Source organism: Monomorium pharaonis, chromosome 2 (assembly GCF_013373865.1).
Source record: "Monomorium pharaonis isolate MP-MQ-018 chromosome 2, ASM1337386v2, whole genome shotgun sequence".
NCBI classification, from domain to species: domain Eukaryota; kingdom Metazoa; phylum Arthropoda; class Insecta; order Hymenoptera; family Formicidae; genus Monomorium; species Monomorium pharaonis.
This window is the reverse complement of record NC_050468.1, coordinates 7792392-8369107: the sequence shown is the minus strand read 5'-3', so window position 1 is coordinate 8369107 and position 576716 is coordinate 7792392. Positions and strand designations below refer to the sequence as shown.

The window sequence follows — 576716 nt, the reverse complement described above, 5'->3', positions numbered from 1 at the left end:
TGCATTAGCGTATAACGAATCTGAATGTGCTAGGTTGATTTCTATTAGCGGACTCGTCTTTAAACGCCATCTAATTAGCGACGATTACGACGCTACGTCGCTTCGGAATTGATTCGCCAGATGTAACGATCTAGAAATCAGTTCTCTAATTAAACCGTACTTTCGAAGCAAGCAAGAAACATGAAAATTGCGGTAAATTGGGTTAAATAAGGGGTAAATAAGGATGAAATATACGATGTTGGTTTCTTTTTTATGACTTGATAGGTACCGTGAAGACACGTGATAAATAATTATAGAACATACCAGAAAACCATATCTAATACATAATGGTAGTGTCCTTAATTACATTAGATCATAATTTTTTCTGAATAATATGAATATATACGCTATTTTTCTGCATTCTAATCCAATTGATTTTTAGCATTAAATATTGTTAGATTTGATTAAAAATTACTCTAAGTTGAGTAAAGATCAAGACGTTATTCTTCGCTACTCTAAATTTAATTATCCCAAAAATTCTTTACTCTCATCCCTTGTCCCTTCGTTTGTGTCTCCTGCGCAGGTTGTCGACCTTTCCGATGTCCAATTGTCGACATTCAAGAAGTGGACAGCGAGCAAGATTGGTGAGGACGAGCGTGCAATCGACGAAAAAAAGCAGCTCATCTCGCATTTTTCTTTCCTCCGCTCTTCATCCCGCATAGATGTCTTCGGAACTCAGATAGTCGTTCAGATAGTATCTAAAATTAGCTTCCATGGGTAATGCATGCTATAAAATAAAATTTGGCAATAACAATTTTTCATGGTCTCGCGAGTGTTCGTCCAACGTCGACGTTCGATCTCGTTTTTCTCTCCAATTTGCAGTTTAAAATGCAAATTTTTCGGACATCTTCATATCTCTTTTAAAGATCCGAACGTCTTTTGAACTTCGTTGTAAGTGCAGTAATTTGTTCTGCCACGAAAGAGTACGACACCTCGGTCACTATGCACATTACGGGTTGGTTTAAATTCCCTGCGGTTTCCGTTACTGCGTTACTCCCGGCTCTTTATCACGACTGTGTTCCAGAGGCCATTAACCTCCTCCATCGCTCTTTTTCCTCGTGCTTCTCTTCTCGAGCTTCTGCCCGGTCGTCGTTTCTTCTTCTTCTTCTGCCTGTGCATCTCTTCTCACTCTGCGTAGCCCTTCGTCTAAGGCCGGCGCTGTTTTCTTCCACGTTTCTCTCTATGCTCAACCATCTCTTCTCTTATCTCGTTCTCCCTCTCGTCCATCTTACGAGTCCGTAGTGCGTGGCCACTTGGTCGCTTGGTTACTTGGTTACTCGGTTACAGACCGTGGCGGTACCGCCAAGAAAAAAAGAATAGAAAGAACCTCTCAAACCGCTCAAGGTACAGTCGCGTAAGGTGCTAGGCTATTTTGGTTCTCTTTGAGGATATTAAAAATTGAATCAAGAAAAGAAGAGAAATTGAATGATATTATAATTTAAAAGAAGGCTGACATTATGCTGACATTAGGCTCTATTTACATTTTGTACAAACTTTGTTAATAATTAATATTTTTAATTGACAATATTTCCATTCGCCAATATGTTGTTCTATCAATTTTTTACTCAAAATTATATTTAATGCTTAGGATGTTATTTATAAAAATATAACAATTAACACTGCATATAATTGAAGAGAAACAATGATAATGTGCCCCTTGCACTAAATAGAGTTAAAAAATTAATAATTTTATAAAGTTATAAAGGTTTTAGTTATTATAAAATTATATATTTAGTATAAAAATAAAGAGAAAATATTGCAAGAGGATATATGCAAATATATGTGCGTACACATGGTTTTTTTAGTATATATGTACACAAACACACATTGCAACATGATAAAAATCTATGATACATAGATTATACAAACAATAGATTAGCGGTAGAACTACAGTCAACTTACTGAATAACTGTTTCGATATAAAATCTTCGAATAAAAAACCTTAGCACATTTAGAAGGCTATAATAACAAAATCCTTTGCTTAACTTGTATAACCCAAAATGTATTTAGCCGAGTGAAAAATTAAACAACAAAAAACACTAAAGTATATATATATATTTGAATGATAATACGTTTCCAAGTTTAAAAAGAATGAGGAAGTATATGTAAATATATGTAACGCTAAAATACACCTTGAAAAAGTTTCAAGATGTTGAAGAGGAAAAATGTTTTGTAACAAATGATTGCTGCGTATTGACATATTAATTCCACTATATAAGTATGGATTATGATACAAATGATTTTATAAGCAATCACTAGAACTTCACACCTAATAACGGAGATGTTATGAGTGGCCATAATACCACTCCTTCATCTAGTGTAATTTTTTATCAAATGCAAATCAAAGTGCACGAGAACATTCAATATTAGATAATAATAATTTACGTCATTGCATTAAGCATAGATAATCTCGTAATATCTATTATATAAAACTCGTCGAGTATCAGATGGACGGGCGTGTATTAACTTTCGAAGTGAGATGCCAATGATTTACGAGACCATCTTCATTTTTTCGCACTTACGCGAATGGCGTTTTCCTTATAAATGACCTCGTTAAAGGATCTCCTGGTTTTCTTCGGTTCTTTTTACCTTCCTCACATTTCTGACTGCCCAAAGTTAATGGAAGAACGCACACGTACCCGCGTTTTTACGACATAAAGTTAATAAGAATTTATAATTACGCCGCGCCGAAGCTGGCGAAGTCGGCGTAAGAAACCAATTGCCGTCACTGTAGGAATTGCCGTGGAGTAATAGTACCTTGTTTTTACCGTCCGTAAAAACGTCGGGAACAGGTAATAAATTTACTCCCGTTTTCGATATGTCCGATTTCCGAAATGGACCGGCCCACCGCGGACGCGTTTTTAATCGATATTGCAAATTTTTGCGAGACGCGTAACTCTTAAACCCGCGTCAAAAGGATTACGAGCATCTTTCGGTTAAAGGGTATAATCAGAAGGACAGCTATATTATTGCTGCGGAAGCTTTAATTCGAGAGTCCGAAATTAACGTTTCGTTATTAAAAGTCAATTCTTCTTTTACACAAATGCGCGCCATAATTTCTCAGTCCCTGGCGCCGCAACGGGTTTCACGGTTTATAAAATGCGAATCTTGCGAGTCTTGCTAGGAAACCTCGTTGTTAAATTAGGATTACCCGTATACGGTGTACAATTGCACTCTCGAGAATTGCACGCTGCATTACGCGGCGCGGCGCGCGGATGCGAGGCGAGTGACGATTACGTGTCGTAAACTACCGTTAATTTAAAAGGATTGGTAAGTTCGAATTCGAGTAATTTCCACGAAAGACTAATTTCATACGGAACGTCCGGGCGACGTAACAGCACGACGCGAAGCGAATTTTGCGGCGCCGTCTATGCGGCCTTTAACGTCCGGGTGTACGCGCACGCCTAGCCTTAACGGCAGAATTACATAAACCGCGTATCTTGATTGTCTGGACACGATTCGAATTACCCGAGATAATGATAACGGCCGTATCGGTGCCAGAAATTGCAGCTTTTTTTTTTTCTTCAAACGCACCGGTGTTTTTTCGCAGCCTTACTGCGCGTCAGTTTAATCGCCGCTTGATAGCGAGGTTTTCTTCATCGCGCCGATTACAGAGCTTTTCCTCTTATCACGCCATATGTAAAATTGACTCCGAATCTTGTTCAACGAAATTCTAAATTCGATTTCGTGACGCAATCGCGTGACAAATGAAACACAGAGCTATTCGACATTCCGGTTAATTAGTCTTACACAAGGAAATCAACGAGGTTGCAAAACCTTGTAACAGACAATTATATCTATCATTGAAATATATCAGTGGTCGCGCGTGTAATTTATAACATTCGAGATAACTAACTCAACATCTCGACATTTGAACAATGACTAGTAATTTCGAATGCGTGTTTACGAGTGGGTGGAATTACTTGTATTATTTCACGCTTCAATGAATTAAAGCATTAGCCGCATGCTTTCAATATTGCTTTTAATGTATTTTTTTTTACTCTCACGTTTAAATCGTGTTCTTATAAAATGAAGATTAATAATCATACAGCGTTCGCGCGGTATCAAAAATACTTACTTAGTGTCACTCGTATTTGGTAATATTACAGCGAGACACGCAAATGTTCCGTTCTTATTCGCATGATAAGTAGTTAAGATATGTAATCTCGATCGTTTCGAAGTTAACTGCTTAGATTTTTCAGTATGTGGAAAATTACTGATGCCGATACGTATATCGGGGCAATTGGATAAGGAAGCGAAGCAGATGCACGGAATTACAACCACATTTAAAATCATTTTGCTACATACTCGGTGTTTAACTCAGCACGCGATTATTTATACTTCCGAAGAAAGATATATTTTTACGAGGAAACACGTAGAATTATTTTCTTGCGTAACAGATTAATTTTTTATATTACGTTTTTTTTATCTTTTTTGAATTTAAAATTAAATAAGCATAAATTTTGTAGAAAAAATATAATATGATATTTTAGATCTGAAATATATAATATTACAGAAAGATAAGAGATCTTATCTTTTAATGAGCAAATTCAGACAATAAAAAAGAATTATTTGAGAAACAAATCCTTTTTTCTCACGTCACTCGGTGTGTTCGTGGCAGAGAAGACTGTCGGAAAGAAATCGATAAAAATTAAATATGATCCGTTATGCTAAGCAAATAGATTTAAGAGCAAGGTCTATAATCGAGCTACAATAAGATGTTGGAATAATATTTATTAATACGCAATACATGACGAAATAGATAAGATGGTTTGAAATTTTGCAAAACGTTGCGACTCTACTCAGTCTCCATCAGTCGCATACAAAATAAATGATAATATTGATATAATTTAAACATTAGAAAGAGACAATTAATAAACACAATTGATACAATTAATAAATAAATAAAAATAGATAATCCATCAGTCAAATTTCGAGTAAATTGTAATGATGAAAAATAAGCGCACTCATAATAGGATTTAATTTTAATTCTCTCTATAGGTCAAAGTCTGATAAATCTGTTGTAACGTTCCTATGGTAGAGTATGTGTAGAGACCGGTAGCGCAACAATAATTGAAAACGTTAGGGGAAGGTACATTCATGAAAGTAACTGCAATCATTAAAAACGAAAGGAGCTATTTTTTTAACACCGAATATTGTATTTAGGGGTGAGAAAAGAATAAATTTTAATAGAAAACAACTTAACGATGGTATGTCGCGAGAGATTAACCCATTATTTTCTGTTCGTAAGCAGAAAAAAAATGGGTAGATAGTTAATTTTCGATATTCATATTTGCAAGAATATGAAAGCAGTTGTGAGGATACGTATCGAGAGCGGATAGAAAAGTTAAACTTTAAGATTATGTTTGTAAAAGTAAATGGGTCTGATGAGAGACTTACTTGCGTATGTTAAAATTAAAGTTCGGCGGTAGAATTAAAAATTTTTTTGGCTCTGTGTCGTTAGAACGGAATAATGAGATGTGGAACGAACAATAGTCAAATTAAAAGTGAGCTCCCGATACATATGAAACCTGTGTGTATTATATGTTTTTGTTCCCAAGCAACGAAGTAAACAAGTATAAGAAGCATCGAGAAACTTAGTATCACTTTGCAAGTTTATGCTATTTTTTTGTTCTTTAATATGAATCATCTCTGAGATCAATCTCTTGTAATAATTAGATTCACGATCCATGATTTTTATGTTCTTCCAATCAATTGCGTGATTGCCTTGTCTAATATAATAGGTTTGTTTTTTATTCCTGCACTGCTGCGCTAGTGCAATAAGTTAGAATGAGAAAAAATATATTTATCTTATTCTAACTTATTACACCAGTGCAACAGTGCAGGAATAAAAAACAGACCTAATGTTTAGTAATTACTGAGTGTCTCAATGGTTCAGCTTTGATATGTTAGCGTGTTCTTTAATTCTTGTTCCCAATCGTCTCTTCGTTTGTCCACCTTCTTGATAAAATTATTCGACTAGAGATGTCAATGAACGACTCGCGTTTCCACGTGGAAAACGAAGAAGAGTCGAGCGAGCGAGCGAGCGAGCGAGTCGGCGATCGCGAATCGAAATATCGATTCGCATACATTGGCTGTGTATGTTCTCTCAGATTGACAGACACAACGAAGATGCGCGCGAGCGTGATCACATGTGGGCAAACAGACAGAGCAAACGATCGGACGTGTGTGTCCACCGGACGGACGAAGTACGTGAGAGCGGGCAGTTGGCTATTTCAATATTACGTCACGGGATGAACGAGTGATTTGTATTTGTACGAAAATTACAACGAGACACTCGATACTTCCAGATGCACATGCAAATGAGAATGGACATCTGCGATAAGCAAACAGTAGCGCTCGTTGTCGTTGCTGGCGGAGGATGTTGAACGTTATCGAGACATTTAACGTTAATGGTTAACTTTGTAAACGGAATGCCCTGATTTTTCACGTTTCAATGAAGTTACGTTTAAATGTATTAGCGAAACGATTTGTAAATTTGAGACTGAATTGTCATTCAATCAGACGATTATGCGATAAAAAGTTAAACAACTACTGTGCGAGGCCATATTTTAAACAGGAAGTAGAAAAAAATCTCCTCGTCAATATTAACGCTATAATACAAAATTGACAAGACTAGATGCTAATATTCCCGATATATGTTAATATGAATATTAATTGTCGATCGTCCCTGATCGATGCGTTCGCGCAGCATTTCGCGGAGATTTCGCACTCCTCCTGGTTGACACAATGTGGAACTCATATACGAGTATGGGAAAGAAAAATCTCTCTGGCTTTCGCGACGCGGACGGGCTCACGTGCGCCGTCGACCGAACTGGTTGCGCGAAGTTTTTTGGCCTGCTCGAAAAATAGATAAAAATGTGCGAATAAACGCCGGTCGCGGCTCAGGGACAACCGGTTGCCATCTTGCTTTCTTATATAAGTCCCTCCTTGGTCTTAAAGACGTTCCATCGCCGTGCACTCGCTAACATTTGACTCGCCTTCGCCCATCTCGCTCTCTTCTCTCCTTATTTCTCCTTCCTCCCCATATCCCTGTGTTTCTCCATTCTTTTTCTTTCTCTCGCCTACCTTCTGCGTCTCTCTTTCTCTTTCTCCTTAACATCAACTATAATCGTCCCTTTCGCGCTTGTGTGTCCGCACGTCCCTCCTCATGCACAGTTTCCTCCTTCAACCACCGCCTTTCTTTCTGTCTCTCTGCGTTCGCTGTTTCACTCCTTTTGACGTCGCTATCTCCTCCCTTTCTACCGTCTCGCTCTCCTCCGGATCTCTCTCGACTCGGTCACATTTTCAAACATACTCATCTCACCGAATCCCTCCGCCAGGGCCGGACAGTGTTGCGCAAACGCGGTTAGATTGAACTTACCGATGCGAAAATGAGCTTTTCCTTTTTTTACATTCCATGTACATCTGAAGTGTATTAGCAGCGGTTGCTTCCGCACTTCACTTATAATAACTGGCCGTAACTGAAGCTATCGGGCTATGTAACACGTAGATGAGATGACTCTCCTGTTTAACACACGGAATGAACAGCTTTGTTAAAGTATTTAAAAGTAGCTATATAGAAACAAATTTGAAAATAATTTTATTAAATTATTGAAATAATTATATACGATTCTTAAGCTACTTGTAAGAATATTAAATTTTTTTGCGACATTGCTCCTTATGCTTGAGTGTTCAATAAAATTATTTGCAAATTTGTATTTGAATTTTCAGATACTTCAGTAAAAACTGTTTTTTTTCCACAAATATAAATCGCAATAGTTTTACATTACAAAATTTGAAACTCACGTCAAAGAATTGCAAATATAACTGTAAAAAAACTTATCAATTGAAGCGTTATATATTAACATGCAATAACATATAACAAGTGTACACCCTCTACTTTTCCATCTTAAAGAGAAGAAACGCTTGGACTGTTTTTGCGATCACGCTGTTTTAAAGAGGCGAACAGATGAAACCTGACCTGATCGACTTATTCTAGAACTTTTAACGCGATTACATCAGAATCAATGATTTATAAAAAGTAGATATCAGAGAGGACCGGGGGAAAAAATATTAAATAACTTGTCAACGGGTTATCTGTTACAAGATACTCGCGGAGATGCCAGATAACGTTGAGGACAATGATACCCGGGGGAAACGTTGAATTAGAATTATCAATAGTACTGTTAAGAGCGAGCGAGAGGGAGAGGTCAAGAGATGGAGTGCGCGAGATAAGGGGATTGAGAGGGGTGAATGATCGCGTGATTATAATAAAGCGTGTCTTGACGTTCACATCATTCGTTGATTACATTTGCGTTACGCGCGAAGTGACGATCGCTGATGTCTTATGTCAAGCCAAAAAAATTTCTCTATTTCTTTCTCTCATTCTCACTCACACGCACGCACGCACACGCGCGCGCGCACACAATACGTTCTTTGAGAAGTCCTTTTAGTGTATTAAGATAATACTGATTTATTATAATTGCAATGATAATTATGAGAGGCGCTTCTTCTCGTTGGCGATGGCTTCGAAGAATTAAACGGACGAAGAACTCATTTCAGTGCTTAATTATCAGTGACATCATTTCTGTATTTAATTCTGCAACACTTAAATTGACCCCAAAAAATTCAAAATGATTTCAAAGTTCGCCTATTACCCCCAATCGTTAAAACTTTCTCCTCCGAACGCACACTTTCACTTTTAATATTAGAAATATTAAATTTATTTAGAAGGAACTGAAAGAGCTCTCTGTAGGCCTCTCGTAACGGTGTAGAGAGTGAATTGAGGAAGCGCATAAATAGTTAATAAGTAAACCATTAAGTGTTTCTCTCCGCATGCTTTTATTCTTTCCTCGTGTGTACGCACGCGTCGCATTCTTTTCTCTGCCGTAGAAAATAACGACTGTATTTATATAATCTAATCCCGTTCCCGCGGGAGACATTGATCAGTCCACCGATTCCGATTAGAGGATTATGTCTCCTACTGGATACGTGTCGTAAACAATTACCGGGTAATTATGAAATGATACGTTGTCTCCAGAGATTAATGATTGTTGTCACAGACGTATAACGAGCCGCAGGGCCGCATACTGTTTTCTCTACTGGCTGACAACGATTGTAGTTGAATGTAATTATCAGAGCACAATGAAGCTAATTGTGATACACTGGGGTAAAACGCGATGCTTTCTAATGATACCGTATTTTAAGAAGAACACCAAGTTGCGACATATACAGTAAAATTTGTAGGAAGTTTTAAAGATTTAAAGCACAACGTGCGAGTAGTAAGAGCTTTAACGACGTTGCAATTAAAGTCGATGAAGTTTTTAATAAATGATAGTTAAGTCAAGCGTCGAAAAGCTCTCTGGTGTCGTCAATTACTCCGAGTGACTCTGTATTTTCCAGTCGTTTCGGGACTGATTTGCACGTTACGCAACCAAGGTCTGCGGCCATTCGCGGATTCCTGAGTAACACCGCCGTCTCGCAGGGACCAAATCATAGATCTTAGCGCGATTAAGACGCGTCAAGGTAAATTATACTGTTTAGCGCGTACACGCCGCTCGTCGACGGTATTTTTCGACGTTCTAGGTTACGAGGTAAGTTACCGCGGTTAGCAACACTTGATTCCACGGTGCAAGGTTACGGTAGACGGACTCTATCTCCTGTTTGAAGACGCACTGTATATACGGTGGGATCTTTGAAAAAGAACGTTGCCGTTGACAATCGCAACTGTCAGTAGATCGATTTTCCTTTTTACGAATGGGATAAATTGCTATTTTTATTTTTGTTTTATTACAGAATACATAAAACCCCAGAAAAAGAGAGAGAGAGAGAGAAAGAGTTTATAGCTAGACATACGAAACTACTGTAGTGTTGTAAAAACATTTAAGTGGAACCAGCGAGAATAGTTTTAGCGTAATTGGAGCGCAATTTTATCTCTGTTCTGACGTTCTTTTAATAAATCGCAACACAAAAGGATAATTATATTTTTAACTGCTTTCATGTTGCATAATTATCTTTAAGCATTCCATTCGATGTTACATAAGCCACATATAAATAGCGTAATGTAAAAGCAACATTATTCGCCCGTTGCTCGATTTCTTCACTTCTTTATTAATTGCTGGACAAACTTATCTGAGAAGTAACTTCTCTATCTCTTTTTATGTCATAACACCGTGGAGGGAATGTATTAGCTAATTTACGTTATACATTACGATAAACCTTGTGCAAGCTGCGCTAAGACCAAATCGGAAACAAGTTTATGCAACATTTTGTGCCACGTTTATTAATGAGAGACTGCAAGTATCGCGCACAGTTATCGTAGGTTAAAATGTTACAAAATCAACGTAATCAACATAACCGAAGGTTTTATCTTTACTTGGGAGTCGAGTTTATTCACATATGTGTTTTAAACGCGCGTATTTTAAAGAGCGCTTATTTTAATGAAACAAATCTAGTTTACTTTTGCCCAATTTTGTTTTCACTTGCGTAAATATATATAATAAGAAAACTGTGGAAATTTTTTGAGATAAGTCTCGCCGTATGTACGAGCCACCGTGTACGTGACTTTGGCTCTTTGTCAGCGTGTGCGTTGCTCACAAGAAAACGGGAGGACGACGTGCGTGTGAGCAATGGTGGTGGAAGAGAGCAAGAAGAAAAGAAAAGGCGGAAAGTGGGAGGAGAAGAAGAAAGGAAAAAGATCAACGGAGGCGAAGACGGATTCTCTATCGCTGCACTCGGGTGCGTCAAAATCGCGCGACACTTGCCGTCAGGAAAACGACGAGCTTATCAACGAAGAAAAAAGATTGCAAAATATCAGGTATTGATCTGTTTTTCTGTCCTTTGGAATAAATTATATTAAAACGCTCACGCAATTTTCATCGCGTCTTGTACTGCAGCTATAATATTTATACGAGTCTTCACAAGTTTCATTTTTGTGTCATTATCATTTAGAATAGGCTGCGAAATGAAAAATTGGGAAAAATTACAACAAATATTTTATTTCTTGCCGTAGCTCTTGTGATAAAATTATAAAATGTCTAGCTTCAAAAATATTAACGTAAATTAATAATTAATTTTCTAAATTGATCTTTTAATTTTGTAATACAGCATTTCATGTCATTTGGGTTATTATTAATAAAATCGGAAACAATGTTCAGGGAACTTTAGGCCATTAATTAAATAGAATTCAATTTAAAGTTAATTGCACTTGCACACAATTAAAGGGGCATAACAGTTTAGGTTACAGATATTGTTCATCGTCACAGGAAATACGTGTATAGATGCGCTGCGGGACGTAATTAACGCGTTAATCGCACTTAATTATTCGACTTTGTAAACAGTTGGCGGGCATAATCTAATTTATAATCCGTGAGTAGAATAGGGATTTCCGACTGGTTAATTTAATTAGAATATCTCGCTGGCATAGGCCGTAAACGTATAGTTGTAGGACGTCTCTCGTATAATTGCGGGACACAGCGCAATTAATATAACGGATCTTCTTTAAACCGCCAATAAATCTAACGAAAAGCCATTAAGATTCCAACGATCATGGAGGACATAGTTTTATGAAAAACGTGGGAAAATACTGCGGAAAAATGATTCGGCATAACGACAAATTAATCGATATGTGCTGTATTAATTTTTATATCAATAATATATTTTTCAACAAAGAAATATAGCACTCATAACATTTTCACATCTTTGTTCGTTATTTCGAGAAGTTTCGAGTCTCGTTAACCATGACGAACAGGATTTTCCAGCAGAGCAGCAAATATCTTTGCGTTCAAGACTAATTGTAACAAGATGACAAATAATGGCGCGACACGAGCGTCAGGCATAAATCGCACCCGATGCAACGATATATTTCTCTTCTCGTCGCAGAAGAGATGCTAGAAAGATACTGAAGAGTCACGATAATATATGTGTACACTTCCGTGAACATAACGTTGGGAATTAGCATTGCTGCATCAAAGAAAAATTTTGCGGCAACCTTCGAAGAGTTTTTTTTACAAAAAATATTATACGCGATAATATGTGCAAATGATATTAATTGGATTATTCTGCGTATATTACAGCTGCAGATGCAGCTTCATTGCTTCTGAAGATTCAAGTTTTCCGCGGCTGAAAGAGCGCCGCTAGCTCAATTTGTTCTGGAGGCTCGGTACCAAACGCTCCTTGAGAACAAGGCTGCTGCCATTTAACGTGCGAGGGAGCGATGCACTCGACAAGGACGGCCTCATGTTTTCATAAACTCTATTAATGAAACGCACGCGAGTGAAATATTCCCCTTCCCCTCTCTCCTCTCTCCCCCACACGCGAGTCACTCCCTTTCCGCTGCGGCTCGTCAGCATGTTATTGAGAGAACAAGGAACACGTTCGTCGAATTCGCGCGCTATTTCCAGCGAACGATCTCGGAACAATGCGTCCGTTTTTCCTCTCGCCGTTTGTGTTTGGAACGCGCACAAGTGCGCTGCTTAGCGGATTGCAATATATATCCCGCCCGACGCAATAAATTAACCCGGGACTTTGTGCGCCTTGCGCGGGGGGAGGGAAGAAAAAGAAACCGTGTTATTTTAATTTCATTTAATTCCGCCGTACATACATATTTCGACACTTTCGTCAAGGAGAAATCGACCCACATTTGTCAGACACGGCAGACAAAATTGCAATTCGGGAGTGCCACGTCGATAAACGCACTTTACTGAAACAATGGCTAGGAAACGCGCGCGTGTTCGGGATCTAATGTTCCGATTTTATAACGACTTCGTTAATGAGAATCGTCGACTCGCGGAATGCTTTTTGTGGTAACTCGCTCTTTATTGCGGACCGGAACGCGGAATAACGTCGCCGGTTGTCCCGAGTCCTGAGCGACAGCTCAACGAGAAACAACGTAGGCGTGTGCGACAGCCGGGTTGTTTTGGCATAGATATATGCGCTCGCCGTACGAGCGCGGCGTACGCGAGCGTACTACCGATTTCTTTAATAGCGCCGTAACCTTTGCCTCGGTGTGCGTTTTAATGCAGCCAGCTAATACGTCGACACGAGCGCGGCTCGATAAACAATCCGCGCTGTTTTAAAGCCAGTTTGAGTCTCACAATCGGCGTCTAACCGCTTTACGTTACGTAAAACGTGACGGACAGAACTCGTATAAATAATAATAAGCCGATAACGTTGTGCAACGGAAAAAAAGACGGATATCAAAATTGATACGCATGGTCGCTAAATCTCGATGCGATAAGTAAGCTTTACACGCGATAACGGCCGTGGTACGAAGAGCGATCTCGTAAAGCGATTTGAAGATAAATGTCTGACGAAAATAAAATTGACATTACCTAACGGCGCGCGCGTTAATTTATGCGACAATGATTCGGTGCACAATAACAACTGATCGAATTTAAATTAACCGTGAGTCAGTGTCAATTGATGACGTCGTCAGGAACACTTCGCGCCACCGGCATGCTAGCTTGCGTTTGCATTCCGCTTAATTATAATAATAATAATGCTAAGTTGACTAAAATAAGAGCGACAATAAGACTCGTGTTGACTTCATCGGCTCACTTCGCTGGCGGCATAATAACGAGATAATGAAGCTTACCATATTAAACAACACGCGATAAGGCACACGAGCGATAAGACAACCGATAAGAGTGAATCTTTCAAACGAGAGTTCGCTGGGACAGTTGCGACGGTAAACGTATCTCGCTAGCAGACTGAAGATGGAAAAGTAAAGTTTCTCTTAATAGCATCGCATTTTATTAACTTTATTAAAATTCCTTGAAGATTAAGATAAAATAAGACGTAAATATTAAAGAGCAATATTGTAAAAAATAATCTCTGCGATTGTTTCTTGTTTTTCAATAAAATATATTATAAATGATAGTGGCAACAAATTTTTATCAAACACGTAATGACACATTCTATTACAAAAAATATTAATCTATATTATATAATTTTATATAAGAGTATTCTTTCTTGTGTATTTATTTCATCGCTATTAACGATTACACCTGTACACACTTTGTGTTTTTTGTCTTTGAATTTTTCTATTAATTATATTTCATATTGTTAATTCGCGTATAAGATTGCGTAAAAAAGTATATCTTCTTGATGATATATTTTTTTTTAATTAAGTTAAACTAATCTTAATTTATTTCGCAAAAGCAGTAAATAATTTCTTTTTTCTATTAATACACATCAGCCGATTTCGGGTCAAACAAGCAAGGCTTTGTAAAAATCCTTCTTAATTGTACATTACATTATATGTTACAAAAATTTTTACGTAACATTATCCCAAATCTTCACCATAGAATTACGAATTAAAATGTGTAAAGCTACATTATACTGAAACACGCCCTGAAGTGTCCTTTATATTTTGGATCTGCTAATTATACAAGCACAGGTGTAATTGGATCAGACGGATCGTGTGTACAGGTGTAATCGTTAATGGCGATGAAATGCGACAAATTAAATTAGTAGGAATGTCTGCGATAAAAATTGTCTTGTCGAGTTTCTTGTCATTTAAGAATCATATATAAAAACAACAAAAGAAAAAAAAAACAATTGCAATAACCATAATATTACTATAATTTACCTATTGTCATTTTTTGATCCAACCATATTTTTATAGTTATTCAACAATATAAGTTGTAATTTGTTTCAGTTATATTAAAATTATATTAATGATATAGTTGTCATAATCAAAATGGAGATTTTTATACATTAAGTTGTACCATAAAACAATCACTATAAACATCCACTATAAGCATAAAAATGATATTCCTGACTATAATTATTTCACTGTATGATTATAGTTGCAAATATCATATATTTTTTTCTCAGTATACATCTAGGACTGAAAGCGTAATTGCTTTATTTGCTAAAGCTTTATAATATCTATAAATTGAAAAAAAATGATCTTAAGAACTTTTGAGATCTGTAGAGTAATGTTCACTAAAAAGAAAAATTCTGCAATAGAAGAAATAAATTGCAAAAACAAAATGCAATATAACATACAAATTGTTTTTTTTTTTATAAAGTTAATGTTTATGGCCGTAAGCAATTTTTGATTGATTACATAATTGATTACAAAGCCATAGGATAAATGGCCAAGATATTGACAGTGTTGCAAAAATACTGGAAACCTGATCTTATATGCTTTTTAAATTGACTTTTAATTAGAAGATTAAAGTTTTACTTTTAATGATACGCTATAACAATAAATAGACTTCTTAAAAATCAAATAAAATAATTTAAAATCTAATTTCTAGTCGTTGTTAGTTGTTTATCTTATTTACATATCTTATTTATTGTTTAGCTTTTCAAATTAATATTTCAAAATTTGAAATACAAAATACCTCGGAAATATTAATGTGACTTTACAATTTTTTTACATTTAGGAGGTGCGCGTTAGATCTTCCTTATTCGTTGTTGCAAGCGTTACAACATTCAAATTTACGACGTCAAATTTACTTCGGAAAATTGTAACGACACACTTTATGATCTTTATTTTGAAAAATAAACACGCCGATTGCATGATTAATACAACCGACCGCTTATTTATTACGGTTCTGCATAGAACGCGAACTTCAAATGTCGATTGGAAAACGAGCTTGCGTGTCCAAGTACTAATTAGCTCTAATTGATCAAGTGAGAGAAGGAGACAACGTATAAAGTGTTGTGATGTATAGCGAATACGAGATAAAACGTTGCTCGAGAAGTTGCATTCAACTCTTAAACTTCAAGGAAGTTTTACTTAACTTCATGTATCATGTACTACTCGTGTAGCATATGCACAAAACATTAAGAAACGAATCCTCTACCTTGAAGTTCCAGTGTTAAAAAAAGATCACAGTTAATTTTTTTTTTTTCTTTATGGTGACAAAGAGCGTGAAAAATATTTCGCATTGTAGGAGAGCCTGAATACACGCAGCTCAGGCGCGATCAAAGTGCAATTTCTAGTCGAGCTCGCAAACCGTGACGTGTCCGGTTTCGTCGGTAAAATTTTCAGCGTCGGGGCATATTTTTACAATCGCGTGTTTACAGAATAAATTTGCATAGAGTTAATAGCGAGAGAAATTCCGCGCTTAGAGTGCAAGACGCGCTCGGGGAGTGGCAAGGCGTCTTTGTGCCGCGATATCATATTCGCGGTTGTCGGCTGTTAATTTACATACAACAAAAGAGAGCAAGGTACTGACGGGAGAAAGGGAGGGGGACCTTGCCGATGTGAGCCGCGTCGCAAACCGGACCATTGTGTTTTGAGCTCAATGTTGTTTGCACTGTAGAACGCATCACGTGGATATATAATAATAACTTCTCTGCAGTAAACTCGTGAAATTTAAAGATTTGAGCACTAGTTTGCATCGGTTTCTCTTTCTTTCGTTCTGTATATTTAATTTTTATTGTATGTACTTTCAAGTAACTTCTTTTTAGCATAATAAATTATCACCTAGAGCGAAACGCAAGCCGTTCGCATTACATTTGATCCGCGTGAATTCACGCGTATGCAATTAAAAGAATGGAGGAGGGAGGGGAAACTTAAGTCAAGTCGAACGGGCAAGATTCATTGCGTTCAGATTTTTGTTCGTTTCGAGTAATGCGAGCACTCGCTTTTTTATTTTTATCGCGTTTGCAGATATTTGATACCGTGTCGCGTCACAGCACAATTTTCCGCTAATTGATAATGCACGATCGTTTGCGGACGCGCTCAGGTAATCCATTATCCGTGCTATATTATCACGATAAACTTTCACGTCACGGTTTCATAATCGCTCCGGGAGTCGCGGATTATAGATGAATGACTTAATTTTATGTAACCGCCGAAACATAAAGAGCTGCTTGTAATAAGTAATATGAGAAATAAATAGCAAATGCGTATAACATGTTGAAAGAATCTCTTTTAACAAAGAAACGAATCTCCTCGAGGGACGTCTTTACAACGTGCCAAGTCAATATTTCTGCAAAATTACAAAGATTGACTTTACCATGGTACGTGTTATATTGATTCTGACATAAACAATTCGCGATATAACCGTAAGAACCACCACGTGAGTACACAGAAGAATCCGATGCAAAGATTGAAAAACATGACGATAAAGAGGAAAATCGTCACTTAAAGACAATTCTTGTAGATACTTACGAAGTAATAAAACGATGATAAGATGATTATAAATTCTCGCGTACCTAATTCTATTTAATGGTGTAAGAATAGTAAAAAGAAGCATAAATTGTGCAATTAGGGGGAGATTTTATCGCGTCCAGTTTACATGTATGTTTGTATAAGGTATAACATACCGTCATAATAACAAAATTTCTTATTATGCAAAGCGGCATATATATCAATGCAAAAAATTAACAAAAGAACTAGGATTACATTAACTCCGGTTTAATTATTTGCAATAGTATTGTCCATTGATTCTCTATGACTATGATAATGGGCAACGAATTGTCATTTTTTATTAGCATACTAAATAAGTCCAATATGTCTATTTGAGACCATTTAAATGCGAGACATTATAAAACAAATGTTGTATAAGCGCACGCAGTTATAGGCCGAATTATACTTTTAAATCCATGTATTAAACAGCATATATTTGCTGCTGCCAGTCACATGATTATTACACATGACATTTCGTCACAGATGAGACTTGGGATTAACATTAGCATAATGTGTTTATAGTGACCTCGTACCGCGTGTCCATTGCTTCGTGCGGGATTAAATGAAGGCTGTTTTAATTTCCTTAAATTGACGATCGATATACACGAAGCACATTATTTCCAGACAGATATTTTGTCGATATATATTTTAACATTAAAATATATTTTTAATATTCTTACATTTCTTTTTGCAATTTATTACGTGCAAAGGAAGAAGGACGTGTAATTAATTCAAAGAAAAATCAAGATTGAACGTATGTAATTTAATTATTAATAATTAATTAAACTTGTGTAATTATTGCTAGGAATTTTCAAGTGATTAATTTTCAATGTTTCTTCTATTTAGCATCATTTGCGTTTTAATTTGCGAAACCAAAAGTTAAGATTTTTTAAGTGATATTTCTATTATACTTTTTTATTTATATTATATTTTTTTTCCAGTGACATTTATACACAATTATCTAGATGCAAATATTTTGTAAAAATTACGAAACATTATCATGAGGCAATTATTATTTCCAACAATGTACATAAAACAGAATTCTTTCAATATATTAAAAAAATATATTACGACTCAAATTACGATCTTTTGATTAGTTCACTGACTGTAAGTAAAAGGCGAAAAATACATAAAGATAGTCGCGTAAAATCGCTGCGCAGATGCATTTCCACATCACAGTGGTCGGGACAAGTAACATCCCGGCAGAGCGGGCGTCAAATGAAACGCGCATATATTATAGTTGTTTTGCAGTTAAAACTGCAATTCTGCTGTTATGATAGTTTGGATTTTTTATGAACGTTTTGATGTCTCAGTGAATGCGCGCCATGAATAAACGATACGTCAAAAAATCTTAAAAGCGATAGTAAAAGATTCTTCGAGCTGTTTTTGCGGATGCACCGCATGATAGGTAGACTGCGCGAGACCGGGGCGATATGCATCTGCATCTCGAGACAAATATTGTCCAACAGATACGCTTGTATTATGATTTATATCCGCGTCTGCGATTTGTTTAATTTATTATATTTATTTGAATTAAATTTTTATTTAAAATCAGAAATTTTCGGATGCTTTATACGTCTGTTTCTCCTTAGGAGAAAATTGATTGCGATCTTTTGGTAAACGTTTTACAAGACCAGTGTGTTAGAGCTTCTTTTACGAACGCGTTAATTCCCGCCTGAAAAGCAGTTTAGACGATTACTATTCACCATGCAACAATGTAGTAGAGACAGTGAGAAGCGCGGGATAAATGAAAATGTCTGGTACCTGCATTATGCCAGACCGCACGCGACGAGCCTTTTAATCACAGCTCTAATTGCTCCGCTCCGATTGCGTGAAAAGGAAGCGTGGCTAATGCACTTTCGATCGCCCCGAGTGTTTTTCCATCGAAGAGAGCTCGCGATACGCGACGCATCCAACGACATTAACTTAGCAATAACATTGGTATCAACAAACAAGGCGGCTCTGCTCTTTCAGATAAAAAAAAATGAAATACGGATATCTCGCTTCACCGGAAAATCGCTTTCCCTTTTCAGCGTCGTTTCTACCACAGTGCGCAGCACAAATACGACATATCAGGAGCCCATTTTGTTTGAGCGATTGCGTTTTATCATTATAACATATCGTTTTGTCTCCAAGAGATATTTTCACCAGTATTTGGATTTCCTCTTGATATTTTTTGATAATTGAAAACTTTTCTTATATCATTTATTTACACATTCAATTAGTCACATACAAAAATAACGATTTACAATAAAACATTATCAATATATTCGGTTTTTTAATAAAAGTTAAAGATTCGTGTCAATTATTAAAAATTAAAAAAATATATTTACATCACACATTGTAAAATTAGGGCGTGCACAAAATACATTATATTGAATTTATATATATATATATATAAAAGAATATTGGAGAATAATAATTAATAAATGTTAATTAAAATAATTATTTTAATTTTTTTTATTAAATAACTTACAAATAACACAAACATATCAATAAATTAAGTCTTATTATTTTTGGAATGCGCAACAATTAAAATTTGCTGTTATTGCGTCGATTTTTAAGAAAGATATGCCTGTAATGTTAAACGATAATAGAAGTAATAATGGTAATTTACTGGTGACTGTTCAGGGCATTTACTCTGATCGTTTAAAAATAAAATGGAAGGAACTACGCACCACATGAGCGTTATTTTCTTCGTCTTCAGTTATGTGCAGTCATTGTGTATATCTGATGTTTCCGGTGGATTTTCCCCTCGAGAGATGTTTGCATGACACTCATATTCAGCATTTATAGCATCGCATCTAAATGCCTGTAATGTTTCTAGAAGGAGGATCGTTCAGCAGCGATTAGCAATGAGACGTACATTTTCGAAAGCGAAAGTTAACGTGACATGTGTGTAATTGTCATAGACCTTGCGCAAATTTCTCATTCTCAGCTTGGAATTCACGATGCATTTATTTAGTCGACTGTATTGTGTACAAGTACTATTTTATTTTACTGTAAAGAATGTAATAATTAAAATTCAATCATTTACGAATTGAAAGTTGTATACCTTCTTTGTATTGAATATCTCCTTTTCTGAAACAAAAAAATAAATAAATATTTGCAATGACTTAACTAAATAAAAATAAGACGTACACGAGTATTATTCGATGTAAATAAAGTCTGAAGTGATAATATCGAAAAAAGGCATTCCGTTAGCAATGTGCGCGGAGAAATGTAATTGCAATTTCCCGCAAAAGGCTTTCTCTCCTCGCCACCCGGAAGAATCGCGCGCTTGCTTGGTTTGCAGATGTAATGCAACATTCCGTGAGAGAATCGAGAATAGATCTTCAAGGAATTTATTCAAGTAGACTGATACGATCTTAGCCACAGAGAGAGAGAGAGAGAGAGAGAGAGAGAGAGAGAAGTGAGAGAGAAAGAAGAGAGCATTAAACGTCCACATAAACATAAAAATACTCCAAAATATACTTAAATAAAAGAAAAGGTTCTCTTACCTACCTTTCTTTGCGTCATTGGTAGTGAGATTTCCGCCGGGGGCCACAGTTCGGAAATCGAGCACGACAGGACCGAGGCGCCTCTTCGTCGAAGAAGAAGAAGAGAAGAAAGTTCGCCCGATAAGTGGCGCGCAGCTTTCGAAAGCGAAAGTCTTCGCCGTGCGGCGCTTTCTCGCGCACGTTCACGCGACAAAAACATTGGGCAACCGGATGCTCCGTAGCCCTGGCCACGAAAATCCGCCGAGAGAACTCTTCTCCGCCTCGTTCTCTCGGCCTGCCGACCTTGACGAGTTTCGCGGCTCCCTGATTCTATTTTCAAATATGCCCATCGCCATGCCCCGCGGAGCGGCGTCCAGCGAGGAAGAACGCGTTTGCCATTTTCGTATCCTTCTTGCTCTTGCGAATTCTTCGGAAAGTTAAAAGACCCAAAACGAGAATTCTCCAGCTAAGATATTATTGATACATTATTAATATCTGAAACCTTGTAATATTATATCACAATCCTTGAAGATGATTCATTGTATTTCAATCTCAGGCAAGGTGAGGGAAAGTGATGTTCCTTTAATTAATTGTTGTCTTTGACTATTTTATTCTGTAAAACTATCTATTAAATATTTATAAAAATTTATAATTATAAGTTTAACTACTAAAAGTGTTTTATAATCTACAATTTTAATAATAAAGAGGACTATATTGCTATAAAAGGTTATTTATTGTTTTAATATATAAGAATCAAGTAGTTAAAAATTTTCTTAATTTTATAAAGTTTTACATATAGATTTTAATAATTTATTTTATATTACAACTTAGCTATGCTCTGCCACGCGTTGCTGTGGCTCTCTATTCTTATGTTTTTTTCAAATTTTCTTTGCTTTCGTTGTTTAACTTTCAAGAGCCTTGCTTTACTGTTGCCCTTTTTATTTTATTTTTAAATAAGCATTTGTCTATCTTTAATAAATCTAATATTCATTTATTCATGTACTTCTAACTTTTTTTTCTAAAAGCTGCCATGGATTTAGAAATCCATTCAAAAAACTGTTTTAAATAAGTTCCTTTTTTTCAATAAAATAACAGCCATCTTTATTTTTTTTATTACCTTAATTTAAACACAATAGAAACATTCTTCGCCTCTCTTGGTCTCTCCCGTCTCTCCCCGTCTCTTCTGGTCTCTCCCCGTCTCTCCCGTTCTCTTTTGGTCTCTCCCCGTCTTTCCCGGTCTCTCCCCGTCTCTCCCGGTCTCTACCCGTCTCTCCCAGTCTCTGCCCGTCTCTCCTGGTCTCTCCCGGTCTCTCCCCGTTTCTCTCGGTCTCTACCCGTCTCTCCCGATCTCTACCCGTCTCTCCCGGTCTCTACCCGTCTCTCCCCGTCTGTCCCCGTCACTCCCGGTCTCTCCCCGTCTCTCCCCATCTCTCCCGGTCTCTCCCCGTCTCTCCTGGTCTCTCCCGATCTCTCCCCGTCTCTCCCGGTCTCTACCCGTCTCTCCCTGTCTCTACCCGTCTCTCCCCGTCTCTCCCTGTCTCTTCCCGTCTCTCCCCGTCTCTCCTGGTCTCTCCCGGTCTCTCCCGATCTCTCCTGGTCTCTCCCCGTCTCTCCCGGTCTCTCCCAGTCTCTCCCCGTCTCTTCCGGTCTCTCCCCGTCTCTCCCTGTCTCAATGTGTCAAAATTTCAATAATATTAATGAAAAACTATTTTTTACACTTAAATTATGACCATTATTTTTGAAACACCAATATATCCAAAATCAGACCCTATCACTCACGGTTACGAATGCAACGTTGTGTCAAAATTTCAAAGCAATCGGTGAAAAACTTACGGAGATCTTAGATAACGAACAAACATTTACATTTTTATTTATATAGATTATTTATATTGTTATCTAAAAAAATTAATTAAAATTTAACACTTTCAATCTTAATCTATTATTTATAAAGTTAAGAATAAATAGAAAAAGAACAAACATTGTACTTTTGGTAAGTAGATATTGTACTTAAAAAAAGTAAAATAATGTAAAAATACAAGTTAAAGTTTTGAAAAAGATCTAAGGAAATTTTTTAAAATTAAATTTGTAATACAAAATTGTTCTATTTATATATTATTTTAATTTGTTCAATTTAGTATTAATAAATTTTATATAGAACTTAATATATAATATAAGAAAACCAAAAATAAAAATAAAAATTCTTATTTAATAAAACTTATATTATCTACTCGTCTCGGTCGCGATCCATTTCTACTGTTATGTTACACATGTTTTAATGACCAAAGAACATTATAGTAGCGTAATTTTCAGCGTTTGTCGCGTTTTTACGAAGCTTTTTACGAATAAAAATTTCGCTTATTGCAGATTAATTGCGGGAATTATGTTTTGCGCGGAAACGCCAGCGATGCATCTCGATGGAGCGGCGTGCACGTTAATTGCATGAGGAATGAGAATTGAATGTCAAGGGCCGCTCTCGATTCAGCGTTTTGCACGCTAAACGCTATTGTCACTGACATTTACGAGCATGCCGGCGCGCCGACGCTTTTTAGGTCTTACGTTTACACGCTCCCGCACACGATGACGGGAATCGAGACGATTAAAGTTCGGTGAAGTTGGTGGAGTTTAATTGGACGATCAGAGCGAGTAGTAGCGCACAGTAACGAGGAGGTAATTAAGCAATTATCGTACAGGCACTCCGCTTCTTCTGCCTCTGCCACGATGCAGTCGATTTATCGTGTCGATTTCAGAACTGCTAGAAGAAAGCCATGGAAAATTTGATGAGTGTCATCTTTTGCCACGGAAAACATTTTCAGGTGAAGTATTTTTATTTCTGACGTTAAAAGGTTTATTTACCGTCCAATAACTCATTGCGTGCGACAAATTAGGTGCTTTTTCGTGAAAGGATCTCCTCGACAATTGCGCAACATACATATCGTCGGAGGATATCTCGAATTAAGATGTAAAGTGTTCCACAAGTGTTTCCAGAGTGGCCAACATGGTGTGCGTGCAACGCGAGCGTGAAAGTTTGAAAAGATCTGCGAGAACTGAGGAGGCAGTAATGCCGATGGAAAATGACGGGGCTGAAATATCGAGAGGCGGTGTATACCTCTCGTAGCCGCGCGTCTGAAAAGGAAACCGCGCAGGGGCAAAACCTCAGGCTCGGCCGAGTGTAGGCTCACCAAGTACCTCCTCGACGTGTGCGCCCCAGGACGAGAGTTATATTGTGCACCACACGTTGAGGAAAAAGTCGCAACATGCGTGGGCAAACAACGGCAGCGCGCACCGCGGGCGGCTTTACGTACGTGCGTGCATGCGTGCGGGATTACGTACGCGGTACGCGCGCATGGGGAAATTTCACGGCGTGAATCCGCCATGGGCGGATACGGGAGCACGTAAGATCGTATTTCGAGCGACAGGCACACACGGGAGAAGAGTTCGCCAGCCTCGCGTTTAGCCGCAAACTCGCAAAAACGGTCAGTATTTTGCGGTAGCGGGCGCCTTGTTGTAAACTCACTCTTGTACCATTGAAAATTCTTCGTGGTCTGTATTTGTGGCGAATCGCGTTTAAAGTCGTCGCAAAAACGAATTCGTAATGTTAAAACGAAAGCTGCGGATTAATAATCGCTAATTAAACGTTTTAGAAAAATCGTCTTTTTACTATATATGCATACGTGTATGTACGTGTATTGATAATAAACAAACCGCGCTTCGTTCACCTTTTCGGAGAGTATACGTTCGCCCTTGAACGCCAGATAAAATATATCGTTTTCTACGTGAAGCATCTGCCGAGATAAAATTTTATTTACCGTACGTATTTACGTTGGAGATAAAATGAAATATCCCGGCGCCCTCGCTGAGGCCTGGTGCGTGCCGGTTTCTTACCTGATCGAAATAGGAACATTACGACGTTCGGGAACAGTACGCGAGCGTGTGCGAATTTGTAGGCTCCCAGGAAGACTATAATTACGCTTCCTACCGCGTATAATGCGAATCGCGTGTAAATGAAGAATCAGGAATGAGTCACTTAGTTTGCAGAAGTTGAAGCGACTTCGTTAGTAGGTTTTGCTCTTGCAACTCGTTATCTCTTGTTACATGACCATAAGGCATTTAAACTGCATTAATAATATAAACAGCTCACAAGTAGCTAACTTGAATAAAATGTTGACATACCAATTACTATTTTTTTAATATTTATTGTATGGTTCATTATTTTTTGATAGAAAGAAAATGTGAAAGCATACGAAAAAAAATATTTTTTTTACAAATATTGCATATATATATGTATGTATATGTATATAAATATATTAAAACAATTTATTTTAATAAATTAATTTTATATTCTAAAAATATCATTTTACTTGTTTAAAAAGAGTTTATTTATTTCGCGAGTTACTTTTTTTATTAAAAAATACAAATTAAATTCATTAAATTGACTATTTCTAACTCGTTCATTTATAAATTAATAATTAATAATTGTAATTTTATTAATAATGTAGATTATAAAAAACAGTTTACAAGAAATTATTCTTTCGGTTATTTGCACAATTGTGTAATTATAGAGTATACATATATCCAATACTTTAATTATAACAAAATTTTCTTAAAACGGATTTCTCTCGTTTCTACAGTAAAAAGTGCGTAAAGCCGAACGCGAGTATTTCTCAGGCGAGAAACACGTGTGGGCGGTACGATAGTTAGAAAAATAGATCCGCGTACGCACTCATAGAAAGCTAAAAATACAATGAGGCTGCGAGCTAAACAACATCGATCCGCGCGCGAAACTTCAGCCTCGCCCGTACGTTCTCGATTGAAGTGTAATTCCTTCCGCGTCCATATATGGCGTGTGCACAAAGTGGTTTAATCTCTTACGGAAGGCCAACCATTGAATTGATTTTTGACGCGCTCAATCGCACTTTGTAAAATTAATGGGCATGATTCCGATCCGCTCGAATGCGTCAAAATATAGCGGTCGATCGGAGCCGCTATTATAATTGTAAATACCTCGGTTTTCCTGACACGCGCACCGGCGTTGATGATCCTATTCTCAAAGTGCAATTACAGTACCTATATACACGTTCCAGATTTGCTTGTTAATCGCGTGTGTAAATATACAGTTACTGAGAGAGAGAGAGAGAGAGAGAGAGAGAGAGAGAGAGAGAGAGAGAGAGAGAGAGAGAGAGATCGGTCATCATCAATATCAATAGGCGATATTTTCGTTTTAAGTATTGTGCTGCATTAATTGCGCAATGAATACCGCATATCAATCCTCACGCTTCAATTAGTCTGAAACGCACGGTAATTGGCACTCTAAACTGCCTTTGTGCGGCACACTTGGTACCGGAAGACTATCTAAGCCATCATTGTTCACCCCGTGATTTATAGCCAGCAAGCATTTGGCTATCGATATTTATTGCACTGCACCACAATAATGCGCCGTGATAAATTTACCGATACGATACAAGTTTCATTTTTCTTTTACTGCACTTTCTACACTATTCGAAAGTTACTTTGGTTTATGTGCGCACGTGATTTTGATCAAACCTAATACAAATTATATTAAAAAATTTTTTTTTTAATATTAAAAAAAATTCAATCAAAATTCTTCGCCTGCGTTCTTCCCGACGCTCTTTCCCTGAACTTAACTTTTCGGAAAATATGTATTTCAGTAGCGGGACCGTATCGACAATATTGTAATTACAAGCCACTGGCGCTAACAGATCGCAGATGCCGGTAGATAACCGTTGGTGTGTTTTCGCGTGATTAAATGGAAGATAAGATACACACGTGGGAGATAAGGTCGCGAATTCGTCCGCATATCGCTTCCATGCGAGGCCGCGTCTCACCTAAGACAACAAAAAAAAAAAGGGAAGAAAAAAGAGAAATGTCCGAAAAAGCAAAAATGTCGGCGCGAGCCGCTAGGTTCGCTCGTTGATTGCGACTACTATAAATCGGCTGTGCACGCGGGGTCAACCGGACCCCGGAAGACGGAGCCTCGCCGGGTGGGGATTAAGGCGAGGCCGCGGTTGTTGTGTGTAAGCGAACGTAGGAAACATAATAAAAGTCACAGTGACGACGCTCGCCGAGGATACCAGCCGGCGGACGTTCCTTGATCGTTCTCCAAAAGGTGCCAGTCTCGCGCGCGCCACGGAGGTTGCGTTCCTCGCGCCGGGTTCGCCACTCGTCGTCGTGATGACCTTGAGGCCGGTTTCCCTGTTCCTCATTCTAAAAATATTTAGCTACGCGGATAACATGCCAGGATAAGCTGGCCGCCGTGCGCTTCAGGAATCACAAATTGAAGAAATAATTATATTTCGATTTCTACGTTCTCTTTTAATTACGTATCCGCGAGGTAATCTCATCGGCTTGGAAACGAGATTAAAAGCCGAGCTATTAAGAAACTCTGAGAACGATTAGAGACTCTAAGCAACAACATTTTTTAACCATTTAATGTGCATGCAAATATAATTTTACATCGTAAATTTTATGTTTAAGCCAAGGTTTTAATATTATGTTTAAGCCAAGGTCTTTCAGATATCTAAACCACAAGACGTTAAAATTGGAAGAGTTTATATTTCTTCTAAATAAAGATAGATGAAAGAAGATATACATTTTCTTTTCTATTTTCTACATTTTAAAACTTAGTACTGGTAAATCATCTATACCGCATTAACAAATAAATCACAAAGCAAAGAAGTACTAATATAATTTGTAATATAATCAATATTACATAATTAATTTTCTCTATAGATTATCAGAGTTGGATAATTAATAAATCAGGTCGAGAAAAAAACTAAAAAAAAAACATCAATGAGTGATATAAATAAATGATATATATATGCAATAATAAAAATGATACATATGATTCTGTACATTTTTATTAAAATAATCTTCCATTATATATTCAAAAATTTTATTTATGCAGAATTATTTAACAACTGATAATTACTTTCGTAATGACCTCAGGTAACCGAAGGCTCAGGTCAACGACGGCGACGAATTGAACTTGCAAATTTCTCGCCGCCGGAGAGAGAGAGAACGAGAGAGAAAGAGCGACGTTTAACTCTTATTGTATTTGGATGATCGCCAAGAATCTCAAGAATCTTTCACGGACCGTGTAAACGTCGCGGGCACGTTTCGTACGTCACAGACGTTAGGTCGTCGTTGTTTTTCTACGTCACTAGCTTTACAAGATCGTTAGATCGCTGCGCCGCCGAGTCGCATATTAAAACTATAGTCTCCATTCGAGCGCACGTACTTTCGATTTATATATAGTATATATATTTTTTTTTCCCGCGCGTTGAGACGAGCGCCATTCATTTCGTACTCCTCGAATGTTTGCACCACAACGCGTTGTGCCGCGGAATCTCGGAGTCTTACGAATCTGCCGAAATTGCACGGCAGGCTGAGGAAACACGGTCGAGCGGATCGGATTGCGACATCCGACGCTTTCTCGATCAAGGGAAACGTACGTTCGACAACCGCCGATCGGAACGACATGGCACGAGACGGACGCGGCCGGTATTTCGGAAACGCACCTGCGCCTGCGGCGCGACGCATCCATCGTGGCAGGCGTGCGTGCATGCCGTCGCCGCAGCTTCTCGCTCTCCGAAATTTCGAAACTGCTCGCCGCCGTCCTCGCGGGCCCGGTGCCGTCTCTCTTATGGCATGTCGCGCGCGCCTCGAGACCCACGTGCATTATTATCGAATTACCAGGTGTCTTGCAACGCGGTTTCGTAATCGGGCGCGTTACGTTTCGTCGCGCTGAATATTAAAGCCGGTGTTACGCGAACCGTTTTCACGTGTCGATCCTGTCTGCGAACACGCGACGCAGAAGTCCTCCTACGTGCATTGCACGTGTCCATTTGTGTAATTAACATGTGCTGCGCCCTACTGCATTAAACTTCGTAATGTTCCCACATATTAAGTCCTTTCGCCATTGCCGGAGAAACTCCGTTCTGAGACGTTTAAAAGCTATTAAGGGAACAGCGAAACGTTAAAATAATGCAGGATTATGCTTAAGACAGTTGTAAAACGCGCGTGCGTGGATCGCTCCTTTTCCTACATGTTTTATTGTGACAGCTCTGAGTAGAAGGTTCCTCCCTGTTATCATGCTTCTTACATCATTACAACATTGTTTCAAGGGAGCAAAGCGGAATAAACTCTGCATTTTGCAATTTACACGAAACAATGTATTACATTGTTTCATTTTACGTTATTTTTCGAGCAAAGCGCCCGCTACCTGCTATTTATGTTATGATAAACCGAACATGCGGACATCTGAGTGTTGCACGCAAGTTCGTATTTTCTTCCGCAACGTAAAGATCACAAGAATAAAAAATGTATACGTTCTATAAGGTACTTGTTTTTATTTTTAAAAATGCAATAAGCAACATAGAAATAAAAAACGCGTAACAAACGCAATTTTACAATATCTAGTGGTGGCTATTTGCAATATAATTCTCGATCCAATCAGCATTATTCGAGTTATTTTCGAGTTGACAATCGGATTGGCGGCGTGTCGACGACCCACGTATTGTACACGTACGTTACCCGATCGCACACGTGCGTATGTACGTGATTTCTAATCGCGCGGCGAAGAATACGTCGATATGAATTATAAATACTCGCGTATAAACGTGGGTAAATATAATGCATATACAAGTCATGAACTCACGTGTACGTGATGGTCCCTAACTGGCTCGGAAAAGGGACAACAAGACTTTCTACTTGGTCTAGGTGACAAACTTTCACGTCTCCCTCTTTATGGGCTCGTCCCAGAATTGAAAACCTTCCCAAGCTCGAAACCTTTATTTCATTCGTGAGATGTTTGCACGACCGATAATGTCTTCATCCAAAATTGAGAACGTAAAAAGTTTCATTTCCCAATCGAGCAGTCGCTCGGAATAATAATACAAGTCATAAGGGAAAAAAGTTGCACATTATATCGCCTCGTACAAATATCAAGATTTAATATTTTCTATACAATTATAATTGTTGTATATAATATAACAAATATATATAATTTTTTGAAATTTGTGCGGCAAATATTTATTTCTTATTTTTCCATCTTTAATCTATACACACATTATCTAAAATAAAACCATTTTATAAAGTGTTGTTATTTTTCTTTCAATTACGTTACTATAATTTTCACATGTTATAATATTATCGTGAATATATCTGCAAGCGTAATTACTTAATTTACATTCCGCTATTAATACCGCATGTGTATGTCCGAAAAGTAAGGAAACGTTTATTTCAAGAAAATACATATAAATGGCTTTTATTAATTTCACGAAAATAAAAATTATGCAATACGAACATTAATCTCAAAATGTTATCCGCCAATCTCGGTACATAATTTTACTCAAATCAAACACGTGACTCCACTTTGCAAGACGTAGACGTAGGTGTGTATAAAGTGTAGCGGAGGAGGAAATGCTGTTTAGCGGTAACCTTGCGTTGCACCAATTTCTGTTCGTTTTCCGTTACTAATTAACACAATCTTTGCAAATGTAGTTAATGCACGTTTTTACATAGTTGAGAATATGTATGAGAATATAATTTCTATTTTAATGATTATGTTATATTTTTATCCTACTTTATAACTTTTAATGTTATTTAAAAAGTTTAACATTTAATTTTATTATTTGTAATTATTTTATCTGGAAATAGCATATCTTCTTATTACTTTTTGTTTACTATTATTTTTAATATTGTAGACAAATTGCATTTTATTTAAATAATGATTAAACATTACATAAAAATTTGTTCATTGTATATGTTATAAACATACAGTGAACTAAAACGTACTGAAAGCGTCGTTGACTATATTAAATATTAAATGTAAGAAATGTAAGAAATTCTTATTCTAACTTCTTCCTTCCTATTCTAGCTTTAACCTTCATGCACATAAACAGCAAGCCTGTTGTTGATTCTGCTTTTTGCAGATCAATATATTTTTTTTTTAATTCGCAAAACAGTGATAATTTGAAGGCTGTTTAATCTGTAAAGTAGTCTGTATCGTACGGCTGACTTAATATTCAGCGTGTCAAATAGCATATTACAAAACAGCGTTACGTTATCCCTTGCCAGGCCGATAACACAATCTTTACACAACTCAGCTCAGGAAATTCTCGTAGGCAGAAGTAGATGTGTTAGAAACCGTCACATATTTTCAGGGTGAATATGAATGTTCGTTAAAATACATTCCATCTGCAAATACTTCTTTCTACAAAAGATTCTTTGTCAATCTTCGTATTTACTATCTCATTTCTTAGTGATGCAAGAGTTGCACGGAATGAAATTGAACCTTTATTGTGATAAGTTCCGATAAAAACGATAAGTTTAATTTATCGTATTATTATCTCATATAAATATAAATATATATAATATATAGAAGCATTGATTTCAAGTATTATATGGAAAAAAATATCGATATTTTGCCAGTCATTATCGTACCAGATAAGCAATACTCATAAAGATATTACTTTTTAAAAAATCATTGTTTTCACTGCTGCATGTTGGAAATAACTTACAATAAAATTGTGTAAAACATTTTTTGGTCAAAGATGCAAAAATTTACGTAAAATAAAAATATTTTAAATTAATTCACGAATCAATATATTTCGCGCGATACATACTACGCCATTCGCAGTCATACAGAACTAATTGTGAGAACATCGCTAAGAAGATTAAAGTGAAGATACGTTAAACAAATTGTTATTCCGACAATATCCAATTTGATAAAGTAGCTTGATTGGAAAACTTTAATGGGTTCGGCATCATTCTCGGCAAAGCAAAACGCAGTAATGACGCGCGGAAACAACCGTGTATGTGCCGTTTCGCTCACGGCGATTGGTGCCGAAGAGATTATCGTCGCCATTATGTCACACGCGACCGATGACGGACCGCGCGACTCCCGTTTACGAGAAACATTTTGCCAATGCTTTTCACTTTTTATTATTCCATGGACAGCTGGGACTATGACGAACGGAGCGTGCATTCGAAATCGTCGCACCGTTTTGGAGCAGGAAGCATAACAGTTCTAACTTTGTACATGATGATTATGTCGTATTTGCAATCCACGAGTTACAGTGATCAAGCATTTAGTGACAATTCAATGCGTAATTCATTGTGAGTAGTCGTTCGTGAATAAAACAAGGCACATTCGACTACTTCAGAAAAACTATTGATTTCATTAAATTGACTCTCTTCGCGGTAACGGAATTTAACGAATAGTTTTACATATTTAACGTTTTGTTTTTAAAACTTGAATGAAAGAATAATAATAAATGTATTTTACATCCTCTTGTTCACACAGTATCCTTATATAATCTGCTGTGTGTTCTTTAGAACTAATCTTTGTTACGTATATAATCGTTAATATATGTTAATTTATATTTTATGTTAAGTTATGTATTAATTTATAAAATGTATTAAAATGTTAAATTTTTTTAAATATTATTACATAAACATCTTGAATATATCTTAACATCTACAATTTTGTTTTTAAATCTTTATGTAAAAAAATGTATAACTAATATATAATTTTTTTATATAAATCTAAATTTTAATAATATTTTGCATAAAGTAGTAAATTTAAAATAATAAATTTAATTAATTAATTAGAGTGTACATTATAAACTCAAAAATATTTTATTGTCTATAATAGTGAGAGCGAGAGAGCGAAAGAGAGAGAGAGAGAGAGAGAGAGAGTTCGAATAAAAATAATAAATAGTTATAGAAATGCAAGCAAACATATCCGCAGCGAATGGAATTAGAGAGAAGAGATCTAGAAAGGAAATTTAGAAAGCTGAATTCGATATATTGTCGTCTGATTTATAATTTATAATTTCTAATAACGAGTTTTACCACTAAATTGTAATTATTGCTAACGAGAAGCACGCGGTTTGTTTGTATTTCCGAGCTAGGTTTCTAGGGCATTTCACTTTCCTCGCACACTACACTACACGTCGACGTGATCTAGAAATCGCACGTAAATGTGTACAAGTAGACAGTCGAACGGACTGTCTACTTTAGCATAACGGGTAGAACTTCATTGCCTCCGATGATTGTCCGCCAATCAAGTCCCATATAATCACATGACGTGTACGACCGGCAATCGTTAGCTCAGCTTTTGCCTTCAATACTCCACGCACGCACTGTCAATCGCGAAATCTAAACGGACAAAAAAGTACTGTTTACAACATTTTTACTCTCGACTTAATCAGTCATTCTGACGTACGAGCCTCAAAGAGATTCTCAGCGAATTCTACTTTTAGTAGGAAATATCACGAATACTTAAACTCTTCTGCAAGGTCTGTATAAATTATCTTATTATGGAATTTTTTATGATAGTATTTTAAAATGCTATTCCAATAATAAATCGTTTTGTTGAATGCGAGAATACTTAATACAAGTTAATGTATTCTTCATTATAAATAAATGTATTGTAAATTGTTTTATTCAACAGATGACCGCAATATGTAAAATATTACTTGCATTTTAAAACCTAATAATATAAGTTTATTAAATTTAATTACTTACGCTATTTTTTCTAAGTTTTTTTCTAGTATTTTTCTAAGGATTATATAAATATTGAATATAAGTCCATGACATATCATGTATACGTGTATCATATAACACATACACACATGTGTATATATATACAATACATACATACATAAAATTAGAATTAATAATTAATATAATTAATTTAATTTTGCTATACTCTTTACAATATTATTTATTTTAATTTATTTGTAAATTTAGACATATGTTTAAAAATATGCGATTAGATTAAAACCACAATTAATTTAAAAAATATGAATAAGTTACAAAAATATAAAATATTTTATATTCGCATATTTTTAAACATATTTCTAATCGCATATTTTTAAACATATGTCTAAATTTACAAATAAATTAAAATAAATAATATTGTAAAGAGTATAGCAAAATTAAATTTATTTATTATAAAAAGTTTATGCATTTATTATCCAATACAATATTGTAGCGACATCTGAACCGTCGATTAAAAGTCCAGCAATGGCTGCTTCGTAATGTTGCCATCAAGTTTCCCACAGCTGGTTTTCATTGTGAATGTCATTTTATCAGATAAAGGTAATACTTAAGTAAGTCATATTTAAACTTGTATTGATTATTTTTACTTTTTTTATAAATAAAAATAATTAAAATTATATTTATAGAAAATTAAACTATTTATTAATTATAATATATTTACATATTAAAGTTTAAACTTCAAAAACGCAAATTTTTGATATAACAATTTTTTTAAAAAGCTATTTCCAATAAATTTATTGATTACATTTTGATCTTAATAATAATTAATTTGCTTCCAGCTTTTAATACCAGCAGTCCAGCACTATCTAAATATGTATATTCAAATTCTGTCTATTATATTACGTATTTTCAAATATGTTTTAAAACAGAAACAAAGAATTTTTTCTCTAAAGATAATTGCTCTTTATATTCTATTATTTAATTAAGATTTACGAGAATTACAAAATAATTATTTACAAATTCATGAATGCATCAATTTTTATTAAACAAAAATCAATTGGTATAAGATCGTATTGCAAAATAATTGTACGGTCAATCGAGATGTTTGTTACGTCGATCTCTTGACCATCGAGTTCTCGGCCATCTTTCCTTCTTTACGCAATTAGTCATTAGGTTCGACTCATCGCGCCACATCGATCGCGCAAGATGTTCTAAACAAATATGTACTATCTTGTCGGAAAACATCGTGTGCCACGTCGGTTAAATGCAAGGTCATTTTTCGGTACGAATCATTCAGTTTCACACAAGCAGCTCCGTCGAACGTGTTGACTGAAAGCATGGCGCTCCTCGCGAAAATCGCCAAGTGTGAGGTACGAAAATATGTGTCGCCTTCGCGTTCGGTATGCCGACTGTCATTTCACTCTTCGAAAATTCTCGTTGCGTTGTAGCTGCAATTGCAGACTGCATTTGAACGTAATAGTGCAGGAAATCGGACCATCTAGTGGATATCCGACGAACTGCAAGAACTCTGCGTTAGCGCGAAAATCGATCTGCAAATTGTTTCGTGCATCTCATGCTTCAACGATTTTTTTTTCAGTGCGTGCATAAATCTAAATAATTATTTTTATATTCGTAATAGTGAATCTCGAGTGTTGATAAATCGACATGTAAAGTGAGATTTGTCTTTATTTATTATCCCTGCTTTATCCCATAAGTGTTAATAATATCATTATGTTTTTAAAAACCATTTAAATAACATTATTATACTTTGTGCAAAAATTTTATTGTTAATTAATAAAATTTAGAGAGCGAGATAAAATAGATTGTTGATTTATTTACCAAGAATTTATATTATCGAGGAAATACTCTGGCCTCTATTATACTTGCAGTTTTAGAATACAAAAGAATTAATATGTATGCCAGATATGTGTATGCGTGTATGTGAGCTAATTTATTAATGTAATGTCACTAACAACCTTGTACTGTATCTGTCGATGCATGTATGTGTGATAAGTTTAAAAAATTTTTGAAATAAAAATTATATATTATAGATGCATTAAATACAAATATAAAACAATATATAGTACATACTGGCGCAAAAAAACGAGATAAAAATTTTGACCAAATTAGGCAATCTTCAAAGTGATGCAACTTTGCAAACAATCATCCAAATTACACGTACTTTTTTTAAATTAAAGGGCAAAGACTCTACTTTGAGAATTCCTAGGCAAAAGTTTGTTTGTTAAGTGTAAACCTTTTGTATCGCATGTGGTGCATTTCGAGTCACTCTGATGACAGCAGTATGATTGAGTTAAACACGAATAAAATCAATGTCATATTGATACTCAAAATTCACGATATTCAAGAAATACCGTATTTATTCGCTAAAATACCATAAAATACAGAGCAAATTTCAAACTCGTGTGCAATCAACAAAAAACAACGTATCGACATGTTTTTATTTCTTAGAAAAGAATGAACTTTAAGAATCTGGATTAATATTAGCAAGATTTTAATGAGAAATTTGTGAAAAATGATAAACTTTTACTGCTTTCAATTAAAAAAGACATGTTTGATTTTCATGCGATACAAAAGGCTTACACTTAACAAATCAAACTTTCGCCTAGGGATTCTCAAAGTACAGTATCTTTGCCCTTTAATTTAAAAAAAGTACATGTAATTTAGATGATTTTTCACAAAGTTGCATCACTTTGAAAATTGCCTAAAAATTCGGTCAAAATTTGTGTCTCGTTTTTTTTTGCGCCAGTATATTTTGTAATAGTTTTTAATTAATTTGTGGATTTGTTATGCGTTTTATTAACTATTTTGTTCTAAAAATCTTCGTGTGTGGTACAATTAAATTTAGCTTCCACAAATGTTATCTAAACGAGCGAATGCGTTTATCATAAACTTATCACCATGTACATATAACAACTAAACATCTGTAATCCAATAACCCAAGCAAATATGTTAAAGCATGGATTACCATTATATATAAAATGCATTTGTGCACCATTAAAACTGAATAACGTTGAAAGCAATATCTTCAATTAACATACAAAAATATTTTTAAAAACTTTGGAGCTTTCTTGAAATTTTAAGAATCGTGATTCTTTTTATTTAAAAAAAATTATATATTGTTTTATTTATATATTTTAAAAGTTTTATATTTATATTTATATAAAATTTTTTAACAAATTAACATATTTTATTTTTTTAATTTAATTTTTAAAAATAAATTTTTAGAATATTGATTTATAGAAATAAAGTCTTTTTGTAATGTTTTTATTGTTTGAAGGAAAATATCAATGCATTATTAATAAACTTTAATAAACGAAATGACAATTGTCTGACCAATTGATTCTATGACGTTAACTGTGACGTTTGTGAAGAGAGAATAACATCATAACTTTTGTGTTGCAATAAAGCTTCTTAACTTCATATAATATAAACGATGAAACAGTTACCGAATTTACAAAAGCAAATTGTTATATTTATTAACTTGAAAGTAGAGCTACCATATAAATTTGCTTATCATTTCAAAGGTATTCAAATACTTTGAATGACGCAGCTTTACTGATTTATCAATGCATATTAATCATACGATAATCCAATTTGTAAATAAAATCAGTAGAGAAATGTTTTATGAAAAAAATTTCCCTTTAAATAAAATGAAAGATACTTTATTAGAATTGAGTGATAAATATTTATTTAATAGACTAATACTTATATTTTGCATTAACTGCGAAATACATGTACATATTTCATACACATAGCCTTCAAAATATAGTATATTTATATGTTATTGAACAAAAGTTTTGTTAATTATGTATGATTTAATGCACGGTAATTAATTTAAATCACATTTGATTAAAACAATATCATTTATTATTAATATCTAGAAATTAATTTCTAACAATATGTCACATAATAATGCGCACGGAAAAATTATTTAAATAAAAATATAAGATGTGACATCTTTTTGTACCAATTAGTATAAAAATATTACAGACTCGGTTTACCAGATCCTATAGCAATGCCGCCCCAACGATTAAAATGTACATCGATGGACAATTTATAGGTAATTATTTTAATGGTCACTTTAATTCTACAAACTTTTATTTGTTATTTTTTATTTATATTTCTCTTAATTTATGATATAAATATAAATTAACTTTTTTCATAAAAAGTATTTATTTTTAAGTAAATACTGTAAAATATTAATTCCATACGGCTTTCTGTGTAAAAATATTAACATTTTTTCTTCGGCAATTTTAATCAATAATTTAAACGTGTCTTTCTATATACATATCGACATATGGATTCGAAATATGGGCAAAATGCAATTCAAATATTCATAACAAAGTATATACAGCGCAAACATGACAGACGTACGAAAGAATACTGAAATGATGTAGGATCAGTTGAAGATGATGTATCTATAACTAAAATGCACTTTGCATTATTACAATATGATATTTATATTATTCTTACGATGATATATATATGTCTATTTATGAATTGTATAGATATTTATAAAAAGTAAATATCAAAAAGTATAAACATTAATAATTTTACATTAATTTAATATTAGATAATTATAAATATTCCTCTTAGGTTAATATTATTATTATACATCTGATAAAAAATATCATTATTGCAATATTATAATTGCATAAAACATTAACTACACCTTACGTACTTTCAACTGTGTGTTTTAATTATACAATTTAAATATACAATTAAATCATATCAATCTATAAATCAACAAATTATTTTTCCAGAATCAAACGCCACAGAGTTCACCGATGTCCATGACCCAGCAACGAATCAATTGTTGTGTCGTACTCCAAAATGCACGAGGGACGAGATGGAGAGTGCGGTACAGAGTGCACGAAATGCATATGAAAAGTGGCGGCACACCAGCGTACTAACGAGACAAAATTTGATGCTAAAGTACCAAGCTCTTATTCGCGAGCACTCGGTCAGTTTAATCAGTACATTTTTAATTTAAAGCTTTAAATTTTCTCTAACTCTCTATACTTGTGTGAGTTGTCATACATCTTTTAAAAGGCAAGCACCCGCGATCTATCTAAATTTAGAAAATGTGAAAAAGCGAAGAGAAGGCTAAATTGCAAAAATAATATAATAAACAAGGATAAATTGATTATTAATTTACTTCTCTTACTTCTACAATTTCTTTATTAAATATTATATTTAATTATATTCTCAAATGATATATAAAAGTGTAAATAGCACGCTCGTTTCTGTCAATGGGTTTTACTGTAACAATCGATACGAAATTTTATTTTTGTGTACAAGGAATTTGATAATTCATTTCTAAATTAAATTTTAATTCGGAAATTTTTAATTGATTTTTTACTACTGAAAACTGCAAAAATCAACTTACTAATTGTAAGAATTCTTGCTTTAAGTTATTTCACTAATTAGTTAATATCATGTTGGAAAGGTAGAGAAAAGCGGAAGAGAGGTGATAACGCATCGTATATTCGGGCTAAATATGATTAACGAGCGTGGCGAAGTTGAAAAGTTCGGTAGCGCAACTGGCAGTAGTAATGGATGGCAGTGGCCAGCCGCGCCGCGAGAACCTTTGCTACTAGACATTTACAATCAGCGTTCACGATGGCAGTGACAAATATTTTATAATTGCAAATATTTTATACAATTTCATTACATCTTCATTTCTTATTTATTTTCTCTTATTTGTCTATCCATAGAAAGAGATTGCGGCGAATCTCGTGAAAGAAAATGGAAAGACCATGGCTGACGCGGAGGGAGATGTGCTTCGAGGTCTTCGTAAGTCCTTTTTGGCTGTTACACAGAGTATAATAAAGACCGGGCACTTTATTATTTAACTTATCGCTTTTTAATAATAATTTAGTCAAAATTGCAATAAAAATAAACTAGCATTTAAAAAATACAGAAAAAGTTTGCTCTGCAAACAGTCACAAAACCACTTTAATTCTTAAAAAAGAAAGAGTAAATATCGAAATTATGCAAAATAAAAACGTAACATTTAAAATTGTAATTACGATCAATATTTAATAAACGATTACGTAAATATCAACTAATTCTCAATTATGCGGTGGCAGAGGTCGTCGATGCGTGCACGTCGATCCCGATGCTCCAAATGGGAGAATCCTCGACCAACATCGCTACAGACATGGACATCATCTCGTACAAAGTACCCCTCGGTATTACCGCATCCATTTGTCCCTTCAACTTTCCCGCGATGATACCGCTTTGGTCGTTTCCGATATCGGTCGCATGCGGAAACGCCGCTATCCTGAAGCCGTCGGAGCGGGTACCAGGTGCGTCTATGATCCTCGCTGATCTCTTCACGAAAGCCGGTGCACCAGCTGGTATTTTAAATGTAATACACGGCCAACATGCAGCTGTGGACTTTATCTGCGAGCATCCCGATATTAAGGCTGTCTCGTTCGTCGGTTCCGATCAAGCGGTAAGCAAAGATGAAAAATGAGATCAGGTATAGAGAGAATGTTCCGCACTACCGCAAATTGAGAATTTGTCCTTCTTTTGCTTTTATTAGAATTTATCTAAGTTATTTTTATTAGACACGGTTTGTTTTTGTTAAAATGTATTTTTCGTGTGCAGTTTGCCATAGAAACGTTCCTAATAACTAAAATAAGCTATATATAATGTGATATGAATAGTAATAAAATAAACTAATTTTTCAATTTTCAGGGCAAGTATATTTACAAGCAGAGCAGCGCGCATGGCAAAAGGGTACAGTGCAACATGGGCGCTAAAAATCATTGCGTCGTTCTGCCAGACGCGAATAAGAACAAAACATTGTCGCAAATCGCCGGGGCGGCTTTCGGCGCCGCTGGGCAGCGATGCATGGCGCTTTCGGTGGCCATCTTCGTTGGTAAATCCAAGGAATGGATACCCGAACTGGTGGAGGCGGCGAAGAGATTGAAGGTAAACGCCGGTCACGTGCCCGGTACGGATCTAGGGCCTGTTATATCGCCGCAAGCGAAGCTGAGGATCAGCGAACTGGTCGAATCCGGTGTTAAAGACGGCGCGAAATTGGCCCTCGACGGAAGGGGTATTGTTGTGCCCGACTACGAAAATGGAAACTTTGTTGGGCCCACAGTGTTAACTAATGTTAAGGTAAAATTAACTCCGCCAAAATTCAATTTAGAAATTTAATAAAGTCCAAGCTTTAAACTACTGTAAATAAAAAAAAAAAAATGTATAAAATAGGAATTTTCTGAGCGTTTTCAGAAATTGCATTATTTTTTATATCTGTGTGTGTATGAGAATTTTATCTACTAACAGAAATCTTTTTTAACTTAAGTTTCATAACATTTTAAGTCGTCTTGTATTTTAATTAACGTATATTTAACATGTCTGGTCCATTTTATTTACATCACCGAAATGCACATTACAGCCTACAATGAAATGTTACACGGAAGAAATATTCGGGCCCGTTTTATCGTGCGTGTTTGCTGACACTACCGACGAGGCCATCGACATCATCAATAAAAATCCTTACGGCAATGGCACGGCAATTTTCACGACAAATGGCGCGACAGCCAGAGCATTTGTGAACAGAATCGAAGCTGGCCAAGTCGGCGTCAACGTTCCCATACCCGTCCCCCTACCAATGTTCAGTTTCACCGGCAACAAAGGTTCCTTCCTCGGCGATATGCACTTTTACGGAAAATACGTGAGTACTTGTAACTTTTACTGACTCTATTTTTATGAATCTGTCCATCTGTTACATCGTATTTATAGTTCTTCATAATAATTTTTCAATAACACCTAATTATTATTACTTAAGCTAATTGAAATTTCTAAAAGTAATTAAAATAGCTAAAGCAATATGAACAAAAATATATTTTATTTTTATAAAATTGAAATTGTTCTGTTCGATAAATAATTTTTTATATATTATTTTATATATTATTGCAAATATGTTATTTTAGCATGATAGTAAACAATACATAGAGATCTTTTGAATACAAAAAGGAGGTAATACATAATGATATAATAACACGCGCTTTTGTTAATCTTATTTTAGGGCGTAAATTTCCACACACAAACGAAGACAATAACACAGCTATGGAGATCTAGCGATGCTACCGACATCGCGTCATCGACGGCGATGCCTACTATGCAATAAAGCTGTAATTATGTGTAATTTTACGGCATTACAACGTACCAAAACTTCACTCAACTTAATTGTGTTCTCAAATTTTCATAAATAAGGAAACTGTAGAAAACCGTACAGAACTTAATTTTGCGGCTCGTTACGCAATTATAACAATGTCTTCCATTGTTATGTACAAAACGCTGTTCCTACTAATGTTGAGTATATTTTTATGGCCTAGATAGACTATATATATTTTATATACCACAATAAAGTATAGTCCAAATATCCAAATTCTTTATTTGTGCCTTGAAAATAAAAATTTGTTTACATTAATTAAAATCAATTATAGAAGCTAAACATAGTATGAAATTAAATAAAGAATTTATACCGCTATCTGTACATAATCTATTTAAGTTAATATATTTTATTATTATTGAAAAATATTTCTTACAAATAAAATTGATTATTTATACACTGATATTAATAATTATTTAAAAATTTTACGCACACTATTAAAAAAAATTATTTACTAGTATAAATACTAATAAACGTTTAATAACGATAGTCATAATGAATTCCGAATTTTCCATCGAAATCTCTTTATTAGGCTTTAACTTTATCAGTCTAACTCGTAAAATACCAAACAGCAAACGCGTAACTTTTTTCCCTTATCGATCAACCCTCGCTTAGTAACAAGCGCGCGTGGGCGGCAGCGCCGGGCGAAAATACGCCTAAAATTCGATGGCATGAGCATCGAAAGAAGTTCACGGTCGACACCTTCTGATACGTCCTTGAACCCTTGGCCCCACGAACCCGCGCGCGGACATCCGTCTCTCGGCAATATTCGAACCAACTTCCGGCAGTCAGAAGCTGACGTATGCGCCGACGCGCGCACCCCGTTGTCGTCGTCGTCATCGCCGTCGGACCGCATCTGCGCATTTTCCAGCTGTGAGTTTCCCTCACAGGCGAGGTTCTGCCTGTCCCGGATCGTCGTGTATACGCCGACACAGCAGACCGGCAGGGAGAAATCAAGGGAAAATCCTCGATTACCATTCACATATCGTGAGTACACCGACACATCTGTGATCCCGATGTAGCTTTCTTCCTCCCCTCGTTATCGCTTTCCCCTCGCGAATCAGCTTTCTTCAACAGACAGATGCGTCGGGAATAATTTATCTATTTTCCGAGAAAGGCTATTAATGTTTATCAAAATTGTTCACGGTTAAACTTTCAGCGTGCAGCGACAGCCCTGGAAACCGTTAACTGTTAATCACGAAAATGTTGAGCGTTCGCCGTCGGTCTCCTTCGCTCGACAGCGCTCGATAACCCTTCGAGTAATAATTTTTTAAACAAGCCCCTGTCGGCGTCGACACCGGTTAAACGGAGTGTAATTGAGCCGTTTTGGCACTAATTTCCGGTGTGTTGTGTTTATTTGCCAGACATATACTTCATCGTAACTTCAATAGCATCGTGTATACTGCAAGTATGCTTGCTTCTATGATCGTTACAATAAAAAATGTAATTTAAGTATGTGTGGTAGATTGAAAGATCTTCAATAAGTATTAATTTCAGTTTTATATTCGTATTGCTATTTATCTTTATATTAATTATTATTGTTTATATAATTATCCTTATATTATTTTCTTTAACATTAAACAATAGAAGTTTTTTTTCATAAACGAATTACTCCATAAATATAAACGAGAGAGAAATGCCTAATTAAATGGACTGATGCTCATATTTCATTGCAGATTCATTTTCGATCATGCACGTCAAGCTTTTGTTAAATCAGAGATATTCATTAATCGCGAATATTTCAGTTTTGACCTTTCGCATCTTCGAACTTGTTGATATGCTTTGAACAATGCAGCTTTTAAATGTCAAGCTCTTTCTGTGCGAACCAATTCAATTGCTTTTCGTTTCTGCAATGCTTTGTACTTTAATTAAATATTGTTTTATGATTAAAGTTTATATAAGCGACCTACTAATTCTATTGCAAATGTATTGCAAGACTCACGAAACCTTTAATAGCAAATATTGTGGGAATGGTACATATTATTAATTCTTCTATAATAGAATAAAACTTTAAAACGTTTTTAAACATTCAAAAAGTAGTCCTATATTTCTAATATTATTCAATTAATTTTATTTTTACATTATGAATTTTTCCTATGCCAAAAACTGACAGTTCTTGAAAAAGATCCACAAGAGACATTTATGGTAATTTGAAAATTCTCTTATAAAACAATCCGACAAAAGAAGCGCTGAATTATGAATTAAGAAACAAATGTTCTGTATAATTTCTCTTTCTACACATTTTATTCTATCTTTCATTCCTGTAACATCTTTTCCTTCTTATGTATAAAATACATATTTAATGCAGTAATTCGTTATGCAAGAAAATATCCCCGTAAAAAAGTATGAGCTTGAGCTGACTTAATTAAGTTTTTAATTTATTCATTAACTCTTCACTGGAAAAGTTTTGAAAAAGTTGTAAACTTAATACCGATTAAGTATTATTTTGCAAACATTTTTCTGGAAAAAACATTATTTAAGAACATTATTACTTCGTGACATTAGTAGCTCACACAAACACGCTAACTTTTTTTTATTTTACAGAACAACGAAATTTTTGGGAATTCGAATAATTATGTATGAAATATAAACCTCACGTTAGGAAACGGAGTGCTAGATAACTCAATCATCTTGATTAAAATAATTATCTATCATGTTGAGTTCCTAAACTTATTGTCCCGAGTATCAATTTTTTTATGTTTATAAAAATCTTATTTTATGTAAGATAATATATTAGAATTCAATGTTGCGTTTAGGCATTTTATTGCATTTGATGTGTTTATATAAAATTTATATTTAATATATTTATAAAACTTTTATTGTGACATTTAGTCACAATTTAATTCTTAGGTTGGGAATAAATAAATTTGTGTCCTTCCTTGAAATCAGAAACTTTGAATTAGCAACAATGATAATAGAGTAGTTTAATCTTTATATCGGAATAATTGTATTTTAATAATAAATGCAACTATTCTAATATAAAGATTAAACGAGAAATTATAGTAAAATTAATTTGAACCACTCATGATTATAATGCCAATTTCTGTTATAGACAGATTTTTTTTTGTTATACTGCAACGATTTAACGAAAGATTAATAATTTAACGAAATTATAAATTACTTAGCAACGCGTGTATTTTTATCTCTATTATATTATAAAAATTTCTATTTTGATTTTGCGATTTTGTGGTCAATGCTTATAACATGATAAAATTATGTCAATTTTAAAATAGATTTTTAAATTTGCCTGAATAAGAACAAGATAATCAAATAATATCTGCAGATCAATCTCTGTGAAAAAAAAGATATGGATATGATAATTTTATTATGATGTATGACAAAATGTTTTTGTATATGTATGGTTTTATATTAACTCTAAAAACGAATCAATAAATTGTAGTGCACAATGGTGTGTAAATAATTTATTGCAAAATATAGAATATGATGTATTAGAAATAAAATTATTGTTTTATGCTATTCTATGCAAAATTGATTTTATATAAATATTATTTAATACTACAATTTATTTTATAAATTATTATAAAAGTTAAATATTAGAAGAGCCTGTTAACAAAATTTCTCAGAAAAACTATCTTTTGAATACATTTTAATTTTGCAGTAAAATTTCCTGCGTATAAAATTGAGATTTAATTTAATTTCCATTTCGTTTTTAGTATACAGATTCAATTTAAAGACTATAAATTGTTGATTCATTCCTTCCTCTATTGTTCCCCAATAAACCTGAATATTCCGATTACAGTGCAAAATCCCGCGCTGAATAGTCGCGCTCGCGAAAATAAATACGAGAGACCGTTCGGTTGACAGAACCATATATTTCCGGCCAGAGCTCACGGATCGCCGCCGTGTATCTCTAACAAGATCTCTATCCCGACAGGTTGAATCATTATGTACAAAACAGTGCGGAAAGGCGATGCCAGTCTGCAGTACACGATACTGCCACAGACAGATCAGTTCTCGCCCGGCGGATTTCCGCAGGCTTCCGGCAAACCCCGGCCGAGGATCATCAAGTACACGATGGCCACTATAATGGTGCTGATCATACTGTCCTGCGTGGCCACACCGTTCCTGATGAATCAGAACGATCACAACCTCTTCGCCAACACGATGCGAGCGATTAGCCGAGCAGAGCCAGTCAAGAACACGTCGAGAAACCAAACGAAAAATGTCAGCGAGGGTAAGAACAGAGATAGAATTTCAACTACAACGGTATCGACGACCGAGGTTACAAGGAGGAAAGACCTCGAAGATGGCACGACCTCCTTTAATGTAATTCTCCGGGGTGATGATGAGGAGGAGGAGGCTATGGTTGATGACGCTACATTAGCAGGTATTGTCTAAAATTCTTAAGGAAGGCAAATGTAATTATCGTAATGTTACAGAAATGATAAGATTTTTGTAGTAATATTTCATTAATTATAGATTAAACAATACGAGATATAATTTTTGTAAAATTAATTCTATAATGCTATGCTGAACTAAAATATTTTTTTTTAAGTAACATAACAGAATAATATTTTTAATACTTTGTCTATAAATTTTCCCTGTTCTTTGCTTAAATTAAGATAAGCATTATGAAATCGAGCACAAAATTTAATTTTCTTTGATAGAATATCTCGGAGTACTGCGATAAAACATGCAAATGATGAGAGTAAAATAAGGGTAAATAATTCAGTTTTAAGTAAAATATTGGAGCCGTAATATAATTCATCGAGATGCTGTGTTATCAGTTTTCCAACTAAGCTGATGTTATTATCGACTAAGTTTAGATAATTTTCTCTTCTCAGACGCGCCGGAAATCAGCACACAAGTGATCTCGAGCATAGAAACGTCGACGAGAGACCGTCAAATGGCAATGACTTCCGCTCTACCGTCGACAACGATCTCTTCGGCATCGTCAACGACATCGAAGGCGTCTTCGAGCGGCACGACGGAGAACGCGAAGACGCTGAGCACGCCCAAAAAGCCGAAAATGCCGAGGGTGACCCTGAAGCTGCGAGAGAACGAGACCATACCGCAGATGTACGTGAAGGCGGGGATAGCCTCCTACAAAAAGGGCAATATCACCACCAGCGTCCTCGCGCCACGTCTGAGTCTCGAAGGCTTGATATTCAAAACCCCGGAGGGCACGATAAAACCCTGGTCTCAGAAGTGGTTCTTCGGCGAGCCCTCCGATTCCGACGTCAAGACGTGGAAAGTGTTCGTAAGTGCTCGTATTTCTTGATCGAGCGCTCGTACGTTCTCAGGGAGTTGCGTTGGAGGGGGGGGGGGGCAAAGGGATTTGGAATGTCCTGCATTTTGATAGAGTGCATCGATCACTTATGCAAAAATTGCTAACTTACCGTTTTCTTGCCGGTTTTACTTTTTTATCCCGGAATTGCCTTGTAAAGCATCTTCTTAGATAAGCTTTGTTTCTTCTCGTATTGTTGTTGAATTTACAGTTTTCGTAAATTTTTCTAATTATCTTTATCTTATTTGAACAAGGCCCTTTAACTGCTTCAACGTTTTACTTTGTCTTATATATATTTATATATACATACATATACATATGTAACTGTGTATATGTATATATATAACTTTTATATATGTTTTATTTAAAAAGCAGACTTTAAAGAAGAAGAAGGAGGAAGAGAGAGAAATTTTTAATTACTGCTCAAATAAGCATCTCAAGATATTTTTTAATTCAATATCCGTTAGGAATTTTTACATTTTTAATTTTAAACTGGTTCTAAGTTTATATCGGTTAATCCGAAAACTCATTTTGTTACTGTCATTTACACTTTAAGGGAGTTCCTCTGCTCAGGCCCGGCACAAGTGGCACAGGGGTTCAAGTAAAGAAAAATATTCAAATGACTATTTTGTTGCCTTCTTTTTTTTGCTGTATATGGTCTAAAGTTAATAATGAATATAAGAAAAAAATCGGCTATAAAGTACTACATTCATTAGTAAAATAATTTTTTAAAAAATTGAGACTAAACATTTTTCACTATTATATCACCCTTAGATAACTAAATACAACAATTTGAAATTCATGTTATATCACTAGCACACATTTACCACACTTACGTGCTGTATTACTTCGTTTATTGTAAAAAAAACTTTTTATCTTATCAATTATTTTACTCAAACGAGCAAGTGCATCGTTTCAAAAATTTAACAGTACTTTTCTGGACAGCTAAGATGTATTATTGTTTCACTAACATCTGTTCATTACTTCTATGTTCAATACGACAATAAAAACTAAAAAATCCTGAAAATGTATCGATTAAAAGCCCATGTTAATAAAATATTTAATATCTAAATAACTAATTAGTTCAGAAATTTTGACAGTCAATTTATATCACTAATTTAAACTTCTCTACAAAGTTTCACGAAAAACTGTTTATTTTGATTTAGCAGTGGAACTCCCTTAAGATAAAATTTTATAGGATAATTTTATATTTCCGGCTTAAACTGCAAGATATAGTATATTATTTCTGAATGCACATCTTTCTCATATTTTCAAATTTAGCTCATCCGACCGTTAAGTCGAAATTTCGTATCGTGTATAAATATTGATCGCGTTGCACCAAAGACATCTAAAACTGAAGCACTTTGTCCGATCAATAGGCAGAGCATGTTCGTGAATCTAAAAGCAGACGAAGAAGCTCAGAGTCCTTATTTTTCCCGCATGTTCGGAACAGTAATCGTACTTTAACTGCATTCTTAGAGAACTGCAGAATGTGACGCAACGGTTTCTACGAAATGTCTCTTAATAACACTCCATGATATTTTTTTATAAATATGTAAAACGTATATTTCTTTCCTCTTGCTTCCATTTTTAAACTTTATAATGAGATTTTCGCGAAAATAAAGTTACAGGAAAGGAAAAAGTTGCTTTCTTATAATACCTCGACCTCACCGGCCAATCAATATAACAGCCGCGTGTTCTCCCTTGAGCCGATAATGCTTACTCGTTGCCTGAAAATGCTTGCGCTGCACTTAAAGATTTTGCGCAGACTACGCGTACGTTATTAGGAAAAAGTAATTGTGCAAAATAAGTTAGCCGTTTATAGAAAAAATACAATTTCATTCTTGTTTAAAATGTACCGTAATATTTTGCAAAAAGGCAAAGTTTTCACTTTTCATTAAGAGGTTACATTTTACAACTAATAAAAATTTACTAAACGGATAACTTTTAAAAATTCACTAGCAAGAGAAACAGTTCACTGGACATTTTTACTGAAATATTTTCCAGATATTTGTAATAATTTTTGCATAAATCAGACTTTTGCTTTTTCATGTTAGTTATTTATTCAGTAGACTTATTAATAGCTGCTCACAGCAAAATCCTCTCACATTATCTAATTTTCATAAATTGTCTACAACACATGCAGTAATGCGCTCTACTTTACAACGCGTCCCACACAGAACGTCTTTTACGGACAGAGTGCTTTATTATGGAATTGAAAATACTAGCACAGGATGCACAGAGAATTAATAGGATCTTGAGTACCTCCTAATTCATATATTTACCGGTGCCCGACTCGGTAGTTATCAGACACAGCGGTGTCTGCCGGTTTGTATTTTGCATATTAAGCGGTAACTGGGGTAACAGAGAGTAACAACATTTTCTGATGAATATTCATTTCTCAAAGGATAAGAAACAATGTAGATAGATCGCGATGTTACACGAACGTCATTGATGAAGATCGCAAAATTATGCAAGTTTCGTAATTTAAAAAATGCAGTAAAAAGAGACGATAAATATGAAGTTTATAGTATCTATATATAATTAAAAAATACATTTTACTCTCAAAACAATTAAAATTTATTTAATCTAGAGTTATTCTTATTTTTCTTTGCACGTAACTACACGGTTTTGTCAAAATATTTAAAAATTTAGCTTAGATCTAAAAATAATTTTGTTGTAATAATGCAGCGAAAAATTTCGACAGCAATCAGTTTGAATGTTTAACACTATTATTTTGAGTTTAGTCAAAGCCATTTTTAGATCTGTATCTAGTTAATTTTTTATGAATTGTAAAAAGAAACCAATTCTTTCTGTGTGCCAATATATTATCTTCAAAAAATTAGAGAGATTGTTATCTTACGTACTTTCTTTACATACTTTCAATTTATTAAATCGATCGCAAGTACTTACATGTTAATTGCATAACACATGATAGATTACTACACGTATCGATCGAAATATTAAATCAAATTTCGTGAACGACGGACGCAAATAACTTGAACAGAGTGGTATTAAACAGAACACTATCGTGAATTCCGTGCATTACGGGATGCACAAATCAGAATTTCAAACAGGTTATTGCGCCGATAGCTAACAGGAGCCGACGAAAACGTATTATCGTGCACGCAAAGCTGTAGGCCAACGCTTGACCTAATAGCAAATTAAAACCGTCGGTGAACAATCGATTTCAGAAGAAACTTTATTTAACAATTTGCATCCCAATCAGCCTTAAAATAAACGAAATCTAAAAATTCTAATAGAATTAATCATTGATTTTGTTTTTTACTTTACCGTAACTTAATTTGCGTTCCTTAAATAGTTTTTTAATATCTTATAAATTTAATTCTGATTTGTACATTGATCTACGAGAAAAAAAATTGGGTTGCACACATAAATTCTGATAGATTTAATTAGAAATCTGATGGATTCAATTAAAAAGGTATAGATCAGACACTTATTGTTAACTCTATATATCAAACATTTTGACGAAATAGAAATCTAATCATTATAAGCAGAATTGGTAATATTATAGAATACATTTTGTGTATATACTTCTTGTTAGTATAATCAAGAAATTTGTTTAGTGTATTTTTTTAAATAAACATATTTTTCACATTAATACTATTGATTAAATTAGCATTACTCTCTACATTAATTATGTATTAATTTGTCATAAAGAATATAATTTAATAGGAGAATGTAGATCAATATATGCCAACTAAAATTAAAAATGGGTCTTATTCAATTATGGCTAAATCTTTTTGTCTCGATACATTTTTCATAAATAATAAAATTGTATAGAAGAGGAAAGAACATTTGATATATAATATTTCGTTTCAGTGAAATAAAAATATCCTATATACATAATAAAGATTAATAAAAACATAAAAAATATAAGACAAAAAAGAGTGCGTGATTTTTTTAGTGTGACACACAGTAGAAACCTAAAAATACTCGTACGTTAAAGATGTTGCTATGCACACAATAGATATCTAAAAATATTAGTATATTAAAGGTGTTGCTATGTAAGTAACGTCATTTTATTGAATTGCAGGCCGTAAACCACATGCCGATGATAACAGTTTATGCAATCTTTGGAGGAATGTGCGCAACAGCGTGCGGCCTAATCGCCCTGATGATTCACGTGCAACGTGGTGCACGTAAAGCGTTCAGACGTGCAGGGCAGAACGTCGAGGAGCCGGAGGTCGAGGAGCACGAGTCGACCTTGCTGGGCGCGGAAAGCCAAGAGAACGAGGAAAAGGAGTAATCCCGGCGACGAGCACGACGCACCCGTACATAGCGCGCGTAAGACTTGCCTATTTTTACAAACACATGTCGGTTAGACTTAGGCGTCTTCCACGTCGAATGATAGAAGAGCGATAAAACGCGGGCGAGAAGGATTTTTTTACGATGTAGTCAGCTGTAGAGAATCGCGATATGAATCCACGAACAACGTGATTGTCCCGCCTGAGATGAAAGAAAGAATCCAGGAGATTCGTTTCCTGCGAGACTGCTCACTGCATTGCCGTTACGCTCATAGTTTATCTTTATGCCACGATATAGATTTTTGAACAAGAGCTTCTCCGCAAAAGCAGAAACAATCATGTTGTACAATCGTTCTTAACGTCACGTTTTTTTATTTGAATATCCGATTTACATGCCCGTTAATAAATTAGCGACCTGTTATATACGTTTGTTGCTGTTGTGTAGTTCGATTAGTGACATGATTACGTAACGATATCGCGATGGCATTAATCTTGCGATAATCGACTGATCGTAAAAATGTTGCGTAAAAAAAATTTTGTTGTTTGCTATATAAATTTGCGATAAGAGGCACGGTAGGTTTTACAAACCCGCCATGACGGGCGCACAATTGCGACTGTTGATAAATTATATATAAAAATATATATACAGAGAAAAAACACGTATCTCTCTGGCAAGTTAAGGAGACCAAAATTTATAAACTATTTCAAACAACAGAGCTCTTATTCTCTTTTATAAACGCCTGCAAAAGTTCCTACAAAATTACAAATTTAAAGAAGTATTCCAAAGATAAAGAGGTATTTCAAAAACATAGATGATATAACAAATTTCTAATTAGGAAATAAAGTTTCTGACACGCATAGTTCTGCATAAAAAGAGTAGAAATTAACAAAAATAATTTTAAATAATAATAAATATATATATACTGCCGAAAGGTAGGTTAAAATTAATCAAGGGCTTTAGAAGAAAATTATTTTCAACCGTAGTACACGCAATAGCGTGAAAAAGTAAATGTTAAAAATGATCGTACCATGCAGCCTTGAAAGATTAAGACATTTAAAGAATAAACAATTTTAGGATCCGAAAGAGTCTCCTTAATTCGGCCACCTATATATTTGCTAAACTTTCTATAATATACGATATACGTATATAAATACACGATATACGATTATAAGATATTATGTATGTGTGTGTCATCGACCTTTTATAGCGGATCTCGAAAAAGCGAAAAGTACTTTTTAACTTTCTGACGTCGAATTCTATCTGCGTACAAAAGTAGCCGTACTGCCAGCTACAATAAAGGGTCCTCTTTCTAGCCCCGTTTAATTAAAAGTGATGTTTGACGAACGTACTAGCAGATATATCGGTTAATCGATATCCATACGCCGTTTAGTCAACAATATCTGTCGCGCGGGAAAATATAATATCATATTTTGCAAAATATGACGATATTGGATCAGGACGTCAGAAATATTATATGAAAATAATTAATCAATCCGAACTTTGCGCGACAATTGGAAGTTTAATTATAGACAGTTTCATTAATGCATTGTTTGATAAAATGATATTTATGTAAAAGCGTATAACAGACTCGGGAGTACAGAGTTGTTTTTCATGAAACAAATATGTATCATCGTAGAAATTATATCTTTTACAAGAAAAACTAAACAAATCGTATTATGTCAAAGAGATTGACATGGGCATGCATTATATCGTTAATGTCGTCATGAAAACAATACATTGCAAAGTATTATGTACTTAAAAATACAATGTGTCTAAAATAAATAGAAATATTTTAACATCTTGAAAATATAACTCTAGAAGCTGCGACTTTTTAGCTTATATAATAATTTTATGATCACATTTTTACATAATTTTAAGATATAAGAATAATTTAATACTTTGCTAAATTACTTTTCGTCTTTTACTGTAAAAACAAGTGTATTAGTTTATTTGTACTACAAAAAATATTATATACTACTAAAATTAATAATTTTCTAGCGATTTTTTAACTTGTACCATTTGATATTTGACAATAATTACGCTTGACAAGTTTTAAATAATTAATTTTGTTTCTTTTTACATAAAACTGAACATTTTTAACTACTGTCAAGCGATCTAGAATGATATGCAAAACGTGACTCAACTATTCGAGCTTTAGTCAAGAACACACACTCCGCAAGATTGATTCCAAGAGTCAGTGTTGCTATTTAATTTTATTCGAGGCAAAATGCACAAGATAAAATTATGACGATAACCCGATAGAAATGCTTGTGCAAGCGAATCGAAAAAATCTACTATGTATTTATTACCTAATGACGATAACAAGTTGACGTGCAAGTCATTTACTTTTTATAAAATCTATTTCATCAGTAGATAATTTCTAATATATGCAACACATTTTCTACTTTTTCCAGCTTTTATATTCCACACACACATACTTCATAATATTTATCTTATTCTATTATTTCAAGCAAGGCAACATACAGTATCTGCAACTTATTTGTAATAAATTATAACATTTGGCATTTTATTGTAAAATATATAATTAAATATTATTCTACAAATTTTAAAAAATTTGTTTAAATTTCTTTAATATCTGCAAAAGTCTCATGACAAATTAAAACAAAGATATTCCAAAAAATAATTGGAATAATTATGCTATATTTAGAAATTATTTAAGTAAAATTCATGCCTATTTATCTACAAAAATAATCAGAAATACGTAACATATAAAAAAAGATATAATTATTTTGCAAAACTTGCAATTAAAAATCTAGATTGTATTATCATTGAAGAAAAGTGCAATTTAATGGAAAATAGATGCTGGAAAATAATTTGCGAACAATTTTAATTATAGTCATATTGTTACATAAGTTTTACGACATTTTCGAACTGAAGATGAGGAATTGTATCTATAAATTAACAATTAAATGACTTCACACAAAAATTATTTAATTTTATATATATTGCACGCACTTCACACAATTAAAGTCACATTCACCAGATTGTTGTCACAAATCCAACTAGGAATACTCAACAAAAATGCAAGTATAACAAAATATATTATCATGCTCATTTAGATTGCATATACATTTTGTAATGACAAACTTGTCATACTAATTAGCAAAAGAAAATTTTATTACATTTTTGCATTTAATTCAACATCATATAAAATCCTTATTTATTTATAATTAAGGAGCGACACAAGAATAACATTAATCGATCTTGCTCACAAATATAATAACTCTCGAAATATTTATAAGAATCACGCAAAACTTAATTTATTTTATTTAATCGTGTAAATATTAATTATACATAAGAAATGTTATATCGATGCTTGTAAATGACAGTTATTTACGAGTTACGTTAATATATAATACATTTATATTAATTTTTTTATATTAGAATCTATTGCGCGATTGTCTTCATTATATTTTATCAATACAAAGTTTATTTTTTGATACTATGATCTTTATTGCCACATTTCTTCTAAAACGTTTTATTGAAATAAAATTAGTATGATTGATACAATATTATTGTTTTTATGATAAAATTACGCATATATTAATCTTTGTTTTACAATATTTTAAAATAGATCTTTTTGGATTATTTTATTGAATAATTTTAAAATTAAAAATATAATAGTTTGTAAAAATATTCATTGCAAATTTTTGGTAAGTGCTTCAATTTTATTGATTTAAAACCACGATTAAATTTGAAATATTTGTGAAATTAGTACCAAATATCGAGAAATTAAATTTAATTCAATATGTTAAGGAAATAAAAATCATGAATAAATTATTATATTACAAATGTGAATAAGAAAGCATGGAAAATTCAATAACTATTCAATGACAAAATATTTAACAAATATTTAAAAATATAAAATTTGAATCATATACTAATTAACTATTTGTAATTTTTCGTATATTAATATATAATACTTTTTCAAACGCAACTGCGAAATTTGTTGGCACGTTGGGAGGCTCATACTTTAAGAGACTCATAGCGAAATTATTTATACAGACACCCAATAAATAATTAAAGAGAGAAAAAAATACGATAAACTCACAAGATAGAGAGAAGAACACTTTTTCGTCACGTATTTACTTGAATGTGATAGAAGTCGGTTTTTAGGAAAGTCGTTTGAAGACTTATGAGAGAACATAACGTTCAAATCAATAATTTTCTGAAATCTTCGCCGTTTCATGAAAATTGCTTAAAACTAGTAAATATGGAAAACCAGAAAAGTCATTTTAAAATCGACTACGCGATTTTCGAGAAACGGATATCTCGAGGATTCTATATTGATAAACAACAATGTGCACTATTAGTAGAGCATATATACAAAAAAAAAATGTTCGATGCGTTTTTGAAAGAAATAAAGGTTTCATATAAGTGACATAATAGCGCTGTAGCTGAAGAGAAAGACGGTTATAGTTTCTATTTTAAAGATTATATTTTTTTAAATTTATTAATTTTTGACTTCCACATATATATATACATATATAAATAAATGCAAATACATATACAAATTATAAATATGATGGAACTGTAATGGATTACTCTATATATATATATATATATATATATATATATATATATATATGTGTGTGTATACATATTATAAACATTGTATGTACGTAGATTCGAAGTGTCTGCTAAGAATATGGCGGACAATATAATCGACTAATCATTATTTGAATCTAAACAAATTCATAATTTTAGAACAATATCAGTAATTGAAAACCTTATTTAGAAAAAGTAGAAAATTGATACACAACATGCGTGTTTTCATACATTCGAGTACATTTTTATTAATAGCTGTCAAGCGAAATGTGATTTTCCGCAATGTGGATAATCATTGATCCAGTCAAGCCTCACATATGTGCTAACTCTCCGCCATAATCCTGTTGGATGCCTCGATCCTACGCGTATGTCTCGACACTCACGATGCGGCTTACCGATCGTGGTCCGTTTATTATTGAGAATTGAATTGTTAATTAAAGTTGGAAATGGACTAGCTCACGCCTAATTAGGACTTATAAGTGTATACAAACAAATAAAACATTGAGAAACAATTTTTACAGTGTTGACGTTGAAGCGCAGTTTCAATCGCAATTAATTCATTATTAATACTCTGTACACATGTTGTGTCTTGGTACCTTCTCTACTGTAATTTCTCTAGAAAGTATATTTGTATGATTGCTTATATTTTAGAAAAAAAATTGTATATATAAACTTATAACTATAATTATAGTTTAAAAAAATTTTTTTTTTTAGAAATTCATAGAACAAAATTATCGAATTGTGTGCACATTATACATAATGTTAAAAGAAAAAAAGTTTATTTAAATTTTAACTACTTCATGCAATTTTGTTTTCAAATATCCGCAACAGAACTCAACATATCATTACATTACAAAATCAAACAAAATAACTGAGATACTCGAAACAATGAAATATTGCAACGTTTTTTTTTTTATAATGATAATAATTTAATAATTATTTTCTCTTGTTTGGTGTCTTCCCAATTAAGTTGTAGCAGAACCGTCTTCTGGCTTTGACTTAAAACTTGTTTCTCTTTCTTTCCAAAGAGCGTGAACGTGTGCTTTATTTTAAAGTCAAAGGAAAAAAACGAAAGAAAAAAATATCTAATGTAAATTAATAATTAAAAAAAAGCAATGAGAAAAATTTACACAGGCATTTCCACCAGAAGATGGCAGCAGCACACTCAACCGTTCTGTTAAACAGAGATTCCGACACTGCGCAAGGCACACTTCAACTGCCAATCGCCTCTATTTCTGTAGACGTCGAGCGCGTGTGCCAGAGAGACCGTTCAGTCAGTGCGGCTTAGACTTCAGCCGGACGGAGTCTAGGCTATACTTCGTTCCCGGCGAGTGACACAGTAAGTACATGAATTGCTGACTGAACTCGACTGCACGTTCACCTCGATTTCGTTCACTGGCATGTCGTTGATACCTGGTCAACGCGTGTTCAGTAGTGGTCCACCGAAACTGGAGTACAATCTCACTAAGAACTCTGAGTGTGCCGAGTGAACGGTGTGTTGTAATATACATGGAAAAGTGTGACGATTTCGTAATGAGAGGAACAGGAAAAATCATTTTCCGATCAATTTCCTGACACGCAATATTTCGTATTGTGAATACTTTACTGGGACGATAGAGAATACATAATGGAGATGACGAATCTATTTAGTTTTAAGTTTGCTTATATAATTTCTGTTATAGCATTTTTATTAATTACATATTAGTAATTGTATTGAAATTACCGTTTAGATCGAAAGCAAATTATATGGTTTAGAATATTTCGTTGAATCAATAAAAGAACTATTTGAATATTACAAAAATTCTTAGAAAAAATATTTTATTATTTTGTCTAAATGAAAACTATTATAAAATTCTATGTGAATTAAAGTTTTCAATTAAAAATACAAAATTTCAATTCTATATTATTCATGGAGTAATAAGATGGCTATCCTATTTCTATATGTACACAAATACAGAAATTTTAGCATATTTTGCAGTTTATTGATTAGATTTCTTTTCTTTGTGAATAGTTTATTTTAATTTTGAAGGCTGTACATTTAAAAACAATGGATTTCATGCCTGCAAAAACATTAAATATAATCGGTACAGAAATTTTAACTTAAAAACTTTAAACATAACAGCAAATAATTCTCTTCAAGATAGAAATTTCTTAAGCATTACGTTACCGAGAGTTATGCCACTTATCTATTTGCACAAGTGTTCGAACAATTCGAACAAAGTCGTAAAAGCCGCTGCACATTAGTGGTAAATCTTTGCAGTTAAAGCGTATATTAATGTAGGGTCAAAGGTCGCGCTTTTCGACATGAAACGTGCCAAAGAAATGACATTCTTATCACTTAAGAGCGAAGATAGCACTGTTAGGAAAGATAGCAATTCAGATTTGAATATTTTCTATTGAGATGTGTCATCCTTGAAGGATACAAACACTGAGAAAAGAACAAATTTAATGAGACATGGTTTATTGTTAGTCAGATCAATAATTTGCATAACCTGTTTCCATCTACACATAGTAACTTTGAGTTTACAAAATATAGAATAAGAATCGAAATTGCGCGCGTTCACTGACATAGTCATAAACATTTGCAAAAGGAGAGAAACAGCTATAATAATTCTCATTATTTCCCTTTGAACAGAATTTGTATGATCTTTGGATTTATTCTGAATAGAGCTCTAAATCTCTATAATCTATTGCTCTAACAACGTACATAAAATGTATTATTGATGTAGAAATTTCTCAACGTCACAACCAAAATTTATCATTCATTTTTGTATCTGCTAAAATTTTGACTGTTACATATAAAATTTATAAATTCTATTTTCCTTCTATCTTGATTAAGTGCAAAACATATGCACATACTGTGAATTTTCATACACAGACAATCTTTGTTGTAGTTACAAGATTATTTTTTGAGTAAAATATACAAGAAATAGAAATGTAATTTAATGTAATTTAAAATTTTAAACAAGTATATTATAAAATATTACTTTCTTATGAAAGAAAAACGAAAATTGCAATAATTTTTTGCATTTAATGTTTTCTTTTTTAAAATTACGTATGTAAGCGTAAAACACATTTAGTGTTGTATAAATACGTTAAGTCACGTCTCTGACGTAAACAAGAACGTCTGACTAGTTTATGCGATTCCAATAAAATCGAGAATTACGGCATTTAATATTAAATATAAATATAAATGTTGATAAATGCTTCAAAAAAATTTTAATAAAATAGAATAAGTAATATAATAAATATAATAATAATAAAATTAAAATGCTTGATGCTTTTTTACACATGGAAACTAATTTTTAATTATAATTTTTTTATTATTACGTTAATTATAATTTTATAATATTTTAATTTTAAATTAAAAAACTAAATTTGGTTAATCATAGATTATAGTTAACAATTTGTTTATTCTTGAATCAAGGAATAAATTATTTAGATAAATTAAACAAGATGTAGAATAATCAGTTTTTTTTTTTATGATTATGATGAATGAATTAGACATTCATAGTAGACTATCAATTCATCGACGAGATAGCCTTCACTGCAATGTATTTCGACGGCCAATCGTGTATATACGCACGACTGACGCATCGTGGAAATGCAGACAGCACGTGCGTCTCATGTTGCATGTATGCAATGTTTAATATACTTCTATCTCGTCCTCGCTTTCTCGTCATCTCTTTCGTCTTTTCTGTTATTTTTTAGTTTCCGTAAATTGTGTTTTATTCATCGTATTATTAATATATATTTTTCAATTTATTTTTATATATTTTTTAACTTATATAATTTTATTGATTACTTGAATAAACTACATCAAATTTTTAATAATCGATATAGACGATAACAATATTTTTCAGGATAATTTATAGATACATATAGATGAAGATAAATCAGCTTTTTCGACAGATTCTGCGTGGGCGAGGGTCTCATTATATGGAATCGATACAGCTCTAACATACATATTGGCCTAGTCTTACTATAATCGTTCTTCTATAAAGAGTGAGCCAAGAAACGGTGCCAATGAACTCCAATCTTTTCTGTAGCGTATTCTATTTTTATTTGATCTCTTCTCATACACATTCAATTATATTGATCATAATATTTTTATTCCACAAAATTCCAATTTATGGAAATCACGGAAAATTATATTTAAAAAAATATTTCTCTTTGTTCTTCTGACATATATTCATACTTCATTATATTCACAATTTATAATTATATTCCTAATGCATTAGAAGTTTTTAATACATTTAAAGTTTCAGGCTTCAAACTTTAGAAACTTAAAATTTTTTTTCGAACCTTTGAATATTTGAAATTGTCAAAAGTAACAGCCCTATCATACGTATATCATTACAAAATTAGAAATACAAACATTATTTAATTTATTTTTAATATCAACAAATCACTAAATTAAACGATTAAAATTTAAAACAATTATCACACAGCTATTATATATTTGTTCTGCAAATTTGCATTTTGTTAATTTTATTATATTAATTGCGTATAATTTGTTTATATTATTATAAGCAACTATGTAAAAATACTATTTTTATGTTGAAACTTTTTATGTTGAATATATAGATAATAAATCAGCTGTTTGTGAAAACACAACAGATTGCTACAAAATTTATAGATATTTGCATTACAAGTGAGAAAAGTTAACTATTTCCTTCAAGTGCGTTCACCCGAACGAGGAAGAAAATAGCCGATTCGCACACGTCCATGTCCCACACTTGCGGGCAATTAGCCGACTCGCGGTAATTAGCATCGCACTAGTTACACAAATATCTATTGTTACATGTGTGTCGAAATGTTGGCCCTTGTGAAGTAATAGCTGAGAAAAGGATCACTTTTAGTACACAGATAGCAAAAAATACTATACATGTGCATATCTTACTAACAAATAAGTATCTTCAAAAATGCAATAAAATTTCGGAATTGCACATTATTCATAAATTTAATTGTTCGTTTCTTCTGAATGAATTAATAATTATCATCTTTTTATTTAATTATCTGGGCTGTTGCAGTTTAAACTTGTACCCCAATGATAAAGTTTGATAAAAATCGATCGATAAGAGTAAAAGTACGATTTTCTTCGTATCTGGTTTTCATATGTGTGACTCAATAAGAGTATACGAGATTGACGTGACGGTTGATATATATAGAAACTCTCTACTTAATTATAGTTTCGTATTCAAACCTTAAAAGATTGATTGGTAAAAATGAAGCCAGCTATTAGTCGTTATTCTCTGATTGAATCGCCATCCTATAATTAAATTGCAGGTATACATGGATAGCAGATCAGGCAAGACGTCCCCTGTCATTACAATTTGTATATACAGCAATTAATTTCTTTACATACTGATTTTTTATGCATTGATTATAAATTTGAATGATAACCAATAATAAGCGATGTAAATGATGATATTTATTTTCTAGTATTTAATAAAATTGTTTAATATTCAAAATAAAGAGACATTAATTGCTGCAAGGTCATCTTCATGTCAATTGTGAGCACAACAATCATTACACTACGGATGTGGTGAAATATGATTTATGTCAATTGTAGCCTATGAGAAGATTCTATTCGCAAATCAACTACACTGATAGTGATGAAGCAAAACGCTTTGAATATATATTTATTTTAAAATATTAATAGTATATAAATTATAATATAAATTTTAAAAACATGGAAATACGTTAGCTTCAAAAAAATCATTTTGCTAGATATTTCTTAGATATTTAATATTCAAATTTTTTCAATCTTTTTTATAATAAATAATTACAATTTTTATATATTTTCAAATTTATTAGATTTGATACAAAAGCTGTATCTATTATTATTATTAAAGATTAGACATTTGAATTCAATTTTTCAGCTGTCTTATCATGTATGCTGATCTATTATGCTTTATCTTTTTCTATCTCAATCTCATTTATCGCTAGTTCAATAGTTACAATCATAATTTTTTTTAATACAATGTAGCATACAGATGCAAATACATAAAGTTTGCATATGATATCACTAATGTTTTCGAAAAAAATTGCATCAAGTTTTCTCTCTCTCTCTCTCTCCCCCTCTCTCTCTCTCTCTCTCTCTTTCTCTATTTACATCACGTATTAAACAAAAAGTAAAAAAATAAGGACAACGTCGCGTGTTATGCGAACGAAAGGTGATTAGTTCACGCGATTAATGCGTGGATATGTCGATTTCGTAATCGACGCGCCAAATCAAGCAATTCATTTACGCCAGTCGAAGATTTCGAGGTCGCTAGAGATTGTATTCAGGACAAAGTTCTTGCGAAAATCTACGGGCACGGTTCGTCGATCGAAAGATCGAATGGTATATTCATCCGACGAAATTTCGAAAGTTCAAGCATAATAGAGATGATAACAATGAATTTAGCAAAAACATATAAATACAAAATCTCCAGTCCATATAGAAATTATCCATTCCACGTATTCTACAATTGGAACGTATTAATTTTTGTAATGTTGCAGTTTGTAAATGTATATCATTCTATTTCAAGACAAATACATTTTGCACAAAAATGTAAAACTAAAATATATTATAGAAAAAAAGAATACACTGAACCAAAACTGTACATAAATTCCAATGAAATATTCATTCTATTAATGAAATATTTATTAAAATTGGTCCAATGAATTATTTGATTATTATGACGTTTTATTGTAACAAAGAATAATTTGTTATATTAATAAATTTATTTACGATTAATGAAAAGATTTAATGTAATATTTATACTATTAACAAAAAGTTTATTGTGTCAATGAATTTTAGTCAATAAATGCCATACATTGATACTATTAAGAAAATTTTTTTCAGTGTAAAATATTATTTAATAATGCAAAGCACTTTTTAGTTGTAAATAAGATTAATATAATAAAAATAATGACATTATATATTACTTTATTATTTTTTTATCATTATTATAATAATTTAATTAGCTTGTTGTATAATTCAAAAGAATTTATTGTAAATCGTAATCTTTTTAGTGTATTGCTGAAATACAGTACCGTGTATGTGTGCATGTGTGTGTACTAAACATATGTATACATTGCATCAATCTATCATTACATAAAACATTATAATTCGGATCAGAATTCCCAAAATGTTATCACAATGACAAATTTATATTCATAATCAACTCAAGAGTCTCTTCCGATGGCGTGATCACAGTAAATGATTTTATTAACTGCGTGTAGATTTAATCGATTTCTGCTCATACGATCCGGAATGATAATTATGAATGCATTCCATTTGATCGATATGCAAAAGTACATCTTATCGACGTGACAAGTAATTTTCCGGTAATTCCTGGTATTACATACATATTTCTCTGATTATCGTATTCGCGATAGACTAAACAAACAGACTAGAGACGACATAAATCACCAATGTCTGAGAAAAAAATAAATTTCATTTTCTTACGGTTTCATAGTAAATAATTTTGATATATGTATACGTTTATTATGCAAAAGCTGCTATGAATTCAATATATTGAGAGATATTTAACTAACATTTTTAAAACATATTTGCCTAAATTAGCATAAATATTACTATTGTTTTAAATGGAAAGACCAATGAATTAAATAAAATATTATAAAAACTAAATACTACATTTGATTAAATAAAACATTAAGGCATGTGTTTATTAAAGACCTATTAAACATATATTAAAAATATAAATAAGCCTGTAATTAATTACAAACCAATATTTAATCAAAATTCTCTAAATGACAATCAGTGTATTATCGCTGTTTTGTAGTCATACACTTATATCTGTGATAATTAGTGAATATTCACTACTTCACTAGTGATTTTGACTTCAATATTAATGTATTATTACTAATGAAAGATCAGTGTATTTATTTCACTGATTGATAAGCTATAAATCTATCATTGAAAATCAGTACATTTCACTGATTTTTGATTGCACTTTAAATAGAAGTACTGAAAAGTATATTTCGATTTAAATAATTTACTTAGTATAATTCTGTAATTATCAATTTGCTGCGTGCTAAATTGATATTAATTTAATCTTAAATCAACCTATTTCTTCGCATTTCTACTATTGTGGCGTTTAGTAAACGACAAACGACAAAGTTTATTCATGAGACAAATTTACTTGCTAATTTCTACTCGGAATTTATTTTACGTCATCGTATGTGAATAATTTCTTAGATATTTATATTTACTTAGCAAGTTTTTCTTAGATATTTATATCCTCTATAAGGTATAAACAATTTGTAAATTTACTATAAAACTCGCAAATTAATTTTCATTATATTTTTGATATATTTGAACAATTTACATTACAATTTTTTATTAATATTATCATATGTGTTAAAATAATCTACGTCACTGGATATAAAAATATATATAATGATTAATAAAAATATTTTTTATAAAAAAAAATTTTAACGGTATTTTTACGTCAAAGCTATATGAAACGATATAATGTTATTTAGTGATTTACTATTAAAGGTTACTAATGACTTATTGAACGATCGTTGAACATTGATCATTCTTGTGAAAATTCCAGACTTTGTGTCAAGCGAATAATGTTTGATTTCTGATACGAACATCTCATTAATTCTGCTGCAGAGTGCATATAATCATCATCTTAAATCAATGTAATATTATCTCATATCCTGAATGTATATGAGAAAATTATATATTTAAGTTATATTACTTATATACTCAATTTTTTAAAATCATTTCATTTAATTTCTTTTTAAGCATTTATATAATATTTATTTAAATTACATTATATTATTTTATTAAATTTTTTAAAATGTATATACAATAAGAGTTTAACAAATATTATCAATTATTATTTTTATTGCTGCGTAATAATCATTTATTCATAATATTGAATTAGTGAGATTTTCGTATCAGAAATCAAACATTATTCGCTTGACACAAAGTCTGGAATTTTCACAAGAATGTCTCAGCGTTGCATATTTTCTACACAAGTAATGCAAATATTGCACGTAACTCCGACTTTAGTTGGCTCGCACGCTAAACATAGAAATCAACAAAGGCTATATGATCATATATGCATAGTAAGTTGAATACTATTCTAATGATCTTATTCAGATGCGCTTGTAGCTTACGCAGTGATGCAGCATTACGCTCAATGTCAGTTACAGATGCGTCAATAAGCCAATTTACAAATAAACTTCAATAAGTGTTACGATACAATTCGATCTTTCATGTACTTGATCGTTGTCAGTTCGCTCCTTCGGTAACAAAAAATTGATATTTCAAAACGTAAAATGACCAAAAGCAAATATCTCTGTTGTGTAGAAAATAATTTAACTTTTAACTCGTTATTTGTTAATTTACTATTATTTGCATTATATATAATCATAAAATAACGTATTAAAATAAGGCCAAATATTTACTTTGATCATAATATTATTTCCGCTTCTCTTCAATATAAGAAGACATTCAAATTCTAAACATTTACATGAAATTAACTTTATGTCACATTTAAATTTATTATCCTACGTATGTACAATTGTTGAAAAATAATTGAATAATAACAATCAAACTTAAATAATAGTTACTAAGAAATAATTCACAATTAAATTAAATGTTTGGTTAATATAATAAAATATTTAATAATATTAATAAACGTTTGATAAGCGTTTAGTAATCGATGAATTAATTACTATGTTTGCTTACTTTTAATATAAATATTAAATATATTTGGTTACATTAATAAAATATTTTATTAAAATTTCTTCAAAGCTTAATTATTATTAACAGTAAATTTTTCAGTATACATAAAAAGTATTTATTTCAAATAAAAAATGTGACGTTGAAAAAGAACGACATGAAACAAATCTATTATTATATTGCGACAATTCCTACAGCCGCTTGCTAGCAAAAAAATGTTAACGAAAAATTTCAGAAGTTTCTATAGACAGGCAATTTTACTGCTTGCATAGGGAAACAAAAGAAAATTCAAGAAGCGTCGGATCAAAACAAGAAACAAAATAGGAGAAAAGATCCTTCGTCTTCCAACACGCGACGCGTTACGTTCTTTACCTCGGCCCAGTATTTCGTGTATTGAAGTGATTGTAAAATGAACGCAGTATTACACATCAATACTACACATCAGAATTATTAAACCTAGCCTTACTTTCTTCTACATGTCACAAGTCATATTACTCTCGAGAAATCGCAATACTAAAATGTAAATTAAATACATGAGATAAAAGTTATAAATTAGCTTTAATTGTGATATTATAATAACTAATAAATATTACGGACATACTAAAATAGGTTATAATTTGTTTGTTTCAGAAATTGCCGGAATATCGACGGAAGTGCGTAGGTCAACAAACTAGAAAACAAACAAGAAAAGGACGCTTGAGTTTACGATAAAAACAATCATGCCGTAGAAAGTATTCTGAGAAACTGCAAACTGCGTCTGGTGATAACTCTTAAGACATCGTTATCGTGACCATATGATCGTTTGGAGTTCGAACTCGGGCGAAGACCGAGACAGTAGAAGAGAAAATTAGTTTTAAAACGCCAACACACTAGTCACCAAATATTGAAATCGACCTAAATAGTAAGGAAAAATAAACCATTTTGTAAAGATAAAGTAGAGAAGTTTTAATTTTTTAATTTTTTAATACGTTTTTTGAATAAAAAAAACGAAAAAGTGATAATATTGTGAACTCTGAAAGTCTAAACAGAGAACGTAACAGCAAAGAAAATGCATTCCATGCGTGCCCATCGGGCGTTAAACAAGCATAAAACGGTATTACAAATATGGAAGATTGCTACGAGATGTTTTGGCACGGATGTAGAGTACAGACCAATCAGAAGTGTCCTCGTCGCCAATCGAGGTGAGTAAATTCTTATTAATTTTTTGTAAATTGACATTATAGACACGACATATTTTTTAAATCAATATTTCAAGAAGATATTATAAAAAATTTATTCTTACAAAATTTGTTAAATTGTGGTAAACTTTTTTATAATTTTCTTGCACATATTATTAAAAAACATATTTTATTATTATATTATAATAATATTATCATTATTATTATATTAAACAAAAGAACGTTTTAAATTTTGAGTTTCAGAAATACCTCCATGTATCATTTTATTCTTGTCGCTTGTTGAATGTGAAACAAGAATAAAATGATGAGAGTAGGTTCAAGTGGTATTTCTGAACACAACTTAGACTAAAGAGAAAGATAAAAATATTTTAACTTTTTTAATGTACATTTACCGTGTTATTTTTTTTCATAGACAGATATTCTGTACATGATTTTCACGAAGCATATCTTGACTTCTCCAAATATATTATATTTCGTTGCGTCGCAATTAAAATTATTTAATTAATAATTCTATAAATAAATATCGAAAGACAAAGATTACAAGAAGAAATTTATCTCGAGTAGACAGATAAGAAGACACAACAATACATCACGTGCATTATTGCAAATTCATTTTTGATAACGCTAATTAATACGTAATCAAACTCATTTCATCACTCGATACTTTAATTGACAGCAGTAATTATGAATATTTTATCACTACTATTTTAATACATTATAAATTTATATGGTACATGAAATTACAGCAAAATGTTGATCCTTTTATTGCTTTATTGTATTTCTCCATATATTGTATTATTTCATTTATGCTATTTGTAATTTGTATGTGTAAATTTATTAAAAACATATTAAAAAAGTGATAGAAAAAAATTAATACATTTAAAATAGTTCCTAGTTTCATTGAAAGCAATCATTATTTTCATTGGCTACAATACATCGACGTTGCTCAAATGCAATTAATGAGTTAACGGATGTTATCAGTGACTTCTTGATGTTTTATGGTAAGGTTGTGTGCTTAATCAACACGTGAAATAGAACGGAATACATCTTACGCACTCCGTTTAATTAAACCATATACCATAATTTACTCATAATACATCTCAATCAATTTTTAGAGCTACAGATTTCTATTTCATCATTATTTTAAAAATATTACAAGACTAATGTAAAAATGGCACTCATTTAAAAAAAATTTTTTTTAATATTAATGTCCATACAAAATTTTTAGCAATAAGTTTGATAATAAAATTAAATTTTTCTTAAAAGTATAAATAAAAAAATATCTTTTTTTAATTTTATTAATTTTTATTGCTAAACATATCAGAGAGCTTTAAATTAAAATATATTTTGAATCAAAATATAGTTATTGTAAAATTGAATGTGAAATTAAACGAAGCAAATAATGCTCGACTTTAAGTTAAGTTAATTTCTTATGATTTTGTAAGAAATCTTAACGTGTAGACGTGATATTTCAGGAGAAATTGCCATTCGTGTGTTTCGTGCTTGCTCGGAACTCGGCATTCGCTCCGTGGCAATTTATTCGGAACAGGATAAAATGCAGATGCATCGTCAGAAAGCAGATGAAGGTTATTTAGTAGGCCAAGGATTACCACCTGTTCAAGCTTATCTGAATATTCCTGAAATTATCCAAGTAGCTAAGGAAAACAATGTTGACGCTATTCATCCTGGTTACGGATTCCTTTCCGAAAGAGCAGACTTTGCTCAAGCGGTCACTAATGCTGGCATCAGGTTCATCGGACCCAGTCCCAAAGTCGTCCAACAAATGGGAGACAAAGTAAAATGTTATTGACAGAATATTTAACATCCGTCGTATTAAATGATATATTAAACTTTTATAAATGTCGACAAAACTGCTTATTCAATTAGCGTACTCCAAATTGCATTACTTTAAATTTTCTTTTGCGTAGTAAAATTAAAATTTTGAAACTTAACATCCTGCTAGAAATTTTTCAATTAATTTCAATTATTCAAAAATTTTCGAAAAATTCTAAAGTCAAAGCACAAAAAATACAATGTAATTTAATCGATAGGTGGCTGCTAGACAAGCTGCGATTGAGGCTGGTGTACCTATCGTTCCGGGAACAGATGGACCGGTAACAAATTCTGATGAAGCGGTAGAGTTCTGCATGAAACATGGTCTTCCGGTCATCTTCAAGGCAGCATACGGAGGTGGAGGACGAGGTATGTCTGAGATGTCAAGAACAGTCACATAATTTTCATTTACTTAAGTATAAAAGAAATAAAATTTAGAAAGTGCCAATTATGCAAAATAATATAAGACACAATAATTTTCTATTGGTTTAAATGTAAAAGAAATACTTATAAAAATTTGAATATTAAACCTTGGAACTTAAAACACAAAAGAGCATCAGATCATTATATAATCTTTCTCAAAGAGTACTTAAGATTTGTTTATAGAAAAAATAATTCAACATTTATCATTGATTTTGGATTTACTTAAGAAAGTTTTAAACTTTTGCATACACATAATTCACATGTGTATAAACTAAAATTCCTCTGAAAAATAAAAATAAATTTACCGTAAAATAACATAATCGGCTATAATCTTTAAAGATCATAAATATAAACCATATAAGATAAGAATGTTTTTCTCCTGATAACTGTTCTACCTACTGTACCTAGGAAGAATGTCTATTCGCTAGCGAACAATGTGAAAATTACTTGCAAACAAACTACGTTTTGACGATAATATTGTGAAACGACTGGCATACCTACTAGACACAAATGACTAATGCATAACTTAATGATTTGGGTAATGACTGTAATGAGTGTTTAAACACGTTATGTAAAATGCATAAAAAAGTCTTAGAAATTATTATGCAAATAATGATTTGAAAATGCTTTGTTTTTTTCAACATAATTAAAAATTTTCTCGTGAGAAAAATATTTTTATTAACACAAATATATATAATATCAAAACAGTCCATTTATTATTTTATCAAATAAATCTGTTTTTAATTTTGGCTTTTTTTGTTTATAACAAAAATCTTTTCTTCGTACTATCAATCAAATCAGTATAGTAAAGCTAATTATATATCATTACTATATTTTTTATTAATAGAAAAATAGAAATGTTTCCTTATTAAGTTTATTAATATAGTTTTGAAATAATAATTATGTAATACGCACTATTATTAAAATTATAAAATAAATATAATATTAAAATTCGACAAAAAATTCCATCATATAAACTCAAAAATTAAGGAATATGTATGCATACGTGTATGTGCATCTAAATTTTATAAAATATTTTGTCAAAATTTTATTAGTTATTAATTATATACCTAAAATATGACAAATTTAAAGAAATTTGTTGTTGCTTAGGTATGAGAGTCGTAAGACAAATGGAAGAAGTTCGTGAGATGTTCGATCGTGCATCATCCGAAGCGGCGGCTGCTTTTGGAAATGGTGCAATGTTCATCGAGAAATTCATTGAGAGACCCCGTCATATTGAAGTTCAATTACTTGGAGACCATGCTGGCAATGTCGTACATTTATTTGAACGCGACTGTTCTGTGCAGCGACGTCACCAAAAGGTCAGTGCCACGGTTAATTTTAATTTCGTGCAATCAGTTAAAGATTAATTCGAACATGAATTAAATATAATATTTTCAGCAACGTTATTTCTTATAAATCTGTCACAAACAATTTTTTATTTCTATTTAAAAAAAACAACATTATTTGCAAATTCATAATTTATTTCTAAAAATTATAAACGGTTTTATAATATGGATAAAGATTTTAAAAAAGATAGACCATTCATTGACAGTCAAGATTAGTAGTAGCACTTATATAAATTAACTTTGTTAACTCACACATATTTTGTGAAATTAGGAAAAAGGAACTGATATAATAATCTTAAAAAGATTGAATAATGCAAAACATTTAAACTATGTACAAGATATATGTTAGAAATATTATTGCAATAAGCAAACGTGACGTAAGAATTTTGAATTAGCAATTTTCTTTAATTCTATAAAAAAAATTAGAGTTTATTAGGTTTTTTTCAAGGATTTCTCAAGGCTTGAATACGAAAGGCAAGTACATTCACCGCGTTCGTTCGTCTTGTCCGAAACAAGGACAATGACGCAACCACACGTGATTTATGATTATAGTCTACAGGTTTACATAATAATTCTCAAATTAATAATAGCTCAACCTGCGGACTCGTTCAAACGGATCGTTATATATTTTTATTATAAATATGGCAATACTATCTTAAGAAATTCGATTAACATAAAAATTTGAGCATTAAGCTAAAAATTTTACAAAATACGTAGGTTGTCGAGATAGCGCCGGCTCCAGCATTAGCGCCCAAGGTTCGCGAAAAAATGACTGAATACGCCGTCAAGTTGGCAAGACACGTTGGTTATTCAAATGCCGGTACTGTAGAATTCTTGGTCGATGAATCTGGCAATTTCTACTTCATTGAAGTCAACGCCCGATTACAAGTTGAGCACACAGTAACTGAAGAAATAACCGGGTAATGAAATAGTTAATAAATCTAAAAAATGGGAAACATCTTTTCATATTTTTTCGCTATTTTCTCTTCTACTTTTTCAAAATAATTAAGTGTAATTGTAACATTAATACTGAAAAAAAAGTAATATATCCAATAAGATATGTAGTTGCGGACCAACTACAGATATACCCAATACAATAATATATTGCAGTATCAACATTGTACTTGCATTAACAGTAAATATTATTGTATTGAGTATTTTATGTAGTTGGCAGCCCACAATTACATATGTTATCGGCTATATTTTTTTCTGTGTACATTAATTGTTTATTATAATATTGCAAGCGTCAATTATTACGCTGTTTCATTTTTGTTCTTTCAGAATTGATCTCGTGCAATCACAAATTCGTATCGCCGAGGGCATGACACTTCCAGAACTCGGTATGACACAAGAAAAAATAATACCTCAAGGATTCGCAATTCAGTGCCGAGTAACTACGGAAGATCCAGCTAAAAATTTCCAACCGGACACCGGAAGAATAGAAGTTTTCCGTTCTGGCGAAGGTATGGGTATTCGATTGGACGGAGCTTCCGCATTCGCTGGTGCTATAATTTCGCCCTATTACGATTCGCTTCTTGTTAAGGTGAGAAATATAAAATAGAGAGTATCATATCGCTATAAGTCAGATACATTTAACTTTTAAAAATGGTATATTTATACTATTTTGATTCTGTGTAACAAATAAATTAATATTAAATATTTAGATTATATTTTAATAATATTTTCAATTATGTTAATATTATCTGATATTCAATTTCCATTATTTTGAAGAGATTCATACACCGAAAAAATTGTATTCTAGAAACCAAGAGAATATTTTAAAAATAAAAAGAAAAGTCTATATATAAATTTAAGGATAGCTACTTAATTTTTCTATGATTTTAACCTTAACTGTAGAAATTTCTTTTTATTTTTAGAATATTTCCTTGGTTCCTAGAATACATTTTTTTTTAGTGTACTGATGTAGGAATGATCGTAAAGAAAAACCTTTTCACACACATGTATCTTTAAATATATAGATAATTTATCATCTATAAATCTAAAGAAAAGATATTCTCTATAATATTCTCTACTTTTTTAGGTAATTGCTCATGCCGGCGATCTTCAGTCATCGTGCGCCAAGATGAATCGAGCCCTTCGCGAATTCCGTGTGCGTGGAGTAAAGACGAACATACCTTTTCTATTAAATGTTTTGGAGAATCAAAAGTTCCTAAATGGCATCGTCGACACATACTTCATCGATGAAAATCCTCAGCTCTTTCAATTACAGCCAAGCCAGAATCGTGCACAAAAATTGCTCAATTATATAGGTACCGTCTTGGTAAACGGTCCGAGCACACCATTAGCTACTCAACTGAAGCCAGCGGACATCAAACCGCACATTCCGCAGATTGCTCTAGGTATATGATCGATCACCAATAAATTCGGCAACCATAATCAGGGATAAAATATTTTTTTAATTACAATAGAAAAATTCAGTAGCTGAATTCCAATCCTATTAAATTTCATTAGTTATTAAATTAAAGAATGTTCACATTAGGTGGACGTATAGACGAAACAAAATTATTCTAGCCATAATTAGAAGAGGCGTACGGAGGATGTGCTTTCATGCGTGGGTCAGCTAAACAGGGATTATATTTTTTCTTTTTCTTTATTTTTTTATGTGAACAGGATGTCTACTAATTCTCTGATTAGATTAATGTTTACATGAAGACTGCGGTAAATTAATCCTGTGAATGTTTATGAATCAATAAGATTTTATAAAAATCCCTTTTAATTTTAAAAATTATTAACAAATGACTAAAAACTAATTTTAAAATATTTATTAATTTTTATTACATTTTTCTGACATATATGTATGAAACTTCTCATCCTTTAACATCATTACATAAATTTATAAACACTCGACGTTACGTACTAAAGAATTATTTTTTTTTTAATTTTAATCTATTTGATTATTATTGTTTTTCAATAAAAGTAAGCAGTAACATTGAATCATGATATTAATAATATTGAGTAATAACATTGAAATATGATATTTACAGGAAAAAATAGTAAACATCCTTTTTACCTATCAGTAACAAATCGTTTCCGCTTTTCTGCTGGGTTTTTAAAGGAACACACTCGGTTTAAAAATCTAATTTTTTTTCTTTTCGATGTGTTTTTGTGGCTAAATTCCAACATAATTACTGCACCGCGCTACATTAAGCACACTGCACACTACGCGAATCGTAAATGGGCTCACGAAGCATCTTCATATGTCTCTACGTGTCATAATTTTAATAACAAATAATGAGGCATGCTGTTTTTCGTTACCAATTGATATTTAATCTGGTCAATAATTTAATATTTCATATGCATAATAAAAAAAACCTTTTTAAGTTTAAAGTATCATTGGTATACGCTATAAAACGAGTGGGATAAATCCAGTAAATCGAGACAAATCCCGAAAATGTTCTCTTCTCTCTTGAAGACTCATCATATTTTTATACAACGACTTACATCTTTAAATATTAATTTCCCTTTTGTACACACTTCACTCTTTACCGCATGCTTTTATTTTTTTGTTTGGCAATTTTTTTAGACTTTGCTAAGCTTGCAGCTGCAGAAGAGACCAATGATCCTGACGTACCAGGTATGGTTACAGTGTTATATACATAATGCCTTTTCTTTATTTATATTATTTTAAGATTTAGTATTGTGCAGCTTGAGAAGCTAAAAACTGAACAGCGGTATAGTATAACAAAGATTTGTATATAATATACAAAATGTCCCAAAATTTGTAAATCAAAAAATACTATATATAACAAGAAAATTCTCGAAAAATTAAAAAATTAAATAATAATATACATATATAAGTCAATGTGTACACTTCACAAGTAGAGATAAACAAATAAATGGTCAAAGCGGATTTTATTATAGTGCTTTTATCAAATGTGTTAAATAAAATAAAAGTTATTTATACATTTTTATTTCAAGCAGTTGTTTATAAGATATAAAGGATTTTTAATTACTCAATTATATAGAGATCACATTTAAACGTTTATCTATTGTGTTATTTATACTACCGCACACGTGACAGCAACTGTCTAAATATTTAATATAAGTAGTTTGTGATTAGCTAACTTTGAACTCTTTGAATGTTTTAAAAATTACTTATGTTTTGAACTATTTTAGTTAATTTTTCAAGAATTTTCTTAATGTAATATTTTGTTTTATGAATTTCGGAACGTCTTGTACACGCAAGCAAAATTTTTTAATTAATTATTTTTTCAGATTTTGACAAACATTCACTTATTTCGTTAATTCGTGTTTTTTTAATTGAACGTAGAGTTAATATCAACAATTTTTTAAATTGATTTCTATTCTTTCAGATTGGCAGATATTATTTATTGGAATTTAAATAATTTGTTTTTATAAATATAAGTGTATAATTAATTTAAATAATATATTAAACATATCAATATTAAAAAAGTTGTTAATGCCATTAACAATATAAATATATATTACTACATTATATTAAAATATTGATTAATTACTGAGTTAACAATGTATTAATTTGTAAATGCAATGTAATATTTAAAATAATACTTAACAATTTGTTATATATATGTATATATATATATATATATATATATATATACAATTACATAAAAATATTAATAGCATTTAACATAAGCAATAAATATTGAATAAAAATTAAATGACTTAATTTCACATTAAATTAATTTAAAAAAAGTAATTTAAATATTTATAAATATCCATATTAATAAAACTCAATATTAACTATGTAAACTTTTATTTTATAAAAGATTTATTTTTTTGTCTTCTTTTATTAAATGTCTGTAATCTTCCGCTTCTCATTTTCATACCTACTAACAACAGCACGTACTAAATAACAATCCGTTCTTTTTAAAATTATCGAATTGACTCCTCTTCTGCACTCCTTTTCAGAATTTATGGTTCCTCCGAAAGGATTCCGACACATTTATAAAGAGCAAGGTCCGGAAGCTTTCGCCAAGGCTATTAGGCAGCACAAGGGTCTCCTTTGATGGACACCACTTTTCGTGATGCTCATCAATCTCTTTTGGCAACTCGTGTTCGTTCGCACGATTTACTGATGATCTCTCCATTCGTCGCTCACAAATTCAATAATCTCTACTCGTTGGAGAACTGGGGTGGTGCGACTTTTGATGTGGCCTTAAGATTCCTACATGAATGTCCTTGGGAACGGCTAGAAGATATGCGCAAAGCCATTCCTAATATTCCATTCCAAATGCTGCTGAGAGGCGCTAACGCTGTCGGGTACACTAATTATCCCGATAACGTTGTCTTCAAATTCTGTGAACTGGCTGTGAAGACTGGCATGGACATCTTTAGAGTATTCGATTCGCTCAATTACCTGCCAAATCTTATCGTTGGTAAGTTTGAAGCTATCTAACTAATAATTTAATTCTTAATTTAATTTTTTTTATGCGACTAAAAAAGTGACATTTTTAAAGTCAATACTCTTAAGTTACTTTAATTCGAATGCATTAATAAACCCGTTCTGTAAATTCGAAATATTTTCGGAATAAAAATTTCTTCGCTGTGTGTTGTGTGATGTTAAACATAAATTTGTTTTTAGGTATGGAGGCTGCGGGGAAAGCCGGAGGTATCGTCGAAGGGGCGATTTCCTACACAGGTGATGTAAGCGACCCGACTCGTACTAAATACAACTTAAGTATTACACCGACTTGGCGGATGAGCTAGTTAAAGTGGGCACACATGTCCTGGCGATCAAAGATATGGCCGGATTGCTCAAACCGAGAGCAGCTGAGATGCTGATCGACGCGATTAGACAGAAGCATCCGGATGTGCCTCTTCACATACACACCCATGATACTGCCGGAGCTGGAGTAGCCTCTATGTTAGCCTGTGCGAAGAGTGGTGCCGATGTCGTCGACGTTGCCGTTGATAGCATGTCTGGCATGACCAGCCAACCTTCCATGGGCGCTATTGTTGCCTCTCTGCAGGGTACAGTTTATTAAATTTATTTTGAGCGAGCATTTAAAAAATAATGTTTCATATAATTTTATTTACCTTTGATATCTACACAATCTTTTTAAACAGTTTTCATTTTAACTTAAACGACAACGAACACTTTTAACATATTTATTATTTTAATTGCTGTTATGACGCTCCAATGTTTTAATCATTTTATTCAAATTAAATTTATTAACAGTAGAAAATCGGGATTATATATTAAAAGATTAGTATTGAAGCTGAGAAAATGATTAATAACTGTTACGATAGGAACGGACCTTGATACTAAGTTGGATTTACCTGATGTCTCCGAATATTCGGCGTATTGGGAGCAAACGAGAACACTTTATGCACCCTTCGAGTGCACAACAACGATGAAGTCCGGAAACGCGGACGTTTACCTCAACGAAATTCCCGGTGGCCAGTACACGAATCTACAATTTCAAGCTTACTCGCTCGGTCTGGGCGAGTTCTTCGAAGACGTGAAAAAGGCGTATCGACATGCCAATCTCCTGCTCGGTGATATTATTAAAGTCACACCGAGCTCCAAAGTTGTTGGCGATTTAGCGCAATTTATGGTTCAAAATAAATTGACCGCTGATGATGTTCTCAAGAGAGCCGAGGAATTGTCGTTCCCTAAATCGGTGGTCGAGTTTCTTCAGGGTGCCATTGGTGAACCTCATGGTGGATTCCCTGAACCTCTCAGGTAATATTTTGCGTACACGAATGCAATTTCTTAGTAATCTCTTCGTTGAATTAATTTGCGTAATTTTTGAACAGGTCGAAAGTTCTCAAGGATATGCCACGCGTGCAGGGCAGGCCAGGGGCAAGTTTGGAACCGCTCGACTTCGATGCCTTGAAAAAAGAGCTAAAAGAATCTCATCCGCACGTCACCGAAAAGGATGTCATGTCGGCCGCGCTTTATCCTAAAGTAACGAAGGACTACTTGAGCTTCAAGGAACAATTTGGTCCAGTAGATAAATTTGAGACCAGAATCTTCCTCACGGGGCCTAAAGTAGGCGAGGTATTCGATGTTACGATTGAGAAGGGCAAAACTCTCGGCATTAAAACTCTGGCGGTTGCCGATGATCTCACGAAAAATGGCGAACGCGAGGTGTTCTTCGAGTTGAACGGTCAATTGAGATCTGTGTTCATCAAGGATAAAGAGGCTGTTAAGGTAAACGAAAGTAGAATTTCAATATTATTCTGTACCATTAAGTTTTCAATCCATTAATTGAAATAAAATTTAAATGTTAAATGACAATTAAATAAGGTTTAAAGGAGATTATTATTTGAAAGTGAAGCTGAAAGTAATTAAAATAATTTAATGCAATTAAATTAAAATTAAATAAATGTTTCAAACAAAACGTAATATAAATTTTCATATTGTTTATGCAGGAATTGCATGTGCATCCGAAAGCAACGAAAGGTGACAACAATCAATTGGGAGCGCCGATGCCCGGCGAAGTGATCGACATTAGAGTAAAAGTTGGCGACACCGTGGAAAAAGGTGTGCCATTAGTTGTGCTGTCAGCCATGAAGATGGAAATGGTTGTGCAAGCACCCAGAGCAGGAAAAATCAAAAGTCTTGAAATTAACCAGGGCATGAGATTGGAAGGAGATGATCTTATCCTAACATTCGAATAGATTTTCGCGATAATGGATCAATCGTCTCTTAAAATCAAATCACATAAAAGCCAACACCAAATATTTATTGTTATTTACTTCAATAGTGTGGAAGATAAGATCTTCAACAATCTTCATACAAAACTAGAATTAAGATTTTCCGTTCAATCATTTTAATAACATTCTGTTATTGGTAATCACCGTTTTAACCAGAATTGTTAATGGCTTGACCAAAGTTTATTATCCGAAGATTTTTATCACGCATTGACAAACTTTTATAAATAATTATTAGGTTAATTGTTATTAATGCTTCTTAATAATTCTATTTTTTAAATCACTTATATGCAATATTACATCCTATAAAAGATTTTAAAGATTTCGTCTATGGATTAAGACTGTTATATTTAATTAAAAAATGAAGTTTACGTTTAACTAATTATTTCTCCAAAATAGCTTTTATTTTTATTAAATTGTTTAATGTGCTATATATATGTATATATATGTATATATATATGTGTATATACATATATATATAAGTTTATACAGTTTTATTTTGGAGTATTAATCAAAATATTTTTTAATAACATCCATATATCGTTTATATTATACATGATACGAATGATTAATGTGATTAATACAAAGAGTTTTAGAAACAAGAGAATAAATTTTAGAACATTCTACTCACTATAGGAACAAAAAGTCATATAAATGAGTTCGAAACCTTTCCAAATTATAAATTTTCGTTCTGAATTTCTTTATTTATAACAAAATTTAATAGAAACATTTTATTTTAAAAATTGCTGGAATTTTCTTTTGTATCAATGCGTGCCTGATGTCTCATGCATTGTTGAAGTTCAAAAATTTCAAAATATTTCGTATTTTATTGTACAGAGCAATACGATTCCGGATAATACTTTTATAATAACAGGAATATTATAAACAAGAATTTTAAGATTTCCCTTTAAATAAAGTTTAAATATCAAGAAAGCATACCGATCATGCAATTGGTTCTCTTTTGCCATTTTTTATTGATTGATATAATTATAATTTAAATTTTTTCCCACAAATAAAAGTATTAATAATTTAGAGTTTTCAAACATTTATATGACATTTTTTTCATCCTTATTTTTCCAATAAGTAGAATATGCTTTTAAAATTTGTTTACCTATTTCTAAAACATTTTGTATAATATCCTGTGTAGTTAAATAAAGCTATCTAGGACATATCTATTAATATAACATACACAATATTGTCTTAAGAAATTTACCTAAAAACTTACAAAATTCGACAATAATATTGAAAACTTCCAATGTAAAGCATTCTTATAGACTTTTGTAAACAATTAAACAATTACTTCTTATATATTTAATTGCATAAAAGACATATATTATGTTCTTTTTTATAATAGAGCTGTAAGTAAAGTTCTAAAATAAATATAAATAACTTAGGTCAATTCAAAATCGATGTGCTCAGAAAACTAAAAATTTTTTTCAAGAAATAATTTTCGGTACATCGGTATCAATATTTAAATGCAAATCGTTTTTTTTTCCCCGACTACTAGATAAAACAATTAGATCAATGTGATCCCGCTTTACTTGTTCATGACGAGCAACGTAGAAAAAGATAGAAAAAGATCGAGTATCTCCTTCAGTTCGATTTTATAATTAATTATAGCATGCATATATGTCTAAGCATTACCCTGATAATTTAATTACAATATCGAGCTAAACCTTCACGAATGATTTAGCAAGTATACATAGAAAAAAATAATTCAGGGTACAAAGACTAGAATATTTCTGAGAAGCCTATCTTTGTCTTTTCAAGATCGAGATCAACTGTTACTCTTTTAAAAATAATCAGCACTAAATAAAATAATTTTTAGTAAACAAATTGTTACGAAAATTATTCACATTTTAATAATTTATCTTTTAATGCACAAGAATATATATAGACCAAAAATACATTTAACAATTTATAGATGTAAAATTATTTTAAAAAATTATTAAAATATAACAAGATAAATATGTATATAATTGTGCCATAGACATGGATATAATATTTTGATTGTACAATGCATGTTACAAATTTGTTATTGTAAATTATATACATGTTGATAATATATTTCTAACAAAGATAATTTTCTAAAAATAAGGAAATTTTAAAAATTGCATTATATAATTATATAAATACAACAAATGTAAAACTATGTAAAAAGTAAAACTATGTTTTGTATCTATTTATGAATGTATGAATTCTATCCTAATCGTTTTTAAAATTTAATCCTTCCCTTAGAATTAAATCTATTGTTCTTTTCCTATCATAAAAGGATAATCTATTAGAAAAAATTAGGAAACAGCTTAGATAAAATTATATATTTATGAGTCACATATTTTAAGTTATTTTTAATATCTTTTTGTTGTATCATCAATTAAAAAATTGAATTCAAAATTGTTTGAATTGATTTCAAAAAATAATAAAATATTTGTTTCAAAGAAACCTACAGTTTGTATCTTGATAATTCTAAATCTAACCTAATTACCTGTAATAAAATAATATACTTCGTTATCTTGTATTTTGTTAAGAAAATTATTAAAGGTGTAGTTATATATTATTAAATATAATTGTATAAAGTATGTATTATTTGTATAATATTAATTATCCGTCTATAAGTTGTTTGTTAATTTTTAATAAATTTTATACATTTATATATATATATAAATTAATTGATCACTAAAATAATAATTAAAATAGTTTAATTATATATTTAATTAAAATATTTTAAATAAATATAATTCTGTACATATAACATATGCACAAAAGCATCTTATATTTCATTGATTACTTTGTATATATTGTATTAATATTTTTAATTTCCCATAAATAATTTGTTCATAAAAATATACATTTTTTTTAAACTCTTTCGTCATTATATATATTATTTTGTTATACTTCAGGTAATATTTTTGCTCCAAAATAGTTTATATTATAAATAAAGTTATTTAACACTTTTGTAATACTTTTAGCCTTTTCTTTTGTAAATTCAAAGAGTTAACATTTAATCAAAAGATAAGGATAGGATTTTAGGAAATAATCAGAAAACTTGAGAGTATTCTATAAACTTCGAAGCTTAGACGAACGGAGTGCACCCATTTATTGTAATAACCCATCATATACTCGAAAGGAGAAGGTTGTAAAGAAGTTTTATGATTCTCTGCAAATATGCGAAACATATGTGGCAACAGACTTATGATCTTCAAGTCCAGACGTTTACAGGTCGTAAATGACAATGGTAAGAGAAATGCCACCGCGAATGCCGACAAATATATATATATATATATGTATATATATAAAACATTGTATAAGTTAACATTTCCGACTAAACTCTTATCGGTGTATCGAAATCGATACAATATAATTACAATATATCTGTATAATAAATATGAAATATCGATATATATGTATATGTGTACAATATATATATCATAATCGTAATAGTTCTGCTCTGATATATTTAGCAATATCTTGTCTGAACGATAAAGAGAATCTTTTTTTCGGTATTTTTGTCTTTTGATAAAGTTTTTCGAGATTACTCGCTAAGAAGATCGGTCCCGAATTTTCCACGCGTTGCGCGTCCATTAAAAGAAAACCTTGTCATGGAGACTGCTGTCACACAATTTACATTAAAGCAATTTTCGGTGACTAGATACTTCAAAACCGTAAACTCCTCCGTTTACAAGTACGTACGCTCGTAGTAACATGATATATGCGAACTGGAGGTAAACATGTGTCGATGAAAAAGGTAGAGTGAACTAGTGAGAGACTTTGGAAGGCAAAGAGTGGACGTACTCTTAAAACTATCGACCCGACCGGTGGGTTCTTCTCAAGAATGGTTGGCACACCATTCGTGGCGCCGACTCGTCGAGTCGATAGTTCGATAGCAATTGCTTGTTGATAAACTTCCCCGTTGCATTCATCCGAATGAAGCAACTAATAATGAAATTAAAATAGATTAATACATGTATTTCTAAAGTACAGAAATCTTACGTTTCATATCGTTACCATTATTAAATAATGTAAAGTACATGAGGGTCGAGGGAAGAAAGTTCGCACAAAGGCGTAACTTTCAAGGCTGTCGCATCTGATAAAATGCGCATAACATAAACACGCGATTTAACCCTTTACGTTCCAAGGTTACATCATGCTGATCGGAGGTGGCAAGCATTTTACACTTATTTTGCACTCATATCAAAGTTAACTGGCTATTCTGATGTATCAAGGTCGCTCCATAATTGCAAACGTTTCGCAATTAAATATATATTATTTATTCATACTTGAACCACAAAGAGTTAATCGCAAATCCGCGAGAATAAAAGTTTATAATAAAGTCTAGGATATAGATAAATGGTATTAATAAAAAGGCTTAATAAAATATTGACTATCTCTATGTAAATCGAAAAATAATGAGGTATTAAATCTTAACAGATAGAACTTTGCTACAATCTTATTTGAAGAGAGAATTTAAAGCATTCGTTGTAAAACTTGTTCCTATATATCGTCACTAAAGCGACGTACGTTCGTTGAGTCAACAGGTTCTTCGATGTTAACAATTGGTCGCGTGACGATGTCTTAAATCCATTCAAGTTAATACGCTTGTTAGGGAAGCCGCTCAACAAGCGAACACGTATCTCTTAAGAAATCAGCTTTTAGTATAAACAGTAAGGTAAGTATAGCGTAGGTATTCAAAGTAGAAAGTGTAAAGTATCACAAGAATTACAATAATCGTAATAATTATTACGTTATGTCGCAAAGATTAAGTTCTTGACCTTACTACATCGATCGCACAGTAATTATAAGCGCTTTTATCGCGTCCGCGCTTCGAGCACGCGCCAATAGACAAAGGGATCTCTATCAAGTCGGATAATCCTCTGTAAATACATCAGTCTTTGACACAATAATTATAATAACACCACTGACAGAGAGTAAAGCCGTGAGAAGTATCGCTTTATGGCATGGAGACGAAGTACTTATATAAAATACGATTCCGAGTTCGGAAAGGTGAATCGAATGCAATGTGCTACATTTGCCGGAGGAGGAGCGTTCCCACCGGATAAATTCTGCGAAGGAAACTTTAGTAGAAGAGAGAGAAAGAGAGAGAGAGAGAGAGAGAGAAAATGGTTTTCGATGGACTCCATTAATACGATGCATAAGCACTTATCGAGAGTATTCAAAAAGCAGCTCAGCAGAATCGTTCTTCATGCGCGGTAAGCCAAATCACTCGACTGGAGAATAAGACGTCAATCCGTTATTATATTGCAAAGAGTGTGTGTTTCCTTTCGATACACGTAGATTTTGATTATGAATAAAACATGAGATTTTTTTAAATCTTTCTATCTACCGAACCGGGATATATATCAGTAAAAAGTAACACCCAAACAATATAATGCTTGCATTGATAATTTTATGTACTTATTTTATGTACTCATCGGTTTCACGCTACCCGAAGGTTTTACGCGCGAAGCTTCCGCGTCAGAGATAAAGGGACAAAAAAAAATAAGTAACAATCGATAAACTTATCTAAATTATCTGAAACATTCATACTCACGATGTGATGAAACTATAACGCAAATATCACAACGCGATAACAAATTTAATTTAGCTTAAATCACTTCGGTTCCAGCTCGGTTCTTCCGAAGCAAATTCCCGTTCAAACAGCAATACAACGACTTTATATTTGAAATTCTGCCATAGTTAGCAGCAATTAACTAACATTATTATCAAATTTCGATCAAGTATTTTAGCCCACAAAGGTGCATGCACCAAACCGATTCCATTAGGCCATACAATTGATTTCCAAGATGTTCAATCAAAGCGTACGAACGTCGCGTCGCAATTCGCGACTTAAGTTGCTGTGGCTTGTGGCTGAGGCGGTGTCGGCGCCTGTGTGTTGACATTTGGCCTATAAAATCGGTTAACTAATTGTTTCAAACTCATTACAACGCCTAGTCCGGTTGCTGGTTCCATGTTGATGAACGAATCGAGATTATCCTTGCAGGCTGAAATGTACGAAATGCAGCCGATGAATAAAAAATATCCAACAAATCGTTCCACACACATACACACACATACGTATTCGTGCAGTATTGAAAAATCATGATATAAGATAAAGATGATTATAGCAAGCACCGTTGGAAGACAATGTTAGGAAAAAGAGTGCTCAGAGGAAGGGAAATACTATAAAGGTCCCATTTCTGACTACATCCGTGTTAGGAAAATTGTACTCGGAGGAAGGGAGTACTATGAGAGTAGTTTCTGACCCTACATTCGTGTTGGGGGTGTAATATTTCCGAGAGATCAGAGAGAGGATGTCTCGAGAGTGCGAGGGAATCTTTCGCAGGTCACAGAGCTCTCCTACGTACTTGGCGTCGAGATCGGAGGATAATCCGGTGGCGTCTTGATCCAAGTGCCGTCCTTACGCTTCATGTGATGCCGATTCGACGCGAACTGCTGCAGGTACACGCTGGCGGGCACCAGGCGGAATCTTCTGTGATACTCGGGCCGCAGCGCCTCGTCGGAACGGAAGGTTTCGGTCGCGTACTTCCAGAAATGCGTGGGAAACGGCAGGCAGCTTTCTAAATCGTACACCACCGCCCTTTCGTCGGGCGCGTAGATGAGAATCGCGTGGTAGTCCTGTGAAGAGTCAGGGCAACGTTCTCGTGAATATACGTAGAAGACGGGAGGGAGGAGGGGGAGGAAACACGCCGTGGCGTGTACTCATCTAATTATCGTCCTGCTGCTCGATACTAACCCACACGACTAATTTGTCCTCGTCCTTTCCCGACCGTTGACGCAGAGGGGAACGCTACGTCGTGGATTGCTCACGAATACGACATGACAATGCTGCAATTCGGAGGGATGCCTAGTCGCTACGTCTTGACAGAGCTTCCACACGTTTCCTCGCTGAAATTGAGTACATACCGCCCTTTACCCTCGATCGAGAAAACAACGTTCGGATGAATCTATCGACTCATTTTTATGATTACACAATTTGCGAAAGAATAGTTTTATATACAATTAACAAAATATTTTATGTATTATTTATGTTATAGATATTAATAAACAAAATTGAATTGATGCTATCTCTCAATCCTTAATTTAAATTGTAAATTATAAATTATGTTTTAAAAAATCACATAAAGATTTTTATAGAATTATTTAGTACCTATACGTGCACATTATTGTTAATAAAAATGTAAATTATTGAAAATAATGAATTAATTAACTTAATTAGGATTAATAATATCAAATTGTATTTTAAAGAAAACGTCATCAAACCGGGCATTAAATACATGAAATTCTATAACATTATGACAGTGTAATAGAATATATATGAAGTGTAATAGAAATATATTCTTATATTTAGATATTAAAGTATTCTAATGATATAACGTTAATTACAGCAAGAGACTCAAACGAGAATCTTTGAGAATTGTAAAAATTGCAAAGAATCCTCCTAAGAAAAAACAGCGTCGCAGCAAACATAGAGAGAGAGAGAGAGAAACATGTATTCTATGCGAAGAAAAGTGATTACTCAATTCACTTTTTATCCTTCTAATGAGTAACAGTTATCAATAGATAATATTTTTTGACAATAGTTTTAAAATATACTTATCACTAGAAAAACACATTGTCATATTCTTGAAAAAAGAATTTGTACTTTTTCAAAGAATATTATATAGAACTGAATTAAAGAAAAGTCAAAGTAATAAGTAAATTAAATTTTTATTTTAACTTAATATTCTGAATTGAAGTATTAAATTACTAGGATTCAGAATATATTTTTTCTACATAAGTTTGTTACTTATGAATTATAACTTACAACAGATACCTTGCAAATATCTAAACTTATGAATTATTTAAAATAAGTGATACTTATTTCATTCAAGTACACATTCTATGTGTACACAGAAGTTTATTTTAAGTAAATCTAACTTGTTTCCAGTAAATAATGAGTGTATTTAAGATTATTCATCAAGGAAATATTCTTTACAGAGATAACTGTTACTTAAAAGAATAAGACTAAAAATTGAAAAGCTACTTTTCTCAATATAAGAATAAATTTTTCTGTGTGCAGTGCGCAGCTGTTGGATCAGACAATCACGATAGAAAAGAAAGAGAGAGAGAGAAAGAGAGAGAAAGAGACGCAGAGACGCACTAGTAGAGAGGCTAAGAAGAATTGCGTCTCCCCAACCTGGTTACGTGTTCTGCGCAATTACGAAGGAAATGAAACCGATCCATAATCGTGCGACTTGTGCAAGCGGACTTTAGCACAACGGCTTCGCGTGCCGCCACATTTCGCGTGGCGCATTATTTATCGCATGCATTATTAATTGCAATAAATGCGAGGACGGGAGAGGGGTGGGGGGAGGCTCGTGCACTCGCGCCGTTTAAACGATACTTGAAAGCAATATCGGCAATAAACAGCGGTGTCACAGCGCGGCTGTATTGTACGGAAGGGAAAACCCCCGAAATACGAAAATTCATCTCGCGGAAGGTAGCTGGGGCAGAAAACAGCGGAATAAGCACGAAGCCCACCCGTTAAAATCTCTGACCTATATACTTATCGATCTCCCTCGAAATAGGTTACTCGAAATGTAAATTTTCTATGGAAAATCTATCCTCAAATCGTCTACGTATTTACAAACACCTTGTGCATTAATAGAGACCGTTTAAAATAAATTCAATCCGCGTGACGAAGAAATGTCGTTCGCTGCAAATTAATTCCAGATTCCAAGTTACACTTAATCAATCCTTACTTTAACTTTCCGACGTATTTACATACGTGGTAACGGGCTATTATCACGTCATGAAACTTTAGGCCTGGGGTTCGATTCTTGAATACATTCGCAAGAGAATACGCAATTATTCGCAAATTCTGTTCTTAGAGAAAAGTTGAAAATTTATTGGCTATCGTATAGCTTTTAACCAATAAACTTTTGCAACTTTTCTGTTAGAGCGAGTATTTGCGCATATACGTTTCTCTTGCAAATGAATTCAAGAATCAAGCCCCTGTTCCCTTTCCATAGCTTTTTTTTCTCCTTTTTGTCTCCGCCGTAAAAAGAGGAAACAGGAGAAGAGAGGAAAAGCGGAGCGTGCACGAGAAGTCGAAAGGAACAGATCTCCCGTTTCCGGGAAACGATAAGAAATACACGGGAGAACCGATGGTACGCGGTTTCGAATCGCGCGCCGCGAAAACGGTCGCGCGCCCGTGTCGCGCGGTCGTCCGCACCGCCGCAACGTATCGATCCGGAGCACGGTGCATGCCGCAATACGACGCGTTTGTTTGTCCGAGGATCGATCGGCGGCCCCGACAGCAAAGCGGACCGGACCGGGTCGGGTACGCTGTTGACAGCGTCGCAGCCGCCGCCGCCGCCGTCGCCGCGTCATCGTCACTCACACTTACCAATAACAGCTGGTGTTTACGCAGTCAGACGCTTTGGTGAAGAGCGGTACCAGGGGCTTTGCGTTCCCGGTCACACGAGGTTCCACGGCCATCCTGCGGTGAATTTTGTGGACGGCGTCTCCTATCGAATTGCACGACGCTAAGTGGAAGGACCGAGCGCACCAAAAACAGCGCGCGTTAAGCGAACCGCGCCGGGAGCGGGCGCTCCGAGAGTCTCATAACGAATCACGCCAAACGATCACACGCGTCCCTCGGCTCTCTCGTCCTCGTTCTCAGCCGCGACGCGTATACCCGACCACTCGGGGCATTGTTTGATCACTACTGATTCACTACTGCACCTGACTGCGCGAACTCGCGGACCTCGCGCGCGGTCGGTCGCTGGCCGAGCCAGGGTTGCCAGGTTTTAGATACATCAATGCGCCAGTCCTGGCAACCGAATGCGCCACATTGCGCCAGTCCTGGCAACATTTTTGCACCAAAACGTTTGAAAACATTTTAAAAGCATATTACAGGACAGATTTTTAACAATACTCATTTCATGGAACTAAAAAGATTTTAATCGTAAATATTCTATTATTTTGTGTACTTCTATTATGTTATCTAAAAAAACTGAATAAAGTTAATTAGTTAGGTAGTAGTATTACAGTTAAATCGATATTTTTTAATTGACAAGAATGCGAATGTGCGAAGAAAAGAAAACGAGATTTTATTTCTCTATAAAAGTATATTTTAATCATGCATCTTATTCTGTAGCATATTCTATAATTTATTTTGAACTACAAAAGTTTGTAGTTTTGTCAACATTATTATCTTCATTCACAGCCTCTACGATATACATATCTTCTTTATATTGCTCATCTTCAAACGCATTTGTGTTTTTACATAAATACATATGTTTATTATTAAAGTTTTCCAACATTTGCTGTGTGCAAACAAAATTTCTACAACAAAATTGGTTTGCATAACAATGTGACTTAATCATGAGTAGTGCATTTAACATTTCAGTTGCCATTCTGTTTCTCATTTTGTCCTTTGATGCATTCATAACACTAAAGACCCTTTCGACCGCTGCATTTGACATTGGCAAAGTTAGAATTTTCAAAACATATTGTGCTATTGTATTAAAAGCTAAAAAATTTCCAGCATTCTTATGTTGTGCTACAATAGGCCAAAAACTAAAACTACTTTCAAATATATTATTTCCGTATAAAAAATTCCAGTTAACATTAATTAATGAATTGTATTCAACTTCAGCTGTACTCAAATCATTTGCATTAATAAATATATCAATAAAGGGAAGATCACAAAATTTTGGTCTGGTAGTGTTAGAAAGGCAGATTTTTGGGTTTAAAAGTTGCATACCTGTAAATAAATCGTGTTACGAAAAAGCTTGTGCGGTGGCTCTAATTACTGAAAAAGAACTTAGAAAAACTTAAATATAAAAGAACTCTGTATTACAAAATCGTTGCGTCGTCTGGTGGCAGTCGGACCAATTAAAAGTGGCCCCCTGATGATGGCCAGTCCTGTGATGCGATTTCAAGCCCGGGCACGCTCACGCACACATCGCACTCCCCCTATCCGTGAGGCACGCGCGCTCGGCTGCGATCGGCGTGAGCCGTCGCGCACTCGGCTACGTTCGCGGCTGAGTTTGTCCCTTTCTCCTCTGCCTCTTCCCCCATCTAACGTTTTCTGACTTCGAGCTCCGAGGCGATCGCCGGCGTCTAATGCTTTTTCAGAATATGTTTATCGCGCGGGCGCCGCCGGCTCTCGCGATTATTTTATGATCGGCGCATAATTGTAAAAATAAATATGTACAATTTAATCAATATTTCTTTGTTATTCCATGTAAATTGAATTTACAAATAAAATGTTAAATATATCTTATGGTTAATTAAATTAATTATTTAATTATTTAATTAAGTAAAACGTGCAAAGATTTAAAAAACTTTTTTCTTCGGTAATTTTACAAACTTCGATAACTTCTCGGGAAAAAATGTTTCATATAAAAACATATATGAATATATGTACTTATATAAAAGATGTCTATATATCCCGATCAAAAATTTTTCATGTAAAAATATATAAAAATCTGTAGAATTATGTATCAAAAATGTCCATGCAAAATTTTATATTGTATATTTTTATATAATTTTACATAATTTTACATAATTTTATATACTTTTATATAATTCTGATATAATTCTATAAATTTATACATACTTTTACATGAAACATTTTTTATTGAGAAAGAATTATTCATATGTAATTATATATAGTTATGTATAATGATATGTAATCATCTATATTGTAAATTAGCAATTTTTTTCCCGGCAAAAATTTTTTTATACAAAAGTATGTATAAATCTATAAAATTATATCAAAATTATATAAAATTACATAAAAATATGTAAAATTAAATAAAAATATACAATGTAAAATTTTGCATGGACATTTTTGATACATAATTCTACAGATTTTTACATACTTTTACATGAAAAATTTTTGATCGGGATGTTTATATCAGTTTCCTTTCTTTTGTAAAATTTCTGTTTGATATAAAAAGATAATAGTCATACTGAAAAGATAGAAACTAATTAAAATAATAATTTTTGCATTGCTTCTTTTAAAAAAGCTAAGTATGAAAAATTGTTTATATATAATCATATATATTTCGGAATATATGGACAATTTTTTATACTTAGCTTTCTTAAAAGAAGCAATGCGAAAATTATTTTTTAATTAGTTTCTATCTTTTCAGTATAACTATTATTTTTTTATATCAAACAGAATTTTAGAAAAGAAAGGAAGCTAATATAAATATATATGGACATATTTTATATATATTTATATGTTTTTATATGAAACATTTTTTCTCGGGTTCACAAAATTAATATTAGGTAAGTTAATATATTTTTTAAACTGAATTAAGTTAAAGTATTTTTTCTTTCATAATTTTTTCTTTTACATAAATAAATTTTTAAAACTTGGGAAAAAATTAACAAGTTTATATATTTCAAAAATATTTAGTTAAAATTAAAAATTAAAATTTATAATTAATAAAGTTAAAAGTCATTAGCTTTTTAACTTTATTATTAATTTTTACTATTTAGTAAAATATTTATAAAATATAACTATTTAACAATTTTCTACATTTTTATAAGAAAAAGGACATTGACAAAAAACTAAAGGAACATGATTTAAAACGTATTTTATTATTATTAAGCGTCGCACAAAAAAGCAAACTAGAAATTATAAAAATTATAATTATTAATGCATGCGCGATTGTCAAGTTTTTTATTTATCATGTTCGAATTGTTCGAGCAAAAGTCTTTTCTTTATTTATTACTTACTTTACCTTAGTGATGCCAGAAATGGGTCTCTGTCACATTTAGTTATGTGTTTATATAAAAAATGTCTATAGAAACACAACACAGCTTTTTTGTACACATTCATTTCATACATATTTTGTCTTATTTTAAAAAATTTAAGAGCTACTACTTTAGAAATAAAATTGATATTTATAAGCCTCGATTCTATCCACGTCTCTGGCAAAGAGTGGATTTCCTATTGCTTATTGTTTGTTATGTCCTATTGCTTATTGTTACTTATTTTTTACGGTGTTAATTGATTCTTTTTTTCGCTTATTTTGTATTGTCTGTTGAATATATTTTATGATCTAATCTAATTATAATTGTTTTGATAATCTAGTTTAAACAAACTATGACTTTCTAATTTAATATAAATATAAATAACGTTTAGCAAAATTAAGTTTAAATTTAACTTGAATTGATTTAACACTTAACTTTCAACTAAGTCAGTTTTTCGTTTATTTCACAACTTTTAATTTAAGAAAATTAATTTTATATGCTATTAGCTTTAACTTGATTTAGTTAAAAAATATATTAACTTATCCAATATTAATTTTGTGAAGTTATCAAAGTTTGTAAAATTACCGAAGAAAAAAGTTTTTTAAATCTTCGCACGTTACTTAATTAAATAATTAAATAATTAATTTAATTAACCATAAGATATATTTAACATTTTATTTGTAAATTTAATTTACATGGAATAACAAAAAAATATTGATTAAATTGTACATATTTATTTTTACAATTATGCGCCGATCATAAAATAATCGCGAGAGCCGGCGGCGCCCGCGCGATAAACATATTCTGAAAAAGCATTAGACGCCGGCGATCGCCTCGGAGCTCGAAGTCAGAAAACGTTAGATGGGGGAAGAGGCAGAGGAGAAAGGGACAAACTCAGCCGCGAACGTAGCCGAGTGCGCGACGGCTCACGCCGATCGCAGCCGAGCGCGCGTGCCTCACGGATAGGGGGAGTGCGATGTGTGCGTGAGCGTGCCCGGGCTTGAAATCGCATCACAGGGCCAGTCTCTGATTACAGAGTCTCTATACGCGACGTCGTCGCGCTGACATCTGCTGGAGCCCTTAGGAGCCATAATTACGCCAAATTTTATTTTTATGGAGCCACAATTGCGCCAAGCGCCAAATTTTAAATTTTGTGCGCCATTTTGACCTATCAAGGAGCCACATTGGCGCAATTGCGCCAGACCTGGCAACCCTGGGCCGAGCAGCCAGTGTCCCTCCCCTCCACAGAGGCCACGGATATGCGACAATCACCCCATCGCGCGGCGCCTCCGTGAACTTTCGGGAATCTGCGCGCGGCACGATCGATCTGGCAGATCATACATACTCCGAGGAATTTCCACAGCTGTGCCGTGGAAATTTCAAGATTACATCTCTACATGGAATATCCTTTAAACAATACAAGCAATATGAATTATTATGAATTGAATAACACGGCACGCGCAAAGAGAAAGTTTGTTAAAATCATGTTAGAAAATTGTTGACATATCTAACTTTTGAGTATTAATAAAATAAAAATAAATATTGAAAAAAATAGAATTTTTACTATTTCTGATTACATTTGAATCTCCTATTAGCTATTGAATATTGTTTACATTGTATACATATGATATATTAGATTATTCACATTAAAAAACCCCAAATCTAGATTCGAGATTTCCATCGAATTAATTTAGACGTAACTATAAACTATAATTAATATACTGTTCTTAATTTTCCTGAAAAAGAGAAAAAATTAAGTTTTTTTTTTTTCGAATAATATACAGAAAAAAGACTGATAATAGCAAGCTTTAGTGATAATTGTTGATATTTTTCCAAGTTATAAGAATATTAAATATGACGTTTTCTTAAAAACTATGTAGATTTGTCCGATAAAACAAAATGTTTCAAGTGGTCGAAAGAGAGAGAAAAAGAAAAGCAAGCGATTATGTATTTTTTTCATGTATACTTTCTGGAACTTTGGTTTCTATTTTACAATTTTTAAGTCGATTTATGGTAGTCTTAACCGTTAATCTACGCTAAAATTACCGATAAAATTCAATATTAGAATTTCTCAATGCTTTTGTTTAACAAGTCATACACTGTAAAAAAAAGTAGGTCAAGTTACATAAATAATGTGTATAAAAATTACACAATTTATAGTAAAATTTATGTTAAATGTATACAATTTTTTAGTATTTTTATATATAACTGAACAAATATATTTTTATGGACAAAAAATTGTATTTATACAATCAGAAATCAAGATAATTTCGATGAAGCAGTATACTTGTTTTAACATACAAAGTCTAAAACTTTTATGTGCAGCAAATGTCGTCACGTATCGACCGCAAAAGTCGATAACAAAACTATAATTATTTATTTTTTTCGTGACGTCGCCAGCCTGCTTTTTAAGAAAATTACCGAATGCTGCTAAATCTTCTTTCGCAATAGCATATATCATTTACAATAAAATGTGCACGCAACTGAGGACAATTGTCGCACATGTGTGGATCTTTCTTTCAATTTGGTAACATTGCGCCGCGCATGGCGTGTATGCAACTTGCACATGCAATAAGAATAAACAAAAGTGCGTTATTCCACTTACGTATGGAATAATTATTACCGCGGATAAATAAATTGAAGAAAAAGAATCAATCTCATTTATATTAAGCGAAATGTTTTTATATTTCAACATATGATTACTGTCATTTTTTATTCATAAATTAAATAGACAATATTAGAAATAGTCTCTTGTAATGAAAACTGTAATGAAAATTATATTTGATGAATACTTGGTATAATAATTTGCAAACTATATGTGTAATTTTATAGAAAGCATTTGCTTATAGCCTTCAGTATTTATTTAGAACACATCACTTGCTGATAACAATGATAATGATAAACCTTGGACTCCGGATGTCATAACGATACTGCGTATATATAAGCCTCTCGAATACGTCATAAATGTTTATTCTGCAGCGTTTTTCACGGAGTGGAGCTTTTCCAGGTTTTCGCGGAGCACAATTTATTGTGATAGCTTAATTACCGTCTTTTCACGTGCATGCTAAAGATCGAGTGATAACGTAAACAATAAACGAAAACGCAACGATGGCTATAAATCCTGCAAAAGCTATACTTCGGCAAGGAAGGACCGCACTATTTATATGCGATGTTCAGGAAAAATTTGTGAAGGCTATATCCCATTTTGATGAGATGGTTCAAAACTCAAAGAAACTGGTAAATTTCTTAGGATTACACTACAATTATGATTTATTTTATAATAAAAAACGTTAAGTTAGGTTAGGTTATCTTTTGTAATTACATATTATTTTTAAATATACCTACAATACGATTGTTTCCAGATTAGTGCTCTGAAAATTCTGAATGTGCCCATGCTAGTTTCCGAACAGAATCCAAAATCCTTGGGGAAGACCATTCCTGAACTTGATATCTCTGGAGCCCGAGGACCTTTCGCCAAGATGCAATTTAGTATGTGCACTCCTGAAGTAAGTGCAATTCCTTTCGTTGTTTTACAAGTAGTATTAATAATTAAGTATACACTAATGAATATGTTCTGCAGATTAATAAGGAACTTGCAACGCTTTGTAACGGACAAAAACCAGAGTCTATTATACTTATAGGAATCGAAACACATGTCTGCGTAGAAAATACGGCTATTGACTTGAGGCAATATGGCTATGAAGTTCATATGGTGGCAGATTGTGTTTCATCACGTACTCTTGAAGACAGATTACTTGCTTTGGAGGTAAGCTGCGCAATTGTTATATCCATGTATCAAGTTTACTGTCCATTATATCTACCATTGCTTATACATTTTTTTTATAGAGAATGCGGGACATAGGATGTCACATAACCACCTCTGAAAATGTTATATTTAAGCTTATACGGGATGCAAGTCATGAAAAATTCAAAACCTTATTGACTCTCATCAAAACACCAACTGCATACACAGGATTAGTTCCTATCTCAAAGATATAAATGCTCTTAAGAAGTTTCCTTTTTATATTTTTTCTATATAAACATGTTTACATCAATGGAATATATGCTAGTCAATATTACAAATGGTTCTAAAAATAAAGAAGCTATATTCCATATCAAAATATAAGCTATAAGTTCTTTTATATTATATATATATATATATATATATATATATATATATATATTATATATATACGTGTGTAATATATATGTATATACCATGTTTATACCAATAAGATATGTACTATAGTTAATGTGCACAATTGTACAATTTCAAGAAATAAAAAGGCTGTATCAAGGTACAAATGCTTCTATCAAGATAAAAGTACTTTAAAAATTTCTTTACATTTTTTCTATATACACATGTTTACACCATTGGGATATATCCTACAATCAACATATAGCAAGAAACAGTTTTAAGAAATAAAGAAGTTATCTTTTATTAAGACGAGTAGTCCCAGAAAAATTTTTATACTTTTTTCTATATACATATGTTTATATCAATGGAATATATGCTACAATCAATATACAGTTATGAATGGTTTTAAGAAATAAAGAGGCTAATATTTTATCAAAATATCAATGTTTTATTTATGTAAGATGAGAGAAAGAGCTTAATGTATAAGTACTTTATAAACCAAGTTGGGCTTAAAATCCATATTTTATTTTGTACCCGTTGAGCCAAATCCTTCTGCCCCTCTATTTGTATCAGTTAAGGTATCAACTTCTTCTATTTTAGGATACGTAATCTTTTCACATATTAATTGAGCAATGCGATCTCCAGGTGCAACTTCAAAATCCTCATTACTGTGATTGAATAGTACTACACCAACATTACCACTGTTTCAAAAGAAAGAAGAAAATAAAAATAACATTCTGGAATCTTAATACTTTTATCTGAACTATATACATATTAAAAAATATACGTGCCGATAATCTGCATCTATTACCCCTGCACCAACATCTATGTGATTTTTCAGTGCTAAGCCAGATCGTGGTGCAATCCTACCATATGTACCAAAAGGAACTTCTATTTGTAAATCAGTCTTGACTAATTCCTTGCCATGGGCCGGAACAATATATTTATAGGCACTGTATTATACAAGAAAAATATGTCTTAAAAATCTATAATCTTATTAGATTTAGTAAGTAATAAGTAATAATTTTAAAAAGATCAGCAAAAATAAAGTTTTAATGTAGATTAACTGTAATCTTGGTTTAACTTTTCTTCATTTTAAATCTACTTTTAAAAATTAGAAAACTGCTAATTACATATTAAAATAAAGTAGCATTTACATTGATGAAAATGGACATAAACAGATATAAAAAGCTATTAAACAAAATAGAAATAATAAAAGAAAAATAATATGTACCATGACAAATACGTTAGATTTTTTAGCTAATCGAATTAGTAATTATAAGATATAGATAATGTGAATATGTACAGGTATGAAAAAATTGAGGACTAAGTCCTTCTTGCTCTATAATTTGAAGTAAAAAAATTATTCTATCTACGTGACCTTTTTCATCAAACTTCAACGTTTACTAAATAAACAGAGAATTAATGTGACAATGCTCATTAAATACAATTATCATTATCAAGGGCTGATTCCTTTGTTCCCTCCAAGCTTACTAGGTTACTCACTATTTAAGGAAGTTACTTTTATGTAATATTCTAAATATTTGCAAGTAAATATTTGCAATAATCTAGCAATTGCATTGATGGCATTCTCTCATTATGTCACTAAGCTATTAGTGCCTGGCAGAGCAGAATTATAGAAAAGCCAGTAGTGGAAATCAATATCCATTTGTTGTTGAACGACACGTTACCTTCGTAGGTCATAGCCCGCCGCATATTCCGAGCCCTTTATCGGCACAAACGCCTTGTCCGACAGCTTCGCGAACTTCAGCACACTCCCTGACATGATAAAACTTTGTTATATTTCTCACGAGCTTCTCTTAGTCCGGTCCTTTCACGCGAGTGCCGAAACTGCCGAATAATACCACACTATGGCCACGCTTCTCCGCCGGTTTGCCGCCAAAAAAAGGTGGAGGCAAAACAGCTGCATCCGACGGATGTCATTTGTTATCCTGCATACCGTCGCGTATCTTTATGAATTCAGTTAACAGAGATGCAGTTTGACTTTCAAAGCTAAAAAAAAACGCGGCACTTTTTGACAGTCGCGATAACGAAATTATTGGGACAACGCAATAACGAAATCGATAGCGTAGTCGGTTTGTGCCGCGAAATTTAAATGTATCTTTCACTTCTCTAGAAACGCTATTTACAGACTCTTGACAGACGACTCTTTCTGTCGTCGCCACTTGTCTCCAACGATATTCTCTTAGCGCTAAATTAGTTTTGTTTATGATACAAAAGTATTTATCATGCTTTGGAGGTTACAACAACAGAAAGAAAAAGAAAACAATTTTAAAACTGTAGAATATAGAACGCAATGGACGTTAATATCTATACGTGACTACATCAAAACACGTGGTCATAGTGAACAGCAGATAATTAATTACAAAACAGCGTATCTCATTGTTACAGAGTTGTTAATGTCGGCGACCGACCTCTCAGGCGGCATAAAACTCGACAGGTCCAGGTCATCATTGATCATGCGTATAAAGTATTTTGCATGAAAGACAAATGTCGAATATGTCGATGCATCTAATATATTCGGAGAAAACTGCTTGTCTCTCGCATGCGAGTGATGCGAGCGCGTGACGCGCACGCGTGCCACGCGGCATGAGATCAATAGCTGCACCTACGCGCGACGATGATTCGCGGCATGGTCGCCGATCGCTATCCGGCAACCAATCAATAGCAAATGACGGTCCGCGATAGGGAGAAGCGCATTTTTCAATTCACCGATTGCTCAATCTCATAATACGCAAATAAATCAGCTCTTACAGAGTAAAGTTGCATTTACTATGATAATATATGTATACATAAATATATCACATATATCATATATATTATAATATATGTATATGATAACGATTGATTAATCAATGAATTAAAAAACTCGCTTTGTATCGAATTGTTTGCACGATCGTGAGAGGATCGATAACAGCTATTAGTGTGCATATAATTTATTCGATTTAATTATGTCGGTTAGACGTTTCGCGGATGATGTAACAGAGATACTTGGAGCGAATATGAAAAAAAGTTTCATAATAGGAAATAAATATTTGTGCTCTATTTTACTGTACCTTACAAAAATTATTACATCTACAAATTTCTTAAAAACTAAGAATAAAGCAATCATTTTTCTACAAAATTCTGTTTAAAAAATAGCATTATTCATAATTTTCAAAGCTTTAATTTGTATACTGTTGTATATGTATGTTTGTAACATATAAATGGATTCTTAATCTCTAAAGGAAACTATTCTAATTGAACTTTATTCTCTTGCTGCTAAAGTGCAAAAATCACTCTAGATGCTGTTATTATAAGTTAATCAAATCCGACTTGATCTCTGGATAAAATTATAAATTTTTTATTTGATATATGAAAAGAAAGAATTAGGGATTATTGATTACAAATTGCTATAGTATGATGATAAATTGCCCTACCAATTGAATTAATTGGTGATCAAATTGCAGCTTGATCATCGAAGCTGCACTTGGTGTTTTCTGAATTTTTCTTCAATACTAATAAACATTGTCCTCGCCTTTGGCCCTGAATCGCCTTATTTTTAGAACGATTGTGCTCCTCGACCACGTCTTTTTATCCAAGTATATATACTTACAGTCGATGTGTTACTGCCCACGATATCGGTAAATGGATTATAAGCATATATCCTGCCGTACGTACCGTTAACCGAGCCTTCCACATTGTACGTGTTAATTACACCTCGTACATTGCTTCATTTTTGCTTCATTCTAACGGTTACAAGGTACGTGATGTAACTCTAGCTCTACAAACGTTACTCGAATCCTTATATATATATACCGCGCGGGTTGGTCGCAATCGGATATAAACGTCAATGTCTAATGCCACGAGGTCGGAGGTCATTCATTTTTTTTTTTTTATAGAAAAATGAAGCAGAAGTCCTGAATAAGTTTGAACATAACTTAAACGTATAAACCTTGTGCGCTTCGACATTATCGACAAAGTTTTGTCTGCGTGTTCTGTGTCATAGGGAAGTCGCCAAGGGCATACGCCTGGTCGATCATCGCAAAAGGGATCGACCTGACCCTCGAACTTAACCTTATATCTTTAATAAAACGCTATTCGATAAGAAAGTTATCGCATTGATCGGCTCCTAGAACTTGCTTCATTGCTCAGTTTCATTTGGGGCGCTGAAAAGGTCGGGGTCGATTTGCACAATTTCTAATTGTATCTATTATATAATTAAATTATGGTTGGTGGAGGGCTGAGTTGTTTTAATAGAACGATATCTCTAAACCGTATCTTCGCGAAATGCCACAGAAAAGCTTAATTTTTTAAAGATTTAAACACTAGAGAAAGTCTAAAATTCTACAAATCGTTCTATCAAAAAAATTTAGTCTTTTGTTCTTTGAAAAAATTGAAAGTATCCGCCGATATTTTAAATATTTAACAATTAATTTTAAAGATTTTTGTTCAATTTTTTCATTAAACTAATCGGATACTAAACAATACCCCGTTGAAAAGATGAAATGAAAATCCATGCAAATGGTTATCCACATACGTGGATAACCATCTGGATTTCCATCTCATCTTTTCAACGGGGTATGAACACGTAACCGTGCCAGATACAGGGGTTATGTTTATTTATAAGATGATTCCTTTGCATCATTAATATAATTTGTTAGACTATTAAATATTGTATAATTGATGTATCACAATACTTTCGCGCGGATTTTCGCAAAACATTACTCTGTGTGTGCCAAGTTCCTAGATGACAGCACAAGTCGCAATCTGTGAAAGCGCAATTCAGCGCAGCTGCAAAAACATCTCTCTATCGCGGCCGTACTAGTCATTCTTACAATTAGATGCTCTTAGGATTTCTCTTTTCTGTTGAAAGATGCATAATAGTATTTTTTAGCATCTGTAATTGACTCGTTTTTTTACAATCTTAACTCCAATATGCATAGTTTTAACACAGTTAAAAAAAGAAACAAACTCCAAGACTTTTCTAAAAATTTTTGATTTTACTGCTCTTATTCTCTCACGAATTTTAAACCTGTGAATTGTTTGCAAACTTTCAATATGTCAAATAAATATGAAGGAAACTTGTGTGTGTCAAAAAATTTGTTGACTGGGCAATTGATATTTTTATAACATGTTAACAGTTGTGATATGACTGTGTTGAAACAATAAAAAATGCAATAAACGCAATTGAGTTCTTCGTATTGTATTCTGTGTGCTGTAATAATTAAGGTTAGTGTGCAATAAGTATTTTTTATTTACTCATTACTCAGCATGAGACTTAATTTTTGTTTTTGTCGTACATTATTTTTTGATATGCAAAATTTCTACTTATATACTGTCTTTTTTCTATAAATATGCTTATAATGTGTGATTATAAATATTTAGGTTATTAGCTAGCTATATTGTTATTTAACTATATACTATACATTGATTTTAAATACTTCTGATGTTTCTCAATTTTTAGATTTTTATCTCTATATTTTAAGTGTAACATTTATTTGATCTAAATACAATATTTCTACATATTATATATGATTACTTGAATTTATTTGTTTAATCTTGGAATGCTACTGTGTGTTAATTTTCATCTAAGTACTAATTCAAGTATAGCTTTTATTAGACTTTGACATTTATTTTTTTACATTAAAATAGTACTATTAAAGTTAATCTAACATATTGTAATTTGTAAAGTGAATATAAAAATGTATTTAAAAAATCGTAATTATAAATTTTTATATCAAATAGTGTGTAGTTAAGAAAAATAAGTAGCATTTCAGGATTAATAGTAGCTAAACTTATATATTTTTAATTTTAAGTATGCATGGTTTTGTTTAGTTTTGTCCAAAGTTAAAATGTCCAATTCGGAGACTGGCGTGGGATGCATTAGCGAGGTAACACTTGCAATTGGTAAAGCAAGAAGTTCTCAGGCAGGTACCATGAGAGTCCCTGATAGTCCCGACTCCGATGGATCTGGCCAATCTATTTCATACACTGTGCAACGATTTAATTATACCAATGATAGCAATGCTAACTCCAGTATTCTTCAGTCACCTCTTACTAGTGATGACTTGAGAATACCTATTATTGGTTATGAGATTATGGAAGAAAGAGCTAGATTTACAGTTAGTTAATTAAAGTATTAACAATTCTACAGTTCTATCATTAAATTTTATTAACACTCTCTTAATACATATTTTTCTTTAATGTAACACATAGATATTAATATTTATAAATATAAGTATTTTGCATAGCCAATAATCGTATGTTTCATTACTTTTAATGGTACAAAACTTTAAAAATGTATAAATCATTAAAGATGAAGATATATAATACAATATATAATATCATGTAATATCAAATTATGAAAGAACTATCTTATCTGCATTGAATTTTAAAATATTTTAAAGAATGTTTATTCTTGATCCACAGGTTTACAAACTTCGAGTTGAATTAAAAAACGGTGATTGCTGGTTTGTGTTCAGGAGGTACACAGACTTTGTTCGATTACTAGCGCAATTGAAAAGACAAAAAGTTCCTATCGCTCATTTGGCGTTACCAAGAAAGAAATGGCTTGGTGATAATTTTGCTCCAAGTTTTTTAGAAGAAAGGATTTGCGGCCTTCAGACATTTGTCAATGGCATATTAAGTAGTCCACTTCTCATAGGTGTTTCATGTGTAAGAGAATTCTTTTGTTTGGATGATCCTCCTATTTTATCTGATACAGCAGAAGAATCTAGGGTGAGTTGTAATTTGCAAATAATACAAATAATATACCTAGATTGTATTTATGGATCTTAACATAATTTCTATATGTAGTTTTATGTAACAAAATATTTCATTTTTTTCAGGCAATATTTGAAGCACTGCAAGATACAATATATAATTTGAGACAACAGTTAAGAGAATGTGATACAGCACTTGCATCTGAAAAGGCTTTATGTAATGAATTCCGAAAAAAACTTCATCAGATATTAAGGTAAATAATAAAATTTATTATTTTTTATTTTTTTAAATAAAATGTATTTTAAAATGTTTCAGTGAAAGACAAACTTGTTCAAAATGTGGTGCAACTCAATAATAATTTTATAGACTGGATTATAATATTAGCAATACAAGATAGATATGAATAACACATTGTGTTATTCGTAATGTTAGATCTGATTAGAGTTAATTTGTACAGATTTTAATTCAATATTTTAAAAAGCATAGAAAATATTTTTAAAAATATATTTTATTAAGTGGGATATTTTTGGAATTGATATTTTATACACAGGATTATTGTATTAATTATATCAGCAAAATTTTATTGATATAAAACAAATTATATAAAATTTTATTCACAAATTTTTGCATTTGACTATTTATTTATATATTTAACACAATGATATTATTTAATAAATTACAGATGACATTTTTGATACATTTATATTTACAACTTATATCTAAGATTAAAAATGCATTTCCATGTCAAAAATATAAGTAGATTAAATGAGTTTATACTCAATTTCGATGAAAAAAATATGTGAATCTTAGACATGTTACTTTTTGTTAAATTTACTACATTGAACATGTTTAACGAACTGAACATCAGATCATAATAATTTCATGCGTTATTTCTATTACAACGAACTAAAATTTCGTTTAATTTGTTACAAAAAAGATCGAGGAAAATGAAAAGAAACTTACATATATAATATAATATTTTTGATATTTTATGTAAAATTATGTGTTCTGTAAATTTTATGTCCTTATTCTATTATATGTATAATTATCATTAATTGTATAAAAATTTAAATAATATACTGCATATTTTAGTGCATTATTGAAAAAAATGTTATGAAAAAGTGTAAATATGATATCAATTAAAGTTTTATGTTTTTAAAATACTATTTTAATTTTATAGCAGAATATTGTTAGATGTAATAAATTTCTAATAAAATATATTTAAATATAATAAATATCTGACATTGTACATGAAACTGAATATAATACAATGTGGACACATTACTTTATTGATATTTACTGTATTTAAAATATCAGAAAAGTAATAGTAAATTATTTTATATAATATCGCACTACCCAGATAACACAGAGAGTTCAAAAAGAACTCAATTGTATGTTACCAATTATCAATTCTTTTTGAATTTTTTTTATAAAAATAATTCTTTTTGCATCTTAAAAAGAATTCATAATTGACATAAAATTGAATTCTTTTTGAATCTTTGTGCTATCTGGTATTACAATATATAATCATTGTTCCTATTTGTATGTTGTATTTCTCGTGATATTTTCTTTATACAATACTTTAATCACATTTTTTAAGTATAAAATATACATATATATTGTGTGTGTGTGTGAATATATATATATATATATATATATATATATATATACATACATACATACATACATACATATACATACATACATACATACATACATATATGTACGTATATTTTATATATATAAATTCTTTAATTACTTTATATAAGGCACATTGTTGATTCTTTTTATGCCTACTACAAGAATTGAATTTTTAATTTATTTTGGTAATAAAAAACTATAATATAAAACAATATTGAATTACGTAATGTATATGGAACACAAAGAGTGAATGCATTATGCGAGTAATTATTATATGTTTGTTCTTGGTAGTTGTACTGCTGTGCTGGTGCAATAAGTTAAAATGAGAAAAAATTTATTTTGTTTTATTCTACTTATTGTACTAGTTCAGCAGTGCAGCGACAAAGAACAGGCCTTATGTATGTGTGTATGTGCGCGCGCGCGCGCGCGCGTGTGTGTGTGTGTGTGTATACAACAATGATAAAAAACATTTGTTCAATCTTCCTTTTCATCTGGAGCAACAATTAGACATAACGCTTGCAGGAAGTATGTCAATTTGGCTAAAAAGAAAGATAAAAACATATTTTATTTTATTTATAGATAAAACAAATTACGCTTTATGTCAATGATACATAAACATTTTATGTAAAAAATTTTTATATACTTTTTTATTCGGTTACACTCACCTGACAAAGTATTGCTTATCTTCTTATACACAAATACATGGTATACGACAATACCACATAAGATGAATACAAGTGCGAAAAGATATTTTATCGATGGCTCGTGAACTATCGGAAGTACTGCGAGGAAAATGGAGACACCTAATACTAGCCAAGGTATCACGATAGGTACCGTGTAAGGTCTGGGAGCATCCGGTTTGGTCCGTCGCATAATTATGAGCGATATCATTGCTAATCCGTAGAACACCCACATAAGGAAACTGGCAAACTCGATCAAGGCTATTATGTTGCCCAACAACAAGCATGCCAACGAAAGTATACCCTGAAAAACTACTGCTGCGGCCGGTGTCATCTTGTTTATGTGTACGTAACTGAAAACTCGTGGCACATGGCCTTCCCTGCCGGCGACGAAACACAACCTGGACACGCTGAATTGAACGCTAAGAGCGCATCCGAAGGTCGACAATGCTACACCGAGCGGTATCGCAAAGCCCATCCAGGGAGGCAGGACTCGGTCTGCCCATAAAACCGCTACTGCTGGCGCGTTCTTCATTTCGGGCAACGTCAATGCTGCCATGTACATCAAGTTCATAGATACATATAGCACGGTGATGGTAGGTACCGCGATAATCGTACTGCGGAAGATATTGACTTCGGGTTTTTGGACTTCTTCGGTAACGACCGCGGCCGAGGTCCATCCGTCGTATGCCCAGAGACCACTGTAGAAGGCCAAGGCGATATTACCGGCCGACGTGGTAGTGCCATGAAAAGGATTATTGAGAAGTTCCACATGACCCGTACTTAGCCACCATATCCCACCGCCGATCACCACCATACAGGCAATTACTTTGCACACAGTGAACACGTTCTGCAATTTAACGTAGAGCTTGACGCTGACGAGATTGATGTACGTTATCAAACCTAACGCTATGATCGCTATGAGTTTCTTTAGCCTTGCCATGTCGTCTTGGGATAGATTGCAAAAATATCCGGAAAATGGCTCCACGCTGTATTCCGCGAAAGTCAATATAATTACTGCCACTTCCGCTGGCCGTAGTAACATCACGTAAATCCAGGAGCAAATAAACGCTGGTATCTGACCAGCGTAAGCGTGTAAAGGCCCAAAAGCCTCTATGAAGTACGCATATTCGGCACCAGAACGTGGTACCACGGTACTTAATTCGGCGAAGGCCAATGCACCCAACAAAGATAGCACACCGCAGCTGATCCAAACGACCAAGCAAAATCCCACAGATCCTGATCGCTCAAAAGCACTGGTTGGTGACACGAAAATACCGGAACCTAGACAACAGAGATAACGAGATTACAGTTAATGGTAATTTAGCAGTATTATTCGGCGGAGTATTCCGTCGTGACCAAATAGTTGGCTAATGCTCTCATGACGTGGATGACTGATTAATCTCGATTAACCTTTTTGATGTTTTTAATCGCATATAATTCTCACGTTGGTACACAAAATATTTGTTGGTCATTAATTGTTGATTGTTGAGGGCTTTCAAATCATTTACGACGTAATGTAGTTTTTCTTATTATTAAATAAATAATTTATTAATAAAAATTTCATTTTTAAATAAATTACTCAAAAAAGTGTTTCATTATTAGATATAATATTTTATTTTTTTTGTTTTTTAAATATTAAAAAATGTTTTAGTTTTAAACGGTGTTTAAATTCAAAACACTAAAACATTAAACAGAGGTGTTAAAGATTTCATTTTTAAATGTTTTAGTATTTTAAAATTAAATATCGTTTAAAACTAAAATATTTTTAAGTATTTAAAAAACGAAGATTAAAAACATTTTAATATCTTCTTTTTTTAATAGGCATATTGTAAAGTTTTTTTTATTACATATTAACAAATTATTTAAAACTTTTATTATTGAAATCTTAATATCAAGATAATAAAAATGAAAAACGACAAATACAATGTTATTTAAGTTCGTTATTAACTGTAGTGTGATTATATCGGATAAATAATTTGATCATTGATACAATATCAATAACATCCTCTTGAACTGAATTCTTTGGAAATTTTAAAGCAGATAAAGCATGAGATTTACCAGTAATATGTAACGCTCGAAGAATTTAAGGCTTTTTTATTAAGCTTTCTAGTAATTGTGTAAAAATAGGTATTCCAGAGCTAAAAATATTTAGCTCATTAAAACTTTAATCGTTGACTACGCAGTTATTGACTTATGTGCATATATGTCAACAATATGCATATATGTCAATGATTAGGTTTTAAATGAGCTAAACATTTTTTAAACTGGAATATCTATTTTTACTTTATATATACATATATATTTATATATATATATATAATTTCTTATTTTATAATATAACTTTTTTACTGGTTGAAAGAAATATTACGGTCTCATATTTTCGACTTTTCTAACACCCGGTATCCAAGGCCGCGTGAGAAAGCATCCCGGACACTGTCAATCAACTGTTAAAATACAAGAGCTTCAATGTATAAAGCTTATTTGGGTCTATACAATTATGTAATTATTGTTAACTGCTCTTAAATTGCCTTCTTGCACTAATCATTACCACTATATTTCTAAAAATGCTATAATTTATGATTATTACTTATTGTGTCGTTTCGACAAAATATTGATAAATATTCTTGCGATTATATGTTATCTACAAACATATGTAACTTGCGTGATGTATATACACGCAATACATCTCGCCGCTCTATGACGAATGATGGTTAAAACAAAAACAGAGTAAGAAACAGAGAACATTTCATTGGCATGAGTAAAGTCGAGCAATGACTTTCTTTATGCATCGTTTTAAATTTTCATGATCAAACTCACAATCACGAAATGAATTAAAACAGATTGATGTTATTTATTTTCTGTGAAAGTTCTTTTTAATTTTTGAAATCAGAATGCTGTTATTTTTTTTTAAGTCTACTTTATCGCAAACTTCTTTATTTTTAATATATTCACGTTGTTTTTCTCACATTTTAAGCAAATAGATTTGTTTTTTTAATTTTTCTTTTGAATTTAGAATGAACTGACATAATTTTTTAACTTTCAACAATACATTGAAAAAAGAATAGAATACTATCGAGTAACAGAGTTATATTTAAAATTTGTAAAACATTTTTAGTAATATAATTTTATCATATTGAAGAACATCTGTACAAAGAATAGATAATTTTATAATGCATATTTTTAGAATAATTTTTATCACATAATTATTTTGTCTTATATGTATTGATATCTTTTAATTTGGTGTCATATCTTGACACAGATGTTTCTCAGTTGAAATCGAATAAAAAAGTTTGTATCACTTTTACGCAATTATTTTGCGGTCAAATGAATATGGTTACATTATCATATCATCATTTAACATATTGTGAAATCTGCAACGTTTAATTGTTCGTTATATCGCTAAACAATGCCGAGTGAAAACAATTTTCGTGACTTGCAATAAGAGTGCACAAGAGCGTGTGTGAATCTTTTTTTAGCACGATGCAACAGATTTGAACGAGAGACAGCTTTTTCTTTGTGTGGTGCATTGCGATTTATCGCTCGTGTGCGATTGCGAACGAGAGTGTCAGAGATCAAGATCCGCGGGTATAGAAAAAAGAATAATGTGTCATGGATTTCCGTTTTTATCATTTGTACGTATTGCAATGTGTTCCACAACCTCGATCAAACTCGTGGAATATTAAAGCACGAGAGCATAACGCGTCGCATGCGCATAGAAAACGTGTATGTGTATATACAACGCACGATGTTTAATTTATTAAATTCAAATAACAAAGGCGAGAATTATGACCGAGAACGACAGGCCGCGGACGACGATTGTATTTACGTTTCGCGTAACCGCGAGAAGTGGAATTCTCAGTCAACAATTGTGCCTTACCTATCATCACCGCCAGAATGATGCTGACCGCGCTGAAAAGGCCCAGCTCTCTCTTTAGCTCGACTTTTCCAGCCGTCTTCTCTTCTAATGCCATTTTTTTTCTTCACGTATGTCAAGAACGGGACGAGAAACGAGAGCGCGGAGCACGTTGTACCGAACCACCGCACCGTCAACAGTGATTTAAAATTCAGTGACACATCGCATGGACTACCGAACTCTCTCTGTTTGTGACAGTGGCGGCAGAGGCGGCGAAGGCGGCGGTGGCGGCCTTTATCTTTTCCTCTGGACGGCAACCGCGAACTCGTCGTCGGCACTCCGACGATGGGCTCCTAGCGGGCTCGACCATGCAAGTAAAACTATTAAGTATGTTTATCATTGCCGAAGCTTCATCGAGACTGGACTGTTAATGGCTCAGCTTGTCGTTTATTCTTTTTTTTTTTCATGGATACTTAGGCGTTGATAAAGATCGAGGTACTCGTTCTCGTCACAGACAGTTCGCTATCTTTCTTTGATCATCGATCACCAAGCTCGGAAAGATAAGACAGAATCTCTAGAAATCGATATGACGTTGGATCATAAGATTTAACATGTGACAATTAGCACTTATTATCACTCACGTGGAAAAAAAACCGGGTTAAATTAAATGGTTTGTTTGCCCGAATTTTATGAGTTTGTTCCGTTTGGATCGACAAACATCTAATCAGTTAGGTCGTCATCAAGTTTCTATCAGCGTGCAACCGATATTATTGCAATCGAACGATAAATAGATAAGATAGTAATTCAATTTCGTCCTTTTGGTATTAGAATAGTTTCACTATATTTGTATCGCATCGCGTCACGGTAGTTACCACTTTTGGACTCGATTTTGTTATGAAGGTTACATACATTAACAATGACACACGTACTATGTTAAGAAATAGAATAATAATGCAATAACTACAAAGTAGTAAATTTTTTAACTCAAAATGTTAAAGTTAGTGGCCAATAAAAATTAATTACGTTAAAAGTGTATAAACAAAAAATAATTTACATTAAAAGTTACGTCTCAAGTAACTTTTAAGTTAAGTAAAATTAATTCTGAAAGCATTATTTATATTAAATTAAAATATGTCGCAATTTTTTAAAATTAAATTACTCAAAATAATAAAATAATTATAATATAAATTATAAAATAAATTTGATATTTTATTTGTAAATTAAGTTTATCTATAGTAATAAAAAATATTTTTTATATTTTTTTTATTCTTAGAAAGTTTACCTATTTAAAAAATAATTTTTTACTTAGGAAAAAGATTAATAAACTTATGTTTTGAAAATAATTAGATAAAATTAAAAATTACTTCAAAATAATCAAGAGAGTTAAGTAAAAATTTATTAATTTTGTTATTTAATTTCTAACTAGTTATTTCTCTCTCTCTCTCTCTCTCTCTCTCTTTGTTATTATATTTTTATTTTATTTTATTTTTGTTAATTTTTATCTTAACTCTGTTTTTTGTATTACTCTTTGTATCTTTTTACGAACATTTTTAGAGGGTATTTTACTCTAGAACAACAATATAAACGCTGAACCAATCAATTAATCTCTCTTTTTTTCTAATCAAATTTCTATAAAATCACTACAGTTTTATTTTGTAAAATAGTGCTATATAAATTGGGAAGAATGTGCTAACTCTTTATCTTTCTTATTTCCGTGAAAGATTGCCGACTTAGCAATGTTTAATGATTTTCAAATATAGGTAATGCTTCACACTACTAAATTTGCATGATGCAGCATTTCAAAGCAAAGTGTTTTTCTGTCGAAGCAAAATAACAACTACGTCATATCAAGTACCCTAATTAAAAAATCTCTACATTATAAATGTTTTTAATTGAATGGATATTTTTATCTGTTTTGTATCTGAATGTTCAAATTATAAATATACTAAACGTACGTAAATTTTAATGATATAAATTTAAAAGAAAATTCACAATAATTGAAATTTAACATATTTATCCTTTCAAAAAATAGATATTTAAAAAATTTGACTAGACACTGTTGGTAACCATTGTACAAGCAAAACTATACAGAAAAAGATTGGGATAATCTACGGAGATTGCTTCAAGTCGTTAATTGAAGCTACTATTACGTTTTAAGTGAATAATCATTTTGTCTCACGACGTTAAGACTATTCCCACATCCTATATACATAAAGTTATCTTATCTCATAAATTTTTATGTTATATGTTACACAATCTTATAACTGTCATTTGGCGAATATTACGCCTGAGGCGTTCTATAAACATTATTTTTCTGCCTTAACAAAGTTATTTTCAATTCCGGGTGAAATACACTTAGTATTTTAGGTTTCAGATAATAATTTGATTAAAATCTAATCTTTTGAATCTTGATACGGAGAGATATTGACATTTTGATTGACTAGACGAGTCTGTGCAAGCCTGTATCAGTCGCGTTTATGATAGGGATAATTATATCTTGATACAATTCTTGCATAATTCTTAATATGAGGAAAAAAGATACCAAAGATAATAAAATTACTTTAATATATACCTTAATATATACGGGAAAAATTTTTTTTAATATATATGGACATATTTTATCTATATTTTTATATGTTTTTATATGAAAAATTTTTTCCCGGGTATATTTTACAGTTTCTTGCATCATATACGTGTATATACTAATATAAATTACCCTGCATAAAATGTCTTATTCAAAAATAGTGTTTCGCATTTAAGAGATTTTATTGTGAATTCTGCTTTACAAAAATCTCGGATTGGATCGTGGCTTAAGAATAGAACCAAGAAATCTTGTATGAGTCCAATAATAATTAGCAGAAGAATTTAAATGAATCTTTTTTAATGCAAAGGTTCGCATTCATTTGAATGGCTCTTATTGCGATTGAATGCAAATTAAGAATATTTAGAGTCAAGTGAATTTTTTTAAATGCGAGAGTGCTAAATTAAGAGAATGCTAAAATAATTGACGAGGTTGGAGAGATCGAAATCAAACTCCTGAAGTCCTGCACGGCCAATTATGAAACTAAAAATGTCGATAAAACTGATCATGTCGATAATGTCAACATTTACGATTGTTATGTTACCATGTAAACTCTATTTTTTTGCATTACCATTAGCGGTATATTTTACATAACATGGATTAGAAATACATATAAAGGTGTCTTATTCCAAATGTCCTATCCGTATATCATTTGTATATACTATCATGCAATGTAGTAGCTACTTTTTCTTACGTCCAATACCATTTTAGGTCAGGACGTCACATGTATTGACATTGCACATATTTTTTAAATCTCTTTTTGTGCTACGTCTAATAAAAGAGATAAAAATTATTCTTAGCTTACCTTGTATTAAAATATGAATTAGTATACATACATATATTGTTTATTCTTTAAAAAATTCTGTATATTGCTCTAATGAAATGCAGACCATGGATATATCTACATTTGTAGGACATATTAGAATTTCAATTATGTGTAGTATTTGTATTATATAATATATTTGTGTATGTACATTCACGCGCACGCACATTATAATACATACTGTAATTATACACTTATAGACTTATAACGTTTAAAGTTATGTTCGTATGATAAAACAAAATTGGAATTATGTGTAGAAAAATCTAAGGTCCCATATAGATAAAAAGATGTCTTTTAGATTTCTATTCTAATTCCTGCATACAGGATGTAGAATCGCTTGTGCAGCGCGGCAAGAAGCGATGCCATGACCAATAAACATACAGCTTCTAAGGAGAAACAATGGAAGCTTTCCAATAAGAGACACAGCAGTAATTCTATCTTTATCTCTAACTAAATATATTATACAAAAACAGAATATACTGCTGTATCGTTTTTGTGCCACTTGCTGGAAAGCTCTAATGTATTGGATATCACGAAAAAATTAAGTTCACAGTAAATGTAAAAAGAATCGAACATGATTGGTTAATTTTCTATGACTGAAGGTTATTATAAATTTTATCATTCCATACATCCCCAAAATCTCAGAAAAAATCCGTGATTGCCGTAAATGGGATACCAGATGTTAAAATAGCTTACTCTTGTCTTAATAAGCTCAATAGATATATTGGGGCACATCAGTTTCTTCACAATATAACGTAGTATGTAAAATTAATTGCAAAGATTGTGAAGCTTCTTATGTCGGCCAAACGGGCAGGTTACTTAAGACTACTAGAATAACTGAGCACAAGAACCACATAAACAGGAATTCCAGAACTTGGTAATTACGGATCACAGAAACAAAGAATTACATGACTTCGACTGGGATGTTTTAATTTTGAACAAAAAAAAAGTTTATTTAAGAGACTAATTTCTGAGTTAATTCACATTAAAAAACAAAAGAAAGGACTTAACATGCAATGTGATACGAATTTATTGAATTCGATTTATGATGATCTCTTTAAATAATGCGAGTTAGATGATTCTTCCCGTTCTAGTTCACCCCTCTATTTTTTACTTCTCTCTTCATCCTATTTTCCCTCTTTAGGGCTCTTCCGATTTGAAGTTTGGATCCATATTGCTAAATATCGTCGTTTCACTGCGTGTCTCGACATTGACAAGTACAGATCCATTTCATATACAATGTAACGACTTATATTTGAATTTTAACCGGCTTAAGTAAGTAAATAATTTGTGGAGGTTTTGTTGGCGTTATTGGCTTACAATCCAGTAGATCAATTTATGTCGATTTATATATTTTGGGGACCTCGATTTGGATCCAATTAGATCATAATTACCTTAGGGCATTACATATAGTTTCAGCATCCGGCCCCGAGCAACCAGCATGAGATTCGTTACCACATGAATTATGATAGCACTGAAGAGGACTCGAATTGTGAATTTGTGAGTCGAAACGTTTTCGCACTAATGTACGTTACACTATTCTGAAAAAAGGAGTTCACGATACAACTCCAGAATATTGTTAAACAATAATAAAATTTAAGCACGATTATATCCCAGTGCTGGCTCTAATTGGCGTTTAATTTCTAATTTATTATCTATTTTTATATTATAAATTTACCTAAAGATTAGACAGTGATTAGTCGATTGTAACAGATTAGAATCAAGTAAAACTTAATATAATACAAGAAATAAATTTTTATAAAATATACTAGCGTATAAAAAATGCAAAAATGTACTAGAAAAGTACAATTGTACTAATTCTTGCAACCCTGGTCACCATAGGATCTTCTTATATAGTTCTCAGAATGTAAATTACATCACGAGAAAGGCAGTATCGCGTCGTCGCAATTGCGGATGCTGCACGCGTGAGTACATTGTATTGTGGCGGATGTTCCACCGCTACATGAAGTACTAAATTATGATTTAAAATGTCTTTTTTTTTTTAATATTGAGTAATAAATATATAAAGACGTTTATAGATATCTTAAAGCAATTCTAGAATTGATCTTCAAGGTATATGTATAAAATACATCTTACAATTGCACCAGAGATTCAGAAGGATGACTTATGTAAGTTTTTATTGTTAGTACAAATTTTGTTGAGTTTATTTGTAGATGTAGAGATATGTATCTATTATGGAAATGTCCACCAGAGATTATACAAAGGATTACTTTCTTATGTAAGTTTTTATTGTTAGAATAAGTTTTATTGAGATCATTTGTAGATATAGAGGTACATAAAGGAAATGACTTCAATATTATTAGAAAAACATGTAAAAATTATATAAATAGTATATGTTGAATATATTACTCAATATAAAGGACATAAATATTGCAATATAAACAATGTTATCTAAATGATGCATTATCGTATCTTCTATCTTTTGAATCCTTTTCAAAGAGACGTGCTTGGGTTTTTAAGAATTTAGATGTCTGTTTTGGAAAATATTTATCCAATAATATATCTAATGTATGAATATCTTCCATCTTTGTTTTTTTCGTTTTATGTAATTCTAATTCCAAATTGACTATCTTTCTTTTATAATCTCTTATCTGTTGATAAAGATGTGCTTCTTGTAAAGATGTGGAAGATAATGACAAAGGCGTTTGTGTTCCTGATTCCAACATTTTTGCTTTTGTTTTGTCTATATGTACTACACCCAGGTTCCTTTCATTAAATGTAGTTATATCTAATATAGTATCTTTTTCTTGTGCATTTACTTCAATATTTTCAGCATTTCCTTTTTGAGTATTTTCAATATTTAAGTTTACACAGTGTGTTTCTACACTTGAACTAGTGGAACTTTCTTTATCTGTAAAATAATATGTTATATTATATTATATATAATTCTAATAAGCACTAACAAACAGAAACGTCAATGTAATAATTTCTTATTTAACAATGTAATTGCAATGTGTTAGCGCAACTGAATTGTACGTAATAGTTATATTGTTCAATGGAAATTTGTTACTGATATTTACTGTTTACTAGTGTTTACTGGGATGTTATTCTAATGCTATATTATTTAAAAATAACTGACCATTATTTCTCACAATATAATTTGGGATAGCATGTGGCTGCAATCTCGTTTTCTCATAATTTAAAAACATATTATTGGCAAAATGAAGTTTGCATACTCTATAACCATTATAAAGTTGTATGGCCGTTTTTGAAAACAGTTCTTTTCGATCACAGGCTGATACCCACAATTTTGATCTTCAAGCAATACATAGAAAAATATTACTTTTATGACTTCTTAATTCCTTGGTGAAAATGTAAAATCGGAGCGTAAGTCGAACGTAAAGGGAGAGTAATAGAAGCGTTAACAAACCTTCTACAAAGCGTAAATTGAAACAATAAAATGTAAAAGAAGTGTTAACGCTTCTTCTACATTTTATTGTTTCAATTTACGTTTCGTAGAAGGTTTGTTAACGCTTCTATTACTCTTCCTTTACATTCGACTTACGCTCTTACTCTCCCTTTACATTCAAAACTTACGCTCCAATTTTACATTTTCACCAGGGTTGTTTAATAATTGATTATATAATATAATTTAAAAACTAAATCAAACTCTTTAAATGTAAAAGTCATACAATCGACTTTAAAAGTAAATCAAGTAACTTGATTTACTTTTAACTGATACTGACCTCTCTATATCTTTTGGAAATCGAAACAAAGTTTCTTTTATCCCTCGTTTCTCACTACTTGCACTTTGGCATCCTTTGAAGGAACACCGATATCCACCTCTTTCACTCATATTAATAACAGACTAACTAGTACATGTTTTCTCGGATCTAAGAGTCAGTGACAGATTAAGGTTATGAATGACTACTACATATGAGGTTTGTTCTTGGTAGCTGCACTGCTGTACCGGTGCAATAAGTTAGAATGAGAAAAAATATATTTGTCTTATTCTAACTTGTTGCACCAGTTCAGTAGTGCAGCGACAAAGAACAGGGGCTCGATTCTTGAAGTCATTCGCAAGAGAAACGTATACGCAAATACTCGCTCTAACAGAAAGTTGTAAGTTTATTGGTTAATAGCCATACGATAGCCAATAAATTTCTAACTTTTCTGTAAGAACAGAATTTGCGAATACGTTTCTCTTGCGAATGAATTCAAGAATCGGGGCCATGAACTTGCATAAACGTATAAGCATATGCATAAGGAATTCGATTGGTTTATTTTCTTACGTAAGTACTTGTAGACCAATCAATTTTCTTATGTATATGCTTATGCGCTTATGCAACTTTGTGTGGACATACCATAAGGTTTGTTTTTTATTCCTACACTGCTGCACTGTTGTAATAAGTTAAAATAAGACAAATATATTTCTCAGGCTACGGTCCACTTGACGCTACAAACGTTTCGAAGCATTCTTTGATTGGTCAATTCATAAAAATCTTTGTTTCGATTGGTCAATCAAACGCTTCAAAGCATTTGTAGCGTCAAGTGGACTGCAGCCTCATTCTAACTATTGCACTAGTGCAGCAGTATAGGAATAAAAAACAAACCTATAGAAACTGAAGGAGAGAGGAGAAAAAGACAGAATGACACTTCACTTGTTCAGTGAATTGAGGTTAAGTTCTCATTGACATGTGCGACTCGTGTGAGCCTACGTTTGACTCGGTTTGACAGCACTAAGGAAATGTGATAACCGAAAAATCAATAAGGAAGTCCGCAGATTTAAACGATAAATAGACATACAGTATTGCTGTTTATTATACATTCAAATGAATTGAAAATGAATGACGAGGAGGCAAGATTCCCGAATGAGGAAGAGAACGAGTTTTACTTCGAATCCGATCACCTAGCACTGAGGGGTAACAAGGATTATAACGCTTTCTTGAAAACGATAGTTATTCTCGAGGCTCAGAGAGTTCAAGCCATAGAAGATCTGGATAAGCTTATGTCCGTGCGTGCCGAGGCAATGAAGGATCCGATATCGTTTGTGGCACGATTACAAAACGATGATCTTCCGCAGCTACCTGGTCCACAGAAAATTGCGGAGGTTCCCTATGTCGACTGGTCGCAATACAATGTTACATTGCCAGATATACGCATGAGGCCGAAAACTCGTCACAAACATGTGCCTCAAGTGCAAATAAAAACTGAACAGGAAAATGAGAAGGTATGCATCGAATGACTTATGAAAAGTATATGAAGAAGGAAACTGTATACTTATGAAAAAGTATATGGAGAAGGAAACTGTATACTTGATTGTTTTGTTTTACAGGTTTTAGTCAGAGGTCGTGCCTTTGATGAAAGTAAGCCTGAGACGTTCAATCAACTGTGGACAGTGGAAGAGCAAAGGCGACTGGAGGAGCTATTAGTCGAGTATCCACCAGAAGAAGTAGAAATGAGGCGTTGGACCAAGATAGCAAATGCATTAGGTATGTCAATCTTTACAATAAAAAAGGATACTAATAAGATTATCAATCTTATTAATGATTCAATTGTAAGTATTTTTTAACTATATTTATTTATTTAAAATGGTTTTAAAAAATTTAAGAATAAGTTTTTATAACAAATGTCTGTACTTCTGCTTGAAATAAAATAAAATGTAATATAATTATCTTTGAAATTTCAAAAAACTTTTAAGAATAAAAATTGATTGGTTACAAAATATTCATGCTTGCGTCTTAAAAGTTAACATATGTTGCTGTACAAGTGAGACATAGGTTATATCTGTTTACAGGTAATCGAACCCCTAAGCAAGTATCCAGCAGAGTTCAAAAGTACTTTATTAAGCTTCTGAAGGCAGGTTTGCCTATACCAGGCAGAGGACCAAAGCTGTCATCAAAATTGGATGTCAAGAAAAGTTTTACTCATAAACAGCGTAACAATCACTTATTATTTAAACGTTCGACCTTCTTTCCACATCAAGATATTTCTTTTACTTTGGATGAAAGTAAAGAACAGCCTCTAGCAGAGGAATCTGTAAGCATTGTACATTACTATCTTAAATTTTTTATTTATGTATATCATTATTTATAATTTTCGTAGATTAGGATGGTTTCTAGTATAATATATACACATATCTTTTTTACAAATATATAACGTAATATAGAAATTAAACTAAACTTGATTAAACATATCTCAAAGAAATATTTATTCTGTACACTCTTGATATAATATTGATATAATATACTATTTTATATAAAATATTAAATATTAGGAAAAGTTGTTATATTAGTAATATTATTTTTTTTATCCTTAGGAGGATGATACACCAAACGGAGGAAGCGATGATAATCCCGAATTAAGACAGATCAATTTATTGCGACAAGTGAAGGCTGAAAAGGAACAGGATTCTCCGATATACAAACACGTTGGATACAAAGTACATATAATTTTTTTTATCCAGTTATTATGTATATAGAATTATTGTTTATTAGCGATATTCTTTTTGCAGTGTACAGTGTGTGATGAAGAACCTTTAAGGGGTACCAGATGGCATTGCTCAGAATGTCATAGTGGAATTGATTTATGTGGTGATTGTGCAGTGGCACAATTGGAAGAAGAAAATCCCTTACATGATCCATCCCATAAATTAATTCCTATAAAACCACCACCATGTACTAGAAGTTATGACTTAGATTATTTTCCACAAAATTTTAGCAATTCTTCTTATAATTATCTCGATCCAAATTTTCTACCCGAATGATTTAAATAGATATATTTCTTCCACATAAAATATATACAATCAGAGAAGAACCTGAGAGCAGTCATCGCGTTGTTCTAAGTGTTTTAATCTATCAGCGCCTTTATGTTCACAAAATGTGCACATTGAACTACGTATTCAAATATCTCTGAATCCCGTAGGTAATGTGCATGATTTTTTGGGTTTCTTCTATACTATGTCCATGTTTATTTGGTTCTGTTTCATGCTATACCCGTAAATTTTACAATTACATGCATTCATATTTTAAATCTGTTTTATGCAAATGTACATAATCGTGTTCTATAAATGTGCAATACCACATGATATAAATTTAATTAATTGATTTGATAAAAATTCACTCACCAATTGCTGTCGCTGCTGCTGTTGATGTTGCTGATGCTGCTGCTGCTGCTGCTGCTACTGCTTCTGCTACATTCCTTTTCCGGTTTTGATTCTGAAAATGTGATAAATATTATTCCTAAACTCAAACACAAAAGCAGGTAAAGTAATTAAATGTATCATTTAAAAAAATAGTATATTTAATACAGAGTCGCTCCATGGATGCCGCTTTCTGCTGACATCATCCTGCTATTCTCGAACCGCACATTAATAACGATCGCCCGATACTTTATTCGGCAATCCTTATATTACGGATAATATATCACACACGAGTAAAACGTAAACCGCGCGCGAGAATTTCACTTGGCGCGACCGTTACATTTGGAAAAATACGTTAAAAGTACGGCACGTCAAGACACACTGAACAGAAGTAAATCAATTCACGCCCAGAGTTTTGTATTTCTGTATGATTGCGCGACGACTAATAAAGTTTCATTATTGGCACGATCGACATTCTACCGAACGGATTGCGTATCCTCCTCGAGCGAATACGCGCACACGAAAACTTTGCCTGGAACGAAAATCAACATGGCACGAAAGTGGCGGACGTCACGTAACTTCGTGGAAACGCAGGCCGATTAACATTGTCAAACAGATGAGTTAAGTTTGAAGATTTAAGTTTGAGATTTTCTATTTAGGAAACGGTGTTTTCGAAGATTGATTTATTCATCCACATTGCTCTCACACTATCATATATTCAAAAAATTATCATAACTGTAAAGGTTGTAATTGGGTCAAATGCATTGTACGAAAAATCGATTTACCGGCATAACAGTGAATGGCCACTCTTCCTTCTTGCACAGCGAAAGCTACAACTTTGACCATGTCCAAAAGTTTTCCCACCGTAGCGCTACCGTAATCTTTCAAGGCAAAATTATAATAGTTAAAACTGCAACACACAGATTTTCACGTGATTGTAATTGAGACAGCTTGAGTTTAAAACTTTTCTATCAAGAAATAATAAGAGTGGCAGCAAATTATTTTGGAACTTTTCTTCCTCTTTCTACAGATATACGCGTTTACTGCATTGTATACTATATTGTAAAACACTTCTACCTGGTGGTTGTTAGGATTGGGGAAGAAACGCTCCCACACGATAGTCTACATTCGTTTAACACAAGGACAACCACTTTCTTCCATTTTCGCTATTATTCTTGTTAATTTAAAAGTAAAATTCTTTGCCGTTTCATTTTTTCGTCATTATTTTATAATATACATATAATCATGTAAATGTGAAATACGATACAGTAAGAATGATTTAAATAAGTAATTTTTTCAAACGTTACATTATTTGCAATGTATTACACGATAGCGGAAACGATTTCGATTTTTAAAACATAAATACATAAAATATTAATATATTGCTTTAATTTATCCATTAATAAGAAAGTTATTAAAGATAAATATAAATTTTTAAAAATTATTAAACTACAAGTTATACCTTTCTATATCTAATTTGATATTATAGCAAAAATATATTTAAAAAGCAATCAACATTTTTTAAAATTATTCTTGATAACTGAATAATCAAATAAATTTACAGTAATTAATAAATATTGTAAACTAATGTTAGTAAGTATTTTTAATTCTTTAATACTTATTTTTAATGCTTACTGTTGTTTTTCATAAAAACATTAGAGTCATACGTGAAGCTGCTCTCTTTTAGTGGACCACCGCAGCTTGCGTGTTCACCAGGTGTTTGCAGGTTTATTATGGTTTTTATATTCCATCCTTAGAACTGGGCAATTATATCTTTCTTTATTATTTGCGCGGTATTGGGTCGTGCCATTGCAAGGACATCGTCAGTTACCCTAAAATATTTTAATAATTAAACTGAATTTAGATTGAAAACTAATATAAAAGCTGGCAGCGTGTGACAACAAATTTCTGACAACCTATTTTAATTATTCATGTTAATGCAATGGAATGTATATTAATATGCTAACTATATATCTAAATTCTAAATAAATCTTTGGTACTGATTAAGTTGAGCGATGCTTTGACAAAATGTCAATAACTAGACGATTCAAATACATTATAGTGCGCGTCTTTAGTCGACATAAATTATCAGATGAGTTAGAAATGTACCAAGTAATATTCAACGTTTAGGACTTGTATAAGAGAATGAGTACATATTATGCAAATAATTGTAGATGTTTATAATATGCTTGAAGTAATAAAGATTAATTAATTAATTGTAGATGTTTATATATTATTACCCAAGTTGTAGCAGTTAATAATTAATACTTCTTAAAGGTCTATTATATGTTTTGTTATTCTTAGACGTTTGTTCGATATAAAAGTTGTTTAAAGTTACTTTATTATTAAGTGTTTAAAAAACAGTGAGTCTATTGTTGACAAAACTTAATTTATGCTTGTAAAGTATCACTAATATCATTTTTTTATTTTTAAAATTTTATCAAAATTTAATAAATGCCTGTGTGCTCACCAATGCGAAAAGATGTTCTGTATTGCCATGTGGAGCCGGCCACGTTTTCACAACTTATTGTATTCCGCTTGAATTTCGCATGCATTTAATTGCGATCCTTGAAGTCCCGCCGGGACCAATGAGCTCACATCCATTCTACAATCGAAAGAAAATCCGAGTAAAAATTTCTTCCTTAATAAAAATTTTGGGCGAGATTACGAAAATTACAAATATATATAAAATTACAAATAAATTTATAAACTTTAAAACAGAAAGAATTTTTCAAACCTAAAACATTTTTATTGTGCATTTTGGCATAAGCAACAATTGTGAGTTGATATATAATTTTTCTGAATGCATTTTATCTGAAGTTACAATATATTTTTTACGTAATTTATATAATTTGTAATTTTTTTATATAATTCATATAATTTATACAATTAAATGTAACACAAGTAGGAGAATTTTTAAGATATATAATAAGAAATTATAAAAACTTTTTTTATTTAAAAAAAAAACCATTTATTTATTAAATAATTATATAATTAATATTAAGCTATCTGGCCAATGGAAAAAAAACATATATCAGCCGCGCAATAAGTGCTGCCATTGGAAAAAAGCACGGTAAAGAAAATAAATAATTAAAATATTTAAAACTTTGGACGCACATAATTCTCCCGGACAAATTTTCAATGCTTTTAAAAATCCCTCAGAACGTTTCCGAATGCCCTAAAAAAGAGAGAAAAAGAGGACGAATGGAAACCCTAATTATAACAGATTGTAAAACCTTTTAAGAATTTAGTACTTTGTATGCAGTATTTTGTATTTAGTATTTAGTACTTAATATAAGTAGGTAGACAGTTTCATTAATAAAACAATTTTTTCTTAAATGATAAAGTAGATCTATAGCGGAGTTGAAACTGATCTTAATATACATATAACATAGATATATGTATGTGGAAAAATAATATCTAAAGGTAATTATTACGCGCAGTCAAACTTTATTTATTTTTTAAACAAACATTTAATTAAAAAATGAAATAGTTTATGATAACAGTTAAATAATGTCGATCATTATTCCTACGACAGTTTTCGCTAGTTCTCACGAAGCTCCGACCATTTCCATGCGTTCTAAAAATAATTTTGTTAATTATTTATTTAAAAAAATTTTTTTCTTCTGCCGTCGGCACAGTATTCGCGAGAAATGAAGTGCAAACAATTTCGATTATTTTTTGACAGTTCTCAATAGTTCTCGCACAGTTTCGACCTATTTCATGCGTTTTAATAACAATTCCGTCAATTAATTATTTTTTAACAATTTTCCATTCCGACTCCCGTCGGAATCTGTTTGCACCTCATATCTCTGCTGAATGCAGTGACAAAAGTCGGAATGGAAAATTGTTTAAAAATAATTAATTAACAGAATTGTTATTAAAACGCATGAAATAGGTCGAAACTGTGCGAGAACTATTGAGAACTGTCAAAAAAAAGTGATCAAAACTGTTTGCATTTTGCGCGTCTCGCGAATACTGTGCCGACGGCAGGAGAAAAAAATTTTGAAAAATAATTAAATAACAAAATTATTTATTAGAACGTGTAGAAATGGTCGGGGCTATGTGAGAACTAGCAAAAACAGTCGTAGGAATATTAATCGACTCTGTTTGCATCTCATACCTCTGCTGAATGCAGTGACAGGAGTCGGAATGGAAAAATATTAAAAAATAATTAATTGACGGAATTGTTATCAAAACGCATGAAATAGGTCGAAACTATGCGAGAACTAGTGAAAACTAAAAAATGTGATCGAAACAGCACTTTGCACGTCTCGCGAATACTGTGCCGACGGCAGGAGAAAAATATTTCGAAAAATAATTAATTAATAAAATTATTTATTACAACGCATGGAAATAATCGGGGCTATGTGAGAACTAGCAAAAATTTTTGTAGAAACAATGATTGACTCTGTTTGCATCTCATACTTCTGCTGAATGCAGTGACAGGAGTCGGAATGGAAAATTATTAAAAAATAATTAATTGACGGAATTGTTATCAAAACGCATGAAATAGGTCGAAACTGTGCGAGAACTATTGAGAACTGTCAAAAAAAAAGTGATCGAAACTGTTTGCACTTTACGCGTCTCGCAAATACTGTGCCGACGGTAGGAGAAAAAAATTCAATCATTATTCTAACGACAGTTTTCGCTAGTTCTCACATAGCCGGACCATTTCCATGCGTTTTAATAACAATTCTGTCAATTAATTATTTTTTAACAATTTTCTATTCCGACTCCTGTCACTGCATTTAGCAGAGGTGTGAGATGCAAACAGAGTCGATCATTATTCTAACGACAGTTTTCGCTAGTTCTCACATAGCCCTGACCATTTCCATGCGTTCTAATAAATAATTTAGTTAATTAATTATTAAAAAAAATTTTTTTCTCCTGCCGTCGGCATCGCATTCGCGAGAGATGAAGTGCAAACAATTTCGATTATTTCTTGACAGTTCTCAATAGTTCTCGCATAGTTCCGAGTTATTCCATGCGTTTTAATAACAATTCCGTCAATTAATTATTTTTTAACAATTTTCCATTCCGACTCCCGTCGGAATCTGTTTGCACCTCATACCTCTGCTGAATGCAGTGACAGGAGTCGGAATGGAAAATTGTTTAAAAATAATTAATTAACGGAATTGTTATTAAAACGCATAAAATAAATCAAAACTGTGCGAGAACTAGTGAAAACTAGAAAATGTGATCGAAACAGCACTTTGCACGTCTCGCGAATACTGTGCCGACGGCAGGAGAAAAATATTTCGAAAAATAATTAATTAATAAAATTATTTATTACAACTCATGGAAATGATCGGGGCTATGTGAGAACTAGCAAAAATTTTTGTAGAAACAATGATTGACTCTGTTTGCATCTCATACTTCTGCTGAATGCAGTGACAGAAGTCGGAATGGAAAATTATTAAAAAATAATTAATTGACGGAATTGTTATCAAAACGCATGAAATAGGTCGAAACTGTGCGAGAACTATTGAGAACTGTCAAAAAAAAAGTGATCGAAACTGTTTGCACTTTACGCGTCTCGCAAATACTGTGCCGACGGTAGGAGAAAAAAATTCAATCATTATTCTAACGACAGTTTTCGCTAGTTCTCACATAGCCGGACCATTTCCATGCGTTTTAATAACAATTCTGTCAATTAATTATTTTTTAACAATTTTCTATTCCGACTCCTGTCACTGCATTTAGCAGAGGTGTGAGATGCAAACAGAGTCGATCATTATTCTAACGACAGTTTTCGCTAGTTCTCACATAGCCCTGACCATTTCCATGCGTTCTAATAAATAATTTAGTTAATTAATTATTAAAAAAAATTTTTTTCTCCTGCCGTCGGCATCGCATTCGCGAGAGATGAAGTGCAAACAATTTCGATTATTTCTTGACAGTTCTCAATAGTTCTCGCATAGTTCCGAGTTATTCCATGCGTTTTAATAACAATTCCGTCAATTAATTATTTTTTAACAATTTTCCATTCCGACTCCCGTCGGAATCTGTTTGCACCTCATACCTCTGCTGAATGCAGTGACAGGAGTCGGAATGGAAAATTGTTTAAAAATAATTAATTAACGGAATTGTTATTAAAACGCATAAAATAAATCAAAACTGTGCGAGAACTAGTGAAAACTAAAAAATGTGATCGAAACAGCACTTTGCACGTCTCGCGAATACTGTGCCGACGGCAGGAGAAAAATATTTCGAAAAATAATTAATTAATAAAATTATTTATTACAACTCATGGAAATGATCGGGGCTATGTGAGAACTAGCAAAAATTTTTGTAGAAACAATGATTGACTCTGTTTGCATCTCATACTTCTGCTGAATGCAGTGACAGGAGTCGGAATGGAAAATTATTAAAAAATAATTAATTGACGGAATTGTTATCAAAACGCATGAAATAGGTCAAAACTGTGCGAGAACTATTGAGAACTGTCAAAAAAAAAGTGATCGAAACTGTTTGCACTTTACGCGTCTCGCAAATACTGTGCCGACGGTAGGAGAAAAAAATTCAATCATTATTCTAACGACAGTTTTCGCTAGTTCTCACATAGCCGGACCATTTCCATGCGTTTTAATAACAATTCTGTCAATTAATTATTTTTTAACAATTTTCTATTCCGACTCCTGTCACTGCATTTAGCAGAGGTGTGAGATGCAAACAGAGTCGATCATTATTCTAACGACAGTTTTCGCTAGTTCTCACATAGCCCTGACCATTTCCATGCGTTCTAATAAATAATTTAGTTAATTAATTATTAAAAAAAATTTTTTTCTCCTGCCGTCGGCATCGCATTCGCGAGAGATGAAGTGCAAACAATTTCGATTATTTCTTGACAGTTCTCAATAGTTCTCGCATAGTTCCGAGTTATTCCATGCGTTTTAATAACAATTCCGTCAATTAATTATTTTTTAACAATTTTCCATTCCGACTCCCGTCGGAATCTGTTTGCACCTCATACCTCTGCTGAATGCAGTGACAGGAGTCGGAAGGGAAAATTGTTTAAAAATAATTAATTAACGGAATTGTTATTAAAACGCATAAAATAAATCAAAACTGTGCGAGAACTAGTGAAAACTAAAAAATGTGATCGAAACAGCACTTTGCACGTCTCGCGAATACTGTGCCGACGGCAGGAGAAAAATATTTCGAAAAATAATTAATTAATAAAATTATTTATTACAACTCATGGAAATGATCGGGGCTATGTGAGAACTAGCAAAAATTTTTGTAGAAACAATGATTGACTCTGTTTGCATCTCATACTTCTGCTGAATGCAGTGACAGGAGTCGGAATGGAAAATTATTAAAAAATAATTAATTGACGGAATTGTTATCAAAACGCATGAAATAGGTCAAAACTGTGCGAGAACTATTGAGAACTGTCAAAAAAAAAGTGATCGAAACTGTTTGCACTTTACGCGTCTCGCAAATACTGTGCCGACGGTAGGAGAAAAAAATTCAATCATTATTCTAACGACAGTTTTCGCTAGTTCTCACATAGCCGGACCATTTCCATGCGTTTTAATAACAATTCTGTCAATTAATTATTTTTTAACAATTTTCTATTCCGACTCCTGTCACTGCATTTAGCAGAGGTGTGAGATGCAAACAGAGTCGATCATTATTCTAACGACAGTTTTCGCTAGTTCTCACATAGCCCTGACCATTTCCATGCGTTCTAATAAATAATTTAGTTAATTAATTATTAAAAAAAATTTTTTTCTCCTGCCGTCGGCATCGCATTCGCGAGAGATGAAGTGCAAACAATTTCGATTATTTCTTGACAGTTCTCAATAGTTCTCGCATAGTTCCGAGTTATTCCATGCGTTTTAATAACAATTCCGTCAATTAATTATTTTTTAACAATTTTCCATTCCGACTCCCGTCGGAATCTGTTTGCACCTCATACCTCTGCTGAATGCAGTGACAGGAGTCGGAATGGAAAATTGTTTAAAAATAATTAATTAACGGAATTGTTATTAAAACGCATAAAATAAATCAAAACTGTGCGAGAACTAGTGAAAACTAAAAAATGTGATCGAAACAGCACTTTGCACGTCTCGCGAATACTGTGCCGACGGCAGGAGAAAAATATTTCGAAAAATAATTAATTAATAAAATTATTTATTACAACTCATGGAAATGATCGGGGCTATGTGAGAACTAGCAAAAATTTTTGTAGAAACAATGATTGACTCTGTTTGCATCTCATACTTCTGCTGAATGCAGTGACAGGAGTCGGAATGGAAAATTATTAAAAAATAATTAATTGACGGAATTGTTATCAAAACGCATGAAATAGGTCGAAACTGTGCGAGAACTATTGAGAACTGTCAAAAAAAAAGTGATCGAAACTGTTTGCACTTTACGCGTCTCGCAAATACTGTGCCGACGGTAGGAGAAAAAAATTCAATCATTATTCTAACGACAGTTTTCTCTAGTTCTCACATAGCCGGACCATTTCCATGCGTTTTAATAACAATTCTGTCAATTAATTATTTTTTAACAATTTTCTGTTTCGACTCCTGTCACTGCATTCAGCAGAGGTATGAGGTGCAAACAGATTCGATCATCATTCTTACGACAGTTTTACTGGGCCGACGGTAGAAAAAAAAATTTTGAAAAATAATTAATTAATAAAATTATTTCTTAAAACACATGGAAATAGTCGGAGCTATGTGAAAACTAGCGAAAACTGTCGTAAGAATAATGATCGAAACTTTAATAACTTTGCACTTTACGCTTCTCGCGAATGCGGTGCCGACGGTCGGAATAAAGAAATGTTGGAAAATAATAGATTGACGAAATTGTTAGTAAAACATGTACCCCGGGGCCATGCGCCATTATCTAGAACATTATATCCCATCAAATAGTCGAAAGATTTTGTTACTCGCATGATTGCGATTGTAAAATTTTAAGATCGCGAGTATGCGAGTAAAAAAATTTTTAGCTATCTGTTGGAGTATAATGTACTAGATAACTAGATAATGGTACGCTGTGGACGGGCAGGCAAAAGTATTACTAAAATATAATGTACTTACTATGCTCGTTCGCAGCGGTCCACAGCGATCGTCCTGAAGCAGAGACGGAGGCAACGGCGAAGATAATCCTGAAGCAGCGAGGAAGGCAACGACGAAGCACTTCACACACCACACCACACCACATCACACCACACCACACCACACCACACCACACCACACCACACCACACCACACCACACCACACACACACACACACACACGAGGCGATTGCGATATTCTTTTCCGATAGACGAGCAGCGTACATGTTCACTACCGAATCTTCGCGACACAACTGACCTACCGAACCCCTCTCGTCATGCAACTGAGCCCGGTCCGCGCGGAGTCGTCGAAGCGTTTGAAAGAGGGAAGGAGAAAATAGTAGGCGGAGCTAGTAGCTGATTGGCTACCGTGAGTCGGGCGACTCGGTGATTTGGCGAAAAAGAAAAGATAACCGTTAGGCTCGGAAATCGTGAAGGGGACGATTTCCGAGAAGTTTCCGCTTCGATGCTTCGGGTAATCGTTTCTCGGAATTCGTCGAGGGGACTGGCGCCTGAGTGGCGCCTCGCTTTTTTTTGACGACAGAAAAAACTTCGGACAAGCATCCCGGAGCCTCAACGATTTCCGAGAAGCGATTATCCGAAGCATCGAAGCGGAAGCCTCGCTTTTTTTCGACGACGGAAAAAACTTTGGACAAGCGTTTGCACTTAAAATCAAATAGGCCAAACGCGATTTTTGAGGAATCCTATTCAATCACTATTTTCGTTCACATGAAAAATAATTTACTTACAATTAGAACTTATAACAGTGGTATGATGTGTGACTTCACGAAACGAAACCCGAAAAAAGCGCCAACAATCGAGGCACACTAAACAGAAGTAAATCAATTCGCTTCCCGAGTTTTGTATCTCTGTATGATTGCACGACGACTAATAAAGTTTCATTAATCATACAGAGATACAAAATTCTGGGAGCGAATTGATTTACTTCTGTTCAGTGTGTTTTAACGTGCCGTACTTTAACGTATTTTTCCAAATGTAACGGTCGCGCCAAGTGAAATTCTCGCGCGCGGTTTACGTTTTACTCGTGTGTGATATTTTATCTGTAATATCGGGAGTGCCGAATAAAGTATCGGGCGATCGTTATTAACGTGCGGTTCGAGAATAGCAGGATGATGTCAGCAGAAAGCGGCATCCATGGAGCGACTCGGTATTAAATATACTATTTTTTTAAGTGATACATTTAATTCTTTACCTGCTTTTGTGTTTAAGTTTAGGAATAATATTTATCACATTTTCAGAATCAAAACCGGAAAAGGAAGTAGCAGTAGTAGCAGCAGCATCAACAGCAGGAGCAGCGACAGCAATTGGTGAGTAAATTTTTATCAAGTCAATTAATTAAATTTATATCATGTATATGTGGTATTGCATTTTATAGAATACGATTATGCACATTTGCATAAAACAGATTTAAAATATAAAAGCATATAAATGTAAAATTTACGGGTATAGCATGAAACAGAACCAAATAAACGTGGAAATAGCATAGAAGAGACCCGAAGTCATGCACATTATATACCTATAGGATTCATAGATATTTGACTATGTAGTTCAAATGAACATACAAAACATTTTGTGCACATAGAGGCGCTGATGGATGAAAACACCTTAAAACGATGCGATGACCGCTCTTAGGTTCCTCTGTGGTACAATATAATTTATAAGTTAAAAAATAATTTATTAAGAACAATGTTTATACAGTAGTGGATTCAGAGTTGATAGTTGCATATTTTAAACGAATTTTTGTCTGAAGTTGACTAAATGTACCAGTTTTTATACTATTACGAATGACATTGAAGAACTGAAGATAATGATGAATGTTGTGTCTGAAACCACAAGTAATTAATAAACATATGTGAGATTGATAAACCACAATTTAAAAAAAGTTACATACATCATTAAAAGTACTAAAGCAAGCATTTCCTTGGTATGATGCAGATGATGAATGTATGCTCTCGTATGATTTTGACATGCAAGACATTTGCATTGTTTACAAATAGGTGAAAAATCGTCTGCATATCTAAAAAAAATGTGTGAAAGTACTATTTAAATGTTTTTACATTTTTATTATTTCTATATTATATATATTTATTAAAAATAGGGGTCTTTAATTTACCTTTTTTCTGCTATTGACATTGCATATTGATTATTCTCACAAACGTCATGATCACACATGAAAGTCAAAGCCTGTGATTGTTCGGTAACTACATAAGGATAAGATGAATCAAATACATCTACTCCTAATTCAATAAGATCTAATACAGTTGCTGGATTCCAACAACCCATTGATACTCTAATTTTATTTGTGGGCAACAAGTTCTAAAAAAAAAAGATCACATTTATTACAGTAAACTTTAAATCATACAAAATGCATAAATTTTTTAATATAAACTAATGCTTACGATGGTATGATGTACTACTTCTTTAATTTGCTCCGATGAAATGTTCTGTACACTTGGTCCATTATTATGCAAGCCATCTATTACAAATCCTGCCAAAGGCTTATCCTTTAAATACTTTATGGATTCCTCTCTAGCTTGCAAGTTATAACCACCCTCCACTGGTCCTAGTATTCCTCTCGATTTCAAAGTATCTGAGTGTAGATGGATATCTAAACATTGTTCTAGTAAAGTTTTACTTCGAAGCACCGCCTTTGAAACTCGTTTCGCTCCGCTATTAATATTCGTATCTCCATCGCATAGAGCAACATATAGATCTGGTTTACAAGCTTGCACAAATTCCATATATTTATTAGCTGTAACAGCAATTCTTCCTGTTCTGGACCAGACAGAAATCGAATCTAATTGTTGGAACCCAGAATTGGTAGTATATGCAGGATCATGTATTGATAAAAAATTTATATATTCCTGAAAATGAGTCCTTTGATTACTAACAGTGCAATGAAATTTTAATACATATTAATTGTTTAATAATTTTGTTTCTGTCGTACCTTCATACTAACAAAATCTGCAAAAGAAGTATCCAATTCTTTAATGACATCCATCATTAATACTGATGAGGAAAGTGAGACAGATAGTAGTTGTTCCTCTTTTGTTATGGTTTTAAAGACATCTTTTGTTAAATGTGGTACACTGCCACTCTAAAAATTATATTAATGCAAAAAAATCATATATAATTATAAAAAAGTGATATTGGGTGCTTTCCATTTAGTGACACAAGTATCATTCTATCTTTGTCACTCATTGAACATAAAAAAAGATAGAACAATGCTTGTGTCGACTTGTGTTACTAAATGGAAAGCACCCTATATCATACCTTTGTGTAAATGAGAAGCAGAGGCGTTTCAAAAGAAACATTTGGTAATCTTTCAAAACCACTTAATGTACCAATTCGTGTAGCACAACGTGCTACGGAGTCAGTGAAAAACTTCATTGTTTTACTATATTTCACTATCCTTTTATCTTTGACAGATTTTTTAAATAAATAACAGTTAATAAATATTATGTAATAAAAATGTTTTAAAGTTTTCACTATAACACATTTATAAATTAGTTGTATATATGTTTAATATATTTTTTATTTATCCAATCTAAAAAAGGAGAATTATTTAAAGAGCTACATTGTACACTTTGCTTTTATGTAATAACACGTGACTCCAATATAACCTCAACACAATTTTCAAATTTTATTAACAATATAAATATTAAATATTTACAAAAATAAATTTATTTAATAAGTTTCAATTTTTTAATAAGTGACAGAAAATATCGAACAATAATAATTCTCAAAAATAAATTTTAAAACAAGGCATTTATATTGAAGCAGTTCACTGTCAGTCACAAATGGTCACGAAGATTGTCGGTTTCTGACGTTCTTTCCCGGTGTTTCCCGGTTTCCGTCCACCAGCGTCTCCTATGTGCACATTAAACTATATGGTCAAATGTCCACGAATCCCATAGGTAATATGCATGAATTTTTGGATCTCTTCCGTGCTATGTTCACATTTATTCGGTTCTGTTCCATGCACATGTAATCGATATAGTTTTGAGCTTATATAATTTAATCAGCAGATTATGTGGAACTGCATGGAAATAATTCTTTCAATACAAAGTATGCCATAGTATACATACATAGTAAAATATGTATGTATACGTATATAAATATTTTTAATAAATTTTTTATTTTTAATCAAGATTTTGTTAATTTTTATTTATTTTACTTCCATTTTCTAGCATTAAGATTTTTGTTAAGAATAAAATTACTACGTCAGAGATTAAAGTAGACACTTTTATAAATAATTAAATTCCCATTAAATTCATAAGGTATTTATTAGTAGTATTAAAACTTTTTTAAACAAATTAGGTTCATAATTGACAATCGTTAAATATTTGAAATATATATATAACGAGTACAACACCGCTTGGAACGATCCAATGTGCCGAATTCCATCGCGATCGAAATGATTCCGCGCGTTATGCAACAAACGACGCGCTCGACCTGCACGTTTCCATCGATTCGCATATGTCGATCAAAAGTTTTCTCTTATCGTCGAGACTCCCGCAACAGTTAGGCTGATAGACGCGGCTGTTACATCGTTTTTACGTCATTTTTTGACAAACAGCGGCTGTAATTGCAGCATGCGAAACCGAGACAACGTCGTCAATCGCTTGAAACAACGCATCAAGACCGAGTAACAACGCAAAGACCGCACACGGTCTGTCTTTTCTAACACGTCGGTAATTTAAGTGGTTTACGTTTCGGACCGAATTACTTCTGGCGACGATTTCTGGCGACGGCTGCAATCTTATCGTGCATATAGATGACGTCATTATTTGTATAAGGATTAGAAACTGATAGGTGCGAGGCGATGGCATCAGACGGGCGCAACTGGCATCAGAGTCGACACCGAGTGTCCGTCAACAACGATTACGAGGCTACGCCGAAGGCGACCACAGCTACGATGGCGATGCTGAACATCACGAAGCGGCGACGGGTCAACGGCGAACCGGTAACGTTCCACGAATTAACGACGTCCCTGGCACTGTGCGAATCCCTGACGAAACACGACCGGGACTTTTATCTTGCTGCCGTGTTGAACGAGTTTGTCGCGTCGTCGGTGATCGACATGTGTTCGTCGCGACTGTCGAACGTGTCGATGCAGACGATTCTACAGTTTCTCACTTTCGGCACCAACGTTAGCGTCGACAGCTCGGTGACGAAAACGTTGGAATATTTCTCGGACAACGCCATCGGCGGACCGGACCTGCATGTCCATCGAGCCGACGCCTGCTTCATGTTGAAAAACGTAGACGTGTGGTACGAGTACGCGTCGTACGAGTCGTGCGCCAAGATATGCGTCGACACCGAGCTACACGACACTCTGCACTGCAGAAACGAGATGTTTACCGGTAAATTGTGCCAACGCTGCGTCAGTTATCTGACGCGATGGACGAAAGGAGCGATCCTGCCTCGGCGATTGACACGGCAACAACCTAACCGTCCGCGACGGCGTGCGCCGTCAAACAATAGCAGCAGCAGCAGCAGCAGTAGCAGCAGCGGCAACAACAGTCGCCGCTACAACATTAGTATCCACAGCAATACACGCAGCCGCTCCTCCACCGATGTTTTCGTCGTATCCGCCAGTCGTGACCGGCAAAATCGTGTTCGACGACGATGATTTCTCGATGAAAGGGGGTGGGGGAGGAGCGTCGGTCTTCTGCCGTTGATGTCGTCCCTCTCATAAAAGAATTACGTTTCTTTGTGGTGGCTAGGTATTATCTTAATGTTAATTAAGCTATCTAGCCACCGATAATTTGTTTATGGCTGGAACAAAACAATTTTTTTGTCAGCAAAGATGTGCAAATTATTAGCAAATAATTTAAACGTTATTAATTTTTTAATTTATTTAGTCCATATACGTTTTTTGTAGTGATTAAGCTTAATTATAGACCGAGAGCTAGCTATATAAAAATAGCATCAATAAGACTCCTCTTAGACTATTAGTATTAAGCTATTTAGCCACTGAGAATTTTTGGGGGTTAAAGCAAAAATTTTTTTAACAAAAAAAAAAAAATAATTCCGACATATAATTTGATATTTTTTAATGATATGGTTCACCCATCAGCTTAATATATCTGTCGAATTGTGATATTCAGCAACGACAACTGTTGTCCCGCTTTTTTGCTATTGTTTTTCAATTTTGCGGGGTTTGAAATTAATCGATTGCATAAATTTGAAGTTACGACGCTCTAGATTTATTATTATCAATCAATGTACTGTGATGGTTAAAGAATACTCTATTGTCTTCGGGATAAAGTTATTTATTTGACATAAAAAGACACTTTATTGACAATGCCTTTAATTTGCGATTTTCTTTGCAAAATGAGACTAAAATAAAGTATGATACGGTTCCACATCCCTGTCTCACATGAGCAGTTCGGACTTGAACCATAGCACGTTCGAATCTGCGTCCTACGATTCCGAGACCGCGAGCACATCGCGCTCCGTTCGTCCGTGAGCCACCGTTCGGGCTCGGCTGCGTTCGGCTGCGCTCGGCTACGGCGTGGCCTACATGACCTACGTTCGGTCGATTCGGCAGTCTCACTCTCGGCTCCGCATCGTGCGTGCGTAGGTTACTTAGGTCACTACGGCTGCGTTTCAAAATTCCGTTTCAAGTGTCCGTTACGTACATTAAAGATTTTAACTACTGACAGCAATCTTGAAATGCAACCAGAGTAGAGCGGCTCACGGACGGAGCGCGATGTGTGAGTGTGCTCGGATTCGGGACCTTCGAGGGTTCGGATTATCCAGGATTATCGCAACACGGATACGAACCATACATCGTTGTCGAGCGTAACAGATATAATCGACTTTCCCAGGTGGCGCACCGGAATGTGCCATTTACTCTTCGGTAAATTTTCAAATTTTCACTTGCAAAATATGTCGCGGCAAGTCACGGAGTCGTATTTCTCGCGATAGTTACCTTTTACAAGTGAGTTCCGCGGATTAATTGTGAGTGTCATAGTGAGTACATCGCGAAGTGTTCATCGCGACAGAAATAAACGTACAATTGCTTTTTACGCGTTGTTACTGCAATCTCGATGGTACCAGCAAATTGCACAGTCATCGCCAAGTACGCACATACATACCAGATCTCTATCTATCCTTTTTGGAAACGATATTCGCTATAAGGATCGAATTTTACTCTAACATTTCCAATATTGTATATCTCGAGTGATATCAAGAAAAATATCGGATGACTGAATATATGAATAATGGACAGGTATAGTGAGGGGTTTCTAACAAGGGAGCTGTAATTGTGGTATTGTCGCAATATTCTAACACGTAATAATGAATAATGGTAGTCGATTATTTTCTATATTAGAAGCGATTATTGCTAACTTTGTTGATTACGTAGTTATCTATTCTGTAGATTAAAAGTGCGAAATCGTTATAATTAGTACTATGATACTTCTGTTCAATTTATTAAAGCAAAATGTACATATATAACATGTGTTATGAGAGTAATATTGCATATATTTTATTAATAACAATAATTTAAATATACAGTAGTTTAAATATATAGTGATGGAAAATATTCAGGATTGAGTAAGTTAATTCTTTTTTTATAAGTTATTAATTTTGATTTAAATTTTATTTAAATTAAGTCAAAAAAATATGTAATGTTGCAGTAGTGATTGTGATTATTTTTTACATTAATCGCGATTATTGTTTAAATGTATATTAATAGATTAAAAGCACAAAATTGTTGTATATAATACTATGATAGCTACGTTTATTAAATTTATTGTGTACGAGTTTATTAAGATATGGAATATTAATGGACAGTAATTGCGATTTATTTTCTAATTCGCTGTAATTATTACTTATAATTATCCAGTATATTAGAAACATGAGATCGGTGTAATTAATGTTGTAATTTTTATGTTTATGAAATATTTATATGAATTAATTAATTAAAATATGAATTAGTAAGTGATCAAGATGTTTTTCTGATTAGCTACGGTTATTTTTGTAAATTGGAAATTTAAAATTGACGTAGTTAATATTGCGAACATTATATTTTGTGCATTAGTTAATTTATATATGATGTAATTAACGATAATTGCAATTATTTTTTTCTTTGGTTATGATCATTGCTTGTAATTAATTATTTTATAGATGAGAAACATGAAATCAATGTATTTAATTTTGTTATCGTTATGTTTATAAAACTTGTGTAAGTTAATTAAAATAATGTGATCATGATTATTTTCAGATTAGCTGTGATTACTATTCTGTAGATTTGAAGAACAGAATTGTTGTGAATGTTACAATCGCGCTGAATTGATCAAATTATTTGCATGATTAAAATATGGCATATTAATTACAACAGTGGTCGTGATTATTTTCTATATTAGCCACGATCATTGCTTGTTGCAGTAGGGAGCGTTGTCTTTTCTAGACTGGTATTATTAATTTTATTAGATTGGTATTATGTTATTTTTAAAGTAATCGCGCTGAATTTTTATCAAATTATTTGCATGATTGAAATATGGCATATTAATTATAACAGTGGTCGTGATTATTCTATATTAGCCACGATCATTGCTTGTTGCAGTAGGGAGCGTTGTCTTTTCTACAGATTGGTATTATTAATTTTATTAGATTGGTATTATGTTATTTTTTTTAAGTAATCGCGTTGAATTTATCAAATTATTTGCATGAAATATGGCATATTAATTATAACAGTGGTCGTGATTATTTTCTATATTAGCCACGATCATTGCTTGTTGCAATAGGGAGCGTTGTCTTTTCTACAGATTGGTATTATTAATTTTTTTGGTATTAGATTGGTAGTATGTTATTTTTAAAGTATTGTTTTGGAGATTTTAAAAATGCATTAATTGTGCAATCGCGACGATTTAAAAAATAATGATTATAAGAATTTTGAATAAAAATCGCATGAAAATAAGTATGTAACATCGAGATTGTTGAATAATATAAAGTGATTGTGCGCGAGTACTAATGTTTACTGTGTTTAAGAAGAAGATTCAGTCATACACAAATATGTTACTGTTAGTGTCTCAATCAAAATCCTCTTCATATATCCTATTCCGGTTATGTCGTCGAAATATTACGAAAATTTAATTGATGCCTGATCGTCGCTTGGTATGTATATTATTTTATAATAAATTATGTTAATATTATATTTTACATTCGCTAAATTTAAATCGTTATATGGTATCACGATTATGACGATAACAATTGACTTTGTTAAATTTTCTGGTGCTGTGTTCGTTAAATGAAATTTAATTTGGATTTTATCATATCAATTTTAATATTTTAAAATTGATTATATCCTTTATCAAAATGTATATTTTATAATGAATTTTATTAGGTGTGTAATAATTAAAATGAGTTATATAACATAGTTATAAAATATGAAAGTAGGACAGTATCAAGGAAAATACAAGATTAATATAAGAATTTTAAGAGAAATAATAATGATGTCATCATACACAATATGCATACAGAATGTTCTAAATATCACGAATCAAAACTCTAACAAGAGAACTCTTCAAGAATTAAATAACATAGTTATTTGTGTTCTATTTCAGACAATATTTTTTCAGACATAAGGATTTAAAGTTACCTAATCACAAACTACATTTTTATGGATAGAGATAGTCATATGTTCATAAGTCGTGATCGCATGATAAATGATCACCTAAATGTAATCTCTGACTAGCTTTAAGCTCTTCTGTTTCAAAAACTGCTTGAAATTAAAATGTACAAATAACTATTTTATTTAATTTTTTAAAACCTTTTTCTTATCGTATTTTGATTCTTAAATTTTGACACTAATAGTTTATTATGTAATGAAATAAATCTCTTTTCTATATTTCTAGAGATAAATACATTTGGTTCATAGAAATAAAAATCAGATATCTTCTTAAAAAATAATTGATAAAAAGTAGTAATTTATTGCATTATTAATTCCTTAAATTCTTAAGATATCTTGATATAATAATATTGTGTAAGACCTATCTTTCTCTCGAAAATTTTTTGAATATTAATTTCTCGTTTATTATTGCATTCTATTAAAATCTTTCCATTGATGGGAAAGAGTTTATAAAAGAAAGCAAATATACGTATCATGTAAATATTTTTTTATTTGTGCTGTACAGTTAAAAATTTTGAAGATTTCGATTACAATCTGAGAGATTACAGTATATACAATAATAAAATAGTGCGTCTCTTTACAATTTGTGATCTTATATACAATTCGTGCTAAATACGTAATTTACATCGGGACGGACCCACAAAAAGACGTCGTGAGCATTATCGTTCGCGATTAAATTGCAAGGTAATGATCGACCAACATGCTCATGTCTCTTCTCTAGAACCTATTTTATTAGTACGGCAAATGGCTTTTTAGCGGAGGCAAAAGAAAGTTCCAAGTACATACGTATATGAGATGTTGGTTCGACATTTTTGCCCGCGGGCGATTGTCGGCATGCGCCTTCGTCAGCGCATGAATAGGCAATCGGAACATTCACATTCATCTTCGAGAATTATGAATAGTCCTTTTCCTCCCGCAAAATTAGAACTCGGATGATATAACGTCATGGGCAAGGAGAAAATCAATTTAATCTTCGCTATGTATCTTCCTTTCATCGATACTAGATTTTTACTAGATATCGTTTTATTTAATATCTCACTGATATATGAACTGATTTTTTCGAAATTATTCGATACGCTAATCACGTATGCAGAATCTATCTATCGGCAAGTTTTATCACAATGTATGAAATTCCACATTACATTTTCTATAATTTTCGTTATGATTTTGTCGCTGGCAAGAAACATTAAATATTATGTTATTAACGGGATACATATAAAATACAAAATTTCAATACATTTTCACATTATTATATCAATTGGAAATAAAATATTGAAAGAAAAATGTGTGATAACTTTTTCATTGAATTTATTTTGAAGAATAGATTGGACTGCAATATTAATAATGTGAAAATATTTATAATATTAATAAAATTAATATAAAAAGTTGTTTAATGTTTAAGTAAAATTGAAAAAAAATTATTAAAATAAATAATATATATAAAATACAATATTTATAAAATTGAAATGATAAATTTTATTATTTCGTGTCACGAGCTATTAGTTCATGCTGGTTAAAAAATGTTTGACTTTCACCCTAATACGTCTTTTCGCACTTTGAAATTACAAGATAAGATATTATAATAGCATTCTTCTAATTCTCGCGTTTTTCGGATGCTCATTAACGTATTAAAACGTTTTACATCAAAATACGCAATGTCGGCAATTTGTACAATAATTGCAGGAACGTTTACGCGGCGCACATGGAAAATGTATCGGCCGTTGAATATGTAAAATTCTTTCAATATATTCACATATAATGCATATTTGCACGTATATTTGATATATTACTAAAATAAAATATGAATACATTAAATTATTCATATTTTATTTGCGTTATTATATCGATAAATAAGCGAAGATCGAGATCAAAATGGCATTTCGTGTATAAGCTTTTGCGATAATGAATTCTTTATTGATGGTTAAGCATTCTTATGCAACTGGATCTCAGTGCGGCCGATACCTGTTGCGCCACTTATACATATATTAATATAATCGATTACCGTCTCATACGGTAGAATTCAACATTCAGCATTTAATTTACAAGATGCATTATATATACAATACGTGTGAACTTAATGAAATTTACAGGCTCTGTAGAAATATTTAACATAAGATATATGCACTCATTACGTCAATGCGTGAGAAATCGTTTTGTTTGCTGACTGAATAATTAAAATGATGAACGATTTCCCTCGCGCGCGCATTCATACCTGAAGTCTCGCAATTATAACATAAGACGCACAGTGACTCGCTCGATATGTTGACATTGACTGTGTTCAAAGTACAACTAGATTGTGCATAATTAGGCTGTGCTGCGACATAAGGCACTCGTTATACGCGCACACGCGTGGAATGAATTGCTAGCGGTAACTAATAATTAGCACGGATCAATGAATCGCGGCCAAGATCGGCAAATATTGCAGTGCTTTACCGCGATCTTTAAAATACCTCGCCGCAAGGAACAGTTATAAAACTAAAGCGGTTAGGTCACAGATTGACACTTGCGTTAAATCTACAATCTCTATGATGAAATTGTCATGTTGCGCTATTTTTCTGAGTTCAAAGTTCGCAAGAATTCTTTTTTCATCCACCTTTATGAGGTTTCATAAGAAATTAAGTAAAACTTTTCGATGGATTCGATAGACTTTTTTTATTTTTAATGATATAAAATTAAAATGATTTGTGAAAATATATATTACATTTATAAATTTATTATTAATGTAAACAAAATTTTAATTTTAATCAATAATTAATCTATTAATCTTAATGTAAACAATTCTTTAAGCATCGATTTTAATAAATTGTATGCTAATTTTATGAGAGAAGATGGAATGTGTTTAGTTCCTTGAATTCTTAAGATCTTTGCAATTGTTTCGTAATGAAAATCGACGTCCCCAATGGTGCGTAAGATAATCAAAAGGCGATAACCGAAGTTGCGATACGCGAAGAACGACAGAGACATTGTAATGCGTGAATTCTTGCCTGCGTGCGCATATGTGTGCGGACTCGGTTTCGAAGGGCAAGGAGGGACCTACGAAGGGGAGGGAAAGGCGCGGGAATCGCCAACACATATCTCGATATCTCACAGTTCGATCTCTCGAGTCGGCCGCTCGTATATTTACATGTATAATTTATATATCCCGTGGTTCGAACGAACATGCGGCGCGTCCGGCCAGGGCGGGCCAGGGCCGTCCTTATGATCGTTCTGGGACGTCCGTCGAATCGCGCGCGAGCCATCCTAGCACGGGAAGGCATTGCAGAAAGCACAAGCCCGGCACGAGAGAAATTTCGTCGCGGAAATCCAGTCGCGCGAATTCTCACGATCGATCGCTTTGAGAATCCCTTCGGAAATTCTGCGTGTGTGCTTTTCGGACGACTCCTCTCGCAAATTAAACGCGACAAGAAGCGGAGTTAAGCCGGTTATGCGGGACGGATGCGATCGTTACTTTGTACTTTCATTTCTCGCACTAAGATGCAGTGAAACCTGATCCTTATTCGCGAACATTTCTCGATGTAGATTTGATGATACACTTGCAAAACGCTTGAAGTGATGACGAAGTACAATTATTAAATATTTTTTTTTCTCACTTCCATACTGTTTTCATTAGATTACTATTTTATCCATTATCACTAATGATAATTAAATAAAAGTTTAGCTTTTTCATGTTCGTTGTCTAACAAAAAAAATAGCAATTGTTTCACTTTAATATCTTGTACAAAATGTCAAGTTAATAGATTGCATTAAAGGGTTAATTTAAATTTTAATGCGATTGTGATAATCCATGTAATCAGAAGTAACCGGGACCGAAATAAAAATATTCGATTTACAGACATTTTAGGTAGTTTTGTTTTCACGCGGTTTAAAGTGACGTCCAGATCGCAAATGGCGCAAATATAAGGGAGATTTGTGATATTTTCGCATTACGCGAGGTAGATTAACACGCGCGGTGGTCCGTGGCTTTCGCATCTGTCTTATTGCAACGAAGGGCAACGTCGTTAAGAGATGTTCTGCGATAAGCGACGCGACTGAGCTAATCTACCTGAACGCGGATTACGAGAAATGCAAGTTGCAGCCTTTTGGATTGCGATTCCAAATTATCTGTGAACACGCGAACCTGCTAGGAGCTTCGACGCGCGACTCGGATGCAGAAGGCGCGCGAAGAGAAACGAGACGGGCTTTAATTAAACGAATTCCATAATACGCTCTCGTTCGCGTAACACAGCCGTGATAAGGGCTACCCGTCCGGCTGCGACGATGTGGCGCGGTCGTGAGTTTTTCTTCTTTTTTTGCGGTATAATGCAACACCGACAGTCTCTCCCTGCCACCATTGTGGCCGCGAGGGCACAATTAATTATAGCGTATCCACAGAAGGAGCGTATTGTTGCGTCTGTGTGGTTTGAACGCACACGTTGCGCCTCTTAACTCCCGACTATGCATCTCGATGCTCTCATGTGTTTCGATCGTTTCAAAAATAGCCAGTAGTTGTAAAAAGTCGAGGGTAATGCCCGATACGTTTCTTCAACATTAGAAGTATCAACATGATTCACTCGCTGAAAGGACAAAGCGAATGAATTATTGTGAAAATAAGGAAAGTGATGAAAGGCCAAATTTTTTATCAAGATAAAAAATGTTATTGACGAAAATTTAGAAAATTTTAGAATCCTATCTTTTGCACAAGAAATAAGATATTGATGTAAAAAAAAAAATGGAAGCAATCTTTCGGTACTTTTAGTGTTGATTCCTTAGAAATAACGAGTTATAGATATTTATGGAGTACGCAGAACTTTCTCTTCGGGAAATCTCGAAACATATTCAAAATGTGTCGATCACGCTAGGAATTACAAGAAAAACGACGCCTTTGGACTAAAAGTAAATTCCATGTCATGCCAACTTGGATACTTCCTGACTGCGAGGTATATTCCTCTTTATGAAGATCGCAACACAACTTCCAACAACATAATGGGCGTTCCTTCATTCGCATTTTCCTCAAAGCGCGCGGTAACTAGAAACTTGGAGGAGATCAAGTGGTGTTCTGAAGCTATTTCATACACGTATGGCGAGGCGCGTTTAGATGAGCGCGACGGGTATTCCCGTGTGCTTCGAAGTGAGTATTCGATCGGACGCAGGGTACGTGTGCGTGTACGTAAGTGTGTGCGTGAGCACAGGTGAGTTAAAGGTGAACGACGTGAAACATACGCGGGAGAATCCAGAGGCGAAGCGAGAGAACGCGTCTTCTTGGGCTTCTTCGTGTCCCGCGACGAGGGGAACAATCAGCTTCGCCTGAGAAGGTAATTAAGAGAGGAACACGACGGCGACGATTAAACGATTCCCCGCCGAATCGAGCGAGACGAATTAATTCCGCCGTCGATCGGGAATCGAGGATAAACGATTGAAAGTAATACGCCGCCAAGATCGAAGCCCATTTAATGCTCGGACTCGGGTAATCCCTCGCGTGACATGCGAACGCGATTCGACGCGACTCCTCGAACGAAGTTCGTGTACGATTATATCCAGAAATGCTAGCAGAAATATTTCCCACAACTCGTTGCCGTATTACACGACAAGGCCACGAAGACAATTTTATTGTGAGCGTTAAACTTCGTTTGCTGTAATGCGTCTCTTCCGTCTCTTCCCGCTGAAAGAGAAGCAATTTTGTTATCCTGAATACTGCGGCACAAAATTCGACGAGTCAGACAACGAAGTCAACGAAGTCGTTTAACAGACTTAACGAGCAGTCCCTTTTTAGCCGTTAACAATACCACCTGCGATTGGTCGTCGTATTGTGCGCTGTCCGGTCTAAATAATATAATAAAATGCTCCGTCAGAGAGATATTTCGTGCGAATATCGCATACGTACTTCGTTTGAGCATCATGATCCGACTTTGCGGCACGGAATTCTGCAATTTCCCATAATCGAGACACGCACGTGAAAACGAGACCTCATTTGCGCGCGGCAAACATGGAAGGATGCTGGTTGGCGGCGGCGGCGGTGGACGCTTAGAGAACGCGGACGGATGTAGCCGAGGGCGCTGACTGGCAGCTCCGAACGTCAAATTACGGGGCACCTGCTCTTCAAAACGACTTCATTTCATTCGCGTATCGTGTAGGCATTTCGAATCCGTCGTGCAGATTTCTCCTCTCTGCGTGACACACGTCCACAGTTGTACTTGGGAAAATATCTGGTTAGATTCTAAATTAACCCTCTAATGCGTTAGAATCTCGTAAGAGAAGATCCTACCTCGTGTAGCAGTTGAGATTGGGATGAGATATACATAAGCGCGCAAGACAATCTTCATTTCTTTACTGCATTCAAACGAAAACTCTTTTAGTCGATTGAAAGTCGATTTTTTTTCGTCGATTGAAAGCGGAAACGTCGAGATTGTTTATCGCAATTTTCCAATTTCTTGCTTCCACTTTCAATTTATTACACAATTCACATCGCGCTTTTATTTCTCACGAAGAACTATCAAATTTAATGCGAGGTTACTTTTACCATACGCAATCTTATCCCATCAGACTACAGTAATTTGAGCCGAACGATGCTTTATGCGCTGCCGTCGATCACTCGCATAATATAGGTCTGAAATTTCGCTTCTCCCCTCCTTTCTGATTGACATAAATGGTGGTAGAAATAATGGGGGTCCATTTTTTTCGCCTAGTACTGGTTGACTTTCGCGGGAAAGTCTGGGCGGCATCAATTTATATCTCGGCGTGTTATTACTGATTGGAAACCGCAACGCGCGATTCTTCGTGCGTGGTATCATTATGTTTTTGCTTTGCGTTTACCGAGTGGAAATCGAGCGTCACGCTTGAACCGTTATTGCAGTTACTCAAAATATATCCGCATACCCGCGACGCATCTTAGGCTAACGTGAAACATGATTTTATCAATATTCTAACGAGCGCAATCGCGTGCTCAGTCGCGACGGCCTAGCAGTTTGAATATTTTTGTTTCGGGATCGGCTGGTTTTGTCTTCGCGAGAATAGCGCTTAATCGCGTGTATTAATTCCGCCGGCGCGATTTTCTCTGGTCACTTACCTGTCAACCGGTTTTATCTTCCGCTTGTCTTTTGCCGTTAAAAAAAAAAGTATCAAGACATTGAATACCTAGTATTTTATTAGCGCGTAAAAGCAAAGGGGGAACGCGCCGCGATGCCGATCGATTCGCGCCGCTTGATCCGTCGATTCGCGTGTCTCGAAAGTCGATTGTCTTAACAGGACCACAAAGTGTGGCGACAAAGGCGCAAGTGGAGCGTTGCCGAGCAAGAAATCGATTTTATTCGGAACCGGTCTCCGATACATCCGCCGGTTAAACAACGCTCTTGCCGAACGTGATCTCTTCAATTCCTCTTGTACGGGGGAAACTTTTAAAACTGAGCACCGTGAAACACTGTGCTCGAAGAAACTTTCGAGTCACGACGGCGATGACGAAAAATTTCACAGTCTTTCGTGTCTCCTCCGATCTCACCTCCTCCGTTTTATTCCTACTTTTTACTCCAAGGACAACTTCCTATCGTCCTCGCGTGTGAAATGAGTTAAATTATATAAATACTATTGCGAAGGGACTTCGCACTTCGAACAATTGCCTATTACAAACTTCTCTCTCGTCACCCGTTCCGAAAAGATCATCTCTTAAATATAATCCGAAGGCACTGTGCTCTCGTTGATCGCCGCCAGTCTGTACTGCGGTGTGTCCAGGTTCTGTGGACTCAGATGCAGACTTGTCGTGGTCGGCGTCGTCGTTGTCGTTATCGTCGTCGCGGACGGCGCCGTCGCTACTGGCATCTGCTGATTCGCCGAGTTCGAACTGAGATCGCTGTAGTAAGCGCTGCTGGGAGCGCTGCTCAACGTCGGCCCGTCCGGTTCGGCGTCGCTTCCGGTGTACGCTGTGTTCTGATACGAGGGATGATGCTCGCTGTTCCTGCTACCAAGCCTAAGCTCCTGATGATGATGATGGTGATGGTTGTGATGATGGTGATGCCGATGATGATGATGCTGATGTTGACCCGGTGGTATCGGCGTCGACGGTCCATTCTCGTACATCTCGTAATCCGGCTCTTGTATCCTGGAAGCAACCGATAACGAGGCTCTCGATAATCATTGGACGACTATTCGATCGGAATGTATCATTAACATACGCAGGGCGTATCGGTAACTGCCGATTACGCAGCGACGCGTGTCGGATGCGCGCGTTGTTATAACGGGCAATTAGGGCTCACTTTAGAAGGCGTCGCCTGAACAAAGCCATGTATTGAGCTCGTTACCGATCTAGGAAGTCGAGAAACGATAGACCAATTGCGTATGATTACCGACTTCCGTAATAATCGATTTCGCGATCTTTATGATTAATCGAATCACGAAGAGGATCGGTGAGCAGTGAAATATTCGAATATTTTTCCAGCAACAATTTTGCGAATATAACAATCGTTAAATTCTTAATCTTTAGAATATTGAAATGCATTATAATGTCTCTTACCTTTTTACATTCTTCTTGTACTTACATCTTCCATAAAACTTAAAGCCTTGACTCACCTTTTACTGTGTCGAGTACGAAGTGTATCCGTTTGCAGCGATCCGTCGCTATCTCCGTAATGACGATGTAATCTGGCAGCGTCCAGTTCGTGATATTCGTCGTCCTGGCCGCCGGAAGTCGTACCATACGTGGAGCTTCCTCTCATTTGTAACTGTAGATCGCTCGCGTAGCTCGCGGCCTGCGAGTCCAGTTCCGCGTACAGAGCCTCATCGGTTTGCATGTGGGTGTAGTGATTCTCGACCGGGAGATTCATCGCCCGTCGGTGCTGAGGAAGGGAGAGCGGCGTCGTGACGACTCCCGGGGTGCCGCCGCCTCGCCGAGATCCCAGCCACGACCAAACGTTGTGCCCTAAAGTTCGATTTCATCCACAACTTGAGACCCATGCTGATTAGTATATTTCCTTAACGTATCCTGACGGCATACTAATGTTAAAAGCTGGATTGTGCCGGAAATTTCAACATTACATCAATTACTTACGTATTGTTTACGTTTACACGTTTACACGGATTTTATCATGTAAACAATACAAGTAAATTAAGTTACAAAATTATTAATATATTTCTGACTTTAGTATTTATAAAATAAAAATATATATCTAATATTAAAAATAAAAAATGGAAGAATATCTATAATCACTATTTTTATGATGCATTGAATATTGTTTACATAGATGATACGTAACACACAGTACATAGTTTATATTGTGTGCACGTAATATAATATAGATTATTTCTTTCTTTACATATAAACGCCCAACTGTTTTCAAAAGAACAATCAATGCAGTTTTAAACATTCAGTGAGCCTGACATAAGCCTGTTTTGTCTCAAAACAAAGATGAGTAAACAATTTTTTGTGTGTAACTTGTTTTGCTTTTCATTAACAAATTTGTTCAAACACGAATTCAGTTTTTCTTTAAAAGGTAGTTTTTGCCATTTATAGATAAATGCAACTATCAGATACATTTGACTCGTAAGCAAACATTTTTGTCCCTTTTCTACTTCCTTCATGTTCTTTTCTTTCAATATTTTGTTTGGCAATATCTTATCGCAAGATACGCTTGTTTCATAACACCGTGAAATATCTTACAACGCTATCGACTAGTTGAAAACAAGCCGTTGAGAGCGAGCCGTGAGATCCGGTTCTATAAGCTCGACTTTCTTTGGCGAACGAAATGAGACGTACGGTGAGAGACGGTGCTACCGCGTTCGCGATCGTAATGCACGTAACGTGACGGGAACATGCGAGTAACGAGCGGCCATTTCTCAACGATCCCTCTCGACGGCGCGCACGCATATATGTATGAGAAGCGTCGAACAGCAGGCGTCTCGTAATAACACTCACCGGGACTAGGCGCTACGTCGTGATAAGGCGGTAATTTGTCTAATTCGAGAGGCGGCCGATCGGGTATGACGGCCACCCCGCCGCCGGTACCACCCGCTCCCGCGGGCCCTCCGGCGTCCGGCACGTTTGGATCCTCCACGCCGACGCCGCAACAGCTCGCTGAAACAGAAAAGCGAGGGGATGCTTTCACACACGTTTTTCATTGCTTCCGGAAGAATTCGTTGGCGCGTCAACGCGAAAATCGGATATTTAGCTCGCCTAGGGTCTGGGGTTTTCTCGAAGTGACACGGGGTACCACGGCCCTTTAGTTCGGTTGGCGGGATCCGTTTGGATCCACGGGATGCATTTCTCGCGCCGAAACACGCCAAGTGCCAGGTGAGGTTGGTTGGTCTCGAATTCCGATACGTTTACGGCCCCACGTGCATGTATACACCCCGTGCGCAAATATAAATAACTACCCCCATATATAGAGCGGCGACCTGAATCGCCGCATTATGACATGCGTCCGCGTATAAAGAAAAAAAAAACCGACCGTCTTCTGTAAGGCCTCATTGTAAGCCTGTCATCGCGCCGTCACGAGCCTTCATAGAATCGCGCTGAGGGTTGAAGTACCAGAGGGTGGGGCGGGTGGTAAACCGGAATAGGAGAGGGAGAAAGAAGAGTGGTCGAGAGGCGGAGAATGGAATAGAAAAGATCTCAAAATTCGGGGATCAGAAGCGCCGCTACGAAGATAAAAAAAAATGAGATTATGAGACTTTCATGCCCTTCCCGTATTTCGTCGTGAAAACGATCTCATATCCTTCTTCATATACACTTCTTCTAATTCCTATTGTATCTCGAAGGGTTCTTGCTCGTTTTAAAAAGTCGATGTTATTCATTATTAGAAAACAGAAAAGCTGATTCTTGTGTAAATGTTCAGATGTTTAATGTAATTTGTAACATGTCTGTGCCTCTCGAAAGATGCGCAGGATGTTATTTTATACTTTCCTGACAAGATGCTCTGATTGCGAAAGCGATCGTAATAACGAGCTTCTTGACGAAACGGTTGATGGATGCGTTAGAAATCGTTGATTGCTCGATTCGAGCACGCTTTCGCTGCCTTACGTTTTTATGGAAGTGGTAATTGATAACTTTAACCTCGACGTGCTCATAATTCTTACGGTCTATTTGCCCTATAGCCATGTTACTTCTACAGATGATTACTTTCGCTCATAACATTTTTAAGAACTAGGTATTCTTAAGTTGGTTTTCACCGATTAATCAAATCTCGAAATTTCTCTCTATTCATTAACTGGCTAAGAAATTTTGATTGACCTTTGAAAAACAAAAATATCATGTTTAATTTCTAAAAATAAAATATTTTACTTTTATTTTCAATTAATTTACACAATTTTATAGTCAAATAATCAATTAACGAAATACTCAATTAATTAAAAAATGTGTGATTATAATCGATATTCTATTTCCATAATGCTTAGCTTCGTTAGCTCGAACTAGCATAAGCATATTTTGTATCCTTTTATTACTATCTCGATCTGACGCGATTAAAGTCATAATAATAACGAGGGAAAAATCCGTTATATCTCTGGAATTACATGTGACTACTCCGCTTAATGCTGCCATATTGCTCGATGTCATTGATTAATGCCGAAATGAAAAGTGTAATCGCGTTTATTTATTAACGGTATGCTGATATCGAGCACGTTTATGACTTGCGACTTAACATTCCGCTGCTAATCTGCTTATTGCGGAAGCGGATCAGGCACACGACGATTTATCCTCTCGTCGTTCGTTTTGCAACGGTACTGAACCAATCGCGATTTAATTAGTGTGACCAAATTTCGGCGCGATTGTAACGTGACATATTTTTTATCCCTCCAAATCAATTTCTAATAATTTTCTCTCTATTAATTTTATTTTACTCTGACACATAACAATGTTATCTTATTTTTCTAAATGCTTGAAATAAAAAAAATAGATCTCGTTTTTTTAAATAAAAATATATCTATAAAATAATGTTACGGTTCTCATGAAAAAACTAAGTATGAAGTCGCTATTACTCTTCGTATTATTGTCTACATAAATTTTATTAGCGATAATGTAACGTAAAAAGTTATAGAATAATGTTCTTGCTTAACCTGCGAAAACATTTTCGCGCGTATAAAGCATGTAGCGGCTTCGGATTAATGTTCATCTCAGCTGCGCGATTACAACATAGTTTCCACCTTCCGAACGAGTTCAGATAATCGAATCCGTTCGTTCTTCCAGACCGTCGCACCGTATCACCTGCGGCATATCAATTATCAGAATGGATAGATAGTTAGAATAATAATTGTACGACATATAAAAAGTGTGGCGTTGGAAAACATGTCGTGACAACGGGGGGGCAAATGTTACGCTCTTTCGTCACGATCAGATAGCTAAAGGCGTACGTAGAACTCATTTCCTGCCTGCCATTGCTGTTTTGTCACGTGTCATAAGATATCGCATACAAGAATTTAATACAATTTATTACGAATAAATTCGTTCGGTGCTTAAGCCATTATAGATATTTACAGTTTCCATTGTTTAAGTACAATAAATTTTACAAATTATTTCAGAGACGTTTTATTTATTACTACTTATAAATGTAGAGTATATGATATGATATTCCTTGGAATATTTGAGATTTTTAAAAACAATTTTTGAAATAAATTTTTGCTTCGAATAAGTTTTAATATAGACTAACACATTTTCATTATTTAAAAACTTTTTATTATTAAAAAAATATTCGTAATAAAATTAAGATATTAAAATTGAAATTCTGATAAAATAAAGTTTACTAAATATAATAATGAAATAAAAATATTATACATAAATATTATTATAAATCACTTGTAATGTAACGTAACATAAATTATTACTTGTTTTGTTTAATTAATTACACATGTATTATATATATTTTTGCATCAATATGTATAAAACTGAACGCATATAATATGAGCCTCTCAATATATATTTTGTAATACGTTGATCCAAAATATCGTTTCAGTCAACGCACGATAAGCCGATTAACGCATTCGATTCACCTTTTCTACTCGACTTGCCGATCGTCATTGTATTCGGAGGATCGCACGGCAATCTAACGTATGAACCTCCCCGTTCTTTTTTGCGCGAGTGTAGCCTCTTTCAGCCGTCCATTAACGCGTTGCTCGCCCGGTGGCACTTAAAGCAATCCTTACCCATGGAAGAATGTACTATTAACGAACTTTCACTAATTTATTTTTTGCGCGGTAGGATATTCAATTACCTCTGTAATCTTATGAAATGTCGGCATGATAAAGTTACATAAGCTCTGGTTGAGAACGTTTAGTCAGGCTCCTTATTGATTCAAATTGCGGATTTATTAGTTTTTGTAATACTAATTGTAAGGTTAGATCCGAAAGAGATACTGGCAACATTAAAACATTCCTAATGAGTAAAAAAAATTCTCATAAAGTAGACTAAAAAAAAAAGAAGCGATTAATAAATTTAAGATATTCAAATATTTTATTTCTATCTCTGTTTTTTTAAATGCCTAAAAATGTTTCAGTCTTAAACGGTATTTAAAACACTATAATGTTTAAAACTGTTAAAAATTTCAGATTATAAACATATTTAAAACGGAGATTGAAATAAAACAATTAAATATTTCTTTTTTTAGCGTAAGACCGATACGTGATCAAAGTACAAAATATTTTTTAATAATTCAAATATCAATTGATTTCTGCAATTTTGGTGTATGATTGTTACGATTACATGCGGTATATAGCGACGACGAACAGATAGCGACGCAAATATAAACAGCCGCCCGTGTCGACATATTTATTCCTGAAGATACAATCGCGCGACAAGTGCTAGAAAACGGAAAACGCGATAATGCTCTATGATTGACACTACTAACAATTATCATCCAACGCAATTATCGTTCACGCGCGTAAACTCATTAAACATTAACAACTTGTAAGTGTATTGAGACTTACATCTATTTATCGGCACAGCCCACTCAATTTATTCGCTTGTATTGTAACAAAATTGACGTGGATAGGAACTATAAATTTACATCAACTTTATTACGATAATTATTTCTTTGAAGAAATGTGAGGAAAAATTGCCTACCAGTTTTTCCTTGCAATCATGAATAATCGTGACAAATACTAGGAAATAGGAAACACAATCATTTTCTATGATTGACATTACTAATAATTATCAACTAATGTAATTTTCTTTTTAATTTTCATAATTAACACATATATCAAGATTTTCAACTTATAAGTTTTTATTTATAGATACAGATCACACAATTTATTGACTTATGTTGGAATAAAAGTGAAAAATTAGTATTATAAATTGCTGCGTATTAGATTTTATTGCGGCAATTTTTATGAAAACGAATGGAAAAATAGTTGCTTTAGAATTTTTATTCACTGATCATTAATTGCGGATTAAAAGAATGCAGCAATAACTTGCCGACTCGAGTGATTTAAATAACCGTGATTGATCGTTTAATAATAATTTCTCGCGTGTTTCGCGAATTACGCGTTGCGTACAGTTAAACCCGAGAGTGTCGTATAAAGTGCATGCGATGGTAATTAATCATGTTTCACGAGTGTGCACAACAAAGGAATCCGAGGAAGAGCAAACCTGCCAGGATATTAGACGTCAATAAGGTCATTATGGGATAAATAATTTATTACTTGTTAATTTAGTTATTACTTCAACTCAAAATTGAAATATCTTTTTATAAATAAGATATATTTGTGTGTATATGTATCTATTAATATATATATACATGTATTTTATTTAAATCAATATTTTTGCGAGATTTTCTTGCCATAAGAGAGTAAATTATTTATATGATTGTCGGAATCAACGATAAAGTCTCTTTAATACTAGAATTCCATTTTGTCATTGAGAAATTTCTCTTTTACATATTACGCGATTAACCGATCCTGTTGTTTCAAGAAGAGGCAATAAATCATCGCGTCTTAACGTGTAATTGTATCTTGGTTGTTCGTGCCTCTCTTAGCGGTTATCCGTTCTAAAACCAGAGTAGAGTGCTTGCCCCTGGGGCGAGAACGACGAAATTATGCGTTCTTGCGGGTTACAAATACAAATTGCTTCGCGCAGACCACCTTAGACGATTATTTTGACTAAAAAAGAAAAAACTGGAAACGATGATAACATTATCATTGCCAAAAGATCTTATTTTGGTTTACCTGGGTTGATTATAAAATAAAGTTTTTTTAATATCTTTTCTTGCTTATATTTTTCAGATTTTTGCGCTTTTACAATACGAAAAAAAAAACACAATATCAGAGATAGTAAAAATTATTAATAATTTCTAGAAAGTTTGTTTTCTTTTTTAGATATATATTAAAGTTTGATAAATATATTTTTACAAAATGTGTTACACATTTTACGTAATTAAAAAATGCCTTTTTAATTAATATTTGAATCGAGCCACTTTTAGATTTAGACTTTGATTTAGGATTCAGGCACAAATAACGTCGAGAAGACGGTGAGGTTCAACGGAACGAGTGTCGGATAATTAATTCGGGTGACCCCTACATCTCAGGCAGTAGCACAATTCCCGCCTGTCTTTCCGCTCGCTCATCGTCTTTTTACGTTCGCCGCCGTTCGCTCGTCGATCGTATCGTGCCGCAGCTGATTTTAAATCAGAAAGTTAATTAGACGCATTTCGCTGTCTTTTATGTCGCCCGACCGCAGTCGTCCGTCGCGTCGCGTCGCGTCGCATTGCCCGATTATACCCTTTAAGCAGCACACGATAGAGAGAGCGTGCAGCACACGGACGCGCAATTTATACCGCCGTGAGCGGTTTGCATTATGCGAACTAATTAAACTCCAATCGATGCTGGCGCTCGATGCCACGATGGTGTTGCTCTCTTTCCCCTTCGCGTCGACGTGCCCGTCGTCGCACGTTGTCAGCCCACCGCCGTGCACGCGAGCGCTCGTGTCGGTATAGAATCTCTGCGATGGGGTTCGCTCCTTTCGTTCGAGTCCTTTCACCGTCTGAAACCGTGACGGTCGTCGTACGTGGTTGCGACGGCGATGGCGACGGCGACATCGTGAGTCTACCTCCGCGGACACGAGGTAGAAAGGTATCCCCTGATAAGAGACACGATACCTGAAGAGCGTGTCTCACGTTCTCGAACCGTCACGTTTATCGATTCGATTGATTGTCGCCCTACTTTTTTTTTCGGATTCGCACCGAGTCGAGACGACGCCCATTCTAGAGATCGCACGATGATCGATACGAGCAAACAGTTTATTCCGCAACATTTTACGTTACGATGCTATTGATGACACTTCCGTCCGTTTAATTAATGCCGTAATGTAAAGTTAATTAATACGATATGGCAAATAATATGTTCCATCACAGATTCTGAATGTTTATATAATTTTCTACAGGATCTACACCTCTCTATGCTTTAGAAATGTTTAAAAATTATGAAATCGAATTATAAAATCTGCATTCGATTATTTCGAAAGGCTATTTCACTTTTCAACTCTTTTAAAAGAGTAGTCCCTCGAAATGATCGAACATATATTCAAATTTTATACATATATAAATAGATTTTATTTATATATAGACAGCCTGTATATCACATCTGCATCTTTTTCAAGTTGGTTCTTTATGACTAAAGATTGTGATCTTTATTTGATGTATGCCTCCTGGTGATTATTTTGGTAATAATATTCTAAGTGATTTTACTATTGTTTTCCAAGAGACTATGATTCATAATTATAATCAAATTAAAAATCTGATATGTTTCGGGTGGATTGGAATCTAGAATCTTTGCGGAGATACGCACAACTCTTACATTACGATCACCATTTAAATATACATATATTATATATACATATATTTTTTTTTATTACATTGATGTCATTTTCTTGATGACAATGTTTTCCTTGTCCATATGTTTCGCCGTATTTTTCTACGACTTGAAGTTTACAACAATGTAAATGACAAAGCGAGGAGCGTTCTTGAAGGTATCTTTTGTGAGGTCTCCCATAAAGCATATCCGAGACGGTATTATTGTGAATGTCGTATATTAACTTATGATGAAGAAATGAGCGAATAGAAGGGCACCGCGAGCAGGTAACTCAGTAGGGGAACTCGGATAATTGGGAATCATTTCGAATTCTGACCTGTCAGCACCGCCGCGAACCCGCCGCGCCTAATATGGTATGTTAATTCGACATAATTGGGGGGCTAGTCTCGGTAGTAAACTCCCTTTATTCAGACCTCCCTTTATTCTGATCAATCTGATCGTAACCCCACGTACCCAGTTTCTTTATAATTTTTGCAGACTGATTCACGTTTGCATGACAATTCGTCTCTATAATACAACTCTATAAATATATTACGTTCGTTTAAAATATATGAGCGGAAGAGTATAATCATAAACATAACATTTCATAATGGAGTTAGGAATATGCGTATTTTGACGGAACTTCGCTTACCTCTGCCACCGGCACTTTTTATCCTGTAACAGATAAAAAAAAATATCGATGAATCCTGAGAAATATTGTCAGTAATTTTATAAAGATAATATTGTAACTGTGACAATAATATTAATTATTAATATTATTGTATAAACAAGTGATTATTTTTAAATAATGACAAATAGGAATATTTCTCTCGCTGGACATAAGACAGCAATGATTACTTGTATATACATCGGATAATTAACTTATTAAAAACGAGTGCTCTAAATTATTCCATATAATCACTTTTTCTGTAAGTCATAAGTGAAGAAACATGCAAGTTGGCAATCAAGTTTAATAAATCATCTTCTGTAAGAAGGACGTAGAGAAGGATGAGGAGGAGATTGCGATCACGAAAACCTTCGTTTCCTGGCTACCCAGGAATTCTAATCGAGATCTGACCGCAGTCATGATTCTTTCTAGGTAATAATGCTCGTGTACCATTCCTTTCCATCCTTCCCGCCCTTTCGACGGCCCCGTTAGTCTGTCACTTGCTGGATTCGTACCGAATCGATCTAGTTAGCGATCGCTTTAGCCTCGTTCTTAGTGTCGATCGACTCGTTCGATTACGTATCGCCGGTAGGCGGTAATTTAAGAGAGTCGACCGTGTGCGGCTGTTAGATGAAACCGCGATCGCGGTTCGCGAATCTGTCGACGCGATGATCCGTATCCGTGGTGCTTCACTGTTCTTCGCGAGAAGCCTTCGAGGGAAGCGTCTCCGCGAAGATTGCACCGGGTAGCGTGCGATAGGATTTCAATTTAAACGACCATTAACTCTGATTGCTTTTATTTCAGTAAATTTAACAAGAAAGAAATAGTTAATTCCGTGTTCCGCGAGGGCAATTTTCGATCACCTTCCTTTCCTACCTTGTATTAACGAAACAATATGTCTTTTTTTTTTTAAATAAAAATGATACTAACCTTCGACAGTGAAGAAGAGTCATCATTACTACCGCCCCGATACCGGCTGATACTAAAGACACTATCACAAGAGTCAACACCCATCCAAGTTCTCCAGGAGCTTCTGTAAAAAAAAAAAAAAAAATAGAAGTTACAGGTTTAATATCGCAAAATTTCATATAACTGTATTGATCTTAGCGTTAAAAATTAACATTTATTATAAAAAGGCACGCAGTTTCTTCAACATTTGGGTAGAGATATACACAAGGATGTACGCAATCCTTACAGCAAGAAATATGAGAAAATATAAAAAGCGAGGGCCAGTCGGAACTTGTAGATTTCTATATTTCAACGGTAATAAGTGTGAAATATAAGTACATAAATCTCTCTGTTGTCGCCAAGAAATCTGACATTTAAAGAATGCGTCGGCTTTTCGCCGTTTTTAGTCCCGGCGCATTATCGTAATTTCTTCAGACGAGTCCGGGCCCTTCGCCGAGCACATATATACATATATACGGACAACACGGGCGTCATATAAATCGACTCTCGAGATCTTCGCGCGCGGTATGCGCGGGCGCCCGGTAATTGGCTCACAGCCTCATCCGGCGCGTCCCGTTTCCGCGCAGCGGGACACCCGCAGGTTTATTAGGCGTCCTTCGCTATTATTCCTGCCGCACGCCTACCGAAAGCACTCCCGCGTCCCTTACCTATCCCACTTATCCCGCGCTCGAAATCGTTTCATCTCGGACGCGCACCGGCAGCGATCTCGCGCACTTAACGAGGCCTGAGATTATCGTCCGTGCGAACGTAATTAAGAGAATCGCACCGCGCGGCTTTATTGCGAGGAAACGGCGGCCGCGAGAGCGAGCATTATGACGGGGAGGTAGATTCTTCTCGGTGCGGATCGGCCTATTAGTCAGGGGGGGGGGGGTAGGGGAGGGGGAATCATTTCTTTGGACGCGATCGGCGGCGGCACGGCGGCCGAGCGATTCGCGGTCGGCCGCCAATGATTTCCCGCAGTCCGGCAGCCTCCGCCTAAAGTGTACTTACACACTTGCCAAACGATTCCCCGACCAGTTTCTCGGTTGTTTGCATAGCCGTTCTTCGCTGAAACGCGAGCTTCGAGTGAGATAACTGCTCGCCACCGAGCGGTTACCTTCCCTCGCTCCACGCTCATTAGTCGGGTCTTATGGTTCGTCGCGTTATCGTGAAATATCTTAAACTCGTACAGAATGTTTCTGATCGGTCCTTACTCAAGGTCTTAATCGCGACGATTCCCTCCGGCCGACGTGACTTTAAACATTGAAATGGAGATTAGCGACGAGCGCTCGGGGAATTACAAACGGGAGAACGGGATAATTAGGTCCCGCTTGATCGCAGGATTATCCGGCGAAGGGGACGCCGTAATGCGGCGCTTCGACGACTTCGCTCGCATCTTCGCTCGTTCGCAGCGGCATTAATCGCGTTGCAGTTTTCGAATTCCGCGAGCACCGAGCTTCTATCTTGCGTCCGTCCTAAGTACGCTCGTTCGGAGAGGTAGATTCATTACGTTCTTGTCACGCGGCTTTTTCCATGCCGTCGGTCTACCTACGCGTACGCGAGTTTATATGTACTTGAAGTTGTCGACACTGCAATCGCTCAGGGCCCGGCGATCTCGGAAAAGGGGCTTCCAAGGGAGAAGGAGCCGCCCGTGATCGAGAGCTGGTACTCGACTCTGCATACGAATGCGCGGTTAATGCTGCTCCTTCACGATTGTAAGGTAGCTCAGGTAGCGATAGAGGGGTGTAGGACTGGCCGGCGACTTTTTGAAGCTAATAATTTTGGAATAACGTCCGTAATTATGCATGATTAAGCGAAAAAATATTTTTAGGGAAGAGATCTTTTTTCTTATGTGCATAATTTATAATCCTGAACAAGAGATAAGCATTACTGTACTTTGTACGCTAAAAGTTATTTCACTATTTAAGCTACGATTAACTTAAGAAAAGATTAAACTATCTTTCTTATTCTATGTATAATCATTTTAAAAAACATAGAAAAATATTTCCAATAAAATTATTTCAGCTCATTATTAATTAATATCCAAAGTTCTTCTATTCTACATAATTCACGTGGAAAAAAATTCTAGGTAAACTTGTGAGATGCATTTAGTAGTGATATTGTTTGAAATATTTAACAATCTATAAACAAATATAATAATAACAAAATGTTTGATAATAATTGTAAACATTTTGTTATAATTACATTATTTTGTTGTAATTACCTTACGTTTAGTTAACGCTATTTCATTAAGATTTTGGGTTACTTTAACTCAAGTCCTTTGAAAAAGGCTGGATTATTAACCAAGCCTTTTTTTTCAATGCGTAAAACTAATAGATATTTTGAAATAAAATTATGTCGTTTTTGTATTAATAGATGGAGGGGTATCGAGAATTGGTGGGATTAGAATACATAAGGAGCGGGAGGGGAGGCGCGTTTAACACGTCAACATGTATCTTCAAATTAAAGACAACAAGTTACGTTGCGGTTACAGAGCCAAAGGGAAAGGGAAAGAGAGAAAGAGAAAGAGAGAGTAAAGGTAAAGCCCGTCTATCAGCGTCACGTTCCTGACGTGAACATAACAGCGTGCACGCTGCGGCTGATAACGCTTACAAGAGAGTTATCAATCATCTTGCCGAGATTGACCACCTAGACCAATGCGTGTTAATGTCGGCCAGCGTGCGCGAGTTCCCCGTTGCAGTTATCTTGGTAAATTGTTTTGATCTATGAACAGACCGAGCTAGTTAGGTAGTCTCTTCAACCTGTATGTCGGCATTAATAACCCTTTGTGATCTTTCTCATTAGTGACTAAACTTTTAACGATGTAGACATTATGTTTAACTGTACATATTACATTTTTCTTTTTTGATTTAGGTCTCTTTTGATTAGGTCAAAGTGCAACTGTTTAACAAAATATCCTCCGTAATGCATTAGATTTTATTTAAAAAATGGCTACTTTTTTAAATAATCGCTAAAAACGGTTATTCGAACCTAGAACATCAAAAAGTCGATATAACTCTAATTTCATTAAAATTAACAACGTTTCTTTTATTCATGCGTATGATTATATTATTATTATTGATTATTTTATTTCCAGCGATTTCCGTTAATTAAATAGCTATATTGGTATAATCGCTTTTTTTCAATGTCATAATCATTTAAAACAAAATTTATTTTCTCTCCTTTGAAGAAAGATCAACCGCCACTGTTTTTGATTAAGCGATCGGGCCATTTGTTGACCGTCTGCTTCAACTCACGCTGTATATCTATGATTGCGGGTTGATGTACGACAATGGCTTAGTGTACGTTCTTCATCTCTTTGGCGTTTCAAAAATTGATTGTTAGACATAAATGAAAATAAGAATAAAGCAACAGACTCTTCACATGGAGTCGTCGAACTTCTCGTATAGACGATGCTATACGTTCTATACTTTGTGAAATTTAAATCACACGTGTGAAATTTAAATTACCAAAAATAAAGCAAAATAATATAAATGCAACAAACACATTACTAATAAGAATTATTAAAGATTATTAGTTTCGAGTAATTTACGGAAACTTTTGCTAAGGTACGATATACGAATATAATTCAAACTGTGGAATCAAAGCGGAAATAAATTAATCTTTTTGCTATTTTGTTGAGTAATTTAGAGCATTGTGTTTTTGGACAACAAGAAATGTTATTGAGGAAATTTTAATATGTCATTATTGTAGTGATGCAAATAGGTTCATATAATTTTATCATCAATGTTTCGTATCCAGCTGCATTTTCGAACTTGGTTGTACATGTAGCTTGGCTATTTTTCGATAAAAACAACACAGTATTTGCAACAATGTGAACACCTTTTCACGAGAGTGTCTTGTTTGCTACAAAATCGCGGATATTTATTCAAACGAGTTAATAACAAAAACGGTTAAATGGGTCCGCATCACGTTACTTTTTGGATAACAATGTGCGCCAACGGTTCATACATGGGATCGACAAATTTTGTCGATCAATAAATTCAACATTATTCTGCCATTACCGTCCCTTCGACCGGTCCCCGCATACCGTTAAAGCTTCTCGTCGAGATTTCGTCGATAACCGCCTCCTCGCGGCTCATACTGAATATTTCTCTAGATTTCGACGATAGTCATACGCCTACATTCTTTATTGATCCCGGTGTTCACGTCGTTTATATATCGTATATATCTCGCGCGAGTTCTCTTTTTACTGGCTTCGCAGCCGTCTCGTTCCGTCGAGATCGTTCCGCGATCCATTTCGACAGGTGGCCCTGAGTCCGCCTCGTATTTCAGGATTCCGGACTCCAATTACGGGTCCCGCGAAGAACCGAGCACCCTCTCCCTCTCTCTTTTCCGCTGCCGGGAAGCTCTCGCGACCCAGTCTGGGATCTAATTTCCGATTTGTACGGATTCGTGGGGGGTCGATACGTGAAACGCAGCCGAATTGTAGCATGTAAGGGCGTAAGCATACGCGTCTCACCGTTTTTACACGTGTTCGCCGTACCCTCGGCAACGATCACGCTACAACGTTCGGTATCGTCGGTTTGACGTAAATTGTGGCGCGATTTGATTTTACACGGAGTATATCGGAGTATATTCTGCAAAATTGCAGTAAGATTCGCATCGCTATTATTGAAAGCCGATGGGGCAATTATGTGAATATTTATTTGTATTCATTCGATTATCGCCGCTTACTAAGTGTGATTTATTCTGCTTATCTTGTGGACATTCTGGTTTGCACGTTGGTTTGTTTAGCGCTCGACGTTACGGCATTCCGCGCGATTTTTTAAGTTACATTTTATTGAGAGAAGATTCGTGGATAACGCAGAATATACAACCCAGAACGATTTCCAGTTTGGACTCTGGCAAAGGAGGTCGTGTGTTCCATCAAGTAAGATGGCACTTTATGTGGTCATTATGCAAATTAGCAATTACTTGCTCATAGGTGTACGCATGAAAATTACCAGCGGCGTGCCTCGTTTAAGAAGCTCTCGATCGATAAACCGAGCATATTCAATGATGCATCACTGCAGTAGGTATTTTGCTCTAATTATGTTTGATGTTCTTGAGTTGTTTTGTAAAAGTTACAATCGATGAACATATCAATGTAATACAGTACAAAATTTACTTAGAAAAACATTTTAATAATAAAAATTAAGAAGTATTTAACAATATATTTAAAATATTTACCAAATTAGCATTAATTACATTAATTAACTGGATGTATGTCTTTGAAGAACACATTACGTACATAAAGCTTTTTTTTTTCAAACCGTTTCTTTTTCGATTATTATTTAATGACCGTCTACTTGTTGATACAAAGCATTGCTATTTGTCTAATATAAAGGTATATTAATTATATGAAAAATTAGATTGCCATTTATTGATATATCTATTTAGTGTTGAATGCGCGAATAGAATTCAAGATTCTTAACTTACCGAATGTTTATGCATAATTCAAGATGTAATTCATTTTGATCATTATTCTTATTCGGGAGATAAGTGATGGTTTCTGTCGACGGTTTCTGCCACGAATTCTGTCTTTGATACAGCACCGCTGCAATCTGCATTATTTACGGCGTACAGGCGTGCGAACTCGGAATAAAAGTCGGTGGACAGACAACGAATATTTGACACGGCCAATTTGAATGCTAAGCGAGAATGCCCTTTCGCTTCCCCTCCGTTGTGAAATTATGCCGCGGCTCAATATACGTAATTACAGCAAGTTGTCATTATCTTTGCCCCAGGACTTCCTCTTCTCTTGCGCGCCTTGCGGCCCCTTACGCCCTACGACCGCGTCAAGGTAATTAGAGATTTACCTTAATTACCCTCTTTCCGCGATAAATGTGCGCTTCTTGACCGTCTTGAAAAATTGCGCCGACAACGTGTAATGCACCAATATTTGTTTCGAACGCTAGTACCATCTTCCGGTGATACTCCAACATTTTTGTAAATTGCTGCGTATACTTTTCAGTCTATTCTACAAATTTATGTGTAAAAATCTGTTATAATAACTTGTGTTCATTTTTTATACTTTTGGTTTCTTGTTTTATCGTTTATTGAAAAATTCAAGTACGTAAACAAAAAGTAATATTATCAATATTCACGCTCTTGATAATATTCAGTTAGGTGAAAAGAGAATATTTAAAATAATTAAGAAATAATTAAGAAACTACCTACTAGTTATTGAAGTAATAGTGGGATTTGGATAAATCAAATTCGATTGCTCGGCTAATATTGTATAGTATGTTATTATCCGAATGAATTAAGGAGAGACCGTATTATCAGAAATAAAATGTAATTTCTCATGATATTAGTTCTAGTTGATTAAAGTACTAGATACACACTTTCTTTTTTAAACTTATTGTTATCTCAGACAAAATTGCTGATTTATTAAATAACTTTTTTGATATGCCGATCGAGGTCATCGTCTGCGCGCAAAAATCCCATTACTGTCCGTTCTTTGACACGTAATACATGCACCGTTCGTGCCGCCTGACGCATTGTTACGAGTCACATACGTTTTTTGCGTCACAAAAACAGGCTCAGCGATTGTCATTGCGGAATTGGCGAAATAATTAAGCGCTCGCTTAATTCGACTGCATGACGTCGAGCATTGCGACAAACCGCGCCCACGATTCGTCGGATTTCGGCCGGTTTAGCTAATTACCGAAGGCGGACTTTATGTAACGTAAACGTCGAAAGAAATACGGGGCTGTTCATTAATCATCATTAAAGAATGATTCGGCGCTGCAAAAAGGATTGCGCGAGATTTCTCGCCTTGCAAGACGGACACACGTGCGAAAGCGACGTCGTGATGGGTTCGCTGTATGCCTTCTCCCTTTATCTTTCTTATACACGCAGATGAAGCTTGCCAAAAGCTGCCTGCGATCCCATATTCACGATTCGTTGAACTTTCTCTCTCTTTTTTATTTGGAAAAAAAAAACTATTGTCATTCATTACGGCACTTTAATCTCCACTAGCCGCAGTTAATCCGAGAAAAGCATCGCTAAGCTGTTAATGACCATTATTAAATCTCATCTTCTCCATTAACAAAAGACCGAACAAATTCAAATCAATTTTTCTTTTTATATGAGAAATCTGAAATGGCGTGCAGACAGATAAAGATGAATTTCAGTAACACTGTTCATTCTATTATATTCATATATTCAGCAAAGTTGTTTGAACAGCTCTTCCTGTCATGTAAAAATGACCATAAATGATGAGATGGAATGGCTAATCCATTCGTTGACATCGAACATAAACGATAATAAAATGTTATTTAGGTGTGTAAGAGGCTAAACAAGATTTCTAGATGAGTCACACATATTAATACAGAGAAATATTGTATTATGATTGCAAAATTAAAAAAATGTGATTTTTTTGTTCATGCTTTTATAAAATCTTTAATGGATATAGCGAAACATTAATTTAAATAATAAGGCAAAATAATTTTAATTATTTAAATTAATTTTCCAAAATTTATTATAATGCATTATGTTTTTATGTTTTCTATATTTAGTAGATATAATTTTGTCATTAGTAATGATTATTTTTTACTATTCAGTCCGATAATTTAGTTTGCTATTTGATAATTTCGTTTCCTTTTTTTAATAACGCGCGATTTGTGGAGAAGAAATTCCTAGTGGTTGCGACTTTGTTTGTCGAAGAGATGTGAATGAAATAATTTTAGTTAGCAACATAGTCATCACGTGTTTGTCATCTTTCGCAGAGGCGAAAATGGAAACACAAAATGGTCTCGACGGGTTGAATAAGACATTAGCGAGTCGGTGGTTTACCACGAAACGGACGGAGTGGCTCAATGTCTCGCTTCCCGGTATCCACGATGCGGTACCACCGATAAATATGTCATTAACAACAATAATTTATCCGCCGCGCCAAGAACCGGCGGGCGCACCAGGGGTCTTCCTTGCTAGAATGGCATCATGCCTGCATATACAGGCTGCTTCACAATCCCTATACTCTCTCACAAGTACAAGTCATATACAAGTTTCTTGATTAATTTAACGAAGTTGATTTAGTGAAAATTTAATCAAGTATATTTTTTCGCAACTCTTTAAAATTTAGAATATTTTTATATCAATGATTTTTAATTATGATTTTGTTTAAATAGAAATGAAATAAAATTGGAAAAAATGTACTTTAAGTAACTTATGCAAACTATCTTAAATATTTTTTAATTATATTAAAATTCAAAATTTATATCTAAATATTCCTGCACATACAAGAAGAGAACAATTGATGCTTAAAGAACTTAAAACTTGAGAGACCGTATATGCCGTGATAATTGAGCTGTCTTCTTCTTTCTACCGTTGTCACCACCGCAATTTTAATCGGCTACGCTTTAAATTTCATCGACGAGTGCTTAATTTCATATATGCGGGCATTATCTTCCGACTTTGACTTATTTCAGAATACTTTCTGTCAATTTCTGATTTTGATACCTTTACATACATTATGTGTTATTTCTTGGTTCTTCAAACTGTTTTTATTTTTAATTGCATTCTTTGTATCTGTCTGGTTTAAAAAATGGCTGCTATTAAATGGCTGTAGAGAAAAGTCGCACAAGATGGTATCCATGAAATTTATGTCAGTGAAGAAATAATATTATTTAGTTACCGCTGAAGATTTATTCCAAATTTGGCAAAATTTAGGTTCGTGCAAAATAAATTATTGCGCAAACGCGCTTTTTACAGCATTTATAAATTTTAAAAGTATAAAAAATAATGTTTAAAGCCAAATTCTATTTGTTTTAAATAATATGAAATTAATGAATTTAATTTAATTAAATAAACTTTAAAATAAGTAAATTTTTCAAAATTAACAAATAGAAGTAATAATATAAATTAAACTTTCATTACTTCAACACAATTAGATTATAGATTAATTAAATTAAAATATAGTTATTTCTGATATGTTTGAATTAGCATTAATTAATTAAAATCTGTATTTTAATTCCAGATTACTAGAAGAAAAGATATTATGGTCCTCCATTTACATTTTGTATAATAACTTTGTTAATCAATATTTTAAATTGAAAATTTAACACATATTTTTGTTCACTTCTCTATTTATTAATTCGTGATCCAGAATAACGTTGGATATTATTAATTGTTCAAAAGATTCTAAAAAATTTGAAATAATAGAAAAAACTTAGATAGAGTGTAAAATGTGATTGATAATATCTGTCCCGATTTTTCAGTACGCATTAGCGTAAATATCTTTCATTAGAACATTAATTAGAGCATCCGGCTGTGCACACGAAAACTCAGCACACACAGTGACAATAAATTTAGCATAATTATTCGATCGGATGCTTGTAAATAAAACTCGGGTGACTAAAGATTTTAAAAGTATCGTTTGTGGAAGGTTTTCTCGTCTACCTGATGGCTCAATATACCTGCGGCTTCGTAGGATTCATTATATATTCACATCTTTTTCTACATTCGCCCGCTACCGGCTAAAACAGACATTTAAAGCAAACCTGATAAGATACCACTCCATAAGTGTGCATAAATACAGCGAGCTTTCAGCTATTACATTGACCATTTAACAATCGTCATTATTTTCATTGCTATTTTTCACTGGTAGGCGTACGCGTTACACTGATAATAATAAACAAAGTAAAGTAATTTACGTAAGATAAAGATGGTATAATAAATTTCACAATTTTATTTTATCGAGCAACGTCGTGAAGTCCAGCATAGCAAGTGAAAAACTAGTAAAGGTTGATGCTTCATATACGATCAATTGAACCCAACCGCAAATCACTTTTATTTGATCTTTACGATTTTCCTATAGCGGCTGGGTCGAAGTACAAGAATGATGGAAGGGTTAAGAAAGCCGTTTCCCACGTAGGCTAATCGGCTGTTCAGATGTCAGGAGATATTTAATCCTAGTTAGCTTAGTTCTTAAGCACTTCTGTAAACAGATCATATTCCAAACTAATAAACGTGTCGTTAATATTTATCCTTTGGTCTCTATTAGAATAACTTTTTTCTTTTTGTATACAATTATCTGTTCATATAAGAAATCACTGTAAATTGATGCAAATATTATTAATTGTTTATTAATAATAATATTAATCTATTCATAAATACAGAAAATTGTACAATGAGTTAAACACATTACACAGAAAGTTACCATCTTTGACATAAGAATTATATGTATATTCAAGTTTTTTAAAAATAAAATTAAAGAATGGAGGAAGAGTTATACAACTGTGTGTTAACTGAAAAGAGTTAAATACTAATATGAAATGTACATTTTAAATTAATCATTAATGTATGATCTCTATCTTCTTTATTCTAATAGAATAATGTTAAAACTACCAAGTAATTCTATTTTAAGATTAATCTTTCCTTAAATTTTTTTTTGATAATTGTATAATTTATCGATCTTACACAAGAATCTTCGTCACGTTCTGTTCTTTAAAGTTATACCGTTCGGTAGCTTTATCATCGTCATAGGCTGTGACCTCCTACAGTGGTGACGAAAAATCGATTATAGCTTTGAGTAAACGCCTTGCGTGTTAGGTGCATGCGTCTTCCGGACACGTTATAATTCACGCCGCAAGACTTTCACCGCTAATCGTCCGTTGACTTTCGAACTTTCACATATGAAGGTTTACGCAGCATGCTGCAGGGTTTTGATAATGGCACATAAATCATTTCGTGTCGATCGCATTCTTGGAACGAATCATTTACATTTCGGAACGTAGCTCGAACATTTTTATTAATTTAGTTAACATCACTAACGCGCAAATTAATTCAGAAAAGGGAGCATCGTGATGAATGACCCCTCGAGAAAAGATCACGCATTCTCATGTTCTACGCCGTGCTAACTAATCGACATTCGGCTGGATGTGCATATGAAATGTGTCAGCGAAACATGTTCGACGTCTCAGAAATGCTGTCCGGATTTGCGCGGTGCGGTCAGGAATCTTCGCGCGTGGTCGTGTGATGACATTTCGGATTAAGAAACTGCTGAATTATTCATCCGTCTGACGATGTGCGAAATCTGATGAGCTGTCCTAGTCCTTGCGGACATGCGTTACGTCACTCTAATCCGTTATCGATGTCTGCGATTGACGCAAGAGGAAAAAAAAAAGAGTGGGAAGGGGCGCACTGTTATTATGTCCTCATTATCAGGGGCCGAGTATGACGAACGGTAGAGTTCAATAGAATTCGATATTACCGAGTTTTTGTGACGCCTCACGGTCTCTCATTATCTGCGACTTACAATCGAGATAAAACCGTACAAGTTCGAATCGTAGATCGTGATTGAAAACGCGTGTAAGATGTACGTAGCGTTCTCCGAGTCGGTACTCTGGCGGCAAGATAGGGGCGCGGGGGAGGAAGCCGGGAATAAAGAATAGTCGAGAACAGATCCATCACCAGGTGAACGATCGACCGAACGCAGTTATCCGTCATCCCATCTCTAGGTTCACCAGCCGATACTCCACCTCCACATTCGTCTCTCTTTCTCTCTCTCTCTCTCTCTCTCTCTCTCTCTCTCTCTTTCTCTCTCACTTCGTCTGTCTGTCAGCGAAGGTGTGGCCGGCAGGACAGACGGACTGACAGTCAGACAGTCGGTTGTCTTTCCACGTGTATGTGCGCTTTATCTCGGATCCTCTCTCTTTCTCTCTCGTTTGACGTGCACGATAAAAAACCATGCGGCCGCCGTGCTGTAGCGGCTTCCTGAAAGCATTTAATTGCCGGTCTGGCACGCGATCAAATATCAATTATCAACACTTTACGGAGCGAGAGTTCTTAAGTTCATCCTCGTCATCGCGCTACGCGGAATAAATCGCTCTTATTTAAGTGAAACGGCCGAAGCTGATTGATCATATACTGTTCTTCCATCTTCGAATCATTGGCTGTGGATCTTTCTTAACAATTTAGTTTTAAATTGTGTTCTTCGTTTAATTTCAAGACAAAAAAGTTTCTGCAATGTGTTAAATATTAATTTTAAAATCTGTTTAAAAATATACGATAAGTTTCTCACGAATTGTAAAATATAAAATTTTATAGATTTTTGTTTTAAACGCTAATCGGATTTTTTTTACTCCAATAAAAATTATTTCTAGGAACAAAACAAATGTCGGATTACTTTAAAAAAGAGAGAATATTTAATTCATGAAAAAATAAGCTTTCTTCTACACGCATAAAACTATATTTTTATCGAAATAAAAGAGTCCGTTATAATTGAAGTAGAGCTGTTTGGGACAAGAAAGGATAATGATACAAATAGATAGATAGATAGATAGATAGATAGATAGATGGATAGATAGATAGATGGATAGATACGCAGAACAGATTCAACCGCACTAGACTTTGCAAGCTCAGTAATGATGCATTTATCTGAACAATCTCGGTTGGACATTGTCCTTCGTACTTAGTGAACGTCGCATTTAGCCGCGGGGTTATTGAACGCCGCATTCAGATTGCATCGGTTAATCTGAGATCTGAAATCTGCCCTCCGAAGAGAGGCAACGCGATCGCGCCTTGATTGGCAGCTTTCCGAAGATGTCGGTGCCGCCGCAATGGAGGAGCCCGAGCGCTTCCCCGGAGGCGTAAAACGGTATCAATACGCCCCGCACGATGCAATCCGTATGTATGTACATCCACAATAGTCACGATGATTATATAATATCAGAAACAACGATAGTAATCTCGATAGCAGAAAGTACCATCGGTGATTACATGATTATGTAAGAGATCTCAATAAAATTACCGAAATAAAATTGAAATATTTTATTTTTTGTTACATTCGCAAGTAATCAAACTTGCAGCCAAAATGTTTTACGTTATATTATTGTGAAGTGCATATATATTATACATATACAAAACATAAATACATAAATTTTCCTTTAAGTTTTTTAAATTTCGTTAAAATTTTATACCAAAAATATCATAAATAACGAAGGTTTGCAAAACTAAGCATCTTGAATGTTGTTTGAGTTTTGACAGTGTTTTCCTACAAAATTTTTTTATGCTGAATCCAAATTCGACTACAGATTTGCTCTATCACGTTAGAATTTTGTGATGTTTTAGGTTAAAGGTGTAAAAAATAGTGTTTTTGACCAAGTTCGTTCACTTATTGTAGTGACCTGGAATTTTTTTTCAAAATTCTGATAACAGTATCGAAAAGTATTAAACCTTCATGTACAAAATGCAATTTGGAGTGTTGCGATATGGTTTTTTTTTCGCTAATATGTTTCAAATTAAATGTTAACCCTTTCATGGCCACTGGCTATATCAAATTCAAAATGGCGGACCAAAATACAAAAAAATAACATTGGCCAATAGAGACAAGATTGGGAATTTTTCGGTCTGTCAAGGCAAGATTAGAAGCTGATTCGGTCAACGGCGAGATTGGGAACTTTCTGACCAGTCAAAGCAAGCAGCGTTTATGATACTTCAAATACCTCAAAATCCTGACGTGATGGAAAAATTCTGAAATCCGATTCGGATTCAGGGTGAAAAAATGTCATAGGTGATTCCTCAATCTTACTCAACCAAACCTGTGTAATTTTATTAATTTTGAAAATGTTAAGTACGTGTCATGTTTTACTGTAGAAACATAAATGCATTATTTTATATTTTGTTACTTATCTTTTATTACTTTAAATGCCATCGGAGATTAAATAACAGTACAATTAACATAACAGAAGTATAATTAATATAACTGGATGTATATGTATATTGTAAAAATCCAAAGATGTCAATGTTGGAAATGCATCAGATTAATTCAATACTTATTCAATACTGATGCTATACAATATGTGAATATGTAAATGTATAAATTATGCAACTGATAGCCTTCCATAACGTGTCAGGTAATGTCTAATTTCGTGAACGGAACTTTTGGCATATTAATGGCATCTGCATGCATTAATAAGCAAGAAATTTCCTTTGAAGAACCAGTCAGCTATTCCCAGTGGCTGTTCGTGAGAAATACTCTATGCTTATACAAACGGAGCTTAGTTAACGGAATCGTTCGCTCATACACTCCACATCAACCCTGAACTCGAGAAACCCGCTCGAAGGCACTTGGTATACGTCAACGTCAGGTTCGTACCTACGGTCGGGTAAAAGTGTAAGAATAGAATCGAGTGGATAGGTTCTTCTGCGGCTCGTTCTGCGCGCGTCGGGCCAAAAAGAAGCGAAATAGAAAGCCGCGGCGAGCGAGAAAGAGAGAAGAGCACTTCTTCACGAGTCGTCGGTGTATGTCTTTAAAAACTTTCAAGAGGCATGCGCGTTATCGTTAATACGTGTACGAGAAGAGGTCCATGAGGAAAACAAAGGCGCCATTGTCGCGTTTACGGAACTTGACGTTACAGTCGGTCCGCGGTATAATCGATGAGTCGTAATTTGATGACTCTATTTCTCAACGTCAATAGTCCGTGCCGTAAGTGTCGTCCGAAGGGACTTTTTGCCTGAACAGATGCTTTCATGAGTACGCATATTCAATGCGACAAAAGATTTCATTAACAAAAATTAAGATATAAAAATTATCCATAACATCTACAAAATATTGTATTCGGTTCACGAGCCCTTCTCATTCATCATTAACAAGACACCTTAATGATTAATGTAAACAAAACGAAATTATACCAGCGTCCGTAAAATACAGATTAAGACAGATTGAAATAAAATTGGAATATAAGAGCTTAATTATCGTCGCGGACGAGGAGCCGAGAGGGAGAGCCGTACGAGACTTTCCGACGTCCATGCTTCTGGGTGGCTTGTATAAAATTCCCTGAAGAACAACCGCATCGCGCAGGAGGTCGACGGCTTCTTTCGCCGCAATCGGGGTGGGAAAAGTTGGTCCCTGCGGGTTGCCGCCGGGTTCGTCGAATCTCCTGACTCACGACGATCGCCACGGATACCAGTGGTATTTCTACAACGTCTCTAGTGTAGAGATACGTGACGGCTGTTAACATCTTCTTTTGCGTTTCTCTCCCAGCCGCACGTCTCTCCCACGTGAAACAACGCGAGTCGAAAAGAAAAAAGAAAAAAAAAGGATGATAAATAACGACTGCTTCTGACGGCCGATCGCGCGTCTTTACAAGCGTTTCTAAACGAGCGCGGCGCTATCAGGCAGGTGGAACGCGGATGTTTCCGGTACCGCGCCACATTTCGTGTCGTCGAGATAAAGCGACTATGTTCGGCATAGCTCGCTAAGTGCCGCAGATAAAAGAGTCTCCGGGCGTCTTCATATAATCGCTTCAGAGGTGGTAATCTTAATTACACCAAAATGCCGTTGAATACTGCATGATGAACGCATCAATAGTCGAGCTTCAATTCAAGTGCAAAGAAAAGAAAGGTTTTCTCGAGAGAAACTTAAATGTGATGTACGCGCTTCTGTCTAGACGGAAAGAAGGTCTCTTAACAGCATTTGGATAAGAATGAAAGTATTTTTCAGTGTTTCTCTTCGTTTCTTTCTAAAATTTTAACGGCAGATTAATTCTGGTACCTTTCACACAATTCATACCAGAAATCAATAAGAATACACGTCATCTGATTCTATTTTATGATAAAGCACTACTTTTAATTAATTAAACGTTTATTGAATTGCAAATTTGTCGCTAATTAAATAAGCGGCTGGTACGCGACGTCGAATTTATTTCTTTCCATGTCGAGCCACAAACATAGATTTTATCGGCGCGCTATTCGCGAGGCGTCGAAAAGAGGTTGCGACAACGCGGCTCCATAAACGCGAATCGTATAATCACAAGATGTAATCAAGCCAGCGGTGAGATATCGCAGGTTAAATGAAATGTCACAAACCTCGCTCGCGACTTTAATGAAAACGTTGTTGCACCAACGTACCGTGAGACTCGCTAATTAGTGCGTCCTGGCGATTGCCGCGATTAAGCCGCGGTATTACGTAGATTACGACAGCTTTCTAGTTGTGATTAATATGCGCTATTATAAAATAAACTTCGGCGCGTAATTCTCGGATAATTTGTACGGGGAGGCTGCCAAAGGCAGGTAACACGTGGGGGACACGATAATTAACTCCGTACCAATCATCGTTAGGCGGCGCGCGCTCGATCGCTGTCCGTTCGCGGCGAAATCGTGCGATACACGCCACGAGCGCGCGCGTGGGCATCGATGTGCAATGCACTATCTCGGTAATAAACGTACTATTATCCAATTTACCGTTTTCTATAATTCACGTGTACGCCGACGAGCCATGGCTCGTCCCGCTTCACGCAAGATTGATGATTTGCCTATCTGCGCCAGCGATCTTTATTTACATATAATTAACTCGTGACTCTTTGAAGTCGAATTAATTATCCACTAAAATGCACGATTAATACGCTCACCAGTCTTAGCCTTTCTTCCTGTGTAATTTCTCCGCTTTCATGACAGGTATCTGATGGCATTAGCAAGCCCGCGATAATTCATACGTGCCTCTCCGCGAGATCGCGAATCATTTTTCATATCCATCATCGGACGAGTGAAGTCTACTTGTGTATTCATACCGGCGACACAATCGAGGAACATTATGGACGCTTTAAATCTGCTTACGCTGATTACAAGAACATTGTTATCTTATCCTATTAGAGGAATTGGGTATCATACCTTTCCGCTTTGTTTCGCGATTTTCTTATTTCTTTTATTAATATTTTTGTAAACAAATACGCACGATAAGCGAAACTGCATCTATAAACTTCGTTTTGAAGAAGAAAATATCGTATGATATTTAAACATAAGCATTTAAAACATTACTATTTATCAAGGAGATGAGAAGAAACATTACAAGTAATATGTGAGTTATCGTTATTTTTATAATAACGATTTGGAATGACGTTACAATTTTTCATAATGATAAGGGTAACACTAGGATTGGAATAATTATTTTTGACAATTAACTTAAATAACTTAAATAACTTTTTACGTATTACTCATTGAAAAAAATAAGTCGTTAGTTTATGTAATGAATAAGGTTAAGTTATTTGTCAAAAGTTACTTTGTTCAAGTCAAAAGTTACTTGTCAAAAGTTATTCCAACTTTGACATTACCGTTATGAAAAAATGTGAGAAAAAATGTCATTATCGAATTATTATTATAAAAATGTCAGAGTAATATTACCGACGTAATATTATTCGTAACCTGTTACTTCTCATCCCTGTTATTTATCTTTAAGACATATTTTGTCTTGCCGTAAATAAAAAAATTATGAAAATTTTTCAAGATATATATATCGATTAATCTACTTGTATTTACTTGTACGATTAATTTATTTATTTGATAATATATTTTTCATCATGTTTTTGGATTCTTTTTAAAAGCCGAAAGCACGATAAAAATGTTCATTGTGAAACAACATAACAAACGTTAAATTCGTATACATGCAACCACATGCTCGAAATCGAAGAAAATCACGCACGAGTGGTAGCCTACGCACCACTCGAATACGTCGCTTCGCCGACCCTGCCAATAAATCTACGTGGGCGAGATCGGCTTTTAGATTAAAAGCGCACGGTTTGGGGGCACATAAAGAGGCGGGAAGGTGGGACTCGAGGGTTATCCCATGAAATTTTTGCTCGCGCGCACGAGACCCCCTCGCTACTCGTTCTCGTTTGCATTCGTCGGCACCGCGCGATATACAGGCGCGAAGGTGCTTACTTTCGTCGCAGCGAGTGCCCGACACTGTAGCACGTCGAAAAAGGAAGGCTTCGAGAGGAGCGAGGGAAACGACGACGCGAACAGCGAAGAAGAAGAAGAAGAAGAAGAAGAGACGGAGGAGATGCTTACCGTTGGACTAAGGGAGGCCTCGTTACGTTCCCTTGGTCCAGGCGTATACGCAACGAGATAACATCGATCCAGTGCGGATATACGCGAGAGAGTACGGCTACCTGCTGGTTATCGTACCGTTAAAATAGCTAAACGCGCTCGCAGGCACATAGCGTGAATTAGATGTACGATTTTTTGATTTTTGATTTGTAAGAGGGTTTTATACTTCGTATTATATTGCAAAGAATTTTTATTTCTGTCTCCTTGCATAAGCTAAACCAATGAAGATATTAATCTATTCTAAATAGTTCAATTGTTCCCTGTTACAATTGATGCAATTATTAATGCTGTAGCTGTGTAGCTTATAGACCACAAGCATTCGAACGTGGTTGATTTGCGTGATGCAACTTTATATATGTGTGGGCATTATGTCTTATTTCCTCGGGAATAAAGCCTGGTCACTTTGTGAAGCATAGTTCGCTTTGCTTAATGTCGTGGTACAATTAATGTCCAGCGATTCATACGTGCGCCATTATGCGTCGCGCATTATTAAATCTATTCATCTTATGACGTAAAGCACTGAGATTAACCATTCCGGAATACGTGATTTTTAACACAACAAAAAACAGATTATAAACCCAAATAAGAGCATTTTTACAAATATATATCACAATTTATTTTTTCTATATGATTATTTATACGTATAGATGAAAAAGTTCTTATGTATATATAAATTATATTTATGAATGCATTACACAAACCTGTCATAAAAACCATTATTTCTACGGTCAAAAACTCGAATAAAATCATTAATTAATGTTTATTTATCTTTTTAATTTTTGGGAATTGATATAATTCTGAACATACTAAACAGTTATATGTATAATAATTAGAATGTAATATATATTGTAAATTTTTAATTGCACACTTGCACTTCTTTCGCGAAATTTTGTTTTTACAGTTTTTGTTTTTCTTTCTTTCTTACACCTTAACGTTTATTATTGCGAATTTGAACTGAATAAATGCTCGAACTATTTTTCCCCGTTAACTTTATTTTCTTGAGTAAAATATTCTTCAAGGGTGCAACAATTAATCAGCCTTTGTTTTCATATTTGCGAAACTCTTGCCGGCTTTCCGTGTGTGAAACATTTTACACACACACGTCGTTCATAATAAATACCACCCTCGACGAGCGTTAACGAATCTCTGCGCGGCTCTCCGAGTGCGAAATTTACGAGTTATTGCTCGCTGTTGAAGTCACGCCGAATCGTGCGGCCTACGTCGACACGAGGCAGACCGAAAGATACTTGCAAGCTCGTAGTATTAAGTCCGTTCTCTCTCTCCTCTGTTTTCTTTGGTCCCTGGCCTCCCCGCTTCCTCCCGTTGCCTTCCCTCGTCGACAAGCACGGGCCTGCATCACGTCGAGAGTAAGAGGCGCGATCTCGTAATTATTACGTCGTGAAGGATGGGAAGTGACGCGATGATTACCGCCGTTGCCAGCCTCCTTGAAGCCCCTGATGCACCGTTCTCTTGCTCCGGTTCTATTTTCTTTATTTACCGCCGGGCTCCACGCCGTATTTTGCGATTTGGCGACGAGGACGTCGTGTCGCACGTCGAAATACGTTCCTCGTAAGCCGTGTAGTACATGACGCGTGCGTTTGTGAAGATAATAGAACGAGGAAACTTTTTTTTTTCCAGCGTGAGGAACAAGTTATAAACGTGAGAGTAATTAAGGTTTAATTGGTATGACGATGACGTGATGACTAACAGCTTTCATTCAACAGCGTTTATAAACGGTTATACATCTGCTCTATTCACGCATAGAGAATATCTGTGGGGTATTGTCATTGAACTTGCAAGAGGTATCAAACGATTTTATCGACGTCGGAAATAAAGGCTCGTATGATTACGGGGGAATTAGATACGAATCTAATATATAAAACCACGGCTTTCATCACGACCGGAAATATCGCTACGGCTATCCGATACAGACAAAATATAAAACGCGAGAAGAGATCGACCCGGCGCGGATCATGCAACAGTGTAAAAGTGCTGTCATAGTCCTGACAGGGTCAATTATCCCCACCGTCGGCCGCCGCCATTCTCGACGTTAATTGTCGAGCGGTATAACGTAGCACGACATGCCGGCAGCGCAGGCGCCACAATAAAAAAAGGAGCAGACGAGGAGTGCGTCCTCCTCGCACGGTAGGATGCACCCAGCCGCCATTTTGGTGGCGGTGCAACAGAGGCGTAATAACTGCGGGAATTCATGGTAATGGCGATAATGCGTGCCCGGACGACGGGGCCCGCGGAGCGGTGGAGGATAGGGGCGAGGCCCCTGAAGAGGCCCACCGGAGGAGTGGGGAAGCACCGCGTGTCATGATGCAGAAACTTGCGTACCGTTTCGTGCGTACGTGCGAACACCGATCCTGAAGGGAAGAACCATGGGAGCGGGACCGGCGAGTTTCTGATTGGTCGGGGCACATCAACCGGATGTGAAGGTCGGCCTACGCTGGGGGAAAGCATCCGAGAATTATCCCTTTACAGTTTACACGTTACGAAACACAGGGAGGTCCGTCGAATTCCCTTATAATCGACAATTGTTATCGTTGTAACGCACCCATTAATATATTTTCGTTTCTTTTTCTTCTATTGCAAAATCAATTTTATAAAAAAAAAATATTTAATCGACGCAGAATTAATTTGTTTAGCGCGCATCTATAAAATACGTTAGAAAAAAATATTTATTGCAAAAATTGATTGCAGATTAATAGATAAAAGATGAGAAATGAGTAAAATATAGAAAAGATAAAACAATTTTGTTGGCATTTGCTATGACATGCTTTTTAATATTTTTCAATCTATTTATGTTTTGTTTAATATTATTTTCCGTTTTGAGAAATAAAGATCTCTGAAAGGAGGGGGGGAGAGGGTCGCGAGCCAAGTCACAGCCTGTGTAGATATCTATTCTTATATATTTTATCACAAACTGTTAGATAATTAATGTGTTTCACGTGTCAATAAAAAACTTACATCATACAATCATTCATATCTTTATCCTTTTTTTGATAAAATTATATTAAAATAATACACGAAATAATAATTTGTTGTACGTTTACGGAGCAATAATTAGAAAAGAATCTGGTGACATGTCTGATATCGACAATTCAGTTCTACAAGAGTAGGAAATTCACGGCATCGTTACAATGGGCCTTCGTTGACGTTTATTCAAGAGGGATCTCCCCAAATCCTGAAGCACGTACTAGACTGGAAAAGCTGTTTGACGAATAAACACGTTGCAAACACAGTGGAGTATGTATGCGAGGAATAACCCTCGGTCCTGATGTGGACAGATGCATGGCTCGAAAGACCACTCGTCATCTTTCGAGAACTACTAGCTGAAGTGATGACAAGAAAAACTGACAGAGCATAGTAAATGACGAACGTCGCATTACTTGAAGCGAGCATATCTCGATAGTACTTCTACTCGTGCCCGGCAGAAACTTTTTGAATTGCGTCCGAATGACTTAATATGGAGCAATTAAAACGTTTCCGGTGTTTGAAAGTTAAGACAGAACGGTATAAGACAGAAGGGGACGATTAAATTAAATTTAAATTAACATAACGTTCTTATTTTCTTAGTGTTGAAATCTTACATATTTAAATATCAATTTGGTTATGTGAAAGAAGATTTTTATAATCTTTTGCTTATGATTTTTTTTAGAAATCTCAATCAAATGATAATACGTCACAGATTTTTTTCAATAATATTTCATATAATTTTATTTTTTTTATGTTTACATATTAGGCTTTTATAAGAACAGATATGTTGGTTTTCCTTGTTACGTATACGCTTGTATAAAAAATGGTTAAATTAAAGTTATATCCTCTGCGAGAAAAAAAAAGTGTGATAAATTCTAATGTTATGTATGACTTACCAAGCGTGCCGTCTAGAGAAAAAGAATGCCTATCGTTTCTCCATGCCCACGAGCACAAATCGCAGGTAGTGAGCCCATCAGTAGCGATACTTTCTTCGGGTAGATAAGGTGGCCTAGGTGGCGGCGGTACAAAACTCCCAATAACAGCCCACAGAGAATCGACGTCGTTGCCGATGCCGGTATAATACAATAATTCTTCTTCGGCGACTCCGGCGAACCAGTCCATATCGTTTACACTAGGATGGACTGTATTCGTACTTGTTGTGGTTGAACCGGTAACTGTGGCCTAAAAATGAGACAATTGGTCAATGTATATTTATATTAAATAATAATAAATATAATAATAATTAGCGTAAATTTTATATAATTTTTTTTTAAATGCGCGAATTGTGTTCTTGATTTTTTCGATTTTAATGACAAAATATTTTTAATTGCAGGAAAAATTCTTACAATTGTACAATGTACGATATAATTTCATATATGCACAGTTGTATAGATACATATTTGTATTGCAACAAATTATTATGCTTTTCTTTAAACAATGGATAATTAAGAAATTATCTACACTTATTTCTATTATCTCCACTTGTATTTTTCTGTTTTAATTATGGTTTAAAAAATTTAGAAATTTTACAACATTTCCAATTAAATTTATTATAATTAAAGGAATTACTGAGCTCAATCTACTGTTAGACATATTATGATTTTGCTAGTCTATACGTTTCCCAATGTCCTGACAGTCCCGAGTAAACAGAACTAATGGAACCCCCATAACATTCCTGTCTGAGTGTGGAAAAAATCGAATGCATCGAGTCTGTCTCCACTGGTACATGTTTCAGGAAATGTCGGGGCAAACAGACGTTAAAATCAAAAAGAGTGAGGAACAAAGTCGGCGCTTCTCTGAAAAATTTTCTTGAAACAGTGGGGAACACCGGATGAAGCGGGTCTTCGCAAAGAGACATTCAGTGTCCTAACTCTTACGACAAACATTGAAAACTGTATGGGCGGTAGCAAATAAACGCGCTTGGTTTCTTCCTCGCTCTTTCGATCGCTCCTTGTATCTTGTACAAAAATTTAATGAATAAAAGAGACTTTAGATAAACAGCAACTAGATGTCCATGCGTCAATTAAGAAAGTAACTTAAATTATTTAAAATTATTCTTGAAAAAATTACCATGTGAAATGGTATGTAAGAAATAATGATCATAATTACAAATACCTATGAAGCATAGAATATGAGAAGAATTTTCTTATTTTGAATATTTCAACATGATGTACAGAATGAAAAAAGTGTTGTTATTCGATTTAATTTACTTATTGATTAAAAAATATCTAATGTATATACTCTTTATATAAGAATCAAATGTACATGCATCCAAGATTATATCATAATCGCATGCAATAAATTGCAAGAAAATCGAGAAATACTACGGTTTATAGCGTTGTATTTTTCGAGTAGCGAAGAAATATATATATGGTTTATAAGATCTGCGTAGCTCGTGAAACAGTGATTACTTCGAAAAACAATTCTGTAAGGTGAAATTCCATGCCGTGAGATAGGATTTAATAGAGAATTCCCGATAGATCGCGAATGATTATTTATAAGCTTCTTATATCGATATTTTCGATTGTACACTGACAAAAAAGGATACTTTATTGAAATAAATAGTTATTAATAAATATTAATAACATATTTCATAAAAAAGTAATAATATTTACTTCAAACAAATAACATTCTAAATTATAAAAAATATTATTTATTTGAAATAAATAATTTTAATTTTTAATAAAATTTGTTATTGGTACTATTTAAATAATTATTAATTTAAGTTAAATATTTTTTCTATCAGTATATAATATTTATTGAAACGCAGAAATCTTAGAGAGTTATTAGATGGATGTACCGCTTTCTTCTTATTTCATTACATAATTGCAGCAGATGCGCTTGTTTGAAAATATAAGGATTGCTTCGAACACGGATCGCATGCAACCCGCAACTAATGACTTTATTCATCCATTGCCACGAGGCAATTCCAACATGTTTCATGTGAACCGCGTATCAATCTAGGATGTGCAATCAGATATTCAAGAGAAATAATACATTCGTGATTTTAGTATTAAAAATAAATAGTAGTTTACCATGATAGAACGGAAATATCATGGCGCCTTTATTTACGCTTTTACTAATTACGGTGGACGAACAACTTTCTTAATGAATCACAACGTATGAAAGTGTAATATTAAAATTGAAGCCAACATCTCAATCATAAACCTGAGATATTTTTGTTTAATAGGGAAGTTTCTTACTATAATTAAACGAAAATTGAAAACATAGTAATTGAATATACAAGAACACAAGAGCCTTCTATAAAATATAACAACCGCTATTAGACACGGTACCGAAGGGATATTCGTGCTCGGTCATCACGGTTTAAAGGATTAAAAAAGATTGAGGGGCGTAGAAACAATGCTGCGCGAAGCGTTCCTCTCCATTGAATTCCATCAGTATCGGATCTGGTCGAACGATCGAACGAAATAATCTCCCCACGAGGGATCCATTCGTGCGCCCGCGGTGGTTCTTCACGTCTTGACGTTCGCGTCGCCGGTAGAAGGCCCAACGGTTTGCGTATCATCGACGGGACCGAGAGAGTCACTGTGTTTATTCTCCTCGCGGTTCTTTGTCGTGGCTTTTCCACGGCGGCGAGGTGGTCGCGCGGTGAAGATTCGACTGCAGGCACAGGATGCGTCCTTGTATCCCCGCGGAGGGTGGCGTGCCTTGGTGACGTGCTTTTGTGGCGCGCGGAGGAGACTCGTGGTCGGGATTGTGGAGAGGAACCGGGAGAAGCACACCGAGACCCTCCGCTCGGCGCACAATGGCACGCATTGATCGGCTTAATTACCGTGATATCGGCGTAATTAAAGCCCCGTTGTGTTGGGACCCTTTCTACGAAGGCGTCGAAGTAACCCGTGACTCGACTCCCGGCGTCAGGATTCTCGCATTCCTTCCGTCTCTCCTCTCGATTCCTTCATACGATTCTCGTCAAGGCCCCTCTGTCACTTCTCCGCGCGCGAGTTCCTCGCAACGCTTTGTTAATAAGCCATTATCCGGCCGGCGACGCACCTTCGGCGGATCGGCGAGGCGCGCGTTCAATCGCGTGGTGCTTTTAAAGAAGCGCGGCCAGCTCGCAGAGGCCAGCCGTAGAGAAATTACGAAGGCAATCTCATCCGGCGTGTGCGGACCCGTCCAGGTGGAGTCAATTTTTCAAGTGAACACATCCGCTATATCGAGATTTGATATCGAGAAAAGAGATGGAAGATTATGACCGCGTAATGACGAAGGATATTGGAAAGAATTTTACCTCACATTTTTCCATGTATTTATCCTTTTTTCATCTTATTGATGATACTGATAGAGTCTTTTACCAATTAAAGTTTTAAAATACCTGTGTACTTTTCATGTTTTTTTATTATATATTTTTTTAAATGATTATTATACACTTTATTGAATTATTACGATATAATTATCTTTAGCTTGATTTCCGTGTTATTAATAACAAAGTGCATTTAACGAACACACATCATTAAACATGCATATCATATTTTTGATCATCCTGTGTATATTAAACTGCAACAATATCTTGAGACAATCGAGAGTCGACAGATTGACATACGCGGTTAACTTTCCCGACTTCTAACGCTATTGTGGCGATATAAATTTTTTGTGTGATACTGCATTATCTGCGCGCATGTCGTATCGTTTAGATTCAAACTGAAATTACATCGTGTATTATATATCTTTCTTCAGGTGAACCGTGAAAAGAAGAATCTCAGTTGACTGACCGAAAAGACTGCAATCAATCTGGAGATCTGTGACCGCTTCGTATTTCAGGTTAGTGACATCAAAAACAATTTACATTTCTGTTCCCGAAATGCAACGATATTCACGTTTATATGGTGAATCGATTCGTTATCGCGATAATACTTCCTGCACGATTTTATATAAATTATTCACCTTCGTATTAGCTAATTAAATATAAAAAAATTGTTCGATTAATTTACGACACTACAGTATAAACTTAACAAGGGCCGATCGAAAGTGTTAGGTGTTAGACACTTCGAGCTGTTACTTTCCAATCTCATCAGCAGTTCGTTATATTCAAAGGAAACGTCTCGTTATAATTACGAGGCGTTGGCGTTTACGAGCGAAAGGGATGAAGCCTTATACTTGTTAACTCTAACATCCTGTTCAACTGCTTTGTCGTTTCTGGACAAGCCTGACCCTCAACCTGTTAAAAACATTCGTTAACTCGAGCTTTGTGCTGTAATCGCGAATTCGTGCGTTATATGCTTTAAATGTGTGAACAACCCTCTTCTTTCATCGTATTTTCCAATTTATATAAGCATTCATTTGTGATTGATGAAGATATTCTCTTTTAGTTGATTAAAATATTGTAAAATGACGCAAAATTCAACATGAAAGGCTGAACGTTGGGGGAATTAAGGTAATAAAATCAAAGAATTATTAGGAATTAATAAATCTTATCTAATTAGCGTCTAAATATTTGTGTGCTTATTGCCCATGACGATTGAAACATAACCTTTGCGCGATAAGAATTATAAGAATTGCCGACTTCAAAGGGCTGACATCCAGAATGCGATTGAAATTGTAGGGTCTCCCTCAAATTTCCATGTTAAAGTGGATCTAAGATTCTTTCGGACGTTTCGGTTGCGATTCACACCATTGTCCCTACAGTCTCTTTCGTGTCTCCCTGCACCAACATTCCTCGCCTGTCTCCCCGTCGGTCGTCTCCGAATGTATATCTTAGAGCTCGCGCCGCGGAATTCGCGCCCTGTTTCTATCGAGCCGCCGCCGCCGTCTTTCGACGTGTTTCGTCGGACCGCACGCATTTGCAATTCTGACACATTTGGCGGTGAAGTATAACACACAGTGCACGCTATTCGCGGGCGAATCTGCTCTCCTCGAGACAAAAGGAGAAGAGCGCCCCGGGAGCTACGTGGCGGGAACATTGGAATATCAAATGATTCTCGGAAAGATCCTCTTGGTCCATCTCGCGTCGCTTCTTCGTCTTCGATCCCCGTTCTCTTCGTCGTTGTTGACGTCGTCCCGCAATCTTCGTGGCCCCCGTGAATTTTCGGCGCTTCTTGGCGCAAGGCGGGGGGGGGGGGACGTGTCCCATCATTCTCCTTCCACTCTCTTTCTCCTCCCGCTAAGTTTGAGGGGTCGTTAAGGATGGGTTCGAGGGCCAGGGCCGTATATAACGGATAATTGACAGCCGTGCCGGGGCCGCCGTTTGCTTTGCATGGACATTGAATCCGCACATGGATGGATGTACGCCCGAAAGGAGACGAGAGGCGGCGCGACGTGAAGCCACGAAATTCGATCAACCGACCGAACGGAATCGCGAGGGAGCATGGAGACGTGACGTGCGGCAAGGCGGAAGCGGAGGGCAAATGCTCGCTCGCTCAACGGACTCGTAAATTCTTCAATTCCGATGTTCGGAAAGGCACAAACGCGACCGTGACATGGTGCTTTCTTCTGTGCGAGGGGTAATCTTATTTCGAACTTAATTGCAGCAGGTATTGTGGTATTCATATAATACGCTTTATCAAAAATGATAGGGATATATATCCTTTCGTTCATCGTTAATTTTCCAAATAATATAAGTATTTGTGATAAAAGTACTCTTTGTTAATTCAGATTCAAATATCAAATGACATAAAACTTGATATAAAAATTATTCATATCAGAGATATGGAATCAATATAAGACTGAGGAATTATGTTTTCTTTTTATTTTCATATTTTCTGTTATGTTAGGCAAAGGCAGCATTTTTAGCTTGTACGAAACATGTTAAATTAATTAAGAACTGCGTATGATTTAATTAAGTAATCGTAATATCAATCTTAAGTGTCATGGCAGAACATTTGCATATCATATTTCTTCATTAAATAGTTAGCGCTCTAATATTGATAACGGTTAAGACATAAAGTTACCGGTTTAATTGAGTTCTTTCTAAATCATATATGAAACTAAAAAAAAACACACAGGACAAGTAACACACATTTGTGAAACCGACGCAATATAAAATTTTGCGGAGACTGACATTTTCATTGCCTATGCATTGTCATTATCTACAATTTAGCGAACATGCCTAACACGCCCGATAATTGAGAGGGCAATTTAAACGGACAGACAAATGTGACAAGATTATAAAGATCCGTTTCGTGTTGCGTATACGTAGTATTTCGCATGTGCGAGGGTCGCGATACGGGAACGTGCGGTTACGCGAATTACAAGTGGAGCATTCGTAATGCCCGTGAAAGTATACGAAGTCTCCTTTAAATTACGTCGCGCAAATTACCGTCTCCCGCTGCTTCGCCGTGCGCCGCGACCCCACGCGTGCCACGCAATAGCACGCAACACCCGCGCGCATTAAGAGAGCTAATGAACTTCTCAGAGTATATTTCAGCCGGCCCCGTGTACACATTTTTCTTCGATGCGTTCCGCGTCGTTACGAAGACAACGGCGATGATGATTTTCACACCCGAGCGACTTTTTTTTACCGAACCGCAAAGCCGACACAGTAGGTGTACCTACTCGCGCGCGTATACGCACGCACGCACGCGCGGAGAATATTAACGCTCGTGATTACGCCGAGACACGACGGAACGTTAATGCTTATCCTCCTCTCTTGTCGGTAAAACGCGATTTGCAAAGGCTCTTTAATCAAACGACTTTATTATATGTTTGTGTCACCATATTTACCTTTTCCTAGTTATTCATGCACGATATGCTAATAGAAGACACGTATTATTACTCAGAAATTTAATAGACATGCTTAGTACGTACCCAAGTATTTAATTATCTACTAGGGACCGAAGCCATTGGTTTAAAATAGATATAGATTTTTTCCTTTTATTAATCATTGCTAAACATCTATAAACAGTTAAACGCAAGGAATTATTTTTGTTATTATACGAGTGCAGTGATGACTGAGTATTTACTTTCAATAATTCTTTAAAACTTTTAGCATTGATACATTCTCTTTTTTGCAATTTGACTTGGGATAGTACGATTAAGCATAAATAGGTTTTTTGTAAGAATAATTTTATTATCTCGATTATCATCCCATGGATTAGATTTTTAATTTCTGATTTCTGATTTTCGAAGTTAAGTTCTAATTTTTATCGTGTCGAAATGAAGCCAAGATGAACGTCAAAATCTATTTCGTTTGCTTTTCTTCCTTAGAAGGAACATTGAGGCGAACGGACAAAAATGACTTGTCAAAAGATACTTTAGTCCTCCTTAAGAACCGGGTGATCGATCTAAAACGGCCAACAGGATCTTTGGGTTCTGTTGATTTCTCGCAGGGACGTACCTGAGGTTTTCCGAACCTGTTTCTTCTCGTTTATGCTTCTCACCTTTCTTTCTCATAAACTCGGCTCGCGTTAAAACCTTGTTCTCATTTGGCTTGTATTGGTATTGGGGGACGAGATAAAATCCGGTGGCGGATTAGCCCCGGTAATGGCATCGATACAAAACCAGTCAGTGGACCGGCCCGGTGTCATAATATTATGGTACGTGCTGATGTTAGTGGCGTCGTGTGACGCGCGAGAACTTCCCTTTCATCGGATGAACAATGTTAGTGTAGCTGAAAACCGACGTGTCCGGTAACGAATCAGCGATGTCACATCGCTGTAGGTTTTCGTTGCTCAAGGTAGAAAGAAATAATATTTGAAGATAGTAATTGGAAAAAAGTTATTTGTTTCTGTTCGAATAAAATATTTACTTCGCTAATAAGTTGACCATTATTTCGAAGAGAAAAGCAGAAATCGATTGTAAAGAGAGACACAAACGTAGAAGAGCGAAAGAAATGACAACGCATCCGAATTCGGAAGAACCTTTGTCCCATTAATTTTCTGGCGAAACGAGCACGGGACTTGCCGATAATGAGTTAACGTGGGATCGCGAAACTCGTTTATCTTCGTCTTTCGTTTCAAACTCGCCCGCGTCGTGCACTCGCGATTGAACTTGATGAACGTTCTATGACTTATCTTCGTCCATCTGACCGAACCCGTATCATAGAAGGAGAAACAGCGAGGAGAGTAAACAACGACGCTGAACTTGAACGAGGGGCGGACGAAGAGAGGATATACCGAATGGTATATAGTAGACACCGCGACTACTTTGTGTCCGTCTATACGCGTTGAATCATCCGGTCGGTTTCCTTTCACGAGTCGATGGCAGCCGTTCCCGCATCAAGGCCTGTGGTCTCCTCCGAGCAAGCATAATGACTCAATCCACGATCCACCTTGCCCCCACCCTCCTGACCACGAGGAGATATATCTCTCTCTCTCTTTCTCTTTCTTGAGTTCTTCTTCCTGCCGTGCCACCCTATCTCTCTCTATCTTGCGAAGATTATACGTCCGTTCGTCTCTGGCGAACTCGAAGACAAGAGATCTGTGGTTTTTCTCGTGACCGCCTGCTTTACACAGTTTCCTTTGCCGCTGTATTCTTTAAACTCTTTCCAACTACTCTTTATCTCTGTTTTCTTGTTCTTCTTCTTCTTCTTCTTCTTCCTCTTCTTCATCTTCTTTGTGATCGACCCTCGGAGTTAACTGCAACGGCGTTAACTCGTGCGCTCGCGTGACGCTGTGCTGTTTATAATGTTGGCCGATCCCGCCTGTGATTATACCTTATGATCCTGAAGTCTGCTATGACGACGAGCTAGGACGAGGCCGCGCGGACATCTTCGAATGACTAGGCCGAGTCAAGCAAGCGCGTAAGATCGGTGGCTGATTGACCGCCGGCTATATTATCTGCGACAGGCGAAGTGGAACGCTAAAAATGATCGGTTGCTCGAATTAAGACGTTGAACCGAAACGCCGTTTAGCGTCGGAATATTTCGCAATTATAGCGCCTGCTTCGCCACCGTGTTATCGCGTTGAAGAATACGCATCGTTCAGGGAATCCAGTCGAAGGAGGATTATGCGCCAGGTATGAATAAATGTACTTTGCGATATTCTACGGTTTCGCTGAAAACGATAGAATTCTGCGGTATCCCGTGACAAATTGATTTACGTACAGGCGCTTTTACTGGAATGTAAGGATGTATCGTATTCGCCGGGGCCGCGTAATTTTAATTTCCTTTACGGTATCTATCCGATTGGAAGATAGGATACAATATACACGTGCATGCTGAGAGACGCGGTGTATATCATGCGGAGGTTAAGGTCGGCAGTATATCCCTAGCTAGGAGCGGCGATCCAACGATCTGCGTCGAGGCATCCGAGTAACGATTACCATACGGAGTCGCAATCGTATCCCGAGATACGAGATTGCTACCGAGTTGCAAATAATTGCAGCTAGGAATAGAAGTCGCAGTTCAGATATTCATATCCGGCAGATATAGTTCTGCACTACTCAGATATACTTTCTAAATCACAATCATCGTATCACTCATTAATTTACTGTATTATATCTGTAACTGTAATCATTGATGATCTTTCATCAATCTCACTGAAGGTCTTTCAGTGACTCGACTCCGACTAAGAGGAGGATACTGACCGAGCGAGATCAGTTAGCTCTGAAAGACAGTGATCGGTATAATTATAAGAGAAATAAAGTTTCACTAATTCTGATTTAAAGAGTAGGCTGTATTATCACCGAGATATTAGAAAAGTGCTCGTTAAGAATATCGTCGTATCGTATCGAATCTGCGAGTACAATAAGAAGCAATTCGCCTCGAGCGAAGAGCTGAGATGCGTTGATGCACCACATTATCATTATGCCTTGTAATCACTATCAACCTGTTTTTTAGAATTTCTATTCGTATATACATGAACGAGCACATTGTATCGATTTTTCGAAAATTGTATGTGTATGTGTGCATGTTCAATCTTTTAGAAGCCCCTTCCTCTTCAGATAATTTAATATTTGTCGCGCACACAAGAATGCATTCAAATGGTACAATAGCCGCTTAATTGACCGTAGGATATTGAAGCCGCGGACAAACACCATCTCGTGCAGGTGGTTGGTTCTCTATCATCGTTGAAAATTGTGGTGTTTCGACGTTGACAGTGAACCGCTCCGGATGACGCTGCACTCTTGCGTCAAAGAATGCGGTTCAGAACCGAGCCAAGCACCAGCTTTTAGGGTTGCGCGCAGGAACGGACGATGTTCCGCACCAGGTGTTCCATTAGAACTTAATAATAGAATTATCTTAATTTAATAATAGAATAGCTTCATTTAGCTTCCGGATTTATCATAATTTCGTTTATTATTATTTTAATTTCTCCTGTAATGGACCGATCTGCTACTTTATTACAAAAATTTGAAATTCATACACTAATAATATCTGTAATTAGGGGAATTCTAAAGCAAACTATCGATATTTTTTTATTGCAAGATATCTTTAAATTGATTTTACAGACGGAGTTTCAAATTATTTTACACAATTAAATACGTTGTATTGCAGAGTTTAAAAAAAATGTTCAAATTCTTTTAATGTTGATTATTATCTGAAAGTTATGAGAAATTTAAGTTGTTTTATTTCAATATTGCAATCTGCGGTAATCTGTATTTTAATATTTTCAAATATTTTTATTCTCGTCCGTTTTTGTGTTTTGTAACGTTTCATCGTAGTTACGTGCACGCATGTGGAACGACAGAACGATTCGCGTTTCCGAGGTTGTAGTGCCGGCTGGAGAACGATCCAGCGCAGAAGAATGCTTAAAGACATCTTTATCTCATTCGGCGCGAGCGATAAGAATGGCCCAGCCTATTATTATGATTTCAATGCCGCGGACCGCCGATGCAAATCGAGATCGTGCAACGCTCTCCAGCCTATCGGCACTACCGATCGGCACGGTGATTGATTCTTCGGTATTCATGCGGATCGACGTGGCGCGCGATATCATCGTCGTCATGGTGAAACCACCGTCGTTCCGGTGAGAGAAAGAAAGAGAGAGAGAGAGAGGCAGCGAGAGAGAGAGAGAGAGAGAGAGAGAAAGAGAGAGAGAGCAATGACACGCACGTACACATATGAAATATATGTATTTGTCCACATTATACGGCGTCGCGGCGTTCGGTCATTTCAGTTTCCGGCGAGTCGCAATCGGCGGCCACAACCGGTTCAAAGCTACCGATGTACTACCGGCCGCAGTCGGGCGGATAGTTTTGAGTCTGCCCCTCGACGGCGAAGTTAGCCGAGCGAAACGTCATTTTTCAAGCGGCCGGATTTCTCTTGAGGATCGCCGGCCGTGGTAGCGGCCGGTCGGTTCTGTTCGCATCGCGCGCGGTTAAATGGAGAAATTGATTCGTGAAATATGAGATCAATACGCGTGGAACATTTAGCACCGTGTCTGCGGTCTTAATCAAAAGTTGCGCAACCCTTGTCCGCGCAGGTTCGCGAACGATAAATAATAACGTTGGTCGTGACTGCCTTTACTTTCGCTATCTACAATTGATTCTTATTCTTTTGAACTCGCCAGAGGAAACACACGGCATATTCGTAATTCTTAGGTAATTACCGAAGCAGAACAAAAAGTTACAATAACATAAAAATTATGTGAATAAAGTGATTAAATTATTAAAAATCACTTTTCGATCAATTACGATTATTTAATTTTAACATTATTTTGACGACCTATTGTTCTGCTTGGTATTCATTTTCTTGTGTAGTGTAATTTTTTTAAATTTCCACAAGTACTAGGCACGGAGAAATTAACTTTTTTATTAGGAACAGCACTTTGTACTAATAAAGCTTAGATTGTAAAGAATTTAATAAGATGATCCTGTTTTATTTAGGATCTAGCTTATTATAGACAGAGCAAGAAAATTGGGTTGGTAAGAATTAGGGCTCGTCAGTTTATCGACTGGACCGCTTACAATGCGTTCATTTCGCCATGAGGGCTGAGCAGCGAGCACGAGCGTTATGAACTTCCAGGCGAACTTTTATAAACTCACTCGCGCCGGCCGTATCTCCACGCGATCGTCGTTAGAGTCCCCCCGAGCGCCGCGCGCGCTTACATGTGCATGCGAGAGAATCTTCAAGATCCGGTTTCCCCGATGCTCGATCCCCGGCGAGCCACCTTCTCGCCGCAGCCTGTTTCGTACGACGACGTCGGTGCCGGGCTTAATAATGTCCCCAACGCGAAACCGTAACTTTGTGCGACGGGTACCGGATAAGAACGAGGCACCGGGCCGACGCGACGCAGCCGTACGCGCCGGGAAGCAGAGGAAGGAGCAGAGGGAAGAGATCCCGAGCCGTGAACGAGGGAAAGAGGAACCTGTTATTTCGGCGGGCACGAAGCCGAGGCGAGATTACACGCTGTCACACACCGTTCGTCGCGCGGCTCTTTTCGGGCCCGCGGTTCCTCACCGACCCGCGGTCGACGTGGGCCTTCTCTCCTCCTCCGGCCTCAGGGCCCTCCCCCCCCCCCTTTGCTCGTTTGAGGAACGCGTGAGCTTGCTCCACGCGTATAGCCGCCGAACACCCGACACCCAGACGTCTTATTCGCGCGATTATCATTGTCCGTTGATTTGCGTTTCCGTGCTCGTTGCTTGGCTCGTTGCTGATGGCTGCGAATGCCATCTGAACTTCCGTGTCTGGAACAACCATTATAAGTTGCCAAGCGATACGTGCGTTAACTTGAGTGTCCGCCGTAATGCCACGGATTCCGACAAATTACAGGGTAGCGGATCTCAAATTTTTTAGAACTTTAAACTGGAGGTTATTTAATCCTGTCGGGATAAGAAATTAGGCGTTTTTGAAATGCTGATCCAAAAATTATACGGAATATGTCTACTTTTTCTGTAGCTATCTTTAAGACTACTTGCTTACGCTTACTTGTATTGATATATATATATTACATATAATTTCTTAAATAATTGATATTTAATTGAGCAAAAATTCTACGCAAACATTTTTCTACTCTTAAGATATAATTAATTATAAGTAACTGACAGTTTTAGAAAAGATCACTGTCTTATTAATTTAATTACACAAGTATTAATCACGTCAGACGATCAATAATTGTTTCGCGTTATTATCTTCTCTGATGCGTCTTGAGAAAGATTCAAACGCGAACACCTGGCGCCTTATCCGCTACGTTTAATCCGCGTGATTATCATCGCCGGCCGTTCATTGGCATCCAATGATCGCGCATCATGTGAGAGCGTATCTCTCGCCGGCTGGCAATTCACATCCTGAAACCTGATAGACAGGCAGTATCCAAAGAATCGAATGCGGAAGGCGGCAAGGAAAGTTCGCGACTTAGATGACCATCGACAGTTCCGTTGATCGATTAACACAAAGTGAAAATCATGTAAAGTGAAAAAAGGCCTTTATGATTAATCGAGAAGACGTGTAAAAATAACTAAGCAAATTTCTATTAATTTATAAATATATTTACATTTATATGAAGCAATAATTTAGTAATATCAATCAATATCGAATAGAAGATAAAGATATATAACTTTTTATACACTTGGTATTTTTATCAAAAGAATAAATAATAAATTCTCGTGTTTATAAATGGCGACGGAACAAGAATAAACAGAAAATTAATAAACTTGCGAGAAAAATGTTACATGTAACATGTTCGTGAATGCATCGGAATAAAATGCATATTTTTCGCGCTTTATTCTTCTCGGCCGAGGTTATGGCAAAATCATACCTTTCCCGCTTCCTGTTTCGCTTCATCGAGGACATGGATGTAGCACTCTGCCATTTACTTATTTCACGATCAATAATTATGACTTATTATTCATAATCACTGTGTACGTCGGAAACTTCACGAGAACAGAAGGAAGGAAAGAGATGTTAAGACAATTTGTGTAACGATACGCTATTAGCATTGTTATTATGAAAACTGTACGTATCCACCGTGTCGTACAAGAATCTCTTTTTTATTTGATAATCATTTTTTAATTTATATCATTGTCCCATAATGAGATTTAATATTCTTCCGTCATAATTTTCTGCTTTCAATAATGGAATATCATTTTCCCCGATATGATAGCGTGAGTATTTGTGTCATTGCCATCTGTTTCCGGAATATTACAATAGCCATTATTTTCATGAACGTATTGATAACTACCGCGGTATTTCATATCCGAGCAGATGAATAGATATGGATGAATAGACAAGCCAAAACTTATCCGGTTACGAATGTCTCATGTGTATTATTTTCTTCTTCGTATAGGCACTTTCGTGTTTGATCAAGATTAGAACGGTCATCAAGCCCCCACACTCGATGGAACATTTTTTCCTCCGCTTAATAAGGCCGTCTCTCTATAAACCTGTCTGAAAAATGATCACATTAACAGGGACACGACTCGTTTTCCGTGGACCCAAATTTCACTCCCCGAGTACACTGTCGTCGAAATGCTGCTTTTATAAACAGTCACTTGTAATAAACTTTGAGGTATCCCCGCATTCCGTGTCTTTATGAGTCGTTTAAGTAATATTAGATTTTAGATAGATATACAATTCTCAGGCTTTAGCCACAATAATTGGGAGAAATACGCAACTTTTTACGGACATTATTGACTTACAAACTGTTTTACGTTACAAGCTTGACTTTATGTCGACGTCAAGTATATAAAGCAACATAATCGTTCTGTTGTGCGTGTTCGCATCGGCACAATTTCTTTTTTCTAAGCGTCGCGTCGCGGGGAAAAAATTCGGACGGGTGCGCCCTACGTTGCTCGTACGTAAAATCTGGTTGTTCCTGGCGGGGGGTTCGTTGAGTTCGAGCGAAGTGTGGGCGAGCGAGAGAAAGGGAAAAGAGCGAGAAATGCCAGGAGGGAAGAAATGCCAGTTCATAAATAGATGAGCTGTCGGAGCGCCGGGATTACGTATGACGGGACATGAGATCGGCGGCGGTGAGATGATATCTGGTGCGGGTAGAGGTCCACGGTGATAAATCTGTGGGCCCTCTGTCAGGTGAAGGTGGCGCAGGAGTTGGACTATGCCGAACCCGCGCGGGGCCGCCTCGGAGCTTCCAGCCGTGCGCGACTCCTTTTGTCTCGGCGCTGCCGGAGATAAAGGGAATCGATCAAACCGTTACGAATTTCGCCACCGTGGAACGCGCCGCGGACGTGCGTCTTCGCGCGGGACGGTCGTCCTGGAACGTTCCCCGATAGTGATCGACAGATTGATCGATCGATAACCGATGGGATGCTGATCCTTCCCGTATAGATCGTATATGCGACCGTTACGATAGTGTAATTTCTGGATTATTAAATAAAGATTCTGCGCTGATTAAGATGCTACTTGTTTTTAAGAAAGAAAGTAATTTATACACAGAATATATAAGAAAGAGATTTATACAGAAAGAACGATTTTGCTATAATATTTAAAAATGTTATTAAAGACAAATCTGAAAAAAATTTTTTATAGGATAATTAAAATTGTAAGACACTCAAGTTGCTTATTAAACTTAAATTAATAGAAAGTATGTAGAAGCGTGAAAAATAAAGATGTCTAAAAATTACCTACACTGTAAAAAATTTTTGTAAAATTACAATTATAATAGTGGGTAATTTTGAGACCAACTATAATAGTTGTAAATTTTTATGTGTGTGTAATTTTGTATATAAATTTCGCAATAATTTCTTAATTTGTTTTTTACACTTGTGTTTACACCGTAAACAAATTTATGACATATTAAATTATTTTTACTTGTATATTGTAATGCAAAATTATAGACACGAGAAAATTTACAACTATTATAGTTGGTTTCAAAATTACCCACTATTACAGTTGTAATTTTACAAAAATTTTTTACGGTGTAGATACAGATTTGAAAATAATTATGTTGGACCGTTCAAATAAATAATTATTATCGCACGTTCACAATAGTTGCTAGAATGTCAAAAACTTTTTGCAGCATTATCATCACGCTTGAGCGTCTGTTATAATTATTTCGATGTTCAACAAAATTACTTTTAGATCTATATCTAGCTAGATTTCTTTCAGATGCTTTAATAAAACCGATTTTTTCATGTATAAGCAGCTTGCGTATAGAATATTATAAGACGATTAAAAAAAGAAACGAGCATATCGCTTCTCGTGTTACGTTCGTACTATTCCGTTTAACGCAGTCTTCATTTTTTTTTGTCGGTACCTTTATCCCTTTCCAACTATTTGTCACTTTGTGTTTCGAAAACGCTCAACGATCATTTGCTTTCGGGCTCGCTTTCTCGTTGACAAGCTTAGGGGGGTGCTCTCTTTTCGTTTCCTTTTTTTTTTTGTGGCGGTGCCCTATACGGCGAAAGCCGAGAAGTGTCTTTGACGGCTGATCCAAAGGGATTGGACGTTTGTCAGGGAGGGAACGGACAATATAAGAAGCCCTGGCCATAACATCAAAATTCTCATAATCCCCCAAAGAGAAGGCCGGCGCTGCGCGAAGAGAGACGCGATGTTTTAATCCGTAAACACGTCGTTCGGCCGACGGCAACGAGGATGACGACAACGGCGATGGGCCGACGCCATGCCGGTATTTTAACCAACGGTAATCTCTCGCCTTCGGCTTCGCACATGTTAGTTGGCCGGTAGCAACCCCATGAACGCTATAGATATTCCGTAACGCGTACGCGGCGGGGTGATCTCATTCGTCGCGGCCGCCATCGAAAATTCCGAAACGGAGATTTAACCCGGATTCACCAGACTCGAGAGAGAAAAAGAGACGGAGAGGAAGGGAGGGGGGGGGACGAGAGAGAAAGAGAGAACCGTGTTGGACAGGCTCCCGAAATTAATGGAAGGATTAAGAAGCGCGCGTCATGGTAGTAATCCGGGCTCAGCAAAAAAAAAAAAAATGCGATTCTCGCCCGTTTACTGCGATAAATTCGCTTTATAATTAATCGCAAATTAAATCCAGCAACAATTATCGCTGCGCGAATGATTATTCGAATACGTTCTCGCGCGAACGCGGGCAGTAGCGCGAATACGATCGATCGGTTGCTTCATAATACGCGTTTCTCCAACTGTATCGTGCGATCGTATCGCATCGAGATCAAATAATACTCGATTCGACACGATCGAAGCGAATTAAGAAATCTAGACGGTCGACAGGTGCCCGAGCAGCAATTATCAGATAATCTTTCTCTCTCTTTCTAAAAACACAATGCAGTCAGTACAAAAGTGTGAAGAAAAACATTATGTGATACCGTTTGTGCGAAACGGTGCTCAGATATTTAATTGGTGCTTGTGTAGCACGTATAGTTAACTACACTGTGATCCACTTATATTTCTTTTCACCTGAGATCTCGTGACGAGATAATATGACTAGTTTATAAACATTGAGAGAGCCGCCCGATAACGAGAGAAGATCCGCGCGACTCGTTGCACAATGTAGGCACGCAAAATTTACGTGTACGACGGAAGATCGTGCGGGAATAATTATCCGAAATTATCCACATGGAAACCACCGCTCGCCGCGCTGTTGCCTTTACGTAGAGCAAATAAAAGCGCGCACCCTACTCTTCCGTTCTGTTAAGTCCGATTTCAGATAAAATCCGCATAAAAGAAAACGACTCGCGCGCGCGCGCACACCCACCGTCGATTCTATCAGCCGGTCGGCTCGTGTGTGTCCGATCATGGTAAAGCAAACACACGTATCGTCTACCAGAGTGTACCGATGCATCGCAGGAAGAAAGGAAGATTAGTGGTACTCGCAGCCTGGCGGGGTATAAAGGTTAATGAGCGCGCAGGCGCAACCTATTATTTCAGCCCGTTGGGTTTCTACGTCCCTCTCGCTTGCGCGCCGGTAATCCTCCCACCCCCGTTACCCTCCCGATTCGCCTGGTCCTTGTCCGTCTTCCCGACCGAACGCGCTGTCGGTCTCCCTCTCGCCAAAAATCGGAGCCCGCCGGCGGCACGAGGAGGGAGAGGAAAACGAAGAGAGCAGAGGAGGTCGCGCGAAGAGGACGGAGGAAGAGCGAAGCGCAGGGAGCGCGAGGAAGACGCCGCGCGAGGGTGGTAGGAGGGAGCGCAAAGGTTCTCAAGAGAAGGGAGAAGTGGCAGACCTTGAGCTGCCACGAAGCTCTGGACGTCTTCATCCTGCCTCAAGCTGTGCTCGAAGAGAGAAGTCTGCCGGTATACGCTGTTCACCTCGACCGCGTGCACACGAGCGAGCGAGCGAGCGAGCGCGCGCGCGCGCGCGGCGGCGGCGAACGGGGGTTTCGCGAAATCCTTTAAATTCATACGTAACGCGGGCCCGAAGGACGCCGGGCTTCGATCGGCAGGCTTGCCGGCTGCCGGCGGCATCGGCACCAAGAAATTCGAGAAATCGAACTCTCTCTCGCTATGCTCGCACGATCCCGAGGTTCTCACGTAAATCCCAACAACGAACATTCCCTTCCGAGAAATATTTTCAACGAACGTAGTTCTTTCTTCACGGCTTACATGTATCAGTAAATGACTATTGCTTGCTACCGACTTCACCAACGTGGATACCGTTTTTCTTTTTATTAACAATTCTGTAATTGTTATTTTTAACATGCGGTTAATAATACAAAAAAATATGAATTTCAATCTACAAATAATCGAAAAATAGAAATAGAAGACAAGGATAATGTTCTCTGGAACAAAATTATTTAATAACATTCTTTAACTGGTCATTCACCGTTACGTTTGCTCTATCGCTCCGCGCGCGTTTTGCATAAATTTTCATCAGTCATTGGCCGAAGATCAACGCTATTGCACTCTCGGCGACGTGGTTTTTTATAGTACCGATTACTTGCACGTAATTTCCTAACATTCCGCGACACGCGCAGTTTATTAACAAGAAACTACCATTATATATATGTTAAACCTTTCGTGCTACATTTTTAAAAGTGCAAACTTGCAGTAATTGGTGCCATTTGTTAAGAATTTATAAAATTTTCAGGTTAAAGTAAATAAAACTATGTTGGTTTATATATGGGCTTGAATTTCTTCGTTGTTTTAATCTTTTTTATTTTTATATTTTTGTATTTTTTTTTTTTTAAGGGGAAAACATTTTTTCATAATGTAGCACCGATTATAAAGTGATAAAGTTAATGTCATCCAAAAAAGTTGTTGTACAATCATTTTGACAGAGAGGCAAACATTTTTACGTTCGACACGGACTACGCATCGAAAATTAAGCGACGACCGATCGCTATTATGCGCCGTCACGATTTCGCCGCATTCACGATGCAGTTTTTCGTTTTTCTGCCGCGTTGTTGGCTTTTCCCCGATACCTCTACATTCGTCACACCAGCGACCCTCTGCCTCCTGTTTGTCATCGCTGTAACATCGGATCCTTTTCTTCCTGTTTGTCACTGAGTACGTGTGCGACGGCCGACGCGATCGTCGCCAATCCCAGAAGAGGCGTGCACTGTCTCTCCCATCTAGAATGTGTATATCGCGTGCATGTGGAACGTCCCTCAAAAACGAGCGATTCCAGTAGTCGCTTTCGCAAAACAATCTCGATACTAGTAATTACAAACCGTGCGCGACTTATTGCAATCGTAAAAAAGTAATCTGCTTCGTAAGCATGGATGTCGTCGGGAGAGGGAATGCACTTGCATTTCTGGGTTTTCGAGATAGGGAGAAAAAACTTTAATCAAGAAGTTTTATTAAACTAGTCATAATTCATCAGTAGCACCTTTCGTGCCCTCGTAAATGGACATTATACGAAGTATTAAAAGGTGATATCTTGTTTTGCGTGGAAGGACCGGGCGAGCAGGAAATAGATACACGTTCAACATCTCCGGAATTATTGCCGTCCCGTGTACTACTATTATGTTACTCACGAACCAGGCTGTCCTGCCGCTGTCGGCGACAAGCGTGGACCGCGACGGCTCGTCGACGTTACAAAAGATCGAGCCATGGTGGATCGACTGCGAGAGCGGATTCTCGTCTTTCACCCTGCGTGCGCACACGCGCGCACGCACACGCACGTAGCGCAAGCCGCGTGCAGACGTCTCTCGGTTTTTTTTCGTCTCTCGCTCTCCGTTCCGCAGGTCGCAGATCAGGTCGGGGCCCTTTGTGAGCCCGATATACGTCATCCGACGTGGTCCGTCGGGTGGGACGGCGGTGTCGGAAGAGGGTGAGATTTAATGCCGTTCACCTTCTCCCTGCCTGTAACACTCGCGTTCTCCCCCTATCGCTCCCTTCTCTCCTTTTGCTCGCTTCGCACATCTCTCCGCGCTCGCTACACGTATCATGCTCTCTCCCTTTCTCGCTCTCTCTCTCTCTCGCTTCGATCCGCTTTTGTGGCAACCGTTAAATTGGCTCTTTGGAGTATGCATCTGTCGCTAATACCCGAGGCGGACCCACCGACCATGGACCACGAAAGGCGCTTCCATGCTTCGTGGTTTCATGACGAAGACGATTTCCGATGGTGTCAAAGGTCGACGATACACTAATCCGTTCTTCTGTCCTTAAAGTTTCGTAATTGAACTTTACATGTATAAACGTTATGTACAAAGTTGTGCTATCCTTCAGGTACGCCTTTCTATTAGTATGATTAATATAATTTTTTAGGATAAAGTTAAATTTAAATTTCTCCGATTATCAATTTGGTAAGGTTTACGATTGATTATCTAAAAATTTGCATAGTGATACGAATCTTTGGATCAGCATAATATAGTTTTCATTGTAATGCCATCATAGTTCTTATCGGCATGCAAAACTTCATGTCTCATGTAATCACCATTAATTAACATTTTCCGCTTTGCTTGTCAACGACTCGTATATCAGTTGTGTGCGAGGTCTTACACTTCGCGCGGTTCGAAAACGTCGGTACGTCGGACGAAAGAAGGGAAGGACTAATTAGTCGTCCGGAGTACGGCAGCCGAGATTTAATTACAGACGAGCAGACCGAAAGCAGCCGAAGCCAGTGGTCCGTGGCGACGCATCCGGTGCTCCCTCGCACACGAGCGATTCGAGTGTATGTAAATCATTGCGCGCGTAATCCTGCGGACGGTTCTTCCTCTTATCGTCGCGTTCGAGGAGTTCCACATTGTGTATTCAACAGGGCGGAACTGACGGCAGCGGTATCGGGACGCGCGCGCTTCTCCGCGAATACCCATCGCGATTTTGCTATTTAATTAACCGAATATCAATGGAAGGCATCTTAATTCCTCGGTACGTACGAGTCACGCGGGCCGAAACACGGAGCTGAAAGTCGGCAGCATGTACCACCAATCTCAGGTGCCATCACGATCAAGAGAGAGAGTCCCTCTTCTTTTTTTTTCTTTAGAGACCATCTCTCGACTCACCGCGGTGATTCCCCTCACGATCGTATAGCAATCATCGTTATCTCAATCTCGTTTCCACGCATGGAAACGTTTCTCTATTAAGTCCGCATTGCGGGTGAGAGGGCAGCGCGGCCACTAGTAGGTAAAATCATTGGATAATTTACGCTCGTCGCTATCCGCGTTGAGCGAGCACCGCGCGGCGCGGAACCTGTCGTACAACGCGAGCCTTTTCGTTTTTCCCACTCTCGGAGATCACAATCTCCTTCACGTCACGTCACGGCCAGGTCGAACTTTGACGCCGAATCACAAACGCCGGATCATCGATCGAGGTTCAGTCTCATTAGACTTTAGTAATTATAATCTCGTCGGCAGTGTTCGATTCTTACGTAACGAGATGCCGTATTAGCTAGATCGTGGTGATATATCACCGTTTTAATCGTTTCCCCCTTGTCTCGATATCACCGAGAGATAAACGAATGTAGGAATCATCCTACTAAGATAGGCTACCCTGAACGATTCTGAGTTGCCTCGGGATTACTTCTTTACTTCTTTTAGGATCCGGTGTCTATTTCTGTACAGGTCAGATATTCGTTCGGACAATTTATTATGCTTTTCTCATTATAATATAAAATTAATTGACCGTTGAATTTTTACTTGAATTTATTAGATAGAACTGAGAATAATTTCATTCGATTTAGATCTGACATCTATATTTATATCCTATTTTTCCTCGAGTATTTATATATTTTCATTAATCTGGAATTAATGAAAACAAATTAACTTACAAAGAACGTAGCTTTTGTCGAAATTTATATATTGATTGCTATTATAGATTCAGGATTAAAAATTTATATATTTATAACCAAAGTTATTATTGAAGTAAACTACCCTTTATCAATTCCTAAACTTAACTTACAATTAGATCACATACTTTGCTTACAAGAGTTTTGAAAGGCGTTTCTAAAATTTTCCACAAGAGTTTTCAGTTCTTTCCACGTAATTTCAATGACGAGAGAGCTGTCTGAAGTCTTCTTCAGAGTTTCACGATCCAAGATCGAATATGCGATCGAGTGTGTAAGTGCGAGAGCAGGCCACCAGCAGAGCCTGGACCACCTCGACCGTCGGTGCAGTTGGGGTATAACCGTTTTCTCTCTTTCTCTCCCTCTCGTTGACCATTCTCCCTTCCTCTTACGGGATCTCCCGCCTCAGACCGACACCACGATCAAAAAGAGGAGCTGAGACGGGGCCAGGACCCGCCGCGGAAAGAATGCGTGGGCTGGACATAATGATTTGGACTTTGTCGGCCGGTGGCACGGACGACGAGCGCTCGTGAAACTAGATTAGGACGCGATTATAAATATTCAACGCCTCGAGATTACAAGAACGTCTATATATCCATCCAATGTGAGATCATAACAATACGTTCTTTTATTTAACAGAATAACGTTAATTGGACAATATTTAAATTCTTCGTCTCTATTTCATATTTATTTATCTGGATTGTAATATAAAAGTTTTTTTTTCGATTCAGATAATGAAGAATGTAAATGCATTTATAGATGTACAGTTACGAATATGGCCGTGCATTTACCTCGAGGAATCCGGAATAATTTAATTACTCAATTAAATAACTTCGGGTAATGTTGAGTCCGTTGGTCGGCGGTGATGATTTACGCCCGCCAAATGGCTTCGTACGAGCTTGCCAGTCCGAGAGACGCGAGAAAATCGAGTTCTTAAGACCGCTCTTTGCTGCTTGAGTAATTGCACAGCGATTTCCCGGAGGCGAAAAACATTTGCGGCCTGTGATCAGGCGGCGATTGCGAAGATTTCCTGCGATTTACGGTCGAAACGACTGTTAATCAGAATGAGACCACCAGTGCCTGGCTCGGTGTCGGAAGGGAAGTCGCGAATTAAAGTCGCAGTCGGGGACACGTCTTTACGAGCGTCGAACGTTCTCCAGAATGCGTCCACCGCGGGGCGAAGCGATATTAGCCTAATCGTTCCAAGTCTCACCAAAATAAATTGGCTTATTTGCATGGGAATTAGGAATCCCCCGTGGACCTCGACGGGGTCCCATATATGTTGCCGGCCATTCTCGAATGTCGCCGATAACGGGATTCTCCGTAAACCTGCCGTCTTCTTCTTTTCCCCGCGATTTTCTTCCTCTCTTTCTCGGGTATTCGTGCCGCCGCGGCTCTGAGAACGCGATCGTAGTCTTCTTACGTACTTTACAAAAATTTAAAAAGATCACTGCTTAAATTAGTCTCCTTATCCCGATCACGAAATCTCGGTTTCATTACGCGGGGGATCCAGACGAGTGTAGGGATATCTTTATTATTCTGCAGTGTCGGCAAATCGCATCAATTTTTGCGAGAAATTTGTGCCAGGATAATCCGATGAAATATGCTCAAGCAGGTGCGTTAAGTATCGAGTCAACTTCGCACGCTATAGGTTTTGTATGGTTACAGTCTTTGAAAAGAATTTAAAGATTGCGGCAACATCAGTTAACTAGCATTATATAGTATCACATGGTATTATTAACGGTGCAAGGTCCATATAGTTCTTTAAAGCGGAAGTTTCTCAAAAAGTTCATATGATTTATACCATAAAAAGATTAATCTCTCTCTCTCTCTCTGCGCGCGCGCGTGTATGTGTGTGTTGTGTGTGTAACTAATCTTCCATCCACACATCGAGCGAGAATGAAGATTATTTGTAAGTTTCTATCACCATGAGTGCCAAAATTATTTGCGACCAGAAGTATCCGAAAATAATGACGAGGTTGCTGGGCGCTAATTAAGCTCCCGGTATCGCCAAAGTTTCCGGTACCGCCGACGGGGTATTACCGATATAGCTCGCAACATGCTGTTCATACAAACCCACACACATACACACACACACATAATATACATGTGTAAAATACCCCGAACGCGGTCGGAACCATACACAGGGCAATTAACATAATATTACCTATAACACAGCGTTCTTAATGGGATATTTATTGCGGTCTGGCTGCTGCGCGAGACTTTGCGCAGATCGTGTGAACAGATCCCCCGCTTCGCCGTTCCCTCGGAACTCTCGTTTCACCGTCGATCATTGTCGATTTTTATTTTCTATCCCCATATGCTACGCATGTACACGCATCCCATGGCGCGGCCATGGAGGAAGGGAGGAGGGATGCATCTGCGTTGCGTTGCGTTGCGGAGCGCGTCGGCGCGCCCGCTGTTGCATTCTGGCACGAGCTCACCGTTATCCGCGTAACTAAATGACCACGTAGTCCCGCAACTGGTCGCTTCCGGCTGATGCCGCGAGGGAAGTTCGTGTGCGCGCTGGTGCGCTTCTCCGGTAACGTCTGCGGGGGATAACGATAATTTCTCGTGTTTATGGACCCGCGGTGTCTATAAGAAGGCCATGGTCGCGACGATTAACGTTTTTTTTTTACTGCCGTTTTATGACAGTCGTTATCATACACGGTGGATTCCCGAAATTAGAAACGAAAACAAGCGCGCTGCAATGTGTGAGAGGATGGTGAGGAGAGGGCTCTCGTTATAGAATCAAGGATCGCGAAGGGAGGAAGGAGAGGCATACGGAAAGGAAGAATCGGGTGCATGTTCCACTTGGAGGAACGCTTGGGACGCTCAAGGAAGCCGACGTTGCTTACGATATCTGTTTTTTACAAGTGGAAAGGAAGCTTTCTCCATCGTTGATAACGCTAACTAGACACGGAGATACCCTACGATGCCTCTCGGTTCGATTAACTTTACGAGCGCATTTCCGGATTAAAGAGTGCTTTTTACGGCACCGTGAACACGCATCGCTTTGAAGAAACGATAACGTCTCTATTATACAAGTATTATGACGCTCGAAAGTATTTTAGTATTTATTTGAAAGATTCAATAGTCAGGACATCTGTGGAAAATAAAATCGACACGGGTGATCAGTTAGGTCTTTTTATGAGCGGTTGGCGATTATGACGGACATTGCTTATGTTACGGCAGCTGTCTTCGATATCTTAACTGGCTTTCTTCGCACATGTTTTTCGGGTGACGTGCGTCTAAAAAAGGATTCGTGCTGGTGTAAATGTAAACACCGAAACGACGATGTTCGCCACGGTAAAAGTTCGAAGGCATCCCACGTATATGGTACATTATATACGTCACCGTGAATGTTATAATATCCCGAATATCTTCATATTATTCCATGAATAATTTATTTCATCATTGTAGAGTATCTTTAAATATAGTGCAGAAAGAGGTATTTAAATTCAAATTTAATTTTATAAGCAAAAATTGCAAATAAAAAATAAATAATTTTATCTAAATAATATTTTATTAAATTTTAAAATACAATTAATTCTTAGAGTCCGAGTTTTTGGACGTCAGCATTTTATGCATAAAATGGCAAAGTCCGGTTCTTCAGATGTCTAATATAAATATTCATAAAAAATTAAAAATGACAATTTTTACTTTTAATTTTATGTCATAAATTATTAAAAATAATTATTCTTTTCGTTGAAATTATTATTTAGTCTTTATAAATCGATCTTTTTCTAGCATTGAAAGGCTACTTAAAAGTAGCAAAGAAGAAGAAAAGTATTTAATGTAAATGTATGCTAAGTTTTAATACAATAATAATGAACCGCGGGATGGTCCTCATGCGAGGTCCCACCTCTAGCACTCGGACCGAGAATATATCAGTACATATATCATTAATTTAATATTACGAGTTTATCATATCGAGCGTAAGATTTGATCGTAATTGGCTAGTTGTCGGTCATTGAGATAGCACATGAAAAAATCGAGTTCCTTTGCGAACGATATTATTCACATCCTACATTGCATTGAATTGAGAATTTTTCGAACTTTCTAGCAATAGGTCTTGACCGCATTTATAATCAGGAACATTACATGTAGCTGAGAGAATATCTACATTGTTTCTCGGAGAGAAAGGCGGAAGTAGCATCTGCAGTCGTAGGATTTTCAAAGTAAGAACAAGTACACGTTACATGTAGCAACACAAGTAGAAAGTAACTAAAGTGCGTGTCGTTCGATCAAATCGAAAAAAGAACGAATAGAAAATTCCGCGAAGTGAGAACGGAGCATGCAAAGAAACTTCGTAAAATATTTTACCTGATATATTGCTAGGAAACTTAACAGCGCTGATATAAAGGTACAATGTTCTATTAATGAGATAGGACGCGTTTTAGGGAATATATTTTCAACGATATTTTTCGCGTTTAGTGCGATTTTTTTGCCGTGCAAAGTGAGCCGTTAGTCCGTCGGAACTTTAACGACGTTCGATAAATAGTAAAAAGGTTCTTCTGCACCTTTTCTGGATCGATTATCGAGCCGAGCTCAAGAAGAGTAGCCTTCTCTCGAGGGGGAGAGATAGAGAAAGAAAGAGAGAGAGAGAGAGAGAGAGAGAGAGAGAGAGAGAGAGAGAGAGAGAGTTTGCTCACGCGCGCACACACACATACACGCGAACGAAACCCGCGAGAGAGCGAGAGGAACACCGTCGGAGAGCTAAAATACAGGTTCGAAAAGGAGAAACGAATTACCTATGAATCAGCCCCCACCACCCCTATCCCTATCTTCTGCGAGCGGTCCCTTTTATCCTCTTCTACTTCGCTTGGGAAAACGACCGTGGTCTCCTCGCCCGGAGAGACTACCTTGTATTCCCTCTTCTTTTTCCTCTCCTCTTCTCGTGTCCTCTCTTCCCTCTGTCCACCTGCTTCCCCTCTCTGCGTCTCCTCAGGCCCCCCTCGCCTCTGGAACGTCTCCATTAGAAGCCGTCGCGCCTTCGGGGTCCGCGCGGTCTCCTAATTTGCCTACCAATCCGCACGATTTCGCTCCAGGTATCATGGTTCCTGCCCCGAAGATCGAGCATGCGAGACACGAAGCACCAAGCAATTTATTTTGAGCCTTTGGTACTCGTGGATTGCAGGCGCTTTGTTGGCCGTCCCTCCCTCTGCTTTCGTGGTCCTCCTGGTCCCTTCTCTCCCCCCCCCTCCCCAAACCGTCCTCCCTCTCGCACACCTTCCACCATCTTCACCGACCGCAATCTTCTCGCCCGAGGTGAACCTGGTATTCATCGTTCTCGTTAGTCGTCGAACATCTTCATCGGGAGCCAATGGATACCGCGACGTCTTAATAACGCGCCTGCCGATCGCCGGGCTTTCCTTCCCCTTAATCATTCCGATTCTCACGACTCGCACGTCGCGGACCAGTATTTTGTTTTGCTTGCATTTACCCTCCCTCCCCGTTGCACGTCTTAACTCCGGTTAGTACATGATAAGTCCGTTATGGAACCTTATCCATTGTGCTTAAGCAAATTCATCGTATCATCATTGATAACTAATGTTTTCTTGCTTTGTTTAGTTTTCGTCATAAACTCTAAAGCAAAATATTCATTAAATACATATATGGCTTGTATTTTTATATTTCTTCATTTTATACATCATAAATCTTTAACGAATCTCTGTATTATATTATACGTATAATGCACTCACATTTCATGGTAGCTGTTTCGACAGATGTTTTATTTTTTACGTCGCGCTTTTATGTTAAAATTGTTCGAGATGGCATAATAAATTGCAAAGCGTTCTCTCGCAAGTTATTTATGTCTTAAAACGAGCGAAATGTAACCATACTTAACAATGCACAAAATGAAAAAAGTCCAAAGGTTAACAAGTGACCTGTCAATAATATGTGAAGTGAGTTTATAACGGTAACTTTCAGAATTTCCCGGTAACGCGCATTAAGGATTGACCCCCCCGGCTTAAATCGAGGTCTTCGTAAACCAGGTTTTAGACAAACTTTATGCAAAACGCTATTAATCTTCATTACCACCAATTTCCACGCATAATATAATCTCTGCTTTTTTTCTACAAGCAAAGCTCGTCACAACGCTTCGGTCAAATTCGAAAGAGTAACGCTTTTATCAGACATTGCAGCCATCAGTTTCGCAATATGTTCGCGAATATGATACATTTTATTTCGAGTTACAGATCGCGCGTATCGCCGGTCGGCGTATACACGATTTCACCTTTCCTTCGGAGATCGCAGGTAAACGCGCATGAAAATCGGTAATCACAGCTCGCACGCACGCGCGCGCGCTCTCTCGCTTTTGTCCCGCGTTTCGCCGTTTCTTCCGCATAATTTGATAAACATTCCGCACCCGTTAATCCCGCGGAGATCGGCCGGAATAACGCGCTCTTGTAATTTGCAACAAATAATGATATTAACATCGTCACGCGCGTATATATATATATATGTATACAAGAATACTCGTGTGGTTGTGCGCGCGCGTTACTGCAGGCTTAAATCAGATTATATCTAACTTATCCTGCGGCGCGGAGGAAGAGGCTGAGAGAAAGAGAGCGGGAGAGAGTCCTCGCGGCATATAAATCACACCCGGACGTGCGCGCGTTATGCGCGCGCAACGCGTGCAATAGAGAATGGATGTAATTAGAGCGCGCGTGTCATCTACGCTAAAACGCGGTCCGGGGCTCATTACCGAGGTGCGCGGTAAAAAAAGCGGCCGATCATCAATCTCTGTGAGTCTTCCACGCAAAGATAATGCCCTACTTATCAAGCTGCCAAGCTCCGACGATAAACTCGTTCCGTTCTCGCGAGTTACGTCTCGCCGCCGAAAACTCTGTAATCATCCTCCGTAATTACCAAATAATCGTTAGCGTAGGCTTGATAACACATTGCGTGAGTTGATTCACGACGTCCGTAATCAGCGAAATCAGCGCGATGCACGTAAAAACAATCCCTCGCGGTGTAATATTCCTATCATGATGTCTGAATTATCATTTTGATGAACAGAATTATTCGTCGAAGAGATACCCGCGGCGAGAGTAATTTTAACGATCGTATCTTTTAATTAGCGTATTCATCAAGCTACTAATTGAATTATAATTTATTTGTACGTATGTACAAATACAATGTTGTTGTAAAATTGTTTCTCGCCTCGAATTCATTGAAAAGAGTCTTTGCAACGTCACCGCTCGTGAGGCCGCATCCGATCATCGTCTATGCATCCCCCGATGTATATCGATCCTCGACAATATATCCGACTCTCGTCGGTGAGCGCGCGGTCTCTCCTTTTTGAAGCCGCACTTGACACAGCCTTGACTCCGCCGGCCATTACGCACACGTGGGCGTCCCGCCCGGGGCGCTCGCGAGCCGCCGCGATTGCACTAACGAGTTTCGCAACGCGCGGCGGCAAGAGCCCCGCGCAGAACGCATCGAACTGTAATGAGGGGAAAATTAGCGGCAGCGAGCCCCGGCACCAAGGGGAATGACGCGGTGATGGCGGCGGCGCGGTTGCGCCGGCCGCTTCATTTCTTCGTGTAAGCGATTAGCGTAGCAGCGAACGCGCCGGCATTATCGCGAGGAGAGACTTCCTTATGTCAGAGGCGAGGCGCAGCCAAACGCCCGCCTGCACTTATGCGAGCCGGCTCGTACTTAAGTTGAGTTAGGCGTTAGTGCGAGCCGGGCCAAGGGCTGCCTTGAGCGAGAGAGGAAACACCGACCACCTTTGCGGCTTCGCGATACAGCCGTGGAATGCGCGCGTCATTTTCCTCTTTCTCCCCTGATTGATGCCGCGAGCCACGTAAACTCTCCTCCACGACGTACTTACCGCGGAGGAAAACCCTGGGCTTCATGGATAACTCGAGACCGCTCTGCATGGGTGTACCGGTCGGGATGGTCTTGCACAAACGTGATCATAAAGTACGTAAGAATGCGTTTTTGCTCTTTCGATAATTTCCGAATACGAATACCGTACCTGCGCTTGCCTGTTCGAAATCTTTCGATTGGTACAATAATCTATAATTAATAACTTTTTACTGCGATACAATTCAAAGCATGTTGTGACAAAGAATTTTGTGACGCGTTTACATATTGTAACTTCGCACGCGTATTAGAACTTCAATTAAAACAATGAAATATTATTCTTCGCTGACGACATAGTTATCATCTCGATTCCCCATGTTGCGTCTTACTCGCCCGCCACAGCCGATGTACCACTTGCACCAGAGGTTAACGAAGTAAAGGGCAGGGTCTTTGCTAGGGCATTTATCGTCACGATGGTGAGCCAAGGGTTAAATCACGAAGGTCGCGTATATCTATGAGTGTACGTACGTGTGCGAGAGGAAAGGGCGAGGTAAGCGAATCGAAAAGTGGAGGGGCGAGAAGGCGAAGTTACTTCTTATTTATGCCGCGTGCTTACCGTGACTTCAGGGTCTGCCGACTTCGGCGAGCCATATATCGATTGTGGGAGGGAGAAAGAAAGTGAATTTATGCACATAACGGCCCTAATACGGGGTTACGCATGTACCGAGAATTACAGCAAAGGAAGAGAAAGAGAGAGAGAGGGAGAGAAGGAGAGGAAGGAAGAGGGAAAGAGAGCGGTGGTCGGTCTACGTCTTAATTCCATACTCGATACAGCTAATAATTCCGCGTCGTTTTGATGCCGATCGCATATCGTGCTCGCGACGGTCAATTAACGTTTAACCTTGAGTATCGCCTTGCATGTGCACTCAATCTAGTGCGTGCACGTCCGGAACATGCTGCAGACCTGATTGAACGATGCGGAATTGTCGATATAAAATTGGATACGCGACTACGCTATGGTTCGCGACAGATTACTAATTAATCGCCACTTCAACTGACTTCAACCTTAACTTTATCGAAGAAGATGGTATATCATATTACGTAAAGTAAAATATAAAATTTAGCGAGTTAAAAATATAAATAACAAATTTTTATCTCTATAATAGTTTACAGTTTTGCAAACCGATAGCAAATTTGTCTAATTACAATTTTTCTAACGAGTGATAATTAGAAAGTATTTCTCAAAAATTATTTAAGTAAAAATATTATATTATAAAAACGCAATATAAAAATATTAATATTCACTATATTTGTAAATTATGTTATTATTACATGTATAATTAGCAAAATCTCGCTTTCGTGCCATTGCATTATCTACATACGTGATGCATCCAAATACGTTGTTAGTAATATATGCGTTTCCGTGTGTGTACTCTTGCCGGAGATACAATGAAACATCATGTGAGAAACATTCAGGTGCGCGGTGAGTATTCACGGATGTTACTCAATGCGTGAGAAATTACGATCTGCAAGCTGAATAGGTTGAAGTAGGTTTCGCCCGCAGTGAAACAATAACAATGGAGTCTTATTTCGTAATTTTTCCCGAATCTTCCGTGAATTTATCGCCGTTTGTGTTCACGATAATAATTCGCGCTCACCATAAGCAGTTAACTATCAATTGTACATCAAAGCTGTTTCGTAGGATGACAATATACGCTATAACAGAATTCGGTACATCCATCCATACGCATAATGATTGCTGTAAGAAGAGTTGCCATTGAAAAACACGAACATTTAAATGGCGAAATCAGATATAACGTCATGTCATTCGCAAAAATTTCTTTTCACGCATCTTTATTACACACATAGCCGTCGAATAAGAAAAGTTCCATAAATGGATCGTTACCGATGACTGAAATATAAATGACGTGTTGATTACGAGAGCTTTTCGTGCAGGTATTCGAATGGCTATATTCTTCTGATGGAAGAAACGAGCAACGCAAACAGTTTTTTTTTTCTTTTTGAACTACACCCTGCTGCATTGTAACACGCGATACATGTTGCGAAATTATTTAACCTCGTTTCATTTCGCCCAATTTGGAATCCAGTTAATATTTCTTTGGCGCCACGATATATTATGACCTTACTTCGCGTGACGCTACATACAAATGTAAACGCTAGTTTTTGAAACACTCGTAATATACGATGTATATATTTTATATACCGTACTGTATGCGATAATTAATATAATAGCTTATCCAGTCGATAAAAATGTACTCGATTAGCCGGTATAATTCACGCGTACAGGATTAATTATAATATTGATTTGAACCTGCTGGCTTAATTTAATAAATATATTAACATGAATAATTTTTTTAGTTATTAGTTTCTATATTATATTCTATACACGGAAAGTTTTTTTGCTGAAATATTTAAAAATTTAACTAGAAATCTGAACACTTTATTGGATCATCAAAATAATTATGTACAACACTCAAATTGATCACTGGAATGTCAAAACTTTTTGTAGTATACTTATTAGATTGGTATCCACAGCTAAATTTTTAGATATTTTAACAAAACAAATTCGTTCCGCGTTAGAAATATTTGTTTCTTATAATTACATAAATGTTAAGTTTTTTTTTTAAGTTTCATGTATGTTGATCTTTTTATTAATGATTTTTATATAAAATTTTTAAACTTTTCTCATTAATTCTGGCTGATGTAATATTTTTCGTAATAAATTCTTTATACTGGTTTAGGGAAGATTATCTTATTGCTGTTATTAAATTCAATTATCAATTTAATATTGTGATATTTATTTCAAGACTAAAAATAACGGCGTACCGAAGAACTAGGAAATGTATATAAACTCATAAGAAATATTATTTGAGCATTAAAACTTTTATGACTGTTGTTAGCATTTTTTTCTCGATTTTACACTTCATCCTTTCGTCCTAATGGTTTACTTATTAAATTTAAATTCTTCTCGATCTATTGCGATGTAATAAAATTATCGAGTATTTCTTAAATAAAAAAAAAAAAGGATATCTTGACTTCCAGAAAAGAGATGTTCCTCGGGAAATAGAACGACGATGTTAATACAAAATTATTCTAATTAGGAAGCTCGTAATACTGAATGCGAAACTTCCTAATGATTAATAATTGCGTGATATCACGGCGAGGGTTATATAAATGTAACTTCGAGATTAGCGCTTCTGCGATTCCCTTGTTCACGCGCTCCGAACGATCAACGATTAACAATTATAATTATTATTCGGCCGAGACGCGGCGGGAGGGACGCAACGAGCGCGTAGCAAGCCGGTCGGCGATTTCACGACGACGGCTTGCACATATTCCGCGCCGACGAGGCATTCGCGTTGCTGCTTCGACGCGGCGGTTGCAGCCAATTTGCGTACCTCTATAAATACTGGTACCGACGCTGCGCGGCGCGGCGCGTTACTTGAGTCGAGGAAATATACCTAGGCGTTTGGTACCCGGGTGTATGTCCGTATTATACATAATGCATGATTCGCTGCGCATCTCGCCTCTTGGAAGAAAGAGAAAGAGAGAGAGAGAACGAAGAGAAGAGAGAGGACGAGAGTCCTGTTGGATCGTGTCCTTCCGCTTGAATCCCCCTTCCCTTCGAATTCACGGCGAATCCCGCTAATTAAGGGACAAGAGATGCTCGACGTCTCGAATTCTTGAGAGGGTTGCGATAAACACGGCTCGTTTCCAGCTGGCGAAATACAGTTAAAGTCACCCGCGATTGCCGTCGCCGAGAAGGAGGGCAGAAGGGGCGGCGTGTGACCGACTGTTTTTCCGCCGATGATTAAGTACCGATAATGACGCGAATAAGTATTCGCATAATACGCCGGACGATCCGGCCGCGTCGACCGCGCTGTCTCGTACGAGGAAGATAAATTTCGAGAAGAAGGTAATGAGACTTCTTGTGCCTCCGGATTCGTCTTGTGCGGATATTCTTCTTGCGATGATCAGCGGTCGCTATAGCGCCATCAGCCGCGCGGAGAGAATTTCGAACGGTACCGCGGATGATGGATATGAATATGCAGCGCGTTTGTAAAAGTTACTGCTCGCGCCTAATGTTTACGATCCTGTCAGTTTTACGAGAGTCCCGACGAGTGATCGGTTACGATGCGGTTCGATTAACGATATTGACGTTGAATCGGCGCGTTTGGGCAATGCATCACTTTACGTTTCCTCTTCCATCTCTCCCGGCATATTTTATATATATACATATATCCTCTAAGTTTGACGTTTCTCCTCTCACGTTACTTCAAAACGGAGTATAATCATAACATAATTCTGTTACTGTTACGACCGTTGGAAGTAATTTCAGGAGCGGCATGCCTCCGTTATGTCCTCTCTACGCTGCACGATCTTACGGCCTTAAACGCGGGATAATTCTCATCCTCGGCTAAGACCTAAGCTGCGCGCGATCATTTACGCAACGAATGGGGTGTAAACTGTAAATACCTTGCCGTTCTTACTCCTCGTCGAAGCCCGAGCCCCGCTGTTAAGAACCTAGAACAAGGTCTCTCTCGCGCCGTCTACCTCGCCTTTCTCGTCGTTGCCAACCCAGGGTCGCGGGGGCATCCTATCGCGTAAATCCGCGCACCAAGAATTTCCAGGGAAGCTACGTCGCGATGCATACATATGCATGCGCGCCTACTGCGTATAACGCCAACGCCGGTAGACATCGGATGGAAAGTAACTGCCAATTAGCTGGAGTCCCCGAGGGAAGAAGGAAACTTGAGTACTCGTCGCGGGCCGAGTCGCACACATTTTACCGATGACTCACTTTTCATTGTCTCCGCCTCTCCCGCAGAGTCGATAGTTCCCCAAACTAGGCTTCGTCCCGTCTGCTAACAGGAAAACGTAACAGCTGACAATGTAGAAACCACGCCTTGCGAGCGTGGCACAAGGATGAAATATGTCTGCGGTTCGCAGGCTTCCGTTCGATACGCGTAGTGTTCAATGTTCCCAGAAAAACGACAGATGTGTGAAAAGTATCGAACGAGAATAGTTTTACGATATCAACGCTATCACAAAGGGATCATAGAAGTTGCACGTCCACGAGTTTTTTTTTTATTTCAAAATATGGCAATTTCGAATAATTTAAAAAGCACGACATCTCCTTTATAAATTTTTGAGTAAGCAATACTTTTATGTTTGAAAATCCGGGAAGGGCTACCCACGATCTAACGCGAGAAACAGTTTTGCAATTTATAAGACTGCGACCCTAATGAGATGCGATACGCGTGCTCGAGAGCGAACATGTACTCGCGTAGCCTTGACGGCAATTAGATAAGCAGGTGATTCGTGTACTCGTCCCGCGATAGGCTACGGGAAGCGGGTAGGTACGCGCTTGGGTTTCCGACTCGTTGATTTACGTGTGTCAACTCGACGCAAAAGTCACCCTGTCGGCATACATACATATTTCCCGACAATCATGCAGAAATCCGGTTCTTACGGTAATCGAATCGGATGACAGGAGTAGGTAAACCGCGCAACGAGTTTTGTGCGCGCACAGGTGCATCGATTACACAAATGTGTGTGTGTGTGTGTGTGTGTGTGTGTCAGAAAATACATTATTTATGAAAGATACTTTCGATGAAAGCGACTTATGCATTACTCGTATTTCTACTTTCGCTGCTGCAACCTATCCATTACGATAGAATTGTTCTTTTCATAACAATTCAGATTTCTGATGAACCAGTTACAATATCGATACGTTTTCGTACACGCAAAAATCTTGTTAGATACAGATCTGAAAATAATTTTGTTAGAGCACCAAAATAATTATATTAAACGCTCAACAATATGATAAATATGTTATAAAAGATTTTAACATTTTACCAACTTCAGCGTCCTATATAATTATTTTAATGGTTTAAAAAAATAATTGACATCTAACGTAATCTGTATCTATATACAGCTAAACTGTTAAATACTTTAATAAAGCTGTTCTTTTCGCGTAACAATTGTGATATATTATTTTTGTTTTTTTATGCACGCAACGAACAAAACTTATATAAAATTTCAACCATACTTAACAATTTATACGAACCAGTTAATATTGATGGCTAGCTACATCTTCGTAAACTATCATCTATTTTTCTAACGGGCTAGGCCCGTATTATAAACATTGCCATAATTTATCAACTCGTTTCGCTACGAAAAACAAAACTCGAGCTAGGGTGATATCAGTAACAGCTGGTCCATACGCCTCTTCTGATCGTTAAGTCCGTACCCTCGGAAACCTCCATCGCGATGGACGATAGCCCGCTCCTGTATAACCTGGGCACGCACATGCGAGGCCTGCAGGTGCGCGCGCGCGTATACACACGCAGATAACGACGTTCTTGAACGCAGATCGCGACGTAGATTTATCTGGCGCGAAGACCGCTGACGCTGTTTCCTCGCGCCACCGACTCCTCCCCTTTGATAATCGTGAGAGGGCCTCCCTCTTCGTGTCTGAATTCCGAATGTAGTGAGTTACGGAGGTGAGGCAAAACAAGGGAGAAAAAAGCACGATCGTGGAAGAAAGGGGATAATACGTGTTAAAAGATGTTTGCATTCAGAATAACAAAATACATCCAGAATACATTTTAACAAATTTTTCCTCGGTTTATAAATATGTCTCGTCATTTTATTATATTGAGCATTAATTGTATGGAAAGAATGACTTTGCTAAAGTATCTCAAAATTTAGCTAGATACAAATCTGGAAATAATTATGATTAATATAATAAGAATAAGTCTAACAAAATTATTTTCAAATCCATATACAGCAAATTTTGAGATATTTTAGCAAAATTATTCTTCTCGTGTAGTTTTAAAAAGATGTATTGTAATATTGGAAAATTCATTTTCTTCTATATTTGTGTAAACATCTGCATTGTTTCGTCGATTCTCCGTCTTTTATTGGCGATTCTGAAGATACTAGAGTAAAAGGCTATTTCTAAGTTCAGAAAAAAAGCTTTCTTAGCACAAAAAGTCAGGGAAAAAGGAATCACAATTGAATTCTCAATATCGCATAACGACGCTAGGAATACATGCATTTACGTCAGATTCCTCGTCTAGACTGTTCCTCTTCAGGCATCGTCCTAAGGGCTCATGTATGCACACTCCAGGTGTTTGTATAGGCAGCAGGGTAATCGAAGTCATACGATACGCCACAATTTTCTTCGGGAAAAACGAGAAGATTACGTGGTGTATGGAGTCGAGTATAACCGGTTGTAGCAGAAACGTCTAACTGTTTAAAGCACAGCGTTGATAGATCTGGTTAAATGGGCCGGTCTCTGAGAACGCATCTGCGATTTAACGATATATAACTGATTAATATAACCGTACCCTTCAATTTGAAGTTTAACATCACCGGCAGAATTTCATTAATATTTTTGTAATTATTTTAGGAAAAAGTTATATTTATTTTGCAACATCGAATTTTTATGTCACTGTTATCTATCACGGTACGCTAAGATTGTTGGTATTATAATAGTTAATAATCGGCGTATGCCTCCATTGTGTACGATTTATTGCGTAACATTCTTAATTTAAGGTGAGTTCATAAACTTACGTAAGTGTAAACTTTTAACGAGGCGATTGTGACCGTGTCTCCCGTCTCTCGCAGCAGCGCGTATTTTCTAATTGATAATAATAGCTACGCTCAAATCGAGCCGATTTAACAGCGTAAATTAAACGCATTGAAGTCGTGTCCGTCAGTCGCATTGAAAAATGTCGAGCCTACCCGTTGACGTTACGGCGCGCGATTTCGATCCGCGATCGATTCGCAAGGTTCGCGTCTCGGCGCTTCACCATGCCATTACCCGCACGAAGAATTAATGTTCGCGAATAAATTCCCCTTTTACACGGCAAAATAATTCTCATAAAAGCGCGCGCGCCGCTATATTCATAATTTAATGGCCATAATTTACCGATAGCCGTATATATTCCGGGCGGTGTGTGTTGCTAGTGCCTAGGCAAAATATTACGTACGCCCGTACGCTCGCTTCTTGGCCGCCACAACGCAGCGATATAAATGCTCCGCGGATGGGCGGTCTTGATCGCGGCACGTATAAGCAGGTAGGTCAGTTAGCCGGTGAAAATTGCTTGAGCGCAAACCAAAGGTAGTCATCATAGCCCGTCTCTCTCTCTCTCTCTTTCTCTTTCGCGCACGCATAGACAATCCCGAAAGCGGCACGCCGTCATTACCATACACAGAATGCCACGCGATGTAAGTGTATCTCGCAAAATAATGTCTTAATCTTGGGAGCATTATTCGTTATACGGAGATACGGAGATAGGGTGAGCCATTGTGTCTCGGTCGGAAGTGTGCTCGTGTTTCATTAATACGTTGAACACTACGCCGGATCAAACTCGCTGTAACGTACACAAAATGAATATGAAGCTTCACTAGTATTGAAATCGTCAAACACTGTCTGTAGCTTCGCTAGGGCTCATTTATTTTCTATCCAGTAAATTATTAATGGAACCTAATCAATGTCAAAACTTGCATAGATTGGATAAATGCAATTTATATTAATCCATTGAAATTCCTTCTTCTTAGAAAAACATGTGAAAATAATAAGATACTTGATGAAAAATAATTGCAAATCGCCATCAGCTTTTTGTAAAAATGTTTCTAGCACTTCTACACTGTTGTAAATTTTCGAAACGATATTCAAACATAATCTCGTGTGTAGATTGATAAATTTTACAGAAGTTGATAACATCGCTTACTTCGCACCTGCACATACATTATGGAAGCAAGTGGCAAAAAAAGAAAAAGAATCAACGATAGAAATAAATGTCAAGTAGTGTTTAGCAATTCACCCATTCGTCAGCCAAAAGCGATAATCACGTAGCAGCGGGCTCCGACCGTTAGAATGACGTTGTTTCACGCGGGTAACGATCCTCGAGATCTCATTTACAGTACAAATTAGTTGTAGGCCGGTCCTCCGTCCTTAATGGCCGGTCGGCACGCAAAGAAGTTAAGTTTAATGAAGACCGCGCGTTATCCGTGACGAACCGTGCGCGTTCGCGTTCGCGTTCGCAGCCGGTTGTGCGAATGTGTGCGCGCCCATGCTCTCAGCGTACGCGAGGCTGAATGCGACTTAAACGAAGATTTATGCCGCGACGCGTAAATATAAACAACAATATGCAATCCCCGGGCGCATTGTCCCGCGTGGTAGACGCGTGAGAGTCCGGCCAATGCGAACTAATAAGCCTCGCCGTTCAGCGCGCGCGTCCGTCGCCTCTCCTTCGCGTGTACGTACACACGCCGGCCTCCAAACGACGGCAGATCCGGCACCGGCTACCGCGTCCACCCGAGACTAATCGGCCGGGGTGCAACGAGCGACCGAATCCATCCTCGTCTCCGCGAGAAGGCCGTTTTTTGCCCTCCGCCGGCGGAAATTTGTCTGTCGCTGCCTTAATACACCGGCTGTCAGCCGCGTCGACGGTGATCTATCTCGGGATACTTTTGGCGAAGTAGACGGACTCGTTTTCTCATACTTCAATTCGTTGGTTTGCGATTTTTACAACGGCGCCTTCGGCGTGAGAGCGACAAGCTCGGAGAATGCTGTACCGACTCTTTACATTACGTATCGATCGTTCGAAATGGATTAATTGAAGTGAAATTTAATTAACGTTTGTTAAAACTCCTCTAACTGTGACCAGTATTTATAATAGCTTCTTATATTTAAGCCTGTCTCAAGTCGTCAATCATCAATCAATCACGGAACATCTTAAGATAGTTTTGAAATGAGAATTGACCGTGAATATACTACAACTAGGTATGTAAATAAAAACAACAGAATTTATTGGAAACGGTAATAAAACGATAATAGGAAATGAAAAAATATTCGCGAAAATATAATAATCTGAACACTGTGATTCAGACAAGTTTGAATATATAATTATATTCGAGAAAAAAAGAATAGACTGAAGCGTAACGCTTGATTTGCAACCCGTTTTCGCGGTAAATTACGAAACATGATAGAATTCCAAGGGACGATATACTCGCGCTCATCAAGTATCGCGGAAGGTGGGGGCTGCCCGTGAATCATATCTAGGGGAATTGCGTAATTAATTTTCGCGACGGATGGGAGCGGCGGCGGCGGCGGCGGGAGAAACTTGAAAATCCCGTTTCCGCTTTCACGCACGCAACAGAGGGTAAAAGACGCGTTATACTCACACTTATGTCCCCCATGCTGCAATTTCCGACATGCATTAATCCGTGATTGGCACAAATTTCCATGGGCGTCGTGCGAAGAAAACGTAGGCCAAGAAGGATGACAACCACAAACCAAAGCGTAGTGTCACTCGCTAGAAACGCGCCTTCAATATTCACGCGATATTCCTCGCGTGAATAAAATGTAAACACACGCCGGCCGACTCAACAACAACAACAACAACAACAACATCGAGATTTCCTTCCTTCCGCGATTATTATCACACTCGAAGAAACCCCCGTGAATCTCGCCACGAAAAACCACGTATCCGCGAGCCCGTCGTTCCACGTCTCTGGAGCCTCATTGACCCGCCGTGAGTCGCACACTACGTCGCGGCACAACGAGGGAACAACACGCACACGCGATCCTCACCGCAAGATCGCCGGCAGGGTCGTCGCCACCGCGACGCGGCGACGGCCGCGGCAGCCGGGGTGGTCCACGTACCGTGACATCCTCCGTACCGGTCGTCGAAGTCTCCGCACGCGCTTTCGGAGGGGGATGGAACCTGGACCAGAGGCGATTGACAGTCCGGCTACCGACCCGGGAATCACGCTCGCTCACTCGGGCCGCTCTTGAAAAAGACGTTACACCGACTCCTTAATCGTCCGCAGTCACTCGATGCCTTTGCGTACCGCGCGAAATCCAAGTCAGTTCACTCGGCCGGCTATGCGAATAAGTCGCTCGAAAAGCTGTCGCCCGATATACGTGCGGTCGCCGACGACTCGCGTCATCCCACCGTGATTATCGGGCCGCGCCGAACCCGCCGGTTGGGAAAAAAAGACCGGGGACCACACACAGCCGCCAAGAGGTGTTCGACGGGATATCGCCACGGACGTTCTCCGGGAACGAGCGACCGCGCCGTGGGAGAGAGAGCCAAGCGTTCGCCGGCTCGGGCTGAAACTCACTGAGTCGACTCTTCTCTTCTGGTGCCCGGTAGGTCTGCCGGCGACGCGCCGCGCGGTGAGGGAACGGTGGTGAGGCAGAAACGGAGAGAGAGAGAGAGGGAGTAAAACAGACCGTAGGGGTAGGGGGACGGAGGGGAGAAGGAGAAAGAGAGAAAGCGAGAACGACGTGGTAGAGCGAAGGAGGGTTGTTGGGCCCTCTAACCAACGTGTCCCCCTCCAACCGGCCCACTGGATGCCCAGGGCTCCGACCATTATCTCTTCTCGGGCAGCTCTCTGCCTCGCGCTACGTGACGCTACGTGGGGCAAGGGCACGGGGAGGGGTTGGAGGGCTTTATTATATTTACGAGGCGTTATCGAAGCAATCCAACAATATTGATTCCGCGCCGCGGACCGATCGACCATCTCAAAGTACGCCCAGCCACGGACCCTTCTATGGCACGCTATACGTTTATACGCTACCGGAGGGCTCACGGCGCCCTTATTCTTTTCACTCGTGCGCTCTCGACTCCGTGAGACTTTTTCTTTTTTTATTTCGCCCCATTCGCCTTTAAAGCTCGCCGAATGCGATCGAATCGCCGCGCGCACGTTTTCCTTTCCTTCCCACCCGCGTGAATTACGCGGTGACCATGGGTCCTCCGTATAATGCTGCTGTTGTTGCTTCTGTTGTTCCGCTGCTGAAGGAATTAAGATGGGTGGGGGGGTGCTTCATAAATTCGACTAGTGATCTTGATCGGGATCGGGCCGGTTTAGGGACGAGCAAGAATAATACATTAATTTCATTATGATTTTTTCATTTATACTTCGTTTGCGTTCAAAGCAACGAGCAAAATAAAAGACAGAAGGACAGAAGAGGAGATAAAAAGCATATTTATCATCTTTTAACATTTTATATAGTTTGCCCTGCTATAATCATAAATCCTTTGACAAGACTTTATAAATTTAAAGTTACGCAAGAAATCTAATTTTTAATACTATTACAAGGTATTATGTATCAATACTTTAGCATATTTATTAAGAAAAGATAGATATCCAATTGTTAAAAGGATTTGTCATTAAAATTTATGGTGATTGAATGGTTCGATATTTTCGTATCTAAAGATGTAATCTTCCTTTATTGAGTCTCATTCTCTCTCTTTCTCTCTCTCTCTCTCTCTCTCTGTCTTGTAACTAGCTTGATGGCTCGCAAAGTTAAATATAGACGTTATATTTTATGAGTACGTTATATGAGAAGTAGGTCGCGGTTCTTGATCTCTGTAATTTTATTTCGTTCTCCAAGAAGATATTTTTATGATAATGCTCAAATTCTACCCCGACACCATACAGCTTCGCGCATATAAATTATCTCATTAAAAACAAGAGTAGAGAAACCCATATTTCTCGATTCGCGCCAACTGCTTCGTGTCATCATAAACATTACGAAACAGTACTGCCCATGTTTTCGCACAGTTACAACCGAGAGATGTTACATCTTATTTTTACGATGTCCATAGAAGGATGTGTCTTTATATTCATTTACATTACGTATGTTGATATTGTGCAAACAATGGCATAATATTCGATTTTGTATTACGATTAATGTCACAAATATAATTACCGTGACGTTTGATCAAATACAATTTTTACTTATAAAACATTGCAAAATTCTATTAGTAAAACTTACAAATTAGTTTTACTAATAATCTAATCACTTAAAAAAATCAATTTTATATTAATTTTCATAAAATTTCTAAAAAAATATACTACCAATAATAATTTGCGTTTGTCATGAACTAATTAGTATAAAATTGTATAATTTTTAAAATGTTTTAAATTATAGTTATAATTTAACAAAATGACATTATAGAAATAAAATAGAAAGACTAAAAAAAAAGACTATACGCGACTAATTTTTGCTTTAATACGTCAGTTTATGCTCTTGACGCAATTCATGCATTAGTCTTTTCTCCCAAGTTGTTTGTAAAATTACATTTTGTGCCCCGGTGACAACAAGGACAAATGATATCATCAGTAAAACCGCCACAGCTGGAATAGCGTATCAAGATCACAAGAAGCATAACGTTCGTCGGCACTACCTTCTAAAGAAGAACTGTTCTGATTACCTCTTACACGCCCATTTGCGTGGTTGCGGTTAGTTGGTTCATGTTAGAGACAGAATCTTGTCGCGCGCGCGAATGTGTGGGTGTGTGGATCGCGTAACAGCTGATCGTCCTCGCTGATCGGAACGCCAACAACGATAGTGCAGGAAGCTGCGGACGTCCCTGTGGTGTTATCCATTTGTATGACTCTCGGAATTTCATTCGTGTTCGATTTAGGTATAAAGATAACGATGCAGCTTCTCTCTCTCTCTCTCTCTCTCTCTCTCATACATTCGCGCTGCAAAGTTCTAGTATGTGTTTAAATCATCAAACACACAAATACGCACGTGGAAACGCTACTGATATAGTGCATGAGAACTTACTGATAAACAATTGAACGCAAGGATATCTACATGTCAACAGCGTAATCAAAGAACAGGATATATCGCGAAAAACATTTTATCATGGAACGCGTTTTAAGAAGACATGATTCATAAATTTCGATTTTATGACACGAGAGTGAAAGTAACTACGTTGCTAATCATTATAAGCTGCTACATTTACTTAAATCTTTATTCATTTTTTTTCAATAATAATACATTTCGCAACAGCATTTAAAAATTGTGTGATAATATTAAACTGAAAGAAAGATCATTAATTGTTTTATATTTGATTTATTTGGCAACAATTTTATAATACGTAAGTGACAATTTAAAACAAATCGAACGTACTTATTGAATCTTTCTATATTTTTCTTCACGCATACATTCTTGTGCGTTAAAATCTCTATTACATGTAACTCTCACATGTAAGAATATCATTGAGTTCTTTTCTCTATCGAGGCAGAGTACCAGACTAAAGCTGCTGGATCTCTCGAGTTGAACTCAAATATACAGTTATAACGTCCAACATGCGCATGAATGGAGTGTAATGCACCTAAAGTGTGTCCTCCTTGTAGCGGAGTCGAAGCTGCTTTCCCGCTTGGTTTCGCGAGACGCGATTTACGGTCGTCGCGGCGAGAGAGAGAGAGAGAGAGAGAGAGGCTCGAAATCGCGCGAGCACCCTTCGCTTACGCCACTGATGGACGTAGGAAGTACCAGACAGAAATAAAAGGGGGGGGAGGGATGGGGGAATATATCCGCGTCCCCCTAATCCCCCGTGAAAGCGCATGATGCGCCCGCGGAAGGGCAGGGAAGGAGACTTGATGAACTTGCCTCGTGAATCACCTCGCCTATAAAAATCGGCGCCCGATGCGTGAGAGAGATAACGCCGGGGAGGAGCGGTAACAACAGGTTTGCTTATGTACGCACGTATGAGACTCCGGCGAAGAGGGCGAGGGGAGGGAACGCGACGGCGGCGAGCGCGACGGAGAAAGCGCCCGAGCGACGCGACTGCAACACGTGCATCGCGCGGAGAGAATGTGCGGAGGTGCATGTGCATGCGGCGCGGTGTCCGGAGCGCATCGCGCGCGCGCGTGTGTACGTACGGTGCGCGTCCGGTATATGCGCGAAACGATATACGGAACGCGACGCGTACACGCACACGCGTACGATACTCACGTTCCGGCGCACATGGCCTACCACGACCGCATTGCTCGGTAATGTTCGAGTTCCACGCAGGTTGCGTCGGCGTGGCGCGAGGGTGGCGTTCTATCTACGTCGTGTTACGTTTATTGTTGCGTATACGTACGCTCACCGCCGCTGCCGCTGCGTGCGTTACGCGGCGCACGGCGGACGCGGAAAAAAAAAGTGAGATGGACGGAGGAGGGTCAAAGAGAGAGAGAGAGAGAGAGAGAGAGAGAGAGAGAAGGGTGTGCTTACACGCGTGTACGCTTACACCGTCGGCTCGTTGTTCGAAAATATGACGGAGGGGTTTCGCGATGACTCATGAGAAAAACCAACGATCGCTGCGCTCGGTGTTCGTATCTTCCCCGCAAATATTACCGTGTGCAGGTGCAACGGTCCCGCATGCAACACGAGACTAATACGCTATGCTGCTCGGTGAACGAGACGGCGACGTCATTACGATAGAAATTGATTAACCGAAAACCGTTTTATTCTTTAATACAGACACTCGTTTCGAGTCCATAGTTTTCAGACATTAATCAAAAGTTATCATTCGTTGCAGTATAATATTTTATTACAAATGTGAATACTTATACAGTACACACTGTCATCATGTAAAATTGACGATTTACTGGTTGTGCCATATATCGTTAATGATTATTTTATTTGAAAGTTCAAAAATCTATTTATATAAATTATGAATCATTTAAAATCAAACTTCTTTATTTTTTATTTTATTTCATTATATATAATATTTATTTTTTAGTTTTTACTTATTTTATTTCGTACTTATTTTTTACTCTAGGTCAATATATAATATTATTAATCAAATTTTTTTTTCACCAATTAATTGGGTTTATTGTAACGAAATGACTTTTACATCATCGTTATTTTTAGCAATGTTCCATAGCGTTCTATTTCTTTCCGATTCTGATGTCAAATTAGATTATACCTTCACTCTCTATTGCGTGTAGGATTATCCTCCGGCGGTTACGAAATTTCCAATGTATGTATAATACGGCGGGACTCGATTGTATGATTCATACGTCTCGCACGCATTAAACTCACCAAGCGTACAGACTAACGATTGAAATTATCAGTTAGATCGTCACTGATTAACATATACGCTGCACACATGACTTTTCACCGTATTCGCATTTGATTAGTATATCGAATGTCTTGGCGCACACCAGTTCGAGTTGCGATAGTCTGATGCGAGGGATGGTAATCGATTAATGCGACTACGATTGTGAAACGCCTATTGTTCGACATTTCTCTATTTCTCAATGATCTCATTTCTATATAATCTTTTCTCTCTTACGTCGGGGAAATAATTTTTCTTCTTGGATGCAGAATATTTAGAACAACGTGATTCCTATATTACGAAAGATAAGTTGCAACATTTTATGTAAAGAAGTGAAACATCTGCCTAGAATTGTTAAAAGAAAGATGCTTGACATCGATTTTTACCTAATTCTATATTTTATATTTTCTTTTGTAATTATTCAGCTAAAGATATAAATATAGAACCATAATTCATAAACATATAGATTTATTAATCTATGATCATGATATTAATTGGAAATTATTTTAAGATTCTCTTAACACATTATTTAACTTTTCCGTGTAAAAATGATAAATTCCGTTCAAGTAGAAATTTAATTTATTAGATAATATTTTCTGCATTACGTTATAATAATTTATTAGTATCTAAATAGTAAGCCTATTTTATCAAGTTATCTTTTACGCGATCGACGATTAAACGCGGAGTTACCTTTGACTATGGGTAGGAAGAATTATAGCGCGAGAGAGTAAGCGTATCCTTTCGTGAGTAAATCTAAATTATCGGATCGCTTCCTAGGTAGAGGCGAGCAAACTTTTACCGGCACTTTTCTCACGTAATTTCAGCGGTTACGATGATAAAAAAAAAAACAGGATGCGGAAGGGAATGGTCGCTAGTTGGCTATATCGGCGTTCCTCTAACACCGGTTCTATAAAATATATCCCAAGGCGCTGCTCGCACCATCTCACTGCCATGTAATAGGCGTGCCTGCGGTGCGAAGCCGCCGGACGTGTTTAATAACCGTGAAAAACATTATATCTTTGTTGTCACAACGAATCGTTAGTACGCGCCACGAAAACCAAACGTCACGAGTCAAGTGACGCATAACGCGGCACCGTCATTAAACGCCTACGAAAGAACATCCGTCGCACAGTCGTCGTGATGATGGAGCTCACTTCCGGATGTTGCGTCGTTTTACACGCCCGACGGATGAAATTGATCTTCGCCGCGCACACACGCAGCAGCTTTGAGAGGGTAAGAGCGAAAAAAAAAAAAAAACATCGTGACTCGAAGGCGACTACGATTCCAAGTGCGTGCCCGTCGTACATTCGTTCGTCGATATTCTTGTCAAGCTCGATGACAGCACCTGTATGAGTTTAAATTATGGATATTCTAGAGATACGAGAGTGGGTATCGATATGTTTCGATAATCTTTATCGATACTTACGCTGCCTCGCGTACACGCAAACGTCTGCACGGTGTGTTAGTGACGCTCGATATTCTTGCGCCTCGCACTACTCCATCCATTCTACGTTGCTTTCGTGATAGCTCGGGAGATCGTGTGCCGTTCTATCGTATATCTGGCACCGGAGCCGAGGGTCAAGGACCAAATAAGCGCCGGCATGCAAATACACTCGTGCAGCGACATCGTCGCATTAGGTAACGATAATCCTAATGATTGCGCAACCGCAGCGACGAGTCACATCTCCTTTTACACATCGCGAAGTAAACCGGACTGCGACGGTGTTCGTCGCGATAATTAAACTTGAGTTTCTATCGAAACGGTCAGTCGGCTTCGCAACGCGTGTGCTCGTTATGCGGATCGGAATGTCGAAGGGCCGAATAAGTGAGGTACGAACGCCAATTATCGTGTGCATTGATGTGAGTATTGATGCGTACGAAGCTGGAGATATTAATGCGCGTCCTGTCGACGCAGCATCGCAACGTTTATTTATGTCGATGTTGCCTTATTATCAGTCGTCTTAGGACTCTTCTCAGGTTTCCGATCTCTTCGCGAACGCATTAGTGCCCCCGATTAGCATCGTGCCGGGCGATTGAGACGACATATCTGACAATGAGAAAAACGTCGTAATCGAGATTGATCGTCGACGGTGGGCATCTTATGAATCAATTCCTAGAGATTCGAATGCTCGCTCGAGTCATGTAAATTCATGAGGAAGCGCACGCACGGTTGGGCGACGCGGCAACAAAGTGCCAGCGAGCGGGTCGATCGTCCTGCGGTGATTAATCGCGCTCGCGACGATAATTATAACATATGTGCGAATGATTACTACCTTAAGTAACCATACGTTACTTCTTATCCTGCAATAAGTCATTGCTGCTCGGTAATGGTCGCAATACTTTATCGTCGATGCTATTCCCCTCTGCCCCGCCGGTAGACGTGTGGTCGAAGGTCCCGACTTCGGGTTCGATACCGAGACCACTGGCTTTAATTAGTCCGCTGTGATTGCGCGAGCGTAAAGAGAGAAGAGAAGGGAGAGAGAGAGAGAGAGAAGGAGGGAACGAGAAAGAAGCTGAGTCCATCCGGAGAGGCGTCCCAGGCACGATCTCTCGACGAGCATTTTATTTGCACACGCAAGAAAAGACACACGTGGTGCACATCGCGGCTCTTCAACGTTACGTTAGCACTGCGCGCATATTTATCCGGGGGACGTTTATGCCAGCGAAGTATTTAATTATCACGATATATCGCGGCTATGAACGCGAGAATAATCAACGAGGAATCACGGCGTTCTTACTAAATCACTATCGTCTACGAGCAGGTTGTTTTTACGTTCGAGAGGAAGTTCGTACGGGGATAACGGGGAAAGGGGAGAAAATAGGGCATACGAGCGGAAAAGAAGAAGTGTATCGACTTACATTGGTTCGCTTAGATGTGTATTAGGTTACTGGGTTAGTTTTTAGTACGCTTCCATGGATTTCGTTTCTTGCTGCGACCGATTAAGATTGCGAGCACCTGCCGTGGAAAATAACTCAACCCGCATCTACGCGGTTGAACTTTTTTATCGGTATATTCGATCTAAATGTCTTGTTTGAAAAAGGGATGTCTAATCGCATTTTTTAAGATCGATCTTGTTGCTAATGCACTAAAACTGTTCACTTATGTCCATTTCTATCAACACAAATCTACTTTAACTTCAATTTAATTCCTTTTCTAATTCTTTTTCTAACTTTCATACATAGAACTAGAAAAAAAATAAAAAAATAAAATCAAGATTAAAATTAATTTGGATTTAGTGTGGAATGGAATTTACTGTGAGCATATCATTTCGAAGTATGATATATGATATATGAGTAGAAACTTAATATTACGTTTACGATTTCGTGGAGCAAAATATTGAGTAATATAGTTATATACAAATAGACATGTAATGTACGAAGTATGGGCACTGCTGGCCTTGCAGTTGATCGTACCAGTAACACGGTACCTAGTTTCTAATCGTTTCATAGTTATTATATGGTGGTAATATAACGACGACAACAGCACCGTGCATTCCAATTGCAAGATGATACGTTGTTACATGTGTACTGTTCGGAGAAGAGAACGCGGGCAAATAATATAGGCACGTTTCTTTTCTCTGATTATAGTTTGATAACGTTGTACATTTCGTGGTGCGCACGCCTGGTAAGATTAAGCGCGTTGATTTACAGACCAAACAAATGACTCGCTATAATATCAGCAATATGATATTACTTCGAGATAACGGAGGTGTTAATGAGACGGCGATTAGCGGCCGAATACGATTAATTGCTCGGGATCGAAGTTGGGACGATACGTTATATTAATTAATCCGTATTAATCACAGTCCCCGCCGCATTTTATCTCACTCTCGTTGCCACTCGTTGCTTACTCTCGATATTTCTGCAGAATTCCGCGAAGTAGACGCCGTATCTGTAAGAACATCGAAACGGTGGAACGCGTTATTCTTACCGATGACTTGCTCCAGATCTAGGAAACCTACCGCGGAGAACCGTAACACGCAGTGGCGTATCTACTCTAATAAAACAGATATTTTAGGCTATTCGAATAATAGGTTGTTTTATTACAAAAATGTCTGATGTAATATAATGGAGCTCAAAGTATCGTGTCAAGATTTACAAATTGCAAATTATCATTTACAAATTACGAATATAATAGTTTTCATATTTTAAATCTTTTATATTTTATTTCTTTCGTTTGTAAAGATATACATACCGTTATATATACAAGCTATGCTTATCACATTAATTATAAATTGTTTCTAATATTTGTATTTAAACAAACCAAATATAATTACAAAGGTTTACAGGAATTGATATCGTTACATTTAAAGTTTGTAGAATAGATATTAATAGATAAATTTTATTTCTCGAGTATCAAGTTGCGCTACATTCAATGATTAAAAAAAAAATGGAGGTCCAAATATTCCGTTTAAATAAGACATTGCTTTGAGTTGAATCACAAAAGTAGGATTACGAAGCAACGGTAATTGATAAACATTTTCGAACATACATCTCGCATCGATGTACGGCACTGGAATGCATCGGGGAGCTTTAGGGTGATAAGGAGGGAAAGAGGGAAGGAGACGCTCGGCGAGTATGAAAGTCACGCGACCGCGGCGCTGGGGCACCTTTTTGCTGATTCCGGTGCACGGCGACGGGTATGAGAGAACACCACGAGAAGTATACTCGATCGTACCGTAGGGACGGGGGTGAGGGATCAGGTGGAAGGAGAAGGGGCCGCGAGAAGGAGGCAAAGGGCGGAATAAGACCTGAAACATGGGATTTACACGTGTATTTGCTGGTGGCGCACTAACATGCATGCACGACGCGGGCGAGAGCCGCGGAGTGTTTATGGTAATCCTCGCGAGCAGGGTGGCCTCCCTTCCTTTCTTGTTCTGCTTCTTACTGTTCTCGGTTACGGGGCTACGCCGTCTTTTTACGCGGTCCCGTGCACAGCGGCGCCCGTTCCACCGCCTCCTGCTTACCCACGCTTCACCACGCGGCCTTCTCATATTCCTCCCTTTCTGCACTTTTGCGATATCGGCGATAGCGCGGCGCGCCGGCTGCCGTTACGGCCGGCGTCGCACGGCATCCCTCGGTGGTTTCAAATGATTTCTTTATCAGCGACGGGATCGGGGAGAACGCCGCGACGTGGGAGAGAGACGGCGGGCGGGTCCGGTTTCGAGTGCGATTTTCATTATGGTTATAACGGAGCGTAGCATGGGAATTAACGCTATGGCTGCTCCTTTTCCTACGCGTTTCGAGAAGTTAATTTAAAAGAGATGAGATAACTTTCTTGTTAGTTTGATAAAACGCGCGCGTGTTAAGAACACACATTACGTTTGCCACGATTACGGTATTCCTCGTGAGGCTTATTTTGAAGAAACTGACTGGAAGCTGAGTAGAGTATGCGCTCGTTTATCTAATTAACTCTAATAATCGCCGTAAGCAGTACTCTTATCACAGTCATAATTAATATATACTTACAAATTACGCGTGTTGGGTTTATTCCTTGCCGTTATGTACCTCCTGTGTATGCATAATATTATGCGCTACACTGTCCCTGTTCGCGTTTAGTAATCGATGTAATCACATGCACCAGCTTAAAGAAGACATTGATCTTTCCCGATAATGATAAAAGAAGAGCTTTATCGCGCGCTCGTCTCGCTTACGCGGTAGCAAACTCCCTTTGCGATTTAATCGTGCCGCATTAATAATAACTCGTGTCGTATTTTTGTCGAGTAAAAGCCCGCTAATTATCGTACGGCAAGTATCGCGGGCGCGTAATCGTGATGGTTGGATACGGCCTTGCGGGATAATTGCCGGTATATCGAATGCGCGTGTCGTCCATCCTTCGACGGGTGACTCGCGTCTGTTTCTTCCTCCCGTAATCGCGTCGCGCATAAGACGACAGCGCGTTATTCGCGACTGCCGATACGCCTTATCGGCCGCGCATCTTCCTTTACGTTTTGCACGCACGGCTGGCTAATGTGTAGCAAAGCGCGGACCGGTTCTACATGCAAAGAGTCCCGGCTTCTAGCATAATTATTGCCAGGACGGCCAGGGCGTAATCGCGCTGGATGGAGGAGCGAGGCGGGCGGCTCAGCACCGTGTAATGAGACCAGCATGCTGCATCGCGCGCCGCAACCGCCCAATTCAGTTAACGTCATTACGCTCTAATAAAACACGTCTTTTTCTCTCTCAATGTCTACAGCGACGCGCAACGACATCGAAAGACTCTTCCTTAGCGAGTTGTCCTAACTATACTTTCCTCGATTTGCCCGGGGTACATTTGCGTGTCGTATCTTTATTAGAATATCAAAAGATACATATAAGAGAAGTACAAAAAGAAATAAATTAGATATAATACGTTTTTTGGAGGTACTAAGTATTATATATTATCTTGTTCGTGAATAAACAAGTTATACAGAGTTGCATAGAAATGGGATTATTAGTTGATAAACTGTATTATTTGTCTGTTTATATAAATGATTTACTTTTTAAAAAATAATGCATACTTTCTTGCTAGTTAGGTCATCTGTACATGTTGTGTGATACGGATTGTGTTACGTAGCGAATATTGCGAAATACCGCATGTCTCGAGGTACTGACGTTCTTAAGAAAATCTCTCCTGGTTTTACGCGCCTCGATGCAGAAGTGAAGATTTTGAAAGCCGTCTTTGTGCGAGGCGGCGATTGCGGAACGCGGCCAGATTCATTTGACGTCGGCTGCGTCTGTAGGGTATTAAGGAGAATCGATGCAATTAATCGCACGTTTATACGTCCGGGGAATGTGAGAATTTTTACATGAGCGTGCGATCGTCGACATCCGGCAATCTCGGGCCGCCGCCGCGCCGTGAACAAACCCACCGCGATCGACACTACTACCAGAGTCACCAGAAGCCTCGCACATGCAAAGATTACTTGCCTCCTCGTTAATCTCCGGAAAGATGCGTACGTATGTCGAATTTTTGTACCGATTCCAACATGGCGAGATAAGTATGCACAAGTTAGCTGATCCCAGGAGCAGTGAAAAACATCGAATACGATACGCCGCGCGTCGATTCGTTAAGCTCTTCTATTCATATTTACAACTGACATAATTCAGTGACACAATTTTTACAATTAGCAATTTTGAGATCAGATATCCTCATTAATTTTATGTATCAATAATCATAATACTTAATTACTTTGATGATACGATTTAATTCTCTCAGTTATATTATTATTCATATTATTTTTCATTACAAATAATTTATTAATATAGCTTGATGAAAATCTCACATAATACTTTTTTGTCACTTTCATGTATACTTTTTCTCCTATAAATACGATAATTAAATCTGTTATTGTATATATTAAAGTACCTTTTATTTTAATTTATGGCAATTTAATCACACAAGATAAGAATAAAACTATAAAAAAAGAATGCAAACTATCTAGTTTGCCACTCATCAGCATTTTATCTCCTCGTATAACTTAAAAACGAGTGCCGGACTCGCCTACGGTGACCACGAGCGTCTCTCATAATGACTCTATTCCAATTACTCTCGCCTGTCGCCGTAGTATGACCTTTCCGTGGCGACGAGACAGCTCGCGACTTGTTACATTAACGTGAGATCATTACACTACCTTGTGCCAGGCTCGTCGCGTACGAGAGCAATCTCGTCAACAGCAAAAATTTGCAGTATAATCATAGCCATGTCGTATTAACTGCGTGAATGCATGAGAAACGTGAATGTCATAAAAATTATTACAGAAACAATTATCGCCGCATGAAAATTCCGATTATATTATCGGTATAATTAATACTGAATAACTAAATGATCTTCAAAATAGCTTATAATGTAAATAATTGAATCATAAACCAAATAAATAATTTTTAAAATTTTGATACGTTACATATTCTCAAATTTTATTTAAAGAGAAAAAGTTTTATTTGTAATATTTTTAACTTTTATTATATTATATTATATTTTTAATATAATATTTTTATATATTATGTTTTATTTTTAATACATAATATTTTCTATTTTTAGTATTTTTAACTTTTTCATTTTTTATATATTTGATAAAGTACAAATTAAAGACATTTTTTCTATTTATAATATATAAATACGATATAAACATATTTCGTCCTTTCACTTTTATCCTGTTAATAATTATTCGTTTTAAATTCAAGCAACAACTGCTTCGAAAACTTACGATAATTATAGTTATATATATAGAATAATTATGGGCCCCATGTTTGATTATAGAATATGATGTATCATGATATGAGAAAAAGGCATAATTATAAGACGCAATAAGTATCACGTTGCAATTTGCATAACAAACTTATCAAACGCCAAGTTTGAAAATAATAGTAACGATCTATTTATAGAATTATCACGTCCGTTATATAAATAAATATACACGTAACACAATCATTAAAATTGTTATCGAACTATTAACGCAAGTTTATTAGTTTCCATTCCCCCTCTCCCCCGTAATACACCGCGGAAACGCACAGAATTAAAGAACGCGAAAGTAAGAAGTCACCGTCGTCTTCTCGATCGTAAAGCTCAATGTTTCAAGGTCTTAAGAATTCGAGAACGATGTTATTTCAACTCCGGACAGCCGTACACCTGTATGCGAGATGACATTTATTAGCTGAATACAATGTAACGGTTATCTGCTGTCTCGCACAAAACTGTCTGGACCTATTGCCAGGTCCAAATTCCATGACTTTCGCGCGTATTTTATGATTGTAATTACGAGTCTTAAAACTCAACGCGACAGCAAAATTATGCCGTGCAACGTGATAAGGGCCTTCGAATCTCGTAAATTGGCAAGAGCATAAATGCCACTTCTCTTCCATGCCCTATCGAGAACGAATGATTTCTCCTTTTGAAAATATATACTTACGCAATACATAATTTGTACCAATCGTATTTCTTGTAGACGTTAAAAAGTATTAAAAAGGTGTTTACGAAATCGAGTAGTTGATGAAAGTTCCATAATCAATAAAAGTTTGATAACTTTATACATAAATTACGATAAAATAGATCTTGGGTATTTTCTTTCTTGCTATTTTCGTCAAGTATAGTTGAAGTCAATTAATTCTCTATTTTTAAAAATACTTTTATACTGAAAAATAAACGGTTACATATCTCCGTTTTTTCATTTTTCTACAGAAAAGCTTGAATATTTTCTTCGTAAACATCGGTTTACTTTCGCCATTTAATCCAATTCTCGTGAGACAGTGATTCGAAGCGGCTCGCACAGGCGTTTACGAGGCCAGGTTGGACGGTACAGGTGGAAACTTATCTATCCAGTGTAATGACTCTATCTCAAGCTTGAACGTTCCTCTTGACGACCTCGCCACAAAGAACCGGTGGTACTACGGTAATAACCCGTGACTACATGGTTGACCGCGACTATCATGTACTCGGTAAGGATCAAGAGGCCCGACCCTTCTCCGCTATGGATTATTTCGCACGTACGGCCAACGTTAAGACGATATATGGCCAGTGTGCTTTCTCATTTACGTTGCGGCTTTCAGTGAATTGCCGTATGCGTACTGCTTTTCCAGAAGTAACTATTTCTTAGCGTCTGCTCTTACTTCCTTACCTTCGCGGTGTCGTTTAACATCCACCTTTACAGAGAAGGAAACGTCACTTTACGTTTTGATTTATATAATACCTGTTAAATACTTACTAGAGAAATTTTGATTAATTATAAAAAATACTGACAATTAGACTTATACAGGTACTGGTTACCTTCATAAATAACATTTACATATCTGTGAGATCTGTAGACATGAATATTCTGGATTGAGCAGTAAAGGCGCATCATAATCGTGATAATCTAGTTATCCGTAATACAGACTTCTACATTGCTGCAATTAGCAGCAGTGACGAGTTAATTGGACTCGTTTTCGTCGCGTGACGGGTCTCGGAGATGGAGAGATTCCTGCGGAATAGGCAGTCCGTGCGGAGAAAAAGAACACCAAAGGCGCGAGTATTTAAGGCCTCTCTAAGTTCGTTGCACACTTGATGATACCAGGATACATCTTCAAGGCGTGTACGGGATTATTAAAGAAACGGAACGCAATGTGCAAGAGGAATGTTATAACGCACGATTCGTAACGGAGAAATCGACGGTATGTTTGTACAAAGTAAAGCCAGATTGGACGAGGGCTGACTCTGGGCCCCTCGCGTTCTTTCGTGCACATAAAAGCGTTAGCGTGTGTGCGACGTTCAATGTAGGATGAAGAAAATTATGCCGCTTCCAAAGTACAAGGCCCGCCCGCCAATAAAATGCACGATCGATACGACGAGTTCTCCTCTCTTCTCGAAAGGAGAGACGCGCTCGGCGCGCGACGTGAAGCATCGAGAGAGAAAAAAAGGGGCGCATAAAAGAAAAGAGACGCGCATCTCGCGCCTTTTCTCCGTCTTTCATCGAGCGACCACAACCCGCCCACGATCGACGATCTTATCTCCGGCCCTATCTCGATGTGCCTGCGCCTCCGCAAATCGCCAATAGCTTTTAATCGTATTGTAACATTGACCGATATTAATGGTACATTATATGCATCGGCAATGCCGAAGTCTGGCTCTTTTTGCGATCTCAATAACAATGTATAATAATTTCATTGAGAACTTTTAAATGCTTTTCGATCGATTCGATAATAAGAAAGTTTTCATAACGAGCTGTATGCGAATGATTATCGCTGCATAAACATAATAGGAATACATTTTTGTTCTGCAAAGTCCTCAGTTTTTATATCACTATCACTCGTAATACAAAAAAAACTTTTGCTATGACGCGTCGTTACACCGGACACTAGATTGATTGATATTAACAAGGGCGTAGAAAAAAAAAAGGTGTGAAAACCGGACGAACTGTAGCAATCGCCCGCGCTCGCGAAGAACGTCCTTGAACGTCTCGTGGAGAGAAGATGATCGTGGACGTGTAGTTTGCCAAGAATAGACCGGAAAGAATCTCTTTCAACGCTCCTTGAATGGCGGCGATTGTGTGAAGTAGGTACAGTTAAAAAGGAACGCCAGGTCTGTGAATCAATTACACAAGCCCGCAGAAACTTTATGCAACTATGCAAAACGAGTAATCTCAAGGCCCCAATCACTTATAATTAATTAATTATTCTGAAGTATTACCATTTAATCGGCGTGATGAAGACTTCAGCGGAGACGCATTCTAATTAATGACAATTTAATCGCGAGACCGGCAATTAACTGCGCTCTCTCTTGTCTGCACGATTTGTTTTCACCTGCGGATTTATCGCTTCTCAATTACGTCGGCGAGACCGCCAGTTTTTTAAATGGACATCAACGCCATCAGCGAGCATTTTCGTCTGGCGTTCGGGAAAAAGTAAAAGCTGATGAAGATTCCGAGTTTCAAGCAAAAGTATAGTGTCGCCGAAGTGCGGCACGCTACTCCGTGTCTCTGCCCTCTAACCACTTGAGTGAGCGGAGAAGAGAAAAGAAAAGACGAGACGCTAGTGGAATAATGTCTCTATTCTCGTTTGAACTGCCACATTCTCGAACTCGTTCTACCCCATAATTATACGTTACCGAGGCACACCGAGCCCTTCCATTAGGCGCCGCGGAATCACCTGCCTCTACAGTGACCGATGAAAAACTCTTCTTCTTCAACCGGCCGCGCACCGATAGACATATCCGGAGATATTTCTTAGTCATGAATTCAAGAGTTCGATTCCTAACACAAGACTACGCTACTTCTCATGCGACCAGACTCACTACCTTTGAGTAGAGTCGCTTTTATACCTTGTTGGTTCTGTCTCCCCTGTCAATGCCACAATAATAAGCGTGATAATCGATGAAGACAACTTATACAATATAGTCTGATCAAACATGTCATGTTTAAGATATCATATCGTGGATTAGCAATCATTGTAAACATATTTGCATGCACATTAGATCAGGGTAATTTTCAACGTAAATTATTACATGGGAAAATTTTTTGAAAACAACTTGAAAATTTTAGAATTTTTAGACAAAAAGCTTTTATATGAAATGTTAAAATGCATTAACAGTATTTTTTCAGTTCTATTTAATTATTTAAGTACGAGAAATTTTAATTCTATAATTTCTTTAATTACGATGTTTCTTAAAACGTGACGTATGTTTCTTTTGGGAGACTCGCGTCCGACATTCGCTTCATCGTTCTCCCCTTTTTTTCCCGGAATCATTTTGTCCGGCATTTCAGCAGCAGCTTCTTCATCGCGTTTTATCGAGTCCATCTTAGATAATGATTGACTTTTTTTTTGTAAAGGGTGAACGTTGCGTGTTCGGCTGCACGACGGGAACCATATCTCAATTATAGGATTAATATACGAGCCATAAAAGCGATACCGCTGTGTCTCCTTTCTTGTATTCGTTCTCTCGTCGCTTCCTCTCGCGCCGCTCGTAACTTCTTCCCATGGCACGCATTCCGTTGACGGGAGTGCATAATCCAATTGCTCGGTATACCATTACGATTCGTTCCTGCCAATAGATCGTTCATTTAGATCAGACCGGCCACAAACGTCGCTTCTGGTTCGACGTATAATGCGTGATAACGAACACGTTCCCGTCTAATAATAAAGAAATATGCAATTTTTCCTATCGCGTTTATGGCCCAATTAGAGAAGAGAGCAGCGCGATCCGCGAAACGGGAGAACGTAGCAATAAATAAATTTATAAAAGCGAGCGTTTCGTTATGTGAAAATATGGAACGATCGTATCCGCGTAGGTTCTTGCGACGTCGCCACGTCGAAGACGAATGGATCGTCTTATGGAAGGTGCCAGTCTGGAGGACATCGTCAAGTACGTGTTGAAGCACACGAGGCTCACGGACGTGCGCGCGCGGTACTTGATCGTCGAGATTCTTAAGGCCGGGATTGTACTAGGTAAAATCAAAAGGACTCCGTATTCCACTTATGTACTCGCGTCCACCAAGACCACCGCGATCGCCCAAAGAATCACGGAGCCCAAATTCCACAATAGCAGCAGCTGCAGCTCGTTCTCGGACTGATCGTCAACATATAATGTTAATTAAGCACGAGGTTGTATATAATGTTTAATTGCACGGATAAATGTATTGTCAGAATGGTGTTTTACACGATTCGCATTTTAACACATCTTAACGTTATCTACGATAATCAGCGTTAATATCCACGTAACACGCGACGTTCCACACCAATATAAATATTTCTGTTACAATGCTGCAACAATATGTTATCTTAGTATTAACGTTATCGCACCAGTGTCCAATGTTGCGCTAACAGCTGTGAAACACGCGATGCTACATTGCAAGATGGTATAATAATTTACATAATACATGTAGAATTATATTTCTATCCGGTCGTCGGTATGTTGTCACACTGATATCTCGCCGAGTACACAATTCGTATAATGTTGCTTACTTAGATTGTTATATTTTAAAACATATATCGCACACTACAAAAGCTGAGTGTTGAAATGTAAAAACGCGCATAATTAATTTAAAACAAAAGAAAGGATTTTCCAAATAATGTAAAATTTTGACGATAAAAACATAACGAAACTTACAATATACAACAATTTCAACTCGTACAATATCTGAATAATTTGGTTTCGAGGAATCTTTTTTTGTATTTATTAATTTTCGGTAATAAGTACATAAGTGCACAAGTACTTTTGTGTACGTCAAATAAAATGAATTTGCTGGCTAAGAGACACGAGTGGGCGATGTCGATGGAATCATATTGCCTCAGTTCCTTCAGGTTCTGTGATCTCAGCTTCGATTCTCGAAAGGATATTCGAATGGATATTCTCGCAGCTATAAGGTTTTTCGGCCGCGGTCTGGAAAGGCACTCAACGGCCCCCGCTTCAGTAATTGGTTCGTTTTAACTGCGAGCTTAAAGGTTATGAATTTATGCTTCGCCGCGTAAGATATAATTGGTTGTCCAATTAATATCCCGATAAAAAACCTTTGGCTGCACGATGCGGTTCTCGCCTCCTCTACATCTTCCTTCGTTTCCCTTTCTTCACTGCCTGCGCCATTAGGGGTGCCGAATTACCGAAAATTCACTATGCACTGTTCCGAGAACGAAAAGATCGCGAGATTAATTAACCGGCAATTGATATTCTAACGAGATTATGTCTCACAGTGGCAACCGTGATTAAAATTTTAATTTGCTATTTATTTTGCAATTTATTTTCATAATTCTATGCTATAAAATAACTCTATACGAAAATAAGGACTTTACTGATTCAGCAGATCCGTAGTCATAATATACAAACGATCAATTTTCTACGTTAAAGGAGCAGTCTTACTAAATTTCTTAGAGTGAAAATACTGCCACTCCAATTTTTCGAGTGATTTTTTACTCAATTTCGAGTGATTTTTCACTCTTTAAGAGTGAAAATATTGCCACTCCAATTTTTTAGAGACTTACTGATTCCTTCTTGCTACATTATTGATATTGTAAATTTTTTCAAGATTATTTCTCAACAGTTTTATTCCATTGTGTTACAAACACTGCTTTTATTCTATGTAATATATTTAGATAAACCACGTTATACCTTACGGCATATATGGCGAGATGAATTCTCCTCCCCACCTTCGCTTCCCTTTCTCCTTATTTCGCTTTCCGCCTCTACTTGTCCTTCTTTTTCTCGTTCTATTTTCCTCTTTTCTTCTCTTCGTTCCTCTCGAGGTGCCGCAGGTGTCGTGCATTGTCCGCCGTCGCGGCCTCTAAATCTCGTCCCTGACGTTCACCGGCGTTGCGCCGAGTCGAGTACTTTCAAGATACATACGGCTGTCGGGAACTTACACGCTCCCTGTCCTCGTCTTATTGCGAAGAAGCGGGAAGTTTGATAAACATCTTTCGAGGTTTTAGGTGCGTTTCATAAATTTGATCGCGCGCGCTCGCGCGCCACCGGAACATCTCCTCCCATACCGTTCCCACGGCGCTTTGAAGAGCCTCGCACCGCGAAATGTACGTCGAGAAATACAAGATGTGACGACAGCCACGAGACAACATCCGCGGATATGACGGCGATCTTGTGACGGATTAATCATGGAAAATCAGTTATTGTAGCAACGTGACTGCTAATATCAAAGATCACGTTGAAACAGCTGTCTTAAAATATTACGCAAAAATGTGCGTTGCAATATTTTTCTTAATTACATTCTCCTCTCTCTAAAAGATTGAATCTTTTAAATTTGCAGTAGAAAGACCAAATTCTTCATCACAAACCCAGCAAAATTCCTTCCAAATATAATACGATAGTATCTCAGACATTAAATAAAGATAAAGATGGAATTATATATGAGGTAGTCGTCTGATGTTTTCTTGATTCATAAAATTAGACATTTCATTTTATGACGATCCAATCTATTATCGGTATAATTTGATTTTTATGTACATTCCAGCGACGCGTAAAGACAAATTATACAGACCCACCACACGCGCCTGAAATTTTTATTTCTTTCCGATTAATGCCAGAATCACGTTTCGATGCGCAAAATTACTATTTTTTTTATCCTATATTCTTATCTTTATATGTTCCATGATTATTTGATGTACCGTTGGCTGTAGGCAACATTTACGATTGCGACCGTGCGCGCATGTGCACTTGTAGAATACGCGCGTAGAATTACGTACGCACACTCCGATGTTGGATCCCTCGTTCGGAGTGCACATGTACACACGTCTCGCTCTTCTAAGCTATGAGCTTACGCCCCTCGAGAAGCCGACGATCCCGAGAATCCGTTCCAACCGCGTTCGTTCTCCGTGATATCCTAGGGTGTTGCGTGTAATATACTCGAACGCACACACGAATATGCTCGCTGTAAAGGAAGCAGGGGGAGGAGGGGAGAGAAAACGGTGCGTTGATCGCACGTAGATTAATGTCACAGTCGCGTTAAACGTTCAGCTCGTTTCTTCGCTACCTCCTTCGCTCCTCTTTCTTTTTTCCCCTCTTTTCCGGAAAAACGACAAGATCGGCGGCGATCTTAAAGGAGATGCGGATTTGCTTAGCTACAGTATACCGTAGATTTGTTGTCGCACGCGAAATGGCTCGAATTCCTCGTGTCGGCAGGGATCCGAGTGTGAGAAAGAGAAAGAAGGAAGACAAGCGCGCGAGTCGAGGCTTCGCTTCTCGAAATTTGCCGAGCGCTCATTCAATGTAGAGTAGGCTGCCATCTCGGAATGTCTGCTTTCTCAACCGCGCGCACGTTGGAATTGCTGATGGCCGACCAGCAACGCAACTTCCATCGCGGCTGCTTAGATATTGAATCGAAGTCCACCGCGCGTGCGTTTTGCAATGGTATTATACATTTCTCAATCAGCTTGCCGCGTCGCGCTAGTCAAGCTCGCTATAATTAATACGACGACCGATCTTTCCCCAGTTCTCTGAATGCGCTTTCGTAATACTGTAACACCGTACAGTCGCGCTATTGCGCGTTAGATTTTATCGTGTCATCAAAGACATAAAAAAGCTATTGAAAAGTCTTAAGTTTTTTTTTTCTATCGTGTAATTATCGCAGAATTCATTTATCAGCTGCTAATTCACAAGTGCAATTCTCGGTTGATTTATAGCGCGATTTGTGTGTTCCATCATGTATCCTTTATTGGCTGATAAAATTCTATCGCTCTTCTCGCGCTGTGTGCTCGGAATGTGTTAGGAACGCGAGAGTCGCGCTCAGCGCGATTTAACTTCCGCGGCGATGCACCATATACGTCGGTAGATGCAACGCGGATGCGCGCCGCGGGAGAGATGTAGATAAATAATGTGTGAAGTTGGTGAGCAGATAGATCGCCGGTAACGCTTTACTAAGGGCCCGCTCTTGTCTCCGTGTTCGGCATCCTTCGGGTGTTTCTCTCCACGGTAGGACGGTGTCCCCGCGGCTGAAAATTCTCGCTGTGCTAACGTCGTGCCGCTTATATAAGACCTAATTGGGCCCTCCGCGAACCAGCTGCCTCTAGGACACATCGAAGCCGGGTATTTAATTCAAATCGATTCTCGGTAAGATCGCCGATCCCCTCGATCGTATATTACGGACGCGTCGCGGCCTTGGTCGTTGGAAATTACAGCGGTCATGATTTGTCTTCCCGACGCGCCGAGAAATCACCCGTTAGGAATGCCGAATTTACAATCACGATCACCGAGGCATGTCGATTGATTACGCGCATCGGATCGTGTTTGCCCAAAGAGATATTAAATTAAAGTAAAAATACTGCACAGCAGAAAACATTTTGTATTTATGTATTAAAATCGATTATTGTTTGGATTTTTGTATTGCATTTTTTTAAACGCAGACTTCAGTGTTAATTTAACATAATGTGGCTGTGTTATTTAAATGAACGTTTCTTTGTTAAAATAATGTTCAATACTTAGCGTTTTAAAATAATGTAGTTTTGAAATGTAAATTCTCAGATAAATGTTATATTCTCATGTTAATTTTTTTTTATATAATATTTATGATACTTCGTAATGCGTTTAGTGTTAAATTAATAGACAAATTTGAGTAAATTTTTCGAAACATAAAATGTAACTAATACAAATCTTTTTACTGTATGAATTTTTACTGTAAGAATATAACAATTCCGTATGTGTCTTTCAATACTTCATAGCCGACCGTAAATCGATTGGTCATTGAAAAATCACTATAAGAAAAAAAGGAAGATATTTTTCCTGTATAATAATTTGTACAACAGAGTGAGAAAATAATTAATAACTTAGACCGCAAATGGAGTTAATGGTTGGCCAACGCTATATAAAGTTAAATACGCTGTGACTTTTATGGATATAATCCTCTTTGCGATCAAAGCGGTAGCGCGCACATCGACGAAAACGTTCCGTATTCCGATTTTGGAATATCATGCCGCGGCAGCGTGGATATCGGCGCAAGGATGTAATCGTACTTAATGGAAGAAGGTCGTGGCGTTAACGGCGACCACGGCAAAAAAAAACATGATCGGTGGAGGGGAGGGGGGGAGTTAAACGTGTAAAAGGCACCGCGTGGGATTCCGAGAGGACGATGGCGCGAATAACGACGATCGGGCGTTTGATTCAGACGGCTAATTGCGTTATTCCACGGACTTTATGTGGGCGTGTGGTAGCGCGCGAAGGGAGCGTCCTAATGCGACCGCGAGTGCATTATAAACCGGATTTCGAATCGCGCGAGCGATATTTAGCGTTCGAACATCCCGCTAAACCTCGGACGACCACATTACTGTCTCGATTTTGCTCTGCGGGGCATCTCGCAATTACATTTTACGTCTTGCAATCAGTAAAACTCTAACTACCGCTTCGGCTAGTGCCGTCATAATTTTCTCTTCGATTTCCTTAAGACCTCCTCCCTTCCCGGCCCTAGCAAGTCTGCAATTGGCATCTTGTAATTTCGCGTGAGACGCACGAGGAAAAGAAGAGAGCGCCTACAACTAGATCCGCTGTAGAAAAACCTTAAGCACCTTACGCGCGTTAGCTCGACGTGAAATTTCTGACGAGCATCGTTCGGATTTTTTTTCACGGTGGGCCCACGCACACACGAGCGTGTCTGCCTGAGCACGCGTGCTTGAGATAAGAAGCACGAATACGCGCGCGCACACATTCGATGGCTCGACCATTCGATTCTCGCCAAACAGGCTAATTCCTTACGATAAGGCCGCGTTTCGTATTAATGGGCCCCGATAAGGACCCACCGTGACTTCGGCGAGAGGCGGAATTAATTAGGCCTCACGGCAACGGATTGGTCGCCGATCCAATTGGTGGGAGACCGGAGTGCCGTCCCGATCGTATCTCTTTTTAACTGTCGCGACCTGGTTCATGGGGAGTGAGTTTAAATTGCCGAGGGAAAGGAATCGCTATATACGAACGCACGATACAAATGTCTTAATTACGCGACGGTATTCGAAACGTTATTACGGAGACTGACGATGTTGACATTTGTAGAGTGCGATAATGAGCCAACATTACGTTTTGCGTACGTGTTTACGCGTATACAGCTCATGGACGCGTGCAAAAATTCTTACGAACCATTTTAAATTAAAGTATTCGATAAAGTTCACCTTAATATTGTGATATATGTAGTAAAAATATATTACGAGATGTGAGCGGTTACTACTAATTTTTCAAGTAATAACTATCATTTGAATTTTAAAAGAAATTTTGTTGTTTATTTGTTACAAATAAATAACGCTTATTATGTGTAAAATATTTTCGCAAAAATAATCATTCGCAAGTAACAGAAGGGAAGCGGGGAGATTCTACTCTCATTCGTTATAAATATGATTATTCGAGACGATACGTATCTTAGAAGTAAGAGCTCTTAACTTTCGATCGCTCCTGGCGGGTTTTCTTGCCTCGCGCGTGCTAGGAGCTCGCGACGAGCGCACGAAGAATAATATCGGGGAGGCGGTCTCCTTCCGCGTCCGGGGGACGCGTTTCCGCCGCGCTCGCGCGCGAGACATGCCGGGGTATCGGGGGTGCAGCGGCCTTAACATCCACGTGTACGTAACCACCGTGAGGCGGCATTATACGCGGGTCCATTTATCTGCGGGGATAAAATCCAGATAGGATCTACCGCGTCCGCGCGAGGTCCTGCCAGTATTTGTCATGGAGATGCGGCCAACCGATACCGCCTCGCCCGCCCCAGGAATTACCCTCGGCGCGCTCGGATTCTTCAGCGTACGCTAGTAATTTACCGCGCGGCTCGCCGTCATGTCACGCCGTCGAGGACAGGCCGTCCTCTTCCTCTCCGCTCGTCTCTCATCCCTTTAGCACATTTATCCTTCCTCCCTCCCTCTTCGCCCCCGGGCTTCCGCCCCGTTTCCCGACGACCGCGTTAATTTTCATTTCCCAATATGGGCAATCGACGCGTCCGTTGTTTGTTTTTTCGCGTGATCCCCCATACGCCACTGGTTCCGTACAGCTTTCATTTCAGTTCTCTGTACGCAGTCGTATCTTTCTCGCGTTTATTTTGCTTTCTTTCCATTTTCCGCCTCTTTCCGTGGTCACAGTTTATTTTGCTAGGTGCACATTTACATTCACGTAGTGTCGAATTTCTTTTGTTGCTTTGTATATTTTGTGAAAATACATACTGTTTCCTAAACATTATTAAATGTTTAATTTAATAAATAGTTACTCTTTTATGTATAATTTTTAAGAATGTTAAACTTATTACTCTAAAATTTAATAATCGTGAATTCTTAATATTTACCATGTTTTACAGGATATTAGATATATTTTATCACCAAGAGCTTTCAATTATTATGTATTTATTATGTATTAAGAAAGAAAACACACATTTAGAGTTTTTTTTTATAAAAGATCATTTTCGTAACTATTTAAGATTTCTCTGCTTTTCATTCTCGTTTTGCAACAGCTGTGTCCGTATTTCTTTTTACGTATTAAATTCCACTAACCGCTAAGAACTAATGTTAAGACCACAAGTCTGGGAACAGGTGGATACGCCGTGACGAAATATTTTTTGCCGAATGCGTGGAATTGACAGATGTCTCGTATAAACTCACGTGTATTATGGCGACGCCGTTAGCAAAATTGTGAGGCAGATTACTGCCTTTGTAACGACGGATATGTCATTAGTTCTCGGCATGGTGAGTTTTTACCACCGCGATCCCCAATACTGTTCTCATCATTTACTCACGAAACAAAATTACTACTGTCCCGTGTGAAGATATGACTTCTTTCTTTAAACTTGTTTTCATGATTACATAAAAATTCCACATGCGTTTTTAATTGTAGACGCGTCGTTACATTGATAAAATTTTTAAAAACTCATTTTTTTACGTATTTACTTTCCATACTTGTTTTTTGATTATCAATGGTTCGTGGTGATCATGTCATAGAGAATTTCGTATCTGCTTTCTGTGCCGAAAATCTAGGTACAAATTCATCTAGAACGTTAGATTTTTAAATCATTTTTCTGAGAAAAGCAATGGCGAATCATTAAGAATACCTTTGCCAAGGTCATTCTACATACTTTTCTAAGATTATGATAAAAAAACGTGTGACTGTATTAGGTCCAAGGGATTAAGGTTTAAGGAACTAGGGCTATATAAGCTTAAAAACCTATGTCAATTCTAAAAGAAACCTAAGAAAACTTCTATGTTCAGCATAGAAATCACGGTTTTTAAATAAAATTAAGCCTATGGAAAAAGAAGTCTTAACGGAAATCACTCTTTAGATCTAGGTGGTGTCTAGGAATTGATGTAATTCCGTTTTCGTGCATTTGCTTTAGTTACCATTATTACTACTACCATCGATGTTCAACTCTGGGAAAGATAGTTTTCTCGAAATACGATTATAATCCACTTTGGGGTCCATGATTAAGTAATCTAATTATTTGGATTATGCATAACCTTACTGTGGGAAAAATTTTAACCGGTTTTTTTTGTAGTTAAACAAGTTAATATTTTGGTTAATGTCTTACTTACGTAAAAAATATCTTTGCTTTTTATCAACTAGATATCAACGGAACTAATTGAGAAATTTGAAGTACAACTTAAAAATCTTTGAAATAGATAGATTTTGAAATAGAATAGAACTAATTGCAATTTTGAATTAATATAGAAATTAATTTGAAAAATAACGTAAAATTAGGGCTGTGAGTAATAATTACTTAATCGTGGGTCTTAAAGTGGTTTAACCGTATTTTGAGAAAACTATTTTCCTTTGTTTTACGATATTGTGATAAATACGAATTTTCAAATACTAATGTCTTGTCGTAGTGCTCTGAAATTATGAGATAAGATCTGATAATTTGATTACAACCATGTTTTCTTAAGTGCATAGATTATTAAAAATATGGTACACTCTTTTTCTTAATTGTAAATTATTTATAATTTTCAATTTAACATTTCTTTTTTTAGTAAAGCTTTTCTATTTTCAATTTTCTCACAGATTAATTAGAGCATCTTTTTGATAAATAAATGTAAAATGGTATAATCTAATTTTCTTTTAATAATATTTGCGTGATTGAGAAACAAAATTGCAATTATTTGTTAATTGCATTGTTTTAAAAGATTAATTTATTATAAAATATTAATTCCTGTGTTTGTTTAAGCTGATTTAAATTTATCATATTTAATTTTTTAACGCATAATTTATAATTTAAAAGTGTGTCGTTATGTAGGAATATTTTTGAAATGTGTTATACATTTTGAGTAGCTGCTCCCGCGTTTGGAAGCAACTAACTTAATCTGTGTGCTATCGCTACCGCAGTCGTAAGAATTTCAACGAGATAAGCAAAAAGTGTGCAGTCCTTGCACCTGCACAGCCAGCTTCCTTTACGGCTCGCCGTAAAACAGTTAAGCGCGACAGATACTCGCTCCAGACATAATCCTTAAAGACAGGCAAAAATCTTAATCGCTCGGACAAACCTGTACTGCTTAAAGAGCTTTGCATAGAAATGTATCAACACCATTTCAGGTATTAGCCTGAATCTCTTGATCCTTTGAAAGGCTTTCCTTCAGACTACACAATACAACGATATATTCGTGTAACGTAGGGATATGATAGATCGTGATTCACAAAGCGATATATGGAGCGAGGATATCACCTATGCGTGACACTAAGAATTAAACTACCAACGTGAATTTGAATAAGCGCCTTATCAAAACATGATCGTAACATTTTGACGATTCAATCTTTCCAACGTGCAAATTTTTATGGCCAAGCTGTTCTCACTTTCTAAACACCTGCCCAGTGGAAAGACCAGCTGCACCTTGATTAGAAATCATTTAATATGTGAGACACTGTTAGAAAACTATTATTATTATATCAGTTGTGAAAGGTGTTATAATAGGCGTTAGATTAAATAGACGAAATATAATGTTACAATAAAACACAAATTTAAAAGAAAGTTTTAAAATATAAAAACAAAAAAAGAAGAGATTAAAAATTTGATGAAAGCTTTGCATTTTTAATAGATTGAGAACATAGAATATAATATGGAATAGTTTATTTTTGTTTTAAATTAGGGGCATATATGTAATAATACTTAAATATTTATTAAATATTTTCAATTACTTATAAAAACTTTATACTAATTATTTTATATTTTTATATTTTCATATATTATATTTTATTGTATTATTATATTATATATCAAAAAAATATCATAGTTTAAATAGAGTATTATTTGTCTCAGACTTTTCTCTCTCTCTCTCTCTCTCTCTCTCTCTCTCTCTCTCTCTCTCTGTCTCTCTCTATCTATCTATCTATCTATCTATCTATCTATCTTCTTTCCTAATAAAAAATATAGTTCTAATTATCGATTGAGAATATGTTAAGAGAGATTAGAGATTGTTAATACAACATCTTTTTTATAACAGCAAATGCAAGAAAGTAACGGAATTAATTTGGGGTGAGTAAAAGGTATAATGAAAGATAAACAATTGCCACACCTTTGAAAGCTGGGGATCGTGTACGGAAAGCAGATGAAAGGCGGTGCGTTGCTTACGGGAGCGAATTAGAGACATCGTGTGAATGAACGGAACATGTGATAAATGTGTGAATGGATGGATATACAATGGTCCCGAAAATTTATAATGCAATTCGTGGATAGGAATGCACATCAAGCTCTGTGTATTTACCTCGTGAATTAAATTACAAAGTGATGTCATATGTGTGCTTGCGGAAGATGTATGTACATTCAGAAGACAAGCAATTCTCCCCTCACACTTATTGCATCACTATTTAGATACTATTAGAATTTCTCTACATACTCGTATAGTAATGACATGCGGCATGAACGCAAATATAACGAATATAGTACAACAAATTTTTGTTCGCGATAATTAATGATTAATTGATTGATAATCAGTATAAAAGCCATAAACGTAAATTCAATTTTATTTTTTACATTCCTTCTCTTTGCTGTTGTCATGTTCTCTTTTCTGTATTTAACTTCTTCTCATATACAGTCGATACTGCCATACTCAGTTGCACCGTGACAGAATCGCCGTCATGCCTGAGATTTTTATTCCACCTTCGCGCCACTCTTTCACCTCCCCCATCTCGATGGTTCTTTTTCAACTGAGAAAAATACAAAAGCCGCCGTATACAAGAACAAGAAGCGCATCTAATGTCTTTATCGAGCCCGGAATCTGTCGAGTTCACGCATTAAAATCGTTCGACTTCTGAGAGAAGTCGAAGAGGAAGGAGACGAAAATTCGACGTAATATTAGGCACGGTTTTCAGTTTTTATTCTTATCACTTATTACTTTCTTTTTCACATGCTGTCGATCATCTTTTTCTATCTGTGTATTAATTCTGTTTTTCGTCTCATCGTTTTATTGTCTTACAACTTTTATCACATTCAATTCGGATTATTTCTCTCTGATTTTTAATTATTAAACAATTTTTGCGTTCGAAATAACGTTACGTTTAAAAGAAATGATAGCAAAAAAAAAGGGAGAAAAAACTGATTCGAAAGAGAGGACATCGACTGGAAGCGACTGCGGCTCCCGCTGAGACAAAAGACGAGAACCTGTACTCAAAACAAACATCGCTCCGCTATTCATGCGGTGAGCAGATTCGAACATTCGTCCCTCGTTCGAGAGAACGTCGTCGACAGGGACCCCGCGTCCACGACAATGCTGGCAAGCTCGAGTCGCGCTCGTTCTTACAGCGCATTCACACGCGCTCGTGAAAAGGAAGTGGTGTGCATAACGTCGCGGAAGAACACAAGATTGAGGTCGAACGCATGACGGACGCCAACACCTATTCTCCCCAGAGGCATTAAGACAGGAGAGATGCCATTGTGCAATTACGTTGGTTTGCAGTTACTCTTCAAGATTTAAATCAATCGATTAGAATCGTGTGTAACTGTATAACGCAAGGAGCAAAAAAGAAAATAGAAAACTAAGAGTCAAAAGATGCTTATAAACTTGAATTCGAGATGGCATTAGGACACATTATAAGACTTTTTTTTAATTGCATATGTATACTCCTGTATAAAATTAGATATTCTTCCGAAGAAATTATATTCTATTAATTCCTAGTGAATTTCCTAGTGAAAGAAAAAGGTTTTATGCATATGTATCTAATCTGTACAACGAAGAGTTAGAATTATCAAAATTAATTAGCAAGATAAGCGTAGGTATTTTCACATCTTTTTAATTCAGTTGTATTCATCAAATCTTTGGCCGAACAGTTGGCAAGAATGATAAATTGATTTCCGAACAATTCATATGTACGTATTAGTCAGTTTTATGAAGCAATGACTTATGAAGCAACTACCGTGAAGCCAGCAAGCTTCTGTTATCTCGACATTCCTCGCATCCCAAAAATATTATCGATCTCATTTTGCCTACGTTACAAGCTCCGCCATTCATCAAATTACGGCAGCAACGCCGGACAGTTCGATCATGCCAATCCTATTCGTGAGGCAATTAGTAAATTACTAATACTTAACTGTCGAAGAATGCAATGCAGCCTCCGTGAATACGTCGCGGAGAAGGTACAACCTTACCAGCGACAGTAGCAGGGACGAGACAGTGGCTGCAGGTCCGGACGACGCGCGACGTTCGTCCGGCCTAGATATCATCAGGATCCCCGGTGGGTCCGGCTTCGGGAATCATTAGGGCCCGAAGACGACCGCGACGCATTCCGCAGCGGCGTTCGTCGAGACCACGATCGTCTCTCGGATCATTTGGTGGCCCTCGAAACAGCTTGTCTCCACCGTTAAGGCGATCGGTCCGCGGCATTTATTAGGGGCCTTATCAGATTTCGATTTGGGCGCCGACTAGCATCGACGCGGATACCGTAATTATTTTTATTACTATTGCAAACCGTCTTTTACGCGTGCGAATGAAAATAAAGTGAATGCCGACGGAAGCCTCGAGCTGGCCTCCTTTTCCTTAGTTAGATTGATTTTAACTCGTTCCACTGCAGGACACTTCCGATGGAAAATTTTTCACGTCGAGTATATCACATAATTTTTTACAAAATTGCTTATCGATATTGCAGTTAGATCGGGATAAATCACGAAGATCCGCGAGGATCCTATCCCGTAAACTCCGCCGTGAAGCGAGTCCGCCCTTATTGAGTTTTATTTTTTTCAATTACATTCAGTTACTAAATTGATTCTATACGGTGGAGTTCTTGCCATCCATAAACCATTTTACTTTACCTGACCACGGCGATTCATGGAGTTAATTTGCATACTGTAATTAAATGTTTAGCGAGATAACTGTTGAACATCTTTAGGAAAACGACGGGAGTCTGTAATGGTCGATGTAATCTTCGCAGACTTCGAAGGTAACAATTTATCGAGCGTTAACAGCCTACTAGTCGCGTCACCGATTTTTCCGAGTGCTGATTTATGTTTCGCTAGGTTTGGTGAACAAACAGAAGCGGAATTTTAATTTTAAAGTTCATTATAAGACCGCCTGCTGAAAGCATTAAAGTTTTATGTTTTAACAGTAGCTAGGATTCTAATTTTCTTAACATATTTTAATATTGTGTTGAGCGTAGACATTCATTAATTTTACATTTATTTTTAACAGTGTTAATATATTAAAAAAAAGACTTTATAATGATTTATAAGTAAATCAAACGTTTGAGATATACAAAATAACACAAAACTTACAATATTTTATTCTGTGTGCAGAAGAATAAAGAATTTGTCGAAAGACTTGTAGGTCAAAGAAATACATTTTTAAAAAACAATAGAGTTAATGGGAGCTTTCCAGTAAGTGACATAAATCGACACAACAATATTTCTGTCTTTGTTTGATATTCAGTTAGAAACAAAGATATAATTACTGCTGTGTCGATTTGCATCTCTTGCTGGAAAGCTCCCCATATCGCTCATATACGAAGCTGGAATTTCTATTTGTATATGAAATCCGTAATCGTTTATAGAGAACCCGACAGCAGCACACAAGGCGCAGTCAGCATTATGTAACATACAATACAAATCGTAACGACAGTCGAACAAATTCAAGCGAGTGGTCAGTGATCAGGTGAAAACCACTTTCTGCCACCTCGGTGCCGTGCCGTATCATCAATCATCAATCACAACGGCATCAATCTTTGTAACAGTATAATTTCATTGACCTGTTAACGTTCTCTCATTCCACGCTCTCATCAATATACACGCCCGTGTTATTGACTGCGGTAATCAATCCCGTGAACCTTGCCGCGAGCATCCGTCTTCACGCGTACACAGCGAATAGTAACACGAAAACGCGTTGATAAGATGTCCGAAAAAATAAAAATAAAAAAACAGTTGGAATCCAGGAAGAACCTCGCCTTTTTAAGACAGTCACATTCAACCCGTTTATGATGATCAAATCAATTCTTCCTTTTTTTCTACTTATTTTTTTAACAACAATGAAATCGAAACGAGGAAATAGTATCTTGACTACATACTTATTAGGTATAAAAGATTGATGTTAATAATGTGGTTACATAAAAAAACATTTATGCGCTGAAAATATATCGATTGATATTTAATCGAATAATTCAATATTGGAGTAACAAACGGATATGTTTAATGAATGTTATGTATACATATATCTCATGAGAAATCGAATCGGACATGCCCATCTTTCATCGGATAATTATGATCAGATACCTAGAGTTTCATCGTTAACAAAATCAACAACCTACACTATTAATTGTTAAATCCGTTAGAAATTTTTCTCAGTATATATTTGCTTTCCGTGTTATATCTGTTAATTCATAAAGTATAAGAGAAAGATATGAATATGAAGGCGCGAATAAGCGCGTGGCGAGTGCATGTGGTGCCTTGGAGATTTAAAGGAAGAAGCAGGATCTAATCTGTGGTATCGAAAAGCTCGACGACGGGACCTGGCACTGATCCCCGTCGTCGACACCGGATTACGCTTGGGACTTGTCCCGATTGGGTTCTCGAGTCTGCGGCGGAAGGCCCCTCAGATTTATCGCGGTAGGCCCGTTGAACGAACACACACACACACAAACACACACAGAGTTGTACATTCACCAATGATTCTTGAAAGATAAAAAGAGGTAAAAGAAGGGGAGATTCGCAAAGAAGAGCGAGGGCGCGATTAAAGGGTGCGAGAGCAAGGGGAGAGAGAAGGGGAAGGGAGAGAAAAAGAAGGAGACAGGAGTGAAAGAGAAGGAAAGGGAAGGAGAAGGTGACTCGGGGAATTCACACCGTGAATTTCGTCGCTCCTCTCTCGGATCCCACGGGACCGAGGAACGGCATCGTGTATCCTCTTCATCTCCTCGGCGAGGAGAGGAAACGCTGCGACCGGTTCAAACGAGCGCTCCGACCGCGACGGACATGTTCGAGCAAATTGTACAAGACAAGGCTGCATGCTTCGGCAATGAGCCCTCTCTCTTTGTAAGAGTGCTCTACGTACGTTCGTACTGAAGCGCGTACACGTTCGTGTAAATCCGAGCCTGTTCTTCGTTCGTATGGACCGCGCGTACACTTTGTTGCTTCGAAATCTTTTTGGAAAATCTTTCGGATTACGATGATAACTCCTCGCGCACGCCAATGCTGCAATTTTGATCCGTTCGACCGAGGACTTGCATCGACGATTCGCCTCGCACACGCGATATTAATATACCATATAAAAAGCTCTCGGATGCATCGCGTGTACCGTTACATGCGCAATTGCATAGGAATTAAATTAATTCCGCTATTTGTGAGTTGATAGAAGCATGCTGATACTCTTGCGAGCTAAATAGGTATATACCCGAAGATGTACGACGTTTATTTAGTTAATGGTACTTAGAGATGATTCTGTCTCTTTGGTCTCTTTAGCCGTCTAAGAAAATGCACATAAATGAGAAACGATAAATAATACGTTATGTGAGATGAAGTCAAAATTAATGAGAATTAAAAGTCAATATATTTAGTCTCGTGACGCATTTACAAAATTCATGTTTAACAAGTGGCAGACATTTTTCCTAAACGTATAATGTTTGTATATACAATATAGGAGTGCGGCGTATGTGGCAGGAGATCGCCGCCTGAAAATAATCGCCTATTGTGCGGCCTAGGTATCGGTACCATCTGCGCGACTCTCTCGTATCGCTGAAAAATCGGGTCGCCGTCCCGAGCGAGAGCTTTTTAATGGTGGCCGGCGACCAAATCGGTAGAGGGACGCATTGTTTACGAGCGTTAAACACCTGTAACGCGTGCGTGCCGTGTTACTGCACGGTGAAACACAAACGAACGAACGAACGAACGAACGAACGCGCGCGTTAAGCCAGAGCGCCCTGCAGCTTGTTGCGAGTTCGCATACGATTGTGCGCGGGGAAGACCAAACCGCGTCGCACGCGCGCGTTCTCGCCATTAACGACTTGTCGGCCGTTAATTTACGGGCCCATTAATTATCGGATCGGATAAAAGTGAGCGCTATAAAATTATAGAACAGTCCGGCGGAGCGTGCGCGAGCTCGATGCATCGATGTTCTTATGTTCGACGCTGTGGCGTTTTAATGCAATTCGCTCCCGCGCAAGCATGCAAGTTTCACGTTAATTCGCAACGAACGCACCGAGGCGTGTCTCACTTCAATATTTCTAAAACTCCGTCTCTCGAGACGAGGAAGTAGGAGAGGAAGATGTCCGGGGGAGGGGGGGGGCGTGAAGGAGGATGCTCTTATTAATGCGCGCGGTCGATCGTAAAACGGTTTAATTTCGCCTATTTCCTGAGTAATATCGACGCGCTTGCAACGTAGGCTATATGATGTAACGATAACTGCCGCATCAAAATTACGGCCGTAAGCTTCCCCGGCGTTGCTTCGTATAAACGATATTTGTCCGACGCGCGATAGGATGTTCATCCGCATAGGAACACTTAAGACTCTAGCGTTATTTTTAACAATATAGGATGAAAGCACGAGATTACACACACGCGGCATCGGATCTTAGGTAGTTATCCCTCGTGTAACTGTCGTCGTGGAATGTCGCGGTGAAAAAGTGAGGAAGCTGGCTCGAAGTGAAAGTCAGCACGTGCAACAAAATGCATACCCGCAGGAATCTTGAATAATAAATCTATCTAAATAGACGTGTGCATTGTCCATTGGGTCACTCTAACGATCGCAGAAAAAAATCGAAGGACATTAACGAACGGTGATACGGCGCTGATTAGACTTTTAATATAGAATAGCAAGTCCGCAAATTATTGCGATATAGGTTGAAGGAAACAATGAAAGTTAAACGTGAGGTGTAAACTTGCAAAGTTAAGGCAGGAGCATAGACTTTTGTACAACCCAGGATGCATGATGTATAAGAGGATTAACCAATCAGAGGTCTTTATTTCTAGCCTGTAGACCTATTCTGTAACTCTTAACGACAGTTCAGTATTGTTATATCGTCGTTGCGCAGCTTTTTTGTCATATACAATATGTGCGCAACGATAATATAACGATATCGACACTATCGTTAAGAGTTACAGAATAGGCCTACTAGGGAGGGAAATAGACGACTCTGATTGATCGAGTCTCTTATGTGTCATGCACTATGCGTTATGCAAAAGTCTGTATTGCGGTCCTTACAGTTCGCGCGCGACGAGCTTTTAACTTATGCAAATTTGGGGAAGACATTAGTCCTGGTCGCATCTCGTGATTGGAAGGGATCGGAGATTCGCCGCGGAATAATAGCGCACCTACGGTAGTAGGTATACATATATCTTGCACCCCGTGACAATATCTGGCCCCTCTCTGGAGCACAGCGTCGCGGTTCGTGGACAGCGCAGCGGCCCCGTGAGAGCCCGCCGAGTGATTTATAAACGGATCGGGGACGAGGGGGTGAGGGGGGGTGGGACGAATGCAAATTTCAAGCCACGTGAACTTGCTGTTCCGCCCAGGCCTAACGTCGCGCTTAAGAAACACACTCGTCGGGGTCCCCATTGTCTTAGGTCTATTTATCTTCGACGTCTCCCCGAGGTCCGCCGGAATGCCACATTCTTGCCGCGGCTTTTCCACTTAACCTCACGAATGTGGAAGGCAGGTGAGCCGGACAGAGAATCGCTCGCGCGTCGTTAATCATTACTGTCAGTCGAGATTAAGCGTACGGCTGGCGACGATATTACGGGCAACACGGTAGGAGCCCCTGTGTTGGTGTGCGCGCGTGCACGTATGCGTGCCGTATCTGTAAAAGTTAATCGACGAGACTAATTAAATAAACTACCTCGGCCCACGGTACCGGATATCGAGCACGAGACCGAGGAATTAAATTGTCAGCCTCACGGAGAGTCATTACGCGGTGCCCGTAGATTAGCCATCGACTTTTTTTTTTCTTTCGAGTAACGGAACGGTCAAAAATGTAAACGACGGAAAGTGGATAATCACGTTGAACCACGCGTGGCTAATGACTCGGTACAATACACAATAGGCCGCTTATTCTATGTTGATGCAGAACTTCGTTATCCCCGTATTATGAATGGAGAAAAAATTGGGGCGCAATTACACGTTAATCAAAATATTTTTAAGTGATTTTTTTCATTCTATAATGAAGGGTATAATTGATGATTTATAACTTATGACGAGACTTATTTACATAAAATGAGTTAATGAGAATGTATATCTATTAATAAAACTATTTTAGCATACATTAATGTACTATTAAAAGTATACGTACACCAATATAAATCTTATAAATCTTATAAATATGTAAAATAATTTTATTAAAAATATTTTGATCGATATATTCTGGTTCTCTTAAAATCAATAACATACATTTTTTAATTGATAAATCGAAAAGTCTTTATATACAAATATATTTGAAATTTTGATTAGTCCTCATTGCAAAATCAACAATTTTGTTAAAATTGCACAGAATTGCAATGTCGCACAGAAATAAAAAGACGAAGGAAAAACGACAAGAAGAAAGGAGAGATGAAGAAGGAGATGAAGAAAAAGAAGAAAAAGCTGAGGACAACCGGCAACGAAGAAGAAAGAGGAAAGAAGAGGATTGTTTCCTGGCGGCTCGGAGGCCCGTTTTATCTCCTTCTCTTTTTCTCCTTGTTCTCGTCTCTCTCTCTCTCTCTCTCTCTCTCTCTCTCTCTGGTCGTTTTGTTTTCACGAAGGTGAGGAGCCGGTTTGCATAAGAGGAGCAGAGAGAAAGAATAGGAAGAGCGAAGGAAAGGGAATTGAGTCTCGACTGCCCCGCCGTTGCTCACAGGGCCCACCAGGCGCTGAAGAATCAAGAGGAACTCCAAAGACGCTGGGGCCCATCGAATCTCATAGCTTCATGCCACACAATCCTCACCATACAGATATGCAACGGGCATACGCGCGCGCCTTCATGTCTAAGTATAATACGTTCCGAGATTCGCGTTCACGCTCGTGCGAGCGCGCGTTGTATCCCGCGAAGCGCGGAAGAGAACCACGCTCCTTCTCTTGTCATCTCAGGCCGTTCGTTCGCCAGTTGCCAAGTATTCCTCTTGTTCAGAGACGCTCACGTTCCCGCTTCCTCGCGGATACCACGAAGGGGTTTTCCCCGATGGAGCCTACAGTCGTCTATTCAGTGTAAGATCCGTAATTCGAGATATACGAATCCCCGAGTGGATATCTCGACTCGTTACTCCGCGAGTCGGCAATCAGTTCGAGTAACGAGAACCGTCAAACGCTTCACCTGTTTCCTTCGCGCGCGTACTGTTATCTCGCACGCCTCTTCGTGAAACACCGCGATTTCACCGCGCGGTCTCGCCGACGCCGCCGCGCCGCGCCGTTCCGACGTGACACCGCGCATCTTTCGAGTTCGCCTGCAACTACCTTCTGCTTCTCTCCAGTTAAGCCGCGATATCGCACCTCCGGCCAATCACCGCATTATCGTCACGATCGATAGTGATCTACATTGAACGCCGATGCTTTCCGGCGATTCATGCCGACACCATTGACTAGGATGTATCGTAGAAGATTTAAAGTATCTACGTGAGAGATCTGAATGCGTCGGACTACCGGCTATTAAGGAAGCAATTTTCTCACGACTGCGGCAATAACTTTTGGCATTATATCCCTATCGTGTCAGTGGAATCCAAAAAAATGCACAATTTACGACTTGCAAATTGCAGATACGTTATATTCATGATCAAATATGCACAAATATTACGATATATTTTTACAATGGATCTAAGAACTGAATATTTAAAAATTATAATTTTTAGTATTAATTAATTTATTTCACTTGTTTCTAAAAACTTGTAGAAAAAATGTGTTTACTTCTAACGATAAGTTGTTCAATTGTTTATTAGAATACTTTGAATTATTCTAACTATGCAATTGAAAACGAAAGTCTAAAAATACGCGGTAAAGAAAGGAAGGAAGCGACCACGGCTAAAGGAAGACGAAAATCATGCACGTGTCGGCCGAGTGTGGTCAGCCGTAGAGCTGCGGCAGGAATGAAAAGAAAGACGGAAAGAAAGAATGCCGGTGGTTCACGGTAATAAAATACAGGCGCACACGCGCGTGCATCGCGCCGAAATCGTCCAGGCGGCAAAGCCGTGTGCGAAACGGTCGCTGTTCTACGGTGAAAGAGGAAAAAAAAAACACGAAATACAGCGAAAGAGCAGGAGACAAGGAAAATAACAGAGAGTGCACATGTGATGTAACAGAAGAGGAAGAGCGAGACAAGGGGGAACGCAGAAAGAGTTATCTGCATCAAGATAGCACGCGGTTCTCCAGCTACCATACGGCGAACGGTTTGGTAAGAGTTTGTGTTGTTGGCATCACCAGAGCCAATGAATGAACAGAAATACATTGAGACGACTTGGAAAATGATCGTTCGCAAAAGTTTTAAATGTAAAAATTACTAGTACCTACTTTTTTTATTCGTATTTATTTATTCCACGTAAATACACCGTGATTGTTCTACTTAGCGAACTTTTTCTCCAGCGTGAAACGTGAAGAGTGAAAAATTTCTTTATTACCTTAATGGTAAAAATTTTTATTTTTTACATTTTTGCCCTAAGGAAAAAGTTACACGATCCTTCAGAAATACGGTGATAGATCTGATTGAATAACCGTACGAGGAACGGAATACGCATCTTTGCGGAAGGACTCGAGTGATAGGCCATCGCGTGACAATAAGAAACGCACGACTGGAGAATCCGAGGGAAGGGAGGAGAGAGTAGTCGATACAAGATTCCTCGCAATCAACATTACTTCCACAGCGCCGACGTACCGAAAAGTATCCTTTCCACCTTGTCTCAGCTTAAGTCTCTTCTTACGACACTCTTTTTCGAATTCCCAAGTTGGTAATGTGACACACTACGCGTGATTAATTTTGCAACTGTTGCCGACGTATGCATCTTCTTTCTCTTAAGATCAACATCAGCGAGTTATCGTAAAAGCCGAGAGACTGCATACTAATGACAGATTTTTCTCGACGTGTCACGATGTCACTCGTTATTGCAGTAGTTGATTCGACGAGAAAAAGTTTCGCGAGAATCTTTCGTCTTTATACATCTCATCAGGTTTATACTTCGTTCGTTATGCCTCTTATGCTACGGCAAGAATGTAAGATGATGTGATAAGAGAGTTATAGTTGATAGAAGATTAAGAATACATTAATACCTTCTACTAAAATCTATTGTCGCGTGGACGCGCGCGACAATCTATTCTCACAACTTATTACGCGTATTCAATAGGATTGGTCGGGCCTGTTCACAGCGCGTTGCTTCGGGAGAATTCAGTCATGCACGTATGACATTTTTCCGACTCTCCCTGCAGCAGAGAGACTCAAACGAGATCGAGGACGTGCATGACGCGCGCCAGAGATTCTCTGGAATCGAGTGACGCACGATTATTAAGGCTGCTGACAATCAGGTCATTGCGCCTGAATAAGCAATGACGTCCTTACAGTTGCAGGACTTCGTCATTCCCTCTTCTTGTTGCGTCCGTGAGGCATGCCTGCGATGCAGGGCCCTCGATGACTAAGGGCTCCGACGGGGACCATTGGATAGTCGAGTAGACGATTGGAAGTCGGGGGATCTGTCCGCTCCATTCCGCGCTGTGAAAGAAGCCGCGCCAGCTTCGCTGATCAACTTGTCGCTGCTCCAATTATCCCCCGACGACCTCGTCGTCGAAACGATCGTAGACTCGTTGATTGATTTACGTTATCTTCTTTTGCCGCCTCCTGCACGGTCGACCTCGGCAGCCGACGGGTTCAGCGGCCACGATGCGACGGTTAATCACGCGAGGCAATTAGCATCTCGATAAGGGCAGGCGGTTTTTGCACTAGGTCCAAATGAAGCATGCCCAAGCTCGTTCGTTGTTCTCTTCTGAGAAAATGATCGGAGGAGTGTGAAAGAAACCAAGTCGCTCGCATAATATTAGAATACATTGCCGTATCGATAAAATTCGACGACTTCAGCCAAGAGTAAATGTAATCGAAGGAGCGATAATATTGTATATACAATTGCGTATACATTTCTCATTCGTGAAAGGAATGTTTCAACGAATATATTCTTGTTAATCATTTACTCTATTGTGAGAGAGAAAAAATATCTAAATAATCGAAAGCTGACTATATTTGACGCTTCGCGAAGAAACCCCTCCCTCTTTGCTGTTTTACGTTAGTATTGTGAAGAAACTGGAAGAAAACAATACATGATTTGATAATGCCAGGATTCCATTATTACCTATTGTTTCCAAGACTTGCCATTAAATTCTTTGAAAAGATACTTAAAGATGTAACAAAAGAGGATAAAATAGATTCCGAGCGAAGAAAATAAAAATACGTATGTCAAGACATAATGTGGACTCAAATGAGTATAATGAGCGATGTGCAACAATAGAATCTACGTTCCTTCGCCGTTTCGATAGAGTCAAATCGAATATTGTTTGACACGTCATCATTTCGGGAGGCTACGTCAAATGTACACGGACAAAATCTTCTCCCCGTGCTGTCTCACCGTCGACGATCAAAGTTCAAGTCGGCGTGTGTTATTGAATAATCATGGACTCTATACATCCCTCGAGGCAGGCAGGTCCGCGCGTACGGTGAAACGGGGACAAACGTAACCGGATAATTAACTAAATGCTTATTCTAAAAACATTTAAGTATGTCATTCCGCCTACGCACCTAATCTCCTTGCATTGTACGCTAACGAGTGGCACAAAGGCGCCTAGCGCTATCCGCCTACGCGACGACGCATCCCTCGGCATTCGATTCGATTCGGATGACGTGAACCACGCGAAAGGCGAGCATGTAAGTGTGTGTATATATGTGCGCGCAGAATGACCGTGCGCGTGACACAACACACTTGAGAGCATGCGGGTATTAACGCCAACCACACTTCTCTTCAGAGATGATTGCGCTTGATTTAGTTTCTTGTTGCGTTCGCCGCTTCGAGATAACGTCGTAATCTCTTCATCAGAACGGGTCGTTCTTTAAAAAAAAAAATTAAAAATAAAAAAAATACGCATAATAGAGGAACATAGCAAACACGAAAACAGAGACGTCTCCCTCACTGACATGCGTCGCGTGCTGAGCAAAACGACGGTAGTGAAACTGCAGCGATGCGGCTTACGTATTTTAACGTGTTCTCCTCCTCAACGTGCCTTTCACCAAAAGCCGCCACCCGATAAGATCCTAATCTCCTGATCTTCCGACTTTGTCATTATCCGCTTCGCGTCCTAGCATAATGATCGCCGAGTCTCGCGTGTCCTACATATGGTATAAGTCAATTGACAAATACCGGGAACAAAAAATGGGAAGGAGGGGGAAGAAACGCTTTCTACTCACGCTCTTATTGTTAGCACGGCACGCTAATAATACAGGAAGAAGCTAATAAAGTCCAAACGGAAATGTCGACAGCAAAAAAAAAAAAAAAATGTGTGTTCGCGTTTGAATCCCGTTTTGCCCGCGTTACAAGGCGATCGCGCATCGATCATACAAGGACCACCTTCTGGCTGTCGCGCGTACATTACGGCCACCTTCGTCCACTCTCGTTTCGACAATAACGACTTGTCAACGTTCGGGGACGGGATACTCGATCGCGGTAGCTTCCGAGAAGGAGTTCGATGTATCGACGGCGACGACGGCGGCGACGGACCTGGGGGCGTCCAGGCAGGAGGATGGCCTTATTATGCACGGCAGGCAACACGTGTACCGAGTACAAGGTGATGGCGAGTCGCTGGACCGCGAGAAGCTCCGAGGACGGGTAGAGAGGACGGCGCGGGGAGGGACGCGGAGAGGGGCTCCTGCAGGCGAGTCTGTAATCAGTAGCTCCCCGCCGACACCAAGACGGGCGCTTCCACTGTAACGAGAGGACTGGTTCGGTTAGGCCGCCGAATCGGGTGCCCCGCGGCCGCAGCAGTCGGAATCGAAGCAGAGGGCCAATTACTCGAACGTCTTCACTCCCGGGGCGCCTGGCGTCCCACTGGGAGCACGGCATCTGGCACCGATCCACCTTCCCCTCCCCCCTTACTAATCCAACCCCCTCCGGTTTCTCCTCCAGTTTGCGTTAAGGAGGTTCGGGCGGAATCGCAGAATAAATTCTATCGCGCGACTGGTGACGACAATGAGAAAACTCTACCAGATCTTTTATATGCATCTCTCACTGTGAGTAGGTCCATATACAAATTCGTTCATTTATTGCTCAAGTAATATTTTAACAATTTAAGTTTACATTCTGTCACTCAGAATGCGGACTAATATCTTTACATTCTAAAATTATATATATAATATGTATATTAATAATTATAGAAAGAAAAAAAAGAGGAAAAAAACTGTGCATTACGATACACAGATGATGATTACAAACGCAGCGTAAAAGATTTATTATGTCATTTAGATCTTTCGATCATTTCTGCCTGTCCAGTTTCTCGCCTTTTTAAACATAATTAGGTCAGTCTCTAAGATAGTTCGCGCCTCGCCTACTGTCAGACTAACGAGGTTGATTTATAACTCTCTAAACACTACGTTGTGTTCTTTATCATGGTAATGTAGGTGCTATAACAACTACGTAATAAAAGCCAGGCCCATTCGGTTAATACTATCTTGCTTAAATCGATTGCTTGGTTATCAATCTCCTAAACTTTAAGGTGACTGGTATTTGGACGGTATTTTAAAGAATATTAGAAAGCAAAAATGACTTGAATCATAAAAGAAATTTCTATAAAACTTAGCTATGAATTAATTGCACGATTATGTAACTAAATAATTTGAGTAATCCTTTTAAATTATTTCAAAACGCTATGGAGTTTGCGTGATCAGATCAAATGCGAGCCATATCTGGCATAAACGAAAAAGCTGTGCCAACTGGAAGGTATGCATGCTGGATGCCCTGCATGCTGGATCGCTTGTGGTTAGAACCGTGCGTGACAGTTGGTGGAGATGGCCGTGATGCCACGCAAGAAATCGAATTTAATATAATCAATATTAATTGCCGCGTTCATGGCGAGTCGGAGGAGAGAAGTTTCGATGCCGCGCCGACTGTGCTCGCCCGCGCGGTTCGCGCTCGTTGAATATTCAAGTGCACGCATTGGTTAAAAAGCTGTTTATGGGCCCGACATTGCGCAGCATCCGGTTTTTACCGTGAGACCCCAAAGCCAGTGGAGGGGTATTCGGACTGGAGATGATCGGTGGTCCCGAAGGGCCACCGCGTTTAATCGAAAAGATATTGTCCGGTCGATCGGCGGTGGTCGATCCGACCCGACGCGGGAGGACGGGAGATGAGAAGAAAGCGGGTGACGCGCGATTAATTAATAATGTCGGTGCCATTTTCATTTGGCAAGAAGAGGGCTCGTCTTACCAACGGTAGCGGGGGAGCAGTGCGAGATTGAAGTCGAGATATCGTTCCGTTAGTTGGCCCTCCCATCGCTCGTAGATCCCGTTTCTTACGCGATCGAGAATTCCGCGAGATTAATTAATGAGTTTGAGGCATGTAGCATCAAGATTGGCGACGCCTTTAATGGAAAAACCTCTCAATTCAGCATCAAATAAATATCATGACGTTAAATAATTACAAGTTGGTATCGTGTGGATGAAGGTACGCAAACGACGGTTCGTATAACTACCTGAATCTAAATCTCCGTTTATATGGTGCAGTAAAACACTACGGGTTGTTAACTGATTTTCAATTTCTTATTCAAATAAAAACAAAGAATAAGTATAGTAGATTTATACATTGTACAAGTTTTAAAACTTCTAAGATAAACACGATAAAACGTACGTGTCAACATATTTATAAATGTCATATTTTTGTGTTAATTGTTTTTGCACACATTACTTGCATTATTTTTTAACATGTATTTGTGTTATTTTCGTGTTACTTATTAAGACAGAAATTTGACTTTTTGGACATATGTTAAATTTAACAAAAAATTTCTGTTTTTTAACTTAAAATTTTAATATTTTTTCAAAGAGTTTATATTTCTGTTTTTAATTAAAATTTTTTAATTTTAATTTTTTTAATTTTTTAAACAAAGAGTTCATATTATATAAAGAAAAGTTATTTAAATCTGTCACATTCATTGTGCTTTGCAAACAAATGAGTGGCAAAAATATAGAAGCATAAAGTAATGCATTTTCTGGAAAGAAAAATATTTTAAGCTGTAGTTAAACAGGGACAGATAATACGCGACAAAAACAATTCAATAAGACGATGAGAGTTACAAAGTTATTACTTCGTGTAACGTCACGCTGATTGGAAACTCATTCATGGTATTATTCCGTGATTCAGCAGCCGGTCCGACATCTAAGCTTTTTTCACAAGTGCGAGTCTCATCTGTATCGCTCTCTCTGTCCTCCTTTCGGTACGTTCTTCCTTTTTTCGAAAGAGCCGCATTACATGGATTGATTCACTGCCCGTCGTTCCATCTTTCGCGCTTCTCTCCTTTCGTTCCAGGTAGTTGTTTCCCTGTTTTTGACTTGATCCGAACGCCAAAAAGAAGCGATAATGTTCACTGAATCTTCACGAGGTAATAGATGTAGCGTTAATTTGTATTTAAGCAAGGATACATGTAATTTATCGCTAATTTATTTTATGTACTTTTTATTTATTTATCTTCCACAACGCAAATGTAATTTTCAAGATCTTGAATGCAATTTTATTAATAATTATAATGAAAAAAATTATAGTTTACTAAACACTCGTACAATTTTTTTCTACGATAAAATGGTTGCGTTCGGCAAAGCAAATCTGAGGCTTCTGGAGGCTCTGTTGACACATTCTGTCTTTGTTATTTACTGAAATTGAACAAAGATAGAATGAGGTAAGAGAGCACTCCGACGTCTCAGATTTGCTTTGTCGAACGCAGTAAATGTTGATAGTTACCCCCTCCTCTCTTTATATATATATATATATATATATATATATATATCGTATTTCAACATTCACAAGTTGTCATCGATGATGAACTATTGCGTCATAAAAGGTGAAAAGTTTACACCGTGGAATAAAACTAGAAGGTAGAAATTCGTCGTTGGAGCTAATTCTTTGATCATCGTTATCATCGTTAATTTCGGAACATGTCCAGCAGGGCCTGTGCTGTTATACGGGCCCGCAGGCCCGGCGTAACTCACAATTACCATCGTGGTCATCCCCCCGTGACTTGGAGGCTCCAGAACGCCCCGTTATTTATTACGGGGTGTTCCGGTCGTTTTGAAAAGGGGTGCAACGACAGGGCCGACAGTCCGAATGCGGACGCCCCGCAGCGTCTTCTCCGCACACTGATTAAACACGCTCTTCTACGGTGACGTGTTAATCGCGAGGATTCATCACCTTCTTCTCTCTCGTTCGTTTCCCGTCGCATTCCTTCTCTCGCCCACCTGCTTCATTCTGCGAATCTACCCGCGGCCTCGAATTTTGTCTGTTTTTTCATCTCCTCGATGAATTAGGATCCTAAATTCTGCCGAATCTGCAAATGTACTAGTGTGATCCGCAATATAAATGTAGCATCTTTTTAAAAAGTAGCTTTTATTCATCGATCAAAGGGATCTTTATGGAAACAAGTTCATGTATAGTGATACTTTTTGCTTTATACAGATAAGTTCTATCTTCTTTAAAGAAGCTTATAGGATCTTGGCAAATATCTCGTTTTGGTTATATGTACAATTATAAAGCCATTCGGCTGGATGATTTGACGATTCAAGCGAGGCTTCCGTGGATCGTAAAGAGAGAGACATAACGCGCGTTTAATGCCTTTAGCGAAGGCACTTCGTGGGTGAGCCATTCGTACGCGTGGATCGTGTTCGTGCTTTATTCTCGAGCCGGCGGCGATTGCGGTGGCGGAGAAATTCCCGTGGGGCGGCGGAGGTAATCCACACGAACGTATGATACATTGAAGCGCTCACGAACTATAAACGTCAGCCGTGAAAAATATGATAATCGTCAATCTGCATAGTCTGACGTTGCGGTGATATCAACCCTCGTGCACACGAGCACACAGATGTGTCATCATGAACGGCGTGCTGCTACGGTGACGTTTCATTCTATCCGCGAGAGACGGTTAAGATTTCCCACAGGGATGACCGATTCGCACAGTCATTTCGGCTTAGCAAATTTGCATGCTCGAGTTTGATATGGACATTCACGTACACATTTATACATCGTGATGACTTTTGTGATTGATGCTTTTGCAAACTTTTAAGGAAATGCGGAAGCAATCTCTCTTTCTCTTTCTCCCTCTTTCTCTCTCTAACAAGAACAAAAAGAAAATGATGTATATATACATAATAAAGGTATTTGAAATAAATAAAGATAGAGGATAGTGAAAACAAAAGCTCATTTTTATTTATATTTCTGAAAAGGAAAGAGGACAGAAAAGAAAGGTTAAATAAAAGATATTCAAGCGTACAAAATTCGGAAGATTTGGAAGTTGCACAGTGCGGATCGATACGTCGCGTTTCATTCTCTGTTCGATTGGCAACGGAAATATGACCACGTCACTTGCGCGTGCCAGTTAATGCACCACTGAAGCAAGAGTAGTAACTGGTTTGCCGGCCACTGTTTATAGGAGAATGGTGTACCCCAAAGCTACGATACGAAAGAACGATACGAAGCACGCGCGTGGAATGCGGTTCGGTGCATTCGCCATGTAACACAATCTAATTTTGGCATAAGCCTCGATTCATTATTAAGAATAGCACGAAGAATAGGCATTTGATACATAAGTTGAATGTTTATTCTTTTAGTCCTTTTAAATAATAATTGTTTAAGTTACGATTATTAACACAGTAAAAATACATATAATTGTTTCAACTTGACAACATGAACATAAGATTCAAACTACGCGTACAGGCATTAATTTAGAAATTAAGTTATAGAATAATTGTGTATGTATTATATTAGTCATTTCATTAGAAAATAGTTATGATAAATATTCTAGAGATTAATTTGGTGCGATACCGACTTTTTTGACCTCATTTGATGTCATATTCAGCCACTTTTCGTAGCCGGGACTGTACCGTGTGCTTTGAGGCGTGCGAAAAAGGGGTTACCGAATCCCTGGGGGGAGCATCAGGAAATATTGGGGGCAGAGCAGCTGTCCGGTAGGAAGTGACTTTGGCCAGGGCTCGGTATCACGAATCGCTCTTCCGGAGATAAAGGGTAGAGGGGAGACCCTTGTTCATCCTAATAATAACAATGAGCGACGAACGGAGGGGGAGAAAAAAAGAAGCAGATCCACATATATACTGCGGGCTGGATGGTCGTGTGCAAAAAAGGCGTGGGTCCCAGCAGGCGTTCGACATAGCAGTTTGGGTCCCGATCTTATCAGGGTCTTCGTGTTAGCTGCATTGTGTTGTCGCCCGGGTGTTGTTCGACGCAACGCTATACGTTGGGGTACCTTACGATGATGTGTGTATACACGTACGTGCGCGAGCACAGGTTAGGGATGGAGAAGATCGAGGGGTTGCGGAGGGATACAGCGCACGGTAGGTCCCACGAATAGGTCGATCTACCAGTCTGATGCGTATACATGGTCCGCAGTATAGATCATCCTCAATGTCTTGGAGCCTCCCACCTAAGTATTCCCATTAAGATCGTATCGCACGGCCAAAACTAATAACCAATCACCCGTGCGGCGAGTATAGGTGCTTGCGGCTTTATCATTATCCAATATATTCGATATTATAGTCAGCGCGCGGTACATCGCGCCTCGGATCCGAGAGGGGGTATCCCTATGTATTAAAGGCGTGCCCCTCGTTCCGCAACTTTGTGCAAATCGTTGCTCTGGTGCCGGTCACGTACTCCACTCGAGACAGAATGGATATATTCTGCGCCGCGAGCGGAATTATCAACATCGTTAATGATCACCGCGGTGCTTTCTTATAACATTGTTAGCGCACGTTATATACACTTAATCGACTGAAGTAGATTCATTTGTTTGCTTGGTGTTGCTCTTGGAAAAGATACTGAAATTTCCGATCTAATGTGAAAACCACACGAGAAACGCTCAATAAATTCGCGTTTATCATCATTAACAGTGTGTATCAACTTATGATATTTAGCTTCTGTCTGGAAACATTGATCGTAACAATAATGAAATATTTAGAAATTTCATTATTGTTACGATCAATGTTTCATGTAAAACTAAAAAAAGTGAAAGTTAAATGGCTGAAATATTATTTTTTGCAATCAATTATTTAGTTTTTTTTTTAAAGGGATATTTTAAACATGTTTCTAAGCATATCTAGCTAACTAACAAAAATTAAATTAATAGAAAAATTATGTTCAGCACCAAGAGACCGCTGCAGACCGAATAGGCAATTTTAGGTTTATCTTAATAAAATAATTTATAATCTTTTGTTCGCCAGTGAGTATAAAAAACAACAAATGTAATTATTCAATTTGATCTGACTGGCCTCATATATATTTAATAAAGCACTACTTTTAACCGTAGGTTTCGGTCCTTTTCAAGTGCGTTAATACATATAATTAAATTGTACATATTTAGAATTATGATATGTGGCCAAATATATCGTCTGAAAAACAAGACAGCAAACGTACATATAAATCAGGATATTATAAAAGAAAATGAAAAACTAAATGAAGCTACTTACAATTCAAATGTGTTGTCAGAAATATGTAGTATAATAAATTATAAAAATAAAACATAATGCGTCTGTTTTCATCGAGATCAGATGCTAGACTAACCGAAATAAAAAGTTAAAACAGTAAAAATATACAAATAAACAATACAAGGATAATCGACACAATGCCGAATGGAATCAATATGTTTAAAAAATTTTATGTCGATTTAATTATTTTGTCGTAAATACCAGAGATTGTCAGTATTTTTTTGTAGATTAATGGTATGCTTATGTTTCTTAATAAAAATTATGTTTCAGTTTTAAAATTTATTATCTTAATAAATTTAAAACATTCATTGGCTGATTAGTTAATTTACTATTGTCTAAAAAAAATATATGATTAAACAAATAATAACAAAAATTAACGCTGATAACAATCCATGAAATTTTAGGTTATAAAAAAATACGAAGTGAGAATGCGCTTACAATGTGCGTCCGTACAAAAGTCCTATTAAGCTAATTATTATCTAATAGATTTGATTATACATCCTATTGACTATCTTTGAAAGAATGAACATTAATCTAACGATCAATATGTGCAATATATACTCTTACACATCGTACACAAACAAGATGCCAAGTGATGAATGTGACTCAAATGTGGGCCATGCTATGCGTGCGAACATCATGTTGTAATCTGGAGCAATCGCGTATGATTGTGTAAAGAGTCTTGTAATATCCGCTTCACCTCGTTTTGCACCAAGATCTACGATCTTCGCTTTAACACATTCGAAAAATCAATTTAACAATTCCATTTGCGCAGCGATTAAGTTCCTATGTCAAGGTCCCGCGATCGGAGATCATATCATTCATCTTCTTTCATTGCGTAGGATGCATCGAAAAACTCATTACGGTCCACAGGCGGCCGTTCGCTGATGTAATATATTGTTGTATGTCCCGCCTTATAACGACTCGATAATGTTCATGAGATGCAAATTTTCTGTAAAAGGACTCCGCGGGCCGTTGCGGCGCGGCAAGTGTTGCGCCGGAATCGGAGCGTCGGCTCTCTTAATTAATTGATAATTAGCTATTAAGCCGAGAATGACTCAGATGTTTTTCGTCAGATAGGTTCGATTGTTACTTTGTCCATCGCAGCACCGCAAGCTCTCTCTCTCTCTCTCTCTCTCTCTCTCTCTCTCTCTCTCTCTCTCTCTCTCTCTCTCTCTCTCTCTCTCTCTCTCTCTCTCTCTTCCTCTCCTTCGATGGTGCTTGGATTCTTCACCATTCTCTCTGTCTCTATAGGGGGTTTACTGAGGCAAAGTACCTGGCACCACACCATCGTTTACCATACATGGCTTCTCTGTTTCAAAATGGTTACAGTATACGGTGACTTCATGTACATCACTGATATATACATAAACACACACACATTCTTCGTTAGGGACACGGTTTGGTTAAAAAATCTACGTCACAATTGTCTTAATAAATCATATTAATGCAATTGCAAGTTTTATCTCATTAATTAAATTAACATATAGTGTGATTTGACATTAAAAGCTAGTTGATCATTTAGGATTAACGGTCCACGCAAAGATTGTTGAATCTCTGCATTGGCTGAATCGTTGACTTTGACCTACGAAAGACCCTTAAATGAATATTAATGATTCTGGCTTGTTGAAAGTTCCTACTGAATATCGGTACCGTAGATAAACATAAGTAAATCGATTCTTCTATCAATATGCTACCGCTAGTCTTGGAATACCCGCTGAGACTTACTGCAATGTTATCTAAACATAGCATGTGGCTGACAAATGAGGAATCGATATAAAAGCAGAACGAATATCGCATAGATTACTCGGTTATTTACGGTTATCCTATATTGCGATAGCTCTTGCAATGCTAAGTGGAAAATTCTTTTTACCATGTTGTCGTATGTGACAAGTTACATAATTCCGTAATTCAGTCTTCTATTTTAACTTTAAAAATTATCTATTTGTGTTTTTATGTCGATTACACACCTGTATGATCACTTCTTCTTATGATTTTTTTCTTAACACTATACAGAAGAAATAATTTTGAAGTACCTGTTTAAAAATTTATTTGATATAGATCAAAAAACAATTTTATTGGACTACCAAAATAATTATATAACTCAAGCATAATGAGCAAACAATTTTGACATTCCATCAATTATCTTGTATGATTATTTTAATTCTAAAAATTTTCAGATCTGTATCGGTCTATTTTTGAATAGAAAAAATTTACCAATATTGGCATATCAGTTTGTTCTTAGATAATATTTCTTAAACAAAAGCTAAAAAAGCTAAAAACTTGAAAAACATGAATGTAATCTAAAGTGTCTTTTAGCAGATGGTATAGCAGTTTTTATAATATTCTTTTACATTTTATAATTGGCATAATAGACTGTATTTTTCTTCTTTTTTCTTTCAACATAGTTATTTGTACAAAATATTTACAAGTTAATGCACTTTAACAAAACTATTCTTTCCGTATAGAAAAATGTACCGTAAAGAAGTACAGTTATTATTGATTTTTTTCTACTTTAGATTAATATTCTATTTTCTGTATTAAAAGTAGGATTTTGAAGTTCTTTGACTCTTCAATAATTATTGTAATTACATTCTTTATACTGATAAGATATTTATTTTTTAACCGCACGCCTTCTTTATTTTCATAGTAGTTTATTCCCTTGACCCTTTTAGTGAATACAAAACGTGAATAAGAAAGGTACTTCCAGTATTAAATGTATAGCGTGTCGGAGAGATATTGGATCCAAAACGTGTAACGTATCCCGCCCTATTCTACTCTATGCGCTTCCAGTCAGTCACGCTTCTCCATCCGTCAACGGAGACGTCGCGTTCCGGCAATACGAGTGTCACGTCAATGGACGGTACCCCGCTGAGCTATCGCGCCGCATACAAATTGGATTAGCCTTGTAGCCCGGGCGTATGATAGATCGGGCAATTTGTCCGCGCGCGAAACGTCGCGACGCATCGACGGCGGAGAAATTCCGGACGGTCGTGGCCGCGGGCGCGCGCACCCTCGTCATGACGCGCGGTGGTCCCCACGGCCACCAAGTGAGCGATCGCTACACGCCGCGGTAACGTGCACTATTCGCGATGTAACTATACGTTCTCCGGTTGTTGGCAATCAACCATTTCGTGTCTATCCCTGACCTCCCGTTCGCCGGGGCGCGAATGTAAATCCGGCGGCGGTGGAACGTCACGTGCATTGTTATTACTCGGCGTGCGCGTGGTGGTAGTGCCAATAAAACGATTGCGCGCGTTGGTGTCGCGGCGTGCCACCGTCTGTTGTTAAGTATAGGGACGTTAGTAGATTTGTACGGACCGAACTATCGCTACATCGGATTTTTATCTGGTCATGGATGATTGGTATCGCGCATCGAGCACTATTGTGAGAAAACTATACGTAAAATCTCGCTTTGCATATATATATATATATATATATATATATATTTCTGTGTGCAATTTTCACATGCGTTCGCATGCCCATCCGATAATCGTCAGCTGATTCCGTTGATCATTAAAATCTATATGTGCACAAAAGTCTAGCGGGGGAAAAAAAAGAAAAAAAAAACTTGACGCTGATTTTGTAATGAAAAATTCTTTTTATTATTAGTCCTGAATATTAGCTATATAGGTACAAATTGCAAGATGTAATCCTGCCATTAACGCTCACGTATATTTTATGGGAAGTAACGTGTATGCTGAATCACATTAGAAAATTATCGACTCTATTTGTGGCCGCATCACTTTTGAATGTGCACGAGCGGTGCGGTGTAAAGCTTACCCTAACGAGTTATTATAAGTCGTACTAACGGGTCACCTGTCGTACATTAGCGCCTACAGTAATATCCTTGAAAACATACATCACTACGTGCGCAGCATTGCGCACTTTAGAAGTCCGTACGGGATCGTAATAACCGTGGAAAAGGCAGTAATTGCATATTTTCAAAGTGTGTGCACTTCGCAGCCTGTTAATGAGTAGTTAATGAACAACTGTCATCCGTAATTATTCGGATCTTCATGCGCGGATTCACATCTTCGGTTTTGCGGAGGAATTAAACGTATAGCAACATTATTACAAATTAAACGATACAACGGTGCCCTCCTGCAAACATAGTAATTGCTTGCCGCATGCGAAACTTGGACGTATTGAAAAAGTCACTACAAGTCATATGAAGAAATTCATTTTTAATGCTAGCCACGATGAGAACTTTTGCTTGGGGAAATGTTACATTTTGAATACAATTATCTCCAATTACTAGAAAAAAAATGAATTACATAAACTGCAAAATCTGATAGATTCAACCAATGTCTATTGGAAAATGAACAAATTAAAATAGATGACAACTTAAACTGAGACAATAACCAGATGATTAATGTTTCCTGTTAAATCAGTTAAGTATACCAGAATTTCTTGATAATAATACTAAATTCAATTTGTTACACAGATGTGGCATAAGAGTTGCGCGTTTGTATTCTGTGCCAAAGAGAGACCTGGCTCCAAATCTATTTAAAATAAGTATCAGATATATATATATATATATATATTCTAAAGAAATTTATTTATATATTTAAAGTTCTAGTTATAAAATGTCAGATCTCATCTTGATAATTAGCAATTCTGTTTGGTCTCATTCTATCATACATATTATATTTCTATTTGATATCATAAAAACATTTTTGGTATGATGAAAAAAAAAAAAAAATTCAGCTACGATTTAATAAGCTTATTCTCTATTAATTATGTTTTCATATTGCGATCTATATTCTCTTATTGTTTTTAAAACATTTTTTCAGCGATTAATAATATTCATTAAAAATACATTCTGATATTTACTTATTAGACTTTTGGTTATTGTTAAATTTCTGATTTTTATTTAGAATAATTGATATATTTAACAATAAGTATCTGATGTTTACTTTTTTAGTTGAATTTACCAAATTTATAATTAAACTCTTTTTCTCGTATTAACAGACAAATTTGTTTATGGCTCGGGTTCTTGATTATTTCACATTTATCAATTGCAAAATGCAAAGAATGTAATGTGCGCGTCTCTATAATTAAATATAAAGCATAAGGATATTGAGAGGATATTGGACATATAATAACATATATATGCGATAACCATAAATTCTATTAATGGAAGTAACGTATCTTAGGAATCATAGATTTGAACTGCATTAAATCCGATAAATTAATACACTATTCGCTTATATCCAGACAGTTACGTACAGCATATGTATTCCTTTCTGATAAGGCTCGTATCGCCTCTAGGCTCTCGCGGCTCCTCTAGGATATACCGTGTACATCGAGAATCACGGTGGTCTACGCCGTCGACGAGTGATTACCGCACGTCTCCCGGGAACACACACGTACATCAGAATGTATGTATTCTCCGACTCGTTGGCGATCCAACCATCCACCCCTATTCAAAGCTCGCGATTCGCGCGCGGCAATGCGCGTGTAAACACAGCCAAGGCGCGACGCTTCGCGTTGCACGTCCTGGTGATACCTGAACGCGCTGGGAGAGGCTCATCGAGTCGTGTTATACTGTGTAATCGTACACCTCACTCCGCACAAGCACACACGTGTCTGTACAATACGTTCACGTTATATCCCAAAAGTCGATTATCAGAAAGATGATCTCACGTGAAAAGTTTTATAGAATACACTGAGAGATTTCTCTTAGAGTTTACTCTAAAGAATTTTATAATTTTAATAAAATTTGATAAAATTTATTATAATCGATATTTTATAAAAGTATAGTAAAATTCTTTAAAATCATGTTGTCCCAACATTACCATGATTTTAAAGATAAAAAGAATTTTCTAAAAGAACTGTCAATGTAATATACTGTCAATGTAAATCGCATTAAAATTAATTGATCACATCGATGAAATCACGATTAAAATATATGTATTTAAAAAATTGTAGGATAAATAATTATTTTAATATGCTTTTTTACGTGATATGTTTATTTGCAATGATGTTGAACGATATAATATTCAAATGTTGCTCTGCATCGGTTTATCGGTAAAAGATTGTAGACTGTATGGAGTTATAGAATTCATGAGATATTTCGTATACTTTGTGTTGAATTTTGGAGACAACCGTCTAAATTACTTTTTTACATATCGTTTAGACGTTATAACATGGTCATGAATGTTTGTTGTGTTGTCATAAAAGCTGTATTTTAGTACTGCATGTAGCCGAAAGTTTTATATGTGGGCACTTTTTACGTTATTTGAGAAATATGTTGGGTATTAACTTTGATTTTAATGTAAGGGTTTAAATGTGGCTTTCAAATGATGTGATTAAATTTAATGTTTAACGTAATGTATATGCATTTGACGGAAAAAGTTATAAATTTTTCAGAATTATTGATCACTTGCAAGTGTCGCGAGTCTGACAGTGAGTTCCATATTAATCCTTTCGAACGTAATTTGGTTATACTTTTATTTTACTTATTAGTTAATATATTGTTGGTTATAATTCTTTTATAATATTTCTACAATGCGCAAAGTCGCAAAAGTCAAAGATTTTTTATATGTATTTTTTGTACTTTTTTGTGATACTATATACAAGAGGCTGATACTTTTTTGTGATACTGATGTGCAAAATCCATCAAAGAGCGTTAATTTTTCATCTTTTAGAAATAAGAAGATGATTTTGAGTGTGTGTGTGTGTGTGTGTGTGTGTGTGTGTGTGTGTGTGTGTGTGTGTGTGTGTGTGTGTGTGTGTGTGCGTGTCGGCAGTGTTCCAGCCTTCTACAGGTTCCATAATCGTAATCTTTTTTTCTCTCTTTAACAAATTGTTAATTATGTTCGTTATGTATACCCGAAGAACTTCTGTTTATAGCATGATTGGTAGAACTCTATGGGTAACAAACTTTTACCGATAAGAATTATGTCACATTAATATTTACCGAGTTATTTAAATGAAACAAAATGGTGATTTATAACCCCCTTCATTCCTCTATGTTAAATTTTCGCATAATATTTTTACTCGCGTCATTGATTTTGAATGTGTAATAAGGAAATCGTTTTATTTCACGTTTATTTTCACATGCTTCACTTCGTGCACGATGATGGGGAAAAGACGTAGAAAGGTTTCAGTAGCCAGCGATTACGTGGCTTCCGTATCCCGTAAACTTGACACAGAGGAGCTCTGTAATGTTACACCTCCTTCGCCATCATTGCACTCTGTCGTACTTCATTGTGGCAGAGAAGCGCTGATATTGCACATTATTTGAAGTACTGTTCAAAGTATCATATGTGTGCACGCGGGTGTTCAAAAAGTAATTAAAACCACGAGAAAAATTGCATTGGTGAACAAAAATATAGACAATTACTGTGATGCGGTCTTAGTATTCTTTTCAACAATTATCTTTCATATCTAATTTATGCTGAGTAAACAAATTTGCATCACTTTATCTTGTCTTCGTTGGATTTACATAAATGATATAATGTAACAGGCTAAACTTTAGCCGCTCAAGTGATGAAATGTTGAATATCAAGTCAGAGGTATTTTTATTCTTAAAAAAAGTGTCTTGTTTCTTAAATATCATACATGAACAAAAAACATTATTTATTGGAATTGCTTAATAAGTTATGAATCTTATGGTTACACGTTCTGATCTACGTACGTGTTTTTTTTAATTTTGTGTCTAGTAAACTCTTCAATAATCAAATGCGAGAAGTGCGCTAGCGTTTTGTTTGGTAATTTTGTTTGACATTAATATTAAACGGCGAGAAAGGACGACAGTCTTTTTCGTGCGCTGTAGTTAGAAACGAACCGTGATGGGAAAGTGTCCTCCACAAGAGTCTTACCGCGTATGGTGAAAATAATGGCCGGTTTGATCGAGTTAAAAGAGACAGCAACGGTAAAAACGTAGTTTCACGATGTGGCCAGCGAGGAAGGTCATTTCACTATCGTCGCGATGCTGACTGCCGAGAGGTGAAGGCACAGAGAAACTTTAACCGAGCTCTACGGGTGCTCCTAACCCAGATGATATCGCACCTAGATATATAACGCGGGATTTTATGGCGTATTACAGGACGGTATAGGGTATATAATGGCTTTACGCGTACGTAACTTACGCCAGTAGAGCCGCTTTATGACCTTCCTGAGTCTTATTTTATGCGTGGACGCGCATCGCGGACATTCTCAGGAAAAGAGATACGATTATTGGGCCAAGGAGAAAATGTTGAGAAATCCGAGAATGTGTCGTATCAAATCGATTCTTGGTCGTATCTATCACGAACTTTACCGCGGTTTGACCACGGCGAAAATGTGTTTACAAAGTACGCGAGATAGTTGCTGAGCCTCGTTATAAGCATCTCGAAAGATTTCGATGCACGATTAGTCCCTTAATGTGCAGCCGCTAATGTGTATCTTTTTAATAATTTCTTATTGCAGTCCTAAGAATATGTAATATGCAACTATGATCGTGAAGATATCGTATAAATGTACATCCGTGTAAGGTCGCTTCTGCAATAATTTTGAAATCGAAAATTAGCTGCTTATTGTTACAGTAGCTTTGTCAAGTATCGGCGAGCAACGTGATTCCTCAGCCATCTTCAATGTGACGGAAATAGGTTGAAATAAAAAATTTATGTATATCAAAGACATCAGCTCCATTCCTCCAACAATTTAGACATTCGAGCACTTGGATCCACGTGCAGAAACACCGACGATATTTCACTCGGGTTGATCTCACTAATGCGCATCCCATTTCTGACTCAGTCAACGCGAGGTTGATCGATGACGGCTCCGTGTCTTATGAATGAGCGGCAAGAGGCGGTGTCGGATTGCGGGTAGCCGTGCCTACGTCGAGGAGTGTTCCTGTTCCAGCGACGGCAGACGTGTATTTACTGCCCACGTTCAGTCGCTTAATTATAAAATAATTGTTATTTATCTTCGACATTAGCCGGATATCGGATGGCTTATCCGCCATCGAAACGGCTCGCCTCATTCGCCGGTTGCCAGCTTGTCGGACAGACGTGCGGGTAGGTGCGAAAGAAGAGGCGGAGGACACGGAATGTCCGAGAAGCGCGAGTAAGAGGCCAGCCTTCCTGGCCAACGCCACGCTCGATCGCGTCCCAAAGACGACGTGTCGATTTATCTAGGCACTCGATCGAGACGAATTAACGGCTCGGGAGCCGGTAACTTAAGCCGGCGCGTTTGTCGCCGAGACCCCCTCGAATCCTGGCAGTCGGAAGGGATGAGTAGACCATCGTTATACCAGAGCTCTACCAATTGCGGCTTTCTTCAGGCTGAACGAGCGACAGGCGGGATCGCGATTATTCAATGGCGGCGTGAGAATCGATTGGATCGCAGCGTCGAAAGGTTGAAGGCAAATGCGAGGGAGTGAGAAAATAAATTTTTGACTACCATTAAAAAGAAATTGTCAAAAGTGCGAAAGTATGAAGGATGGAATATGAAAAAATCTCGCAAAAAATTTTTATAACAATAATAAATATATACATATGTATATTACTTAAATACCGTATCAACGGTTGCAGAACATATATTTCATATATCATCGCAAATTTATGTTATTTATAAATTTATCAATCAAAGATTCGTAAAAAGTACTTAAATTTTCTAAACTCCTACTTTATTTTCAATAAACTTAATTTTCATTTTGTATGTGAAATTCCAAAATTACCTTTAAAAAAAGATACACCTTGATATGATCTGAAAAGAATATCAGTCGTTCAGCTTCGCGAAAACCCCGCTGCGTCAAACAATTGGCAGCGTATCATTCTCCACGTAGATCCTCCGATATAAACTCCGTTCCTTTAGGGTCTGGCGGTCGGTCGCAAATCACGCCGCCACGATCAGCAAGTAAACTGAGTTACGGGCGTCTTGGTTTCCATCGTCTCGTTCCTGTCTTTGTCATCGGCGTAGAAATCGGCGCGGGGACGCCGACGAAGGGGATCTAAACGACGATCAGGCACGCGCGTTCCACCATGCCGACGTTTCGATATGTCCGGACGAGATCGGAGCAGTTCGTTGTGCGTGGAAGAAACGACAACGCGAGTGTCGAGGACAGAAGAAAGAGGAACGTGAGGAAACAGAAGCGGAGGAGAGAACAAGGAAGAGGGGGAAAGGCGGGAGCAACAAGCGGGACGGGTCGTGCAAGAAGAAGAAAGTATCGAGCGATGGAAGTCGTTCCGAACGAGATCTCGAATCGGTCAGGCTAATTAATCCGAGAGTCGTCTGGCGCAAATGACAGGAACGATCGGATCAGGGGATAATATATTGCTGCTCGTTTCAGCAACCGCTGCCCGAGTCTAGGATGGAATCGTCGTGCTTGTAACGCGATCTTACGAGAAAAAATTAAATGGGCAGTGGGAGGATGAAATCGGGGAGGGAGAAAGAGAGCCTCCGATTGAAGGGTGGAAGATCTCATTACGACGTGTGGGAACCTTAAGGCCCAACACAACGGACAAGCAATGATAATTTATGACGGTCTATGACCCCGAATGCTATCGATCACGTAATGCCGCGATTACTTTATGTCGAAAGGATCGACTTAGAGGAGAGAGAGTTAGGTAAAAAGAGAGTCGATGAAACTAGGAAACAACAAGACATATCAGATTCTAAGAATATATCACATGTGCGAATCGCATAGCTCGAAAGTCAGAAATAATAACAAATTCCTCAGACAGGTCTACAGCTACTGCGCGCAACATAATAGTATTGTATTCTGAATATCAGGGATATAGGGATATTGCCTCGCATTATCAATTCTCTTATCTTCCCCGATGGGGTGCTCGATTCGATCTCTGAGCACTACATCATCGCACGAGGCGCGCTTCCCACCGCCGTCGATATTTATCGTCTCATCGTGTTCACCGGCAGCAAATTACTACGATCGACTCGTAATAAGGAAACTTACCAGGGGTGCTTTAGAAACGAAAGCATGGGGGATATATATTATATAGGTCGATCGCGTATGCGGAATCGCGTTTGTAAATAACGCGGCCGGTCGGATTTTTCGCCTCGCGACGCCGCGGGTGAATCCGAAATTCGGCGGCACGCGAAGATCTCGTAAATAAGAGCGGTTCCCGGGCGGTGAAAAGAGGAACAGGTTTACGAGACGGGATGCACTACTGTGGCGGCCTTCTCTTTTTCTCTCTTCCTCTCTTTCCTCATCTCTCTTTCTCGCCCTCGCCGTCTTTCCTCCTATCGTCGTCCTTGCCTACCATGTCGTTCTTCCTCCGCTCGATCTCCTATCGATATCCCCGCTACCCCTTCAGCGGCAAAAACGGCTAACCGCTGGTACATGGAGACGCATTACCGACCACGTCGTTATAATTCGTCACTGTCGCGTAATGATCCGTGAATGTGCGTGCCCACTCTCATATGTGCTTTCTTTCTGCCCTTCCTGCCATTGCCGTTGAAGGGCCCCACGGAGGTTGTCGATGGCCTTAACCATTGGCAAGGCTCTCATCACAACTCCCCCTTGCCATGGTAACCACCACGCCATGGCGTGAAAGGATCGTCAGCTCGCGATCAATAGTTCATTACGAGAAACAAAAATGCGCAGCCCGACAATGGCGCGATCCGTGGCCGTATCGAACAATCGACCTAACTATATATATATATTCTCTCTCTCTCTCTCTCTCTCTCTCTCTCTCTCTCTCTCTCTTTCTCTCTCTCTCTCTCTCTATCCTATGGTAAATGATATGGGGGATATATGCTGCTGGAGTGCGACGAGAAAGTGTAAAGAGAGACCACGAAGGAGAGGAAGGGAGAGAAAGAGAAAAGGAGAAAAGGAAAGAAAAGGTGCGCAGAACAAGGAGGAAGAGAAGATCGAGATGAAGTGTTGGGTGGCTCGGTCAAATCGAGGCTTGAGTATGATAAGAGGAAGACCAAAACTCAAGATGATAGTGAAGCAACAAGTTATGAGAGCATATCTGGACAGAGAAGAAAAGGGCCTGGTGAGGTTACGCAAGCGATGAGGTCTATTCACTCCTTATATTGGGGCTATTATGAGCTACCACGGTATAGTGAGCAACGCTAGTATGATTGTATGTTATCGGTGGCAGTCGTGACACCACCCATGTATAATCTTATAAATCTGAACGGCAGTAGTTTGCATATTTTTGTCCACAATGAATGATTTAACTAAATTACACATTGAAAACATTTATAATTACATCTTTACGAGTGAATTACAAATAGTTGAACTAAATGTTTGTGTGTGTGTGTGTGTGTGTGTGTGTGTGTGTGTGTGTGTGTGTGTGTGTGTGTGTGTGACATTGAAATATTTACAATTACATTTTCCAATACGATTTTCCATTTAGACTACAATATCTATGTCGTAAAATTAATCATTATGCAACTTTTTGTTTATTGCATATTAAAATATTTTTTATATTGCACGTTATTTTAAAAGAATTTTATAAGAATATTTTATTGTAATCTTACATGTTGGCTTATAAATATAAAATGTAAATTTTTATTAAAGCGTACAAATTCTGTTTAAAATATAAAGTTATTTATACTCAACTTTCGAAAGTTTATGCTACTAACATTATCTAATTAACGATTAACTAATCTGTTCAAGTGTATGGTTATAAGATACTGTTTCCCATTCGTAAACTTTGAGTGTTACTTTAGCTATAAACTAGCCCCATTACAGCGCACGATTGAAATTAAACCATCGGAATCCGAGAAGGCCCGTGTTAGATTATCCGGGTCCGTATTTTATCTTATCTTAGAGATTTAACTTGTACGCCCAATGGACACTATTTCCCTAGCTATACAGAACGGCTGCTTGTTCTGCAAGGTGGTCGACCCTTTGAAATAGCGACATCCGATCATTCGTATTTAAAACGAAAACCACACCAACATCGTTTATTTAAACTCTTTCATTACAACGTAGAAAATGAATGAATAAGCAACATGAAACTTTCATTTGTCTACTTTACCGCTATCAAAGTTACTCTTTTCTTAATTTTTGAAAATATTAATTAAAAAAAAATTTATTTACGTTATATTGATTATGATTTTACTCCAATTTTATAAAAATATATAACTTACGTGTTTTATTAACTGTTTTCAAAATTGTACTTTATTCTGTTTCTAATAAAATAAAATATTAACAATTTTATTTTATTATTGCGTTAATATTTTCAAACATTTAAATTGATACAGATTAAAAGTAAAAATAATATTTTTGTCTAATAAATTATTTAGAATCAATTTTTTTACATTAAAGTATCAATTGCTTGGAAAGGAATTTTGACCATTTTTTTAATACGAAGGATTGCATTATACGATAAGTCATTTCACATTAATTTTCATACAATCACTGGCATACACAAGTGAGGAGTAATCACAAATTGAAAAAAAAACTCTTTAAAACATAAAAATCATCAATGTTACCAGTTTTTCAATGTAAATGTTATTTTATGCGACAATGTGTTATAAACGTAATTAAATTTTCATTTTATTACCCACAAAAATTTCTTGTGATTTTGATTAATTCGTAATTTAAATGCATGCTTTCACATTACCTCGGTATGTCAGTTGTGTTGTAAAAGAATCGAACGAACGGCTGTGCCATTACGCCGCATAAAAGAGTCTCGCTTTGCATCCATCGTCTCGACGTACACACATCGGCTGCTCGATCGAGGAATTCCACGGATTCCCTTTGTCAGGGCTGCAGGTGCATGCTCTACTCCTATACCGGGTTCCTCGCGATCCGCTGTCGCCGTTGCGTTCTCGAACAGGCTCCTCGGAGTCTGACGGTACCCCGTCGTCCCTGGAAAAACGACGAGGACGTACTTATTTCAAAAATGTCGTTACTCAGCAAACGCGAACGGAGCCTAGGCGAAGGCGATGATCCGCGTAAAGAGGCGGCTCGGTATAAAAGGACTTTAATAAAATAAACAAGTCTGCTTTATGAGTTATCCGCTTGTGTGCCGCGAAAATGCCGACGTGAATGTGCCGCGGGATGAAAGTAGAAACAGGGAGATTGAGAAAGAAAGAGAGAGAGAGAGAGAGAGAGAGAGAGAGAGAGAGAGAGATTGATTGATTGATTGATTGAAGTTTATTTAGCTTTCTCAGCTATTATGTTTTACATAGATTTACATACATGCTTCTTTAACATCCGTTTAAATACACCAATTTTTTCACAACTTCTAATTTCTGCTGACAAGGTATTGTATAATTTTATGCCCTCGTAACACGCGCTTTTTTGCGCATTTTTAGTTCTAACAAATTTATTGCGATAGTCCCTTCCTGTCTTGTTTTTCTTCCATTTTCATTACTAATTACTTCTAGTCTATCCCTTAAGTAATTTAGCGCCAAGTTATGTAAAATCTTAAATATAAATATACATACATTATAGTGTAGTCTCTGTTTTATAGACATAAATTGCAACGCTTGTAACATATGTTCTATTTTGGTGTATCTATTACATTGTAATATTATTCGCATAGCCCGATTCTGTGCTACTTGCAATTTATTCAATTGCGTTTCTCTCATATTTACCAGTAGAGACCAGGCGAGACCGGGAGAGACGGGGAGAAACGGGTAGAGACCGGGAGAGACCGGGAGAGACGGGGAGAAACCGGGAGAGACGGTGAGAGACGGGGAGAGACCGGGAGAAACGGGTAGAGACCGGGAGAGACGGGGAGAGACGGGTAGAGACCGGAAAAGACGGGGAGAGACGGGGAGAAACCGGGAGAGACGGGGAGGGACAAGAGAGACGGGGAGAGACCGGAGAGACGGGGAGAGACTGGGAGAGACGGGAGGACCGGGAGAGACCGGGAGAGACGGGAGAGACGGGGAGAGACCGGGAGAAACGGGGAGAAACGGGGAGAGACGAGGAGAGACCGGGAGAGACCGGGAGAGACGGGGAGAGACCGGGAGAGACGGGGAGAGACCGGGAGAGACGGGGAGAGACCGGGAGAGACGGGGAGAGACGGGGAGAGACGGGGAGAGGACGAGAGAGACGGGGAGAGACCGGGGGAGACGGGGAGAGACGGGTAGAGAGAGAGAGAGAGATTGATTGATTGAAGTTTATTTAGCTTTCTCAGCTATTATGTTTTACATATATTTACATACATGCTCCTTTAACATCCGTTTAAATACATCAATTCTTTCACAACTTCTAATTTCTGCTGGCAAGGTATTGTATAATTTTACGTCCTTGTAACACACGCTTTTTTGCGCACTTTTAGTTCACTGAGATTGCAAATCTGTTTACAAGTTACTCATTATGTAATTCGCTTTTCTTATCCACAACGTGGATTTTTGTAGTACATTACAATCCGTGAACCGCAAGCATAATTTGTCTTTGCATCGGAAAACACACTTAAATGTTATCCATGACGGAGACGTCATGGAACGGCCGATAGCGACGCGGGGCAACAAATTTTAGCATTGCATTTGCGATTACCACCCGTCGCTAGCATGAAATCGAATAACGGATACATTCATAAACGTCTAATAATTCAGCATGCGGTATCGCGAAAACGCGCGGCTTCAAGCGCCACGGATGTCGTCGTGATTAAGGTCGATTACGATTACTTTACGGCGTGCGATCGTATTCGACAAAAATTGCGCAAAGTGCAATGTCACCGAGGAGGAGAGGCCGTCGAAAAGTAAAAGTTCCAGGCGTTCATGGATGATCGGCGATTGCCCATAGGTCGCGCGTGTGTTGCTCATATATTCCTGGCCAAGACGCGGAAACGTTAATGCAGGGGAAAGTACACCAAGTTCGTCAATTACACTTTCAAAGCGGAGCGGAGAGGAAGAAGAACGGGAATGGCATTCGCTTCGGGCGAGCGCGAAAATGCGAATGAGCGCGTCGTGAGAGACCATTTAAGCGATGAAAGAAAGCCGGGGGACCGTCGGAGGAAGATCGACTCTCGCGTAGGTCAATATATTCATTGGCTGAGAAGACCCCATGACGTATTCGCCTTGTGTACGTCGTACGGCGCGATTTCTTGCGTATTGGCGCGCACTTAGGAGAACTCGAAAAAGCCGTGCCGGTTGCGCGCGGCGCGCACCGTGAAATCGAGTTGACTAGGTATAAATTGTCCGGAAGTGGATGCTTCGATGTGGCAGCGCGTTCTTAGTCGGGGCCGGCTCTCCTCCTGACAACCTCCTGTGCGCGAGACGGACGTTTAACTCGTAACGGGCAAGACATCTTACGCCGATCCTACATAAATCGTTTTTAATAATTCCACAACGCCGCGAGCGATTCTTCGGATTCCATAAGACAGCTCCTTTTTGCGCTGTGCAATTAAGTTTCTGTTAATCTTAAATTACGAAAGGGATTAGCGCCGGAAAGTGCTTCCGTATATGTTTATGGGATGTGTGTGTATGTTCTCGCGTATGTCTTTAAAGCGTGTTCTTAAATTGGAAAAATTTCCTTCCCTCCAAAAAAAATTGTTTTCCTCTTTTTTTTTTTCTCATATTTTTTCAAGGTATTTTTCTTTTAAGATAACGTCACCTTTATTATCATCAAGGGATTTAAGATTCTTTTCACTTTTGAGATATCTACTAAGTAAATAATTTGTCAGTGAAGTCCGCTGATTCCTTCTACATTTTATTTTTCTGAAAAGTTTTCTGGAATACTAAACACGTCAAGTAATCTTCTTGAATTGTCTAAAATGATCTCCGGAATTTTAATACATTTTCCATGGAGCTCGCTCCGGCGCATTTTTACGCTCTTAGTCACCAAATAAATAATCCTTAATCGTCTTCAATAAACATGGTCGTATCGACCATGTCCTTACGGGAAAATGTCAGATGTGGGAAATATCCTTCATGCCACGGCGGCGGCTAACTGGTTTCTCATGGTTCCCATATTTACGTCTTCCCGAGTGATTTACGGTAAAACGCGACCGGAACTCTTCGGTATTCTGCGAGAATGTGGCAATTCGTAATCGGTCGGTCGTGTTTACCACACCCATCGATGTTCACTGCGTTCATAGCGCCGTAAACGTCCGGCCGAGCAGGCGTGGTATTTCTTCCGGTGGACGGGCGCACAGAAGGACACAGCGTTTTGCTCGCAAAATCATTTATTGTTTCTCCACGTTCGCTTTCTTCCTCTCTCTCTCTTTCTCTCTCTCTCTCTCTCTCTCTCTCTCTCTCTCTCTCTCTCTCTCTCATATTAATCGCGCTGCGAGACTGTTCTATTGCGCGTTTAGATATCGCGCCGATACTACTCGCAGCCCATCTCGCGCAAAAATCCACCGCTCGGTAATAGCGGGCCTTGAGGCGCGAGAAATCGCGTACGATGATCGTACACGCAATATAATGTAGAGGTGTGGCTATATTTCATGTCACGGGCGAAATCATTCTATCGCCGGCGTCAGACCTCTCCTGACGCGATCTGTTAGACATAATGTAATTTAGCGTACTTCTGTGCCGAGTTTCGCGTCTGTTGCGTCACGCTGATTTACACCTGCATGTGAGAATCCCGTTAAATAAACAACAATCTTGTGCAGTTCATAACTCAGCATTGTCAGTATTTTTATATAAAAAAAAAGATGTAAAAAAATACGTTTTAATTTTAATGATTATTTGCGTGACTGTGCAAAAATCAATATTGAATATTTCGAGTTATATTATATCAACGATAATCGAATAATACTCAAAGCAATATTTCACGCACTTCTCATGTAATTTCCCCAGTTCGTGGAATTATGATTGCAAGACAATTGCGACGAGCGAAACGGCGAAATATCGAAATGATGCATGCCGAAGACTTATGACAAAATTCACGGAGAATTATCCCGATGGTCCCTGGTACGACCCGGAGAGCAAGGCGCTCACGGGCGGTAAAGGGTGTTAAAGGGCGCTGTTCAGTATTAAATGTCACTCAACCGCGTCGTAAAGCAAAACTGCAGCTCGTCCAGTCAACGGCCCCGAGTTCTGCACCTTACCGTCGCCCGTTCCGAGATGCATTATTGCCGGCCACGTGATATCGCGAGGACGCGAGCGAGTTAAGGGTTATAGAGGAGGACGGGTGTGCGGGTGATGGTGAGAAGGAGGAGTCTTTCATGTGGCTCGAGAGAGCGAATTCCCTTCGCCTTTCTCGGGTGCAAAGTTTAATTGCACCTGTTCTTGCCTCGGTGAAAAACGCGAATCGATTATCGAATACTGCCGCAACTTGTGCGCCCATACTGAACGAGCATTCTTATTCTCCCGTTGTCAGTTGGAGTTAGTTAGAGATATAATGATATATCGCGAATTCTTCGTGTCTCTGACTAAGCAAATTTATCGTTTATTCGATGCGCGACGCCAATAAAAACTTGCAGAAAGTCATAATAGGCAATGAAACAATGAAAAAATATAATTACGCTGCTTCTCCGACTAATACGGAGGTAATCTAGGATCTAATTGATGTGTCATCCGACCGGCAAATATATTTATAATAAAGTTATAATAATTTTTGTAATTAATGGAAAAATATGTTTCTTAACGTTTATTATTTACATGTGAGTAAGATATAATTATGCTTGTCAAAACGGATTATTTTATGGTAATTTTTATTGAGTGCAAAAGTATCGATAGGTTTTCAATAGAGGTTAAAACATTTTTTTTAATGTCGAAAAGCGATCAATCTGTCAACGTTTAATTTATCAAGAACTTCTGTCGATATTCATAGGTTTGTGTATTCACTAAATTGCACACGTTGTCGTTAATATCGAAAGATCATCTAGAACGTGCCTTTAAAATTAAAATTACCTCGTATGTTTAAACTTAGCGAAGCATTTTTCACGGATTGTAATTAACACAGCACTTTCTCCGAGTATATCACAAATGTTTTTATGCTATTTTCAACATTTGTTCTTCTCCATCACGTTAGTTTCTACATCACGTTATTGTACGTTCGTGAAGACTTTTTATGTTCATTTTTACTTTTATTTAAAAATACCATAACTTACGCAAAAGCTAATTTTTTTTTTAACGTTAGTGTTACTTTTTTAGTGTAATACATAATATATTAACATGTTAATAATGCAATAAAATAAAAAATGTTGCTTGCAACATATTGATAAGACATTAAAACACACATACACATATTCAGTTATCTAATATTATCATTTATTTCTTCGATAATATCAATATATATCAATATATCCTGTGGACTGGTGTCGAGGTGATTGTTAATTTTATCACTTGCATTACGATAAAGTGCATTCATCGAAACGATTTCACGTAAGTTGCGCATAAGTCGATCGTCACGTAATCGAACTCTTTCTTTCGTATTTTTCTTTCGACATTTTTTTTTAGCGAGTCGACACACCGTTGCTCCGGCACGTTCAATCGCTGGACAGCCTCGGGGTGCAACGTCTCCATGTCGAAATCCAGAGAAGTATCATCGAGAAGCGTATCGTTCCATAACGATTGCGAGGGAGTGTCGGGAATGGGGAACCGAGACGATCGTCAGCGTACGGTCAGCTCGTCGGTGAATCGCCGGTCATCGCTCGAGAAAGAAGTCGTCACGGAGTGCGGCGTGACGCGTCGACGTTTCAGGGCCCGTTACAAGTATCCTCGAGGATATAATACGGGCATGAAAAGGTGCGCGCGGGTGTTGTGAACCCTTTCTCCCTGGTAGCCCGTGTCACCTTGAGGCGTCGGGTACTCCGTCATCTTCGTCATCGTCGTATTCGAGGACTCGGAGGCGGACCACCTCGCAACTGTCTAATGGATTGTTTCGCTCCGGCTACTTTTCTTTTCCTTCTCCAACGACGGGTCGAGAGGATGCTTGACGTTTGGTAGCGAATAACGCGGCGCGCATAGACGGCGTCGGATTATTCATGCCGGCGCGGCGGCTATCGAGCCGGCCATGAATTCTCGTAACGATTACCATTCGTAATGATCATCGCTTACAAGGCGCGTACAAATCGCTTCCTAAGTGCGCCCTTCTCCGTCTTCCTCTTTGTACGCGGGCTATTACGTTATCGCGCCGCGTATAATAGCGCGGGATTTCCCCTGGAAATCGTCCTGTACATGCATGTCCCTCCGTAATGGCGGTTCCGTAATTGTACTTCACACTGAACGTTCGTGCGGATATCAATGAATAATTACGTGTCGCATGACAGATTCCCGTTGGGATTTATTTTAACGTCGAGTTGCACATCTAAATCCTTAAATTCGACGAAAGGTGACGGAATCAGGTAAAAATGTAGTTTCATCATCGTGTTATTAATGCGTATGATACACGAATGCCTGTGAGAAGAAAAGGATTAAAGCAAGGTTCCTTTGAAGTATCCGACATGTTGAGGAATGCATTTTACCGTCACTTTACATCCTGCAGTAATTCTTGTCATTATTTACTTTTCTACATTGCACGTAGAACATCTTCCATTTTTTTTTACTTATATCCCATTAAAGAAAGGCATTAGATGAAAACGGATTCTTAATGTACAGTTATGCGATTGTAAATACTTTTTAATTTTTATTTTTTATTGATATGGAAATTTGGAAGAAGAGTAATTACGGAAAAATTTGACAGAATTATTGCTAAATAAAATATTCATTTGAAAAATTGTGCGGAATTGTTGTTCAATGAACATCGTTTCTCTTTTCAACTTTCGAATTCGATCAAGGGGACAAAGGGAAATGGTCAACTTTCCTTTACAGACCGAACGTGGAGATGCGCCGAAAACCGGGCTTCTTCGATTATGCACGCGCGAATGGAACGAAATCGACCGGTGCAAGCGTATCGACCGGTCGTCGTCGGTTGATCGGCGCGGCCACACAAAATTACCAGATCATCGAGGCTGCGTTCAGCCCTCGCAGGCGTTTTCCATCTCGCAAGTGGTCGCACCTACATATAACGTGACCTGGAAATCCAACGCGTATCTTTTGGGTCAAAGGGTGGGAAAAAGAGTGGCGGAGAAATCAAATCATTCTCCGGACCACCGGAGACGCGTCGAAGAGATGCGCCAGTCTCCGAAATGCATTCGCAAAAGCTTCGTACCTCAGGAGCAAGCGGTACGAAGCGGTTTTCGAAGAGGAGACGAAACGGAGCGGGACAGAAGCACGTGAAAGGTTGGCGAGGGGGCGCAAAAGATGAGGAGCCGAAACGAAGCCGCCGAGAGCGGAGAGACCATTGCGCGGCCGTGCGTTAAAAATGAAGACATTCAGATGGAGATATGATTCTATATAAATCACCAGCCGGGGCCGTCGCCGCGCCATTCTACCTGACTACTTTTCTGTCTCCCCTCGCCTGTCTTCCTCTCTCTCTCTCTCTCCCTCTCCCCCCTTCACCAGATCCGCGCGCATATCTCCTCCTGCGTTGTCTTCCCTCTCCGTTCTCATCTTCGCGATTCGACCCACGATTCTCGGCGCGCGTTCGCGCTCCCTCGTGCTCTCCGTCTCTCCTTCGAGGCGCGTGACCGGCGCTCGTACCGGTGGCAAAGGGGATTCATTTGTTTTATCTCGCCGATTCCAATTAATATTTATCGTCTATTTGCCTGACCAACGATATCTAGAAGATAATGGGCCACCCCGTTACGTACGCGGCGAACCTTACCATGCGAACACCGAAGTCTATTTATTATCTCCTCCTGCCTTCGGGTCGGCGCGGCTCGCTCCTCTCGCCGCACCGGCGTTTGATTTGTCGGAGACGGATTGCGTGAATCGGCATCGCTGAGTGCTGTTGATTAGTATCTCCTAGAAGGTATGTCCGTACATATATCTAGATAAAGCCGGGAGAGAGATAGCCCGTTTAATAGAACGGGTAATGGCGGTCCGATATCACGAACCGGTATCGCTTCAGGTTCGACCGCGAAATATAAAACGAACTTACGATTTTAATCTTGATTTATCGCACGTGTTTCAGGAAGCAAAGTCGATTCGGTAACCTTCTCGCGTTTCGTGCGTACACACCAACGTTAGACCTCGGCGCTCTGGCTCTTAGTGTAAACTCTCTGGCGTCTCTGGTGCGGCGTCTTTATAATGAAACTAGATTAAGGATTTCCGTGCTAAGCAACAATTTCCGCGCGCGGAAGAGCCAGTTTTAATACTTATTATCACGGTTGTGCACCTGCACACGAAACCGTCGGATACAGAGGCGAGGCCCCGTTCTGCGGGATCGCATTTCAGGTTTCCACTTCCGCGAGGGTTGCTCGAAGAGTGTGCGAAAGCGCGTTTTACACCTGACCATACCGGCGGTCGGTCGCTTATGAGAATAAAGCTCGTATACCGGTGCTATTCAGCACGAATCGTAAAGTAAATCAGTTACGATCGGCCAGGTACGATGCAGCCATAGTTGCCGTCTGAGCGAGCTAGTTCTCAGCAAGTAATTCGATATAAAGCACTTTCGAAGGGATGCAACAGGAAGTATACGGCTCTCAATACTAGAATTCTAGGAGGATACCGGTATCAGTCCAGGAGTTACGATTTATCGATAAATGATAAACGATTGTTCAATTGGAGGGTAAATAGAAACGTGCTCAGCTTGGAAAACGATTCACGATCAGCTTCATTTAATCAAGATTCGATTTCCTCAATCAGATTAACTTTGTCTTCATGGCGATAATGATACTTATTGTTCAAGTACTTCAAAGCACTTCAGAGTATATGCTGCACGTGCTGCATCTCGTGCATCGCGTCCTCGCGACCTTAAACTACGAAACGAAGGTTTGTGCCAGAGCATTCACCAGAGTTGGAAGAGCAGTTCATAGTTCACTATGAGAGCTCAAGGCCACATATAACCATTCTACAATTTTCTTGAAGGCCAAGCCGTCCACTAGGAATGTAACCTTTAAAATGCTTGTGTAGACACCCACACACGCAAGAATCCAGCAGGAATATTTCAGGATATATATCAGGTATAAAATAAGCGAATAATTTTTTATTTTATCTCTGTTGCGCGAATATTATTACGGGCATTTTATATTATCCGCTGCAAAATAATTTATGATTAGTTCTTGTGAATATATTGTATATCTATTTGCGAATATTTATACATATATATATATATATATATATATATATATATACACAAGCACAAATCTTTCTTTTTTTAATCAAATTCCTAAATAAAAGTTCTTCAAATGCGATAACAAGTAAATGTGTTGTGTAACAAGTAAATAACGTATATTTTATGCGACAGTTGCGAATTATTGAGACTGCTTCAAACGATGCAGCGCATAAGTAGATGCTTCGCTTAAATTGGACCTTAAATATTTGTGCCTTAAATATTTGTTGCGCTCTCTGAAAGCGAAGACAAAGAATGAAACACCGAACTGGCGCGGGTTCCGGCCGGAGCCGTTGTCGGGTCATTCGAGAGGCGATTTAATATAAATCGAGAAGACGAATGGCGCGCGGTGCCTCCTTGACTCGCGCGCACTGTGTGTATCCCTAGGCGTACATGTATTTAAACAGGCGTTTAACATAATTCATCTACTCCGGGTTCCCTCGCTCTCTTGTCGGCGCGCCACGCCATCGTCCTTCCACCTCGGTTCCCTCGAACTCTTCCGCTTACTCCTTCTCTGCATCTCCCTTTACCCTACGAATACAGCGCGGACTTAAGACTTTCTACAATCGCCCAGCTCGCGTCGCCGCTGTTGCGTTGCACCGGGCACATGCGGCGCGATCTTTCCTTCCGCCGTGTCCTCTTCCGTTTGCGTCTCCCTTCTCTTTCTCCTTCTCCCTTCTTCTGGCTAGGTAAATTGTGCGCGCAGTCCTCCATATACGCGTCTCGTCATACGGAACGCATTCGCGCTGAGGAAGGACGAGGGGTGTGCTCATATAAATGCAAAGTGGCTTACGGAATAGTTGAGCGCGACGCAAGCAAATTGCAGAATGAAACGTTATGCTTCTTATATAGACGGGAATAAAAAATGTTCACGAAGATGTTCGTACGGGCTAATTGTTTGCGGGATGATGTGACGAACAAGATATTTTTATTTACTCGTAAAAAGCATTCTTGTATATATATCAAGACACTAACTAGTAAAATGTTACATTTACAAAGATATTAAATATTATACACATATTTCTTATTTTAATAATTCGCGTATGCAGAAAAAAGATAACAAAACTGTTGCTTGCACGTAACATTTATAACTTAACATTTATAATTGGTTTCAGAGAAATTCTTTATTATACATAATTAAATCTACTTAAAATTAGATATACATATACACAAATGATAAAGTTGCGTAGCAAGCTATACTTTGCTGTATCAACTAATTTATTTTTCTTCGTGTAAATTTTGATTTTTTTTATGTTCGCTTTGTTTGTGTTAAAGTATTCATAAAAAGGTATGATGGTGAAAATGGCAACTTCTAATCTTCTTGCTTGAGAGTAAGCTTATTCATATGCAAGGGCATATACGCCAAATTCCAGCCGCGTTAACGTCTTCATGAAGTATCCTTAGGCGAAATGCGCGCTCAGTGAAGTATCGGTTCTCTGATGCATTATGGTTTATTTCAGCGCAGGCACACTCCGTAACGAGATTCATACTTAGTCATTAACATACGAACATTACAAAATGGTTGGCGTGCTGTTGCCTCGTTACCGGAGAGCCGAGGCGATTCGTCTATGTCCACAAAGAAACATTTCTACGGTGATTCAGCGTGGCTGGTAACAGTGGCCAGGAAGTCACACACCGTTACAACCCTCACCACATCCATATCCTAATCACGATTTAAACTCTTCGGACACTCCGAGACGAGGCGATAGATCACTGTAGAATATTAACACCCGTTGCTACGACGGCCAAGCCTAATTTCAAATTTCCTATTTAATACATCATTGCTACAATCTTTTACGGACAATTATTAAATGTCTTTTGATAAAACTCATATAGATTTATATCTACACATATAAATCTTTTTACACGAAGAAAACTTACCCTCAACATTAAATCTGATAGTCCTGGGCCAAGGTGTTTCAAAGACTTTATCTCCTTGATTTATTAATATCTATCACAATGAAATATAAAATGGTTTAGTTTAGCGTGATTAAAATTATCGTAAGATTTTTCGAAATATCATGTTCTATACGACCAATAGATTTTTAGGGTAAATTTTAGGAAAAAATCTCTCTGTATGACTTTTTAACTCATAACATTGTAATACAGATCTTGATTGTACTATTATTTAGATATTAAAAATTTAATTAAACTAAATTTAAACTAATATTATAACGTATCAGCATATTTAGATTGTGTTACGGTTATCGACGCAACACGATCATTTCCTCTATATCGGCCCACCGAAGCACCTCAGAGACGTCAAACGGTTAGACCAGAAAGACAAGATACGAGATCAAAGTGGGTCAACCAAGCCCAGGCTGCCGCGCGTAAAGAGAAGCGATTTGTTCGGCGATGCTGGTGCGGCCTTGACTTACGAGGGTGCGGACGCGGTTTTTAACGTGTCATCATACAGCGGTGCTTTGTTATTACAAGCAGGAGCTCGTAAAGCAGACGGCGGCGTTTCGCCACAACGAAACGTGGTGCGGCGTGCAGACGAGGGTGCATAATGCACGCAGTCCCACATAATTACCGCGTCGCGGGGAAGCTTTATGACCGCGTACACACACTTGGCGAGTATTAATTCTCTCTCTCTCCCTTTTTCTCTTCCAAACGGGTTCAACAATCGGGACAGAGATGGAAAACGACCCGGAGAAATGGACCCGCTTGAAGGCAAAGATCGGGAGAGAAAGCAAACGATATTCTGCTCGGAGAAAAGAAGATAGGTTACGAAGTCGCGTTGCGTAGCGGCGCGAATGCCGAGATAGCGCTGCGTTCTCTGCTTGTGCGATTTTATCGCTTCCCGGGTGAGCCCCCCGGTACCGTCCGCGCCATTTTGTCGCCCGCGCGACTCGTTCGTCTCGGCGTCGCTTCCAACTGCCTTTTTATCTTCTCTCCTCACCTCCTCTTTCGGGCTTCCATCCGCGTACGCGGTACACCGCCGAATTTCGGTATTAATTATTACTGGACGGATGCTACAAGTACTTTGACGTCTGCATTTCTCTCCTTATTAAAAGAGACGAATTGATTGCTTCGTGGATTTCTCTCAGCCATTTTTTAATTTGACATTATTTTGCGTTTAACTAAGCGAGATCATGATGCGTTAAGACTTAATTTTTGCGGAATTTGGCGACTTATTTCCTTTTATTTGACGCGTATTTGGGAGGTCTAGGAATGTGGCTTGATGGCAAATTAAGTTCGCTTATTCGCGAAGAGAAAATAAAGCCGTTTTGTATTCTCATGATCTATATTCATTTTAAATCAGGCCATTCGACGATCTGATAACCATCAGCACCTGCTACCATTGATGTCATTCAAAATACTCTACTCGCTCATATAGATATCATTTGGGAACATCTGCTAGCTGATCGTCGCGCCAGTTCCTTTTTTGCATTCTCTCTCTTAAGTGTTTGCCTAAGCTATAATTTAAAGACACACATCTTTTATTCTTTTGTCCCCCTCCTATTTCTTTGCACCTGGAGTGAATAATTTTACATATTTTCATGTTCATAATTTTCTCAATATTTAGCAACTTTATACAGTTCTATGCTGTAAGAAATAATTATTTTAATAATAATAATATAAAAGAGAACTGTTAAAAATCAAACGCTAAATAAATAAATAATATGAACAATTTATTAAAGCCCGGTGCATAAAACCCGCGTTTGACTGTTAGTAACCTTTCTGTTCTATTACTGTTTCTTTTTTTTTTTTTTAGAATTGGAGAGTTCTGTGTGTGTTTACAATTATAAATTGTTTTAATACAAAATTTCAAAAATTGTACTGTTATCTAAGATGACCATTAAAATTACGAGACAAAATCACGATAGCGACACACAAGAAACCGATTGTGCAATCTCACATTGTAAAACGTATCGTTACGCCGTTTCTATTGCAATAATCCACAACGTCAATCGAAATCACACGCGATAACGCACAGTACTCGCCATCAGACGAAGAGAGAAAGAGAAGGAAGAAGGAAGACAGGGAAGGTGGACTCGAGGTGCGAGCTTCGTCATTGTCATAAGGCTGACACTTCGGGGTATCGGACCTCGGTCTGGCCATTAATAATCTTAGCCCGAACGAAGAAACAAAGAGGAGGAGCACGGAGAGGAGTGCGGTAGAGAGTTGCGGACGAGAGGGTACGAGCACGCAGCTCGCGCGCACCACGTCCGTTCACCACCACCATCACGTAGCCACCATACGCCCGGCGTATACGTGGTAGGTATGTTCGAATGTGTCCGATGCGTCCGATAGGGCGGGACACGAGCATAAACAATTGCGCGTCAGCCTCGCCCCTTCCCGATGCAATGTAATAAAACGAGAGGTCTCTTGCCGGCCCTCCTCCGCCGCCCCGATCCCGCGAGAGGAGTTCTTCTCATCGGGGCCCCAGGGCCAAGAATATCGAAATGAACCGGCGTCCGCGCGATATTTCAGCGAGCCACGGGGGTCGTACATACGTGGCCGGGTACGTAACGTAAGCCCCGACCTCCTACGACCGTGCTCCGAGATCTCCGGCGTTCGATTGAAAGCCGAGAGCTGGCAAATTTTTAATATCGTACGTGATCATTGGTGAGATTACGCTGGAGCGCACGCACACCTCCAAAAAGGAAAAACCCCCCTCGCGCGGCCCATTCAAATGGTCCATAATTACCGTGGCGAAAATGAATCTCGAAGGTCTTGTAAATAACATTGCGATTAATCAACGCACAACGGATGCACAGGAAAAAAGCAATAAAATATTTCTCTGCTGCCGATTTTGCGTTTGCAACCTTTGTTTCCGAGAGTATCGACGGCACTACGTAGCCTTGTATCCTTCTTCGGCGTTCAGGTTGTTCGGTCTTTTTATCGCGAACTCGGGTCTGACTTAAAGTAGAGGTAGCATTTTAATTGGAATAACTTTTAGCACTCACGAAGCATAAAGCGTGCCAGTTTCGAGCGATGAGCGGCTTCTCGTTTCGCTTTTGGTGTACGTTTGGAACAACTAAACCGTATCGTTTGTTACATTCTTATCGTTCAAATTGTAAACCTGCTTCTTAACTTAATTTGATCTACATTACAAAAAATAAAGATTAAAAATAAAAGTAATATCATTAAAATAATAAATATATAGTGTAAAAATACACAAACATAAAATCACATGATTCTAGAATGTATCTTAATAGTGTCAATGAATTATCTATATAGATAATGAAGAGTATTATATTTAAAAAATTTTTAATGTGCGTGTGTATGAATAGGAAACAAGGAATTATCCCTTACTTATTCCTACTTGTATTAAATAATTTCAACAAGAGAACTGTGTTTTGAAAATAATAAGATTGATATCTCTCTTATCTAATAATATCATTAATTATTCTAATAAAAAGTGCACATTACATATTAAAATGTAATTGCAGTTGTATTTATTAATAAACGTTATAAAATACCTATAGATTTTGTAGGTACAGTCCATATAATACAATTGGAAAAAGCTCTTAATCTGAAAAATTCAATTAGTCTCCAATCTTCTTTTTTTACATCGGTTTGATGCTTCGAAAAAAGATTCCCAATTTCAGGGATTAAATCAAACAATTCTATAACATAAAAAGAGCGACTTCGTGGTGATGTGCGATGTATATATGTATATGTATACGTACGTATGGAACGCTTTCTTTCTTAAAAGTAGATTAATACCAGGCGCTGAAGCGACCGCGAGCAATGGGAAGGGTGTGGAAGAAGGGACGAGGCAAGGAAAGGGAGCGGAGAGGTGATGGTCGTTCTCCTGCGGCAGGGCGGACAATAGCAGCTCCGCGAAGTGTAGCGGACAAACAAATAGCCAATTAAAATTCCGGTTGCACGGCGAACATACTTGTATCAGCTGCAATACTACCATTGTGCATCGAAGGCATGCGCAAGCCGGTGTCTGAATCGGTTGACTGGGTACCAGGAGATCGGTTGCTTACGACCAACCTTCGAGGATTATCTCCGCGGTAAGCGGAGGCTCGTTTGCACCGTCCACTCGACTAAATCTTACCTCACGAGACATCGTTATCGTCGAATCACCCCTTTATCGCGGTCGATTCGTGTCCCCGTGCAAGGATCTCTCTCGCAGCCATACGTCTGATCACCGCAGAATTACAATAACGCGATTTGAGACGCGAGAATACTGGGCAAGATATACCGGTGTCAGACTTTGTCACAGATATATGAAAAATCCTGCAGTGGTACGGTATCGGTTCGTATCGCATTTCTCCGCCTCGATATTCGATAAAATTCGCGTGATTAATTGTAAGGTACAGAATTAATTATCTAGAAGCAGAGCGCTCTTCGTTCCCACTCACGGCGCTTAACTATAAATGTCAGATTCGAAATTACTTCCTCACCTCCGATCCTACCATCTTCCCGATCCGGCGTGGATGTTATTAGGAAATCGTTTAATTGGTGGATACAGATTTTAACTAGCATTATGAATGGTTACAAGTGTCACGGGGTCATTAAAAAGATAGGAAACATATTATCCTATTATAAACCTGCGGCTAGTGAGATAAACGCTACGAGAGAATCAGATGAGGTAGCGAGTAGGTAATCGTAGAGAGCGGGGATTACTTTATCGGGCTTGGGGTTGCGCGAATTATAGAAATTGCGTCCTCCAAGACTTCGGACATCGTGGAAAAAAAAAAAACAACTCGCGTACCACCGACTCGCCGATATTCGTCGATTCGGCGCGGTGAGAATGAACGATTACTAAATTACAATGCGCCCTTAGATACGATCAGCGGGCCATAATTGCAGGACTATTCATACATTATTGGCTCGTATATTATTTGACGCGATTCAATAACTTTATGGCGGGACGGTCGATGGTATCTCTCCGTCGTTAAGGCGCATTCGCAATATCGATCGGGGGCTGATGAATGGCCACGTTTAAGGTCGTCATTTTTCCCGGCGATTATTAACGCTAAAATTGAATGTGTCCGTGAGCGCGGATCGGACCAGTCGTATGGACCACGCGCGAAAAACGAGACCTCTCTCGAGAGGCAGATCGATCTTCGAATGTGTGTTAAAACCCCGCGATGCGTCCAAACTACCGGGAACGCCTCGTTCGCTACTCCTAAATGCATCGGGCATGATTTATCTGCGGGCACCAAAGTAAATGGAAAAGTTTTACTTTTTTAACTGGTCCCTTTTCAGATGGTTAAGATTGTCGCTCGAGCATTATATCGCAGGCGCAAGAAGCTACTTTCAACGCGTACATTCGAAAGAATATATGGCATCGCGCGTGTTTTCTTTGCTTTTTTTTAACTATAGTTTGCCCAGAGTCTTTAAACCTGTCTCGAAGATAATATAACAAGGTGACGTTAATAATCTCTCGTCCGCTTGAACGTATATGATATATTAGGACTATTTTTTTTCCTTTGAAATTTAGATAAGATTTCGCCACAATGCATTTAAATTTTTTCCTTACATAAATTTCCATCGAGAAACATAATTACCAAGTTATTAAATGCAAATTGAATATGAGAAAAAGAAATAAAATTCTTTGCCTGTTTTAACGCGTAACTTCAAAGGGCTTAATGCTAAATTAAATTAAACGTACGTATAAAATATACCGCGCCTAGCTTTTCAATCAGTATTAGTTATTCGAGATTTGTCTCCGTCGGCGATAGTATTTCATTTTACGGAAAAATCTAATATCGAGATTTTAATAGAAATCCCTTATGCGGAAACACTTGAGAAAGTCCGCGTGTGATTTAGCATGTGTCATGAGGTTAATTATTTCATTCGGAACAGTCATTAGAATCATATTCGTTCGCCATGATCAACTAATAGGTCTCGGCACAGCATAGCCGAGCGTTTTACGCGCGCGCGCACGCACACGGGTAACCCATTCCATGCGCGTGGGTATATTCGCAAGCATACACGCCGCGGGATCGTACCGACGGAACACCGGAGCGACGAGAGGCATGAGGAGGGGTTACTGGCGTTTCTACGACGACTACCTGCGGCTAATTTACAGCAAAGCGCGCGGATAAGTTCCGCCGTTATTCTTCCAGTCGGTGCCTTCTCTCGCGCGGTTACCTCTTCTTCGCGGACGGTTCTCTCTTCCTCATAACGGCGGTATACCCGATTCACCTCAAAAACCTCGATGCCTCGTTTCTGCGTAGGCCGATCCGGATCTGCATAAGCGTAAGCAGCGACCGCCGTTCATTTGTAAGCCCCTACCTGAGAAGCTGCGACCACCGCGACGAGCGTCCGGAGTTAATAACGCAGGGAAAAGGAAGTCACGCGATTGAGGTAATGAGGATGATGAAACGACGCGGCTGATACACCTAAAGCGTTAATACGTCTCAAACGAGCGGGGTGCGAGTACACACATATTTACTAAAGTACACAGATGGATGGGATCGTGTTCTCATTAAATGTACTGCTCATGCAGCTGCTCGGTGAGCCAACAGCAACGACTGAAGCATGGCTGACGAAGGATCTGACATATCTAAAAGGGACGATACCCCGGCCGACAGCAATGCCGACGACAAAGTGCCAGATGAAACCGAATGCGACGACGTAAGTCGGAGATAATACTCTTTCGAATCCCGTCGAATGAATGAATTCAAATCTAGAGAAAGATATAACGTTTACTTGTGTAACATTAGGGATATCTTTACCGATATAAAACATAGATTCTTCACGGAAAAAACATTTTTTGCTGAAATGTCTAAAAATAATTTTGTTAGTTAAGCAAAACACTCAAGTTGATTGTTGAAATATCAAAACTTTTTCTACAATTTTGCTTATTATTCTTAAGTGTCCTATATAATTATTTTGATAATCTAATAAAATTATTTTCAAATGTATCTGTATCTAAATTTTTTAATACTTCAGTAAATTCCTTTTATGTAGCAAATAATATAGTTATGATATAAAACAATGTAATAGATCGAAAAAACTCCAATCACGACAACCACCACGAAGAACGCTTTAATAACGACGCAGCTTGGGCCATGTGAAACCTATCCGCATCCTATCAAAATTTCGATCGTGGGTACAAGAAAAGTTGGAATGGCTTGCGCTATTGCAATTTTAATGAGAGTAAGTATATGTATAGAGCAATTATATTATATAGCCCACTACACAGAAAGAAAGATTTCTTTAGATTTAATAAACAATTTTGTTCGACTATTCCAAAGCATATATATTTCTTTGTTTCTAATAAATCTTATTAAATCTAAAGAAATTTGTTTAAAACTTATTAAAACCAAAGAAATATATGCTTTGGAGTAATCGAACAAAACTGTTTATTAAATCTAAAGAAATCTTTCTCTCTGTGTACATTTGATTGACCATTTTATAATCTTCAGCGTATAGCAAGTGAGATTTGCCTGATCGATCAAAATTTGGACAAGGCTTCTGCCGAGGCTGAAGATATTCAGCAAGCTGGTATCTTTCTGGGATGTCCGTTGGTGACTGGCACATCAGGTACTTTTCATGCTAAGGATACATATTTAGATATTACATACATAGCAATAAATAAAAAGTGCAACAACTACATAATGTACCTCAGCTCTACTTTTCCCCGTTGTTTCTTGACCATACATCATTCTTACAAGAAACACCTCGTCGCATTATCCGTGTCAGATAAAGCCAGTGTTAGAGTTGTCACAGCGGTTAACACTTCGGATGATCCCATCGTCGTGCTCTATTCACAATCACGGAATCAACGAGTCGTGAACGCCCACGGACCTTCCGCGCGTTAGGTGTGAGGCAACTCACGACAGCCTGAATTCCAGAAATTTCAGATTGATACGTCCGCACTGATGAGTCTGCCGAGCGTCACTGATGTGTCACGATCATCGGCTCCGATCAACACCCATTTTAAATCGACGATCCGTTAGGTTGCCCGTCAAGGGTCCCCTGTCAACGTGCAGCGATTCAGAAACAACGCTCTCACATAGGTGAGGGTTTTGAGTTAGCGGCGAGTTTCGGAGGCCGGAATTCCCTGGGACCTGTCCTTTAATCTCGATTCTCATCTACATCGCCGAGCGCTTATACGCCGGTACGAACCGGGCGAACGTTTCCCCCGAGCTTTTCACGGACACACTCTCGTAAATCCCGTCCACTCTTATTTATCTCGGGCGTGATCGACTCCACGACGCGGTTTTCTGTTTCTGTTTCCAGCGTGCGTACAACGCGCGGTTACCCCGTCCGGCGAGCGGTCGGTTGTAAAAGCGCCGTATCCTTCATGGGAATTCAGAAGGACAGTAACGGAAAGTGTATATAGTACCGTCCAACTTGATCTCGTGGATAGTTTCATCGAGTTGCTCCACGTTTGATCTTGGGAATGATTTCGGTTTGTTCGAAATTTTTCCTCGGCGTCGCGTACAACGCGTAGCGAGTTCATATTTATACTCATATATAGGATAAGCGGAATGATTCCTCCTGATCTTGTCTCGTGCGAGGTAGCAATTACTGGAACAAGTGGGACGACTTTTTTATGGGCTTGCCAAGTTATCGGTAACAACATCTCTCTCTCCGTCGTAAATGTATCTTCCGTATAGTTGCGGTACCGCTGCGTGTTACTACAAGCATTTTGTGAAGGTGTTGCCAACGGATCTGTACTCTTTATTTTTCCGACCACGCCGGATTGTCTTCCCTCACCGTCGTTATCGGCGCATCTCTTCCGATGGTGATTCTCTCTCTCGAAAGGGGAGAAAATTTCTTATCCATTCTCGTCGTTTTGTATTCCACACACTTCCGAGGAGTTGATGATTGCACGGTTGAATGAGACATTCTCCAGCGAGAGATTCTCCGGAAAGGCATATCTGATTCTTAACGAAGCTATTTCCCGTTACGACTTCTTTCGCATGAATATCCTAGTGTCTTCTCTAAAGATTCGGAACGATTTATTATACCTTAACTCTCTCTCACGAAAATGTAGCTAAAACATTAAGATGCATCCTTACCTAGAAACTACCATTTCACGATAATCTACGATCAGCAATTGATTACATTTTAGATATCTACAAGGTAAAAGACTCGACAATAGTAATAATCGCGGTTTGCGAAAAAAGACCCGATGAGGAATTGAATGTGAAGCGCAACATCGAGGTGTTCAAGAAGATCGTCCCTACAATCACAAAGTTGGCCTCCAAGGCGGTGTTACTAGTTGTAACTCAACCGATCGACGTAATGTCGTACATCACTTGGAAGTTGTCCAAGTTTCCCTCAAGCAGAGTACTTGGCACGGGGACTCTTCTCGATACCTGCAGGTTTCAGGATTTACTGAGTCGGAAGTTGGGACTGGCGCGCACATCGATCAGCTGCATGAGTATCGGCGCGCAAGGCGACATATCTGGTACGAGATGACGCCCTGACTAATTTCACATAGATTTGCGACTGGTCATTAAGAACTTTTCTTTTTATTGGTACAATAATATTTAACAATTAGATTTCAATGAACACTATTTTTGCATCAATATTGTATTCATTGTTAACACTCGTAGTGTCAAATTTTATTTAATTTGAGTCATTTTAATGCCGATTTTATAGGTCGCCACTGCTTCTATCCAATAGGAAGGTTAAATTCAATAAATTAACGAAGGTTAGATATAATAAATCAACGATGTATTAAATGAGTACTTAATATTAGTTAAATTAACTACAACTCAAATTTACTCAAATTAACAAAATATTGAGTAGGAGCAATGGCGACTCAATGGAATTAACAGTGTACCGAATATTTCCATTGTAAACGCGCACAGGTATTGTTTCTGCTGAAAAGTATCGCACATACTTTAGTTTATTATAAATACGATCTAACAGTTAACGATGTCTCTTCCCTCCAACATCTGTCGTTTTATACAGTTCCCATATGGTCGAGTGTTCATGTGGCGGGTACGAAGTTACGCGACATAAACCCACGAATGGGTGAGGCGGATGATCCCGAGAAGTGGCGTGACATTTCCGAAGCTGTAAATAAAACGTCAGTGGCCTAAGATCACGGGTCATTCTCGAGAGAATTTAAGGAAGTAATAAAATCTTCGCGTTGTATTTACAGCGACACGGAGCTTAATCGGAAGAAGGGCGAAAGAGGGCCGAGCTGTTGGTCTCTTGGCTTCTGCACCGCTGAGATCGTCGACGCTATCGTCAGGAACACTAAGGCCGTATTGCCAGTGTCGACGTACATACACGTGAGAGACAACTAAGTTAACGTTCTGTAAAATTACTGAACGACTTTAGGATACATTTTAATAGCTCCTTATTCACGTTACTTTGAAATAAAAAAAAAACGTATTACTCTAATTTTGAAAACAAATTCCGGTTGGATAAAAATTCTATCAAGTAGAATTTAAACTTTTAATTTGTTAACTTTTATTTAATTAATTTTTCTTACAGTCCTTCTTATACTTATAATTGCAACATCGATTGTAGACTAATTAATTAACAATTAAATATGAAAGAAAGTTAGAACTTGCATATAATTAATAATAATAAAAATAATTGTAAGATAATGAAGTTTTAACTTGGTTTATAGCCGGAATTTTATCGTCTTTATAATTATTCTAATAAGCGATTCGTACTTTGGTGAGTTAGACAAAAGCGTTTTTGAGACGCGCTTATTCGCGTGTCGATTGGGACAGAGGAAACAAACTCGAGGAATTTCTCTTCGCAGAGTTGCGTCCACGGAACCGATAAAGATGTGTATATGTCGGTACCGTGTGTTCTCGGCCGAGAGGGTGTGTGCGCCACCGTGCGACAAAAGCTGAGCGATCAGGAGAGGACGGCGGTACAACAGTGCGCCGACAGCATCCGCGGTGTGCTGCGTGAGTGCGGCATTCTTCGCGAGTCGAGCGACATTGAAGAGTGACGATCGGACGGTGGACCGAGGAAAGGAGGAAAACGAGAAACGTAGAAGACCTGCGAACGGATACGCGGTGCGGAAATGGCGAATAGGAAGAGGAAGGGAGCAACGGGGCGACGATCCTAGAATGCATCTTCATCAATAAAGGCGATGCTGCACCTGGCAACCGGTTTCGCGGCATGCGTACATTGGATCGCCGTAATAAACGATATATGAGTGAAACGCGACTTCCTGGAAAATTAAACCTGCCGCGTTCTCCTAAGATTACCTGCGAACGGTACATGCAACTCGCGCCACAATGTTGCACGCGTGCGGAGCTTATTATCGTTTCTTTTTTGCTCGATCGAATTTTGATTTACGCAGCCGAACGATGTACAGCGGAAAGGTGAAAGGGTGGATGAAAATGTATTCTCCGTTGCACATGCGAGGCGAGCATATGGTGGAGTATTGCGGCTAAAGGAGATTGGATAATTTAAACTACAACTTTTTTTTACATCAGCTTTAGGTCTTGTTGTGCAGTAAAGTTATTGTTGTTATTACATAGATATGTATATATATTTTTTTTAATAGCGAAAATTTAATGGTTATTGTAATGAAACAGTACGTCTTTGTAATAAGAAAAAAAAATAGCAAGCTGAATTAGTAAGGCCTATAAGGATAGAATAAAAGAGTCGATTCCTAAGAATCCCTTCTCGATCCCTTCTCGAATATCCTGTAAAACACAAATTAGCAGTATCTCTTCAGAAACGCGGCGCATCCCACCTGTGCGGTTTCGCAGCAGCTGTCGATCAATTTTACAACCTTCTATCCCTAGAAAAACGAAAACTATAGAAACGTTCGATGCGTCGTCCAATTGGCGATTCGTCTCTGCATCTGCCGCGTGCGTTTACCTTTTTTTTTGTATAACGAGCATTCTTTCCATTCTATAATTGATTCTGTACGGCGCGATTGAATTTATCGATAGCATCTTTTCGTCCGTGATCGAACGTGTTAATCGAATTGTGTATCTCCTGCTACAAGATAACTCGAGGTACACATCTGGTACATATAGTACATTATGCGCGTACGAGATATACGTCGAACACGAGAGGCGAAGAGAGTTCTTTCACGTTCAATCATACGGAATCAGTACAATCATCTTATTGCGCGTCCTATTTTACGTAGTCGTCCAAAATTGACAATAAATCTACTTGTTACAATAAATCTATTTGTTGTCAACTTCATTGGCCTCCTGTCAAAAATATTTTTTTCGACTGTCTGCTTTTCCAGACGCATCCTATCTTATGTAAATTTCAATGACGGAACGTCAAATTTCGCGGTCTCAGTTAAAGGTATTCACGATGTCAAGCGATTTTTGGTTTGTCTAAATTATTTGGTGTTATATCGCGAAGTGGAAGGGCACAGGTGTATCGGATATGACCGAAACAAGAAGAAAATCACCTGAGATCGCTGGCAATACGGTGACTGTTTTACTGGCCAAACAGGCAGAACATCTTGCGGATGGCCATCGTGTCAAGGTCGTCGTCGTCGGCAGTGCGCCCAAGGGTGTCGCGGTCGCTATAGCGATTCTATTCAAAGTTAGTGTATACTTTGTATACTTCTTTTTCTGATTTCTAACCTTTTGTGTCAGTTCGATTTTTAAATTTATTTTTTATGCGCGTATGTATTACATTTTTTTATAATAATAATTAAATTATGCTATTACGATGTAAAATATGGCAGCACATACTCGTATATATTTTATTAACTATTGCAAATGATAATAGGCAAACATTGTTGTGTGTTGTTTGTATAACCTTTATGATCGATATCACGCAAGTATATAAATTTTATTACAAATTACGTCAAGTACACAAACTCCTCTAATTTATTATCTTTGTCTTTAATAGAGTAATATTTTAATATTACATTTTGTAAATTACTGCTAACTTTGTAAGAATTTTGATGCGTATAAGTCAACGTCAATACTAATATACATCATTGATGTACATTTATATACTTCGAGAAAGGTGTATCAACACTGATTAATGCACGCGTGCGTAATCGATCCGTGCCTCATTCCATCAGATGATACGATAATGTGCTCGATACGTCAATCTAAACATGTCCACAATGGTACCGGGTGAATGAGACATAGCGCCGGTATCCACACGGCTCGAGCACGTAATTCGTATTTGTTCGTCGGGGATCAGAGATATAATGCTCCACGTTGGCGAACCTTGGGAGATACTCGAGTTGCGCCCAACAAAGGACGACGGGGCCAAGGAATGCCCTGATCGACGTGTGTAGGTTTATGCATGGGTATATACGTGCAGATTTACGGAGACGAACTCTGAATGTAGGCTCGTTAGTGTATACGTGTGTGCCGGCTTAAAAAGGCTATTATGCAAATGATCCACGGAAGACCAGAAGAGGGATTTCGGCTAGGTAGGAAGGGCAGGGCGGGACATGGAGAAGAGAGACGAATAACAGGAAGAAGACGACAGAAGATGTAGAGAAGTAGGCCGAACCTTTCGCTCGTTATCGGATCGTAACGCGAGCATTTACACGTCGGCCAATGCGCCCCCGCAGGATGGCTTTAACCGACTGATTTATGTTAGTAACTATGGAGATAGACTGCAATTTATAACACGGTTCACCTGAAATTCCCACGCAAAACGCATACAAATGGCATAATAATAATCAATTGAAGATTTTGTAGAGGACATAATTTAGAAGCTTTTTAAACATTTTTTAAGACAGTTGCGTATAGACGCATTTATTTTCTTTGTCTTAACACGCCCTGATTTACATATGTAATAGTGGGAAATACGAGAAACATGAAATTGTTCGTAACATTCTAAATAAAACCGCATATTATCCATAGTATTGTTTAGGCATAATTCCGTATCCGTTGCGTCAAGGAGGAAAATTAACAGTTAGACGGAAGACACATTGTGGGCTGCAACGTTACAAGGTGCAACGGCGTTGTGTATCCATATGCTGAGTACATTCCGGTAGAGGGTAATAAATGTGGGCGACTAATTCTAGGTTTTGGTTTCCGCAAATTTACGAGGGCAAACAATGCCGTGTGCATGCGGTGGGACGCGGAGGGCGTAACTGACGGACGATAGACTTCTCGTTGAATGATCTTATGGTGTATATATCGAGAGACTAAATAATATACAGTGTTTATCATGTATATTATCGAGGAGGTCAGCATAGTACCGAGAATAACTAGGATATTAGGAAACCCGTTACCCTTATATGATGACAACTTTTGAGGAAAATTGCTAACGTTTCATATTAAATTAGTACCATGGATTTCCTTAAAACCACTTCGTTACTGGCAGTAACAAATAACTTCCGTAGTCTTTATAAAAGTTAGAAATATGTATACTTCTTTTTTTAAAGTTAACTAAGAAATTTCGGTGGCACTTGTCCGACATGATCATGAAGATCTCTTGATTGCCGGAACGGCGGTCGAAGACGTTGCGGAAAAAAACAGGAAGAAGAACATAAAAAAGAAGAACAAGAAGCGAAAGGTACAAGTCGTGCTGCTGCATCTCGCGTCGCAACATGGCAGATCGCATCAACGAGATCATCACGAGGTACAAAAATATGACCGCTACGGCCTACCGTCCACCTTGCAAACCTACCCAAATTCTTCACAACTATACGCGCCAGGCATCTTTTTTCTCCTTATTCTCTCTGCTTCTTGTTCCATTGCGACACACCGTGTTGGATGGACCGTATCAAGCTGCGCAAATTACACCGGACAAAACCTTCGGCGAAAGATACATCATTTATATATCCCAACTCATATCTACGTCGGTATTTAATATGCAGGCAGTTATGTCATCTTATGGAGAAATTGTGAGATGTCAGATAATGAGAAATTATTGTGCACGATTTAATAAAAAAAATATATAAATTAATTAATAAAATTATATATATATATACATATATAATAAAAATATTTAAGTTAAAAATTCTTTAAATGTTTAATATATGTTATCCCGAATATTTTAAGAGCTATTAAAAAAAAAAAAAAATTATTTCTGCGCATTATGCATATTATAGTGTGTTTATCATTAATAGAATACATTTCTAGTAATAATATTACTTCACAATAACTGTTGTCTTAATATTTATGCAATTATTTGAATACGGATTAGTACGATCACAAGAATTTTATTAAAAATATTTTATATATTTTCTACTTTCTCTTTTATTAATTTCTTATATAAATTTTTATATATTAATGTATATATTAATGTAATATATATTAATGTAATAACATTTCATTATTTTTATATATTAATATATGAATCAACAATCAAGAATTATTTTTTTACATAAAATCTCTATTCATTATTTTCTGTAATGATATAATACATCGTCAAAGAAAAATGTTTAAAGTATTTTTCTCTACATAAAAAATGTATTTATCTAAATTAATAAATTAAAATTTAAAAAAATTAATGCATTTTGTGATATAATCATAAAGAAATAATTTAGAAAGAAAAAAAAACCGAAAAGATAAATTTCGTCAAATATTTATACTTAAAAATAGAATAAAAGAATATATATGTGTATATGTATAAATAATTTGCAAGGAAACTCATTTTATATTAATTATGAAATATATATATATTCATATAAAAGTCCATTTTAATTAAAATTACGTATATATAATATTGCATATATATATAATATATATATAATATTGCACGTATATATAATATACAACATTAATTTTTGTTTAAAATGATTAGCGCAAGAGAAACTTACAATTAGTTATTAAGACAGTAAAAGTGATGGATCTATTCAAAAGAGTAAAAGCAGTTTATGATACTCCATATTTTTTAGAAGTTAGCTTGATGAAGTATGATAATTAAACGATGGACAACAGATCGAAAGCAGGAGAAGCGCAACGTAAATATATTGAGAAGTCATTTTGTATTTAGCCCGGCGTTTGTCTTGTAACTTGAAAGTGTGAAAGCACCATTTGTCTAAGGAAAATACATCGATGTGTTCGTGCAAGCGTCTTGGTAAAGTGTACATTAAATACGCACCGTCCGTCGTTATTACTACAAAAACGCGTTTGTATACAATATGGCTCTAGGAGAATAATACCCATTAATTTTTACGGGGTGATTTACATGATCATTCGAATATCTCATTATACCACAAATTAGCCTGCACAAATTAGAACTGCTCGAAGCTTAATGATCCGTCGTTCGAAAATGAATACAGATTACTAGCGGTCCTTTATACCGCTCGTTTGCCGCGCCATTTGCCACACTTCACGGGCTCGTATAACGTTACATATCCTCGGGTATCCCCTGGTGTATAGATGTATTCCACGTTAATGAAACTAAAAAAATTCATGGGAAAACAAATAGAAAACATTTACGAGGAAACCGTGATTGCGGGAGAAAAATGAAGCATGTGCGGACAGGGGGTCGCAGAAGCATTCTTCATGCTCGTTTGACATTTCATGTGGAACGCGGTCGCTACGGCCGAAAATCTTGTAGCGGCTGCCGGAGGTGGGACGGAAGGTGGTAATCCCCGGGAAGAGGAACCGACGTGAAGAAGCCGTACCGGTCCCATAATTATTCATGAATGAGTTATTGCCCGGCGTAAGATGTCGTTTGCGTCACCAGGTACCGGAGCAACAACGACCACGACGAAGCGAGGCCGACGTTAACGGATCCTCCCGAAAATAACACGCTTCTCGACGTTGCTCCTTGATCGGATCTTAACGATTCCTCGCATTAGGGACTTCGCAAACGGTGCTATTAATCGCACGCTTCGCTTGTATTTTAATGCAATTTCCGGGGAGGAGGGAGGCAAAGCCTGATGCTCCCGTTGCGTAACGATTCGCGTAATAACGCTGCCTGCCGGGCACAGCGTTTAATTGCCGTTAATTATTCTCTAGCTTCTTCGCCTTACTATTCCATTCTACCATTCATCCCCCTGTGATTTTTTTCGCAGCGCCTCGCCTCCGAGCTCGTCCTCATAGACGTGAACGAGGATCTCGCCAAAGCGGAAGCAGAAGACATCAGCCATGCGGCCGCGTACCTCGGCAATCCCAGGATTGTCGGTACCAAAGGTGAAGCCCAATAAAAGACAAAATAGCGAGATTACTGTCCGCGATTAACGAGCAATTATCTCAAAACAAGGGCGCTTTAACGTTCCGATAAGTAAATCGCGTGATAAGCCAATAAAGTCGCTAGAGATGCGCGGTATGTATTGAGATATATCTCAAGATATTAATAAAATTAAGATAATAAATCGCGCGATAATTTTACTCGACGATACGCAATAAGTGACGCACGAGCAACGCACACACCTAGAAATTAATTAACAATTGATGACAAACGATAATAACGCTAATGAAGTAAGCGATTGAAGGTATTTTAATTTCTTTTGTGATCTTTAAAAGTAGAGAGAACAGGTTTATCTTTTTGAATAGATTTATCCTTTCTATTTTTATACTAATTTTCCTTACAAAAATACTCCTCGTGCAGAAGCACGTGGAAACAAATAAAATCCTGTGATAAACGATAAATCATCCAGCGTGTATTACGCTCCGATAGATTATGCTTATGCCAGAGATGCAGCGGTATGTGTAATCACAGTTGGAAGCCAGTCTCGCGAAGATCAGCAGTCGACCGATTATCTAGAGCATAATCTGAAAATTTTCAAGGACGTCATTCCGAACGTCTCCAAGTACGCGCCGAACAGCGTTCTTCTCATTCTTTCGAAGCCAGGTACATGTTATTACTATATTTAAAATGCCTCCCATATCGCAGAAATCACGCACATACGTGTGTCACATTTGGTTTTTCTAATAAGTAGATATTTTAAATATTTGACAAGTGATGCATCAATCACTTCTCCAATTAAAATGTTTTATAACATTTATGTTAATTTAAAGTAAGCATTATAATTAATAATTGATAAATTTTAAATAAACAAATACGACACTTTAATGATTATTTCAATCCTTTTATTTAGTCGACATTCTGTCGTACGTTGCTATGAAACTGTCTGGGTTTCCACCGAATCGTGTTATAGGATTAGGAACATTTCTAGACAGTTGCAGATTTCAGTATTTCATAGCTCAAAAACTCGGGATTTCAGCAAGTGCGATTCAAGCGTTAATCATTGGCGAAAGCGGACCGGCTTCTGGTAACTACGCTATTAAAATGTTATAAATCGTAATAAATATATTTGTGTATTTTTCTATTTGATCTTGATTTCTTCGTCTCTTTAATAAATATTTCTGTTCTAATTTATTTTCTCTATTTTAATATATGTTAGTGCCAGTCTGGTCCGCCGTTGCGGTAATGGGAATGCCTTTAAAAGACATAAACAAAGAAATCGGGACAAGAACGGATCCAGAATCCTGGCACGAATTGCATACGAAAGTCGTCAATACCGATAACGAATTAATCATCAAGAAGGGCTATCACAGTTGGGGAGTTGGAATCTGTGCAGGCGAAATTGTCGATGCTATCGTGCGCAATACTTGCGCCTGTTTTACTGTCTCTACGTTCGTGAAGGTTTATTATCGATAAGTTTTATTAGAATTATTAAATTCCTGTTAGAAGATATCGCTCATATATCTTAGAAATTATTTTTTCTTTATTGTTTTTATCTCGCATTATATATGATTAAAATATTAATAATAAAAAAGATAACAAGAAATAAAAAGTGTTCAAGTAATATGTAAATATATGTAGTCCTTTTGCTTACACATAAATTACGAATATATTTCCGTGAACAACATCTGTCTTTCATTTGATAAAAAATGTCAAATTTTAGGGTTGCCGACATGGATTAGAAAAGGATATCTTTATGTCATTACCGTGCGTAGTAGGAAGAAATGGCGTACAGTCCTTTATTCGTTTGTTATATACATCTAAAGAGCAAGAATTGATGACGATATCTTGCCGAAGAATATATGAAGCACAAAAATTGATTCTCGACAAGATTGAATAAGAACGTAATTAAAGCGTTTGCATAATTTTGTAATTATTTTATTCGGTTGTAACCTAGAATATTAAATACTCTCAACAATTAATGTGAGAGTTGATCATATTTTTATTTCATATTTTGAAAGAAGTAGAAATTTATATGTATATATTTACCTCTTTTCATATATCGCGAAATTACATAAATAAAATTACGGCTCTTATCGTGAATTATATGGTGATGTTTTACATTAGTTAAAAAATCATTTAAACACTACATGTATATCAAGATTCTGTGATAAAATGTCTTATCTTTCTATCGTCTGACTTATCTAGTTAGAGAGTTAAGAAGAGAAATCTGCGTTTGTTTTATAAGATGGTTTGGTTTTATTGAGTAATCAGATGTAGCAGAGAGTACTATAAATTGTAGGGCGTACTTCGAAGATTTCGGTCCCAATTTGCAAAGATTAATGCAGACTACTCGTAATTAATTGCTCCTTGTATGGAGCAGTTAACCGCCCCGCTAAAGGCGATCGGGATGATGAAATGATTGCTATTATAAATATAAAGAGAGGCGGTTTCGCGCAGCTCTAGTGGTCAACGATACCCACCAATTTGTTACAAAATTCACGTATGTTGATATCATCCTTTTTGTCTCTGCCATACCCTACATTAGTTAAGACATATATTTACTGTCCAATGTTACTATTGCTTGAATATTAGTAACAAAGTGTTCAATACACGAGATTTAGACACTTATTTATAGTTGCGTTTTTACAGAAAATTTTTGATTGTTTTTTCGTATTTTGTTTGTTGTTCAATTTTTTGTTGTTTATAATATCTTATGCTAAATCATTCCTCCTATCTAAAAAAAAGGCATGTAAAGTCGATTGCTCGCATTTCTCGAAGATCATTGTTGTCGCTTTTCCGCGATGCCAATTGGTTCTCTCGCTGCGCTTACTTCGTGTTGCAAGAGTAGCTGTCATTGTAATTGAATTTTGACAGCTGTCAAATTTGTATAAATATTATCTATACATTTATTGTTGTAATTTATTTTTAAAAGGTAACAAATAAAAAGTTAAGTAGCGCGCGCGAAGCACGCGTCTGTGGTGTCTAGTGGTATATAAACTTGAAATATTTTTTATATTCTTTGATAATAATAGTATAAATATTTATTTTAATAATTTTTATAAATGTTTATCATAATTTTTTTAATACCTGACAAACTCAGACATAAAAATATGTACAAATAATTTAGCTTCCGAAACGGACCAATCTCCAATTTAGTTCAAATTTTGGAAATTTCATTTAGTGAAAAAAAACATATGCAAGAATTTTTGGCGACTCAAAAAAAATTTTTTTAAATGTCGGTAAGGAAATCCATAATTTGTAGACAAAAATTTAAATGTGCGTGTGTGTGTGTGTGTGTGTTGTGTGTGACCACAGCGAAGCAATGTCTTTGTTTACTTTTTTTATGGGTGTACTTGTAAAATAAGTAAGTGTTAATTCCGTTACCAGACATTGTATTAAAAACCTGCAAACACATGTGAACTTTACTTCGTTTGCAGTGTGCACATGGGTTAGCGACTTGGATGGGGTGCGTGCGTGAGTGAGTAAATGAGTGAGTGAGCCGAGAGTAAGCCGGGAGTGAGCGAGGAGTGAGCCGGGAGTGAGCCAGGAGTGAGCCGGGAGTGAGCCAGGAGTGAGCCAGGAGTGAGCCGGGAGTGAGCGAGGAGTGAGCGAGGAGTAAGCCAGGAGTGAGCCAGGAGTAAGCCGGGAGTGAGCCGGGAGTGAGCCAGGAGTGAGCCAGGAGTGAACCAGGAGTGAGCGAGTAAGTAAGCAAGGAGTGAGCGAGGAGTAAGCCAGGAGTAAGCCGGGAGTGAGCCGGGAGTGAGCCGGGAGTGAGCCGGGAGTGAGCCGGGAGTGAGCCGGGAGTGAGTAAGGAGTGAGTGAGTGAGTAAATGAGAGTGAGCGAGGAGTGAGTGAGGAGTAAGTGAGTGAGTGAGTAAGTGAGAAGTGAGCGAGGAGTGAGCCGGGAGTGAGCCAGGAGTGAGCTGGGAGTGAGCGAGGAGTGAGCCAGGAGTGAGCCGGGAGTGAGCCAGGAGTGAGCCGGGAGTGAGCGAGGAGTGAGCCGGGAGTGAGCAAGGAGTGAGCGAGGAGTAAGCCAGGAGTGAGCCAGGAGTAAGCCGGGAGTGAGCCGGGAGTAAGCCAGGAGTGAGCCAGGAGTGAGCCGGGAGTGAGTAAGGAGTGAGTGAGTGAGTAAATGAGAGTGAGCGAGGAGTGAGTGAGGAGTAAGTGAGTGAGTGAGTAAGTGAGAAGTGAGCGAGGAGTGAGCCGGGAGTGAGCCAGGAGTGAGCTGGGAGTGAGCGAGGAGTGAGCCAGGAGTGAGCCGGGAGTGAGCCAGGAGTGAGCCGGGAGTGAGCGAGGAGTGAGCCGGGAGTGAGCAAGGAGTGAGCGAGGAGTAAGCCAGGAGTGAGCCAGGAGTAAGCCGGGAGTGAGCCGGGAGTAAGCCAGGAGTGAGCCAGGAGTAAGCCGGGAGTGAGCCGGGAGTGAGCCGGGAGTGAGCCAGGAGTGAGCCAGGAGTGAACCAGGAGTGAGCGAGTAAGTGAGCGAGGAGTGAGCGAGGAGTAAGCCAGGAGTGAGCCAGGAGTAAGCCGGGAGTGAGCCAGGAGTAAGCCGGGAGTGAGCCGGGAGTGAGCCAGGAGTGAGCTGGGAGTGAGCGAGGAGTAAGCCAGGAGTGAGCCGGGAGTAAGCCGGGAGTGAGCGAGGAGTAAGCCAGGAGTGAGCCAGGAGTAAGCCGGGAGTGAGCCGGGAGTGAGCCGGGAGTGAGCCGGGAGTGAGCCAGGAGTGAGCCGGGAGTAAGCCGGGAGTGAGCGAGGAGTGAGCGAGGAGTAAGCCAGGAGTGAGCCAGGAGTAAGCCGGGAGTGAGCGAGGAGTAAGCCAGGAGTGAGCCGGGAGTGAGCCAGGAGTGAGCCGGGAGTGAGCGAGGAGTGAGCCGGGAGTGAGCGAGGAGTGAGCGAGGAGTAAGCCAGGAGTGAGCCAGGAGTAAGCCGGGAGTGAGCCGGGAGTAAGCCGGGAGTGAGCCGGGAGTGAGCCAAGAGTGAGCTGGGAGTGAGCGAGGAGTAAGCCAGGAGTGAGCCGGGAGTAAGCCGGGAGTGAGCGAGGAGTGAGCGAGGAGTAAGCCAGGAGTGAGCCAGGAGTAAGCCGGGAGTGAGCCGGGAGTGAGCCAGGAGTGAGCTGGGAGTGAGCGAGGAGTAAGCCAGGAGTGAGCCGGGAGTAAGCCGGGAGTGAGCCGGGAGTGAGCGAGAGTGAGCGAGGTGATGTAAGCCAGGAGTGAGCCAGGAGTAAGCCGGGAGTGAGCCGGGAGTGAGCCAGGAGTGAGCCAGGAGTGAACCAGGAGTGAGCGAGTAAGTGAGCGAGGAGTGAGCGAGAAGTGAGCGAAGAGTGAGCGAGGAGTAAGCGAGGAGTGAGCCAGGAGTGAGCCGGGAGTGAGCCGGGAGTGAGCCAGGAGTGAGCCGGGAGTGAGCCGGGAGTGAGCGAGGAGTGAGCGAGGAGTAAGCCAGGAGTGAGCCAGGAGTAAGCCGGGAGTGAGCCGGGAATGAGCGAGGAGTGAGCCAGGAGTGAGCCGGGAGTAAGCCGGGAGTGAGCGAGGAGTGAGCGAGGAGTAAGCCAGGAGTGAGCCAGGAGTAAGCCGGGAGTGAGCGAGGAGTAAGCCAGGAGTGAGCCGGGAGTGAGCCAGGAGTGAGCCGGGAGTGAGCGAGGAGTGAGCCGGGAGTGAGCGAGGAGTGAGCGAGGAGTAAGCCAGGAGTGAGCCAGGAGTAAGCCGGGAGTGAGCCGTGAATGAGCGAGGAGTGAGCCAGGAGTAAGCCGGGAGTGAGCGAGGAGTGAGCGAGGAGTAAGCCAGGAGTGAGCCAGGAGTAAGCCGGGAGTGAGCGAGGAGTAAGCCAGGAGTGAGCCGGGAGTGAGCCAGGAGTGAGCCGGGAGTGAGCGAGGAGTGAGCCGGGAGTGAGCGAGGAGTGAGCGAGGAGTAAGCCAGGAGTGAGCCAGGAGTAAGCCGGGAGTGAGCCGGGAGTAAGCCGGGAGTGAGCCGGGAGTAAGCCAGGAGTGAGCCAGGAGTGAACCAGGAGTGAGCGAGTAAGTGAGCGAGGAGTGAGCGAGGAGTAAGCCAGGAGTGAGCCAGGAGTAAGCCGGGAGTGAGCCAGGAGTAAGCCGGGAGTGAGCCGGGAGTGAGCCAAGAGTGAGCTGGGAGTGAGCGAGGAGTAAGCCGGGAGTGAGCCGGGAGTGAGCGAGGAGTGAGCGAGGAGTAAGCCGGGAGTGAGCCGGGAATGAGCCGGGAGTGAGCCGAGAGTGAGCGAGGAGTGAGCCGGGAGTGAACCGGGAGTGAGCCGGGAGTGAGCCGGGAGTGAACCGGGAGTAAGCCGGGAGTGAGCCGGGAGTGAGCCAAGAGTGAGTCGGGAGTGAGCGAGGAGTGAGCGAGGAGTGAGCCGGGAGTGAACCGGGAGTAAGCCGGGAGTGAGCCGGGAGTGAGCGAGGAGTGAGCCGGGAGTGAGCCGGGAGTGAGCCGGGAGTGAACCGGGAGTGAGCCGGGAGTGAGCCGGGAGTGAGCCGGGAGTGAGCCGGGAGTGAGCCGGGAGTGAGTCGGGAGTGAGCGAGGAGTGAGCCGGGAGTGAGCCGGGAGTGAGCGAGAAGTGAGCCGGGAGTAAGCCGGGAGTGAGCGAGGAGTGAGCGAGGAGTGAGCGAGGAGTGAGCGAGTGAGCGAGGGTGCGAGTGAGCGAGGAGTGAGCGAGGAGTGAGCGAGGAGTGAGCGCGTGAGCGAGCTGGCGAGTGAGCGAGGAGTAAGCCAGGAGTGAGCCGGGAGTGAGCCGGGAGTGAGCCAGGAGTGAGCTGGGAGTGAGCGAGGAGTGAGCTGGGAGTGAGCGAGGAGTAAGCCAGGAGTGAGCCGGGAGTGAGCCGGGAGTGAGCCAGGAGTGAGCCGGGAGTGAGCGAGGAGTGAGCCGGGAGTGAGCGAGGAGTGAGCGAGGAGTAAGCCAGGAGTGAGCCAGGAGTAAGCCGGGAGTGAGCCGGGAGTAAGCCGGGAGTGAGCCGGGAGTAAGCCAGGAGTGAGCCAGGAGTGAACCAGGAGTGAGCGAGTAAGTGAGCGAGGAGTGAGCGAGGAGTAAGCCAGGAGTGAGCCAGGAGTAAGCCGGGAGTGAGCCAGGAGTAAGCCGGGAGTGAGCCGGGAGTGAGCCAAGAGTGAGCTGGGAGTGAGCGAGGAGTAAGCCGGGAGTGAGCCGGGAGTGAGCGAGGAGTGAGCGAGGAGTAAGCCGGGAGTGAGCCGGGAATGAGCCGGGAGTGAGCCGAGAGTGAGCGAGGAGTGAGCCGGGAGTGAACCGGGAGTGAGCCGGGAGTGAGCCGGGAGTGAACCGGGAGTAAGCCGGGAGTGAGCCGGGAGTGAGCCAAGAGTGAGTCGGGAGTGAGCGAGGAGTGAGCGAGGAGTGAGCCGGGAGTGAACCGGGAGTAAGCCGGGAGTGAGCCGGGAGTGAGCGAGGAGTGAGCCGGGAGTGAGCCGGGAGTGAGCCGGGAGTGAGCCGGGAGTGAGCCGGGAGTGAGCCGGGAGTGAGCCGGGAGTGAGCCGGGAGTGAGCCGGGAGTGAGCCGGGAGTGAGCGAGGAGTGAGCCGGGAGTGAGCCGGGAGTGAGCGAGGAGTGAGCCGGGAGTGAGCCGGGAGTGAGCGAGGAGTGAGCGAGGAGTGAGCGAGGAGTGAGCGAGTGAGCGAGGGTGCGAGTGAGCGAGGAGTGAGCGAGGAGTGAGCGAGGAGTGAGCGCGTGAGCGAGCTGGCGAGTGAGCGAGGAGTAAGCCAGGAGTGAGCCGGGAGTGAGCCGGGAGTGAGCCAGGAGTGAGCTGGGAGTGAGCGAGGAGTGAGCTGGGAGTGAGCGAGGAGTAAGCCAGGAGTGAGCCGGGAGTGAGCCGGGAGTGAGCGAGGAGTGAGCGAGGAGTAAGCCAGGAGTGAGCCAGGAGTAAGCCGGGAGTGAGCCGGGAGTGAGCCGGGAGTGAGCCAGGAGTGAACCAGGAGTGAGCGAGTAAGTGAGCGAGGAGTGAGCCGGGAGTGAACCGGGAGTAAGCCGGGAGTGAGCCGGGAGTGAGCGAGGAGTGAGCCGGGAGTGAGCCGGGAGTGAGCCGGGAGTGAACCGGGAGTGAGCCGGGAGTAAGCCGGGAGTGAGCGAGGAGTGAGCGAGGAGTAAGCCAGGAGTGAGCCAGGAGTAAGCCGGGAGTGAGCCGGGAGTGAGCCAGGAGTGAGCTGGGAGTGAGCGAGGAGTAAGCCAGGAGTGAGCCGGGAGTAAGCCGGGAGTGAGCCGGGAGTGAGCGAGGAGTGAGCGAGGAGTAAGCCAGGAGTGAGCCAGGAGTAAGCCGGGAGTGAGCCGGGAGTGAGCCAGGAGTGAGCCAGGAGTGAACCAGGAGTGAGCGAGTAAGTGAGCGAGGAGTGAGCGAGAAGTGAGCGAAGAGTGAGCGAGGAGTAAGCGAGGAGTGAGCCAGGAGTGAGCCGGGAGTGAGCCGGGAGTGAGCCAGGAGTGAGCCGGGAGTGAGCCGGGAGTGAGCGAGGAGTGAGCGAGGAGTAAGCCAGGAGTGAGCCAGGAGTAAGCCGGGAGTGAGCCGGGAATGAGCGAGGAGTGAGCCAGGAGTGAGCCGGGAGTAAGCCGGGAGTGAGCGAGGAGTGAGCGAGGAGTAAGCCAGGAGTGAGCCAGGAGTAAGCCGGGAGTGAGCGAGGAGTAAGCCAGGAGTGAGCCGGGAGTGAGCCAGGAGTGAGCCGGGAGTGAGCGAGGAGTGAGCCGGGAGTGAGCGAGGAGTGAGCGAGGAGTAAGCCAGGAGTGAGCCAGGAGTAAGCCGGGAGTGAGCCGGGAATGAGCGAGGAGTGAGCCAGGAGTAAGCCGGGAGTGAGCGAGGAGTGAGCGAGGAGTAAGCCAGGAGTGAGCCAGGAGTAAGCCGGGAGTGAGCGAGGAGTAAGCCAGGAGTGAGCCGGGAGTGAGCCAGGAGTGAGCCGGGAGTGAGCGAGGAGTGAGCCGGGAGTGAGCGAGGAGTGAGCGAGGAGTAAGCCAGGAGTGAGCCAGGAGTAAGCCGGGAGTGAGCCGGGAGTAAGCCGGGAGTGAGCCGGGAGTAAGCCAGGAGTGAGCCAGGAGTGAACCAGGAGTGAGCGAGTAAGTGAGCGAGGAGTGAGCGAGGAGTAAGCCAGGAGTGAGCCAGGAGTAAGCCGGGAGTGAGCCAGGAGTAAGCCGGGAGTGAGCCGGGAGTGAGCCAAGAGTGAGCTGGGAGTGAGCGAGGAGTAAGCCGGGAGTGAGCCGGGAGTGAGCGAGGAGTGAGCGAGGAGTAAGCCGGGAGTGAGCCGGGAATGAGCCGGGAGTGAGCCGAGAGTGAGCGAGGAGTGAGCCGGGAGTGAACCGGGAGTGAGCCGGGAGTGAGCCGGGAGTGAACCGGGAGTAAGCCGGGAGTGAGCCGGGAGTGAGCCAAGAGTGAGTCGGGAGTGAGCGAGGAGTGAGCGAGGAGTGAGCCGGGAGTGAACCGGGAGTAAGCCGGGAGTGAGCCGGGAGTGAGCGAGGAGTGAGCCGGGAGTGAGCCGGGAGTGAGCCGGGAGTGAACCGGGAGTGAGCCGGGAGTGAGCCGGGAGTGAGCCGGGAGTGAGCCGGGAGTGAGCCGGGAGTGAGTCGGGAGTGAGCGAGGAGTGAGCCGGGAGTGAGCCGGGAGTGAGCGAGAAGTGAGCCGGGAGTAAGCCGGGAGTGAGCGAGGAGTGAGCGAGGAGTGAGCGAGGAGTGAGCGAGTGAGCGAGGGTGCGAGTGAGCGAGGAGTGAGCGAGGAGTGAGCGAGGAGTGAGCGCGTGAGCGAGCTGGCGAGTGAGCGAGGAGTAAGCCAGGAGTGAGCCGGGAGTGAGCCGGGAGTGAGCCAGGAGTGAGCTGGGAGTGAGCGAGGAGTGAGCTGGGAGTGAGCGAGGAGTAAGCCAGGAGTGAGCCGGGAGTGAGCCGGGAGTGAGCCAGGAGTGAGCCGGGAGTGAGCGAGGAGTGAGCCGGGAGTGAGCGAGGAGTGAGCGAGGAGTAAGCCAGGAGTGAGCCAGGAGTAAGCCGGGAGTGAGCCGGGAGTAAGCCGGGAGTGAGCCGGGAGTAAGCCAGGAGTGAGCCAGGAGTGAACCAGGAGTGAGCGAGTAAGTGAGCGAGGAGTGAGCGAGGAGTAAGCCAGGAGTGAGCCAGGAGTAAGCCGGGAGTGAGCCAGGAGTAAGCCGGGAGTGAGCCGGGAGTGAGCCAAGAGTGAGCTGGGAGTGAGCGAGGAGTAAGCCGGGAGTGAGCCGGGAGTGAGCGAGGAGTGAGCGAGGAGTAAGCCGGGAGTGAGCCGGGAATGAGCCGGGAGTGAGCCGAGAGTGAGCGAGGAGTGAGCCGGGAGTGAACCGGGAGTGAGCCGGGAGTGAGCCGGGAGTGAACCGGGAGTAAGCCGGGAGTGAGCCGGGAGTGAGCCAAGAGTGAGTCGGGAGTGAGCGAGGAGTGAGCGAGGAGTGAGCCGGGAGTGAACCGGGAGTAAGCCGGGAGTGAGCCGGGAGTGAGCGAGGAGTGAGCCGGGAGTGAGCCGGGAGTGAGCCGGGAGTGAACCGGGAGTGAGCCGGGAGTGAGCCGGGAGTGAGCCGGGAGTGAGCCGGGAGTGAGCCGGGAGTGAGTCGGGAGTGAGCGAGGAGTGAGCCGGGAGTGAGCCGGGAGTGAGCGAGAAGTGAGCCGGGAGTAAGCCGGGAGTGAGCGAGGAGTGAGCGAGGAGTGAGCGAGGAGTGAGCGAGTGAGCGAGGGTGCGAGTGAGCGAGGAGTGAGCGAGGAGTGAGCGAGGAGTGAGCGCGTGAGCGAGCTGGCGAGTGAGCGAGGAGTAAGCCAGGAGTGAGCCGGGAGTGAGCCGGGAGTGAGCCAGGAGTGAGCTGGGAGTGAGCGAGGAGTGAGCTGGGAGTGAGCGAGGAGTAAGCCAGGAGTGAGCCGGGAGTGAGCCGGGAGTGAGCGAGGAGTGAGCGAGGAGTAAGCCAGGAGTGAGCCAGGAGTAAGCCGGGAGTGAGCCGGGAGTGAGCCGGGAGTGAGCCAGGAGTGAACCAGGAGTGAGCGAGTAAGTGAGCGAGGAGTGAGCCGGGAGTGAACCGGGAGTAAGCCGGGAGTGAGCCGGGAGTGAGCGAGGAGTGAGCCGGGAGTGAGCCGGGAGTGAGCCGGGAGTGAACCGGGAGTGAGCCGGGAGTGAGCCGGGAGTGAGCCGGGAGTGAGCCGGGAGTGAGCCGGGAGTGAGTCGGGAGTGAGCGAGGAGTGAGCCGGGAGTGAGCCGGGAGTGAGCGAGAAGTGAGCCGGGAGTAAGCCGGGAGTGAGCGAGGAGTGAGCGAGGAGTGAGCGAGGAGTGAGCGAGTGAGCGAGGGTGCGAGTGAGCGAGGAGTGAGCGAGGAGTGAGCGCGTGAGCGAGCTGGCGAGTGAGCGAGGAGTAAGCCAGGAGTGAGCCGGGAGTGAGCCGGGAGTGAGCCAGGAGTGAGCTGGGAGTGAGCGAGGAGTGAGCTGGGAGTGAGCGAGGAGTAAGCCAGGAGTGAGCCGGGAGTGAGCCGGGAGTGAGCGAGGAGTGAGCGAGGAGTAAGCCAGGAGTGAGCCAGGAGTAAGCCGGGAGTGAGCCGGGAGTGAGCCGGGAGTGAGCCAGGAGTGAACCAGGAGTGAGCGAGTAAGTGAGCGAGGAGTGAGCGAGAAGTGAGCGAAGAGTGAGCGAGGAGTAAGCGAGGAGTGAGCCAGGAGTGAGCCGGGAGTGAGCCAGGAGTGAGCCGGGAGTGAGCCGGGAGTGAGCGAGGAGTGAGCGAGGAGTAAGCCAGGAGTGAGCCGGGAGTAAGCCGGGAGTAAGCCGGGAGTAAGCCGGGAGTAAGCCGGGAGTGAGCGAGGAGTGAGCGAGTGAGCGAGCTGGCGAGTGAGCGCGTGAGCGAGCTGGCGAGTGAGCGAAGAGTGAGCGAGGAGTGAGCAAGTGAGCGAGGAGTGAGCGAGGAGTGAGCCAGTGAGTGACTGAGTGTGTGAGTGAGTGAGTGAAAAAGGGTGCAAGGAAGAGAGCAAACGAGCGAACGTAACTAGATAAATATGTAGCTAGGTAGCTAGGTAGCTAGATAGCAGTAAGTATGCAAGTAGGTATGTATGTTGGTATGTATGTATGTAAGTAGGTATGTAGATATGTATGTATGTATAATTAAACTTTACATTTTTTAATTTAAAATTGCAGAAGACGTTTGATTAATGTAAACGAAAGATAGAGAAAATCAAATTGCAATTATTATTTTTAAAGTAAAAAGTCAAATAGCGCGCGCGCAGCGCGCGCTTGTAATGTTCTAGTATATTCTAAAAAAGCTTGTTTAAGATAGTTCTATCATAGAATGGAATTTCATGGATGCTTGAAAAGGGCTTATTTAAGTTATAGAAAAAATGTTGCTATTCATAATTAAGAATATAATGATTACTTAAACAAAATAAATTATTTTTAAAACAAATTTTTGATAATTAAAAATGACAATTTCGGGATTCTTTTTACATAATACAAGCTTGTAATAAACATGATAACACTGACTCTATTAATAAAAAACTTAACCTGCCTTATTATTGTAACAGACAGATCTTATTTAATTCAGAAATTGACAACAACAATCCACAACATTTCATTATTATTTTATTTCCATAAAAATTAATTTCTCTTCACTTCTTACTCATACATATTTATACATATATAGACTGAGTCAAATTTTACGTTATAAATACTTCAAAATATATGAAGTCGAGTATGTAATTCATTATAATATTGAATATATCTGTAGCGTTCGAAGTAAATGGTATCAAAACTTATGCAGTATCTCGTACCAAGTGTAGCAAGACCGGGTATCTATTATGTGAAACGTTGTTTCAAGAGACCTTTAGTGTTAAATGTCAATTATAGTTGTCTTTTTTGCGGGTTATCTTGAAGACGGTTGGCAATAAAAATATTAATAAATTGTGTTTATCAATTTATATAATTGCCTAGACATAATTATAAATAACTAATATCTAAAAAGTACTTACTAAAATGTGTGTACTAATAAAATCGTTGAACGTTAGTTACGCATTCCTATAAATTTATTCTTAAAAGCAACACTAATTTGGTTCTTGTTCTGTCAAAATTTCCAAATTCTAAAAATAAAAATTTCGTGATATTTATGACTCTGTTATTGGTTACCGTATTATCGTCAATAATATGTCAAAAAATAAAAAAAAATTTTCTCAATTAATCATCCTCATAAATATGTCATAGTCTTAAATCTCCCTACTACACTGAAAATATTATCTTATTTAAAATAAATATTATTTATTTTTTACAAACTTCTGTATGGCACTATTAAACAAAATATTTATTTTAATTTAGTAAATTTTTTTTTAGTGTATTATTAATAGCATTATACATATACAGAAAGGCTGGCTCAAATAATACACATGATAAAAATTAAAAATATCTGCCAAAACAATTAAAAATAAAAACATTAAAATCATAAATTTAATTTTTAATTATTTACAATAAAAATTAAAGTTAATTTAACACTTGTAGTTTAAAAGACATTGATTATTTGCAATAAAAATTAGAATTAATTTAACACTTGTAGTTTAAAAATTAATCCGAAACTATTTTGGTATCTCTTTCCCTGTCTCAGTATAATTATAAAAACTTGTCTTTATGTAAAATAAACAACGTAAATATTTTAGAAAGTGGAATAATTAAATATCAACGCATATATACACATATGTATCTCATGGAACTGACCTTTTATTAAACGATTTAATAAGCAGCTTTTTTATAACGCATATTCTGGTAATTTTTTTTATTGAAATATTATATGAATTAATATGATTAATTAATAAACGTAATAAAACATTTAATTACTCTGTTGAAAACAATAAAGATAATAAAATATAAAATATATAATGTTTAAACTACATCTCATCCTATATTGGAAAGGAAATGAATAGAATAAATACATTATATACAAAAAAAGAATAGAAGTGTAGTTTATTATAAAAAAGATAGAATTATAGTTTAACTCTGGTAAACTTCGAGAAAGAAAAGTGATATTACATAATGTCAAAATACAGCCTATTGTAGAAAATAATTTTTACAATGCTCTGTGTATTGTAAAAATTCGATATTTTCTGCAATTGTCAGCCTATTGCAGAAAATAATTTTTACAATGCTCTGTGTATTGTAAAAATTCGATATTTTCTGCAATTGTCAGCCTATTGCAGAAAATAATTTTTACAATGCTCTGTGTATTGTAAAAATTCGATATTTTATGCAATTGTCAGCCTATTGCAGAAAATAATTTTTACAATGCTCTGTGTATTGTAAAAATTATTTTCAGCAATAGGCTGACAATTGCATAAAATATCGAACTTTCGTATGAAACATTTTTTTATATTTTGTTTAATTTACGAGATATATCGAAAAATCGCAAAAATCGTTTCAACTTTGAAGGGTAGTTTTAACCCTTCTAACCGTTTTTGGGCACCAACTAAAAATTTCTAAATTCATGTATTTACCCCCTCTACATTTATGCCAAGTTTCATTAAAATCTGAATTTTTGAGTTCGCGAGGTTCCCTTGTCAGTGAGACTTTAACGCCAGCAGTATTTTTGATTCTTAAGGCGATGCTGGACTGCCTCTCAAACTTGATCGAGGTCGATAATGTAGAGTCATTCATGCACATCATTAATGAGATTTCGTATATATCTCTTTTATAAATTTGGAAATTCTTTTCCAGAATTAAAGTACACATATTAATATCCATCTGTGAATTGGACTTTATATCGAGGACAAAAAATTTTTTTTTTTTATTGCTCTATTTATCGACTTTTTACGCGTATATAACCTAAATTTTTGTTTCATAAATTCGTCTCAATTAGGCACTAAAATCTAATTTTCGAAACTCGACACTGTTTGTTCTCGTCGTCTACTAGTCTGTGAATACAAATTTTGTAGGTACAAACTGTAGATCTTTTATATTAAGCAAACATTGTTATGATGTGACAGCAAATTAACAATTTTTTCACGTTTTTGGAGGAAATTCCACTCCACAGACTGATAGCAATGCGTATTCTTTTATTCTGGAGAAGGATTTCCAAATCTATAAAAGAAATAAAAAGATATTGTTAAACAAAAATTACTATCTTTTTGTTGGTAAAACAGACAACTCCAGCATCCCCTTAACTACGAAGATAACGGATCAAATTTGTTTTCAGTTTCATGTGTGTGACTAACAGTAACTGCAATTTAAATATAAAAAGTGGCATATTTCATAAGAATGTTTGTAATGTCTGTAATCGTATTAATAATGATGAGTTAGAAGCTAACGATTTGTCAGAACAATGAATATTCGTCACCAACACTGTGGACTAGATAGTATCAACAGAATAGAAACAAGAGTATTGGTTATAAAATTATTTCATACGTGCATCAAATAAACAGAAATGTCCGCAGAATTAACGATATAATAAACGTGGAATATGTCAATCGGTAGTATAAGCATAAACCATAAAGGTATTTGTTACATATTAAATAACTAAAGATAAAAAAAATAAAAATTGATAATAAGACAAAACTATTTCGAGACAATTTTTTTTGTTTTTTAATAAAATTTAAAAAATAAAATCTTATTAGAAAAAATAATTAATAATAAAATAAAATAAAAATAAATAGAAAATGTTAAGAAATGTTTTGTTGATTTATTTTAAAATGACATAAATGTTTGTAAAAAGTTATACTTTGTTTCTTGATGTTAAATACTTTCTCAAAAGATTTTTTTAATTAATTTTTATTATACTTTAATGTTTTTTAAATCTAAACCAAAAAGAACAGTTTTTGTTTTAAATTTATTTGTGCAGTTCTCTTAGCGTCTTTCAGTATACGCTGCACATCATTTAGCATGTATAGGAATCTAAAAAATATTATTTGATTCATCATATATATCAATTATTTGACTTATTGTTTAATAAATTTCTTTTATTATAAATTTAATTTTATATAAGTCAACTTTGGGATATTGTTTAATTTATCCTATTTCTATGTTGTAATTGAATTAGATAAAAATAAATAATTCTCATCATTTGGCAAACAAAAATCGGTACTTTATATTCAGCACTTTATTATTCTATAACAATTTCTTATTGTATTTTAAGCTGGACAATTTTAATATTTGTAAGTAGTGTATATTTTTACTTGTGTACGAAATATGGCAGATGTGTCGGAGGTAATTCTTGGGATCTACCATAATTATAGTTATAATTGACTCACAAGTTAATTGCTATCCCACTCAAGCACTACGGAAAGAAGTACGAATTATTGTGGTCGTGTGTAAAATTCTTTACCCGCATACCCAGTGTTGATCATGGCCACCTGATAGCAAAATTTATTTCTCTATAACAAGAATATTGCAATTCAAATGTAAATATGAAATAAGAATTTATTTTATTAAATTTGTTGTTAAATGTGCATGGAACGAGTATACGGGCCTTGGTCCTTGTTACAAAATTCACGGGCCCGCATCGCAGACATACAAAGAGATGAAAGATGTATACCTTTCATACAGTATGAAAACGCATCTGCACGATCTGCTATTGAAAATTCATATTCCGAATGGTTTATACGAATGAAAAGTGGGAGGACCCGGAGGACGTTGCTCAACGTGCAAGAGACGCGGCGGTAGGTACTACTAATTACTTATACTTTTTATTCCATGCGAATATAATGCCGTCGAAGCAGCCTCGGAGCAAGAAGGTCGCCGACGGAAAAAAAAAAGGAAGGCGTGCAAGGAGAGAGGGCAAAGTAAAAAAGAGACACTGCCGCGCGAGAAAGATCGGTGGAAGGAATATGTAAAAGGGGCAGGGTAGGATGTAGTTGGAGTGCGTTACTCAAAGCTTTAAAGTCATCTATACGCCCGGGTATGTATGTATGTGAAGGTCCCAAACCGTGCGTACACGCTCGTAAAATCGCCATGGCGCAGGAGGCAGGTCGGACTCCTGATTGAGTTACGATTTAATTAGTCCGCGCGGCCAATCAGTAATTAAGATATCCGCTAATCAACGGGCGCGGCTCTTCTTCTCTCTCTCTCTCTCTCTCTCTCTCTCTCTCTCTCTCTCTCTCTCTCTCTCTCTCTCTCTCTGTCTCTCTTTTCTCCGTGAATTTGCTGCTGAAGAACTTCTGCTATATTCTCTTTTTTCTCTCCTTTGATCAAAATATTATTCTCGTGTCGTCTTGGTGATGTATTCTGATTTATTTTACTTTATTAGTTACAATTAATTCTATTATAATGAAAATTATCACACGTTTTAATATTTAATTTTAAAAAAATTAATAAATTATTTTAATTAAATATTTTATGTAGTTAGATAGAAAGATTAGCTTCACGTTATACTTCATTCATTAAGTTCCTTGCTTAGTACATTACTTTTCTATTTAATAAAAGGATCATAATTTATACCGCTAAGTTCCATTTGCCTCAATAAGAAAAATACTGAATGTTCCCGGCATCTGCCGGAAAAAGACAGAACACACGATCAAAGACATGCTTGATAAATAAGCACATTTCTTCAGCCACTTTTTTACAAACCTGTTTAATATGCATGTCCAATCCAAAGATTGTACAAACTTTATGTATGCTAATAATTTTTTTTGTGTTAAGAGAAATGTGTATATATGTTTGTATATTTATTATTTGTATAGTAATAGTCTTGTTATGGTTTTTAAAAATAAATGTTTTCTCGGAATGTGCGCATCAGATTAAATTCTGTATCAGCCGGTTATGTGATACAACATTTTGATTGCAATTAATAGCTGCCGGCTGCATAACGGTCAGTTAATTGTCGGAGAAAGATTAATGGCGCGAAATCACGCCACTAGCAGTAGATTGTCTGGCACCAATTTTTTATATCAGTGCACGTCTTCATAAATTTTTGTAGAATTTCTTGCAAGAAAACGATATATTTTAATCGCAATAAGATATTTCAATAAAATATTTATTTTTATATTTTTTTAATTATTTATTATTATAGAAGTAATACTAACATTAAAAGTTTAAAGGTTAAAAACTAACATTTAAAGTTAACTCAAAAATACATTATAAAATTCATTATAAAAAATTATATATAATTATATAAACACATATATTGTATATAATCTCATAACTTGCCATTTCTTAAGCAAAATTGTGCCATAAATTTTAAGATTATACCTATATAAATTATTTACGTTATATGTGCACGAATTATTTTCATATAGACAAAAGCATGTAAACTATTATGAATTCTAAATTTGTTAATTACAATACAGAAAAAAGCAATTATGTTAATTTGAGTATTGTGTGTATAAAATAATACAAAAATATATATATAAAATTTTGAAAATAATATAATCCATTCCGTTATTTTTTATATGAGCTCCGAATCTTCGATGATACATAAATTATTGTTTGCATAGATAACAAATTATCTTAAATATAGATTATACAATTTATATACAAGTAATATGCACTATTTACGTTTCAATTTTAATTTTAATTTCTCAAGCAATAAACTCTATAAGCATTTCTGTAAACGCATTACACGCAAAAGTTATGCAACTTAATCAAATCCAGACATACGGGATCGTAAGTATATACAATTTAGCCTGCGATATATCACGAAAGTGTGTATTAGTACTTTGAACGCGATTGCAATCTCTTAATATGATACGTGATTGCGCAATAATTTTCCGTCTCATCTCGATTCCATTTATCCGATAATGAAAGACTGCAGCCGAAGACTTTTTAGTGCATTTCCTAGATAATAACGAATCGTTCTAAGAGATTGCGTGTTATAATGCAGTACCACATAATTAACAAAGCGGAAATAAATATACGTAACATTGCTCTACTTTCATAAAACAAATGTATCTTTTATCAGGTCTTGTCAGGCTTGCGATTGCATTTTGCATTGTAAGAAAAAGAATTTTTTATAAATATTATGCTTCCGGGTGCGCGAGTCATGATATCAAGGATACAGCTTATAAGAGAAGGGATAATAATCTTAACACACACACACACACACATACACACATTGTGAAGCGACTAATTTCGCCACGAAACAGGTCTGGCATCGACATCCGATCCTGATTTATAACAGAATCCTGGGTTACCGATGAGAATGGATAGATTCTACCTTACCATCATCCATGAGGCAACGGCGAGCCTCATCAAGAAGATCCGACGAGAGACCCGAACGCGCAGGAAGATCCACCGTGATCCACGGCAGATTCCAGATTGCTTTAGCGATTATGCCCTGATTCGAGATTTACGGGCAAGTGAAGCCGTCCAGGACGTATCGCCGTTTATTTATAGTTACGCGGAATCACTTATTGCAACCGCTCGCTCGCTCATTCTCTTCTTTCTCTTTCTTTCTGACCTTTCTTCTCTTCGGTCCTCCTCTTCATTGGCCGTACGCGTGAATGCGCTTTTAACGCACTCGTCGAAAACGACCACCCGCGATATCGGATATGGGAATGCAGCTGTGGACAAACGCCAGATACAATTTCATGCACTGACAAAACTGCAGCTTTAAAAAATCACCCTCTTTTATTATAATTACATGTATGAAAAACATTAATATTATTATGAAAATTAGATAAATATATATATTGAAAATTTTATCTTAATTAGTTGTTGCAAAATTAAATCTACATACAGAAAGATGTCAATTCTAAGAAAGGCAATTATTCAAATTACTTTTTTCTAGTAAGTAACAATTATTTGTAACAATGAATACTTTTTAAATAATTTTAAATATCTTTAAATAATTGTCTTAAAATATATTCATCACAAATTTAAAAAAGAGTTTATTATCATACACTCAAAAATATACACTCTTTCAACTTATATTCCTTCAAAGTACATTATATTAAAGGAAAATCAGAATAATAAGCACAAGTCAAATTTGTGTTTTAATTCAATATTCTCGATTAAAATATTAAATCGTGACACTAGAATTCAGAATATATTATGAATAAATTTAATACTATAATGATAAACTCATGAGTAATACATTTGTAAACTGTACATGTAGCACTCTTTCTTCTTGCGTTATATCTCGATACATCTCAAAATACTTTTTTATTTTCTCAAATAAAACATAATTTAATAATAAAAAATAATCAGAAACTATAGATAAACTTACTGATATTTTCTGTTGTCAAGTTTTCAACTGTATGATGCAAGTTAAATAACGCTCGTCACTACACACTGACAATATTATTACCTTCTCGTTATCTTACGTCAAGATTGCAAATACTGTCGCAACTTGTCGCAAGTGTTGCTCACTTGTTAATTTCTTTTAAAACGTAAACGAATGATTTGTGCGAGATATTCGAACAACTTCACAAATTTTTTTCAACGTAAAACATAAATGGTTAACGTACGTTCATATCCGCGAGCGATTTCTCGCGAAGGCAAACGCCTTTTCTTACGAGTTATAATTTACAATCATGTCGCGCGAAAAGAACTAAAATATTCGTGAGTCTGACATACAAACGTAGCCAAATGTACAATACATGCATGTTAATACGGCAGTCGCTAACGAATGCACATGCATTATCCAGCGGTAATTACCATATCAAGGTCTTGTTGATCCCTAACACCGTCCTAATTGCCACGCTCGACAATTTATTAAATTGCTCTATTATGAGGGCCTGCCCTCATCTTTTCTTTTTTTATCCGCCTCACTCGAGGCTTTAAGGATTCGCACTCGTTCCCCTCGGCGCGATTTCGTCGGCTACAGGGCAAATCGTACGGGCACTTTGTGCACGTTGTTTATGGAAATCGCAGCAGGTCGTTGCAATGCGCCTCATTTCGCATATTTTAAAAGATGATTACTATGCGAATGATTGCGCCATTTTACATATAGCACTCGTTGGTTGAGTGGTCACAATTTGGAAAACGCGATGCGTCCCAATGTTGCATCATGAGACGACAGAATGGGCACATGTGTGTGTGAAAATGCTACGCTAACAGGAAATGATATTAGCTACAAAATACGGATACTGACTTTTATGAAATTTCATTTTCGACGAAGTTCTTCTCAGCATGTGATAATATATATGTATATATAATTGTACAGTTATAACGAAATATATTTCACATTCAGTATTTTAAGTCTTTATATTTTACTTTCAAGAATATGTTCAATTTGTATATGAATGTAATTATTAAAATAACTTATGATGCTGTATCTTTTACTTTATCCTATATGATTTTTGCTATAGTCTATTTCTATTTTATTAACAAGTGTATCAATTCACGTTGTATCCTAATTTTTTTAAACCGCATTACGTGAGAAAAATAAAAAATATAAATAAAAATTTTATAGGACGGTATGAATATGTAAGAGAATTGTATATTATTAATAATATATTCACTATTAAACTATGTAAATTGAAACAAAATTATGCAAATTTTAATATTGCTTTGTTTTTAACAGATTTTATTTTAAAAAAGCTAAAGATATATGAATTTTAAGTTATTACTTCTTATTTGTCTAAGCAAATCAGTTTTAATCAGTATTAATAAAATGTAATGTTTAATTTTCGAGTAATAAAAAAGTGTCGTTATAGAAGATGTTATATTTGCTTTTATCTGCTATCGCAGAGACCCTGATAATGCATCATCGACACACAATTCAAAACGTGCGTGCAATTTGGAGGTGCTATCGTTGTTAAATTCATCATACACGCAAGCGGCAGATGTTCGTGCATTCGTTAAAATTACGTTAGAGCCGCATTATTACAGAGACAACGTCGTTTGCGCCATCCATCGTTAACGTCCGAATATCTGAAGTCTTATGACCACTTTCTCTTCAGCGAAGACAGGACCCTGCAGTATAGCAGCGACGACGAACAGGACTATTTGTTTCGCAGAAGTGACATAACATGTATGTGCAAGTAAGGCAAAAAGAACCACAATGATCGCCCCTGGTACATACATTTATATTATACGATTATGCTAATTTGCAATGTTGATTCTTTGGGCTGTTAAGCTTATAATTATATGCGTGCCATCTTCATATTAATGCCGTAGTCATATCGCTCAATATAATACTGTTATGAATCTACAACTAGCAATTTCAACCTTCGGCTGGCGAAAGAAACAAAACACGCAATTTAAATTATTGAGCATTTGATATTCTTTCTATATATATTAGTAACTTTTCTACAATATTTAAAAATTGAACGCGTGTAAGAGCCGGAAAAGGACCTTAATTGGCAACGTGATTTACGAGGAGGTGATATATATATCTAGTGTTATTACTTTTATAAAGCTGTAATAAAATATTCATTTCTTTCGTTAATTGCAATAATTTCCCAAATTAGTGAAAGCTTTATTTATAAAGTAATGTGTCTTGTGGTTAGCAGTAAGTTTCATGTGTCTCGCGGCACAATACTGTACTTCGTGTAATGAAATTGGATGAAACGAAGTGACTTTATTCGGTCTGCTAAGTATAGCCACAAAGTCCCCACGAAGTCCCCACGAAGTGGGGAGCGGATATAATCGTGAACAGAGCAAACGAGAAACGCGCATAGAATAATGTACAGGATGTAAGAGGAAAGAGATGCGCTACATTCGACCCGGTTGAATATGCTATACCTCGAAATGGATCGATGACCGTTTCTCACGTGCAGCGTTACAGCCGTACGAGGAAGATTGCGTCAGTGCTCATGCAACTGGTGTCAATCTGAATCATCGTTCGCAGTACCCGCATGAAAATTATCGCTTATTTAATGTATTAATCATATATCAGCGATACTATTTTCCTCATCTGTAATCTTGTTTTATCCATCCAAAATGCCATTATTAATCTTCTCATTAAACTCTGTAGATAACGATAACGCTGTGTTCAGGTTGTTACCAAATGTGTTACTTTCTGATAACAGTGTTCATAATACATTTAGAATCGATTTCTCTTTAGGAACAGAATAAAACAATTGTTTTCTTTTAAACGTTTTAATTTTCCAATATTGTTTAGAGTAGCTAAATAAATATTTAAAATAATAAAGACTTTCTTTCAGCAACTATTTGGTAAACTTTATTAACATTTTTATTATTGCAATTTCGAAATTAAATTGCAAAAACTTTTTATTTTTATTTAATTAAATAATGTTGCAAACTTTAAAATTTTATTCTTAAAATGCCGAAAAGTTAGTGCGTACTTCAAGAATACATCGCGACAAATTTAACTTCACTGATTGCCATAAAAAATACCGTAAAATCCGGGAGTCAAGACTTGCTTCCAGAAATACTTTTGCCCCACTCTTGACGTTCCCCAATACTTTACGATTGGTGGTAGTCGGTAAATTCAGAAGAAGAAAGTCTCATCGTGCTGGATCGATGATGAACCTCGCTGTCACGTGCGTGAGTTGCGTCATTTTACGCGTGCGCAATGTCACGTTTCCTTCTTCGAAACCGTAAAGCTATTCCAAATATATTTCATGTTTAATACGATCTTTCAATAGGAATCCATATGATACTTGGTCAACATTTTTCAAAAAATTTCGTAAATTGTCATTTTCTTTATTTCGAGATTTTTTGAGACTTTATTGCACAAATATTCATGGACATTTCATATTTGGTCTTTGTCTTTTTACTCGTGAAAGCTAAAAGGTGGGGGCAAGGTCACCTTGGCAAATCCACATCCCTGAACTGACAGTCCGATAGAATAGCAGTGCGCCAGCCGCAAAGCGTTCAGTCTGTGTTCGACAGTACCAAAGAGTAGTGCTGTAGAAAGGATATTTGTCGAGGTCAGTGAACTCTTTCTCAATCATGTCACTTAAAATTATTTTCAATTAACCAATCTCACAGTACGTTAACAAAGTAACAATATTTAAATAAAAATGTATTTAAAATTAATTTTGCGTATAATTAACTTCATTTTATGTGTCATATAAATTAATTTAAGATTTAACGTAGAAGCAAGTATATATTATACTTAATTATCTAGAATCATTAATTGTTTAGTATTTAGAAATAATTTTATTCAATTTCTTAGTATTTCTGTATAGTTAATAGTCCAATTTTTTAGTATTTTAATTGCTTAATTATATTATAAATAACACGCTATCAACTGTTGCCTCGTTATCTGTGATAAAACATACGTCAATAAAGCACGTGCACGTTACCGGTATCGCAACTTATCGTTTTCTTCGACTTCCTGTACAAAGTATAGTGAGTTAATAATACTGAACGCTATACAAGTTTTTCGTCGATTATATCTCACCGGTCAAGCAAATTACGATTTGACTGCATAATTCACGCGAGCCGATGCGTAATTAAATTCCAACGTACTCTTGTATTTTTTCACTTCGCAATTTACACGTTCGTACTTAGATGAAAGGGAAATGCCGGTAATATTTCGAGGAAAACTACATGTGACTGCGGATTATACCGGTACTGCCATCTGACAACTGTATACATCATCCGTTGCATTCGTGCAGGTGCAATAAGTAAACGTCGCGATACATTTTAGCGCGTTATTCAAAGTGGCATTTGATAATGTAATACAATTTGTTTTTTACAAGCTTGTATTAATTTAGTAATACATGATCTTCGGGATATAGTAGATTCTCAGTATTAATTTTTATCGATTTTTACTATTTTAAATTTAGCTCTTTTGACTTGTAATTAATAAACAAAAAATGTATTTAAAAATAATATAAATATACATATAAATTAAAATGTAAATTAGGATTGTACGAAGATGACAACATTTATATTTAACTTATTCTAATATTTACAGAAAATGGCCCCATTAAAAGAAAAACTTTTAACTACTGTGACAGATCCGGTATCAAGCGGTAGAAATAAAGTCACAGTGGTCGGTGTCGGTCAAGTTGGAATGGCCTGTGCTTTTAGCATTTTGACGGACGTAAGTTATAATAATTTCCTTAACTACAGATAAAAAACTACTTTTTATATAAGTTAATTTTTATTATTGAAAATTGTTATTTCTTTTGAAATAATAACATAAAAAATTGTGTATTTTAAAGAATTGTATGTGTGTTATTTTACATTTACACAAGCGTAGTATTAATAACGCAAAATTACATCACTCGATAAATTATTGCAGCATGTTTCGAGTGACGTGGTATTGGTCGATGTGATGGCGGACAAATTGAAAGGAGAGATGTTAGACTTGCAACATGGCAGTGCATTTCTAAAAAACGCAAAAGTGAGCGCCAGCACAGAGTACTCGTTGACTGCAAACTCGAGTCTCTGTATCGTAACAGCGGGTGCTCGTCAACGCGAAGGCGAAAGCAGATTAGATTTGGTGCAACGTAACACTGATATCTTCAAAGGCATTATACCTCAGTTAGTCAAATATAGTCCGAACACAATCCTTCTCATTGTTTCCAACCCGGTGGATATTTTAACTTATGTGGCATGGAAACTCTCCGGCTTGCCAAAGAACAGAGTTATTGGTAGCGGTACGAATTTGGATTCTGCCCGTTTTCGCTTTCTGTTATCTCAAAAACTTAATGTCGCACCTACGTCCTGCCACGGCTGGATTATCGGAGAACATGGTGATACTAGTGGTACGTAATACGCGCTCTTTAAAATATTGTTTTTTAAATAAAAGAGATGAGTAAAATAAAATGAAGATATGATTAAAAAGGAATAAAAAAACAGTAATCATATCTTTTTGGATGGTTGAATCCAACAATTAAAAAAATATATTCTTTAAATTGAAATAAGATTATTCATTAAACGACAATGAATAATGATTTCAATGCTTATAACTATATCGATCAGTGACATATGCATCTTCTTTCAGTGATAACATATTGATTCCGATCAGTGAGAGTATCCTCTCTTCGGAATTACTGAAAGACATTGAATAATCATTGATAATCACAGTTATTATCATTGCAAATTAATAAGACTTTACTGATTTAGATTTAAAAAGTAATTATTGTAAACAAATGCATATACATATATATTAATACAATTCATTTATCATTTAAAAATTTGTGGTTATATTTCGTGTATTATGATTAAATTATGTGAGATATTTGTTTCTTTATTTATATCAGTGCCTGTATGGTCTGGAGTTAATGTTGCCGGAGTACGTTTACGTGATTTGAATGAGCACGTGGGTACGGGCAAAGACGAGGAAAATTGGGATGAGTTGCACAAGCAAGTAATACAAAGCGCGTATGAAGTGATTAAGCTAAAAGGTTACACATCGTGGGCTGTAGGTCTCAGTGTGTCGCAACTTGCATCAGCTATACTAAGAAATTCCAATCAAGTGCACGCTGTATCCACGTTGGTTACTGTAAGTCGACAATATAGAATTCTATTACACTAACTTACAATACCTTATCAATATTCTACAAATATAATTTTAATTTCATTAAAATTATATTTTTATATTTTGTTAGAAATAAAATTACGAAGTTAAAGTTATCAAATATTAACAAAATGTTATTTCTTATAAACTTTATAATTTTTATGTATATATTTTTAATATTTTTAATTATTTTATATTTTTAAAAGTTTTAGTAATAATCAAAAATATATTATATTTATTTTATATTATTTTATTTTTATTTTTTTAATTATGTATATATCAAAACTTTATTATATGTATATTTAAATATTAATGTATTATAGTTACATGACAATTTTTTTATTAAAGAGTATATTAATATTAATTAATTTTACATTTAACGCACGAGAAACTTAATCATCTGAAAATAACATTCAATGATCTTTAGGGCCATCATGGAATTAACGAAGATGTGTTCTTATCTTTACCTTGTATATTGGGTGAAGATGGCGTCACGCACATCGTTCAACAGAAGTTAACAGACGATGAACTTGCATCGTTACATAAATCTGCAGCGATGATGCACACAGTGCAAAAAGATCTTAAATTTTAGAAATACATTATATCTCTATCTTTATATTTATTTTTTATTTTATTATATTTGTGCATGTTTTTGATGAATGTACAATTTATAAGTATTCAGATTCAATTTATAAGTATTAAACTAATTAGACAATGCGAATGCAGTATTATATGCAGGTTTTATAAATAATAAAATCATTTTTTTAATATTTACAATTATATACAATTAATACAATTATATACAATTAATGATCGATATTCGGAATGTGCTTATAAAAATGTTAACGCGCTTTTTGTTATTTTATCCTTGTTTTATATCTAATGGAAGATAAAGATAAAAGTACGAAAAAACGCACTAATATTTTTATAAGCATATTTTGAATATGAGTCAATATACATTTCTCGTATGTATATGTATGTGAAGAAGCTAGGAATACATAAAGTGTTGTTTGCGGTGCTATATTTAATTTCTATTATTATATTTATATTGCTTGAGAGAGAGAGAGAGAGAGAGAGAGAGAGAGAGAGAGAGAGAGAGAGAGAGAGAGAGAAACATCTCTCATTATAATTTATTTCGATATTTATTCTATGACTGTAATTTATACCATTATACATTTAATAAATTTGTCATGTACTATTGTGTGTGTATGAATAAAAATATGATTTAAACCAATTTTAATGTTATTAATCTAATCTATAATTAATATATTGCTTAACTTAATTTCAATATATAGTTATCAAAGTAAAGAAAAGCAAATAATAAATTGTATTTTTATTAATTTTTAAATTTATTTGTGCTTCTTTTCATACATCTGTTTTTTAACTGCCTATTATAAATAAATTTTAGTAACCATGGATGCATTTAACAATTGGCGAATCGACATGATGGTCATATGCCAAGAATGTTATGTCGGTCGATTATAGTTACAGTGTACTCTCTCTTTTCAAGAAAAAAACGGTTCCATGCAATGTGATGAGTGTGGGTGAAAACGATCGTGCGAGGTTTACAAAACCGATGAGTGACAGAGAAAAAAAGCAATGGTTTTATTACCCCTGCTGTCAAACTCATCACTACCGACATGTCTGAAGAATCTTGCACGCGTGACATTAACAAGAGACTTTGTCAGGAACCAATATATTCACAATTTACCGCCAACAATTTTAACGAAAATCATTGGAAATAATAAAGGAAAAGCTTTCAGGAAAGATGCGACTTCTGGTTCGGGTGTACAAAGAATAGTTAATTTCGTGTAAGAATTTTTCATTATGTACATAAGGGTTTTGTAATTTTAAATAAAATGTTATAATTTCTATTTATATTAAAATTGTTTTAGTAAATTTTTCTTAATTATATTTTATTCGCACTTTGTAAACATTCTTTATTATGTTTAAATTGAAAACGGTATAAATTTAAATAATTACAATATTATTTTTAATATTATTTATATATAGGCTCACGTACATGGCAATACAATTCTTCATATTTTTTATTTCCAAACAATTTTGTGGTATTTCTTATAAAACAAATATTTTATTTTATATATACATAATTCATATAGAAAATTTTTTAAGTAAATTGCACTGTTATATGAGATGAAGTTATTTGTATTAAATCTACATTTATAATATACGTACTAAGGATTTTTGAAAAAACTAATGAGCTTCTTTAAAATTACTAATAATTTAAATTTATAAAATATAAATAATTATGATACAATACTTCGTGGAAATACTAAAGGAAAGCAAATTATTTAAATTTTAGTTCACCGTGCTTACGAGAAGACCTCTTATGTAAGGCGTCGGAACCAGTTAGAGATTGTTGCCATAAAGTCACTATTGTCGGTGCTGGTATGGTCGGCGTTGCTCTCGCCAATTCACTTCTTTTTCAGGTGGCCTATTTCTTCAAATCTTTTTTAATTAAAATTTTTAATCGTTTGGATTACGGTTATTTACCGAATTTATTTTATTTCAAATTAAAGTAAAAATTGTGTACCATATATTGTATGTTTTAATATGCGTATTATAATATGCGTATTATAAATAGATTTTATACTATTATATACATGTATATTAGTATAGTTAAAAAAAATGCACAGACATTATACTATTATTACATTTGCACAATAATTTGACTAAATTTTGACTAAACTTGATTAAAATTTCTTCAGTTCAAGTATTTATGCATTTAACTTAAATACATAAAATATTTGAACTTCAATTTAAGTATTTAATTAAAAAACATAAATACTAATTAAAGAAATTTAATTAAGTTAAAAAATTTAGTCAAATTAACAACTTATTTTTCTCAGTCCGTCAATGATATAATATTGTATATAGCCTACCGCGTTTCAAGTAAAGAATAGAAATATTACAATTTAAATTCTTTATGATATATTTCGTTAATTTTTATTTTTATTTTATTTAATATTAGCGAATCACTTCGCACATTGCAATGGTAGATGTCTTTCCTAAAAAACTGGAAGGAGAAGGAATGGACTATAGTCATAGTTCTGTATTCATAGGAGATCCAAAGATCGAGTATGACACAGGTAATGGATTCATTAAATATGTATTAATTCCAAAAATCATACATTTATTTGTTCATATACGATTAGTTGTGCATATATTGACTGGCGATTATTGTAATCATTTCATAATTTATAAAAATATGTATAAGTTCAATAATTCTCTCATTTACAACAATTTCTTATGGTTAAAGACGCAAAAACATTTCTTTTGTAGATTTTTGTGTGACGAGTAATTCGAAAGTTGTAGCTATTTGCGCGGGTGTAAAGCCAGTAAAGGGTGAAACTCGACTTGACTTGGTAAAAAGAAATACAGAAATATTGAAAACCATAATACCACCTCTAGTAAATTACAGTCCAAATGCGGTATTTCTCATCATCAGCAATCCAGGTTAAAATTAATTAATCTAGTAAACAATTAAAAATAATTACTCTAGTAAATGATTTTAACAATAATTAGCACATAATAAAAGCACCATTACATATATGGTACTTAAAAATCCAGAATATTACAAATTAGATATTTATTCAGTTTTTTTTCTAAAAATATCTTAATATTATATTAAACTTGATATTTCAAATAAGCGTAAAAAGTATTTTTTCCCATTTTAATTTTATATTTAGTTTATTCGACATTATAAAAATATTTAAGGTAATAGAAATTGAAATAATTTTTTAAATCAAACACACATACACATCCCCCCCACACACGCACACACACAGACGCAGACACACACACGACAAAAGCTTAAAATTACTGAAACAAAATTTTGCATTAATCTTAAAAAAGGGAAAAAAGATAATTATTAAAATATTCAATTTGGATTTACAAAAGTTATACAAAAATTAAACATTATTAGACAAATTATTATTTCTATAAATAATTGTAAATAATTTAGTAAATATTGTTTATTAAAATATGTTATTAGCTTGTAAGACATCAAACCTATTGCAAAAATGCCATAAATAATATCGAGACGTAGAAATTTGATGGAATAGAAATATAATTTTCTTACATAGTGGATATCTTAACATGGGTCACTTGGAAAATAAGTGGACTTCCGGTCCATCAAGTAATCGGCAGCGGAACTCATCTAGATAGCGCAAGGTTTCGCTATTTGATTGCTGATCGATTAGGAATAGCGCCGAGTTCAGTCCAAGCGTACATCATTGGTGAACACGGGGACAGTATGGGTGAGCTCTATTGATCGATCTTTGATATTGACATGGGGAGAAAAGCGACGTTACGCGCATTAAACCCAATCTATCATTCGATGTTTCCTAGTTCCGCTCTGGTCTGGAGTGAACGTTGCGGGAGTACAGTTCCGCGATATTATTCCGAATATCGGTTTGGAAACGGATGATGAAAGGTGGTACGAAATAGCGAAACATGTAGTGAAACTGTAAGTTAAATCATTTTAAATAAAGAAATTATTACTCTTTATGTGACAATGCCAATTATTATCACTTGATTTGCATGTTTGTTTGAAAGCAAAAACTTGAATCACTTCCGTGAAGATTAAATTTATAGCTTTATTCTACAAATAATATTTAATACTTTATATATATAATTAAATTATATTCTTACAAAAATCAAGGAATAATTATAATTGTATATATAATTAATTAAACAAGTATTTTTACTTTATTAACAATTTTTATAACACTTCTTGTAGCTCTTTATAAAAATTCAATATATTTTATTTCTGTAGAGGTGCTATGGTGCGATGTCTAAAAGGATATTCAAATACAGCCATTGGACTTTCTGCAGCCGACATTATAATAGCTGTATTACGCAATACACAAGCTATTATACCAGTTTCGACTCTAGTGCAGGTATAAATTACTACGTATGTTACCCAGGTTTGACTATCAACTCGAAAATATTTTATTCACGTTTTATTCTTTTATAAAGAAATGAAAGAATCGTATTTAGTTTCACAGTTAATATTACAAATTTAATATTATAAATCTTTTTTGTATATATTGTGCAATTAAAAAAAATCCTGGATAACAATATGTATTGTAATTTTCAATCACATGTTGGTATCAGAATTGCAGTAACTAAGTCCGCGTTTGTTGGCAAATTGATGCCTCCACGATAGCATTTTGCCATCAAGATGCCGATAACTTTAAAATCCATCACAAAAATTTATCTAGTTACCGTAATGATGTCATAATATGTAGAATCACACAATACTGTTATATTATCAAGGCAAGATAACTTTAATACTGCGAACTTATTGTTAAATTGCTTGTAATACGTATATTATTTTTACGTGCGTGCTGCTTCAATATCGATCATATCAACAATCAAAATTGTTGAAGATATAAGACAGATTGTTAGCATCATAAGCAATCACAGATTTTACTTACATATTCTTCGTTTTGTATATATATTTATTTTATATATATTATCTTATATCTTCAACAATTGTGTTTTATATCATAATTATTTTCTTAAGGGTCATCACGAAGTATGCCACGATATGTTCCTGTCTTTACCTTGTGCGATTGGTGAAAATGGTATTACGCAGATAATACGAATGCATATGACCGAATTTGAGAAAAAGGCGTTCCAGGGTTCGGCAAACGCCGTCTATAACGCGCAGAAGGACATCAAAGTCGGATAGTGGTGCGCAGAAAGAGATCGTGTGAATATGTTTAATTTCTTGTAAAAAATGTGATGTGTAATAAATTATACGTAGCTTGTCCCAACGCGCGCTTTGTCCCGTTACAATCGCCACCGCAAACCGTTTACTGAACAATTGAATCCTTTGTCGACTCAAGCAAGGAGACACGCGGCAACCACGAATGCTCCCATTGCTAATTTATGCAAATCGGGACGGAGACTACCAATGAATTCTTCAAATTACATCCTTTCGAATTTCGTGATAATTTGTGCCGATGGAATGATTCTCGGAAATAGCGATATCCTCCCATTAATGATCTCAAAATCCTGAAATCGGGTTTATGACGTAAATGACCTATTTTATAACATCTGGCGATATCTGACGTTATGTTTGCGCAACTTGAATTTCGTATTGCTTCCGAGTAAAGACTTTCGGTGGATTGCGGCTGCACATATCTTCGGGTTTTCCGTTACAAAAATATTTATTAGCACCTGCGAAAAACGATAAGAGTGCACGTCACCGTGTTCTCGGCGCGTGAACGAGCGAAAGGTGACCAGTGGATGGTACCAGAAGGTCGTGATTACGCCGCAGGCTAGGCCATGGCAAGGTGAGAGAGGGATGCAAAAATCGTGCGCAAGATGGCGTTTTAAAAGTGCGCGATACCTGTGAATATACCTGCATCCACCTGTGTTTGAACGGCGGCAGGGCCGTAGGAGAATTCGATCTATCTCCTTGGAGGAACGAAGTATCGCATAACGCGATGGTTGTGCATCCTTATTTACCGTCGGATATACTGTAATTAGGTACGCTAACGATAATGATACGGACATGAAGGAGAAGACTGATGAGAGGTGATTCAGAGCCAACGCGCGCAAAGCGTAATGAAATGTGGAAACTCCTGGCGATATTAATATTGCCGGGTATTCGAGAGTACTTCGAACCGTTCGCCTTTTACTCGCCGCAGATCCACTTAAAAGGTGTGTCGTTGATTTTGAAAGAATTCCGCGTAAATCATATGACACAGATGCTTGCGACAGAGTTACATAAATTCTTAGTTAACTCTGGACAGCAGACGTAACTTAGGGTTGATCTGAGACTAGTATCTAATTCGATGGGGCGGCGCGTCGTTCGACAAATATGACAAGCCAGATGAATGGAATTATCATTCAATGTTTACATATTATCTACTTATTAAATTTGATCTATTAAATTATAATTAATATAATTATCCAAGACTCATTAAAGTGCATTAAAGCGACAGTTTATTCGACATGCAATCAATTTTCGTTCTATCTCTATTGATCAATCAAAATCCTCAAGATAGAGGAAGTATTAGGCTTATACGATATTTCATTTCATTTTCCTCCGACTGGTGCTTCAAATACTTCTTTTTTCGATGCTTATATTAAATTTAGATGTGGCATATATTATGTATCCATCTCTAAAGTTGAAAAATCAGAAAGATCAATATTTGAAGAAGGAAAAACCAAGAAAAGTCTAAGCAGTTGTCTATATATATTCTATGTTTAATATCCCTGCGTTCCAAATGCAAATTCAAAGTTTGCACAACTTTGCTATCGCAGAAATTACAACAAAAGTGTTCTCAAGATAATATTTCGCAAAATATGAAGATTTGTACATTTTGTACAGTTTGCTTGTTTTAAGTATATAGTTTTAAGCTTCGCACTACTCGAAACGTTACTGCAAGTAAATGAAATGGGTACTGCAGGTGACGCTCACATCCCTGGCTTTCAGGTGGAGGTGGCACAGCCGGGCCCCCGTTCTCCGTTGGTCCCGCCGTCCTTAGTGGAGCTCAGTCAGTAGACAGTCGATCCGCCTGGTCAGCTGGTTTTAACCATTTGCGTATTAGATCTTCCCGATGGTAAACTTATCGCGAGCGACTAGGTAGATCTCGGTAACGATCTCCCGGTGTCTACAAATCACCTCTACATCAAATTAGCAGAGCACTGGACAAAACGTCGGCGGCTCGCGCGCCGCATGTGCGCGAGTGTGCAACATCATCGGAAACATCATCGATACGATACGAGAGACCAGATTGTCTATAGAAGAAGAAATCGTATTGAAGAAAGAAGAGGGTAGCAACTCAAGAAGGAGATTGCGCGCGCGCAATCAGACAGGAAATGACCATATCGTACGCGAGCGAAGTGCCAAACGGCTCCAGCTTCGGCTGCTTCTGGAGGATTCTAATCAAGTGAGTCTCGCCATTTAATTCCTAGTGGGACTAGCTCGCTTTAATATGCTGAATGAATGCATGCGTTTTTTTGCGGTCTGCGCTTGACGTAGGCACCGGTGCTGTCAACTCGCACGCAGCTGACAGGTGAGACCGGTAACAGGCGCGTGGAGCCTTGGCAAGAGTTGTTCTCCGCGTATCTCTCGATTCCAATCGTTAGCCGAATGCAGTTACATCGGTTGTTTCATTTTTATGCTATTCATAATTGATTTCGCTTAAAATCTCGATATTTTATTTGCTTTATTTTATTTGTTACAAGCAATTCACTTTCCCAAATTTTTTACCACTTGTATTTGCCCCCCAAAGACTGCAAGATCTACTTTTACTTTCGCCAAGTTGCATAAATTATGGTGATAGATTTTAAATTGAAACCCGAACATGCGATCGGCCGTCAGCATCGCGATTACGCGAATATTGCAAAACATTTCGTGAAATGAATTTGTCAAAAAACATCGAATTGTGCATTAGATGATTAAGAGGTTTTGTCATATATTTTTGGTACAGAATTTAGGTGGACTAGATGTCTAGACTATTGTTGGTATGCCATATAAGATGAAGACATTGCGCTATAACTATAACCACCGGCTGATTATTGTGCAACGTTTAACTTTCGACTCAGTGTGCTATGCTCTCGATTTAACTTACATAGAAAGAAGAAGGAGCAAATAAAAGACATCATTTTTACATTCACTCTCCGGATTTTGTATCGATAGTTTGATTATACGGATGTTTGTATTTTTAAGACTATTGTTTGATTTAAATCACTTAATCATTCACACTAATCAATTGTTTACTAAAAATGTTACAATGTCCGACTTTTATTCCTCCTTACATTTACGAACGCTTGCCAATTTTCTTAAAGTAAAACTTTTATATATGAGATAAAAGCTTATTTCTCTTCATCTTTAACGTACGTTTTTGCTGAAAATAGCTGTGCAAACTAGAGCCGAAACACCCATTAACTTTTATAGTGCTTATCATATGTAGTATTCATTATTTATTATGATTGAGTCCTAACTGTTAATTTATTTTGTTCATTAAATAAGAATTCCATCTCGTCGAAAATAGGAAAACGATCGTTAAGTATACTAGCATGAATATCAATCATGAATATTCTGTATAGTTCTATAATCAACTAGCCGTGTGTTTCGGAACTCGCCTAAGAATTAGCAACGCAGGTTTAGCGAAACCGAAACACTGGAAGTGTCCCAAATTTTTCAGCCGTACAGAAAACGCGATTCGCTCGAGTCACAACAGCGGAGCACGTAAAACCTGCCAGCACAGAAATGGCGTTCGCCGGTCAATGCTTGCTCGCGCGTTTTAAGGAAATAAGGTCGCCAATACGTTGATTTTTTTTAAACGTAACGGCGCGTACAGTTGCTGTGCCCAGAATATATCGCCAATGAAATTTATTGCACTACCACACGCCGACGCCCGCGCATCGCTTATCTGCCACGCAATGGATAACAATGGTAATGTTTATGCTGGAAGGATTGACATGACAACATCGACCGGACACGTGTTTAATCAAGCTACTCGTATGCATATGTAAACCTATCATATGATCAGAGTACAGTACGTCATCATTAAAGTCATGCTTTTTATTAAACGAGTGTGAAAACACCACATAAATTGTGACATCTCTCTCGCAGATGTTTTTATTTAATTTAAAGAGTATGCAAAGATAAAATTGATTAATGATGTTAGATTTGTATTGTTTAGCTTACATACGTCTTTCGAAATTATAGAAATAACGGCAAAAGATGTTAAATATTTATCTACTATTTATTAATTATTTATAATGATTAAATACATAAAAATTAGAGATAATACTTTTACATATAATATTTTCAGACACGCATTCTACGACATGTTTCACTATTAATATCTAATAGTGAACGTTTCAAAAGAAATCTTATATTTTATTTTTACTTTATTTATAATATGAAGCATTAAGCATTTATATATAATTATCATTTTAGTTTATATGAAGTTATCATTCTATAGTTTTTTTGTTTGTTTTAAGTCGTTATATAATCATTCTCGTAAATCAGTGTAATCGGTGACATCAATGCTTGTCGAGAGCTTCTACGATTCAGTGTCGACAATTATGTATGAAATTAAATGTTATGCAACGTGGAAATTTTTAAGAATACGATGCAAATATGAAAGTAACTTGTAATAATGTACAATTTTTAATAGAAATAATTTAAGATATTTTAATATATCAAAAGTGACAGACAGATCACTTGATTAAATAGAACTCTTTTGATAACGTGGATACATCAATAATTGTTCCTACAATCATTTCTTTAAACATAAAATCAACCTACCTCATTGTTTGCTAAAATAACAAATAAAAGAAAGAAAGAAAAAAGAAAAATGTGAACACACACACATACACACGCACACACGTTGTATTATTTTTATGTAAAAAATAAAATTTTTCTAAACACATGCAAATACTTTTCCTCTTATTTATCGGAATAATAAGCAAAGAAACCATGAAACGAATGTTTAAGTCATTCGCATGACATTAATTAGAGTCATTTATATGAATGATTTGCAGAGAAATATATCAATAACCAATATATCATTAACCAATTAAATTATTCCTTTATATGCTGATTATATTCCTTTATATGCTCTATATTGCTAAATTAAATGTAAAAAATTCATCCAAAATTATTTTTGTTACTATAAAAAAATTCAATGTACATAGTGCTACACAAAACATTCTTCAAAATTCACCACGTAGTTTCACATAACGATTAAAAATATAAAAGTTGAAATTGATAATTGTATAGTGCATATTGATAATTGTATATAAAACTCATCTTTTTTTGGGCATGCTACATATGTTATGACATTTGAGAAAGCTAATAAATATGTATATTAACAAATTATCAATTTAAATGATATAGTAAAGGAGAAACTGGTATTATGGCCACTCGTATTATCTCTGTTATTATGGTGACGAATTTTAGCAATTCACACTTACGCAGTATTATTTGTTTAGTAGTCTGTTATTATATGTATAGAACCGCTAATATATCAGTACATAGTAACCGACATTTGTTATAAGGCATTTTTATTTTCAAGTATTTCAATATTTTTTAAGGTACATATAAACATTTAGTTACACATGCTTTCTTATTCTTTTTAAATTTTGGCGATATTATATCACTACGAATGTACACTTGTATTTTTTCTGTTTTAACTTTTATCATATGCTTTATATATTTCGAGTTATGCAAAGTTAAATAATAATAAATATGGACTTTTGCTAATGTAGCTTCTTAAGCGACAAGCCTAATATAATTTCTTTTTCGAAGTTTTCGATATCAAAGTAGTTATTCGATAAGTTTGTAGTTTTATTGCTATAATTGTTACATGTATTAGATTTTTAATATTAATTTATATGCAGCTCATGTGTACATACAAACATTTGCATATACTTTAAACAAAACAATTACACAATTTTATAATAAAATACTGTTAATTCTTTTAAATTTATTCTTGTGCATGATAGCCTTTATCACCCCTGTTTTTCTTCAATTCATTATGCAGTGCCTCTACGTTTTACTAAATATTCAATGTAACAAATATGTCATAACTTTTGTCTAGAATCTATTAAAGGACACTTTAATAAATATAATTGTTAAATGCCAATTAAAAATATTGATTAATAACAAAGTTTATTATATAAAGTGTAAATGGGTGGCTACCTTCTTCTCTAATGTATGAAGATTGATATTATTGCAATTTCGCGCGCACGTTTTACAGTGGCCACAAAAATGCATCTCTAATAGCACCATCCTATTGCCATTCGCGGTGTCCTTGTCTAAGTCCGTTTGTTGACATTTCTACGACCTTTACACACTATGGTATTGGTGGATGCTCCCTAGTCTCGGTTTCTCTCCGCACGCCTCGATGAAAACGGCCTTAACGGCTTTCACGTAAGATCTCGCTTTCCTATGCGCGCGTTATACCACAACACCACAGTAGTTAAAGGAAAGACGACAGCGGCTAGTCTATAAATACACAAGAATGTCCAGGAATAGAAAATCTTTCGCGATAGCGTGCAAACGAGAGCGGGTATGCGTGTACTCTGTAAGTCGATTCTCCTGACAGAAATTATGATTGGCTGTAATCTGCAGAGAAAGGAATGTCTAGCTCTTGTACGTATCACTCTGCAATTCTTAAATTATAAGAGAATCTTAAACGTATGGTTCTCAACTTTGACAGCTTATCATCACTTTTTCCCCCCGCTCTCCCTCCCCGTACACGATCGAATTATTTCGAGTCTGGATGATGCGAACGCGATGATTCGTTGCATGCGATATATAAGCACTATTTACATGGCAGTGAAAGAGTAATTCACTGCCTACGCAATTCGTGCAAAACGGGGCAATCCTACTCCACCGCGATATTTCATTGCCAGCCGTTTTGCTTCTTTAGACGCAGCGAAACCGCGCAGCTCTCCTTTTTCTCTAGTTACAAGTCTTCCACGGTGACCCATACCAGCTTTCTTATCCGCCTACCAGTGCTGTTGGCAAAAGGAAGCAACACGATCGCCAATCTATAAATACTCGGGAGAGCCCCCGGAACATACTATAAATACGCGGTTGATGTCCAGGAATAGAAAATCCCCTTACCTGATTTTCCAGTACGCTGATAACGATCGTACCGGCGAATTCTCACACGTAGAGCAGATCTGTTACGAGGTTAATGATGCGATCGCTAGAACGATTTCTTCAAGCCGTGCTTGTATATGTATGTTTATGGCTAAGGGCCAATTCCTCCAACTTCTCCCGAAGGTTAAATCGACACACAGTAAAGTCCATCTATGCTTTCAAGACATTTTTTCTATTACTTTTCTCTTATTTCTAATATTCTTATGCAACGACTTCTTTCATTTGGCACTTATATTTATGATCTTTGTAATCAGACGCGGAACAAGTATTTCTGCTTGTGGTTCCGCCTTATAGGATTTCATAATAGATGACCAGGCGGAATGTAGGAAATATTTCGTGAACATGACACGTCAATGATGCACAAAAGCAAAACGAGTATCTAAAAGTATTTTCATGCTTCACGGTTATCGCCTCGGGCATGACGTTTGTTGCAACAAGTGCCTGCATATGCGCTGTTACAGCTGCCCCGATCACGTGCGCGAAATACTCGCAGCGCATGAACGGAAGAACCATGGCGGCGAATCGCACGCGTGAAAGCAAGAACGGTTTCACGCCGCTGCGGAGTTGCCGTACGTATTGCCGCGTTTTGTCTTCGTGTAGATTCATCGAGTAGGTACAAACGCGACAAATCGACTTCGGATCGATACATCTGCAAAACAATGCTGCTGCCTTCAAACGGGCACGCATACGATGCGCAAGGCCGGACTGCGCGGGCAAAATTTGTGCAGATGTTCGCAGAATTACAAGCAGCTCATTGTGAAATGAAAAAGCGCGTGTCGCTGAATGATAGGCCAATCATGATGAATCGTCACGTACTTTATGTAGGACGCGAAATAAGACCGGCGTGTGTTGAAAATGGTATTCGAAAACAAGGAAAATACGGGTATACGGAATTACCAAATTATTGATATGATTATATCAATATATAAAATGGAAGAGGGACTTATTAATTTAATATTTAAGATTATGGAAAATTATTTAAAATTATTTGTATTTATTATATGCAATATGTTATACGGAATAAATTTAATTACATGAATTTAAACTGTAATGTTTGAGATTTTTAAGAAAATTATATTTTTTTATTATGTACATCAGAGAAAGAGAGAGAGAGAGGGGAGGGGCAAATTAATTAAAAATAAGGAAAATTATCAGCACGGTTTTCTTCATGTTACATACTGTTTCATACGTTTTACCTGTTTCATACGATTTACGATACCAGAAAATTTACATTCATGTAGCTGTAGTTACAAAAACATTGCGTATGTATTATTGATTCATAAATAATTTTAAATTATTTTTTGTATTTATTAAGAAACTTATCAGAAATGTTTCTTAAATGAAATGGAAATATATTCTCTTTGTAGAAAAAAATAATATTAATTTGATAGAACAAAGAGAAGGACTATTTTAATCTAATTAGAAATAAATTATATATTCTATAAAAACTCTTATTTAAAAATGTGAATTTGAATTTGATGTCAAAAAGTAGCGATAAAAACTTAGTTTACATATAATTTTAGGGACGTAAATAACGTTTGAGAAAAAAATATCGAAATCTTCACGTTACATCCTTTTAATATATAATTCTCTGACAATGTAAACAATTAAAGAAATTTTTTAGAATCATAACTTACGATTTTTAATCATATAAAATTGCTTGTGCGCGAGACATATTAAAATAATTCGACTATATCGCTTAAAGTTAAAAGGAACTATGCAAATTTTTGTATCATATTACGACTGTTGCTTGTTGTTTCAGTTATATATTTTAAAAAAATATTTAATTGTAATCGCGATTATTTTAAACTAGAATACTTTATTTTACTTTATTTACATTTAAACTTTACGAATTATTATTTATTTTATCGTGTCAATTTGTTTAACTCTTGTCACACATATCTGTATAACATCCTTTGCTTTCACAATTCTCTGCAATTTCATTATTTTTTTAAGCTTTCGAACCATTTTCTTAGTGTCTACGTCGGTGTGTTTTCTCATTGTTATTTTTACATATCGCTCTTTTAATTCTAATACTTTCTAAAACTAGATCAGAGTTTATCTCGCTGGGCTCTCGCTTTATCAAGATCGCGAAGCGCTTTCTGCGGTTTATTCGCATCGAGACGAGCACAACGATTAGTCACGTTCGAGCTTCTATCGTATCGTCCTCTCGCATCCGTTGCTGGCCGCTTTGCACCACGTCGAATGACAATGAGAGGACGAGTGAGCGTTGGTGACGGTTCGCAGTTCGCTGCGTGCTGCACTTCGATCGCATGACACACATTTCACTCACCTCACTTGTCTTTCGTCGACCTTTCGCATACGCACGCACAAGAGTATACTTTTCACGACACATCATGTTGAATTGCCTGGAAACCAGAGCTGACCGAGCGTCTCCTGTCATCAATATCATCTTCGACACGCACAGATTTCAATACTGCCGCATATTCTTGCATATTCTTGAATCACTGATTATAACAATCTTTTTCTCTCTTTATTTGATAGATTAAACTTTCATTTAAGAAAGAATTGTTTGAATAATGTAGAACACGATAAGAAATATTTACATAACGACCCAATCTAAAAAGTGAAGAAGTTATGTGATATGCATTAGAAAATAAAGAAATGTAAGGTTTATTATTTGCACATATTTTTGAAAATAAAATGTGTACAATAAAATACTGCTCGGTAACAAGTTTTAATAAATTCATAGATATATGAGTAATAAAAACGGAACGAGACTCATTATGATGCGCTTTAAATGTACAAGTCATGGCTGACAAGCGGTGTCTTTATCTACTTGGCAACAATATTAGAATGATTTGAAACATTACTACTCTTAATGCGATGGTAAAAGTATTATTTACAATTGTCTCTGTGATATATGTATACAATATTGACAATTGTAAATAATGCTCTCATTATTGCGTTAATAGCTAAGTTAGTAGCTAACGCGATGTTTCAAATCGTTCTAATAGTTGTCAAGTAGATAAAGACACCGCTTGTTAGTCATAACTAATGTTTTTAAAGAAATACACACACACACACACACACACACACACACAAGGATTGGATAGTAACTAGTTAGAGGAGTTAATAATTAATAATAAAATAAAATAGTTAATAACTTTTAATTTTATTTAGTTAATGACTTTAAATAATTTAATTTTTAACTTTAATTAGTTATTTTTTAAATGTATAAACTTTTGCTTATTAACTTTTTTTCTCAGTTAAAAATTTTACCTGAGTAAAACAAATAAGATAAAAATACATTTCTACATAGAAACAATATTTTTTATTATTTTATATAATTAATATTTTAACTTAATTTACAAATAAAATATAAAATATATTTGATGATTGATACTGTAATTATATTGATAACCTAACTTAAATAAATTATTCAGCTCTTTAATTTAATATATAAATAGAGCTTTTTAAAATTAATTTTTATTTTAACTTGAGAGCTTTTTATTCATATAACTTTTAATTTAATTAATTTAATTAATGTGTGTGTGTGTGTGTGTATGTATATGTATTTTCTAAGGATGTCCCATCGGATTTCCATAGATTTTTCAAAGGCTAATATTCGATTGTTATTTCTTTTTCCTAAGAATGTCCGAAAATTAAAATGGAATTTCCTACATACATAACCTGAATGACTTTAGAATGTCCTAAGATTATCCTGTATGGATATTCATATAATTGCAGATCACAAATTTTTTTCAAGATTTCTTCATATTCAGTATTGTAAACGTTTTTTTGTCAATAGTTTCAATTTTTAGATTGCAATGTAAGCTTTTTATGAAATAATTAAAACTATCCTTTTTATATAGTTATTTTTTCAAAATATAATCTGTGTAACTTATCCATATATTATTAGTTTCTCGAAATATTCAACTGTTAAGTGTGCATTATAAAATAAATATAATTAATTTTATTTGGTGTTTTGCGACGATATTTCAATTTGTTTGCACTTTGAAATTTATCATCGGTGAGAACCGTTTCCGTCTATGTTTCGAAAAATACCTTCGTTCAATAATTACACTCAAGGGCAGAGGAACTTGTTCTTTCTTCCTTAAAATCTTGTTGAAAATTTCCATTGGTCCTTGATCGGCCCGGCGAATGTCCGGACGTGAGTTAAACGACATGCCACAGGGACGCTTATCTCGCAAGAGATAAAACGATGAAGCGGGCGTTTCGTATAATTGTCTAATTGACGTGTTGCGCATTTGATTTTACTCAATTTCTAATTAAAATGTAAAGCTATGTCATGCACGTGATTTTCCAATGTTTTTCCAACTGACATTGAGCAATATCCTGTCTGATATGCTAAATCTCAAACTATAAATGTTTCGAATTTCGATGTACTGATCCTTCAATCTAACACATCAACCTGATGACCGTGGAAGAGCAATTCTTGAGGAAGAATCTCGAAGATCTGGCAAAGAGAGAGCGAACGTGGAGCATCACGCCGTGAAGCGTGACCGGCGTTAGTTATGCAACGTTTTGATGTCTTGCGTCCTTGTTGCCCGCATTGGTATTATCTTGCTTAGAAGAATCAATTATAAATTGTTGCCTTGACGATATCTTCCGAAAGGAGTGGAGAAGAAGAAGGGAGACCCTTGGCGTGATCTCGATCAATCAGTATGCCATCACGGCTTTTGGAAAGAGCCGCGAAATTTTCAATTTGCTCGGTAGATACGAGACAAGCTTGTAAAAAAAATCATCAACTTGATTTATTCGCTGACATAGTTTAACCACAATCCATAGCAGATGCGTCTATTATTCATAAGAGAGATTTTTAGAGATATCCTGCAACGACTATTAAAACCATAATTTATACAAGTGTTGTACAACATACAGCTATAAATCAGCCAAGTATTTTTAGCACTTTACAAATGTTCGTGAGAATTCTCTCGTTATCATTCATAATTGCAGCATATCTATAATATTACTGGACATTTTATAGAAGATTGGGAGAGTTGTCGAGTAAGTTTCTTGACTAATCTCAATCTGCATAAATTTATTTTTTATATTAAAGTCTTATAATTTTTTTTAAATCACACAATTTAAGAGTATTAAAATTATATTAAATAATTGTACATTTGTTGACAAATCTATTATTTTGCATTTACTTTTCTTGCTGACAATAATTTGAAGTCAAATTTCATAATAAACAGCGAATTATCCATAATAATTATACATAAGAAGAATTAAATCTTTTTCCAATTACTTATATAGCAGAAATATTTTGAAGTTATTCGTATCGAGAAATTCATCTTTGTCTTACAAGCAAAAGATTTTATATTTGTTGTAAGTTATAGTATATAATCCAGACAGAGACCACTACTCGATCATATGATCGAATCATTACATGTTTTTTAATAAATTATAGCACATAAATACTTCCAGGTAAAATCATTCGATCACATGATCGAATTATTACTTTTTTTTATAAGTTATAGCATATAAATGCTTCCACACAAAAATCACTACTCGATCACATGATGATCAAATTATTATAGCATACAAATTTATTTATAAATTATGGCGTATATAAATGTGCTTTCAAACAAAAATCACTACTCGATTACATGATCGAATTATTATAACATAAATTTATTTATAAATTATAGCGTATATAAATGTGCTTCCAGACAAGAATCACTACTCGATCACATGATCGAATTTTTACTTTTTTTTTTAAACATGCATTGCATGTTTGATGATAGCATAAAAAAACGGGACAGTTTAACGAGTTGATAATAACGCAATGCGAGACACACGCAATAGCATTTACTGTTCACGCATAACAGTCGCACTTCTTTCGCCGCGACTTAAAATACAAGGCTGCCCGTAACTATGTCACTGTCAATCAGACTCATCGGTATGTATAACGCTTTCCAAATGTAGTTGTTGTGCCAGGATATTTAATTATTTTCATGGTCCGTGGTCGGGGAAAAGACCTTACCACATCGTTTCTGAATTCGATTGTCAATTAATCAACCACTTAGCCGCCGCGCGCCGGTGGAACGTTTATGTACCAATGATGTCACAAAAATGTCTGACATGTACTTTTTAGAGATGAAGATTATTACTTCCTGGATCAACGTGTTTTTAGACAATAAAGAACATTTTACAATTATACTCGTAGTTTTAATATCCCTCTATTTGTAAAGGATTGTCCATCATAATATTTTGTATATTATATTAAAGAGGCATACAAATAAAAATAATAAAAGTCTAAGATATTAAGAAATGTTTTGTTTAACGTCATGTAAACAGTCTGTAAAAATTATTTTTAGCATTGTCAAAGTGGAAAATTTAAACAATGATTACTTTCCTATAATAATAATATTTTAATAATAATCATATCAATTTTAACAATCAATATCAATTATACAAAGAGATCTGCGTATAGGAATATGTTTGATTTAGATAAACATCTGATAGTCATAATCATCTCGTATTCATGCATGTGGACTTATCGATTAAATATTATCATTTAGCATTAATTTCGCCTAATTTTTCACAGCCAATTGGTATAAAATGATAAAATCATTACGCAGCTTTTGTGACTCATTACTAATCAAACAGTAGAACGTTCATTGCTTTTGCCGCAGCTGCGAGCGAGGCGCGACCTTGTTACACGCTCGAGTGTAATTTCCAGTGGCGAGATGGGTGCCAGCCTATCACGCAGCATAATTAATTCGTTAGCGGCTGCGATTGATGTTGATTATCCGCTGGCCTTATGTAAACGCGGAGGAAACTGACTCTTGTTCGTAGCACTCGGGCTTTCCGTACACTTCCGTACCGCGTGCTAGTCGCGTCGAGAAACTTTCGTGCCATTAATCGGCGCACCTTGCAACTACGTGTCGAAAAATGCGCTCATTTTTTTTTCTCTTGGAATTCTGTTAACGGCCGTCATAATTTCCGTGCGCACAGCATGGTCCAGCTTGTACGTGAGAGATTGCACGAGGAAAAAAATCTACGTTAAATAACGGGCCATTACGTTTTACGTTTAAGCATTCTTATTATAAGTTTTAAAAGCGCATGGAATACGAATAGCCTTAAAATACACTAATCTTACAAATACTGTAATATATAGCGAGTAAATGCTGTACAAGTTTAGAAATCGCTGTATCCGAGGAAATATGATATAATATCTGTGAAATAACATAATATATATGATGTAATATGTAACATATGTAATACATGTTAAGGTTGCACGTGCGTAACATACTTGCACCTAACGTAAGAAGAAAATGTATCATTTGCTGCAGGCAATGTGCCTCATAATTTGCAGCTCTCGTGAATCAATGAATTTGTAACAAAAGTTAGATTGCATATTCCTGCGCCCAGGAACACGACAATTATCAAATGACTCGATTGATGCTATCCCTTCGTAACAGCAAGGCGCGAGTCATCGTTTTCTTGGAAGTACGGAATCAGCAAAATCATCGAAATCGACGGCTATTTTTCTAACATCCGTCTATCGTACTAATTAGCATCTTCTTGGTAAAATCCAAAGAATAATGCATATTGTTCTATTGATTATTCCATTAAGTTTTACGTCATTCTTAACGCGAATCTATTAATAATTTTAAGTAATATTTTACGATTAATTCTGCAGGGCATAATGACGCACGATTACTTGTTCTTGTTTGTAACTTTGCATTAAAAAGATTTAACACGTAGTTATATCACACTTTAACTATGGATTATTTATTCATGGCATTTATTCAGTAAGCTTAAAGTTTAAGAATATATTGCAAAATTTTATTAAGTTCAAAAAATGTAAATTGATTAACAGTTTAAATTTTTTTCTTCAAATAAGTTAAAGTTTTAATAATTTCATATAATTTTATTTTTTCCGAGCAAAATTATGCTGAAAGAGAATTCGATGGTAGAAGTTTAACAGCAACGCGTCAGAAAAAAATGCGGATTCGGCCCACGTAAATAAATTTCATATTTTCACATCGACTTTATAGTAACTTTTCGAACACCTGTTTCGATTTCGCTCTTGCATCAATGCTTATTGAGATTCGTGGGTTCATGTCATGTCCCTGCAGCATGTAGCTCGATACGCGTGGGTGAATAATCGCTGATTCTCTTCCTGATTCCTTTGCCATTACAGAAAAGAGTCTGTTGCTTTTTATAGAATCAGTAATTTGCATATCAAAATTTAGGAAAATTAGAAAATAACATTTTTATAAATGTTTAGGTAAAGTATCTCATTATACAATAATTATACGACATAATATAAGCACATTAATAATGATAACAAGTTGAAATGAAATGTTCAAATCAACCGGTTGACCGCAGACAGCTCGGACAGAATATTGGCAATTATTTACTCACGCCGAATCAATATTGACGTAATCGTGTAACGTCAATTAGCAAAACTTTTCGGTGCGCGGTATGCGCGCGTAATATATTATGAAAACAATGCGAAGAGATAATATGTGGAGAAAAGAGTCTTTCTTGTGTTCGCACGTGACTCTTCTCTTCGATCGCTGTGGAATTCAGCTCGATTATCGCTCGAGACGGGCATACCATGAATAAAATATTGATCTTGCGCAGTAAAAGGATCGGTGCCTTCGTCATTATACATAAGTTCAGTTAAAGAAGTCTCTATCGTGCTGCGACTCGTACGAGTCTCTATATTGTCTTAGTCGCGATATGAGAGGCAGACGAAAAAGAGAATACAGCCGAGGTTTAAGTTATCGCATTCCTTCTCGGCGCAAACCGTACACGGGCAGTTCTATTCATCCCGAGAAGGTGTATAGTTTTATTTTCCTCTGTTTCTTGCGTAAAACATCTTCGCGAGAAGGTACCTACAAGTAGTCGCCGCCTTTGCCTATAATACAAAACGGAGGGAAAGAAAAGAGAAAGATCAATATAGAACTGGTTATTATCATTCTAACGCGAGAGAATACAGCTAACACAATTCCATCCGGAAACAATGTTTCAATGTCAGTTCATGTATAAGAGGATACGTAAGAAATTGCAGAAGAATCGTGAACGGCGCAAAACATCATGGGAATCTTAGTCGTTATTTCTAGTTGTCGGAGAAATGCCATAGAATTTCTGCTAGATTAACTCTTGATATATTTTGTAAGAAATAATCAAAGTGAACTTTTTTAGAGCTTATTGCAGAAGTTACGATAAATAATTGACGTCACAGTCGTTCCGACAATTGCATTACTCATATCTTGATACTGAAATCACATTTTCACGTCATGAGCTTTCTGATGGAAAAAAATATCAATTTAAATATAAAATTTTTTATGCTGCAGTTTGAAATCGTGTCAATGCAGTAAAGACGGGACATTTCATACTTTTAAAATAGACTACATATTTTAAATTCTCTTATATCTGAAAAAAATACTGCAGCACATCTTTTTAATTGAATTCGTTTATTACAAGTAACTATGCAATAAGCTCTATCATCGACAAACTATTCTTTTCTTCTATCTATAGTACTTGCGTATTCAAGTCGCGGAAGCTGCATCGAATGCATCTGAACACAATGATCGTAACCACGAGTAGTTATTGAGAAAGCACACACCTTGGCAATGACTTGACCAGTCATGGAATCATTACGTCAATTTCCAAATACAGTCCGATCGATTAAATTAGCTGACAATAAATAAACCGAGTTCGATGAACAGAAGTGTCGATACAGGAACTGCTTTTCACGCTGAAGATAGAATGACTAGGAACTTAGAACGGCGCCAACGTGCTAACATCAGTTATTCTGTTTACGGATGACGATCCGTTAATGTCTTCCTTATCCAATAGATTACTTATGAACACAGACATGCAAGATCCTAATAATATAATAAATAATGTAAATATATGGTAATTGTTTCGTACAATAAATTAATATTTAACGCCAGAATAAAGTAAGCATAAATTTAGCAACTATAAAATTATCTAAAAAATCATTCTGTAGGTACAGAAAGAGTCCTTTAATTTAATTAATAAAATAAAACATAATAAAATTAATCTATCCGTACCACAGATTTTTTAATAAGTACAAAAGAAGATGAAAAATTAATAGCAAATCGTAAAGTTAGATAACAGGCAATTTTTATCAAATATAATTATTATAAACTTTACAATTTAAATTTATTATATATACATATATCAATCTAGTGATAAAAATATATTAATAAATTATATTAATGCCTTATGCACATTTTCATACCTTATTCTTTTTTTATTTATATATACACAGAGAAAGTTTTATAATAAAAATCATTATGGTAAATAATATACGTGGTCCAAGGAAGTAATTATTAAAATTTTTACTGTTTTTCATCAAATTATCATAGAATTTATGCTACTTATGGTATAATTTTCTGAATTTTTTTCTTATAATCCGTGATTACTAATGTACATAATAATTTGTACTATAAAATTTTCTCCGTGTAATTATGTATTAAAAAATACTTCGTGGTTCGATTTTGTGGTTATAAAATGAAAAAAAATTAATACGCTTAATAAATGATCATTATTTTTAAGTTAACGAGCATATTCATCGAGCGTATCGAGCAAGGATACTTGCTGTGCAGATGTCTTAATTACCGTTACTCATCGCTAGCTAAGTACTCAATGCCAACAGTATCATGTACATAATAGAAAAAAAATCTTCAATCAAACATCTAATAAAATTAGCAAATATAGATAATAAAGATAGTTTACTATCAATATTACTTATCTTGAGCACAAAATAAATATGCTCTTTAAAACTACATCAAATATAATAAAGAATTACAAATAAAATTTAATAAGAATTAAAAATATCAATATATTATTAAATTAAAAAATCATATTTAACAATTTATGCTTAAAAGCATTGTATTATTTTTTTTCATTTCGCAATACGTGACTTCGCCGCCCATGCATTATATCGAGAGATTTTCGAAAGTGTCTTTTTGCAATCGCTTTCACTCGATCCGTCTCATTGTTCTCATATATCAGCCCACCCAAAACCTTGTACTCAACTCATCTCATCTTTCAAAGCATGCACGTAACGCACACAATTTATCTTGGAGCACAAAGGAAGTACGTCATATGAATAATATGCATTTATACATTTGCATTAAAATATATAATACTCGAGGCGTTAATATATTATTTTGAATCAAATAAGAAAAAAATATTACGTATATTACGTTAAATTAGAGAACAGTTGCTACCGCCTTTGTCTTTCAAATCAATTTGTATTTTCTGACATTTTGCTGGCGCGGAAAGAATCTGTACGGTTGTCGAGCGTGACTATAAATTTAAACCGCGCGGAGAAATGGAGAAGGACAGGCATAGTAGGAATTGAAGAAACAAAATTGCAACATAGCGCGGTTGTCTGGCCGGCAAGAGCGATAAAAGGCCTTGGCGAGCCTTGACCGGTGGACCGTTACTTTACGCCATCCACAGCAACTTAGGTTCCCTATTTTCCTTTTACCTGTACAGCTCGTTGTAAAACCACCTCCATTCTGGCTTTTCAATAAACTCATCATTATACTTCTTTCTTAATTCATTGATTATTCATAGAAAAAATATTCTTTTTGTAGCGGAAAATAAATGCTAACCACAACGAGTTACATTACATACCGCAAAGGAAACAGAAAAGCCTTTGAAGTTTTCCTTAATGATTGATATGATAGTACAGATACTACTTCTGCAGACTAGAATGCAACACGCACCGATGTAAATTACGATTATGAGCCACCTTGCGTAATAGTTTTCATTCATACAAATCTACGATGTCTCATTGCTACTAATGACCACAAATTAATAGAAGGATAATCAAGGAGTTTGATATTACGTATCTAGTAATTGTAATCATTACAGTTTTCTCCGTACTATTTCTATCAGCGTAATTTAAATTTTACGTTACAATATATTAAATCTTGAATTTTTCAATAATACATCTTCCATTATTTCTATAAGATTTTAATTATTTTATTTTGTGTGACAATATATCATATATTTAATATTTCAATAAATACTTAGATATTGGCTACAAATATAATTTTTCTACAACTAATAAATGTTAATAAAATGGTTGCGTAACATATTCTTTTGTTTTATCCTACTACGCTCATAATATTATAACGTTTTGTTCATGTTAACATTGGATTACTAGGAAATATAGATGAGACATTAGCAAAACATCAGAAAAACATACGTATGATAGAAAATTTTTCATTCAAATTTATTCATTTATATAATTAGTGTGATACTCTTTGAAGAATTTCCTATCTCGCAAAGTATCTTCGCGAAGCGTTCAGGTAAAGCAGCAGAGCTTAATTCCTACATAACAGTTATCGAGTTTGTACGACATCACGACAGTGACTCACGTTTCAGTAATATTTAGCATTCCGTTTGTGATATCGAAGCGAGTGTGGCGAACCAACCACTTCCTATATAATTCTTTAGTCTGTGTCGCAAACCTCTATCACGTTTGAAACATTAGATAAAATATATCTCTATATTTTTGGACGATTTTTTTACGTTTCGCAAACATTTTTATTTGCATTTTGCACAATTAATGTTCATAAAACAATACATGTATGCATTGAAATATACCCCTGAAAGATGTCTGAAAGGCATTTGAAACACGTTTGAAAGATTAAAATGTTTTACAGACGTCTTTACGATGGTCTAACGCGTTGTGTTGTTTGCGATGTTATCGCTTAATGATTACAAAATGCTCCTTTCAGCATCAGTACGTCTTCGAGCCTCATCCGAACAGCACTCAACGCGTAACTACGCAATTACATTTATCTGTGCAGCGCTCAGAGACGCTCCTGCACTATTTAGAAATTAGTCACCGTATTTAAACGGCAGCATAAATCCACGTGCCCGATTTTGCACTGAAGCCGCGAAACGTGCAGAGAAAGGACTAAAAAGGAAACGCTTCTGCACCGGGGTTAAATTGCCGCATTATGCTATAACGATCTTGCATAAACGCTCGACATCTGGCTGACTACACGCAGCCATCGCACAACGTTCTCGCCCATTCACTCGGGGAGACCACCGAGAGCCTGTCATTGACGTTCACTCGCGCGTCAACCTTTACGACCCGCATCAACGTCTTCCTCGACCCCACATCAGAAAAAAACGCTGTCCGATTGATCATAAAAAATGCCGCGTCTTGTCGAGAATGCGCTAATTTATTATCCTTAAAACACGATACTTTATGAGTGGCAGGCCGCGTTATCCGTCGCGCTGGAACGCTCTGGTATGCACTTCTTTAACAACGTTTTTTTTACGTCGTTCGGCGAAATGAAGAATCGACCGTGCGCGGAATAAATATGAGGCTTGTCGAGAGTGTACGGGAAGTGTCCAAGTTACAGATGACCGAACGCGATGTTCACATGATCTTGCACTATGAACTTATCACTGATTAATTGTTATAAAACAGATGTACAAAGCTAAAACAGAGCTCATTATTATTATTTAATATTAACAAAACAGAGATCTTTCTACTAAAAATTGATCATGTCCTTCGCAAGCGTATCTGTATATTGGATGAACAGGATTATGTTATATATAATCGAAATAGTCGCTGAATATTTCTTATATGGAAGCGTTTGAGAATTTTAATAAAAAAAAAAGAAGAGAGTGACATTTAATCATGTCATGTCACGAAGATAATTTGCCAAGTTCTTATCTGAATAAGAATGGAACATTTTATATGCAAATATCCGTCATGCTCATCAAATTCAGAATTTAGAACCTAAGCAGCTGTCACAAACACTCTTGTGAATAGATGCGGCTTTTGAAGTCTGCTATCAGACATTGCAGTTGCATCTAAGAATACTATACACGTCACTTTAGCATACAATTAAACTTTTTTATCAATTTTAGCTTTCAATATTTTTATTCAATATTTTAAATTATTATTAGTGCTTATACTATGTGTGATAAGGAAGTGTGTTGTTTTTCTTGATACAACTTGCTATGCAACACCAACGTATCGATCATTTAATTACGTTCTTACATCCTTAATTAGGGTATATTTAAACTTAATTACAATATTATTTTATATAAACTGGTTAACATATTTTAATAAATTTTGAAATAATTGGTGTTATTGTTGCATTCAACGACAAATGTAATATGTATTTGTTAGCAATTTATTATTCCACGATTTTGTATGCAATTAAAGATTTTAATGATTATTGTGTCGTAGTGATAGTCTTTTAATTTTATATTTACGTTTTTTACTCTTGGGAAAAAAAACCTGATGAAGGTTAGCAAACAAATTTTGTGGATTAATTAACGGTAATGGTTTCTCCCAATTGTAGCCAATGTAATGGCTACAATTGTTACGTTATCCATGTATGTACAAGTACGTATACTCATGTATGGGGCACGTGGAGAGATTCGCGGGCGTGTTGCTGTATACGTATGAAAAACGTAGGACATTGCTTCCTACCATGACCCACTGACACACAAATAACAAAATTACCAAATGCCCTTCCGTTGTTATTTAATATATTTTAACAAGTATATCCTCACATATTTACCCATGAAACTAAAAGCGATCAACGCAATTCTTATATTTTCTCTGCTGACAGACGGAATCTCACGTCCTGCAACATTATACAATTGATAAATATTGTCGGAGAAAAGCGATGTCAAAGTCTGATTCAGTTTCAAATATCGATTTTGATAGTATGTGTTTTAAGAATGTCGAAATTCGACGAAATAAATTAAAAAATGTATAATATTGTCATACTTTGACTAGTGTCCAGAAATTTCTTTAATAGTTATATTTAAAAAAGAGTGAACTGTAATAAATTTTCTAGAAGCACTTTATCATAGTGTGAAAATAACTTTGCGGTTTCATAACTCGCATGAAAAAAGCAATATATTCTTTATAGTAAAAAACTGAATATTTGTTCGTGGGATAAATCTAATGTTATGTTTTGCAAATTACTTTTTTTAAATGTACTTTAAAGTTTATAATAACTTATAAATTTGTTATAGTAATATAAAAGAGTTTACAATAGTTTAAATATATTTAACAATAAGAAACCTATAATTTCTAAATTTTTTAGTCCTATTAGGATTGGACTTGGTGATGCACATATGTCTCTGAAAAGACGTTTTTTTATTAATCACGTCACTATAAAAGAAAACCTTAAAATTGACAAGAAGGTAACAAAAACATGTATAAGATATGAAAAAAGATAAGAACAAAATAGCGTTTATAATTATAACTTGCAATTAATAGATAATTAAAATAAATTTTATGTATGTTTATTCTGCGAAAGTACTTAAAAACATTTATTGTTAGCATTTAACAAGAAACGCATTCACGTTTATTTCCGCATAATAGTCTGATTAAGTTGTACAATAAATATCAATGGTAACAAGTGTGCTATACGCTAGGTAAATGGCATAATCGATAGATAAAAGGACATAATTGTGTCTCACGTAAGTATGTGTGGATCAATTTTATGGTTATTTTTGTAAAATTGCAATATGCGATCGTGTGATCATAATTATTGATTGGTGTGTATACTGCGCGTTAAAAAAATATAGTTAACAACGGCGCCGCAGCTTCCCGTAATTACGGCTGACAAGCAGAAAAATCACTATCAAAAGGAAATAATCTTGTTTACGCAATTCCAACGATCGGAATACAATCACCGAGATCGCGTCAAAGGAATTTATTTCATCTAAGTGGTTAACGCAATTTATTATTTCATCTTACGCGTCGCCACAATTACTCTCCCGTGAGTAATTTTCGCTCTTTTGATACTTGTCATATCAGCTGTGAGTGAATTTATCGTACACACAGTAATCGCGCGGTACCGTTACGGTCTTGTGAGCACAGCAAGTCAGCCACTCTGAATGCGGCGGACGTCCGGTACAACTTTTCAAATCTTTCTCCCCTGGAGAGGCGTAATACTTGTTGTGCTTTTCTATTTTACATTTCAAGTAAATATTCTATTTCTGTAAGTTGATAAGTCGCAACACATGTGTCATTTTATATGTGCTATGAAAAAAAAAATATTATTCCGAATAAGACATATTTCAAAACATTATATTTAGAATTATACTGACATTTGACACCAATAAACACCCGCAAAGCATAATTTGATGATATTGACACAGCTTATAACATGAAATCTTATCGTAAATCAGGATGTCAAATTTTAACAAATGAATCATTCATCTTCCATATGAATGGAAACAAATGACACAGTGCATAATGCCATTATAAAACAATGGTTGACATATCCACTTTACAACATCTCTAAAACTGCATTTCACTCTGACCTCATTTATGCTACCTCTGTGCGATATGTAAGAATTTATTTTGCATTTAAAGTCATTGTTTCTAAAGCAGCTAAGTCCCTGAATGCCACTTATTAAAAAGTAATTCTAATTCGTTCATTTGTTTATCTCTAAATGTGAGTTTATATTTAGAGAAGAAAGGTGCAGAAAATAAAATTACAAAATAAACGCGAAGCCTCTTACTGTTTCCTCTTATTACGTTACCAGTAGTGCAACTGACCGATATTTAATTTCACCATAAAATGTTCATAGTGAATTTATGTTCGGGAAACGTAACGTACAAGCAGCGTGTCTTCGAAACTCGTAAAATCGATTTAGCCGTGACACACTTTTCGCTAATTCCCTAGCCGGTTTCGAAGCGTACATGCCGTTTACGATTTTGTAGAATAGTCTAGCTGTTACCGATTGTACATTCGTATCGACTGTATTAAAGCGAAGCGGCTTGTTGAAAGCGAAATTATGCGATAATTCGTCCATAAAATTCTTCCTTTTTCCTCTTTCGCGAACAAAACCAGTTTCACGTGCGCCCGTCATGCGAAGCAAAGCATCATCGATTTATTAATATCCATGACTTCAACTGATTAATCAATAAGTTGTGACAATACTTTTCAGCCGAGCGATTATGCGTATAGTTTAGGAACGTCTAAAGTTATTATATTATAGAATCGAGAAAGCGCTGATATTTTCCAAACTCTTTTTAAGTAAAGAGAATGCTCGACAAAGAGAAAAGAGCATACATGGTAGCCGAACAAAGTTCATTCACACAACGAGGAAGTCCGGACAATACTCGTAAACGAAAAACGTATATTCCGTCCATTTTTATAACTCGGAAATAGAATTATTACATCGCTGTAATTTATTAAACAAAGTATATTACGGATATTTATCATTAATAATTCATTCTTAAATTTCTTAGTTTAGGATGCAAGGCGTTCAGATGAATACATGAGTGTTGATTAACGCAACTGTATTTTTTTTTTTCAATAGCATTCATTTAATGTGGATTTATTGTAACACAAAAGAATAAAGATCAAAGAATATGGAAGAAATAAACAATAAAAACTTTTTCACATACATTTTTTATTTCGCATATCAAGCGACGCGGTACCGGTCGAAATATAAAAAAAAATCGTGCCGTGTGATGCAAACTTCACTGCGCAAATGTCGCGGTGTTATTAAGTTTTATCTAGAATTCAGCTCAAATTCACTTTCAGTTAAAATATCTCAGAAACTAAAATTATATAAAAAATCTAATAACAATTTTATTATACAATATTGATGCGAGTTTTCGATTGCGACCAGTTCGATTAAAACCAGTACACTCAATCCTGAGATTTCGAGATCTCGTAAGATTTACATTTTTTATCATAAGCTAAATATTATGTGAAACTGGTTTTTGAAAAATCGAAGTTTTATGTACAAAGTAAGTTTCCATGACAAAGCCAAAATTATTATGTGTAATCAATTTAAATAAGTTCTTTGTTTCTTTTTCAGATGGCGTGGCTCCGTTTACAAGCTAATCTGGCGGGAATTACTGGCGTACCTGTTCTTCTACTACCTCATAAATTTTACATATCGATACGTGCTCAATGAGCAGCAGCGACTGTGAGTACATAAACATCCCGAATTCAAGAAAAAAATTCTCATAAATTTCACTCTATACGAGAAAGCTGAAGGCTAAAGAAATTTGAAACAGGAAAAGAAATGCTTCGAAATGAAATGTAACCTCATATATTGATACTGGAGCGACGGCGTACATTTTTTCATTAAATTTTTTCTCGCGTCCGGTGGCGTTTATACCCGGTCATAATTTTAATTCTGTATACAATTGCCTCGAAGGAAACGCAGAAAGCATAATATCGGATTTAGCGGATTATACTCAAGGCGATAATGCGGGGTGGGAAACATACTCAATGTATGTATAAATAATTTCAGCAATACAATATGTCTGTCTCTTAATCGTGCAAGAAAAACAGCGATTTAATTCCGCACTTTCCACTGATTATCAACTCGTTTGTCGCGTTCTTATCACGAACAACGCCGAATTCAACCATCATCCTGGCGCATGAGCGTACCTGCCATAACTGTATTTTATGGACGTAGATAAACCCGTGCAATATCAACCTTGGCCCGCCAGCAAATCTGAAGGTCCCAACACTTTGATCATGGTCACGCGAATCATCGGTTAACATCGAAGAATTTACAATACCTTTTTATTAGTATGCATTGTTGTATTTTTGCCACGCAGGACACTCGGTAACCTTTCCTTCATAATGTTTGATCGGTTGCAAATATGAAAGAATTGAGCGATGAAGGTCTATCGTATGTAACAATAAGTAACAATTTATAACTTAATATATAAAAATACCAATATATAAAAATACTGAATTCTAATAATATCAAAAACATGCAATTGTTTTTTAAGTTTTTAAGCATTTGTTGCTATGAGATTGCATAATAATTCTGCATTGTAAACTATTTTATTTCATTGTTTGCCAAATTAATCGATGAATTCTGTATTTGGCAACGCAATATGCAATTTTGTGTCTTCACCGCGAAATCATTAAAGAATCGCTATGGGTGACTTGTATGATCCAAGGATAATCAGTAGACTCCTACAGTGAATGCAAATGATTGTTTAACTGCAAGTATAATTACGACGAAGTATATTTAAATACACTGAGAAAAAAAGTAATTGATTCAACAAAACATTTAGTTGCGGGCTGCCAACGAAAGATATACTTAAAATAATAATATTTGCTGTTAATGCAAGTGCAATAACGTTGATTGGACTATGTATTTATTTAGCAATACCATATATTGTTGTATTGAATATATCTTTTGGCAGCCCGCAACTAAAAAAATTTGTTGAACCAATTACTTTTTCTTCTCAGTGTAGTAATACGATAAGCTTATGCTTAAAAATCGTGATAATTCACATAAAGTGATGTATTATTATGTGATATATTTATATTATATTTAAATATTTACGTTACATATTAATTTTCTTATAATTTTCTTAAACGTCAATGTAATTAAATTCATTGATCACTTACAGTGCGCGATTTCTAAAAGAATTCTTTTAATGTGTCCTTTACAAGGGAACTACATCATGATACATCATGGAATGTGTTGGACAAGCCGTCCGTGTCCGGCATTAAAAAAGGATATAAAAACGTAACCTGTTATTTATGTGTGGGCCTAAAAAGGGGGATAAAGAAATGCCAGAAGAAAGCACAAGGATATAAAAAGATTTCTCCTTTACATCGCTTCGATGCGTCCGCGCTAAATTTAGAACTGTAGAGATGGTTTAAGGCAGGTTTACGATCAGGTGTAAAGAATGAAATAAGAAATTTGGCATTACTGAATAGGGCTAAGCGGTACTATATGCGCAGTACTAAGATTAATCATCCTTCATTGAGATTCCAAGATTTCTTTTGCAATTTCAGATTTATCCGACAACTTCTTTTTTAGACGTAAATATAAAATACTCTCTTCGTGTTTCGATATACGTGAAAATTAAACACTTGTAAAATTTTTTTTTTCAAATTATCAGGTTATTTTGTTGAGTTTGTTTTGTATTTTAAAACTATAAAATGTTCTCTCCATGTCTCGATACACGTAAAATAAAATTTTTACGATAGCTCGTAAAATTTGTTTCCAATTTTTTGTCAGATTTCATTGTTGAACGTATTTTGTATCTTTGAGAAGGTATTTGATACTGTTGCATCGTTATTCAAACGGCTATACACGTGATATCAATATCATTTCCTTGTGGCCATGATATTGTACGTTCAGGTAACAGTAAGTCAATATTACCTCAAGAGACCCCGCGAATGCGGTGCCAGTTATTCGCAGAAATTCCAACATAAACCTACTTACTGAAAAATCCTGGAATCGAGGCGTTAATCGTTCAGAATTGATGCGTGAAGTCGTAAAAATAAAGACTACTACTTTTATGCGTGGTGATTGCGCTCTTCTTAAAATGACCCGTTGCAAGGCAATAAACGATATTGACGAGCAAAGTGAGTAAAGAATCAAAAGTGCCTATAAGACTTTTTCGATCAAACTAATTAGCGCTTTCGCTTGTAATGACGCACGCAAATAATGGTATCACCTCAACCTTGCTCCACCTACGCGAGTTTGTAAAGAAAATTTTTATCTAAAATATAATAAGCTTTAATATTCGAATAAGTGCAAGTATTTCGAGTGCATCAGCCTTCTGCAAGCTCTCTCATATAACCTTTCTTTATTCATATTATTACTCTTCTTTAATCTATAACTTATTATGACAACAATATAAGAATACGGCTAAAATGTATGTATATACATAAGAAGATTTTGTTTTAACATAAAGTAGAGTGTCTGACGAAAGTTTGATTAACTGATAATTGTATTCAAAAACTTTTTTTTCAGAATTTTTGAAAAAATTCGATATTACTTCGACAACTCAAGCGAGTCCATACCGATGTCGTTCGTTCTGGGATTCTACGTGAGCCTTGTTGTGAAAAGATGGTGGGAGCAGTACAAGCTTTTGCCCTGGCCAGATAATCTGGCTCTCTTCATCAGCGCTGCCATTCCTGGAAACGTAAGTAAAACCTGCTCATCGAGAAGAGGTTTCCTTTGTTGGTTTCAAACATGATTAGAAATACAGTGGCAATAAAGCTACTTCTTCTTAGAAAGCTAAATGCTGTTCTTATTTGTAAAAGTATTGCGAGAAACAAAAATATTTTAGAACTAAAGAGGAGTTGGGGCGATCTTTTTAACGAAATAAATTTTTTTCCTGTGAAAAGATAGCGTTAATAGATACAGCCTTGCTTTGGGTAGTCGTTCGTGTTACATTTGTCTTATTACGCTAATGAATTGCTGTGACACGTTTTGGTGTCGTTAACCTAAGTAGATGCCAATTCATGCCACGCCCAGAAACAAAAAATATACGGAACGGAAGATGATCCTATAATTTCGTAGCCAATAGCAAAGTTAGCTTTTTTATTCTTTCATAGCTAATATAAATGCGATGAACACATAAAATAATACATTATTTAAAATCTTAACATCAGTAATATCACCATTTGTGTATTTGTAATTGTAATTAGTTTAACTGTGATAAGCAGGTTTGTTTAGCGACAAAAATAAAGTTATCCTTCTTTAAATCAGAACGGAACTATTTTCACAAGTTAAATATAATTATTTTCATTTTACTACGTTAAAAATGTACATTATCCTTGATGTCTCTATTTCAAACAATCATCGTTGTCCCAATAACTAATCTCAATAAATTTTCTAAGAAAATACTTGTTATGTGTGATTATTTTCTTAAATTCTTTTGCGACGATCCCGCTGTAGAGCTTCAATTTGGACAATGAAGACGGGTTTGGTGCAAGCTTCCACTTCTGGTCAATGACACAGTGTCGGAGTGAAAGTGCAACGTACCGTGACGAAAAAGAAGGACGAACCAACGCGCGCGCATTTATGCACATTTTACACATACACGTATATTTTTCTTAAACATATTCTCTTCTTCCACACATAGCGATCTATTATTACTTGAATCAATTTCTAATGAAACATAAGTATATCCATCGGTCATCAACTGTTTTAACTAAACTCGCGCGGTCGACTTGCAACCCTCAATTGCTACCAACATTACACTAACAGAGCAAAAGTCGATCAATCGGCACTAAACAATTTAATCGTCTCCTTATGCAATCGCTTTCTTCGCCTTAGCTGTATCACTAATTTCATATATTAAATCACACGGAACGCGCGTCCAGAATGCAATGATTTTCGAGAAAGTTCCGAGAAAAAGCGGTGTTTCATTGCACCACGATGTCCCGCCATGCGTACGGTTTATTTCTGCTGAAAATATCGTTATGGATCTTTAAACCCAAAGTTAGACAAGGTGTTGCGTTTATACCGCAGTGCATGAAGGAACATTGGTTTAATTTCATGGTTTTCTGACGTTTATTATCATTGCAATATCGAAGAAAGATACATGTACTACCTGTGCTACGGCATAAATTTTGCAGCATTCCGCCAGTCTGCCTTCTGTCATTCCATCAGCGCGAGAAGCATTATCGCGTTTATGTACAATAACTTCTTCAACGGATGATTCATTGTGGTCTTTCAATTTGCAATATAGTAACAATCTCGACTTCATCAATAAATTTGCGCGATGCAAAATATCTAATTTATATTATAAGTAGTAATATAAGTAGCGATATAAGTACATTTGTCTTTATATAAAACAAAACGTGGGTAGACATTTACATGAAATTAAAATGGTCCTGCGAATTTCAAATTCTATTAAAACAACTTTTGATGGAAACTCTAAATAAAAATAATATTGCGCTAGACGTGCAATTTCAAATGAATTAACAACATTTCAAGTTACCGTAAGCGGTTGATGGGTTCTTTAACGAATTTTCGATTCAAAGCGCAGCGTGCATGCAATTACGTTCGTACGGTGCAGTGGATCTCTAGGAACGACGGGTTCCGATGGAATTTTTGCACGTAGGTAGGAGACAAGGTCCTCAGCCACGGAACGAGCCCACGGTTATATACATACAACCGTGCGTGGTCATGTAATCGCGTAAAACAGAGTGTCGGATTTGTGAATGAGCGGCACCACACGGCTCCTGAGCTACGCCTTTCATTGAAATCTAATTGAAATGCAGGTCCCGCGAGATAGGACGATCGGTGTTCGGCTGCTACCTTTCCCCGCGAGGAGGGTCATTCGCAAGCTGCCAAACCGAGCATTTTACATGCGCGACGGGTAAGTCGCAGAATTCCGAGGAAGGAGCTGTCTCATTTTTCGTACGTGCAAATAAAAGATGACGAAAAGACCGTCGAAGAGATAACGGTGATCATCACTGAATGTCGGAACAACCGATTTAAAAAGATCAGAAATACGGGAAGCAAGAGGAATTGTTAAAAAAATGGAGAATTGTTATCTTCTTTTTTATTTTCTAAGATTTTCTTTTTTTAATGCGGTTGTAACTGTGAGCAATAAGAACTTAACGTAATTTCTTACGATAGCTCTACGTGCCTGAGAAGGTTTATAGTTCATCGTCGCTACAAACGAGGAATGCAAGGAACTTTCGTGGAGGCGAAGATAATTAATGCATGATGTATGTGGTATCGACAGTACCAAGAAAAAGATATTTAGTAACATAAACTAACTTCGATTTCTTTTGCAAAGTCACCTAAATATTTCCAACCTTTGACTCCCTTCAAAAGTTGCGACTATTCAAGCATACGGAAAATCTGAATGTCGACATCGTCGATCATTTCCGATTAAATTGATATTCCTCCAAGCGATTGCGGCCGTTGATGGATTGCAAAATCGCGCGATCGATTACAAAAGTGCGCGTCAGTGTCCAAGAAAGAAAGGAAAATAGCAGGTGTCACTGAGTTTTTTTCGATTGATACTAGAACAGTTTAAAACGGTAGCAGAGTGAGTATGCACAAGGAAAGGCTCGTAATGTCGGGCCAAGAGAACAAGGGGAAAGTATGCACGAGACGTGGAAACGTGTCTGGCATTTATTGAAACGAATTTTGAAGTTGGCACCATTTTCGCTACCGATACCGATTTAGTGCAAACTCGGATTTTTATCGAAGTCGTGCATTTAAACATAGTGAACTGTTTTAAAATTTATATTATAATATTAGCGCGAGCGTGCCTACTGCCGTTCGCGTACAAGCTAGCTTAAAATTAGTAAGAATTTGCATCAATTTGTATACATATAGCTTAACTTTACACTTGATTTACTTTCCATCTTTTTCTATTTTTTTAAAATACAAACTTTTCACCTAAACGATACATAAAGTATAATCGACGTCTATTTACACATCTGTTTCAGGATGAACGGGGGCGATTGATGAGACGCAACATCGTGAGGTATGCTGTACTCGCGTACGTCATCACGCTGCAAAGGATTTCGCTCCGCGTTAAGAGGCGTTTCCCGACTCTTCAGCATATGGTGGATGTAGGTTAGTAAGTTACATTTTCGAAATATATATTTAGATAATATACGTACTAGTATGCGAAACGCGGTACAAACGATAAACTTAAACTGCTCGCGTGTGATATTGATAATTAACATATATGGAAATGGAATATGATTTTGCAAAACATTTATTGCTATGATCATATTTAATTTATGAAAACAGAGCACAAATTAATTAATTACATTTGTCGCTCCGACATTCACATCCAAAAACGAAATTGTCTCGACAAAATGTCCTAAACAAGAATATAATAACAGATTCTCAAAATAAATCATCTCAAAATGAATTATAATTAATCTTTTGTCGTTATATGTGAATCATTATTTCCTGAGGAGCATTATACTTGGCCTTGACTTCCACGGATCGTTGCGATCAAGTGCTACTTTTTATGATCTCTATTATTATCCGCGTTTTCAATAAACGTTACTTTCAAATCTTTACACAATATTTTCTCCATATGAATTGTTAATCTCCAGAAAATTAATCCTCAGAAATTAATTAATTTTATTCTAAATTATGTAAATATTTAATGTATTGTTCAATTAATTTAAATTCTCACTGTAATTACTTTTAACTTGTATAAATAATTCTAACACATCAAGAAGAAATTGTATCTAAAATTTTTAAAAGATCTTGAAATATTTTCGACAATTATTCTAATAATACTCTCACGCAATATTACTGTTGATATAATGAATGTTATTATTGGTATTTCTTCCTGCTTACGATTGCTGGAGTGCCTGCAATAATTCATGATACGGTTAAAAATACCGTCAATAATTGCGATATCAATAATAGTACTGTTGTTCAAACTTTTTATAATTCGCCCAGCTATTTTCTTGCAACCAAATGCAACGAATGAAGGTAATATCCCACCTGCATTGAGCAGAGGTCTCTTTCCTCTTTGTGCTGGAGCTCACGGCTCTCTTATCACGTTACAAACCACCTTTCCATTAATCGGTGTATATCGTTAGGCAAAGCCGTTCACCACGTCATCCATAAACATATAATATAATGCAGTTTCGCCGTGTGTGCCGTGACGGCGCAAGGACAGTCTGGTAATTCCGACTTTTTTCGCTGCTCTTCGAATGCGAACTGCGATAATGGCAACCGATATCGTGACCATTGAACACCCGACAACTCTCTGTGATGCTTTTGTCGTGCGTTAGACGTCGCGCGGATTAGTGGATGACGACGGAACAAAGTCATGTGTTTTAGCAGTTAGCGTATTAAACGGTACTTAACGGTACAATGTTGAACGATACATACGCACTTATTATTCGTTGCAGCACATAGACAATAGTTCATTTTTAGTTTTGTTTTATTGATATGTCGATTTAAAGATAATTATCAAATTGGATAATTTCAGATTTGAATTAGTAAAACAAATAAATAAAATATTTTTAAAGGAAAATAATACGATATTATCACGAGTTATTTATTTTTTAAATTATTAATTTATATTTGTCATAGTTTGATCGAATAAGTAACTTGGCTTTAATGTAATAAATATTAAATTTCTATAATAATAAACAAAAATTTATTAACTTTAACGCTAAAAATAATCTAAACAGTTTAAAAAATCTACAAAAATAAGGCAAATAAAAATAATACAATATTATATCTAAGCAATTTTTCAAATTATCAATCTTCAATATCCAGACATAAGATTTAGATTCTCGGTTGTTACGTTATCTTTGTTGTTTCCTGTAATTCTGTCATTTATAAAGAAGTCTGCACATTTATGTTCAACTTTTTACTATCCGACTGCCAGAGCGGATGTTACTCCAGAAATAGCTCGCATTTCTCCAACAAGGATCCCGCGAATGTTCCATGAACATGAGGCTATTATTCATCCTTAGATCAGGGAATAAGTGGTGGAATCTCCGATAAGAAACCGCTCTTCCGTGGAAACGACTTTGTGGTGGCGTCGCGAAAGAAACATGTCGGCGCGACGAAGTTAAGCTCTCTTAGAAAACAAACAGAAGCTAAATAGCTTTACTGTAATAGAAACAAAAGCTGCCCAACAATACAATACTCCACGCGACAGTTTCATTAATAATGCATGTGTGAAAATGCATTGAATTTCTATAAATAAAGCGACGTCAGTTTTTTCTATTTTTGCTAAAAGACGATCGCGTAATGAAATAATCGCTGAATAATGAAACTGAAAGAATGTCAACGGAATGCTGATGTAATTTTTACGGCATGCGCTTTAGAAATGTTACAATTCCTACGTTGTGCAAACAAAACACCGCAATTTTTTTTTTTTTTTTAAGAAAGAATGAGGAAGTACACGCGAAAGGTGTTTGCACATTATAAATTTTGCAACTTTAATAAAGCAAATAGACATTATTTTTTATAAGAAAATATTTTCTATTGTTCATATTGACTGATTTAAACAGATTATTAAAGCCGTTATTTTGTGTAAAGGCCATTGCCGTATTGCTCAATTTTTTACGGTAACAATTACAGAAACGTACGTGCAATGGCCTTAAGTTATGAGCAACTCAATAATGTTTATGTTAACAACATTAACATATGTATTAATTTGATAATTCGAGTTAAACATGGTAAATCATAATAAATCAAATTATGTTACATCCAAATTTGCAATAAATATACAAATTATTTAGAATAGGTATGTTACCAGAAAAAATCAAAACCCTTAATGTATAAATATATGAATACAAGATGCAAAAACATATTCATATCCAAGAAGAGCATATCATAATTTCATATCATACTTTTTTCTTTCTAATAAAACTTTACACTAACGTATCTACAACAAAGCTATCAATAAGATAATTTGCTGACGTAAATATACACAATATGTATATAATGATACATTATGTTTTTTTATAGAAAAAACGTCATGTATTGTATGAAAATAGATTTCAAGATAAAAAATGAATAGCTTGTACATATAAAAACATACAATACGAACAATAGATTTAATTTTGATCGTTTATCTATCTTGTGTCTTTAATTATTTTTGTGGCTTCAATTAAAATGTGATATATACTTGAAGTTGCACAATGCGTAAATATAATAAATCCGGTATGACAAACTATGGTTAATAAATTTCACATAACTAACCACGCTCAATAGATATTTCTTTCAAGACAATATATACATAGGTGTGTGCAAGTGTGCCGATGTCCAATTGCAACGGATGTCATTTAAAATGATTTCATGCATGCGCATGTTCGACGACTGGTCATTGACATCGATGAAGTATTGCGAAAGATACTGAATAAATTTTCCGCTACTCGTGTCGTGTATTCACGGTTTACGTGTATATTTGTCAAGGATTAACTCGTTAGCTCGAAGTTCTATCCCCGGTAAGAAATAGGAACAAACTTTATTTTTTTTCAAACACAATTGCACAAATAATTTTGAATAAACTTCTTGCTTCATTATTATCTCAATTTTTGAACTTGAGAGCTAATAAATGGCGTTGACGAACTGAAGACATTCGCATTATATTTTAAACGAGCGTTTCGCGAGTGCGCTCAATAACAAGACGGACCTTAGCGCCGAGGATCCCCGTAAGAGCAGAAAGTCGTCCCGTTGCGTGTCTGTGATCGCACGAGATTACAGTGCGACGAGAGAAGAAATCTCGAAACTCGAGTCTTGAAAGTAGTCGAAATTATCCGCGTGTACCCAATTCCTCCGGCGAATTACGATCTGGAAATCGTCAGGCGCCGCGACGGCGGTCGCGCTCGTCTACGCTGTCGGCCGCGACTGCCTCTCGCGCGCCGGCAGGCAATTTTCACGTGCGTCCGGGTAATTTTCAACGATCGCGCCGAGAGACCGCTTAGAAACGCGGAGCGCCGGCGCCAGTTCCTCGTCCTTTTCTTTTTCCCCCCCCCTCTTCTCTTAAATTTTTTGTTTTGCAGCCACGGTGGCTGGAGCAAGCTTACAGAAGCATCTCGACCTTCTATTCCCCGCCGAGCCGAGCCGGGCAGACACATCGCGGAGCTTCTTCTGCCTTTGCCTCCTCTCGTCCTGTTCTCGTTCTTGCGTGCCGCTCCTTCCTCCTGGTGTACACAGAAATAACCCGATGCCACGATTGCGGCCGATCCACCGATGCGCTAATGCCGTGCGTCGCTCGATAATCATCGGTCACGTCTTCGTGATTTCCTCGAGATGAGTTCTTTGGTCTTCCTGTGGACCCTTGCTTCTCTCTTTTCCGTAGACTTCCTTGCAACCATTCATTGATTTTCACCGTTAACACGCGATACGCTTTTCCCTCTGGCACCGTCACAGATATCACTTAGCTGTTTCAAATGCGGAATCTCTTTCCGTTTCAAAACCACGTGCCATCGGTCTATTAATGGTTATTGCATAGGCGAGTATTCCAAATGCATATCAAATTAATGGATCTTAGAACAGTTATAATTTTTTTTGTGAGGCAAGTAGTCGATTAGCTTCGTTCAGAGCAATTTTCGTGTTGTTCTGTCGGATGTAAGATGATGCGGGCGAGTAAATTTTGTGGAAGTCATCTTGGAATCTGTAAAATCTCTTGCTGTAAATCGGGATGTTAAATATAGTGCGTAATGAGAGCCGCGACCGCAGGTGGTATCACGCTGGCAATATATACGCTGCTGCCTGCTGTTTCGCCTTCTTCCACCAATCGTGAAGATTTCAGGAATCATACTGCTAGCCGTCATCATCATCATCAGCATCATATCACCATCATTATCTTCAGTATCGTCGTTGTCTTTATCATTATCATTATTATCGTAATCATCATCGCCGTCGTTGTCGTCATTGGTAGTCCTCGTCATTGGTTGTCCTCAAGTCCACATCAGCGAGAGCAGAGTAAGAAACTCGAGAATCCATTTCTTCTTCTTTTTCTTCTTCCTTTTATTTTTTGTAGCCTCCATATAAAATTGCTGGACGATCGTAATACACCAATGTGCGCACAGCACGCGCTACCTATATTTAGCACAAATTATTGTCCCAGGCAGAATTTCTCCACGGCTATGCTGAACGATCGGCGGCGCAGGCACGATCCGCAAGAAAATAATTACGCTCCGATATAGCAGTTTCGAGAGCAGCACTCCACGTCGGATCATAGATCGGCAGATAATATTGTATCCAGTAGCCGTGGGGTTTAAGAGGAATTTCACGGTACTCATAAAGGAAATCTACGATATTAATTAATCCCGCGATAAGACCGACTTAAAGTGCGATTATGCTCACAACACAATTGACGTTTTCTCACCGGCGTAGATATCGGAGACCAGCGACTGGGCTTTTAGAAAGGAAACAATCGAACTCTTGTAATTAACGTTTCGCAGATAACGGATTCCTTCGCGATTTATTCGTGGAACTCTCCGACATTCTCGAGTCCCTCGAGGAACAGTTATAGAGCGCGTCTGGGTCACGTGGATGTGTCACTATCCTCAAAAGAACGGAAAATCCGTGAACTTTACCTCAGCGTAACGTTATGTAGATATTGGCCTTGGAGAAGGTCGGACCTTGACCGTGATCATCTAAATGAAGGAAACGAGAGAACGAGTTGAACTCCCGGAATATAAGATTTCTTAATCGTTTGAATCTTATTTACGTATGTGCGTGTGCGCATTTATACATGTCATATGTGAATCTGACATTAAGTGTAGGCACGTATTGAATAACGTGTTTCTAATTTATTTCTAATGTAAAAAATAAGAGGGTATAATACCAAAATTTTTAACTGTTATTTTAGACGAAATGTTTCTTACAATTTTTTTATTCTTAATTGTTAAATAATAATTTGACCCAAGTTTCTTTTGCCGATATACAATTTTAATCGAGTCCAAAAATAATTCTTTTATATACATTTTACAGTTAATTTGACGTTTCTATGCAGTCTCGTTGCATCTAACCTTAAACAATTAAGGATGCAAATCAGTGTTCATTCGCATTCTTAATTCATAGACATCGGTACATAACATTTGATTAACGTGCTTTGCACAGAAGCTCCGTTTTCCACGATATAAAATAATTAGGAATGCAAGTCACTTCAGTCACTGATCTGTAGAATTTAAACTGATTCAAATAAAGTCTTTCTATTCTGAAAGTGAGATTGAAACACTTACATGCGTTACTAATCAAAGATACTTACACTTATTAATAGATATTATATAAATAATCCTTTGGAAAAAATTTGTGGAAAGATTAATTGAAATTTTTCACGCTTGACTTTCTGAAAACCATAATCCCAAAATATTGAATAAAAAACTGTTAAACAATATAATGTTTGCATACATGTTATATTCAAATATACTCTAAATTAGTAAATATTAATTGCATTCAAAAGAGATTATAATTAAAGCCCTTTATAGAACTTTATAATTTTTAAAAATGAATTGGGTAAACAAGATTCTCTCTTTATAATTAAAGCCCTTTATAGAACTTTATAATTTTTAAAAATGAATTGGGTAAACAAGATTCTCTCTTTATAATTTTATAAAAGATAAAAATGCTTAAAGTAAAAATCAATTTCTTGGGTATAATAATTTTTTATAATTGTATCAATCTACGTAAATTTTTATATATGTAAAGATATTTATAAACAATCTAATAACGTAACCCTTCTAAATATCTTCCTTCTCCCTTTTGTTATTGATTTATACCATTACGTTGCCTAACGATTCACTCCATCAATAAATTACTATTTCAGAAAGTGTAAGTAATGTCAGATTAAATTTTACGATTCGCTTGACCATGTAAAATCTCATAAATTTCTCCTATGGGCATAGGAGCTTCGCACTTGGCGACGGAAGTGCTTGTCGTTCAGATGATAGTGAAATCGTTAATGGTCGCGTCATGTGTTGTGCGATTTGCGGGGATCAGCGATGCACGTTAACGCATAATGCACGCGCGTCCTGACTCGGGGCATGAACATAGTCGATTTTCTCTTTGGCAGACGCGGTCTATTGACATCCAACACGCATCCGTCGCAACGCACGCGCCGAATGGCTCCAAAGTTGCTTGCCTCTAATTACGCGAGAATATTTCCTAATCAGTGCATTTTCACTGGCGCCAAGTCTGCGACCGAGCTCGGCTACATCTATCTTATATGCATGCACACACCGTCGGTTCAACGGAAAGTACTATTATTCACGTGCAAGAGATTTCAACAAACTGACGTATTTTCTGATATAATTTGAATAATTACTAGTTTAGCCTTTTTATAATTTTGTTGTTTGTAATTTTGTTCTTTATAATAAAAGTTGTAGAAGTACTTAACAAATTTATTTTACAATAATGATGATTTATTTAATTTATTCTTTAGTACCTGTATAATTATATAAATTACTTTCTGATTGCATTAGATGCGTTGACGTGAAACAAGATTTGAATAGAATTCAAGTTAATGACAAAGAGGCACAAAAAGATATATGATATAAAATGTTGCTAACTATAATGACTGTATTGTCTTGATCATATATTCTCGATTCTTCTAGATATCCTTGTGGTATCTGAACACAATTCCATTATTTAAAATAAGTATTCTCTTTAAGTAGTGTTCTCTAAATAATATTAAAATAATTAAAATGTTATAAAGAAACCATCCCACAACTCTTCTTCAATTCAATATTAATATAATAATATATAGCAAGAATGTGATTTTCATTCTAAAGCACCAGTCTTTTTATTACTGCTGATAGTTATCCTGCAAAAGAAAGTACAATACAACACCTGAATACCACTATATCAATTCGAATGTCCCAATGTCGCGCGATGCCATGACACTTTTATGTGATATATCCGCATTCACGAGCCTTTGCGTTGTGGACTATGCTTAAGGAGTTACGGACCGGATGGCAGACTGGTTTTCACCGAAGAATGCTTTTCAGCGTCATCACGCCGCGCTGGCAAGGATACGAAGAACGGGTAGAAAGGGCCGAAGGAACTTTATTTTTTATTTCTATCGCGACCTTGCCAGCGGAGCAAGGATCCCTGCGTTTGTTGACCCCTACGTGTATCTTTCTCCCCTGATCTCTGTTGTGCTCGTACCTCATCTTGCCCATCTGCACGTTCGTAGCCGATGGTCCCGGGAGGTAAACATCCTGTCAGGAATGAACGAAACCACTTCTTCATTGAAATCATTTTATTTTAATAAGACTTGCGAAACTTGACTGAGCTTGGATGCAATCTTTTAGAATCTTATTCGCATCACCGCGTAATCGCTATTGGAAAATAAATCCTTTGTCTTATTCCGAAGGCGCAGTTCTGTATGCTGTAAGTTTTGCATTGATATGGCTTTGCAATTCCTAACTTGATTTAGAAACTATATTAAAAAAGGAAACCTCTTATAGACAATTCGAGACAAATAATGGATAATATATCATATTGCTTATAAATAATGTGTTACATTAAATCTATTACACATTCTTAATTTTAAATATTTAAATAAGAGTTATCACTTTTTTTTATCATTTTCATTTCTTTCTGATTCTCAATTTTTTTTGTAAAAATTTTTCCTTAGAAAATTATAGATATTTACTGTATTTAATCTTCAAGATTATCTTAACATTTTTTGCGAATTGATGTGTCGAAGTATACTTTAATTTTATGTTCTGTAACAGTATCATCTATCTATTTATATCGAACCATAAGTGCTGCGAAGAAAGCCGACTACTAATCCAGATTTAACGATCGCGGATTCAAACTCATTACACGTATCAAGTTATATATGGAACTATCATGAACGCTCTCCACTAATACGATGATCATGATTTACGATCTACAGTTTAATGTAAACAACTATGAGGTCAGAGAATCCCTATGTGTACAATCGAGCGTTTTCCTAATAATCAGCAATTTGCTTCTATTAACAGATACTACACCGAAAACAAAACATTGTTCATTTGACCAAATTGTTCAACAGGATTAAATTTCTTCAGTTCAAGTATTTATGCAATTAACTGAAATACATAGAATACTTAAACGGGGAGAGACCGGGAGAGACGAGGAGAGACGGGGAGAAACCAGGAAAGACGGGGAGAGACGGGGAGAGACCGGGAGAGACGGGGAGAAACCGGGAGAGACGAGTAGAGACCGGAAGAGATGGGAAAAGACCGGGAGAGACGGGGAGAGACCGGGAGAGACGGGTAGAGACCGGGAGAGACTTCAATTTAAGTATTTATATATTTGACTGAAATACACAAATAGTTGAATGGAAGAAATTTAATCAAGTTGAAAAATTTTGTCAAATCAACAACTTTTTCTCAGTGTAATAGCATTAAATAATTCTTGCTTCTTCTCTTGGAGACAGTAGTAGTAGTAATAGTAGTAGTGGCGCTATGTCGTCAGACACGCAGCGTTCCGCTTCGAACGGTAAATTTTACTTACACCAACGTGCGAATTAAACGGACGTCATCTTATAAATTTGTGCAACCGTTAAAATCTGTGAAAGTGAATATAAATCACGTTTACGGCTGCGGGCGCTTTCGAAATTTTTGAGGCGCCATGGCACCACAAATTTTTCACGGAAATCGTAAACCAAAGTGTAATATGTATGAATAAAAATAAATATTTTATTTATTTTTAAAAGATCAATTAATTGTAAACGACATGCTGCAATTTGTTTAATTATTTCAACTATTCACTTTTGTTTTAAACAGTATAATGTATAAAAAACTTGGTAACATCTGTTTCAATGTATTTGGTCTTCACTACCAATAAATATCACGGTACTTGAATGAGTCACTTGATGAATTATCGGCCGTTACTTTCCGTAACAGCCTGCGAATTTCGAGCTCATTGTGCATGGTAATATGCGACATCGGTATCGATGTAGCAAGGTCGTGTGATGAATGGGGGCAAACTGATCGTATATCAAATCGATCGATCACTCAGAAATGATTTCAGTTCCAACATTCTACGATGTTTACTGATATTTGTCAAGTGTTGTACACGCAACAATTTTTTAATTAAAAATCCGACACATAATGAGACAGTTGCTTTTGTTTTATTTTTGCCCATCAAATATTGTGTTTATTTTCTGTAAATTTTATTTGTATGGCGATTGTGGCACAAAGAGTGGTACGTCTATTCTTTATATTGCAGATTCAAGTTCAAATCCTTTCATCAGAAACATTTAATTCGAAATTTTAGAAAAGAAAAAATTTTATTCGATCGTTATTTCTTGGAATATTTGTATATATATAATATATACAAATACTTATATGTCTAAAAGATAGCAATCTTTAAAACGGTAAATAAAAAAATACGCTGTATACAAACACATGTTTAGAAAATAAAAAAAGAATGGGATGACATGCGGTCCTTAAAACATATCAAAGGAACGACGCTGAAACACGCGTGCTAAGCATGAGCATACAAACGTGTTATGCATATGAGAGTACATCTTGCAGAAGAGATGAATGGAAGGATAAAATCTATTACTGTAAATAAAAAAAAAGATTTAATGCTGTGCGTTTAAAGCGTATAAATCACGTAAAGCGCTAAATTGAATGCCTGGTTGCCCCTATGTCAGTTTTTACTATTAAGGTGCATCCGATCCAACTACGCCTGCTGAATAAAAGAGCGTGCGTGTGCCGTTCATTAGTAATCTATACGTTTCCACCGGAGCGCCTTTCATCTCGTACAGACAGTTTCTTCGATCAGCGACTTGTCAGAGTGACGCCGCGAGTTATTTCGATAGCTGCCCGCAGCGAGTAAGGCTACCTCACTTTTTCGGCCATCGCCCCAGCTTAGTTACGGATGTGCGTTCATGCGAACGCGATCCTTTTTGCTCTAACAATAAAAAGATACCTCCGAGAAAAATTACGATGTTCCCGTTACTCGATCCGAGTTCCAATCGAGTTAGCTGCTCTTTGTGTTAACCATGACTTTTAAGATAGTTTTTGTCTCGACTACGGGTTGCTGCTAGATAAAAGTCCGATCTATTATACTTGATTGATCGCAAATCCATTAGCACTTATCAAATGTGCAATGATAGAAAATTGTGACTACTATGATAAAGAAAGTTTTATTGTCGCGTACTGGACATGCTTTCCAAGTTTCGAGCTACATATATAAATTTTAAATAATACGCTTTTAAAATTATGTTACACGAACTAGTTTCTATCTCAATAAATAAAAAACTATGTTCATATTTCTAACGATTCCAATAATTACGTTACACACACACACACACGATATGAAATAATGATACATATCAATAGAAAAGGAAAAAAAATTTTTTAATATATCAAAACATAAAAAATTTAAATAAAAAAACACAAATTTAATTATGAAAGTGTTAATTCATTGATAATAAAAAAGTAGCGAAATGCAAAAGCCAAGTATTTTATTGCTACATTCAAATGTGCATTTTGACCAAAATAAATTAATTTTAATCTCGGTTCAACTTTGTTATTAATTCTTAAAATTAAGAAAATACAATATTTTCTATATTGGTAGAAACAGGCGTGTGTTAAGTTAGCCCCCACACATTAAAATTCGGTAGTTCTGATATGAGTTGCCGTTTTATTTTGAAGAGATAAAGAGTTCTTTGTTGTTTAGACAAAGAGTTCTGTTGATTAATGGTCGGAATTTAGATTTAAATAAATGGGGTGCTAACTTCTTATCGAAATTTCAAATCAAATAGTTCTGAATGGCTCAATAGCTTCATTTTGCGATTATCTATAATTCTTGAAGCATTAAAAAAATTTTCAATTAATTAAAAAAATTAGAATATTTAAAAATTAGATTTTAAGATACAAGAGTTCTGAGATGTTTCTTTTGTTATTTTACTTATTTCAAAGAGTTCTCGACGAATAAAAAAAATTAAGATAAAAAAATTAAAGAATTATACACAAAACTATACACAAAATTTCAAAATCAGTTAAAAATGGCATGTATCTGCTTATCATGTCATACAATCGCTTTGACTTGTAAGACTTTTCGTCAAAACTCGTCGAGAACGACCCAAAGATGTAATCAGAATTATTCGGAACTTAAAAAAAGTTTTGATCACGGGTCTTAGAAAATTTTGCGATCGCCGTTCTAATATGTAACAGTATCTTGCAAACCATTGATCCGATCGCTTTAACTTGTAAGACTTTTCGCTAAAACTACCCAGAAATGCAGTCAGAATTATTTGGAACTCCAAACCGTTGATCAACAGAACTTTTTCTATAAACTAAACACTTTATCTTTTTAAAATGAAACGGGAACTCATATCAGAACTACCGAATTTTAATGTATAATTTGACACACGCGACCGACAAACTGACTGACTGACTGACTGACTGACTGATAGACTAACTGGCTGACAGATTGACTGACTGACTGACTGACTGACCGATTGACTGACAGACTAACTGACTGACAGACTGAACTCTTTCTAAACTACAGAGAACTCTTTATCTCTTCAAAATGAAACAGGAACTCGTATCAGAACTATCGAATTTTAATTTGTGGAGGCTAACTTAACACACGCTAGAAATAGACATTAGTTACCCGAGTTACATGACCATTTGAAAGCTGTACTAATGTTCAAATAATTACAAACAGGCGTATAAATATCTATTTCACTAATTTTCACTAGGAAGATGTGTCAACTAGTAATTCGTAAAAGATTTCTCGTTAAGATTTAATGCGAAGGAAAGTGGACATATAATATATATTATACTTTCGGTTTAGATAATTTTCACATATCATGATTTCTTGATTTTTTTTCAAATGCAAATCTGTGATCATGAAAGTCGTTACGTTATTAGCTTCTTACCTATCTAGCGTCGACAAAGGTGATTTATTGGTTAACCAAATACTCATCTTTATTTACAATCACTCTATCGTACTATCGTATCGCATCTAACATTTACGACAGACTCATGTAATTATAAACAACGATTACACAATTATTATTCTATCAAATATCAAACATTTAAATTTTTGTGTAATTTTTATTAATCGATTATAACACTGCATTCTGCCGAGGGTATTAAAAGACTTAATAATTTTTTACTAAAAAATGCTTATTTGTATAAAATATAGCAATGTTTAGGAAAACTTTAGGATATCTGTATATAACGCATGCCTAATCAGGAAATAAAACAGAATTTTTATCTGACTGACGATTTCACTTTAAGGAAACTATTATGCAGACAATGGACATGTTTTACGTTAGTAGTTTATACAGTTTCACGCACCCACAATTCTACAACGTAGAACGTATGACTATTCTACATAGAACACGCGAAAGTCGGCGATAGAGATGCTGATTGCTTGATAATTCGCTGCCGATTAACGAACCGTGCTGATGGATTTGTTAATTAATGCGGGATCGCGGAGCATTGCGAGAAGCAGGCTGACTTACTGCCCTGTGATATCAATCACGATTTACAATATACAAGCTTCGTATCTTGTCGAGGAAATTTTTTTTCAAGCATCTCACGCGGGGAAAGTTCTCTGTGTAATTACACAGTTCGCCGCGACGTCCGGAAATGTTTTTCGCTTAAGTCGGACAAGCAACGAAACAGCTCGTGCTTAATTTCATCAATTTTCTCAGGTCTGATGATGGAATCGGAGAAGAAAATCTTTGAGATAATGAACAAGAAGGCAGCCATGTCTAAATATTGGATGCCATTGGTTTGGGCGACCAATATCATCAACAGGGCAAGAAAAGAGGCTCTGATTACTAGCGATCACGTAGTGCAAACCCTCCTTGTCGAGCTCAGCGACATCCGGAAGAGGCTTGGTGCATTGATTGGTTACGATACTGTCTGTGTTCCTCTAGTCTACACTCAGGTGAGTATTCTCACGTGAAATCGAAAAGCGTCGACTATCAAATGCGTTAATCATATATATTTTTTTAGTTTTCGCTTTAACAATTCTCATAAAATTAGAATTATTATAAATATTCATATATAACAAGTATCAATAGATTTAATGAATTATATCAAATTGTTGAAAACATCTGACTGACAGAGCTTGAATGATCAATAAAATACATTAAAATGTCTAATTCGAAGGAATAAATCTGTAAAGCAATTTGTAAACGCATTGTCGCGCATAAATCCTAATGTTTACGAGAATAACAAAATTCTAGTGGTTTGTTTTATTCATATTTTACCTTTTACTTAACTATTTCAATCTTTCATATATAAAAGAGATAATATTACTTTTGCAAATATTGCTTTTCTGTTCATTTCTTCTCATGTCGATACTATGAAAAAATTACATGTCGATAGTATCACTCATTGGCAGGTGTCGAATATGTTACGTGAATGTCTTCATCATTCTCTAGTGGTCGTGCCATTATCATGCTTTAAGCGCCAGCAGTGTGACGCATTATTATGTAATTCTTTGACACAACTGTTCAATACATTATTTACATTTTACTTGCAACGAGTAACATCATTTAAACAGATAAAGAAAGAAAAAGATAAATAGGGAAGTTTGCCATTGCTAAATATTAGCTATAAATATTTTCAACATTATAATATTTGAAACAAGTTAGCTCTTGAAACAATGTACATTAATTAAGCATATTATTGTTTCTTTACTCGTTACAAATATTATTTATATATCTAAATAATTTTTAATAACACAGAAGTGTAATCGCTACAATTATTTATTAGAACACTAGTTTAATAATAATTATATAACTGTTTATTAACTAATTAGTTAATTATTACTAACTAATTAAAAATTTTCGGAAAACATAACGTTTTAGAGCATAATTTTTCTAACCTACTTATTGATAATGGCGCACTCCAAACTATTAGTGTTAATTACATAGTAATTATTAATCTTTTTCTTCGCAAATCTTAACTTTTCTTCTTATCTAAGATTCAGGACAATGCATGTTGACAATAAAGTAAAGAGAATCTCTTCACAGAAGATCTCTTTTCGAAAGATGTGTTTCGTATTTGCAATTAGCGAACATGCACTCGTTATGCAATTATAATTGCTCATCAACTAATTTCCTTAATTATCTAGTGCAAAGTTGTTTTCATGGAAATACTGTATTTCGTTACTTCGCAAATCTGGGCAAACGTGATGCAACCAGAAGCTTAGCTCAAACCTTTGTGTTAGAACATTTCGTATTTCTCTCAGGTTTCTAAATGCTCTTCTTATTCATTATTAACCCCTCTTTTTAAACTTAATACTCTCATTTTGTAGTGTCAAATCTAAGCTGTTTTGTATAAGAATACAATTTTTGAGGGCGTTTTTTGCGCGTGTATATTTGGCGCTTTTTTGTACCTCTTTCTTTTAAATATAAGTATAATTACATCCAAACTAAATAAAAGTATATTTTAATTGATTAAAATAATCGGTACTTTAATGTTTCTTTAAAGTCATCCAAGTTTATTAATTTGGAAAAGCCGGCAAAGTCATAATGTATACAATATTTTTCATACGTATAAATCGCAATATAAATCTCTTCCAAGATCCGAGCACAACGTACTCCGTGAAATCGCAAGAAGATTACGCGTAACGACCACAGAGTATTCACCGCGTAATGATACATTCGTCAAAGATTAATACCCGTTTTGGATGGCTGCTGTTATTGCATTCACCTTTACACTGCAAATGTTTTTTTACTCTTATAATAACCGATTTTAAGACGTTTTGTCACATATGCCACATAGCATGAAAATAAACGTTGAACTTAAACTTGACATAGTCCTCATTTTTCATGCGTAATGCTTGATCAATAATATTTCTCAGTATTTTATACATATTTCTTATGTTCATAAATAGTAAAAAAATTGTACATTCAAATACTTATTTGGTGCGATTAAAATTTAATTTTTTAAAATGTGTACTTAGCACATCCTATTTTAATATAAGATATTAATACTTACACTTATGAGAAAGCATATTGTAATTATATGCAGGCGTACTGCAATATATATGTATATATCACAATATATTGTAATATATATTACAATAAGTTTAATTAAAGGAAATATTCCTTTAAGCGTTTTAAAACTTTACCAACGGATGCAGCGCGGATAATAAAATGTGCATGCAACACGAAGCCGAACATGTTGCATGGTCAAGGTCGACAAGAGAGTTGAACAGTAATTTTTTTGCGATACGTCACGCCTTCGGTAATGATTTCGCGTCCATATCGAAGAGAAATCTTTCGAATCTTTCTGACAGTTCCGAAATGTTCAAAGTTTACCACACAAGATGATATTTTTTTTATGCACAAGTCATGCTATATTTTCGTATAATATAAACTACCGTTTCCTGGTAACCTTCAGTGAAGAAAGGCGGCGCGACGACCTTGATATTCATTCATTAAACCTGTTTGCTTGTACTTACACGACACAGAAAAAAGAAGTGACAAGACGAAACCTAACAAAGTTCGAGACTTCCGGTGGGAGTGATTTTCTGCCGCGACTTTGCTTTGCGACGTTTAAAACAGCTCTTTAAACGATATAAATTATAGCATACGTTAATCCTTCCTATTACGACAAAAGCGAGTTTCCTCCTAAAAGTTTCTACTCGCGCCACGTTTTTTTTTTATCGCGATAGCATAATAAGAACTTTGTCACGAAGCTCTTGATATATTTTCAGGTGGTAACATTATCGCTGTATGCCTACTTTTTCTCGGCTTTACTCGGCAGACAATTCGTCAAAAATACCAGTAGCACCGGAAAATATGAGGAGCCGGATATGTATTTTCCGTTTTTCACGGTGCTGCAGGTAATTACAATGATACTATCTTCAAACATAAACTGTAGAATTATGCGTTTTTCTGCATAATGTTTAAGATCTTTTTTATAAAATGTATATTCTTGCAGTTTTGTTTTTACGTTGGATGGCTGAAAGTCGCTGAAGTGTTGATTAATCCTTTCGGCGAAGATGACGACGACTTTGAGTTGAATTGGTTGATAGACAGGCATATCAAGGTACGTGAGAGTAAGATTATGGAAAATTACAATTTGAAAAAAAATCTACAAACTACTAAATGTTTTTTTCTTATATACATATAACATCGGGTAAATAAATATAAAAAATAATAAAAGCAAAATATTTGTGCACGAAAATGTTTTTTGCTATGCAAATAAAATCTTTTCTTTAATCGTATGTTAATGTATTTTTTTCTTATCATCACGCGTCATAACAGGCAGGTTACATGATCGTTGACGAGATGCACGAGGAACATCCGGAACTCTTAAAAGATCAATATTGGGATGATGTTGTGCCTAAGGATTTACCGTACACCGTTGCCAGCGAACAATATCGAAAAGAAGAACCGAAGGGTTCGGCAGAGCATTATAAGGTGAAAGATAGCGACGCTCTTTACGCGAACGTTATGCTGGGCACACAGATTCACGGCCAGCATCGTAAAACTCATCAAGATGATATGTACGCCGATTACGTAAGTGAAACATGATAACGTAATAATTTCATATAAGAGCGCGCTTTAACTTATGCTCTCTTATAAAATCACAGATTTACTGATAAAACATTTATCTCAATCTTTTTTGTTGACTAAAAACAATACCCTAAAAATTAAGAATTTGTTCTTTGGTACAATTTTGCCATGTTTTCAATACTAAATCTTGCATATTTATCAGGAAAGCGTAGACACTCCATTAGTGGAACGGAAAAAGAATGGCTGGTTTCAACGGCAAATCACTCGAGTGGGTTCGGTACGTAGTTCTTCGACTACGTACAGCAGCGGTGGTGGTTTTTTCTCACGAAACCGTCACAACAGTGTGTACAGCAGCCCTGAGACCGGTGGTCTCCCGCAAACGAACAATCCTAATCTCAAAATGTCACTCTACGATCGTCTCGTCGGACGAAAGAGCGTTCGAAGTCAACGCATGGGCCGCCAAGGTACATAGCTTTTAACAATTATAGTATATCAATCCTAAAGGACAGAAGATTCTAGAGAATCAAGAACTAGGGTATTTTTTAACATCATAGAAAAAAATGGATAAGTAATATGTCTCTGTTTTATATAAAACGTATATTTATTAAAAAAAAAAAAAAATTTATAATAAAAATATAAAAATAAATAATAACGTTCCATATAAATGCACACATCTGCATAATAACCGCGATTTATCCTCAATTATCTGAAATTAAATAGTAAGCAATTTTATCTCCTTTACATTTGTTATTTTCGACCAAGTTTTCGACTTACGAAAGGAATCTTTTAAAATTTTATTTTATTTTTGCAAAACACTGCACACACACACACACACACACACACACACACACACACACACACACACACACACACACACACACACACACACACACACACACACACACACACACACCTCTGTAAATTTAAAAATTATATTTTTCTGAAAAATGTTTTTTGTTATAACTTTAGAAAAAAAAATTAAAATTGGAAAAATTCTTCGTGAGCCGAAGTCGAAATGTCATAAAAAGTATCTCTTCAAAATTTAAAATTGATTGAATAAATATTTAAATTATTGTGGCTACGGTTTTGAAAAATGTTGAGCAAAAATGTATTTAACGATACTTTTCCAGTGTAACTTTGTATTTTACTTTCTTAAACATATTTAAAACAAAAACACATTATTTATCGTTCTCTTTAAATAAAGAGTTTAACTGATGTTAAAAATACTTAATTTTTCACTACAGGATTTTTTATTAGGATCCTATACTCTGTTAATTTGTCATGTTATACGTATATTCGTTCTGATAAAGATTATTTATTGAATAATATAAAAATGTTTTCTTAATCATACCCAAAAATTATTTTACAGAAGTATTTAAAAAAAGCCAAATGCAGATCTAAAAATAATTTTATGTTGGATTATCAAAATAACTGTATAGAATGCTAAAAAATTATGATGTTACTGCAAAAGATTTTGACATTTTAGTAACCGAGAGTTAAACGCAATTTAATATAATTATTCTAATATAACTATTTTTAGATCCGTATTTCAGCAAAATCATTCTTTTCATGTATATATGTCTATATTTTAAAGCACATAAAAATAAATTCTCGAATAAAGTAAAATAAAACTTTAAAAATAGTAATATTTTCTTTTGCACAATTATTTCAAAATAAATCAAGTGTAAATTTAATTTATTTTAATTTATTATACCTTTTAATTTTTTAATAATGAAATATCCTTTGTCCCATCAATATTCTTTCGGAGAAGATCTGAGTGTTTCTAATCGAAGATTTTTTCCTCTGAGTCACGAACTTATCTTAAAAGAAAGTCTCAAAAAATTGCAAGCTTTTCCTTCATTGCTTCCACGTATGCACAAGATTACGCAATATTTAATCTTGCGTGACCTCTGCAATTTCCGTGGTTATTTCTTATATCCAACAAGAAAACTCTTTCTAAAGTCCTTGTATTTTTTTCCTTTTCGTAAGGAGAAAGACAGTATCGTGCAAAAGTATCATATCCGCGTAATTATATTCCCGTCAATGTAATTGTGCTTCCCGGCGCCAAAGCAATAGTCTAAAACTCATTTTCACGCTCACTCGTCGCGTGTCTTCAACCGAGAAACACTAAAGTCGTTAGTTTAATAGGCAACATCATTATTTATATTTTCTGCGCGCGTCCTCGGTATGATCTCGATTCAGGAACCAGTCAATTGAACTGGCGTCACTCTAACGGTCATCACGATTTTTTTCTAATTGCAGGTACTATGACGAAGCTGAACTCGGTGCCGGTATCCCTGAAGAACAGGCCACGCATACCGACTCCGGATGTGACGAAGGAGGTGATCGACCGTGAACATAGGTTGGCTTTGTCCGCTACCAATGCGGCGAATATCGGCGCAGGTGTGGTGGGCGTAATACCAGCGAACGGTCACTATCCAACGGATTTGTCGGTGGTGGTGTTGTCGCCGATACAAGAAACTGAAAGCACACCGGCTTCAGGGAAATCCGGAGCGGCGGCTTTGGCGCAAGCCGTGCTTTCGCCGACATTGACCAGCGCTGGTCTAATGACTCCGGTGACTTTGACGCCGGTTACCATGGGCCATTTAACACAATTAGGTCTAATGACGACGGCGACAACGACAACACCGCATATTAATAACCAGGGCACCGGCATCCAGGCGACATTGACGGAGGTCACAAGCAGCGAAGAAGAAGGTAGCGGAAGTGGTAGTAGTAGAAGCGGAAGTATTACCGGACAGGAAGATCGCTCGACACCGTTGATCGACAACAACAACAGTCCGATGGGTAGCAACGGTAGTTCACCCATTTTCGATAGCTATAACGATCGCTCGCCAATCCTGATGAGACCCGAGAAACTAGGCTATGTGGTCACCGCCGCTGTGCCCGGAATTCAAGCTAATAAGACGACGACAGTGGACGCGCGAGGTAGACGATCGGCCTCGCTGCCCGGTCCGCCAGTACCACTGGCGCAGCCAAGTCAAGACGACAGGAGCATGTCGTTGCCGCAATCTCCAGGACTGCAGCCAAGAGAAACTCGTATAGTCTCTGTATCAAATAAACAGGACGCTCTTATCGTGGACAGGCTGGCCACTGCGTCCAATAATCAAGGCGTCCGACCGAGAACCAGTAGTTTCGATCGCGATCCTTCCAGGTCCAATCAAAAGACCCAGGATGCGACAAGAAAAATAAGTAGTACCTCGTGCACAAACGCATCGCTTTCGAGCAGTTTAAGCACGACGTCCTCGACGTCATCTACAAGCGTACCCGCCACTACGACCGTTGCCGGTAGCAAAAGAGGCGAAGTTTATGTTTAATGGAGGATAATATTGATAACGCGAACTTTACTCGTTCAGTTAATTTGAAGATTAGAATTCTGTTGATGTTTCCTAAGATTCATCTTCGTTCATTATTGTGATGTCTTGTATGTGCACTGCATACGATGAATTTGGTTTATTCATTCCACGTGATTATCTAGTTCTCTTTTATAGACAAGATTACTAGTGTCTGCGAATTTTCCTAAAAGTACCTTATATTGTCAGATCTTTAATCAGATCTTACAAATTTTTCGAAATCAACACAAAGAAGGGAAAATTCTACTTATAATTTCTTAATTAAAATTCTCATATCAAGCAATCATTCTAGTAAATTAAAGATTCCTAAAATGAATAACTGTTTACTTTATACTCCTTTTATTCGCAATTCTTTATTCTTTAATAAATGGGGTAGAGATAAAATGGGATCAAACTCAAAGAATCCGCGGATACGAGTCGACTGCTGTCACATGGAATTTTTTTTTAGGATTCCTAATTATTGTAATATCCTGTTTGTCTTTAAAAATAGCCCAATTATACTTAATAAATATGAGAGATAGTGCATACAAGCTCTTCTATCTTCTAGTTTTATTATTTATGTTAATTTTGTTGTTTTTATGCATCTATTAAAATATTTTGTATTTGAGATAAAAAAATGTAACAGAATGTTCCCCAAACTATTTGTTATAAGTTATATTGATCGCATTTACGATATTTTTTAGCGATTAACGAAGGGGAATAATTAGTAGGTTTTGCCATTATGTTGTAAATAATAATTTATACATTATAAAGACTATATAACAATCAATTTTATAGGAAAATATATTTAAAACATATGTATATTTTATATATGTAATTATTAAACTCTCTCTCTCTCTCTCTCTTTCTCCCTCTCTCTCGTAGTAAATAATTAATTTTCGTAAAATAGGTCATCAGGAAAAAATCAATAACTTATTGCCAATCGATTATCGATTATTTACACTTGTACAACGAAGAAACGTTATAATAGTTAAAGCAAAATGATTTTACAATTTAATAAGAAATATTGGAAATATTTTTATAGTATCGTGCAATAATGTAATGCTGTAAGACAGTAGCAATTAATATTAAAATGCACATTGTTACTACACTAGTTAATTTGTATTTTTCACTTATATAATTTAATTTTGTTACGAATTCGTTCGTTCGCATACGTCATGATATTGTGATACCACTTTTTATAGATATCTAATATGATGTTTTATACAATATCTGTAGCGCTACAACAATCATGGATTAAAAATGTCGTGATAAATCAAAGCTATTAGTAATACCCATATGCTTTTGTACATAACTCATTTTTCGACGTGTTTTTCTTCTTATCATTTTATAATTAATTATTCATACATTTATATTGTCATGGATTCTATCAATGTGAAATATTATTTGTTCTTGATATCAAATATCTGATGACAATATGTATTTGCATGGATATATTGACATTTTATTTGTTATTTCTGTAAATATATCACATAACTGATATGTTACTAAAATATTTATCAAGGATTTCATAGTGATAAAAAAACATCACCATTTCTGATATTTCTTTCTAATATTTCTGTAATATTCCATTATTTTGTATCAATTTTATTCAATAATAATCCATAAGTTAAACTAGTTAATTGCGCAAGATGCAAATAATACTGTCAATATGACTGTAGTGAAATATATATATAGAAATATTTTGTTTAGAAAGTATAAGATATTTTAACATTCTTAATCGATGGGGAACGGTTTAGGACAAAGCGCTTTTACTTGTACATTTGGATGATTTATTAATGTACAAATGTACATTACAGCTCAAGATGTTTCTAATAGTAATATCAATTAGTGCCTATTGTTATTACACTTATTACAAATGTGCAATTACATCAAGAGTAAATCTCGTCGTAATTTCATCCATTTATAACAAATCTATGTATATAATCATTAAATTGATATTTTTATAGAATTATGAATATGCTCAATGCCATTGTGCGTATATATTTAATTCGTAAACGACAAAGTGCTATATGTATTGAAAATAATTATATATTATTATCTTATCGTACAATACGTATAAGTATTGTATCTTCATTTTTATGACGAAAACTGTAATTGTTCTATGTCTATCCAATTGCAATTTTTCTTCTAATAAAATAATTATATAAAATTTGATTAAATTGGAATATCTTCCAAAAATATTAAACAAAATTATAACCAGACACACATACATATATCCCTTAATTGTAAAATTAGTATTAAATATTAGTACATGTCTATAAACATAATTTATATTATGTTTAGTTTTCGATTATAATTGAAAGTCACACCTTAATTTTTATTTTGAAATTGTGGATCAGTTTTAAGAGATTAAATCGATGCATAGATCAAATAGCTCACGTATCATACATACATTGTGCTTCCATTATAAAGACTATTATTGTAATGTGACGTTATTAAAACAAAACGTACACACTATATATGTATAATAGTTAATATCATATTATAGTTATATTTTAACTATGCATTATGTAATAACTGATTTATGCATATATCGGCCTGTGATGAACAGAGAAAAATAGGAAAAAATACTGCGCGTCCATACAGCAATTTCTTTGTGCAATAACTTCTTTTTAAATCCCATTTTGTAGATATTTAATTTAGAATATAATTGTATATATAATATTATAATATCATTATCTCTCTCTTTTTCTCTTTTGTTATCTCTCGTAAATATCTAATTATTATCATGAACTATTAGAACTACATAAGCGATTTGTATAAGTTTCTCGATCCCCAGTCGCATATATAATTAATTGTATTAGCGATGTTTCATATTATCTCTAATTATTTATAATGTTAAAATAAATACTTTGGAAAAAATAACATAACAAGTGTTACTTAATTTTTTTTTATACATCTTTACCAAAATTAGTTTAAATTATATATATATATATATATATATATATATATATATATACATACACATATATATAATACATATATTAATATAATAATATATTGTATAATAAAATATAATGTGGTAATCTGGCAAACAATCCTTAGTTACTAAATTTAAGTCTTGAAGATTACAAAATAAAAAAAATTTATAATATTTAAAAAATGCAAATTTTTCTTCTATATCAAAGTAAATTTGATATAATATTTAACATTAATTAAATATCTACTTAAAACATTTTTTTAATTAAAATTTATCAAGTTTTATGGATGGTTCGAAGTTTCTTTGTGTTATATGCATGTATAATACATTAATGTTATTTCTTAATATATTTAATGATTATATAAATTATTTTTTGCACACCACCTCCTGCGCGTGACTCGCTTTCACCGTTATCTTAAATACTCTTGTAAATATTTTTCTTTTTTCTTCGCTTTTTCGCACATTTTACGCCTACGAAATATCTTTATATGTATATATGTATTTATAAAAAGTTTTAATAATTATTATTAAATTAATTCAATATATATATATAATATAAATATAGAAAAATATCAGAAATATTATATCTATTGCATAAATTAGTAAAATTGGTTTTGAAAAGGTTTAACCATTAAAAAGATAGAAACATACAATTTAAAAAATTCACAAATATAACAATCATATTGATTGAAGTTATCTACAACTGGTAACAATCTGTTTAATCTCCAAACATTAAGCTTAATCGAATTTACGATAGGTCGAGCATGAAGTAATATCACAAAAACTCGGTATCGGCTACGATTGTAATTTATGCAAAGCATATTATTTCATGGAAATTCATTAATTATTAAGAATTGTGATTTTATTTGTAATAGTTCTACAGTATATAATAGTTTCTGACAGATTAAAAAAATATATCTGATCATTAAAGCAAAAACATGTCCAGGATAAATTGACGCTGTGAACCCGGCGCGGCGTCTCACTTTGTCCTTAGACATTTTTTGACGTGTGTGAAGTTAGCATCTCATAAAAATACTGTAGAATTACTTGCATCCGGCATAGTTCTACAGTTCTTGATAGGTTTTAACAATAGTTCCGTTGAATTACGTATTTTAATTAAATTTTTATAAATAAGATACTAACTTCCAAAATCACATAATAGCATCTCACCGTATTTCGAATATACGACCACAGAGAAGACTAAATCTATAGAGTTCTATTGTTTAAAAACGTCCTGTCAATAGTTCTGATGATTAAATTAATTAAAAAAATTTTTTTGTTAGAAAACATACGTATATATGCGTATACGTCTGCGCACGTGGATTTGGTGTAACTGGCATCTCAGATAGACAAAATTAATTAATTTACCAAATTTAGAAAGTATTTTTCAACAACTATCTTGATGGAAAACTTGTATTTATAAGTGTAGACATGAGATGCTGGTCGAATATCGACAAATCTATTTCTTTTAACGCGGTTCTCATATGGTTCCGAACGCGTACAATAATTTTCTAAAGAGTTCCGGTGATATAAATAATTAAAACATTCTTTAAACAATTATTTTGCCCCAAAAATTTGAATTTTGAGGGCTAGACGTGAGATGCTGTCTTTCCTGGTCTCTCACCGTCTCTCCCCGTCACTCCCGATCTCTCCCCGTCTCTCCCGGTCTCTCCCCATCTCTCCTCCTCTTTCCCGGTCTCTCCTGTTCTCTCCCCATCTCTCCCGGTCTTTCCCCGTCTCTCCCGGTCTCTCCCGGTCTCTTTCCGTCTCTCCCGGTCTCTCCCCGTCTCCCCCGTCTCTCCCGGTCTCTCCCCGTCTCTCCCGGTCTCTCCCCGTCTCTCCCGGTCTCACCCGACAAATTTGAATTTTGTGGGCAAAATAAATGTTTAAAAAATGTTTTAATTATTTATATCACCGGAACTCTTTAGAAAATTAATGTACGCGTCCGTATCTATATGAAAACTGCATTAAAAGTAATAGAACTGTCGATATTCGACCAGCATCTCACGTCTAGCCCTCAAAATTCAAGTTTTTCGGGCAAAATAATTGTTTAAAAAATGTTTTAATTAATTATATCACCGAAACTTTTTAGAACATTGTATGCGTCCAGAACTATATGAGAACTGCGTTAAAAAAAATAGAACTGTCGATATTCGACCAGCATCTCACGTCTAGCCCTCAAAATTCAAATTTTTCGGGCAAAATAATTGTTTAAAAAATGTTTTAATTAATTATATCACCGGAACTTTTTAGAAAATTATTGTACGCGTCCGTATCTATATGGAAACTGCGTTAAAAAGAATAGAACTGTCGATATTCGACCAGCATCTCACGTCTAGTCCTCAAAATTCAAGTTTTTCGGGCAAAATAATTGTTTAAAAAATGTTTTAATTATTTATATCACCAGAACTCTTTAGAAAATTATTGTACGCGTCCATATCTATATGGGAACTGCGTTAAAAGAAATAGAACTGTCGATATTCGACCAGCATCTCACGTCTAGCCATCAAAATTCAAGTTTTCCAGGCAAAATAATTGTTTAAAAAATGTTTTAATTAATTATATCACAGAAACTCTTTAGAAAATTATTGTACGCGTCCGTATCTATATGGAAACTGCATTAAAAGAAATAGAACTGTCGATATTCGATCAGCATCTCACGTCTAGCCCTCAAAATTCAAGTTTTTCGGGCAAAATAATTGTTTAAAAAATGTTTTAATTAATTATATCACCGAAACTTTTTAGAACATTATTGTAGGCGTCCGGAACTATATGAGAACTGCGTTAAAAGGAATAGAACTGTCGATATTCGACCAGCATCTCACGTCTAGCTATCAAAATTCAATTTTTCGGGTAAAATAATTGTTTAAAAAATGTTTTAATTAATTATATCACAGGAACTCTTTAGAAAATTATTGTACGCGTCCGTATCTATATGGGAACTGCGTTAAATAAAATAGAACTGTTGATATTCGACCAGCATCTCACGTCTAGCCATCAAAATTCAAGTTTTCCGGGCAAAATAATTGTTTAAAAAATGTTTTAATTAATTATATCACCGGAACTTTTTAGAAAATTATTGTACGCGTCCGGAACTATATGAGAACTACGTTAAAATAAATAGAACTGTCGATATTCGATCAGCATCTCACGTCTAGCCCTCAAAATTCAAGTTTTTCGGGCAAAATAATTGTTTAAAAAATGTTTTAATTAATTATATCACCGAAACTTTTTAGAACATTATTGTAGGCGTCCGGAACTATATGAGAACCGCGTTAAAAGAAATAGATTTGTCGATATTCGTCCATCATCTCATGTCTAGACCTATAAATACAAGTTTTCCATTAAGATAGTTGTTGAAAAATACTTTTTAAATTTTTTAAATTAATTAATTTTGTCTATCTGAGATGCCAGTTACACCAAATCCACGTGCGCAGACGTATATGTATATATACGTATGTTTTGTAACAAAAAAATTTTTAATTAATTTAATCATCAGAACTATTGACAAGACGTCTCTAAACGATAGAACTCTATAGATTTCAGTCTTCTCTGTGGTCGTATATTCGAAATACGGTGAGATGCTGCTATTATGTGATTTTGGAAGTTAGCATCTCGTTTATAAAAATTTAATTAAAATAGGTAATTCAACGGAACTATTGTTGAAACCTATCAAGAACTATGCTGGATGCAAGTAATTCTGCAGTATTTTTATGAGATGCTTAACTTTGAGATGCTAACTTCACACACGTCATTTTTTGCTTTAATGACCAGAAATATTTGTTTAATCTGACAGGAATTATAAAATTATTAAAAATTATTAAAAATAAAGCAAAAATTTTCAATAATTAATAAATTTTTACAAAATAATGCGCCAGCTTTACATTTCACACACACACACACACACACACACACAAATGTTTATAATACTATCACATATTACATCACATACAACGCTCATATAAACAAAGTGTGATAGTAAAATAATTAATGAGTTAGTAATCTTACAAATACGGTGACCGTATTTGCTAGGAAAACATAAAAAACCAAAAAATTGTAGGAATATTTCTACATGTTTCTAAATTGATTTGTGATAAGTGTGTCAGAAATATGCACATTACCGAATTTTTTTGCATAAATTTCTAAAAATTTGAAATTGATTCGCCTCAAACCTTGGCAAAAACTAGAAAAGATTCTAAATAATAATAAAAAAGAAACTAATTTAAAATTTTTTAATTAAAAAAAATTTAAAGATATAATTAGACAAAGACAAAGTTACATTTCATAAAATTATATTTTGGACAAATTTACGGCTGTTTCCGTAAAAATTCACTAATTAGATATTAAAATGCTAAAGAAAAGACTTTTTCCTAATACAAAATAAAATACAAAATTAGATTAAAAAAAATAAATCTATCTAAATAATAGCTATCTGTACAATAAAGTCCTTTACAATAAAAGATTTATGGTTACTGTACATAAAAGAATCTGTGTAATACACAGATCCAACTCATAGAAAGTATAGATTTATAAAGATAATCGCATGATGTTAATTTAAAACGATATATTATCTGCTAACATCACTAATTTTTAGAATAATAAATTTTTTAAAATAAATTTGCGAGTATCGAGAGAATGTAAATGTATGAATACGAGTATTTCTCGCTAATTAGTTTTGCATTAGCAAGAAAAAAATGATTGAAGGAACAATTTTTGTCAGGTAAAAGGAACAGAATGTAAAAGTAAAATTTCCTAAATATCAATAAAATTCCATGAAAATTCTATAGAATTTTTAAGGATAAAAAATTGTTTCTCTGAAAATTCCAGATTTTCTCACGTAATAAGCACCTTTTAGCTACATTTAATCGAATTATTGTCATTGAAACTTAAATGATAAATAATAAACGTAAAGCAACAAGTAACTCACCGGCCGATGTATCGCTACTGTCTTGTTCCTCTCTGCAAGGCCTCCGGGTATTCCTTTCCTTCCTTCTGCTGCAACATGTCCCCTTGGTTGTATCCACACTAGATGTATCCACTGTATCCACTCGCACGACGTACTTATATCGTAAACGACCACACAATCAAGTTAGATTATCGCGATATCATTTCTGAATTTTGTACTCACACTAGACAATCGCGCGAATCAAAAAATAGGCAGAGCGATCGCCATCAGCTGTCTGATTCAATTTACTCTCGAGACTCGTTCGCACGTGATGTCCATTTGAAAACATAAAATAAAAAAGATGTGAAATCGCGGAATGTCAATCTCGCGCATTCAATTCCAAAGACGGCATCTTTGCGACAGGTGACGTACTTTACGAAGGAAATAACGGAAAGGGCTCGCTGGCCACCTGCGAGTGCACTTTTTTAAACAAAAGAGACTAATTACGACGTAAATGCGAGTGATATTCGCGAGTAGTGCTTTTGAGATCTCGATTAACCTTTGCATCGAGAAGGTCGCGAAACCACCTTTGGACAAGCGACGGACGCTGCGAACTGAAAACACGGTGTGTGTCGAATGCGATGCACTTCACAATACACAATATTCCACGTATTTCACATGTGACGTTACTTCATTTTTCACACTTTGCGCAAAGTAATCAATACACCGAGGTAATCGCTGTCGTTTGCGATATTCGCTTCCGAACGACCGAAAAGCGATCGCGAAATAAATGATACGACTTCGCACCCGCGACATCGTGTCTCTCCGACGGGACTGTTTGTCGAGGTATCTGTTGAAGATTGAGAAAGGGAAAACCGATTCGCCGATTGTCTCGGTGCGGCTGCACATCTCAAGAAAAGAGATTGGTTGTGATGTAAACACGAATAAGCGTTCGTACACCGCATTTGAGATCTCGATTAAGCCTCGTAGCGAAGAACGCGACGCGAAGGAACGCGAAGCCACCTTTGGTCAAGCGACGGACAATGCGAACTGAAACGCGACGCACTTCACGCTGCTCGCGATATTCGGTGTATTTCACACACGATGACACCGACGTTGCTTCAGTCGTACCCCTCGCGCGGACTAACCGACAACACCAAGACGAAAAATGTGCAATCGCGAAGTAAACAATACGACTTTATGCACCCGGCATAATTCGTCTGTGTCAAACGCAACGTACTTCACGGTACTCGATATTCTACGTATTTTACATGCGACGTTGCTGCATTTTTCATACTTTTCGAGAGAAAACGGCTCGCTGACCAGTTCGGGACGAGTCCACTTTTCGAGAAAAGAAACTGATCGCGACGTAAACGCGAGTGCGGTTTGCGAGCAGTGCTTTTAATAAGATCTCGATTAACCTTTGTATCGAAATCACTTTCGTCACTTTCGAACATACTCTTCGAATGAAAACAGCTCGTTGATCACCTCGGGACGAGTCCACTTTTCGAGAAAAGAGATTGATCGCGAGCGTAAACGCGATTAACTTTTGTGTCGAAATCACTTTCGGACAAGCGACGGACGGATGCTACGAACTGAAACACGACGTGTTTTAAACGCAACGCATTTCACGACACTCGATATTTCACGTCATTCACACGTGACGTTACCGTATTTTTCATACTTTTTGAGCGAAAACGACTCGCTGGCCAGCTCGGGGCGAGTGCACTTTTCGAGAGAAAACGGCTTACTGCCCACTTCGGGGCGAGTCTACTTTTCTAGCGAAAACGGCTCGCTGGCCACCTCGGGACGAGTCCACTTTCAGGGCGAGTGCACTTTTCGAGAAAATCGCGACGTAAGCGCCAGTGCGGTTCGCGAGCAGTGCTTTTAATAAGATCTCGATTAACTTTTGTATCGAAATCACTTTCGGACAAGTGATGGACGGATGCTACGAACTGAAACGCAACGCATGTCACGATATTCGATACTCCATGTATTTCACACACGACGTTGCTGCATTTTTCATACCTTGGCCTTGCGCGGAATAACCAACATATCAAGACGCTCGGCAGTTGCTCGCGATATTCCCGCTTCCGACGGTTGGAAAAATGCGAAATCACGCAATAAATAACACGTCTTCCCAACGGAACCAAGGTATTTATCGAAAACTTGAAGAGTAACACGGTTCGCCGACTATTTCGGTGCAGGATGGATTTTTCGAGGAAAGAGAACGGCCGTGACGTAAACGCGAGTGAGATTCGACCACTTTGCAAATTTCCCTTAACCTCTTTATCATGTTGAAGAAACAAAGAGCGTTCGGACAAGCGACGGACTTCGCGAATCGAAACACGATACGCTGAACGCGATAGATCGCGATATGTTTCACATACGACGTTTCTCGTAGTCGTCTCTCAAATATGGCACAAAGTTCTTAATAGACAGGACCGAGATGACCGCTCGTTCCTCGACTCGGCACCCCGGACACTCGTTCGTTCGCGACGTTTGCTCTCGACGAACGGAAAGACGCGCGACCGCGGAGCGTAAAGAACACGACCTTCCGTCCGTGTCATCGCGATAGAACTGAGTCGCTTGGCGACCTTGGCGTTGGAAACAGTAGGAAGGGGTAAAAGAAATAGGAGAGGCAAGCAGATTGGCTACTTGAGAATTGACATTTTGAGAAAAAGAAAAAGTTTCAGTCGCGACGCCGAGGCACACAACTCACTCTTATTTCTACAGCGATGAAAAAAAAAACTTTCACACTCGAAATCAAACGGTATACCGAGTAAAATTTCAAAGAAATACTGGTGGTAAATCTATCGCTCGGTAAAACCGATTGAAAACAATAGGTCTTGATACGGTTTCCGAGAAGAAATTAATCGCAACGTCGTCGAAACATAGAAAAGTTCGAGATATCTTAATATTAATGACGTCGAAAGAATTTCACTTTTTATACCTCGAGCTTACGACACGTAATTCAGCAACGTTTTATTTCTCTTTTCTTCAACAAGAAGAAACTAGTTTGACTTTTAGAATAAATCCTTGGTTTAAATCTAAAATAGATTTAAAATAATAAAAAATGAAGATAGATCTAATCTAAATAATTTTAATTACAAAAAATAAAAAGTATAATTGACGAAAGACAAATTAGATTTACTAAATTTTTCAATTGTTTTTATACAAATTTTCTTGTTAATTTAAAATTAAGCATTTGAAACGCTAATTAGAAAATAATTTTTTGTATTTTTGTTAAAAATAAAATTGAGATTTGAAAAAAAAAATCTAAAAGGCAATTATCAAAAATAGAGGCGACTATTCTTTACAATAAAGACGTAAAATCGACTTACTTATATAAATGTAATAACATTTATGTGTGTCAAGTTAATTACTGAAAATTTTGGCTTTATTTTTTCCTAGTTTTAATAATTCTATAATTTTTAATAGATTAAATAGATTTCTAATAATTCTGTTTATTAAAGCAAAAAGGATAAACTATCTTTTTTGTGAAGTAAAATATTTCAAAGTAATATGGTCTGAACAAAGCGATCGTGTTATACCTGATATGTTTTACCTGACAGTAGTAAACCTTCCCGCTTGTCTTGCTTGCATCACATCTCTCTCCGAACTCTATTTGTGGACTGCCATTGTATATATATATTTTTTTTTAAATATAATGTGTATAGATAAATATAATCAACAAGTTCATAAATATTAATTAGTTTTCAATTTTAAATTAAGTTGTTCTTATTTCTGCTTTAAATATGGTTCTGTTTTATGTATATATTTCAATTTTATTTTTTAATCTTTAATTACTTTGCTCTCTCAGATTTCTTAATTATTACTATAGGTATTAGGATTTTGCCATTTTACATTTCAAAATTAGTTTTTTTGAAATAAATTTAGTCATTTCTTATTAAAATACGCATAAATATTGATATTTTATTTTTGATAAAAATTTACTTTATACACTTTGAACAATTTGATAAAATGTATGATGTATATTTCTTTGTTTAATAATCATAATGAATGTCATTTAAAATGTGCAAGTACTTAAAAAAATTCCAGACAAATTCATACTTCAACTTTGATAACTTAATCTAATGTCATATGTAATATTGAGATAATTTTTTATAAATACTTTTTTAAATTTAATAATAAATTTAATAAAAAATTAATAAATATTATTAAATAATTTAAATAATGTTTTTAAGAATCTATCTTTTATATTGATTTGACTTGAACAATTGATATTCGAGAATTATTTATACTCGTACATATAATGAGTTACAATAAAATGCATGTAGTTTATTTTTTATTTTTTTAATATTTCAAATAATTTTTAATATTTATTTGTAATAAAAATATAATTATATTAATCTACGTTTCCTCTATAAAAAGACTTTTGATAATACGAGAACATATTATCACGTGTCTCTGTATTTTCTGATAATTGCATGCATATTTACATTACGTAAAGATTAAAAATGATCTTATCCCTGATTTGTTGTTAAAATGATAGCTATCTGGAGCAGTCTGAAAAATTTGGTATATTGATTTCCTCCTGAATCCGGAGTCTTTGACGTTTGGTAAATCATTTAGCTTTCTTTCATGGATGTTGATGTCGTAGATCTCATTTATGTCGCCTTGTACGATGAAAATAGTTCTTTTCTTTATCAAATACTAACAGTCGAACCATCCGATGAAAGGATTTTGATTTAATCGAATCATTGGACTAGTTATCTTTTCTTAAATGTATTACTATTACAATTATTGCGGGTAATTTTAAAGTCAGACGTTATAATGTGCGGTTCAACTTCGGGAGTGACGTAAGAATATCATTGTTACTGCGATCGCGTTTTCGCGAGTGTCATGTAACAACCCAATGGATTAAAGCTGTTTGAGAGGTGGTCTGGCAGAGGCATCCGGCGCCAACGGAGCAACCTTGCGGTTAGTATAATTTGTATATATGTATGTACATATATATATGTATATAATTTATGTATATGTAAACTATATTGTATATAGTTTTAGTCTTTAAATCTCGTTTTTGTTTTACATGTGTAAAAGTGATTCTTTTCGCCCGCAAGTGTGCATAATACTATTTGAATACGCGTAACCATATGAAAAAGAACATGTATTCATTAAATTTAAGCTTTAAAAATTTAATAAATAAAAATCTTTTTTTATTATAGTCTTTTCAAAATTTGCATAATTATTTTTGAGAAAATTTTACATGCGCGTTTAGTAATTATTTTTCGAATTTCAAATTATTTTTTATCCTGCTTTAATTTAAATTTTATATTTATTTGTTACAGAATCATCGTAGCAACGTTGCAGCATATAACTCCGTTGTTGCGCGTCGGTCGGTGAGTGATGAAAAAAAAAATTTTTTATTAAAGTCACGAATCTATGATACAATAATTACTTTATCAAAAATACAGTTAATGTATTATTTATTATATTATAAATATATATTATATTTTCTAAGTGCATGTACATGTATCTAATTACTATAATAAATTATTATATAGATTATATTTCATAGATTCGTCGCCTTAAAACGAATAGGCTAGAATAGATTAGAATTATTAGAATTAATTATTTAAGAAACACTCCGAAATAATGTCACAGCTAAGTCAAAGTTGTGGTCGCTCTTAGATTTTTCTCTTTGGTAATATTATGTAAAATGTTCAGGCAATGTTTTCTTCGCTCGATTTAAGTATCTTTATTAGAAATGAGAATTATGTATACGTTTGTATTGAGCACAGACAATACTACTTTCTCCGTTCAACAGCTCTTTGTTTTCAAATTTTAATTTGCTATTATTTCTTTTACATAAGCATTATCACTTCTCAGACAATGTAATTGTCCGAATGTAGGGGATCATAAAACGTTGAGGGAGCTTACATTTTCTCAACTGTAACGTGTTTACTTCCACGCAAGCATATACATGATTCATTTATTTCTATGACAAAACAAGTACGAGCAACCATTATCGCGCTAATTTACTTTCAAAGTCGCGAAGGTAGATGTTATATCTGCATGCCTTCCGTCGTCGAGCAGTGTAATAATAAATCATTACGCATTTTATGGATTATCAGGCATACCGCGGTTGCTAATGTGATGAGTGCGAGACGACGCCTTATCAGTAACAGCATGCGTTTGCACTCAGCAATACCGAGCAGCAATATCTCCGCCTTTATAGATCCGCTTTTCTGGTGCTGTCGTATACTCTATTCTTCCTTTATTCTTTCCCTCGTGTACGTGAGTTCTGCCTCTATTCTCCGTTGCTTTCTAAATGATCTAACTATCATACGCAAATACACGTAGAATTGTTTATCCACGAGAGTAGCTTTACACCGAAGGATAGTCGATGAACTGGATTGCGAGATCTAGCTGGCCCTCATTAGTGTTTCGCGTAACATTGTACAAGATTTTAATGAAGATTGACTGTTTTGATAAAGATAATGGTGCAAGAGTAATAACAACGTTGGTATACAGGTGAGGTGCCGGAGATGCATTGATACGGATCGGTATTGCGTGCACGCGTACAACAGTCACAACCGTACCATATAACGATTTAATGCTTGTAATTAAATCCCATAACCGAAAAATCGATTTACAATGTTCAGCTAAAAATAACATTTATGGCAGTAAAGAGTTAAGATTACATTTGCAGTATGACGGAAGTGAAAATAACTATAGTTAAGATATGTTTTAATTGACAATTAAAATTTTCTAAATTACGATGACAAAATATTTGCTTTATAAAATATAATAGTGCAATAATAATAATAATAATAATAATAGATGAATTCTATAAATCTAATGTGCGATAGATTCAACATGTATATATAATATATAATATATAATATATAATATATATAATAAAACATATAATAAAAATTGTAATTATGTGTTTTGTTTCAATCTCTCTCTTTCTTTCTCTTTAAAATATATACATAAATTTATAAATGTTAATAAATTTATGTATACGTTTTTCTAGTGTTATATTTTCATTTAGATTTTTTTAAAATTAAATATGTATTATTTAGATTAGAATTGGAAAATTCTTTAATGATAATATACGGAAACATTATGCCACTTAGATTTTATTTTCTTAAAGTAGTTATACAATAATTAAGTTTCAAGAATATATATTTTTAATATATATGTTTTTAAAATTAGAATTTATACATTTTATATATTTTTAAAGAATATATGCTATTTGTTTATGGTCATTTGTTTTATTTAAAAAGAAAAAGATTTTTTTTTAATTTTGGTACAATAATTTTTTGTTCAAGGAACACATTCTTTTGATATCTTCTTTTATCTTGTTTAAATAGATAATTTTGTTTAGATTTACGTATATGTATATACGTTCATCTAGTAATGACTCTTGATTGCAGTATTTTGTTAGATATAGAAATTAATTTGGTGCTTTTTTCCATAAAATTTAAAAATTATTTTTACAAAAAGTCAAATAAAAGCATTTAGTGTTTAAAATAAAATCCACGTAAAAAAGAATTTTTTAATATAAACCATAGATAACATCTTTTATTCTCTTTGCGAGATGTAATCGAATGTTGCCGTGCTGCAAAATATAATACAATCTGTACTTTCACACCTCTGATATCATTTTTTGCGCGCTTTATGAGTCACCAGCACTTTCATTCAGAGTGAAACAAATCGTTTCTGTGGTTTCAACAGCATTATTTTTTAATGAAATACAGAAAGAAAAATGCAGTGCCTCAAACATTGCTCTTCAGATGCTACAGTATTCATTGCGGTTTCGTGCGAAGTTATGTCTTTCGCTTCGTCAAGATATATAGTATTTTGAAACATAGAGATCTACATTGCAAATCGCAAAAGGGCAGAAAAATATTATTAAAATATTTGTTTAAATTAGAATTATAAGAGTAGAAGAATAAGAATTATAAGATTATAAAAATAAGGAATACATAAAGGTACCGAATTAATTTGCATCTAATATAATATATAATAAAACAAACATAATATCTTATAAATTTATGTATATATTTTACAAGAAAGAGAAATATGTTAAAGTTTTATTAGTTTTTTATAAATATATATATATATAAATTATAAAAATATATATATTAAAAATATATATTCTTGAAACTTAATTATTGTATAACTACTTTAAGAAAATAAAATCTAAGTGGCATAAAGTATTACAGTTTTTATAAATCTTAATTACATTTAAAAAAAAAGTAATATATCCAATAAGATATGTAGTTGCGGACTGCCAACTACAGATATATTATAATACAATAATATATGCTATTGCAGTATCAACATTGTATTTGCATTAACTGCAAATATTATTGTATTGAGTATTTTATGTAGTTGGCAGCCCGCAATTACATATGTTATTAGCTATACTTTTTTTTGTGTACTTATTATTAAATTTATAATTATAACAACGATGTAAAATACAATGTTGTTAATTAGTTAATACATTTTTCACGTAATCAAACATTTATTCAAAGTCAGCTCTTAATAGCATTATTATACACACATAATTTATGTTCTTTAGCTTAAATCTCATATTTAAAAAATTATTAATTTTATTTGGAAGAGCGCTAAAATTGCAATAAATAGCGTGACATTTAGGAGAGTTTATGATTAATCTCATTCCGACGAGGCAATCATCGGAAGGCTCACCAATTTCGAAGCGATGGTACTCACAGTATGCCAGATTCGTGTCAGCGCGTCTTCTGCGCGTGGGACGACGACTGCAGTTGGTCCCGCATCTTGACGATTATCAGCGGCGAACCCTGGCTTCGGCAAGCTCAGAATGTCGCGAAACGAGTGGGAGTAACATATTAGAAAGCAAAGTAAGCGTGAGCTTGAAGCTCGTTCTCTCTCGCGAACGAATGAGAGGACATAAGCCGGCGAGTGTCGATTCCTCGTCAACGGCGCGTCAAGGTAAGCAAAACGACGACGCGATATTAGGCAGTAAAGATAATCTTATCGTTATGGCATAGACATTTATATACTCCAGCGGAATATACTGCCGGAAGTTTTATGGTGAGCGCGCGCCGCGATGCACGCGTGACTTAATCTCGTGGCAGAAGTTAGGAGCCGGCGGGTTCTCACGCGGATACTCCCCACAGCTATTGCGCGAGTTTACGCAAGCTGTGCGCGATCGCTGTCGAATAAATCATTTCCCTTCGACATAAACGGCCGATAATCTGACGTTTCCTACGAGATTACCGGTGCGCGGTTTCAATTATAATGCCGGGGAGAGTCGCTTTCGCGGGGACTCTTGCAGATACGATTGTTGCCAAGAGACAAGCCGGTTTCTCCGAATTCGATAGTGACGGCGCAAAGATCACCGTATTGGCGGAGGTCACCGTATAACGAAGGACTTTAGTGCTGCCGGAGTGATCCCGGCGATTCTCGAGGACGCGGTAAAGACGATGGAATCGGCTCATGGCCGGCTTTTTCAGGCGTAATGTCAGTGGTTAAGCGACGGCTACGGTTAGGGACTGTACTCTCTGCGGTCTCGCGGCCAGTGACGGGGGGTGGGCGTGGGAATAATAGAAACTGCGAGCGCACGCTTCCACGTACCCCACCTTGCACCCCGTCGGAAAGCGGCCTGATCTGTTCCAGGTCGGTCTTGAAGCGTGATCCAGAAGATCGCCGTGCGATCGCTCGCGGCAACGATCGACGCCCACGATGTATCGCGCGCACGCCGCCAATTCTCTAGACGCGGTTCCAATTCCCTGCGCCCATTGACGATACATCTGTAGATCGTCTCACGCGCCATATGGTGCCGGCACGAAAAATGGGAGAAATGGCACATCGCGATATGACGAGATCGACGAGGCGAAAAGTGTATCAAACAGAGATCTATCGCCTTTGTTTATCGCTCCCGATCACGGGTACTCTTTCGCCATATTTACTCGCTTTGAAGGATTGACTGGCCTATGATCTAGCGCCCACTCTTCGATTACTTGGATCGGCGGTTAACAAGACCGGCCGTGTTTCCGGCTATCGACTTTTGAGCTCAGCTCCGACCTCCCACGTGCACTGCCCGATTGGCAGTTGTGTGCGAACGATTGCTTTTATTTGTCCCCCGCGCTATGCGAATGTAATGCGAATATACTGATCGACGCGGCGGTGCGATTGAAGTTTTATAGTCTTAGAAGCGAACGTGAAAGGGCCGAGGCTGAAATTCCGGGGACTATTCTCGTGTGACGAAATGAACGGTAGAAGTAATCGGTCGTCGTCTGGCGGGCAGGTAGCCGGAATAAATCCGTATCGTAATGGCTGACAATAAACGCTTTTGGGCGTTTAAGCCGCATTATGATAACCCATAAACTATCCCGCTGCCTAATCCATCCCGTATTTCGATGAGTCTCTCTGGCACAAAACGTGACAAAACGTACTTTCGCACGACACCGTCGTCTACAAACGGAGCGTTCTTTCGAAGTCAGTGATCATAGAGAGATGTTTTAAACCGGTTTTTTTGTGTTTTGTATACACAACCGGTTATCCAATAAAATTTCTCACTGTTTATTGACTGGTCGATTGTTTCTGGTTAAATAAGAAGGAAAATAAGTATCTGAAAGTTGTTTTGATAAGTCGCTATTTTTAGTTAACATTTAATATTACATATGTACTTTAAAACTCTGAAAGCCAATTAAAATATAATTAAAGTAATACATTTAACATTATATCTTTGTTTTAATATTATTAATATTTTCTCGCAATTATTTTGCATATTTTTATGTAAAATGTAGAGGAGAAGTTAACTGTTCAGCAGTCGCCTAAATTGTATATCAATATTTTAAATTTTTACTTAATACAAGTAATATTTAGATAAAAATAAATAAATTTGATTTTTCTTGAATAAATTATTAATAAAATCAGTATTAGTTAAGGATTTTTTATATTTTTTATTATTCTAATTCATAAATTTGATTATTTTAAAAGATGATATGATTTATGAGATAGGAGTTCCATAGGAAAATACCATTTAGGTGACCTATCGCCTTGTGCAGTATGTTACAAAAAGAATTATAATAAATTAATTTATTATTGATGAAAAGTGTTAAAGATTGTAATAAGAACTTGAAACATCAAACGTCATTTCCAACATTTATTTTTCCAAATCAGTATTAGACGGGAAATTTAATAAAAAATAAGTTAAGTGTAGTTACGCACTTAACAAAAAATCCCAATTGTATAATAAACGTCTTATGTTATCGGACGATTCAATTATAAAGATATATACAGATAAAAAATTATTAAATTCAAAGAAAAGTATTTTTTTTTTAGTAAAGATGATAAAATTAGATGGGTTGTAATCTTGTGCTTTTAATATTGCCAACTTTACTTGCAAAATGTATCCAATAGTATATTAAACATTTTTTAAATACTTAAAAATACTGGAGTCATTATGCTGCAATTAACTGAGACTGCAAGATTCTTTACGAATGCACGTCCATTATAAAGTTTGCGAGTAGCACTTACAATCTTACATATCCGGTATGCCAGCTCGTAAAGTCGCGTCGGTCGCGACGTGATCGTTTGATTCACGACACCCCGGAAGTGAAGTGAGACTGCGATACGAAACGCGTCGTGACATTAGACAGTCGTCGTCGCCATCGCCCCTATAAGGATCCATAAATCACTGCCAACAAAGCGATTGTTCACCTGTATTCGAATATTACACCCTTCCCCCGCGACCTTTATACTGTCGCATCTCATTCCTTTATTAGTGACACGTCCACTCCTTTTCGTTATTCTGTTTCCCTATTCAATCCTGCTGCATGCATTATGAGAACGCAATTCACCGCGTTCGATCCTGCCCTTCAAGAAACTTGATAGAGCACGACGTGTCCGATTCGGCGACCGTTGTCGCGACCACGTGCGGCGCAAATTTTACCTTACCTCGAAGCAACGCAACATTGTAGCGAGAGACGCGTTATGTCATGCTACTTTTAAATCATAATGATAGAAACGCATCCCTCCGCGCTATTTCTGTCTGCAAAATGTACAATCGTTGCTTCGACAGCACGCATTCGCTTACAATGGTACACGGAGCGAAGATGTTGGAATCTCTCATAACTCGTACGTCATTCAATTCGCATATTCATCCTGTTACGAGACTAAGGTGTTACTTCGCTCATTTAAGAATTGCGTAAAAGGAAAGCTTCGTATTTGGTTTCTAGAAATTGCGGCTTGTGCATGAATAATAAAGGGACGTGCGAATTAGCAATAACCAAAAGTGAAAGGTTTTCTGCAAAAACAAGCTCTAAAAGTTAAATTTTCAGAAAGTAAAGAAAGCTTCTCTTCAAACCTTTATTGTATAAATACGATAATTTTTTAAAATATTATATGATAGATGTGTAAGAATAAAGTTGTAGACTCTAATTAATATTTTGAGAACTCATTTAAAAAAAATAAGAAAACATCTCAGTTTTAATTCTTGTAGAAATTTTGTTTATTATCTATTATTATTTACTTATTTTTGTTTTCATTATTCTCTATTATTTTTTTATTTTCCGTTTTCTGTTTAATTCTTGCAACAAAATTATTTACGCTATGGCACTATTAATGGAGAATGATTTGGTGCCATGACCTAGATTTCTTTAAAAATAAACTTGTTTTTTGTAGAATCCCTTCTGTAGAAAATTGCAGTTAATTGCTCAATGAACCACGCCATTTCCGCTAACAAAATTGTAATGACGGTGCACGTTTGCGGCATAAAAGAAACCACTGCAACAGTGAACAAGGACAAGAAATGGAGCAGAAGCTGTATATTTATATACTTAACAATCCAATAAACGAAGATTTAGATCTGCCTTATATTATACAATTGAATCGCGCCAAGTTTTACTCTTACAAATTTCGCCAAAAGCAAAATGCTAAGCGAGCCGAAAATGCCGAGCAAGCAAAGCAGATCCTTTCACTCTGACATTGCACCTGCGGATATGCGTGCGAAAGGTATCGCGGATGTTACCCTTCAGATGCAACCACCGCGACGGAATGACAGCGGAGCGATCTTTCCGCGATTTGCACACGCTCTTTCTCTTACACTTCATCCGACCCGTAGACGGAATTAATTGTCCTAGCGCAATGCACCGATTGAAGCTCCTTGTTCGTGCGCACGTGCGTAGGAATATCTGTGTGCTAATTTTGAGCGATTTCGTAGCAATGTATACATATAATCAGTCAATCGACACGCATCGTGGCATACGAATGAAATTGGATGCAGGAGGGTATAATGTATCTCACGACGAGCTTAAGTATGGTTCGTCGTTCTTACCAAGGACAGGTCGTTCAAGATTAAATCTTATATAAATGCAACGAAAAACACTGAACTTGGTGAAGATATTATTGGATTCTTATATTATTAAATCGTTGGAAACCATAGTTTAGATTTTAATATCTCGAGAAGAAATGCGTTTACAATCACGTATCATTGGATGTGTGTGTTATAACTAGAACAATTAAAATTATGCTTTAAAAATTTTATTTGAAATAGGATTTAAAATATGCTTTACGTAAAATTTAAAAAATATTGAAAAAAATGATAAAAATATACTTTAAAAATTTATATTTTATTTCAAAGGTTTTTAGAAATCTAAATTATTTATAAATAGAATAAATTTAATAAAGATTGTGTGTATTGTATTTTTATTTTTATATTTATTAAATAGCCTTATGTTTGGCATTTAAAAAACAAAAAACTAAACACAAATTTAATATTAATATATGTCAATTAATATTAAATATTTTTCTTAAGTTTTCTTTTTGTATAAAAATGTATTTTTTGGTGCGTCGTTTGGAGATTATTGATGTAATCAATTCATTTATCAATTGAAATAATAAAAAATAAAATAAAAATAAAATATACAGCAACATATTATATTATTTTGATCAGTAAACTCAATTTATTTTAGATATTCTGTTTATTATAATAAAAAACTAATCATAAATTTAAATTAAGAAACGCACATACGCGCGCGCACATTAATACATGTAGAATTTAAAAAATAATAAAATGTCTAAATGTAAAATATATGAATTTTCATATATAATTTGAATACAGAAATATGTTCTTATGGATGTATTACGTCCCCAAAATTTGTTTATACCAAGATTTATAAAAAGAGCAAAAGATATGAAAAGGCATTTTCAGAAATCAAATTAATAATATGCTTTTATAAAGCTAACCACAAAACAAATGCACCTGAGAATCTTTGAGCATGGTCTCAATATGAACGCTATAGCGCTGAATATGACACCGCGTGAGTTTATGCACTCAGTGGTTTCTTATTTAGAATTTAATCTCTTGGGAGTGGACTTGATCACTTGCGAATGGACCAAATGGAAATTCTTGAAGGGGATGTTACAAGGTTGATTAAATAATAGGTTGAATCATTAACTCTAAATTAATTTATTCTTAACTCTAGTTTAAAAGATAATTATTGTATTTTATATAAGCATTTCAAAATATAATTACAATAAAACTATTTATAAAAGCTTTCTCGACAAAATACACATCATTGAAACAGAACTAAGACATGTGCGATTAAATAAATTTAAAAAACATTACAAATAATTAAAAATTAACAAGAATTAACTTTATATCCCATATATGTCCCATATATTTGAAGAAAATTATTCTACGCACATGGAATAGAACTTTTGTGTCGGTTATCTAAACGGTAATGAACGTTTTAACAGTTTAAGTATTAAAAATAAATGGGGAATGAGAAGTCAACACGAGAATATATATTTGTGCGCAAATAATAATAATTTAACAAACATTTGAATAAATTACAAAGATATTAAAATTATAAATTAAGCACAAATGTTTCGGCTCTACTTTGAACCATCTTCAGTGCTTAAAAGGAGCTAATTGATGTATACGATAGTATAATTAAAATTATTGTAATCAAGAGTGAAGCTCTGAAACAGCCGGTTCCATAGCTGGATGGTAAAACTCCAGGTTACAGAGCGCAATTTTTATAATAGGTAAATAGAAGTGTGTAGAGTATGTCATCTTTTACAATTAGTAAAACCAAAATAAATGCAGGCACCATAAGGGGTCTTTATTAGCAAGAACAAAATTGCTTTTTGGTTAGAATAATCTCTATCTATAATTTTCGGATAATTTTAAGAAACAAAAAAAAAAGCAGACTTTATCTTCTCCGCGCAATTTCACCGACAAGATGACGAAAAAAAATCTACGTAGAATCTACGGGGCGTAACAGATAAAATATGCAAAAATATGCTGTAACATATAGGATCTGTATGGATCTGCCGACGACTGCTGGTCGATGTTTGCTTCGACCGAACGAACGAATTGATCGATATGTCGACGAAGGACGAGAAACAAAAATTCGAGGTCGGCACTGAGCGATGTTCGATCAACACTTGGCTTTGTGACTTTCAGAGAGATTGCCCTGTGGGTGATGAGGGTGGCTTAAAGTTCGTCTCCACGCTGAACCAAAGAATACTCCAAGCAAGATTAGTGAGACTGCAGCAGCCCAATAGCTGCAGACTCAATACTCTGAAAGCGTGGTACTTTGTCCCTGGAGGGACGGTAATCCAAAGGGCAAAAAAGAAGAAGAAGAAGAAGGCTTTGTGACTTCACAGCGATTGGAGCGAGCGCGTATTCTCCCGCGAATAGAGTGTAATTATTAAGAAATAAAGTTATGGATTAAGTTTAGAAACGAGTTCGATTTACTAGCCCGTACAGGATTCAAAAATGCATAATTTTTTATAGAACCAGTTTATAATTAATTTAATAATTAAATAGTGAAAGTTTCAAACTTTTAGATGCTTGACTATCGTTGAGATTAATAATATAATTAAATAAAAAAATGTACCCTGATATATAACATTTTGGCTAGTTATAATCCTTTCTTGGTTTAATTTGTTGCAAGTAAAAAATATCTTTATACTCGAGTTATTCGATAACTGATTCGCTAAAAGATTTACTTGTAAACCTTTAAATAAAATTTAACAAATAACAAATAATTTTTACAGTTAATCTTAGAATATTAAACAGAACACTTTTTTTCATCTCTTCTTGTTTCGTGTTTTAGCTCAATGATTTTGTCGATTGGTTTACATAAAAAAGCCACGAGTATCGAGAATGTGTAAGCACACCAGAATAAGAGACCCCATTCGTCTACGGGGTGTTCTCATGTGGAATGTAACCTGCTCTTGTGGCAGCTGGTACCGCCGTAAGAGAAACAGGTTTCACAGATTCTTTTAAGCTTTTTACCGGTTACATCTATATTTTCCGCATTAGGCTCGATGCAATCTGATAAATGATTTTAGGCATTCAGAGATTCGAGATGCCGCTACGTCGCCGTTGCCGCGGAATACCGCTTAGATAACTGACACAGAAGTTCTATTCACAATGTGCGTAGAATAATTTTCTTCGAATATATGGGATATGTATACATACGATTTACAAAATATCAATAACACATGATGTTAATGATACAAACGGTATAGTAACTAATGGACTAACGCTCTGGAGATATCCTCAGGAAAAATTTATATTAAAAAAAGGGAGAGAGAGAGAGAGAGAAAAAGAGAGAGAGGTGGAGAGAGAATCATTTAATTCACAAATGTGCATGTTATGTTACAATTATGATTATAATCAACTCTCGCGAGACACCGTGTATACTGCCGTCCCCGCTGTTTCAGCTCAAAGCAATGTCGGGGGTGGTTGTATCGGTAAATGACCGGTTTGCCAGCATTGTGCATTACGTTTATTAAACCAACCTTACCTTATTGTATACATACAAGTATATATGCACACACTAAGAAGAAACCGCATGGTGTACTTTTGGTGACTACCTATACCAATACGCGCTGTAAACGACAACTTTTGCACACGCGAATAAAACGACGACCTGTTGCATACACTTGCATCGATCTTTTTAATGCGCGTTCGCATATTATATCATATGTCTGTGCTTATAAATTACAATCATCAATATAAATGACTGATGTTATCAACTAGTCGTTTGCTTCTACGAGCACATTAAAAAAAAACAATAAAAGAAATAAAAAAGCTTACATTTGCACGTAAGTAATCTGCTGCTCTGTACCTTGTGTATAACATTTTCAGCCTGTTAGACTACATGTTAGACTTCAAGTATCATTGATTATAATGCCACATGCAGTATTTTCAATTTGCTATCGTCGTAATCATGTTGTTAACATTTCTTCTAAATATTTAATTGATCATTTTAATCATCGTTTAATCACTCAATTTTATACATCGTTTTTCAAGATAATTAGAGTTTTCGATATCTCAATCATTATTAATTGATTGTATTGACACGACCATTCTTTTGTTTACATTGAATAAAATAAAATTATTAATTAATTCAACTTCTATTAAATGATTCTCCATTCGTACACGGAAAGAATAATTTTTTTGCTAAAGTATTTAAAATTTTGACTAAATATAGATCTGAAAACTTTTGATTAATTTTGTAATTGTATTGTTATCGAACGATACACAATATTATCATTGATAATAAATTGATTGAAAAAAATAAATTTTATTATCTAAGGAAATAGGCCACTCTTAATTAATGCAATACAAAATTTGTATACATTTTACACTTTTATTAACAAAATATTAAAAATCTATAAACTAATCTAGACTTTATAAACACAAACAAGTTAATTATTAATTTTTAAACATTGCAGATTTGGCTTTTTGCCGATCAATGGCATAGCTAGGCATAGCTGAGTTTAGCGTTCAGAAACGGCGCCTGTTAGGGTGACTTAGGGAAAGTGGAAAGAATAGAATATGTAGAAGTTGTATGTAAAATTTACGTACACATTACCACACATTCTAAGGTTAAATAAGTCTAATTAACATAACGCAATTCCATGGTGTCGCATCATCCATCATCACAGACACAATTCTCGGAGGATAGCGGTAAAGGAAAATGAAAACATCATCTAAATAGTGAAAGAGTTGATCATGAATGCAGGCACGTGCGACTGGACGACATCGTCATCCGAGGATTATTGCAGCATCAATGGCGAAGACCACGCTGACGGACATTTATTTCGAAATCACATTCCCCTGGAATGACGCGCGAAGAGGCTCCTTTTCGTTGTGCCATCTAATGGCTCTTTGAAGTTATTTACCTGCACTTAAGCGCGCGGTTGCCTCTCATATGCCATTCGATGCGTTTTGTATAGCTTTGCAGATGGTTGATCCAAATTAAAAACCACTCAGGTGTTTTATCTATCAACGTATTGAAAGTGGTTCGAATAGTTCCAGGCGTTCATCATTTTTATGAAGCTGCTGGATTGAAAGCCGTACTGGACAAGAAATACTTTAAGAAAAAAATGCAACTGCCTCTTAAAAGAGTTTACTCTTTTATTTATTACTGACATCATACCGTTTCCCATGAAAATTATGCATGATTATTGCATCTAAATATAACGATCAGTTTTTTGATTTGTCATATAGAGCCTATCCTTGTGAAATAAAGCAGTCGTTCGTGTCTTTGTCAAATAAAGCGAAAGCGTGCCAAAAGTCCAGTGCACGTAGCAGAACTAATACTACACGAGCCGCATAATGAGTCTCGTCGCGCTTAATGTGGCAGAGTAATTTGTCACGCGCTATTGATTATTAATTATGCGCAAGGACCGAAGCGATACGCGAATGGCAGTCGTACGATAAAACCGCCACGATAGTGAAAAGATCGACTCGAGGATCACGACGTGTAAATCAAAAACAAATGGTTTGCCTTATTGAATAATCCTATTTCACGCCTGGCTGAGCGTCTGGAAATACTGACTGACAATGTCAGTTGTCAGTATATTTTATTAGCGACTTCTGTTTCCTTCAAATTATCGCGTCTTGTAGACGACCGGAATTATTAGCGGAAAATGCGGCTGCGCGACGTGTCGTTTAACTTGTCCGCGGGCGTAATGAAGACCGAATTCGCTGTAAAGAACTCGTCGATGCGTACTACAGTATATCGCGCTATCTAGGCGCTGTCCGACTCTCTTCAGCAAGAAATTTATCATACGGTAATAAAATACGAACTACGCGGAAAGAGACGTACCAACACACCGCGCTGTGATATGAAAGCTTTCGATTTTTTTGTTTGTCTTCGCCTGATACACCGCCGATCTTATCGATGGACACGGGTGAAAATAAGCAGGCCTGCGAACGAGAGCTCGCGGGCGCGTTCTATACCGGCGCTTAACGCACCTCTAATTTACTACCACGCGTCCCGTGTATTATTCTCGTTTATCCCTCGCGCGCGTGTTTTATACGCGTTATATATCACCGCGATTTATTTCCCGCGGATGCGGGAGAGAAGCCTGATCGCGCGCGACTATCGCTTTCCTTGGGGAAGAAGGCGCGGTACACACAACGGATTTAGACGGAGAAAATTGTCACACCCACGATATAATGTCGGAGGAAGGATACAAATTGTCCGCTTGTACATCCATTCGAATTAGACCTCCTGACCTACATACCCCTTGTCGGGCGTGCGTATTTCTGCGTTTTGAAGGAAGATGCGAAAAGAGACGGGACTGCACGAAGAAACGATGAGAGAGAGAGAGAGAGAGGTCTTCTCTCGCAAATGTGACTGAGAGACGGTGTTCGTAAGCGCTCAGTAACGACGTACCGGTAGCGTAAATGCAGTAGCTCCTTCATCTCTTTCGTCCGTTCATTCTACTTGTTTCTTTTTTTTTATTCATCGACACTTTCACGCCGATGATTCGACCGGTGGAAGTCGGTTTGGAAAGCGTACGCAATCACTCGACTAATGCGTGGCATGTAGATTAAACTTCCCAGCGGCCGGAAAGTGGCGGGGCCAATCGGCCGGTCGATCGTACTTACCCCCCAGCGCTTACGTATCTAAATCATAATTGGGTTACGAGTTTCCACACCTGCGTTCCTCACGCGCGAGATGATGCGTTCTCGTAATAGCTGCAGCACGACGTGCGTTATGTCTGACATTACGCATGCCAGTTGCGGTTTAATCTCAGAGATGTCCTCTTACTGTCTTTTTTATATATAGAAAAAATACAAAGGTCATCGTGAGACTTTTAAATACGCTCGAATCGATCGGCCGGCACAAATGAGAGGGACAGAGAGATATAATGAATTGTAACTGTTCTGGGATCACACGAGGCGTCAGTAGGTGGAAGCTTTTGCATCGTCATTGTGCTATTGACCGATACATATTTTCGCGTGGCGTTTCTCTGTGGCGAGTAACGCGAACGTAAAAATTCGCGCGGGGTTGGCGATGATGATCGATTTAAGTGCCCCGTCGTGTGTACACCGGGAGTGATTCTCGATGACAGCCGTTCCCGTCCGATAGATATCTGGATAGATACGCCGGATGCGCGCACATGCTGCTTTAATCGAACGGTTAATGAACCGCCGCTCGCTCGCCCATTGTCAGGCATGCACCACGAAGTGATCGATACGCGCGCTCTCTCCACGACTCCGCATAATTACGCCCGGTGATTCAATGGAGCAGAGCTAGAGCTGGCTCCGCTCGTATATAGACGATTCACTCTCGGACAAAAGCACCGGCGCGACCCTTTTTAACCCGGGTCGTCTCTTAAGAAAGCATGCGCGATGCACTTGGCCTTATACCTTCGCGCGTCCACGTCGTTTTGTAACAAAAAGTAAACGGAGTCCGCTATTATAATGCTCGCGGAAATAATGACGTGCGGAGTGACGACATAATCATTGTGACGTTGAAGCGAGCAGATAACAAAATATTCTAACCGCGCTGTTGAGAATCCCACTTTAACGATCTTAGAGATATTAGTAGACTGCATTCTCATCTTATATAGGTTTGATACCACAATGGGTAAAATGGATCGATTTTTGCTCCCTGGAGTTGGTAATAAAAATAATATATAATTTTTTTGTAGCTTTTGAACCTGCTAAATCTGATTCTGATCTTTAAAAGATTTTAGGTTGTTTACAAAACATTAAAATTAGCTTATAAAATTATATTATACTAATGTAAGTTATTATAAAAACGACATGTTGATGAAAGTGCAAAGCTATAGTAAAATATTAATAACAATATAAAGTGAAAATCGGGCAATACCTGAATCACAAACAATTTAAGAACGTATCTCTACAATTAAAACCGATAGTATTTCAAATATTTTTTGTATGAATTTTTATAATTTTCCAGTAATATTAAAAATACTACAATCAAATATAAAATATTCCGGGAAAAAATCTTTGAAATGCATTTGTACACTGAGAAAAAAAACTTATTCAACAAAATTTTTAATTGCGAGCTACCAACAAAAGATATACTTAATATAACAATATTTGCTGTTAATGCAAGTGCAATGATTGAACTGTGTAGCATTGTTGTATTGAATATATCTTTTGTTGGCAACCCGCAACAAAAAAATTTGTTGAATCATTTCTTTTTCTCAGTGTAATGGATTACGATCCTCTCAAGTCAAAATTTAAAATTGTTCCTATCAATAATGTTTTTATTTTTAAATATTTATTTTTTTGTACTTTTGTTTATTAAGTAGGAACATGGACCATGAGAGATGAGAGTATTATTATGTTTTTTTTTTTAGCAGAAAAACACGAATCAATATGATCGTAAAACTCGACAATAATAATTTATGATACTAGATTTTAATAGTTTATATTCCGATTTTAATACTTTCCCGACAAATTAGAATTCTTTAAGGATGAGAATATGTGTGTATGTCTTCTTTATGTAATAATAAAAACTATAAATATCTTATAAAAATTTATAATTTGATACATTTATCGTTGATTGCGCAGTGAGATTATGGATCCGTACTAGGTAACACACTGTTACACTCACAATGCATTATTACATTCGCTATTATATTATTAGTATATAGTTATTCCAGAGAGAGATAAGCACAGTTGGAATTTTGAGATACCGGGTTCAGTAATAACAGCGCGCTCTTACTTAATACCACAGTGCGATGCCGTTTAACAAATGATCGTTTCTTTCTACGGTGATGCTACTTTGCGCGAAAAGGGGACCACTAAAGCCCGGCCATCCCACATCGAGCCCTGCTAAGGCCCCGATTGCTATTTAGTTGATATTATCATCAAATAGGTAATTTCACCCGGCGAACCTTATATAGCCGAAGCTGGGCATCGCTCCGATCGGCTCTTCTATATACATATGCAATCACGATGATGATTTTTCGCGGCGATATCCGATATCGCTTCGTCTGTGCCGGGTAGCCGCGCGCTGCCCGATGAAAATAATACCGGATAACGATGTTTTCTTTCAATTTGTTCGCGTCCGATAGGCAACCAACCGCGGTCGGTGAAGTCGAGCGTAATTGCATCCCAGAGGAGTGTGCACTTCGGAGCGAACGAAGCGAGGCCCGGTAAGACAGAGTCGAGAAATTCGTAGGCCCCATTATTCTCGTTCACGAGCACTACGCATTAAGTATCGTGCGCACAATCGCGAGCACGACCTTGCACATGACCATGACCCTTTCCCCGTTCACGCGGGAACCATCCGTGTGTAGCCCGAGTGGTTCGCCGCACTCGCTGGCCCTGAGAGATCGACTTGCAATGTGCTTGCAGTCTTGGGGGCTGTCGGCCGTTACTCATCCGTTTTCACCGTCGAATGCGTCCGCTCTCCCTTTGGTCGCCGTTTCTTGCGGCCCGCGCGCTTCGAGATTGGTAAGGCGCAACGAGGACACTGTGTTCTTAAAAACACACCTTTATTCACGAAAAATTGTTAAAAGAGGCAAATACTGAAGTAAAGAAGTTTTAATGACTTATATCTAAAATGTTTTATTTCAAGATTGAATTCATATTTGTAAGTCAAGCAAAATTTAACAAAATTTTATTAATATAGACATAAATAGTACAGTTTAATTTTTAATTGAAAGGTAATGCATTAAATTCAAGAAAAAGTAATTTAATACTTTTTGTTATAATTAAGCATTATCCATTTAAAGATAAAGGTAGGTAAAGGTGAAAACATTAACAAAGAAGTATTTTTGAATTTTTCTTAATGGTAATTTAATATTCTTATATAAATATATACATGTATATTATATGTATAATATATACAGAAGAATTTATTCTCTATGTTCTAATTTATTTTGCTGCATGCAGAAATGCGGTTTTGGCTTTATGGATGATTGACTGAACTAGATGACTACCATTTTCAAGATTACTCCCGTGTTCAGACAGTTTCAATCATTTTTAATGCTCAATAGTGCGCATGCTGTGCTAATGATAACTTAGATGAAAGTGGAAATTAACTGTCAAATCTGATGCAGATGACATTAGCTTGAAATTAATTATTAAAAGTTGATAATTATTTTATTTCTATTAGATAAAAAATTGTTGTGGTTCGCGCGCGAGTCCTATGTATTTTATTATTTGATAAATAATAGCAAAAAGTATAAACTCTTATTTATCATGAATAATAATAAATTTCTGCTTGCATTTTATTTTACATTAAAATGTCATAACGCAGCCCTTTCGGCTAGTAGTATAACTTACGATTTGGCACTGTTTGCCACTGCATTGTTGCTATTACGTTATTACCACGGGGCTAGTAATTACGCAGGTGCATCCCGCTGGATCACGTCGAAAAGGAAAACGCGGGTAAACGCGAGAGAGAAGAGATACGAGCCGACGTAGCTCATCCGCCCAACGAATTATCGTTTCCGGCCCCTCGGTTGATATTATCATGATGCAAATTGTATATAAACCAGCCGTAAGTCTTCCACGTCATAATACAAAGGCGCAAAAATCAGATAAAACGTACAATGATCGATGTTGCGCACTCCCGTTCCTCCCGGAACGATTGGTTACAATAAATAACAATAATAAATAAGCGCGATTCTTTCGAAATCAATGAATAATCGAGGCAATTAATAAAATACAGTACATACTCTATGATTGTCTAAGGAGTGTAAATCACATTTTTTGATAATTATGACCAAGTTTCTCGGATGTATATATATAGATATACAAATAACGTTTAAAAGTTAAACGTCTCAAAATTAAAATAAATATAAATAAGGCTCCGGTTAATTAAATTAATTCAAAAATTCTAAAATGTCTATGTGAGCTGTCTATGTGTTGGTGTGCAAAAAAGAAGACTTCGTTCAATTGTCCAAATTGTATTAAAAGAATTAATATGTATTACAACGTTTCGATCTATCGATCCTCCTCAGTGTATATACATATAATTAACAAGATTCGTCAAAATACAGCAATTTCATGTCAACGGTTTCAGTGTCATCATCAATCTCCTCCCACCAGTCAGTAATTAAAACAACTCATCGATCTATTGAACTTATAAAATTTGAACTAATTTGCGGGACGATAGATTTCAAACAAAATTCAGAGTGCTAATGTTTATCACACATGGAAGACGGGTACATGTATCGCTGTCCCTACTCTAGTGTAAAGATATAAGTACATTGTACCATTGGGGTCTTTAAAATGAAAATATTATAAATACCTAACAAAATCGAATAAAAATATCCGGACTCTAAGAATTAAAAGTTGTTTTCCGGAATAATATCCTTTAGGATTCCCTTTATATATTCTTTAGGATAGTCAAAAGAGTTGTGGCTTCGAGTCGAGGAAGTCTAGGATGTGTCGGAGTTGAGACCCGAGCTCGTTACCTGCGTTGTTGTTATTGTCGGGCCGACGTGATCATCGGGTACGTAGAGAGTACCCGCGGTGGTATCTGGCGACTCTAGAGGCGACGGGTAGAGGACCGGAGAACAAGAAAGCCAACCCGAAGCGACTCGGACCCGAGATCGGTTAGGAGAGCCGGAGAGGAGAGAGAATACCGAGCAGTTTCTCTCGGCGCGCCGCACGGACCCTACGTGCTTTTATTACGTGGCCGTGACTCGATGTCTCGACCGAACTCACCAGCCATTACGTTTCTTTTTCCTCTCTCCCCCTCTCCTCTCCCCACCTCTGTGTGCTTTTTTTCATAATACTTTTCGACTTAACGACATCTCTCCAAATACGTTAAGATATAATTATCAACGAAATGTACATTTCGGTGCGTTTGAGACACGGCGGCGATGCTGATTGTTGCAGTGCGTTTGTTACGTTGTTATTAACACACTTGTGCGCGATGTGAGTGTACTCGCGGCGAATGGACAAGACGCGAATTAAGACTTGCGGGAAGACAAGTCGTGCTATTAATTTCCCGTCCTCTAATCGCCTCGATCCTTTACGGATATTCTTAATCGCACAGTGTGTTCCTTTATCGCCGCCATTATATCGACAGGGTACTCGTAACCTCATTGTTATCACGAGAAGTGGGATCGAGACGAAAGAGGAAGAAGAAGAAGAAGAAGAAGAAGAAGAAGAGGAAGAAAAGGAGGAGGAGAAGGAGGAGGAGGAGGAGGAGGAAGAAAGCGAGCTTGGCTCGGGGGACGCCCGCGAACGAAGGCTCGAGAGGAAGAAGAGGGTAGCGTCTCTTCACAGGTGTCGCTTCGGAGCGCTACCACTGGAGGCCACATTTGCTCCTGGTACCGCGTACGCGAACGGTAAACCGGCGCTTCGCGACGCCGGTACTCGACTTCGACCGGCCAGTTGCGTCACTTCGGACACCCTTGAGCGGGATCTCAATTTGATTATACTGGTGGTAATCGACGGGTTTATTACAGTGCCGCGTGTATGAATTTCACATGAGAAGGAGAGAGACAGAGAGGGAGATAAGTGCAGAGACTCTCTCTGAAGAATCGGCACGAAGTTCCCGCTCTTGAGCGGCAAGTGATGGACCGGTTGCTCGACTGTGAAAGAGAGAGACTGGAAGCACCGGTTTCAGGAAAGTGCGTGAGCTTCCTCTTCGACACCCCTGTTTATTGAAAACATCGTGAAGCACGCTTTGACGCACGAAATCGTATACGCTGAGAGGGGAGACTTTGTATATCACCGCGATGATCTGCTTGCAAATAACCTGCGAACCATCTCTGTCGAAATTGCGACAAAACAGTGACAGTTGCAACGCATTTAGCGTGAACTTTGAGTGTACTAAAAAATTAAATGGGGATGATTATGTAAAGATATAATTAATTATATAATTTTTGCAAAAATGTGTTTTAACATTTTTTGAGCGAAGCGGTAGAGAAACTCTTTTGCGCGAAAGTAGTTTAAACGAAATGGCTGAATGTTCAATCGGTTCTGAAGTCAGAGCTTGATGTTTATCTATGGTTCATTGGAAGCGAGGAGGCAAGGTAGCCTCGGTCAATCGTTGCTTGACCGAAGTCAGTGGGACCAGCGAGGACCAGTTCGACTCACACGTTCGCGAGGAGTTTCGAGCGTGCATGCACGCATATGACGACGGCCGTTATGTAATCGACGGCGGAGTTGATCGCGCTCGTAAACAATGTAAAGACCGGTCGTTTAACGGATACTCATTTTCCGTGTTTACGATAATGCCTTGAGAGAGTGGGTAGCGTTTTTCCGTACGAAGATACGGCATTCCCGACGATACACCCGCCACCGAGAAAGCTGGAGGCTCCTTCGCGTTCCTCCGATTAAGTCGCTGAGTCGCCCTTCGACGACGAGGACTATTAAATGCGTATAATTGTCGATGAAATGGGCGCCACGATACGGCGCTTTTTCGAAAGAGGCGATGAATTGATTAGCCCTCGCGGTGAAACGGAAAGAGGACACTATCGAGCTGTAGCGATCTGGCGTTTTACTTTTCTCGGCGTTTAATCGGAAGGGACGATCGACGACATCGCGGGAAGCTTGTCCGATCCGTTAGAGATTAAAGGCTGCTGCACACCGTTGTGTAGCTGGTGCGGCGATCAAACTACATTGTGGTGCTAACGCGAATGCTTCCCCGTGCTCGGCGGTACGTGCGATACCGCATGCGGCGCAGCGAATTCCGAGAGACCGTGAGGATCGCAGACCGTGGCAGAACAATCTCGACGTAGGCTTCCGACGCGGTCGGATCCAGGGTGCGACAGATATGGATGACGGTGTGCAGAACGGCCTGCAGCCGGACCAGTGGTTGTCAGCCGTCGAGAAGGGGGAGAAACGCACGAGCTCCCTCGGCAGCGGTGCATTGCGCTTCATTCGTACGCGCAGCAGCATTCGACGAGAGCTCAAACGACAGTGCCATCGGTAAGAGATTGCAATTATCCAAGTAAGACTAATTAGTAGAGGAGAAAGTGCTATTATGGCTCCCCATTTTAGTATGTACAATAACTTTTCAATAATCAATATTTTTAATTGAAAACTTTTTATTCGCCAATATGGTGTTGCTCGATCGATTTTAGACTCAAAATCTCTCATACTTAAAATGTTATTTACAAAAATGTGACAACACTGCATAATGGATTGAAGAGGAACAAAGGTGGTAATGTCTAGTAAAATAGATTTAGATTTTTATTTTATTTATTGAAAAAAAAACGCAATTTGGTTATAATATTGTACATTTAGTCAAAATAAAAAGAAAACCTTGCAGAATATATGTAAATATATGTATGTACGTGCAATGTGCATATGAATGAATTATTTCATATAGATTCCAGTTTTATCAATATATATGTAAACTATAGATTAGCAGTAGAACTACAATTAATTTATCGAACTATTTTGGTATGAAAACTTTAAAAACTTTAAAAAACGATCGTATTATATCTGTTGAGAAGTTAGCTCTTAAAAGGTTACAATAGCAAAATTCTATGCTATTGTTGTACTTTATGTAACTCAAAATGTGTATAGCTGAATCAAATGTTACATAAAAAAAACATTTAATTGTACATATATTTATATGATAATATACTTAAACTTAAAAATGAGAGACAATGTGTTATTTTACGTTAAAATATATCTTTCAAAAGTTTTAAAGTAAATAAAAAAATACTTATAACTAATCACAAAAATTCCTCATCCCTAATAATCGAGATATTTTGAGGCTATAATATATAGAAGGATAATACTATTATACTATTTTCACCATAATACTATTTTCTTTTCTAATATAAATCTACTGAAACTTGTTTTTGAAAGAGAGCGAAAGTAGATTATTAATAGCACCGGAACGATTGCGGAAAGGTAGTTATTTATAATAGACATATACTATGCAAATAAAAAAAAAAATTACACGTAATAGATTAGTTTCTTAAGAGTAGTATAAGAATGATTATATAGAGATTTTGGATACGAAGACTTAACGTGTTACAAGACTAACATCCAATGTCTAATTTCGTGTACCTAAATCGTTAAACACTTAGAGGAGCCTATTAAGGTTGTTTTTACTATTCCATTCTCTCCGGTACGTGCTGAAGAGAAAACGTTTCATATTGCTGTTTTTCTACGCGCATTGTTCCAAGCGGCAATAACTGTCACGATATTGCTGGCTTCGTGACGCGAATGAACGTGTTCTCCGTATTTCGTACTGCGTTTTACTCTTCACGGTCGAGCTCTCGAAGAGCGTACGTGAGCGCGCTGGCTGGGACCGGCTTCGCGTTTCGGTCCTTTTGGGACCAACGTTGGCTGCCGGCTAAAAGGACCGCGGAGAACGAAGCGCACGGCTCCGTCCGAGTCCGCCGTAACAGGAATGCTGAATGACTTGCGAGTCGTCACGCTGCCAGCAAGTTCGCTGGCGCGCGAAGGTCCGCGTATATAATCTCCGCGGACTTTATCCGACTTTATACGTCGCATACGAATGCACTAATACCGCCGATATTTCACTCGTCTACGCCGGGTATCGTTATAATTAATTGACACGCGGGGAAACCTCTAACCGGGAGCGTCCCCCGAGCGTAATTGGCGGCGTAGCATTCGCGACAGCATGATTGACGATCGATAGTATCGTGAAGCATAATAAAAGATAACGCGCTACAAACGTCTTATAGTTGGTGGAAATGATAACGCTGCCAAAGCATGTCAATTCGTGCATACATATACATAAATAATCGACGTGTATTATATTCGGCGACTTATTCGCGCTTCACTAACGATGTAGGCAATTAGATTATTTACAAATCGAAGTTGCATTTCCGCGTGCGATAAGGCTAATCGACCGATTATTATCCGGTGAGTCGCGCCGAACGACCGCGCTTGAAAACTGGTGGATGCCTTTGGTTGGAAGATGTTTCACTCGCGGAGATAATCCCGGGGACCTATTACACCCGGCGTCATCGCGTAATCTGCTAGCGGAAGGTCGGCGAATTCTCCGGATTATACCGACGGAATACCGTTTGATCGGCAAGCGGAGAATGAGCCGAGATGAACCAGGAAGCGGAGGCAATCTGCAGAATTCGCGGTCCTTGCGGTGCGTGAGAAGGTTCCGTGCGATTAGTAATAGGCGCGCTCCGACAGAATCTGAGACAACGGTGATCTTACAGGCGGATAGGTTTATTCCATTTCTTCAACAGCGCAACAGTGACTCGCTTACTCCGACCAAGTAATTATCATTTACCTCATTCGAGAAGTAATTTTGTGGTATTAATATCAAGGCGAGCAATTACTACAAGCATGTGATAAGTGACGCTTCTAATTAAAAGTATTAATTTGCAAAAATTACGTATAATGATAGTATCGACTCCTTTTTTCAACTTAACGATACAAGTAATTCACAGTAATGTCACCATTGCAAATTTAATATTTTATAACATATCAATAAAATAAAAGGCTTTATACGGTCTACAGCTAGATCTTATTGCTAGTGATAATTATAATTTTTATAATATATTAATTTAAATTTAATAATCTCATATAACCTTTTATTTTAAATTATTTTAAATTTAATAAGCCCATATAATCTTTTATGTATACCGTTGAGAAACAGTGGATAGACGAAAAATTAAACAGCATAAGACATAATGACGATAGAAAGACTGATATATTTGAGAGAAAAATATTTTCTAAAGATTAAAGATTAAAAATAGTGAAAAAGTTAAATATGCGAAATGGAGGTACTTAGAATGAAAAAAAAAGAGAAATTGACAGAAGAAAGGAAAAGGTGTCAAATCACGACACTAATTGTCCAGCGCACACAAAATTAAAAGTTTATTTTACTCTACAAATTAAAAGCATACTTTGATGAAAAGCTTTGCACCATTTTTACTTTTAATTATAATATTTATAATGAATATTAATAATTGCAATAATCATCCATACCCTGTATTTAAATAATTAGTTTCGTGACCATATGTGAAAAGGCAGAAGAATCGATTGAATACATGTTGATGAGACTAAAATAAGAGATGTGCTGGACAAGGAAAAAAGAAAGAGATAGGAGAACTAAAAGAAGAATGTAAGAAAGAGAAAGGAAAAGAGTGAGTACGAATAAATAAAAACTATCTTGGAAATCAAGTTTTTGACTTTAGGTCGCATAGTCGAACATAGTGTGTAAAATTTGTATCATTGCTGCATATATCATAGTTAACATATTCCCTTGTTCCGACACCTGCTATCGGAAGGAACTTGCAACATATTATAATCATTCGCGAAATTTACGTCGGTTTAACGAGCTATTCAGTGTCAAACACGAAGGTAAAACTCGATATCGCGGGCAATCCAGTGGAACCGGATCGAATTCTAACACGACCATGAATTCACGTCACGAGACGTATCAAGTTATCCGTTCAACGTCGTCGTAGGGTCACGCGGTAGATGAAATTCTCGTATTCCGGACGTAATAAAGTGCGCCTCGGTAACTTACGGGCGACATAAATTCTAGATTAGCTACAGGGGGTAACGGGCCGCGGTATAGCATTGAGAAAAGCCTCCACCATTCTATTGCACTCCCCTCACATCCGTTTCACCTGTGGGATACTATCACGTCGCGGCGAGAGGTGGATGACTCCGGTCGTGGAAAGAGGAGCAGCGGCTTCGCGTTTTAAGGCAGAGGCTGGTCCGCGATCGAACGGAAAGAATTATCGTAATATATTCTGTCTTTTAAAGCCAGGAACGGCGGATCGGAGCCGAAAACGCCCTGGCTCGTTCGAGAGGCCCCCGTCGCGCATAATAAGGCGCGCAGGCCCACTTTGGCCTCGGAGGTCCCGGCACGCACACGCTCGCATACACAGGCGGGAACATGCCGAGAATCCGCATGGACCCAAACACTTCCGTGTTGTACGACTAATGAATCACCTTCACTGGCTCTCCGAGCCCTTCCACCCTTCCCCGGTACTCCGCCTTCTCATCCCTGCACGTATATATATATATACGAGAGCCTTTCGATGCAGGTTTCCTCTTGCAATCAGGCTCCTCGCGCTCGAACGTTTATCGGGCGTATTGGAATTCGCGATAAGGTCTGACCTTATCGACACCTCTCGACCGGCTTTCGACAGCGCCAGACCCCGATCGGCGGGCTCACCTCCGCGCGCGATTATTAAGATTATTTGTTCTTTCGATAAAGCCTCGCTGTCGCTTATTTGCAAGACTCCATGCCTGCGCGAGATGCAGATTCTGCGTGTAGATATACGTAGGATAGCGACGGACAGGCGAGAAAATTTTATACGCGCGCTCTGCCAGCAAGCAGATTCCGCTAGCGACGCGTTCGCCCGATTTAAATACAGCAACAAATATAGCGACGCGGTTCTCGGACGAGCACGCGCGCGTGCTGTGCGTATCGGTAGATTTCACTGCCGCGATGCCAACTTTTTCCTCTCTCCGTAATATTTATTGCGCGGTATGTATCATGCACTCGTTATGATATCCTGTACAGTCACATACGATGAATATATTTACGCCGTAAAAGACGGTCATGTTATCGCACTTTTATCAACGCCAACGTTCGCACGACCGTTTTGCAATCGCACATATAATACGGCTCGCGACTAATTAATGCTCGCAGTCATTAATTACGGATGAGGAGATACGTAAACCGTTACGTTTATACTCAAAACAATAATCTTGATAACTTAACGCATTATTATGTTTTAATTAGGGAATAATGTTTATTTGCACATACTTATTAATTGCAGATTATATCCGCATTCTTCTAATGTCATCAATATTTTTGCGAGATATTAAATGCGACATCTACGTCGCATTGTTTGTGAAAACAATGCATGCATGCGTGCGTTGCGATAATGCAAGTGCACTGAGCATTTTTTTACGTATAACGCTGAAGTATTATTATTATTATATTAACGGTTACGTTAAAACGGTTAGGTATTTGCTTAAAATGCACGTAGACAAGTTAGTAGTATTGCGTTCAGAAAATAGAATTTGCATAATGTGACAATTGAATAGCTGATACCAGACGGAATAATAACGGACAAGTCCAAATGGGTCAGGTCTATAATGCGTAACGACAATGCAGGTTGTTCGGGGCAAGTTCGATTCTTGTATCTAAATCTCAAATTCTCCGGCGTACGGTTCACCGGAGTCGACCTTCCTGCCACGATCTCAAACCATTACTCATAAACATTACGTTCAGGTTCAGGTACCGATATTATCCGATGAAGGTTGATAAGACGTTTAGACGGTTTCTCGCGAGCTATTCGTACTACCCTGTATACGTAGCCATATGTATACACCAACACACATTGTGTCAATGATGCAGGCAGTCGATAAGCAAGGATGTGCTTATGAAACTTGGCACCTCGTTATCCATCTTCGAGATCTCAAAAGGCACGAAAAATTCATAAACGGTGTGATATTGTCTATCGCGAGCTCTCTTATGTAATCAAGTTATAAATCCTCGCGAGAAATCTATACGACTAGCCACTTTTGTGACCTGACTATATACATCAAATGATAGACAACAATTTCTACGAAAAATTGCTATGCTAGGATTCTACACATAGTATATTACATTGTGTACAAAACTATCAGTTGTATTCGCTGTGGTTTATTATTTAATCCTACAAAAAAACTTTCATATATCTGTACTAATATTTTGGAACGATACTCCGTTTACAGATTTATGATTGTACACGCAAAGATTATTGATACCTGGTATAGTCTTGCGGTCTTTCTTTGTCCCACATTTTTATAGTCCTTTTGTAATTCATTCGCAGTTATGTCTTTATACAATGCTACATGCGGAAGATATATGTATTTGGAATAGAAAATTTTGTTGAATCAAATCTTACTTTCTATCTGACAATATCTAAAGAAAAAAGTTTTATAACATTTATACTACTTTATAAAGAGAAAAAGAGACAGAAAGGTATTTTTGATGTGATTAACATGTTTCATGAAATATATTAATAAAACGCATTATTAATTAAAGTAAAATTAATATAATGAATAATATAAATGATGTTAAAAATATTTTAAATTAGATTATAAAAAATAAAAATAATTTAATGTTATAAAATAATATTTCTTTAAAAATAGATACATCTTGAGACTGATAAATTTGAAAATGTATATAAAATATCACAAGAAATATTAGCACTAAAATTTAGCTATACCCTAAAACTTGTTTTTAATTAATTATGTAACTTTGTCACATTTTATTATTTCACTATATACAGTTGATAAAAAAATATTTGCACACTATTATTTTTCATAGCATTCTTCATCGATGAAGAATATTAATACAAAATATTTCACATAACACAAACACACAATAACACAAAAAACATGAAATATTTTGTTACATTAAATTTCTTTTTGAATAATGTTTTATTACATTAAATTCCTTCTTGAATAAAGAATATTACAAAGAGTGTGCAAACACTTTTTTTACCCACTGTATATAATTAATATTTTTTGTTTATACTTATATTACATATAACTCGTCAATATTTGTACTCTGCTACGCGTGATTTTGAAAGAAATTAATCTATTATTGGTCAGTCCTCTTCACACAAGAAGAGAGAGAGAGAGAGAGAGGATTCTTAAAAAGCGTCGTCCATGATTCGTCTACGATTGTTGCTGGTGTACTCAGCAGAGAGCCTGTAACATGACGTAACATCTCTTTTGTGTTCTCACGAAACTTTAATCGAGAGATATTTCTTCTATTAAAAATCCTCTCTAGCAATGAAATATCCTATATCAGTGCGTGAGGCACGTACAATGGAGTTGCTGATGATACCAAGGAATATGGTAAGAATCAGTACTGACGGCATTTCGTCGCTATGTCTTTCCAGTCAGCGAGAATACCGAGGAAACGCTTCGTAAGCTCGTGCAACACGAATAGACATCGTGCAACAATATTCGTGACTTGCATGCTATATTGTACAATTAGAATTATCATCTTCGTCCACCATTGGCCGTTTGTAAAACGGCTTTTACCCCGAGGCTCGCTCCGAGCGCGTTTCGTAACAATGTCTAGTAATGACCGATAACGTAATTAACTTCCTGCCAGTTTCAGAAATTAATTGGTTCGCGTATGCTAAAGTGGTAAATGCAGCATCGCGCTCGCCGCGAGTGCACCGATGACGCGCGTTTAAATAATGGGCGCATGTATTTTTACGTGCGTGTTCTGTCGTGGTGTACCGTTATCAGTACCCGATCGGAGATCGCGAGAGACGTCAAGGAAGAAAACACTGTGATAAATAGCAACACGAAAGGATCCCCACCCTGGTCTGCCCACGGCCACGGTTTCGGTGGTCTTTAAAGGAAAGTGACGAGACCGAATGGCGGGTAAACGAGCTCTCGGTACTGAAATCTCGATTAAAACCGGCACTGTCGACGTGGCCGCATTCGGAACCTTTGAATGTCACTCGAGCGTTACGAGACATCGATTTAATGCGGCCGGCCATTTCGGTTCTTCGGATCTACTCACGCATTTATTACGTAAAATAGCGTTTAACGATCGCAGATCGGGTTGGAAATAAGCGAGCGTGAAGTTCAACGGTTCGATCGCACCGCCGGCGATTACCGCAACGCGTGACAATCGAATTTTCAATGACGCGTGCAGGACACACCGGCGGATCGAATATTCTAATATCGGCTCGTCTCCTATTACGCTATACTTAGGGCGCGAGGTACAATTTCACAGGCGATTCGCCACGGAGGAGGTATCTCGCAAACCGATAATGGCTCTCGAGGAGGTTTCAGGTTCAGTGGAGTATCCCCTCATGACGGGCAATGTCGGATAAAGATCTAAGTACCTGCATAGCTGTATATACGGCGCGCTGAGGAAGATCCTTAAATACTACCAAGGTAACGAAGGTAAAGGTTTCTCGTGACGTCCGCTTCGGTTGGAGCCGTCAGGGGTCAGTGAGCGCTCCGGTCGGCAAACTCCGGCTCTGAATTCTCGATCGTTTTCTTCTTCTTCCTCCTGTTCCTTTTTTCGTCTCCGCCGTGCTTCTTTTATTCCCAGGGGAGAGGAAGGGGACTCTGTACTCTCCCCCCTCCCCCCGGACGAATATCCCACTCTGATAAGCTCCGCGATGCGATTTATAGCCTAGCCTCAGGACAGAAACTCTCTCTCTCTCTCTCTCTCTCTCTCTCTCTCTCTCTCTCTCTCTCTCTCTCTCTCTCCTTTTCTTCGTTTCTTCTTTCTCTTGCGAAGCAGAAACTATTAAGCACGGTCAACCGCGGCGCCACGGCTGGAGGTTAAGCGGAGGAGAGGATGAGGCGCGATTCGTCTTGATCTCGTACTCTCGGAAAGCACAAGTGGGAGTTATAAATTGCACGAACGAGCGTGCAAGTCGCTGACGTAACACCAATCCTCGGACTGATGTGGCGAATCCCGCGGTATATCGCGCAGTTACAGTCTTGGGGTCCCTCGACAGGACAGTTCCCAACGTCCTCGATTTTATTGCGTGGGATTGATTGGTCAGCCTCGCGAGGATTACATAAAGAGGTTTTTATTCTCTTCGTCGAAAACGCTCAAATTAGTTGGCGATGAAATAAGATTTAATCCTCGTTTACCGCGTGGGAGGCAAATGAGCCGGATCTTAAGTATGCTTCACATTTCCCTTCTCTGAATGATCTTTTCTTGTGAAAGTTTTTTTTTTTCTTAATTCTTCCACGTGTTTCTTCTCCCTCGATCTATTCAGTTGATTCTTCATCCGACTCTCGACTCGTCTATTTTCTTTTTTATAGAAGATTAATTAAGTTTAGAATGCTACTGTGAATTTTCGCCAATGGGCTAATTCAAGCATTTGCTATTAAATAGCAGCGCTAATCTCTTGGAGCTTGTGGTTTAATGTAGCTGCTAATAAATGCTTTCCAATACAACTTTATATTAACTCCGCATAACTACAGTTAAAAAAAAAACCGATTTCGCACTTGGACATTCCTCTTTGTAATTCGTCGTTTTCTTTTGCTTATATATTATACATCTCCAGTTATAATCCATCGATTTTAAACAAATTGTTAAAAATTAATAACTTGAAGACTATAAAAAGAATATCTTGATTTAAAAATCGTAATATAAATATATTTTGCAATAAAGCATTTTTATGTGTTCAAATGCTGCAACAATAAAAATCGGTCGCGCTAATCCAGTGTGGGTACAGAGGGTTAAATTACGTTTGTACGCTTAATGACACTAGGAGAAACGCAAATTTTTATTTTTAATTGAAGTGTCCGTTCGAAGATACATTCGAAAGTAAAATGACAAGGAAGCCCGACGACTATTACAGATTGTACAATATAATTGATTGCAGTGGGTGTATTTTTTCAGCCGACACAGGTGTTACTGCTTACACTTACGTAAAGGACCGTCGGTAAATCGTCTAACGCGAATATGACGAGACGCGTTCGAACTCGAGTGTTACGCGGAGAACAAATTGCTGTTCAGAAACTTTCTAACACCCACCTACCTAAACATCTTCGAGGTACCGTCCTCACATCTGTGCTGCATGTCCAATTCACGTAGACTTCGTGGCATAAGTTTAACGTCGTGGCACATAAAGTCGCGTACATTTCTTCTTTTCGTCCTTTCTTCCAGCAGGATACCGGATGTCGCTACCGTATACCGGCTGTGTGTGTGGCAGCATTCAGAATGCGAAAGTGAAATTGTATATGGGATTAGCTGACAAAAGAGCTGCAACCACCAGAGATTTGCGATCCGAGACACGTCGCTTCAGGTCTCCCCCTAATCATGGGGAGGAAAGTAGGAGGGGGAGCGACTTATCGCGTGTCACTGTAATCGCCCACGCAGTTTTACAGCGCGACAGGTCTTGAAGAATCGTTCTTACTCCATTCTCCGACTCCCCTTTCAGCCTAAGCCTAATAACTCAGCACTGATAATCGTTGCATTAGGCTTGTCCGTACGACCCGACCTCGTGAACTTCGCTCCACCCATACCCGGTGCAACTCGTGCAAGCGATTCGTGTAAAAGGATCCCACCTTCGCATCTCCTCCTCTTACTTCTCCAGCTTTTCCTTCGCTGCCGCCATCGCGCCTCCTTTCTCTTCATCTCTATCGGCTTCCACCGGCGCGGTCTTGCGGGAAATGGAGCAGCATTCGATTATATTCTATCGATGCTGAACTTAGGTGAACTCGCCTCAACTGATACGGCATCGTGGCTCGTTTAACACCAAAGATGTGCATGCCAGCGAAAACTAATCAAACCGCCAATGAACATTGTACATCTGATATAAATGTATTTTAACCGAGTTATATATCAAGGGTAGGCAATGGCTCTTAAATCATGTTACATCACAGCCAATTATGACGTGATTCACGGTACGAAACGGACTTGCGGGACATGTGCGCCTTACGGCTATGATCCTCAAAGTACTCAATCCACGCAACACACGTTGTCGAAGTAGATTACGTGGGTTTAATTAAGCCATTATTTTGTTATTGAAGACTTACTGTCGAAAATATGTAATATAACATCGCATTATGAGAAGCAAATAATTTCTTCAAGAAAAAGATGGGAGTTATGCCTTTCTTTATAACTTCGATACGAGGATTCGGTATTAGAAGGTAGTTGTTTGAAGGTAGATAGTATACCTCATTATATTTCTAGTTCAATCATTGCTTGAGATCGCGGTAACGATTCAATTCGATTAATTCGAGAACAATTATCTAGTGCTTTCGCGTAAACGATTACTTGGTCTGTAATTTCTTTCAGATTATTATTTATTTAAGTATATACATATTTTTAAATGTTTTTTTCTATAATTTTTTTATTTGAGATTATTATTTGTATGAATTTATATATTCAACATTTTTTTAAATAAAGATAAATGAAAAAAATAGGTTCATGATTAGTAACAAAAATTATAGTATTGAGTTTTATTTTTTCGAGATATGATTTCGCACTATTTTCGCATAGAAAAACTGCGCTGTGTATTGCTGTGATAACAGTGCTGATTATTTCACACATATAAATTGTTTTGCGAGTTGGTTTGATATTTTCTAGATTCAGCCATAATTTTGTGAAGTAACTACAGCTAACGTTTGTTTTCTTACAAGTTCCACTTCTTCTCTAAATTTATTTTTTATTTATTCAAATTCAAATTATTAAACTATGTATAATATTATTTTTAACAGTTTTTGATAACAATTTCTAGTAATCTAGTGTAATTGTAAAGGAATAAAAATATTATTAATTCTTCTTTTAGTGGATTCAATTCTTATCAGAACTTTTTTTGCCGATAACTCAGATGATAGTTTTTGAATTATGTCGTTGTTATGGCAAATGTTGTTTAAGTTTTCGTTAAAGTATATGGATCATTGTTCCATGCAGTGTGTTTGTTTGACCACGTAGTTTCACTTCCTGATCATGATTTTGTCTGGTACAATATCGTCTCTGCTACAAAATCGATCGCTTCCTGTCACCTCTAAACAGATGCGCATTCACGATGCTCGCTTTGAATCGCTTCACTTTCGCGCGTATTTTTTTCGTCAGCATTTCGTGCAAGATGCACATCACGAGACGGTTTCCAGGAGAATCGACGAAGATTCGCAGGAAAGATTGACTTTTCAGGCGCAAAGTTCTGCGCGTGTGCATTGTATACTGCAATTTCACCTTTGCGGTCGTGTCGCGCCTTGGAACGTTTTTACCGACATCGAATCCGGCGCTTCCTGAATCGTGTTTGCCGCATCTATGCGAAATCACGACCGGGCCCGGCTAGTTATTCTGGCAAGACGGCGCCGGGCGTGAGTCTCCGTGTTCTTTTACGTCCCGCTTGTCATATACTTAATCAACCTGCCACTGCGAGGTCGAAACGCCGGAGCCATGAAACGCGACGTAACTCACTTCGTAGGCTCTAAGCGCTAGTGACCTGGAAGCGAGCTCGATTGATGAATATTTTATAAGGAACTAAAGTCCCTCTTTCGGACGGGAGCAGTTTGGCTTGGCACGAAGTCCCATTATTTGCGATTTCAATTTGCTGGCTCCGCTCTCAAGTAGATTAAAAGTAACAGTTTCTCTCTTTTTACTTGAATAATTTACGTCGGAACTTGTGCTCGTGGATTCTTTGAATATACATTACAGGGGAGAAAAGTACAAATACGAAAACTAATAACAAAAATTCTATACCGAAATGTTTTTATTGTAATGATGGTGCTAAAAGTGTTTGTTGCGGAGACAATTTTTTTTTTAATTAAAATAAAATTTTTATCGTAGGTATGTCCATAAAGTAATCTATAATATAAAGAACAAATAATAAGGTTTCTTATAATTATCGTATTATACGTATATATAATTTTACAAGATTTTAAGTACAATATTTTATTCAAAAAATTATAATTAATAATTGAACATTTTAATACATGTTAAAAAGTTATAATAATTTTATATATAGAAGCAATGAAAATTAATGTCGCATAGAAATTAATTTCCTAGAGTCTTAGGTTATACTTGTAGCCTTATTTTTATACATACCGATTACTTGTCTTAATTTCTACAGTTTAGAAATTAATTTTTATTAATCAAATAATTTTTGGTTACTTGTTGTATTATGTACACTACAGCAATCAGCTGGCAAATTAATCGTTAACAGTAACTCTTAATTGTTATTCGCTATTTTGCAGTCGTGTTTGTTGACTAATAAACTAAAATAGCAATTTCTGGTTGCGCCTGCGAAGAAAACGTGTTTTCAGAAATGCAAACGTACGTTATTAAACATTACCCTCGCGCATCTCGCGAAAGGGCAAGATAAGCATCGTATCCAAGTCACGAAGACGTTCCGTTCTCCGAGAGGAGGTGGGTCTCTACTCCCCCGTAGCAGCTGTACGAAGGGCTTATCTTTCCGCGAGGCTCAATCGGAAGGGCTGCGTTATATCCAGTAAGCGAGGCTTAAACGTCAAATTGTATGCCCGGTGGAGCGATCATCGTGAAGATATCTCCACCTCGTCGTAGACCGCCTGAAGTCTCAATTCCTCGTCGTAAGGTTCCTCGTCGACGTGCTTGTACACGCGTTCCTAGGTCCTTCTCGCGATGTATATACCGCCGTATGTGCCCCACGAGTATGATTGGTACGTATTTCACGGTTTACGGCGGGATCATTTCAATCGAACATTATCGAGCCGGAGAAACCATAACGAGCCCACGTAGAGTTGCCCACGGTTACCCCGAAGCAACGCGGCCAGCAATCAGCAATGGCCAAGTTGCGCGCGCGCGGGGATTCGCGTGCAATTGTGTATACATACACATACACATATATATATTGTATATGTATATAAATATATTCATATACGCGCGTATCTTGTATATAAAAACATTTATAAGCGCGGTCTGAATGTGTGCCCGCACTTATATACTTATGCAGCGCCAGTAAACTGCAGCGCCATAAGACACATACCGTTTATATCGTAATCCGATGTTGTGTTGCCAAGCCTCCTTAAGAGGAGTATACGCTCGCACTTAGTCGTCCAGACTCTGCTGCAAATGCCCACTTGCCTCACCTGTGTATGCGCACGTATATCCTAAAGAATACATCCCTTTGAAACAAGAGCAACCAATGTTACTTTTAGAAAAAAAAAGGAGGGGGGGGCGGTATATTTTCTCTCTTTCTCCCGCTCGCCGTAGATAAATTTTCCTGCCGCTGCTTCCAAATCGTAAAATGATCTCGTTCGTTCATTTTATCGTGCTAATTTATACGCGAGCATTGTATTTGCGCGATTACGCTTTTCACTGTGGGCCGCATGTCGTTATCATTATCGTCGGATCTCGCGGCGACTCCGACCGGCGGTGCTTTTATGAAACGATGGCGGTGCTTTAAGGCAACTAGAAGGTATTATGCGAAGTGCAGATAATCGTACTGCAAGAACTGACATTTTCCAAGAGAGAGTTTTTTTTTTTAATTCGCGCGTTTTAATGAGCTTCTTTCAGACATTCAAGAGTCGTGAAGTTTAATTATTGTTATTGTAGTAAAATGTTGACATTTATGTCGCGATGCCGCATGCTTTAATACTTCCGTCAAACGATTATTAACAATTACTGACTTGTACAATTACCTATTTGATGCGGAAAAAATTATACTTTCCCGGTGTTCAGTAAATAATACGGTTCATATGTCCTGCGTAGAATTACCGAGACAATCCGACTTTGCGGAATCTGATTGCAAAATTACGCGAATCGTAAACGTAAGAACTTACGGATACTGTTACGACAATTTATTTAATGCGCGATTTTTGCGTGCCGGCGTAATTTCACAACGCCGCGAGCGCAACTTTGTTCGCCTCTCCCGCGGATGAACCCTTTCCTATGCGCGAGATTGTCGCAACCTCTGGCACATAAGGGGGGCCATAATCTTGAGGTGGCTCGCACAAGCCGGTTTTCGAAACGTCACGTACCTATAATCTCGCCGGCTTTGTACCCCGTCGTATCGTTCAAAAGTGCACGGGGCTCGCGCGCGAAAGATCGGAAGCGTTAAGTTCGTGCTTTATACTAGTGCGACCTCGACTGTGTAATTACAGGACGCGGCGATAAGAGGGGCCCTCGGATTCATAGTTTGACAGTAAATGTATGCACGCCCACCTTGCCCCATCTCTCGCGTGTGCCCCTCCTACAATCGAACGACGTAAAAACTCTCGCGGCCGCAATACCGCATAAAGTTCGCGAGCGCCACGTTGTTAAGGAGAAGGAGGAGGAGGAGCACCGCACAGCCCGAGAGCGTATACTCGCGATGATCCGCGCGGGCCGTGTTAAATTGTGGTTCTCTTATTTACATTTGCGCTAATTGCACGTCTCGCGGTGACGCTCTCTCTCGCCGTGACTTTTGTCCTCGCGGGCGCGTTTCATAAATTATCGTGCGGTCTCATGGCGGATCCCACGAGTGACCTCTATCACGATGAAGGGTCGAGAGCGTGCGAGAAGTCTGAACTATAAAGTGGACATCGCGTCCCTGTTTCACACATAGGACGTATCAAAATGAAACATTTTATTCAACATTTTGAATACTAAATTGATGTACTATTAATTTAAATTTTTTACTTTAGTATATTTATCTATACAGCTTTTTCTAAGGACAACTTTTGTGTTACATAATATGTTACATTACTTTTCAAACATTTAGTTTTAAATTTAAATAAGATGTCAGTTTAAAAGTCGTGGCTCTTTTTGATATTGCTTTTATTACAAAGTATCAATAGGTATTGTGTGATAGATGTTACACCGAATTATATACTGGAAAGGCCAAAAACTGTATATAACAAAAAGTTAATATTATTTAAGTAATTTACAATACTATTTCTTGTTAGCAAAAATAATATTTTAAAAGGAGAACATTGATGCATGATTATAAATGTACGAGTTTCGAAAACGGTGAAGACTGTAAAAAGCATTTATGTTGCATTTTTAAAATGTTTCTACAACATTCTATTATTTTTTTTCAAAAGTAGTACATTATAGTCGCACATAAATATTATTTCTTTAGACTTATTTTTGCTGATATAAAGTAACACTGCAAATAATTCGTATAGTATCAATCATTTTTTGTAAACAATTCTTGATGTCATCTTTCCAATACAATATTTAGTTTGTCATAGTATTTGCTACAGCAATGTTAACACATTGTATGGGAGTAATATCATCTCTATGAAAAAGACCACGACTTTTTGACTCGTCTAATACTCGAGGTTAACAAGAGAATAAATCTTTTATTAACGTATTTCATTAATCAAACTATTAACTTTATAATAGCGTACATTTTAAAAAGTATTAATAACTATTTATCAAGATATAGTGTCATTTATATTTAATTTCGAATATTATATTTTATCTATTCTGTTATCTGACAGAAAGGTCTTTTTTTCTCTCTTTCTCTCCTGACTATTTTTTTTATTTATAATATATTACAAAATTTTTCAAGATTATGAAGAAGTTAGTCCATAATGTTTTATTATTCTCCTCTTCAAATTTCATAATTACAGTTTTCATATTACAATAAATTATTTCAGATTTCCGAAGGAATTCAATGTAGTTAAACAGCCGAGTCTTGAGAAATACGATTCTTTCTGTTAGATCTGATTTTCCCTCACATAGCCGATACATGTGATCGCGCCAAAGTATTCAAGTTCCTTTCATTCTCTCGCCGTTCCAGTGGAAGGACCCAGGACATCTCGGCACCAAGAGCCGTGGTCAGAAGACCATTCCTCGCTAATGTGCAAAACGAAGGTCTTAGCCTGCAATTTCGCAAGTTCGAGCACGTGGTGAACCCGACGCGGCCGTGTTATATATAGGTACGCATATTACGCGGTGAATATGTGTAATGAGGTAAGAGAAAGGAGAGTGAGGAGGAAGGGTGATTGTGAGGGTGAAGGGAGGAAGCCGAGGGGACGACAGAAAAAGTAAAAGAAGAAGGAAGGCAGACAATACTTGCCAAGGACAGGCGGTATTCAAATGCGATCGTCGCTGTTGCCGCTGCCTGCACGGCGAAACATTTTTGCAGACTATCATGGCTGCAGGACAACCGTCATTTTTTTCCACCTTCGCAGGCGCGCAAGTACCCCAGTCCTTTCTGCATTAACCCTCCTTCTTCTTGCACCGTCGTCTTCTTCGTTCTCGTTTCGTTGCCGTTGCCGTTGCCGTCGCCGCCACCGCCACCTCCTTCTTGAACATCGTCCTCCTCGCGAACTGACTTTCGCACGTAAAAAGGGTCGCTCTACAGCCGTATATCATCGAGGTTTATTACTCATTGTTATAAAATATAGTAGCACAGTGACATGCGGCAAATTCTCGTGACGGACTCCTCGCTCGATCCTTAAATGAGATTCGCGGGCCGTACTTATAGTGCGAGTACAAAACCGCAACGACAGGATGGAAGATTATTTCGAATGTTACGGCGTTTTAAAGACGTACCTCATATACTTTATCGTCAGCGTGAAAATGTCTTCTAACGATCCGCGCCCATCCATCATGGGATTCAGGAATCTTTAGTACGACTTTATGACTAATGATTCAAAAAAAATGGATGATTAATCACGACTAATGGGATGTCGCCGAGAAATAATTATTAGCCTCTTTAAATCGTCACTCCTCTTGATTGCGGAACGTATGCCGGACTTTGTTGTAATTATACAAGCAATAAGAGTTTATCTTCCTCGGGACTCTTCGTTTTACCAAACCGGTCTGCGAGATTCCTCGGCTCGCTCGCTCCGCGAGCGATGCATGTGGCATTTCGCTCAAAGCGAACTGCCCTCGTAATGTAGACCCATGCCACCTGATTTTTCCGAAGGGAAATAAGCGGCCCTTCGTAAGTGTATTACGATCGACAAATGGGAGCAACTTATTTAACGTTCTTAGGATGCTCGCAAATCCTGCGCGAGCGCGCAAAGCAAAAGGCCGGACGGCCCGATATACCGACGCCACTAGTTACTCACTGCGCAAACCTGCCTTATAATCAATTTCGAGATTTATATTAGATCCACTCGAGGCGAAATTATATCTCTACCGATCATCTCTACCTCCTAATCCATAAATAACTTTAAGACGTCGCCGTGTGGCTTTACGTGACACGACCTTGTTTTTCGTGCCAAATATATATATATATATATCGATCCGCGCGAATCAGATTGGTTTTCTCGTATGATCCACGGTCGAGAGCGATCGGTAGGCACAGCCCGTTCACATTCCACCGAAACGATCCGGTCGATCGGAGATATCCGGTGCCTTGTTGGGATCATTAGCGTGAGATCGTGTGACGTAACGAGCCAATCAGTGTCCCGGCCGCCGGAGTAATGATCGTGTAGCGAGAGGTATTAGCATCGTGGACGGGCGGTCGATACCGTTAAACAAAACCTTGCCTCGTGACCTTTGCCCGGAAGAATCGCGGAGGACTCGGTCGATGACGAGGACGATCTTGTCGAGTCGCACAACCGTCTTCCATCCGGATCGTACGCGTTTTTTGCAACCGCGCGCGGTACGTTCTACTGTCTAGAGTGTCTAGACTACGGCAGGCACGGAGACTGGAGAACAACGGATCGCTATGGTACCAGCCCGGTGACCTTTTGACTTGGCGAGCGCAAGAAACGTAGGTAGGGCGGCGAACTGAATCGCAATCATCGTAATCTCGCGCCGTTTTTCATAGCGTTTTATCTTACGGTGAGGGATCTGTATGATGAAGAGGAATGGACGTTACTGTGGTTGAGACATAGCTCTATTATGATGACAGAGTGACTAGACTGATTTTCTGATTTTCAAGGGTATGTCCTCATTTTAGAAACGTCTTCTTACCAACTTTTTCTCTCTCTCTCTCTCTCTCCTCTCTTCAGAGAATACGCTCTTTTATATACCACCAGACACCACAGACGCGTGCTTCGCAAGCGCTATTCAGCTTTTTATTTTCTATTCTTTTTAAATAAATTGCAACCATAATTGTATAGATAACCATCTATACAAATTATTATTTGCTAACTCCGCAATGACAGTTTCTCACGAAGTATCGACGACCGTTTCTTTTTTAAAATCAGTTGTATTCTTAAATCATCTATATCTATATAATATCTCCAAAGTCGCTCTATTTACAAGCTATACAATTTTTCCTGTTGTTTTCTACATTTACACACTTTCTTTGCATTGAATTTTATGACCAACAGTCTACAAATATCTTAAGCATAATAATCGAAATATAATTTTACACAGGAAATTTAAGAAATTTGAAGCGTACTTAAAAGAAAATTATGTTGTCAATTATTTATAATAGATGTGTGTAAGAAAATTCTACTTGGATGATTGAAGAAGAAACACGTAGAATCAGGTTTGATTAATCGTCAGATGGCAATAACAGTTCGCCGTGCGTAAAATAGCGCCACGTGAAGATTTAAGCTTATTAATATACGTAATTCCATTACTATTTCTCTGCTTAGTGAATTACCTACTGCAATTGCGCGGTATTCGGTGGGCGGTAATGGGTTAATAACGCTGATCCTCGACAGCGAGCTGGCCACGCGGGAGATTACGGCATACCGTTCGGTGATATTGAATAAACGCTCCCGTATGTACGACGATAAACTATGACCGTCGCGCGAGACGGCTTGGCCGGAGATAATCAGTGGGGGTGACATCGAAACCGTTCCCGGCCAACGACAGTTCGTGACCCGTCCCGCCGTAATTACGAATCCGAGGAGTACTTTATTATCATCGGACATTCCGGCGTGCTTGAAATCGCCATTTCACCGTACGGTGGCTGTCACAACAGGCACGACATTAGTAACGCCGATGCAGCGCACCTCGGCTCCACCTTAAGGAGATAAGGGATCTTCTATTCTTCTTGCTCCTCCCCTCGCTCTCTCATCTTCAGCTACAGACGCCGCACGATCGGCGCCGTCCATACGCACGACTCCGCGGCGGGCGTGCTGTAATGCGCGTCGCGTTAAAGCCGAGTCATGAAGGTGTATGCGTCGATCACGAGGATCGATAACCGCCCGAAACGATTGGGAGTATCCCGTACGTGGAAAAAGGGGCAGCATCCTCCCGCAGCCGTTGGATCGTTGTGTTCTGCGTGTACACGCGTAAACGTATCTCCCGGAGGTACCTGCCCTTCCGCGGTACCAGCGTCCAGCAGCAAGGCTCAAAGAGGCCGACTCCGATCCTCAGACCGTAGATGAATTTAGCACGAACGGGCACGCCGACGTATAATACGCGCATTATGCTTCGAGGGCACCGAGCGGCACGTATTTGAGCACCCTCGCGATGCGGCGCGTTTGCTTTTTCACGACGCTCGCGCTCGCATCGCGGTCGTCTGACCATTCGCGCAAAAGATCCGGCAAGAAGAGCGGCGGCCGCGCGGCGTTTGCTCCGGGGCCCGTTGTCCCGAAGGACCTTTGACTCCGAGAGACAAGAACGACGATCAATATTGACGGGGATTTTCGCTATCGTTTCGCCGAAACCAGTCGGCCGACGCGTTTCGGAACTCGCTACAAGAGGAGCCGACTTCCGTCGAGAGGCTCGCGCTGCTAGAGGCCGGTGACGTTTATGAGTATAAGGATGATTCAGTTGGATGCGGCATAAAAACATGTATGGGTGCTTGTAGGGATGTTAATCCTTTGTACTTCAGGGAGCAACAGCGCAGCACAAACTCGGCGCAAGCATTCCGCTCATCTAAATGTTAATCCCATGTACTGCAACGTTCATCTCTACTTACAAGTACTGCAACATCATCTAGTAGTAATCAATATGTAGCCTCTCTGTCAAGATAGAAACAGCAGCTTGTAGATATTTTAATGAACAATCTTGGGAAATATGATATTTTTCCATTATGCAGTTTCTTCGCGTGTAACTGAAAATCTAATTTACAACCTTATGTATTCAACAAATCTCTAAACTCACATAAACGTATCTTAAAATATCAATATTTTACATTACAATATAAACGAGATGTATTTATGAAAATCAATTTTCACAAGTATGCGGATACGTTTCATTATTATTAGAGCTAAACATGTGATGGACATCATTCCTCTCATATGACAAATTTTACAGTTATATATTCCTATATAGTCACAAGAAAACGTTAATAACGTATAATATATACGCTGTCTGTGCGTGGGATTACTAATTACCTGCGCAATAAATTATTCATTCGCTGTTTTAAAAGAGACACAAGTATTCGAAGAATAGAACACGAATCTCTTCGTAGGAAGAAACACAAGAGTAATAGAATAGGAATACAATCGAGAAAAAATATGTGTTTGTACTAATAAAGAACGAGTAAGAAAGAAAAGCCTTTTGGAAAGAAAAAGGCGTAGAAAAAGAAACGAAACAACAGCGGCGTGATAAAGAGGAAGGAGGAGCAACGGCAGAAAGGCCGGAAAAATAAGAAGAGAATGAGAGACTCGCGAAACAAACCGCGCAAAACCTGAAGAAGTAGCGAAACGAAACCTAAGAAGAAAATCAGTCCGAGTTCAGGTCACTCAAGTACGAAAAGATGTAGGGCGAATGTCGGCAGAATGTTCCATGAAATTGAACATGTTTTTTTGTTTAACATGTATCGCCATTTCTGTTTTGTTTGCGAAATATATTACTCAGATATATACGTTCAATAGATTACGAATAAGTTTTATATTTTTAATTAATTTATTTGTAATAAAAATTTCTTATCGTCTTAGATTTTTCAAATTATTTCGACAATAATTCCTTTGTTATCTCGCAGTCCTTTGCCGCAACTAAGATGTCAATTTTATTTTATTACAATTTTATTACACAATTAAAATCAAGATAGTTTTATTACATTTTTCACGATAAACGATTAATTGTGACGCTATTCCGTTTGTATCTATTTAATTGGCTGATGCTTTTAAAATTAAATTTCATTAAAATACGAAACTGACACAAGAGAAATAATTTGGAACACGTTTCGTTATGGCTGCGCAATTGTTTTGAAACAATGGTCTTCGGCGAATCACGCTGCATCCGTGATTCGTGTTTGCGTCATGGCGACAACGTCATCGAATAAAATGGCACAAGGCTGACAGAACGAATGCGACAAAAAGAGGACTCGAATCTCTGGAGCAAGCAGAATGCATACAAATGCAATTGCTCGGTACGTTGGATTCAAGCTTCAGCAAACACGAGCGTGACGTCGATATTGTGAATCATGAAGATTAAACTGTAATTAAATAGACTAAATGGATAACAGAGAAAAAAAGGGATATAATAAATAAGGAATAATAAAATTTAATAACAATTACATAAATATTATTAAAATATCATAACATTTGCATAAAGTATGATTTAGATTTTGCTTCATATGATGAATTTACTTAATGACATTGCAGTAGTTTGTTTTGTATGGCTTATTACTAAAGCAATTGCTAACGTAACGAATGTGTTATTGAAACATATCTAAATTAAGACATTTTACAATTTTCTTATTGTTAAAGAAACAAAATATTTCATGTTATATATCAACAAATTTTCAGTCATTTGTATTGATTGGCAATGCTGCTCGTAAATCCAGTTTAAAATGCTGCACGATGCTCTTCGCAATACTGTTTCCCGTTTAAGCGAGGAAATGCGAGGTGTTTTTATTGGATTCGGGAATGCAACCGGTTACCACCAAAAGTGCGATCCCTAAAGAGGTCGTTGATTGGCCGAGAAGAAGACGATTGGTTCGTGATAATGCGTTTGCTTTCGGGTTCGGGCGCGGCTCATGAGGCGGTAGGCAAAAACGAACATCGGGAAAAAAAGCCGGAGAGATAACACCACAGGGGGGTGAACGGGTACCCGAACGGCCGGAGGGGGCGGCAAAACCGGAATTTCATACAGTGGCGTAACACGCCGGATAATACGCCGAGAATCACGAAACTGCATCAAGACTGCTACCCGGCTTCCTCTCTACCGACTTCCTCCTCCCCGTCCTTAATGTTGGTTCCGAGATCTCGTTGCCGATTAGAGACTTTCGGCGAGGTAGACTGTCTCCTTATCAGGAAGTCTAACGCTCGTTCTTTGCCGGTCAATTAAGTAACCTGCGTTACGCGGCTAATTAATTTCGCTGCAATTAATTAAGTACATCTCGGCGAATCGCACGATACTCGTTTGTATTGAATTTAGCCATTCCCTTCGGCTCCCTCTGATTAAATATAAAACGCGCGCGTTTGACATTGATTTAAATTATAATGCCTATCGTTTATTCGATGCGCCGCGCCGTTTGCCGTGCCGACTGTGATACACGCCGGGATGGCATCGTGATAAAGTTTGTTGGTTTAACGCGTCGATATAAGCGGCCTATCGCGGCTCGTAACGAGTGCGCATCGCGAGCTTACGTAGTAAGAATTAATTGACATTGAGAAAGTGCCAGTTACTGAGAAGTGCAGAATTATCGATAAAGAAGAGCCCTCGAAGCCACAGGTACGAACCGAGGAGGTGGCGGCTTCTACTGGAGATGGCCAGAAGTATCAATGACCTTGCCAAGGTCATCACGCCCTAACTACTACCGGCCCTTCCCCCATCCGCCAGCCGTCTCTCTGTTTTGTCCCACATGGCCCTTATTACAATAAAGCATTCGCTCTCATTCCCTCGCAGGCGTGTGCCATTCATTCGCCACGTTTCTTTGGCTCCAACTTTCTTCTTTCGTTCCTTTCTAACGTATCTTTTTTCAATTTTTACCCTTTTTTAACCTTCTTACTTGCATAATCTTTTTTTATCGATCTGCCTGGATAACTAAAAATTGAAAACTGCTAAAGTGAGGCAGTCACTGGCACGACTGTTATACTACTCTCAGCGAACACCGTGAACGCGCAATTGCTCTATTTCTTCTCCTCTTCATTGAAATATTGTAAGCCATTGTCTTTTCTTCTTGCAACACGCGCTGCGGTTTTCTTTTATCGTTGCCACGTAACGATCGCGCTGCCATTTTTTATTACTGCATACTTTGTAAACGCGTGTAGGAAGAAAAAATGCGTTTGTTGAAAAAGGTAATTGAGCTAATAGTTTTAATCCGTATAAAACGATCGTAATATCATATTACTACACGAAAAAAATTTTTATAGTAAAAATTACTATGTACGATAGTAACTACAGCCCATAAGAAGAAATTTGAGAGAATTATACTATAAATAATTTAAATACTATTGTAATTTGATAAAAAACGTATATGTTATTATAGTAAAAATTTTCATACTTTCTTGATCCACGTTTACAATTTACCATAGAAATTTTTACTATAAAATTTACTCCGTGTATACAACATTATTTTGGCTCTTTTATTACAGAAGCAAGATCAGCGATTCCTACAGTATCCAAGATAATCATACTGGAAGCAGCGGAGGTGGTGGCATAGGAAAGTGGTTACGAGAACATCTGGGTGGCGGTTCGAAAGGAAGTCACGACGTCAACTCCACGTTTTCCTCGAAGGGAAATCCAAATACTGGTGATAACGGCCAGGGCAATAAATCTTTGGGCAAGACAATTTACACGTCACAAAATCTCTACTGCAGTTTGCCGAGAGAACATGGTCGCTACATTCACAATGGTCCTCGAAAGATTATCAACCATGGTTCCGCGAAGTCTCACGGTTACGATAGACCGCGATCGAACAGCATGAACCATTATGAGAAGTCCATGTCGAGCGATCTTGGAACTTTGATGCGAGGCGGACCTATCTACAGTAGTGAGAGCAGAAGCCTGAAGAAGCGGAATCGCGATCGTCGTCGGCATTCGTTACACGAGACGCACGATCAAGGCCGCAATCGTCGAAGAAGGTAAGAATTATTATAATAGAATATGATAGTTTATTTTTAACTTAGCAGATTTGAATTTAAAATTAAAAGGAATGGAAAAACTGCGTCAATAAATGCAATCGAATGCTTCAATAAACCGTCGAAGTTGAATGCTAACAAACAATAAACAAGATTTCTTAGTACAAATTAAATATCTATGAATCACGAGTTTATCCTTAAATAATGGATATGATGATTGTACCACAAAAGTAACCTTTTAAATAGATTTCCTTCACGTTTATACATTTGTACATTTATTTTCGTTTACTTAACTAACAAACCATTCATCATATTTACAAGAAACGTCAAGATATTTCTCTTAGTCAATACTTTTATCAGTTGTTGGTAGAGGAACCCAGGATTGCCAGTGTGCCCAACTCTGGTTATCCCAGTAAACAAAGGCAAAGAGAACAACGTTAGGTATTTTTGGTATACCTGCACATAATTTTTTTCCTATGATATTATTTTAATAGGGATTTTAACACACCGAGAATTGGCACTGCTTTTTGAAATGTAAGTGACAAAAAAGATAGATTTTTGTTTGCTTTAGTTAGTTATCAAAAAAAATTCGCAGAAAACCAATGTAAGAGATTTAGCATTTCCTTGCGCAGGAAATGTATATTCAAGAAAAACATTACAGCGAAGTGTTGGACATAAAACACTAAACTTTCATTGTGTGAGATGATGAAAACTATTAAAGCTCTTTATCGTTAAAATAATGATTTATTAGAAATAAGGAATATTAATTAATACTTTTTATAAAGATAATAAACTAAATATTGTTGTGAACCGATAAAATTTGTAGAGAAAAATCAATTATTAATGAATATTCGTTTAGGCAATAATTAAAAAAAATTATTTAATATTTTTTAAGTAAATTAAGTAAGCCAAATATGTATAAGCAAACATTAATTTCGTGTAAATTAGTTTCTTTTATGTTGCACATGTGTTGGGTGAATGAAAAATGTAAAATTACTTTCACAAAATTTCTTTTATAGTGACGATCCATAATATTACGTGACATAAGAAAACTCACCACGCATCAGTGTAAACATATTTAGTATTACAGTATTACTGATGTAATTCGAAAGGCTAATCGTATTTGAATACAAGATGTACGAGGAAGCGCGCAGTGCAAACGTATGGCATACATTTCGTCCTATTCCATTTATGTCGAGAATCTCTCTTAACTACATGTGTTAAATTATTTCCTGCGAATTTATTGCATAAAGCTAAAGTTGAGAGTAGTATGTAGGAGGAGGCCCATTATCGTTGCCCGCGATGAAGAAAAAGAGAGAGAAAGAGAGAGAGGGAGAGAGAAAGAGGAAGAGAGTCACGTATCTGAATGGACGGCTTCCGTAATAATAGAAAATCAGATCGCGCGCTATTTCCATTAGCGTCGGTTATTTACTGCGAAATGTAGTGTACGTATGCGTATACATCTCTCTTTGAGATGAAGGGAAATGCCGAATCACAGAAGGCTCCGCGCCTTTGTTTCGCGATGCTGTTAACTCGCGTCTCTTGATTCACGTTCGCTTGATTTATCGTGAAGTCACTCAGCGCGCACGAGCAACGCTTTAATGCCGATTCATCCAGCGAAATTATAAAATGCGCGATACGCGCGTACACGCGTACGTTTCTCCCTCTCATTCGATTACGTCCTTTTACCATTGGGACCCGCGCAAACGTCGATGTTGCAGTATAGCGACAGCGTGGGACGCGCGACTTCGGCGTTGCGCAATTTTCACCGCGGGTATTCCTGGCGAGGCAGACCTTCGTACCTATTCCCTCTTCGTACGTGCGCTTCGGTGCGTTTTTCTTCGATAACTTATTCGCGCTTGGACATGATTTAGCATCGCAATGCATGATCTACAAGTATAGCCGTACTGTACATGGCGACGCGATGCCCGGGCAACGCACGTTCATAAATATGTCCTTATTGTGTGGCTCGCGGACGAACGCACATGGGAAATCCATAAATGCAGAACGGGCGATCGCGTTTGGAAAACCGGAAAAGTGTTGTTCTATTCATGTTTATGCGTTTTCTTCAATGGGATTGTATTTTTCATCGGGGGCGCACACGCGCCGACGACGCGTCTTCCTTGTCTTCGTACCGTTTGTCCCTGTCGTCCATTCTCTCCGAATAATAAATTGTAAACCTGTCTGAAATGATTCAGTACATCGACATACAGGACGCGTAAGAGCTACGAATTCTCGGTGGAAAATACTTCGCATACGTATCGGTTCTTATCCGCTGACAGCACGTTGGAAATGGAATGGTGGTATCCCATTATCTAGGATGATTTATCACTGCAACGCGTGACCCACGAACACTCGGTTGTACCCGTACCGGGTGAGAGAGCCTCGACATACGCGGAGGATGCACTAAATTAAAAAGAAGTAATACCCTTGGCACTTCAGCACTTTGCGCGGCAATTTATTTCCCATCTTTCGCAAATAATGAAGTAAACTCGTGATGTGAACAAATTATAACTTCCTCTGTGTTCTCCCCTATTTTATCAATGTCTAGACGTATACTTTTATTAAGACGGTGGCACTGATCTCAATAAAACATCCCGCCAATCGATCTAATAAAAAGGTCATTATTTAATACCACTTTTTAAAATATTATTAATAATTGATCATGAAAACTTTTAATGGAATTTGGTTTATGTATATAGATTGACTATTCCCTTATTTTGTTTAATTTCTTCTAATTGATTCTAAAAACTTTTAAGTGCTTAAATGTATACATATCCGTAAAATGAACTTTATTAGAGATTTTTGTAATTAATTAGAAAAAACAAACAAGATTGTTAATTTACAAACAATACTTAAGGGTAATGAAAAGTAAGTAAACTATATCTCAATTAGATGACAAACATGAGAATATTTAATATGAACATTTCGATTATTTACCTTTATTCGGCATAATTACTTTTAACAGAATGAAACAAATTCGTGATAAGAAATAAGTAATGAAAATATTAAACATTAATTGTAAGATCTAATATAAGTATAAATAATGACATTATTATGATAAAAAATTAATGATGTAAATATATGAGTAAAAATAAAAAATTACAAGACATTAAAGAAATCATTTTTAAGGTCAGGAAACATTGTCTATTAAAATATCGTGTAAAAAAATATAAACGGTTGCTGTCATATATGAGATAAAACATCTGTCAATTGAAATTCTAGAAAAACTTATTCCTCGTAGGGAAACGAGAACATGTCCAATCTAATTTTAGTCAGAATTTTAGAATGTAGTGCCTGTTATCAAAACAAAATAAAAACCAAAAATATTATTCAAAAATTGATTAAAATACGTGAAATTTGGCGCCTTGTTACAAAATAATCTATGATATGAATAATGAGATCTAAGGAGATTTGCTGTGTCAAATAATTAAAATGAGAAACACACATTAAATAAGAAACTGAATACATTTTACTTTACGTACATCTTTTACGTACGTTGTGTCGCAGACCTTTTGTTCATATGACGATTTATCGGAAACCCCTTTCTGGCTTTTATTTCATCGCTTCTCGATGGTCGATCTCCTTGAGAATTTCTACTTGAGAGCGGAAGGGCTCTCTTCCTTCGCATAGGTATACGTGGCACTTTCTCGGTGCGGGACCTCTTCTCCTTCAACTAGGATGATTTAGCACGCGCAGTTCGCGACAGCAACCGCGAATGCTCGGTCGTGGCACGAAGGTTTGGACCTTACATCGGTTGTAAGTGTTCACGTCTGGTATGCGGCCAGTATGTACGACTGGGATATATGGCTGTCTTCGTGCTCGTCTCCTTGTATAACTTCCTTCATACTCGGTAAAAGCTATGGATCTTTTCGCGGACTCGAAATAGCAATGCGAGTTCGTCGGACCTCCAAGAAAAAGAGTAAAAGTAAGGTGGAGATACGGTAGAAGGAAGGAAGGAAGGAAGGAAGAGAAAGAAAGAAAGAGGAAGAGCAGAAATAATCGGGGTTGTTGGGCCTGAATTTACGGCGTGGACCGCGATAACCTCGATAGGCCGACACGAGCATATAGCCGCCCTGAAGTCGGTGAAACGTCCATCGTGACTCCCTCTTTTCGCGCCATGAATTTTACACGTTCTGAGATATTGCGATTGTTCCGGGGACGTAATGAAGACTTGAACAAAGCCAAGCAGCAATTTCAGAAGGTTACTATTAAGTTTATAATAAAGGTAATTTCTAAGGTTTCGAGAAGAGACATCGTAACTCGATAAATTTTCAAATTCCATTGAATGCTGCACTATTATTATATTTTATATCAATTTAAACCTCCTTATATAGTTATAAATAAAAAAAAATAATAAATGATACGGACTTTAATTGTTGTTTAACTTTTGTCAAGAATTCGTGTTTGAACCTATTGTTAATTAATTTACAATCTTTTCGATGTTTCTGTATTGACTCATTTACGCGTTTAGAAAAATTTAAATAGACAATTAGCGTGATTATCTTTTCTTTATCTTTGAATTGATTAACATTAAACTCCCACTCGCGTTCAAAAAGTGATCGAAGCTGCGGTGACCTGAACTTGAAGCGCTAGTCAATACGTTACACGCATGTATAGAATGGGTTAAAGTACGAGGTATTGAGTGGGCTCAGATATGGCGGAAATCGCGCGAGAGATAGTGAGTCCCGAGAGTGCTAATGTATTCGTCAGGCGGATTACCGAGGCGGCCGTGTTGGGCGACTTACCCGTGCCTCTCTTCTTCCTCTGTCGTTGGGCGATCGGAGCCCACTTGTCCCGTTCTACTCCCTTCGCGCCTTACCATGTACCTGCACAGCCCTTCATGGCTCTCCTTCACGCCCTTCCCCACCGCGCCCTTAAACTCTCTTCTTCGCTCGCTTTCCTGCAGGGCCCTGTAAGCTAAATATAGCTAAGTTCGTGATATAAATAGAATAACCCTGCAGGCCAAGATGGCCAGGATCAGGCCTTGCCTTTTTCTTTTTCTTCTCCTTTTGCTTCCTTCGCTTCTTCCTCGGTCCCTGATCCTTCTTTTTCTTTCCGCTTTGCTTCGGCGCTCTGGTCACTAACGATTTACCTGTCTCTTGCTTCATCGTACGATTACTCCAAAAATTTTAACACTTTCGTCGTCTCTCCCAGTTGATTCTCGTAACCGATCTTACATGAGAAAGGTCGAGTCCTTCGATAAAAGTTCATCGACTCGATTCTATCACGTTCAAAATTTCGCGCAAATGTTTAATGCTGGAACGCGTTTCTAGCTAGCATTCGCGTATGTTAATGCTTCAGCAGCAATAGGCATTCTCGTGCAAAGTTCTAGTTATATCCTGAGCCTCTCGCTGCTATATATAGATAATTAGACGCGAAATAGCCATAACATCGGCAGGCCGCATTCTCGAACGTAGCAAATGTCTGCATTTATGATATCGCGTGCTACCGGTATCGATCCGATTCTCGTCGGATCTTGACACTCTCGCTTAGAAAGTTACAAGGGTATGGCCGATTGAAAGACTGCCCACCGAAGCGTCTAATCAGTTCAGTTCATAGTTGTGCTTTTTGTATGAGATTAAATGCCGTTTCTAACGACCTAGTACTTTATACGGGGATGCAGACGATGGTGCTCGCGGAATATCCTGCGTTTATCATTCTGTACGAGAAGCGGAGGTCGTAAGATCGAAAGAGTAAAAGAAGAAGAAGAAGAAGAAGCAAAAGATGGAGAAAGAGCGAGAGAGAGAGAGAGAGAGAGAGGAGAGGAAGAAAATGAGGAAGACGGCCCGAGGCTCGACCGACTCTGGCCAGGGCCGTATCGGCGGGATTAATGGCAGTGACATCCCGCTCGTGGCCAGATGAGATTCTCCATCTCACCCGCGAGCGAGAGCAAGAGGAACGCGATACCGGCGATGGAAGCGAGAGAGAAAGAAAGAAGTATGTGGCAAGCGCAGGGGAAGAGGGAGGAGGTCCAGAAAAAGAAGTCAACGGCGAAGCGGAGGAGGGGGCGGAGGGCGGCCGATGTGAGTCGAGTGCGTTGACCTTAGGATTCGATGCGCGTCCTTGAGGATACCAAGATGGCGGGTTTATGCAACCGGTCACAATGGTATCTGCAGGCTGCCGCGCTCCTCGTCGCGTTCTATTTGACGCACGACGATTCAACGCGCTTGCATTCTCGAGGGATTCTCTCCCTCTCGGCGCAAAGCACGCACGCACGCACTGCACGCACGCACGCACACACGCGCGTAGTTGCGACAGTGGTTGCAAATGTAGGAGCCCCGTATATACGTTCACGTGGGTCGCACGTACGGCCATCACGGACGCGAGCCTGAGACGCGCCGTTAAAGCCAGTCAGTCCAGTTTCCATCGCTGCAGCCTGCACGGACGAGTCGGGAATATACGCGGCGATTCGAAAGGAAATCAAATCCGAGGAAAGGCCAACGAACGGCCCGGACACGCCCGGCATATACATAACATTGGTACCTATGTACATACGTAAAGCCAAATGGAAAAACACACCGCGGCCCTTCCCGATGAATTCCTTGAACGTTCGCGCGAACGGTCGCGTCCCCCCTCCCCCGGCTCTTCCGCGTGACACGTCTGTCTTCGGCTTGTCACTCGTCACGCCGCATAAACCGCTTTCTTACACCTATCCTGATTCCTTACTCGGCACGACCGCGATGAACAAATGTCTTCCTGCGCAGCCTGAAAATGCTGATACGCTTTACGTTGCAGCGTACGTCCTCCATGGAATAAATCACATCCGTTCCTTCATTTCCTCTGGATCGCAGGAACGTAAGTTCGATGCAAAATTGTAAGTTTGAGACAAAACGTTATATTTTGACTTTTAGTACGAATTACTTACAAGTGCAAAGTTATTTTTATTAAAAAAAGAAAGTAGAAGGAAATCTTATTTCGAGACCGTCTCACTTCAAGAATTCAATTCGCGAGATCATTATTTCGGTGTTCACACGCGGTGGAACCTACGGCCTTTTGTTCCCTGCGCTCATGGAACTCGCGCAATGGAAAAAAAGAAACCGTATGCGATACTGACGACCGGGGTGTGAGAGGCGAACAGCTTTATGTCACCGCACATGTATGAGTGATACGTTTACGTCTATAGCTGGCGGTGGCACGCATGTGCGTGAACACGCGTCCGTGTCGCAAGTCAAAGCTCCTCACACTGTGTGTCCGCATATGTAAATGCACACACGAACCAAGTATAGGGATCCTTGATCCTACAGGAATGCAGCGCTAGCGGCTGCCCACGCTGCCTCGAGTACTTCTTCGTCTCTTTTTCCCCGGCTCTCACATTGTCCCTACTTCTTTCTCTGTTTCTCCACGGCGTTTAATCCCGGTAGGACCAGGCGTAAAGTGCGAGGCACCGTCGGCAGTACGCATGTTCTCGTCATTCTGTAGCGTCATCTTCGTTGGCATATACCGTGTCTCTCCGCGTCGCTACGTGATGCCTAAAAATAAACGCGACATGTTATTAAATAAGAAATATTAAAATACTGACTTGCTTTGACTTTTGAGTAACTGCGTTCTGAAGTTGACAATGGATATAATAAAATATTCATAAAGTCATATTTAACTAACAATCATATACGTCGAAATAAGAAACAATATATATTTATAAATGTATTATCTTGCAGAAAGATGCAATTCATTTTAACATATACGAGACACCACAGACGAATTTGAATGTGACAGCTGTTAAAATTCAATCGCAATGACAGCTGCTCTCGCACGAAGTAAGCGCAGCAAGAGAACCAATCGACATCGCGGAAAAGCGACAATAAATTTCGATACGAAGCAATCGACTTCACATGCATCTTTTTAGATAGGAGAATATATTAAATTAAAGAATATATTTCGTAAATGTGTGTTTTAAATTTTCTAAGCAAATATTTTCTTAGTAAACTTTATTATATTTTTAGTGGAATTTAATTAAAAAATTTTTATTATAACATGAAAATAAATTCGTCTATTTAGAATTGAATTGTTTGTATTTAATGGACATTGAAATTATGTAAATTAAGCATGAAGGTGCACTTTTATCGACAAACGACAAAAAAAAAAACGAAGAGGGAGGGGCAAGATATGCTGTGTCGCTCCCCAGTCCTGACGAATTATGTATATACCGTGTCGTTGTTAATTCCCTTCGCTTTAACGTCCGGTAAACGAAAGATACTCGGGTTTCAACTCACTATGTTACTGCCGTCATGCGGTTCTCGCGTGATCGAACGAGGCACGTCCCCCATAAATAAACTTTTCATACATCAGCGAGAAGAGTGGCCAGCGCAGAATAAAGCACACGAAGATGAAATCATACCCTGCGCACCGCAGGATGCATCATGCATCCACACCGACGGTGTCCGGTAGCTCGCAGCAGTTTAATCGACGTCCTGCGAGGAACTTTTCCTCCCAGTGCCTGCGTGAGCGCGGTTAAACCAACGCGGCAGTGGCAGGCATATAGAGAAAAGATCATCTTCGATCTTCAAGGTCGACCGCATGCGGCTCGAGGCCTTCTCGCGAAGACGTCGATCCAACCGCGGTGAATTCGTTCGACTGTTTTCATCGTCTGGCAGCTGTTATCCAGCCCCGTTTCCCCGTGGCTGTGGCATTCGTTGCTTCGCTCCGCGTCCCAGGGCGCGAGTACTTACATTTATCGATTTAAACCGAGTGTCAGAGTCTCGATATGACGGAGCAAATGGCGGAGAACAACACGGACGGAGTCGTCGACAAGGTACCGCCTGCGTGGTAGCTCTTACTGGTGGGTACGGGCGTCTCCAAGAATTCGATAATGCGCGATTTCTTTTTATAGGACAACGAGGAAAGGTTATACCTGAATACTGTGGTTAGCGACGATGAAAATTGGGCACTGGAGAGATCGGAGGAATACGAAGAAGACGAGAGAAAAGAGGAGCAAGAAGGTGAGGAAGGCGTTTACGAAATGGATGAGTTTTTTACTCGGGACGAGAAATATGAGCGCGAGAAGGAAAGATATGAAGAGCGAAGTCACGAAGATGAGGAAGCAGAAGGAGAAGGAGACGCACCGCCCGATGATACTACGACAGTCTCAACAGCAGAGAAGCCCGAAGAGGAAGTGCAGCAAGATGTGGTGGGGCCCGATCACGTGCTCGCTGAGATACCAGTTGAGGTTCGCATAAACTTGTCATTCTGCGTCATTCTGCCCGTGGAATTACTGTGCCTCACGACCTTCGTAATATTCTGAGGACTTAAGTCTCCCTTCTCATCACGCGCCCCCGCACAAACGTGTTTCCGCATTGTATACGTGTTCCGTCGCTATTGTGATCGATTGAAATGGTAATAATAAAAGACTTCCCCAAGTATCCTGACGTGTTTTCATGAAATTACGATGATCGTAATCGTAATGCGTATTTGCGATAATAAAAAGAACGTAAGTTAAATAGCCCACTATTTGCACTGAGATTTAATGTAATTGCCAGTGCAGGTTTTTGCCAGTCGCGAGGCAATGCTCAAAAAATTAAAAGAACTTTTAGCTGAACAAACAGAATTACGAAGGAAAAACAGGCTTCTCGAGGCATGGATTGTCAAACACATGAGGAAGGTTAGCCGTTTAAACAAATAGTACAGTTGATATTTCATTTGGCTAATTAAATTTCTATTTTATACACTGCAATCAGCTGCAAGGTTTATTATTTTTCTTATCGTTCCGGCTGATTGCGATTAAACTGACGCACGTGAAAGCGCAGCATAGAAATGTCTGCTGTGTCTTCAGCAGAAACGATTCTCGCCACGATGCATTTATGCATGCAGATGCAAGAGAAAGCGACACCCGTGGATACGACGAAGGAATCCGAGCAAATGGAACAGATCTATAGACAAACTTTGTACATGTATAAGCGTCACCTCGACGGCACAACGGAGAGAAAGACGCGGATAATGGCCGACATGCAAAGCTACGAAGACAGAGTGCAAAAGACGCGTGACGAAAACGCGCGAACGTTCGCCGAGCTGCTGGATCGCGAGAGGGAAGTGGCGACGGGTCTCATTTACGCGAAGACCGGACGAATGCTCACGGAGAAGGCTGTCAACGAGATAACCCGTCGGCAGGTGTAACTTAATGACCGTGAATCATCACTTGTCTATTACAGCAATTATGCGACGTACCAATTAAATCCGCCCGACGTGCATGCACGTTAGTCGCGGAGCTCACGTGAGAACTTCTTCATTGCCAGGTGTCACGACGCGAGATTCTCGCTCGCAATCGTTATGAGTACATCCTACTGCAGCACCGTCTCGAGGAGACAAAAATGCACCTGCGAAATCTGGAAACGCTCGGTGAAGGAATGACCACTATGGATTATGAGGCTTTGCAGATGGCGCATGTGAATTACAAGGATAAATTGGACGAGCGCGACAGAGAACTGGAAAAGTTGCGCCACAAGTACGTTGAAAACAAGCAGTATTGCCTCTGCGGCTACACTAACATAACTAATTGTCTAGGAGTTGCGTTGCTTTTTTTCTTCTTTCGTTCATCTTTCAGTCATCTCGAAACTATCGATAAAAATCGTGTCTGGCGCTTTAAACTTCTGCGCTAGTGATATTTTATAGATTGCATTGCTGATTCATCTAGAACTATCCGATGAGGTATCTACAGTATGTTGCAGCTTTAATACGAAAGATCTTTGACTTAAGGCGACGAATGAATTATTACCGATGTATCTGTCTAATCTGAACGAGGGCTTTATTAACCGCTTGTTGGCAAATCGAAATTAGAATCGCTGAAATGGTTAACGGGGTCGCTCACTACAAGGAGAAGGAGACATGCCTCGCGGAGGATATCGAGTTTGAAGAACGCGACTTGAACGAGTATCGCGAGCAGGCAGCGAGAGTTCGAGAGGATGTCAATAAGCTCTATTTAATTCTAAGAGATTTACGACGTGCTCATGATGAGAAGAGGCTTGAAGGCGGGCTCCTGATGGCTCTGTAAGATCTGTTAATTTCGTGTGTAGCGATTTCGGTCAATGTCATTCACGGTTCATCGACCCAGACCGGTACTGCGTGAGACGGAAAGGATGATGAAGTTGCTGGACGCCGTGGAGAACGACATTGAGATAATCAAGCGCGAGATTCACCGGTACGGCCCTGCGAACGGGAGGAAGAAGACGAGCAGTAAGGCATCGGCGATGTCGACGATGACGCAGGACAAACCAGGTCACTTCTAATAAACGAACTCCTCTCTAACGTCTCCAGTCGAGGATTTATTTACCGACTGTACGCCTCTCGCAAAAATACGTACGGGACTTGACGGACGTAAATAAACATCGCACCTTTTACCTTTAAGCCGTTCGTTCGTTCGTTCGTTCGTGTTCCTTCAAAGCGAGATTTACAACCGGCCGAGGCCAGCGCAGTTGGTACGATAATTAGCGAATCTCGCGGATTAATCGCCGAATGATTGATCTCGCGCGCGGACATTATATGAGAAACAAACCGCACTGGCGGTAAATCACAAACACGCCCACGTACGCCATAGCATGAGGCACTCGGGCTTTGCACGTGAGTGCGATACGATAAGTCGTTCGCACTATCGCCTTCTGTGTGACAGCTTAATATCATAGCAGCAAGTACGGGCGATAGTGCGTGAGTTATCCGCGATCGAACAATCGCAAATTTCTTATGCTGTTGCGATGCAAATCGCTGTTCGCGCCATAATCACAATTACGTTATCGCGATTTAAGACAGACTCTCAAGTCTACGGCAAGCAAGGATGATTTCGCATTATTCATGAAGCCTTGTAATTGTAACGTTACGGTATATTCAACGGTATACTAATTTAAAAAATAGGTCCTTTGCAGAAATTAAGGATTGGCTGAAGAAAATGTAATTAAAATAATATTTTCTGCGTGCACACACACACACACACACACACACATACAACGCAAACATGTAACTGTCGACTCAATTGATTTATATTAAACGGCGTGGTGTACGATCGAACCTTGCGAAATCAAATTAATTCGTCCGATCGTGTCAATCCGCCTACGGGTGTTCTTATGCCGATTCGTTGATTATACGTTGCGTATATTATTGGACGATTCAATCGTATAATTCGAGTGATACAGAGACACGTTTTTGTTACTACAGACTAAGTGCGTCAGTTATAGAAATGTATTGATTATAAATTTGAGGAAAAAAAATAACAAATCTTCATACAGGTTTTCAGCGAGTCTACCTCGTGTCACACGCATGACATTGGTGCGTTCTTAACTTGATTACTGCATTAGAGCGAGCGCATACGTGTGAAGTCCAACGTACTCTCAACTTTCCATGCATATAGAATGAATCCAGACAAGGCGGAATAAATTGACTACGCTTGCGAACGTTAATTCTCTCAACGAACTCCTTGCTTTTTTATTTTATCGCTAATTATATGCGAAGGTTATCTTGCTTGAGTTTCTGTTTCCACTATTTCAAATATTCGAGAAAAAAAGTACATATATTATATTAATAAGATAGATCAACGTTATTTTACAAATTATCATAAGTAGTTATATTTTCCAATAAATTCCAATATTAAGGTTTTTAATCATAAATTTTTGAAGCAAAATTTTCACGAGAATTTTATTGCAATATTAATTTTCCAAATAAAGGAAAGTTATTAATGCTGATATATAGATTTCCTAAAGAATCTTTTATTTTGTATATATTTATGTTTATAAAATTTTGTTTTTAGTTTGTGTAGAAGAAATACAATTTAAAAACGAAATTTTATCTGTATTGACATCTATTCTTTAATATCTTATACGTACAAAGAAAGCCAGTTTTTTTTTAATCTAAAAATAGCTGGATACAGATTCAAAAGTAATTTTGTATCATCTAGGTTATCAAAATAATTATGTAAAATGTTTAAGCTATGATTGTTAGAATGTCAAATTTTTTGGCAATATTGCTTATTATGCTTAAAGTTCTTTTATAATTATTTTAATGATCCAAAAATTATTTTCAAATCTATACTTAACTAAATTTTTAGACACATTAACAAAACTGTTTTTTCGGTGTAAAGTCTTCATACCTTATCTCTTCTACGTGTGAAAGTCGTCCCGAACTATAAATTTGAAATAACACCCAACGAAGATTTTTTTTATCTACCAAGACGAATCACTCGGGCAACACATTAGAACTGTAAAATCGACCATTGACCAAAATTAATGTCTTGAGCTAGAACATACGATTTTTCAACGTTCTACATTCAATTCCGTCTCTCTGTTATTATTAGTTTCCGGCTGTTTCTGCGTAGTCATCATGTTTTAAATTCTTTACCAAATTGTTCTCTATTAAGAATTGCGCAAAGTATAAAGTGGATGCGGAACTTTTAACAAATAAATAACGACTTTTTTTGTGTTGCTGAATAGATTAATAGTCTAATCTTTATTTATAGTGTAGGCATATCTTTCTTTTTAAACATCGAATCATGTCTTAATCTTTACAGACCCGACAAGTCCAGAGATTCCTAATGATTATTACATTAAGGTAATCTGTCCATTTCCTTCGAATTCTATGACTTCTCGCGCCGGTTCCGAGGCAGGTCTCTAATCGCATAAACGAGCTGACGTTTCGTAATTCTTATTACAGGCTCAGATGAGTTAGTGGAATGGCGTTAGATTAGCAAACGCGTTTCATTGTCAGCGTGTGGGTAGTTCCATTCATTCATCCACCCACCGAGGCACTGCGTAATTTAAAAGCTACTAAAGGTTATCTGTACATATATACATTCGCATGCGGGCGTGCGCGATCCCAGAATCACGAGTAATCGATCGAAAAAGGATGTTCATTAATTTCATGTAGGCGTAGAATTGACTTCGGCGACAAGATAAGATCGAGCGAGGGTGTATCTCCCGCTGTTTGTATCGTAAGGGCGAGGCAACGATCGGGCGAGGCTCCTTCGCATGATTTGGGGCCAATTAGGGCCGGCGTTGAAGCCATTAATCCCTTTTGGTAATTTGTCCGTATCCGGAATTGATTTAAGACCGACACGTGGATCGAAGGTAAGACGAATGGCTCTGTGTAGACCACGAGAAGAGGTGACGTGTCAATTAAGCTACCCTACAATTCACCGGAAAATTATGTACAGAGGCTACGATACACACGTGGTATCGATAAATCACGGCCGGTTTCTCAAATGGTTTTTGATTTGATGATCATTTATGCATGTCAATAACGAATTGCGATGTTGCTCGGCTATCAAATATGCAATCGCTCGATGGTCGTTTAATCGCGTTGCTCAAACTCGTTGTCAAATACTTTGCAAAATATTTAAATTGTTTTGATATTGTGCACATTTTATTCGTATATTTACGTTATATCTGCAAGGCTTATAAGGGGACAGGGAATTTCTATCGAAATTTGCATTTCTAGATGTTTCTGAAGAAATCTCATTCTGAACTCTCGCTGAACTCTTCTTTTTTTTTTTACCATATCCCCTACTGTCCTCCTCTCCTACAGAGGACCGTCAGGTATAAAATTCATATTGCGATTGTACGAGTTTCTACCTGCGGGTCTGAGAACCTTTGGAAAACTCCGCTCTTTATCTGTAGCGAAGAAATTCCAGCGTCCCTCTTTTCTTGTTCTCGTCTACTATGTCGTATCTTTTTCTTTTCATGACTTTTTCTAGTTCAAACTATACGTTGTCAAAACATTCTTCTTTTTTGCCTTTTTTCCTCTATCTTGTGTATTTTTTTATTAACTGTTATTAAGGTAAATAGGGTTTGCTTTGATCAATTTTTTCTGTACTCTCTTTGTACGTGTATAGCCTTAAAAAATTTATTTTAAGTTATTAATAAATACCGTTATGTATTTTTATAATATAAAATTTTATACATTTAGTAATTTTTTGCAAAAAAAGTAGATTCAACGAATGTCGAATGTTTTTTTTAAATATTACTTGATATCTGCAGCAAATTCCTTATTACTGCGAAAATTATTTTTTCTCTCCATTTCATTCGTTTTATCAAAACGCTAAGTGTCAGGGTTCAATACCTCCAACAATAAACAACGACACCTCGATCAGTATCGCGTAAACCAAGTGGCTGGTCCACGGCGAAACCGTGCAAAACAAAGAGAAATCTTCTGGCGAATTATGCAGATCGGGTACATTTGCATGTGCTTAGCATATACCCCGGTTGTTACACGGCCCTACTACGGTATGGACTTTCTCATGTGGTTACCATAAAAAAAAAAATTAGAGGTATCTAAGCCCAATGGATCCGGGCGGTCGGACTTCTCACATGCCCTTTCCCAAAGTCAATCTGTCGATCTCACGATGTTTTACTCTCTCCGAATTAGCTCAAGGGAAGTTTTCCGCATTAATGCCGATTTCTCGACAATACAATGCATTCGCGTGATACAATTTGAAACCTCGCAGACTAGCGAATGACGGACGTTTAGCGAATGATTGATACTTTCAATTTATGTAGATCGTGAGCGGTCGCAGATAATTAAATGTTTGAAAGTGGTAAGACGAAAATAACGATCTGAATCTTATTTCGTAATTAATTTAACGCTTTGTCTAAAATACGTGACAAAAGCTAAACAATAAATTGCAATCTAGAAATAACTCGCTCTTTACGAGATGCGAGTCGTCGTGGTCACAAGAATCGACAGGTGATTCCTGCTGACCGGTGCCGGGTACCCTGTCCGATCGCTGACGAATTTCGCAAAAGTCGAGCGTAACGCGGCAATTACGCGAACGCGGAACCCTTCCATAAAAGGGAAAACGCACGTTAAGGAATCATGTTCATTCTCAAGGTCGACCGGTATCCTACCGGCTCCCTGCCGCAGCCATAACGCGTTTCTATTACGCGGTCAATTGCAGCGATTGTTGCGTGTCTCTCGCAATCAGTGGCTCTCGGTCTACACGTGCTCCGTATCGCGCGCGATTTGTCCTCCATCCTCTTTTTCTATCTTGTCTGCACTTTTCAAGAGCTCACGGTCCGTTGCTGTCTCAACCGCTAACTAAAGGAATTCGACGAGTGATGCATTAGATATTCTAATCGTGACAAACTGATCTCCCGTTTTTGAAGACCACTTTGGCAGAGCATTGCTCTCGATTTCTCCTGAACGCCGAGAACGGAGATCTATTGAGATTGCCATTTGCAAAACTCGCCGTCTTGTCCGTCGGGCGGAACTAATTTTTCGAAAAATTCCATCGGTACCGCTCACGAAGAAGGTCGGGCGATCTGCCCTTTCTTAAACCAGTTATCGCGACACAACGGTTTCTTTCGGGACTGATCGCACGCACAAAAATGGCGTAATCATCGTGATTAACGAGGAAACCATGTCGTCGTTCCCGTCGTTCTCTTTCGTCGCCGAGTCTCTAATTGGAACACGTCGGCGTATTCGAGAGACTGCGGTCACCGCTCACGTATCGGAGAGCGCGCAGCGAGGTAGCACGGATTTTAGGTCGAAACACGAAACCTCCGTGTAAATTCTTGCGTGCTTATATACCCAAATGAATATGTGGATACGTCACGTAAATTGCGTACCCGTGAATATTTATAATGTGCATGTACAACTTTCGACGCTGTAAAAGCAGCTAATACAGTCTCGCTGTCGAACAATGGCGTTTCAGCGGCGCGTTTCCGCTCGAGCGTGCTCGCCGTTGCGGGCGGTGTTATCAAACATTCGGCGGGAATGCTTTAATTGTGCCTTTAATTGAATCGACCTCACCTCTCCGGGTCAACAGCATCGAAGGACTCGACGTCCTTGGCCACAACCGGCAGATGGTCGGCAAGACGTTGGTCGGTGCAATCCGGCTCACGGTGCACACACCAATGCTGGGTATGTGCATTCGTGCCCGTACGATCTAACTTACGAGGCAACATCTCGTTTCTTTCGAACTGGCCGCGAACAAGAGCAAGAAGATACCGGGCGCCTTGAGTGCCTCGACGACCGAGAATTTCCTCAGGGATATTGTCGCGACTTCTCGCACGCCGGACGCCTCGCCTCGGCTTGCCCGTTGCTCTTCTTTTTCCTCTTCTTCTCTCTCTCTCTCTCTCTCTCTCTCTCTCTCTCTCTCTCTCTCTCTCTCTCTCTCTCTCTCTCTCTCTCCTCCTTCCCTCGGCGTTTTCATTTTCGATATTGCATCCGCGCCCAGAAAGGTCGGGCCGCATTAACTGGTACTTTATGCGCCCCGCGAAAATTATTCCCGATCCACGATTGTAAATAATCCCATTGTGATCGCGCTCTCCGTGGACCATTGCGCAAGGATGCTGCGAACGTTTATCCTGCACGGCGACGCATTTCAGCGTTACGCATAAATGTGAAATTATGTAAGTACTACATAAGCGTGTAATAAGTGTAAACCAATACGATATTTTAGTAGGACTTTACGAGGCGATATCTGCGTGGGCGTCGCGTGCTGTAAGAACCCCGAGTAATTTTTACGAAGAGGAACACGCGCGCGTTCGACGCTGTGTGGCAATAGATAAGCATCCACATAAATTTTTGCCGAAACGATAATCAGTTATCGTTAAGCATAATATAAGCTTTCTTCTCAAACATTATGTTGATAAACTTGAAATATAAGAAGATCAACAAATATTCTTGATATAATTATTGTTAGAAAATTGCAATGCATTTACTGTTTTATTATTCCTTGTGATTTAAAAAGTGCAACATTTTTTGTCACTCGCGCGACAGTTGCTTAATATTTACTCTAGAAAGTCTCATTATTTGAAATTTTATCTGTACACGATAAAAGAAAATGTAGTATATCCAATAAGATATGTAGTTGCGCGCTGCCAACTACAGATATACTCAATACAATAATATGTGCTATTGCAGTATCAACATTGTACTTGTATTAAGAGCAAATATTGTATTAAGTATTATCTGTAGTTGGCAGCCCGCAATTACATATGTTATTGGCTATATTACTTTTTTTTGTGCAGGAAATGACGTATAATGCAATCATATTACGAAATATTTGATACGCGGTTTAATTACACATTATTTAGTAGCTAGAGACATCCTTTGGTAATTAAATAATGTATCCTGATGTCTAGAAACGTTGTGAATCATTCACAATATGTTACTCATTTTTGCGGATTTTGTTGTGATTGATGCTAATTCCACGAAGAAAAATATTATCTTGTGTGCGGCAGATCAAAATTCGTTGTATGTTTCTTTTTTTTTGTCAATTTTTCACACATGTGAGTGTTTCATACAACGCAAAAATTATTCTCTTTTACACCACATTTACAACTTCGTAGCAAATCTTGATTTATAGAAATTAATTCTGGTCGTCATTCTTAATGTCGTGATAGTCTCTTTAATTAAATTCTGACGCAAGAATTCAATACGACGCACATGTCTATCTATTAATTGAATTCCTAATCGCTGATTTGTAAACCTAGGAAAGGCTATATCCAAGATCGATGCTCGATTAAACTTCGATTTGAATCGGCGCGAATTTAGCGCGCCACGTATCGCAAAGTACGGACGGGATAACGTGGCCGAGAAGCGAACGGAGAAGAGGGATAATAGACATAGATTATAGCAGTCTTAAGGGTCTCTACGGCGTGGAGGAACGAAGAGCGGGCAGTGCGGTCGTTTGCCTTGGATTGCCTTCGAACCGGCGCGGCGGAGCACCGGCGGCGGAGCACCCGATCCCGATTCCGATCCCGGCTGGTTTCCGCCGCACATTCCATCCAGTCGAATCGGCCGCGCTCGGTTTCGTACGGAGCTCTTCGGCCGCCGTCGGCCGCTCTCGGTCAACCCGCGCGGCACCGCGGTCGGCTAACATCGGCAACAGTCGTGCAACGGCGCTCGCGCGGAATGGATCGCGGGCCGTGTCTTTTATTACGAACGCGCCGATAGAAATGACGGTGTCTGCGTCAACGTCGTCGCGAGACGCCCGTACGTGGACTGATAACGTACCGGTCGACGGCTTTACATGGTGAATCGCTGCTCCGGCATCTGTTCGCGAAAGAAAGCGAAAGAAACGAGAAGGGAAGGAAAAAACCATTTTTTTCTCACGCGTGGTTTCGAGAAGAGAGCCAACGTTCTTCGGCTAGTGACGTAGTGTTAATGTACAGTGGGTGTATTGCTGCTTCCATCGTTTCTCTCCCGCGCCTCTATTCATCCATCGTCATTGTCGTCCTCCTCGGGATCTTAAGGACGCCGCGATCGACCTGCGAGCATTGCACGGGCCTTTCCCTGCGACAGTAGTGGCATAGCAACGACGGAGCGGAGCGGAGCTGCAGCCGTCTTCGTGCATCAACAGGTGGGGACCAGCCACAATATATCAGCTTCTATGTCTCTTCGCTTCTCTCTCTGTCTCTCTCTTTCTCTCTCTCTCGCCGACACCTGCGCGTCTCGCGCCAGGTGGCGGCGAGGGCTCGGCCGTCTTTAATTGCAAGGGTTTCTAGGCGATACCTTAGGGAAGCCCGCTGCTCGCAAATGCGTATTCGCACCTGCCCACTGCTACGGGCTCCCTCACCATGTTTTTTCTAGAAAGCGACCGATACCACGTGCTTAAGACACGATCGTTGCATAACGCGATTACCTGGTCCCGTCTGTTCCGTGTTTTACGCTTCAATTAATTAAGTTAATTTCCATGTGTGCCTGTACGCGCAGCAAAAATTGTGTATAAATCTCTGCGTTCGGATGATCAGAATTCGGCGCGGCTTGCATCTGGTCCGAAAGAACAGTCGTCGGAAACGCCTAACGGTCTCGGTTTTCGGTTCATGTCGCTCCTCCTTTCGCGAGAGGGAAATGGGGCAGCGTGAAGAAATCGTTCTTCTACCTGAGCAAATTCCAGATAGTGATCCCTACCGGATCTCTGGTTCGCGTATTCTCGTTCGCCACGCGAGATACCCACGGCCACGGTCCCGAAAATCATTGGTATATGATTGTCGATGCTTGGGATCGCGAATCCCGAACGGGAAAGCGGCGCCGTGTAGCGTGCACGTTCTCGCGTGGAAGGTAATGTATCGGATCGCCATTAATGGCGAGCCTCGACATTCCCAAGGAATCTTCCTCGGCACTGGCCGTCCGGTGCGTTGAACCGATTTTCCGGTCGGGTCCATTGTTTCGTTTATAGCCGCTTAACTTTCTTCCAAAGGAGACGATCGAGCCGAAGAAGGTGAGTTTGCATTCGCAGGTATAATCAACAAGCCGCCACTTCGCCGAGTAGGTTGTCGACTCTCCAGGGTTTCCTCTCGAGTCGTGCGTCGATTTTTTTTTTTTTTTTTAATAATATACACGCCAGCGCGTTGTTTGCGCGCGCACGTTGGCCTTGACACCAGGTTGATACCAAGGCTGGTGCCTTGACCTTTTCCGTGGCGCGTTCGTAGGTTGCGCTTCTTCAGCGCGGCGAACGGCGTGGATAAGCGTGATATCAACGCGCGATGCCGCGCGGCCGCGCGAATCGGGGCGCGAGAGCGGATTTATTAAATTCTCCCCGAATAGGTGCGCTCGCTGTAGCAGCTGGGATTAAATTGCGTGTGTTAATACAACGTGCGAATATAATTGTGTGAAAGTAGTTGCGCGGATAGATAGTCGATCTTGGCGAATGTGTGATCGGATAGGAGAGGTATTACCCATTATATGCTAATTCTAAAATTAAGACGTACGTTTTTAATTCTTAAGATAAAACTTTGGTTCTAGGTATACGTTTTCATAACTCAAAGAAGAAGGAGAGATTAATTATAATTTTTTTAAATTAAAAAAAAAGGATTAGATTGGAAATATTAATTAAGCATATGAAAGAAATACGATGGTATAATTTTTGTTGATAAAATATAACAATACAAGTTTTCATTGTTTTATATTAGTGATTCCAAAACTACTCTAAAATTTGAGATAATTTCGTTATTTAGGTTTACAAGTCCACTCTATAGCGAATTGGAGCGAAAAAAGATTAATTAAATTAATCTCTGAATCGACGTACTAGTAACGGGATATTCATATTACGAATAATTTAAATTATAGAATACACATAGTGAATGTACAATTAATAAAAGGTACATATATGTGTATTGATTAAATATTAAAAAGTTTAACACTAAATTATATTAAAAATGTATAACTATTAAAAATATTTATATTCTGTAGAATTAAGAAATACAAATTTAGAAAGAACGATGAAAATATTGAGTTTTATGAAGCTCATATTGATACAACGGTTATAAAATTTTACACAAGAATAGAAGTGTCACTGTCGATACATTCTTAGCCAGTCATTGGTATTTACACGACGGTTGATAATTATAGAAGTAATTGCGCAATTGCCAACGAAAGTGTTTGTACGTCTGGTAGAAGACCTGTCGGGCAATGTAGTTTGGCTTCGATAAGCGATACTTTATTGATTTTTTAACGACGCATGAAAAATTTTTACAAAACCGACACGAAAAAGTGCAAATTTGCTTTTTATGTGAGTATTCATGGACACAATAGGAGGTCCCTCTTGTGAATAGGGAGGAAGCACTGCTTTATGCAACTACTTTTTAGACTTTTGTCGTATAGATTGTCTGACGTGTCAGATATTGATGTGGGTAGCTACCTGTAATAATTATGACTGGCCGTTCCGACGCATACCAAACATACCCGAACAGACCTCTAAATGTAACGTTTATTAAAATACCATCATTAAATGCTTCGATCGCGGTCGTGATCTCTCCTAAAGGGGCTGCAGTGAAAGTTGCTATATACGAGGCATTGTGCCCTTTGACCATGGGCACATTACTATTACGTAATGGCGCATTGGAACTATTAACCTTAGAACGATGAAGTAACGTACGTGGGTTTATGTATAATGCCGGAAAATTACACAATAAAATAACTAACAGTAATATTAATTAAGTTGATATCAATTTTATAGTAAAGGAGAGCAATAATTGATAAAACTATTATTACTTTTACATTTAAATTAAATTTTAATACTTTATTTCCTATGAGAGATGATTTTCAAAGAGTGTTGGCAAAAATAGCAATTCATTTATTAGCGCCTCGCCACAAACTAATTGGTTATTATGATAAACTTAACTTTTAAAGTAAAAAAGATAGGATCAAAGATTTATGATATTGTACGAGTTTTTTCTTGAGTATCTTATACCTGCTTAGCCGGCTTAACTAAACCTGATTTGTTTTCTTTAAAGGGAAAAAGGTTTTCCGCTTACATTGTTTGCAAAAAGTCGGTTTCGGCAGGATTTATTTGTTTTTCTTTCAATAAAACGGAGTTCGTAAGAGTTTAAAAATAACCACACGACCATGTAGTCAACGATTTCTAACGGTCAGATAATCTTACGAGATTTAAAGATTTCGACATCATGTGAAATGGAGAAGGATAAAGAGGTGAGAGGAAATGTACGAAACGAACGTAGGTGAAATGCTTGAAATTGCCTTGAAATCACGCGTGTGTTGCTCAAGAACGTTCCGCGGGAGGCTCCTCAAATTATGTGAACTTGCCGTGCTCATTCGCGTTTAACGAATGTAGGCTTTCAGCTCTCCTAGTTGCATATCTCTTTGATTATTAGATAGAATAACTACTTGGGTTGGAACACATTCCATTTCCCTTGTGAAGATCAGTAGTCGCTTTCCAGGTCGATCATGCGGAATGACGTGATCTATCCCGATGATAACATAGACTCTGCTCCAACTGAGAAGATCGTTACTTTGAAAAATGACAACCAATTGTGAATAGATTGATTCGTATTAATGATTTTTGGTCACATGCGACATTCTTTCGGCTTAACAACGAATTGTATACATATATTTTAACAATTTTTATAACATTTTTTAATTGAGGATTCATATATGGAAATTTCGTTTAGTATCTGCCAACGACCACCCCAGACGACATAATGCATCAATTAGGTATTCAATAACGTTCATTCGCCATATTACGAAGGGTAAGGGCAAAAAGCATCACATTAAATCGATTCGGTAGGCATTATGCATTTAAGAGTAGCGAATGGCTGTCTAAACCGTTTATCATGGCGCATCTCGAATATTTTTCTCATCGCATCTGACCATCATACTGCATTTAGTGCGTACTACTATAGCGGTATACCGGTGGACATTGCAACGGGATGTCCTTCGTATCACGAAAGAGAAAAAAAATGAAGAGAAGGAATAATAAAGCGGAAAGGGGGCCAGGGTCCGGGATAATCTATTTTGCCTTAATATTCCTGTTGGCAGGCAATAGACATTGAAATTGCGAGCTTCCAGAGCGGGTATAATCGTCGATTGGCCCATAATCTTGGAAATCGACAAGGGGAAGGGAGGTTAAACGGGGATTGAGCATGGCATGGAGTTCAAGAAGCGGAAGAGCGCAAGGGAAGAACGTGGAAGCGGCATACTTAATGCCGCGGGATATCGGCCGCGCGCGCGCGCGCCTTTAAACATTGTAAATCGAACGCATGTAAATCCTCGGAGAAACGCGCGCACCTCGCGGCAGTAATAAGCAATCGGGAGGGGTAAATGTTGGAAAGGCGTTATTACCAGATCGCAATTGCTATTTCAGGAGCAAAGCCTTTCTTTCGTATGATGATCAGGCGGGGAATCCGCGGTGTATTTATTACATGCACGGAAGTAGACCCTCTAGAGTTTTCCTCTTTTCATTGCGCTTTAGCTACACCGTATAATTCCGGAGCACAGCCCCAGTAATTCCAGGTAGATCAATAGCATCGAATATTGTGCCAAATAACGTTCATCTGACCGTCTTCGATCTCCAATCGACCGGCTACCTGATACCTCACTAATCCGATCATTTATCTGTTTCGGAATGTGAACACGCGATCCCTGCCGTTCTAATCCATATTTTACCGTACGGCGCGACGACCAAGATGAGAGAGAGTTGCAAAATAAGACTTTCGTTCGTAGGACCTGTCCTACGTAATTTTATCTATTTCCAAGTAATTTTCTGTTAAAAGATTACTGGGAACGGGCATTTTCCATCGTCTGACACATTTATGTTAACATCTGTTGAGGTTAATCTCAGTGTTCTGCGTGTAACTTTCTTCTGGTTACAGCGCAATTCTCGAGTTTCTCATAATTATTCGGAAAATGCGACGTGACACTAACGATATACATAAAATTCATATTTCATAAGATAAGAAGCAGTTCGATCTAGTATCACGTTGCAGATTACTGTGCTTCGTTCTTATTACTAGTCGTCGAAATGGATGTTGCATAACATGCAAACAGGACCACCATATTTGTCGCGTGAAAGTGAACGATTGTTGTCATGTCGATGGTCCGCGCAGCTCAGGACCAGTTTAAACTACATGGTTCGCGACGCACTAATAATAAGCAACGCTCGATCACGACCGGAGATTTTATAAACCCGCGCGCGCGCGCGCGTGTGGCCTTTCGCGACCGCGATGCGTGCCGCAGCACTCAAGTCATTTGTGACAATGAGCGATTCTGCAAATGTCGATGACACGCCACGGAGAACAGAGCGGTCATTACGGTCGGTACACTCGCGAACCGTGAACGATCGCTGGAAAATTATCGTTCCGGGCGCGAGCGGCCACGCTCTTGTCGTGCAGCGTTTCCGATTGCAACATAAGTTCCAGTTTTCAAATGAGAGTTTGTTCGTGCGGCAGAGGATGACATTTGACATTCTGTCCGTTTAATTGGACAAGCGACAATTAATAAAAATGCTGTAAGAAGACATGGGATTTATCTCTTGAATTTCAATACTCCTGAACGACGGAGTACATTTTTTTCTACTCTAATTCGAATATCCAAATATGTATTTCTATTTAATGAGATATTATACTAACATGACTCAGATCATGATAAATTATTTGCTTCTGCAAACTTCGTTGAACTTTGATCATTAAAAAATCTGCTAGAAGAGATTTAATTATAAAGTCAATCTACTTCTTAATGTTTTAAGATCGTCAAATTTTTGTGAGTTAATCGCAACTGGTAGAAGCACATAATTTCGCAATGTAAATTGCGTGTATATACAAATTGAATTTCTGTATTCAGGAAAAAGCAAACATATTCGGAGCATCTAATACGTTCCGGTTGAGATTTTAAATATCATGTTACTCATAAATCGTTTAGAAATAGATGGTTGACCTCAAAAACCAGTCAACCTTTATTATAGTATAGTTTATATTACGTTGTAGTACGACACACGAAACGGATACCAAGTTTTTTTTTTGCGACGCTATTTTTATACCTCGAGCGACATTCATATGCATTATTTTATCGGCATAATTTTCACGCGGTAGATTAATAATAAAGTTTGATAACGCACGTGCTCACTATATTTAGAGTTGAGTCCGGTTCCTTTCTTTCGTTCCTCGGTTCAGCAAGCCCAACTGGTGTCATTGCAGAAAATCAAGCTATCAGTTGCGGTGATCTCGTAAAAAGCTAATAGTCCTTGACTGAAATAAAGCCATGTATTAGAGAGCCCAAACATTATGTTAGTTGATCCTATGTATCATGTCCTTTTCCTTGGTCGATTCAAACGAATCTGCATAAAAGAATGTAGGTACTTGACGTTATCGCGAGACGCGAAAATCCAACAGCCTCGTCAACGCATGCGATTTACACTCTTGCGAAATTATTTACGATCTCATCTCTTATCTCGCGACATCGCGCTCGTCTTTGTTTCCGCATTTATTTAAATATTTTCTTTTTACATTTCTTCGAAGAGACCGGATTAATGATGTATCCCCCCCGAAGAAGCGTCTGTAAACGTGCAGCCTTCTATTAATTAATCCCGCGTTATTGCCCATTGCGTAACAAAGTTCCGTACTCTCCTCTCAAGATAACGGTTTCTCCGGGATGATAAAGCGCTATTTATTCACAGCAGAGTCACGTCGCTTTGACAGTTAAGACAAGCACGCTTTTAATCAACACAATAACCCTGCGCGCACTAATTAATTGAGAACTCGTAGCCATACATCTTCGATAAACACAACAACAAAACAATGCGACCAGGCGTTTTACGTTTTCCTTGAATTTCTCTCTGCCATGTGTCTTCAAACTATATCTCTCGCCTCCTCAGACTATGCAGCGTGTAACCATTTTGCTTTATTTCTCTCTCTCTCTCTCTCTCTCTCTCTCTCTCTCTCTCTGTCTCTTTCTCTCATTACAAGATTTCGATCATTTCATCACTGATCGATGATGCGTGGAGACCGCTACGCCGATTCCCGTATTCAATTCAAGTATCGTCTCATTATTACCCTAATTAGTAATTGACGGAGCATGCGACTCGCAGATGCGCTCAATTACACTGTTGTTAGACTCATTGAGAACTAGCTTTCGTCGAAGGCCTCAAAGAACAATAATAATCGAACAGCTGTTTTCGCATTGATCCTCATTCGGATATCTTACGACCGACTCGTTCCGCATTTTGCTCTCCGTTTCAATCGTTAGCGACGCCGCTAGTCGCGAATGTTAATTACGGGGATCGACAAGAAACGCATTCGTCTCGCAGAACGCCAAGTTTTTGTTTGCATGTTTACGATTGTTGATGCATTATCGTAAGATACGGCATTTATCTACGCTAGTTTACCGATCTTATCGCCGTGAATGATAGCACCAATAAAACGGTGGAATCGACCCGTATGATAGAACGGCAAAGTTTTCCCCGAATGCTTTTCCGAGTTGGAATTGCGCAAAGCTGCGCAAAACTGCACTGCAAACGGTTTCTCAAATATCAGGTTAAACGTCGCGCGACCGGAGCTTGATACGCCAGCACAATAGGCTGGGAAAACTACTTGGAGAGCGACGCACTATATTCAGCTGCTTTATTACCGGGTCTCATTATGCCACGATGTACCGTAAAGGCATTAAGGCTACGTCGTTACAATACGGCCGCCACAATAATCCATTAGAATTCGTTATATAAACGGATCTAATTTTTCTTTTTTTTTTCTTCTTCTTCTTTTTGGTGGGGTCCCGTTTGTTTGCGCTGGATCTCGTCTCGCATTGTGATTCTAATGAAAGAAAGCACTTTCCTCGAAGGGTTGCGGCCTCCAATTCACGCCCGCCATCACAAGTGACGAAACACCCATGAGAAATATCTCCACATGCCGCGTCCTAACGCCCGCGTGGAGCAGGTATTGTTGCATCGTTGCGCCGCGAGTATTCGACGATTGTTGATTTAGGATCGAGAGTAGCGTAAATAAATGCCGGCCGCGTGAACGCAGAGCGGCTGGGACGTTCGTTCGTATTTCGATCTCAATGTCAAACATTGTTGGCCGATTATTGCTGCACGAACGTACGCGTTACTCGTTCAATGCGATTTACGATTATGATAATCTGCGACATTTATGACGTTCGAAATCGCTGCGGTTCGCGTTAACTACCTTTACATTTTGAGCACAATACGCGGATAAGGTCGTAAAAAGAATCGAATGTTAAAACCGGTTGAAATCAAATGTTCCTCGTAAAGGAGGAGTGACTTTGCATCACGTGAATCCATATCAATGTGAATTCAAGTAGTTTATATAAATACAAAAGTCTCTGCAACTTTCCCCTTACTTTGGTATTAATTCCATGCTTTAAACACTTCGTCACATTTACAACAACTCTCCGAAGAGAATTTATAATTTATTATATGTACATGCATTTAAAAAAATTCCATTCTCTACCTTGTTTTTGTAGAAATTTATAATGCCGATGAAAGTTCAGGGAATTCAGCTTTCATCTTAATGAATCCGCTAACAGTCTACGTTTGCCGGTTTAAAAAAGCATCAACACTCTGTTAATGCCACGTGTCTGCGTCAGCGTATTATTCCGCTAATATCAGCGAGGTACAACGGTACCTCCTCGCAGGATAATGTACACGGTAGCATCCGTCAAGTGTGCTCGTCCTCACCTGACGTAACCGGGTCGAGGCGTCCCGGGAAAAAAAAAAAAAAAAAAAAAACTGTTAAAGTGTAGAGACTCAAGCCGAGCGCTTCTTCCACGTATAATCGAGAGCTGATTTCACGGTGTTGCATCTAACACGATTCCGTCGACGTTCCTACTCACGCTCTCGTTTTTTCATATCTGAATGCGAAACCGCGGCGAGACCCGGTCGAGTTATGTGCCACGAATATACGCCTCTCGCCGATATCCGACGTGGAACGCTTTATCCGACATCGCGCCGCTCGATCGTCGCGCTTTCGAGTCGACTGGGACGCGATATAACTGCATTCCATTGCATATAGGCGACGTGAGAGACGCGGACGCAGATGGACGAACGGAGACGCGGACACGCGGTTTTATTTTACGCCGTCGTAAACGGGAAAATCATATCGACGCCAGGAATACGACGAGCAAGAATGTTGGAGAATGTCTCGAGGTATACGACACTTTTTGTTTTTTTCATATCGCACCTTTGCGTGCACTTTGCGTTTCTTCGATAACTTTTTGCAGACTTGCACTCACTGGTAACCGGTATTTCTGGCACGATGGAACACCCCGGCGGTCTCGATTTCCAGGGAAAGCGTTTTGCGACTCTTCTATTTAATTTTACGAATAATTTCGACGGACAAGAGCGAAACGCTTCGATTTTAAAAATTTAGAACAGTATATATAATTGATAATATGAAAAGAATAATTATAATTATAATCTCAATAGAATAATGATGCGAGGGTTGTTAAACACTATAATTATAATTACAATTATAATTATAATTATAATTATAATGCTTAACAACCCTCGCATCATTTTTCTATTGAGAAGAAATTTGTCGCTTGAGCTTATGTTAAAATTATGTACGTATTGTTTTAAAGAAATATATAATTAAGATATCAATAATTTTACGTTTTGTTATATAAAATATGATCGAAGTATAGAGTCTCTGTCAAGCAAATCTAGGATTCTAAAATTTTTTTCACGTTGTCTCGAGGATTGCTGTAATAGGATTCAGCTATCTCGCACAAACTTGTTTTGATGCTTCGTGTTATCGTGACGGTGCAATGTACGAGCTTGTTCAACTGTGTTGTAATTTAATTAACATCCCTTAGCGAGTTTGTCATTGTCCACTAAGCAAGTATGAATCACCTCGACGCCTATCAGCAAGCATTCTGCACTTCTACGTAAAGACACTTTTATTCCATTCAACGAATCGAGTCATCATCTTGGAACGTCTTATTTAAAGAAAATAAAATAATTTAGTCCTACCGTGTCCGTGCGATTCTAGAGTTAAATAAAATATATATTATTATAAATGCAAATTGCGTGTATTCTTCAAATTGGAATCAGTGAAATTTTATTGATTTCGGTACTACACTTGCAACTATCAATCAATCAGCGAATAATACATTGATTCCAATCTAGAGAATAATGTAATTTGAAAGTAGATTTTGTATCTCGATAATACGACACGATGTCATTTGATTTATTATTTGACTTAAAATGGCTCATCGTCGCAACACCATCACTGATTCGCTCCGCGATACATTTCGTAGTCTCTCCGAAGTTTCCAAACGTAATTGACGTAATACGATCGTAAGTAGATAGTTAAGGCCGTCACACAAGACTGTCTCCCGTGTGGAAGGGTACGGTTCGATTGGTGAACGGCAAAATCGAGCCAACATGTTGTTAGCGCGCTTAAAACCATTTAGCACTGTCACAGTTTCACAGGCACAATTCGCGGTGCATTATATCTACGCCTCCACGACGCGCTCGTAAACTTTCTTCCGATACGTACGGCTTACCTTCGACAGCAACATCGTCGCGTATATGCACGCACTCGGCGTATCGGCGTTGACATTTGGAATGCTAATGTCGCTTTGCGGAATATCTACATTGTCGCGATATACGTGGCGCGCAAGACTATCCTCGCGTATGCCGACCGAAGAGGCGTATATAAAATAAAAAAGGAAAGGAGAAGAATCATGGAAAAGAGCTACGCATCTGGGATGAGTCTCGTTCCCCGCGTTGCTATTTGCAAATAATGCCGCCTTGAGACACGTCGCTGCTTTCTGTGATCCGGGCATTATGCGCGGCATTATGGGGGTTCATTCCGCTCATTACAAGGTCTCTTCAAGCGTACATTGTGAGGAAAATATGATCGGAGAACCGCAAATTACGGGGAATTTGTGTACCGAAGATCGCTCGTAGCGTCGAGCGGACGGCACGAGCGCAGAGAGCGGCGCGGCGCGCCGGATTTTGTTTCACCCTCCCTAACGCCGCAATAAATTTTACACGGGTCGTAATCGTAGTGTTCCGTGAGTGTCCGTTTATTCATTTAATTAACCGGGCCGGGAAAGGAGAAGAAAACGGGCGGGGTAAAGCGATGAGCGCTGATGTGAATCACGTTGTAATTGGCGTTTTGGAGCAGGTTGGAAACGTGACTTACGCCGCTTACGCAGCAGGGCGAGCCTTATGCGCGTGCACGAGTATAGGATAGTCTCGTGAAGGGATATATTAATACTGTGCGGCACCTACGCGTCACGTGTCCCCTAATGGGATCTGCGTTTCGCCGCCTTCAGGTGTCATAATAGTTCAGGTCCTTGAGGCCGCGGGCGAGCTCCGGAATTAATTTGTAACCGGAAGACGTAGGCACGACCGATAGCTTCACCTGAGGGCTTAAGTATTGAATAGCGATGAGATATACCAATGGGCAACATAATTTCAAATCCACCTCGGTCTCGAGACAGCAATCGTTTGCAGATCGTGCAGCTGCAAACGATTTTCGGCATATAGCAATAGCACGGTGGGTAATTTTATTAGAAACCGCGACGGAAGTGAAAGTAAGACACAATGCGCCTCATGCCTCACGAAGATGGCAAGTCAGTCTAACGCGCAACAGTAATTACAAACCCATAATGATATGCTTCCCGACGGTATGACATTCTCCTGCTCCTTTCTATGCGTCAACGTTTCCTCCGTCGCGCGTCGTATTCGTCGACTGTGGTTTCGTAACGTTATCGATTTTAGAAGACGCGTCCGCAATATATTTTTACATAGCACGTGTCGGCAGATGTTAATTTGAATATTTTTATACGTGGAATATACTGGAACCAGCACATGCATACACACGGAGGAGGAGTCGAGGTAAACATCCTCGGGCAAAGATATCGTAAAGTCGAGGGAACACAGCTGGCCGCAGACAGTTATTACGGATCATTCGGTTCCCAAAGAAGATTCCTTTTCTTGCAGAGGAGAGCGCAAACTAACAAACTCCGTATCTTCGGATACGATTTTTACAGCAAATTTTGCCTCTTTTCGACGAAGGATCGAATGGGTTCCAACCTTGAACTCAGAGACGGAAAACTCCTTTTGTACACCGTGATCGTGACGGTTGATTGGCCGACCCACCGACCGACTCGGTGACCATGACGATCTGAGGAAACGCTATAATAATACACCTAACCGATAGGTTTCCTCTTGATTTTCTCACTTCGGGTCTTGATGGCTCTTGTCGCAACTGGCCTTACCTGTCCCTTGGTGGGCTTTCAAAGAACCCGTTAATAACAGCGTGCTACGAAATACAGCAACAACAGAGATAATAATGTTGATGTACGTTTATCGTACCCAACCCAAGCATTATTTAGTCCACCGAAATTGCATACGTACACATTGTATATTGTATATTCCGCATATAAAAGTATCTTTCGAGGTTGCTGTCTTCTACCAACAATGTTCCGCTTCCACCCTCTGATATTAAAATGAAAATTATAACCACTTTTACAAAAGAATTTATGCCTGTCAATCGATTGTAAGAAAAGTTTATTGAAAAATGACAGTTATAATACAGTTAGAAATTATATATAAAAGAAAATTGTATAATTTATAAAATATAAATCAAAATGTTTAAACTGACAAAATCTGATTTTATTTTTTATTCTTTATAAAAATCGTAAATTTTCGTAAGACTTTATTGGCAAAGAAAATATTTAAGAAACTTTACTTTTATACATTTAAATTCTATATTTCTTTTTGTGACAAGATTATTTCTTTGATAGTTTTTTCTTGATAATGCAAATTAACTTAATTAGCATAAATATTGCATTTACTTGTGACACTCATAAGTTTTTATTAAAAAGTTAGAGTGACAATAGAAGACATCTCTAAGTTGATTGTTTAATTGTCTTTGAAATGTATTTGATACATATATATTTCTGTATTACGGACAGATAATATGCTATATTTACATATAGGATATAATATTTTTAAAATATTTTCGCAAATTTAATATTAAAAACTCAACTGATGTTTTTTTCGTATAATTGACAAACATTAATAATGTATAATAAAATTAATTTATTTTCAACTATTAAAAAATTTTCTAATCTTATTTGAAATTTTATATAAAATTCTTGAAAAATGTAAGAATTTTATATAAAATTAGAATTTTTTTTTTTCAAAATTTGAGTCAACATTTTGCAAGTTCTTGTACAATGAAAGACATAAAACGGGTAAATTGTTCTAATTAAAACAAAATATGTATCTTTTGCTGGCTGAGACCATGATATGATAAATACTAAGAAAAATAGATGCAAAAATGATTCGCCAAACCGTGATTTGTGTGTGAATATCTCCATAGAAATTTCTCACGTTATTCCGTAACGCCATATTTTCCAGCCGGCCAATGTTCTCGTTTCTACGAATGTTCAAAGAAAAGGTACATCTCGCTCGCTAAGCAGAAGCCACAATTTATCTCGATACATAACGAGAAAGAAGGGGACTGAGATATGCCGGACGCATTTACGAAGAACTGTAAGAGCTTGCGTGTAATTCCATGTCTGTACGGATACGGATAGATAGATCCTATCCACACGTAGCTGATTAACTCGCCAGACAGTTCTGCGCTCTCAGTATATACAGACTGGTGCACGAGCAAATACTCAAACCCTGTCGTTGTTACATACGATATTCTTGGCTCTGTAAAATACGTTTGAATACTTTATTCGTATACGATGTGCACCCCTGACTGTAGTTTCGTGTTCGAAGAAGTTATATCTCGAAGTACGTGCGGTAAATATACATATATCTCGCGTGTACATAATACGTATGTGCATATGTAAACAGAGGGATTAATATGTAGAGATGCGCGGATAAGTGATTGGATTGCCGGGTCCTTGGAAAAACCCAAAATGTCATCATATCAAATAGGGTATCACCGTGGTCAATTTAATGCATGCAATGATTCATTAGATACATCAAGATTATATACTATATATTGCGGCGTATCGGCGACATCAGAAGTGACATTTGTCCGGTGTTATCGCACGGACAAGGCCGCAGAGACGAAAATCATGCGGTATCTTTATATTATACGATATGATGTGAATATTTACACAGTTTAAACATATAAATTGATATGCCAAGAAAGATTGCAGTTTGTGCTCGTTAATAAAAATTTCTGACTTGAAACATTACACGAAAACTTCACGATGAATAAATTATGTGCAAATAGTCGAATCAATAATATAGCATTGTAATTAAAAAATTATATAAAATAACGTAGAAAAGAATCTAATACCGGCATATTAATTTGTTTTCGGATAATATTTCTTAAACAAAAATTAAAAATAATACTTTGGAAACATATGTGAATTAGAAAATATCTTCAGATGGCAATTTTTATAATACTGTTTAATATTTTGTAATAATTAATGTTTTCGCAACATATCCGAAAATAAACGTCTGAGAAATTGGGTTCGAAATTACATAGATTGCATTATTTATTCCTTTTTTCTTAACCTGAGTCATCTGTATAAAATATTTACAAATTAATACATATGAGAATGCCTTGGAATCTTTTACATGTCGATGTAAAACGTTCTTTTATCGATTATACGAATATCTCCCTAAGATGTGTGTATAAAAAGAAATTGTATAACAAATTGTATAACATAATTTCAAACTAGAGGATTTTAAATGCATCCTTGCTCTGTTTTTACAGTCTTTACTTTATTTTTTAATTAACCTCTTGAATGATCTCGTTGTGTGATTACAGCTGTTGTAAGTCTCGATTTATGCATAAATAAAGTATGTATTCTATCATGCAAATGACCATGCAAATTGGAATAAATTACGCAGAATCTTGCATGTTATTATTAAACCTAAGAAGTTTGCACAAAATTATTAATTGCTCAAATCTGCGTTATGTCCTGAGAATGAAATAGTCCAGTATATAAAGAAAGATTATTAATTTCATCCCGCTTAAACTGTGACTCACATCGCGCTTCGTTTTATCGTTAAATCATTTATCGTATTCGAATAGTCACGTCAATTTCTGCGCTGATGTCATTTGGAGAGATATATTTAGTCGTTTCGACAACTCGCGCATTAATATACAATTAATACTAATTGAACGATTTCTTCCTTGTAGACATTCGTCGTGAATTCAACCATTCAGGTAGAACCATAAATAATCAAAGGCGTACATGTGTTGACGATCCGCGGTTGGTGGTAAAAAAAAAAGGTCGAATGATTTCAGAAGTCATCGGATACCCGAAGTATCGCCTAAACTACTTCTCGTGCTCATCTCCAAGGTCCACTTCGATAATCCCAGGACCTCGGCGTGGCCACGCTTGTGGAACTTGCGAATCTGGTTTTTCTTCCTGCGCAGCGTGACACGGCGGGGCGCATTAGCATCCGTCAGCAATTATGCGAATTCTCGCGGTGCGAATGCCGCTTACCTCCGGGGTTAGATCGGGCCGGTGGTGTCAACGGCCCCCCGAGCACGTTCATAAACTTCAGTCGAGAGACGCCGATCGTGCGTTGATATCGTTTTCAACTCGAATCCAAGTGTCCTTAAAGTATGGCTGCCGATGCGATTCCGTCACTCCAAGTATGGTGTTTTCGCCCGTTTACGAGGAGCGGCGAATGATCATAAGCGTATGCAAATCGATCGTATATCCTATCAGAATTCTTTCTTCGATTTTGCTTATAATCCTTAATTGTCACGATTTCAATTAGAGAAATCTTACGACGATAATCGTCATAGAAATTGTGCCCGATACGTGAGAAATAATTGGTTCAAATAGCTCTCAAAAAACTTAATAACTAAATAACTGAAATATGTAGGGATTAAGTATCATATATTTTTCAATAGGTGTTTGTACTTCTACGTAGGAGAAACTGTTTGAAGTTTCAATTATTGTTTCGCGAGCTTCATACATTCATTACTTTAACTTCAATTAATGCTTTTAAGAAATGGCTTTTTCCTTGACAGAGATTGTCATATGATTGACAATCCGATCTCATCTTTAGGAATACATTAGCTATGTGTTGCGCGATATTACTATTAAACTTGTTGATGATGACGTTTACGAGCATGTCATGTGCACGACTTTCTGCACGTTACGAGATACATAAATAGAATAAAGCGAAATGGCAAGTTTTATATACGTCTAGATAAATGTCAAATTATTACAGGAAAATTTGCTGTCTGAGAAAACGATTCACAAGATTTATTCTACCTATCCATCTTGACTTCTGCGTATAAAATCCCTCTAATCTTTTTCTTAATACACATATATATTTCAGTATTTAGAATTTTACACACGTATACTTACTCGTACAAAGCGTGTATTTACCTGGAATCCACGTTTTCAATAGATCTGTTATTTTTGACAATTTTCAAGCTTTGAAAATTAGAATTCTCTCTAAATCTGAATCAATAAAATCTTATTAATTTGCAGTGATATACTTATAATTGTGATCAGTGATGATTCACTGATTAAGAGAGAGGAGGGGGTCTTATTGACTCTTATTAGAATCATTGTGTTATCAATAAAAGATAGTACACATATCACAAAATTATAAGCACTGAAATCAAATTATTCACTGCCTTTCAATAAATAATACACTGATTCCGTTTTAGAGAGTTCGAAGTTGTCAAAAGTAACTGTCCTAGTTTCCAGTGTATAGTCCGTGGCAACATCAGGAATATACGTGCATATCGCTCATATTCATCTCCCGTGTAAGACACACCGTTGTCGTGTCGATGCTTGCTCCATTTTGCTCTTTACACATCCGGAGCGTGACGAGAGACGATTCTCAGCTCGCCGGCGTTTACCGGCGACGTAAATATCGCTCCATGACATAGGGTCACGAGGTGGAGATCTCATCGTGGAGGCAGCCCCGCGTTTCCTGGGCCCCGCGGGCCTCAGGCAGTTAACGACTTGCGCGACAGAGTGCCGTAAAGACGGGCGCACGCTCGGGAACGTGCCTCCCGACTATCGAGCATGGTTCCGGCATGACGAGCTCTCGACGAGGATTTCGCGCGCTCTCCCGACTCGCGCGGATAATTCGCGACGATAACCTTTGAAAAGTAACAATGTCACGTAGCGATGACTCTTTAGGTCAACCCGATCGACGGGCGGAATGTTCTCGCGTGCGACTCTCTATTTGCCTTTCGCGGTAGATCGTCCATTGAGAAATCGGTTTGGGTGCAATGCAAATTTACTGAAAACAAGAATATTTTATTAATTTAAAAAATACATAAGGATTATTACAACTTATTATTCAGATCAGTTTTTTATACATTCATATTATAATGTAATCAAAATATTTCTTCAATTGCATTTTTTGTTAAAGTCGTGTGAGATGATTATAAGTCTTATTGTTAGTGTTTCTAATTTGATAGTACAATAAGTATAAGTGCAAAAGTATGTTATAAAGATTGTAAAATATTTTTTAGATTTGTATTTATATTTCAAATAGATATAAAATTTTATTATTGCAAGTTGGAATATTTTATATAGAAATGAAAAGTATCATTTTTCGATCGATGCAAATCTTCGTGTTTAATAATATTTTCATGTCACTTATTAAATCTGACAATTAAGTTAATTTGAGATATAAGTTCTAATTTTAATTGGTTTTTCGACAACCATAGTAGTACATAATTTATAGAACTGAAAAATGTATGTAATTACTGACAAGAAAATATTATTAAACAAAGTTTCTTCGTATTTCTTGTGTTATTCATCATATATATATATCAGTCTAATCCTACTTATTATTGAAATATTTTAGTTACAAAAAGTATTTGTGCCTACACAACATACCGAAACTAGAGAAATGCCAAAGTCACTGTTATAATTCTTTATAAATAATAGTTGCGAAAAATAAATAAACAAAGCATACGTTTATTCAATATTATTCAACATTTTAAGAAAACTCTGCGTCATCTAACATGATCGATCCTTTCGCATTTCAACTGCCGTTGCATACTGCATTTAACACTCGTAATGATACTTTGTTGCAATCTCCATGACAACCGCAGTTGAGGGGGAAATTGAATAAATCGTATTTATATTTCATTATCATAAAATAGTCCGCGCATTTCGTAGCACTATGTATATATTTTTACAACCACGTGTGTCTCTTGACGCTTTCGACATCAAGGTGCTCACATTAAAGGTTTCGTGTCTCTCTCTCTCTCTCTCTACATGACGTCAGAGACGGTAACACTCGCTTGACAAAACCGACATCCGATAGTTAGTAAACGACTGGCACCTACCAGTTCCCAGCATGGTTTCTGACGTTCAATGTCGTGGCATCACTGCTCAAATATCTAGTCGCTAGATATTCCTACTCACTGACTCGTGGAGAGGACGCCGCCGGCAGTTGGAATCGTGGAGTGCTGGAATGTATCAGAGATAAACATACTTCGCACAGTATCAGCGTTGTGATATACTTGCTGTATAAATATTGACACATATCTTAGATATATTTTATTGTTCTTTAACTTTTTGTGCCAACGCCAGAAATCAGAAGTTATCTCGCAGCCTTGATGTATTTTCATCAAAGAAATGCAACAATTTTTGTTACTATGCATTAACAATTAGATATCACGCATTAAATGTTAAGTATTTTTCAAATTTTTTGTGACAATAATGCTCGACCGACCATATCTAGGTTAGTGACATTGTAGGGTATTATGGAATTTAACGTTCCTCTTTCTCTCTTTTCGTCAATAAGAATTTTAGCGAGGGCGATGCCTGGCGCGAAGATCTCTTAGCCGATTCTCGATCGTTATTCGACGATTGCGTAAGCGAATGTAGGCAGAACGACTTCCAAGGTTGAACACTATGAAATGCGAAAACCAAGCTTCGTATAGCAGTCTTTTATCCATTTTTATGGTTGATCGAGCACTTTAGTACAAGTTTAATATCTCGTTATGTACCATTCAAACTTGAATTTTTTTTAAACTCATTTTTTATCTTGAATCATACTTAATGAAAATTAATTTCGTGTTTGTTTGCAAAGAAGAGTGAAATTAAAATAGGCAAAATACTCCACGTTATTCCTTACGAATAAAACGTGAAAGTATTTAATTTCGCATGCAAATTTAGCATGAAAAAATATGAATATCATATCGATTAATGTGTCCTGTCTTTGTGACCGTGAAGTAATAAAAAAAATGCATCGGCTTCTTTCAATATCCATATGTTATACAAATATTCGAGACGTATAATAAAGTCTGATGAGCGATGTGTGCACGAAGGAATCGAATCTTAACTATTTGCGGAACGACGTTCCATTAGCCGACCCACCATCTGCCGTACGGATTCGATTACTCATCAATCGAAATTCAATGAAACTCCCTTTTTATTTTCATACGTCTAGCAAGCACCTGCCCGCGCACAACGGCCGGTCGCTGCGGCGGCGCATCGGCGGCGGCGTTTCGTCGCGTTCGTGCCGCCGACAAAGCGCATTTTTGCACGCGCATCTCGGTGATAAATTCACCATGGTAAGAGGACCTCTAATCTGCCGGCCGGTTATCTCATCGCTGACGACGACGCAGCACTTTTGGTTGCCCGGCCGCCGCTCTTGCGGCGATCTCGGCTTTCCCCTTTCGGTTCCTTGTTAAGAATTTCACGAAACGCGCACGCAATCTCGTATGTCGCCGGGTCTTCGGATGGAATCCTCTCTAAAAGGGAAGAGGAACATCACGTTCGTGCCCGCAGTTCTCGCATATTTTTGTTACTTGCCTGAAATTAAACGGACTCGCCATATCTTAATACGCGACGAGTGTTGTGTCCCTGTTGCCAGGAGCCGAACGCAGGCCATGTCATATTCGTTATCTCTCTAGCGATATAATCCGACTAGTTGAAAGAGAACGCGAACGGGAGAGAGAAGGAAAGTTCCCACAGATTGCCGCGCGGTAGAAAGAGAGAATCCTCGCCTACCTTCGGAAGTTTACGTCTCCTCCTTTTCTCTATCCTTCGTTATACACGCGAGAGTTGATTACATATCCGCGGACCTTGACGGCATTCCTTGCCGTCATTGCTTTCGAATTATATGGAAAGCATCGCTCGGTTTCTTTACGCAGCGCAGGCCATTTTTGCAAACGGTTTAACGAACTAGTTTACTGTTTTATTGTAACGCGTATTAAATATCGCGTATATTTACCACGGCTGCGCGTAAAATTAAGGGTCATCGGCATCATCCCGCGTTATCGCGGGGTCTTACGCGAGCCTCTGTCCGCGCGTAACAAATCCTCTGATTCCTCGTGGGTCTTATCCGCGGAGAAATTCCACGTCCCCCTTTTCTACAATTATTAGCGATCGGACGGGATGGAATTTCCGTCCTTGAATTCACTCGCTCGAATCCAACTGCGCTAATTCTTCGTAGTTTGCCTGCACCACGTGCTACGGACGTCCTCGGAACTGCCGATGCGGTTTGAGGTAGTGCGAAGTTCAAGAAGAGGAGGGCAGGAGAATGTGGAAAATAGGAGGCGAAGGCGCTGCTCCAGGGATTGGAATGTCGTCTCTCGCCCGCAACTTTGCGCCGATAGTCTCTTATTTATTCGCTTGAGTATCCTGTTCTCGGCTTCGTTTCCTTTCTCCTGTTCTTCTTTTCTCTTCCCTTTCTCTCGCTTCCTCCTGGCCGTTGACGTACATTCTCTCTCTCTCTCTCTCTCTCTCTCTCTCTCTCTCTCTCTCTCTCTCTCTCTCTCTCGCTAAACGAGATAATTCCTCTCGTAACATGAAACACTCTCTCTTTAACACGTTATTAATTCTGATTCAATGCATAAACAGTTCCGAACGATGTTACGTACAGCTTCGGTAATTTCACAACGAGACGAACGGAGTGGCAAACGCGTTCATTCATCGACGTACGTTCTATCAAACAATCACGTCGCGGGCGATTACGATAAATTGCATCGTCTTCCGAAGACAATGCATCGCGACGGATAATGCGCGCGTGTGCAAAGTGCACGTCGCGATCGGATCGTCGGGCGTACGTAATGTATACACGCGTTGTCCTCTATGCATGCTGATTGACTCGAAGAGACCGACACGCACGCGCGTATATGAACATCGAGTACGACAAGCCATTCAACGACAATCCGATTCTTCGCCCGCGGCCGTATGGACGTTTGTTCGGCGGCGACGAATTCACAAAAGAAATTCGAAACGATGATAAATCGCAGCGCCGAACAATCCACGCACGCGAGTTTCCCCGAGTCCGTCCCGTCCTCCCGTCGTTTTTGCCTCGCACCGCCGCGTTACGTAACACGATTCGTAACACGTACATACCTTTTACGCGGCCGCATACCACGACCCCCGTGAACCCCTCTTTCCACATCCAATAAAATCCATCGTCCTCCATCGGCGCGGCATCGAAGGCCGGCTGGGGTGGCCGAGGCGATCACCATGAAGAATTCGCCGCGCGCGATGCGCCGCGGCCGATCGTTGCGTGGGCGAAAGCGCATCGACAAGACCCTCTGCATATATGGATACGGAGAGTCGGAGGGCACGATGCGCCATTTATTTACGGCTGTCTATGTACGTATGTCTCGCGCGTTATCGCGCAACGATCATTAGCGCGCACAGGCGTGAGCGTATGTATGCACTCACTTCCCGGCCCACGGATGCAACTTTAATTCGAGCTAAGGTAAAGGCGCGATGTTTTATGCACAAAATTATTTACCGCTGTCAATTAAATCGGAGAATAATTGGTGCCAATTAAAATTTCCCCTCTCTTTCTCCGACATTAGTACAATTGTACGGCGTGAATCCGGATGGGCAAACATCGCGGCGGGGGGGGGGGGATTAACTCATAAGCGCTTTTATCGGATCTTACGTTACGACATCGGAAAGTATAATATGAATTGGATACGATCTCGTTGCGACGCGGCACAATAAAGTGCTTGTCGTAGTAAGATCATCAAAACGGCGTTAGACCGGCGGATAAGAGCCGAACGCGATACTCTCCCTCCCGATCGACTCGTTATTCCTGACGTGATATACACAGTCTAACGTAGTCATGATATACTCGAGCGTGATCACCATGTTCTCCACTTTATTATGCGCGGAGTGCATTGTTCTCGCGAAGGACGAGGAACCGCGGAATCGCCGCGGGCGATGCAATTAATATCTAATCTTCAATTACGAGTGTACACGCCGGCAACTTAACGCAGGCAGCCCGTTATCAGAGAGCCAGGATCTCTCTCTCATTTTTCGCCCTCGTATATTACAGCATTGCGAAAGCCCGACGGGAAAAATTGCATCATAATCCTCCGTCCTAATCATTAATTTATTTATTATTCTCTTGGTTGTAATACGCGGAAAATGTGTACACCCTTCGCGAAAACAGCCGGACTTGCGCTCCACAATAAATAACTTTCTGCAGGAGGAAAGAAGAGTACGCGCAAAGGGGGGAATCAGGATATGGAAAGAGATCAGGTCGAGGAGGAAGGGTGTCTGCAGCATCGCCAGCCGAGCGTTTATTATCCTTCAGCTTCGATACCGGATTATTTTTAGTGTACGCGTGGGCATAAATGAGCGCATAAAAATGCACATACCTGCCAGAGCCCGTTCGCTTGCCTCCGGATCAGCAGCGGCTAGAAAGAGAGAGAGAGAGAAAGCCGCGCGCGGAGAGAAAGAGAGTTGGACCGTGCACACACGATCGAGAATCAAGGAGGAAAGGAGACGAAAGGACGGGAGACGAAAGGATGGCCGGAGAGCCGTGTGTGCAGGCTTATAGGTACCGACCAAGAGCTGTCCGACGCGTTGGCGCCACCAAAGTATTTTATGCATGCCAGATGAGAGTACTCGTCTCGGATCTGACACTGAACTCACTCGACTACCCACGCGATCGACTCGCTTTCGAGTCAAACTCGAGTCAGGACTCGAGGCTACATACCAGAGAAATTGTGCTGCAAGTGTTGCGCGTTTTTGGTGTTATTTCGGACGCGGTGCGACGACCTGACCGCTAAGTGGCGTACTGAATGCACTTAACTCTACGATCGCTTGTTCCAGTTTGTCACAATGTGAAAGATGTTAACACAGTCCTTATGTCACAATAGCACGGTAATAGTACGGCAATCCACTATTGAATCAATGCTATCATGCATTTTCTATATTACGTAAATTGCTCTGACGGATAGTATTTAAATTAGATAGAATTATAGTTGATTTTCCTGCAGTTAACGATAATTCAAAATATCCTTAAAAAATGTCAAGAATATAAGACAAAATTATTATCATTTTCGTTCGCCATTATCACAAACGACGTATGGAGTTTCACTTTCGCCGAGATCCTCACCGTTTCGATCCCACGAACCTAATGCATAACGAGCATCTTTTTTATGGCACGATTAGCACACGTACGATTATATTTAGACTCCGAGCTATGAGTCACAAATTTACTAGATCACGATGATCCAATCAGTTTGCGAGATTCATTATCTGATCGAGAGCCAAGTGTTTTGATCACGTCGATCTATGGTAAAAGGGAGGAGGGAGGGGGTTCGGAGAGGAAGCTTAGCATTCAACCGTGAACACAACTTCCGATTTGCTCGAATGCTTCTCCAGTGAATCATTGGTCACGGCGATGTCTCGAGAAGGGTTTAGTCATCCAGTCCGCGCGACGCATCGGCTTCGTGCGACCTTGCAGCTGGTCTTATTGTCGTTCGTGTGTCGCGCGCGCTCGCCGCATCTACCGCGGCGTCGTCACCTCATTGTTCGCGAAGCCGCGATGTACCTTTGTCGTTAGCCTTCTTATCGTCTCTACTTATGTCGTCGCTTAATGTCGACAGTGGCACATCATGTAGTTTGCTCGCACGCAAACCGCCTTGCGTTTATCATACACGATCAAAGGAAGCAGCATTCACCTCTGTCAGCGGTTAATCCGTGGAGCAAAAGCGAAGATATTTTATTACGTCAACTTGTCGTACGCGTCAAAGAAACATGCACTTCATGGTCATGGTTTTCAGTACAATAAATGATGCGAAAGTTCAGAAAGATATATATGGAAACATGTAATTAAAAAATATATTGTATACACTAAAACTGATGTTAAAGCTACTAAAATGCGAATTTAAATAGTTAAAAAAAATGTTCTTAACAATTTTGTGGAGTATATAAAGGTAAAATGAAATAAATTCGAAGAATACTTGGTTCCTTGAAGTACGCGCTCATATCGTGCACATAGAAGCGTATAACGTGGCTATCTGCATCATTAAGCATGATATTACGGCACTTGCGTATGTTTGAGTTTACCGTCTCGATAACCATCGGGCTCTCACGACTGGAATCGTCGTTGTCGGGAATGTCGCGGGAAAGACGAGTCATCTCGTAACTGTTTGCTCGTGTATGAGTTGCGAGGTGACAAAGAAGGTCCTTCCTTGATTTGACGCTGACCGGTCGTCGAAATCCAGCCTGGTACCGCACGGCCACGGAAAGAGTTCGTTGCCCGCGTTTATGAAAGGCTCGGTAGAACACTGAGAAAAATACGTAACGCTACTTAATTCTTAAATAGAGCTGACAGATTTCGCGTTTCCGAGGACGCGCAAGTCGTTTCGCGTTTGCCATTTACCGTTGTGCCTATACGCTTCTTTCGCGAAAGCAGGCAAGAAGTCGCAGTAACGTGGAAGATTGTCAGTAACCATGCGAGGTAGTTAACGGACTATCGTTTTTCATAGCGTTTAGCTAATACGAGTTGCATCTACTGAAATTATAAAACGTGTTACTAACGGATATGATAAATCACTTCCATTTACATACGCGTGTATTTAACCCGGAACCAGATTAACGCAGCTTATGATTCAAAATGTTTATGATGCATTATACGAGTGATTAATAATTTGAATTTTGTCTTTTTTTCAGGTACGTATTAATAGCGAAAGAGGCGTGCAGAGGATATTACGAAGAATTGTAAGTTACTCTTTCTTGTGAAAAAATTCGCTTATGCTATACGCACGTGTCTAACACGCTGTGATCGGTCTTTTGAATAATGTCTTAATTGGGATTACACTTTGTTTAATCCCACTTATTCCGAAAATATAAAAGTAAAAAAATTTAGAGCTAAAGTGCACAATTATAATATCGACGATGAAATCATTGAACGAATTCGTCTTCGCCATCATAATGGTTTTATGTATATCGATATCTCTTCGATAGATCGCTATCTGCGTTTACGCGGCACTTTTGATAACAAGAGCACCGAAGACCCGCAAATTACTTTGGGAGCCATTTGCGTGCACCATGCATCCGCGAGCTACCGGTCTTAGTGAGTTTCCTCCAGTCTACCGTACTCCAAGACTATTAATAGTACTCTCTCGGAATCGGAATGTGATTCAGGACTTTCACTGTCACCTCCTCACGTGAAGCTTGTAGACACGCGAGCGGCAGCCCGTGTACGCACGTCCGTAGGCGTGTCTTCGTCTCGCTCTGCCCGAGCCTGTTCTAGGCTCTTCTCTGACTTTGTGTGCGTTATGTTTTTTTCTCCCTTTCTTCGTGTCTGCCGACATTACGATCGTGCGCGCGAACGCCGTTGCGTGCTCACGCTTACGTCACGATGACTGAATCGTAACTCTACGCGCGGATCGTGTATTCTTCTTTTCATTCGCCTCTTTTCGCCTTCTCGCGCGCGTGAACATTTACGAATGCTGCGATTAATTAGTTCCTATCAGCGCTCGATGCATTAAGATAAATATGTCATCGAAGGACGGATAGAAACTGACGCATTGCCATCTGTCGCAAATCCTTCGTCATGGCTCTGGTATTTTCAGAGATATCAACTGATACAACATATTTGATATAATTCATTCATTTTTGACGGATATTGAAAGATAACATATCGATATGCACGCCAATAGATATTGTGAGAGTTAGGAAATATTTGGAAATTTAAATAGCTTTTTAATAAAACTTTTTCAAGTGCTTTATAAAGTTCGGAGAGACAGAGTAATGCAACTTCCCTAGTGACACAAAACATTGGCGCAATATTGGGAAGTAAATGTAAAAGCAATAGTCCCAATATTGGCCCAATATTGTAAAATAGACGCTTTACCTTATTTAGCCAATTTGTTTAAGCAGTAATATTGGTCCAATATTGGTTCAACGTTGGACCAATATTGAACCAATTAATTTTTCATTTTGGACATTAATTGCATTCTAATTGGGAACCAATATTTTATATATTAAATGATATTGGTGTTACATTGAGAAAACATTGGTGAATATATGTCCTTTCAATTTATCTAATATTAATCAATGCGCTGCCAATTTATTGCGCTACTACGGTTGCGCAGTTGACTTTTCTGCACATACTTTTTTTTCTTCAAGAATATTTCAAAGTAAACTTTGTAACGTTTAGCGTATCTTAAGGAGGTACATTAAAAATTGAAATATTCCGTAAGTGAATGCATTACGTTGGCTGAACTCATTGCGAATGTACTTTCTTTTTGCTCGAGGCTACAATTATAAATTTCCATTTCAAAGTATCGCGCTAATACGCGGCGCATACGATAGATTCCGACGATTGCACGCATCGCGGATAAAGTTTACGTTCATGGGCGGAATCAATTAGCTCGGGGTTTTCAGCCACGCTTAATAGCATTCATAATTGCTATACTCGCGGTATATCCAATCGGTCGATCAGTTTTCTCGGGGGAAAACTCCCTAAGCGGAAGCGGCGGCGGCGCAACAGTGCATCTAAATGAGAAACGTAGGGGAATCTCTAAACCGGCACCGCGCGCTCCTCTCACGTCCACCATTATTTAATCTATAAAATCTACCAACCATCCCCGCCGACTTTTCGAACCTGAAGAAGAAGCTGCTCCTCCTCGCTTTCTAAATCACGTCCGCCTTTACACGTGTCTCGCCGTTAAGTTCAATACGTATCTATATATTGGATCATTTAACGAAAACAATTATTCGTCTTCGACATGCCGTTGGCTATGCTCGTTTTTTCATGCTCTTACGGTGCGCACCGCGGGAGGATATAAAGGAATCGCGTGCGAGCGCGCCGTTTGCAGCTCGGCGGATCGAAGCTCGGAATTCAACGCTAGTTAACAGACTATTTCAAGTCCTCTCTCTTTCTCTCTCCCTCACCTTTGTGTGACCACGCTGAAAGAGTATGGTGTCTGAATAGTCGAACGACATTTCTGACTCGCCCGTCTCTCGGGCGCGCGATGAGCGAATACTGATAATGCACGTTCGTGTTCCTCTTTACTTTATAGCGCGAGTACCGTCGGCCGATTCGGATCGGAACTCGTTAGAATGCATGGAAGCACGCACCAGTCGACCTTGCAAAATGCCCGTTCGAACCCGGGCGCTAAGCACGTTTACGTAAGTGCAGCTTAATCGGCGATGACATTCGCGATTATGCGGGGGGGGGGGATCGGGTAACCACGGTGTATAATAGAGAATAGAGAATTTCGTAATCGCGCCCGTTCGACCTGCGAAAGTTGCACAGCCGGCGCGAGCGCACGTGGCTGTCGGATCGAGGCGAGCGGATAACGCGGCGCGGCGGCGAGATAAACGGACGGAATAATAACCGGGGGCATGCATATTGCGCGGAGCGAGATTCATCCGCCGTGGCCCTGATTTCGCAGCGCTAGGACTCCGCGCGAATTGGAATTGCCTCCGCTGCATGCGCGCTGTAATAATCGCGGCCTCTGGTTGCATTAGACAAACACGTGCCGCGCGGCCAGTGAAAGTATGCGCTCACGTATCGGAAACGCACGCATGCGGCGCGGTGCGTATCTATCTATTATACGCGCGGTGCGTATCTATCTATTATACGCGGCGCCGCGTGATTAAGGCGCGCGACAGATAGATACGCGACGGACCTTAATTATATCATTGCGTGCCGCGGAACGAAGGTTCGTACGTGCGCGTAAATGTCCCCGCGCCGCGCGTCGCGTCGATGGAGCGTGGTGGTAGAGAAGTCGCCCGTCGTGGCTTCGAGAGCGAGAACCAGTTCTTGCTCGAGGTGACTTTTCTGCGATATTCCGCTTTTCTTGCTACGTGCTCGATAACGCTCGGGAATTGTTTCACGATGTTACGCGGAATAAAATGGGAGAAGGCGAGCGTGGTCGGGCGCTATCACAATTATTACAAAACGAAAATCACGCTTAACGGAGCGCTTCAGTGGAGAAACTCAAGAGCCCAAATCTCATGTCGTATGGGCGCAAATTTACGATGCGGAATTTTACTTAAGGACGTTTATTTACGATGTCACATTTCTTTCGCCAATCAAATCTATCGTTTATCGCGACCAACATCGATTGCAACTTGATAGCTACGAAAATTTCAGCAGCCACGCAACGCTGCGTACCCGTTCGTTATATACGTGCGGCTCTCGAAGATTGGCAAATCGCTTCTCGTCGCGGATTGTATCGGCGCATTATGTGTATTCGATTCAACGGCGTAGTATCGCATACGCTTGTATACGACTGGCCGTTGCGCGTTAGGTGCAACGCGCTCCTAGAGTATGTAGGTTACATTTCACAAGCGACGTTGTGTCTGGTGACGTGTCTGGCACGGCAACAGTTTTCAGTTTGTGTAGGCAACGAGATTCTCTTTCCCGCTCGCGTGCTCGGTGGTGCAGCGGCGAGCGGAGTGGATGCTGGAGCGAGTGCCGTGCGCGCGTGTGGGATCTGGTCAACGGTATTGGCAGGCAGGAATTTAGAACGGCTCCATTGTCTTTTGAGACAAAAGCGGATTAATCGCTTTCCCGGCGGTTCGTTTCACAAAACACGAGCTCGCGAGTCGCTCATTAATAAGGATGACGATCCGTTTGCGATAGATTGGTGAGAGCGGATTGATTTCTTTTTTTCTTTCGTGCGTGGCGATTTCGTCACAATGCGCCTTGCGTCCTGTTGTTGCTCTTGCTCGTTCGATTTATTATTCTTCGTTATGCGGCGATCCGGCACGATTCTCCATGAAACCTGGTAAAATCGCTTTAACGTCGCAACGGCTTTTCGCAAAAGCGGGTTTGACGTTTCGTCCGACGGGTCTTTATTACACGTTCTTATTAACATTTTTATCGCCGTGTCGACACAGCGTTGAGCAAGTTGACCAAACTATCGATTACGTCTCCCTCTAAATGCTATCATCAAATCGCGCCGTTTGCGCGCCGAGACACGAAAGAAGACGATTAGACAAATGACATAATGACAGATCTTCTTTTTCTGCCTGTCATTTTCTCGTTGCTCGTCCGTGTTCCTTCAAATTGAAGAAACAGCAGCAATAAGGAGGTCAAGTTTTGCTTTTCACAAGTCCACGTCAAAATTGCATAAAGATCGCCTTCTTAAAATGAAATCTCTGCACTTTATTATGGCCTACGGTGAAACGTTTGCGGGATGATAGCGCGTTTTTATCTCGACGGATTGTTTCGTTTTCTTTTCGTGAGGATCGTGACGAAATCGCGAGATTGACGTCACCGGGACGCGTCCGTGCAAGAATCGCGGTAAACGGCGGGCAAGAAAATGAGGTATCGAGTGAGATGCACAATGCCGAGCGGAGGTCCTGTACGTGAGGTTACCGCTAACGGCCGGCATACGGCCGGCGCGGCGACGTTATCGTCTTTCGTTTTCCTCTCGTCCGTCCAAGAGACACGTTTCATTCCTGCGTTTATACACCCGCTGGATCGCCGCCACATTGTACGCCAGACGTACAATAGCTGCTTATTATGTCCCGTACACGCTCGCGACTTCCGAGTGAGCAATCGCGGATTCTCTTCTGAATCACCGCGCGACGGCCGCGGCGGGAGAGTCCGGAGGTCTCGTTAACCCTGGGCTCCGTGTCTCCCCTGAGAAACCGAGCGTGGAAGAGGCTAAGCGTGACGCGGTTGACGGGCAGTCGAAAGTAATACCGCGGGGCCGCCGTCGTTAATTATATGGGATAAGTTCGAGTTTCGAAAGCGGAATCGTGCCTCGCCGCGAGCTGCGGGATTAATAACAAAGTACTCATCGGCATGGTTGCGCGCATCGCGCTCCGAACGCGCCTTGTCAAGAGCAACGAGCTCCTCGTGCCTGTTATGCACGATGTTTCACTTGCGCTCGCGGCGCGCCGCGCCGTTGTGCCGGGAACTCGCCGGGAAATCCGTTCCAGGCGAAAGATTACCACGTCGTCGAATTTACCGCGGCGTTACTTTAGTAGTCACGGTCACCATTTGGCAGCAACGGATCTGGATAGCAGTGTAGCACGTCGTTCTGCGGCGATACGCCGTGTATCTCCCGTATACAACGTCTTCCAGACGTCTACCTGACAAGTTTCGTGATTCAGTGTATTTATCTTGAAATTCTGATATATCCAGATGAATCGTTAACTGGAACAGCGTGCGAACTCGATGTTTAAGATGTAGTTGGAGAGCCGTGTCGGGTATGTATTTAATAACATTCATCCAAATTCATCGGACAGAGAGAGAGAGAGAGTCATCGAGGGAGATCCTTAATGATTTCGTCGCTAGATGGATCATGAAATTGCACGTTTCGACGTAAACGTTCGAGACATAATTATACATTAGCTAATAGATATTCTCTATATTATTTCTGATGCAACGTACCTTTTAAAGAGCCAATCTGAGCTTAAAGATAGGCTTGCGTTTCGACGATCTCTTTGCCGACGAGATTAATTATCGACGATACATAACGTCTATTTGAAAATGGTGGACGAGACCAATTTCGCCCGAACCGCGGTAAATTCTTCTAAAGTCGTTCGCTCTTCCATCCGGTCGACCTCGATGCAGTCACGGTGAGAGCCGAGGGGCGATGTTTTGCTCCGACACGCTTTAAGTAGCAACGGGCGCGTGATCGAGGATTCCACGGGATAATCCTGGACGACGGCGGTCGACCTTGAAAGGGCCCCGTCCACGTACTCGTGCAAGTCGCGTGCCCTACGCGATGCCTTCACGGACGATACCTTGACGTCACGGCGACCCGGGAGGAACGTTTCCAGGCGGCGTTCCCGCGATCGATTACGGACAGGTAAAACGACGGGCACGCCCGTTTACGTTCGCTTCGAAATTTCTGCTTTATTTGTCAGCGCCCGGGATATTGTCGACGGAGACGAGAGAGAAAAGAGTCGAGAGAAACGCAGAGGCGTGTCTAGCGGACCCACTTGGCTGCCCTTGGCTACGAGTCTCTTGCCTTCAGACTTTTTTCTCCCTTTCTCTTCCTTTATGCCGGCCGCGAAGAACTGTTTTATCACGGAATATTTGGAACGTGTGTTACGGAGCACAGCGATTCCCGTTTTGAGCGAGCGACATATTTGTTCCGGGCTCAGAAAGCAGCAGACGGCGATCGGAAGACGATCTGCATATCAATGAGACACGAAAGGAGATTCGTCGTTGTGCCTTCGGGACCGAAATCGCGAGCGTTTGTTTAGCTGTCGAAAAAAAAAAAAAAAACCTCGTCGAGATTAATCGGTCGTATCTCGCATGCCGCCGTGCGTGATAAACGAGGCGTGAAATTTTGCACGCGACGAAAGGGAAACACACGGTAGAATATATATACGTGCGATAACTGATTTCGCGTATCTACGATACATCGCGGATACGTGTGTACTATTCAGAGGCGCGAAATTGATTTAGGCATTTAAATCTACCGCTGCTCGTTAGACTATCAGGATTATTAAATCTTCCTTTGTGTAGAAGTAGGTAGCGCACGTGCATCTCTATGTAACAGTTCATTTCAACGATCGCACCGCGATCCTTCGTGTGGTTTAGACGCATTCACTGTGTTTCCCTTTTAGTCGCACAATGCGTTACAGTCTGTCATACATTCGTAGATTAATGATTCCTCGGCAATTAACCGCAATTACTGCTGTAATTTATAATTCCCCGGGCTCCTCGACACGATTACGCATCTCAGGAATGCTCGCTATTCGCATTTTGCACACGACAGACCACATCGATTTGCCCGTCGTTTCACATCCGACAAATCGTGCGGGCTGTCGATACTCGATACCACAGACCTCATCGTCCCATTGCAAACCTGAGGCGCGCGTGTCAAGGAACGAATTCCTTACGCACACGTATATCATCCAGCGTGCCCGTCCGCCGGTCTTGCAAAGTTACGTGATCGTAACCACGAGATTCCCGAGGAATCTATCGATAGCAATCGCAGAGGGTTACGTGATCGCGCGAGAGTGCCCCGCTGGAATTTCACCGGAATGAGCACGTTCTCTGGCTCTGATTTCACGGTGGAAAGGGAGAGTACGTGTGTGGTCTGTCGCGACTGGACAGACCGGGCAGCTGCTCTCGCAACATCGTCCGCGCGAAGTCATCGTCATTCGTTGTAACACCCGGCCCAAGAGTCGTGCCGACTGCGAAACGAGCCGCGACGAGGTATGTCGCGGTAGAAACACTCGCGCGGTGATCACCACTCGGAGGACATTTCGCTAGTACTCGTCAGGCCGAGAGCTTTTAATCGAATCGCTCGAATAAGGGCTATCTGACGTTCCTGGGAACTCGCCCGATAACGAATCCCGGACGCGAAAATGCTTTTGACCTTACGAACGAGCCGGTCTTCGAACCGCGAACCGATCAGTGGGGAAAGTAATGACGAGACAGGCTGCGTTACCGGATGATTCATTGCCCCATTGGCGAGCGCGAACGCCGCCTCGAGGGTCGCGCTCTGCGTAACTTCGCGCTTCCATGGCCGAGGCACTCGTACAGATCGGATTATTTACCGAGAAATTGTAGAAACCGCTTCGGCGGATTTAACGGTAAAGGCACGCGGCAAGACGCGGGGCGTCTTGAATGACAACGAACCGGTGTCATTGATTATTTCTTCCTGCGGCGATCCATAGGCGATGCCGCAGGCGAGACGCGTTTTGTCAAGCGCGGTGATTTCAAAAGAAGAGCCTTAATTATTGGTGGAATCTATATATTGACTGCTAGTCATCCATTACAGTAAAGTCTAGTAAATATCTTTATTTAAACATGTCTAGAAATTTTATAACTATATATAGAATATTTTTAACAAATTTAATTGGTATTCATCATGCATAATACACAAAGAGAAAGATTTCTTTAGAATTAATAAACAGTTTTGTTAATTCTTTGTTTTTAATTAATTTTATACACATTTCTTTAGATTTAATATTTATTAAAATAAAAAAAAGTAAAAACAAAGAAATATATACTGGAAATATATACTACTGTGCATGTATCTGCGAATGAATCCAAAAATTGAAAGTAATAACTTTATTAATTAAAACTCGTAGAGTGAAAAAACAATTATTCAAAAATTGTACAAAAACTCCATGTTTCACTCTACTAAATTTAGACAACAGACATAGAGCATATTTCTGCAGTAAAACATTTTAAAGCAGCAAAACGAATTTATCAAAACATTACGGACGTTTTAAATATTTGTAATAAGTAATATATTTCTGAAATACATGTTTTTTTTGTTACGTATCGAAGAAATCTCAGAAGAATCTCAGAAGAAAGAAACACGTTAATCGTGCTTCGCTAAAGAATCGTGCGTTTCTTCCTCCATCAAGTTTCTTCGCGACATTTCGATCGCGCCTTTGTCAGAGCTCCGAGATGAAATATTTCAAGTATTGACCTTTGACGCGAATCGTGATTGCGTAACGGCCTGAACGAACGAGCGACAAACGCGGGACAACGCGGTCGTGCCGAACAAATGACCGCGATCCATCAGTTCACGATCTCAAGCGGATCTCGGATGGCGACGGAGGTCTAATAGTGTGTTTTCATTATAATATCGGATCACTTTCACGGGGCAGAAACCGTGAAACGAGACCGTCGGCTCCCACGGTGTTATATCTTTCTCGCCGGGCTCTCATCTTTTCTGCTCCCGGTCGAACCGGCCATTGAACGACAAAAGCAAATGCATACACAGCGACCGAGCGACGTCCATTGTTTGACGTTCAGACGTCTCTTCCGCATCGAATGCAGCACGAATGTCTGAGAGTGTAGGTGTAGAAGGGATATACCGGTACATGGAAACGGGTTTTTCTGTCCAATACGGAGGATAATATGGCGATTTCCGGTCAACCGCACGCTCTGAAAAATGATCGTGCACGCGTAGGCACACAAGTAGCAAATGGATGCAAATGTATCTTTCAACATTTACTGATCCGTTGTGGTTTGAGGGATTAGATGCGCGTAATGAAAAGAAAAGAAAAAGACAAAAAAAAGAAACTGGAAGCCCAGTCATCAATCTTGGACACAAGTCGTGCGCAAGACGTGATTCGATTCCGCGTGGATCGAATAGATCGCGTCGAATAGATTGGACATGATCGAATGGATTGGCGCGATGTGAGAGAGTTTACTACCTGGGAAAAGAGGAACCCGCGAGAAATCGCGAATACGCGAAGCTGTGCAGTCATGCAACGCACACAGCGCAAGGCACTTCCTCCCTCGGTGATGTACCGCTAGGCACCGGATAAATAAAACCGGGTGGATTTCTATTTAAAACGGTGATTCTCGCGACGAAAAGGCGCGGCACCACGGGTCGCCGTAATTGTCCGAGCCATTACGAGCCATCCCGACGGACTTGTTGTTTCTTTCTCCGTCTCTAATTGCGTGACCGCGACCAACGCAGAGGGAACAGACGCTTTCGGACGCACGACGGACCGTAGGGAATGTAAGCGTACGGATGTATCACGCGGCATCATTAATAATATACGCAACACCTAAAAGGAGGAATGTCAGCGTGTCTAGACGTGCCTTCTCCACGCGCGCGACGGCTAATTAGCTATTATGAGTGAGGAGTTACGCAATCTTCCGCGGTTGAACGCCTTTCCGGCGCGTAACGATCAATGAAGGAGGAACAATATTCTAATCATAACAGGCACGCGAGCGCGCAACGCGATTCGACACGTCTCGTTCTATGACGTAACACGCGCGGTGGAAAATCGGTCGCGTGTAACTCGCGTCTAAACGGAATGAATCGAAGCCTCTGAATGTAAAATACGCGCGCGCGCGCACGGAAGGTGGGAGGATCGCGCGGAGGTCGTCGCTCGCCTCGGGCGATGGAAGGCAAAGGCGCTGATAATTTCCACTTGCGTCTGCTCCATCGCGTGTACCTACACGCGTGTGAACCCTGTGTTCATGCGGGCGCGGGCTCGCGTCCGAGCGACGCACACGTACGTACTCGCTCGCTCGCTCGCTCGCACGCGCGCACGGCACGGCACATACGTTCGCACGCCCTGTGTTCTTAGGACACACAAACCCCGCTTATGGGTTTCTGTAAACTCGAACAGGTAATTCCATTAGCGGACGAGAGGAGTGGGTGTGTTGCGGCGGCGCGGCGCGGCGCGGCGGTGCCCTCGGGCGTGCGGCGCGCTCCCGCGCGAGTACGCTCGCGTCCGCGTGTGCGTTCGTTTACCTACCCGCCGCTTTTACAGTTAACCGGTGATTTTTGTGGGAAAAATAAGGCGCGCTTGATCCCGGGGATCGTGTATCGAGGATGGCCGTGCCGCGGCGCGGCGTCATTGCCTCTTGCATCCACTTACGTCACAGTAGCGTAGTTACGTCCCACTCGCGTAGATCGGCCTCTCTGTAAGGGGGTAATTTAAGCGCAGGTGCTACTCGCAACCACGAGCGATCGCTTATGGTTCTGTCAGTCTATATGAGTTACGGCGTATAAATAATTTATTTCGGATAGATTATTACGGCGAGATAGACGTCAGAGAGCCGGACGATTATTCGAATGACTCGTCGTGGATACAGTTAACATTTATACGCGGGTCAATGGGGTATGTTAAATTGTCGTAGAGAGTTTCCAAGTGTTCATTGTTCGCTGCCGCGACAGGTCCGATCGTGGCCGGCCGTAAACAATAAATTGTCATATCAGTCCGCTCGAGGCGCGAGCCCGTGACGCGACTGTCCTTGATCCGAATTAAGATGTGTATCTTTCGCAATTAAGATGACGGACGTATCTCTGTGCATAAGGCACGCATATTGTAGTCGCAGACTCTGTTGTACCTGGCAATTTTGCTCTCGGCCGAAACGCTGCACGATCCGTCAATTATTGTAAGAAGTGCCGTTACAGCGATAATCGACCTCATGATCGACTCGCCTTATGCCATTTCATCTTCTTTACCTTTCTCTCCCTTCAGGTACTCTCAACATTTGTGCCCGTTATTTCTCGCGAATTTTGGTCAGTTTCGCGATCGCGGTTACAGATTTCTATTTACAATACATCATATTGTTAACGTATGTATAATATGTGTATTTTTCACCTTGGATGTTAGTTTTACACTTTGAAGTATTATTCAGCAATTAATAATTATTAGTATGACATTTGCTCCATTCTAGCAGATATCAAATTAATTAAAGTTTAACTGATTCTCCAACCATTTAAGTTTATTATTTCTAGAAAAACAGTCAAATCAGTGACAGTTAAATCGTTAACATGACAGTTAAATGATTTCAATCGACTTTAATTAATGTTTATTGAAACACTTGGACGTAAAGTAAACCTTATCGTGTCTCTATCGCTCTCAAGATTTAACTAACTTTTTAACTTGCTATCGAATCAATATTTATTGTACAGGCTTTTTTGAGTGAGTAACCTTTTCTTTACACGCCACAGCAATTAGCGATCGCTCGATCTGTTAATCATAAATAAACAATCTTGCGTTACTCGCGCGTTCTCAAACAAAATTCTCGTGATGTCAGAAATGTCAGAGTTCGCCTCTCGACGTGATATCTCAACGGGGAAGGTACATGTACCACAAATGTACTTAATGTCATCCGTCTCGATGGGTCGACTTGACGCTCGAGTCACAGCTGGAAGATATTCGCGGCCGCTTCTCAGTTTTCAATCATAACAGCGACGGGCCTCGGGGTGTGTGTGTGTGTGTGTGTGTGCCGTTTTTCGCGTTGTTAACATCAGACTCGACGTAGCCATCGAGTCAATTACTCGGCTTCTCGTCGATTGTCGACGAACGGTAGGAAAACGCGTACTCGGAGCCGAAACGACACTCCTGGCGAGGCGGCATCAGAACCATGCAAATCGTCGTGATGGCCTCTAAGATCGGCGGCGGCGTCGGGGTCGTGTGAACCGTAAACTCTTGATACGAGCGTAAAGGCGAAGCGGCCTTTCCGAAGACCTTAAAAGTCGCTTAGCCGCGCCATCCGACTGACGGAGAAACGGGTCAACCACGCCGAGAGATCTGCAAATCGACACGACATCGTAAAACCCGAACGTGGAGCGGGGCCGTGCCGATCCACGGGCGTACGCGATTCCGAGGCTCCGCTTGATCCCGAGACGAGAGCGCGGTACATACGTAAATCCGAATCCGAAGAGAGAAGAAACCGCCACGTGAGGTCGTCGTAGGTGGCGAGACGATTTCTTTGAGAGATCACCCGACATTCCGGGGTCGCTTGACTCTCTTTTCCTCTCTTCGCTCTCGCGCGGCGACCGTTTCTGAAGTGCTGCTTTCGCGAGGGAGACCGGCTTTGATTTGCGAAACATCAATCTTCATAATTTATTGCCGACCCGCGCAGCACAGTGTGGCAATGCCGTTCCAACAAACCGACCGGCGGGAATGCATCCCTTTTCGGTTGGGCAACAAAGGACTAGTCCAATTTCGAGCGATGATTTCATTCCTCGTCCGGCATTCGCCATTACGGCCGATAAATGTCGGTTGCCGCGCCGACGCTAAAACGTAAACGTGAAAATAAATCATATCGCGAGTGACGAGGACGTTCTGCCTCGGATTGCCTTTACAATTATCGCGTGTAATGCCTCGCGCGGGAATACAAGGCGGAATTATCCTCGATACTGCTGAAACGCAAACCACGTGCAGCAACGCGCGCGCGCGTGTGTTATACCTTTAGACCAGCCAGGGTATACCGGCAATAAATTCTTAAGATTAGTATCAATGTTATATGCAGAATTACGACATTCGTTTCATTACCGTGCGAAATGATTGTGCGGCAATTAATAGCGCGCGTATCGTACGTTTGACAGCCGCTTCTTCTCACGCATGCGGAATCTTTATGCTTGGAAGACGCGAGAATTTCGCGGAATGCATGTAACTTCTGGCTCTGCCAGGTGGTCCGTAGTCACGACGAACCCATATTTGAAGGTCCCGAGCAACCGATCCTTCTCTCCTGGCTCGGCCAGCTTTTCAATTTACAGCCACACGGCTGGTAACATCCACCGCCGCTCGAATATCTCGATGTACGAGTTTGACGTGGAGCTTCGTGTTTCATTAAAATAAAGAAGTTTACGCGCGCGAGCACACCGGGCCCGGGCACCGAACGACGCGGCTACGTGGCGTCGAGTTTCATCAAAGTCGTGCAGCGAGCGATGGCCGAGGAGATGGTGCTCCCCCCGTTACTTCGTGAATCGGATTTGTGCCGAGTCGCGCTCTCGGTTGTCCCACTAGGGTAGAAAAAAAGAAGAACCGAGGAGGATCAGCGCACACGGCGCGCGGTCCCGTCATAACGAACGGTCGTTAGAAAAGCATTAGAGAGCGCATGTATACATACGCCTGCAACGTGATATCCGACCGGTGGCCAGAACTCCGCGAAAATCCCCCGCCGCGCCACGTTCGTCTTTCTCCGCTTAATTGGGCGCCTGTCCGTCCGACGCTCGCGATTACAACGAGCCGCGCGCGCACCTCGATACTTTTCGTCATGTCGGGTTAACCCGGGGTCGCCCCATCGCTCCTCGATTTCATCTGCCATTCCGGAATTCTCCCCCGGCGAGAAACTTCCGCGATGGGCGCGCGGCGGTTGCCCCGGTGCGCTTTCGCTTTCTCTCTTTCTCCTTCCCTCGCGGCCGGAGAGGACGATCTGGAGGAAGATCGATGTCCTGCATTTCTCCGCTAGATATTAGCGACGAGAGATATCAGACCACGACGAGTTTCTCGCGCGTGGAGCGTTATCTCGGGGAGTGCGATGCCTCTCTTTTTCCGCCTCTTTATCTTTTCGCGAAGGATCAAGAAATCGGATAGAATTTGGATAGATTCAAGCGAGATCACGCAGTCACGAGAGGGACTTCGCTGGCCGACGTTTTTGGAAAGAAATTCGAAATCTGGACTGGCGGAGATAATACCGAAAGATGGCGAAATATATCCTCTCCTACCCTTCCATGTCATCTTTGTTCTCAAACTATTATGTGCGCGCGCGCGCGTCTGAGATGACGTACAACGTCCCTCTCTTTCTGGAATCGCGCGCAATTCTTCCGTCTCTTCTCAGCCGTCTCTCCGCGTCCTCCCGCTCTCTTCGGCCCTGCGGGTTAGGTCGTCTTCGTGTCTGCTACCTGGCTGTAACACCGTTATCTAACCTCCAGCACCGGGACGCGCGTATGCAGCACACGCGTCTTCCCTGCGATTGGGTGCGCGCTGAACTCCACACGGTTCGAGGATCGTCCGCCCGCGGTGAGGCGAGTGAGCGGCATAAGTTAGTGCGTTCAGCAGGTTCCGACGCTCGTCGCCTTGAACCTTTCGCACGGGGGTTCAAGCGAGTAGAACGCGCCACCGCCGAGTAACTTAACGCCAACCGTCGTCGCGGTCATCATCGTCGCGGTGGCAAATCGTTCGCTCGTAAAGTTCCGCGCTCCGTCGTCGTTGACGTCGAGAAAGTCGGCATCGTGACTTTATAGCGCGACACTGTTGTCGTCGCGATTCTAAAAATTAATAACGCGACCGTGTGCAACGAACCTACGCACCTACCGCGTAGCGAGCGTGCGGAATTAACACGCACATTCAACTCATATCTCCGTAATAAAAATTTAGAATCGTAAAGCAAGATGCAAGTCACGATGTAAACTTCAGCGACTCTCTCATCGTTATTGTTACGATTATTTATCTCTGTGATAAGTAGTAAAGATCAAAGTTACATGTGAAAGTCCAATATTTTTTCCTGTATCCATGTAAAAGTACAATTTCAGATACTTTACTTTTTGCGGAGTCGTAACACTGAATCTCACCATTTACAACACAGCGCGAGCTAAAATTACACGCAACATCGCAGTCTGCCGTCACCGTTATATTTTATGATATGTATCCTGCGGACTGCATAATGACAGTAATACTTTTGCCAGCCGGAATCGACTTTAGAAATGTAGTCTGGACCCAAAAAGAGAACGGTAATACGTAATAGCCTTAATCGTATCATGGAGATACAATCTTAATACATCAGAAATACGTTGTATAACGCTATATGTATATACGCTATATGTATAACGCTATATTTAGATAGTCATTATATGTATAGTCAGTATTCCGTCATTCAAAGTAACAATAAGTTGCGTAAAACATTATTGGATCATTCGTTATGTAATAGTGACAGAATTTCGATGAGAGCTACATTTCTTTTATCGTTACAAGTGTCTTTTTATGACGTTGTAAATTCGTTAAGAATTAATATTGCAAAGAAATTAAAATCGTTCCAGTTTTTCAATCGCAGTTTCGAAAAATTTTTCTAAAATAAAAATATTTGATAGCAGTATGTTTCGAAAAAGAAAAGATTATATGTATACAAAAGTTGAATGTGCAAGATGGTTATATTTCGTAAATTATTTGTTATAGCGTAGCAAAAAAGACACAGGCAAGAGACTTTGCTTAACTTCGCTTATGCGAGCTATGATAATACACGCTTGGTGAGCAAACCAACCGCAACCTGGTGCACAGCCGCGATATCGTAAATCATCTTGAAAATGATTGCTCGATTATGTCTACGGATCGATTCTCTCGTATGTTGCAACGGGTGGCCCGCAAATCGTCGAATGATCGTCGAACGAGTGTCCGTTTTTCAGCTGTATCAGGTTTGTTCAGATCAACTATGGGAGTAATAGTTTTCTTGATGCAGGGGGAGTATTTGCTCGACAACATTATCCCTATCATTAATATCGGCACGATATTATTGACACGAATAGATCAATAAAAGACATAAAAAAATTATCGTTTATTATTGAAACGGCCAATCTCAAAACAGTAAATTTTAACTGAACAATCAAACATTTTATTGGAACAATGAAAGAGGCGAGCTGTTAAATATCTTGCCATCGATATTCAAATTAACGAATATACGAAATAAAAAAACGGGAGCCTAATCGCCATTCGAGTATTTAGTACCTGAAGGCTTTCAGGTTGCTTGCGAATAAAACTGCTTTGCAAAAATTAAGGGGTAATAGTGTTTAGTCCTGGGAAGATAGATCTCTCGATTAAAAAAGGGTTTAATTCGTTCAGTCGTGATGCCGGCCTTTGTTCGCCGGTGCCTCAAGGTTTTCCTTGGGCGCCGCGATGGCGACGTAAGTCGGGGCGGCGATGAGGTCAATTTCAATATAGTCCAGTAGAATTAGCTTCAAAAAGGGCCGTTTTGTAAAAAAATTAATAACTTAGGTTTGACTTCGCATAAAGCACAATTAATGTGCGTAGATTAAGATAGATACGTTTGTCACTCGCAAAAAGTTGGGGGTCATTGCAAAATTACGAGTTGAAGAAAATAGTTTAGCTCATTAATCTTGTCTCGTCGAGATAGCCCAGTTTAAAAAGAATCGTCTTTCTAAGACGCTTAGTTCCCGAGACATTGAAATAATTTGAACGTGTCAATTTTGTACGCGCTTGCCTGGCCGTGCGTTAGCAGACGACGTGCGCGCGCGCGCGCGCGCGCACCGCCAGCCGCCGTTCTCGAGTGATATTGTTTTTGTTAACACGTTTACAGTGGTCAATCTTCATGAATCGCTTCAAACTTTTGGGAAAGGATATTATAACTATAAATAGTTTAATAAGACACTGTCAAAATTTCAGCTTTTAATATTCATAACTGTAGCAACAGTGATTAAAAAAAAAAAATTATCTCGATTTCTAAATAAGCTAGAACAATATTTTTTTTAATTTAAAAAAAAATCGCATCTTTCAAATCCATTTTATCCCATTTTAAAAGCGTTAATATTTTAAAAGTTATTTAATTGTTAATTAGGCTTATTCTTTACACGTTTATTTGAGGCACTTAATTGCATTGCACACATTTCGCAATATCGATATATGATACTGCAACTTTTTCAGAAGAGAAAAAACTTTGGTTCGGGTTCGTGCATAGTCTCAAAAATGTAGAAATTTAATTTTAGTGGAGCGCGTTTTGGACAAACAATTGATATAACTCGAAAAGTTATTAATATTTTTTTATGAAATTTGGTACATTTTTTTATCATAATAAAAGCTATATTTTCCTATAATTTCAAATGCTTGAGTTGATTTTTAAAAAAGTTAGAAACAATTTAAAAAATGGCCATTTTTTAATGGTTTTTTCTACTTTACAGCCAAACTAATCGACCGATCTTAACGAACCCAATTTATTATTGTAGATCTACTTAATACCTACAATTTTATTTGAAACTTTTTTGGATTTTGTTTTTAGTTTACGAGTCGCAAGCAAAAAACTGCTTTTTCCTCACTTCAACTCGTAATTTTGCAATAACCCCCAACTTTTTGCGAGTGGCAAACGTACCTAATCTACGCACATTAATTGTGCTTTACGCAAAGTCAAACCTGAGTTATCAATTTTTTTTACAAAAAGAGTCTAATTCTACTGGACTAATACGCAGAGCACACGTTCTCGCAGAGACTTGGTTCCGCCAAATGTCTCAGGTTGGGAATTCCGGTGAACTCCCGCGGAATAACTAAACCGTAATAGAGTCGACCTGCCCCGCCTTTCTCTCTCTTCTCCGCCCCCGCGAGAATACGCCACAAACTCGGACTCTTCTAGGCCATCCCGGGCGCCAGGTTCGCACGGGTTACACCGCCGATTATTTCTGCGCTTCAAGGGCAGAGACTGCGAAGCCCCCGCCGCCGTGCTTCTGCGCTTTCCTCGAGCGCGGTAACGGTAATGGTAAGTGCCAGGATTTACGAGCGCCAATTCGCCTCGATAACAGCGCGGCGATGGGTTTCCTGGAAATCACGCGGAGTGTGGAAATCCATCGCGGGGTGTTGCGTTTCCATCGCTCGCGAGACGTCGCTTGATGAGTGGCCAGTCGCCACTCGCATCTCGCACCGAGCGACGACCGACAATTCCGCCCCGATTGAGAGACGAATGTTAATTACCCGTAAAACGCCGCTGCGCGTCGCCTCTTAGTGGCGAATTGCCTTTCAGCCGTGTAATTACATCTGGCAAGTAGATGCAAGTGTTACCGGTTGCAAGTGTAATGCCCGTAAGTAGATAATTGCACGGTGTGTAAAGGCGTGAATTTTTTCGCGGGAATAAAAGCGCCGAGAGAGGCTGTCGGTAGCCTTTGAATTGTAGGGGACTACTAATGGATATTACTCTCACCGTTGTCGATTAGCGCGTTCGTCGGAGTGTGCGTTCGAACTTCGCGGCATTTCTTTCTTTTTTTTTTCTCCCTTTCCCCCTTTTTCCACCGGTTACGTTACGCCGCGTACAACCGGTTACGCTACTAATTCCCAGTTTGCTTCGGAAGAGGGCTAAGTTAGGCGCTAACACGTTAGCGACTCTATCTTGCCGCGCGGTCCTGAAGAAGATTTCAGATTACCCGTTGAGGTGAATATACGGTACCAGCTTTTAAAAAGTATAGTGACCTAGTAATACGTGGGAACGCTTAAGCGAAGCGACGCGACGCGAGCCAGGTTCGTTCTTGGATGCATCTAATGTTTCTTTGTGTGGCGGACTTTACCGTGACAGAATGTAGCAATGATTTCCAGGATTTCACAGCCGTTACACACTATTCGTAGTATTACCGGGCTACAGTATTCATATGCGCTCCTTTGTTTGTCTAATTAATGCATGGTTAATTCAATCTTATTTCGAAATAGATGTTGCAGAAATATTATGTGGCAATATCATTGTTACGTGCTCGAACTTTGCTTGCGTCGTGTAATGTTAAAAATTTTAAGTATCTATATAACAACAATTTTGTTAAATTGATAATAAATTAGTTACGTGTATTGCTTTAATTGTTTTAATTGAGCTGGATAGGAAAAAGCAAGTTTAAATGGTATATATATACATATTACTTATATATGTTATTATATTATTAATGTTATAAAAAAAATATAAGACAGATATATTTTTAAAAAATATATGAATAACCTTTTGCAAACAGTTTTTTTACAAAAATTAGACGAAAACCAAACAAGAGATACTTTTTATGTTTTTAAATAAATTCCTCAAAATTTTATATATTTCTAAATCTTATAGCTTATTATATGTTTACAGAAAAATTACCATATTTATCAAAGAGACATAAAAGGATATTTTTATTAAAAGCTACTTGTAATTTTTGTAAATAAAATATGAAGAAATTCTTATTTTATATTTTAAATAATCTTTTTATTATTATTAATGTTATAAAAAAAATAAATGTAAAATATCATAGGAATAATTGATGATAAGCATAAAATTCCCATAAGAATCAAACAAGTTTAGATTAAAACAATTTTTTTTATGAATCCACAAAATATTAATTAAAATTAGAAAGAAACATTAGATTCTGTATACAATAAACTGTTTAAAGATACAAAATTTTTTGTTTTTCAAAAATTTAATTTTTTGAATTTGTTGAAAACTTATTTTTTGTAAAAAATTCTTTAATTATAATTTCTTGAATTAGACGTTTTGATGAGTTAAAATTACGAAGATATCTCATAATTTTCTCTTTTTCTCACAAAAATATAATCGACATTTTTATATTCTCTATTATATTCACATAATTGCATAGAATCATACTGAAATTGTACAACAGAATAAAGTTCGATACAAAAGCTGAAGGACGCGAATCAAAGAGGCAGCGTAGAGAGTTGCACAGGTCTTTTTTGCAACTTATAAAATATAATACTTCGACGAAACACGAATGCCGCACGGTACATACGGACCACTTTACAAAATCCGGTGTTCATTAGAGCGATTGTCCGCTCTATCGAATGGGCGGAATCTCCGTGAAATTAACGGCAGACTAATTAACGAGAAAGGTTTTCTTCCTAGTTGCGATACTACGAAAAGCGGAGCATCGGAACAGTGCAAGACAACGCGAATACATTATTAACCAGTGCGCGCGCACACATACACGCATAGCGGCACCATTATGAGAGAGCTAATTTACTTGCCTCCACTATTCACTTATCTCCCGCGCTACACAACCCAGCATTCCAGAAACGTGGAAAACATCTGCTTGGACGCGGTTGTTTATGGCAATTACGAGTCGTGTACCTACGGATTCCTATCCCGGCCAGCATTGATGTACTCGTAGATTTTCTCGCGACTTGCACGTAGCGATCTTCATTAGAATACGAAACTTTGATAGCGAAACAGCAAATATTATAAAGAATATACTACCTACTAACTTACGCGAAACGCGAGCGCAGAGCAAATGTCACAGACAATTGAGACGGTTGCAACGATAGCCTTGAATTAATGCAGCAATTTGGTTTAATTGAACTTACAGTAAACAGAAAATGTAAAACTTTAGGAGCTGTTGTGATGTGTTAACAATTTCTTAAAGTAATAAAAAAAAAAAAAACTAGACGCTGCATAGTTATATGTATCAAGCTTTAGAGAAAACTTTTCAAACATTATAAACCTACGCTTTACAATAATAAATAAGATAATCTGATTGTGAGTGAAATTTTAAAACATTCTGCAAGACAAATCTGTTTCTTCTCGATTCTCTTTGACTATTTCTTATTTACTTGATCTATTTCTTCGAATGTTCCCGTTGCGTGCGAGAATTGTTCCGCTGTTATAACGTTAACGGGGGAATATCGATGTATCGTTAAGAGCTGGGATCGCGGGGCGGTTGTTCAAAGGTCGGAATGTGCGCCGGATGTTTTCGTATCTTTTCTCTCGAGTAAGCCGTGGTGAGACGCTACGTACGTCGCTCCGAATGAATCCCAAAGTGCAATGAACGTCGCGTGCAGGGAGCATTCAAGCACGCGAGGCATGCCTTAATCGATCGAACGTTACGATCGTGCTCGATTGATCGCCCAGCTCAACGATCCCGAAGGTGGCCGACGCGACCCTGGTCGTCCCTGTACCGTCGCTGCCGCCGCCGCCGCAACGGGTGTAAGTATACGTCCGTGTTCCGCGCAAGAAACCCGCATTTCCGGCTTCTTTACGGTTTCGCTGACCTCCCGGAAAGAGGAGCTCTCGCGTGTAGACGTCCCTGGCGCTTCGTGTCGATTTACCGCGACGTTCCACATTCTCTGCTTCCGCGTGTGAGACCAATGGCAATGTCACTTGCGGGCTCCGTGGAATTTGCTAACTGCACGCGCGCATCGCGGCTTCTCTATTTCTACACGACGCGCGCTGCCGGGAAATGGAAAAGTGAAAACAACACCGTGGAAACAACAACGTTTATTACACGCAGTGTATAGAATGATGCGATAGATTTCTACATGCTTTTTTTTTACAAAATTTTTTTGTCATATATAATTGTACGTCAAAATGTGCAAATTTAAATTTAAAAAAAAATTATTTTAATCTCTCTCTCTCTCTCTCTCTCTCTCTCTCTCTCTCTCTCTCTTATAATTGATTTTGTCCAAGTTTTGATCTGTATTCAGCTGTATGTGTAATATTGCATAACAATTATGCGCGTTTAATTTGGTTTAATATAATTTGAAAGTAAAATTTATATATTCACATTACATATTATTGTCTACGTGTGATGAGTGTTACAAATATTATCTGCAAATTTACCCAAATCTCTTCTATTGGTAAAGCAAACTCTTGTTAATTCTAGAACTGATTATAAAATCATGATTAGCGAGCAAGATTAGATCTCTAGCTATAGTTTCTCTTCGTTTTCTTGCCGTGGGATTTAGCACGGTATACGGTATCGTCATCTGTTATCCGTTTGTTGCAAACATTTACAGTACACAGTCTAGTTCTTCGGAAATTCTGAGAATATCGCGATGTCGTAAACGACACCTGCCCTTAAAAAAACGCGGGCGTAAAATTGGTGTCACTAGGTAGCAGAGAAGCTAATTCTCATTGCTTCTCCTTAAAAACTGGCTTAAGGTGAAATAAACCGGTACAATGAATCGCCGACAAGGCCTGATCCGGTTTGTTTAATATTTCAACATCATTACCGCGTGCCAGTTCCTTTTGTGCTTTAAAGAAAGAAAGAGTAGTGTACACTTAACATTTGAATGCGTTCATGGAACCGGCCTTGAGGCTCATTTGCCGCCCGCACTATAATCTACATTTCTCTTTTGACGACGAAGGTAAAATGTAAACATCTTCCTTTATCCCTCGGTCGCATACAAAACACAAGTCGTGCAAAAGAAAGCGGGATAAAAGAAAGTGAGTAGTGTGGCGAATTTCATTTTCACTCTCATTTAGATAATAACACTGGAAGTTGCTTTCCCACTTGCATAGTAACGATTTAAGTTATAGAAATGAAATCTTTCTAATAATATAAATGCAATTCATCTATATTAAATGTATTACCCTTTCATATATTCTCCCCTTTCTGTAAAAATAGATAAATTTTTATAAAAATTGTCATTACTTCTAAAAAAAATGTAAAGCAACACGTTATCATCTCGTATGAGTAATTGAGTTCATCGTAATAATCAAATTTAGGATCATGAAAGTCTCTTCAACTCCTTAATACGAAGTACTGATGAGTCACATTATCGATTTTACGATTATTCTATATGAGCCTACTTGATTGCGCAAGTATCTATTTATAAAGTGGTGAACTTAATCTTTGTTAGTGTAGAATTTTATTGAGACTCTCTAATCTGCGTTTCTTTTAATTATCTTCTAAAGTTCCATGAATATAATTATATATTCACATGGTGACTAGAGAGACAGGTGAGCTGTTTGTCCTATGTCATCAGTTGCCTAACCATAATTATTTATGGAGAACTTTAGAAGATAATTGAAAGAGACGTTACAGAATTAAATACGAACTCACGAAGTATGCCTGCATTTTAATAACCCAGGGATAGTAAATGCAATCATAATTGTGATCATGATAAATAATTAAATTAGTTTTTAGTATTGTTGCATCATTAATGTCCTATCTTTTAATATTGCAACATATTTGATTTTATGATATGAGTTAATATCATTATTGGTTTCTCGATCATCAGTATAGATATATTAATTTTTTTATTGCAAAATTAAACATCATATTACATAGATTTCGCGTGCGGATAATAACATTGCGTTCATTGAAATCTCCTGGGATTTCGCGGAAAGTTCCGGAGAATATACTACGTTCCATTCGTTGAACTCTCCGTCCCGGGAGACTTCAATGAACGCAATGCAGCATTCTCGCATAAAATATACGTAGCACACCATGCGATGTTTAATTTCGCAACTAAAATAGTAACATATATTGATTAATATCGCACTTATTACAGTAAATGAGTATATTTATTACTAATATAGTATAATGATAAATTATTGTGTTAATTTATTTGCTTAAAATATGTTCATTATTATATTTCGTAACTTATAGAGGAATCGTCGTCTCTTAAATTCTCAACGAGTTTCTTCGACAATTTTCGAACGAAGCACTGAATCGACTCCTGTTTAAATCTTTCACGCCGTTCAAGAGTAAGGCGCTGTTTGTATACGATTTTCTCCGCGCGGTACAACGTTTCCACTGTAAAATGTTAAAGATACTTGCCTGTATCTTTAACATTTTACCGACTAATATATTTTCTTGCCATCTTAATTACGACGTAGTTTACAAGTTAGGGGCCATACTTGTAACGACAGAAGATATCGGGACTGTATCAACTAACCGGGAAGTTTATGGCTGTGGTTTTTTTCTCTTCGGTCGTGTACGGAAAGGAGAAAGAGAGATTGGGTCCAAGGTTCCTCTCTGTGATAACGCACGGAAAGCTGGGAGTCGCTTTTGCCGTTATTGCCGCATGTGATTCTGTCGCAGCGCGCCTTAACAAAGAGCTCAGGATATATGTAAATATCTTTCGCAGAGTGCTAGCGATTTACGATACACGCTACGTCGAGCCGTGAATAGTGAATCAAATCATCACAGTTCCGATACATTGCATTTGCACAAGCCATATTGTCTATCGGATTGTTCGACACGGTCGTCACTTTTATGAGACATTTCACGATCGCGGGCCAACCGAAATTGTCTTTAGCCCAATTATAATTCGTTCTAGTCATGCGGGATTGTCCTCGCTTAATGGCGGCGATTTATGGGACGACTGATAAAGCGCGGTTATTGTTAGATCTAAATATGGAACTGCACTTGTGAGATAAAATTGAGAATTACATATACGATGCCGCAAACCACGCACGTCGGAGATGAGATTGTAACCGCGCTCCACTTAATTTCGAAAATGATTTCTTATGAAATACACCGACTCTTAGCGGCGTCTCTCCATCATAGAGGCGCACTGTGAGACCAGCGCGATGAAATTTCACGAGTACGTTATATCGGTAATCCCTACAATCAACTACTGAAAGAGACCGCCGCTACTTCGGGTTTATGACTCGGAGGTTAACGGTTTTTTCGTTTAACAGTTTTCATCCTCCGATATTACTGAATCGAGAAAAGCGTACGCTTATTCGCATATATTACGCTTCTTGCTCGAATCCGCCGCAACAATTACAAGAGCGCGCCCGATGAATGTTAATAAAGCCACGCGGCGCCCGCGCTAACTCGATCTCAAGCTTCTTATCAACATAATCGTTTATTCTCTTGTTTGCGTAATTATCGCTCATTAAGCGGGACGCATCTTGCAGCATTAATATGTTGCGCAGAGCCCGAAGAAATCCGTGGCACACATCTCAGTACCATATTTCTTCGGGCTATTACGTCGATTATCATTACTCCTATGTGGAAGCCTTTAATTATAAAGTGTTTTATATATAGCGCTATCTACTCCCGTTCTATCACGAATTGTCCCGAGGCAAACTATACGAGAATAACCTCGATTCGATCCCTCGAGGCTATCAATCGTGTATGGACTTTAATTCGCTCTTCGTTGATCGCTGCATGAAGATGATAGGCTTATCGCGTGGAAGGTTTCGCGAACTCTCACACTCCTCTTGCACGTTCTACTCCTTCGAAGCGGAGGGAAAAACGCGGGAATGTCTCGGGAATTAATTGAAATCAGCATAACTCGGCGCCAAGGCGCGCGTTCCTTCGTGCGAAACGACGACGACGCAACGATTAATGGCCGGGGATCATTTCATTCATCGCGCGAGGGAAGTAACGCAAAGAATACGTGATGTTAAAGGTCAATGCCAATCGCCAGTCGGCACAGCAAGCCCTCAACTTCGATGGGAAGAATGCGATTTTTACTGGCGATCAGCCGGCGCAGGCGGCGCATTCCCCGCGCGCTTATTATTTACAGCGTACTAATTAGTGCCCAACTAACGGGACAAATGGAATTGTTAATATTTCGCGCCGACCATCTCGTGTAACGTGCTTTCACGCCCACCTAATTCGCTTAACTACGAATATTTCGTTACGAAATCGTGTTCCCGAGACAAATTGCCTCAGTAAATGCGCGCGCTCGTGAAATCTCATAGTCAATTTTTCGCAATAATCCAAACATTTAACGCACGATTATTACCAGTAAATTTTATATTGATCTTAACATGCCGTATCAAACGCAAAATTGTAAAAAAGACGTGGATCATGACAAAGACGAATCTTTATGCGAATGCACAAATTTTTGTCCAATGAATAACAGAACTAAATATAAATCCACGGAACTTCTTTATGCAACGTCGTATTCTCGTAGCCTTTCTTTTGCTCATTTAATAGCACATGATTACTCGTTGTGAATGTTTGGCCACACCTGCGCGTTTATATCCGAGTTCGTTCCCATGTTCGCTTACGTGATTGTAAGCTTCGTCGCACGACTCCGTCCAAGGCAGATGAGAGAGACGTCTTAAGAACCTTGTATACCATATCAGATAGAAATATGCATTTCCGTTAGTCAGAGAATGAAACGTTATTAAAAGACCGAACAATATAAGTCTAAGAAAACCTTTACACTGTTATTTAGTATTTTATATATATAATTAATAACATAATTTATTTCTACAAATTTTGTATATTAAGTATTTTATTTGAAAAAATATAGCTTACTCGAAAAATCTATTATAACAAATTGCATTATGACCTTCCATCTTTGCAAATATTTTCTTTCAATTAATGTCGAAAAGCTACGCGAGAATAAAACATAAAATAATACTTAATTATTTTATTTCCATATCGATTAAATAGATAGAGACTGTCGCGTCAATTTATTTGCAGGAAGAGTTTGTCAATGCTGACAAGAAGCAAAGTATTTTTAATACTAATGTCGGATTTCTTTCAGATGGTATTCTAATACATACCGTCTCGAAAGTTTTTACAAGATTTATCGAAACTTATGACTATACCAATAACGAAGTTGCAAGAAAAGTTGCACATTAATTAATTAACGCATAAATGTGATTAGTAATATAATATACATGAACATCACGCGCTTGTACAAACGCTTGGAAATCGATTATTACTGTCAAGAATTCTTGAAATAATATGTACCATGCTTTTGTACCGCGTTTGTTGCACGTACGCTTAATCTCTAGGCTATTTGGTTCGTCCGCTGCATGCCGCAAACTGCGTGCATACCGGGACCAGGTTTTTCAAACGTCCTTACAGTTACATTCTGCACTGGTCTACCTCGTCCTCGATGAAAGAAACGCTCGGCCGTTTAATTTCGAAGACGAAGACGAGGACAAGATGATATCGATCGCAATTACCGGCGCGCAGACAAAACGAGCCGCAGTTCTCTCACACGAAGAGAGAAGAGAGAACGCGGAACACAGCCAAGAACAGATGTCGTTCCAGGGAATGTCAGTTGCTTGTTCTACGAAATATCACGCGTGTTCAGTTCTTCTCTATTCCGTTCATCAAATTTTTTGTTGTATTTTAGTTAGCTTTCATAGAGCTTGTTAACTTGTTTTATGTAGGTTGTTTTTTCATAAGCTTTATTTGAATGTATATTTTAATTTTAAAATTATAGAATGGAAAAAGTATTTTGACAGCAATACGCATTTTATTGTGTTTTATAAGTTGTCTCTTCCACGCGTGACTGCTTGTATCGCCTTATAGATCTCTGATAATCAAAGTAAGCAACTAAAAATCCTCGAGAATGACTCTTTCGCATATTTTATAAAAGAAAGTCGTATATCAATAACAGTAATAACTAATGTCCAAGCTCTTGTACGATATTCATGTACGTTATATTAGTCACATTTATACATTTAATATAATTAATATGCGACTTCTCCTGCAACTTTGCCGTTGGTCGTAACTTTTGATGAATCCTGTAAGAACTTGCGAGACGGTATATATCAGAATGGCATCTAAGAGAAAGTGCGGTACGCAGATCGTCACGAGCAAGCTGATACAGCCCTAGTGAGTGGGCGAATCTTCGATTAATCGATTAACAACGATGCGCTACGCGAATGTATGGTTTGGTCCTCGCTGGATTTTCTCCGGTTGTCGAACGATTGGCGATACAAGTTTCACAACTACGAGCAATGTGGCACGCAAGCGTGCAAATGTGATGCGCAGAATGAAGTAACAATATCTCGTAATATTAATGTACCGTGTAGAATCATGGGTAGAATAAGAAGAAGATTCGCGAATCTTGTAATACGTGTCGTATCCTTATTTTCCTTTTTCATTCGTCAGGGCGAATCAATCCTCATAATTAACAGTACATGTTGGCAGTACCTTTATGTACTCGAAGTACAAAATGCAATAACATCCGGAGCATTAACTGGCACATGCAACGTGCCAATGACCCGCTTCATCAGTAACATAAACGGTCGTTGGTGTCCCGGCCGTGCTAAAATTCCGTACGCTTCGTTTAAAGTAACTTTACACGCAATCAAACCCCAATTCATCCTGCGATGAGGACTTATTGGACGGATCTCGCCTCGGGTCAAGCTCTTCTGCCAAATATTTCTGCTGGGTCACCCTGATGCCTCCTCGCGCCTCCTCGGCCTGCTCCTCTCGATGTAACGCGAGTTATGCGCTGTCGTTCGTGTACGTTACGCACGGCCACGAGCGTACGGTCATCGATCGTACGTATATCGTACGTCGGTGATAAAGTCGCAGGAATAAGTATTTATCTTCGTGCTAAAGCATCCCCTTCTCCCTCTTTCCTCCCTATTTCTCCTTTCGGCGTCCTGCCGCGAGAAAAAGGGTCCTGCGGGCTGCAGGCTCGGCTCCCATCGCCGCGATAAATCGCCATTCATTCTCGCGCGAGCGAATCGTCGAGCGAGCAACAATGAGCCCAGGCAACTTCCCCCGGGAAGACAGGGAAAGGAGAGAGGGAACGCGAATGGGGAACAAAGAGAGAAAAGCACCCGCGAGTGTATACGTATCTGATAGTTCGACCGTGAGTTATTAGTGTATGGCGTATACCGTCGTAAAGGAGCGCAAAACCCGCCTTTACGCGGCGGACCTTGAAGTAGTAGGCATACACTACTACTCGGGTAGATCCGACAATAGCTGCAAGAAACGACGTGAAATTACGACGAGGGACTTCTTCGCAGTGATTTTAATGGAAAGCTCCCGGACGCGGGCTGGATAGCGTTCTTTTAAGCGCTAATCGTTATTTTAACGTCGCCGAGGACCCGCTGAATCCTCCTTCTTCTCCTCCTCCTCCTTCATCCCTACCGCAGCAGTAATCTCCTAATTGCGAATTTCCATGCGCCGGATGCGCCCCTCAAACAAATTATTCCGAGCTTATCGACTGACCGATCGCGGGGCGATCCTTCGGAAATAAATTATGACGGAACATGGTTTAAGCTTCGATCATCTTGATCCATCGAGATCAAGTTTTTGCGCTGTGGCAACAAATAAGCTACGTACGAGTATGCAGGACTTTTTACGCACCCTCGCGCCTTCCTATTTGCGATGCTCTCGGTATGCGCGTGAATTTGCCGTGCCGACTATTCGCAAACACACACACACACACACACACACACACACTAGCGATCGCGGTAAAAGTACAAGTTCATTGTCGCAGGAAGGACGATGGAAACGCTCGATTAATCGGACCGGCGTTATACCGGTGGGTACTAAACCGGCCTGGCTTCTCTCGCGCATCGATTATGCCAAGCCTCGCGTCGCGCAGGTGCGCAGTACAGGTATTGCGTTAGTCTGCTTGTTCCTCTTACATCCGCGACAGGAACCGAATCACTCATGGATTCCTTTTCTTCTACGCGTCGGGCGCATTTTGTCCCTTGAGTAATGAGAGATCGCGGCAATTTCTCCGCGAGTCTTTTTCACTTTTGTGACGGACGGAAACTCATAGCGATTTAACGAAGGATACCAATCGCCTATGCATTCAACTGCGATCGATGAACTAGATGTCGGACGAGAGTGGAAGTATTCGCGTGCATTCCTTCGTGAAACACCAGTCGGACTAATTCCACGTATTTGATAATTAGAAACTAGAGCATACGAGTGCTACATTTGTTTATATATTATACTGTAAATGATCATTTGATTTTAATTTACGAAATTTAATTTTTTTACGAGAAGTTTTGACAAAATGTATAAGTAACTATAATCATTACAGCATGTGTTTGATTTATTGTTATTGAAAGGCGTGACACTTAGTCTAGTTATTCATTATTATTATTGCATTACATCACTATTGAACTTAAATTGAAAGTATTACTTCTATAGCGCGGATTTCTGGAATAGCATGTGTCATCTTGTTGAGACGAAGTGTCGCCGCCTCATACGGTACAAACGTCGTCGTCGTCACCCTTTGATGGACTGTTTCTTCTGATCGTTCTGGCCGTACAAGGTCCGAAAGGGTTCGAGTTAAATCGAGAAAGAGATATACGCACAGACAATCACATACCTGGCCTTGCACGGCGACAACAGCTTTTTAGACTCAGAAATCACTTCTCAGCTTTAATTGGTGAATCGCAAATTTCAAAGGATTTTTCAAATATTTAACACGAATAGCTCTGTAGCTTGTCAAATGTTATTCAAAATAATTTCTGCATTATAAATAAAATTAATTTTCAATTTTAAAGCGTTAATTAAAAAATTATCTATCCATATTTCATTACTTCATATTTTCGTCTTCAAAGTATTTTCTTATCAGAGTATTCTAGTTTCTCGTTTTGCAACGTCATTCGATCGTTTGTTCAAAAGCAGAAAGTGTTAAAAAAAATTCAATAGACGGACATCAACAAAGCACTTGGCGGCTGAAAAACCGATACAATCCTATTGAAACTGACATATTTCGATTGTCTTTTTCCGTAAGACTCTCGCAGCCCATGACATCCGGCCGACAGTGACGAATGTCGAGTAATGGACCGACCCCTCTCGATACTTGCGGGAGTACTTGCGAATATTTCTGCCTATGAGATAAAATTTTTAAACAACGAGCGCGCAACCTGCACGTCAATCTCGCAGGTCTCATTTTTCACACTTCCTATAAATCGGATTTACGATTATTTCATTCCTAGAGATAGTCACAGCTATTGTACAAGCACGAACACTACGGGGGCGATCGGAGTCCGCGATCATTCGCGACTGATAGGACGTGCGCGTTCTACGTACGTAACTGCTGCCCCGCTCTAGCAATCAAGATCGTTTGTTTCGTGTACGGAATTTCAGCGTTTTACATGGCAAAACATGTAATTTGCCCTCCCTTTCCCGTCCTGTTTACAGTCACGCGGTTACCTTAACATCCGCTTCGCCTCTATACGAGATACGGCCTGGCGTTGTTTATGTTGCCTCGCTTTAGGTCAAAAGATTAGAGTTTCTCTTGGAGCATAAAGAGCGGGATTCCCCCTGACCTCCTGTCGTCACACCTGCGTTCCTCCCGGAAGCGGACAGGTGGGATGCAAATTATTCAGTTAACGTCTGAACCTCGGGGCGCGAAGCAGTCGTTCGCGAATCACTGTACGCCGCACTTTACAGCGGCCGCTTGGCTCGCCAAGGGGGAAGGAAAGAAAGACAGAGGAGGGCAATGCTCTTCAAAGCGGTGACCAGATAGCGTTGACACCTTGATTGGCAGCGCAGAGTGCGTATCTCGTCGTGTCACCGTATACAGAGAACTAATTCCACGGTGACTGTCGTCGTCGTCGTCGTCGTCGTGTTTGTTCCATGCTCGCGCGAATAATAACGATAATTAGTCGTGGCCTAGAAGATTTGAGTGCGTTGCGCCTAGTGCGTTACGCTCGCGGAGAAAGTGGTGTGGAGGATGCACGAGGAAGGCGTCGACGGTCGCGCGTCGCCCCGGTGTAAACGACGATCCGCGCGCGGCGTCTCATTTCGCCGAGCGCGATTCTACGAGCGCGTTGCATAAATCAGCGCGTCGAGCGATTTAATCGCCGTTAATTAAATTACAACGTATACACAACGGGCAACGCGAGGATCCCGCGTTACCGTTACTTGGATCACTGGATATCTGTAATTGGTAATTGGCCATTTAAATCCGTCGAACACCACGGGGGGAGTTCGAACGCGACTCGAGATGCACGTTAATTTGTTGCGCGATATTCATTAACCGAGTTCTCTCCCGCGTTATTAATTGCTCGCAAGCTAAAGCAGCCCGTTAACGCTTCACGGCGTATCGTGGGTAAATTTCTTGCCCTTCGCGCCGACGACGTGGAGACAAAGGCCCGCCCCCTTTCTTATTCGCGAACGGACAAAGGGCCGTGAGACGGACCACGGTCCTCGCCCGTCTCACGGACGTTTCTTTCGAAACGTGTCCGACAAAGCGCAGCGCGACGTCCTCGCATTCCGTAACGTGCACTTCCTCCGCGGATTTCAATCTTCCCGCGCGCGTGCGCCACAAACGCGGGCGCGAAAAGCGCCGCTGTTTATCTCCCTTACTGTAAACTGTTATGTAGCACGGGATAGACGGGACCGGAACGCGACCCGTGCCTCTTTGAGTGCCACATCAGTTACGAATATTTATTCGGGCGTATCGTGAAGAGGCAAGCGAGTTAAGAGCTCCGCAGCAGCTCCAGGGGACGTGCATACCCGACGAAGGCGCGGATTATCGATGACCTACTATGCACCTCGTGTACGAACCGTGTCAGAAAGCGTTGCTAACGATATACGGTATCTCCATCCTCAAATTTTCTTTGCAGTCAACGACGAGATTCGCTCGCTCGCTCGCTCGCTCGCTCCTCCGTTGACTGCGTCTCGGGCACGACCTGAAATCTAGGCGTTAAAAAGGCGCGAAAAGAGAACGAAATCCCCCGCGCCTTTCCCCGAGTAGACGGCTGACAGCAGACGCAGACGGCTAACAGTATCCGGCCTCCACCTCGTGTGAATTATATGCGAGCAGGGCGAGCGCAGCGATTCACCTCCGCGACGCGCAGGTGGGTGTACGTACACGGTGCGAGCGATTCCTGCGCGAGCGTTCACTTGCCGATCGCGCGTATTCACGTGCGTGCGTTTGCACGTGTGTGTGTGTGTGTGTGTGTGTGTGTGTAATACGCGCGAGAGTACCAGCACGGTTCGCCGCGTGACAGCCGTTGACAACGGACGACGGGGTGGCGGCCTAACGGCACTCAGGTCTCGCGAACGTTCATCTTACTCAAGAAACACTTTGGACGCGATCTCCTCCGTGGCGTGTGTAGGCGGGTTCAATTACCGTGGTCACCCGTTTGAACTCTCGGTCCCCCGGACTTCGATCGCGGACTCGCGATAACTCGAGTTAACACGCGAGACCGGCACGGTATGGCGCGCCGCGTCGCGTTCCGCTGTTTTCGCGCGGGATGCAAATGCGAACCGCCTCCTTATTTATTCGCGACATTGTGCCAGACGCCGCGCATGCAATCGGGTGGACCGTCATTTGTGCGAGCGCTCGTTCCACGGCCTTTTTTCCACGGCGCATTTCTGCGATTGTAAACCGCTCGAACGGCTCGTGCTTTATAGAGGCTGATAACCCGAAACGAAAGAAACGCGCCGCGTGTCGTAATTGATTGCGCGTTCGCTATGCACCAACATAATGACACTTACAGGGAGGAGGACGAGGATGTACGCATCTTTTTTTTTTCGTTTTCCCCTTTCTTTTTCTTTCTTTTTTCGTCGCGCACACAAGGAACATCCCGCGAAACGGCCCGAGGTTAACGACCTGGACGGAGAGGGAGAGAGACAGGAAGGAAGGCCACCGGCGAAAAAGTGCCTCGATTCCGCGTACGAACCTGCACTTGTTGCGCACGATTATGCATGCATTAGGCGCATTCCGACTGGAAACCCGGCTTCAGATTGCAATCGGGTAAAGACGAATCGCCTCCGTACGAACGTGAGCTTGCGATGCTAAGGATATCGAATGACGAATATGTATATCTTACCCTCCTTTTTGTTTTCCTGCCGCGATGAGAGCAAAATTCAATGAACCTTTCGAGGATAATGAGACCTGGACATCAAGATCACGACGTTACAGTTTCTTTCTCTACCGAATGCAGAATGCAGGCCAGCGTGACTCCCGTCGTCGTCGCACTGTCCACGCCAATGGCATTGCGACGACGAAAGAAACTTGGCTGCACGTAAAACAATTTTTTTAATTAATATTCTAATACATTAATACTGAGTACAATCTTACGTTACAAAGAGTTTCCTCGTTGGGGGAGACAATGCGGCATCGAACGTTTTCAGTAAACTGATTTAGCACCCACACTTGGAGTGTCTACGCCAATGGCGGTCAAGTCGAACGAGGGCCGAGGAAGGACCGGTTCTCTCTCCGGTCGTGCGAGGTCCCTTCTACTACCCATCGGACCCCGATCCGCGGGGCCTCACGTGGCCCCCTGGGCCCCACGCTGCACCGACTCGTTCGCTCGATCCTCTCGGGCAAGCAAACTAACTTCGCGATCTCGAGAGGTTTGCTGCGAATAGGCACCACGAGATGCTCATTACCGCGCAGCTCGTGAGATGCCCGCTAAATTGGTCATGCGAAAAACACTCGTATGTCCTTGAGACATTGCAATGTAGGACTCGCTTTAATTTGGTACCGAGAAAGAAATATTTTTTCTCGGAGAAAAATGAAATGCGCGAATAAATCCACAGTAGCGGTAAAAAAAAAGATTGATTATCTCAATTCTTTTCTTTTCGAAACTAACAGTTCGGAATATATATTTACGTAGCTTTGCCAGAGATAAGGCCCCCGCACACACTTTTGCATAACGCATAACATAAAGGCATAAGAAATTCGATTGGTTGAATTTCTTATGCACTTCGCTTATGGACCAATCAATTTGCTTATGTGCATACGTTATGCGTTATGCAAAGGTATATGCGGGGGCCTATAGACTCAAAATTTAAGTCCCGATAACTTTATTTTATGTAAGAATTGAAAAAAGACACTTTTTCACGTGAACTTATTAGACAAAAAACGCTTGAACATTATAAAATGAAAAGGAAGAAAAAGTAAACAATCGGGTCTGTCGCAAATGCGATTTTCGCGGTACTTGCTTATGGTAACACGACGATAAGACGGCGAAGTCGAGGTCGCACTAGTTCTGTATCTAATTATATACCGTTTGTTTACGCAATTAGCTAATTGCGTCGACCGGCAACCGTGATGCACCGTTAAAATATCAAGTGTAAAGATATTCCGTCGCGCGGTGATCAGGACGGCGAGAGCAGCGTGTCGCCGGTAAAAGAGCATCGGCAATTGATGCCCGATACGCGATAAGGTCTCTCCCCTGCCGATCGTCTCCCGCGAGATAGTTTATAAATGATTCGTCGCGATCGCCGACGTATCGCGTAATTCACTCCTCCGGATAGAGCGTGCCGGCGGCGACTCGCCTTGCGATCAGGGTGAATCGGCTTTCTTTGATTGCCCCCGTTCGCCATATAGAAGCGCGCCCGCTCTCCGTAGGAGGTACCCTTCCGTACCTTTTTTTTCCTTCTTCCCGAGCCATTCGACTTGTGACGCGATGGAGCATGCAAGTGGTTCGATAACTCCCAACCATAGTTACGCAGCGGGACGATACCGATCAGTCGATACGTCATCCCCGATAACTCGCTCTTTCTTTCGGTGTCTTTCTCTTCCTCTCGATAAGGAAGTGAAGACTCCCCGAGGGTGGAGAGAGAGAGAGAGAGAGAGATCGTCCTTCCAATTAATAAATTCACCTCGCGTCTGCGTATCCCTTCCGTCCCTTCCCCGCGCGCGTTTGTCCGCGCGTGTCTCTTCTTCGTGCCGGACGCGGCGTAATTTAAGCCGCGACGCGCAGCGGGGGGCGACGACGCGGCGTAATAGCGCGAGACCTCACTCTAGACGCGCGTATGGTTGCGTGACTACGCGTTTTCTCAAGTCGTCCGGAAGTCCCACGGCGCGGCGGAGCCGATCGATTTCTCGAGCGCACGCTGCGTGTTGTTGCGTGTCGATTAATAAGCCCCCGAAATGTTAACGCGCGCCCCCGATGCAAGTCTGACGTTTCTTCTCGATTCGTATGCACCGGTAACAGCGAGTTCCCGCCAGAGTGCGGGACGGCGGTTGCACACCCTCGTGGCGATACTCTTTTTAGGTATAGCTATTAACCGCCCGGCCGGAAAGCGGATGCCGACAAGGTCGAGCTCGCCGTGCTCCCAGGAAGACTTCTTTCCGCGTTAATTAATCAATTCCCCTCGTTTCTCGATTATATGCCGGGAGCGTTGCCAATGGCGTAACTCGGCCTATACGCTCGACGCATGCCCGGGGCATAATGATATTATTCCTGCCACGATTTACCGCCCGATGCAGATAACTGACGACCAAGAGCGGGTATTATGCACGTTCCTCCTGAAGAAGAGGCAAATCGATTTGCCCGCTCGTTAATAAGCGTTCTGTCTCTTCGCACGATTTATCAGAAAAATCCCCTACCGTAACATTACACGCGCATTATTTTGGATAAGAGAATATGTATGTGCATATATTCGCTCTTCGCGGCATCTTAATAAATAGCAGCAGATTCACCACTTTTTTCCCCCTTTTCATTCCGCATAAAATTAAGATCTATTACCGAGTCATAGAACGAAAACTGGAAAAAAAAAAAGATAAAGCAAAACGATTAAGCACTTAATGTTACTTTTAACCAACCAATGTGTTGATGAAGTCGGCAATTACGGTGACGCACCGGGCAAATAATGATGAAGATATATCCGGTTTAACAGCGCCCTTTTAACAGCAATCTTTTTACGGTAGTTGCACAAAAGTATACATGAGTTGCGTCCTAGAATTCCCGACACGCGTACGCGTGTGCGTGCGACGACTTATCGTGTATTTATCCGCGTTCAATATTTCCGACGCTGCCGCAGCCGCCGCCGTGCGCGGAACCGATTCCCCGCCTCGATAATCGTTCGATTCTTTTCGTGTTTATCGGTACAAGAGCAGCAGGAAGAAGTCCGCGCGTGGTTGTGTGAGCCCCGGCTCCAGGGGCCGTTACTCCAGGAAATCGCATGCGGTACTACGCATTTGCAACGCGCGCGAACGTTACGTATATACTGCGTAGCGGCGCGCGAGTCTCTCGTGTAGCGTGTTTGCGCCGATTCTTTCCGGCGCGCGCGCGCGCGCGCAAGGGAGCAGATAAGGCGAGCGCGCGATGCTAACCGTGGGAGGAACGAACGGGCCCTCGCGAGATTCTTCCCGCTTGAGAGCCTTTCCACGTTTCCGCGAGCGACAAGCCGCTCGTTTTCGACCGAGTCGCAACGCGACCCGACCTCTTCCGGACGCGTCGCGTCGCCCCTCGCCGGTAGTCAACTTGCGAAAGCCCGGATTACTTAATCCTTTGGCTGCACAAAAGGTCCCTTTAGCTATGCAAACTCGCAAATGTCTAGTGGCCATGTCTCAGACGTGACACGTTTTGCTGTGTTAATTGTACATACAAGGAAAAGTTCTTCTTTGGATGATTCTGCGCTCTATATTGAGAAAAATATTTCGATTGCAACAACAAGAAGTACATACACTGAAAAATAATATTGCAACTTCAACAAAAATTGTATGTGTGTAAAAATTACATGGGTCGGATAAGTGATTAGCAACATGTATATGTTTATGTATTGCACTTAAGAGAATGCCCGTCAAACGATTGGAATTATTAATGTAGAATCATTCGTGCACATCATTAACAAGATTTTGTATGTATTTCTTTTATGCAGATAATTTAAATTTGGAAATACTTTTCCAGAATTAAAGTACACGTATTAATATTAGTCTATGAATTGGATTTTATATCGAGAATTTAAAAAATGTTCAGATTGCTGTTCTTTTATCATCCTGTATCTAGATTTACAAAAGTTAAACTAATCTTTAACTTAATCTTTTTTTTGTTTTTAATCTTAGTTTGCACAATATTGCTCGTATATTTTATTCCTAAAGAAATACAATTTTATTTTGTATACATATATCGTAGATTTTGTATATTAGTCAAATATTGTCAACATGTGACAGTTCTACATATTAAAAATAATTTTCTTTGTTTTTTATATGAATTTGATCGCTTTTCTCTAGATTTTTGTGCGTACTTTAATTCTGTAAAAACTTTTGCAATTCTATAAAGTCAATTAAAACATTAGTTTATTTAAAAAATGTCAATAAAACAAACTTTAGGATCACTTTACTCAATCTAATTGACAGCAGAAAAATTTAAAAATTCTATACGTGACAACCAAAATTCTAGCAAATACAAAAATTAGCGATATATTTTGTAACTTTGTTGTAACATTGAGAATTTGTCTACAAAAAAAATTTTTTAGACAAAATACATTCTGATCATATCAATTAGAATTTTAGTTATCATATTTTAATATACATGTACGTTTATAACTAAAATTTTTAATAGATACAACTATTAATATTTGATTTGTACCTTTTTGGTTAAATTTATCAAATTTCCAATTTATGTGTGCAATGTAAAAGATTTTTTTCTTTTGTACGAATAATAACATTTGCTTATATTAAGCAATACAATTTGTTCGCATTATTTGATATTATTTTATTCTTCTCTGCATATTAGAAATACTGTTGCGTTATGTTATCATTCGCGTATACTTATGCGATCCCATGAAATTCATATGCGATGAGTGTAACCATGTAACGCCTGCGCACCGCAAGCGTTAACGCGCGTGGAGCCGCATAAAATACTGCGGATGCAGAGGTGACTCACGCGGAATGGAACGTGAACGATAAGGTAAAGAGTGCGCGGGATCGCTCAATGCACCAGTATTTAAATAGTCTTCTTTTCTACTTTACGATAATGCGCCTCGCATCTGCACGGGCACGAGCGCGTATTTCACCTCGCTTTTTAACATACAGTGGCCGGAAGCCGTAGATCAGTGTCTCCTCTATGAGCTACTCTCTGTACGTAACTGTAACAGAGAGAACCAAAAGAACCGCCGCAACCTATCCGATGTCGTAATGAAATTTACTTACAGATACCGTGGAATCGGTGGCGTGTCGAATCGAGCACTCTCCAGTGCCCCCTTTCGCGTCACTCGTTAGATATAATTACGGCGCGATTCCGCTCCATTAGCATAGAAGTTGCGCCATTTGCGTCTGACGAAAGCCTACATGATGCGCGCGCCGCAGAAAACGCCGGGCTTGTACGCTTCGCGATCGCACGAATCGAGTCCTTCGAAGTTATTGATTCCACATCCACGGAGCAGGGTCAATGATCTCGCCATTCGAGCCGGCGGGATAGCGATTACCGGCGGCGTGATTCGAGAAACGAATTAGAGAAATACAATGGATTATCTTGGTATCGATCGATCCAACGAGTCGAACGCGTCTGACGTTCCTTTTTCTTCTTTCGGGCGCCGGAGATATACAATCCTGCCGGTCCCCTGAAATATCTATTGAGATCTCGAGGGAGGGGGGGGGGGGGATGGAAAGGAGGGAAAAGGCAGCAGAGAGAAAGAGAGAGAAAAGAGTGGAGAAATATGTAGATAGATTATCTCTAGTCCAACAAATGGAAGTGCGAGTCAAGAGTCATGATAGCGCACCTGCGCCGGGGCCTACTACGTTGTGTATTACTTGTCGATTACTCACGATAATTACTACCGTAATCGGGAAGAATAAATTGCGCGTTTACGGCACGTCGTTCTTTTACCCAGCCTTTGCTTTTTCGCCGATCGCCCCCGCGCGCGCGCGCGCGCGCCTTTTGATCCCCCGCTACAGAAGTAACGGCGCAACTGCGGTGGAATTCAAACGGACGCAAAAATCGCACGGAGACTGAATCACGATCGACACCGATCGCATTTCACATGGCGAATCCGGGCACCCGGCGTTTTATACGGTTTCGCAAAACAGATTGATAAGATCGAGGACCCTGTCGAACTCCGAGAATCGTCTCTAGTGTCACGATCTTTACCGATATTTACGATCGCAAGGTGCAAGTGTATTTCACTGCATTGTTCACTACGGCGATGGCTTCTGGTAGCCTAACGGTCGCACGCTTTAACGGGCTTGCATAATTACAGGCGGGTGATTGATTGATTGTCGACGTCAATGTTTGATATTAATTGCTTCGATCGAGACTGCAAGGAACGGTTGCGTGAAAGTACACGTTAATCAGGCGGCGTAATACGGGCTTAATGTTTCGCGCGTAACGTCCATATCGTGATGTCGAGTTATGGCCCAGACTTTCAAAAAGGAACATGAACTCTCGACCGCGTCGTGGGCTAAAACGGCGGAAATTACGAGCCCCTTCGCTCGGATACGAGTGCGTGATCCGCCGTATTTCACCAATTTATCTTTTTCTCATGCCTCGCCTTTCTACTCCGTGCTTTTTTTCCTTTTCGGATGAATGCCTTTTACACGCGGGTGGATATTTTTAGCGATTGTATCATATGGGTCTCAAAGGAAGAGTGTTACTCAATTTTGCAATTATGGATTATCAATCAATGACTACGACGATAAACTTTTTATTGTCGGATGCAATGATTGACGTCGATGCTTGATAATAATGTCATGACGATTTTCAAAAATAAATAATAAACCTGATGCAAATTCTTGCTAGTGATGCATTTCCATCTAAAGTACACGCTTTTAATTTATAACAGAAAATTTACTCCCAAACATCTTATGTGTCTGAACAATTAGTTTCGTGTATATAAGATTATTTTGTTTATATTTTTCCAACACAATTTTTACAATATCTTTTACATACATTTTCAGATATAAGAAGTAAATAAAGACTGATAAAGATAAAAATATAATAGAATCGGGAATTGCTTTATTGCAATTTTATTCAAATATATGCACTTTTCTATTTTTTATTCGTTTTGTTAACAAGCCGTCAACAGTGAAAAATTTTTTCAGTTTGCTTTTACTAGTTTATCATTGACAAGTATTTCTTTTTAATCGAGTTTTTTCTAGAAAATCATAATATTTGATGAATTTGTGGAATAAAATAAGTTTCCAATATCCCAGTCTCCAGACACGTCAATTTCGTGACTTTATAAAATGATGATTTCTGAAATTTTCTAGCAAATTGCAAAGACACAAAATGAAGAGAGAGACTAGTAAGAAAGTCATGAGCGAAGTTTCTCACGGACGCAGGCTCTCATTATGTCGCCGGGATGCGGACTTTTCCCAAAGTTTTTCCAACGCGGTCGATAGCCTCATTCAAAATAATTTTATCTCCTGTTCACAGTGTGTTGTATAGAAAAAAAAAGCGAAAGCGGTTTCCTTCCTCGACTTTCGGTCCATCGAACCTTGCATGTGGATCAACTATTGTCGACTGACTCCTGTTGTGAATGCGCGATAGGTTAACGCATTCGGTTATGCTAATTCAAATCGACTGTCGAGATGATTGCTGCGAAAGGGGGAATTGGATTCGCCTCATTACCATAAAATGACGATGTGACGGATGGGAAAATTGATTGGCGCAGACATGTCGAAGCGCGTGTCAGGCCCACCGCCGCGCCGGTTGTTTTCCTTCCTACCTCCTCGAATGAATAATGTTTCTTCGATTATTATGTTAGTTTTGTTAGGGCAGGTAGTATACGACCGACAATACCCTGTAGCAGTATTGGATTAATTGGACGCGAACGAAAAGCGTAATCGATTACCGTGCGATTATATCGTGCGCTATCACCGTCTGATATCCGGGATCTCCGTGGTACGATTGACATTGAACAAACATTAAATTCACGTAATAAATATCAGCATCTATATCAACCGTTGTAAACCGGTGGAATATATCATCCTCCGTTAGAATCATAATACGTCAACGTCAATTGTCGACGTTATTAATATCGATAGCCATCAGCGGATAGAATGTTACATATATTTTCGTGCCTGTGCGAACGCGTTTGAGCGGATACAGGTTTTGATATCTGTATCGGCGGCAACACACTTGGGACGAGGCTTGCTATGCGAAAGTTCTGATACATCAAGACTCGCGGGGATAATTTCCTCGTAAATCCGCCGTTACCCGGAGGGCATTCCCGTGGCATTCCTCAAAGCGCTCGGATAAGCCATATCTCACGCAGCTGGATCTGTCCTCCGCTGCCATATAGATTGTGAATTAGTAGCGAGGATTCTTTCACCGTGGCCTCATCCGCGGCCAATCGACTACCTACTCATCTACCTCAAGAACACGAGGCAGGACATCGTCCGGGTATTCACTGGCGCGAGCAGCCTGATACATGACACGCGATGCAACACCGTACTTGGATGCCGCGGCATCGAATAGAAGATATACGACACGCGCGGAACGTTGTACGAATAACGATTTACACCGCGGTGCTAAACGAGGCTGCGACGTAACGATCAATTTCGTACATCCTCCGCTTAATACTCACGGCCGCAAATCAGACGCTCCTCAAGGGGTATCTATATATTCGACATACTTTCAAGCTGGCAAAAATAAATTATGGCTCTATAGACACAGACTGGTAATTAAGCAGCGCATAAAGTATTAGAGCATTTATCATGCGACCGGAGAGGGGAGAATATAGGAAGAAGAGAGATTTGCCAGTACCGAGAAAAGCACTCGTGAGCGCCAGCCATGGGATGAGAAGCGGATTTCTCATCTCACACGTCCTACGCCAGTGAGGCTGCACCACTTCTGAAGGCGTGCGAGAGAGAAAGAGAGAGAGAGAGAGAGAGAGAGACAGACTCGTACGGTCCGCATTTTCAGCACGACACGTCGCGTCGGTACCGGCGATGACTACCGTTGGAAGCGGTGAGACAGCAGGGGAGACGGCGACGTGTGGCGAGGTGCCCACGCGCCGAGCTCGAGACGCGAATCCGCCGCCAACGCGATGTTCCGTAAGAGCCGGATCGCAATTCTGCGGAGCAAAGAATCACGGTCGGCTCCAGATTTCCACCGCGAGCGGTGCCCACGAGAGTCGCCGGCGAGAGATGCGCTTCTGTTGTCCCGCCCTGGTTCACACCTTCCACGTAGCGCGTCCTACCTTCTCTTGTTCCCTTGCCCTCCTGTCTACCTTCCTTCGTCTACATCCTCCGGCTTTTCACCTTCCACACAGCCCGGCCTCGCGCGCTCGTTCGCCCGCTCGCGTGCGCTCGCAGGCCGCCAGCCTCGCATTGAATTTACCGCTTCGAGCTCTGCCTCGAGAAAACCAGACGGTTCGGCGATAAGCCGCGCACAGTGTCGTATGTCTCCTCCGCATTCTATATGCGAGATTTTTCTGCATTCCCTATCGATTTCTTTTTATTTCCCCCGGACCAGATATCAGGAACGCGATTTCGTTGACCTTCATTGTCCCCCCGAGCGGCTGTTGGCCACAGCTCCCGTTATTGGCATCTCGGTACCTTCTTGTATCAGTTTCTTACCGAAAATTCTCTGCACCTTGAATCAGGATCTTAAAGTCCAGAGAGAGGAACTTTTGAATTAGACTTCTTAGGTCCTAACAAAATAAAACTGTATCTATCAACTGCATCTATTTAGCTTTACAATCGATGTTCATAATACTGACTATCGTAAGAGTCCGACAATATATTAAAGAAAAAAATACATGTATGCACGATATACACATTCAAACGCGTTCACAAGTAAGAAAAATAAGAAGCAGAATCGCAGTGCCTATATCTTTTGTTAATTAATGATTCATGACGAAATTGCATGGCAGCACGTCAGAACACATCGTGGCAAATTTACATCTGTGAATCACATTGGATGAGGTCCAACTCGATTTCTAAGAGCCTTCCTCGTACGGTAGATCGTTCTGCGGAATTACGTGCATTCGGGTACCCAGTCAACGAACTCAACGTACATTAATTACGTTATGCAACACTTTCGTCCCACTGCAAATTCGCTCGTGTACTTCTCTTTCCATTCTTAGCTGAAAAGTAAAAGACCGCAGTTTATTCCTTTGATTTTTGTTGGCCATTTCAATTTTTCTCATCGAGACCGTATGAGTATGACGGTCAGCAAAGCGAAACATGATAATATAACATAATTTCACTCGTATGCGCACACTCGTCGGTATGGAAACAACAAATAATACCCTTTGTGGCGTATGGCCATTAAGTTTTACTGAGCATAAAAATATACGTATTACGAGTTAAGTAACAAGATATCCAGTATATGTATCTACTCACTAGTAACACGATAACTGGCTGATAGAGCACGACCATTTATGTTGAGGAAATCAAGCACGTTTAGAATAAAAAGTTATCAATTTGTAATTCCAAATTCATTAATATTCTAGATAAAATTATTTCGCCAGTAAATTAATTTATTGCTAGAAGTTAATTTAATTCATGAATAAATTGGATGGTACGCTAATGTACATGCTCCAAATACGAGACGACGTGCATGATAAAAATTACAGATGAAAATTGTTTTAACCTTCTAACTTGCATTTGTATTGTCATTGAATTACATCTCGCAGATTCCGAGATGCGTTCCCACCGTACGAGCGTGGACCTTCGCTAATCTTAAAGAGCACATTACGATCGCCTCGCTGGTAATTGTCGCGCGTGAGACTGTTGCTCTCGTCGCACATGTCGGGCAGGAAATTAGAGGGAACACCGAGGTGACAATCTTTCCTCCTCCGTAAACGGCAGTCTTTAACTCGCGCGCTCGCGCGGGAAATGAATTCCAGCGAATTTATCACGGCGAAAACTCGACGTCGCGATGATACCGTCGGACGTACGGCAATTTACGAGGCGTGATTTAGGGGCACGCGGTCCGTAACGCTTTAATACGCGCGAGAGTTGCGCCCGCCTCTATCCGACTTCTATACGCGCGCATAACGTGAGAGCGCACGGCGCGCTGGCATGCGCCTTGTGCCATCGTCTCCGTTCCTCTCTCTCTGTTCCTCCTCCGTTACGTTTGCCTCTACGAACCCGCGCGATGCGCGCGCGAATGCGCCTCACGACCGCGGAAAACAGGCGCGTATAACGCGTAAGCGCGTTCAGTGAATGAACGCACGTGAACGAGCGTCGATGCGTGGGGGGACTCGAAAGAATTGGAGGATCAAAGTACATCAGGGCTGTTGCCTTTGGCAGCTTCGAGGTATTCGAAGCTTTAAAAGAATTTGAAGCTGCAAAGTTAACATCGAAGCTTTGAATATTCAAAGTTGTCAAACGTAAGAACCCTAAGGTAAATCGAAGACGAGAGTCTCCACAAGTTCGTGAGGAGATCCTCGCAATTTATCCGCCGTCATTTTTGTCTACGCTCCCCTCTCGGTCTACCCCTTTTTTTTTCTCTCTCGCAAGCATTTGCGGAATCACCAAAATCGGCGAGTCGTTCCTTCGCCACATTGTTGCAATTTGCAGTAATGATCACTCACGCGGCGTATTCCCGTTGGCAGTCGATGTCGGAAATTATACGCTGCTGCGGTGTTGCGTGCACGAAAAGAATAATGCGGCAGTCGCGCATCAGTAGCAACCGATAACTCGTACGAGATGCAAAGAAAAAGGTTAGTCGACGTAGGCGTGCATGGTTAATGGATGCGGTGTTCCTTGCTCCGAGAGGCGGTAATTGAATCGGCGGCTTCCTATCGCGGAAGTCTCTATCGCGAGACATTTGTCATGAGATCCAGTATATCGGAACGTGGCACACTAGCCTACAATTCATGCGAGAGGACGAATTCTCCCGCTCGAGCTCTCCGATTTGAGAAATTGTTGCAATAATGCGGTATTCATCGTGTGTCATTATCGTGTCGACTGCGTTCAAGGGGCGCCTTAAAAATCATCCGACTCCGATGCGGTTTTGTCCCGTCTTGTTATGCAAAAAGGCGCGACGCTGCGACACGCCCACCGTAACAAACCCAATTTAACGCACGCCACACGGCTAATTTTCAATTCCTAATATGCGGCTATTGATAGTTTCGCGTTTAACTGATTGGTGGCAAAATTGATTTCGCTAATCAGACTGTTACGTATGCATTAGGCGGTTTCGCCGGTTATTCCGAGATTACGGATCGAGTTGCAGGATTACGCGCAAGAATTTATAACCGTTTACGATTCGCCATGCCTGATTGTAGGTACGGTTGCTGCAGCATAGTTAATAAATCCACTGCTTGCGCGCTATTGTATTCAGAGCGATCGTAATTTCGCCGGCCGCTTATTAGCAACTACCTGCCAGATATTTAAAGAAACGATTATTCATCATATATACCGTGCAGTACTTTCGCTTCGTTACGAAACCGCTCGAGTATTTTAAGACCCGCCTTAGTGCGGGTGGTGTGCGGGCGATCTGGCATTCGTGGTGCGCGCCCCGTGGTACGCGTTTGCGTGTCGTTGAGGCTTCTTGCAATTAGGAGTCATCATTGGGCGAAGTCGGAAATTTCGTAGGTCGCGTGGGCAAAAATCGCCAATGCCGGGGGCAGTCGATTCCAGGAGGTTTTCGCCGCACGTAAGATTGCAGAATTTTACCGTTTGGTAAAAATGGCGACCTCGGTCTTGTAAGACCTGTCTTCTTGCTCATCGCTCGCATCTTTTTTCCTTTGCTTCTTGTACTTCTCATGACGCAAAATACTACGGAAAAATGATGCGGAAACGCGAAGGTTTTGAGATAAAACGAAGCAAAGAGAATTCGAATTCTGATACATAATGTCGTCAGTGACGTCTTGAAAGTGAAGTTAATTCTATCGTAGGGAATATCAACACGTAAACTCATCTTTCGACTCCGAAAGCCTCTGACTTGATCAACAATTACTCGCTTGAGCAACTATATTTGATTTCGAACCGATGACACCGGCTTCATTAATTGCTCGCGAAAAAAATTCAGTTCTTCGATAATTAATATTGACTGTCCGTGTTTTTTTAAAGTTAATTTAAAAGCGCGATATTAAACTTCTTGTTTTTATAGAGTGTTATCGCAATCGTCCCGGGGAGAGACACTCGCAGGCTCATTTTACAATTTAAATGAGCCAAAGTGCTCTCCGCGCGTAATTTATGATTAATTCACGACGATTTAAATTAATCTGAGAACAGATAAAAACCTGCTCGGTGAAAAGTTAAACGAAACGTATATACTTGGCGATATCTTCCGCGTTAGAGATATGCAATCGTTTCTATTTTGCTTTTTGGCATCCGTGTTCCTCGTTAAAAGCTGTCATCATTCACGCGCTCCGGAGACCCCTGACTCGGAAATAGCGTTATCTATCAGTCTCATCAATCACGTTGTTGAGTGTGCCTCTATTAACGCGACTCATTACTCCTCCGTCGCCCGAGAGTTAACTACACGTACACGTGTCTCTAAACTCGTCCAGGTTAAATAACTTCGTAAGATACTTTCTTCGGATTTTATATTGTAACTGATACATATAGCCAACCCTACTACCTAATATCTCGCACCTATTAATATAATTTTTCCCGCGAACAAAGTGAAGATGAGTATGAGGCTGCATGTACATCTATGTTAATCGCGATCGTTTAGATTGTTATAGAAAACGACGATGTATCACGTGATGTCAAAAAATTCATGTTGAATGTTCAAAGTAAGGCTTAAAACCGGTACAATTTCCATAAAGTTCAATTAGCGGCCGAGAAATATATCTGCCGTACATATGCCTAATCACATTACATTTGCATTTTGTGCAAAGGTACAAACGTAATTTTTGTACGCGTTTTTGTAACTTAGACTCAAGGCTATAGCCAGATATTCTGAAAGCAATTCTGAAAATCAAAAAGGAAGAATCGTTGCGCGCCGCGTTATGATTTAGTATTAGAACGAAAGATTAAATCATTCGATTGATAAAATGTTCACGTAACATTTAATTTGCATGCATGCGCGATACCTCATAAATATGTGAAACGTTGCGCCCGATTCTGTTATATTTAAGCGTAATCGCTTAATCTGCTCTATTCGACCGTACTCTAATCACGAGATTTTATCTCAGGGGAACGTCGAAGCTCACGATTTTAATTTTCTGCTCACTTAGGTGTATCCCGGATGGCGGGGACGTCGGTTACACGATGACGGAGTTGCAACCGTCGCCGCCAGGATATCGCGTCCAGGATGAGGCCCCAGGCCCACCTTCCTGTCCCCCGGGGTCCTACAAATACGCGAGCCACGGCCACGGGAACGAGGCTGCCAATTTCAAGAGTGCCACGTCGTATTCTCAGGAAGGCTATGGCCTTAAGCAGAGTCCGCCTCGCTCGGTGGCTCCTAACGAATATTACCGTCGCAGAAACGACGGGCGGAGGTCCAACACGGAGAACGATCACGAGGGTGGCAACGGCGGCAAGAAGGCCGCCGCGGCTACCGGTTACAACGACGGTCACAAGAAGAATACTCCGGGCTATAAGAACGACTGCGGGTACGTGCTCGCGATTACGTGCTCACTTTTTTTCTCGGTGTTCGCTCACGCAACGTTCTTTCCTTATTCTTTCTCTGCTCTCTCTCTCTCTCTTTCTCTCTCTCTCTCTCTCCCTTCAATTTTAACTATATTTCAATATTTTTTATTTTATTTTTTCCCGTTTATTAATTTTTTAAAATTGCATTTTAATTGTCTTGTCTTACAGTCTTTTCTTTTTTTGTCTGTAGGTTCTTAGAGGGTATTTCCTAGAACAGTAATAAACGCGTATCAATCAATTAAGCAATCAATCTCTCTTTGTCTCAATCCTATCCGATGTGAATTATTATTCAAATTCGAGAACTGTAATAATAAGATTATCTGTAAGATAATAAGATGAGATTTCCGTCACATATTTATTCGACATAAATAATTAGTGTATACCAGAATGACGTGTCTTAGTTTTTCAACGCGAACGGTACATTGTCGAGAAAATAATAACTATGAAACGTAACATCGAGGAAATACCCCGATTACCGTACGCGTTACGTCAAAGAGCTGGTTGACAGTACCATAAACTATACAGTCCGCACATATCCTGGTAATAAAGTGGTTCAATGACACCGCGCGTAGAAGCACCGCGGTCGAGAGTGCCATATTACGAGTATGATTCATTGGGCGAGGCGTTAATAAACAGACGATTTTGCGTCCGTGCGTAATTGTTTCCACGTAGGGAGGACGTTGCGTCACGCGTTGCTATTTCTGTTCTCTCGCGGCTATCGCCAGAGTGCACCGGCCACTTTAACCGCGACGTTTCCATACCCGTCTGTCCCATTAGATACAGCGAGAACCTCGGATTCAACAGCTTCACGCTCCCTCTTAATGAGAGAGACGAAGCCTCGCCACCACCGACGCCGCCAGTTAGGGATGCCTCCAGCCTCAAGGGTGTGTGTTACGGTCCGGGACACGAGAAGTATCCTTCGTGGCCGAGCGCGCCCGAACGACACTCCGACGAGGATATCCACAGCTCGGGGCACAGCGGTTCTCATCGCTCCAAGTCCTGGACCGATCACACCAACTATCCGAAGGAGAAACCGGCCCAGTACACCAGACTACATACGAAGAGGCCCAATCCTACGTTCACGCAGCAGGTAACTTGCAAAGCCCTCTTCATTTTCCGCAAAACGGCCATTACGCCGTATAGCTTATACAACCGGAACGTAGATTGTGCATTTGCATAGCGACGTAATGACGTGATTTACTATTAATTGGATACATAAAAGATATCGTACGCACGTACGCGCGATTTCAATTTCTTTTTAGAGTCTTTGTAGACTCTACTATTAAACCCCATTTGCTATAGCACCATGAAGAGAATAAAGTTTACTAGAAGTAACCGCGATGATTAATTGGAACAGATAACATATGTGTAATACGGATGGATAAATAAAAATGTCTTATTATAGCTCTTAATGATTGAATTACATTTATAAGACATTTTTCAGTTTTGCCATTGACGCGATTTCTATTGATACGACTCGCACCAATCCTTCCTGCTATAACTCAGAATTCACCGTGTCAGCCGTTCTCGATTGTCTTGCCGGTTGCAAAATCGAATCTCGTTTACATGACACCAAAGTACCTCGGCGGTATAAACAAGTCACGAGGCAACGGAGCTTATCGGAACACTTTCCTCATGCTTTTAAACGAATTACAAAGTTTCACGTCGACACCATCTATGTGTTTAACAATTAAGGGGAACTTTATCCGGGCGAGCACGCCGTGTTAAGAATCGGGATCACCTCGGGGCAAGACCTTGGTGTCCATATTGTGCTGCGCCCTAAAACGGCATACGCAATTAATCTCCCACACCCGCACCCTCCTTTCTCTCGGTGACATAATCGCCGGCGTGCTACTGGCTTTCTCAGAAGTAGGCCGTGGTATTTTGATGGCCCGACCCGCATCATGCCGTAAATTTCGGTATGTACCAGCAGCTCCCGGTGTCAGGCAGGCAGAAGACGGTGGACTAAAAAAACAGAGAAGATGCTAAAGATAGTCCAAGCTCCTTTTTTTTTCGTTGACCGTGAAATTTTATTAGACAAGCGCAATTTCTATTTTAGAGCGGACGCAATTAACTCTTTGCTGTATTTTAAGATTGAGACACCTTTTACTATTTCTTTTTTTCTCGTTGAGGAGAACGCGAAAACGAATTACTTGTAAGATCGTGAATCGTGGAATACTTTGGCTGAAAGCTAATCGTTAAACGGATAAATGCTTTGCTAATGCATAAATATATTTAAACGCAAACTTTATATAAGATGTATTTTATTAATCGAGTATCGTCTCACTTTCAACCTTACTCACATTGTGAGTACTTCGAAATAGAAATTACTTTGCCACTTTCTGAGTACATTTGTGATTTTCTATTACACTGCAAAAATTGAATATTACAGCTGAAGACGGTAATGGAGCGTTGCGAGAAGATCCCAGCCGAGACTTACGAGTCACGCAACAGAAGTAGCGAAGAGGAGCCGAGATTGTGGCCGCGCGTGGATCGTGAAGGTAAAGCACTGGGAGACGCGGAATACGTGGTTCCATCGCCGCCGGAACGGGAACAGCAGTCTCAGACTTTGAGTCACGTTGATCTGGAGGCTTATGTAAGAAGCTACCAGGATCCTCAGGTGTCTCAGGTAAGCAGAATAATATCTTGAATATCTAAATAAATATCCCGAGAATGCAGCACGAAAAAAATATAGAATGTTTAACAGTTGCGGATATTATTCCTTTTTAGTACGAATAAATTTATGCTTTGAATTTATTCATTTTTAGGTGGACCTCTACCGCGAAACTACCTTAACGCAAGCGGGTCTTGAAGAATACACGAGAGTACAGCATTCGCAACAGGCCAGCTATGCGCAATCCGAGGGATATCACAGTTATGTGTCCAGTGTGGATTCAACGACGAACACACCGTTTCTCGACAGGTGAGATTGTCTTTACACATTGTTTGTTAACATCCAAACGCCACGATGTTTTTATAATGAGAGATTGCTCTTCTTATCAGATTGAGGCGGGACAGCGAGGCGGTAGCACAAAGACCCACGGCGTCTTGGGAAGATACCTCCCGAGAGGGTAGAGATAGCGTAGTGACTACGTCTAGCGGTAGCGCTTCTAGCAGTGAGACATTAAAATGGCACGGCTCGATGTCAGATGTCAGCGTATCGAGTGGTATGCCGCCTCGTCAAGCGATATCGGATCGATGGCATCATGGATCCATGTCAGATGTTAGCAGCGTAAACGGCGGAATTTTAAAACCGAGCAACGGCTGTCACGAGAAGTGGCAAAGCTCCATGAGCGACGTCAGTACGTCCGGAATAGGTCCGCCGTCAACGAAAGGAAGACACAGCCTCGACAAATGGCAGTCTTCGATGAACGATCGAAACAAGCAGAGTCAAAGTAGGCCCAGCCTGCCAGCGGTGATCGGCCACTGTACGACATCCGCGTCGATTAATGACATCTGTCAAACGTCGGCGATTCGAGACAGCAAATGGCAGGAATCCAATCTCGATGACGATCCGCTGAATGATAGGCCACAGGCGAATCAGTGGGACAACTCGAGCAGACTTGAGAACGACAAATACGCTCAATCTATGCCACAAAGCCCTACGCGCCAGCAAGTTGGAGCGGCGAGTCCGCAGAGTTCCGAAAATTGGAATCCTATACATGGATCGATGTCTGACGTGAGTCAAACTAATGGAATCCAGTGCAGCAAGCAACTGATCGCTCACAGTGCTAGGGTACAGACTCCTCAACGGCATCACTCGGAAAGCGTGCTGTATTTGGATCGCGAACGCAACAAACGAAAACTTTATCCAGTCAGTACGACCCAGCCGCAAGAATCCATGCAGTCTTCAAGGTACATTGATGAATATATTTTTCTACAATTATTATATTTCTTTGTAATAAATCTAACTGTAAATACATTATGTTTCAACATTTCTTTTTTTCCAGAATGATTGTAAATTCACCGCCACAACCGCAGCTTTCAGTAGCTGAACGTATCAATGAATTGGAAAAGCAGCAGCAACAGCAACAAATGCGTTACACTTATCTGGATCCTGATAAACGTCACAGAGTGTCCGATCCTACTCTGAAAGCGATTCAAAAGAAAGCACTGTGGTCCTTTTACGAAAGACATCATCAAGCGTCTTGGCGGTCAGAACCTCAGTTGACGCAAGGTCCTGCGCCAGCTCCTCGGAGTCCTCAGAGTCCTCAGAGTCCTCAAAGTCCACCGCCGCAGCCTCCCCCTCGACCGAGACCATCCTCATCCCGACGAGCCAGTTCGGCGTCAGATTACGCCAGTGGTGCGTGGAGAGAAAACGTTAGCAGAGCTCAGAATCAAGGAAACGGCGACTTGCCGAGCCCTAAGCATCAACACAGCAATAGTTGCAGTAGTCTCTCCACAGATTTACTGGGCCCCGTGATAGTTGGACCGGCCATATCAATAGACGACTGGGTGCCCGAGAGACCGCCTAAAAAGCCACACCTGAGAAACGTTTACAACGAACGCATACCCAGCCCCGATTTGCCACCACCGTCGCCGCCGACGGTCACGGAGAGCGAGGTCCACGATTGCGACGATCCATTGCCGCCCCCACCACCCGAGCTCAGCGACGATTTCACGGAGCGTAAATCTAACAACATTCACCACCAGACGGAGGAAACGGCAAAGATCAGTCGTGAAAGGTCATGCGAACGACACAAGTCGGAAAGACATTCCATGAAAAGATCGAAACACAGCGCCAAGAGAGATCACGATAAGTCTACCGGCAAATCCTCGCCAAATTCGACGAAAACAGGCGTGCAAGAACAGGAACAGCATCAATTCGTGAGATCCGGCGCAGCGTTAAAACACGTGGATTCTGAAATGGTACTGGAAAACGGAGTCTCGGCTGGCTTTGCCACGCATAGAATGGTAGTTACGGGGCGTTCCAGTTTGAGATATCCTTCTACTCAGAAGCTTATGGTAAACGGGAGGATAGCGCCGACGAGGAGAATATCCGAGGAGAGATCTTTCTCAACCAGACCTCCGGCGCAACTGCCTGATCTCATATCGCAAAGATACAGCGATTCCGGGAATCAGAGACCCGCGCCGCAAGTTCCGGTGGAGCCGAGAATCATTCGGCAGGAATCGATGCGAGTTGACGGGACGCGCGTCGACGCGTCCGGTTTGCTGCGAAACGATTCCAGCCAGAGATTAGAATCTTCAGGTCAGAGACCGCAGCCTCAAGTGCCTAAAAACGGGGACAAGAACGCTACTGCGAGTCCATCCTCGAGACCGAATTATCTGCCAGTGACAGAAGCCGCGAAGAGTCCGTCCAAATATCTGAAGGGAGGAAATCACAGTTTCTCTATCGGTAGCCCAGTGAAAACGGGATACGAAGCTAGTTCAAAGCTATTCCCCTCAGAGTCGAGCCCGCAGAAATATCACGAACCCCCAAAATATGTTCCTAATCATCATCAACGTTCTAACGATATAACGCAGAGGACTACGCACGGTTACTACGCATTGCCACCGAAGTACATTGATATACCTAAACAGAAACCTCAGCCACAATGTCCGGCGGAGAAATACGGCACGGATTCTCCTAGTTCACCTCCACCGCCTTTGGCACCACGGCAGAACACGTCCGGTAGGAAGTCCTTGCCGCCTCCACCGAGACCCGCACCTCCGCACTCTCACCAAGGGTAAGTATGATTGCATAATAATCTTTCTACATTCGCTCAACATTGTTCTCATTATTTATAATTATATGTCAAATTTATAATTATTGGTAATTGTCACGGTTAGGTAAACAGTTACAAGCGATGATTATGGATAACGGTAAACGAAACTTCTCGTTATTTTAATTCTTCGAGTTACCATTAATGGTAACAATCGCCATTAAAGTTTATTTTTACTGTCAGGACTTGTTAATCTTTGGAGACACGAGCCCATGATTTTTTTCCTGTCTCGTTTACATTCTGTGATTATCAATTATTAAAGGTCTTGAGCGGGTTAAAGCTTTTGTTGCTGAAATGGCATCGCGTAATTTAAGATACGGGCACACGCGATCCCGTAATTGCAAAGTAATTGAATAGTAAATAGCTGCCTCCGTTGCCAGATACAGTACCATCATTATAACCCATGTGCCTGCGACGTCCCGCCGTACGTCGCGCTTATCCCACGATCGATCAATTGAATTAGAGGTAACTGTAAGTACACCTTACTCTGCGTGATCGGTATACGCTTGTGAGACTCGATAGATCGTCCGGAAATTCGAAGCGCCGCGCAATTGATCTTGAAAACCCATGGAACGTCTCTCACGCGTATCAATCAACGACAACCACGCACAATTTGAAATCGTTTCGTATCGCCAACGTAATTTGTGACTCGTTGGTTCGTCTCGCTCCCTTGACATAGATAGGTATTCCATATAATTTTCCGTAATTACCGTTTCTTTCGAATGAAAACAAGACATATAATTGGCCGAACGGTACGTCGAAGTATCATATCAAAGAGAGCAATGCAAACATGTTAATCCATGTATATTTAACGCACGAAGTATTTTATATCGATCAAATTACATTTATATTTCTAATATAATCTCTCTCTCTCTCTCTCTCTCTCTCTCTCTCTCTCTCTCTCTCTCTCTCTCCCTACTATACGACTAGTTTACAGACCATTTGCGCTTCGTGTTACCCAAGCCGTATAAAATCCCAATATAGGACATTTATAACCAGTAAGCGCCATCGTACAACGTGAATTATGTCATTCGAAAATTTAATAGTCACATCCACGTTCTCATAAAGCAGAGCTGTAAAACACTGTCTTATCATCGATAATGGAAATCAAGGGAAGAAGGCAAACGATATAGCGAAAGAAAGAGACACCGTTTTCGTATGCTCACCCGTTGGTGTCACAAACCCCGTAAACCCTCAAGGATTGCAATATCCGCCACTGACAGTTCGGCGAACTCGGTTTACCCGGGGTTATTAATTATTTTCTCGTTCGTTCGCTCGAGCGAATCGCATACATTACCATGAGATTATCATTGCAAGTCTAACGGTACCCAATATCCAGGCTGATTTACGGGCGTGTGACTTTCCCTGAATTACGTGCAGCGCGGTTCTTAAGTGACACGGAGACACGTTACGAGCAATCCTATCCGTACCTCCCGCGAACGACTTGGAAGCATATACTGAACGCGCGCACAGGATTTACTTGTCAAGCTTGTATATAATCATCATAGTTTGCGCGGGAGCGATACGTTGGTCCGTCGGGAGAGCGGCGTCTCGCGCAAAGCAGAGTATCGTGCTATATTCTTTTATATGCAAGGTAAAATCGCGAGAATGTAGAAGAGTCACGCTCATTGAGCGCGATCGAGTGTACACGAGAGGATACGTTATTGAATTCCAACGGGCGCGACGTCGAACGCATTCTGGAAAGGGGCGGAGAAGTCGGGCAAGGACGATCTCGGTGCGACGGGAGTGATTGTATGAAAAGCAGAACAAGAGCGATGATAATGGCGCGGTGTGACCCGGCGCCTCTTTATTCATCGACCCATGATTTTTCGGGCCACGAAACACACGGGAGAGAAAGACTATTCGAGAGAACCCGAGACGAGATTCGCGCGGGTGTGCGCGCGCGCACACTAGAATAGAAGGACATTGGCGCCAGCAGAAGAGTAGAAAAGAGAGAAGGACGAGGTCGAGGAACAATTGGCCGATAATTGTTGTACGCCGGGCCGAAAGTTCTGCCCGGTCTTCCAGTCGGGACACAGGATGTAGGCTCGATCTCACGGGGCGATAACTCTTTTCACCTTTCTTTTGTTTCCTTCTCGCTCTGATTGGGTGACTACCTGCAACGCACGAGCGGTCGACCAACTACCCGATACGCACTCGCCGGCCAAGATGTTGGCCGAACTCGCGACACGGTTCGGCGAACGGGCATCTGACTAGCGCCCGACCTTCGACAGGAAGAGGAGATTACCCGGCACAGAAGAGTGCTAGAACTGTTGCAGACACGTTTCTCTTTTCCTCCTCTACTCTGCACTTTCTTTCTCCAACTCCCGCGACCGCGCTAGATATTCGAGAGCGCAAGAACGGTTTAACCTTTCGAATAAACCAACCTATGAGGTAGAAATGTCAGAAAAAAAGGTTACCGTGTGCCACCACACGGGCGTGTTGGCCTGCTCGATCATGTTCTTCACCGCGCCGGCGGTGATGCAGATGACGAAGTGCGGCCCCACGAATACGTCTCGTGGTAAATTAATAACGAATCCTGACAGTGATCTCCTTATTTATTGTCGACGTCCAAGCGATGTGTCTTGCGCGACATTTTCATTAATTGCGCAAATTTCTTGCATGCCTCACCGCATAACGAGGGTTTCAAAATCACGCACAGGTAACGCGCAGCACGTCGCGCGATGGCAATTCGTAAGTCTGATGCGAAATTGAGTGACGATAAATGTCCTTTTTTTTCCGCATGCGACCACAAAAGTCGGCGGGAATGCGTCGCTCGTAAAAACGCTCCCGCGTTCCTTTTAATTGCGATTCGGATTTATGCAAGTGGCGTACGTCCTTTCTTTCTCTCTGTTCCCTCGGCCAATGGTCGAGAGTTACGTGGCGACCCGCGGCGTTATCGCTAATCCTCGTTACGCGAAACACGAGTCGCCGAGTCGTTTTCACTTTTCGTCGCGTCGCGGCCGTCACTGCACCTGCGGCGCAATAATTGGCCCCTGAATTCCTGCCCGAGTATTATGGAGCCAGCAGCCGTGGCGCGATGTTTCCTTTGCCAGAGAATTAAATCGATTCGGAAGGTTACGCGCAAAGTAATGGCAAGGAGAAACGCTGATTCGCGAATCATTCCATATATTAAAAATCTAAAAAGTGGCATTTTTCGATCTAACGATTCTTTAACCGTTAAAATCATTGCAAATAAAGACTTTTCTCTTCTTTTTTTTATCTTGCTTCGTACTCCGTGAAAAAGGTTTACCTCTATCATTAGATTTATAAAAATAAATTATAGTTTGTATAAGAAAGATATTAGTTTTAATAACAATACAGTTAAAAAATGCTTATAGAGTGAAAACTAGTTGGATTTTGCTACTTCAATAATTTATAAAATAAATGTATAAACGTTCGGCACATTGTTTTCGACCATCCTCAGTACACAAATAAATCTCTTTGTAGTTTCCAACTTATTATAGTCAATCTATATAATATATTATTGATCTTTGTAAATTTTCTTTCTTGAAACATAGGTAAAAATTGTAAAGGCTTATTGTGCCCGTATTACTCTCTTATGTCCAATTACTCTTTTTTTTCCACAATGATAGTAGTTATGATAAATTGCGCTATATGAATTTTTTTAACAGACTTTCTTAGTTATTGTGTGCGAATATTATGAAGGTCGGATTTAGTCTGCTCTAAGTCTAGGTCACAATAAGTCTTTATAATTTTCAATGAATAACAAATTACATTATTCCAAAAATCTCATTAATTTTATATAGATGGCTTTAATTAAATAGCGCTCCAGGAAATTGTTTCTAAATCCGTCATTGCTGCACTATAAATCTCGTTTTATCCCACTCCTGCAGTTATGTACACGCGGTAATCCCGCGACCTCGGCAAACGGGGTAGTCGACACCGACGATGACAACACGTAGAGTATCGCTTACATTGGTTGTTCTTGTCGTCCGTCGACATCTTCCACTATCCGATGATATCGAGTAAAACTGGCACTCGTCAAGAAAAGAGCGCGCGTATCGTGTGTCGCGTTGCCTCGAGTCACTAATGTCTTACCTCAATTAAATACATCTTTCATTCGATTCGAGAGAACAAGCTGCCATTGCTCTCAAGGACTGGAAACGTATCCTCGTGGAACAAAAAAATAAGAGCATTGGGACAAGTATTGGTGAAACGTTACGCGTTGTACGTTTTTATCGATCACTCTTATCTGCAACCGACAGATATTTTCCTAGGTGTGGCCGTAAAAAATGTACGCTTGACATTATGTAATGTATCATTTCTTGGGAAAAGAAATAAAACGATAAAACTTTGTGCCACGTTTATCGGGACAATTATCGCGAGGATGCGATAAATCGTTTCGTTTCTCCAGTTTGGAGTATAAAAGTGAAACTTAATTTTTGCAGACCGTCCACTGCACCATTTCACGAGAGTAGTGGAAAATATTATTGAACTATAATGTTATAAAATTAGAGTGGATTGAATATACGCATTCTATCGCATTATCGACGTAGTTACGTCACATTCTCTCACTCTCTCTCACTCCCCCCCTCCTCTCTCTCCCTCTCTGCGTATATCCATTTATTACAACGGGATAATTTAACTATCATTAAAGCAAAGAGTACAGTTTTTGCTAACGTTCTTATCCTGCATCGATATAAAAAAAGTGCATTAAGATCGAAAACTTTCCACTTTGTAACATCCTCCTTCGTATAACGACGAGACTCGTTTGATGACTAGTTTAGAAACTGGGTTAATGATATGCAATCATAGCTAATTCTAAGTGCGTTTAGCAGTGATAGTGGTAATACCAGTAGTATTCACATTCATTAAGGAGATCGGAATTCGAAAGGAAAAAGTGATTTTGTAAAGACTCTAAATATTGAAATATTTGATTTAATAAATCTCATAAGCAATTTTATACAATTTAACGTTGACAGATATTCCGCATGAAATAATCATACGCAACGTTATGGTGTCCATCATTATACGTCATATGATCATTGTCACAATTCAGACAGCTCTTGTGTCTATTAAGTGTCTCAATTGAAACAGTGAAACTCTTAGGAAGTATTTACTCTTGTACCTCAGAATGAAACTTTCGCGTGATTTACAATCAAAATAAGCTCTTTGTCTGCATCAGAAATGAATGGCTGTGATAAACATAACAAGAAGTCACGTGTATACGAATACCGTGTACATGTGTACACTCTAAATTGGAACTAGTGAAATCTTACTAATTTTAGTGCTATATTTAATTACATTAATCAGTGATATGTATTGTTCTTCAATGATAATACATTAATTCCAATCAGTGAGAGTATCTCATTCTTAATCAGAATCATTAAAAGACAGTAAATAATCTCTAATGTTCACATTTATACATATCAAAAAAATTTTTTTTGTTTAAAGTGATTTTTCCCAAAATCTCATATTCTAAGCTTAATGTTTTACAGCAAACATATTTCTCTTTCAAAATAAAATATTTCTCGCAAATTTAGGATATATTATTCTGTTTTCCTTTTGTATTAAGAGAAATTGTTTTATATCAAAAAGAATATATTAGTTTGAAGCAGACTTACGTGCAGCACGAAAGAAGCAACAAGTAGTGGGCTTCTCTATTTGTAAGAATATTATGTTTATATTATCCTCCTTTTAATTTTAGGAGGCATTTTTTTGAGGCCATATAATTTAAAAGTAAAATCCTCTAAGATTTAGTTTAGAGAATTCCACGTATACCGATTTCTTTGTGTATCACTGAAAATGCGTGAATAATATACTAATTCTCATTTAAAAAGTTCACACATATTTTAAAGTTTAATTACTTCATTCTCTTTACTCATATTTAAATAATAAAAAAAATATTAGTTTTTTTTTTAATTTCGAAAAAAGAACTTTATTGATTTAAATTACTCTCAGTCAACAGAGTTCGACATCATATATTTTGTTTCAAATTATTTCATTTTTTACCTGTATATGCTTTACAGATAAAAAATAATTATATAATTTATTTAAATACGAAAACACAAAATTATGTATAGATATTATAGGTGGTATTCAGTATTTATAGTCGAATTTTATTTCAAGACCATCTAACGTAATGTCTTAAATAGTTAATACGGCTCTGTGATTGTTTGATGACAGTACTTAAGACGATCTTAAATATAAGACTCGAATGTAAATACCGGCCTATAAGTTGCTTTTAAATGTTAAAAAATTATTTACAGATGATATATAAATTATGATAACATATGGTTTAAGTACTTGAACATCGCTGTTCTTACGTTCATTCGGACAAAGTTTATTATTATTACGCTCGACTTCGAGCTACCAAGCATGTCGTCTTGCTTGTGACTTAATCCTTTCCATCGAGGAAACGGTCGCACTAAGGAAATAGAAATGCAACGATAGACGTGACAGAGACGAGCGACAAACGAAACGACCACGAAGACAATAGCCAGCGACTCGAGACCGGACGACACCGGACACGAAGTCACGGGACCGTCTCGAGGAACGGTATCTTCTCGACGACGATCTAGCTCACGATTAAATGATTAACACAAATTGTTCGGAAATTTATAAGTAACTTTTGCGGTAAGAGTTACACTTCATTCGTACGCATGTGGGGATAATGAAGGATATTTGAGTATTTAAAAAAAGAAAAAAATTAAATTTATCCCTAAATTTTTATTTCAATGTTTATTTTTTATTTCTGTGCTTATTGTAGCTTGAAATAATATAAAATATAAATTATATCTCAGAGTTAATTATCCTCAATATTACAATGCAACGTAAATATATGAGTTGCGTGCACTGCAAACCCAAGTGTAGTTTTACACACTTTACCATAAGTGACTACATGAGTTTACACACTTAAAATGTGTAAAACTACACACTTGGGTTTGCAGTGTGTTATCGAATATTTACACAATTTGCATTCAGAAATATCTGTTTCTAGAATTAGTATCAATTTTTTAGATGAAACTTGAATCAAATTGAATATTATTATATAACTGTTATATGTTGTCATATATTATTTTCATGTAATATATTTCCAATGTATAATGAATGTTATAAAATCTAGTGTCTTAGAGGAGTAAAACAACGGAAGTTTTTTCCACGAATATGTTAAACATATGATAAAATTACGGAACGTAAAATTTCCAGGAGCGAAAAGTCTAATTTGTGTTAAATTGTCCGGCATTAGATTTTAACCGAGTGATGTACCGTTAGGACACGTGTCAGAGCGTGGTACGTCCAAACGATCCGAATTCTGTCAAATCCCACCAAGTTTTATTCATCTTTCTCCTATATTCGAGCAGTTTCAGTCGTCGAGCAATCCAGGCACACATTATCAGTTCGCGGTTTAGAAAACGACCTAGCCCACTTGTACCAGGGCGAACACTCGTCGCGTAACTCTCATGTCGAGAATCTTTTATCCGCGGTATTTCGTTTTAAATTGGCTCTCTCCGATCAATTAAGCGCACCCGACAACCCGGTAGAACGGATGCCAGTTTTCTACTCACTGTCATAAGCATTAACATACACTGATCTTCTCGCAATGTGCACTTTCCTCTAATCCTTGATTATGGATACCTAACAAATAAACATTAAGCTTGCGCAATAATACGCCTTAAACCGGAAGTGAAAGTATTTAAAATGTTTTCTCACATTGTTAATACACTTGACAATCTAAAGTAAAACAAAAACACATTAAAGGAAGAGCATATTTTACTTCATTCCAACAAAGTATATAGAGTAGATATCGAAAATTAATTATACGAACAAATATAAAATATCAACTCTGGTTTTCACAATAGAAGGCTAAAATTATACCTTGTGTTGGAAATTTCGAAAGATTGTTAATACAATTGTATAGCATGTTAACATAAGTTAATACAATTGACAATCTAGAGTTAACATACGACAAAAACATATTAAAGAAAGAGCATATTTTATTTCATTCAAACAACATAGAGATAGATATCAAAATGTAATTACGAACAAATATAAAAACTCCGATTTTTACTCTATATTTTACATTCCTATTTTCGCCCGGATTATCGGAATTCTAAACACACTTATGCATAACTGCGTTTGATTATCGCGCTGCGATCGTGATTTCGCAAATGGGATTTCCATTGCGGAGCGAACACGTGTAACATCAGATGTCAGCCACATGCGAGGCAAATCTCCTGGCGACTTTAGTGTTACGGCGGGTGGTCTCAAAACGACGACGGCGGCAACAGCAGCAGCAGCAGCAGCAGCAAGCACGGCAACGACGGAAGATGCGTTATTCTCGCACGTGCTTTCTGAAGGTTTATCGGATGATCGCGACCGTCACGTGCGGCCGCGATCTGCAATAAGTGCTTCACGTGCTCGTAAAGTCGCTCCGTGGCGCGGCGTGTTCGCGGTTCCTACCGTAAACCGAACGGCCAAACGGCTCGTAAGAACGGCCGATCCGACGTGAACGACCGCGCCGCGTACTTCCTGTACTTCCCGGAGTCAGTGGCCACACGCGTCTCTCGGCCAAGAGTGAAACACCGATCGCGCCTGTTAACATCCGTTTTGTCGCCCGACGAGGTCGCTGACATTCCCGCACCTGCAAGGAAGACGCGACGTAGACGCGGCAAACCGCAAATAGTGGGCCCACGGCGGATCCTCTTCTCTTTTTTAGTTTAGACGAATAAAACAGCGGCGTGTGCAGATACCAGTAAAGTTATAAATAGGCAACGACGTGTGGGTGCCCGATTCGCTTCGGCCGTTCCGCGGCTCGATATTTATCCAAACTGGAAGATATAGAACAGATATATTTCGAGATAAAAACCCGTCATAAATCATGACGGGTTATGAGAGACAAGGAGAATAATCGCCCGGCGACCCACTTTTATCTGGGCGCGATCGATCCCGCTTAATACGGCCGATAAGGTGGCGAGGTATCCTAACACAAATTCCTTTTACGATCGAACGAGAGCGTTAGCTGTGAGCGTAGCAATAAAATCCATGTTGCAATATCGACTTTCGGCGCCGCATGCATGCGTGCGGGATGAATCTAGTAAACTGGAAGATCCATATTCCACCTCTAATAAAGTTTCGAACCGAAACCGTAAATCGTATACCTTGATATCATCGACACCGTCGAACGATCACGCGCGGAGGCTAATACTATCGAAATTACGAGCCGTGCGTTGAAAGCTAGCGGAACGCCGGAATTTATTTGAACGTTATCGGGCAACGAAAGGGAAACTATCAAAAGGGAAACTATCAAAGTAACGAGACGAGAGAGGCGTCAGGCGCTCCGTTATTTTACGATTGTTTATCCACGTCGCGCCGCGGCGAGAGGCGATGGCTTTCAGTTCTACGGACGTTTGGCGCGAGATGAGTAATCGGCCTCGCGAAACGATCCCCAGGGTCAAGCATCGACCGGAATAGCGGACGACGTGCAGATCGCGTGTACGTACATGTGTACATATATCGGAAGCATCGCCGATCACCGGAATAGCAAATGACATCAGCGGGGCTCTCCGCTGCGAACGTATAACTAATGTACAAGTGCGTGTTTCGTTGCAGATCGCTGATCACCACGTTGGCACTCGTAATACGAGGACTTGACCGAAAAAAGGACTATATTCTTTCAGAAATCCAAATATCGATACGTCCAATCACATTTGCGCTTACGGCGATAATTAATTTAAAATAAATTTTATTCTGTATGAATGAATGAAATATAGAAATATCTTTCGACACGTACATTTTAAAAAATGTATATACATGATTTTTTGCAAGCAATTTTCTGAAATGTTTAGAACGGAGTTACTTTTCTGTAATCTTAAGGACATTATTTTTCTTGCCTCTAAGAGTAATAATCTTTCTTCGAGTAAATGCGTCATTCTCCTTTAAAGTAAAGTTTCGTAAGATTGCGCGAGCGTGCGATTTATTTTTACAGCTCCTCACCCTATTTCGTGTACACAGTGATCGGCTATTTTAACGACCTCACGATAAAGTTATGAGTTATATATAATACACTTAGGAATCAAAAATGATATAAATCATGCCGAGGCATACGTATTTTTGTCGTGACACGTCGAGTGGAACAAGTGGAACTAGAAAGAGCACTCGTATTAGCAATGTAATATTACAATATAAATTTTCATTTTATATCAAATGCTAGATATAGCACTTGCGTGTCGATAATGTTAATCGAATCAATTCTAATGCGTGAACTGGATTGAAACTCAAGTTAAATAAATACCCGAGGCAAATGAGAAACACGTTCGTATGCATTCCAGTAAGTCCGTTCGCTTAATTTAAATATTACCTAAGTATACCCTTGGCTAATCGTTTGGCTTCGTAGAGAGGCGTTAAAAAATCGTTTCTTTACCGCAGAGTGCCCGGTGCGGGTATCTATTAGTGGTAGATTCGCGAAACACGGGCTTTCCCCACAGTGCCGCTTCGACTGTTGCGATAAGAAAAATATCTACGAAGAGCTTACCAGCGTCCCCGTTTTCACAATCTGTCGTTTCGTTTACAGGAACGCGAGCGAAGTGTACAATACACTTTTCACGGCGTGTGTTGTCTCGCTTTTTTTTTGTGTTCCGCTTCACGGAAGTGGATTAATAGCCGCCTTATGCTCGACGCGCATTGATAAAATACAACGCGGCTCGGTGTTTCAGAGGGACAACTGCAGCTTTTTGAAATTCTAATATTCTGACCTTTATATCGTTGCTAATACATCGAATGGCTGTCGCATGAACTATCTAATTAAGACTTAGTGATCAATATTACTTTTTTTTATGCCACACCTGTCGGCATATACCTCTTTGTTTATATCGATAAAATAAAATAAAACATTAACAACTCACGCATCTTTTTATGACACTAATTACTGTTTTATTCATCAGATGTTCATATTGCAAATATTCAGTTATTTATTCAGTTTATTTTTATGAAAATTTAAATGTCGAGTGGAATTATTTCTTGATGTTACTTTTATCTTAGAGCTTCTGTTTACGTTCAAAAAGCTTCGAGTCATAAATCTGTGTATTATCCCATTTCTTTAAATATTTCCATGATGAATCTGAAAGCTATTCAATTTTTTATCGTCGTCAGCTGAGATTTTGGAAAGCTGCCCGTTTAAACTTGGGAGACATTACTCGCCTTCCGTACTTTCTTCCTCGAAAGACAAATCTGAGAGACAAGAATAGGAACGGCAACCTTACGATGACCGCTCTCGTTCTTCAGATTCACTATTTCTCTAACGCTATTATGAAATATATCTCAAATTGTATTTCTTTATAGATAAATGTACAGAAATTATAAAGTTCAGCCATTAAGAGCATTATTTATCGTGTTATGTGTTACTATATTTATCTGGATGAAGGTATTCTTGCTTTTATTCTTCTTGATCAGCATTATTAATGAGTAAGCGTCACGATAAATCGTGAATGCTATTTGTCACTTGACAGTTCGGCGCAATCGAGTTTCATATACGATCGCGCACGATCTCGAATCAGATGTTTTCCAAGGCGGTCACGTTTCCCTCGATAAATCGAGATCTCACGACGGTCCCGACAATGATAGCGCTCTCTTCCTCTCTCCTTCTACGGATGTCTTAATCCGTTCCTAATAATATTCGAAAATCTCTCCGAGAGCAGCGGCCGGATGGCCGAAAATGGACGAAGACGTGATCGAGAAAGGTTAGCGTGTATAAGATTTTATGTGTGAAGTGAGAGTGCGAGGAAAGTACAGGTAGAAAGGTATTCGGAACCATGGAACACATATGGCGCGGTGGACGCGCGATGTCGGCGTACGTCAAACTCACTTACCTACGACAATCGCCAGCGGCTGTGCCGGTTTTCTGTCTCGGGACCGAGCGAGCGAGCTGAGGCCGGTCGATCCCCAGCGAGAGCGGAGACCTGTTATTACACGAGAATGCGAAAAAGGAGGACCGGAGCTCCTCGTGGATCGAGGAAACTGTTAAAAATGTCGAGGCGCATCCTTGGGACGAGATCGCCCTTCGCTTCTAATAAACATTTGCCCGGCGCAGCGAAAAGGAGAAGAAGAAGAAGAAGAAGAAGAAGAAGAAGAGAGGACGCATATACGTGCCTGGCCTTCCACACGCACCGGGATTGCACGCGCGGCATATAAGCTCGGAGACATTGATTATTCGCGGCGCGCGACGTCGACGGGAATCGAATTAACGGCCCCGATGCGTGCGAGCGACACACGGGAAATGCGCGTTTTCCCGCGGGATATCCTGCCCGCGAGGTCGTTGTCTCGCGCGCTAATTTACAGCTTACATCGACGACCCCGTGCGTTTTCTCTTCTCATCTCGAGACCGGCTGTCGTGGATCTCTCCTGACCGCGCGCGCGCGCGCGGCCGATGATCACAGGGCTGAAGCGGATCGGCGCGGAGTGACGTTTTACCGCGCGTCTCCGCGAACTTCTTCGTGGCGCGCCGAGGGAGTCGCCGCGGTCATAAAGTCTCGCTTCGTAACTTCGGCAGTTGTAACATATAAATTACAGCGTTTCGCGCGGTTCACCCGCCGCGATCGTAACTTACGAGCGTTGTCCTCCTAGAAGAGAGCGAGTTACGACTGTGCAGATGTTGCAAGCTTTGCCGCGCGAAATCGTAGCCCGGCCGGCTGGCGCGCGCGATGTCAAAGAAACGTGTATTAACCCAAAGAACCGTCTCCGCCGGGGATATTAATCCTCCTTCTCGCGACCCAAAACGCGCCCGGGTCGCGGCAAGAGCAACGAGGAGAGCGTGCGCCGGCCGTGCGTCGCGGTGGGTGGACGACAATTTCAGCGACGTGTGCGTTTCATCTTCGGTCTCGCATTATTGCTGAAACGGCACGTTCGACCGGCCTGTAAAGGCCAATTCCCATGTCGCCACGTCTCCACATTCGAGACAAAACGAATTATTCTCGGAATCGTCGACTCCGAGGTCTATTAGCGGATGCCCTGGACGTCAGATTAAACCGGTTTCCGCGAGAGGTGCATCTCGTGCCACTTGACTTCCACCGACACATACGTAGCACAGTAATGATAACTGGCGAAACTGTCAGTGACGTTAACATGATTCAAAGAATTCATTTATCTGCATTGTGATCCGCGTCAGCTCAGATCGTTGTAGACGACAACGCGACCCGTTGACCTATCAAACGTACAAGTCGCTCGCTTTTTGATGCTCACGTTGAGAAATCATGCTTCTTCCTCCCTTTTCTTTTTTTTTGAGTGTGTCAGTCTCGCGAAATTTACGGTCTCCAACTTTATTTACGGTCCTCCAAGTTCCAACTTTCTTTTCCACACGTTTGTACTCGTACATAGGGATGTGCTTGATATCCGGGAAGGAGAAAGAGAGTCCAGGAATTCTTTTAGATTTCTCGCAGGGTGAGTTTGAGGAAAAGAGTCGAGGGATTCTCTCAGATACCTCGCAGGGTAAAATTAGGGAGATAAAAATAATCGAGGAACTCTTCTGGTTCCTCAAAAGATTAATAAGATTGAATGAGTCGAGAAACTCGTTCCAGTTTCTCGCGGGTTAAAGAGATAGAAAAGGATTATTTATAAATAGGATCGTATTTTAGAGAGTTAAGAAAAAGGAAAAAAGTACCGTGATTGAAAGTAAAAACCGTGCGACTTACTTGATCCTCGAACGGATCTGTCCGAGTTGAATGGTTGATTCCTTGGTTGTACTGGTTGATCTCATGCTCGGGTGAAACAGTACTAGACTTACAAAATTAATTCTCGCTCGCGCACAAACTCTATATACTGATCAAATATACTGATAAATTTTTTTTTCTTCCTTGGTCATCGATCGATAACCATTGAGCTAAGTTTTTTCTCTTTTTCTTAAATTACTTTTTCGAAAGTCATCGTATAAGGGAAATCACGATTTTACGTCCTCCGGACATAACAATTCTTTTCTCCTGCTTTATCTTTTCCTTTTTCTCCTTTTTCTTCTTTCCTTCTCTTGTTTTAATATATTTATATTTCATTTAATCAAAGTTAGCATGAAATCTAAGTTCGAAGCCGAATATTTCTTCACACTATTTAGCTTTAATGAAGAGCTCCTAAACATTTTCTTCAATTTAAATTGAATATGCATTATATGTATATAGATATTATTTTTTAATACACTTTATAAAATATAATCTTATTAAATTTAGTTTCAGTAATAGTTGTATTAATTGAGTTAAAAATAAAATATTAGAAAATTGTTGAATACTTATTAGATATTCGTAGTATATTTATTTTATTAGATATTCATAGTATATTTATTTACGTAACATAATTATGGTAGTTTATATAAAAATTAGATCGATTAAGCCTGTATCAAAATATTCATCTAAAATTAAAAATAGTGAATTAGAGGTTACAATTTGATCAATGAGATTTTAACCCTAATCCATTTTATTCAAATTTGTCGAATTCTAATCTCTAATTTACAATCCTCTATTTAATTTTGTAAAAACAATTAAATTTTTACTCTTTAAACTTTTTTATAATTGCCGGATAATCTGGTTATCCGGTAAATTCACTATCTATGTGAGACGCATCCCTACTTGTACTATTTTGTCCTTAGGGGGCCTGCCCTACAACAACAGCGCAAATGCTGTACTCTCTTTATCTTTCTCTCTCCTTGTGGCTTTCTCTCTCTTTCTCTCGTTCAACCTCCCACTCTTGGGCCTTCCCCCTACTGACATCCCTCCACCAACGCTACACGAGCCGTGCTCCGACTCATTCCGTTGACAGCGTTCGCGAAGTACATGTCGTGTTCGTTCGCGCTCGCTCGTAGCTGTTCGTTGACAGCTGTCAGAGAGTACCCGCGCGGATCGATAGCACCTCGAAAGCCTCGAAAAAGTGCGTCGCGTCCCTCACCGATTCTGATCACTCCTTCCGGTCAACGGTTATCGGCGAAATAAATGCGAGTGAGAAATGACAACAGATGCGTGATTCGGTATATCGGCATCGATCGCCGCGGTGTCAGACAGTGCGGGGGCGAGGAAAACGCCGTTGCCAGAACCAGTGTACAATGACCTGAGCCTCCTACAGCGGGGGATCGTGGCGGCTCGCTCGTCGGGCAGATGTTGAATCTGAGTGTTTATAATCTAGTGGGCAGTATCAACACGATGGTCTTCGGGAGTAATAAGTTTCGAATACGGAGGTACGACGGCTGATTTGCAAATTTAAAGCGTCACGCAGTGTTGCTCGATAGAATTTTACGCGGTGAAATGAGGCGCGACGATTCGAAATAGCGAACTGTCAAAAACTAATGAGTTGTATATGTATATTATTGTCATGAAATTTAAACGGTTAGATTTACTTTATACATTTCCGACTTATAACATATGTTTACAAATATTACGACGGTATATGTTTAGAATATTATTGCTATATCCAAACGAATTTGCAAGCATATATTTTCAACTTATGTTAGTTACTTAATTTTTTTTTATTTGCATATATTCCACGATATTTTAAATTTACGTTTTAAAACATAAAACCATCATGATTGCGAAGCAAAGAGAGAAAAATTTGTAGGTTGAACAATCTTGAGATAATTTATTTGCATTTATTTGCACACGTGCGCCGTCTGTACGAGCAAAAAAAAAGAGAGAAATTTTTGTTACAGTTACGGAAATCAATTTATCAGGTTTTAATCAACCGATAACGAAGTAACTATTTGCAATTTCCTTCTTTATACATTGGCTGATATACCTAGTGGATCCGCTCCGTGTTTCACGCACTTCACTGGTTCCGCCGTCATGGCTAATCGATAATACCGAGCTCCCCCTCGACAATCGATCGTTCCGCCACGGCAAACCCAAAATTTCACACTCCATTTGCGTTTCGTCCTTACACGCGCCCGATTCGCGTCTTTGTTCTACAACACCGTCTGAATTGATCGCAATCACGGATTTATGAAACGTCACCGCGACATTATAGCGTAGCGAAATTAATTCTCTTCAAAACGGTGTTTGAATCGAATGGTAAAACGAAGGCACATCTCTGCAGCAAGCGAGTTCCGGTTCATTGAAGGATAATCCACAATCGAACGACCGACTTGAAAATTGGCGTCGCGCAAACTTGAAGATCCCTTTTGCATTCGAGAGACTATTATTACGTCAATATGGTCGCAATGATATTTTTCCGATATTTTCATTGGTTTCGGCTTTCATAGTTGAGATATAGCTAAAACAATTAATTTTTGTTATCATTGAATGACATGAACAGCAATTGCGTAGGCAATTGGTTATTTTTATAACATTTCAGAATTACATTCACGAAACGACATGAAAAAACGTTGTTGCATTATGCTATTTTTTTCAGCTAAATAAAACTTGTTGTTTCCGTTCACTCCGTGTTTAACATGGTAACGTCAATATTTGAAATATATCTAGAAATACTTGGTAATTGCAGCACTATAGCAAAATTAGCATTTCAAATCAATTATTGAATTCAAGCTTGAAACGAAGCCTGCGTCTCGAGCATGCAGTAGCGTGCGCTAATCTTTATTTTCGTCTTTTTCTTCACCTTAATTAATGATCCGCGGTAACGTACACAAATTTATACGTGTAAGTCGGTTACCACTTTAGTCTGACTGGTCTTAGAAGTAACCAAGCGAAGCCTGGAAACTATTCGCTCGATACGGCTGCAAGGAGCAGAAAGAACAGCTAAGCGAAGCGATCGGGTCTCTCTCTTTCTCTCTCTCTCTCTCTCGTCTGAAGTTTCCCTCCAGACACTTTGAATGCGCTTCACCCGTCCTCCCTTTCTCGCGAACGTGAGGTCGGATTCTTCCTCCGGGCCGCAAGGGCATCTCGCTACTTATCGTGCCACGTTCGAATTCATTGTCAAGTCAGGTCGACGATTCGCGAACGCGCCGCGAGCGCATCCCGACACGCACCGACAGCATTCTACTCGCCGATGCAGCGTCAGCACTTCGCGAACATCGGTACGGCTCGAAACATCTTTAGTGCCGTGGCCGGGTCGTTACTTAACTTTCGGAGCGGCCGGAGACGTTTAACTGGTTAATTTAAGGCTCGCGCGCGTTACGTGACGGTATTATAAATATACCGCGCACGTTTCCCGGATCTCCGCGCCATCATCCGCGCGTATATCCTGCATGTCATATTTACGCCACGCGGATTAAGCATCGGTCCTTTTTAATTCGCTCATCGGTTTGCGACCGCCAATTAAGAGAAATTTATTTACGGCCTCTCCCGTGGCGTCGCCTTATCACGCGCGCGTCGGATGATATATGAAGGCGAGGTTCGCGTCAGGCCAACTTCTTCTTCTACCACTCAAATTGCAACACACGCGGTCCAGATTCCACCGGCGGCCGCGTGTGTTTCTCCTTTCGCGAAGAAACGCGTAAAGCGGCAATTTCAGATCTCGCATTCCAGTGCGTCGCTCGATCCGTTTCGTTTGCCTGCCTTTATGAGTATTACGACTGCAACCGATATTTATGGTGATCGCTTACTTCGCTGCACGAACGTAATACGTAAACTATAGACACTCAATTAGAGGCTCACGGTCTCTAATTGCGTTCGCCTCGTAGCAGGTTAATAGGTTGCCGCTTATCAATGTAGTTTCACTCAAACGAGACGAACGGCCGCGGCGATCGTACTAATTAATAACAATTAGATTGCAACGGGTGATCGCAGGATCCCCCGGTCAGGCATCACCGCTTGAACGTTACCTCGCGATGCTTTCCGGTCGCCGTTACGACATCGTTAATAGCGTCAGATATGATCGCAGATCGATCTGGAAGTTTGCTAGCTAGCGCCATCAAGTTCTCAGCTGTGAAATATATTCGAGCCACTCGAACACTTTCAGATTGGTCCCGGGGTGAAAGGTAATGAGCCGGTAAGATAATCTACGCAGAAAATGAGTGACGGCTCATTACGTGGCTTTAACATAGTGCTTCCAACGGATGCTTGTTCTTCCGATACTGTTGTTCAATCATTAACGTTGTTCGAGACCTTCGATGCAGTTTTCTCTGTCATGTCAAAGCTGAGTTCTCGTGTGTGCACCTTTGACCGAGAATTCTACTCGAACGATCGGTTTGCCGAGAAAATGCTTTGTCCAGGCTTGCACATATTGCATTCTTCTATTTAAAATGATTGAAAATTCGTTTCACACATTTAAACAAAGAGAATAGTGATATTATAAAAGTGACAACTATACAAATTTTATGTATAGATTATGTAAGGTGTATAAATTAATGTACATAGAACAAACCATTTTTTAATTATTGCAATTAAAGCTTTAATTGCAATATGTTACCACTGCCTTCTTCTCTGAGTGCATATTTAAATATGCCAAGTTTATTTATGAAAGTTCCACAGGTTTCAAGTCATTTAATTCAATGTTTAAAAAAACTGTAATTTGACACGTCATTAGTAAGCATTTCATATAAATTATCACTTTACCTCGTCACATGAAATGTTAAGAAATATTCGCGTGCACAACCTTGACGTGACTTTCGCATATATCTCGAGGAATATGCAAACCGATACGTTTGACTATTTTCAAGATAATGTCCACTTGGAACATTCTAGCTAAGTAAGTTAGAGTGTGTGCACACATAAGTTAGAGTGTGTAGCCCATAAATATTTCAACGCGTTCACGTTCACTAACGCCGATCGCCTATTACGGCACCTCCTCTCTGTGCCGGTCAGGCAGCTTGTCAATTTTGATTTTCCCAGCGTTCTAAACGCGCCCGCAATACGCTCATCTACGATGTATTAGCCCATGAAATCTGATTTACGGTCCGATCGTTTCGATCTGACTCGGATTAGAGCGATCAATTGCGCGAGTGAAGGTAACAATAGGAACGGTTCATTGACGACACGCGGAGGAACAGTTGCGGAACCAGCTGATCGCGTTAGGCCTGAGCCAGCGTTACGACGGCCTACCGCGCAGGACGTCCAGGTGCGCGAAACAAGATAGACGATCGGAAGCGTACACTCGATATCGTTTCAAGAGTTTCTGTTCGCCGTTCCGCCTCGGAACGCGTGGGCGTGTTCCTTGCTACGAAGGAGGAACACGGCACGGCGCGGCGCTGCTGAAGAATCTGCTGAATGGTTCTTCAATTCTTCCGCAAGTTCTCCTCGCAACGCGCCAAGTAAAACCGCGACGGGCGGATCCGAGCGCGATATTGCAGTCGGACTGATTATTGCGCCGCGCCGGCCGCGGCGAACGATGAGGACGAGCGATGGAGACGTTTCGCGATTTACGGCCCGGGGCCTCGTTTCAGCTACGGGGTCCTACGACTCACCGCTTGATTTATGGTCGGAGCAAGCGTACGCGATGAGCGATCCGGCGAGAGAAGATAATCGATTCGGCGGCCAAGATCGATCGTACCGGAAAAGCCCGACCACGTCAAATCCCATCTCGCGGCGAGGAGGCATCATCGCCGACAAACGACGAGCGTCATGAGGTTCCGTGATTAATTATAATGATATTAATTATGAAATTCATTAGTCCTTTGGCGTGAACGACGGCCTTCGTGCGCCTTCATAACGGCACACGGGCAACCATGTCTTTATGGCGGCTGGTTCCCGTTATTTTAAGATTTTCGGCCGATATTTGTTTGATATTAATTAATAGCGACTTATTAATCTCGTTGCCTACGCGGCCGACTTAAAAAAAAAAAAGAACTGCTCCCGGATTTGGGTTTGGGGGCCACCTATTAACGTGGGCGTGGATTTTTATTTTTTAATGGTTGATTGCACGCGAGGCGATCTTTTCCGTAAACATCGCATGGCCACAAGATATTGACTACTCTAATTTTCTCCTTAAAATAATAAACGGTAATAAACAAACACATAATTAGTCAACAGTTTATTTTCTCATTTGTAAGAAATTTAAACGCACGCAATAAATTAAATGCATTACGTTAAATAACTTTAAGTGTAACAACATCTATAGTATTAAAAGATTGAGAGAAAATTTTCAAAGTGTCTCATTTCTCTTGGATTTCTTAGCAGTATAAAATTCTATGTAATTGCAAGATGGTGTAATAACAATCTATAAAATTATATCTAAATAGTTCGATACAAATACAGAAATGATTCAATATTACATACACATGTTTCAGTATCATAAAATTAATATTTGCCGATTATCGATTATTAAACGAGGCGCCACATTGCCATGAACCTTATCAAAAGTCAAAGGTGCTTGCCATGAAATTTTCCTCCCGCATATGATAGCGCACGCATATCGCGTAGGCGATAGAACAAGACCCTCTTTGTTTGGAGGCGCTCCTCTATCGTCTTCTGGGAATTCGGTCCCCCTTGTGTGTTCTGAACCGATGCCAGTGCTCTTCTCTCTCTCTCTCTCTCTCTCTCTCTCTCTCTCTCTCTCTGCTTTAGCTACCCTCATCATTACCGCGGAATGTTATGGGCAAAGAAGGGGACAGGAATCATTTGCCACGCGGTAATTGCTCTTGCAAAATTGAGTTCTTAGACGAGACAGAATTAGTCGAAGTCAAGTCGGCGCGACGACGATTTCATAACAATGACAGTTACGTGTTTACAGAATTCTTCCGTCTTTTTTTATATCTCATTCTCCATCTTGCAATGATATAATCGTTCTTTTACGATTCTATCAATCGTAAAGATTATATCTGCCATAATCAATTATTTTACTTTCATATCTGGATTCGAGGAATAGCACGATAAAGCATACTCGCCTGATAAATCGTCGTTCCTTATCAATGAATGATTTCGCGATCGATTCGCTAATAAAAATTATCCATCCGCCCAACGATCGATCTCACTCGTTTCTCACATTAAAGTAATGCACACATCCGGGACGTAGCTCGTGAATTGCATCATTATGCAGCTGCTTCGTCGCGCTGGTTCATTTTCCGCCTTCTGCGTATTGAATGAAGCTATCTTGTATTTCATTCCGCGGTTGGATCTCTATTACTCGCCTGCGAACAACCGATATACGCACGATCGACATCCAACACTCGCTTTGCGAACGATCGCTTCCGAGTACATCTTCGATAATGTCGCCGCGTTGTGAGGCAGCGTCTCTTAAGGCAATAAGCAAAATGGTCTCTTAAGGCAGCCGGTATGGCGTGCCCTTTCGTATTACAACCGTTAACTGCGACCGATTCTCCTTCTAGTCCGGCATTGCTCGCTTCGTCTCCTTTATATTCGCTCCACCGCCTCCATTAGCTACCTTACAAATCGTCTTTTCCGTTATCCTTTGTCTTCCGACGCTCCGAAATGACTGTTTAGTTCCCACCATTTAGCGTTTTTACATTTTGCTTCATTACTTTTCTATCCGTGGCGGCCTCGTCGCCCCCTATCCTCTCTACCTCCTTCCAATCTCTTTTCTATTTCATCTACTCATCGTTATCTTTCTTTAACCGGGCGCGTTATCAACATATCTTTTCATTCATTGCATTCCAGCGTTTCACGAGCTCTTCTTTCCTCCCATCTGTGATTCTCAACAACTTGATGACAGTTACTAATAACCGTATCGTCGTTTATTATAAGCTCATCGTTTTAACTTCGAGCGCGAATTATTAAATCGAACGGAATCTCTCTGAAGCACGTAATGAGATAATTGTGATAAACGTCTATAAGCGAATATAAAGTTTCTCTGCTTTTCTTCGGATGATGATCGTTGATTCGAAAGAATTTCGGTCTAAGGAAATGATTAATATAACGAGTCGGGCACGAGTTAATCAGTTACATCTTCCGAGGCGGCCTGGACGCCTGCGATGTAATCAGCACGGATTCCCACGATTGGCAGAATCATTTACAATTAGTCTTCATCATCTAGTTCAACATTAATTTCTGAAACGAGTACGCGGCACAGTGTTCCGCGCGGGAAAGCCTCGCTGCGGTTTTCAAAGTGACATCGCAATTTCACGACGCCGCGGCACCGCGGCAGGGAAACGTCCCTTTTTCTTCAATTTTCCAGGCGTCGTTAACAGATTATTATCCACCTAGATCCGACGCGATATCGCGTACTATACGTCCCGACTTTACGGGTTTACGCTTCGTGTATATCTCTGACAAACGCGCGGCTCTTCCGTGACCGAGATAATAAGGACTGTATTCGATATTAACATAATATCAAAGACGGTAAAGGATAGTGTAGTTTGTGCACTTAATTAAAAGGCAGTATATCTCCGAAACCCGCTATTATTCCACTCGCGTAAGCTCGTGATTACGTGGTATAATGCGCCCATCTTCCTCCATCGCTGTTAAGCACAGTATTTGCTAACAGTAATATGTAAATTATGCAACGCGCCGATTTTTATCGGGGGCTTGTTTTTCTTTTTTTTAGAGAGAGAGAGAGAGAGAGAGAGAGAGAGAGAGAGAGAGAGAGAGAGAGAGAGAGAGAGAGAGACGTGTACCGCAATCGCGTGTATTTGGAATGACGTTACTGAATTGGTTGTCGTTTGCCGCAGTGTAGTAGTCGGTAGCCGATCTTGTTGTCAGACGACGATTAAACATCTGCTGCCGCAGCTGTGTGCCTCCTTCCATCTCGATTAATATTTCACTTCCTATAAGATTTCTACTCTACTTCAAATAACATTCCATATGCTTATGCATACGCAGCGCATCGTATGATGCACAAAGTCAGCTATGGGAATGGAATTGGAAGCAGAAGTCACGAGATATAAAACGAATTGCGAGAAAACTAAAACTGGAACGCGCTGCTTTAAGCGCGGGTATGTCTGGTATGCGAGGTCACTAAATTGCCGACTATCATCGTTTAGATGTCGATTTCCCTACAATGAAGACTGCAGTTCTTGGTCTTTTCCTTTCAACGTATTCTTTTCTTTTTCAACTTGATTTTTTTTTTTTTAATAAGAAACGGATTAGAAGATTTAAAAAAGATTTTAATTTTTTGATAAAATTCTTTTAAACACAATTTCTTTTTCGAATTTAATTAAAATGTTAATACATTACGGTTTTTCAAAGTAAGATAATATCTGAAGAAAGAACGTTTCATAAAAATTTAATAATTTATAAATATTACATGTTTGCGCGACAAAAGAAATAATATATAAAAGAATTAAAAGAAACTTTTAATGATAATTGATGTAATCTTATTTTAACACAAATTTCTCCACAAGATATCCGTACATAAACATGAAGAAACATGAAAAGGTTTTTCAATATTACTAAAATAATTTTAAATCTGCGAATTTAACAAAGATTTTAATTTTTCAAACTGTTTTGATTAAGCAAAATTCGTAATCCATATTATCTAACAGAAATGGTTATCTCACGTAATGCGGAAGGTTGGCGCATTATCGAATGACAAGGAATGTGAACAAAGAAATGAAATGCAGTGTTCACCGTGGAAAGACGCGCAATCACAGCCGCAGGACGGAACGAGCGGTCGTGTTCTTCCGGCGAAGAGCGCCGTTTCGTCGAGTACGTCGCTAACGCGTGTCACGTGGCTCCGTGTTTGCCGCGCGGCAATTAGTTACCCGCGCTATTATCACATTCCTCACTGGTCCCCGCTGGTCCACGCGTTCTTATCCTTTACCCTTTGTCCCGGCGGCGACGGCGGCGCCTCGGCCGTTCCTCCTCGTGCGCGCGCGCCCATTTCCATCTCTCGGCCGGACCCCATCGCGCGAGACCTTGTCGCCGTTCACCGAAGCGTGGAAAATGAGAGTACTTCTTGTCGGAGCCCTCCTGGCGATTCGTATCTACGTGCCCTGCCCCGTGACAGATACTTTCTACGCATTCTCTACGCTCCGTTCTTCTAGGCAACGCGTTGCGTTTCCTCTACCGACGCTACGCCTTTCGGCGTGAAGCGCGGAGTGGCAGACCGAGTCCGTCGCGCGATCACGCCTGAGTCATCGCCGCCGTGGATCGACCAGGTGTGTTGACCCGATTGCTCGCGCGCGAAAAGTAGAAAGCACGCCGTCGGCCGCCGAAAAACGTCGCGTCGTCGCGCTAGAGTCTCGTGTCAAAATCGCGCGACGCATGAATGCGCCCGCATGCCGCGCGTAAAACGTAGCGCGACGATGGGTGTCGACGTGTTGTGCATGTCGAGCAACGTCTCATTTTGATGGCTATTTCGCCGTGCAACGGTTTCCTGCTGTTTCACCTCCGGAGGCAGATACGCGTGGGTGATTCCGCCTGGCAATTCGCGAGGTGAATACGCGCTGGGCGGGTTTGTTACTCCCCCGCTGACACTTAAAAAGCGTTAAACGGTTTCCGCCTTCTTGAGAAATTATTTTACGACGGTATAAGTCTCACGAACGTGATCAATTTAATTTTCTTTGGTCGAATTTAGAATCTATAATTTGAGATACGTAATAATTAACACATATACATATTTTGTATATAATTGACACACGTATATATATATATATATATATATATATATATATATAAGCAAGAATTTCTTTTGTAACAGATATGATGACGAAATTATTTTTATCCTGCAACTTCTCGTGCTCACATTTTTAGGAATTTAATTTGTGATTAGTCAGCTGTCATCAAACACTCGTACAACAGACGGAATATGTATACAACTTTAACTGTTTATCAAATGCAAGCATTTTTAACTTATCTCTTAAGTTAATTTTTGAAAATAAAATTTATGTTTAATCTCAACTGATGCGCTTGGCATGGTGTGTATGACTCATTGTTTTGTAAAAGATTTAAAGTACAAACAATCGCAAACGCCACGACGATTATAAATGAAATCATGATTCTTTGTGTCGTCATTTACATGCGTATAATACACTGCCATTTGCGATATGATTAAAGCAACGTTGTCTAAAACAAGAAGCCTTCCGTGAGAAAATGTTTGGCGATTTATAAGGTAATGCGTCGTCTGCCATTTATGGATATGGAATTGATTACATATTAATTAACGTTTTCGGGCACGTTATTGATGTTTGACGGATCGGTTGGTGAGAATCAATATGAATCATCAAATGGCATTATTTAAACAGTGCACGTATTGCAAGTTGGAGAGCTACCTCTTCACGGTCGTTTGCACCTTGTTCAGCAAGAATATCGAACGTCACTCCTGTATTTACTCGCTTCGAGAGTGAACAACTTGTATACAGATACAAATCATAGTTTGAATATACAGTTATGCTATTAATATCGAGAGGATCGTCATTATATCTTCATACATAATATCTCTTTTGATATTACTTTAAGTTTGATTACTTGCTATATTGAATTATCGACTGATACGCATAGAATCACGTCGTCGAAGCAAGTTATTTCGCAAAAAACACACACACACACACACACTAAAAGACAATCATCGATAAAATCTACATAGGTGACTTTAATTATATATAATTTACATATTCGCCTAACACAACATCCGAGTCCTTCCTTCATTTGTTTTATATTGTGTTCGTTTTTGTTCTTCGATTCTTTATTTTTTATTTATTATAAATTGTGTTTTATATATAATTGTTCATCTGTTGTAAGTATAACGTCCATTTTTCATAGTTTCACCACGTATTATTCTAATCTAGCACGTTAGTCTAAACGCTTCTTCCGTTCCTTTCAAGATTAACCTATTGCGATTAGCACAAGGAGTTCAAGTAATGTACGAGCGACCGAGTTGAGCTTCACTACACGAGCGCTTTTAAATTGCCATTCCGAGTGCAGCCCGTTGCCAAGTGTGAAAGTAGGCTGGCGTACTTCTATATTGTGCAGATAATTCTTTGCTCGTAAAATCTTTTTTCATTACGGTCACGGTTTATTTTCCAAAGACATAAAATTATGTAAAGACTTACAAATTTATTTGTCTATGCCGTTGTCACGCAACATTTGACATAATAATTCCAAGTAATTGCATGCTTTTCCACGTTTTATGTATTGCCTCGTTAAGACTGGTTTTATTAAAGCAATTCAAATAATTACTTTTCCGTTTTACAAAAGTGGATTAATCAGTCTATAAGATGTTTTGTTAAAACAAACGTGTTAATCTCCACTGCTATTTTGTCCTATCAAATTGTCTAATGTAAAAATTTTATGTAAATACATATTTTGCATACAATTTTCCTTTATAAATAACTTTTATGTAAATTTTCTCTAGCATTAATATGATAATCTTTTCATAAAATTATTTAGTATCAGAAATTATCTTTTATTAATAAAGATAGAAGAACTCATGTTTTGATCACGAAAGATTAAATGCTCTGCATAAGTATGCAACTCACTTAATGTCGAGGTGATCTGCGACTAGAAAACACTCGAAGAAAGTGTCGAAACCTGATTTCGCGCGGACATTAATCAAAATCGCGGCTTTCATTAAATTTTTTCTGAATCGGCAAACAGGTGAACGGAGCTTGATGACGGTGAATAGTCGAGCACATTAGGAATATATTATCCATGCGAACGTATGCGCGATAACACTTGCGTTAACGCTGCCATGCGGGCATGATAAACCGATAGGCGACCCTCTCTTCCCACGCAACCGACGTTTCATATCATCGTGCGATTTTCCTTAGGCACAAAAGCGGCTAAAGTTGAGCAAATGTCGTGCTTATTGCCACTTGTCGATACACGATTCTGTCGAAATTTTATATTGGACAATATTCAGAAATGTTGTCGATAATGTTTTCGAGCATCGACAATGTTTCGCGTATGCGTTTGCAGCTCTTGATATTATTATCTTGATGGAAATTAGAATGATCTCGCGCTGCTCACTTATGTGGCGTTAGATGCTACCGCTACAAATTGCTTTCACCACATGAGAATTGTCTGTGAGACGAAACGAAGAAATGTGTTTATTCATTCATATTTTCGCAGCGTCATAATTTATTATGTAAACAAACTCTGATTACTATTGTCCAATATTACGTCAAATTTCGACATTTCAATTTACAAAGATATTTGTGCAAATCTATTTTATTTAACGTCAATGATATTATACGGCCTTAATTTCGGCAACGATTGATTCTTCCTACTGTGCGATGTGCGATATCGAAGAAAAATACCAATATATATATATATGTATACATATATATATAATATGTATATACAAAGTATATAGTACAAAGTTCGAGCGATTAACTTCACGAATTATCGCAACGGAGCCCGAAACATCACGTTTCGCTTTCGACTTGTATTTCGGTCGCAGATATCTCGGCTATCTCGGTCCGATTATTCGCTTCGTGTCGCGTGCAATTTGTATGGCCCAGATAATTAAACAGATCTAGTGAAATCTTCACACTTAAAATTATGACTTCCTAATTGTCCTTCATAGGTATATTTGGACAAAAATTAATTCGATGAGTTGTTTAATTTCTGAAAACTTAAAAAAGTTGTAAAGTCTGTAAAAAAAGTTATATTAATCTTTTTTTTTATAAAGATATAATCATTTGTATTTGACGTATTGTATTGAAACGTTTGTGCAACACCTGAAGATTGCATTTCGCTCCAGAGTAAAAGCTGAGGAAGACACGACAGG

At 38.2% G+C, this 576716-nt stretch overlaps 17 protein-coding genes, 3 long non-coding RNA genes and 1 pseudogene across 29 annotated transcripts in view; 13 read left to right on the top strand and 8 right to left on the bottom strand.

Moving 5' to 3' along the window:
• Nucleotides 1–16439: 16439 nt before the first annotated feature.
• On the bottom strand, nt 16440–21823 carry LOC105838350. Its single transcript, XR_004962303.1, has 2 exons — nt 21791–21823; nt 16440–21139 (listed from the first exon to the last, which is right to left on the bottom strand). It is a non-coding gene; the product is annotated as an uncharacterized LOC105838350 (long non-coding RNA).
• A 12419-nt stretch (nt 21824–34242) lies between these two features.
• Nucleotides 34243–41810, top strand: LOC105830679 (probable methylmalonate-semialdehyde dehydrogenase [acylating], mitochondrial). 3 transcript variants are annotated; one of them, XM_012670171.3, is made up of 8 exons: nt 34243–34568; nt 37210–37279; nt 37983–38182; nt 38937–39015; nt 39312–39679; nt 39925–40353; nt 40634–40912; nt 41267–41810. In XM_012670171.3, exons 1-8 carry the CDS (start codon nt 34536–34538, stop codon nt 41366–41368), a joined length of 1560 nt encoding a protein of 519 aa, XP_012525625.1. In that variant the 5' UTR covers nt 34243–34535; the 3' UTR covers nt 41369–41810. The 3 variants fall into 3 exon arrangements, with proteins under 3 accessions (XP_012525625.1, XP_036138361.1, XP_036138360.1); XM_036282468.1 differs by having other exon boundaries at nt 34243–34865; XM_036282467.1 differs by having other exon boundaries at nt 34243–34870.
• A 435-nt stretch (nt 41811–42245) lies between these two features.
• On the top strand, nt 42246–52920 carry LOC105830670. Its single transcript, XM_012670159.3, has 4 exons — nt 42246–42400; nt 45309–45761; nt 46219–46634; nt 50719–52920. Exons 2-4 carry the CDS (start codon nt 45320–45322, stop codon nt 50929–50931), a joined length of 1071 nt encoding a protein of 356 aa, XP_012525613.1. The 5' UTR covers nt 42246–42400; nt 45309–45319; the 3' UTR covers nt 50932–52920.
• A 3692-nt stretch (nt 52921–56612) lies between these two features.
• LOC118644033 (pyruvate carboxylase, mitochondrial-like) lies at nt 56613–77987 on the top strand. The gene is given in 16 exon segments (XM_036282466.1): nt 56613–56838; nt 65845–66395; nt 67868–68187; nt 68444–68594; nt 69759–69970; nt 70715–70917; nt 71279–71540; nt 72039–72357; nt 73542–73592; nt 74912–75001; nt 75004–75378; nt 75585–75671; nt 75674–75973; nt 76253–76688; nt 76763–77159; nt 77381–77987. Coding segments are annotated over 15 exon segments (3585 nt in total). The 5' UTR covers nt 56613–56838; nt 65845–66262; the 3' UTR covers nt 77630–77987.
• A 4929-nt stretch (nt 77988–82916) lies between these two features.
• LOC118644328 lies at nt 82917–97142 on the bottom strand (annotated as a pseudogene).
• LOC118644329 lies at nt 85261–88938 on the bottom strand. The gene is made up of 2 exons (XR_004962123.1): nt 88527–88938; nt 85261–87526 (listed from the first exon to the last, which is right to left on the bottom strand). It is a non-coding gene; the product is annotated as an uncharacterized LOC118644329 (long non-coding RNA).
• Nucleotides 93172–94580, top strand: LOC118644327 (isochorismatase domain-containing protein 1-like). Its single transcript, XM_036282593.1, has 4 exons — nt 93172–93673; nt 93799–93942; nt 94017–94202; nt 94283–94580. The coding sequence occupies exons 1-4, from the start codon at nt 93545–93547 to the stop codon at nt 94433–94435; spliced, it is 612 nt and encodes a 203-aa protein (XP_036138486.1). The 5' UTR covers nt 93172–93544; the 3' UTR covers nt 94436–94580.
• Nucleotides 97143–99357: 2215 nt separating the features above from the next.
• Nucleotides 99358–101790, top strand: LOC105831176 (sorting nexin-16). The gene is made up of 5 exons (XM_012671153.3): nt 99358–99806; nt 100413–100699; nt 101007–101315; nt 101426–101553; nt 101616–101790. The coding sequence occupies exons 2-5, from the start codon at nt 100430–100432 to the stop codon at nt 101653–101655; spliced, it is 747 nt and encodes a 248-aa protein (XP_012526607.1). The 5' UTR covers nt 99358–99806; nt 100413–100429; the 3' UTR covers nt 101656–101790.
• A 1201-nt stretch (nt 101791–102991) lies between these two features.
• LOC105831187 (b(0,+)-type amino acid transporter 1) lies at nt 102992–107961 on the bottom strand. 2 transcript variants are annotated; one of them, XM_012671166.3, is made up of 3 exons: nt 107502–107961; nt 103607–104905; nt 102992–103480 (listed from the first exon to the last, which is right to left on the bottom strand). In XM_012671166.3, exons 1-3 carry the CDS (start codon nt 107593–107595, stop codon nt 103416–103418), a joined length of 1458 nt encoding a protein of 485 aa, XP_012526620.1. In that variant the 5' UTR covers nt 107596–107961; the 3' UTR covers nt 102992–103415. The 2 variants fall into 2 exon arrangements, with proteins under 2 accessions (XP_012526620.1, XP_012526618.1); XM_012671164.3 differs by lacking the exon at nt 102992–103480 and having other exon boundaries at nt 103515–104905.
• Nucleotides 107962–113108: 5147 nt separating this feature from the next.
• LOC105831188 lies at nt 113109–114868 on the bottom strand. The gene is made up of 3 exons (XM_012671168.3): nt 114589–114868; nt 113982–114157; nt 113109–113753 (listed from the first exon to the last, which is right to left on the bottom strand). The coding sequence occupies exons 1-3, from the start codon at nt 114696–114698 to the stop codon at nt 113290–113292; spliced, it is 750 nt and encodes a 249-aa protein (XP_012526622.1). The 5' UTR covers nt 114699–114868; the 3' UTR covers nt 113109–113289.
• A 500-nt stretch (nt 114869–115368) lies between these two features.
• LOC105835332 (ZZ-type zinc finger-containing protein 3) lies at nt 115369–117928 on the top strand. Of its 2 annotated transcripts, none has more exons than XM_036283077.1 (5): nt 115369–116072; nt 116178–116334; nt 116706–116881; nt 117162–117284; nt 117357–117928. In XM_036283077.1, the coding sequence occupies exons 1-5, from the start codon at nt 115686–115688 to the stop codon at nt 117606–117608; spliced, it is 1095 nt and encodes a 364-aa protein (XP_036138970.1). In that variant the 5' UTR covers nt 115369–115685; the 3' UTR covers nt 117609–117928. The 2 variants fall into 2 exon arrangements, with proteins under 2 accessions (XP_036138970.1, XP_012533942.1); XM_012678488.3 differs by having other exon boundaries at nt 115373–116072; nt 116640–116881.
• A 10806-nt stretch (nt 117929–128734) lies between these two features.
• LOC105837116 (queuine tRNA-ribosyltransferase accessory subunit 2) lies at nt 128735–130921 on the bottom strand. Its single transcript, XM_012681619.3, has 6 exons — nt 130354–130921; nt 130028–130177; nt 129480–129944; nt 129194–129396; nt 128972–129097; nt 128735–128903 (listed from the first exon to the last, which is right to left on the bottom strand). The coding sequence occupies exons 1-6, from the start codon at nt 130468–130470 to the stop codon at nt 128771–128773; spliced, it is 1194 nt and encodes a 397-aa protein (XP_012537073.1). The 5' UTR covers nt 130471–130921; the 3' UTR covers nt 128735–128770.
• Nucleotides 130922–140299: 9378 nt separating this feature from the next.
• LOC105837115 (TSC22 domain family protein 1) lies at nt 140300–403281 on the bottom strand. 2 transcript variants are annotated; one of them, XM_036283485.1, is made up of 8 exons: nt 400248–403281; nt 280054–280301; nt 176786–177071; nt 155055–155157; nt 154110–154132; nt 146601–146759; nt 145259–145607; nt 140300–144791 (listed from the first exon to the last, which is right to left on the bottom strand). In XM_036283485.1, exons 3-8 carry the CDS (start codon nt 177009–177011, stop codon nt 144359–144361), a joined length of 1293 nt encoding a protein of 430 aa, XP_036139378.1. In that variant the 5' UTR covers nt 177012–177071; nt 280054–280301; nt 400248–403281; the 3' UTR covers nt 140300–144358. The 2 variants fall into 2 exon arrangements, with proteins under 2 accessions (XP_036139378.1, XP_012537072.1); XM_012681618.2 differs by lacking the exons at nt 280054–280301; nt 400248–403281 and adding an exon at nt 216881–216943.
• LOC105840753 (L-lactate dehydrogenase A chain) lies at nt 180603–303534 on the top strand. Its single transcript, XM_036283487.1, has 9 exons — nt 180603–180674; nt 297638–297833; nt 297910–298037; nt 298410–298562; nt 298832–298949; nt 300487–300825; nt 301335–301452; nt 301528–301660; nt 302143–303534. Exons 3-9 carry the CDS (start codon nt 297942–297944, stop codon nt 302335–302337), a joined length of 1152 nt encoding a protein of 383 aa, XP_036139380.1. The 5' UTR covers nt 180603–180674; nt 297638–297833; nt 297910–297941; the 3' UTR covers nt 302338–303534.
• LOC105840752 (L-lactate dehydrogenase A-like 6A) lies at nt 303730–310546 on the top strand. The gene is made up of 6 exons (XM_036283489.1): nt 303730–303908; nt 308311–308428; nt 308916–309089; nt 309337–309510; nt 309643–309884; nt 310147–310546. The coding sequence occupies exons 1-6, from the start codon at nt 303747–303749 to the stop codon at nt 310321–310323; spliced, it is 1047 nt and encodes a 348-aa protein (XP_036139382.1). The 5' UTR covers nt 303730–303746; the 3' UTR covers nt 310324–310546.
• Nucleotides 332013–335904, top strand: LOC105830814 (L-lactate dehydrogenase). The gene is made up of 5 exons (XM_012670419.3): nt 332013–332124; nt 333120–333248; nt 333450–333915; nt 334414–334655; nt 335098–335904. Exons 2-5 carry the CDS (start codon nt 333123–333125, stop codon nt 335260–335262), a joined length of 999 nt encoding a protein of 332 aa, XP_012525873.1. The 5' UTR covers nt 332013–332124; nt 333120–333122; the 3' UTR covers nt 335263–335904.
• On the top strand, nt 335961–340620 carry LOC105830812 (L-lactate dehydrogenase B chain-like). Its single transcript, XM_036283486.1, has 8 exons — nt 335961–336481; nt 336994–337120; nt 337663–337780; nt 337974–338147; nt 338777–338950; nt 339042–339159; nt 339469–339592; nt 340222–340620. Exons 1-8 carry the CDS (start codon nt 336270–336272, stop codon nt 340387–340389), a joined length of 1215 nt encoding a protein of 404 aa, XP_036139379.1. The 5' UTR covers nt 335961–336269; the 3' UTR covers nt 340390–340620.
• LOC105830813 lies at nt 342211–395273 on the top strand. The gene is made up of 10 exons (XM_012670418.3): nt 342211–342601; nt 365158–365268; nt 368080–368251; nt 371526–371655; nt 385196–385434; nt 388219–388347; nt 388446–388553; nt 388772–389026; nt 389226–389487; nt 391286–395273. Exons 1-10 carry the CDS (start codon nt 342531–342533, stop codon nt 392359–392361), a joined length of 2553 nt encoding a protein of 850 aa, XP_012525872.1. The 5' UTR covers nt 342211–342530; the 3' UTR covers nt 392362–395273.
• A 55241-nt stretch (nt 403282–458522) lies between the features above and the next one.
• LOC118644296 overlaps nt 458523–576716 on the bottom strand; it is a 218873-nt gene continuing 100679 nt past the window's right edge. Inside the window, exons 4-5 of one of the 3 annotated variants that reach the window (XR_004962102.1) lie at nt 489141–489263; nt 484029–488080 (exon numbers count right to left, since the gene is read on the bottom strand). This is a non-coding gene — a long non-coding RNA (uncharacterized LOC118644296). Of the gene's footprint in view, nt 459177–484028; nt 489264–576716 lie in introns of those variants that run through there. The other 2 variants (XR_004962103.1, XR_004962101.1) reach the window with 2 other exon arrangements.
• LOC105830051 (eukaryotic translation initiation factor 5B) lies at nt 459164–461063 on the top strand. Its single transcript, XM_028194100.2, is given in 4 exon segments — nt 459164–460344; nt 460347–460397; nt 460400–460456; nt 460535–461063. Coding segments are annotated over 4 exon segments (642 nt in total). The 5' UTR covers nt 459164–460221; the 3' UTR covers nt 460946–461063.
• LOC105829559 (protein Shroom) overlaps nt 469917–576716 on the top strand; it is a 123758-nt gene continuing 16958 nt past the window's right edge. Inside the window, exons 1-7 of one of the 3 annotated variants that reach the window (XM_028194099.2) lie at nt 469917–470980; nt 543132–543509; nt 544324–544636; nt 545939–546175; nt 546315–546469; nt 546550–547401; nt 547497–549233. In XM_028194099.2, coding sequence (XP_028049900.2) covers nt 543166–543509; nt 544324–544636; nt 545939–546175; nt 546315–546469; nt 546550–547401; nt 547497–549233 — 3638 coding nt within the window. In that variant the 5' untranslated portion in view covers nt 469917–470980; nt 543132–543165. The remainder of the gene's footprint in view (nt 470981–543131; nt 543510–544323; nt 544637–545938; nt 546176–546314; nt 546470–546549; nt 547402–547496; nt 549234–576716) is intronic. The other 2 variants (XM_036282498.1, XM_028194098.2) reach the window with 2 other exon arrangements.

Bases quoted from the DNA above. Each gene is read 5' to 3' on its own strand.
- LOC105830679 (XM_012670171.3), top strand. From the start codon at position 34,536: ATGGCGCTCCTCGCGAAAATCGCCAAGTGTGAG. The intron at 40,354-40,633 runs GTAAAATTAACT...TGCACATTACAG, and splicing joins CAGTGTTAACTAATGTTAAG to CCTACAATGAAATGTTACAC. The intron at 40,913-41,266 runs GTGAGTACTTGT...ATCTTATTTTAG, and splicing joins TGCACTTTTACGGAAAATAC to GGCGTAAATTTCCACACACA.
- LOC105840752 (XM_036283489.1), top strand. From the start codon at position 303,747: ATGACCGAAACAAGAAGAAAATCACCTGAGATCGCTGGCAATACGGTG. The intron at 303,909-308,310 runs GTTAGTGTATAC...TTTTTTTCGCAG, and splicing joins CTATAGCGATTCTATTCAAA to CGCCTCGCCTCCGAGCTCGT. The intron at 309,090-309,336 runs GTACATGTTATT...CCTTTTATTTAG, and splicing joins TCTCATTCTTTCGAAGCCAG to TCGACATTCTGTCGTACGTT.
- LOC105830812 (XM_036283486.1), top strand. From the start codon at position 336,270: ATGGTTTTATTACCCCTGCTGTCAAACTCATCACTACCGACATGTCTG. The intron at 337,121-337,662 runs GTGGCCTATTTC...ATTTAATATTAG, and splicing joins CCAATTCACTTCTTTTTCAG to CGAATCACTTCGCACATTGC. The intron at 339,593-340,221 runs GTATAAATTACT...TATTTTCTTAAG, and splicing joins CAGTTTCGACTCTAGTGCAG to GGTCATCACGAAGTATGCCA.
- LOC105831176 (XM_012671153.3), top strand. From the start codon at position 100,430: ATGTCCAATTCGGAGACTGGCGTGGGATGCATTAGCGAGGTAACACTT. The intron at 100,700-101,006 runs GTTAGTTAATTA...CTTGATCCACAG, and splicing joins AAGAAAGAGCTAGATTTACA to GTTTACAAACTTCGAGTTGA. The intron at 101,554-101,615 runs GTAAATAATAAA...AAAATGTTTCAG, and splicing joins AAACTTCATCAGATATTAAG to TGAAAGACAAACTTGTTCAA.
- LOC118644327 (XM_036282593.1), top strand. From the start codon at position 93,545: ATGGCTATAAATCCTGCAAAAGCTATACTTCGGCAAGGAAGGACCGCA. The intron at 93,943-94,016 runs GTAAGTGCAATT...TATGTTCTGCAG, and splicing joins TTAGTATGTGCACTCCTGAA to ATTAATAAGGAACTTGCAAC. The intron at 94,203-94,282 runs GTAAGCTGCGCA...TTTTTTTTATAG, and splicing joins ACAGATTACTTGCTTTGGAG to AGAATGCGGGACATAGGATG.
- LOC105830814 (XM_012670419.3), top strand. From the start codon at position 333,123: ATGGCCCCATTAAAAGAAAAACTTTTAACTACTGTGACAGATCCGGTA. The intron at 333,249-333,449 runs GTAAGTTATAAT...AAATTATTGCAG, and splicing joins CTTTTAGCATTTTGACGGAC to CATGTTTCGAGTGACGTGGT. The intron at 334,656-335,097 runs GTAAGTCGACAA...AATGATCTTTAG, and splicing joins CTGTATCCACGTTGGTTACT to GGCCATCATGGAATTAACGA.
- LOC105835332 (XM_012678488.3), top strand. From the start codon at position 115,686: ATGAATGACGAGGAGGCAAGATTCCCGAATGAGGAAGAGAACGAGTTT. The intron at 116,073-116,177 runs GTATGCATCGAA...TTTGTTTTACAG, and splicing joins CTGAACAGGAAAATGAGAAG to GTTTTAGTCAGAGGTCGTGC. The intron at 117,285-117,356 runs GTACATATAATT...TTCTTTTTGCAG, and splicing joins ACAAACACGTTGGATACAAA to TGTACAGTGTGTGATGAAGA.
- LOC105830813 (XM_012670418.3), top strand. From the start codon at position 342,531: ATGACCATATCGTACGCGAGCGAAGTGCCAAACGGCTCCAGCTTCGGC. The intron at 342,602-365,157 runs GTGAGTCTCGCC...TTTCTTTTTCAG, and splicing joins TTCTGGAGGATTCTAATCAA to ATGGCGTGGCTCCGTTTACA. The intron at 368,252-371,525 runs GTAAGTAAAACC...CATCTGTTTCAG, and splicing joins GCGCTGCCATTCCTGGAAAC to GATGAACGGGGGCGATTGAT.
- LOC105831187 (XM_012671164.3), bottom strand. From the start codon at position 107,595: ATGGCATTAGAAGAGAAGACGGCTGGAAAAGTCGAGCTAAAGAGAGAG. The intron at 104,906-107,501 runs GTAAGGCACAAT...TCTGTTGTCTAG, and splicing joins CATTCTGGCGGTGATGATAG to GTTCCGGTATTTTCGTGTCA.
- LOC105840753 (XM_036283487.1), top strand. From the start codon at position 297,942: ATGGCTGACGAAGGATCTGACATATCTAAAAGGGACGATACCCCGGCC. The intron at 300,826-301,334 runs GTACGAGATGAC...CGTTTTATACAG, and splicing joins CGCGCAAGGCGACATATCTG to TTCCCATATGGTCGAGTGTT. The intron at 301,453-301,527 runs GTCAGTGGCCTA...TTGTATTTACAG, and splicing joins TCCGAAGCTGTAAATAAAAC to CGACACGGAGCTTAATCGGA.
- LOC105830670 (XM_012670159.3), top strand. From the start codon at position 45,320: ATGTACAAAACAGTGCGGAAAGGCGATGCCAGTCTGCAGTACACGATA. The intron at 45,762-46,218 runs GTATTGTCTAAA...TTCTCTTCTCAG, and splicing joins TGATGACGCTACATTAGCAG to ACGCGCCGGAAATCAGCACA. The intron at 46,635-50,718 runs GTAAGTGCTCGT...ATTGAATTGCAG, and splicing joins TCAAGACGTGGAAAGTGTTC to GCCGTAAACCACATGCCGAT.
- LOC105837116 (XM_012681619.3), bottom strand. From the start codon at position 130,470: ATGAAGTTTTTCACTGACTCCGTAGCACGTTGTGCTACACGAATTGGT. The intron at 129,945-130,027 runs GTACGACAGAAA...ACTCATTTTCAG, and splicing joins CAGATTTTGTTAGTATGAAG to GAATATATAAATTTTTTATC. The intron at 128,904-128,971 runs GTATGTAACTTT...TTGTGGTTTCAG, and splicing joins GCTTTAGTACTTTTAATGAT to ACACAACATTCATCATTATC.
- LOC105831188 (XM_012671168.3), bottom strand. From the start codon at position 114,698: ATGAGTGAAAGAGGTGGATATCGGTGTTCCTTCAAAGGATGCCAAAGT. The intron at 114,158-114,588 runs GTCAGTATCAGT...TATTGCTTGAAG, and splicing joins TTTCCAAAAGATATAGAGAG to ATCAAAATTGTGGGTATCAG. The intron at 113,754-113,981 runs GTCAGTTATTTT...ATTATTTTACAG, and splicing joins TTATATTGTGAGAAATAATG to ATAAAGAAAGTTCCACTAGT.
- LOC105837115 (XM_012681618.2), bottom strand. From the start codon at position 216,943: ATGGAAATTTGTGCCAATCACGGATTAATGCATGTCGGAAATTGCAGC. The intron at 154,133-155,054 runs GTTAGTATCATT...TATCTGTTACAG, and splicing joins ACTCTTCTTCACTGTCGAAG to GATAAAAAGTGCCGGTGGCA. The intron at 145,608-146,600 runs GTGAGTGTTATT...ATCGAACTTTAG, and splicing joins CGACGTAGCGCCTAGTCCCG to GGCACAACGTTTGGTCGTGG.